Raw genomic sequence first — 472441 nt, 5'->3', positions numbered from 1 at the left:
ATGCAAGTGATTTCCCCTTCCGCTTCTCTCCACCTTTTCCAGCCCTCATCCTCTCGTGCCTGCCCCGTGCTTTCCCCTTTCGCGGTGCGGGGCACATCGGCAGAGCCACGCTCACACCCCCTTCGCACTCTGTGCTTCTCCCACTTCGCTTGGGCTCTTGGCCTGGTCCCTCTTTACCAGATGCAGTAGCCACCACCGCTGTCTCCTCCTGAAGTCGGCTTAGGGAGCAGAGAGAGAGGTGCTAAGGGCACTTGACTGCCCGAATCCAGGCACCCCTGCAAGAGGAATTGCAGTTTCTATGTACAGTCCTGGTGCATACCTGGGACTTAGTAGCCGTACAGGGAGAGGGAGCGAGAGAGAGAGGACCAAGGAAATTTGAATGGAAAGAGAACGGTAGATAAATGAAAAGGGGTGCGGAGGGGGAGAAGACGATACCCGCCCAATTTCCCCAACACTCCCCACCCCCCAGTTTTTTTAACTAGTTACATGCAGTGTTGCCAGTTTAGTGATTGTTTGGAAATTTGAATTGAAATTGAAACATTAATACACACTTTAAAAGCATATACAGTGTATGATAAAATACATGTATCTGAAAAAGTATAATAGATTTGAAAAGTATAAACATAGACTAGCTTCCTTATACAGCTGTTGTTTTTTATGACAATGTCAATGCCTTCATTTCAGTGATGTTGTCCAACCTAATAATTTCAAATTATGATTTGTAAGCAAAGTCTAAATGAGCTCTCCCTGACAGCTAGTGATGAGCTAGGGGCTGGTGGGAAAGGCTTCAGGCCCAGATTGTATTGTAATCTACCTCGGTATCCAGCAACAGAGCTGTGTTGCTTAAGTGATAGATTTTGGCTGGGGTTGGGTTACAAATCACTTGAATGCAGGGTGGAGGGCTAATGAAATGTTGTTATTCTTATTGTATGAGTAAAGGGCAGTAGAACTGTACTTAGCCTGTGCTGATTGAGGGCATCAAGAGAGAGGGTAAGGACAGGTGTTTTGGTTGATGGTCTCCCTGAGTCACAAGTATGATTTGACCTGCCCCTCTCCCCTGTTTAAAGACAGAGCTGATTAGGCTCCATGGATAGTCTTTTGTTTTGTTAAGTGACCACTACATCTGAAATCAGGTTTAAGTGCTTAGACCTGCTGTGGGACAGTGTTTCTGTGGAAGAGACGGTCCAGTCTGAGGTTCCCCCACTGAAAGCTCAGTTGAACACACCGCGAGCTGGGTGGAACCTCAAGAGACCAACTAGCAGAGGTCACAGTGGCAGGTGGCAGCAGAAGGCGATGGCACAGGGCCATTGGCAACAGAGCGATGGAGTGAACGGTGGCACAATGAACAATAGTGGCCAGAGCGAACAGTGAGCAGCTGGAGGAATGAGCAAGGTGCCTTCTTGCCCCCAACCTGGGAGGTGAATTCATGTGCAAGCACCGCTGAACTGTGAGTTTCCATTGACCAAGGACAACACCGGTGAGTGTTAATGAAGCTGTTAAGAATGCTGGAGACACAACATAGTTCATGTGAACAAACATGGCTATGGCATCATACTTTCTATTTAAGCAAGAGATACCACATATACAAACTGGAGGCCAATGTTAACTGCATTATCACTTGTTCATCCTGAAGTTGAACACTGGTTCTGAACAAGACCAGCAAATGCTCACTATCTTTCTGCAAGAAACTCAACTGACTGGCTAGACGCATGTGGTGCAACAGTGAAAGACTCAACTGTTGAAAAAGTGAAGAACTCTCACCACAAAAAAAATTTGCATACATGGCTGATGAATGCACTGATGCAAATGGGCATCAAGTATTAAGTCATTGTGTACGTTAACTTCATGTCAGTGGTAGGCCAGTAGATGCATTTCTAGATGTTCAAGTTATAGAAGACACATTGGCTGCATCTGTGACAACCTACATCTTAGAAGAGTTAAATGCTTGTCAATTGGACCCCAAACAGATGGCTGCTTGTGAATTTCATGGAGCTGCAAACTTCTCTAGAAGACATGGTGGAGTACAAGCTTTGCTCAGAGAAAAGTGTAACCCTAATCTCTCCTATACACACTGCAGAGGCCATCTACTCCAACTAGTGCTAGTACAAGCTGCAGACTCTTCAAAAGACATTTAAAAAGCTATAAATTTAATGTCTTCATTATAGTCTTTTTTCAGCAAGAATCCAAAAAGACTGAATATCTTGGAAAATATAGAAGATACACTGGGATTGAAGTTCAAATTAGTCCAACCTGGGAAAACGCTCTGGCTTTCTCATGAGCGATCCTTGGCTGTTGTCTTAATCACTCCAGCCATTATTACTGGCTTTGGAAAGTATCTACCAAGATGGGATGGATCTAAGTAGTGAGGCTGGTGGATTACTTTTGCTACTATGTTCAGAGAAGACTATTGCCATTCTCTCTCTTGTAAGTCTACTGTTGAAACCACTTGGGTCATTAAACAATGCCATCCAGGCATCTGCTAAAACAGTATTCAGAGTAGCAGCTGTGTTAGTCTCTATTCGCAAAAAGAAAAGGAGTACTTGTGGCACCTTGGAGACTAAGAAATTTATTTGAGCATAAGCTTTCGTGAGCTACAGCTCACTTCATCGGATGCACCATTCATCCGATGAAGTGAGCTGTAGCTCACGAAAGCTTATGCTCAAATAAATTTCTTAGTCTCTAAGGTGCCACAAGTACTCCTTTTCTTTTTTGCTAAAACAATAGTAGATCTTTGTCCAGCAATAGAAGCTACATTTGGATCAATCAGAGAGCTATCCATTGAAAATATACTGGAAGAAGCAAAGACTTCGGACCTGAAGTTGACTAATGAAGGCATTTATATTGAATCCTTAAGTGAAGAGGACAAGAAGTGTTTGTTAAGACAACTGAAAAAGTACACAGACTTGATTCTTGAAAATCTACAACAGCGACTTCTAGATTCTACTCAACCTCTACGTAGCTTTTACAGATCCCTGTCCTATAAAACACCGACAGTTGAGTGGAGTGAGGCACTACCAGCAATGGGGCTGCCATGTGCTTAGGACAGACTAGAGAATTTGAACACAGAGTGGAATATCATACGACTAATGAATGAAGATTTGCCTTCAACTTTTTTATCATCACTAGTGGCTTGACCCAATCTTTGTGGTATATTTCCTGGGATGAAAGAAGTATGAATTCATCTCTTGGTACTCCCAGTCACAACAGCTACAGTTGAGCGTTCTTTTGCCTCATTGAGTAGAATTTTGCGTTCTGAAAGAAGTTGCCTTCTGCCTGATCATGATCTAATGACCATATCAATTGAAGGAATGGAAGTACCGGACATACAAGAAGCCACCAAAGATGAATGCACTGCATTCAAGAAGTTCATTAACAGAGTTGAGCAAAATTATTACAAGAAACCAAGAAGGATATAGATGTAGTGCTTCATAGAAGGCTTGGTAGCCAGCTTTAATTTGTGTGATGATTTTTAAAACATGAGTTAAAACTAATAAAATGGTCATGAAATATTTTTCAGTTTTTACTATGGTGCCACAGATCCCACCTTCACCCTCCCGGTCTCACCCCTCATTGGCGCTGACACTCCCCCCCCCCCCCGTAAATTTGAACATCCCCCTTAATTTCAATTCCTGGGGAAAACACTGCACTGAAGGTAAATAGGTCAAACTAAAAAAATGTGGAGGAAACAAAATGTTAAAATTACCCTCAAGGAAAAAGATACAGATAACAGGAGGAGACAAAAAAAGATGCATCAGCATCTACAAAGAAAAATGGAGAATAAAAAAGGAAAGACAAGGGAGAGACACATATGAAGTTATTTTATGGGAAGATTGCTTCATAAAACATTTTCAGTGTGTTTTATTCATGGTTTGTCTGTTACTAGCTATAAAATAAATCAATTTCTTTTGGTTTTGGACAGATAACAGGCAATAACCCAAACTCTGGATGCTACAGCTTGCTAATTTTCTTCTTCTTCTTAAGAAGTTGACAGGTAGGCTCAGTTATAGTAACTTACACACCCCTCAAGAACTTACTAACCCTTCACCATAATTAACTTCAGAAGAAAAGGAGTACTTGTGGCACCTTAGAGACTAACCAATTTATTTGAGCATGAGCTTTTGTGAGCTACAGCTCACTTCATCGGATGCATACCGTGGAAACTGCAGCAGACATTATATACACACAGAGATCATGAAACAATACCTCCTCCCACCCCACTGTCCTGCTGGTAATAGCTTATCTAAAGTGATCATCAAGTTGGTCCATTTCCAGCACAAATCTAGGTTTTCTCACCCTCCACCCCCCCACACACAAACTCACTCTCCTGCTGGTAATAGCCCATCCAAAGTGACAACTCTCTTCACAATGATCCATCGGTGATCTTCCTAATAACACCATCCTGGCCACTATGGATGTAGAAGCCCTCTACACCAACATTCCACACAAAGATGGACTACAAGCTGTCAAGAACACTATCCCTGATAATGTCATGGCTAACCTGGTGGCTGAACTTTGTGACTTTGTCCTTACCCATAACTATTTTACATTTGGGGACAATGTATACCTTCAGATCAGCGGCACTGCTATGGGTACCCGCATGGCCCCACAGTATGCCAACATTTTTATGGCTGATTTAGAACAACGCTTCCTCAGCTCTCGTCCCCTAAAGCTCCTACTCTATTTGCACTATATTGATGACATCTTCATCATCTGGACCCATGGAAAAGAAGCCCTTGAGGAATTCCACCATGATTTCAACAACTTCCATCCCACCATCAACCTCAGCCTGGTCCAGTCCACACAAGAGATCCACTTCCTGGACACTACAATGCTAATAAACAATGGTCACATAAACACCACCCTATACCGGAAACCTACTGACCGCTATTCCTACCTACATGCCTCCAGCTTTCACCCTGACCACACCACACGATCCATCGTCTACAGCCAAGCTCTGCAATACAACCACATTTGCTCCAACCCCTCAGACAGAGACAAACACCTACAAGATCTCTGTCAAGCTTTCTTACAACTACAATACCCACCTGCGGAAGTGAAGAAACAGATTGATAGAGCCAGAAGAGTTCCCAGAAGTCACCTACTACAGGACAGGTCTAACAAAGAAAATAACAGAACGCCACTAGCCGTCACCTTCAGCCCCCCAACTAAAACCCCTCCAACGCATTATTAAGGATCTACAACCTATCCTATAGGATGACCCAACACTCTCACAAATCTTGGGAGACAGGCCAGTCCTTGCCTACAGACAGCCCCGCAACCTGAAGCAAATACTCACCAACAACCACATACCACACAACAGAACCACTAACCCAGGAACTTATCCTTGCAACAAAGCCCGTTGCCAACTGTGCCCACATATCTATTCAGGGGACACCATCACAGGGCCTAATAACATCAGCCACACTATCAGAGGCTCGTTCACCTGCACATCCACCAATGTGATCTATGCCATCATGTGCCAGCAATGCCCCTCTGCCATGTACATTGGTCAAACTGGACAGTCTCTACGTAAAAGAATAAATGGACACAAATCAGATGTCAAGAATTATAACATTCATAAACCAGTCGGAGAACACTTCAATCTCTCTGGTCACGCAATCACAGACATGAAGGTCGCTATCTTAAAACAAAAAAACTTCAAATCCAGACTCCAGCGAGAAACTGCTGAATTGGAATTCATTTGCAAATTGGATACTATTAATTTAGGCTTAAATAGAGACTGGGAGTGGCTAAGTCATTATGCAAGGTAGCCTATTTCCCCTTGTTTTTTCCTACCCCCTCCCCCCCGACGTTCTAGTTAAACTTGGATTTAAACTTGGAGAATGGTCAGTTTGGATGAGCTATTGCCAGCAGGAGAGTGAGTTTGTGTGTGTGTGTGTGTGTGTGTCCCCAGGAAAAAAAAAAGGGGGGGGGTAAGAAAGCCTGGATTTGTGCTGGACATGACCCACCTTGATTACCATGCACATTGTAGGGAGAGTGGTCACTTTGGATGAGCTATTACCAGCAGGAGAGTGAGTTTGTGTGTGTATGGGGGTGGGAGGGTGAGAAAACCTGGATTTGTGCTGGAAATGGCCCACCTTGATTATCATGCACATTGTGAAGAGAGTTGTCATTTTGGATGGGCTATTACCAGCAGGAGAGTGAGTTTGTGTGTGGGGGGGTGGAGGGTGAGAAAACCCGGATTTGTGCTGGAAATGGCCCAACTTGATGATCACTTTAGATAAGCTATTACCAGCAGGACAGTGGGGTGGGAGGAGGTATTGAGATCATGATCTCTGTGTGTATATAATGTCTGCTGCAGTTTCCATGGTATGCATCCGATGAAGTGAGCTGTAGCTCACAAAAGCTCATGCTCAAATAAATTGGTTAGTCTCTAAGGTGTCAAAAGTCCTCCTTTTCTTTTTGTGAATACAGACTAACACGGCTGTTACTCTGAAACCCGTAACTTCAGAAGGCAGCTGGTGCCAAGCTAGTAATGGACTGTGTGCAGGTGAATCCCTGTACTCACATGGCAGACCCCTTACTTTCAGTGGCAGGACTTAATTAGGTTGGAGAGGTCACCCTTGCCAAGTCACCAGTAGGTCCTAAGAGACAGATTGGAAGGCCTGATCAAATTCCCATTAAAGAAAAAAAAGAGACTTAATTGATGTCAATGAGCATTATATTAGAGCATTACTCACTGGAGAATTGCAAAGTTTTTATTAAATAAAAGGCAGGTTAGGCAGCAATTCATACACCTTAGCACAGTGTGCAATAAAAACCAGGAAATCACTTATTTTACACACACACACACACACACACACACTGAATCACTCAATCTAGAAGTTACCTACTACAGGACAGGCCTAACAAAGAAAATAACAGAACGCCACTAGCCGTCACTTTCAGCCCCCAACTAAAACCCCTCCAACGCATTATTAAGGATCTACAACCTATCCTAAAGGATGACCCAACACTCTCACAAGTCTTGGGAGACAGGCCAGTCCTTGCCTACAGACAGCCCCGCAACCTGAAGCAAATACTCACCAACAACCACATACCACACAACAGAACCACTAACCCAGGAACTTATCCTTGCAACAAAGCCCGTTGCCAATTGTGCCCACATATCTATTCAGGGGACACCATCACAGGGCCTAATAACATCAGCCACACTATCAGAGGCTCGTTCACCTGCACATCCACCAATGTGATCTATGCCATCATGTGCCAGCAATGCCCCTCTGCCATGTACATTGGTCAAACTGGACAGTCTCTACGTAAAAGAATAAATGGACACAAATCAGATGTCAAGAATTATAACATTCATAAACCAGTCGGAGAACACTTCAATCTCTCTGGTCACGTAATCACAGACATGAAGGTCGCTATCTTAAAACAAAAAAACTTCAAATCCAGACTCCAGCGAGAAACTGCTGAATTGGAATTCATTTGCAAATTGGATACTATTAATTTAGGCTTAAATAGAGACTGGGAGTGGCTAAGTCATTATGCAAGGTAGCCTGTTTCCTCTTGTTTTTTCCTACCCCCCCCCCCCCCCAGATGTTCTGGTTTAACTTGGATTTAAACCTGGAGAATGGTCAGTTTAGATGAGCTATTACCAGCAGGAGAGTGAGTTTGTGTGTGTATGGGGGTGGGGGGGATGTGAGAAAACCTTGATCTATGCAGGAAATAGCCCGACTTGATTATGTAAAGAGTTGTCACTTTGGATGGGCTAGCACCAGCAGGAGAGTGAATTTGTGTGGGGGGGTGGAGGGTGAGAAAACCTGGATTTGTGCTGGAAATGTCCCACCTGTTGATCACTTTAGATAAGCTATTACCAGCAGGACAGTGGGGTGGGAGGAGGTATTGTTTCATGATTTCTGTGTGTATATAAAGTCTGCTGCAGTTTCCACGGTAAACATCTGATGAAGTGAGCTGTAGCTCACGAAAGCTCATGCTCAAATAAATTGGTTAGTCTCTAAGGTGCCACAAGTACTCCTTTTCTTTTTTCAATCTAGAAGGGAACCTGGGAGAGAAATGGAAGTTGTAGGACTTGAAAATTTTCCTGAAAGCAATTTGTATTGCAGAGAAATCAAAGGATGAAGTCTTCTACATTGCTAACCCTAGAGGCACTGGAGGTCTACAATACATTCTTCTAAGGAGAGCATGTAAAGTGCTAGACAGAGTCATTCTACAATTTTAAGAATACCATGTCCCATAGAAGAATAAGAATAGGAAAAGGTGTATTTTCTACGCAAGAAACTGGCCAGCAAATGGCATTATTGAGTATTAGGAGAGTGGTCCAATAAAAGATATTACCTCACCCACCTTGTCTACCTAGTAAGATCATTTTTAAATTAACAGATGGACTAATTGGAAACCAGATTACTTTTGGCATATAATTGAACTAGATTAAAAGAAAGATTAGTAGCAAGAAATAAACTTGACTTTGTAATGAACAATGGATATTTCCAGAGCTTGTTAAAACTATGTGTTATAAATGAAAATTTTAAGTAATAAAAACCTGAAGTGCATCTAATTAAAATTGGCATAAAGACAGAATACACAGGTAAACAAACACCAGAGACCAGATTTGTTTGCAGTGCATGTAGGGAGAACTACAGCACAAAGCTAAGGTGTCCAGCACAAGAAGTTAGGTGTTGCACGTGCAATAAAAAAGATAGACATTTTGCAAAAAATATGTTTCTTTCAATATAAATTGCAAAGAAATACAAGCTTATGGTTTAATTTGACTATCAGATTAAATATTTTAAGTCTTTTCTGCAAACAGTTGCTATGATTACTTCACACTCATTTCCAGTATCTAGTTTCAAATTCTCTTCTTGTATATTTATTTCCAATGTCACAAACCGATCTACTGCAGAGCCTTGTTTTGTAAATTTATTACGAGACCCAACAAAGAACTCTGGTCTACACTACACAGTTAGGTTGACATAAGGCAGCTTATGTCAACTTAACTATGTCAATGTGCACCCTACAGCCTTGCTCCTGCTCATGTAAGGCCTGGTCTACACTATGAGGTTAGGTTGAATTTTGCAGCGCTAAATTAGCAGGTCGATTTTATAAGGAATGAGTCTACACAACCAACCCTGTTCCTGACCTAAAGGACTCTTAAAACCGACTGCTGTACTCCTCCCCGACGAGGAGAGTAGCGCTAAAATCTACCTTCCTTGGTCGAATTTGGGATAGTGTAGATGCAGTGTTCTGCAATTCAATGGTATTAGCCTCTGGGAGCTATCCCAGAGTGCTCCAATGTGACCGGTCTGGACAGCACTTTCAACTCCAGTGCACTAACGAGGTACACAGGAAAAGCACTGGGAACTTTTGAATTGCATTTCCTGTTTGGTGAGCATGGCAAGCTCAGCAGAACAGGTGACCATGCAGTCCCAGAATTGCAGACAAGCTCCAGCATGGAGCGAACGGGAGACACGAGATCTGATTGCTGTGTGGGGAGAAGAATCTGTGCAGGCAGAACTCCGAGCCAGCAGCAGAAATGCTGATATATATGCCAAAATCGCACAGATCATGGCGAACAGGGGCTACACAAGGGACACACAGCAGTGCTGCTTGAAAATTAAGGAGCTCAGGCAAGCCTACCAAAAAACAAAGGAGGCAAACGGTCGCTCCAGGTCAGAGCCCCAGACATGCGGCTTCTATGATCAGCTGCATGCCATTCTAGGGGAGAACTCTCCCAGTACCCCACCACTCTCCATGGACACCGACAAGGTGGCAGCCTCACGCAACATGGATGAGGATTTTGAGGAGGAGGAGGAGAATGCACAGCAGGCAACCAGAGAATCCGTTCTCCCCGGCAGCCAGGACCTTTTCCTCACCCTTGAGCCAGGGCGTATTGTTCCCGGACCCTGAAGGCGGAGAAGGCACCTCTGGTGAGTGCGCATTTGTAATGACACTATGGGGGTTAAAATAAATTTGTGTTTTTAATGTTTGATTTGCCCTGAACAATTGGGATGCATTCATGGCCAGTACAGCTACTGGAAAAGTCTGTTAACGTGTCTGGGGCTGGAGCGGGAATCCTCCAGGGACATCTCCATGAAGCTCTCCTGGAGGTACTCTGAAAGCCTTTGCAGAAGGTTTCTGGGGAGGGCTGCCTTACTTTGTCCTCCATGGCAGGACACTTTACCACAGCAAGCCAGTAGCAAGTGGTATGGAATCTTGCAGCACCAAGCATGACAGCGATTGGTCCTGGATTTTGGTTGCATTCATGCAACATTCAGTCTTTATCTTTCTGTGTCAGCCTCAGGAGAGTGATATCATTCATGGTCACCTGGTTGAAATAGGGGAATTTTTGTTAGGGACCAGTAATCCCCTCTGTTTGGTGATCCCCGACACATTAGACCCTGGTCATGCTGGGCTGTTTGTGCTTGGCTAAAAGGGATCATCCCGGAGAATAGCCACATGCGGGTGTGGGGAGAGGGGAGTGGCTATTCTCCAGGATGATCCCTTTTAGCCAAGCTATTTAAAGGCAAACCCAACCAGCATTGGTTGCTATGGGAAAAGGGGGCGATGCAGTTTGAAACCATTCCCACATGTTATGAACGTGAAAGAAGCCAACCCCACGTACGCTTTGGCTTACCATGGCTGCCTGGAAACCAAATTCTGTTGCCCAGCAACGTGTGATGTGTCACCATACCAGCAGGTGCTCAATATAAAAGGCAAAATGTGACCTTGTACCTAACATGTGCTGACTACTATGAAAGAGTCTCCCTTTTGTTCTCAGAAATGTATCTTCTTAAAATCTACTCCCCCTTTTTTCCCTCCTGCAGTTGCAAATGTTTCTGTTTCCTGCATCAACTCCGTCCCTGAGGTTATCATAGAATATCAGGGTTGAAAGGAACCTCAGGAGGTCATCTAGTCCAACCCCCTGCTCAAAGCAGACCAAGCCCCAATTTTTGCCCCAGATCCCTAAATGGCCTCCTCAAGGATTGAACTCACAATCTGGGTGTAGCAGGTTTAGCAGGGTTTAGCAGGCCAATGCTCAAACCACTGAGCTATCCCTCCCTTATCACAGATTAGAAGGCGAAAAAACCCACACTTGCGATGCCATGTTTTCCGAGCTCATGCAGTCTTCCTGTACTGATAGGGCACAGTTGAATGCATGGAACCATTCGGTGGCAGAGGCCAGGAAGGCATACAGTGAGCATGATCAGAACACACAGGAGGAGATGCTGAGGCTAATGGGGGAGCAAACGGACACGATGGGCGTCTGGTGGAGCTTCAGGAAAGGCAACTAGAGCACAGACCCCTACTGCAGCCATTGTGTAAACGCCTGCCCTCCTCACCAAGTTCCATATACTCCTCACCCAGATGCCCAAGAACTCTGGGGGAGGAGGCTCCGGGCACCCTGCCATTCAACTCCAGGGGATGGCCCAAGCAATAGAAGGCTGTCATTCAAACAGCTTTGATTTGTGGCCTTGTCCTTCCCTCCTCCCCCACCTCACCCCATTATCAAACCCTTTGTACACCAGGGCTACCTTTTACTAGTCAGCGTTGTCAGTGATCTCAAGTTTTTTTTTTAATAAATAAAGAATGAATGGATTCAGAACAATAGGGACTTTATTTCCTGTGCCAGCTTTGGTCGAAGTGGGGGAGGAGGATTGGATTACAGGGAAGTACATTCACCAAAGGGGGTGGGTTTGCAACAAGGACAAACACACACAACTGTCACACCATAGCCTGGTCAGTCATGAAACTGTTTTTCAAAGCCTCTCTGATGTGCAGCGCACCTCCGTGTGCTCTTCTAATTGCCCTGGTGTCTGGCTGTTCAAAATTAGCTGCCAGGCAATTTGCCTCAACCTCCCACCCCACCATAAACATCTTCCACCTACTCTCACAGATATTATGGAGCACACAGCAAGCAGCAATAACAACAGGAATATTGCTTTCGCTGAGGTCTAATCTACTCAGCAAACTGCGCCAGCACCCCTTTAAATGTCGAAAGGCACATTCTACCACCATTCTGCACTTGCTCAGCCTACAGTTGAACTGCTCCTTAATGCTGTCCAGACTTCATAGAATCATAGAATATCAGGGTTGGAAGGGACCTCAGGAGGTCATCTAGTCCAACCACCTGCTCAAAGCAGGACCGATCCCCGACTAAATCATCCCAGCCAGGGCTTTGTCAAGCCTGACCTTAAAAACTTCTAGGGAAGGGGATTCCACCACCTCCCTAGGTAACGCATTCCAGTGTTTCACCACCCTCGTCGTGAAAAAGTTTTTCCTAATATCAACCTAAATCTCCCTCACTGCAACTTGAGACCATTACTGTCTCTGTCATCTGCTACCACTGAGAACAGTCTAGAGCCATCCACTTTGGAACCCCCTTTCAGGTAGTTGAAAGCAGCTATCAAATCCCCCCTCATTCTTCTCTTCCGTAGACTAAACATCCCCAGTTCCCTCAGCCTCTCCTCATAAGTCATGTGTTCCAGTCCCCTAATCATTTTTGTTGCCCTCCGCTGAACTCTTTCCAATTTTTCCACATCCTTGTTGTAGTGTGGGGCCCAAAACTGGACACAGCACTCCAGATGAGGCCTCACCAATGTCGAATAGAGGGGAACGATCACGTCCCTCGATCTGCTGGCAATGCCCCTACTTATACATCCCAAAATGCCATTGGCCTTCTTGGCAACAAGAGCACACTGTTGACTCATATCCAACTTCTCGTCCACTGTAACCCCTAGGTCCTTTTCTGCAGAACTGCTGCCGAGCCATTCGGTCCCTAGTCTGTAACTGTGCATTGGATTCTTCCGTCCTAAGTGCAGGACTCTGCACTTGTCCTTGTTGAACCTCATCAGATTTCTTTTGGCCCAATCCTCTAATTTGTCTAGGGCCCTCTGTATCCTATCCCTACCCTCCAATGTATCTACCACTCCTCCCAGTTTAGTGTCATCTGCAAACTTGCTGAGGGTGTAATCCACACCATCCTCCAGATCATTTACGAAGATATTGAACAAAACCGGCCCCAGGACCAACCCCTGGGGCACTCCACTTGATACCAGCTGCCAACTAGACATGGAGCCATTGATCACTACCCATTGAGCCCGACAATCTAGCCAGATTTCTATCCACCTTCTAGTCCATTCATCCAGCCCATACTTCTTTAACTTGCTGGCAAGAATACTGTGGGAGACTGTGTCAAAAGCTTTGCTAAAGTCAAGGAACAACACATCCACTGCTTTCCCTTCATCCACAGAGCCAGTTATCTCATCATAGAAGGCAATTAGATTAGTCAGGCATGACTTGCCCTTGGTGAATCCATGCTGACTGTTCCGGATCACTTTCCTCTCCTCTAAGTGCTTCAGAATTGATTCCTTGAGGACCTGCTCCATGATTTTTCCAGGGACTGAGGTGAGGCTGACTGGCCTGTAGTTCCCAGGATCCTCCTTCTTCCCTTTTTTAAAGATGGGCACTACATTAGCCTTTTTCCAGTCATCTGGGACCTCCCCCGATTGCCATGAGTTTTCAAAGATAAAGGCCAATGGCTCTGCAATCACATCCACCAACTCCTTTAGCACTCTCGGATGCAACGCATCCGGCCCCATGGACTTGTGCTCGTCCAGCTTTTCTAAATAGTCCTGAACCACTTCTTTCTCCACAGAGGGCTGGTCACCTTCTCCGCATGCTGTGCTGCCCAGTGCAGTAGTCTGGGAGCTGACTTTATTTGTTAAGACAGAGGCAAAAAAAGCATTGAGTACATTAGCTTTTTCCACATCCTCTGTCACTAGGTTGCCTCCCTCATTCAGTAAGGGGCCCACACTTTCCTTGACTTTCTTCTTGTTGCTAACATACCTGAAGAAACCCTTCTTGTTACTCTTAACATCTCTTGATAGCTGCAACTCCAGGTGTGATTTGGCCTTTCTGATTTCACTCCTGCAAGCCCGAGCAATATTTTTATACTCATCCCTGGTCATTTGTCCAATCTTCCATTTCTTGTAAGCTTCTTTTTTGTGTTTAAGATCAGCAAGGATTTCACTGTTAAGCCAAGCTGGTCGCCTGCCATATTTACTATTCTTTCTACACATCGGGATGGTTTGTCCCTGTAACCTCAATAAGGATTCTTTAAAATACAGCCAGCTGTCCTGGACTCCTTTCCCCATCATGTTATTCTCCCAGGGGATCTTGCCCATCAGTTCCCTGAGGGAGTCAAAGTCTGTGTACTTCCTGTGTACCGCTTCATGAGCCATGGCAGCAAGGGGTAGTCTGGGTCCCCAAGGATAACTATTGGCATTTCAACATCCCCAACGGTAATCTTCTGGTCTGGGAAGAAAGTCCCTTCTTGCAGCTTTCCGAACAGCCTGGAGTTCCGAAAGATGCAAGCATCATGCACCTGTCCTGACCATCCCACGTTGATGTCAGTGAAATGGCCCTTGTGATCCACCAGTGCTTGCAACATCATTGAGAAGTACTCCTTGCGGTTTATGTACTGTTTGGCAAAGTGGTCTGGTGCCAAGATAGGGATATGCATTCCATCTATCGCCTCAGCACAGTTAGAAAACCCTATTGCAGAAAAGCCATCCACTATGACCTGCACATCTCCCAGAGTTACTACCCTTCTTAGCAGAAGGGTATTGATTGCCCTGGCTATTTGGATCACAGCAGCCCCCACGCTAGATTTCCCACTCCGAATTGATTCCCGACTAACCATTAGCAGTTACGCATTGCACGCTTCCACAGGGCTATCACCACTCACTTCTCAACTGTCAGGGCAGGTCTCATCTTGGTATTCCTGCACTTCAGGGCTGGGGAAAGCAACTCAAAGTTCCATGAAAGTGGCCATACGCATGCAAAAGTTTTGCACCCACTGGGAATCATCCCATACCTGCAACACTATGCGGTCCCACCAGTCTGTGCTTGTTTGCTGGGCCCAGAATCCGCATTCCACTCTATCAACATGCCCCAGTGCCTCCATGGTATCCCAATTGCCACATCCCATGCTTTAAGGAACATCTGTGTTCATGTCCTCCTTACAATCTTCCTTGTGCTGGCAGCTCCTAGCCAGGCTCTGCACATACTGCAGGATAATACACGAGGTGTTTACAATGCTCACAAAAGCAGTGCACAGCTGAGCGGGCTCCATGCTTGCCGTGCTATGGCGTCTGCATGGATAACCCAGAAAAAAGGCATAAAATGATTGTTTGATGTTGCTTTCAAGGAGAGAGGGAGGGAGGTGAGACTGACGACATGTACCCAAAACCACCCGCGACAATGTTTTTGCCCCATCAAGCATTAGGAGCTTAACCCAGAATTCCAATGGGCAGCGAGGACTGTGGGATAGCTACCCACAGTGCACCACTCCATGAGTTGATGCTAGCCAGGGTATTGAGGATGCACTCCACTCACCTAATGCGCTTAGTGGGGACATGCATGTTCGACTGTATAAAATCACTTACTAAAGATCGACTTCTATAAAATTGACCTAATTTCATAGTGTAGACATGCCCTAAGTGCCCTACTACACCAACATAATAACTCCACCTCCAGGGTGTAGTTAGGGCAACACAGTGTACGTGTAGGCACTGTGTTACTTACATCAGCTGTTAGCTGCCTTTTTTGCCAATTTCATGGCTCCAGCATGAAAATTGATAAGAAATTCCACCCTGGTCTCAGCTGGGCTGCTTCCCACTGCCCAGACTCCCCAAGCATAGCTGGGCTGCCCCCCATGCTCCCATTGGCTAGCCATATGGCCCCACCCCTTCTGCCTAAGGCCCTGCCCCTAGTGCCCTTCCCTTGTCTGCTGGAGCCCTGAGCCCCCGGCTTTCCCTGCAACCAGAGGAGCCCCAGCCAAACTGCCCCGGGCCGCCAGCCAGCACCAGTGATGGGTCACTGGCTGGCACCTACCTCCCCTTGGCTTGGGGGTGAGGGCAGGGTGTGAGCAGGGCCAGGCCCTGGGTTAGGAGAAGCTTACCTCCCTTGGCCTATTATACCCGTCGCTCAGGCATGCTCCCATTTCTCCACTTCCATCCTGGCTGCTGCCCAGGCTCCCCACTTGGAGCTGGGCTACTCCTGGGGTCCCAACACCCCTCTGGGAGCCCAGCTGCCCCTCTCCCAGCAGGGAGTCAAGAGCTGGAGGCGAGAGCCGGGGGTTGGTGGGGGGAGAGCCCGTTCCCATCAGGGAGCTTTGAGTGGAGCTGAGAACCTGGGCTCTCAGCTCCCCACACTGCCCCCTTTAGGTTGGTGGAAGTGTTCCTGGTGAGGACGCTCACCACTGACCGAAGGAGGGATGTGTGTACATAAAGCACTGCAGTAATTACTGTGGTGGCTGTAAGTCGACCTAATATAGGGCAACTAAGTTTTTCATGTAGATATGCCATGTGTTTGTTTAGGCTTGGAAGGATTCGATTTTTAATCTGTAAACGTTGGTAAATGTCAATGTCCATGCACACACAAAAATATTTCCATTGATAATAATTGAAGTTTACAGATAAGCAAGGTAAGAAAAGTACTGCTTAAGTTTGACTTAAGGATACTTACTTTGTTTATTTTGGTAATTTGTATTTTAACAGTTACAAAGCTTTAACTTTTTGAATCTCAGTGTCATTAGATAATATTCTGACCCCCCCCCTTAGTTTCCTGCAACTGTGAAAATTTAAATAAAATTTTTAAAAAATGCTTAAAAATCAAACATCTATATTATCTGTTGAAATTATAAAATGTACATTTAATTCTGCCAAGTCTATGTTTGATGTACATATTGGTCAACAAGAAACCTGGGGGCATGTTTAAATCTGGATGGGATGAAGCACACTGCATGCATTGGCCTGCTAATCCCAGGGTTGTGAGTTCTAATCCTTGAGGGGGCCATTTAGGGATCTGGGGCAAAAATTGGGGATTGGTCCTGCTTTGAGCAGGGGGTTGGACTAGATGACCTCCTGAGGTCCCTTCCAACCCTGGTATTCTATGATTCTATGCATACTTAGGCCATGTCTACAATTACTGGTAGATTGGTACTGCTGTGATTGATGGAGCGGGTGTTGATTTAGTGGGTCTAGTGAAGACTCGCCAAGTCTATGGTGGAGCACTCTCTCATTGACTCCGGTACTCCAGCTCCCTGAGATGAATAAGGTAAATAAACACAGCACAGTGTGGACACTGCAATAAGTCAACTTAAGCTATGTTGACTTCAATTACGTTATTCACGTAACTGGAGAAGCGTAACTTAGGTTGACTTACCTCGGTAATATAGACAAGGCCTCAGGCTTCAATCTTGCCAGGAACTCCACAGGCACATGGTATTGCCTGCACAGAGCTTGTTGGAGCTTCGGGGTCTTATTACTTTCATTTTGGATTTCAGATAATGCCTTCCTAGCTGGAAGGTCCACAAGTCTTCAGCCTAGTGGCAGTTTACCTGGCAGTCGCTGGCAGAGGAGCAGTGACCCAACTGTTTAAGAGCCTACCAATTTGAGTTAACTTCCACAACTGCTACTAAAGAAGTTACCTTGGAAATCAAGCATTAATTAAATGTTGACAAGTAAGGAATATAACCTCATTCATCCAGATTCATCCACTGAAGAATATTTGTTCTCCTTGCTACCAGTTTTGTCCCATGCTATAGGAAATTGCCTTTGGTGGCACAGATCTTGGATTTTGTCATTGCCTGACTTCCAAATGTTTAACTGGTCAGCCTTAATATTCTCTTAACTTAGGGCTAAATTCTACACTCCCTACTCAAGCACAACTCCCATTGATTTTAATGAGAGTTTTGCCTGAGTCAGGATCTCAGAATTTGGCTCTTTGTTTTTTTTTTTTTTAGGGAGTAGACTATATGTAACAGGAGTTAAAAAGAAAATGTTCGGATATTTCTCGTGTAGGAATAGGCTAGCTTTTTATGTTTGTTAAGCTATAAAGGACCAGGTTGAGGTTAGTAGGGCAAAATTGTAACTTGCTGGGGGGTTTTCTTGTTTTAAGAGTCCATTGTAATTCTTGGTTTTGTTTTTTGAAAATAAATGCTTTAATGCTTTGTTTTTATATTAAAAATACCAATACCAGTATTTCAGAACTCATGAGCAGTCCTAAAATAACAAACCAGTGTAAACCTTCAATAAAGGAAAATAATTTTGTAAAGAAATGGATTTGAACTTCAAACTAGTAAGGGTTTATTATGAACAGTGATGGTCTGGATTTTTTCCCCACATTTGTGAAAAACTACTGTACCTTGATGTTGTTCTATTACAATTTAGCAGTACCTGGTCAACAGCTATATTGTTACCACTGTGGGTTCAAAACCACTAGTTTCTGAGGGTGCTCCTTTCCTGTCTCCTATGATACTGCCAGCTTTCAGTTTCCAACAGCTCATCTATTTAAGGGTAAAGAACAAACAGGACATTTGAGATAAGGACATGATTAAGAGGTACTTTTATGCTTTTAGTGGTTCCTGAGATCTAGCAGCCTTGCCAGATTTGGATCCAACCCTTAGAAAAGGGAAATCTATTGAAAAAACAGCCTGCTTCAGCATTTAGATTCATGATGAGCTGTTACAGTAGAACGTTATTGTAGGCTTACATATCATAGTTTGGCATACCAAAATAATATATATTTTTGGAGACACTGTACAATTAGTTTGTTCAAGTAACAGCTGCAAAGTATCCAATTATACTGATCATAAATATTTTGGAAAATTATTTAAACTTAAAGAAAATGTCTTAGCCATGCCAAAGTAATTGAGGTACTTTTAAGTAACGGTTTTAAAGCGGAGAAAGACGGCTTTATTAAATAAATTTTTTTATTCAATAAACCAAAACAGTACATCATTGATAACATGTATCAACAAATTACATTCAGCTCATTTGAATTCCAAAGACTCTCTGTGTGTGTCATATATATGTGTGTGTGTGTTTTGTTTGCAGCCCTGCCTTACCCAAAACTCTGAAAGATTTACACTTTGTAAAATACAGTTGGGTCACTACATACTGGAATGACAAATTCAAGGAATTTTTTAATCTAAGTGAGAACTATATTACATTAAAAAGTAGACAATTAAAAAGAAAATAAGTTTTAATAGCATTCACTAGTTTATTAGTTTATTTAGTAAATTAGATACTATTGTATACCCCATTTTGTGAAAATATTTTTTGTAATAATCTACTAAAATAGAAGGTGGAAACTAATGAGAGAAAGTTTGAGACTCCAGAAACTAAGAAAAGTTGCTAGCTTTACTACTTTCCAATCCCTCTATAAGATTGGCTTTTTAAAAATTTAGTAAAAAAGTAATAGTATTTTTAAGATACGTGTTTTTCTCCTTTTGTCAGACATTCAGATTTGTACAACGTCCCTACATAATTATTACATTTCTTTAAGTCCTCAAGCATATGACTAGGTGCTTTGCTGAATTAAGTCCAGCCTTATAGAGGTGAAGATTTAAGAACTTTCTTAACTTTAATGCACAATGAAGCCTAAAGATAAGCATGTGCTTAGGGCCTTTGCTGATCAGGGATAGTTTGCTCAATTGGAGCTATAAAGCCTTTCCCAAAGTCCAGACAAATGAAATCCTTGTTCCAAATTCAACTCACTTGTCAATACTGTCATAGTAGATCCCATGAGGTATTTTACTATGGCCCCTACATTTTCCAAGCAGCATATTGCTTGTAGCTGCCTTTCTCCCATTGACTTCAGTTGGAATTCTGCACTTTTTGTAAATATAGCAGGAAGAGTCCTGAAATATAACCTGTGATGTACTTACTTGCATTTCAAATAGTAACACACAAGGCACAATAATAATAATGACTATTTTCATTAAAATTCTTACATTCACTCAGGGGGTCACTGGCTGACTGCTAGTGTATTTAAAAATAACCTGAAGTACTCCCTAAACCTAAGTGGTATGCAGCAATAGGTTGCCACCACCATCCTCTGGCCTCATGTCCCACTGCTATAGTTACCTTAACTCCACAACCAATATTAACCACTCCTAGCCAAGTCTGTCTGCTATTCAGAAAAATAAATGTTTAGTACAAATTCTGTACATTCTACTCCCCCAACGGTTGTACTTGACAATTCCATTGTATAAGTTAAACACACAAAACTCTGAAAAGTGACAGTAAAACAAGCAAAATAAAAATCAAAGCCTTCCAATAAGACCAACTGAAAAAAAATCCAAGGGAATTTGGGTGAACAACAATACTAGGTCCTCTACCCTAGCTGTTCTTTACATAGCCATAGAACAAGTACAGCATAGGGAGCCTCAATATAAGCTTCCCCATACTCTGATACCAACATGCCTCATCGTGTTCCTTAAGAGACCACTTGTAAGGAAAAAAGCACTTCTGGCTCCAGGTCCATTCAGTCCTTGGCCTGTCTGATATTGCCAGCAAGGATGAAAATTAAAGCACTACTTTTCATTATGTAGATCGTGGTGGACTGGTTTTTGAACCAAAATCAACTCATTTGAACACCAAATAGCTGTCAAGTATTATGACTTCTGAGCTCCAAATTGAGCTATAGTGTATTAATAAATATGACAAAGTAAAACACCACAACATTTTGGAGTCTTCTTACTCTTGGGTAAGTCACTTTCCACCTCTGTGCCTCAATTTCTCCATTTGTAAAATGTGAATAATGATACTGACCTCCTTTGTAAAGCACTGTGAAATCTACTGGTAAAAAAGTCCTGTGTGAAAGTTAGGTATTATTATTAGCAAATCCCATCCTCTTAAGCAACCATGATCTCTCCAACTCTCCAACAATTAGGAAAACAGGCCTTAAAGAGAATATTGAAGGTCAGCTGTTTTAGTCTGTAAAGAGGGAAGCGGGGAAGTTCCAAAGCTGCGGGCCCCTTATTGAAAATACTCCGGAAGCACCTCTGGTATTCTTGATTACTGTGGTACCCCTGAGGAGAGGGGCAGTCTTTCAGGACCCACATAATTTAGGGCTTTATACACTAAGGTTTTGTATCTTGGATCCATATCCCAACCAATCTATTTTCTGGTTTCAGAGTAACAGCCGTGTTAGTCTGTATTCGCAAAAAGAAAAGGAGAACTTGTGGCACCTTAGAGACTAACCAATTTATTTGAGAATTGGTTAGTCTCTAAGGTGCCACAAGTTCTCCTTTTCTTTTTGTGAATCTATTTTCTAAAATTTTTCCAGAAAATAATAGAACATACCCTGGATAGGCATAAAAGTCTCCAGACTCTAGCATGCATTCCTCTGGTGAAAGTGCTTATTTTCTCATGAATTATATGCCGATTTTGAGAGGTCTCTACAATGACCAACAATTTACCTCATTAACTATGGCCCTAATCCAGCAAAGCACATAAGCATATGCTTAATTTTAAGAATATGAATAGTCCCATTGGCATCACTTGGATTACTCACATGCTTAAAGTTAAACACAAGCTTTAATGTTTTGCTTGGTTGAGGCCTACATCAGAGTGAATTCATTGGGAAGAAACAATGAAACTGAAATTCTCAGTGAGAGATTATAGTGCATAGTTTCATTGTTTCACATGTGCAGAAATGTCAAAACAGTTACAATTATTTATACATTTAAAAAAATTCAACTAAGATCTTAAGATAAATGTTAAGATGAATATTCATTAACAATCACTTCAGTTTTCTTTTAATTCAAGGATAGACACTTCTTGGTGTGAGGGTGCAAAGACCAAATCAAACCTCACACCAAGAAAGTAAAAAGTTTTCTAAATGCCCAATCTTCAGAAACCACTTCTTCCACTGTTTGGCTAGGCAGCAGTTCTGCAGAGAAGGACCTAGGGGTGACAGTGGACGAGAAGCTGGATATGAGTCAACAGTGTGCCCTTGTTGCCAAGAAGGCCAATGGCATTTTGGGGTGTATAAGTAGGGGCATTGCCAGCAGATCGAGGGACGTGATCATTCCCCTCTATTTGACACTGGTGAGGCCTCATCTGGAGTACTGTGTCCAGTTTTGGGCCCCACACTACAATAAGGATGTGGAGAAATTGGAGAGAATCCAGCGAAGGGCAACAAAAATGATTAGGGGTCTGGAACACATGACTTATGAAGAGAGGCTGAGGGAACTGGGATTGTTTAGTCTACGGAAGAGAAGAATGAGGGGGGATTTGATAGCTGCTTTTAACTACCTGAAAGGTGGATCCAAAGAGGATGGATCTAGACTATTCTCAGTGATAGCAGATGACAGAACAAAGAGTAATGGTCTCAAGTCGTAGTGGGGGAGATTTAGGTTGGATATTAGGAAAAACTTTTTCACTAGGAGGGTGGTGAAACACTGGAATGCATTACCTAGGGAGGTGGTGGAATCCCCTTCCTTAGAAGTTTTTAAGGTCAGGCTTGACAAGGCCCTGGCTGGGATGATTTAGTTGGGATTGGTCCTGCTCTGGGCAGGGGGTTGGACTAGATGGCCTCCAGAGGTCCCTTCCAACTCTGATATTCCTGATTCTTTGATTCTAACCCTGCTTAGAACAGATCTAGTGTTAAAAATACCAGCCATTGAAAGACTACCATGCATTAGGGGTCTCATTGTTCCTAATTCTGGATGCACTACTGAGAAACTTTTTTCCCATTCCACTCTTGTAGATAAGGTTTTACTCCGGTTATACAGCAGTATAACTCCATCGATTCCAGTGCAATTAGTCCAGATTTACATTGGTGTGGCTAAGAGAAGAATTAGGCCAAATTGCCCCCATTTTCATATGTGCAATCAGGATTCATGTCATGATCTATAATTTTAGCATTTACTTATAAAATATTCCTTAACTTCTGTAATTTGTGTTGAAAAAAGTGTTTCTAATCCTTGCAATATTGCCAGCCTCAACTGTTAAGAAATCTGTTGGTCTAATAAGAGATACAATCTCACCCACTTTGTTTCAAGAAATCATGAGTCAGGCCCCAAAATTTTGCAATTTTTAAGCCTAATAATAAGGATTTATTTGCCTTCAGGTTTTTTTGTTTGTTTTTGAACCATTATGGTTCATGTTTTCAAACTTTTCTCCTTAGCCATGAGGACCAGAAACTTTCATTAAAAAAAAAAAAAAAAATGAGGCCCAAGATTCTCATATAATTACCTGGCTCCAGGAGCGGGGACATTAAGAACAAACAAACATACAGATAGATTGCACTAAAATAGAGATTGTTGGCAACACTGCCCTTGTTCTCATAAAAGATAATCTCAGTGTGCTGTGTCTGCTTATCATGCTGTTCATAATCCCCTCAGTACCTTATGCTTTCCCTGTACTTTGTAGCCATCTGTCATTTCTCATTTCATACTTCGATTGTAAGCTCTTCAGGGCGGGGCAGTTTTGCTTTTGTCTAATGTGTAGTTCAGTGGGTCCCATTCAGGGCCCACACACACTACCACAATACAAATAATGAAAAAAAAATATTCACAGTATAAACCATGATGCTTATGTTGCTTTTGCAGACAGGATGAAGTAATAGGACCATAAATAATATGAACTGTACTCCAGTTGTTATTACTGAGTGTTAAGTTGGAAACCGAACTAGGATCACTTGAGTGTCAACACTATTAATTGCTTAATGTGAGGAAATCTGATACATTTAACAAATACATTTCTTCACTTTGTTCCTGGAAATTTTGTCTTTCCATTCACTTGAAGGGACATCTCAGAAGAAATTGCTGCTGCTATAAACAAGGAAGTTAAAACAAACTGGGAGAGCTTACTCTTGTCACACTAGAGAATTCTTCTGTGACCTGACAACAGTTCATCTGCATTTTTGTAACTTGCAGCTGTGACATATGTACACACACAGTGCTCCTTCTAACAGTAGCAGCCCCATTTGATCGTGTATCTCTACCTGGACAGTGGTTTCAGCACATAAGTTACAGTCATGGTAAACCTACCTGCAGCTTCTCTGAGCGTGGTAGCCAGGTATGACTTCTGGAATATTTTATGCTTGGTGGGAGAGTGTATCCAGTGGACAGGCTTATAGCCATCTCATCAAATAGGAAAGAGTGCTGTGGGATCTCCCACTATCCAGAATTACGTGAGGATTTGATTTACTGGTTACAGTGACAAAGTTGGGGATGCTCATCTACATAGCTAAATAATGAAGGCCCAGATCCTCAAAGGTACTTAGATTCCTAAACCCAGACGTAGGTACCTGAGTCCCAGTTTTAGGCACCAAAACTCTCGCTTAGCTGCCACCTAAACCTGTAGGCCTCTAAACTCTGACAGCACCTAAATTTTCCACTGTAAAAGTTCCCCAGGCTCTTAAGTTTCTGCCTCTGTGCATTCACACTTCTGCTTGCTGCTTGGTGTCCAGATGCCGATCTCCCACCGAAGCTCCATTGTGATCCACATATGGGGGGGAAATAGGTAGAGGAGTGCCTTTCCCATTGTGGGGGCCTGATCCCAAAGATGTGCTCAGAGATTACCTAACAGACCAGGCACAGTTCAAAAATCTGGCTGCCGGAGGAAGTAGTCATGGTCCCAAACTTAAAATTTTTAGCTCAGTGATGAGAGCACTCACCTGAGATTTGGGAGACCCAGGTTCAATTTCCCCCTCTGCTTGATGGGGAGCAAGGATTTGAGTAAGGGTCTCCCCTCTCTCAGGAGAATGTTCTAACCACTGAGTGATGGGATAGTCTGATGTGATGCTCCCTCAGTCTCCTGAGGAAACTGTTCCATTTTGGATAAATATTTAAAAAGACCCAGTGGAGAAGGGGACCTAGACTGGACCCTGGGTCTCCCACCTGCCAGGTGGTGCCATAGCTTTATAATCCAGGGGTTATCTCACTGTCTCTGGCCCCATAGCCATGTTGCCAAGTCAGCCCCCTTCAGAGCCTTTCAGGGCACAATTCCCTCTGCTGCAGGTCTCCACAAGTATGTCTCTGTCTCTATGAGGTTCAGTCTAACAGCACTTTGGCCTTCCAGCCAAAGCACGTTTCAGTCCCAGCCCTTTCAGGGTGCTGAGGTACAAATGTAATAAGGAACAAAACAAACAACTCAAAAACAGGGTCACTCCACAGACCTTCAGTAGGGCCCCACCCTTCTATTAAGGGCTGGACTCCAAAACAGTTGGTGCTTCTGCCGAGTCCCCCAAGGCCTTATATCCCTTCTAAAAGGGCTGATCCAGCTGGCAAGTAATCTGTGTTCCAGAGCTTTCATCGGGCTTCTCTCCCCTCCCCAGGAAGCAGAGCTCTACCATCCTTCCCAGTCAGCTCCAACTGTGCGAGCGCTCCTCTTTCTAGCTTTCCTCTCCACACCTGATATCGGTTGCAGGTGTAGCAGGACAGGGATCACCTGCGTTCCTTAACCCTTTCATTACCAGTGGAAAGCCTCTCAGTCTCCTTAACCTACTTGTTGCCAATGTGGAGACTATGCTCTACCAGAGGCCAATGGCTCTCTAATTCTTTATCCAAGTGGAACAGTTTCAGTATAAGCAATTGAAGGAACCTCAGTACAGATTATCCTATAGTTTAGTGGTTATCACAGGGGTGGGCAAACTTTTTCTCTGAAGGCCACATCTGGATATGGAAATTGTATGGCGGGCCATGAATGCTCATGAAATTAGGGATTGGGTGTGGGAGGGGGTGAGGGCTGGGGGTGCCGGCTCTGGGGTGGGGCCAGAAAAGAGTTCAGGAAGCAGGAGGGGGCTCTGGGCTGGGGCAGGGGATTGGGATCTGGGGGTGAGGGCTCTAGCTGGGGTGCAGGCTCTGGGGTGGGGCTGGGAATGAGGGGTTTAGGGTGCAGGAGGGTGCTCCAGGCTGGGATCAAGGGGTTTGGAGAGCAGAAGAGGGATCAGGGCTGGGGCAGGGGATTAGGGCACGGAGGGATGAGAGCTCCGGATGGGGGTGTGGGCTCTGGGGTGGGGATGGGGATAAGGGGTTGTGGGTGCAGGAGGGTGCTCTGGGCTGGGACCAAGGGTTTCAGAGGGTGGGAGGGGGATCAGGGCTGGGCAAGGGGTTGGGGCGCAGGAAGGGGTCGGGGTGCAGGCTTTGGGCGCTGCTTACCTCAAGCAGCTCTCTGAAGCAGCAGCATATCCCCCCTCCGGCTCCTTCAAAGAGGTGTGGCCAGGCAGCTCTGCACGCTGCCCCATCCACAGGCGCTGCCCCTGCAGCTCCTATTGGCTGCGGTTCCTGGTCAATGAGAGCTGTGGCAGCAGCAGCACTTGGGGTGGGGGCAGTGTGTGGAGCTCCTTAGCTGCCGCTACATATAAGAGCCGGAGGGGGGACATGCTGCTGCTTCCAGGAGCCAGGGAGCAGAGTTGGGCTATGCATGGCTGGCAAGCCCCTGGCCCCACTCCCTGGTGGGGGATTAAGAGGTCTGATGGGCTGGATTCAGCCCACGGGCCGTAGTTTGCTCACCTGTGGGTTAGCACATACTCCTAAGAGGTAGCAGACTCCTGTTCAAATCCTTTTCCTCCCTCAGTCAGAGGGGAGGCATTGAGCCTGGGTCTCCCACATCCCAGGTGAGTTATAAGGTGGGCATGGGTGTCTCTGGTGATGGCCATTTTTTGTGGAGTGCAGCAGGGACCAGACACATTCTCACAAAAAATGATTTAGGCCCCTAACTCCGGGAAAAGGGCTCCTGGCTGTGGATCACAAGCAGAAATAGCTGCCTATCTCTCACCCATTGAGAGATAGGCTCAGGTGACTTCCCACTTAACATGATGGCTTTTGTGGATTCCATTCTTAGTCATCTAACTCTCTCCATGCCTGGCTACCTAACTCAGGCTTTGTAGATTACAGTGTTGTTCCAGTGATTTTTCTAGGCACCTCTAAGTTAGGTGTTGCAACACTGAGCGTCACAAAACCTAAGTCCCTTTGTGGTTTTGGGCCAAGTGCCTAACTGCTTACAGCAATGATCTGCAAATTGTGTGGCATGCTCCCCCTAGAGGGCACAGAGTGGGGGTCACAGTAGGTCCTGGGCAGCCCCCACAGAGGGCAGGGAGGGAGCACCACCCAGCCCTGCTCTGTCCCCAGCTATGCTCCAGCCCCGGCTCCTGACTGTGGCTATGCTCCTGACCCCACCCTGGCCCCACCCTCCACCACAGTCCCAGCTCCCAATTACTGCCCTGGTCCCAGGTCCGCCCCTTGCTGTGGCCCTAGCTTCCAGCCATGGCTTTGCTCCTGGCCCCAGACCCACCCCCAGCTGCAGTCCTGGCTAGGCCCCTGGCTCTTGGCCCAGCATGGTTCCGGCCCCAGCTTCGCCCCCAAAGGTGGCTCTGGCCCTGACTGTGGCTCCAGATGGAGGGGTGGGACAGGTGTAAGGAGGGGGCATGACGGAGGTAAAAAGTTTGGGGACCTCTGGCTTACAGGATCCAAACTGTGTGTCAGCCTAGGCTGCTAGGGGTATGTCTTCATTGCAGAGTTAATGCAGGTTTACTATCCACATACAAAACCCAGATCTGAGGGTGCTTTAAGCCCAGGTTAGCTGGCATGACTGGGATAGGGTTGCCAACTTTCTAATCACACAAATCTGAACACCCTAGCCCCACTGCTTCCCCGAGGCCCTGCCCCTTCCTCGAGGCCCCACTCCCTGCTCACTACATTCCCCCTTCCTTGGTGGCTTGCTGTCCCCCACCCTCACTCACTTTCACTGGGCTGGGGAAGGGGGTTGGGATGTGGGAGAGGATGAGGGCTCTAACTGGGGGTGCGGGCTCTGGGGTAGGGCCAGAAATGAGGGGTTCATGGTGCAGGAGGAGGGTCCAGGCTGGGGCAGGGAGTTAGGGTGGGGGAGGGGGTAATGGCTCCAGCTGAGGATGTGGGCTCTGGGGTGGGGTTGGGGATGAGGGGTGGGGGCAGCATGCAGGAGCCAGACCTGCTGGCTGCTTTTGGGGCTGCAGCGTGGTGCCAGGACAGGTAGGGACTAGCCTGCCTTAGCGCCACAGCACCACCAATCGGTCTTTTAATGACCTGGTTGGCGGTGCTGACCAGAGCCACCAGGGTGCCTTTTCGACCGGGCGTTCCAATCAAATACCAGATGCCTGGCAACCAAAAATCAGATGCCTGGCAACCCTAGATTGTGGGATAGAGCCTGGGCTCTGCTGTCACTTCATTTTGACACAATTCACTGGGAAAGAATCCTGGAGTCAGCACAAAGAACCATTGGATATTCCCTAGACACCCACAGGTGAGTGCAGAAACAGTGAAGCTATAGTAATGCAGATACGGCTTTGCAGTGGGAATGCTTACACCCAGGAGCTGATCACCTGGGTTAACTCAGCAGTGAAGACAAGCCCAAGGGGTTTGGCACATGGTTAAGATTTCCCATCAATTAACTGTGTGCTGTGTTGCTGCAGGAAAGAGGCCTATAACTTGAGAATTTATTTTGAATACATTAAATACTGCCAATCCTACTCAGGCAAAACTCCCATCAATTCAGATGAAGTTAATGGGAATTTTGTTTGAGAAAGGATTGCAAGATATGGCACTGGATACATAAACGTAATGTCTGTGAATGTCATTCAGAACCCTGTGCTAGTATGTCTTTTCTGATTAACATGACTGCATAGGTGCTGGAATTAGGGATACTGGGGGTGCTACCACACCCCCTGGCTTGAAGTGGTTTCCATCATACATGGGATGTGCAGTTTGGTTCAATGGCTCTCAGCACCCCCACTATACAAATTGTTCCAGCACCCCTGCATGACTGTCATAGATTATCTATTTCTGGCAGACTGATGTTCTGGAAAAGAAAATAACCAATAGATATAAGCTTTAATTAATGTCAGTAATTATACCACACACCTTTATATAAAGTAGTTTCGCAGTTTGCTTGTTAATTTTTAATATAAAGATTTATTTTTATATTTCTGCACATCAAGCATAATGACAATGAAAATTTACCCTGTTGCTTAAAGAAACAAAACTAGTTCCTTATATATTTTAAGACAAGAAATATTGATTATAGTTATTCTGATCAATATAGAAATTAATCAATAGCCACAAATTATACAGAAATTTAGTGTCTCTTTAGGCTTCATTGCTTTGTGGCTGCTAAAGAAAACAATCTTACCCTAATAGCACTAAAATATGTATTGTTACTTTGAACGAGGGCTTTAAAAATATTAACTTTTGTTGTAAATTAACAAGCTGTACCAGTGAGGCACATCTCACAAATTACAAAAATAGTGCATATACACTAGGAATCCAAAAAGGCAACAAACACATTGGGTATAACTGAAGCATGATCAGTGTTCCTAGAAAATGCAACATACATAGATTTTTTAACTCAAAGTTTCCTTATCTTAATTAGTCTCTGTCCATCAATTCATGGTAGAGGAGAAAAGTAAAACAGGAGCACAAACACAGACCATAGAAGAGAAAGTTCGTTACTGGTCATTATTTCTGTTCCTCTGGCTATGAAATACTATCCTAACCATGAGACGCAAAGCAAGATGTCAACAAAAGTAAGAAAAAGGGCAGAGTGATCCTTAACAGTGCTGCCTACACGCTGGAAAACAATTAAGGCATAGGGTTAAATTACTTCAGTTGAAGCTTATACTATTTAACAAGAATGTAATTAGCTGCTGCACGAGATAAGAATTGAGATTATTTTTTAAGTGTCCTCAGTGTCCAAGTCAAAAGTAGACACCCCCAAAGTATTTTAATTTACAGTTTTTACCAGTAGCTTTCTCTTGTGACAAATAATTTTATCCCAGTTTTTAACTTCTAATTTTTGTGTGTGCATGACATTAATTTGGAAGTAGGCGTCTGTCTACTTTAATTCCCAAACTGTATTTGTCTAGAACATAATGGGGCCATTAGTGTGAATTTACAATGTACATGTTAGTCAAAACTGCTTCAAGAGTGGCATGATCTAGACCAAATAGCCATGCAACGGGCATTGTGACTGCTAGTATGCAAAGATTTTTTGTTTATTCCAGAGACAAGATACTTGAAGAATATGTGTGAAAGTTTTATATATCTAGAAGCTCTGAAACAACATAGGAATGAAAAAAACCAACAACCAATATGCATTTTAAAGTAAGATCAACTGAAGTGCAACAGGAAGAGAAGGAAATTATAATGTTACATATCATGAAATCACACTAGAGAAATCCATATCCCTTTTGGGTAAGCTTCAGGTTAAATAAAAGGACAGTCTGTTAATAAGGAATGATGCAATCCAACAATAGTGTACACTGTACTGGGTGACACTTAAAATTTTGAGGATTATAAAAGCAGTTGTTGGATTGGTACACCTACATTCTTTATAAGAGATGTCATACTGAAATTGACTAAAGCAAAGAACACATTTGCTGTGGATGCCATCTGGTAACCTTGGACTTGTCTTTACCTTCCTGTGTAACAGTTCTTAGAACTAGTTTTCAAGATCTTAACATAGATTAACATATCAAAGTGTGTAATTTTAAAACATTTATTAAAAAAATTCTGGAACTACTTTGGTGAATGTTGGATTTTCAGCAGAATCTTGGAGGTATCCTCTCTAAAAGAATTGAAACTGATCTAGAACTACTTATTCAGGTTCAGGACAGTCTAATAAGCACAGCTTGGTCCACCTCCTTTTGGGAAGTTCCAGGGTCCCTTCTTCAAACATACACATCAAGCAACTAGCACTTCTAGATATAACTAAGACATTTAACTGAGCTGTGATGTGCCCATTAACAATACCCAAGATAACATTTTAGTTCCTTGATTGGGCATTTAGTTCATGTCAGCATTTAGGTACATGTTGGAGGATAGGACTCTGTAACTGTTCAGGAGAAACTGATTAGAAAACCATCTATGTATTTTAAATTGCCCCATTGCTGTGATTTCTGAGTGAAACTCAATTAACTGTTTAAAATATATATGAACATTATACAGGTATCTGTGCTATGAATATTAGTTTCTATGTCCACTCCATCAGTGGTGGGTTTGTAATGCTTAAGTGACTAGGCCTACAGAGGTGAATGGTGCTGGGAGTAGTGAATCATGGATATGAGCTATGTTCATATCATAATGCTGAGTACTAACAAGCAAAATGGTTCAGAAACCACACCGCCATCAAAGATCTCAAGTTGGGCAGGGTGGGGCCACAACAGCATATCTATTGCCACTTACCCATATCTCATGCTGTGTCAGCCAGAGAAATGTGGTAGTCTCTACTGACAGTCGTCTTCATAGGAATTGACAGCTGTCAGGTTAGTTTTAAAAAAATCCTTTTGTTAAAAGAGCAGGCTTACGGTCACATCCTGCACCAATTGACTCTTCTAATTACTCAGAACTTCCAGACCTCTCCCATCTCACTATTTTTTAAAGGAGGATAACACTCTAACAGAGCTTATACAACTGATACTCAATACTATGCTAAGCTGCCTCCATCTGACATGGAAAACTTGCACCTGCTCAGTGACCAGAGTCCTGACTTGGAACTAGTGACTGTAGATCTGTAGCTCCCAAGTGTTATATTTGCTCCCAGCCGGCTGATAATGTAGTCTCTTGAGTTGTGCTTGATCCAATGTATGCTATAGTTTAAGACAGTAATTATTTTATTCTGGCAACTACTATGTATCAGCTGGATCAGTTTAGCTACGTTCTAGAGAAGTAAAGCCACCCCCCCCGCTCAAACAACAGTCAGAAACTCATGTGTCATAATTAATCAGGCATCAGAAAGCTACTATATCATTAACTATAATTTTGAGCTTTAACAATACTGTCAATGTGCCTTGGCATTTTGTCATCACTATACTATTTGTCACTCTGTTTTCTTTTCTTTGATCTCTGTGGCTGGAAGACTTATTTGTTTTTCTGTCTAATGGAAACACTAGACCTATTGGTTGAAAGTGAAGTGCTGCTCTGAAAAACACATGATCTCTTTTTTCTTTAAATATATCTTTCTTTCTCTGTTTAAAAATTAGTATTTTGCAATTCAAAATAATTTTTTCCATTATTCAAAAAGCAGCAAGAACTTGTTTTTAATACTTTCTCTCTAAACTCAGCAGCAAGACTCTTCTGAGTTACCCTTTGGAGTTTGCTCTTGCAAACTCTTTCCCACCTGCCCCCTTTTCTTTTACACGGAGGGATTTTCAGAAATTTCCTGCTATCAGGAAGTGCAGAAATTATAGCAATGGTGGAAGCTTTAAATGCTATCACAGCAGATCATATTTCCAGAGATAAAGGGCAAGAATAAAAAAATATTGTAGAGTGTTGTAAAGATTTATCCCTGTTCTTTGTTTAAAAATAAAGCAAAAAACGAATAAATCTCTGTGTGCTATAAGAGCAGATTATACCGGATATTTCTCTTTCTGTTTTAGAATATCAGTGCGTGACGCTCTGACTGTCAGTAAGGTTTCCAAATCCATGTTTCTGACAATTACAGTCACTACCTTTATGCTTGTTTGCAGGTCTCCAGTCTTTTATTGTTGTTGTTGTTGTCTACCACATACCTTGTTCTTGATGTTGAATCTAGAACAGGTTTCTTGTAATTTCTTTACCAGATCTGGTAAATCCGTATTATCTCTTCCAAACCATTTCACATTTAAAGAAAAGCTATAACAGAAAAAAAGCCCAGTTCAACCATGCAAAGACACAGGGCCAGATCCTTGGCACTACCGTATCCCCCTTTATAATGCTCCAGTAAGTTAGTTTAAACAGCCAGCTGGGGATTCCCTTTCCTCCATCTCTTTACTAAGTATGGATTTTATGGTCTCCTTTCTTTCCCATTTCCTGCCCAAATTAGGGTCTTGGAAGAAAGCTCAGATATCTTAGTCAACTCAGTCTAGACAGGACAGAGGCAATACTGGTGTACATAGAAAAGAATGTTTAGAGTAATGACTGTTCTTTCCAATGACGGGGTTTCCCCGCTCTTTCTCCCCTGCAGGCATTAATCTCAGCATTGTATTGGAGCTCTGACTGCTGATGAACTGTAAGGGTGCCAAAAAAGGTGTGTGAACTCAGGTTACCTAATGTGCACAATTAACGTGGGTTACATAACAATAAAGACACAGCAACTTGACTTTTAACTTGGGTTAGCAGCTTGAGGCTCCTCCATAGGCTTTAACTCAAGCTGCTAACCTGAGCTAAAAGCAGATTTGCTCTGTCTATCCTGCTGTTTTAACCTGAGTTAGCTAACCTGAGTTAAGAACACCATGGGGGGGGGGGGCAATGTAGACATAACCTAAGAGATTAGTATTTACTCCTAGTCTGGAGATTGCAGCAGAGAAGAAATGTGGCAGACCATGGGACAGACGAAGGCATTAATCATGATTTTGCCCTCTCAAAGCTAATCTACTATAAGGAAGTCTACTTAGCGCTAAGGTTGAAGACCACCGCACAGAAGCTTCAGCTAGTACAAAACGCAGCCACTTGCCTCGGGTAGGCAAGTCTTTCGTGAACACAACTCTTCTACTCTTTGCATTTCAGTCTCCCAATCCATTTTTGGGTGCAACTCAAAGTGCTGGTCATCATCCACAAGGCCAATATCATTGCCTCATTGTGGGAGTGACTAGTTAGATACATACCTGATTTATGCATGCTGAAGTGGGAGGTTCAGATACATGTACAAATTCAGAGGGCACAACTTGGGTGTCCATGTTTTAAACTTGAGCACATCTTGCATGAGGTTTCACAAACTCACGTAATGTCCCCAATGCTTAATTTCATATTTAAAGCTCTGATTTAGCTAAAAGATGTATAATATCTCACATAGTCACATGGTGCCCTGTTATGGGTGTACAGTTCAAATAATTATCCTAGTTTCCACTGAAATAGTAAATTAAAATGGGGAAAGCTTTTTTTACTCCTACTTCATAAGTAATTGGTGCATATGAGTGGGTGGATGAGATTCTGTGGCCTGCGTTGTGCAGGAGGTCAGACTAGACGATCATAATGGTCCCTTCTGACCTTAAAGTCCATGATTCTGTGATTCTAAATCACTAATGCTTGGGCAAATCCAGACTGAATTTCTTCACGTTGGACAGGGAACTTTATACAGAAAGGTTTATCTTGTTGGAACAAAAGTTTTGTGCTCAGTCTACTTCTAACCCTGAAACACATATGCACATATATAACTAACAGATTGAGTTTTTGGGGTGGCCAGGAAGATGCATTACTGTGGGGGAAAATGGGGATTGAGTTGTTGGATCAGGAACAAAGAGTTTTTATTTAATTTTCCAGATACACGGTATGCTACCAAGTACCTTGTATCAGGTATTATAAGACCAGTTAGAAATAAAGTATTAGGGGGGAAAACTGGCATTTTAAAAAAATCTTTCAGCAGCATGACAAATAAAATAAACAGCAAGAGAAGAATAAATCCAGGGGTGGATTTATGCTTAAATACGAAGTTTATATTTCAGTTTCTAGAACAAGGGATAGATTTAGGGTAAGTTTGGATCCTATCATTCTCCTATGATCAAGTTACATGGTATTTTTAGATTTTAATACTGTACATGTTTTGACCCAAATGCAGTTAAAATCTTCTTTTGACTTGGATCTACTGCAAATTATGCCACTAATACCAGACACTCTATAAACTAGAACTGGAATAGAATTTCATGGACACATGCCTAGAGTGGAGAAGGGTTTTTTTGGGTTTTTTTTGTTTTGTTTTTGTAAACACTGAGATTTGTAATCTGCTGAAAACTAGTGAATCCCTTCAACCAGAACTCAGGAGGAAGGCTTTCAAGACAGTCTGGATTTTTTGTTTGTGCTAACTCACAGTTTTGTGGGCATTCCTTCCCAGTGAATCGCACAAGAGCTAATGTGTGAACAAATAAATATATAGAGATTCTTGAATTTACACCATTTCCCATCAAATCACTTTCTGTACTTGACGCACACACTATATTCTAATAGGGTAAATATCTTACATCCCTTCAGGAGACAGTATTGCTCTAATGATTCAGAAGGACTTCTTTTCTTGTACTTTGAAACAAAGGACAACTGGTATCAATTTTGGGCTTACTGCTGCTCAGAAACCTCCAAAAGTAACATGAGAGTTTGTTGAAATATTTGTTGAGACTTCACCGTGATCTTTCCAAACTTCACTGGGTGTCTTTTTTGTATCCTTCTGGTGCCCCCAAAATGGAACATCTGAGGTTTGAAAATGACTAACACAAAGTTCATTTTCATTCGGATTGAGGTTCTTAACATGTTTCCAATTCCCCAGATTCAGCCCCAATCTGAATGGATTCAGTGCCATAGCTTGATACAAGGGATAAACTTGACCGTCAAGCAATCCTGCCCCTCAACCTGCCCCCAATAACCAGCTTCTTAAACCCACCTCCTAACTCCTTTCTAACCACAATATTTCATAACCAGTGTATGCCTACACATTTTTCATAGTCAGTACAGCCTCCACTATTAGTCATATAGGGTCAGATTGTGGCTCATCCTGCATGTTCATGCAGAGGAATAATGAGGTGTAAGGCAACCACTTACTTCCCCATGCCTTCTGTCCAGGCCCTGGGCAGCAACAGGGAGAGGAGAGCTACTTCCATAAGGTCAAGTCCCCTGTTGGGAGAGAGTGCACAGGAAGGGAGGGAAACAAGTAGAGCCTTGACTCCATCCATACTTTCAGGTGATCTTAGCCTTCATTTCTTTATGAGATGAATTTTTGTTTAAATTATACCTAATATCCTGGCTTCCTTTTTTCTCAGTCACTTGCCTTACATTTCTTCCACCACAGTGTTTGAAACAGTGCTTCACAAGCAGAATTAATTTGCAGAATAGAGCCTTAGAAGTGTTAAAATAAAATATATACAGCTATTGAGAATGATCAAAGATTTCATATGTTATGTGTTGGAAATAGAAGCGAATCTCACATCTAGTGACACTTTTGTTTAATAAAATTCCCTGCTCCTTCTTTTACAATCTGCCAATGCCCACCTCATTTTTATTCTTCTCCAAGGACTATAGTTCGGATGGTACAGTGATGCTGATACAGTGATATGGTTGGCTGATGAAAGCCTATATTTTGTTGGTCACATTGTATATTAGTATTCACAGGTGTAACTCCCACTGATTTTACTGGGATTTATGTGGGCATATAAAAGAGCAGCATTTGGCAAACCTGTAGGGGTATTAGATTTGGTTCTCATAAACTGGAACTAAAGGAAACCCAGAGTAGCCTGATCCTTTTTTATTGAATTTTAACTAGTGCCCTGGTAATTGATTGCTTAAAAACTCTGGTAATAAGTCAAGCAATATAGGTGTATAAAAAAACTCTGTGTGTTTTTCCCTTTCCCCTAATCTCTCTGTCTGTCCTTACACTGCAAGCTCCTTGGAGCAGGAATCACCCATTCTTGAATATCTGGGAAATGCCTAGCACATTGTAACAAAAACAAACAACAAGGCACCATACATTGACACTGATATAAAGAGAGACTATAAAATCTACTCCATTTTTCTGCTTGTCAGTAAAAATGCATTGCCATTGCACCATAGGACGAGTATCTAATCTCCTTTGTGGTTCTGGGTCATGTTTAATTCTTCCTCTTAGTTCTCGCTTTACTCCCTTTTTGTTGTTTCTGTACACTTACAGGAGTTTTCACATTTTAAAAAATGCCTAGTCTTTCTATGTTTTTTATTTATTATTTCCTTTTCTTGCTATTGTTTAATTTCTACTTTCTTTTTCAGTATCTTTGCCTCACTCCTTTGTCTGTTTTGTTTTTTTCTCTTCTTATCCGCATCTTTACTTCTGTTTGTTTTCCCACCCTCTTTTAGATTTCACAAACCCTCTTCTTGACATAAGAACAGCCCTGTTTAGCTAGAAGTTGCCTGCAAAGGTCTCTTAGCAACAGTGTCATTTTCTATGAACACACACACAGTCCTGTTATTTAACTAATTGCCCTAAGCCATCCTGCGGGTCTTTCCCCTTCTCAATGGCTAATTTGACTGCAGAGTCACTTTGGGACTCTTAAACTTAAATACACAAAGAAGGCTGTTTTTTTAAAAGAGTCCTTAATAAAGGCTCTTTTAATTTTTGTAAACATCCCCAGAATACAGTTGTTGCCTGTCAGGGCTGTCTTTAATTTCGTGGGTACCCCAACTGACCTGTTTCCTGTGGTGCAATATCATACCTTACTGGGCAAACATAAGAAGCTTGTGCCCTAAAACTCTGCCTCCAAGTGGCAAGAAATGCAGATGATGCTAATGACAGTTCTAACTTTAAAGGAAAATGCCAGCAGTTAGTTATTGGACAGTTATTTTCTAAATAAGAATATCTACAGTTTTCAGAAATATGCAAGATAATTTCACTATATACCTGGTTCTCACCCTCACAGATTTGTTTCACCCACCTTTGCTGTCTCATATGTTCACACTATAAACTCTTTGGGAAAGGTGTGTGTAAAGCATCTAGCACAAAGGATCATCTAACTGCTACCATGACACAAATACCACCACCACTAGTAGTGTTACCAATAATAGAAATACTTGTCACTGTTTCATCATCACTTTTATCCCAGATTTGCAAAATTCCAAGATATCCAGGGCAGACAGTTAGGCCCTGATCTGACTCCCATTGAACTCAGTGGAAACACTCCCACCCACTTCAGCAGGAGTTGGATCTTGCCCTTAAACAAGCTCAAATCATAGTAGTATCGCTAACTATAGTAACCACCTACTTTACAGTATGATTACCCAATAATTATGCAAGATAATACAGTAACACAGTTAGCTACCCTGTGCTATCGAAAGCGCTCGCCAAAAATACATGAGCACATTTCATTCATTATCTCCTTTCTTAGTTCATGGCTCTTTATAAACATTCTGTTTTCTTCTGGGGTCAATTGGAGCTGTAGCACTGAGAACTGTCTAGGTATATTTAACTCTGGGGATCATTCCAACAAGCTTCTTTAAAAGAAGATCATGCTTTCCATTTTTGAAGTGGCTAGGCTTTGGCCACAGGACATGCTACATATCGGGCTGCAAATAGACTACGTGGAGCCAAGCAATGCGATGCTTTGACTAATTTCAGCATTCACTTATGCTAAATTATTTATGACACTCTTGGTGCAGGCTTTTTTGTTGTTGTTGTTTTAATGTTGTAATCTCAGCTAGAATAAAGGGATCATTTGCATTCAGTTTCAGCTACTGCAGTAGTTAAAATGTGTTTTTTTTTTAAAGCTTAAACCAAGTATGATATATGCAAAGTTTGAACTGAGTGGCCAGAAAGGGGAATATTGTCATTTTATGTCTCAGTAAATCGTGTTCCCTAATGGCGAGAAAGCTTAAGATAAGCAGCTGAAACAACATCAGAAACATTTTCTAATAATAGCCAGTCGCTTTTTATAAAAAGCTCAACCACCTTTGCTTCAGCTAACTTAAGTTACGGGGATTTTAGCTGAGAAAATTCTAATGGGCCATCCAAGTTGGTATTATGAATTGAAACTATTTGCCAAGGGAATGAGGCTTAGCTTTTGTAATAATGCAAAACAATCTGTGGCGAGAGATAGGAAAAACCATGGTATTTTCTAGGAAATGTTCTATTTTCAATAGGCATAAGCAGAGGTGAAAGTAAGCCGGTATGCCCCGTTACGGTGTACTGACAAGAGCCGGTGAGCCTTACCGGGGTCGATTGGCTTCCCCAGGCACAATTTAAAGGGCCTGCGGTTCTCAGCAGTGGCTGGAGCCCCCAGCCCTTTAAATTGCTGCCAGAGCCCCGCTGCCGGAGCCCTGGGGTACCGGCAGCAGGGCTGGGGCGGCGATTTAAAGGGCCCGGGCGGTAGTGGTGGCTGGAGCCCTGAGCCCTTTAAATCGTCCCCAGAGCCCCGCCACCGCTTCCCCAGGGCTCCGGCAGGCTCCGGGGGCGATTTAAAGGGCCCGGGGTGGTAGTGGCGGCTGGAGCCCTGGGGAAGCGGCGGCGGGGCTCTGGGGACGATTTAAAGGGCTCAGGGCTCTGGCCACTGCTACCGCCCAGGGCCCTTTAAACCGCTGCCAGAGCCCCCGGCTGCTGCTGTTACCCCAGGGAGGGGAAAGGAGGCACTTGCCGGTACAGGGTGGGCCGGGGCTTGCTCTGACCTCCTTCAGCCCCGCCCCTTCTGCCCGAGACCCCGCCCTTTCCAGGGGCCAGAGCTGGCCCCAGCCCAGCTCTGTACCGGTAAGTCCCTAGACTTACTTTCACCCCTGGGCATAAGATACGTGAGATACATAACAAAGTGAAGTAAAGCATAGGGAAATGAAAAGCAAAGGGGTACCGATGCCTCACCAGTGGGTGGACTGCCAAAAAACCCAACAACATCAACGGAAACTGTATCCTGTGATGTGCACGTTAAAGCAGAAGTACCTATTCCCTGCCTTTTCGCCTCTGAAAAGCTGTCGTTTGAGGAGAAACATTCCTTTTATTATTTATGGGGACAGCCGTTCTTGTTTATTATGCTCATGTTACTATGTTTTATGCCAAGTATGAGGCCTCTAATTCTTTTTAAAAGTCTTAAAGAAAGTTTTTTTCTTCTTAAAAAAATAAACAAACAAAATAAAAGGTTGGCAGCCTGAGGAACTAAAAGCCAGGGGGAAAAGGGATTTTCTTACAAGGTGAAGGGGCCCCTTCTCTAGAGCAATAAACCTGGTGCAGAGGTGACAGGCTAGAGCTGTGGTTCCCAAACTTTAACAACCTGTGAACCCCTTTTGCGAAAATGTCAAGTCTCACAAACTCCCTCCTAAAAATGAATATTTCCAGGGATTTTCTCCTTTACTGGAGTATAAATTATAAAATCAGTGATCTTGGAAATATAAAATTTGTTTTTATGACATGCTTATTACATACTATTTGTTATTAACTATTATTTATAATTACAGTATTTTTATTACATTATGAAAACGGCAACACTCGTCCAAGATCTCACTTTCGTAGTTGGTTCACTTTGAATAAGCCTGTTATAAGACAAGGTCTCTATGTTTCATCAAGGAGTATAAGATGTGAAACAACATGAAGATATTTAAAAAGCCAGCTCAAAGAGTTCCTCCTACACAAGCATTCAGGTCTTGAGCAGGCCAAGCAAACAATGCACGTTACAACAAAGCTTAAACTTGTTCCTCATAATAATTTTAAAAACAATACTAGCTGCCTATTTACTTATAAAAACAGCAAAAAATATCCACCTCCCTTTCCATTTCTTATAAGGAGTCTTTAAGTTTAAATCTCCTCAGTGTGATAGATATGCTTGCTTTGATCTGCTTAGCTCTTGGAAGTTCAGGGGCTCTGGGCTGCTGGCTGCAGTCCCTACGGACAGCTCTGTCTGCCATTAGGGAATTTTTTCCCAAGAATCCCTGTAACATTTTGTGAACCCCCAGGGGTTCACAAACCCCAGGTTGGGGACCACTGGGCTAGAGGCAAGCTATTCCTAAGGACTTTATGCCATGGAGCAGACACAAATCATTAGGGGAGGATCATGCCACAATAACATCCCTGAACAATAGTATGGCGCACAGGCTGGGCTCCCAGGAACCCACAGGGAAATGAGAGGGAAGGAAGACCAAATATGGATAATGATCTGAATGTTATGAGGGGCATCATTTGCAGAGGACTGCTAGCTCACCTGCAAAACTGAGGTTATGTTTGAAGGAGCAAGAGGAAACATCTTTTCCTGTTAAGTTGAATTTAGTTTCTGTTGTCTGTCTCCCTCTTTAATGCCCCACTGGCGTCCCCAGAGCACCTGAACGTCTCTGTTTTGTGTCTGTCCACTAAAAGCATTGTTAGTGCAAAGCAGCTTCGCTCCTGTCAGCATTACAGAGGATGGACCACTCAACTTTCTGGGTTATATCAGGTTATTGCAAGCAGACAAGGAAATTAAACAACTCAGTGAGCCCAAATGACACAACAGGACACTCAAATGCAAAGCTAGTGAGTATAGGGAGCAGTACTACCTCGAGGGGTGTGGTAAAAGATAAGTAAAACTTTGTATCCAGCAGGTGATAAGGCAGGACTTGTTAAAGAGGGAGGGATATGTAGCACTCTTTGATATTAAGGTAGGCTTATTTATTCCATGAGCTGGCTCACTCACAAGCTGGCTACAACTGGGGAAATTCTCCTTTTGGTTCTCTGTTTAACATACTTACTATAAGGAGATTTGAGCAGTGGCAGATTTAGAGTTAGTGGGGCCCTGTGCACAGCTTCATTTTCACCCCCCTCTCCCGCAGGACCTGGCCAAGTAAAAGAACATTCTCTCTTATCTCCCACCATGTTTTTCATTCTTTTTTTCTTTATCCTCCTCCTATATTATAAGTAATAAGAAGTAAATGAAAATAAAGTGAGGTACCTTGATTGGGACAGGGGGTTGGAGTGTAGGAGGAGATACAGGGGTCGGGCTCTGGGAGGGAGTTTGCGTGCTGGGCTGGGGCGGGGAGTTGGAGGTGGTGAGGCTCTGGGAGGAAGTTTGGGTGTGGGCCGCGAGCTCTGGGCTGGGACAGGGGGTTGGGGTGTGGGGGGAGTCAGCAGGAGTCGTTTACCTTGGGCGGCGGGGCTCCCGAAGTGACCAGCACACCCCTCTGGCAGCAGCTCCTAGGCAGGGTGGGGGCAGGGGGTCTTTGTGCGACGCTGCCGCAGGTGCCGCCACCACAGCTCCCATGGGCCTCAGTTCCTGGCCAATGGGAGCTGTGGAGTCGGCGCTCAGGGCAGGGGCAGGGACGTGCCGGCCGCTTCTGGGAGCCGCGTGACGTGGAGGGAGGGAGGCAGCGTGGTCAGCGATTAGCCCTGCTGTGTTGCTGCCGACACATTTCCGCGCGCACCTTACGGGGGAGGGAAGCAGCGGCTCTCCGTGGGCTGCCTGGGGGGGCGGGGGCAGTGTGTGAAGCCACCTCCGCCCTGCCAGGGGCACACAGAGACGTGCCAGCAGCCAGCCGCTTCCGGGAGCGGCATGAGGCCATTGGCCGCAGAATGCAGGCAGCCTGCCTGCCTGAGCCCTGCCGCGCCACCGGCTGGGACTCGGGGCCCGGTTGTCAGATGAGATTTGCCCTGCATTTTGGGGGCCGCCCGTCACTGATGGCCCTGTGCCACCACGCTGTTTGTTTCCTGGTAAATCCGCCTCTGGATTTGAGTGCTAAGGTTTATGCACAGAGACTTGTTTACACATCCTTGATGTCTAAAATAGTTACTTCCAAAGTGCAACCTGCTTTTCAAAATAGGCAGCCCCCGCTCCAGCAGTCTATCATCTTAGAAAGTGGGTATAATTATTTTCAGATGTCTGTGAGGCCATTGGAAAGAAAGAAGGCTCTTGCACCTCTCCCTTCTGGGCTATTTTTGAAATGCTACCTCTAAGCACACAGAGCTATGAATTAAATATTTGGGGCTGGCGGAACAAGAGATTTGTAGATGCTATTTCCCAAAGCTGATTTAGTGGCAGCATGTACTCTGCTAATTGGAACTTGGATTCATTGACTAAGTGGCTTCTGACTATGGGTGTACTTTAGCATTTTGTAGCCCATGAAGGGGGTAGGTGGTGGACTCACTTCTACTTCCGTAATGTTTTGCACATCACTAACATTTGACATTAGAGCAACAATAAGCAAGTGGGTGAGGGGGAAAAAGAGAAGCATTAAACAAAAGGGAGCTGGGCTGGATGATCTAATAGCTCTTTTCCATCTCAGACCTTTGTTAAAAGGAATTGGGGCTGGGGGAGAGAGAGAGAGAGAGTGAGCAAACATGTTAAAAAAGTTCCTGGCTTACCTCGAACAGCATTCACTTTTCAAAGCCTGTGTTTATATTACAGGCCACAACCTCTTTCCCTTGTAGAAAAGACTTATTGCTTCATGCCAGCCATACAAAGAAATATCAAGCAAACTTTTTCCTGTTTATCTGCAAGTCAAACGCTATGTCAGGCCAGCAGAGCTTTACTGAAGGTGATATGGAGCGATCTTAGTTACAGAACAATTCAAAACAGCCAAAAGAAATAAAACAGCCAGAATGTATGGCAGTAAACTGAAAAGGAGTACTTGTGGCACCTCAGAGACTAACAAATGTATTTGAGCATAAGCTTTCATGAGCTACAGCCTGGGGCTGGTATCATAAACAGTGCAAGGAAGCCATAAGTTTAATATGCCACCTTATTCTTGTTCTCTCTAAACTTATGGGAATTGAATCTACCTGGTTTCTGTCCTTTGGTTTAGCTCTATCTGGACATTCCTATATCACTTATCTTATATATAGCAAGGCCAGACGTCACCCTATTATTGGATGAGAATGAGTGACTCTGCCACATGCTTTCTTAGGGGTGGTTTGGTGAACTTTGGATGTAGGGCATGAAAGAATGTGTAAAGTGTTGACATTTAAGATGAATGGTTTCTTCAGATTTTATTCTTTCCAATGCAAAGAAGATATCATGGCCATTTTCTTGGTGTGCCCGTTAACATAAGGGACTCCAATATTGCTCCCCAGCAGTACTGCAGGGCATGTTACCACAGCCTCTACTGTTTCCTGAAATTCCACTGTTGACATTGCTCCTCTGCTGGCTAATCTACTACTCTGTAGCTATGCCATCTCCCTCACTGACTGCTGCTCTCATTACATAACCCACATTTAGCTCTCCAGCCACTAAACATTGACCATTCAGAGTTATCTGCTTACCTACTATTGTCTCAGGGTTAATTTATTTAATAGAACTTTATTTTGTTGTGAAATCAATTCTTTGGATTTTACTGATTGCTGATTTGATTTATCATCCCAGTTCCCCTCTTCAGTTAATTAATGGGTATTGATTTTACTAACTGATTCAGTTCACCACATGATTCCGCAGGATATGGGGAAAGCAGTGGATGTGATATATCTTGACTTTAGCAAAGCTTTTGATTCGGTCTCCCAGAGTATTCTTGCCAGCAAGTTAAAGAAGTATGGATTGGATGAATGGACTAGAAGGTGGATAGAAAGCTGGCTAGATTGTTGGGCTCAGTGGGTAGTGATCAATGGCTCAATGGCTAGTTGGCAGCTGGTATCAAGCGGAGTGCCCCAGGGGTCGGTCCTGGGGCCAGTTTTGTTCAACATCTTTATTAATGATCTGGATGATGGGATGAATTGCACCCTCAGCAAGTTCACAGATTACACTAAGATAGGGGGAGAGGTAGATATACTGGAGGGTAAGGATAGGGTTCAGAGTCTAGACAAATTGGAGGATTGGCCCAAAAGAAATCTGATGAGGTTCAACAAGGCCAAGTACAAAGTCCGGCACCTAGGAAGGAAGAATCCCATGCACTGCTGCAGGCTGGGGACTAACTGGTTAAGCAGCAGTTCTGCAGAAAAGGACCTGGGGATTACAGTGGACGAGAAGCTGTATGTGAGTCAGCAGTGAGCCCTTATTCCCAAGAAGGCCAACGGCATATTGGGCTGTATTAGTAGGAGCATTGCCAGCAGATCAAGGGAAGTGATTATTCCTCTCTATTCGGCACTGGTGAGGCCATACCTGGAGTATTGTGTCCAGTTTTGGTCCCCCCACTACAGAAGGGATGTGGACAAATTGGAGAGAGTCCAGCGGAGGACAATGAAAATCATTAGGGGGCTAGGGCACATGACCTACGAGGAGAGGCTGAGGGAACTGGGGTTATTTAGTCTATAGAAGAGAAGAGTGAGGGGGTGATTTGATAGCAGCCTTCAACTACCTGAAGTGGGGTTCCAAAGAGGATGGAACTTGGCTGTTCTCAGTGGTGGCAGATGACAGAACAAGGAGCAGTGGTCTCAAGTTGCAGTGGGGGAGGTCTAGATTGGATATTAGGCAGAGGTGAAAGTAAGTTGGTCCAGATCGGTAAGGTATACTGGCAAGAGCAAGTCCAGACCAGACCAGCTTCCCCAGGCTGGTGCTTTAAAGGCCCCTGGGCTCCCCGCAGCAGCCAGAGCCCTGGGCCCTTTAAAGCGCCGCCCGAGCCCCACTGCCGGAGCCCCTGGGGAGCAGTGTCAGGGCTCCGGAGGTGATTTAAAGGGCCCGGAGCTCCGCTGTGGTGGCTGGAGCCCGGAGCCCTTTAAATCACCTCTGAGCCCCGGGGCTCCCAGATGCCTCTGCAGTTGGGAGCTCTGGGGGTTATTTAAAGGCCCAGGGGCTCCTTGCCACAGCCGGAGCCCCGGGGTCTTTAAATCTTGATTTAAAGGGCCCAGGTATTTAAAGGTCCCAACTCTTCTGGTTGAGGCCACGGCCCACTCCTCAGAAATCCGGAGTACCGGTAAGTCCTTTAAGTTACTTTCACCCCTGATATTAGGAAACACTATTTCACTAGGAGGGTGGTAAAGCACTGGAATGGGTTACCTAGGGAGGTGGTGGAATCTCCATCCTTAGAGGTTTTTAAGGCCCAGCTTGAAAAAAGCCCTGGCTGGGATGATTTAATTGGTGTTGGTCCTGCTTTGAGAGGGGATTGGACTAGATGACCTCCTGAGGTCTCTTTCAACCTAAGCTTCTATGATTCTGTGATTCACTCACTGCTTTTTGTCACTGCTGACTTAGGCTATTGTTAATAAATTCACTTCTGTGCCTTTTCCCTTCACTGCTATACCAAACACAAATCACTCCCTTGCCTTGTCTTTACTGTTGACACCATTAACCTGCCTGAGTCATTAATTGATTTACTAATCACAATATGCCTCTACTTCCCCTTGACTCTTTCCACACCTTTCCTCTACATCATCTCCTTTTGCCTCCTCCCTATGGGCGTACCCTCAGCTGGTGTAAATTAGTGTGGCTCCATGGGCTTCAAAGGAGCTATTCTAATTGACACCGAGGACCAGGCTATGTGTACACTACAACTTTTATCGGCATAATTTGTGTCGCTCAGGGGTGTGAATAAATCACTTCTGTGAGCGACATAAATTACACTGAGATAAGCTCTGGTGCGGACAGCGCTATGTCAGTGGGAGAGTTATGCCGCGCATGGGAGCTGGAGTAGTTAAGCTGACGGGAGAGCTCTCTCTCCCATCGGCTCAGAGCAGCTACATTAGAAAACTTACAATGTTGCAGCTGCATTGGTGCAGTTGCACCACTGTAAACTCTCTCGTGTAGCCATACCCTTAATCTATGTCCATCTTCTTCCCCCTCCCCACTACTGCTGCCCTCAGCTGTGTCTTCTTTCACCCTCCCCTTCCTACTTCCTAGTCTACTCTTACTGCCACAAAACCACTTCCAGTCTCCTTTTCCTCCTCTTACCTGCCCTTGCTTCAGTGCCATCCACCTAACCCTGGTGTCCTTCCAGCCCACCCCTTGCACCCTCCTCCAATGATCACATCACTGGCCTTTGCCAGTCTCCCTTTCTTCCTCCTGGTCCCCCAGGAATGCCTACTCCAGCTATAAAAGGGTCACTGCCACGCGCAACCTCTTAATTTCTTCCTCCATCCCATCTCCATGCATTCACAAAAACCGGGATTTCCATTTTGGCCCTCTGTATAGTGTCATTTCCTCTCAGGGGACCACTCCTTTTCTCAGCCCCGCCCCCCCTCCAATCCCAAGCAGGACTGGATGTGTAGAGTTGGGGATTCCTCTCACCCAGTCTTACTACTTCTAATGCCTGCCTCCCCCTTCCCTCTTTGAACAAAGCTCTTTCAGACTCTAGTCTCCTCTCTCCCACCCCGGTGCTGTCATATACTCAAATCCTTTCTAGCTGCCTTCCTGATTTTGACACCTGGCTCTTCCTGTTCTCCATGAACTCTCCCACCCATGTTCTCAATAACTTCATCTTCCATGTTGTCCAACCCCTTAATGTCCTCTCCTTGTCTGAACGTCAACCTTGGATCAGGTCTCTCACTCACTAAAACGATCGCTTACTCAACCTTGTCTCTAAAATGCTCCGCCTGCCCTGATCTATCACCAGTTTCTCTCTATTCCAGCACCTCATCTCCTGCAACCCTACCTACTTGCCTTCTGGCCCCTTTACTTCCACCTGACCCTTCCTTGACCTCTAGTCCAGTCTCTGGCTACATTCCCTCCAAGCAATAAACTAAAAATTTCTAACCCTGACCCCATTCCAAAATGTGCAAACCACTCAAAGTAGTTCCCAGTTTGCCCTGCCCTGGCTTCTGATCAGCACAACTTGCTTGCTTCCCAATCTCTTGCCCCCTCTTCTCACTCCAGGAATATCACAGTCTTGTGTTAAAGTGCTGAGCCTCAATAGGCTGAGAGCTATTTAATAAACTCCTACTTAGTCATGCTGTGAAGCCATAGGTCGTTGGGTGACTTAACAGGCTTCTTCTTCGCATGTCATTAGGGCAGGCTGCTCAGAATCTTAGGGTGTCATGACGTGTACATACAATAACAAAGTAGACAAAAATGGTACACATTTTGATGGTCTCTCTTTCCCCCCCACTCTGGGAAGGTTGTCTGTGTTCTTAGACCATAAGATCTTTGGGGCAGGAACTGTGTCTATCATTATGTCTGTACAGCTCTTCAGAGAAGCCCCATGGCACTACTACAATACAGAAAAAAACCCAACCAATTATTATTATTAAGAAGAAGAAGAAATAGGAGCTAGCAAGAGCCAAGCTGCCTGCATGGGATTTCTTTGACTTTTTATGAGAAATTTCACTTGAAAAGTTTTTCCAAAGAAAAATGGCCCTTTTTTCTAAAATGGAACTTGTGAAAAATTGTTGACATCTTTGAAATTTTTTGTCTGTCACACTTAGTTTGAACAACTTTGTGTTAATTTTTTTTATCACTGAACATTTTCATTTGTTGAAATTGACCATTGTCATTTTTGGTAAATTCAAATGTTCACAAATGAGTTCAAACAAGATTTTCATAAAATATTTTGATTTAAAAAAATTGATAAAAATGTCAGAAACTTTTGCAAAAACTGAAAGAAGGGGTCCATTTTGAATCCTGTGACACAGAAACAGTTTCACGCTTGCAGGCAAAACTATTTTCCAGCCAACTTTACTGTTTATTAATTATTTATTAATCTGGACACAGATGATTAATTTGTTTTGTTTAACAATGTCATTGCTGCCTCCTACTTCAGCAAAATGTGGTTACCTTCCTTTGACGTGCTGACATTCCAGTGGAATATAGACAATTTAATGCCAAGTGTCTGGAAAGACAGTAGTATTTGAAGTGCATTTGCACTGTGTTTGGGCATGGTTGTTAGTGCTCAGATGGTTATTACTTATTCTTTCACCTATCTAGAAATGGAAACTGGAAGTGCTTTGATAAATAGAGTGAAAGGTTAACTACTGTCTCTCCAGTTTCTGAAAGTGCCTCAGCGTCCACTGCTGAAATACTTTTCTTACTTCTTGCAACAAAACTGTTTGTGTGATGTACAGCAGACAGTCTGCTATATTAGGTTGGTGATTTTTGGTCTTCAAGTACAGTAGGTCACAGCCTTTACAAGCTTCACATTCCCAGCTTGAGTGCAGTAGTAACTTCTCATCATGATAAATAATGTCCGTGTAGTCTGGGTGTAAATTAAGGAGACAGATGATTCGTTTCTAATATTTATTCTAAACCTTGGAAGGACAAAGAACCAGACAAATACAACAGGTATTGAATAAATTACTCATCTGTTGATCGAGTGAGTTTTTTATAGACTTTCAAAAGGTTTGTGCTGTGCTTCTGCCTTTTATGCAATGATTATTGATGTTTTAGCCTTGCTGAGCACCACAACGGGTATTTTTTAGGCCTGGTGTTCATATTAAAAACTTGTTTTTTATAAATAATATTTGCTTTTTATTCTTGACGTAAGATACATGTTTAGATCACATACCAGTACATGAATGGGAAAAGTACCTTCCGGATATTGTGTGCACGTGAGAGAGATTTAAAAATACTAGCAGGAAGGTGGTAGGTAGCGCTTTGTAATAAATATTGCCAATTAATTGCATTTATTCTAGACCTTAATCTAAAACTTAATCTATAATTATAATAGGGCCAGAGCTAACAATGACACTATGACCCTATTATAATTATTTCTATAGTGTCATAGGCCTGTATAGACCTTTTCAGACAACTAAAAGTGACAAGTCTCTGCCGCAAGACTTAGGAGAGCCTAAAGTACTAAGTAAGGGGAAAGAGAAAAGAACAAAAGTTACATAAGAGTGAGATGAGGAGGTAAATTGAGTATGCATGCATCTTATTAGGGCCTTTATCTATTTTTATTTTATATATATATTCACACTTAGTTTGAACAACGCACACTACCCCTTCCTGCTAACAAAGCTATATTGTTCTCCTTCTGAGGTCTCACAGCCAGGAGGATTTCGTTTTGCCATAGCACCATAAGCAAACATTACATTTTTGAGGTATAAAGTAAACCGCGGCCCCTACCCTGCAAGTCTTGCTGTTTAACCTTTCTGAAAAGCAACCCCCCTTTCATTTGAACATGTCTCTCCTAAAAGTTCCTCTCGCGTTAAAATGTCAATTGTAGTTTGGTTAAAGCTATTCCATACACATTCTCTAAGACCCTCTGTGAGAATTAGAAAATAGTATGAATGTTGCAGCACCGGTGGTGGCTTGGGTTAGACACCTGAGCTTGCACCTCGAGGGAGCAGGTGAACTTGGAGTCGTGTGGCTAGCCCAAGCTGCCACCAGAGCTGTAATGCCGATGCTGCTATTTTTAGCACACTAGCTCAAGATGAGCTAACCTGAGTCTGTCTATCCACAGTGGGAAACACAGCGCCCTGCTACAGTGCAGACAAACACACCTAAAGAATGCATGCTGAGACCCCAGCAGCTGTTAGGAGCCATGAAACGTAAGCTGCTGCAGCACTTACCACAGTTACCTAGGACTGATACACGGGGCATGCTAGAGGCAACTGGTGACCACAGCACTGCAGGGTTTCCACAGTGGCCGTGTAGATTTCATAGAGTTTCAGACCAGAAGGGATTATTAGAGCGTGTAGTCTGATCTATATACCACAGGCCATTAAATGTCACCTGGTTCCTCCTGTACTGAGCCTACTAACTCGTGTTTGCTCAAGCATATCTTCTAGAAAGGCATCCAGTTTTGATCTGAAGATATAATGCAGTAGAGAATCCCCCACTTCCCTTAGTAGCATGTTCCAGTGATTAATCACCCTCATCATGAAAAATGTGTGCCTTATTTCTAATTTGAATTTGTCTGGCTTCAGCTTCCAGCCAGTGGTTCTTGTTAAGCCTTTCTCTGCTAGACTAAAGAGCCCTTTAGTAACTGGAATTTTCTCCCTGTGAAGGTGCTTAGATACTGTAAGCAAACCGCCTCTCAGTATTCTTTTCTTATAAACTGAATAGCTTGAGCTCTCTGAGTTTCTCATTGTAAATCATCGATGAATCTAGCATCCTTGTTATTTTCAGAGCAGAGTGAGTGTATAAATATTCCCTGCTTGACAGAACAGGGAATAGCCAGCAGGCCCATTGCAGTCATCAGTGTGTTCAGACTTACACCGTGAAGTCATACGTTGTTGAGTCATGTTTTTATAACCCCAGTTATTTTATTCTACTTCACTGGGACTGCTCCTGGCTTTAGCACCATACTGAGCGGTATGTGCTTGCGGGATCATAACCTTAGACGATTAAAAATGAAATAATTTTAAAAATCAAATGTACCTGTCAGGCTTTATACTGCATATTTTACACTTCAGTCACTTTCCCTTTCTGGTTCTCTTGGCCACTGCTGCTTTGATCAGATACTTGGTTTGCAAATGCTTCGGGGGAAGTTTTAACTCCTCCCAAGTCCCCTCCCCGCAAATACAACCAAGAACCCCTCCAACTGCTTTAAACTGAAATGATAAAAACATGTATTTTGATAAAAACATTTCTGTTATTAGTTTTCCTAGAACAATTTAAGAAAATACATGATCCAAATTTGGGTCTATAGTCCTGTACCTGTGTGTGGCTGTGTCTATGTGTGCATGCATAGGCACATAGTTATTTTATTCTTTTTAAAATGAAAAAGCTTTTATAGCAGTTATAAGAATGCAAAGGAGCAAGAATAATGAGGTCTTGTGATTAGCGTATGGGGCTGGGAGTCTGCACAACAAAACTTTCTTTGTAACCTTGGGCAGATCACACAGGCTAGACATTGAAGGGCTGATTTTAAGGGGTGCTGAGACTCTGCATCTGACTTCTATAGGAGCTGTAGCGCTCAGTAATTCTGAAAATCTAGCCCAAGGTGTTTCAGGTTGGGAATCTGGGAATGAGGTACTCAAACTCTGTGGCCACTTCTGTAAAAACTTGACCTTAACCTTTCTGCATCTCTTACCCTGGGGATTATAGTACACAAAGTATTATGTGGATAATTCTACACACTCTGCAAGGGTTTTGTGACACTAAATTAATTAGTAAAAAGAAAAGGAGGACTTGTGGCACCTTAGAGACTAACCAATTTATTTGAGCATGAGCTTTCGTGAGCTACAGCTCACTTCATCAGATGCGTACTGTGGAAAGTGTAGAAGATCTTTTTATATACACACAAAGCATGAAAAAATACCTCCTCCCACCCCTGTTGGTAATAGCTTATCTCCCACCCCACTCTCCTGCTGGTAATAGCTTATCTTTAGATAAGCTTATCTTTAGATAAGCTATTACCAGCAGGAGAGTGGGGTGGGAGGAGGTATTTTTTCATGCTTTGTGTGTATATAAAAAGATCTTCTACACTTTCCACAGTATGCATCCGATGAAGTGAGCTGTAGCTCACGAAAGCTCATGCTCAAATAAATTGGTTAGTCTCTAAGGTGCCACAAGTCCTCCTTTTCTTTTTGCGAATACAGACTAACACGGCTGTTACTCTGAAACCTAAATTAATTAGTGTTTATAAAATGTTTTGAAAGTCTCAAATAGAAGGTGCTACAGAATTTTGAAGTATTATTACTACTAATTCCAGTATGAGGTGTTTTTTTAGCATACACTTCACTTCTTGGTGCTTAAAAGCATAAGGCTGAACAATAGACTGTAAGTGTCTTGGTATGCAATGTGATAATGCACATCTTGATGTGGTAATTATGTTTACATTTCATGGTTCATAACCATTTATTTGAAAAGGATCCTTTGAGAATGTATTCAGAAGACCTTCTCAATCAACAGTATGTCAAGGGATCAAATTGTTTGCTTTTAAACCTAGGTTAAATCACAGTTATTGTCTAGATGTAGGCACAGATCTTTTTGGAGAACCAGCAGACTCCTTCCCCATAGAAACCCTCCAGCCCTGCAGAAAGGAGTGGCATGAAGAGACATAAGTAACATACAGACATTCATTTTCTAGCGTACAAAGTCAATTTGTTCTTGCAGGGTCAGTCGTGGGCTTCTTACACAGCCCTTAGTTAGAGAATCTCAAAGCAATTTACAAACATTATTTAAGCCTCCAAGCATCCCTGTGACTTTCATGCTGGCAATAATATACACATTTTGGAGATCAATAAACCAAGCCCCAATGAGGTGAAGGTACTCACCCAAGATCATACAAGCGAATTAGTAGCAGAACAAAGGATGGCACCCAAAAGATTAGATGTCCTTGGCTTTTTACAAGGCCACACACTATTCAATGAAAGAAATAAAGGATGAACACTTTTGTTTCCTTCCAGACTCCATTCCTGGGTAGGATTAGGTGTTATGCCAACTGCTCACCTTATCAGGAGAAGTTCACACACAGCTCTGCCTGACAAACTGTTCAGCAGAACAAAACATGTGCGTCCATTCTGGTTAGTGAGAGTAAGCGCTGGATGAAGATGTGCCACTATTCAGTGTCACGGGGACAGATAATACTGTAATGACAACATAATCAAGTTTGAATGGTCTGGGAGCTTTAATGGATCGTAATGGGGCTCTCCACTTCAGACAAGGTGGTGACAGAATTCGCATGGTCTGCATAGTTTAGAGTATTCTTCAGTATCTCATCCTGTGCCAGACAAACAACACAAGTTTTAAACTCTCTAGAAAGTGCTCCCCATATCAACATCACCAGCCAAGATTTCCTGAGCAGTTGTTTGAGTACAGAGGGGTAACAATTCCCAGAGATAATTGGAATAAGTCTTGGCCCTTATCAGGAGTTGTTTTTCTCAGACCCATCAGGGAAATCCTAAAGGCATCAATCTGGCTCATTTGAATTACCTCAGTAAAAGGATGTATTGTTTGTGTGCTCAGAGAGACATCCCCACCTCCTAAAGTACAGGAGGTCCCAGCCTATTAGTAAAGGACATAAAGCCTTCCATCAGCTGAAATCTATCCCAGGTCAGTGGGAACCAAATACCTTTTCTGCTCTATCCAATGGCTGTTTTATGGCCTATGTGACTTTAGTTTGTGCTCACAGTCCATTGCCTAGTGGACAGGTGCCTACATCACACCAAATCTGGCATCCTTGTTGACAGTCTTATCATAGGGACCAAGGAAATGAATGAACCATGAGAGTGTCACTCAGAGGTAAGCCCTCAAGTTACATTTGTAGGGCAGCCTGGGGAAGCTTTTATTGTTGCTACCCCCGCTACATACGGTCTGTGGATACACATATGATTTCATGGTTTGTCTGGCCCTTTTTATAAGCAATATATTGAACTAAAATAATTTAAAAGAAAAGCCAACAGGCAGAATCAGCTTGTTGGTGTGGGACAATATGGTCAAACCATAAGACAGTCCCAGGAGATATGCCAACCAATAGTTACTGTTCTGAATGATTTGTTGAGCCTATTCCAGCCATGATTTGTAAGTGCTTCAAGTGGAAAGAACCCCTCCTGTTAATGTAACTTAAACTTCAGCTACTCTTCAGGTTTGCTTTCAAATCTGACACTGAAACAAAAATCTATCATGCCATATTTTAGAGCAAGCCTCTCTTTCCCTCTGTCCCTTCTTTAGCTGCAGCAGTTTCTGGATCAACCAGTACTTCCAAGTCAGATAGAAGTGAGAGTAATTTGGTTTAATCAGATACACAGCTTGCTTTCTATTCTTTTTGCTTGCTGTGAATTAAGGCCACATCTGCACTACGAGCCGGCAGTGCGGTTCCCCTGCTTGCGTACACATGCTCGCCTTCGTGCTCATCCGTGTCACAGTGTAGCTGCAATAGCACAGGTAGTGGCCGCAGAGGCATGACGGAGCCAAGTACAAACCCTCCTGAAAATGGTGGTACACTGGTCTCAGCACAGCTCAGCAGGGCCTCAGCTCCCGCGACCCGGGCTATCCTGGCTATACTGCTAGTTCTACTTGTGCTAGTTCAAATATGCATACACAAGCAGGGGAATCACCCCCCAGCTCATAGTAGAGATGTAGTCTTAGAATGTAAGTGGGCCTGGCGCCATCTTTTACTCTGTGTTTGTACTGTGCCTAGTGAAGTGGGTCTTCCAGGCACTAATGTAATACAAAGAAATCATTGTGTACCTTGGTAGCCACATATGGTATCAACTTTTCTTACCAGCTTGTGGAATGGTATCCTGGTTGCAGAATGCATCTTACTGAATGCCCAGAGGTAGGCTGGGCAACAACAATGGTTTCGTATCCCTTATGCCTTTACAAAAGTCCCAATTAACATTATCTATTGAAAAAAATACCAGCTGGGAAATCCACTTTAAATAACCAGGGGGATGGGCTGCCAAACTGCAGTTTTATGATCCGTCTATTATAAAGAAATTTGCTTGTGGTGCAATTTGTGTAGGTTCCATATTCCAGCAAAAATACATCGAGCAGTGCCAGGTTACCAGAATCAGCTCTAAAGCGGCTACCCCTCGGATACCCTAAAGCTAGTGTCTCCTAAAGGGAAAAAAGCCTACTTCACATTCAGTAAGTAGTTATTGAGGACATGTAGCTTTAAGTGACAAAGCAGCAGGGATATAAGAAACTGGAGTGTTTGTGTTTGTATTTCATTATAAAACCTAGCAGGCTAACCAAAGATGCAAATGGACTATGGAAATAACCAGTTTGCAAAACTAAACCATAATAACTTTCCTCACAATGACAGTTTCTCCAGGAAACAGTGCTGTTGAGGATAAAATAAAATAACTCCTTTGAGAAACTTCCTAAAAGAAAAGAGATTTCTTTAAATCAATGATCTGAAATATCTTGTGTGGAAGCAATCAGCCCTCCTGAAAGAACATCTAACAATTAAAGTCTCCAATGCACTACAGATAAGATTATGTCAGTTCTTCCAAGATAAACCACATTTTCAGAGACTTATACCTTCAGAGAAAAATACAAATATGATTAGCATCTTTGGCTGAAACTGCCTAGGTTCATAGACAACGAGACTGTAAGAAGGGGAAAGTATTCGTAGCAATCAGTGCTGCTGTGACAAAGCCCTCTTTCTGAAAAGGAGTGAAGGGGTTTGGACCTAAGTGAATGAAACAAAGCAGTGGACCAAGTCTTCAGCTGGTGGAAATCAGAGTAGCTCCATTAAAGTCAACAAAGTTATGTTGCTCTGGCCGAGTCTTTTTTTCTATAGGGATTTTTCTCCTCTCACCTTTTTCTATCTTCCAGGAGCAGATGGAGCAGGCACAGAATAATATCTTGGCCCCAGAAGGTAGCCATTGATCAAACACAGTGACTCCAAGCAGGAGATCTAGAACTACTACAGAGAATAATTTTCTGCTATTACAGAGAGTACCCAGAAAGCTGGGAAGAACACCAGGAAGCTCGAGTGCCAGAATGATATTTTGTCAAGTGCGTGGCTTGGGGAAGACTCCAGCCAAGAGCACATCCCCAGGAACCCAAGCAAAGAGTTTACCAGGGCAACCCAGGTCAGAAGTGAAAGTTCTTTCAAAAGCTGCCTCAGTCTAGGAACAGTCTAGTATAGGGGGTCTCAACCTTTTTCTTTTCGAGGGCCCCCCAGCATGCTATAAAAACTCCATGTCCCAGCTGTGCCACAACAACTGGTTTTTTTGCATATCAAAGCTAGGGATGGGGTTAGGGGGTAGCAAACAGGGCAGTTGCTCGGGGTCCCATGCTACAGGGGGCCCTGTGAAGCTAAGTTGCTCAGGCTTTGACTTCAACCCCGGGTGGTGGAGCTTGGAGCTTTGGCGGTGGGGCTTTGGCTTTCTGCCCTGGGCCCCAGCAAGTCGAATACCAGCCCGGCTTGGCGGACCCCCTGAAACCTGCTCACGGCCCCCTAGGTGGGCCCAGGACCCTGGCTGAGAACCACTGCTTTCTAGTACAGTGGGGCTCACAGAAGGATAAAGACAGAGACCTCTGCAGAAAGGAAAACGGGCCGCCTGCCCTTGAGTTTATACTTTTCTCTTTGTTTTTTTCTGTGCTGAAGACTCCCAAAAGAAGCATTGGTCTCAGCCTGCTGCGTCTCAGTCTGATTGGTGTGTGCTTTTCTTAAAGCAACAATGGATGGGTGCCAATGCAAGACCTGTGAACCAGGGACAAGGATGAAGTTGTGTGGCTTGTTTCTGAGATCCCTGGCTCATCTACAGATGACCACAGCTGAGCAGGAGCCTCGCTTTGGTGAGAGGCAAACCTACAGTTACAGAGCTGGGTACTGTACTGTCTTTTAAACGGTAAATCCAGGCAGGCGCATGCATGTTTAATATGTTTTTTTTATGAGGGGAACTGCAGCAGCTTCTAGCTCTCACATTTCTTGCATTCAATAAGTACCATTGCTGGGGTTCTCAGGCTGGAACAGTAGAGTATCTTAAAGAGGTGTCCTCATTACAGGTATGTGCAGGGTCCTGCCCGCACACTTGCTGTACTGATAAAACCCTGCGAGCCTGATGTTGCAGGGTTATTCTGAAACCCAGTAAAAGCTTCACATATGTCTATTTGGTTTTAAGGGATCCTTTTTTTGTGTGTGCGTGCAAATTGTAAGCAAGGCTGGACTTAGATATTTTTTATCAAAGTCTGCCTGTTTCCTTTACCCATGTTGCCAGGGAGACCTTAAACTTGCCATTCAGGGGCACTTCGTGGGTAATGTTCCCAGGCACAGTCACTGTGTATGCAGAGGAAGAGATTAAAAAACAAATGGCTGACTCATACCAATCTAAATGTTGACACACTGCAAGCTCATTAAGAAATAGTTCCCTGAGGCTGAATTTCTACAGACATACCTGTCAAGTGACTCTGTACATTCTATGGCTCTAACCTGCTGCAATCACAGAATGAAATCCTAGGCTAGTTACTGTACTCTCCCTTCATACACCTCCCCTATTCCTGACATTAACTGCCAGGTCTCCTCCATTTCTCCCAGCCTGATCAGGTCTTTGTCCTGTCATCACAAGTACAGTTGGTTTGGTATCTATTATACTTTTCCATGCAGCAGGGGTAGGGAGTGGGCAAATGAGGCAGGGGATATTTTGGCAAACTTTCTGCAGCATTTCTGGCAACGGATCAATCTGATGATTTTCAGTGGACAAGGTGGAGGGCTTGGGTGCTCTTTTGTACTGCTGTAAGTCAGTCAAGAAGAGCGGAGTGACCAAAATTTTTGCGATACATCCTATGCACATAGTCCTTTTAAAATCAGGATGAGGAGAAGAGAGAGAAAGGGTACTGATATGTTTTTCTCTCTCTGGTTATGGGTGATTCATTTTTTTTCTTACTCAAAAGTTAAATGCCATGTATAAAAAAATCTCAGCTGCTCTCCCTATAACAAGAAAGAACATGCACAGCAAAAAAATAGGATCTTGGATTCAGTTTTTCCTCCAAGGTGCTTGGCAGCCTGTAATACTTAAATCTTTAGCAGGAATAAATCCTAGACAGATATTTTAAAAGCACAGGCTCACAGGAATATTAACTCTGGAATAAATCTGTGTCACATTAGGATGATCTCAATGATAAATTCACCTTTCTCCAGGCTTAAATAATATTTTACACAGACCCTCTGGATCTCAACTGCTCTGTGTTATGAAGGTCACTTATTAAATGTTCACTACAAATTCCATCTGTACGGGGACCACCCAGTTATGTACACATTTTTACTATCAGTCTGGCTATAATCAAGCTTGATTAGTTCTTCTGAAAACATTTGTACACTTTTTTTGTGCTGTGCTATAAAACAAGTGGAGGCCCTTGGCCACTCAGAGTTGAGCTACAATCCTATATGATTAGTTCCACATTGGAATATAATAGGTAGAATTTAACCCTATCTTATGTGTGAGTAGCTATGTTTTAGGTTCTATCTACAATACGAACGAACAGTGCTGGGGACCTGGTTACAATATGGTTGCCCCTGGAAATGGATAAAAAAGTGTAGATGGGACCAAGTTGTATTTTGTATCCACTCCTCTCACCTTATCCTAATCCAACAGGGACTGATTGTGCACAGTTTGGGGGAGCTGCAATACCTGAGGCTGGAGGCCTGGTGCCTTCAACCACACGAAGTATAGCCAGGCTCTATTATTGCACACCCTGGAGTGGATAATTACCATCAGAGCAATAGAAGTAGTAGAGTTGGTTTTTTAGGGCTGTCAATAAATCGCAGTTAACTTGTGATTAACTCAAAAAATTAATCGTAATTTAAAAAATTAATCGCAATTAATTGCAGTTTTAATCGCACTGTTAAACAATGGAATGCCAGTTGAAATTAAATATTTTTGGATGTTTTTCTACATTTTCAAACATTGATTTCAATTACAACACAGAACACAAAGTGTACAGTGATCACTCTATATTACTATTTTTATTACAAATATTTTCACTGTAAAATGATAAACAAAAGAAACAGTATTTTTCATTTCATCTCGAACAATACCATAATGCAATCTCTTTATCATGAAAGTGCAACTTACAAATGTAGATTTTTTTTGTTATGTAACTTCACTCAAAAACAAAACAATGTAAAACTTTAGAGCCTACAAGTCCACTCAGTCCTACTTCAGCCAATTGCTCAGACAAACAAGTTTGTTTACATTTACAGGAGATAATGCTGCCAGCTTCTTATTTACAGTGTCATCTGAAAGTGAGAACAGGCGTTCGCATGGTACTTTTGTAGCCGGCATTGCAAGGTATTTACGTGCCAGATATGCTAAATATTTGTATTCCCCTTCATGCTTTGGCCATCATTCCAGAGGACATACTTCCATGTTGATGACGCTCATAAAAAAATACTGCATTAATTACATTTGTAACTGAACTCCTTTGGGGAGAATAGTATGTCTCCTGCCCTGTTTTACCCGCATTCTGCCATACATTTCATGTTATAGCAGCCAGTCTTGGATGATGACCCAGCATATGATGTTCATTTTAAGAACACTTTCATGGCAAATTTGACAAAATGCAAAGAAGGTACCAATGTGAGATTTCTAAAGGTAGCTACACCACTTGACGCAAGGTTTGAGAATCTGAAGTGCCTTCCAAAATCTGAGAGGGACGAGGTGTGGAGCATGCTTTCAGAAGTCTTAAAAGAGCAACACTCTGATGTGGAAACTACAGAACCTGAACCACCAAAAAAGAAAATCAATCTTCTGCTGGTGGCATCTGACTCAGATATGAAAATGAACATATGTCGGTCTGCACTGCTTTGGATTGTTATCGAGCAGAACCCCACATTAGCACGGACGCATGTCCTTTGGAATAGTGGTTAAAGCATGAAGGGACATATGAATCTTTAATGCATCTGGCATGTAAATATCTTGCAATGCCAACTACAACAGTGCTGTGTGAACACCTGTTCTCACTTTCAGGTGACACTGTAAACAAGAAGCGGGCAGCATTATCTCCTGTAAATGTACACAAAGTTTTTGACTGAACAAGCAGTAGAACTGAGTGGACTTGTAGGCTAAAAAGTTTTACATTGTTTTATTTTTGAATGCAGTTATTTTTTGCACATAATTCTACATTTGTAAATTCAACTTTCATGATAAAGAGATTGCACTAGAGTACTTGTTTGAGGTGAATTGAAAAAATACTATTTCTTTTGTTTTTACAGCACAAATATTTGTAATAAAAATAAATATAAAGTGAGAACTGTACACTTTGTGTTCTGTGTTGTAATTGAAATCAATATATTTGAAAATGTAGAAAACACCCACAAATATTTAAATAAATGGTATTCTATTATTGTTTAACATTGTGATTAATCACGATTAATATTTTTAATTGCTTAACAGCCCTCTGTTTTATTACCTCTGTATTTGGCATTGGTGCAATGGCTGCTGGCATGCTGTCCATTTTTGGTGTCCACAATTCAAGAAGGATGTTGCTAAATTGGAGAGGGGTCAGAGAAGAGCCATGAGACCGGTTAAAGGATTAGAAAACATGCCTTATAATGATAGACACAAGAAGCTCAGTCTAATCAGCTTAACAAAGAGAAAGTTAAGGGATGACTTGATTAGAGTCCAATAAGTACATATAAGGGGAACAAATATTTAATAATGGGTTCTTCAGTCGAACAGAGAAAGGTACAACGTGATTCAATGGAGGGAAGTTGAAGCTAGACAAATTCAGACTGGAAATAAAGCTTATATTTTTAACGGTGAGAGTCTTGTACGGCGGGTCTAATAGGCCAAGGGTATAATTAGCCACCCCTCGCGCACTCGCTGCTTACCCCGCTGCCAGATGCCTGGGTTGTGGTGGTCACACCCACACCTCTTCCCTTCCCTAAGGTCCCCACCAGCTGCCACTGCCTGGCTGCTCCTCTCCAGCTCTCCTCCATTCCACCACCCTCTCCGGAGGTTCCCACCACCCCTTGTTGCTTCTCTCCTCTCCTTCCCTCTCGCTTGTCGCCCCCCACCACAGCCACTTGCTGCATCCTTCCTCTCCTCCCGCCCTTCCCCACTCAGCCCCCATGCTGTCACTCGCCACGTCCCTTCCTCTTCTCCCCCACCACCGTTAACCCCCACCGCTACTGCTCACCACTTGCATCCCGCAATGGCAGCTCCTGGTGCCAGCTATGGGGCTGGAGATGGTGATGATGAACCTTGCCCAGAGCTGTTCAGGAAATGCATATTTGAGTGATAGGGCCCTCGGGCAGCAGGGTCCCTGGGCTGATCAGCCAGGGAGTTGCTCTGGTAGGGCAGAGGAGGGCATTGGCGGAGTCACAGCTCTGGTGGATCTGGAGTGAATCCTGCCAGCTTTCTCTCAACTCAGATTCACCGAAGGGTTCAGCAGTTCCAATTCCTCCACTACTGGGTCCAAATGTTAGGCCTAAGCCAGGCTGGCTCCTGCCCCCAGAGAGAGGCACCAGCCAACAGATCTGGCTTGCAGAGCTGGGCAACAAGCCCCCCTCCCAATGCCCAGCACCTCAGAAATCCATCTCCAGTGCCCAGCCCTAGGCTGCCCAGCCAGAAAGCAAGCCCCCCTGCTGTCACAGGAACAAGAGGAGAGGAGGAACACACACAGAGCGAGCAGTGGGGGGAGGGGGCCAAGTGAGAGAGGGGGATGGAAAAGAGGGACATACCTGGTGAGTGGCGGTGGGGGGGGAAGCAGAGAGGAGGTGGACAGGGGAGGGGGTAGGGCCTGGGGTGGACTGTGGGTGGGGTTGCGGGCAGATGAGGAGGGACGGGGAGCTAACCTCCCCCAGGGGAAGCTTCACCCACCACCCATGGTGAGAGTAAATAACCATTGGAACAATTTACCCAGAGTTGTGGTGGATTCTCCACCAATGACCATTTTAAAATCAAGATTGAATCTTTCTTCTCAAAAGATCTGCTCTAGGAATTATTTAGGGGAAGTTCGCTGGCCTGTGTTATACAGGAAGTCAGACTAGATGATCACAGTCATCCCTTCTGGCCTCAGACTCTATGAATTTGTGAAAATAAACTCCTTGACAAAAATCTCCATCTGTCACCTTCTCAGATAAACATTAACTCTCTGATCATCATCTCATTTATATTTCACGACTCTCTTTTTTTATATAGCAGATCCCAGGAGGTGAACTAAAATAATTTGTTACTGAGCAAAATTAAAAAACTGTCAAGAAAAATCCTGCTGAGGGACTATGAGGGAACTCCTCAGGAAATACTGACTCATTATAAGGAGAATTAAAGAAAACTGTTTCAGTTAGACACTGCCATATAACACCATGAGAAGTCAGAAACAGTGTAAAAGGGTCTTTTCAGAACCCTAGAAAGTAAAGATGATCTGTTATATGCAGTGTAAGACTTTTTCCGAAAGTACTGTGTTTAGTCATTCCTGTTTTAAATCCCTTCACAGACTACTACACAGTTTAAACTTTTCAGAGTAGCAGCCGTGTTAGTCTGTATTCGCAAAAAGAACAGGAGTACTTGTGGCACCTTAGAGACTAACACATTTATTTGAGCATAAGCTTTTGTGAGTTACAGTTCACTTCATCCGATGAATGCATCCAGTAAAGTGAGCTGTAGCTCACGAAAGCTTATGCTCAAATAAATTTGTTAGTCTCTAAGGTGCCACAAGTACTCCTGTTCTTTTTAGTTTAAATTTTGTTTCTGGTATGCAGTTTACATTTTTCTTTTCATGCCATTATTCCATTCTATTTTATTATTCCATGTGTTATCCTAAAAAATTCTTCATCCTCCTTGTTACTCAAGGGTGACAAAGCAAGGTGCTAATATAGGCCCGTATGTTGCCCTGTGTAGTCCAGGTAGATTATGGTGGGGAAGAGGGCACAAGAAATGTGTGTCTCTCTCTTTTGCCTTACCCTACTCTAGTGCATCCATGCAGCAACAAGGCAAGATTCAGTTTAGCACTGCAGATCAGAGGATGGGGGGCTTGGAACATATCTAGTTCTTTATGTCACCTCCCCTTCACACATATTGGTGAGATATGGAGATTTGTTTTACACTGAAAAGTCTAAAAATATCACCTGAAACAATAACTGCTTCAGACAAAATAATCCACGTCTAGAAAGACGTTATAACACAAGAGGTATTATACCCAGCACAAGGTAACTTTGGACCTCATTGTGATGGATAAAGATGAATTAATCACTGCACTAGACATTGATGGGTGCCCACGGACCAGTGATCATGACCTGAACTCTTTAAATATGGACAAAGAGAGGGCAATCCCAGCATTGTAATAATTAGCTCTAAAAAGTTAATTCCCTAAAACTAAGGAAAATTATGAGAAAAATGATTGGGAGTAAAAATGTGGACAGAAAAATGTGAATGAAAATTGGAAGTTCTTTAAGGGGAGTTTATTAGATCATCGAAAAGCCATGATTCCACAATCAAAAAAGAGGACTACTTTGGCTAAAAGCCATCCTGCTTCAGTGGTGAAGTGAAGGTAGCAATTAGAAATAAAAGTTCAATGGGAAATGAGGTGTTTCTAGTGCAGTTCCACAGGGATTGGTTAGGCTTGATGCTATTCAATATTTTCATCAGTGATCTGGAAGTAAATATAAAATTGCCAGTAAAATTTGTGTCTGTCACACAGATTGGTGGAGTGGTAAATAAGGATGAGGACAGGGCAGTCATACAGAGCAATATGGATCACTTGGTAAGCTGGGCTCATTCAAACAAAATGCATTTTAATACAGCCAAATGCCAAGTTAAATATCTAGAAAAAAGGAACACAAGCCATACTTACAGAGTCGGGGACTATACCCTCCATAGTAGTGACTCTGAAACGTTCCTAGGGTCCCAGTGGACAAGCAATTAAATATGTGATGCTGTGGCAAGAAGGCCAGTGTGATCCTTGGAAGTATAACCAGGGAAACAATAAGTAGGAGTAAGGGGGATTTTACCTCTGTCTATGGCAGTGATACTGCAATAGTGCGTACAGTTCTGATGGTCACATTTTAAAAAGGATTTTAAAAAATTGGAGTTGGTACAGAAAAGAGCCACAAGGATAAAAAACTCCTGGCTGGCCTGGGTCAGCTAATTTAGGCACCTGGGAAGGCTACAGGGCTAAAAATTGCTGTGTGGATGGTTGGGCTCAGGCTGGAGCCTGAGCTCTGAGACCCTCCCACCTCACAGAGTCCCAGAGCTCAGATTCCAGCCTGAGCCAGAACATCTACACAAAAAAATTTCAGCCTGGAGGGAGCCCAATCCCTGCAAGCCTGAGTCAGCTGACCTGGGTGAGCCGCAGGTTTTTTTTATCCCCGTGTAGATGTACTCAGAGTGAGAGATTTCAAGAGCTTAATCTGTTCAGTTAATATATAAAAAAAGATTCAGACGTGATATGATTAAAATGTATAAATATCTTCATAAGGAGAAAATACTAGGTACTTATGGACTCTCTAAATCTAGCGAAGAAAGGCACAACAAGAACCAAGGGCTGGAAGTTGAAGCCAGACAAATTTAAATGAGAAATAAGGCACACGTTTATACAGTGAGACTGATTAACCATTGGAACAAACTACCAAGGGAAGAGGGGGGTTCACCATCTCTTGATGGCTTTAGATCATGACTTTGTCCCTTTCTGGAAGATACACTTTGCCAAACACAAGTCACTGGGCTCAGCACAGGGGTAACTGTGTGAAATGTAATGTTGATATTCTGAAGGTCAGACTAGATGATATGGTGATCCTTTCTGACCTTAAACTCTATGACTCTATGAAGGTGATCTGCTTCAATGTTATTTGTTGATGGCATTTAAAAGAATTCCTACCTACTCCTCATCACTTGCCAGATTCGATCATTGGTACATTTCTCTAGTGAAGGATTAGTGTAGCAATGCATAGGCACCGTCTTTATGAGTTGCCCACTGTCTTTATGAGTTGCTCAACCCCAGCTCAGCCCCACTCTCCGTCCCCAGTCCACCCCTTTCCCACAAGGCCCCACCCCCACCCTGCCTCTTCCTGCCTCCACTCAACCTCTTCCTGCCTGGAAGCAACCAGGGAGTTGGTGTCTATGTAATAAAGACTTACTTTCTGGGACTCCATGGCCATATAAAAGCTGTTATATGCTTCTCTGGATATGAATTTAATTATGGCATGTCCTCTTCTGAATTAGTCTCCACTTAGAGCTCAGTAGCTTTATCAGCACCTCACAGTAGCCGGGTGCTTTCTTGTTGATAGATGCTAGTCACCCTTGGTTTTGGTAGGTGGACAGTTCTGTTTCTCTGTTTATAATTACAATTGCCATGTCTCCTGGAAAATAGTTTCTGGTGCTCAACTTCCTTGAATGGATGATTATCTCTGCAATGAGGTTCAAAGTATATCTTCTGTCATTCATTTCTCTGGGTGACTACTGACAGCCTCTTGGGGCTCACTACTTGCTGTGGGTCTACACCTCTGGGAGAGAGCCATAACATCACCTGTCCTGTGTTTATTTTAATATGTATATTGCACTGATTGAGTGCTACAAAAAAATTAAACCAAGCTAATGCCAGAAACTGGTACAGATCAAACACAGTACCATCCCCCGACTGAAATAAGCATAACAGATGGCTCAGACAGTCTCAAATTAAGAAAAAGCCAGGGTTAAAAAACTGTCTTGCAACATGTCCTACAACCCTCCAAACTCCGCTGGCATTAACCCACGTTAAAAAGGAATACATTTTAGAGCCAAGGAATCATGATGAGAATGTCCTGCCTGCCTACTCCTGGAAGCTCAATCCTGGGGATAGACAGCAAAGGCATTCTGGCTGATTGCAAGGACTGAAAAAAATGTAATAGCCTAGGGGCTCTCAACTCCCACCAGAGTCAGTGGGAGTCATGGCCACTCGACTGAAGGAATGATGGTGCCTTAAATATCTGTATACAATCTAGCCCTCCAAGGACTTGTTTTCCTTTTGATATTTTTACTTTTATTTTGACACTTCTGTTTCCTCATTTCTTTCCTGTTCTTTAAATTTGGCAGCCTTTAACTTGACTCTGTCAGTTTTCATTGATTTTATTTAAGGGCTTTGTTTAATTTTATTCTTTTCTGTGATCTTTTCCTCTCTCTCTAGATTATTAGCTTTTGATCAGCTTCTCTCTTGAAATGAGTGCAAAAGGATGATAGCCACTGGAAAAACTGGAAGAGGCTGTATTTCTTTCCATCCAGCATAATGGGTAAATTAGGGTTGAATATGGTGATCTTTTTTGCTTTCCATTACTGAGTCCCTGGGTGTCTCTGCTTTCCATGGTTTCCAGGTCTCAGTTCCATAGCTTAGTCAGTTCAAATCTATGGCTTCTGTGCTTGAAGTGTGTGAGTTTATGCCAGAGTTACAAGTAAACTATGAAAAAAATATTTCAGTGTAGTCTTATGCAACTTTTCCCATGGAAGTCCTTGAAAACTGTCAAAATCTATGGGGTTCGCCATTTACCTGTGGTGTGTGGGTGTGTTTCTTTTTAAAGTAGCCAACTCATTTTGGAAGATAAATGTGTGGTTGTGGACAGAATAGTTCTAAAGGGTGAAATCCTCATCACCTGTGTAACACTCAGCTAAAGAGCCTTTCTAAAAGGAAACTAAACAGAGGGATGTGGAATCATCTTCTGCAGAACCCTTAGGTCACCAGCATAGCTGCTGATACAGCCCTTAGGCTGTCAGTGGTTATGGCCTGCTACACTATCCCTAAATGGAACATTTGACCAAAGGATCTGTATTCTTTGCAGAGATGTGAGCTACAGAACTGCTTTTCATCTGGCCTACCTATAACACCCCTACCCCTTTCCTTTAGTACCAGGAAGTACCATTCCACATAAAGCCCTGCACAGTTAAGTGCCTCTAAACTTAGCAAGTATATCAGCATCACACTTTGAAAGGTGCACAGGGATTCAGACACACTTGCCAAATTCTTCAGGCAGTAATGTGGCTTAGCAGCATTTGTCCTTAGCAGATGCAAACAAATCATTACACACCAATAGTTTGCATTAATGCAATTTTTAACATGCTCAAGAGGTCAGGCACAATTTGTGAGCTCTGCAGAGACTGGCACACATTTCTGGCACACATGCCTCCTGAAGAAGGCAGGAGGAAATATAGACTTTGCAAAGTGCTCAGGAACGGCTATACAGATACTCAATAATTAAGTTGTTCATGGACTTCTACACACTTGCAAGGTGTACAGGGGCTGTGTAATGCCTGCCAAGTTCTTCAGGCAGTAATAGTTCATGACACTCTTGAGATATCTGCCAAATGCCACACAACATTCTGAAGCTTCTATTTCAGAACATAAGGATTTTTAAAATACTTTTAACACTGGATTTAGAATGCCAAAAAGCACTTGTGTACAAGGCGTAATGTAAACCATAAGCCCTACAGGAAACTTCAGATCCTCCTTCTTTTGCAGATACAATATGACTGAAGAGTGATAAGTTTTTCTATCAGGCAAAAAAACCTAATATCTTTTTACTATCCCATATGTAAAAATGAAACAACAAATTAACATAAATTAGGCAATGGAAAACAAAATTCCCTTCTAACTCTGCCCACACATTGAAAGGTGTAACTTGATTGCAGTATTTCTGAGCATTTGAGAAGGGGTGTTGACTGTTTCGTAAAACACTCCATTTGTTTGGAATGAAGGCCCTGCGGTTGTATTATTAACTGCCTGAGCAATCTGCTCAGCCCAAATTTACTCAGGCTTCTGAAACTATGTTGTTCACTGGGTACACACACAGGCATTAGAATAGTCACTATCATACTGACTTTATACCATCTTATTTGCAGACTTACTCATATAAAAGTAATATTCCAATATTCTGGGCACCAGAATTAGTGGGGATGGAAGGGCAGCCACAGCCTTAATTATAGAGACACTCCACCACATTTCCATGCTACAGTATGTACATTGAGAGCTAACAATTCAACAGAACGAGAGTATATATTATAAACTATTTCTTACATATTGGTCAGTTGAATGAACATTCTGGCCTGAGCTGAATTTCTTACATATTGGTGCTCCAGGAAGCAAGTTTTAGATCTGTGAGGTAAAATACAGCATCTCTCAAAGCCAAAAGAATTGCACTTTGTGTAGGGAAAGTACATTGGAATTGATGGGGAGAACGTCCAACCTAGGGAGCAGGCAGCCCCTTATGCCCTTATACTCTAGCACCTCCAGCTTCTGGGCTAGAATAGGGCTTTAGCTCTGTGCACTCCCTACTTATGCAGGGATCATAATCATCAAAATGTGACAGGGGTCTCACCTGGCATTTGATCCAGCCTGATTTAGAGATACTGAAATTCACACCCAGGTTCAGATGTTAAACCCCTTCCCAAAAGTCTGGGGGAATTTAAAAGCAGGCTTTGAGATCAGGCCCATTTCCACCTAAAACCCATTAAACAGTCATTGAAATCCTGAAACCACTGTGTAAGCAGTATCACTGTCCTATTTCCTTTCTATTGAAGCCTTTTGATGCACAGAGTTTGCCCCATTAAACTTGTGCCCAACTCCCTGTGTCAATGGATACATTACTATCAATGAAAACTCACCAGTAGCATTATTTGCCCATGAAAGAATTAACACATTGTGCACTAGTCATTGAAGTGAAAAAGTGCTTGGGGTATATTTCCCTCTCATCTTCACAAGTTGACCCAACAATGTATGTAAGGACATATCACAGCTTGTTTAAAAGAATTACAAAATGAATTGCGAATAAGACTATAGTTCTTTTAATATACTGCTCACTTATCAGGATTACTGTGTATCATGACCTTAGCATCTTCTTAGCACTACTTCTCTGTTTTTATTCTGCATGTATTAAGAGATGAAGATGCAGATAATCAGAACACACGCACACACAAAAGATAGATAAGTGGCTTCTGAACAGTTGTTACATTGTGTAGGTTTGTGGGGAGGTGTTCTTGGTAAGCTTACATCAGAAGTGGTTTTGCAATTCTGGACAGGAAAGTAAGACTAATACATACATTTAAAATGCCATTCTCTGCTCTTCTCCTTTTTATTTTTCTCGCAGTAAGATCCTTGCCAGATTCTGCACTACCCTGTGCAGTAAATACAAAGTTTTCTGAAATCTCTGTCAGTGGGTAGAGTTTTGTGCAGGGACACAGATCCTAATATTATGGGACCTAAGAGCTCATGTGAGTGCCCAACAAATTTTTTTAAGAGCAATGGCCATTGCCAAAAGAACTGTGTTACATAAATGGAAATCAACTTAAAGTTTAAATATGGAAGAATGCCACAAATGAGGGCTGAGCAAATTGGGAAATGATATAATGAGCTGCTTGGGCAGGGAGTGTTGTCTTCTGCTTGATGGTCTTGATTCTCCCATTCCAACTGTCTGGGTACACTACTGCAGCTATACAGTACCCCACTGATTTCAGACTCTTCATTCCATCTCTGATTATAGTTGGACTCTGCAAGTGTGCAGCAGGACAAACTGTCAATTGCAGGATCAGTGTGTGTGTGTGTACAGTCCCCCACACAATGGGGACCCCATACAAACTAGGGCATTGAGGAGCTACTATGATACAAATAATAATTACTAATAATGACAAAGGAAGGGAAAAATTCCCTGTGATAAACAGACTCTCAAGAGCTCAGAAAGTCCCTTATATTAGGCACTAGATTGAGAGAAGGAGCTAACATTCTAACCCTCTTCTCTATAGACAGAGGGCCTTGACACTGATTTTATTTTCTTGGAGGGGCACAGGCCTGCAATGGCAGAGCTACCATGATATAAAACTAAATAAAAATAAATTATATTGGGAATCTTTCATACCAGAATTAGTTTTGCTATCGCTTTTGATATTGTCTTATCTTGATTCTCTGTACCATACACTATCTCTGTTTTCATTTACATATGTAGGAAATAATTTGAAACTCAAGAGGTTTGTTTGCATGCCTGCCTAAATACAGCAACACTTTGGTTGGCAGGCTCAAGGAAAGAATAAAAATATTTTAGCTATAACTCCCAGCAGCACTGAAATCAAGACCATAATGTCCCCTAACACAGCTTTCTCAGGAGGACCACACTTCAGCAGCCATGGTTTGTGCAGCTGTAATGTAGTAGTTGTTGTTATATAGAGCAAATGGGTATTCTATCAGTCAGTCTCTGTTTGTAATGTTATGGACAGTGTGTAAAATGAAGGACTAACGATTGACACTGAAGTTTTATTTATCAATTGACGACAATTGATGATGAAGTTTTATTTATCAGACCATCTGGAGTAATTTCCAAATGTAAATACTACTGGCAATTTATTTTGAGATAGCAGCAGAGCACATGTAGCAAAGTTGAGCTAACAGAGGACCCAAGCACCCCTGGAATCTCTGTGCCAAATTTTAAAATATATTTTACACAAATGGGACAGATCCTTGCTCATTGTAAGACCTTTTTTCCTGCTGCTCCTGTGGATACAAAGGATACCTATAGGTGCCATAAATAGATACAGGGATGAATTGAATAGTAAAGGCTGGTATATTCCCAAATGGATCATACAGATAATGCACATGCACACTGTATGGGCAGAGATTATTTTGAGCTGCCTCACAGGCAGCACAGCAAGAGGTGACCCACTCATGGTGGCTTCCACATTGCTCCATATTCTGAGGTTTTATTTTTTAGAAACATTTCTCTAGCAGCCCTTAAATGGCTGTGAAGACAGCTTTCAAAATGTGAGCTTTCAAAAATGTGACCAACACATGGATGTCAGCTTGCGTCAGCAGATAGCACAAAACAGTATCTGTGAGAAGCACGAACTGCTCCCATTCATCTCAATGGTATGTTAACTCTGATGTCTACTGACAGCATCCTAAATGTTACTATTAACTATTTCACTGCTGATCAAAACATACTAGAAAGAACTGAGATTATATTATAATCAAGATATACACACTTTACTATCCGTGGCATCTTATTTTGGCCTTACAAAATGGGCACACTTTAGGAGCATACTACAGTTGTTCCCCCAGTCTGACCCTTCTGCATGTATGCGTGAGTATTGCCTCCAAATAGTAACCATGTAATCAGTCTGCTACTTATCTCACAGTTTACATGCCATGCCATGATATAATTAAACAAGGTACATTCCTTTCAATTAACAAATGGAATAGTCCTCCTCAGTGTTTCTAGCTTTGATGTTAATCGCTGATAACCAGACAGGAAAAGGCTGCAGGGTTAGGATCACTAGGAACTCAATTACTAAGGTGATGAGCACAGTACAAACAACTGGATACTTTTCAAATTGTGGAACATCTTGTATATTATGTAGCATCAAAGGTTCAGCAACCCAAGAAATTTGGAGATAAAATGCAGGCAGGAAGCCAGTGTATCTTTTCTTTCTTTTGAATTAGGATTTCCACCCCTTTTGTCTTCCTACAAATAGGTGGCTAAGCTTTCAGTAAATCGCACTTCACTTGCTTTGACCTATTAGTTTATTTCCTTTATTAATTATTCTCTATGTAAGACAGTCAGTCTAATTTCCACTGCCTAAAGAATTCAAAAATGTCTCCTTTTACCAATACAGAATGAAGTTCTGGTGGTGCGCATCAAAACTGGAACCTTCAGAGGTCTGTCAAATATTGAGGGTGCAGAATCCTCAGTAGCCTGTGGATGTTTCTAAAAACTTCACTGCACAAACATGCATCACTGCACTTTTTAGGCCTGGTCTACACTTCAAATGTAGGCCAACATAGGCTCTGTCACTAAAGGGTGTGAAAAATCCACACCCCTGAGCGACAATTGCGAATGCCAGCCTAACCCCTAGCATCCATGCAGGTAGGTCAATGGAAGAGGGCTTCTGTTAACCTAGCTACTGTTGCTCAGGGAAATGGTGTTGCTCAGAGAGAAACCCCCACTTCTGTCTCTATTCTATGGGGTTATCACAGCATAGCTAGCTATGCTGCTATAGTCTCTGTAGTGACTGCTCTGTGCTTTATGCCATGGGATTGTAGATTGGAAGGTCTTTAGGACAGAGACTGTGTCTTCCTCTGAATTTGGAAAGCACTTAAGACATTTTGGGAGCTACTGCGATCTAAATACATTTATAAAAATAATGATAAGATAGTGATCACTGATTGCTTTTTTGTGTGAATATTTTTGTCCCTAGCCCTGGTCCTTTCCTTTCTTTACAATGATTTGCATAAAACACTTCTCCAACCTCGTTTGTACTGTGCCCAGGCACTGACCGTTTCAATTCCTTCGGAGCCCCCTTTGGTGCAGGGATCTCTTCTAAATGGGGTCCACAGAACATGAGGAACAAGATCAAAATCCTAAAAGAGGTTAGGGTCAGGGGAGTCAAGCTGCTAGCTACTGCAGGGAGTCAAAGCTAAATGCTGCACTGATGACCCTGGCAGCTTGGTAATTCAGATAATCTATGGCCTATTTTTGTTTGATTCATTTTTTGATTTCTGGTATATGTATGTTTTTCCTATTTTACAAAATATAACTAACTGACATATACCTACTCTATATCCTGTATATTTTACATGCCATGTTATTAAGTTATTAAAAAGTTTCCATTTTATATGCTATAAAGTATGTTTTCAGTGTTGATGATGTGTCCTTTCTACGATTTAATTTTCCCACTTGGGTCATAGAATCATAGAATATCAGGGTTGGAAGGGACCCCAGAAGGTCATCTAGTCCAACCCCCTGCTCAAAGCAGGACCAATTCCCAGTTAAATCATCCCAGCCAGGGCTTTGTCAAGCCTGACCTTAAAAACCTCTAAGGAAGGAGATTCTACCACCTCCCTAGGTAACGCATTCCAGTGTTTCACCACCCTCTTAGTGAAAAAGTTTTTCCTAATATCCAATCTAAACCTCCCCCACTGCAACTTGAGACCATTACTCCTCGTTCTGTCATCTGCTACCATTGAGAACAGTCTAGAGCCATCCTCTTTGGAACCCCCTTTCAGGTAGTTGAAAGCAGCTATCAAATCCCCCCTCATTCTTCTCTTCTGCAGGCTAAACAATCCCAGCTCCCTCAGCCTCTCCTCATAACTCATGTGTTCCAGTCCCCTAATCATTTTTGTTGCCCTTCGCTGGACTCTCTCCAATTTGTCCACATCCTTCTTGAAGTGTGGGGCCCAAAACTGGACACAGTACTCCAGATGAGGCTTCACCAATGTCGAATAGAGGGGAACGATCACATCCCTCGATCTGCTCGCTATGCCCCTACTTATACATCCCAAAATGCCATTGGCCTTCTTGGCAACAAGGGCACACTGCTGACTCATATCCAGCTTCTCGTCCACTGTCACCCCTAGGTCCTTTTCCGCAGAACTGCTGCCTAGCCATTCGGTCCCTAGTCTGTAGCTGTGCATTGGGTTCTTCCATCCTAAGTGCAGGAACCTGCACTTATCCTTATTGAACCTCATCAGATTTCTTTTGGCCCAATCCTCCAATTTGTCTAGGTCTTTCTGTATCCTACCCCTCCCCTCTAGCGTATCTACCACTCCTCCCAGTTTAGTAGTGGGTCCAGTTGTTCTGCATAGGAAACAGCACCTTCACTGTGAATTTCCTGGTTTTCTTATGACAGGTTTCAGAGTAACAGCCGTGTTAGTCTGTATTCACAAAAAGAAAAGGAGTACTTGTGGCACCTTAGAGACTAACCAATTTATTTGAGCATGAGCTTTCGTGAGCTACAGCTCACTTCATCGGATGCATACCGTGGAAACTGCAGAAGACATTTTATACACACAGAGACCATGAAACAATACCTCCTCCCACCCCACTGTCCTGCTGGTAATAGCTTATCTAAAGTGATCATCAAGTTGGGCCATTTCCAGCACAAATCCAGGTTTTCTCACCCTCCGCCCCCCCACACAAACTCACTCTCCTGCTGGTAATAGCCCATCCAAAGTGACCACTCTCTTCACAATGTGTATGATAATCAAGGTGGGCCATTTCCTGCAGAAATCCAGGTTCTCTCACTCCCTCACCCCCGTCCAAAAACCTGTGAGAAAACCTGGATTTGTGCTGGAAATGGCCCACCCTGATCACCATGCACACCGCAGGGAGAGTGGTCACCCCGGATAAGCCACCACCAGCAGGAGAGTGAGCCTGCGTGTGTGGTCCCTGGAGGGGGGTGAGCGAGCGAGAGAACCCGGACCTGTGCAAGAAATGATGAGATTACTATGATGAGATTACTGGTTCTGTGGATGAAGGGAAAGCAGTGGATGTATTGTTTCTTGACTTTAGCAAAGCTTTTGACACGGTCTCCCATAGTATTCTTGTCAGCAAGTTAAGGAAGTATGGGCTGGATGAATGCACTATAAGGTGGGTAGAAAGCTGGCTAAATTGTCGGGCTCAACGGGTAGTGATCAATGGCTCCATGTCTAGTTGGCAGCCGGTATCAAGTGGAGTGCCCCAAGGGTCGGTCCTGGGGCCGGTTTTATTCAATATCTTCATAAATGATCTGGAGGATGGTGTGGATTGCACTCTCAGCAAATTTGCGGATGATACTAAACTGGGAGGAGTGGTAGATACGCTGGAGGGGAGGGATAGGATACAGAAGGACCTAGACCAATTGGAAGATTGGGCCAAAAGGAATCTGATGAGGTTCAATAAGGATAAGTGCAGGTTCCTGCACTTAGGATGGAAGAACCCAATGCACAGCTACAGACTAGGGACCGAATGGCTAGGCAGCAGTTCTGCAGAAAAGGACCTAGGGGTGACAGTGGACGAGAAGCTGGATATGAGTCAGCAGTGTGCCCTTGTTGCCAAGAAGGCCAATGGCATTTTGGGATGTATAAGTAGGGGCATAGCGAGCAGATCGAGGGACGTGATCGTTCCCCTCTATTCGACATTGGTGAGGCCTCATCTGGAGTATTGTGTCCAGTTTTGGGCCCCACACTTCAAGAAGGATGTGGATAAATTGGAGAGAGTCCAGCGAAGGGCAACAAAAATGATTAGGGGACTGGAACACATGAGTTATGAGGAGAGGCTGAGGGAGCTGGGATTGTTTAGCCTGCAGAAGAGAAGAATGAGGGGGGATTTGATAGCTGCTTTCAACTACCTGAAAGGGGGTTCCAAAGAGGATGGCTCTAGACTGTTCTCAATGGTAGCAGATGACAGAACGAGGAGTAATGGTCTCAAGTTGCAGTGGGGGAGGTTTAGATTGGATATTAGGAAAAACTTTTTCACTAAGAGGGTGGTGAAACACTGGAATGCGTTACCTAGGGAGGTGGTAGAATCTCCTTCCTTAGAGGTTTTTAAGGTCAGGCTTGACAAAGCCCTGGCTGGAATGATTTAACTGGGAATTGGTCCTGCTTCGAGCAGGGGGTTGGACTAGATGACCTTCTGGGGTCCCTTCCAACCCTGATATTCTATGATTCTATGATTCTATGAAATGGCCCACCCTGACCACCATACACATTGTGAAGAGAGCGGCCACCCCGGATGGGCCACTACCAGCAGGAGAGCGAGTCCGGGGGGGGGGGCGGGGGGGGGAGGGGAGGGTGAGAAAACCTGGACCCGCGCTGGAAATGGCCCAACCCGATGATCACCCCAGACAAGCCACCACCAGCAGGACAGTGGGGTGGGAGGAGGCACTGCCCCATGGTCTCTGTGTGCATACAATGTCACCCGCAGTCCCCACGGCACGCAACCGACGAAGCGAGCTGCAGCCCACGAAAGCTCATGTTTGTGCTTTGTTTTTCCTCATAAGAGTTATGTTCTTTTCAGGAATACATAGAGAGCTCAACTGAGCATCTCCTCATTTTCAAACATTTGAGTTTGGGTTTCAAAGTCCCTTGTTCTGGAGCAGTACAAGGAGCAGAGGGCTGTGTTAATGGCACTTTTTGGATAGAATAGAACCACAACTGTCCAGCTACCCCTTTAATTGATGAACGTTTTCAGTTTCTGGAGTTAAACTTAAAATCTTCTGCTGCATCTTGCATATTAATACTCTTCCTACTGTGGTGAGAATAGCCTGTGGTCACAGTGGAAAAATGCTGATATTTCAAATAAAACCGAAGAACAAAAATAACTACATAAATAAATCTTGGGGATCTTAACCAACACAGAATTGGAATCCAGCTATCCAGCCAATCAAAACCCCAAATGTTTACTTTAGAAGAGGACTCGTATTTCCTGTTCTGACAAGCATATCACTAGTCAATGTTCTAATACAAAACTGTCCATTCATAAAAATCATGTACATGACCATACTACACACATCTCATTGAGCTCTTACAAGAGAGTGCACTGAATGTTCTCAAATTCAACAACCACAAGCAAAACTAATGATCCAGCATTGGGTCATCTAGGGCCAAGAGAAGCATGATTTGCTCAGACTCTTATGTGGGGAAAAAAGCAAACAGTATATTTTGATGGTTAGATTCACCTTTGAGCAGAAAGAGGTCCACACAATGCCCTATGTACTGTTTAAATCCCACATAAATCCCATGTTAAGTCAGGTCTTGAAAAGGCCTTCTCCAAAGGAGTGGATTTCGTGCTACATGCCCAGAGATTAGCCACCCCCATTGAAACAGACTTTAGATGAGGTCTTGGCTCTATAAACACAACTAATTGCCTTGCTGACACACTCCCAGAAATCAGTCAAAAACAAGGGTCAAAAACAATGCTCAGTCGAAGGGTATGTCTACACTGGAGCTGGAAGATATAATTTCCAGCTTCAGAAGATACCTTGATCAAGCTAGCACAAATGGAAGTGAAGCAAATACAGAAGTGTAGCAATGGCGGTGCAAGAGGTGGGATGGGCAAGCTACCTTGACTATGATCCCATCTGAGAACCCAAGTACGTACTTGTGTGGCTAGCCCCCTCCCCCCCGACTGCTTGTGCTGCCATGGCTACACTTCTATTTTTAGCACACTAGCTCGATCAAAGCTAATGTGGGTATGTCTACCCAAGCTGGAAATTACACCTTCCAGGTCCAGTGTCGATATAACCTGAGATGCCAATTTTCAGATGCCAATCTGCATTTTTCCCCAAATCAAGAAGTGTTAGGATCCAGGTAGCCCATTCTAGAAGTAACAGCCTGCTGAAATATTTGGATTTAGACTTAAAATTTGGGAATTTTTGGATCCAAGGGTTTTTGTTTTGGACTTCTCTCTAATCAAAGAGAAAGCAAAGGAGGGAATTGAAATACTCTTCCTGTTCCTTGTGCCAGGCATGTTCTTCTGCCCTCCATCAAATTAATCTGACAGCTCATCCCTATTCTAACCTTGCAATAAATATTGTAAATAGTTATCCTTTTGTAAGGATTTTTCCTCATATCAAGTATATTTTTATGTCCTTGTAAGTTCATTTAAAAGAAAATAAAAACAGATCATTGAGACAAGACTTTTTTTTTTTAAAAAACTGAAGAATCAAAAAAATTTTGTTTCTTGGCAAATATGCTCTTCCCTAAGAACAGATATGAAACAACAAAGGTTACCTTTCACATTTTGTTCTTCCTGGTTTTTCTTTAAGAAGGATTTCTGCATAGCAATATGGTCACATTAAGCAGAGATAGCTATAAGAAGTGATAGTTATTAGAATAGTCAAAAAGCTAAGTAGATGAAAATCTCTATAAAAGGACTTTCAAATCAAACCAGTTACCAGAAGGGTGCGGTTTTTGGTGACTTTGCCTTATTTGTTTTTATAGGAGAAGAATAAATGCAAATGACATTGCAAAGATAAGAGTATGTAAAGAGAAGAGTGATCTTAACCTGCATTATTAACACCACCTTGCTATCTGGATGTAAAAAACACACCTTCTTCTGCAGGGAAGACAAAGCCAGAGCAAACCATCACCACCAATGCTGATGAAATGTGAAGTTCCCCTCCAAGCCCCTCCATGACTTGTTCCCATGCATCAATTTCATAGTGTTCAGGCCATTCTACATCTGCAGAGGGGTTGGCAGAATTTCAGCCTATGCAACAGAAAAAAAAAAAAGCCACTGCACATGCATGCACACACACAACTTTGCTTGCAGTTATGTTCTGGTCAGCCCCCTCAAACTGGGTGTAAATGATCACCTGGAGAGATAGACACTGAGAGAAAAACCATGCAGATGTTATGGAGAAGCATACGGATACCGGACCTGCACTCTCCAGTGCCCAGAGGCAGCCAACTCCCAGAGAACTTACCAGAACTATCTTAGCAAACAGGATGGGGCTAGTCGTTTCCCATGTTGACACATCTCCACCCTGCCAGTAACCAGCTAATATTAACCTCAACCTAACAATCAGAAAGAAAGAAAAACACTGTGCAATGTGAAGAAGACAGTGAACAGTATATATTTCTGCACCTTTATGAGAAAATCAAAACACAATTTTATAAGCAAAATAATCTGGTTAGGGACAATGCTGATAGTATATTTTCTGGGCATATTTATTCCTTGCATTTTTAAAATTATTAAAGACTTTTCTATATTAGAAACTGAGATTTGTATCTGTCACATTATTTGCTCCCACTCCTTTTTTTATCACTTGAAGTCATTATGATTTTTGTGCCTTCAAATCCCTCTGCAGGTCCAACTCTGTTGTAATACCTATAAAAAAAAGCAGCCAATTAATAAAGGGTGGGTTGAGGGAAGATAAGATTAAGTGACTTTTATCTGTAACAATAAAAAATATCAAAATGTATATGTGTAGAATAAAATTGCTTTTTTTTTATTAGGTCCCTCTCCCCCAACTCTTTGTACATTGCTTATTTTAAATTAGATTGTAAATTCTTTGGGTCAGGGACTGCATCTTCCTGTACATTGTCATAGATTTTTAAGGTCATTATTAGATCATCTAGTCTGACCTCCTGTATAATACAAGCCAAAAATTTTAACCAATTACCCCTGCACTGAGCCCAATAACTTGTGTTTTACTAAAGCATACCTTCTAGAAAGGCAACCTGTCTTGATTTGAAGACATTGGGAAATGGAGAATTCACTATTTCTCTAGGTAGTTTGTTCCAATAGTTAATCACCCTCTGTTAAAAATCATCATTTACACCTGTCATCATCATCATCATGTTCCCATTACGCCTCTGGCATTTAGGGCAATGACGAAGCTCCTCCACTCCTGTCTGTTTCTGGCAAGTCTTTCAATGGTTCCCCAGCTGTGCCCCAGGTTTTTCAGCTCGGCTTCCACAGCTCTTAGCCATGTTGTTTTCAGGCGGTTTTCGTTTTCGCTTGCCTTCAGACATCCATCTTATTGCTACTCTGGTGATGGAATCAGTTTCCATCCAAAGCACATGGCCAATCCACCTTCAACACCTCCTGGCAAGGATGGTGCTCAAATCCTCCTGGCTGCACTGTGTCAATAGATCTTGGTTTGAGATTGTTCTGGGCCAAAAGATACGGAGGATTTTTCTGAAGTAAGATGTATGGAATGAAGACAGTTTGGACAGGTCAAACTTTCTCATTTACACCTGTACCTAATGTCAAATGCTACCATTCTGATTTGGTAACTTGTTGAACTTGCTTAGCACAGGTATAAATGATGACAAGGGGTAGGAAAATCATGAATCAGGCCCATTGATTCCCACTGGAAAAGAGTAGAGGTCTAATCCTGTCCTGTAAAAAGAGAGAGAACTTTAACAACACCAGGAGGAAAATTTATTTAACCTTGAAGACATGTCCAAGGAAACCTACTGGACTTGTGATATCGTTTTCAGATTTGGAGATAATAGCTTTGGGCAGATGACAAGTATCTGCTGGCTGATAGTGTTATTCAGGGATGTATGGTTATAGTTGTCCAGGTTAATCCTGTCGAGAAAGCAGGACACATCTCAGCCATTAACGGCAAGGGGGAGGCGCAGTGCAAGGTCGGTTAGGAGAGAATGCATATTTCTGGGAGGAAGAAACCGCTCACATTCCTCAGCGCAGGGCCTGCGCACCATGCGGCCCCCGGGGGCTCTCTGTGCGGCCCGCGGGGGGGGGAGTTGGCAAGCGGCGGGGTGGGGCAAGCCAAGGGCCGGCTGGCGGGCGGGCGGGCGGGGTGGTGAAGAGGCCAGTGCCGGGGGAGGGGGGGGGGTGAGGAGGCGAGCCGGAGTGCGGTGGGGGGATGACGAGCCGAGCGAGCGAGCGAGCGGGCGGGCGGTGGCGGCAATACCGGATTTACCATGGGCCCGGCCCGGCCCGCTCTTCTCCGTCCCCCTGCTCCCTCCTGTGGGGGCAGACGCTTGATGCTGCCGGCAGCTGGGGACGCTGGCAGCCAAGCTCCCCCTCCCCCTCTCCCTCTCCCGGCCGCCGATCAGCCGCTCGCCGGCAGGAGGGCGGGGGAAGAGCGGAGCCTCAGCGCGGTCACTGCTCCGGGGAGGAGGGACCGTGGCCTTGGGGAGGGGGCTGGAATCGGGGCATACCCCCTCCAGCCCCTGCTCACTGTGAGCACCCCCCCAGCCCCCTGCCCACCCTGACCCCTCTCACACACCCCCAGCCCCCTGCCACCCTGACCCTCCCATACCTCCCCAACCCCCTGCCTTGACTCCTGAATCCCCCCCGCAGCCCCTGCCCTGACCCCTGCACCCCCTCACACCTCCCCAGCCCCCTGCACTCCCCTCACACCCCCCCAGCCCCTTGCCCTGATCTCTGCACCCCCTCAGCCCCCTGCAAGGACCCCCCCTCATACATCCTCAGCCCCCTGAGCCCTGACTGCTGCACCCCCCCCCACATCCTCACCCCATCCTGAGCACCAAACAGGAGCTTCCCCAGGTAAGCACTCCACATCCCAACCTCCTGCCCCAACCCTGAGCCCCCTCCCTCACCCTAGCTCCTGGTCAGACCCCACACCCCAATGTTTTTTTACAATATTTGGAAAGATCATTAAGTGGTCCGTCGAGACCCTCCGTGGTTTTCAAGTGGTCTGTGGAAAAATAAGTTAGACTACAAGAACAATCAAGGTACCTCACTTAGAATCATAGAATCCTAGAATATCAGGGTTGGAAGGGACCCCAGAAGGTCATCTAGTCCAACCCCCTGCTCAAAGCAGGACCAATTCCCAGTTAAATCATCCCAGCCAGGGCTTTGTCAAGCCTGACCTTAAAGACTTTATTTTCATTTACTTGCTATTACTTATAGGAGGAGGATGAAGAAAAAAAGAATGAAAAACGGGGGTGGGGGGAGATAAGAACGAGTGTTCTTTTTCTTGGCTGGGTCCCAAGGAGGGTCCCCAAAAATGAAGATGAGCACAGGGCTGGCAGACCCCACTAACTCTAAATCCACCACTAGCTGTCACGTCACCTGGGCTGGGGATACTGTGTCAGCTGATCCCCAGAGTCTCCAACCTACCTGGGCAGTGCAGCACACATGGTCCTGCCCACTAGCTCCTCTCCACTCCTTAAGGCTTAGCCCTCTCACTTTTAAAAATGATTGTTTGCCGCCGCCCCCCCCCCACTCCACTCCACTCCCAAGGCTTTTCTGGCAGCCCTGTTGCCAGGTATCCAGTTTTAGACTGGAAACTGCAGTAGAAAACGGGACCTGAGTGTCCGGTTAGCGGTGCTGACTGGAAACTAAAAGTCCGGTTATAGGAGTAAACACATTAGCCTCTGCTCCTCCCACTCCCAACACCCACCCCAGAGGGCTGGAAGAGAAGCTCTCCTGCTGCAGCGGGAGGAGGGGCAGCTCAGTGCAGAGAGACACAAAGAGACTGGGCTAGAACCAGGTAGGTACCCACTCTATGTGGGCAGGGGCGGGGAGCATCCTGTTTACCCCCCCCCCCCCCCCAGCCCTGCTGCGCTTGCAGTTTATCCCTGGCCCCTCCCTTGCTCCAGGGACCAACCCTAGCTCCTGCCCCGGGGGGGGGGGCACAAATATGTTTGGCGCCGGGCCCACAAAAAGTTAATCCGGCCCTGAGTGGCGGCAAGGCTTTATACTTGAGGGGGGGTAGGAGGTGAGTGGTGAGTCGGTGGCTGGAGCAGGGCATCCATTTTCAGTATTTTAATTTTTGGTACTGCATTGATTGACTGCTGTGTGCAGTAACATAGTGACCCTCTGTGTCTTTGAATGAGGCTTTATACTTGTGGGGGGAGGGGGTGAGCGGGTGGGCAAAGAGGTGAGCAGTGAGCCAGCAGGGGTTCTAGGGGCAGGCGAGTTTCTGGCAGAGGAGGGAGGAGGTGAAAGGAGATGAGTGGTGGGTGGGGGACTGACTAGGATGGACGCAGCAAACCAGCAGGTGGCTAGGGAGTGAAGAGGGGTGTGATGGTGGGGCCGAGCAGGGTGGGGGCAGGTTCTATTTTACTGCTGTGATCTGGTTACCCTATGCGTGCCGTTTCTTTCCCCCTCTACAGGCTTCCACACACCATCAGTGCCTTGCTCGTGTGCCATGCGCCATGAGATATCTCTTCTCTTTGTGTATGACTGTGAGTGGTTCCCTTGTGTGTGAATTTATTCAATAAAATCTTGAGCTTCATAATAGATACCATGAGTGAAACGAAAAATAGAAAAATAGAATCAGAGCTCAGAGTTTTCAACACTGAATGGACGAATAAATACTTATGTACTGTTTCCAAAGACAAAATACTTTGCCTCATGTGTCGCAAAATGTTAGCCATTCCGAAAGAATACAACCTTCAGCAGCACTTTGAAACTAAACATCCCAATCCGGCCAAATTGAACCCAAATGAAAAAGTAATTAAAGCAGCCAGTTTAGCGAAAAACCTTAGTGGAGAACAGCAAATTTTCAAGAAAGTGAGCACTGAGAACGATACGGTTACTAAAGTAAGCTTTCAAATTTCTAAGGAAATTGCTGCTGCTGGGAAATGCTTCACAGAAGGCGAGTTTTTAAAAAAGTATATGTTGATTGCTGTATCTGAGTTATGTCCAGAAAAGAGGGGAATATTTGAGAATGTCAGTCTATCACGCATGACTGTACAGAGAAGAATAGCTGACATTTCCACCAATCTAAGTGATCAGTTAAAGCAGAGAGTCAATGAATTCTGCTTTTACTCCCTAGCTATGGATGAAAGCACCGATTTAAAAGACACTGCCCAACTTCTTATTTTTTTTAGAGGTATTGATAAAAACTTTGAAATTACTGAAGAACTTGCTGGCATGTGCTCCATGACAGGTCGCACAGCTGGAAAAGAAATCTCCAGTAAAGTGATAAAGTGCATGAATGATAAGTCAGGATTAGATTTCACAAACTTGGTGGCCATTTGTACTGATGGTGCTCCAGCTATGTGCGGGAAAAAAAGTTGGAGCAGTTACTCTTCTTGAAGAATTTATCGGGAGACAAATAACCAAACATCACTGCATTATACATCAGCAGGTTTTGTATAGCAAAGTCTTAAAATTTGAGCATGTAATGTCAGTGGTAGTTTCCATTGTAAATTACATCCGTTCTAGAGGACTAAAACATGGGACATTTTGAGCCTTTCTTGAAGGGATAGACGCTGAGTGCAGTGACTTAATCTACCATACGGAAGTGAGGTGGTTGAGTCGAGGAAGAGTGCTCCAGCGTTTCGTTGCTTTGAAAGAGGAGGTAGCAAAATTCCTAGAAAATGGGCCAATAAAATTCCCAGAGCTTGAAAATGAGTCCTGGAATCAAGATTTCTTTTACTTTTGTGATATTACAGCACACCTGAATGATCTCAACATTCAACTTCAGGGAAAAAATCAACTTATATTTCAAATGTGTGTAACAGTGAAAGCTTTCAAAATGAAATTGAAACTTTTCAGAAGTCAGCTGTCAAAAGGTGAAATGTGTCACTTTCCCACTTGTGCACAGCGTATCCCCACAGCATAAACATGCCGAGTTAGGAGAAAAATACACAAAGCACATTAATCTTTTGATTGAAGAATTTGACAGAAGACTTACTTTGTCTAAAGAAGAAGATGTCTAGTTGAAGCTGATTGAAGATCCCTTTTCTGTGGATCCAGAGGAAGTGCCACTAGATTTGCACTTGGAGGTTATTGAACTTCAATGTTCGGCAGTTTACCGAAATAAGCACAGAGAAAGCAGCCTGCGGGACTTCTACAAAAGTCTGGACAATGAAAAATTACAAGAATCTTATTGAAGTTGCACTGAAATCGTTCAGCATTTTTGGAAGCGCTTACATATGTAAATAAAATTTCCATCATGAACATGAATAAAAACAAGCAACGTTCTTCCCTGACTGATGACCATTTGGCAGACATTATGAAAATATCCACTTCAAATATGACCCCTAAATATGACAAGCCTGTTGCCGAAAAGAGATGTACTATCTCTCATAAAATTTGCAAGGTAATTATGAAAAATACAAATGTTTTCTTTCAACGGAACAGGTGTTTTTCATTTTTCCATGATTCATAAAAAAATTAAAATTTAAAAAATTGTTTGCTTTAATTGAAAAATTCTTAATAAAGTATCACCCCTTCCCCCAACCTTCCTTTTCGGCCCGCAGCTGTTTTGGCGGGGCAGCGCTGGGTGGGGGGTTGTTTCCGCGGGGCCGGGCAGCCATTGCGGGGCGGGACGGGGGGGGGAGTGTTTCCGCAGGGCTGCAAGGTTTCAGCCCTCAGCTGTTTTCTTTGGAGTAATATGGCCCTTGCTGCTTTACGAGTTGTGCAGGCCCGAATGACCCAGAATTGATTTCAATGGGATTAAAAGACTGCTTGTCTTAGCTGAAGGGGAAATTGGAGGCTCTTTTGTGCTCTGATGAAGAAGTGGTTGATCTTCCCACAATGCCAGGAGAAAAGATCTTGTCGTAATGCTGAAAATTAAAGGTGGGCACAAGCTAAAAAATTTGGACCTAGACCTCCTTTAAATGGTGTTCCTAAGTGGTGTTACTTTCTTTTTTAATTAAAACCGCATATTAGTGGCAGCACCACATATAATTTTGCCTCCATCCAACCCTTTCCCATCACTGCGTTCCAAATTTATGCATGTATTCTATCCCCTGTGGAGCTACAATAATCCTAGCCCTATTTCACAATGTCATCTTTAAGGTAAATCAATTTCTAGACCTCATTGTATTGACAACATCCCTTGTAATGGACAAATATATAGAGACAAGCGATGAACTCAGGTTCGGACAGTGAAGGAAAGGGGGAACAAATTTCAAATGTTTTATTCTAAATGTACTTGCAATTCTAAAGGCTACATGTATCTCTTTCTCCAACTTCTGAACAGTAAGAATCTTTCTATAGAAACATCCACCTGGACTGAACCAGGTGAAAAATAATGGTTCTGCTAGCTTGCAAGGAGTGACAATTGTGGCATTGTCACCTTCTCATTGTTCTGAGTTATTGCTATGAAAAGGTGGGACTTCGTTAGGAGAAGAAAGCAGTCTTTCACCTTAGCAGATGTCACATTTCCAAACCAGATCCAAACCAGAACTCTGCATCTGAACACCTCGGAATTAGGGGACCTTCAGAGTCCAAAATCTTGGATGTAAAGCTATATACTGAAGGGTTCGAAATCCAGAGCCAAATTTTTGTGGCTTGTGCCCTCCTCTGACTTTCAGCATCAGGGAAAGGTCTTTTCACTTATGAAAATATTTCTAATGAAACAGAAGCAAGGGCAGCATTGCAGAACCGTCTGTCTTTGACAAGAAGAAGAATGATTACAACCCCCTGGTCCCAAAGAACCCCCTTCCCTTCCCCCTCCACCCCAATACAGAACTAAAGGAAAGTAATGTGAATTGCACCCAGCACAATGGGAATTAGTGTGAATTTGCCAACCCACTAGGGTGCTCAGAATTCCACAGAGTTTAGGACTTATTTCTTTATAAATTGAATTCACTTGATTGAGATGGGCAGGGAAAGGAGCATGAGAATGAGAATCTATCATTGTCCTGGCTGGAAAGGTGTGTTCTGAGAGAGAAGGGAGTTGACCATGGTTTTGGACAACATACTACTGCTGTCTTTTCAGAGTTTAACATTCTTACTTAATATCTGATCTAATAAGCAGTATAGGGAGGTCAGTACCGCAGCAGTGTGAAGCACTTTAAACAATTAAAGGAGAAGGGGAGTCTGAACACATTAGCATTCTGAATCTAGGCTATTCAGATACAGTTTTCCAGTAATTAAAGACGTACATACTGACCTTCCATCAGCTATTGTTATGGACCAAGCTCTGTTTCAATGGAAGTGAGCAAACACATTCCTGGCTTGATATCACCAGTGTGTTCTTTGAGGTCCCCATACCCTTGAAAGAGATGGACCCAAGCTGCAAAATGTGGAACCTGCACTGAAATTTTGCAAAGAGCAGATGGGGCTCAGATTTGAATCCGGATCTAAATGTCATGAGAAAGCAGCAGGCCATTAAGGGTTAGCCAAGACCAGTTATGAAATTCAGATTCCATGTCACATTTTTCCCAATCTGAGGATGCTTGGATCCAAGACCATTTCTAATTACAGAGGGAGCAGTTTCAGATATAAGGGATGCGTTGCGCTTGACTAAACACATGTAAGAGCTTAAGTCTGAACATAAAACACAAAGGCAAAAAGTTAGTTAAGCCTAAGATTTCAAATGGCTGTTTTTGCAACTGGATTTTGCACCTCCCTCCCAATTTCAGTAGTCAGCATGTCACATGCTGCTGACCACTGAAATGCTGGCGACAAAGCCTTCCTCATATATTATTTTACTTAATTATTAAGTTCCCCAGCATGATTTAAATTGATCTCCTCTCCTGCAAGGCCCTCTGTGGGAGGGCTGCCAGAATCTTGGGCAGGTCACTTAGGGCTAGATTCACATAAGGACTTAGGCACCTAGCAGCCACTTTAGACACCAAAATCTCAGACCCCACTGAGATTCACATAGCCCCCCCTTCAGCGGTCGCTGAACACTGTAGGGACCTAAACTTGCTTGGTGCCTAAATTTTGTAGCCAAAGTTCCCTAAGTATGTATATTTCTGCTTCTGAGCATGAGATGCCTGAGCCCCAGAACAATGCCTGAATCAGGGGAAGTGTTCCTTGGCCTAACTCACTGCAGGGCCCAATCTGGTAAATGTGCTCAGACATTGCCTACTGGATTGGGACCCTAGGGGTTAGTTTACACAATATGCTGGGTGGGGTGGGGGGCGATGGGGGAGGAGCTTCCTCACAACTTTGAGCCCAGTGGTTAGAGAACTCACTTGTGGTGTGGGAGACTCCCCAGTTCAAGTTCTCCCTCCACTCCAGGCAAAGAAGGGATTTGAAGTGGGTTTTGTCACCACCCATGAGTGCTCTAACCACTAGGCTACATAGTCTCTCTCACAGTTGCTCCTCTTTCTGGCCTAGTGACTCTGTAACCCAATGGTTAGAGCACCAGCTGGTGGAAGATGGACTTGAACTCTCACATCCCAGGTGAGTAGCCTAAACACTGGGCTAAAAGTTCAGAGGGAAGTCTTCCCCGCATCCTCTTGCTAGAACAGCAGAGGCACCTAATGCCAAGAGAGGGTGTGCAGCTGAAATGCTCAAGTAGGGGAAGGTGCCTACCCTGCAGCCTAGACTTGGGTGTCTATCCTTGGGAGAGGAGCAGGGCTTAGCACACACCCCTCTTCTTGGTATCTCCCACTGCCTACCTTCGAGCATGCTGGCTTTGGAGAGACTGATTCCGAGGCAGCTCTCTCCCTGCATTTGCTATATAGGGAACCTAGATGGCTAACTCAGGTTCTATGAATCCCAGTAATTTTCTAGGTGCCTAACTTTCTTGGTGATTCTAGCCCTAGTCTAGCAGTGCCTCAGTTCTCCCTCTGTCAAATGGGGATAACGGCACTGATCCATGTCACAGGGGTGCTGTGAGGCTAAATAAAAAAAGATTCTGAGCAATCTTCATATACCAGATAGACAAGAGCTGTCCACACTGTGACAGAAACAGGGCAAACATGCTATCGATTTTAATCCTGCACAGTGATCCTCCCGTGTAACATCCAATTGGAAGTCAAGGGGACACTGCAAGGGCAGAAAAGCCTGCACAGGCAGATCTCTGAAGGATCAGGGTCTTAAGCAGGGATGTTGCTAGCATGGGTCGACTGTAGTGTAGACAGCATCTGAGAGTTCAATTAAACACCCACCCCTGGCCCGTGCCAGCTGACTCAAGCTCACAGGGCTGGGGCTAAGAGGATGTTTAATTGCAGTGTAGACTTTTGGGCTTGGGCTGCAGCCCAAGTTCTATAACTCTCCCATCTTGCAGGGTCCTAGAGTCCAAAAGTTTACACCACAGTTAAACAGCCACTTAGCCTGAGTGAATTGGTACAGGCCAGCCATGGATGTTTAATTACAGTGTAGACATATCTTAAGAGGCTTTTAGGTCATGTTGTCTATGTTGGGAAAACATGTAGATGGAACTGAACTGGTGTCAGCAACTGTGGGAGTTTTTTAGAAAATCTCCCAAGTGCAGGCAGGACCCAATGGAGTCTGTTTGTTTAACACGCAAAATGCCTGGGGAGGGGTGGGGACAGGGACTGGAAGAAAATGTAAGTTACATGAATTTAGCCTCTCACTGAACTCCTCAGAACATGGCTACACTATGAGCTAGGTCTGTGATTCCCAGCTCACACAGACATATTCTCATTGAGCTAGCATGCTAAAAATAGTGGGTAGGATGGGCAGTGGCTGCATGGGCTAACGGTGCAGTGGGTATGTAAATGGCATGGCTAGCTTATAGTGTCACTCGCCGCTGTACTATTTTTAGCATGAAACCTTGATGAGCACTAGCGTGGATGCAAGCTGGGAGTCACATTCCTAGCTCATAGCATAGAGGTAGCCTTAGGCTTACCTGTGAATTTGGCCACATGTCTTTATTTGGGATTTGTACACCCTGAAGCACGCTGTCAGTGCTTACTCAATAATGGGTCCTTCTCCCATATCACCTGATCAACCCTTGTGCAGAATCAATGCTAATTTACAGACCAGGAGACTCAATGGAACTGGCATCTCTGCACTATAAGCCAAACTCTCTGCTGGTGTAACTCCATTGTGCCAGTCAAGAATTTGGCCCCATCTTTTCTGAATGGCTACACAGTGAAACTATGTTATCAATGACTTGGAATGGAAATGCTCAGAGGAGTAGCAGGACCCTGGCCCAATAACCCTGGACTGGTTCTAATTTATTGCTCTTTTAGAACTGCACATCAGCAGCCTGGGTCACAGAGTTCACATACTAAGAGCTGCCAAAGGGAACCCTTTTTCATACACATGCTTGAACTTTCTTATGGCATTTTTTTTTAAGTAGCCTGGCTTAGTGTGAAATCAGCAAATAGTAAACGTTATCCAGGGTGCCAATCAGATTAATGCATTCCCTTTCATGTTAAGGAATAGCAGATCTCCAAACCTTTCCAAAGAAGGCAGAGAGCTGCAGATAAGATCAGAAAGGTTTGGCACACAGTCAAAACGGGCTGACAGGCAAGAGGGAGCTAAGCTTAAGAACGTGTTCTGCCTACGGAGCCCACTATTCAAGTTAAATAACACAGGATACCCCTCTGGACGATGAGCGTGGTGTTTGGGTGGTAATGTTTGCCAGCACCACTGCTGAAATCAATGCCTTGGAACAACCTGCAGCCATCTGCCACTTGTAAAAGTTATTCATTTGGCCACCGGTTCAAGTACACCTCATTTGAAGTGATCTACTGTTTCTGTTAAACCGAGACAAAAGTTCAGCAACAGCTCTTGGGGGGAAAAGCACATTTAATGTTGTTATTTGAATCTGCTGTTGCCAATGGGAGACAGCTGGGTCTGTTTTCAGTTTGCTTTTCACTCCCTGGACCCATGCTACAGCTCAAATTCCCCAAGGAAGAACCATGGGCCTAGCTGATCCATATGGTGGACTTTGATTTAAATGATGTATTTTAGTTTATCTGCTGCCATTCACTTCTTGTCCAGGCTTAGAATTAGAAAATATGGCCCTGATTCTGCTTTCACTTACACCAGGGTAAATCAGGAATAATCCCATGGAGCTCTGTGGGTGTCAGACAGGTCAGGATGAGACTCAGCCCCTAAATTCTTTCAGCTGAAAGATAGAATGGTCCTAGGGAACTTCAAACAAGTAGCTGCTTAGTGGAAATGGCAGTCAAACATCTGCATGTGCGATGGCATCAGTTTTGCCCTCTTGTCTGGAGCATTTTTATTTTCTATATAAATATAGATATTTTGTATAAGTGCTGGAACTCCATATACATAGTTCTACAGTATCACTGCTGTGCCACATAATGTTCATAAGGCTAAATGCTTTATGGGTTCAGCTTAAAAAATGTCCTGGAGCAAGGAAAGGAGCAGGTCCAGGAAAATCCATGCCTTGATTGAGCTACTAACTAGCCAATCTCTTTCTTTGGATACTGTGTGATTGGTCGGAATATTCCCAGAAATCAACTTGTATCAAAGAAAAGATGCACATACTTAGGGATCCATTTCTGAACATCTTCAATTCTCATTAAAGTAAATAGAAACTCTCAGGAAATACCCAGCAGCTTGCAGAATCAAACCTTTCAACTAGATCTTTTCTTCCCCCTTCCAAATCTCCTTCTGCTACCAGAACCTCAAGTGTGATTTTGTTACAAACTTGCAGGGTCAGAAAATCTCCACTAGAGAATTTCTAAACAATATAGGACACACACACACACACACTCATTGAATATCGGTTTTCACTTTAAAATGCAAGTATGAGGTAAAATTTAATTATATTGAATCTCAGAAATATAAACCACCGCCCAAAACACTTGCCCTATGCTTATCCTTCTGCCCCCAAATAGCTAGCAACAACATATATTTTAAATGTTGGAGTCCATCAGGGCATATTCTGCCACGTATCCCCATATCTAGAATTTCCCTTTGAAATCGATGGTGTGTAATAAAGTTGTGGAGTATATATCAGAACATTTTACTGTTCACTCTTGAGCCATTAATGGTAATCTGCATCTACACCAAATATTCTGCCTGATAGCTGAAAGTTTCTGCTGCATTAATTAAAAACTCAGTACATTCTTTAAGATGTCCTGAGGCTGTGTTTGAACACACAGTACTGAGAGTTCATCTGCTTGGTCATGCTAAGACCTCCCAGTAATACCCCTAAGAAAACTATTTGTATTGTAACAGAAGGTAGATTGTTCAAGGTCTTGAGTTACCCTCTTCATCTATCTTCATCAGGACGGAATCCTGTTTTATGTCTCAAGTTTCTCTAATCATAGAGGTTGGTCTGCAAACTAGCAGCTATGCTACAAACTGTTTAACCTCATCCCAGAGTGATTGCTCAACAGGTATGTGAAATGCGTGAGTGGGCTGCACTTAAAAAAGGAGTGAAAGAAATGGTGATTTTATTCAAGAATACCATATGCTCCATGGCTTTACTTAGCTGATCATGGGAATTTGGCTTTTGCCTTCCAATTCTATGATGGCCTTAGAAGCACAAGTGGATGAATGTCAGTGTTTGATCATGCCACTTAAAGGCCTATTCTAGCTGTAGATTCTCAGATATCTTACCAATTAAAATGTAAGGAGGGAGGGTATTTTTTCAGAGAAGTTTGTATCACATGCTCCCTTCTGCCATTTTTACAGCACATCCCATTTTTGCGGGTGTTTATTTTATGATAAGTGCTGCCAGACTTTAGAACACTTACAGTAGTACATGGTCAAATTATGAATTATTTGACAAGATGTTTCAGACATACCAGACTTAGCATTCCTCTGTTGTGTATGGGGGAAGCCTTTCCCCCCCAACCCCACTGATCTCTTACTTCCACTGTGACAGCAAACGGAGGATGTGTCTGGACTGGGAATACTTTCTTTGAAATGTAATCCTAAAGCTTTCTTTTTGTTAGTGCAAATTCCTGTCAAAATCTTAAAACCTCTCCCATCTCATACCCCATGTGGGCCAGTCCCCTGGAATTTACTTTCACTGGGGCTTCATGAGGGCTAAGGCTGGCCTTAACTGAGGTGCAATTTAGAATTCAGAATTTCCCAGATAAGACAATCTGGAAACAGCCTGAACTTTCTCCTTGTTTCTCTTGCTTACAAGCTGCATGTGCTGAGAGAGAGAGAAGAGAGGCAAGAAATTGGAAAGCCCAGAGAGAAAAGATATATGAACAGAAATAAAAATTTTAAAATGCTTTGGGTTAAGTCCTACCCTTACTAGTAGGAGCTGCTCTGGGAGGGTATGTGGTGGAGTGGAGTAATGTCAGCCATTAGTTACCTAACAAAGCCCTCCTGCTGGTATAGGGAAAGATGGCTGGTAAGAACAGTTGCACCACATGACAGAGCACATGTTTCTTCTCCTTTGTAAAGGAGCAGCACCTATCTTTGGCTGTTCTGTGCTGCACACAGCAGCACACATAGCTGCTGACAGCTGGCCTTGTCCCCTTGGCAGACAGGCCATGCTCCTTTGGGGTGTCATTCTTCTCAAAGACAAAATGAGGGTTCCAAATTCCATTTTTTTGTTTGTAAGATGAAGCAGGACTCCATGGTAGTGTTCTCTGAAATGCTTCCAGTTCCACATGCAGGGCCAGTTAGGCAGGCAGAATTTCATGGTCTCAATGTGTGGATGAGATGAGGGTGTTGGGAGGAGGGGTTTAGATTTATTAGGAACTGGGAAACCTTTTGGGAAAGAGGGGATCCTACACAGGAAGGATGGGCTCCACCTAAACTGAAACGGAACCAGATTGCTGCCATGTAAAATGTAAAAGGTCATGGAGGAGTATTTAAGCTAAGGGCTGGGGAAAAGCCAACAGATGTGGAGGAGCACACAGCTTGGACAGAGACATACCTTAGGAAAAGATTTATTAAAAAGGATTCTCTATATCCTAGTAAAGGAGGAGAGGATAGATGTTGATAGAGTACAGACAGGAACTGAAGAGAAGCAGTCAAATGAAAAAGAGTCCCATTCAATGACATCACATGAAGGCAGACAACTAAATACTGATACATTTTGTAAGTGCTCGTATACAAATGCTATAAGACTAAATACTAAGGTGCGTGAACTGGAGTGCCTTGAATTAAATGAGGATATTGATATAATAGGCATCACAGAAACTTGGTGGAATGATGATAATCTGTGGGCCATGGTAATACCAGGATACAAAATACATAGGAATGACAGAATAGGTTGTGCTAGTGGGTGAGTGATACCAAATGTGAAAGAAAGAGTTAAATATAGTAAAAATCTTAAATGAATCAAACTGTACCACAGAATCTCTAGGGATAGAAATTCCATGTTTGAACAATAAGAGTATAGCAGTAGGAATATACTACCCACCACCTGACCAGCATGGTGATGGTGACTATGAAATGCTCAGGGAGATTAGAGAGGCTATAAAAAACAGAAAACCCAATAATAATGGGGGATTTCAACTATCCCCATATTGATTGGGTAAGTGTCACCTTAGGATGGGATGTAGAGATAACATTTCTAGACACCATTAATGACTGCTTCTTGGAGCAGGTAATCCTGGAACCCACAAGGGGAGAAGCAATTCTTGATTTTGTCCTAAGTGGCACACAGGATCTGGTCCAAGAGGTGCATATAAGTAATAGCAACCATAATATAATTAAATTTATCATCCTTGTAGGGAGAAATATCAAAGAAACCCCCCACAGTAGCATTTAACTTCTAAAAGGGGAACTACACAAAAATGAGGAAGTTAGTTGAACGGAAATTAACAGGAACAGTCACAACAGTGAAGCCTGCAAGCTTCATGGAAATTATTTTAAAACACAACAGAGACTCAAACTAAATGTATACTCCAAACAAAAACAATAAGACAACCAAAAAAAAAATGCCCCCATGGATAAACATAGTAAAAGAGGTGGCTAGATGCAAAAATAAATACTTTAAAAATTGGAAGTCAAATCCTACTGAGGAAAATAAAAAGGAGCACCAACTCTGGCATGCCAAGTGTAAAAGTATAAGGCAGGCCAACATTTTTTGAAGAGCAACAAGTAAAAGACACAAAAATTAACAGCAACATTTTTTTAAACTACATCAGAAGCAGAAAGCTTACTAAACAATCTGTGGGGCCGCTAGAGGATCAAGGTACTAAAGAAGCACTCAGACACAACAAGGTCATAGTGGAGAAGCCAAATGAATCCTTTGCATTGGTCTTCGCTGCAGAGGATGTGAGGGATTTCCGACTCCTGAGCCAATCTGAGGAACTGTCCCAGATTGAGGTGGCAGTAGAGGTGGTTTTGGAACAGACTGATAAATTAAACAGTAATTCATAGATTTATAGATACTAAGGTCAGAAGGGACTATTATGATCATCTAGTCCAACCTCCTGCACAACACAGGCCAAAGAATCTCACCTACCCACTCCTGCGAAAAACCTCTCACCTATGTCTGAGCTATTGAAGTCCTTAAATCGTGGTTTAAAGACTTCAAGGAGCAGAGAATCCTCCAGCAAGTGACCCGTGCCCCATGCTACAGAGGAAGGCGAAAAACCTCCAGGGCCTCTTCCAATCTGCCCTGGACGAAAATTCCTTCCCGACCCCAAATATGGCGATCAGCTAAACCCTGAGCATATGGGCAAGATTCACCAGCCAGATACCCAGGAAAGAATTTTCTAGAGTAACTCAGATCCCACCCCATCTAACGTCACATCACAGGCCATTGGGCCTATTTACCATGAATAGTTAAAGATCAATTAATTACCAAAATCATGTTATCCCATCATACCATCTCCTCCATAAACGTATGGAGTTTAATCTTAAAGCCAGATAGGTCTTTTGTCCCCACTGCTTCCCTTGGAAGGCTATTCCAAAAGTTCACTCCTTTGATGGTTAGAAACCTTCGTCTAATTTCAAATCTAAACTTCCCAATGACCAGTTTATATCCATTTGTTCTTGTGTCCACATTAAATAATTCCTCTCCCTCTCCGGTATTTATCCCTCTGATATATTTATAGAGAGCAATCATATCTTCCCTCAACCTTCTTTTAGTTAGGCTAAACAAGCCAAGCTCCTTGAGTCTCCTTTCATAAGAAAAGTTTTCCATTCCTCGGATCACCCTAGTAGCCCTTCTCTGTACCTGTTCCAGTTTGAATTCATCCTTCTTAAACATGGGAGATCAGAACTGCACACAGTATTCCAGATGAGGTCTCACCTGTGCCTTGTATAACGGTACGAAAACCTCCTTATCTCTACTGGAAATACCTTGCCTGATGCATCGCAAGACCGCAAGTCATCAGGACCAGATGGTATTCACCCAAGAGTTCTGAAGGAACTTAAATATGAAATTGCAGCGCTACTAAGTGTGGTATGTAACCTACCACTTAAATCAGCCTCTGTACCAGATGACTGGAGGATAGCTAATGTAAGGCCAATTTTTTTAAAAGGCACCACACGCAATCCTTGCGATTACAGGCCAGTAAGCCTAACTTCAGTACGAGACAAATAAATCGAAACTATAATAAAGAACCGACTTATCAGACACACAGACTGCAACCAAAGGGGTTATGGGGCAGTCAGGTTTAGAGTGGAAGAAATGAGAGTTCAGTCTGCCAGTTAGAGCTGGGTCCAGAGTGAGCAGAGTCCAGAAAATGAGCCAAGCATCAGTGCAGGAGGGACAGAACCCTAATGCCAAAGCCACAGGGTAAATGAGAGTTATAAGCCAGAATTGGAGCCGGGGATCAGTACTGGAGAGACAGAAGCCAAATGCCAGAACTGGAGGATCAATCAGAGTCACAAACCAGAGGCAAAGCCAAGGATTCAAGCCAGAGGGAAGCAGGATCTGGAGCAGGAACGGGAACAAGGGCCGGCACAGCTGCAGGTGTGGTACATGGTGAGCAGCCATTGATCTACTCTGAGGGCCAGGCTTCTAATTGGGCTGCTAAACGAGCAACCAGTCAGGGGCTATGGCCGCTCTGCCAGTTCCAAGGCATTGCAGCTGAACTCACTGGTTGCCTAGCAGCGCAGTTAGGGAGCAGGCCAACAACTAGTCCTAGCTGGTCTGGTTCCTGACACAGATGAATGTGATATACTGGGAAAGAATCAACATGGCTTTTGTAAAGGAAATCATGCCTCATCAATCTATTAGAATTTTTTGAAGGGGTCAAGAAGCATGTGGACAAGGGTGAAAGTGTATTTAGATTTTCAGAAAGCCTTTGAAAATGTCCCTCACCAAAGGCTCTTAAGCAAAATAAGCAGTCATGGGAGAAGAGGGAAGGTCCTCACATAGATCAGTAACTGGTTAAAAGATAGGAAAAAAAGGGTAGGAATAAACGGTCAGTTTTCTAGAGAGGTAGATAGGGGGTTCCCCAAGGATATGTACTGGGACAAGCACAGATCCATAAATGACAGGGAGAAAGGGGTAAACAGTGAGGTGGCAAAGTTTGCAGATGGTACAAAATTACTCAAGACAGTTAAGTCCAGAGCTGACTTAGAAAAGTTACAAAGGGAGCTCACAAAACTGGGTGACTAGACAACAAAATGGCAGATGAAATTCAATATTGATAAATGCAAAGTAGTGCACATTGGAAAACATAATTTCAGCTATACATACAAAATGATGAGGTCTAAATTAGCTGTTACCACTCAAGAAACAGATCCTGGAGCCATTGTGGATAGTTCTCTGAAAACATCTGATGAGAGGGGATGGATCACTTGAAATTGCCCTGTTCTGTTCATTCCCTCTGAAGCATTTGGCACTGACTGCTGTCAGAAGACAGGATACTGGGCTAGATGGACCAATGGTTCAACCCAGCTTTGCCATTCTTATGTTCTTAACCTGAAATCTGAGAGCCATGGTATATGGATTTGTCTGCATATTAAAATTAAGTATGACCTTTTGACTTTTTAGGGGGAGGGATAGCTCGGTGGTTTGAGCATTGGCCTGCTAAACCCAAGGTTGTGAGTTCAATCCTTGAGGGGGCCATTTAGAGATTTGGGGCAAAAATTGGGGATTGGTCCTGCTTTGAGCAGGGGGTTAGACTAGATGACCTCCTAGGGTCCCTTCCAACCCTGATATTCTATCACCTCTGTAGCTACCTCTCACATGCCTGCATAGTAATATAAGATGCTTATGGTAATATAAGCCCTCCTCCTTATTTGCCACATTCATGCTTGTGAATCTGCCAAACCTTTAGTCATTTGCTCTGTGAGAAAATGTGGTGAGTAGTGCTTAGGATAGGGCACATGGGGTCAGAACTCCTGAATTCTTATCTCCTGCTCTGCCCGTCACTTGCTGTGTGCTCTGTGTAATTAATGTCACCACATCTTCCCTCTCTCTGGGTGAAATCCTGGCCTCACTGAAATCAATGGGAGTTTCCCATTAATTTCAACGGGGTCATGATTTTACTTTCTGTTTATGGTAAAAGTAGTAGGGAAAGAGGCTACTGCTGGTTGTGAGGTGTGGGGATGAGGGAGAGAGATGGGAGTTGCATACACTCAGTCGCTATCTCTCAGCAAAAGAAGTGTCTTCTGTTAGGGTCTTGTGTATGTTGGAGGTCTTTCTGTTTCCTTGCAAATCCAGAGGAAATAATCTTTTCCTTAGAATTGGCTTCAAATGAGAAAAGGACCAGAAAGAAATCACATTTGATTTTAAGACTGGAGCCACCAACACTTGAAATCCCCATCAAATATATTTTGAATGTTTTTATAAATGTTGCTGACTCAATATGGGCAATAGTTATTCCAAGATATCATACCCAAGAGCCTTACTTTGCCAAGAAATTTCACACACCATGTGTAGAAACTGGCTTTCAGGCCACTGTAAATTTAGCTCTCTCTCTCACACACAGGATTTAAAGACTTTTGTAAAGATTTTAGCAACTTAAAAGCCTTTCCCCCACTTTACTCTTCACAGAAACACCACTGCCTATTTAAAAAAGTTAGAAAAAAATTCAAGACACCAAGCTCACCGGCAGACAGACAAGTACTCTGCTGCGTGGAACATATCCAAATCTTGGCCACGGCAGTTAAACTCAGTGATGACTACCTGGCTTGTGGTGTTGAAGTTAATGATATCATGGTTTGTTATTCTAAATGATCATCATAGTTATTACATAGCACTGTTAAATAACTGCTCTTAAACACTTAACACAAAACCCTATGTCAACAACAACAACAAAGATTTTGCCAAGGTTAACAACACCCCTTCTTCCCATAGAACAAAATCCTAAACCTCTACTACTGGCGTCCATCCAGGCTACACTCTGCTAAATGGATGGATGGATGGATGGATGCACCCAATTGTTGAAGATTACAACATTCTCCTGCTTCACAATCCCATGTCTGGTGGTAGCTTAAAAAAAGATATTCCTTCCTGTTGACCATTTGCAAAACTATATCAGGCATGAGCCACAATAACTGTATTGCTGTACCTCAAATTTCACACAACTCTTCATGTGCAAAATGTACTTTGGTTCTGGAAAGACCCAGATACTCTCTTCCCTATGGGAACAGGAGAGCAACTAGCTTCAGCAGTGATCACTCTGATCCCAAACACAAACGAGACTCAGACTCATAGGAGCGCCTACAAGATTTAGGAATACAATAACTCCACAACAGTTAGTGGGTTCACATCTAATCTAACCTCTATGCAGCAGACCCATCACCACTTTAAAAAAAAACCCCAGCAAAAACAAGGAATGAATTAAGCAATAATGTAAATGTAGTTGTGAGATGCAACCTCAGTTTCATTCGTTTCTTGTTTTTTGCTAGGCAACAAACAACAAGACTTATCTTGTAAATACTGTGCTGGAAAATGTACCATGACTTGTTCTCATTTAAACACTCTTAGAATAAAAAAACCTTTACTTGAACTGCAGAGATACTGGTTTCCTGTTAATGCTGCATCATCCAGATACACATACAAGAGTATTCAATATATACATGTAAGTAAAGCTGCTTCTCATGTTAAGTAAACTAAGTTGATTTATTAGAGATTTGTTGGAAAGGACACCAAAAAAATTGAGGTATTCAGATTATCCACCTCAGTACACCTGAGATATGTGATTCCCCCTTTCAGACTCCTACAACACTGTTTGTTTGTTATCCTCATCTTGTTTCCACAGATTATTCTTCATGGCTGCTAGACACCGGTTAGAGAAGCCATGCCCTGTTCTCTCAAGTGGCTTTTGTTGGTGGTTTTTCAAAGCTCTATGGTGAATTAAGAGAGTGAACTCAGTCTTGTTTCTTCATTTGAGAGAGTTAAAACACTGACATTAATAGGCCATCGCTCTTCAATATGTAGCTGTCTGATATATTGTGTGGGAAACTTTTAACAACTTCATCTGAGGTCAAAATCATTGGCTATTTAGCAAGATACTAGAAGCAAAAGTTTTAGAACCTACTGTTAATGTTCTATAGAAAGCCATTAAGATAAACTCCTTGAATAACCTTGTGCCACTTCTTCCTTATGTCATGCGAGAATGGAATAGATTCACTATACATTTACAATGACACAGGCAGTGATGTACAGTAGCAGCCTCTTCTGCCTACTAGCTGGTAACACCTCAGTGTGAGCATGACCAATACAGCTTTTTCTCCCATCTTTCCCATGCGTTCTATGTTCCTCCCTCCACTCCACTTTTCCCCTTCTCTTTTATCTGGTTGCCCATCCCACAATGAACACAATCCGTGCTGCTTTCCCTCCTGTACATCTTGCCACTCCCATTCTGGACCCCATCAGCTACCCTCTGCATGGACCATTAATGGCTGGTGGAAAATGGACAGCAGAGCTTACTTGGACAATCATCTTAGGATACACCTTACTGAAATGTGGCACATGAAAGAAAATTTGGGGGGTAAATTCTTCGCATTCTGTACACCATTAAGTATTTGCCTGTTTCATCAGTGGGCCTTTTAAGCTGGCTTAGTTCAATTCTCAATACATCAAGAGCTAATCCCTTTATTTCTAAAATTAACTAAATTGTATCAATCTCTGCTAAACAGTTCATCAGGGTACAGTTGTCTGGATAATAATATTGTTGTCTCAGAAACTAGAGAACTTGACTCTAACTTTACTCAGCATTAGCTGCTTTTCTATCCAGTAACTGTCAAACTTTATTTCCCATATCAATGCCAATAAACATTAAAAAAAACCTCCTTTCAGCACAAATTCCTTCCATTAACAGACCAAAGTAATGTTATTTTTAACTTCTGACAGAGGCACAATCACTACCACAGATTTTAACATGTGCCCTCTTGAATTTGGAAGTATGAAAACATCACACATCCCTGCAACTTGAGTGAAAGTAATATGGAAAGTGTTACATTGATGCTGCTACTACAATAAAATTGTTATAATAAAATTACACAGGGTCAATCAGCATAAATTAGTATCTGTAGAACAGTCTGATGACTAAGGCACAAGATTAGAAGACCTGGGTTCTACTCCCAGCGTTGTTCCTACCTCAGTGTGTGAATTTTGGCAAATCATGTAATCCGTCTGTGTCTCATTTCCCCCATCTGTAAAATGGAGGTAGTGACACTGACCTATTTTGGTAAGGGATCGTGAGATGTGCGGATGAAGTGTGTCAAGCGGTATTGTCTACTAAGTAAGACTCTGTCTCAATATGAACATATTGGTTGAACTGCGATATTACAGGTTATCCGGCCAGTCATGATATGGCAGTTTACTATTATTATTGGCACCACAATATCATGTTGATGGGCACGTTAGGATGCCTTTGCTAGCTGCTGCTATTATATTATTTATTATTACAAGCATTTATGACACCTATCATCAGAGTTTGGTAGAATGGCCCCAGGTGGACATGAGTCACTCTCCTGCTCTCCAAGGCTGCCCTATGAACAGCTCAAAACAGGGTGTGTGTCCTCAGACAGTACAGTAACTCAGTCATCAGCCTAGCTGCCACACTTTGTCAACATCTGTGGATTGTGGTCATAGATGTGGTCTTTATTCCTCTCCTCAGCTTCAGTACAGTTAACTTTAGTGTGACCAGATGTCCTGATTTTATAGGGACAGCCCCGATATTTGGGGCTTTTTCTTACATGGACACCTATTAGCCCCCACACTCTCTCCCGATTTTTCATACTTGCCGTCTGGTCACCCCAGTTAACCTTAGAATATTTGCCTACTGTAACTAACTGGTTTGTTAGAAATAATGCCGGAAGAGGGTTAAACCTTTTAAAATTTGAAAATAAGCTGTTTTTCCTAATTTTTCTTAAGTGGTATGGATTGCTACTACACAACTGTGTCCACCCCCCCCCCCAAACCCTCTCAAAATCTGAATGACATCCAACGTGTTTAAACTGAGGCACGCTAGTGCCCATCCTGTGCACATAGAATGCCAGTTGGGTGGTTATATAGGATACCAGAATAAACATATGTATGTTTATATAACTGCACATGCATTTTCTTTGGGGAATGTGAGTGTACCACAGGTAATCACTTCATGAGCTTGTCTCTCTCTCTCTCTGCCCCATCTCCCAAACATGAATTTCATAATGTTTTACCTGTTCATAATTGAAATATCTTTATTGTAGTAACAATTGCCAGTCAGAAGTTTGTCAGCAATTCTTCTTCTCTCTTTACAAGGGGTATTGACCGTTGCTAGGGTAACCCAGATACCTTCTGCGTGTGGTGAGAGAGAGAGAGAGAGATCTGCTCTACAGCCTTGGCTAAAAGACAGTGGGCTTTTAGCTCATACGGTAGAGGCTCATGCACTAAGTGCCAGAAGTTCCCAGTTCAATCCCACCTGCTGACGGCCGGGGCCGGGGTCTGTCAGCATTACACTGGAACCTGTCCAATTCCTCAAAACAAAGAGCAAGCAAACCCACAACTACTTTGTATTATACACAAAACCCTTGAGTATAGCGAAAATGGCCAGGGTTCTTGATGAGGAATTTGTGGGCATTATGTGATGCTTGCCACGTGATACCAATTTCTAGCTGTGAGGCTGGGAAATTGTTATAAATTATTTCTGTCAGTTCTTTTCTGAGACTGCTTATGAGTGTATATATATTAATAAATCAGCAGAATACTCTATAGCTTAAGATGCTACTATTCTACTTTAACCATGCAGTCCTTTTTTGTTTTTACACAGAGTTCCACTTCTTCATACAGTTAAGCCTGGACATATTTTTCTATTTTAAATTTTCCAATGATTTGTAAAAGGGAGGATTAAATTGCTGTAGGGCGTATTAAGTATTACAGTTCCGTTAAACTTGAATGAAGCAATGTAAATCTGGAACACATTTAATAAATCTGCAGCTTGATAAGCAACCTTTCCTTGCTGAATCTGACATTCCATTGCACTAATCAGCCATGTGAAAGAGCTGATGATAATTCTTTTATTCTTTTGAACTTTCTCACCCAAGGACTTGAAACAGCTGCAAGCTTCTCTTTCCCTTGGCGCCATATAATTTAAAACTACTTCCATAACCTTCTGACAAAGAGCATCCAAGCTGGGTGCTGTTGAATCTGACGAGAAGTCTGTCCCAGAGTAGCACATGGATCCACATTCCAGACATTTTTAAATCAGAGTGTGTGACTACTCCAAGTTCAGGTTGGAGATGGAAGCCACAGAGAAAGGCATCTGCTTACTTTTACTCAGCATGTGGACTTTGGAGATGGAAGTCATACCAAGAGGGCACCTGGCTGTTCTGACTCCCCAGGAGGTGGAAGGAATGAAGAGAGAAAAGCTAGGCCATCCAGAACAACCTAAGAGAGGTTTGAGTCTTTAGTTAAACTTCTTCCCACATAACTGGGAACTGAAGAACTGAAAATTCTCCCATATTTGAAGAGACCAGAGGACATCTCAAAGGTGATCCGTCTTTAAGTGACCAATGCAAGTCTCAGCAAAGTCAATGGGAGTTGGATCGGGCCCTATGAGAGGCTATTGTGAAATGGTGCTATTTAAATACTAGAAATCACTCTTAGAATCATAGGACTGGAAGGGACCTCGAGACGTCATCTAGTCCAGTCCCCTGTCTTTGATGAATAACAATTATTTTGGACGTGTTTTCCCTTTTGTTATGATGTGTATATGGTGCGACTCTTTTGCATTTTTGATCCCTTGTGGGTTTTGTAGCTATATAACTCATACAATTTTGTTAGATTTAACAAGAAATTTGTTCTGTAATTTTCCTCACATTGTGCCCGCTGCTTAGAGCAAATAAAGGTAATTAAGGAGGGAAGGAAGCTGGCTAATGCAACCACCCTGAAAGCTCACTCCTAGCACATCATCGATGTGTACGATCACAAGCCTAATACTTACATGTGTTTATACATATATATAAAAATAAGGGCTATTTGGTGGAAGCTTAATTTTCCCTGTAAATATTGAAACTTATATGCTTATTATAATCAGCATTTTGTCTGCTGCAGTCAGCTGGGACAAAATTAAATTTTCTCTTGGAAGTGACCTAGAAGGAACACATAACAAGTGAAGGCTCATCAATATCACAGATAGATGCATAATTTCAGTCAGCACTGGCCATGGTTACTAAAGCCTAGTTTATCTTTTTACCTTTGCCTGTGGTCATTCAGTGAAAGGATCTAAGAGATGAACAATTGAAAAAAACAAGCTCCAATTCCTCCATTTAACAATATCATCTTGCAGAAAACTGTTCATGTCACTAGACTGTCAATAAAACACGCAATAATTTTTTGTGGGCCAGCTGTAACACAATGTAAAGACATGCTTTGTATAGAATTATGTGGTAAGGTGCTTCAAGAGTTAATGTTATAGGTCTCCCCAGACCCAGAAGGGATGCTGTCTCACTTCCAGGGTTATTTGTAAAGCAATCACACATGCATCTCTGTGCACTTGGTTTCTGCCTGTACCACAGCCTGACACATACTTGATGTTTGCTTCTGATATGAAAGTCTAATCAACTGTTAAGAATAAAGGAAACACCCATTTCAAGTCACTTAATATTCAAAGCAGTTAAATGAATTAGCAGAATATTACAGTGCAGACTATCTTCTCTGCCCAAGAATGGAGAGGCTTTGCATTTGATTCGGGCACAGCATGCATCATCTCAGGCCCAGCTCAGTTTTGAACATACTGGAGAGTGTCAAGTGGGTAAGAGACAAAAAGTAGGATACAAAGAAAAAAATGACAGTCTAGAAGTGAGACAGGTGGAGGGATAAGAGAGGAATTTGTGTGAGGGAGGAAATGCTAGAGGAGGGGGAATCAGGGAGAGCAAACAAAGAAGAGGAGGAACAGAGGTAGGAGGTGAACAGAGTGGGAGGTGATTTGAGGATGTGGGAAAAAGAGAGAAAAGGCAGCCTGGAAGGTGAGTGAGAGAAGACTAATCAGATAATGGAAGCTCTCTCTCCTTCTGAATTTGTAGTGAAAGGTGCCCGACTGGTAGCAATGGAGAAGGAAACTCTCTCCTTGTGTACAGAACAGACACAGCGTTGGCAGTGGTAGCACAAGATTCCCCAGGCTTTCCTGATGACATGCTTCCACGCAGGCTAAGTGACCATCTACCCAGTGCACACTTCACAGCCTCTCTTGATGAAATTGCCAGCAAGAATGACAGCTATGAATCATAGAATATCAGGGTTGGAAGGGATCTCAGGAGGTCATCTAGTCCAACCCCCTGCTCAATGTAGGACGAATCCCCAGCTAAATCAATCAATGACTGTATATTTCTTTTCACTATCCTAAATGGACCACCCTTGACCATCCTATTCCATAACACATGAGACAGCTGTAAGTTAGCAATGGCTTTCCCTTGGAGAGAGGCCCAAGGTTTAAACCACCCACTCTTTCTGTCCCAGGGTTCAAATCTCTGCAGTTAGTCTTGGTGAAAATAGCTAAATTGGAACCTGTGACCTCAGTATGAAAGGCTTGAAAACCTATTAGTGGTCCCCAGTATAATCCCAAGGGGGAGTCAGAGAGGGTAGATCATTTAGCGTGGTGTTGGACGTGGTTCTCTGGCAAACACACAGGACTGGGAGGAGATCTAGGTTATATTTCTACCTGTGTCATGCCACGAACTTAACTTCTTCATGGGCAAGTGGGATAATGATATAGATCTATCTCACAGGAGAATGATGGGGCTTAATCCATTAGTGTTTTCTAAGGACTTTGAGATCTGCAGCTGGACGGTGATACCTATGCAAAAGGATCATTTATCATTATTGCCAAAATCAGTTTGAATGCAGTTTGGCAGTTTTTAAATTGGTTCAGCAAAGCCCCACTATGGAAAGGGCTTTGTCCAAGATTTTTAATTTAATTCCTTTCCCTTCATTGAGTCTTTAAAACAAATGGTGTATTTTCATTTTGCATCAAGACTCTTATTCCATTTCTGACCCATCCAGAAAGCTTGTCCTTACAGTGATCTCCATAGAAAAGCCCTCTCCCAGCTTTTTCTTTTGCTAGGTCCCCCATTTCACAGAAGCTCCCTGCTCTAATCTCCTTTCCCTGGCTTTCCGTTCCTGAACTCTTGCCTGTTGCCAGTCCTTCCTTCCCATTTTACATTCCATTCCCCCTTGCTCTGCCTTGTCCTTCCTGGTGACTCTTCTCATACACACACTCCCTTGGAAGGTAGATTAAATTAATAGGTTTAAGATCTTCTGCATCCCTCACAGTGAACTCATGGGTAGGACAGATATTCTGTCTTTTCAAAAGTAGGTCTCAAGACCAAAACCAAAGCCCTTTATTGTTTCTCATCATATTAATAACTTGATTTGCCATAGGCACTCTAGGTTAATCCTGTGTGTGTTAATTCATCAGTTTTGTGTCATGTTCATGATCACAATGCACCACAGGTAAAGATCTTCCATGTCACCTATGTTTTCATTGTCTTTTCTGGAAAAATACATATTTTGGTTTCGTAACTGTATATTCACATTCTTTACATAAAGCGCTGCAGGTGAATAATCAAACTGCAGCAGGGATGGTCTGTAGAAGAGCTTTAAAGCCTCTACAGCCTATTTTAAATTATTGTTGTGGTTAGGGCTCCCCCTAGTGCACACCAAAACATAAAAACCTTTTGGATTTATGACAACGTATTTAAAATGACAATTCCCACCACAAAACCAACAGCCTCTTAACTCAACACTACTGGCTGTGCCATACCTGTCCAGGGGCCAACAAAGAGCCTTTTTTCCTTCATGACTACTGTCCTAAGTATTTTAATAAGCAAAAATAGGTGCACACATTTTCCTAGAGGAGAAGCCATTTTAAAGTGTTCCGTATCTTCATAGACGGCTGGGAGGGCGAGAATTCTACAGAATGCTGGATCAGAAGAGAGAGATCACTGCATTTTTTTAACTGAAATGTACGTCTGCTCCTGATTTTGAAAGTGAAGGCTCTGAGAGGATTGATCACATCTCAAGTTTAAGTGCTTGTTTGTTTGTTGAAACTCTTGTAAATTCTCCTCCAACCAGTTATTTATTTTGGAAAATGAATCTATACAGGAAATGGAAGAAAGCTAAGGAGCACAGCAAGATGCTCACCTCTTAACCATTCCACTGAAGACAATTTTTTCCCCCCCCTAATAAGTAAAAGCATCTCTGCCTCACATTGTGGAAAAGATTTATCAAAAACAGGATATTGGACCATCAAGAGGTAATGAACAGATGTGTTCCTTGAAAGCTTGGATTGCCTTTTAGTGGAGTACAAGTTTTTCACTTAAATGCTGAAACCCCAGCAGTGTGCAAACAAGGGCAGGGGTAAAGGGAAGAAAAATCCTTCCACTGGGAAAAATGAATCAGCACAATGGCTGTCTTTGGCACCATTTAGGAGCTGGGGAAAGGATGGAGATGAGGAGGAGGAAAAAACTTTAAACAAAGCTGTCATTGGCAAGTCATTAGAAGAAAAGTGAGGGTCGAATCCTAGACAACCCTGCTTCTCTTTTGTAAACACGTATTATTATTTATTATATACCAGCAACGTTCCACGCTGTAGGAAACACAGAGGAAGACGTGCTCCCAGCTCCATTAAGCTCACCCACCCAGAATACTTCCAGCATCTCACAACTAGCTGCCTCCAGGATTACACTGTTGTAATTACACCTTGGGAGGCGACGTGTGGTGCTCCTTGCTTATTAAACAATAATTATCTCACAGTTGCCTTGAGCTCCCCCCATCTATTGTATCCACCTTGTCGTCTCTCATCACAGACCAAGCCTGTAAGCTCTTTGGCCTAGAGACCATCTTTCCATTTGCGGTGCCCACCACATTAGGGCCCTGATTGGGAGATATTAGGGCCCGGGGGATTATATATGATTGGTTAATTAATGTAGATAATGTGAATGTCTGCCCTCATCTCCTCCTGTACCCACTCCTGCTCCTTACACTCTGACCAAACTTCCCACATCATCATGCCATGTAACTATTTCATCCATTTCAGTCTTCTTCTAGGCCACAGTTTAGAGACAGGATTTTATAATTGTACTATAAGAACTAATGTAAACCTTGATTTCATTCTGCCAGCCACCCTTTTTGAATAACAGAAAGGAATGACTGTCTGAGACTGGGATCCTGTTTCCCATATGCATTACAATTAGGACCTGTTATAAAGTTGAGTTAGTAAAAGACAGGATTTTGAATTGTGTCTATGACAAATAGATTAGAGAAATGTTGAGGGCTTGAAGCCAATGTGAATCATTTTAGTTATAAGATTTAGCAAGGCTTAATTTACAATGTAGGCTGCTACCTTTGAAGGTTTCTGTGAAAGACTGTATAAATGAGGAATGCATGCATCAGGAAAAGATAAGATGTGAAGGCCATTGTTAACCAGATGATCAAGAAAGCAGGGGCGAAGAAGCCTATGGAGACTAATCTTGCCAGAGAACCATCAATGTGCATCCATGGTTGAGGAAGGGCAAATTGATGACCCTGAGGTGAAGGCTAGCACCCCTAAAGACAAGTGATTAAATCAATCCAGGACAGTAGCTCACGAAAGCTTATGCTCTAATAAATTGGTTAGTCTCTAAGGTGCCACAAGTACTCCTTTTCTTTTTGCGAATACAGACTAACACGGCTGTTACTCTGAAACCTCTCGGAAGTGTTTTGAAATGTTAACATCAGATGATAACACCAATCAAGGAGTAACCTGTCACAAATTGACACAGCAAAGTCCGTAGACTTCAACAGAGAAAAGGACCTATAAGAACAGGGTGCTTTGCCATGGGACTTTGGGTTCGTTTTGCCACTACTCCAGGACCATCGGATCGTGACCGACAGAACCCGGCTCCCCTCTGTGACCAATCTGGCTGGCCACTAGATTGATCCAGACTATGGACCGGTAACTATAAAAACATCAACTGGCAGGACTGTGTGCATGATGTGTATGTGTGTGTGTGACTGAAAAACATATGCTAACTGTTGCATTTTCAATAAATATGGCGTATTTTCCTTCTCTCTTATAAAAGATCCCGTGTGCTTTGTATAGCATAACAACAGTCCACACCTGGGATAACCTAATACTACTGGTCAACTTCCTTCAGGCTCTATCTTCAGGAAATTTCTAACCCCCCTTCTTCCCCTCCATTCCCACCTTATAAAAACTCTTCTAAATTCCATGCGGAGTAGTGGCCAGAATTGCAAAGCTTGACGCATGTACTTGTTTTGTTGACTTGTGTGTAACACTCTGGAAGTGCGCTATACTATTACGTAAGCCTGCAGTCCCAAGCTATTCCGATGGAGTTTACCTATTCTGCTCACAACCACCAATTCCCAATTCTGAATCACTTCCAATTCAGCCTTCATAACTTTTCCATACAGATCCCCTGCCAGCACTTGGAAGCTACCAATAGGAGCAGTCAGTACGAAAACAGGGACACACCTTTTAACTGGATTGAAATAAATTGAATGAGCAGTATTTTTTGGAGGGACAGAATGGAAAAACAATAGATCAGGGGTAGGCAACCTATGGCGGGCATGCGAGCTGATTTTCAGTGGCATTCACACTGCCCGGGTCCTGGTCACCAGTTCTGGGGGCTATGCTGCTGGCCTGGGGTACCGGCCGCTGGCCGCCTGCCAGCCCCGCGCCACCCGCTGCTGGCCCCGGGTCCCGGCCACCTGTCTGGAGGGCTCTGCTACCAGCCTGGGGTTCTGGCCGCCGGCCTGGGGCTCTGCTGCCACCCCCAGCTGTGGCCCACTGGCCCCAGCCTGGGGCAGTGAGGGGTGCAGACAGGGGCAAGAGGGGGCACAGCTCAGCACCCCCACCTTAAAAACTGTTCCAGCACCACTGTACAGGGATATTTTTAAGTCCTGATTTGCTGTTTACATCACTATCATGCCACATGGAACAGCACACTGTGTTTGACGTTGAGATCAGAATGTACATGCAAGAAGTGGAATCAGAATTTTCTGACAGATTTCAAGATTTCTAGAGATTTGGCCCAATGCTTTCTTTTCTAACTAAACCTGAAAAGTTCAACGAAAACTACTTGAATTAGTCTGTATTTCAGTGGATGGGTGTTGAAGATTTCAAAATGCAGCTCATTCAGTTAAAAAGCTCAGAATTGTGGGCATCAAAGTTTGGAGATCTGTGGAGTGCACTTGAAGCTACCGAGAGAGATCATGGGGCCTCTATTCTGACCTGCTGAACGTCCCTGCCAATGAAATTAAACTGTTTGAAGAAAAGTGTGTTTGCAATGCTTTCAGCATTTGGATCCACATACTTGTGGGAACCAGTATTTTCACACATGAAATCTGTCCTCTGTCCCTCTTGGAGCTGGTTAACAACTGATCACTCCGAAGCCTGCGTGCAGCTTAAAGTATCCAAATACATGCCAGACATTGGAAAACTCAGCAAGGGGCAAAGGATCACACTAAACTGATAAGATCTGCATTTTAATTTAATTTTAAATGAAGCTTCTTAAACATTTTTAAAACCTTATTTACTTTACATACAACAATAGTTTAGTTCTAGATTATAGACTTATAGAAAGAGACCTGAAAAACGTTAAATGGTTTACTGGCAGGCGAAACCTTAAATGAGAGGGAATAAATGAAGACTTGGCACACCGCTTCTGAAAGGCTGCCGACCCCTGCAAGACATGCTTGTTAAAAAAAAACAAAACGGGGGTGGGGGAACCTTTCCCAGCTAACCTGGAATGATTGACATGCCCTATGGAGGAACAAGGGAAACCTAGGGTGTTACAGCAGTCAGGCAACCATAAACAATTCTGATCTCTTGGTTTCTCAAGACTAGCTCCTCAGCAATTCCAGCACGAGGAATTTCAAACATTTTAAGGCGCTTGCCTGATTCTAACCAATGCCATCTTCTGTGGTGAGGCTTATTGTTTGAAGAGCGTTGTTGATTTTCTCGAGTCCAGACCCCTTTGCGAATTGGAATTTTTTGAGTATGTGAGATGAACCTCTTCCAGCTAAACTGATTCAGAGTGACCAATACTTCAGGGAATATTTTTTGGGGAAAACTCCATCCTATAAAGACGACACTATTCCATGTTGCTTACAGTTTCTGCATTGCTCTTCACCAAGAATATTTGTATGAAAAATGGAATTTGGCTTCCTAGGAATTCATCTGTATCTGCACTTCATTTCCTGATTAACATAATACAAAGGGTAACATTTTCAAAAGTGACCAAGTGATGTAGGAGCCTAACTCCCATTGACTCCTAAGTCACTTTTGAAAAGGGAACCATAGGAGCCTAAGGCACAGGTCCTTTTGAAAATTTTACCAAGTCTGTTTTTCTATGGGTCCTAAGCACTTGCATCTCCTGTGGAAGTCAATGGGACCTACAAATGGTTAGCATTTCTGAAAAATCCGATCACTTGGTACAATGCCCACAGAAGACAGTGGAAAACCTCCCATTGATTCAAATGGACCCTAGGTTAGGTAACTAGATATAGATTTAGGTGACTAATTTAAGGCATATTGATTTGAGAAGTTTGGCTGTCACATTTCTATTGTGATTTATATAATCAAAGAACCCTACTAATTAATCCTCATGAAACTTCTGCATAGAGGGTAACTATTATGCGCCAATTTCCACAGATGGGGAAATTAAGATAGAGAAAGATTAAGCGATTACCCAAGGCCAAGTAATTGAATAGCAATCCTGCAATCCAGCTGTGTTCAGTCCACTAGACTACACTGTCTCTGCGTGATCATACTCTGCTTAGGACATCTCACAGTAAGTGACAGCTGGTGACCAGCATCAACAATAGAGGGTGATTTCACACAGGGAAAGGCACAGCAAGAGCAGATGAAGTTTTAGAAAACAGGGATCCTGATTTTATTCAAATCTCCTTTGCAATAAAGAACAAGGGAAAGCAAAGATCAAATTTTGGAGCAAAGTAGAACTCTATTTAAATGGAATGTTTTTCAAAGTTTTCTAGCGGATGTGGGTGGAAGCTGAAGTCTTGTCTATTTTGTGTAGACATTAACAATCCTGTGAAATGTGGTAGAGCTGTTCTTGGCCAAAACGTTTTCCCTCTGCCTCCATTCCAATTGTTGTGTAGGGCAGTGGTTCTCAAAGCTGGTCCACCACTTGTTCAGGGAAAGCCCTTGGCAGGCTGGGCCGGTTTGTTTACTTGCCACGTCTGCAGGTTCGGCCGATCGCGGCTCCCGCTGGCCGCGGTTCGCCGCTCCAGGCCAATGGGGGCTGTGGGAAGGGCGGCCAGCACATCCCTCGGCCCGTGCCGCTTTCTGCGGCCCCTATTGGCCTGGAGCAGTGAACCGTAGCCAGTGGGAGCCACGATCGGCCGAACCTGCGGACGTTGCAGGTAAACAAACCAGCTCGGCCCGCCAGGGGGCTTTCCCTGAACAACTGGCAGACCAGCTTTGAGAACTACTGGTGTAGAGTACAGCCCTTGCTTCTCCTGTGGGAGTCAATAGGACCTTAACACTTCTGAAACAGCCTGCTCCCTAGAGCTGGATGCAGTGGTGTGTTGTATAAAATATGAGATGTGCTTTGCGCTCCTTCGGGATGAACAACTGTATACAAATGCCAATTAGTAATTAATAAAATAAAATAAAAATGTCAGAACAGCTACTTTTCTCCTCAGGCTAAAAAGGCCGCTTTCTGTTGATTCACAGAATATCATTTTGGAAAAACAGAGCTGACTACACAATAATTCCTTCTCCTCCTTCCACTCATCACTCAAGACGACATGTGCATTGGTGTTTGACACTTAATATTTAAAAGACAAAGTAGAGTTCAAGTTTGCTGAACTGTTTCCAAATTCCAATGAGGTTTAGCACGAAGAGCCCCATGCATTGACCAATGGACTGTGACCTACAAGGGTCAGATTGTAGAGTCACTAGAAAACTCAGCTTCTGGCCAATATTGATAGGCCAAATGATGGTCTCCAGGGCAAAGCCTGCCGGAGTTCCATAGTGATGTGGAAAAGTCAGGGAGTTTTCACACACAAGTTTCTGAGTTTCCATTGTGTGGAGTGGGGTTTTCACATCCCCAGAGCGAACATGGCCTTCTGACCTCACAGAGGGAAACGGCACACATCTCAGCCCTTCTGTGGGGTACTCACCGCACAGATGGTGCTCGTCCCTACTATCCATACACCCAAAGCAGCATAGTGTCCTTGGAAACCATGCTCCCATTGACCCAGCCCTGCCCCCACCCTAGAGAAGGCATTAGAGAGGGTTTTCAGGACCAGCACAAACCTGTCCACAAGATGTTCGGCAGGAATGTCCAGAGGTTGGTTGCAATTGAGAAGCTGGCTCTTCTTCCCTCCCCACCCTCCAGGTTTTGGGATAGATACTTCTGAGGCTCCCTTCCTCTCCTTATGAACTTACCTGCCAATGTCGGTTGACAATTGTGCACATTTCAGACTTCTTCCTTAAAAATAAAGGGGTTAAATTCAACTCTTTCTTCTGACAGGAATTATGTCAACAGAGATGGCCCCAAATCCAATATTTGGATCAGAAACCAGCTTTAAAACACATACAGAGTTGAGATCCTGGGGTATTAGGTTCATCCCACACAAGCTTTGCAATATGTAGAGCTGGGTTCAGCTTCTGTATTTCCCTCTACAAAGTGCTGGGTGGTCAGATGCAGAATTTTGGTCTGTGCCCATTTTCATTCATAAAATGTGTAAGATGCTTCCCAGAAGAGAGATCGCTCCTGCCCCAAAGAGCGTGCACTCTATGCTGTAGATGTTACATAGCAGGTGAGGTCAAACAAACAGCAAAGGTGGGATGGGGTAAGGGAAGGTGATTGTTACAGTCGTAAGATCACTGGATTGCTAGCTTCAGGCACACACACTTTTGGGGGGAGAGAGGTCAGAAACTGTTTTTTTAATATCACATTTAGATTGTAAACTCTTTGGAGGCAGAGATGGTCTTCTCGTTCTGTGTCTGTGCAGCACCTAGCACGATGGGGACCGGTCCGTGGTTAAGTTTCCCAGGCACTATTGCAACACAAATAATAATAAGCAAGATAATATAACAAGAACACTTTGGGGCAAAATAGCACATGGATGACCCTGCGGCATGCTGCAAGCACCATTGATTTGACTGGGATTTTGAGAGGAAGCTCTGGGTACATACTTGGGGGGTGGTTAAAGGGGCTGTTGTGCTGATCTAGTTCATTCACTATTTATATGATGTTTTTTTCTGCAGTCATTTGCAATTGCCTAGAGCTGTTTGTCTGGGTGTTTATTATTTAAACTCTAAACAGAGAATAAACAACAACAACTAATCATAAAGGACAAAAATGGTTGGATGTCCCATTGGGACCTCATTGCTCACATTTAAGATTTTACATTGCTTTTACTGAATAAAAGATCCACATATTAAAATTACTCACAACCAATGTCCTGCCTTCTAAAAGCTAGTGGCCATTGAAAGAGAGGAGGGTTGGTCCATTGGTTAAGATGCAAGTTTGGGACTTGGAAGACATGGGTGCAGGCCTGTGCTTCGCCACAGAGTTCCTATGTGACCTTGGGAAAGTCACTTAGTCATTCTGTGCCTCAGCTCCTTATGTGTTAAGTGGAGATTAATAATACACCCCGATCTTACAGACAAATAAATACTAAGGACTGTAAGGCACTCAGATACTATGGAAATGGGGGTGGGGATAAAAGTACATAAGTTAAATGGATTGATGGATCAATCTTGGGAAATGTATCAGGTACAGTTTACAAGTAGATCTGCTTGACTCTAAAATGGGTGAAAAAAGTTAAAATAAAAAATACCTGCTCATTGATTTCAATGGGAATCAGGTGCTTATCTGCTGTTTGTTCTTTGGAAAATCTCCCCCACAATCTAGTCCTAACTGTGAATTTAGAAGCCCAACTTTAGTTACCCCCTACCCTATTTTTGTGTGTCACAAAGTAACCTCGTTTAGAATCTCTTGTGATATTTAGGGCTGGATTCTCCCAGCTGATAAGGGCACTTGACATGGTTAATACACCCTCCCTCCTTCTGCTTACACAGACCAATGTCGCCCAGAGATTCCCAAATGAGAATTTCCTTTGTGTAGGAGGAACCTTCCTCATGCAGAGCTGGTATAGCAGCTTCCCTCTTGCACTAATTCAGACTGGATTTCAATCGTCTCCCTGAGCCTACTCCTTTCTGCTGTGGAGAATCATGACTAGAATGGGGAGATTACAGCAACTGGCCAGTTTGGGGCTTTACAATATTCCTTTCATTATTGAGACTCTCTATGTGTTTGTTTACATGGGGAGCTATTCTAGAATAGCTATTCCTGGTTAATTAGTCCTGATTAACTTGGTGTGGAATAAGGCACTCTTACTCCAGAATCAAGAGTACTCACACAGCGCATTAGGAATAGCTATTCTGCTTTAAATTTACACTTTATCTTAATCCAAATTAACTTCACAGGGTAGACATTCCCTAACTTTCCCATATCATCTTGGCATGGTATGAACCAAAGCTTATTATCCAGTAATACTTTGAATTTGCAGTATAGTGCACTTTACAGTTTGGAAGTGTTGGGAAAACATTAGCTAATGATTTCTAGTCTCTGATTGTCTATAGCACTGAATTTGGAGGTAATAGGTTGGCAGTACCAGAGATCAACCTGGGTAGACTTTGTTCCGGCAGGTCCATGAATCCAAGCAATTCCTGGTCTTCATTCACCAGTGAAGGCTGTCTCCTTGTGAAGATAGTTAGTAAAGTTTCTTGGGCAGGTTTGCAGTTTTGAAGCGTGCACAAAAGAATTAAAAAAAATTAACTCAGTGAAGCTCATACCCGAGGCAGCATTTGGTTTTAAGTCATGGTCCCACTTTGTCAACGCACTTGGTGAAACTGGATAGGCACAAGAATAGCAAACAGCTTGTGTAAGGTCTCTGCTGGAACTTGAACCCTTACGTTTTATTTCTCAGGCCCCTGCTCTTATCAGTGGACAGCCCATCCCCTCTGGTCCTATCCTAATCCCCACATTTCTTCACAGCACAAACTTCCACGCAGTTGGGTACAATTCATTGCCACTGGCATCTCTGTTCAAGAGACACCAAAACTGGAATAGAAAGACTGTTACAGATGAGGTATATTGAAAGGACTATGTGAAGAAGGTTTGCATAAAATCTGCTCCCATTAGCTCCTCTTTTAAGACTGTTAAATTCTTCCATAACCACTTAAATACAAAAACAGACTTGTATACTTCCTTTATATACTAAGAAAAGGAAATTCACGTTTATACTCAAAATCCACATTCAAATACACTATTGGTCAAATCTTACCACTTGACTAATGCTCAATTGTGATTCTGGCCATACTTGGGGAAGCACAGCATGTGGCCAAATACATTTGTGCGGCCTGCCAGCCAGGAGAGCTGTATGCGAAAGAAGGAATGCACATGTCCATCAAAAAAGCCAGTCAGGTACCACGCAGTGCCATGTTTGTGCTTCCAGTCAAGGTGTGTCAGCATTTCCATTACACAGCCCTATTTTCAACAAGTTATAACAGAGCTGTAAAAATTCCCTCCATGCCACAGTTACGCACAGAATGCATCAATTTTTGGACAATTGGAAGCAAATGCATCAGGCAGCTTTTGAGTTATATGTGAGGCAAAATATAGGCAGCCAGACCAATGGTACCATGCCAATTCATGCCAGGTGACGATCTGGGCCTTACCAAAAAAAATCTTTAAAATGAGCTTCTTCCCCTGCTACTCAAAGTTTTGCCCATTAAGGGTCATTTCCACTGAACTGTCTTCCAGTGTGATATGCACATCTGAACTGTTTTGTTTGTGTCTGAACAAGGGCTTAAACTTTCAAACACTGACTAGTGAGCAGTGCATACCAGAGAGAGTAGCTCCACTGATTTCATGGCAGTAAGCACGACGGCTGGTAGTGGTTTGCAAGATTAGGTCCTAAGACTGAAATTCCGTATGATAAGGTCTTAGTCGTCTTCATTTTGTACATGGGATCAAGTACATTGATGACAATTTATAAATAACAATGCTGAGTACTTGCTTTGCTTATGTGCTTGTGCAAACAGGATGCTGAATTATTTTCAGTGGACCTCTGTGCACTGATTCCTTTAAAAAAAGAGAAAGTGCTATGGTATTACAATGCAATGATCCTAAACATTCTGGCTTACAGTAATGATTCTGCCGTGCTGGAGCTATTAATATGGAATACTGCAGGATTGGTTTTTTTAAGTTAAGGAAAAAAAACAAAGCACCATTCAACCTTAGTTGTGAATGACAGGGCTTTATTTTGTGTGGGAATTAAACTTGTTTTTTTTTAAATTACATTTTGGTGGACAATAGACTATTTTTTTTGGTGTGAGTGTACAAAATGCCATTCAACCTGGTTTCCCTAACAGTACAAATAGTGTGCCCTCCCTTTAAAAACTAATTTTACTGTAATAAATACTGATAGGAGTCAGACTTCAATGGCTTTTAGCCACTAGAACCTGAAGATTTATTCACCAATGGTTGAATTTTATCATTCCGTTTAACGTTTTTATGGCACTGATAATCAAACTATACAACAAAATCAAAGCAACTTATCACAAAGACCAGGGACAAAGAACTTAAAACAAACTGAAATACTCCAAATGTACCATTCATTTTATACACATTCGGTTATCTTGAGCTACTCCTCCTCATGCATTTTAGATGTTCTGATGCAGCCATGCACATGGAAGAGAAACAGTAACACACACGCCCCATTCATCACTGTCACTTGAAATGTATAACTAACGTTTATTTTCCCCCCAGAATGTTGCACTATAACAATGGTTTATTTTCTGTTTAGTACGAGAGCACTGCCACTGGTGATTCTTTTATATTTTAAAATGGCTTTAGACTCTGGAAACAATTGGAGCTTTTTAGCCTGGGTATCCAATACAATCTTACCTATAATATCTAGTAAAATGCAGGGTATGGGTCTAAACTGTTTCCCTTTGTACATAAAAATAAGTTCCATTTCACAGCAATAAAGCAGACCAGGCAGTGCATCTCTGGATATTTACAGCACTTATCAGGTGGTTAAAGTAACTGAGTCTTTGGCCTTGTACCTCAAGGCAATTCAACATGTAGAATAACCACCCAGAAACAACCTGCCTGAATCTGACTATTGCAGTATGGCCTTTTAGATAATAAATTATTTTGTATAAAACAAAGCTCTACAGGGTGAGTGTCCAGATGAAGTGCCATCCATTGGCATTACATTCAGATAAGGAAAATTTGAGTAACCAAATAGGCTATGGTGAGAAGGAACCAAACAGGATATGGCGAAGCAGAGTAGAACAGCACAAGTTGTATTTTCAAACATCATTGGAGTTAAAAACAAAAAGTCCCAATAAACGAAACCTCCCCCCACCCTCCCACACGGGTTTTTTATATTTCAGAATCTTAGAGAGGGTAGTGAATAAGTTAAAGAATATTTCATGCCAAACAAAGATTCCTTTCATTTAAAGCTAAGCTAATGTACAGATATGTTTTCTTATTTTTATCGAGTACCCATACATATACGGCACTTACTGCAAAGCTGTTGTGGGCTAAAGGTTTATAACAGTGATTTTTTTGTTTTAGAAAAAAAGAAATCCATCAGACCAAAATAAAACCATTTAAATCAACTCCTTCCTGAGCAACTTAGAATTTGGAATGTTCTGGAAAGTTATAATAAATAAATCAAAGATTAACCAGCTTAAAATGTTCTTTTTATACATTAAAGTAAAATATAAAACATATTTCATGACAAACAAAGGGACTGTTGGGCCAGGAATTGTAGACATTTATGTGCCAACACATTCATGAAGTTACCATTCAGGGAGAAGCGGCCAGGTCAGTTGTTAGGAAAAATACAACATTAAAACCCAGAGAATAAATCACGTACCAGTTTTTATGTTTAGGCTATAAAATAATTAGGGCTGAAGATATCATTAAATAAAGATAAAAATAGACTGAAATGTCTATAGTAAGTGGAAGTGAATTTGCAGGAAGGGTGAATGAGTTAAGTGACTGATTATTCTGCTATGACACTTGTGAAAGGACTTGGACAGAATTTGTTTTTAAAAAGATGAGAATATTAATTGTCTTTCCAAAATATAACAATTCCACAGTGTGTAAACTAATCATTACTCTTTCAATGTAATTTCATAGAAACCACTTAAAATATACAATGCAGCAGATTCATATTTTAGTGACTATGTTAATTGTCATCTATGCCACTTGCAGCTTTCTTTAATGCCTTCTTTCACAGTAGTGCATTGGTACCACACAACTGGGATGTAAGGAGTGAGAATAAAATCCCCCCCCCCCCGTAATATTTTCTGAAAATTATCATGTCTTAACACGATTATGCTTCTTTACTTCTGTTCTCTGCAGACGACTATAATAAAGACCAGTTAGATAATGAAGATGGCCCACCATATATTTTGGATCCCTGCAGGCTCATGGAAGGGTAAGCCTCTGGAAAGCACTTCATAGCTTGGGCCTGTACGCATACCTCAATCACAAAATAACTTTTGCTTTTTACTTCCAAATGGAGATCCATTTTGCAGACTATACATAGACAGTGAAACTCCCCTGAAGCAATTACCAAAGAGACCAGCCAAAATTGCCTAGAACAGTGATTTTCAACCTGTGGTCTGCAGACCCTTGGAAGTTTGCTGACTAGGTCTAAGATTTCCAAAGGTTTCCATTCAAAATTTTTTAGGGGTCCACAAATGAAAAAAGGTTGAAGACCACTGGCCTAGAAGAAATCTAGCAACGATTAGATTGTGAATATAGGCACAGCCCCATGCAAGGTGTGGTGCACATGTTGTACCCCTCCAAGAAGTGATATAGGGAGGCATTGTGATGTAGAGACACCCCTCGGATTTACAATTCCTCCTGCGCTTCTTCCTTGGTCTATGCGCTAGTAGTTTACGCCTGCTCATGCCACACTGACACAGCTTGCTGATGAGCAAGTGTGCACGTGAAGCCAAGACTCCACCCATCCCTCACTCACTTGACTCCAGGGAGGGAGCAAACAGGTAAGCAGCTCTGCTTACTCCTATGTGCATGGACCCAAGATTGGAGTAGTCTGTTTAGGAGTGCAAAGTAGATACTTACTGGCGTGTATGGGCACATTGTCCACGTTAAAGTCTAGTCCTAAATGTCACAAAACTGTACCAGAAATCCTGGGGAAAACTTAAATGGAACTTCCCCATTTCATCACCCAGTCCCATTCACTCCACTTTTTAGTGTTTCCTGATAACAATACTTAAACTTTCAGCGTCGTTCATACCAATATACCATTCAATGTGTTTTGTTTTTCTGATGCCACATTGATATTCTTTTTCTTTGTTTTATTTTATCAATATGTAAGAGGTCAGTCATACCTGTCAATGTCTCTTATTACAAAAAAATCCCTCATTTTAAAATCACGTTTACTTCACTTCCACCCAAATTTGGTGTCCTCACCTGTATTTCACCTTAATTCTGTTAATTATTTGCATGAGATATGAAGACTCACAGAACTGAGGTTACAGAAATCTTCATACTAAAGGAAAGCATGAATAACTTCTATGTATAATTTTGGGTCTGTGACCATGGTAGGAACAACAATAGTATAATTTTTTTCTTTAAAATAAAAACTACGCCCCACACCTCTTCCTCCAGGGCCTCAGAGCAACATTCTCAACTGCAGAAATAAAATCCCAAGACCACACAATACCGTCCCCTTGGCTTTCCATCGACCCGTTCATCTCAATCATTCAACTTCGCTGATAATTTTTTCCATTTTGACTCTGTGAACCCTTCCAGTTAACTGGGTTCTTTAACCTGTTTTATTTCGCCAGATATAATCTGGTTGAAGTGTACATTGGACGCCTCTCACTGGAAGCCCCCCAGGGGAGACTGTCTATTCTGTTTTGAGTCCAATACAGTTTGAACCTTATGTGTTGTAACAATGGCTCTGGATCATATAACCATTTATATTTGCTTGCTATTCAGATGTTGTTGCTATGCTTCAGTGGTATCCCTACTAGCTTATAAACGGTGTCAGATGTTCAATGCCACAGTAATGGGCATGGTATTATGACTTACTGGTGACAGAGATTTTATGAAAGTTACTTGGTAAATGACGTCTAACATAATATATGTTGTTTTGCAAATGGGTACATGTGTACAGAAGCATTTTACTGTGCAAAAGTTATTTTGTGATGAGATGACAGATGGTTCCATCTTAAAATATGTCATATAAAGGATCCTATGGAGTCAAGAAAAATATAATAAAATTAAACAAATATAACCCGCAAAACCGGGTGTCTCTCAATTGCCCCAACATGTGGGAACTTTTTTTTGTTTTAAATGCTGCTGCGCATTAATTCAGTCCCTTAAGGAATATTTTTTTAATAATAAAAAAATATTGAGAAAGCTGGAGGGGTCACCAGAGAAGAGCTCGGTGCTTGCATCACCTTTTATAGATATCTTCTAACCACTTTTCATCATCTTGCTCCTCATCATCTATCGGTTCTTCAGTTTCCAGGGGAGAAGGAATAAAGAATTCTGGCTTGGGAGGTGGTTCACTGCTATGAGACTTCAGTCCGAATTTGCGCTTTAGCAGGTGAAACTGCTCTTTGACATAGTAGTAGAACTCATATTCATATCTCATGCGCTGGTAGAGGATCTGTATGGCTTCTGGAGAAGGGATGGTCTTTTTCACTGTCACAGTCAGATTTCCAAGTTTCCTATGTTCTGTAAAAGAAAAAAAAATTTGGATCTGATCAACAGTTAGAACCAAAAATCACATTCTTCTTTAGAACTAAGGCATTGTTCTACTGTATTATTGATTTAAAAAAATGTCTCCAGCCCTTTTTGTGTAGTAATTTTTAATATTAAACTTTTAAAGAAGGACAAAGTATAGTGGACCAGACTTTCAAAATTACACATGCACATTTGCACATGCACACTTGAACATGGCTATTCTATGCCTGGGGTTATCTAATGACGCTTGCACTAATCTTGTATTTAGCCAGGATATGGCAAGCTAGGCTCCTAATTGGCCACACTTCTCTGAGTAAACTAGGATCATGAATGAGCATAATTTAAGTGTACACAAATACATAATCACACCTAGCTTGGGAAAACTTTTCTCAAGTAGTTGGAAGGTTAAATATTTATTAGAGCTCAATGGAACCATTGTCTCCAATGTAATACTTAATGTACTTTCTTGGTCTGCTGTAAACATTAGCTATGGGGGAAAATGTTCCCCAAAATAGCTAGGTCTAGTAATTAAAAAACATACCAAATACTTTGTGTTTTCTTCTTGTTCTAATTTAGATAGATAGCTGGGGGAGGGGGAATTGGTAATGAGATATAGTGCCACAAACCCATATGTTACCTGTCTGAATCCAGCACGCTAGTACCGATCAACAGTTGTTCTCACCTGATGATTGTTTGCTTGCCTTTGTGAAATGAGTTTGATGAGTTACAGTCTAGTGCCCAATGGAAAGCCGTAGCAGACATGTCAAGGATTGGCTGTGCATGGGGAATTCTCACCCTAATGGTGGTCCCTCCATGGTTAATTAAGGTGCATTGACTGGACTGTCTGAAGAATCTTGCCCTGTCCTGAGTCTATAGGATTGCATCAGATAGCTTTCACAAGTGATAAGTTCACATAAAACAACTCAACACCTAATAAAATTATTCACTTAACAAAAGCATATAGCTGTCTTTTCTCTCCCAAGAATTGGTTTTATTTTAATGTCAGAGAAAAAAAACATGCAAGAGCTCGCCAGGTCAGAAGAAGGGCATGTTTACTTTTGTGGTTTCCCAGTTTTCCACTAGATGGAAACATAAGACCAAGAGACAACATTGAGCATCCCCAACATTTTCTTCCTCTTTTGGATAGAGAAGTCACAAGTCAATGTAAGGAGGAGGGAACTGCTCAGAGTGCCATTAATACTGTAGATCAAAAGCCACTTACTAAACTTCTAACTGTGAAACCTCCCTAATGTCCACATTTTTCTTTAGCAAAAGTGGAGATGGAAATGTAAAATGGTGAGGAATTCATCTCTATAACTAATCATGTTTCCTGACACTTAGTTTTCCCAATGCAGAGCGTACGATATTCATGATTTATAGTAACAGAAAGGGAAACAGCAGTAAATTATGTGGGACGTATATGTTTGGATCTAAAATGAAGGCTGTATGTTCTTAAAAAAAGATTGAGAGTTGCACTGAAAGGTTCAGGCTGGAGAACTAAGAAAAGGGGAATCAAGGATTTTGGTCCTACCACTGACATCTTGATCTCAAAATATTAGATAACACTGACATGAAATAAGAGATGAAACAGCAAGATGAGACAGTTGTTCCACCTGGCTTTGTCACCTTGGTCTGAAGATAGTGCTACAAGACAATGGTGACAGAGATTCTGAGTGATGGATACCCGTAGTTAGAGCAAGGATAAAGGCGGTAGTGTATATCCTATACCACTTTGCAAGTTTCCTTGAAATAAAGAGAAAGGCCTGTTTATACATTCCTTTATACCACATGCATCACCATGGTCTCTCAACATCTTCATGGTGATTTATTAGAGCCCAACATCTTCAGATTGACCTGAAAGCATTAAGTATTGTTTTATTTTAATATCAGAGAAACACAAATCAACAAACCCAGCAGGAAGAAAAATCTGAGAATCTTATTCTTCTCTGAGTTTGTCTTCTTTGTCATCAAACTTATCTCTGTGTTATAGCAGATCTCGATTGTACCAGACTGCCATTATCTAAAAGGTCTACTGGAATATTTTGTCTTTGGTGCTAAGACAAACTGTTGACGCGAAACCATGTGATCTCTCTCTCTCTCTCTCTCTCACCCCCACACCCTTTTACTCTGCTAGCCTACAAAGCAGCACTTATCCTTCACAAACTTCCTGATACATAAATTATTAGTAGAGGAACACCAGAATACAACCATTTTAAAAACAACTGAACTAATTTTTATCTGTTCAGTTCTTTATACTTCTTTGTTACGTCATCGTTTACTACTAAGATTTGTATGAAAACCGGATCTTTGATCTTGGATAATTTCTCTGTTTCTGCTGCTCATTTCTTCCCTGAAGTGATCATCATCTGTGCCTCCCAATTGCCAATAAGAAATCTAAATATTCCACACAACTTTAGTCATTAACTGTCACAACAGAGGGGGCCTTGGTATTGCTGTTGGAGTATCCACTTTATTGTGCCTGCAGTTACCACTACAGGCTTGGACAGATCCAAGACGACACAGCAGTGGGGTATTGAGAAGAGAGATCTTATGGCACTGGAGAGGCTAGTTAAATTAAATTGCCTGCTAGGGAAGATTTACTGGTAGCTGCCTCTTCTTGGGCAAAGAAGTAACAAAACACAACCAGCATGCTGAGGCAAGACTACCATGGACAGCTCAACATGGTTTAATATAACTAAAAAGCTACTTTTGGTCTATACAGTATTCCATCCAAAGGAAGCCATTGTAGTTTATAAAGAAAGGTTCCAATCCTGCATAGCACCAACATGTGCATAATTTTGCTCAGGTGAGCTGTTCCATTGAAGTCTGTGGAGCTGTGAATGTGAACAAAGCTATGCGTATGCTTAAGTGCTTCACAGGTCGGGGCCCATATATACACATTTGAAGAATTATTTACATATATGTTTACAAGATAGATCAATAGCTCCAAAGGCAGAGTTCCTAGGAGGAACAGTGAAGCAACTTTGTGAACTCCAACACCTACATATTCACCCAGCAGGAATGATCTACAATGATTTTTAGGGAACGCAGTAATATTTTTAACCAGCTATAAAAGCCACAAGACATCTATTTTAGGAAAAAATATTAAGTTTACCTAGAGGGCCCAATAACAGTGTTCATTACATAAAGGCATGCACAAAGCAAAACAGAATAAATAAAACAATGCCTGTGAAAATTCAGATGACTGGAAGCATAGAACAACAGCTATGTGAGTGCAAGACCTGGATAATACACTTTCCAGCTACAATCCATGTTTTCTTACTTAAAAACAGAAAGAGCCTTCAAAGCCAAAGCTATGTTTATTTTAGTAATATTCTAGTTAGATTGCACAGGGCAAGGACCTTGTCCTCATATTTGACTGCACAGTGTCTAGCATGTATTTGGTAGTAGATTAAAAAAAAGTTTAAGTGAAATATTTTCCCCTTACTCCTGCTTAGCAATTACTGAGCCTGCTGTTCCTCTCCAGTTCCATGAGAGCAGAGGAAAGCATAATCTGGTGTGTGTGGGAGGGGGAAGGGGGACGAAAGGAAGGAAAAAAAAGGGAGATCTGTGCCTTCACTGTATGTTCCCTTGCATGACCATTTCCCTTGGAGCGCCTCCAAAACAGGACACAGATTAGAGGCAGGAGGAGGGATGTGGGGGCACTGGGCAAGAACTGGAAACAGCTATTCTCTGTACATGGTCTCTCTGGGACCCCAGTAGGAAATCCCTACTTCTAGCAGCACTAATTCCCCTTTGTGGCTGCTAACTCCAGTAGAGAGAGAGGGGCTTGTGTTCAGTCACAAGGAATTGTGCCAATGGCAGCAATGCTAGAAAAGCTGGGCTGCTCCTGGGGAGGAGAGGCCTGCAGGCAGCATAGAGGATTTTTAGCTATGTGCAGTTGCCCTTTGCTTACCACACAGATCCTTGAGTTACAGCATGCCTCCCCCTCTTTCTGCTTTGAGAAGCTGCAAACGCATACCGCCCTCCCCCTTTGCCCTTGGAGATGACGAGGAGGAAACTTCATGAGGCTTTTCTTGCAGTCTCCAGATGTGATTTTCCTCTCCAGTGAGTTTTTCTATGGGAGGGGAACCTCAAGCCCATTGTGGTTATTTTTGATTGTTCAGGAGCATTTTAGATTTCTTGGCTTTTGTCAGTTTGCCTCACAGTAACTGCTCTTAATTAGTAATAAACTGCCTGTAAAAGTACAAAAGTATATATGCTGTTTGGGAAAAAGTGCAGGCCAGGGCTATGATCAAAATGGGCCTGCCTTCCTGGCTTCGATCTAAGCTAAGTTTTGATAACGCAACTGATCTTCACCTTGATTTGTACTTAAATTTTAGTTAGACTAGTTTATAATCTTCAACTCTCTTAAAAGGCCCTTTAATACAAATAAAAAGGAAATGACAGAACCACTCCTTGAAGTCATCGTTACCACCTCCCCTTAATCCATCAAACAAGCATAATATAAAAATTATGCAGATCTGGCAGCATGCCAAAGTAAACAATCTGGAAATGTTATGTAAATCCAGCTGCTCCACCAGAGGACAGGGTACCGCCCGCCCCCCTTTTATGACCTTTGTGACAATTCACCATATGGAGAGCAACAAACTACACCATTTACTTTCTAGGGTTATTTTTTCTGTGTTTGTTTTGGCATTCCTTTAATTTACTAAAAAGAATATACTGTACAGTGAGCAAAACCTCTTGCAGTAGTCACAGCCTGTCTTGTATTAACACAACCAAGATACAAAGAAACTGAAATGCAAATAGGGATGAAAAAAATTAAATACATTTTGGGTAACTTGGTGACAAGTATTTACCAAGAAAGAAAGAAAGAATAAATCTGTATTCCTCAATGCAATAAAGCAGTTTGATATCTGAAATGTAGGAAACTATTTCATATGTCCCTTGCATGAAAAATTTTGCATTGCCATATTAAATCAAAATAAGGATAAAAAAATCTCTACTAAATGGAGAATTTAGGAAATCACTCAGCCTTCTCGAACGATTGAATATTTTCAGATGAGAAGACTCTGGGGTCTTAATCCTGAGCACTCTCAATTCTAAATGAAATCACGAGGAATTGAGAGTTCTCAGCATCTTTCAGGATGGAGACATAGGTGAGCGGAGCTGGAACTCAAGGAGTTACATGGCCGAAGCTGGAGCTTTAGAATGACAGAGTGGTGCAACAGCATATAACTGCACATCAGCCCATTTATTGCTGATAACGGAAAACCCAACTCTGCTGCCCTGAAACTGTGTGAATATGATGGTTAGACAAATAAGGTGGGTGAGGTCATATCTTTTATCAGACCAACTTCTGCTGGTGAGAGAGACAGGATTTCGAGCTACATAGAGCTCTTAAGGTGTGGGAAGGGTATTCCGAGGACCATAGCTAAATGCAAGGTGGCACAAATTGTTTAGCATAAGTAGTCAGCACATATTCCAAGGGTCCATTCAAGGTAGAGTGGCCCGTGAACACCTCTGCAGTCATAATACAAGAAGAGAGGGTCCGTGGGTTACTGATTGTTGTAATAAGCCAGTGTCTCTGTTCAGTCCATGATTTTTAGTGTCTAACAGAGTTATGAATTTAAACTCCCAGGCTTGTCTTCTGAAAGTGTTCTGCAGGTTTCCTTTGAGGATGAGGACTGACAGGTCAGATACAGAGTGATCACTTTGTGAAAAGTGTTAGGGTGTATGACCAGGTACCTGCAAGAAGCATGGCAGATGATCCCCAAAAGCTGGTGGTTTATTCTATAATTAGATTCACCAAACCAGTAACAAAAGAACTTCTGTAGTATCCCACTGGTTAACCAGAAGCCAAACACAGTCCCCTTTAGGCATTTCAGCCGTTGGTTCCCATCTAGACAATCAAATCTAATGTAGTGAGAGGTTATTGAAAACCCATTTCACCGTATGTGATGTTTTTTCTAATGCCAAAGGATAAGACACATACCCCCCAGGTCAATATGAATCTCAGATCTTACCCAAATATCACACTGTCAGCCAATCCTTAGTAAACTAACTAAAGATTTTATTAATAAAAGAAGAGTTTTCAGACTTTTTTTCTGGTGACCCAGTTGAAGAAAACTGTTGATGCCCGTGACCCAATGGAGCTGGGGATGAAGTATTTGGGGTGTGGGAGGGGCTCAGGGCTGGGGTGAGGGCTGCGGGGTGGGGCTGGGAACGAGCAGTTCAGGGTATGGGAAGGGGCTCTGGACTGGGGCAGGGGGTCAGGGCTCAGGGCTGGGGGTGCACACTCTGGGGTGAGGCCAGGAATGAAGGGTTTGGGGTGCAGGAGGGGGCTCCAGGTTTGGGGCAGGGGATTGAGGCATGGGGTTGGGGCCTGGGCTTACCTCAGTCAGCTCCTAATCAGCGGCGAAGCAGGGGTGCTAAGGCAGGCTTCCTGCCTGTCCTGGCACCATGGACTGTGCTGTGCCCTGGAAGCAGCCAGCAACAGGTCTGGCTCCTAGGCGGAGGTATGCAAGCGGCTCCACGTGGCTCTCGCCCGCAGGCACCGCCCCCCCCCCAAGTGTGGAGCCAGTGCTCAGGGCAGGGGCAGTGCACGGAGCCCCATGGCTTCCCTGCCTAGGAGCCGGACCTGCTGCTGGCCGCTTCTGGGGTGCAGTGCGGTGTCAGAATAGGTAGGGACTAGCCTGCCTTAGCTGGGCAGCACCGCCGATAGGACCTTTAATGGCCCGGTTGTCAGTGCTGACCAGAGCTGCTGCAACCCAGTGTGTTAACTTCTGCAACCCAGTACTGGGTCATGACCCGAAGTTGGAAAACCACTGGTATAGACTGCTGGCTTGTAAAGTCTCTCTGGTAACTTCCAAAAGATTGACTGATCCTTAGTCCATGGTGGTGGTAAATCCACAGTCCAGAGAATTATATCAGGAAAGAGGCAACATGGAGATGTCTCAGAGGTCTTTTATATCCTTTGCCATGTGCATGGAAATTTACTGTCCCAAGCAAAGCAGACAACCCTTGTCTGTGGAGAGTTGTTGGCCAAGATCGAGTCCAGGGTCACAGCAGCATATCACATGTCCTTACACGTTTTGCTGAATCAGAGGGGGGTGGCCATTGGCTCCTCGCTGTCTGAGGCATCCTCAGGAAGAGCTATCTGGACAGGATGAGTTTCTTCAATAGCCCGTTGTGAGAGTGGAGTGTCCTGAATACGCCATCAACACATAGCTGTCTAGCCCTGATGTAAATCCTATCCTGGGGTGTGTTAACCAGGAATACAACACAGGGTTAAGATGCAAGTACGTAGCCAATATTCATAACTTCAGATACAAAGATGATACACGCATATAAACATGATAATCATACTTAGTAAATCATAACTTTTCCACTGACACCTACAGTAGCAGCAACCATGATACAAAGGGTCATCTTTAATCGTACAGCATCACAGGGTGTTTTTGACTTTTGCCATTTTCCTGAAAGAGTTCACTGGAGACAATAGTGATTTTTCTGGTTTCACCCACATAGTTGTTACTGGGGCATTTAGTGCACTGGATGAAGTAACCCACATGTTGTCACAGGCATGTGTAGAATCCATGCATCTTGAAAGGTGTGTTGTGTTGATCATTGTAGCAGTGGGGATAAGTCTGTGAGTTTTGCACCTGTTGTTCTGGCAGGGTCTTGGTGATGCTTTAAATTGGTGTGTCCTGGTCTGTGGGGAGTTTGCTTCTGATTATGAGCTTGGAGAGGCTGGAAGGTTGTTTGTAGGCCTGAAGTCAGGGTTTAGGGAAGATTTCTTTCAGAATAGGGTCCCCATCAAGTATGGGTTGTAGTTGCTTGAGGATACCCCATATGGGTTCCAGTGTGGAGCGGTAGGTGACAACTAGGGATGTGCTGTGTGGTGTGCAGGAGTTATTTCTGTATTGAAGCAGGTTCTCCTGGGATATTTGGGTGGTCCATTCCATGATGCAATCTACTTCTCCGGTGGAGTGTCTTTGTTTAGTGAAGGTGGTTTTGAGTGTGTTAAGGTGTATATCCTGGACTTTCTTCTGGGAACATGTTCTGTGGTATTTGAGTGCCTGGCTATAGATAACTCATTTCTGGGTGTGTCTGGATTTATGAAGGTAGGTGTGGTAATACATGGGTTTCTTGTATATGGATGCCTGTAGGGTTCCATTGTTGAAGTTGATTATGGTGTCCAGGAAAAAGTTATTAGTGTGGGAGTGTTCCAGAGAGAGTTTAATGGATGGATGGTGGTTGTTGAAGTTGAGGTATAAATCTATGAGGGAGTTTAAGCTGTCTGTCCAGAGGATGAAAATATCATCCATGTATCTCAGGTATATTATATGTTTCGTGTTGCATTTCTCCAGAAATTCTTCTTCAAGGTGTCCCATTTTGGGGAGCCATCCTCTTACCCATTGATGTTCATGATTTGGACAAAATGTTTCTTGTTGACTATACAACAGTTATGGGTGAGGATGAAATGGTGGAGTTTGGAGACATGTTTGGGGTGGATACCTGAGAGTTAAATATATGTAAATATTTGAGGTAGGCAGCTATGTTGTCATTGTGAGGGATACTAGTGTACAGGGAAATGACATCCATAGTGGTCAGGATGGTGTTCTGAGGGAAACTGACAATGTTACGGAGGAATGTTTGTGGAGGAAGTCACTAGTGTCCTGGAGGAAGCTGGCCCTTTGTGTGAGTGGTTTCAGGATGCTTTATATGAGTCCTGATATTCCTTCAGTAAGAGTGCTGTGGCCAGATATGATGGGTCTGCCTGAGTTCCTCTGCCTGTGTACCTTGGGAAGCATGCAGAAGGTCTCTGGGTGAGTTTGGGAGTGAGGGTGGGGCGTGAGTTTGTAGAGATTCTCTTGGAGTTGTTTGGGGAAGGATTTGATGATGTCCTTAAATTCCTAGGTAAATTGTGATGTGGTGTCTTCTTTGAGTTCCTTTTAGTAGGTGGTGTCAGAGTTGTTGGTTGAACTTGCTAATGTAGTCATCATAGTTGAGGACTACAATGGTGTCCCTTTGTTTGTTGGTTTGATCACTAACTGGTGGTTAGATTTAGGGACCGTTTGGCTGTCCTCTCAGCGGTGGAGCGATTATGGTGGATGTTGGTTAAGGATTTTGCAGTCATGTTTTTCCTGAAGCAATCAGTGTAACAATTAAGAGTGTAGTTTCACCCATTCTGTGGTTTCCAGTTAGATGATTCTTTTTTCTTATGATTGTCAGTGGAGAAGCGGTAATTGTGAGTGCTGTCATTATTGTGAAAGAATTCTCTGAGGTGGAGATGATGGAAGAATTCTCCTAGTTCTCCACATGTTAGTATGGTATCAGGTTCTGTGGTGAGACAGAGATTCAGTCCCTTAGAACAGATAATTCAGCTCCAGTGAAGGGTAGTCCTGATAAACTGATGATGTTCAGGTGTGTGTAGTGTGCATGTGGTGCGTAGTGGTGCCATGGTTTTTCCTGGAGGTGGTATTTTGTGGGTTGTGGAGTAGTTGGTTCCACTTTTTGTTTTTGTGTTGAATGCCTGTCATCAGGTTTTTTGGATAGTTGTTTTGGATTTCTTGCATGATTCCCAGGTAACTTTCCTGGATTATTTTCCTCCAGTGTGTGGGAGTATGTGATGATGGCTTGTTTGAGGTGCTCCCTTTTGGAGTATGTGAGGTGCAGTAAATGGTTCCTCAGCTTTTCTGAAGTCCATCTGCAGAGTTGTTCAGCATATTTGAGTTGTATGTAATAGTCAGAAAGTTATAGATGGTGAGACTTCTGGGGACGATGTTTTGTTTCTTGCATTTTCTCAGGAAGTAGATGTTCCTGTTAAGTTTTACTTCCTTCTTCTTTATGTTGTGGAGTTTCCATTTCAGGTGGCTAAATTCAATATCTTCCATTGTTTTATGCAGTGTAATTGTAGCTGTGTCAGTCCCAGGACATTAGAGGTGGTTGTCAAAGATACAGTAAATTAATTTCCCCAGCTACACAGGAATGGCCCAATGTTCAACCCACATGCAGCTGAACTACTGTGAATACTTCTCCACTGCTTCATTTAATGGAAATAAATGTATGTCATTATGGTTAGTAGTAATGTGCCAGTCTAGAAGGGCCCTTATTTGATATGCCACTGAAATGATCAATGTTCTCCTAAAACAAGATTTTTGGTGGTTAATATACTGAGAATGACAAAAAAAAAAAAGTTAACTGCATGGCAGCAAAGCTATTTTAAGGCTCTAGTGGGCCAGATTCTCAGCTCTTGGTGCCATTCTGGAACCCCCCCTGGGAAGAGTCTATAACACCCCTCTGATGTCTGGATTAGGAGTGTATTGGGATCAAGGCTGGAGTACTATTGTGTTCTGGCAGTGCCTGTCTGGAAGAACATCCCCACAAAGGATGTAGCAGCTTGTCGTCTTATCTTCAGGATGAGGAGAGAAAACAGGAGAGAAGATAGTGCCATAGTTATTCCAACTTAAATTCATTATTAATTTACAAGCTGGAGGACGCTCACAGAAGAGCAACAAAGCTGTTCAGGGAGATGGAGGGATTGACTAGAAAAAAGATTGAAGGAATTAAACATGTACAGCTTGCTAAGCAATTATGGAAACAACATGACAACCATCTACTAATATTTGAAGGGTGAAAACTCCAAGGAAGGAGAGAAATTATTTAGCAAGGTAGAAAAAGTTCATAACTAGGAACAATCAAATAAAATTAAGAAAAATAAAGTTAAGGATAAATGTAAGGAAAATATTGATATGCTGGACAATGGAACAGTTCACCACTGAAAATGGTGGAAACTCTATCGCTTACATGTAAACCTTTATTGGGAAAAGCACAATGGAACATACTGTACAGGAAAATCCTGCACCGGCCTAGCAGTGAACTAGAAAATGCAATCATTCTTCTCCATCTCATAAACTATTCAAAATGTTATATTACTATTATGAAACACTTGCTTATAAAAGAATATACAGAAAATGCCTACGGAGACAATAGAGATAGTTAGCTTACTCCATACTATACAACAACTGCCAGCGAACGGGCCCTTTTCTCCAACTAGGAAGTTTTATCATGAAGCCCCTTCTGAGGAAGCTGCTGGCAGTAGCAGTCTTATCAAGTTAAATGCATCTTACTTCCACTTATTCAAAGGTGTGGAATCCTAAATTCTCCCACACAGGGGCCTAGAATCCAAGCTCAGGAGTAGCCTGTTCATCCTGTTCTTCTTCTACACAGCAGCATGTCATCGCTGGCACTGCACTGGAAGACTTTTTTGCAACATATATATATTTATATATATTTTAATTTATGAAGTGTCACACTCAGACTTTTCAAAATTGGTCAGAGATGCTGACACTGAATTGAAAAGAAATCACATTGGAAACAGACGGCATGCAAGAGAAATCTCCTAATAGTGACCAAACAGAAGAGTTACACACAAAGTCAGATATTAAATCCGAACAGAAACTTAGAAGAGGTTCCTTACATTTGATCGCAATTTAATGTTGCATCCCCAACTCAAGCAAATTACTGCGTAAGAAAGAATTATGCTGAAACTTACTCACATTGGTAGCATGAAAAGATAGATACTTATGTGAATATGGTCAGGTACTTTTATTGCTTGAAACAAACTTCTAAGTTGAACTTGACAGAGACGGTGGTGCCAAAACCAAACTCATCTGCAGAGGAAATGCCAGGATACTCTAGCTTAAACTGCAGAGAGAAATGCTTTGTTTCCAGTTCATATGAAACTCCTTATGCACCTGAAATACACACAGACATATGTAGTATAGAATTTTCCACAATGAAAAAATCCAGTCAGCTCAATAATGTGACAGACCCACAATATAAAATTGAGTCATAGAAAATGAATTTGAACAAAGAGAGCAAAGAGAAAAGAGTTCCAAGCACTGGGAGCTTCAGTTCTGAGTCACAGGTCAAGAAAAGATTTTAGCTGGTGTGTATAGTCTCATAGTTAATAACAATACAAGTCACCCTGTGGGAGGGAATCCTAAAAGGAGCCGAGGCGCTGGGAATGGGAAACCTTAAGAAAAACAGGTTCTTGCAGATTTCTGGTTAGCAGTGTTACATAATAGGCTAATCAGATACCAGTACTATTCCTATTATTATTTTTCTCTGTGGTTTGATATCAAAAGGCCCTGACCAGGATCCATGGTGCTAGGTGCTGTATACAAATGCAGAGGAAGACAGTCTACGTCCTGTTGAGCTTACAACCTAAGAATTGAACATTTTTAAAGTTTTACTAGGAGTCAAGACTCCTGGGTTCCATTTCCAGCTTTGTTTCTAACTCGCTGCTTGATCTCCGACATCTCACTGATGGCCCAATTTCCAGAAATGTTCAGAAGCCTCAGCTCTTACAATATTCAATGGGAGCTAAGGGAGCTGAGCATCTTTGAAAATTAGGCTACTAAACTCTCTGGGTAGAATCCTGAGACTACCGAAGTCAAGGGGAGTTTTGCCATCATCAATGAAGCACTAAAGCAAAAAAGAGATTAAGAACTAGCTAACTGACAGCTCTCAAAAAGTAAACATTAATGGGAAATCCTCATCAAATGGAGATGTTACTAGTGGGGTTCCACAAGGATTGGTACTAGGCCATTATTAAACAAAATCATTGCTTATGACACAAAGATTGGTGGAGTGGTAATGATGAGGACAGAGAAGTCATACAGAGTGATCTCGATCGCTTGGTAAGCTGGGCCCAGGCAAGTAAATGCATTTTAACACAGCCAAATACAAAGATATATATATATATTGACATGAAGAATGCCAACCATGCTTACAGAATAAGGTACTGAGTCCTGCTAAGCAGTGACTCTGAAAAGGATTTAGGGGTTATAATAAAGAAGCAACTCAACATGAGCTCCAAGTGTGATGATGTGACCTAAAGGTCTAATTGCAATCCTTGGATGTATAAATAGGGGAGTAAAAAAAGTAGAAGTAGGAGGTGATTTAGGGCATTGGAGAGAGATAGATCCTGGAATGCTGTAGATAGTTCTGGCATCCACGTTTTTTTAAAGAAGGATGTTGCAAAATTAGAGAGTGCAGAAGACAGTCACAAAAATGATTTGAGGGCTGAAGAAAATGCTTTCTAGCGAGAGACTTCAGGAGTTCAATTTGTTCAGCTTATCAAAAAGAAGATTGAGAGGTGGCTTGCTTACAGCATATAAGTACCTTCACTGGAAGAACACAGTGGGTACTAATGGCCTTTTTTTAAGCTAGAGGAGCAAAGCACAAAAAGAAACCAATGGGCAGAAGCTGAGGCCAGACAAATTCAAATTAGAAATTGGCTTTTTTTTTTTTGAACAGTTAGGGTAATTAACCACTGGAAGAATTACCAAGGGGAGTGGTAGATTCTCCATCTCTTAATATTTTCAAATCAAGACTGGATGCTTTTCTGGAAGAAATGCTTTTAGTCAAACACAAATTATTGGACTCAGCGCAGAAGTAACTGGGTGAAATACTGTGTGTTATACAGGAGGTCAAACTGGATGATATAAAGATCTATGAATCCCTTTGTGTCCCAGTTTCCAGATCTGTAAAATGGGAATAAAACTTACTTGCTTCCCAGAGGTGTAGGAAAGCTAAATTAATGAATGATTGTGAAGTGCTTTGAGATACTTGAATGAAAGGCCCTGTGGTCCTGATCTTAGAAGGTGCTGAGCATCCTCATTTCCCAGTTTCCAATGGAAGTCGAGAGCACTCAGCATCTTGCAGCATCAGGCTCTATGTGAGTGCAAAGTATTATTAGAAAACAAAAAGGCTGAGTTTGAAAAAGTTCATAAATCTTAAAAATGCTTCATTCTAGATATTGTATATTGCTGAATTGCTGCAGCTTACATACGACTCCTTAGGATTTATATGGTTACAAGTAGCTACAATGTAAGCTAGTAGTATAAGTTTTTTATTCTAAGTAGGACTGAGCTAATTGCCAAGTAACAAAATATACCCACTATCATGACAAACGTGACACTGGTACTGGAACACTGAAAGGCACACTAGCTCTTGTTCAGCACCAGCTATTTTAAAAACAATGAAATGAAGAAGGTATTTATTCCTCTCTCATCTAACACTGGAGAGGAGAAAGTTACTGAGTTTGAGAAAAGTTTTCTATTAAATGTGTCTGCATATTGACAACTTGTAGAGGGGTGATTACATGGACAACATCAATTTAACTACACTGCTGCCTGAAATGATTTTACCACCTATGTTAACACCTACCATTACTGTAAGTGAAAGAGGCTAGAAAAAAAAAATCTATTTTTCAGGTTAGTTACTTTGAGTATAGTCAGCATCTGTGGCACTAGCAAAGAAGGGAAAATACAACAAAATGAGAAATAAAACACTGTCCCTTTAAAGCACTCTCTTTTTGGTATGGAGCCTGACTACTCTGGCTGACTGCCAGGGAGTCAGGACCAAGGCTTTCCTCACTTGGTCCAAACGGAAAAAGAGTCCATTGTCAAATGCTCGCAGGCTTGCTTCAGTAAGAGGAAACCAGTAATAAAGGGAAATCATTTAAGCTTAAAGTCTCTAGAGAGAAGTATAGTCCGCCAGTGTGGCTAAAGTAACTAGCTTCCCAGGTTCTTCATTCTTTGTCGGGCAATCTTGCGGCTTTATTACTTCCCTGAACTAGAAGGAGCGAAGGAAATGTACCATTTTTCAGTGCAACTAATGCAGCAAGGTTTCCAGGGTCTTCGTGTCTCCTGGCCTTATTATCTCCCTGGACTAAAAGGGGTGAGTATTTCCTTCCCTTAGGAAATCCCCAAGCTACTACTACTTTATATACCTGTCTCAATGAGTCCAGATGGAAATTCCCCTTTCCAAGCCACAGCATGAGGTATGTACATATATCCTGTCTGTAAAGTACCTAGAACATTGTGGGGCAATCATAAACAAATAAGATTTCATTGTTTTCTCTGTAGGGAGCACTAGTCAATTTTACCTCTTTATACAGAGCTTCAATGTAGCAAGAGGCGAGTGGAAAAAAAAAAAAACTAAAATAGGAAGATATGGCTAAAGCCACTAAATTGGCAGGGGGAGTCAAGGCAGATGTAGTACTTCTAATTCATTTTTGAAATTGACAAAATATCAAGCAGATTTTATCCACATAGCATTATGTGCTTAGATGAGAGCCAAGTTCTCTTATAAACTGGATCCCAGTTGTGGGTGCCAAATACTTGAAAATGTGGCCCTGAGCTCTAAGGCCTGGATCCACCACTGCAGTGTCTAACTTTTAGGCACTTGGAAAATCACTGGACCAACACTGCAATCCACAAAGATTGAGTTAGTTGCCTAGGTTCCCTATCCAATGGGATGGGAAGAGACAGCTGTCTAAAAACGTTATTCAGAAAAGCCAGCATGCTATGCCCAGAGCCATCTAAGCTAGCCAATGGGAGATATCAAGGAGAGGTGTATGTCCTAAGCTCTGCCAGGGATAGGTGCCTAAGTCTGGGCTGCAGGGAGGCGACTGTGATCCAAACCAGAATCCCTCTCCTGGAGTGTGAAGAAGTGTGTACCCTACACCAGCTTGATAGGGTTAACAAGGGCCTGAGAGACCAGTGAGGTTACCTGGCATCACCTGCGAGAGGGAGGACCAGGGTTAATTAAAAGTGAAGCCCAGCTGGGGAAGGTCTGGGACAGCACTATAAAGCTTGGAGGCTGAAAGCAGAAGGGAGCTGCAGGGGAAGAAGGCTGCCATCAGGAACAAAGAGGAAATTCAGGGGGAGAGTAATCCCTGCAATACTGACCTGTAGTAAGAAGTCTGGCAAGAGGCTCAGACAGGTGATTTAGCCACAGGGAGAAGAGTAGGCTCCAATAGTAAACGCAAAGCAGTCAAGAAGATAGAGAGGCCATGTAGGAATGAGCCCAGGGAAACCGCAACAGGGACTAAGCAGACTTGAATTGCTGATTGTCGGGTCCCTTGGCTGGAACCTGGTGTATTGGTTGGGTCCAGGTTCTCCTGCCAACCTCAGGCAGAGTGGCATAGACTCCCGAGCTGGGGCTAAACACTGTCTGGTTATGGCATTTGGACAGTTTTCCTTTTGGACTTTGTAACTTTGGAAAGGATTAAATGGTGACCTGGCCAGAGGGCCCAGTTACCAGAATAAAGACCATCTCAGAGTGAGCAGCAACCTATGCTGTGACAGCTACGTTCCCAGACCTAGATGCAAGGAGGTGCACTAGCGGTGCGTGGGAACCTTGGTATATGGAGTCAGGAAGCTTAGATGCTTAAGTTGTTTCTCATGAGAATGAAATAGGCATCTGCCTCACTCCATAAAAATGGCTGCAGGAGGTGATGGTGCCCACCGTATAACTTTAACTCCAGTGGGTAGAGCACACTCCCCGGATGTGGGAGACCCAGGCTCAATGCCCCCCCTTTGGCTGAGGGGGAGAAAGGATTTGAATAGGCGTCTCCCACCTCCCAGAACAGTGCCCTAATAACTGAACTATAGGATATTCTGATGTGGGTCTCTCCCAGTCTCTCCTGTAAAGCTGTTCCACTGCAGTACCTCAGCTCCCCGCCTTCCCAGCTCCAGGGCCAGAGAGGCTGAGCTCCCAGGCTCTCTGCCTTGCTGGCAGCTGGACTAGAAGGCTTCTTCAAAAAAGTGAAATAGACAAGAACTTTCCTGGTGGGCAGCCAGGAAGCCAAAAAAATTTCTGTTTTGGTTCTCTCAAAACCTAAGATTTCTGTGAAAATTTTCATGGTTTTGACATTTTATCCTGATTTGGGATGGACTTTTTTGAAAAATGTGGAATTTTCCATGGGCAGGGATTTCCATTCCCAGAGCCAAGTCCAGTTATAATGCTACAACTCCAGCTAATAAAGTTAGCTTATCCCTCAAACAGGTCATCCTTGTACGTACATGCATTTCAAACACTGAAAAATAGGGAGCTATACTGAATTGGCGTACAAACCTCCAGAAGGCTTTTTGCCCCACGTGTGTTTCATTTGAGCTGAACCAGGTTCGGATAACTGTGGGACACAGGAATGCAAGGGTTTGCAGGACGTGAGGGGGCTGGTTATGTAACCTGAGATTTAGCACTTCTGAAGTCCAACATCTGTTCATCAAAACATCCCTGTATTTCGCTTGCCCTGGATTACCCACCATGTGTCTTAAAATACATTCACAGGGGTCATGGTGTTAGTGATTCATCCTGTGATTTTAATGGCAAGCTACATCTTTTCCTCTACTAGTTTATAGTCAAAAATGTTGGCCTGGCTTTATCAAGTGCTAATGAAGTAACACATGCCATTTTTTCATAAAATTACCCGTGTGTCTACACAACATAATGATGTGGGGTTTAGGTTTTCCCCTCCTTTTCTCACAGGAGAGAGTATGTACACGTGTTCTAATGTTTGATTTATCTTAAAAATATATTTATTGAACAAGAGGGATGTGCAGCAGGAGATGGTCTGGAAGACTAATATATCTCCTAGGAATTAAATATTTGAATTTATATTAAACAAGAACCCTACTTCTGGATTTCCATAAGCATTTTGCAAAATATACACCATGGAAAATAACTTTACAGCAACTCAAAGCAGAATCTTTTGCTAAGAGGATATGTCTGCCCTTAGAAGTAGGATAAATAGGTTAGTCCACGACTGGAGTCAGCTAGGGACCCCTTTCCATATTCACCAGCAGATGAGGAAATGCTAAGTAAATATGGAAATTCAAAGTATAGACAAACGTGCTTTGTAACTTTACTGTTATTCTGTTCCTAAAAGGACAAAATGAGCTTGGGCTGAGGGTTTGGCAGATCTCATGCTTCAATGTGCTATCACATAAAAAAAACTGAGGGCTTGTCTGGACAGAAGATTTCAGCCAACAGTCACAAATGTAGCTGCACCATGCAAAGCCCTAGCAGAGACAGGCTAAAAACTGCTATACAATGTGTAGGGCCCTACCAAATTCACAGCCATGAAAAATGTGCCTGGACCATAAAATCTGATCTCCCCCATGAAATCTGACTATTGTAGGGGAGACCAGATTTCACGGAGTTGGGTGGCCAGAGAGCAGCGGCTGCTGGCCAGGAGTCCAGCTCTGAAGGAAGTGGCACTGCCAGCAGCAGCGCAGAAGTCAGGTGGCATGGTGTGTGTGGGGGGGAAACAAGGCTGGCCTGACAGGTAGGTAAGTGGGTGACTGTCCAGGGCTCAGTGCCCCACCTCCCCCACAGACAGCCCAAGACCCCTTAATTCCCAAGCACTGAACTCCAACTGCTGGTCCTGGAGGGGCTGGAGAGGGACAGGACTTCCTCTTCCTCTGCATGGGCTGCTCCCAAGGCAAAGTCACACCCACCTCTGGGAACCTCCCCTGACTGCAGGAAGTGCTGTAGCTTCTGGCTGGGAGTCCAGCTCTGCAGGCAGCGCTGCTGCCAGCAGCAGTGCAGATGTGAGTCTGGCATGGCATGGCATGGCATGGTATTCACAGAATCACAGAATATCAGTATTGATACCATTACTTCTGTGCTGCTACTAATGGTGGTGGTGTTGCCTTCAGAGCTGGGTATCCGGCCAGCAGCTGCCCAGCTCTGAAGGCAGAAGTAATGATGGCAATACTGAAACCCCCTACATTAGCTTTGCGCTCCCCCCCCACCCCATGGTTTCAATACTGTGAAATTTCAGATTTAAATATCTGAAACCGTTTAATTTACTATTTTTAAAATCCTATGACCACGAAATTGACCAAAATGGACCGTGAATTTGGTAGGGCCCTAATGCTGTGATTTGCACCTCTATAGCTTAACCCCAGCTTGAACCCACAGCTTTGTCTATCCATGCTCGGGGTTTGCATGGCGCAACTTGGGAAATAGCAGCGTGCAATCTCAGAGGATTTGTACCCAGTGCCCAGAAGATATAATGTCTTACACAGGGATCAGACCTCCCTCCACAGCTCCTGGGCACTCAGAGCACTTGCCCCAGCCCTGGATCTCAAGAGCCATTATGTAGCTTTTAACATTTGCAACTGGTGGGTAAAATGAGAGAATCTAACAAGAAAATTGTCTCTTTGAATACACACAAAAGATGACGAAACTTAGGACAGAAGAATCCCATGCACTGCTACAGACTAGGGACCGAATGGCTAGGCAGCAGTTCTGCAAAAAAGGACCTAGGGGTGACAGTGGACGAGAAGCTGGATATGAGTCAGCAGTGTGCCCTTGTTACCAAGAAGGCTAACTGCATTTTGGGCTGTATAAGTAGGGGCATTGCCAGCAGATCAAGGGACGTGATCATTCTCCCTCTATTCGACATTGGTGAGGCCTCATCTGGAGTACTGCATCCAGTTTTGAGCCCCACACTACAAGAAGGATGTGGAAAAATTGGGAAGAGACCAGCGGAAGGCAACAAAAATGATTAGGGGGCTGGAGCACATGACTTATGAGGAAATGGCTGAGGGAACTGGGATTGTTTAGTCTGCAGAAAAGAAGAATGAGGGGGGGGATTTGATAGCTGCTTTCAACTACCTGAAGGGGGTTCCAAAGAGGATGGATCTACACTGTTCTCAGTGGTACCAGATGACAGAACAAGGAGTAATGGTCTCAAGTTGAAGTAGGGGAGGTTTAGGTTGGATGTTAGGAAAAACTTTTTCACTAGGAGGGTGGTGAAGCACTGGAATGGGTTACCTAGGAAGGTGGTGGAATCTCCTTTCTTAGAGGTTTTCAAGGTCAGGCTTGACAAAGCCTTGGCTGGGATGATTTAGTTGGGGATTGGTCCTACTTTGAGCAGGGGTTTGGACTAAATGACCTCCTGAGGTCCCTTCCAACCCTGATATTCTATGATGTTCCCCCCTTGCAGGGCAGAGGGCCCATGCTGGGCTTTTCAGCTGTGTAATGGAGAATAAAGAAAAAAACCTTTTTAAAAATAAATCTCTACTACTAAAAACAAAATAACTGCCCAAACATGAAATGGAAAGGGCAGTGACCTCTTCAAAGTATTCTCCATTTTACAATCGGGTCCAAGATTCCTCAAATTATATCCTGTCTCTACTAGTATTAAGCTGGAGCCACAGACATTTAAAATTTGCCATGAAATCTTCCTGGGATGAATTAAGAAAGGGAACATTTAGGCTGAGTATCAGGAAAAAGTTTCTGACTGTAAGAACTATTAAGCTTGTGGAATAATAACCCGAGGAAAGTTGTGGAAATACCTCTACCCAGAACTTTAAGAATTAGACTGGACAAAACCATGAGTAAAATGTATAATAGAGTTCCATGCACTTTCAGGGAAACGAGATTAGACCAGCACTTCTCAATCTGAAAGAACTGACCCTGGGGTAGGTCCTGAGGGAGTGCTGAGGAACAGAAAGATCAGCAAGATCTCACAGTTGCGAGGATCTAGGAGTAGTCCTGGATGAATAGGGAAGAAGCAACTTGCCAAATGAGAGCCTGACCAAATATCCAATCCATCTAGACTTCCTTGCCCCAAAAGTCTCTTCCTCCAATTGCTCCTGAGGTTCTTCAATCTCTCCAAGACCTCCTCAAAAAGAGTCTCAATATAAAACTTCCCTTCCCAGGTTTTTCTTCTCCAGTAGTCCAACTCTCTATGCAGTTCCTCCAATAGCTGCTCCCTTTGTCACCACACAGGTGGCTTCCCCAGCCCTTAATGGAGAAATCTGGAGCGCTTATCCTTTCCTTATCTCTCTTGGTCTCTGAAGAGAGACCCATACCAGTGGGTTATTGCTGCTTCCCCAGAGAGATCCTTTATATTTTTGTCCCCATTCCCAAAATCATTACTGCAAGGTCTACAACTCCCACCTGCCTGGGAACTATGCCCAGACTCAGTCTGGGCTGGAGCCAGAGAGTGCTGAGCCTGAAGTGTATGTTATTATGCCTCCATGCCCTGTTACACACATTGTTGGAGACTCAGAAGTAAATCCATTTTGGAATTTGGGGTCAGAATCCTTTCCTCCTAGGAAAACTCAGAGACAATCCTCCTATAACCCGCTCCTAGATCATCTTCTCAGAGCCCTCTCCTACCAATTTTCCTATGGACTCAGTTTAGACCATTATATTTTAAAAGTTTTCCTTCCACTTACCTTTCTGTCAAAAGAAAGTACAAAAGAAAAACTTTGTCCATAGACAAAATTCCTGTTATTCAGATGAAGCATGTGCATGCCACAAGTAAGCTACATCAACAGAAATCTGATTCTAACACTAGTATTTTTTTAAAAAGAAAAGGTTTGACGTTTTAAGTAGGGTTGCCAACTTTCTAACTGCACAAAACTGAACACCCTTGCCTCACCCCTGCCCTGCCCCTTTCCCTGAGGCTCCGCCCCACCCCCACTCTCTCCATCCATCCACCCTCCCTCCATCGCTCGCTCTCCCCCACCCTCACGCACTTTCACTGGGCTGCGGCAGGGATTGGGATGCGGGAGGGAGTGAGGATTCAACCTGGGGGTGCAGGCTCTGGGGTAGGGCAAGAAATGAGGGGTTCAGGGTGTGGGAGGGGCTCTGGGCTGGGGTGGGGGGTTGCGGGAGTTCTGATCTGGGGCAAGAGGTTTGGGATGCAGGCTCTGGCTGGGCGGCGCTTACCTCAGGTGGCTCCTAGTTGGCGGCGCAGCAGGGCTAAGGCAGGCTCCTCTCCTGCCCTGGCTCTGCGCTACTCCCAGAAGAAGCCAACATATCCGGCCCCTAAGCGGAGGCGCAGCCAGGAGGCTCTGCGCAGTGCACGCTGCCCACGCCCACAGCCGCCACCCCCGCAGATCCCATTGGCCATGGTCCCCGGTGCTGAGTGATGGGGGGGCAGTACGTGGAGCTTTCCTGATCGATCCTGCACCTAGGGGCTGGACATGCCAGCCACTTCCAGGGAGCTGTGCAGAGCCCGGGCAGACAGGAAGCCTGCCTTAGCCCCTCCGACCAGACTTTTAATGGCTCGGTGAGCAGTGCTGACTGGAGCCACCAGGGTCCCTTTTCAACCAGGCATTATGTTTGAAAACGGGACGCTTTGCAACCCTAGTTTAAGAAGTACAAAAACATTTCTGAAAGACATCAAACTAGTTGAAATTTCAAGGAGGACAGAGCAAATAGTTCAGAGAACTCCTGAATGTGATTTAGTTTTATAAGGAATTCAGTTATAATTTATGCTGATGGAAATGCTCTAGCCAAAGAAAGGGCTGTATTCAAGATCTAATGTAAAACAAAGATAACCAAGATATCTCAAAGAATGACTAGTGGCAAACACTGATTAATATAAGAAACTATTTTAATACGGATAGGTTGGCCCAGCTTCTGGAAAAGAAAAGAGAATATTAAAGTGTGAAATCAAGTCTACTTTGATATTCGCACTTAGGCTTTGTTCCTGCAAACACTTTTTAATAGCTATTTTAGACATGCGAGCACTCCAATTAAGCTTTTTTTTTTTTGGCCTTTCAGTTCACCTTTTAAATTGTTCTTAAGCAGATTAAAGCAAATTGCCATAAAAATGACATACAAACTCTGCAGTACCCACAACTTGATACTTTAATGACCTGATCTTATAAACACTACTCTTACACATTAAGTTACCCAGGTCTGTAAGTGTTTCCAAGACCCTGGGCTTTGAAATAACCTGTGGGTACTGTGGAGCTTGTGGGTAGTTATTGTGACTGATGACTCCAATCTTAAAAGGGGAACTGAAAAGCAAAAAAGAAAATGGAGTTGAGTCCCAATTTAAATACTCTCACTGAATAAGCTGTGGAAGCATTCAGGAGAGAAAACCATTTCCTGTAAACACTTTCCTTGGAATATTATTTCAAATTTTTAATAGAATTTGCTTTGGTTGTGCTCACATTCCTTTGTTCAATTTCTGCTGTCAAGAGACGAATGTGCACACACAAGCAGTGTTCAAGCGTTCTTCACGTCCTGTAAAAGAAGTATGCTCTCTTGCTCAAGCAGTTAAGGTTGGAAAGTTAGCTAAAACCATGAAAACATCACTCACTTAGGATTCGAGCCTGCAATGTACTGAACACTCTGGACTTGATCCAACAAAGCACACTGTTCTAATATAAGTACACTGAAGTCAATAGGATTACTCCTATGCTAAAGTTCAACATATGCTTAAATGCTTGACTGGATCAGGGGCCAGGGTGCTCAGCATCTTGCAGGATCAAGCCCTTGTAAGTTTTTTCACATGGACAGATTCCCTCTGCCTACATAGAGTCCCAGTGAAATCAGTAGAGCTTCATGAAGGTGTAGGAGTCTGTCACCACGGAACAATTTGAAGGATCCGGGCCAACTGGTGCCCTAATACACCAATGAAGTTGCCATTTACTTCAGCAGGAGCAGAAACAGGCCCTTAAAAGGACAGGGAAGACAGAACTTTGCCATATATAAATTTAAAAAATTTATTGAATAGTATGTTAAAAAAATGATATAATACACAGGTTAAGATGAGAGTGTCTGTACAAATGGATTCCCAACAAGAAATGCATGGCAGTAAATACCAATTGACACTTGGAATCTCTGAATAGATTTGGGTATAGTGCTTAGAATAGAAAGTTTGTTTTAAAAGTCATCAGATACATACAGTGCATAATCAGCAATGACCCAAATTTAGGTGGATAAATTTAACAATACAGTTTAGGTGTTAGCATGCATGTATTTGGGTGCATCACTCATGAAAAGTTATACAGGGAATTGGTTGTGGAAAGAAAATATATCAGTCAGTGACGATTGTCCCTCAGTAAATGAGAATTTAGGGTAGGTTGTCCATTAGAAAATACAATCCATCAGGGAAGTATTTCAGTTAATTTCCCGACCACGCTTCTCATCGACATTCCAGCTCATCCCTCCTGGTATTGCCGATGTCCAGTGATGTGTTCTAGATAGATGTCTCTGGACCACCTGATGGTGTCTGACACTATGAGTTGCCGCATCAGCAGAGCGTAGCATTGACTGATTCTGCATTCCCGCAACACTCGCTCGTTACTGGGGTCCCATGCACCCAGGGCTCCAATGATCAGCACGTCTGTCTGAACCTGGTAGCCCTTAGCTCTCAAGGTTTCCACCAGAGGGGCATATTTCTCCACCTTTTGAGCTCAGGTGTTGCAGAAGGCCGAGATCCTGTTCTTGAAGGGCACTGTGATGTCCACCATGATGATCTTCTTCTGGTCCTCGTTGGTGATGACTATGACCAGTTGCAGTTGGCTGTCGGTTCCGGGGATGGTGAAGTTCATGGCCACCTCTCTATGGGTGGCAGGATGGCTCTGACTAGGCAATCTTGGATGGTGTTCTGTTGCAGCTGCCAAGCTCTTGAATGGACATGGGATAGCGTCTAGTTGGCATAGCCGCACTTCCTGCATTGCTTGTCCCGATTTCTATGGCGGACGGCTCCAGTCAGCAGAACGCAGTTGAGCTGGACCCTGTGGATGAACCTCCAGTTGGCAAATCAGGTGAAGCTGCCCCCGGGGAGGAAGTGGTTGCTGGCTTTCCCCTGGTCCGGCTTCCATTTCAGGTTTTTCACATATTGGAAGCTGGTGGCATCCTTTAGGGTCCTCTCCAGCATGGTTTGAGCTCTTGGAGTGATGATTGTGTGCTCTGCATTCTTCACCTGTGGCACCAGGACTCCCAGCTCCTGGCGTTCCTTGCACCAAGTCCAGCGGCAGACGATACACTTCTCCAGTCGTCGTGTAGCGTTGCGGGCATGAGTCCAGAGTGAAAAAAAATCTCACGCATTTCTTCCAAATTCGCTTTCCAGTGAGCCACTCAGGTAGGTGGCAACATCTTGGTTGGAGGGGGTCCTGGCGATTCACGTCTTGATGACATCCTGCATAGCATTTTCTGCAGTGTTCCTCACCATGGCATCTGGGCACGTCAGAAGGCATGAGTGATCACTGCAATGTTGTATAGATCACCCATATGAGGGACATTGGCGCCGCTCTGCCTGTGCGAGATGTACACCAGTTCATTGCTTGCTCTCTGGGGAAGAAAAATCCATTTCTTCACTAGCTGTCTGTCTTGTTAATAGGTACCTTCACCACAGCAGATCCGCTCAGGATGAATGAGATATGGGGGATCAGGAAGGTATTCAAGGTGTTGATCTTCTGCCATGGTGCCAGTAGAGAGGAGTCGATCCTGGCCACATCTTGTAGGATCTCTGAGATGGTATGCTCAGCTGTCTGCTGGATGCGGAAACCCGTGGGCATGCTGAGATGTTGGTATGCTTGCCTGTTCTCGTGGAAGATCATGAGCTCACCCTTGATCTGAAATGGCGTTGCCTGGACCGTGTTCCTTTTATTGCCATTGATATGCAGGGATGTGAACTACCTAGCATGGTGACATTAAGCATTTGTTGGAGACTCTCAAGGTTGTCTGTGATCAGGACCAGATTGTTTGCGTAGGCCAGGATATTCACACTGTTACCATGCAGGTTGAAACCGCCTAGACCGCTGGAGATAGCCATGGAACTGCTCATTTGAGCTAAGTTGAAAACAATGGGGCTAAGGGGACAACCTTGCTTCACGCTGCTACGGATAGGAATTTCAGGTCTCTCTCCTTCCATGGAGCAGATGGTGGTGGTGCAGCCTTCATAAAGTTCCCGGATCAGTTGGAGAAAGTTTTCAGGCATCCTGAACTCTCGCAGTGTGCCAAAAATATGCTGGTGGTTCATCGATCCAAACGCAATAGCTAGGTCAAGCCACACTATGGCAAATTGCCTCTGTGCCCTCCTGGCCATGTGGATGGTGGTCTGAAGGACAAAGCTGTGTTCATAGCAGCCTTCACATGACATGAAGCCTTTCTGGATGGAACTGATGGCTCCTCTGTTCACAGACCAGTCTGTTATCCTAGCCACGAGGCAGGTGGCATACAGTTTGTACATGGTGGAACAGAGGGAGATGGGTCTCCTGTTGCTGGTGTTGTCTCACTCTCCTTTCTTGTAGACAAGCACCGACATAGACTTCTTCCAGGAGCTGGGCATACGGCGGAACTGTTTGAATTTGTTGAAAATGGCAGTTAATCCTAGGCAACCGAGGTCTCGTTTTTTCAGGAGGTTGTAGTGAATGCCATCTTTTCCTGGGGCTGTGTTTTTGGTCTTTGTAAATCTAGTTGCTACTTCACATGATGTAAAGTCTTCTTCCAGGTCCTCTGCATAGTCAACCTGGAGTAGAGGATGAAGGCACTCTGGACACTGCACGTTGTTCTGACCTACACGTCAAACACCCCCTTGAAGTACTAAAAATAGTCTCTCTGACAGGATGGCACAGTAAGATGAGGGCCAATCGAGGATCTCTCTCATAGCCTGAGAGCAGTTTGACCGGTAGAGCTTCTGGATCCTGGATGCTGCTGCTGGATCATAGCAACGACTGATGTTCCTTCTCCTGGCTTCTCTCACGTTGTTGTTGGTATAGCCCAATGCAGGAGTTCCGTGAGCAGTTGATGTGTTCTCATGAGTTCCCTTTCTCCCAGATACAATTTCTGTAGACAGGTCTTTAGTGAGTCTGTCTACAAGGAGGTCAAAGTCATTGAAGGAGGCCGTCTTCGCCAACTCCTCCATCCAAGCGGCTTGCCATGGTGTGGTGGCCTTCAATGAAGGCTGCTGCTTATCTGGCTGCTCAATCTCCGCCAGCTCAGGTTGGAAAATTGCTGTGGGAAAATTGCTGTTGCTATTTTCCTCCCATTGTTGAGAACAATAACCCAACCCCAAGGTTACAGAAACATGCAATAAAAGAGCTACCAAGTCAGACTAGTCTCGGTGGCAAAAAATAGTCCCGATGATACCTGACTCTCAAACTTCCATTAATACCCTGTGGTGAATGATCATAACTGAGTGTGGACCACTGATCCTTCCACACATGTTGTATCCTGGGTCAACTTTTATTGAACAAGCCACTTAAATGGCATGTTGGGCATGGTCTACAAACTATTCAGAGATTCCAGGTGTCAACTGGTATTTAGTGCCATGCATTTCTTATTGGGAATCCATTTGTTAGGTTTGTTTTCCTGCTCTAGATTCTGGCTACTAAACCATTTGATTTTACCTTATTTCAGTGTATTTTTAAAAAGTTAGAATACTTTGCACTGCATTTACAGTGGAATGAATCAACTGGGACATTTCTACCAGATATATTTGTCAAAAGAAGGGCAGGAATCTCCATCAGTCTGTATGCAGAGCTCCTGACGCAATCTGTGGAATTTCGGAGCACAGATCAATTGTAGTTTTGGGCACTTAAGACGATTATACTCTATTATACAACCAATTAAAAAAAAAGATTTTGCATTTCCTGACTTTGTTAAATTTCTGGGAATATATCAAGCTAAAATTTGTTTTCTAGAATTTTTTTTTTAACTACAGAAAAAATATACCTGTGAATCTATTAAAAAATAAAACTTATTTGTGTGAGTGAATACTGTAAATACTGTCATACTGAAAGTGACCAAAGATATATATCACACTGCAAAGAATTGGCAGGAACCTTATTTATAAGACTCATCCATGGTCTTTGACATGGTCAGTTATTACCCTATTATTTCAGAGACTAACTAAACTCTGACTGAGGGGACGGTAGTCGAGTTTGTGACAGAGACAGAGAAAAAGGAAGGGAGAAAACAGGGGAAGGCAGAGTGCAAAAGGAAATTCAAAGAAAGAAATAAGGAGAGTGAAAGGCAAGAGATTTAACTGAAGCAAAAAAGAGAAGAGAAAAGTGAAAGGAAAAATATCAGGCTGAATGAATAAAATGAATATAATGAAAATGTAAGAAATTAAAATCTTGTGAAAAATACAAAATGAAAATTAGGGTTGGGAAATAAAGGAAACCTGCACCATTAGAAAAAACCACACCTGAGAGGATGAAGGCATTTCAGTGAAACAGAAAACGTAGACAAAGTAAAAACAGAAAAATAAATCAATATAAAAAGGATTAAAGGAAAGGAAATAGGAAAGAAAAGTAAAGACGATGATAGTACATTTTTATTATAATGAAGTTTGCTGCCAACATTTGTTGTATGATAACATCTGCTATGAATTCTCTGAAACCTAATGTTATTTTGAGACTGCAGGGTAAATTTTTCAACTGTTTTTAGGGCTTTAAGTTTGCAGCTATAATTAACATCATGGGGTTAGTGACTCAGACTTAAAACCTCGCAAACCACGTTGAAAACGAATCCCATTTTATATCCATACATGGATTTTTGTGAATAAGCACACATATACATATGCACGTGCACATGCATGTTTTCCAGCACCACCTCAACACTCCAATTTAAAGGCAAGTGTGAGATAGTTATTGTGTACTGCATTTAACTGTAACATACGTTCAATCAACTTTCTATTAATACATTACTTACTACAGACCTCAGTTGTTTTCATTTTATCTTCTGGCTTCATTCCACTTTTTCCTTTATTTTCTAATATAGACTAATGTAGCTTTTCCAGTGTTATCTTCAGCGTTACTTCATTTCTTTTGATTTTCCCCTCCACATCTCTCTTTGCTTACATTGTGCTGTCTACCTTCTTCCTTACAGTCTTGCGCTCTCTCCTTTTCATCTTCCATTTCTCCCCACTGCCCCAAACTCTCTGTCTCTGGGTACCAGAGTTCTCTTTTTCTAACTTACCCCATTAATGTCTCATCTCAGCCCTCAAAGTAGGGCTTGGAAGCTTTACCACTGCCCAACTGAAAAGCCAATCTCTGGGAAAGAAGAGGAGGATGCTGGGAGTCCTACTAGGGTGCTACTTCTAGAACTTGTTTGACAGCTCCATCTTTTGTCTTGTCTCCAACTAGTAAGGATCTGATAAATGTGAAGACCAGCCTCAGGGCCACTTCCTGCTGAAAAGGATAAGCTGCATTCTCGGTTTCCCTCCTTCCTTGCTAAAGCTGCAGTGCGTGCATGTGCCTCCAATACCTGTCCCTTCTGGCTGCCAAAAGTAAATCTGTTTTTTGCTAGATATAAATTGCACACACACAAAAAGCAAGATGTCACAGAAAGCAAAGTTTGTAACTGAATGTAAGCAGCCAAAGACTGAGGTTAGAATGACAAAATGTGAGAAACTACCACATCTCTTTAATTTTCCATGAGTTAACGCAAAACCAACCAACCAACCAAACCAAAAACCAGTGCAAGACCCTTTCCTTTACTAGAGAAAGCTATAGATATAGCCAGAGCTAATGAATCAACAAAGCCCTGCTAAAAAAAGATAACCACTTTAATACAAGGTAATGAAATTAAGTACATTCAACAGTAATGGGATTTGCCAGCACTCACTGCTAAAACAAAGGGATATAAACCTCTTATCTAATCTAGCAAAAATCAAATCTGCAATTCACCACCAGTGCAGATCTATCAGTAGTAGCAGAGGTAGAGAAAAGCACCTGAGCCTTGTCTGCACTACTGCTTCAACTTTTCTAACACGAGAGATGCTACACTGATGGTGAATTATGGCTCCAACATTTGCTATTGTAGATGCAGCCACAGAGGCAGGCCAATACCCTACATAGTAAAAAGAGCAGCAACTTCGTATGATGAAAGACACATAACTTGTACTGATCCTGTGGCGCAAGACATGACAGTTAAAAATTACCCCACTGAAGCTCTTCAGTGTGCAAAATGTAAAAAAGGGAATCACTCTAAAAAGGTTTGCAATTATGATACATGCAAAGTCAACGGCTGACAGGGGAAAAGTTTTCTGATCACGGTATACTTTTTATTGATACACAGAGTTGATTAGGAGGGAGGCAGAGTAGATTAATTGGGGGAGCGTGGGGAGAAATGAATTGATTGTGGAGAGACAGAGAGCGTGAGTGAGTGCATGCATGCACACGCAGAACTGTAATGAGTCAAACAGAAAAAAAAATTGGGGGGTTTTGGAGAACAGATAATGGATACTGTCCAAGGCAACTGCAGCCTGCTTTTGCCTGTGCTCAACTCATTTTACCCACTGATCTCTGGATGCCCAGCCTCCTGCCTTTCTCCTGCTTTGCTGCTGGACTCCTTTCTCTCCCCTCTCCCAGTGAAAAGTCAAGATGCTCAAGTATAGACAAGAGCTGTTCTCCCTCCTGAACCTGGTGCTATAGTTTGAGTAAGGAAGCTGGGGTAAAAGAATCTGAAGGCGAGTGGTGACCCTGGTGAGAAAGACCTGGGGCAGAGACTCCTGCAGAGAGCAAGAGTACCAGTGAGAGGCGTGCCAGCTCCAGAGAGAGCAGCAAGTCAGGGAGAGAAGAGAAAATGTGCAGGTCACCTGCATTCTTTTTGGCCTTTTAACTTGTGCATTTGGAAAAGTATGGCAATTTGAGAAACTGCCCCACAGCAAAGATTTTTTATTATTCCTCCTTCCCCATCTCCACTTCATTTTTCCTTTCTCCAATACTAACCTATCATTCCCCCTGAGCACACACCACTTCAATGGAAATCTCCCAGCTGTACGGGAAGACCCACCCCATGTCAGAGGGCAGATGTGAGGATGCTTTTAAAATCATACATTCCCTGCTGAAATCAGATTGCATGGAGGTACATGAAGAAATTCTCTACACCCTCCCATCAAAGAAAGTGAACTGATTTGCAAACTTAGGTATATCTTAATTCCAATCTGCATGCTTGGTATCTTAAAGAACCACCCCCAAAAACACACACCTTCTTGCACATGGATTCTATTTTAATATTTTTTCTGGTCTGTTTTCGTGCTTACTCTTTCCCCCCCCCTCCCCAGGCTGTATGTTAAAAATGTTTTCTGGGCGAGCCCATCAGACCAAACATGGATGCTCATGTGGAATTTATTTAGGGGAGGAGGGGAAACCAGAGTGGTTGTGTTATTCTGAATTCGTTTTATATTTTGTGTGTACATAGTGGAGCTGGAATTTCAGAGTTGGCTTTTGTTTGCATTCATCATGAAACATTTGTTATGTGAGCTGCTGCTACTGCTACCAAAACAGCTGCTGCTACTCCTGCTAGAATATCAGAAACCATCTCAATGTTTTTTTTTCCTCTGTAAGACTAGCTGACAAAGCAGGCTCAGACTTTTATGACAAAATTAACATTGTTTGGCCTCGCTGCCATTCCAGCTCCTTGGTTTAGCTGGAACATAACTTAAGAAAAGTATCTGCAAATTAGACCAGCAGTAACAGAAATATACGAAGACTCTCAAAGCACATAGAGTGAAAAGGAAATGGGATCTTCAGGTGGCATGTACACTGTGCTTGGCAGCTGGATCAGTACCTGGAACACAAACTTTATTCCCCCCTTAAACTGTTCACTTTTTCAGCATTCTAGCAGATTTTTGTTTTGAATAGTAGATCCAACTACCTGAGATCCAGTAATCTACTTTAGGCCTCCCCTCCACTCATTTCTTGCAGTTTGTAAAATTGAAGGCCACATCCTGCTCTGGCCTGCAGTGAATTCTCTGCCACAGGAACCCTATTTTCTTTAACACCCCCTCTCCTATTTTTGCAAATACTGTTGAACTGTAATAATCCTTATTTGTATTCCCCTAGGGCCCAGAGGATCCGTTGAGCAAGTTGGTGTGCAAAGACACAGGCCTTGATCCTGCACTGGTCTCTGTGTTTGTGGACTCTTGCCCACATAGAACCCCCTTGAAGTCACTGGGGTTCTTTAGTAGTACAGCCTATATGCAATGCAGTGCGGGCTCTAGGCCAAGAAAGAGACAGTCCTACTAATATAAGGAACAGTATATCCCAAACTGTGTATAAGGCTGCTTGTTATTCCAACAAATAAGTGGATTTGGAAGCAGCATAAACCATGAACGGGAAGTTTAAAGTATCACTGATTATAGCAAGGATTATGGTTTCACACCAAAGCCCTCATAGGTGGTGGATCCATCACAAAATTCACGCTCACCTTTTACTGATTCCCTCCCAGGAGCCTCCAAAAATTTAAGAAATTGAAGTTTTCCGAATGTTTCCCACTTCTGAAAGTGGCTAGGAGACTATCTTAAGATTTCTCTGATGCTGCTAAAATCTTGGGAGTCCCTGGGGAACTAAGAATACTGAAAAACAGTAATACTGTAAAAACTCACACCAGCGCTGGTCCCATGTACTAGACACATACAAATAAAATAGTTTATTTTTGCTACTGTATTCCATGTGTCGTACTGCTTTAGTAAGGACTACGCAGGAGAGAGATGTGTAGATGGCATCCATTGTAATTCCAATTGATTTTAATTTCTTCAAAAATCTGTTTCTTTATAATTGATAATATATGCTGTTTAACTTTGGGAATATTGTAGCAGGCACTTAATTTAAATTTGTAGACACTGGGAAGTAGGGAGCGGCCAATACAGGATTTGATTAATAAAGTATTAAGAAGGATAATATCACTAATGCAAATCAATATGGGTTTATGGAAAACAGATCCTGTCTAACTTAATATTTTTTTGGATAAGATTACAGGTTTGATTGATAAAGGCAATAGTGTTGTTGTAACATATTTAGACTTCTGTAAAGTGTTTGACTTGGTACAAAACGACATTTTGATTAAATGAATATAAAATTACATGACACTCGTTAAACGGATTAAACTGGCTAGCTGACAAGTTTCAAACTGTACTTGTAAACAGGGAATCATCACTGAAGCAAGTGTGTTTCCAGTGGGGTCCCACAGGGATTGGTTCTTGGCCCGACGCTATTTAACATTTTTATTATAGACTTGGAAGAAAACATAAGGTCATTACTGACAAAGTTGGCAGATGACACAAAAAATTGGGGAGTGGTAAATAATGAAGAGGACAGGTCACTGATTCAGAAAGATCTGGACCGCTTGGTTAACTGGGCGCAAGCAAACAATGTGTGTTTTAATACGGTTAAATGTAAATGTATACATCTAGGATCAAAAAATATATGCCATAATTACAGAATGGGGACTCCTTCTTCCTGGGAATCAGTGACTCTGAAAAAGATATGGGGGTGGTAGTGGCTAATCAGATGAACATGAGCTCCCAGTGTGACACTGTGGCCAAGGAGCTAATGCGATTCTGGTATGCATAAACAGGGGGAATCTCAAGTAGGAGTAGAGAGGTTATTTTACCTCTGTATTCGGAACTGGGTGAAACTGCTGCTGGAATACTGTGTCCAGTTCTGGTGTCCACAATTCAAGAAGATGTTGATAAATTGGAGAGGGTTCAAAGAAGAGCCATGAAGATTAGAAAATATGACTTATCGTGGTAGACTCAGAGACCTTAATCTTTTCAGTTCAACAAAGAGAAGGTTAAGGGGTGACTGGATTACAGTCTATAAGTATCTACATGGGGAATAAATATTTAATAATGGGGTCTTAAATCTAGCAGAGAGAGGTGTAACAACCCAGTGGCTGAAAATTGAAGCTAGACAAATTCAGACTGGAAATAAGGCATAAAATTTTAACAGAGAGGGTACTTAACCACTGAACAATTTACCAAGGATCATAGTACATTTTCCATCCCTGACAATTATGAAATCATAATTTGATTTTTTTTCTAAAAGATATGCGTTAGGAATTATTTTGGGGAAGTTCTGTGGTGTGTATTATACAGGAAGTCAGACTAGATTATCCCAATGGTCCCGTTTGGCCTTGGAATTTGTGAATCTATGAAACACTAATGGCACAGAGCAAGAACACCCAGGGTGGGCTCGTTCAACGTGGTTGGAAGCTACTTCTCTACGTAGAAGCAATTTAAAACACCTGCTAACTTACATATGTACCTACTAACTTGAAGAGTTGGTAGTACTCAGGCGCGCTAGCGGATTGTACCTCCTAGCATACTCCTTTGTGTTGAGGATGGATCCTCCTGGGCTGCATGTAGCCCGTGAGGTGAATCTGGGGGGAAAACAAGAGCCGCACTTTTAGTGCAGTGCTTCATTTGTTACACACAATGGGTAACAAGCTCAAAAGCACCTAAGTAATTTAGGAGCCTAAGTTCCAGTTTCAAAAGTGACTCAGGCTCTTAGCAGCCCAAGTCTCACCCACATCTATTTTTAAATGGGAATTGCACACCAATTTCTCCATTCGCTGAAATGAAATTATACCCTGAAGTGTTCAAAGGACAGATAGATCAAGTTATATCTACATGGGTAAAGAAAACTATAAACTATTGTGACAAAGTTCCTGCTTTACCTTGGTGGGTCTTGCGCTTATTGGCGGATTTGCTCACCTTGGAGCTTTACGGCAGCCCTCAGCTTGGCCGTTTTTCTGAATTCATAGTCCAGGTCGACTCCTCCTGTGTCTGACCAGGAGTTGGGAGGATCTGGGGGGAACCCAGGCCCACCCTCTACTCCGGGTTCCAGCCCAGGGCCCTGTGGAATGCAGCTATCGAGAGTGCCTCCTGGAACAGCTGTGCGACAGCTACAACTCCCTGGGCTACTTCCCCATGGCCTCCTCCCAACACCTTCTTTATCCTCACCATAGTACCTTCCTCCTCGTGTCTGATAATGCTTGTACACCTCAGTCCTCCAACAGTCCACGTTCTCACTCTCAGCTCCTAGTGCCTCTTGCTCCCAGCTCCTCACATGCACATCACAAACTGAAGTGAGCTCCTTTTAAAAACCCAGGTGCCCTGATTAGCCTGCCTTAATTGATTCTAGCAGCTTCTTGATTGGCTGCAGGTGTTCTGATTGTTCTGATTGTTCTGGAACCTTCCCTGTTACCTTACCCAGGAAAAGGGACCTACTTAGCCTGGGGCTAATATATCTGCCTTCTATTATTCTCCTACAGCTATCTGGCCTGACCCTGTCACACTATGTTAAACCTCATTTAAACTTCACTCAAATATCCATCCTGAAAAGTACAGTATTTCCCTCAAACACTAGGGTGCACGGTAAAACCCTGTCCTTTTACAGATAATTTGGTCTAATTATCCCATGGGATCTGCCAGTTAAAGGAAAAATGAGCTACAGAAATACAAGGTGAAGACAATATATTTTAATAATTCATATATATGAACACTCCTGTCAAGGTTCCTCCCCCACTCTGAACTCTAGGGTACAGATGTGGGGACCTGCATGAAAACCTCCTAAGCTTACTTTTACCAGCTTAGGTTAAAACTTCCCCAAGGTACAAATTAATTTTAGCCTTTGTCCTTGGAACAACCACTGCCACCACCAAACTCTAACTGGGTTTACTGGGAAACGTAGTTTGGACACGTCTTTCCCCCCCCAAATCATCCCAACCCTTACACCCCACTTCCTGGGAAAGGTTTGGTAAAAATCCTCACCAATTTGCATAGGTGACCACAGACCCAAACCCTTGGATCTGAGAACGAAGAAAAAGCATTCAGTTTTCTTACAAGAAGACTTTTAATAGAAATAGAAGTAAATAGAAGTAAAGGAATCACCTCTGTAAAATCAGGATGGTAGATACCTTACAGGGTAATTAGATTCAAAACATAGAGAATCCCTCTAGGCAAAACCTTAAGTTACAAAAAAGACACACGGACAGAAATAGTCATTCTATTCAGCACAATTCTTTTCTCAGCCATTTAAAGAAATCATAATCTAACATGTACCTAGCTAGATTACTTACTAAAGTTCTAAGACTCCATTCCTGGTCTATCCCCGGCAAAAGCAACATATAGACAGACACAGACCCTTTGTTTCTCTCCCTCCTCCCAGCTTTTGAAAGTATCTTGTCTCCTCACTGGTCATTTTGGTCAGGTGCCAGCGAGGTTACCTTTAGCTTCTTAACTCTTTACAGGTGAGAGGGTTTTTCCTCTGGCCAGGAGGGATTTTAAAGGGGTTTACCCTTCCCTTTATATTTATGACAACTCCATATTATCATAATTCATATATTTACATCACTCCAAAGTCCCTGTTAAACAAGAAGGGATGAACTGCAAGATGAACTGCAATGCTAACCTGAAAACTGAATCAAGCCGCCTAATAAGGCTGAAAAGACATACTGTTCAGAAATTAAATGTCAAGTTACCTTTAGTAATTAATACCTTCAGGACTTCCTGGTTATCTAAAGACGCACTTGGAGAAACCATTTCAAAGCATCAGAGATATCCTCAGTCCCAAGCAACTCCTGGGGCTTTTCCAATGAGTCTCAGAAGTCAGAGCAATCAGACAAACATGTAGTCGGCCTACACTGCTATCTTTGTGGGTGAGGAGCTAGGATCTATGTGCAAAAATAAATATGTTGCAGTCTTTAGGGAAAAGTGAGAAAGCTCAAGCCTTATTCTGCTCTGAAAATGACTGTAAATATGGCATTGTGAGGTCCCATGTATATTGTGTCTTTCATATTAAATGAATTCATCTGATGTAAATCAGGGGTGGGCAAACTTTATAGAGATTGTATAGCGGGCCATGAATGCTCACAAAATTGGGGATGGGGTGAGGGAGGGGGTGCGGGCTCCGGCTGGGGGTGCAGGCTCCAGGATGGGGCCAGACATGAGGAGTTCAGGCTGTGGGAGGGGGCTCCGAGCTGGGGCAGGTGGGGTCCGGGGGTGAGGGCTCTGGCTGGGAATGAGGGGTTTGTGGTGAAGGAAGGTGCTCTGGGCTGGGATGGAGGGATTCGGAGGGCAGGAGGGGGATCAGGGCTGGGGCAGGGGGTTGGGGCACAGGGGGTGAGCTCAGGGGTGCAAGCTCCGGGCAGCGCTTACCTCCAGCTGCTCCCGGAAGTGGCAGCATGTTTCCCCTTTGGCTCCTACATGGAGGCGTGGCCAGGCAGCTCTGCTGCACACTGCCCTGTCCGCAGGCGCCACCCCTGCAGCTCCCATTGGCCGCAGCTCCTGGCCAATAGGAACTGTGGGGATGGCGCTTGGGGCGGGGACAGCATGTGGAGTGGAGCCCCCCAGCTGCCCCTATGCATAGGAGCCAAACATGCTGATGTTTCTGGGAGTGCCGGAGTGGGGCAAGCCCCAGACCCCACTTCCCAGTGGGAGCTCAAGGGCCAGATTAGAACCGCTGGTTGGCCATATGCAGCCCGTGGGCCATAGTTTGCCCATCCCTGATGTAAATGATGGTTTTCCCAACTGTCTGCTCTGCAAACTCATCCTAGGATCAAGCTTGGTGCTTAATGACTTGGGGATCACCCCTAGTAATAAAGATTCTGCAGGCCAAACTCTGCCCTCAGGTACATCTGTTCAAGGTTGTTGTTTTTACACAGGTGAAAATGACACCTGTTCAGTTCTCCTGGAGACAGTCAGATTATTTATGTGTAGCTGAGGGCAGGATTTGGCCCTACACATTGGAACTTAGTTAACAGAATCCAGCTCCCCTTATATATTATCTTGCCCGAATGGAAGTCAATTATCATAAGAAGTTATGCTGACGTAATTCCTATTCAAATGATCTTTTTTTTAAAAAATAATACATTTTGTGACAGATCATACACAGTAGCAAGGTTTGATCTGACGGTCATGTTATTAATTAATATAACATTGCAATCGTGGTCTGTTATCAAAGAAGGAATGAACTGTCATCTCAAACTTTAATTACCCAGCATAAGAAAGGTTGTGGGGTTTTTGCCATCACTAGCCTGACATTATGTAAGGGACATATTCAACTAGCTAATATTGCACTGGATCTGAATGCAGCTTTCCCAGCATCCGGAGAGCTTTTGCTTCACTTCTTGCTTATGAACTTTCTAAATTGCGAGAGTGCAGACAAAAAATGTTCAAGACGTGTGTCAAGGAACCTTGGAGTATTCTCAGATTAAAAGCAGCACTAATGTATTGAGGCTCTGATATCGTAAAAGGATGTTTTGCTCATTACATAAATATATAGTTGCCTGAAAGATACCAACACTGAACTCCTGAAATTAACTCCTGGCAAAGAATATGCATGAATTCTTGACTGACATGCAGCCTACATCGGGCCACAAAAATATTTGATCTTCAATAGACCGAAGCATGAAATTACATCCATGTGGGTTTAGTCTAAAACCAGAAAGCCTATCAATAGTTCTGATAAAAGAAAACTGAAAATAATGCAAGGAGCATGAACATGTGGAATGAAACATAAGCTCTGGAACCTGCAGTATTTCACAACAGAGTTAAAATATGGAGGAGATGCTGTATGTTGGCTTAATTTTCATGATGCAATATGGTTCAAGTACATGCAGCAGTAAGTTTTTAGGGAACTTTACTCGTTCATTCCCCTTGTTAATATTCACAAGGGGAAAGGAACACAAGTCAAAATAGGGAAAGAAAAGGTTAAAGAATATGTAGGTAAGTTAAGTTGGCAGGTCCTGATGAAATCCACCCAAGGGTACTTAAGGCACTAGCTGAAGCTACCTCAGAACTGTAAGCAATTATCTTCGAGAACTCATGGAGGAAGGGAGAGGTCCCAAAGGACTGGAGAATGGCAAACATGGTATTTATCGTCTAAAAGGGTAAAAAAGGGGACCAGGGGAATTATAGACCAATCATCCTAACTATGATACCTGGAAAGTTACTGGAAGCAATTATTAAGCAATCAATTTGTAAGCATCTGGAGGATAATGGGGTTTTAAGGAATAGCCACCACGGCTTTGTCAAGAACAAATCATGCCAAGCCAACCTAATTTTCTTCTTTGACAGGGTTACTGCCTAGTCAATGAGGGAAGCTGCATGTGATATATCTTGATTTTAGTAAGGCTTTTGACAAAGTCCCACATGACGTTCTCAAAAGCAAACTAGGGAAATGTGGTCAAAATGAAATTACTACTAGATTGGTACACAGATGGTTGAAAGACCATACTCAAAGAATAGTTATTAATGATTCACTGGTAAACTAGGTGGGCAAATCTAGTAGGGTCCTGCAGGGATCTCTCCTGGGTCTGGTACTATTGAATATTTTTGTTGATGACTTAGATAATGGAGTGGAGGGTATGCTCATAAAATCTGAGGTCACCAAGCAGAAAGGGGTGGCAAGCACATTGGAAGACAAGATGAAATTCAACAGAGACAAGTGCAAACTAGTACACTTAGGAAGAAGAAATCAAATGGACAACAACAAAATGTGAGTTAACTGGTTAGGTGGCAATACTGCTGAAAAGGATGTGGGAGTTATAGTGAATCACAAATTGAATACGAGTCAACAATATGATGCAGATGCAAAAAAAGGCTAATATCATTCTGCAGTGTATGTACAGGAGTGTTGTATAAGAAACAGGAGACAACTGTCCTGCTCTACTCAGCACTGGGAAGGCCTCAGCCAGAGTATTGTGTACAATTCTGCGTGCCACACTTTAGGAGATATGGACAAAATGGAGAGGGTCTAGAGGAGAGCAACAAAAATGATAAAAGGTGTGGAAAACCTGGCCTATGATGAAAGGTTAAAAAAACTAACTATGGCTAGTCTTTGGAAAAAAAGACTGAAGGGAGACCTGATAACAGTCTTCAAGTATGTTACGGGCTATAATAGAGAGGACTGCAATCAACTGTTCTTCATGTCCACTGAAGGTAGGAAAAGTAGTGGGCTTAATCTGTAGCAAGAGAGATTTAAGTTAGATAGGCTTCAAAGGGAGGTTGGGGAATCGCTGCAGGTTTTTAAGAACAGGTTGGACAAACACCTGTCAGGGATGGTCTAGGTTTACTAGGCCATGTCTCAACGCAGAGGGCTGGACTAGATGATCTCTTGAGATCCCTTCACCCGTGGAAAGGCAGATGATTTTCCCACTACTGCCACCCTCAAAGTTTTTATCTTCCCTCTTCGAGCAGCACCCACTTTTTGAACTAAGCTGATTCCAGCCACCCCAGCTGAAGAAAGATTACAGCTGTTTTGAGCTGCCCTAATCTTCATCCACTAGAGAACATGTTGACGCAGGTTTGTCTGTGAAGAAGCATGAATCTAACCCAGACTGGAGGATCTTTTGAGTCCATATTGCAAAACAGAGATTCAAGACCAAGGTCCTTACGTGTTTGTTTGTTAAAATCCTCCCTAAAGATCATGTTTAAGATCTTCCCAGTTTTACCACAATGGGATTCAGATTTCCTAAAGACAAAAACCAGAGCTCCCTCCCTTCTAGAGAATTTGACAGATGCAGTCAATGTAGATTTTAAATTACAGATCTGTCCATGATGCCAGAGCTGGGATCTGAACTTCCCCCAAAGCTTGAGGGGTTTCAGATCCAATGTTCGAATTCAGACTCAACTCTAAGAATCTCATGTCCAAAACTAAGGACCTAAAATAATAATCCAGCAGTTTTTGATGTTGTGTTTGCTAGTATTTAGCCAATTAGAGGTAAAACCTTTTTGGTGGGTGGATTGCGGAACCCCATTGATGTCACTGCATGAATGGGGATGTGCGTGGGCACCCTGCTTTCCCAATCTCTTTCTCTCTCTCTCTCTCTCTCTCACACACACACACACACACACAGATGTGAATTTGGTTTAGGGTAAAAGATTGAACACTATACGCAGAGCTTAAAAACTGTTTGTTTTAGAAGGCACCATTATTTAAGCAATGACTTATAAAATGAGCCAGCTGCTCTAGCTAGTGTGGCTATTAGCATTCTTCTGCGTAATTTTGAAAGCTCACAGATTCAAGAGAAGGAGGAAAAGGGGAATTCCTTCAGCTTTCATATTCTCCTTTTCTCGTCACTGAACAGCATATACATACAAATCTACATTCACTATTGCAAGTTGGTAGAGTGCCCAACTTCCCTAAAAACACTGGAAAAGTAGGGAGATTACACCACCTTCTGGACAAATCATATTAGTTCTTGAACACAATCACTCAGTTCCACTTGCCAGACGGAAAACACACTATGGACTCATTATAGCAGTGTTTCTATAGTTAAGTTGCCCTAGTTAAAACATTCCCATAATAAACACAACTTTGGGCAACTCCCCCCAAAATTTGGGAAAATGTTCCTTCCATAGAGAATTTGTGATGTATCATTCTTGCCTTTTGAGAAGTTTGTTTATTTAGGGAAGGGTTGAAGTTAATTGAATTAGCTGGTTTTGGGACAAGAGACCGTAAAAAAGCATATGGAGGGGAGCACATTTTGAAAACTTTTCCAACTTTTTGTTTGTCTGTGTATTACTTAAAATCAACTTGATGTAAAAAATACCTGCACATTTATCTTATGTACTAATCCCTGGTGAGAAATGGTGCATGAAGGTGTTTTCTCCAAGCGAGAATGCAAATACATTTAATTATAACAGGTCATTTCAATGCATATATAATTTCCATGAAAAGCCTGGTGAATGTTATAAGCTGCACATCTAACCTACATTTGCAGTTTTCTTTTTTGTCAAAGATAGATTTTAAAACGTAAACTGATCATTGGGCAAACTATTTGAGAAAAGAAAAAAGGATAACTTTAAACAAAAAACAATGGCTCTTTTCCAACTTCTTCTTCTTGCTCTTGGCAGCATTATCTGCACACACATCCACTCCATCCTCTTTGAGGGAGGAAAGAAGCCAAGGTGGACTCTCCCCCCACACCACTTTGCTCTCTTTGGATTTCACTCTTGGCTTCATCAACTCCCCCAAAAGAAACTGGCAGTACTGCCACCAAGTCACTGGAAGTTCACTCCATTACTGCCCGGAACGGTGGTGTCCCTCATGAACAAGGCAGGGGAACGATTCATGTAAGTATTTAAGGCTGAGGACATCAAAAGGGCTCTAGGGAAATACACATCTCCTGTATTACCAAGGAAAGGAGCAAGAAAGGGAAATGGATCTCTCCCCACTCCATTCCCTAGGTACATGAAAACAAATGTCTGAGCATCCTCCATACATTAGGAAATCTGTTTTGACCTGGTCACCTCAGAGGCAATGAGGAGCTCTTCTTCCACTGGTAGAATCATCACTATGCACATCACCCTTCCAACTGCCCCACTCTGGGGAGGTGGGCAACACAACCTGCAGTATAGTACTTGGGCAGATGCAGGTAGCTGCAGAAAGAAGCATTAGCACCTTCATCACTCATCCACAGCCCTATAGTAAAGAGAGATGGCAGCATCTCCCTCTTTCACATTTCCTACTGGGTAAAAGAAAAAAAGGTAAGTCCTGGAAAAAGTTAGAATCCAAGATGTCTGAAGTGCAAAAAGCTAAGGAACATGAGCATAATTGATTAAAATGATCTTTAAAATGTTTTTTTTTATAGACTAACAGATGCATTGGAGCATAAGCTTTCGTGGGTGAATATCCACTTCTTCAGATGCACCCACAAAAGCTTATGCTCCAATACATCTGTTAGTCTATAAGGTGCCACAGGACTCTTTGCTGCTTTTACAGATCCAGACTAACACGGCTACCCCTCTGATACTAAAATGTTTTTGTTACTTGAATGGTTATTAGTAAACTAGATAAAAACATATTCTTCTTGAATGTGACTTTTATACATTGATAGTGTACCTGTAAGAACTTTTAGGAAGTGTGATCTCATTTGCATGTATCTTGCACTGTAATTTCCAAGAATACACAGACTTCTTACACTTTCCTCTGATAGTAAATTTTGCTCCACTTGACAGCATGAGTCATTTCACTACATGCAATAAAAATAACTGTTTAAAAAACCTAATAACATTTTCTTGCTCCATATTAAAATTTCTGCATTGCTACAGCTATAACTAACTTTCAATGGACAGAAAAATAAATTTCTAGTACTGAGGAATTTTTTTTTTATGGCTTTTGATGCTAAAGCTGACAACATTTATGAGCTTCTATAGAAAGGTGAAGGGATTAGTGTTGTTTCTGAGGCGATAACAGCGGTTTTTATTGCCTATTCTTTTACATTAGATGTTATTAATTTTCACCTTTTCTGGCATACTGCATGCAATAAAAAGGCAGAGTAAAACCCTGTGCTTTTCTCTGCTTTGTGAATATCTTCCCTGTTTTTCATTTGCTTTTTAAACCCAAGACTGTATGTGTAAAAAGAACCTGCAATCACCATCTCCTTTCAAAGGCAGCGGGCAATTAGTCAAAGTAACGGATGTAAGGGTCACAAGCCATTTCCATAACCAGCAGAGCTAGTGTAACTCTGGCCACGGTTCTCCTTCAGTTGGGCTCCTAAAACTGTGAGAAAATAAGGAGCAGCAAGAAGGCTTACATGTACAATGATTCTCAATCCGGGTTTAGGTTTAGATCAGAACTTTCACGAAGGGGTTTGGTTTAAACTCACTAGATAGGAAGGGACCAGCTGGGAAGTATGGATACAAAGTCACATTTTCCCAAAATTCTGAAGTGTTCCAATCCAAGGCTTTGGGATTGAGCATATCTCTGCTTAAAAGATGGGGGGAAAAAAAGGCAAAGGAGTAGAAAATTCTAGTGCTATAGAATTAGAGTTTAGTAAACTGACATTATCACTTGTTTCCCACACGTTCAAAGCACTTCCATATTGCATCTCCCCCCACTCCACCTCCTAAGGAACAGGAGGTGGGGTGGGGGAAGACAGAATATGTTTGTTACATGATCGCAGTTAGCCAAGAAGAGCGATGTAATAGCTCACTTATGAGACACGCTGCGTTTGCACACGAGCTTTTTTATTCTCTCATGAAAAAATCTGCTATGTGAATCCCCCTGTATTCTCTCTGTGTATTGCACCCCTCAAATAGGTATGGACCCTTATCACAAAGCAGATATCTGGAAAATATTATGCCGATGGTTGACCCCATGTTCTATCAATTTGTGTTCCAATTCACTCCCTAGCTCCTCCAACCTTGAAAGGCTGTGCTATCTGGTGCCTAAAGGAAGGATGAACTACACACTAGTCTTTTTAAACCCCTCCTATCAAACCAAGAGTTGCAATGACAGACTCCAGAGAGGCCACATCCAATGCTGCTCAACTGGAAGACTCAGTCAACCCAGTACATCCTTGTGCAGGTGAAGATGAAATAAGTGTAAACAGCAGGGAGAGTAGGATCCTCTTCCCTGCTTCAAAATATCTATCTGGTTCAGGAAGGAAACACTGACATATTTGCGAGCACTAAGGAGGATTCAGTTCCTTACAAATGACCAGGTAGGTGTTTAAGGGTTGGAGCTTGTGTGTGGAGGACAGGTGTTGTAAGCAGGGGACAAAGCTGTGTGTGACTTCACCAATGCCATGAACATTTTAACAAAAATGTAGGTATCCAGGGCCGGTATAATGTTTACAGCTGTGTCAAGTGATTCTCATTTCAAGTATTCACAGAGAGAACAGCAGAGATCCTGAGCCGCACTTTTCTCAGATAAAGCAACAAATCTAAGAGACCCAGGTTCAGGAGTCATTTCAGGGATAAAAAGTGGAAGTCTGAAATCAGGAGAAAGAGTTATTTCTTCCAGCAGTCAGCCTCATAGCCTTTCACTGTCCTCCAGCTGGCAAGAGACACCTTATTAATTTGGGGCAAGGACACTTTTGGGCAAGTTGGGCAAAAAATTGCCATTCTACTGCATTTTATCTGATGCTACCATTAAGAAAAAAATTAAACCAAAAGAAAGAATTGAAAAAACCCAGAAAGCAAACATACAGCTTTAAAGCATTCTGGAGGATGAAAACAATGTTACTAATGAAACTTAACCACTATATAAAACACTAGCATTTCATTGTACAGTATCATAAAGATGTATAATGCTTAAAATATTAGGCATATGGATTAACAAAGATTGACATGTTTATTCACGTGCTAAAAAACTAATTTTCCTGATGTTCTCTACTGCTAACATTTTCTGTGGTGCAGATTTATTATTGTTTTTAGACCCCAAAAATTTGAAAAATATGCTGGCATGCATTTCAGAACTGCGAGTTTAATGCAGTTAAAAAGAAGAAGTCTACATAGACTATATGCACAGTAGCTAGTAAACCAAGCTAATTGAATTTAAAATCTCAAACACTGCATAGTTTGTGAATAACAGTGATTGAAGAGTTTAATAATGTTTTGTTCTAAAAAAAAATCTTTGCATTACCCTCCTCCCAGCTTACATAAATTAATTTCAGAACAAAATATCACTAGTGTTACTGAGAAAAATACCCACAATCATATCCCATTAAGTTGGCACCTCTGTCATTATACATGGATGAATAATGGAACTCTTCTATCACGGCAAATTAGAGAATGGGTGTAGAAACTTAGCATGATAGTGCTCTAGCCATTATATTTTGCTATTTTAACACATGTACTGGATGATTTCTGAAGGCAAGGTGTTTGGTCTTTGGTGTTTAGTCAGAACAACTACAACCAATTGTAACCCTTCTGCCCGTCAGAGTTGGCAGCAACAAGGGCCGGGTTCAATATCTAGGGGATCCATTCCAATAACACAATGCAAACCGGCTCGAGCCCCCACCCAGTGACCTGGGACAAATATATACCACCCCCGCTGGGCGTCTCCAAGAGGCAATACTTCCCCTCTCGCAAGCACATAGTCTGAGTGTAGCAAAAAGCCTTTTAATAACAGAGAGAAACAATGTGGCATTATGTTGGGGAACCACCACCAACAGGATTCATAACACAACCCGTGAGCAAAAAAACCCACCCCAAGCAAATTGGGGCATGTCCTTTCCCTTTGGTTCTTGAGTCCAGCAACCCCAAATCACCCGAAGTCCCAAAAGTCCAATGACCCAAAAGTCTCTGTCCCTGGTCAGGGCAGCCCCAGAGTTCGAAAGTTTATCTGCGGAGCTTTACCTCCCAACCTGGGTGGAGATGGGACGGGGGTAAGAGGCACCTTACATGATCTGAAGCTGACCGCCCCACAGCTCCATAGGCCTTCGCTCCACTCCGCCAGCCGCCCCACGAACTCCTTCGCTCAGCTCCACTCCGCGGCCCACAAGCAGCTGCCACCATCCCATGAACTGCTCCACCAGCCAGTCCACAAACTGCTCCGCGTCCCACCAGCAGCTCCCACCGTCCTACGAACTGCTCCACCAGCCTGTCCACAAGGCACTCCAGCCAGCCTGCAAACTGCTCCACAATATATCTTCAGGCTCCCCCACTACTTAACACAACGCTCCGTGATTTCAGCTCTTAGTCAGTTCAGCTCTTTGGTGATTTCAGCTTGTAGTAGGGGAGCCTCAGTGCTGGTGCACCATTAGCCCAAAGTGAGCTCAGCAGCCTGTAACTAGACTCCTAATGGAATCAAAATCAGCTCTGATATTCCACAGTGGAGAGAGGAGGAAGTGCAATTAGCATGTAAGGCCCTCACCAAGGGGCCCATGCCACCAAGTATTAATACTTGTCCCCAGCCTCTCTCAATTCACAGAGTTTAATTTTTAAAACCCATGCCCCTTGCCTAGTGAGTGCTACTTAGTTGATGGTGAGTCCCTCCATCATAACAAAAGGCCAAGTACAGTTCCAAGCACAGTTCCCATAATCAGGGTAATAATTTATTCTTCCTGCCCCAATAACAGAGACACTGGGGATCCCACAGCAGCCAAAGTGACCATTTGGGCAGCTATGGCCTCATTCTAGGCGGGGTGGGTGTGCCTATGCAAATGAGATCGGCCCCTGAAGTTCTTTTCCACAACTTGCCACACCTCACCACCAGATGTCAGGGTGGAGCTCATCCTGACATTGCTTATACAATAAAAAACAAAGTAACAGTTTGATCAACTTGAGTAAATTTAATGATTGCAAATGTTATATCAGGAAATAGGTTATACTGTTGGGAAAGGCAGAAGGGAGAAGTTGATTAAAATTTGCATAGTCCAGATAGAAGAATAAATAGGAAAGAAAAACGTATAGGACTCAATTCACTCCAGGTTCCCATAAGCATCGTCTTGATGGCAGGAAGTTCACCTGGATGGGGGGATGCAGTACTATAAGGCACTTATAACCTCCACTCTGCCTGGAGATCAGGAGCTAGCCAGTGTAGTCCCAAAAGTTGGCAGTTCTGGACAGGGAAAACACTTGGTAAGGGCTCCCAGAAAATGCATTGATTCATAGAATCATAGAAATGTAGGACTGAAAGGGGCCTCAATAGGTCTAGTCCAGTCCTCTGCACTGAGGCAGGACTAAGTCCATGTCGACACTACATAATTAAATCAACCTATGTTAGGTCGACTTACAGCCACCACAGTAATTACTGTGGTTTTTCATGTCCACATTACCCTCCTTCTGTTAGTGGTATGTGTCCTCAGCAGGAGCGCTTGCACCGATTTAAGAGGGGCAGGGTAGGGGGCTCAGAAACCGGGCTCTCAGCTCGGCACTGAGCTCCCACATGCGAGCTTAGCTACTGCCCAGGTTCTCAGCTCCCTGCAGAGCTCCAACCTGGAGCCATTCCTCTAAGCTCCCCACTCCCCATGGGAGGGAGCTCCCTGTGGAGTGGGGAGCTGAGAGCTCCATGTGGAGCAGGGAGCCCACAGCCTGGACTCTCAGTGTTGGGCAGTGATGCTCTCTCTCTCAGGACTGCTGGAACCCCCCCCCCATCAACTTCAGCCAGGTACACAGGCATGCACCCTCCCCTCCCCCATTTAAAGCCCTAAGAATTTTTGAAATTCCTCTTCTTGTTTGCTTGGCATGGAGAGTTCACATAGCATCTTCCTAGCTGACCAGGTTGGCTTTCCAAACGTGCTTCTGCCTGGTGTACATAGGAGTTGTTGGGTCTGTGGGGAGAGAAGGCCGTGCAGTCGCAGCTCTGATCCAACCTATGAAACTTTTTCATACCTACAAGCATGTTCCTGGCCCGTTGCAGTACCCCTACACTCCACTCCTAGTGACATGTTCCATAATGACAGCTGGACTTGCACAAAGCTGTGAGAGCCTCATTTGAGAGAGTGCTCCTCAGTGTCATGTCCCTTGTAATATATGGAAATCTGGGTATTGCTGATTAATAAAAAATTAGTCTTAGAACTACGACAAATCTTTGTGTCCTACACATGGTGGTTGCTGCAGAAATTCATACACAGTGGCAATCGGCACATTTGCGTACTACAGTTAACTCTCATGTAGCAACCATTACAAGGGTCATTCAAAGGGGCAAGTAAACAATATCTGGCTGAATGCATTACAGAAAGACACATTACTGGGGCTCATTGTCCAAATGCTGCTTCAAAGCCTTCCTGTTTCAAATAGCCCCCCCACTGAGCCCCTCTAATAGCCCTGGTATCTGGCTGCTCAAAATCAGCCACCAGGCAATCTACCTCAGTGCTTCACTCCTGGGGAAACTTTTCCCCCTTGGCTTCACCAATGTTATGCAGAGCACAGCAGGCTGCTATGACTGTGGGAATATTTTCCTCATTGAGGTCTAACCTTCCATAAAGGCTTCCATTGACCCTTTAATCTGCCAAAAGCATATTCAATGATCATTTTGCACCTGCTCAGCCTATTGTTGAAGCACTCCTTGCTGCTGTCAAGGTTTCCGGTGTAAGGCTTCATGAGCCATGCGAGTAAGGGATACACTGGGTCTCCCAGGATCACCAGGTGCATTTCAACATCCCCCATTGGAATCTTCTGGTCTGGAAAGAAAGTCCCTGCTTGCAGCTTTCTGTACAGGCTAGTGTTCCTGAAGATGCATGCATCATGCACCTTCCATGACCGCTTCATGCTGATGTCAGGGAAACTACCCTGGTGCTCCACCAGCACATGCAATACCATAGAGAGGTAGCCCTTTCTGTTGATATACTGAACTTTGTCACAAGATGGCCTCGGGCCAAAATGGGGATATGCGTGCCATCTATCTTCCCACCACAGTTAGGGAATCCCATTACTGAAAAGCCAGCCGCTATTTCCCACACATTACCCAGAGTCACAGTCCTTCACAGCAGGAGGCAATTAATGGCCCTGCACATTTGCACAACCCCAACCCCTGTGGTGGACGTCTGAACTCCAAACTGATTCATGACTGACCGGTAGCATCCTGGAGTTGCCAGCTTCCACACAACGATCACCACTTGCTTTTCCATCGTGAGGGAAACTCTCATTTTGGTGTCCTTGTTCTGGAGGGAAGGGCAGAGCTCTGCACGCAGCTCCAGGAAGGTGGCTTAGCGCATCCGAAAATTCTGCAGCCACTGCCTGTTATCCCACACCTGCATCACATTCCAATCCCTCCACTCAGTGCTTGTTTCCTGAACCCAATAGTGAAAATCCACTTTGTGCGGCTGCACCGTGAATTCCAACATCAATCTTGAATTGTTTCTTTCCATGGCACACAGCAGGGTGGGCACCACAGATTCATTTTCAGATTCACAGTTCATGAAATACTGCAGGATCAGCCACATGGTGTTCATAATGCTCATTACAAGACTGGTGACTGGTAAGCAGTACAGGATCCATGCTTTCAGGCAGAGATGGCGGGCGCACAGTTTGCAGAAGAAGTTGAACAATGACACAAAATATGGACAGAAGCTCATGGAATGATGGGACAGAGAAAACTGTATCATGGGATGGTGAGCCCACCTCATGATGCATTGTAATCCATTCCCAGAACTCCTAGCAGCAGGAGGTGGTGATTTGCGCAGTGGGATAGCTACCCCTACCCTACCCTCTCTCTGTCGGTGCTAGAGCATCAGCTGTGGATGCACTCTGCCAACACAAGGAGCATTTGTTACCCAGGGTTTTCAGGACCCAAAGCAGTGTTAACTTTACTGTTCTCTCCAGGTGGTCTCAGGAATAAATTAATGGGGGCACAGCTCATCCGTCTGACAAATAATTGGCACAAGCAGGAGTGCTTTCATCTAAAACTGTTCTTTTTATTAGATCTCAAGAATACACACACACACGCTGTCACAGTAGGGTTAAAGCATTTCAAAACATTTATTGTTACCCAGAAAGTCTGAAACGGTTCTGAGGGATCAGCAGACAGGCTTCAGGGGGGCCCCACCTTTGGTCTTGCCACTGGGATATCATATCCTTGCCCAAAGAAAGCTTCCTCGACTGCTCCAAAGCAAATTCTTTCGCCTAATCTTTTATAGCTAATTTCAAACAAAGCACATAACCTATTGTGACTCCTAGTGGGTCACCATGGTGACTCTTAATGGGTCACCAATTCTCCTACTTTCAGCAAAACTACTCATAATCTCTTATAATCATAACATTTCTAGTCATAATAATAAAACTTACATGTCAAAGGTGTCAGGGCTCATACGACCAAGGTCGGCTGCCCAAACATTCCTTCTATTCTCACAATAAATTCACTTCTTATCCCATTCTCCCATTTTGATAGCAAAGTACAAATGTGCCTCTCAGGGCCTAAGATTTTCCTAGCTGTGTGATCTTTAGTTTTCAGCTGGCAGTGGCTGAAAATTCAAAATTGCTGACTGCAGTACTGTCAAATTCTAGGGTACATGTAGGAATGTCAAATTCTGGGGTAACGTTGTGTGAACATGCACAAGTGATGCAAATACAGCGGTTTAGGGTTGTCAACATAACTTAAGTTGACAACCATGTAGTGGAGACATGGCCTTAGTCTCAGATCCTATCCCATTTACACTGAAGTTCACTATGTTAGTCATCCAATCACTGCTAACCTTTTGGTGAAAGGTGAAACAAAGAAGGCATTTAACATTTGGGCTGTTGCTGCGTTTTCTGTTATTGTCTTTCCCTTCTCACTGAGTAACGGACCTACCCTATCCTTGGTCTTCCTCTTGCTTCTAATGAATTTGTAAAATATTTTCTTGTTACCCTTTATGCCCCTAGCTAATTTAATCTTGATTGTGCCTTGGCCTTTCTAATTTTATCTCTACATGCTTGTGTTCTTTTATGTTCATCTTTTGTAATCTGACCTAGTTTCCACTTTTTGTATAACTCTTTTTTGTTTCAGGTGATTGAAGATCTCTTGGTTAAGCCAGAGTGGTCTCTTACCACACTTTTGTACATGTTGGGATAGTTTGCTCTTGTGCCCTTAATAATGTCTCTTTAAAAAGCTGCCAGCTCTCCTGGACTCTCTTTTCCCTTCGACTTGCTCCCCATGGGATCTTGCCTACAATTCTTTGAGTTTGCTAACATCTGCCTTCTTGAGTGCACTGTCTTTATTCTGCCATTTTTCCTCCTACCACTCCTTAGAATCAAAAATCCTACCATTTCATGATCACTTTCACCCAAGTTGCCTTCCACCTTCACATTCTCAGCCAGTTCCTGCTTATCTGTCAGAATCAAATCTAGAACAACCTCTCCCCTAGTCACTCTGTCCAACTCCTGTTATAAAAAACTGTCTCCAGTGCATTCCGAGAACTTGCTGGATAATCTGTGTCTGCTGTATTATTTTCCCAATAGATGTCTAGGTAGTTGAAGTTCTGCATCACCACCAAACCTGTTCTTCGTAGTTTAAAAAAAAAACCCTCAACCTTTTCTTCCTGGTTAGGTGGTCTATAGTAGACCCCCTATCAAATCATCACCTTTGGTTTTTTACCCCTTTTATCCTTACCCAGAGACTTCCAACGGGTCTGCCTTCCATTTCTATCTCAACCTCAGTGCAAGCATAAACATCTTTGATATACAAGGCAACACCTTCTCCCTTTTCTTCCCTGCCTGTCCTTCCTGATAAGCTGTTCCAATCTATACCAATTTTCCAGTAATGTAAATTATCATACAGTGTCTCTGTATGCCAATTATGTCATAACTATGATTATTCACTAGTATTTCTAGTTGTACCTGTTGTTCCCTACACTTGCATTAGTATACAGACATCTCTATATTCCCTCATCTCTCTTTTGCCCCCTGTTGTGATTGCCCATGTTTCCCCCAGATTCTGACCCTTCACCCAGGTCCATGTTTTAGACTTACCTGTGGGCTTTTGTCCCCTTTGACCCCCATTGAACTCAGTTTTATGCCTGCCTCACTAGGTCAGCCCATCCATATCTGAAGGAGCTCTTCCCCTTTCTTAATAGGTGGACCCCATCTCTGCTCAGCAGTCCCTCTTGGAACAGCATCCGATGGTCAAGGAAGCTGTAGCCCTCCTGCATGCATTCACTTTCAGGATATGTCTGTCTCTGCCTGACTGAAAGGACTGATGCGAACACCACCTGCACCTTCACTCTTTCACCCTCCTCCCAGAGCCCTGAAGTCACTTCTCATCTGCTCATGGTCATATCTGGTAGTAGCACTAGTGTCCACATGGATGAGCAGTATGGGGCAGAGAGCAGGATGATCCTCAGCAATCCTTCTGTAATATCTCGTACATTGGCCCAGCAAGCAGCACACTTCCCGGGATGACTTGTCAGGCCGGCAGATGGGTGCTTCCGTCTCCCTTAGAAGGAAGTCGCTGACCACCATCACCTTTCGTTTCCTCTTGGGAGTGGTGGCCGTGATCTTCCAAGCCTTGTGGAGGAGGAGCAGCCATGTTACTCCCCTTTGGGGAGATTCCTCATCCCTCATTGCCAGGCCAGCAGCCTGTTTTTTAAATCTCTATGGGCAACGGGTTGGTAGTCTATGTGGAGCACTGCCTGCTGCCAGACATAGCCATCATCCAGTTTCCTCCCTGTGAAGCAGCCATTTCCTCCTCCCTGGTGGTGCTACTGCAGTCTTTACCAGCTGGATTTCTTCTCAACCTTGGACATCTCCATATGCATATTTCAATTAATTCCTTGTGTGTACAGGTGCTCCTCAGCCTAGCCACCTCCTCCTGTAGCTCTCCCACCTGCTTCCTGAGAGATTCTACCAGTAGGCACTCTAACACGGGATGGTTTACCCAGCCTGGATTTTATGATGGGAAACGCAGGCTACAGTCTGTTCAAATCCACACCAGGACCTGAGTAGAGGGATCCGTGGTCAAGGTTCTCTGCTCGGACACAGGAGCAGGTGGAGGAGCCAGCAGCAGTGTTGGCATTGGCTATGCTGCCTTTCTGAATCATGGTGATTTTATTCTTTCTCCTTCCTACAAACTCCCCTCTTTGCTAGCTCCCCTTGATTGCTTGGCATCTGGCTTTAAAGCCCTTCTCTTCTAGGTCAGTCCTGACCCTCCTTAACATACCTGGGAAGGGTGATCAAGGATCAAAGGACAGGAGGGGAGAGCCTTGCAAGTGCACACTTGGCTAGCAGGCCTCTGGTCCCTATTCCCACACAGTCCCCAGATACACAATCCCCAAAGAGACCACACTAAACTTCAAGCAAGCCAAAAGGAAAAACAGACAGACAAGCAGGCACGTTCACTCCAAGAATTAGTACTTGCTCCTCCTTCACCAGAGGAGCTCTATCCCAAACTTCCCTGTTTGCTGTCCCCTGTTCACTAGCTCCTTCTGGCCCCTTAGCGTACATCTATAAAGGGATAAAAAACCCTGTGACTGGCCCAGGTCAGCAGACTCGTGCTCTGGTCTGAAAACCTGAAGTCTGAGCTCTGGGACCCTGTGAGGTGGGAAGGTCCCAGAGCTTGGGCTGCAGCCCAAGCCCGAACATCTACACAGCAATTTTTCAGCCTGGAGCTCCAGCCCAAGTCAGCTGACCGTGGCCAGCTGTGGGTATTTTATCCCTGTGCAGATGTACCCTTAGTGTCTGACTTTTAAGCCTTCTCTCTGAGGTCAGCCCTGCCCGCTCCTTAACTCACAAGGATCAAATGACAGGAGGGTAGAGCCCTTGCTAGTGCACACTCAGCTAGCAGGCCTCCCCCAGACCACTATGAATACGTAATTTTCTAAAATCAGGAAGATTTTCCAGATTCTCTCTCTGATTTTAGAAAATTACCCAGTGGTCTTTTCATCAAATTATGTGACTTCCCAGCCTCCCCTGGCTTGGGTCCCTGCCCCGTACACCAATCTGAATATTAACTTGAATGGAATGTGAGCTTATACTAATTTGAATAAAATCAAGTTAATAAATGACTTAACCCCGTGCCCTTAATTCATTGTATCAAGTGAAACTAACATTTCCCTAACTGACTTCCTAATCTATCTTCACCTGTGACTAACAAAGACTGCTCTCATTTGACTATCCTTGGCTTCAGAACTTAACACAAGTGTTGATAGCTAGCTAACCAATCTCACAAATTGCGAAATGCAGTGAGTTGGGAGTTTATGGTTACAGAAAGTTCCGTGACTAGGTGATTACTGGTTGTTCTTATCTCAGTATATTCAGCTGATGACATTTTCCCACCATTCATCCTTTATCTTCAAAAAGCTGCAAGATAGCCAAGGTAAAACCCCTTAAAACATTAGGTGACGTAGCAGATTAGTGCACTAATCCATCAACTGTGAAGATCTAATTTTAAGTCCTTGCTCAAGTCACAAATAGAAAATCATTTTGTAGTCCTTTCATAGGCAGTTCTGGACATCTGTTGCTTTCACAACCAGGTAATTTGTCATGATAGTAATATCAGTGCTGTTCATGAAGCCTCTTAAGGAATGGAACAGCAAAGGGTGTTTTAAATCAGCACTAAGGTGCACTGAGGAGAGCTGCCTAAGAACTCTTACATGGAATTTACCTACAATATTCTTAGCTCTGTCTGGTTCTATTAGCCCTTATATTCATGAGCATCAAACTTACTCACAATTTAAAAATAAATACAGTGAAAACAAAACATCTGTGTACGCAAGGAGTAGAGAAGAGAAGCAGGGTATTAACAAGGACGTTCCTGCCAGGACCAGCTCTAGGTTTTTTGCCGCCCCAAGCTCTGAGAGAACACCTCCTCAAGCAAAAAAAAAGGGTGGCTGGAACTCCGCCCACTGGAATTGTGCCGCCCCAAGCACGTGCTTGCTTTGCTGGTGCCTGGAGCTGGTCCTGGTTCCTGCTCACTCATTCTTCAGTGTTAACACATATAGTTAAAAAATAAAAAGGAAATGAAATTTAATTCAGCATGAAGAACACTGTCAAAAGAGACGGATGCTCAGAGATTTCTGTAGTAAATGGCATTATCCTACAGTATCTGTGCAGGAAAGAAAGGGGCAAATTCTGCTCTCACATAGCAAGACACGGGAGAGGAAACCACGTACCAAGATCTCCCCAGATATGAACCTTCAGAGCTGGACCATGTTCCCTCATGAGGCAGAGGGTCGCTGCCACACAAAGAAGGGAGGTGGTAAGGAGCTCAAGGATATCTGGGTGAATCTGACCTCACCTCTGTAGATCTCAGTGGCATCACTATGAAAAGCAAGACCCTCTGTGTTGCTTGCCAGCTTTCCCCGCCCCCTTCCTTCAGAAGGCATTGTATCTCAACAATGCTACACACTACTCCCTTTGACTGGGGAAAACTACAGAAGGGAAAATTTAAGGAGGAAGTAGCAGTGGGGAAAACCTCATACAGATCCCCACTGGGAAATGTACACAGAGTTAAGAAAGCATCTTGCTCCCTGTCTCCTTTCCTGCTGCTCTAACACCCTTGTCCTACCCCACTCCTTTCCACTCTCCATAAACCAGAAAGAGCATCTGGCCCAAAGACAGGAGCTGCTCTCACAAACATACAATTCTCTTCCTTCTTGTTATTTTTTTATTATTATTACGAATAGCTCCATGACTGCATAGGATATGACAGCAAATTAACAACTACACTATTTTTTTAAATAGCTGCATTATCTGTCTTATTACAAGCAGCTAATTTAAATGACGTGCTTTTGCTTTGCCTCACTATGACCACATTTAGTGGAGGATAAGCAAAACTGTCAACTTCATATTCTTCTGCATCTAAGAGATAAAAGCATAAAGGCTCACCCCTTCCATTCAAATCCTCTCCCCTAAAAGGGGAATCCTCTTTTTATTGAGAGGCTAGGAGACAACACCTAACCTTTGAACAGCTCTGGGCATCTTGCAACAGTTTCTATAAGGAGTGATCTTGAAACAGGAAAGTTACCTGGGTTTTTGTAGATGCTGAGCACATCCTTGAAATAATGAGGTAAGAATCTTTCCAGTAAAAGCAGCACGTCCTCTAGCTCTTCCAGAATCCCCACAAGCAGGAAATTTTCATTCACGTTCAGTTTTGCTCTTTCAAGGGCCCATTCCCCAGGCTCCCTTTATGGATTAAAAAAAAAAAAAGTCTTCAAATGGTGTGTTTGCTTTGGAAATTCAAATGAGCACGATTGCTAGAAAAAAAATTATGGTGGAAAGAGCAGCGGGGAAAACCTCACACAGATCCCCATGGAGAAACCGATATGAAGTTAAGAAAGCATCTTGGTTCCCTGATTCAAATATGCTCATACAGTGGAGCCTTGCTAGATCGTGTGTCGCCATAGCGCGGATTCGCATATAGCGCGGTAGCGGCAATGGATCCTAAATTTAAATATTTAAATTGGAATCCATGGTCATGTGGCCCCCGTTATAACACGGTACCGCGTATGGATCCCATGTTCTAGCACGGGTCCGGTGTATAAGTTTTTTCATAGATTTGCAAGCAGGCTTTGTGATATCATGCTTATTGGAGTTATGATCAGATGGAAAAAGATCTGGAAAGAAAATGGAAGGATGGAAAGGTCTATGTGGCTTCCAAAGCTCATTATGAATCATATAGAAGCAGGTTAGCTTGTAAAAATGTGACTATTTTATGTTTAAGTTAGATACAGTATAGTAGTACTAAATTCTCTACACAGCTTTCACTGAGAGGTTCCAAACCTCTCACCCATAAAACAGTATCAGCTCAGAAAATTTACAGCATGTGACAAAAAAGTTATTTTGATAATGTAAAGCAGAGCTTATTGCTTCCTACAGAAAGGTAGCTTATGTGGTCTTCCTTTTCTTTACAGAGACTTTGCCTATTTTTATTCTTTCCATTCATTGTTAAGACTATGTTTTTATATTTTTCTACACTTTTCTCATGGTCTAGACAGTGGGCGCTATTAAAATTATCAGCCGCACGTCGTGGTATTGCAGTGACTGCAGCGTGATAGTATCATGCTTTTAATAGCGCCCACCCATAATACTTTTTGGCTCCTTTCAGAGTGGAAAGTTTTCACCACCACTTACACTTTCTGAAATGATCGATATTACTGTTGGCCTGCAGATTTACCTACAGGTCCATACTAGCTGGTATAAAGGGATGTAGGCCCATTGACTCCAATGATTTACATCAGTTGAGGGTATGTCCCATAATTCTTTGTAACATTAACTTGCATTTCCTGCAGTCAGAGCGCTCCTTCCTTTCATAAGCACATATTCTGCAGCAGTGGTGTCCAACCTTCTCAGTTATGAAAGGCATTCTAGGGCAGGGGAAAAGGAAGATAAGAAGAGATCCAACAACTGGTTCTGACTCTTTCTTTTTCTATCCTAGCTCAGGTGCAGGGTAAATCAGCCCAGGAGCTGCTCTAACTTACACAAGCTGGCAACAATTCCATAGGGACCATATGCTATCTAAGGGACAGTGGGAGTGTACCCCACCTGAACCATTCCCCCTTCCCAATCTGACACATGTCCTGTCCAAGGGGCTACAAGAAGTGGGGGCATAGGCTTTTCTTATGAGGCTGTATGTCTGCTGGGGACTGAGCAGTGCAAAGGGAGTGGCATGGGACAAAGAATCTGCCCCAAATTATTGATAGTGGCCCTTAGATCATTTTGAAATAGTATATTTGACCCTCTGGCTGAAAAAGTTGGTCACTGCTGCAGAATATGACCTTATGAAAGAAAGGCGGGGTTGAAGGTCTTGCTCTGAGGGAAGCCTTGGGGTGGGTGGACTGCATTCTACCCCTGTGGGATGGAGGTGGGAGGCCCTGGGTGGGGTTGATCACCCTGCACTCACCCCACAGTGGAGGCTCCTGTCCTGCAGGGCTGGGCCCAGCTCTCTGCAGTGCAATCTGGTACATAGGGTCATAGCACCGCTTAGATTTGGGCCAGCCACCCCTCCATCATATCCCCATTGGACAGAAGCTGCAGGAGCTGCCACTGAAGATTAAATCATCATTTTATGTAGTTTATGTTCTTTTTCATTTTATTTTGTGTTATTTCACATTTCTGATATGCACACAAAGCTATAATTATAGTCTCTAAGGTGCCACAAGTACTCCTTTTCTTTTTGCGAAGACAGACTAACACGGCTGTTACTCTGAAACCTGTAATTATAGAGAGTGTGTACTCAAACAAAAATAATAATGCAAAATTTACACCCTCCACTGAACAATTCCCTTATATATATTATTTCATAATAAAGACATGCTTTTACCACACACTGACACATGAGCCATGTTTTCCCTTATATTTACAATACGGAACAACTGTTGTGTCTCTGATACCACTCTGTGTGGTAAGTATTGGCAAGTGTTCAATGTCTATTGCTGTACAGAATCAGGTATGTGTGATATACATTTACCTGCATCTTGGATGCTGTCCACAGAAATACGGTATGATGTAAAATAACCTGGGATTGGAACATTCAGGGTAGTTTTCAAGAATACATACATTAATATCCTAGGGAGAACGAAAGGAAAACAAGGTTAAATATTGCATCTCACCACCTCCATAAAAATGTGCTCTTTTCTTTCCCACCTAAATAAAGTTTTCCCATACTTCATGGTGTAGTCCTGACCGCACTGCATCTACACCTAAGTCCCTCAAGAATAACTTGCAGGATATGTTAACAATTCATTAGCATAGGAAAAATTTTCTGGGAGCATCACAACGTCTTGCTGCAACACCATGCTATTATTCTGTTGTAGTGATCACATCTTCAAAGCCAGGTTTTAACTTCACACCCTTTGATTAAAATGTACTGAAGACTGGTATAAGACTGTTTCTAAACATAGCCAGCTTAAGCATCAATTTATTAACACCATTATTACACATGCTTTGCAATTTCCCCCGTAAATATCCTCTGGGAAAAGACAAAAGAAGACACAATAATTTGAATTTTGACCACAATGATACAAAACTATTTTATTCTACTTTTGTTCAATGGCCTTATACTGAATATAAATTAAAGTTCTCTTCTGATAGCCAAAACGTGCATCGCTCGTCACTGTAAGTCAGTATATCACCCAGCTATTCAGGACTGGACCCTATGGCGAAAATTTTCCCTCACAAAAGAGCAGTATGCTCAGCCACTAGGAAAGCAAAGGACTTTGATCTCATCTAGGGGCCTTTACCGAAAGACCTGATGTAGATATTGAACTTTACTAATATAAACAGAGTGGAATTAGTCAAACTAAGCTCTCCCGCTGACAGAGCTTCTGCCATTTGCGGAGGTGGTTTTATTATGCTAGAGGGAGAGCTCTCTCCTGTTGGCACAGAGCGTCTTCACTAGACGCGCTGCAGCTGCATTGGTACAGCTGCGCCGCTGCAGCACTGTACGTGTAGACATGTCCTCAGACTTCAGATGCTTAAGTGCTTTCTTTTCCGAATAAGGATGCTTTACTGAATCAAGGCCTTAATTCTACCATCATGCTGTTAACATTGTATTTGGGTCTATGATGAGTCTCCTCAAGCTACAGTCCCATTTCTCTCCCTCTCTTTTGTTTATGTAAATCAATTACTACTCTTTTTCTTCCTAGTGACACATCATAATTTAACACGTGAGAGATAAGGTATTAGACAGTGAAGTAAATTCCATTCACGCACACACACCCACACACACCCCTCTGGATATTGAGAAAAGTTTGCTTTAAATACTTAGTAAAGTATGAAGAGATTACCGATCAATCACTCCTGTCAAAACAAAACAAAAACCAAGGACAACTTTTAAAACTCAAGTTTGTATATTTTAAACTATTTTCCAGCAAATCATATAATCAATGGTACTAAAGTCTGCTGAAATATCTAGAAATACTAGAGTAAAAAGGGCATCCCTGCCCTGTAGGCCCCTTTTGGCCAAACATGGCTCTGCAGCACTCTGCCTCAGTATCCCCTTCACTAAGGCTCCTCAATAACACTAGGACAATACCACACCTTCTTCAGGTCTGATTCATTAACACTAAATAAAAGTCTCTTCCACGCCAATCTCTTTCACTCATCTCCCCTCCCCTGGAGGTCTGTCTTGAAGTTTCCAAGCTGGGCACAACGGTCAGTCTCTCCCACCATTGCACCTTGGGCTCCTTTAATCACTCCTTGCTATCTTCTGAACATCCGCTCTTAGGCATTCCTACCTGGAGTCTTTATTTCTTTTTCTAAGAATTACCATTGCACCAAGTCCATATTTTAAAATATTTTGGATTATCAGCAAGTATTTGTCATGTTCAGCAATGTATTACAATGTATTTAGGTAATTCAGTATGCTTATTACGGCTACTGCCATTTTGTAATTGCTCATATGATCTTGGGTAAGAAAGGCATTTGTGCTCTCACTTTAATACCTAGAAAATAGAGGCTCAGAATATTAAACAACCACAAGACTCATCATCCTGGAAACAGGAATAAACTAGGTTTCAGAGTAGCAGCCATATTAGTCTATATTCACAAAAAGAACAGGAGTACTTGTGGCACCTTAGAGACTAACAAATTTATTTGAGCATAAGCTTTTGTGGACTAAAGCCCACTTCATCGGATGCATTTCCACTGCATGCATCCGATGAAGTGAGCTGTAGCTCACGAAAGCTTATGCTCAAATAAATTTGTTAGTCTCTAAGGTGCCACAAGTACTCCTGTTCTTTTTGCAGATACAGAGTAACATGGCTGCTACTCTGAATCCCTAGAGTGTAATCTTTCCCAAGGCAGGTTTCAGGGCTTTAGCAAGCCAATGGGTGAAAGCTGTAACTACAACTGCCTCTTCCTGTAATTGGCCTAAAAGAGAGAGGATTTCCCTTTGCAGCTCTATCACTTCTTCATAAACATGAATACAAGATTGCATTCATTCAAAAAACCCCAAAGAATTATTTGATGTAAAAAGGAATGGAGACCTCCTCTCTTCTGAAAGCATAATTTGATTAACAAAAGCAGAGACAGAACCCATACAATAAAAACACTTCTTCAGAGACAAAATCCTGCACATTTGACAACTGAATATTTTGGGTCTCTTTACTGAAAAAAATTCGTTGTGTAAAGAGAACCCTATTGATAGATCCTCTGCTAGAGTAAACAGGTGTCGCTCCACTGAAGTCAACGGAATGACATCAGTTTGAAGGAAGCAGAGGAACAGTCCCTTAGCATTTGATTTGATAAGGGAAAAATTAAACGGATTAGGAAGAAAACAACAACTTCTGTTGAAACAAAGCATTTACACCTGGGAGAAGTAGGTTTTACTATAGACCAACAATTTTTCATGTGGGGAGTGGATGTACACTTTCTAATGCTCCGTAACTCATCAACACCATGTTTGCTGTGTGGCCAAGGGATTGCTATCATTTATTTTAAATTCTGTACTTTATATGTTGAAAACCAGTATTACTTATGCCATATGGTGTACATTACAGCATCCAGAGGGTTCTAATAAGTTTAGCACCTGCTATCCTTTGTGAAAGCAAACACCAGCAACCATTCCCTCTATAAAGTTTTTTTTTTTTTTTTTTTTTTAATTTGCAGCCTTATGATCTATGAAATTACAGCATGAATCGTGAGAAAAAAAGTGCATTTGGTCTGATGTGTACTCATGTGAAATGTGTTTACTAGTGTTCTAATTATTATAAATAAATTACAAAGTATAGGTCATTTATACTTATTCTAAATTTGAACATACCTAGCTAGACTGAGTCTTCTTTGGTATTTTGATTGCTTTGCCAGTTGACCGATAACTGGACCAAAACATCCCCCCCCCCCAAGACTAGTAAGGTTAAAAAAGATTATCTTGATCAATTTTAACATTTCATTTTCTGTTACAATGGCATAGATGAACATATGCCACTGTAACAGGAAATGGATCCTTTAAAGCACCTATGGAGAATTTCACTTGTAGAAGGCACAATTCCAAATTGACAACTTCAAGCTGTCATTGTTTAGAGGTGCTTGGGAGGGATTTGTGTTTTGTTTTGTTTGGTAGACCTATATGAACATAGTTGAAAATTAGATAGAAAGAAAGCAACTTGGATCACATCCATTCATAATAATGTTCTGAAAGAGACATTTTTCTTTGTTCACTGAGTATCAGATACACCACTCATTAATCTGCCAGTGCAGATGAACCTATTTGGCTGAGGTTTCAAATTTCCTTGAGCTGGTGGACCTCTTCTGGTGGCTTCACAGAACACTATGATCATCTTTTATCCTTGACCATTGAAATGGGGATAGGTAAGTGTACCATCCTCACGCCAGGGTCATTTAGGTATACAGAGGTCTTGCAATAGATGAAGTTTCAGGAGCAGAGTTGTGCTGGTGGCAATGATCATGCCCTGAGATGAATCGATTGCTGTAAGAAGTTTGTTTTGTTTTTTTTAGATTCTGGGTTGTGACTGGTGGAGATGAAATATAGCATCTGCAAAGCCCTGACCAGTTCTGGATGATGGATGTGCTGGTGAACCCCAAATATTTTTGCTCAGAAACTTAATTGTTTCTTGCTGCAAGTTTTTCAACCCATTGTGTGTATAAAATTAAAACTAAACTGGAACAGACCACCTGTCTGTATAGTGGCATGGGGAAGAGAAGTGTCAATGTGATTTTTGGTTGAATTTCAATCAATCAGTTTCACTTACTGAGGTTCTGGATGCACTAGAGGAAGTTGATTTAATCTCAGAGACACTGTTCACTACCCAAATCTAGCTGTGTTAAAAGATCAAAAAGACCACCAAAAAAAAAAAAATCTGGACACTGAAAATTCTGTAATGAGAATTGTGGAATGAGAGGGGATGGTAAAGTATCATACTTTCGTTGCTTTCTTAACAAGCTGGGGTGCTGTGGTAAGCCACTGAAACCTGTGTCATCGTAGCTAAAGTCAGACACATGCCATTCCCAAAGACAATCGCTGCAAGTATTTGCCATGAGAGCTCTTCAGCCCAATGACAATATAATTGCATTTGGGATAACAGACTTTGATTGGAGCTTTTCATTAAACCCTCCCTCCCCCATCTCCATAGGCCTTGCATTGTTCCTGTTCTGATATTATGAAACTGGAAATTTTTCATAACATATTCATCACCTATCATTGCTACAATTTTATTTCAAATAATATTTCATTAACACCACATTATTATATCAAAGTGAACTAGTGCGCTAGTCTAGTATTCTGGCGATAGGTCAGGCTGCTGACCACCCATAAATTTAGTGATGGGGCGTTACAGAAAGAAAAACTGCCTTTTCAAAACAACAAGCCCCAAACAACTTCTCCCAGCCCTCTCTCCCAAACCCTACACATCTGGAGTACTGATTAGCTTAGATCATCTCTCTTAGATCCTAACAGGCTTTCTTCCAACCAGATTACTTCGCTTATTCTCTCTCATGTCAACTTTTAGAAACATCTTTTCTTAATAAAATGCCTGATAACCCTTTATCTTATTATACACTGTCAGAAAAAGACACATTACTGAAAAAAACAGTGCTCTCCTTGAGAAGAAAGGTCTAAGAACACATTCAACATATTTTATTTTCAGAATGAAACTCAGTCAATATGTAGGAAAACAGGAAATGGGTTTCCTACAACTAAAATAGGGCTGCTATAGGTAAATCCATTTTCCTGTTACTACAAGTATGCTCCCGCAAAACAAGCTGCTTTCTCATAAAGTTACCCCATCAAAGACTCTGAGTTACAAGCTACTGTTACCCAATGAAATTCAGGCCTTATTCTCAGATGTTTTGAGTAAGATTCTTCCTTTCCCCACTTCTGCATTATAGGAGATTTGGAGACAAGGAGATGCCCAAGTATAGGACACGAATTAAGTCAAATTATAATAAACACGCCTTTTCCAACAGGTGTTTTGCTGGACAGTCTTTCCAGTGACAACATCAACAGCAATAGCCGCATCACTCTGTAACTGTAGATGTATGTCCAACTCATTACGATTTAAATGTTTTTACAGAACATAAAAGTATAGACAACTATATCTTCCATGATTTCTCATTGATACAGCCTTGTTCCAGGCTTTGGCAGTGCTCTGGGGAGATGAGACTTTGGTGAAACATACAGCATATACAAAATGTAAAGAATCACAATCTGACATGGTCTCTGTTGGTAACTGAATTTATTTTATAGTGAAATAAACACCTGATAAGAAAATGTAGAAAGTAGTTCATTACATAATCACACTTACGGGACTTTACACATCTTTAAATTGTAATACAATTCTTAGCTAATTATAAATGCAGATTACTGAAAAGTGGGGAGTATTCCTGAAGGTCCCTTAATTAGGAAAATGCAGAGGACAATACACTGTAATGCTGATTTTCCTGTCAGGATTTCAGAAATTTTTGCAAATCCCTCACTACAAACTCTGGACCACAAATACCTGAGTATTGGACCGGGGTGTCCCTATAGTGGTTACTTCTTAGTGTTGTGAAGTAATCATAAATCTTGTTAATTAGGGCTGACCCAAGCATGATATTTTAGCTCTAAATATTTCACAAATTATGCTGCAGCACCTGGAGTCAGACAGTACTAGAAATCTTCCTTTCCTGTTAGAGTGAGAATGTCTGACTTTTTTGTGTTGCAGAAACATTCTTTTAAAAAGAAGCTGTCGGTGAATTTAGAGATCACGAAAGGTATCGGGGTGCTAGCTCTCGAGATTGAAAGTCCACAGGTAAACCCAAGGAGTTCCTGCAGCAGCTCAATCTTTTCTACACTGTCTTCCCAGGTTAGCCTCAACCCTGCTCAACAGGAACTACCTGTGGGAGCGGGAAGATCGGACCTGCAGATGTGAATTTTCACTTTGTCCCAGCTTTCTGCGATTGCCAGATAAGGCAACAATTGTGAAGGGGACACATGTCCACTGGAAACAAGGACAACCAGCAACTTAAATTTAAAAAAAGGAGAAAAATTTAAAAAAAATCAATTCCTTTTTTAATAAAGCCACTTTGTACTTTATGATGTGCACACAACAGCGGTCAAGTGTAATAAATCCTTTGTGAGCAAACACCCAATCTGCCTTTACTCAATAAGGTAAAAGATAAAACCGTGACAACCAGATTGCGTAATGTTAGCTACCTAGAAGAAATGTCTAAAAACGTCCATAAATCATATTATGCTAGATCTTTAAATTAATCATTTCCTGGTTCATTGCCTATAGGTACTGAAATGAATCAGCATGTGCAATCAAGCTGTACTGTCTTAGAGCAATTAATTATACAAAAATTAGGGTAAAATAGTAAAATTGAACTTTATATGCTGCATAAAAAAAATCAGATGAGCTCTCATCCCTGATGTCGCAGTTGGGGACAGCAATGAAACAATGCAGTACTCCCAACAAAGGCAGTTTCTGCTACTGTATCTTTTAGCAAGTTTATAGCGATATATAGCTTTCATATTTTTGTTAATACAATCCTCTCTCTCCATGGAACCAAGGAGTTTATTTGTAATATTGAGTTTAAATGTAATATTAAACATTGCAAAGGATTTCAATGGAACAAAATCTATGTCGGTTGAGGAAGTGTTAAAAGAACATGATATAATAAAGACTATGTTTTAAAGCTTAACATCACCACAGGCCAGATGCTCCTTTCTGCTACAGAGTGAGAAAGCAGCAAAGGGATAGAAAGGCAGCTTTGTAACATGCTTGTTTCCCCTTCCCTACAAGAAAACATAGTGGAGATCCACAAGCCTGAGATGCTTGTGTGGGTGGGTGAGTGGGGAGGCAGAGTTGAGGGAGATGCACTATTCTGGGGAACAGCCACAGCGTATGGCACATTCCCCCTTAACCCAGTGGAAAGGCGTGTGGAAGTTAGCACTTCCACAAGCCGTTTTCAATCAATTACAGTCTAACTACAGTATCACTATATAGGCTATGACATTTCTGCATGCTATAGTGATAGGAAGTGCAGACCTTTAGTTACTCTCCTATTAACACTAGTTAACTCACGCGATTAAGTAAAAAAACAATTAATTGCGATTAATCACAGCTAATTCACGATTTGCTAAAAAAATTAATCACAATTAATCACAGTTTTAATTGTACTGTTAAACAACAGAAAACCCACTAAAATGTATTAAATACTTTTGGCTGTTTTTCTACATTTTCAAATATACTGATTTCAATTACAACACATAATACCAAGTGTACAGTGCTCGCATCATCATTTTTAGAGTGCAAATATTTGTAATAAAAATAATATAAACAAAAGACATAGTAATTTTCAATTTACCTGATACAAGTGCTGTAGTGCAATCTCTTTATCATAAAGGTGCAACTTAGAACAGGAGATTTTTTTTTGTTACATAACTGCACTCAAGAACAAAACAATGTAAACTTTAGAGCCTACAAGTCTACTCAGTCCTACTTCTTGTTCAGACAATCACTGAGACAAACAAGTTTGCTCACATTTACGGGAGATAATGCTGCTCGCTTCTTATTTGCAATGTCACCTGAAAGTGAGAACAGGTATTCACATGGCCCTTTTGTAGCTGGCAGTGCAAGATATTTACATGCCAGATATACTAAACATTCTTGTACCCCTTCTTGCTTCAGTCACCATTCCAGAGGTCATGCTTCCATGCTGATGATGCTTGTTAAAAAAATAATGCATTAATTAAATTTGTGACTGAACTCCTTGGGGGACAACTGTATGTCTCCTGCTCTGTTTTACCCACATTCTGCCATATATTTTCTGGTATAGAAGTCTTGGATGATGACCCAGCACATGTTGTTCGTTTTAAGAACACTTTCACTTCAGATTTGACAAAATGCAAAAGGTACAACTGTGAGATTTCTAAAGAGAGCTACATCACTTGACGCAAGGTTTAATAATCTGAAGTGCCTTCCAAAATCTGAGAGGGATGAGGTGTGGAGCATGCTTTCAGAAGTCTTAAAAGAGCAAGACTCCGATGCGGAAACTATAGAAGCCAAACAACCAGAAAATAAAATCAACCTTCTGCTGGTGGCATCTATGAACATAGAATCATAGAACAAGAAGGGATCTCAAGAGGTCATCTAGTCCAGTCCCCTGCACTCAAGGAAGGACTAAGTATTACCTAGACCAGGGGTGGGCAAACTTTTTGGCCGGAGGGCCACATCAGGGTTTCCGAAACTGTATGGTGCGCCGAGTAGGGAAGGCTGTGCCTCCCTAAACAGCCCCTGCCCCCATCCGCCGCCTCCCATTTTCTGCCCCCTGACTGAATCATAGAATATCAGGGTTGGAAGGGACCTTAGGAGGTCATCTAGTCCAACCCCCTGCTCAAAGCAGGACCAATCCCCAATTTTTGCCCCAGATCCCTAAATGGCCCCCTCAAGGATTGAACTCACAACCCTGGGTTTAGCAGGCAATGCTCAAACCACTGAGCTATCCCTCCCCCCCTCAGAACTCCCAACCCATCCAACCCCCCCTGCCCCTTGTCCCCTGACCGCCCCCCTAGAACCCCCTGCCCCTAACCACCTCCCCGAGACCCTACCCCCTATCCAACCCCCAATGTTCCCCAGCCCCTGACTACCCCTTCCAGAACTTCTGCCCCATCCAACCACCCCCTGCTACCTGTCCCCTGACTGCCCTCCGGGACCCCCTGCCCCTTATCCAAGCCCCTCCGCTCCCCGCCCCCTTATGTCACTCAGAGCAGCAGGACTGGCAGCCGCACTGCCTGGCCGGAGGCAGCCACACAGCTGCGCTTCCCGGCAGCAGCTCGCAGCCCCACCGCCCAGAGCACTGGCGGCGCAGTGAGCTGAGGCTGCAGGGGAGGGGGGACAGCAGGGGAGTGGCCAGGGGCGAGCCTCCCCAGCCGGGGGTCAAGGGCAGGGCAGGGCAGGAATGTCCCACAGGCCGGATGTGGCCCGCGGGCCATAGTTTGCCCACCTCTGATCTAGGCTATCCCTGACAGGTGTTTGTCCAACCTGCTCTTAAAAATCCCCAATGACGGAGATTCCACAACCTCCCTAGGCGATTTATTCCAGAGCTTAATGACTCTGACAGTTAGGAAGTTTTTCCTAACGTCCAGCCTAAACTGCCGTTGGGGCAATTTAAGCCCATTGCTTCTTGTCCTATCCTTAGAGGTTAAGAACAACAATTTTTTTTTCTCCTTGTAACAACCTTTTATGTACCTGAAAATGGTTATCATGTCCCCTCTCAGTCTTCTCTTCTCCAGACTAAACAAATCCAATTTTTTCAATCTTCCTTCATAAGTCATGTTTTCGAGACCTTTTATAATTTTTGTTGCTCTTCTCTGGACTTTCTCCAGTTTGTCCACATCTTTCCTGACATGTGGCGCCCAGAACTGGTCACAATAGGCCTCCAGTTGAGGCCTAATCAGCACGGAGTACAGTGGAAGAATTACTTCTCATGTCTTGCTTAGAATACTCCTGCTGATACATCCCAGAATGATGTTTTCTTTTTTTTGCAACAGCATTACACTGTTGACTCAGATTTACCTTGTGATCCACTATGACCTCCAGATCCCTTTCCGCAGTATTCCTTCTTAGGCAGTTATTTCCTATTCTGCACCTGATTGTTCCCTCCTACGTGGACTACTTTGCATTTGTCCTTATTGAATTTCATCCTATTTACTTCAGACCATTTCTCCAGTTTCTCCAGATCATTTTGAATTTTAGTCCTATCCTCCAAAGCACTTACAACCCCTCCCAGCTTGGTATCATCCACAAACTTTATAAGTGTACTCTCTATGTCATTATCTAAATCACTGATGAAAATATTGAAGAGAAACGGACCCAGAACTGATCCCTGCGGGACCCCACTCGTTATGCCCTTCCAGCATGACTGTGAACCACTGGTAACTACTCTCTGGTAATGATTTTCCAACCCGTTATGCACCCACCTTATAGTAGGTCCATCTAGGTTGCATTTCCCTAGTTTGAGAAGGTCATGTGAGACAGTATCAAAACTCTTTTTGGACATGTGTATAGAAAGAAAGGTGAAAGTGGACACCAATGGGCAGGAGCTTATGGACTGATAACGATCATGATTAATATGTGCTTGATATATGCTCGTGATTGTCTATAAAAAAAGATCATAAAGCGTAATGCTTAAAACTAACTTCTGCTTCATGAAGAATGGTTAAATTTCCTTTTTCTAAATATTTAAAAATAACATTTATAAATTACATGGTGTTAAACTATTATCACAAATTACAAATTAAAAGTTTTTAAATGTATAAGCATTTTACTCGCTTGGGCGCATTTGCCTCATGGCACACAAATTTGAACTCTGCTTCAAAAATTTGCACAGAAGAAATTTTTTGCGCACACAGCCTGTCAAAAATTAGAGGGAACATTGACCAAAAGCCTTACTAAAGACAAGATATACCACATCCACTGCTTCCCTCCTATCCACAAGGCTTGTTACCCTGTCAAAAAAAGCTATCAGGTTGGTTTGACATGATTTGTTCTTGACAAATCCATGCTGTTATTTATCACATTATCTTCTACATGTTTACAAATTGATTGCTTCACTATTTGCTCCATTATCCTTCCAGGTTCAGAAGTTAAGCTGACTGGTCTGTAATTCCCCGCGTCGTCCTTATTTCCCTTTTTATAGATGGGCACTATATTTGCCCTTTTCCAGTCTTCTGGAACGTCTCCCGTCTTCCACGACTTTTCAAAGATAATTGTTAATGGCTCAGATATCTCCTCAGTCATCTCCTTGAGTATTCTAGGATGCATTTCATCATGCCCTGGTGATCTGAAGACATCTAACTTGTCTAAGTAATTTTTGACTTGTTCTGTCCCTATTTTAGACTCTGATCCTCCCTCATTTTCACTGACATTCACTATGTTAGACGTCAAATCACCACCAACCTTCTCAGTGAAAACCGAAACAAAGTCATTAACCACCTCTGCCATATCCACATTTTCTGTTATTGTCTTTCCCTCCTCATTGAGTAACGGGCCTACTCTGATATGCATTGGTCTGCACTGCTTTGGATTGTTATTGAGCAGAACCTGTCATCATCATGGACACAGTCCTCTGGAATGGTGGTTGAAGCATGAAGGGACATATGAATTTTTACGGCATCTGGCATGTAAATATCTTGAGACACTGGCTACAACAGTGCCATGCGAACACCTGTTCTCACTTTCAGGTGACATTGTAAACAAGAAGGCGGCAGCACTATCTCCTGCAAAATTAAACAAACTTGTTTGTCTTACAGCCTGGCTGAACAAGAAGTAGGATTAAGTGGATTAGTAGGCTCTAAAGTTTTACATTGTTTTGTTTTTGAATGCAGTTTTTTTTGTATATAATACAACTTTTGTAAGTTCAACGATCATGATAAAGAGATTGCACTACTGTACTTGTAATGGGGGAATTGAAACATACTATTTCTTTTGTTTTTTACAATGCAAATATTTGTAATAAAAATAAATATAAAGTGAGCACTGCATACTTTGTATTCAGCATTGTAACTGAAATCAATCTATTTGAAAATGTAGAAAACATCAAAAATATTTAAATAAATGGTATTCTATTATTGTTTAGCAGTGCGATTAATTTTTTTAGTCACTTGACAGCCCTAATTAACACCCTTTTAATTTCACTTGCTATTAAACTGTCAAGCCAACTTTTGGTGGGGGGGGGGGGGGAGCTCAATTTTTTTATGCTTATTCTCAACCCAGAAAGGAATTTTTGAAATAACGAAGATAGTTGGTTTTGCCAGGTCAAAGTTATGTATATTAAAACAAAAACAAAAAATCAACACTTTCCTCATATATCCCAACATACATTTTGCACACAGAAAACTCAAAGAGACCTTAGGGATAGCTATCTATGTCTGAATGAAATCAGTTCTGCAATTTTAAAACTATGAGCATTTAAGGTTTCTCCATACCAGCAGAATTCACTTTTATATACCCAGTAATACAGAACACTACATCTAAGGGAAGCAGTTGGAGTTAGGTTTCCATTGCATAATTTGGAATTTCTTGATTTGTGTAAAATCTCAACGTTAATGGTAGATAAAGTACTCTATTTTTTTCAATGTAGGTAACACTTAGGATAAAAAAAAAATCCAGACTTCAAAATTCTGATTTGTTAATCCTAAATGAACTTAAACTGATTATAAAAATTTCAGATTCTATTTAACAGACTTATATTAATGCTTATTAAATGATCCTAGAGACTTTAAATAATGAAGAATTATATTTTATCAGATACTTGTATCTTACAAATATTTTCTACCCATTTCCCCATTAATCTACTGCAAGTTATGAAAACTGCCTTTTCTTCTCTCATAACCAAAGTGAGAAAAATGACATCTTTCCATACCCTGCTAATAAACTGTAACTTGTATAATATAATTGGGAGGGATTCTATTTATAATATAGCCAGGATGTACTTCCAAACGAAGACTGAAGGTAACAAATGTGAAGTGAAGGTGTGTCACAAGGTCCACAGAGGAAGTGGTGAACTAAATAAATGGCTTTCAACTAGACACAACCGTAAAAGGAAACTAAATAAAATAATGTGGAAAACCAGTCGGCAAGCCCAGTCGATGATGATCTCTCCTGCTTACAAGGCTGTTCTTAATACAGTTTTTTAGTCAACAGTACAGTATTGTACTTATTCTGAACAGCCAAGGAAAGTTTTTCTGCTCTGCTAAGAAACTCACAATCCTCTAACTGCTTTTTAAATTTTTGTTGCTCAGTATTTATATGTGGATCAAATTGACCATCACATCCTGACAATCTCACGAGATATGTATTAAGTACAACTACACTTTAAAAAAAAAAAAAGGCATATCTTTCTCCAAGCCTGGATGTTTCTGAACACCCAGATGGGGAAGAGAGAAAAAGTGTAAACACGAATGCTCAGAAGATTGCTCAACAGTGTAAACAGAAAATGAAAGAAGGAAAGGTACGATTTTCTACTTTTTAAGGCTGTAGAAACACCTACCTTGCTCTAGTGATACCATAAAATCAGGGTAGTGGTTGGAATGAAGGTTCCCAAATACAAATGTAATGAAGATTTACTAAGACTGTTATTGTATGTTAACATCACAAGTTACTAAGACATTTTTGTGGAGATTAAATGACTATGTAATACATAGCTTTAACCCTGCATAAGTATGATTTTAATCAGTCAGTGTTTAATGTTCTCATTCAATGTATATCAAGTAAGTATTTGGGCATCTCAATGCAAAGCCACAAAAGTCAAGATGATGAATTTCCATTTAATCAGTTTTTTAAGTTTCCATTTTCAAATTCTGGCAGAATTTGGTCCTTGCTAATGAATGCAGGGGACTAGTAACACTGGCTAGAGCGTGCCATATGGTAAGCAGATGCTATTCAAGCTTCCTCACATAGCACTGCCAATGCAACTCCAGCCAAACATTTAGCAGCCAATGCTATTCTGGTGTGAGGCCCCTCCAATGGGTGCCAGTTGTACTAAATTGTGCCAGACTGTGGGTGTTTTCTGAGAAGGAGAAATGTCCACTAGAGACTGACCCTCAAAGCCATTTCAATATCCAAACCGGATTTAAGAGGTAAGAAGCTAGTGCCTCAGCCTATAACTCTATCAGGTCACAATTTAGCAATGTTATGCCCCATTCACCGTAATGCAGCCAATGTGAAAATGACCTGACTACCACTGTCCAGATCTTGTAGTTATTCTGTCAAAAAGGTTATTAAATGACTGAAAAGCATTCAGTCATGATGATTTGACCATTTCACTTTGGCACTGAAGTAAGTCTCTCTAGGTATTTCTTAATACACCCACCAGTGCAGTATCTGAGCAAATACAAATCTCCATAATGTTAGGAGTCAGTCAGAAAAAACCCCTAAAACAACCACCAATTATTTTCTTTTCCCGTGTGATTCTGTGAAAGTGACTAATATGAGATTATTTTTTTCTTTTTCCTTTTTGTTTCATTCTACCTCTATGGTAGTTATTGATAGAAAGGGAAAGAGATGAGTCCCACATTTCATCCTGAAAAGAGAGAGATCTTTGATCATCCCAATAACTAGTAGGGGAGAGTTCCACAGACTGAGGACAGCTGTCCTGAAAGGCCAATCCTCTATATGTTTGAGTTGTATGCTACACAGTCAGCTCTATTGGATAGAAGTAGCTATTCAGGAAGATCCTGGCCGCAGACAGAAAGAAAAGTGGTCTTTGATATAGTTGAGAGGTTCAGGTCACTGAGGCCCTTGAAGATAAAGATCAGCTATTGGATGCCCTGTATCATCTGGTTTCTTCATGGCAATCATGTTTATCCATAATTACAATAAACTGCAGCAATGGCGTCTAGGGCAATGAATGTGCAGACTGCTGCGGCCAGCTAGCATCAATCAGAAAGGGGCATGGCTTATTAGCCACCCAAGTTTAATAAGAGTACTTTGGTTATTAAGAGCAGTGGTGCAAGTACGGTGGTATGGTACAGTACGGTACGCTGTACCAGTCAGATATTTCTCAATTTCTCCTCCTTTTCCCCACTCCGGTTCCCAGGGAAAAGGAGCAGGATGTGGGGCTGCCAGGCGGCCCCATGCAGGCCGCTCCTCTGGTGCGGCTGTTGTACTGTCCCCAGACCTGCCCTCTGGCAGGGCTGCTGTACAGACCTCGGGCAGGAGGACTCAGGAGACGCGGCTGCGTGGAAGGGCTGGGGGCGGTACAGCAGCTGCGCCGGAGGAGCTGCACGTTCTCCTTTTGCTGCTGCAATTCCCGGGATAGCCCTGCAGTTCAGGGCTCTCCTGGGAACTGCAGCGGCAAAAGGAGCAGAACGTGGGGCCACACGGTGGCCCTGCACTGGCAGCTCCTCCAGCACAGCTGTACCACCCGCTAGCCCTTCCACGCAGCTGTGCCTCCTGAGTCTTCCTGCCTGGGGTCTGTACAGCAGAAGTCTCCAGCACAGAGGGAGGAGGGCAGAAACCACCCCCCAAGGTAATGTGGGATGGATGTGGATCCTGGGGAGGGGACAGGGAGAGAGTTGGGGCCTCAGGCTGGGGGGGAGGGGGGGGTCACGTGCCTCCCCTTATGTCCCTCCCATGAGTGCAGTGTACCAGCAAGAAATGATTGCTACTTGCACCACTGATTAAGATTTATTCAGAAACAGTATGGAGCCTAGATGGACTCCAAGACTGTTCACCACTTCAATGATTGAAAGCTGGAAGACGGATGCCTTCACTGAGGGCAATGTTATATTTTTGGCTTTTTTCCTCAAAAATTTTCTCGTTCCCCATCACCACCACTTTAGTCTTGCCTTAGTTTGGCTTTAGCCAGTTAGTCTTCATCTAGATTTTTATTTTATTCTGGAACCAGGAAGCTGGATTGAGGGTGTTGTGTTTGAAGTGAAGGGGATGCAGACCTGGGTATCATCTGAAGACCATGGGATCTCACCATCTCCTGTATAGGTTTCATGAACAGGATGGGGGATAAAACTGAGCTCTCCGTGAGTGTGCTTAAAAGATGCAGTTGCAGTCTTTTGTCATCTGTGCAAAACAAACGATCTTTCAGGCCGCTGAACAAATGACTGAAAATGTGATCATGATTCTAGGTAGACTGCCAGTTTTATAACAATAGGTCCAGGAAATCATTCAAAGTACAGAGCAATTTAATGTTGTGATGATAACTGAAGTTTCACTGTAACTGGAGCCTACCTTTAGGTGACTGTGGTCCCTAGACTATCTGAAGGGTCCCTCTCTTATTCATGCAGCTGTAGGGGAACACCTGTGAAAAGTCTTCCTCACTCCATGACTGGAGGTGCAACAGGTGGTTCTTCCTCACACACAATCTGCCCCATACAAGAAGATTACAAGGGGTTCCTTCAGCATGACTCCTTGCAACCCCTTAGAGGACAGACAGGGATGGGGAGTGGCATTTGTACAGGTCTCTGCCTCCCTTCCATTGAGAAGCTGATCAGAGAAGAGGTGTTAGGCCCCTCTTCCCTACAAAACTTCACCTCTTCCAGGGGCTTACACCAAAGGTAATATTTTCAAGTTATTAACAAGTTGAAATGTACAAACAACAAAGAATTGATTAACAAGGAAGGAACCACACCTTATCAGAGGCACCATATACTGTAAAGGCAAGTGTATTTAAATGTTAGCAAACCCTAAACAAAGTTGAGATGGGATTTCTCTTATAATCCTTATTTTCACTCATATTTCTTTTCATCTGTTCTTCCCTATCCCCCAACTTGTAAAATATATTTTTTCTTTACAGAAAGTATGTAGTAATGTATAGCTCTTAAAACAGCTGCCCACAATATCATAGTATTTTAGATTTCAAATCCCCCTCCATCACATTTCTGATAGCACTTGAAAAATGTTTTTCTTAATCCTGGGTCTCTTAAATGTCCACAAGAAACTCATTATCAGTCTTTCAACTTAGCCTTCCCCGAAACTGACCTAAATCACATATTCAAAAAACAACAACAGTATCTAGAGAACGAAGGAGAGAGAGGGGAACTGAAATATTAATCTTCTGTTCACTAATAAATTTGTAAGGCACTCAGTTACCATAGTGATGAGTGCAGTAAAACAACCCACATAGAAGGATTAGAAAAATGTTCTTGGAAAGTTTTTAGGGATCCTTAGCAGCAGCATGTAGGAAAAAACAAAACACCCCACACAGCCAATTCATTTGAATCACACCCTTGTCCCTAGCCATATTGTTCGAAGATTAGTTCAAAACAGAAGACCTTCTATGGGACACGTAGAACTGGGCATTCTGTTCTCAGGAAATAGTTTATTCAATGAGTTTCATCCTCTGTTTATTGTTTGCAAAAAGACAGATTTTCATTATTCCCAGTTGTTCACATGCTCTCTCTGAACACATTCAGTCAATAAGTTATTTTCTAATAATTTATTTTGACTGTTATTTGGTGTGAGTGATTGTCATCAAAGTCACACAGTATTAATTCTATTCTGTCCAGATAACTAGCTTTCACACAGGAGAATGGAAATCACTGAGATTTCAAGATGGCTGCACAAATCCTTTGGGTTCTATGTTCCCAATCCTGCAAATTGCCCCATACAGGTGGCCCCCTGCATTTGTGCATGGCCCCTCAGAAATCAGTGGGGCTCAGTGTGGAGCAACTTGAAGGATCGGGGCCTAACACGTTTGTATAAGTCTTCATGAGGCTTTTACTTTCTGCAGATGTTCTCGCGAAAAGTATCACATACAAAAGCTTGAAAAAAATGAATAAAAAGATAAAGTGAATTTATATGATTTATTCAAACAAATGTTCACAAGTTGTTTTTTTTTTTTGCAATATTCTCTCAGTTCTAGCCTTCTGATTTCCAGAGACTCAAGCTCATTCAGCTCCACTCAGTGACAACATGGCCCATTTGCTCTTCCCCAGGATTCCTAAGCTGAGTGGCAGCGCTGCAAAAAGTCTAGCAAAGACCAAATCTGGAGCCTTCAAACAAGTCAGCCGAGGCAGATGAGAGGAAGCAAGTAGAAAGTAGTAAGGAAAAGGTAAAGGTTTCTTTTTGAGAAATTATTTTCTTTACATGAAAAAATTTAAAACGTTACACAAATGCGGAAAAAAACAATTTCCTAAAAAGAAAGACCTTCACATTAGCTTTTTATTTTTTCCCCTCTAGCAGGAAACTCTCCTTCACAAACAGGATGGTTGTCACTTTTCATTAACACACAAAATGGAGGTTTGGTGCCACATGACATTCGTTTGGAATGGACATTTTAGATTTTTATATGATGGGACATTTATCACCAATTTTTGTATTCAGACTGATTTTTCATTTTAAAAAGGGCATTTATTTGCTGCCAGCATGACTTTTCCAACTGAAAACATGGATAGTTGTAGCTGGGAAGAACATGAATGTAACAACAACAACAAAAACAGGGAACTAATTTCAATAATCTTTCCTAGCTGCATCAAAAATCCTAGTTTCACTTCAGCTTCCACACTTTCCAGTACTCTCATTTCCCTAAACTCTTCCCACTTCCTCCTTTCCCATCTCCTCACAGATGCAAAGGTTTCAGTCAGAAAGCAAAACAGATAGCACCAAAACAGAGTTTCAATCCATGGAGAACGCAGGGCAGCAATCTCAAAAGAGGCCAACATGGCTTCTAACTCAGTAAAAACAATAGAAGATGTCAGACATCTTTAAAAAGGGCAAAAACCCCCAACAAACACTGGTTGCAGATGCTCCTGTGATCTTGAGCAGGAGGCAAAAAAATATCAGACATATGGGAGTCATGAGAGGAAAGTGATCAGGAACAGCCAGCATGGATTCACCAAGGGAAGGTCATGCCCGACTAATCTAATCGCCTTTTATGATGAGATTACTGGTTCTGTGGATGAAGGGAAAGCAGTATTGTTTGTTGAAAGCAGTGTTGTTGTTGAAAGCAGTGTTGTTTCTTGACTTTAGCAAAGCTTTTGACACGGTCTCCCACAGTATTCTTGTCAGCAAGTTAAGGAAGTATGGGCTGGATGAATGCACTACAAGGTGGGTAGAAAGCTGGCTAGATTGTCGGGCTCAACGGGTAGTGATCAATGGCTCCATATCTAGTTGGCAGCCGGTATCAAGTGGAGTACCCCAAGGGTCGGTCCTGGGGCCAGTTTTGTTCAATATCTTCATAAATGATCTGGAGGATGGTGTGGATTGCACTCTCAGCAAATTTGCGGATGATACTAAACTGGGAGGAGTGGTAGATACGCTGGAGGGGAGGGATAGGATACAGAAGGACCTAGACAAATTGGAGGATTGGGCCAAAAGAAATCTGATGAGGTTCAATAAGGATAAGTGCAGGGTCCTGCACTTAGGACGGAAGAACCCAATGCACAGCTACAGACTAGGGACCGAATGGCTAGGCAGCAGTTCTGCGGAAAAGGACCTAGGGGTGACAGTGGACAAGAAGCTGGATATGAGTCAGCAGTGTGCCCTTGTTGCCAAGAAGGCCAATGGCATTTTGGGATGTATAAGTAGGGGCATAGCGAGCAGATCGAGGGACGTGATCGTTCCCCTCTATTCGACATTGGTGAGGCCTCATCTGGAGTACTGTGTCCAGTTTTGGGCCCCACACTTCAAGAAGGATGTGGATAAATTGGAGAGAGTCCAGCGAAGGGCAACAAAAATGATTAGGGGACTGGAACACATGAGTTATGAGGAGAGGCTGAGGGAGCTGGGATTGTTTAGCCTGCAGAAGAGAAGAATGAGGGGGGATTTGATAGCTGCTTTCAACTACCTGAAAGGGGGTTCCAAAGAGGATGGCTCTAGACTGTTCTCAATGGTAGCAGATGACAGAACGAGGCGTAATGGTCTCAAGTTGCAGTGGGGGAGGTTTAGATTGGATATTAGGAAAAACTTTTTCACTAAGAGGGTGGTGAAACACTGGAATGCGTTACCTAGGGAGGTGGTAGAATCTCCTTCCTTAGAGGTTTTTAAGGTCAGGCTTGACAAAGCCCTGGCTGGGATGATTTAACTGGGAATTGGTCCTGCTTTGAGCAGGGGGTTGGACTAGATGACCTTCTGGGGTCCCTTCCAACCCTGATACTCTATGATTCTATGATAAAAGCCTTCAGACTTGCCAAGTCTCGGATGCCCTTAACTAGTGATCTCCAAAGAGGAAGGGTTTTACTGATTAACTTTTGGGGGGGCCATCTTATCTTTGCATCCAAAAGAGTAGTTTGCACTTAGACACTGGACCAAGTCAAAAAGACACTCTGCAATTAAGGGGACAGTTATGATTCCTACTGTTTCAGCTTGGTTGGGTTGATAGGTTTAGAGCATTGTCCTAAAATGTCAACCCAATGCATTCCAGGCACTGTATGTTATTTACTTATTCCTTTATCACTCCCTCAAATCTTGCAGTCAAAATAGAGGACTAGAGTTATGTTTTTGTGACCAACAGGGATATCAGCTGGTGGGAGAAACATTTGGACTCGTGGACACATGAAACTTTAGCTTACTTCACAGCAGAGGATAACTTGTCTAATTAGAATTACCCTGAAGAGCAGAACAACCTCCACTCCAAAAATTGTGTGAAAATCAGAGGAAAAAACTATTAGGGCCTAGGTATTTCCCAAGTTTTAGGTTGGGAAGCTTGGTTCATCTAATATTCCTCTTTCAGTGTTATTTAAATGTGGAAACTTGACTTTTTAAACTAGTCTAGGCTAGACAATGGTTTGCTCAGATTCAACCTGGGGTGCCTTAAACCTATGATAGAATTTCTGGAAGGTTATTATGTCTGGATATTTTTGCGTTTTCTTTTAATTGGCTTTTCCACTTTTATTTTGCAAATTATATGTTTTAAATTTTTTTCTAGACCACTTAAGCAAACATCCTGTCAGTTTTATTTCCCACTCTTTTTTTTTGGTGAAGGATTCTTTCAGCTAAGTAGAAGTGGCATACAAATTAAACAATGTATTCAGTTCCTCTCCTAGGCATTTTGTTACATTAAGCATGGGTTACAAAACTGATGTTTGTGCTGAATTTCTAAGGTTTCATTTTGCATTGATATACAAATTATTCATGCATTCGTTTTTAAGTTTTCACTGGCACGAACGTCGCTTAAGCTGATCAACTTTGCCCACAACAGTGAAAGATTATTTATATATGACAAAATATGAAATACTTCTACGGGCTTTGGTTTTCTTACTTGTAGTATGTTTACTTGGTAGCTAATAATATCACATATAGTATTGTATTCTTCGCCATTAAATAGTCTGCTAATTTATCATTAGCAGGAGGACTGCTCTTCCAGGAAATAAAAAATTATTTGGACTAAACACATCTCTGTTATCAAATAGTCTTATTTTTCCAGCTAGAAAATAAAAATGATTAATTTGTCATTACCACTGTAACAAATAAACCAATCAATTTAACTTTTAAAACCATTACTTAATCTATTCTGTTAAGAATCACAATTTTAAATTCCTACTCAGGTAGAGCCAAATCCCTCTCTTCTGAAAGCAGAAAGGGCATATTAAAAAATAAATCTGCAACTAGGGTTTTTGATTTCAAAAGGGCTGACTTTCAAAAATTAAGGAAATTAGTTAGGGAAGTGGATTGGACTGAAGAACTTATGGATCTAAAGGCAGAGGAGGCCTGGGATTACTTCAAGTCAAAGCCTGCATCCCAAGAAAGGGGAAAAAATTCATAGGCAGGAGTTGTAGACCAAGCTGGATGAGCAAGCATCTCAGAGAGGTGATTAAGAAAAAGCAGAAAGCATACAGGGAGTGGAAGATGGGAGGGATCAGCAAGGAAAGCTACCTTATTGAGGTCAGAACACGTAGGGATAAAGTGAGACAGGCTAAAAGTCAAGTAGAGTTGGACCTTGCAAAGGGAATTAAAACCAATAGTAAAAGGTTCTATAGCCACATAAACAAGAAGAAAACAAAGAAAGAAGAAGTGGGACCGCTAAACACTGAGGATGGAGTGGAGGTTAAGGATAATTTAGGCCTGGCCCAATATCTAAACAAATACTTTGCCTCAGTCTTCAATAAGGCTAATGAGGATCTTAGGGATAATGGTAGCATGATAAATGGGAATGAGGATATGGAGGAAGATATTACCATATCTGAGGTAGAAGCGAAACTCGAACGGCTTAATGGGACTAAAACGGGGGCCCCAGATAATCTTCATCCAAGAATATTAAAGGAATTGGCACATGAAATTGCAAGCCCATTAGCAAGAATTTTGAATGAATCTGTAAACTCAGGGGTTGTACCGTATGATTGGAGAATTGCTAACATAGTTCCTATTTTTAAGAAAGGAAAAAAAAGTGATCTGGGTAACTACAGGCCTTTTAGTTTGACATCTGTAGTATGCAAGATCTTGGAAAAAATTTTGAAGGAGAAAGTAGTTAAAGACATTGAGGTCAATGGGACAAAATACAACATGGTTTTACAAAAGGTAGATCGTGCCAAACCAACCTGATCTCCTTCTTTGAGAAAGTAGCAGATTTTTTAGACAAAGAAAACACAGTGGATCTAATTTCAGTAAGGTGTCTGATACGGTGCCACGTGGGGAATTGTTCGTTAAACTGGAAAAGATGGGGATCAATATGAAAATTGAAAGGTGGATAAGGAATTGGTTAAAAGGGAGACTACAGCAGGTCATACTGAAAGGTGAACTGTCAGACTGGAGGGAGGTTACCAGTGGAGTTTCTCAGGGATCCAATCTTATTTAATCTTTTTATTACTGACCTTGGCACAAAAAGTGGGAGTGTGCTAATAAAGTTTACGGTGATACAAAGCTGGGAGGTATTGCAAATTTAGAGAAGGACCAGGATATCATACAGGAGGATCTGGATGACCTTGTAAACTGGAGTAACAGTAATAGGATGAAATTTAATAGTGAGAAGTGTAAGGTCATGCATTTAGGGATTAATAACAAGAATTTTAGTTATAAGCTGGGGACGCATCAATTAGAAGTAATGGAGGAGGAGAAGGACCTTGGAGTATTGGTTGACCACAGGATGACTATGAGCTGCCAATGTGATATGGCCGTGAAAAAAGCTAATGCGGTCTTGGGATGCATCAGGCTAGGTATTTCCAGTAGAGATAAGGTGGTGTTTAGTATCGTTATACAAGGCACTGGTGAAACCTCACCTGGAATACTGTGTGCAGTTCTGGTCTCCCATGTTTAAGAAGGATGAATTCAAACTGGAACAGGTACAGAGAAGAGCTACTAGGATGACCCGAGGAATGGAAAAACCTGTCTTATGAAAGGAGACTCAAGGAGCTTGGCTTGTTTAGCCTAACTAAAAGAAGGTTGAGGGGAGATATGATTGCTCTCTATACATATATCAGAGGGATAAATACTGGAGAGGGAGAGGAATTATTTAAGCTCAGTACCAATGTGGATACAAGAACAAATGGATATAAACTGGCCATCAGGAAGTTTAGACTTGAAATTAGATGAAGGTTTCTAACCGTCAGAGGAGCGAAGTTCTGGAATAGCCTTCCAAGGGAAGCAGTGGGGGAAAAAGACCTATCTGGCTTCAAGATTAAACTCGGCAAGTTTATGGAGGAGATGGTATCATGGGATAACATGATTTTGGCAATTAATTGATCTTTAACTATTCATGGTAAATAGACCCAATGGCCTGTGATGGGATGTTAGAAGGGGTGGGATCTGAGTTACTACAGAGAATTCTTTCTTGGGTATCTGGCTGGTGAATCTTGCCCACATGCTCAGGGTTCAGCTGATCCCCATATTTGTGGTCGGGAAGGAATTTTCCTCCAGGGCAGATTGGAAGAGGCCCTGGGGGTTTTTCGCCTTCCTCTGTAGCATGGGGCACGGGTCACTTGCTGGAGGATTCTCTACACCTTGACGTCTTTAAACCATGATTTGAGGACTTCAATAGCTCAGACATAGGTGAGAGGTTTATTGCAGGAGTGGATGGGTGAGATTCGGTGGCCTGCATTGTGCAGGAGGTCAGACTAGATGATCATAATGGTCCCTTCTGACCTTAATATCTATAAATCTATGAATTAGCTCATTATTCTGTGAATGGTGGCTCTGCATTGTGCTGACCTACCTAGAGAAAAGGGTGCAGAGTGACTCTGTAGCATCTCCAGTAACAACTCATAGAGTTGCTGAAGACAACAGGGAACTTCTACAAATAAGAACCAGCCTCTCTGATCAATCATCCATACAGCCTGTCCCCTCCGTCCCCTTTTCTTCAGAGGCTCCCAGAAATTGCAGTAAATTCCTCCTACACCAAAGAAGCTGCACAAGAGGGATAAAACTATCCCTCATGGGTAGAGTGGCCTGGACCAAGTTCTGGGAGACAGTGCCATCAAACCTACCCATGTTATTCAGGTTGGGTGGAAGAGAGAAGGTGTTTAGCCCTGAAGAACACTTTCCTCTGTAACTGATGGTCCTGTTCTGGAACCGTCAGCCTGTTCTTCAGCACTAGGTTACCCTGCCCCTATGCTCTTCCTCATCGCCACTTGCCTAAGGAGAATGCCTCATGGTTCCCCCCACTACAGAAAGGGGAGGCACTGCCAACCTTGACATTTGTCTGCGGTATCCCTATTGCCTGATAATCATTGTTCAAAACTTGGGTCATGTCATTCCTTATGCTTTTTCCTATGGAAGGGGTGAAAGAAATGGAACAGTTTTACTAAAGTTCTGCTGGAGGGAGAAGAGTTTGTGCCAATGTGGCAGAATCACTCCCTCTGACCCTGCATGTGGGCGCTGTCTGTTGAGACCTCTGCAGTTTTAAGGCACACAGATAGTAAATGGGTGGAGCTGGGAAAGTATCACTGCTCCAGTATGAATCCCCAACAAATATATTGAAGATTTCTCCTTTTAAATAAAAACATGAACCTATCACCGTTACCTTATGCAGACTTTTGCTTCAAGTGCCAACCTCCCAAGCTAATTTTATCCACTTATGTGGCTGAGGCATCTATAGCAACATTGCTATTCACAGAGCTGTGCTGCTAGGAGTGAAGGGAGATCCTGGAGATAGTTTGGAGAACAGAAGCCTCTATCTGAAGCAAATGCCCTTCACAGCACCCCCAAGATCCCTGGATTACCCTGCAGACTTCAGGACACCTATACTGTTGGAGGCCCATCTACCCTGCCCATTTCACAGGAAGGTAAATCCTGCTGCTACCCTTCCCCATTCCTTAAACACAATTTGCTGGAAACTATTCATTCTCAAAGTTGTTGAATTTTTCACCTGAATTTGGCCCTCCTAGTATAACCCTTAATCCTTAGGCTTTTTCGACTGCCATGAACTGCATTCTTTTCTGCTGGGTTTCAATGCTTAAATCCACTTATCTCCTATATATATATATATATGTGTGTGTGTGTGTGTATATGTAAATGTATATACACACACACACACACACACACACACACACACATATACATATCACCGCAAATCTCCCTAGCTGGCTCTGAGCACTTTTTAGGAATTCTAGTCACAGGTCTTGATTTCATTAACAGTGGTGAATGCTTCCCATGAATGTTCAGAAACTTGCCTGAGGGAACACTGCATGTGGTCAAGGATTTGCTTTGCTCACCCTCCCATCTCCCCAAAGGACTCAAACAGCTTTCTTCCACCTTAGGTATGTTAGCTAACTAGTCACCACAGTGCTCAAGTCCCCCACAACAGTTAAAGATCATGCCCTATCACAGAGGTGGGGATTGCATTTAGATCTGAGCATGGTCAGGCTCAATCTGACCACCTTTTGGTAAAGTGTCATAGCTGGAGTTCTGCCAGTGACCATGCCATGTTTTCTGTCCCACAGTGTGCTCTCAGGCCAGCCTCATTAAAACATATTTGATGTGCACAGCTGTCTTAGAAGACTGGAAATAGTCAGATGGTCTTTGAGGTACCTCAGATCTGACCCATGACCGCTCTGTTGTTCAGGTCTGGGACCTTTCCAGTTTTAACTGAAGGAAAAGGCAGACAGTAAAGTTTCCAGAATTCTGATGGTGTGTTCACAGCTGCCTTTGTTGGCATACTGCATGAGCTTCAGCTTCCTGGTGACAGCTGCATTCTTCCTGACACAGAGAGAGTTAGAATAATCTTCTCTGGAGGTGATCCCACTGTGCTGTAAGGTGCCACATTTGAGAGGAAAAGGCATAGCTTCCTAGCCAGCTGAACATAATAGAAAATGTTACTTGCCTCTAAAATAATGAACGTCCATAGTCCAGGAGCAGCAGGAAATCCAAGATGCTGAAGCTTTATGCTACCTTAGTAATCTGTGATCAGCAGATGCATTCATTTGATGTAGAGATCAGTTTTTCAGTGAATTCTTTGAATTTCTTCCCTCTTCCTAGCACTGTAACTCCATCTTCATTGGGATCAGTTAGAGGCAGCTGTTCTTCATCCAGTTATTTCGGATTCCACTACTCCATATCTACTATATAGAAACTGGGCTTCTGCAAGCAAAACTGTGCCATTTGGGTGGGGGAGAAGAGTCTCTCCGAGGCATGGGTTACTTGCCTGGGTAAAATCCAGCCATTTCTCTGAGGTGAGAGAAGATGTAAGGAGAAACAGGGAGTAAGCAGAGCTTTGTCTTTTATTCTGCTGCTGTGATTAGTCACATGAGCTTTCCTTGTGCAGGTCTTTATTATATCAGCAGTGCTAGAGTCATGGCTATCCCCTGCTTAGTTATAACAATCTGATCTCATTTAAAAAAAAATTATTCATGAATTAAAAACAAAAAACAAAACTACTTTTGCTAAAAGGACTTAGCTTGCCTCAGGATTTACAGAATCTGCTGCAGCTATAACAACGGTGGTGAGGGTGCCAGAAGCTGTATTTGGAAGCTATCACTACAGCAGCTGGGAGCTTGTCACCGAGGCTGCAATTCCCTGCTGCAGCACCCTTTTGACCTGAGCTCAGGAGATATATTGTTTCAGTTGTTCCTTTGGATCATCTTTTAATCAATCCTGCTGATAGCACGAAAAGATAGCCTCACTTTTGATGTGGTAAAAGCCATGGGTTTTTATTAACTGTAAATTAATCTTATTACTTCATTCCTTTTCCTTGTCCGTATTTTGTTACGTTCAATCATCCAGAGAACATAATGGCCTAATTTTCAGAAGTGACTAGTGATGTCGGGTGCCTCAATTTTCAGCTACTCCGATTGCAACATCTTAAAAGGATCCTGATTTCTTGCTGATGGGTGTTCAGTATTTTCTGGAAATCAGGCCCTGTTTAGGTGTCTTTCAGTTGGGCATCCAAAAACAGAAGCATTCCAAATGACTAGTCACTTTTTGAAACTTTAGAACAATATAGTATTAATTTCTGTCTCAGGTCCTTCAAAACTGATAGAGGATCTGAGGAGCATCAGGGTAAATTTCAGATTTTGTGGATTTTGTGTAGTGGAATTTAAAAAGAAATGCAATTGTCTTTCACCTTTTAAAAATGTATTAAATACACCTCTACCCCGATATAACGTGGTCCTTGGGAGCCAAAAAATCTTACCACGTTATAGGTGAAACCGCACTATGTTGAACTTGCTTTGGCCTTGAGCATTTCCGCTATTAATAGTTAGTTCCCGCCCTCTGACTGACCCCTCAGAACCCCCGACCCTTCCAACCCCCCCTGCTCCTTGTCCCCTGACTATCCCCTCCAGAAACTCCCCGCCCCTAATCACTCCCAGGACCCCACCCCCTACCCAACCCCCCTGTCCCCTGACTGCCCCACCCCCTATCCACACCCCTGCCCCCTGACAGGTCCCCCAGGACTCCCACGCCCTATCCATCCCCGCCCCGCCTCCAGAACATCCAAACCATCCAACCTCCCCCCCCCGCTCCCTGTCCCCTGACCTCCCCCCGAGACCTTCTGCCCCTTATCCAATCCCTCAGCCCCAGCCCAGCACCCTTAACAAGCCGCTCAGAGCAGCGTGTCTGAGCCAGACACGCTGATCCACCTGAGCATGCAGCCCCGCCCCCCAGAGTGCTGCTTTACCGCGTTATAGCCAAATTCGTGTTATATCGTGGTAGAGGTGTATAAAAGGAACAAATTTGTATCTGGGATATTGTACATAGGACAAAATGTAACCAAAACTGATTCAGTACACTGCGGGGATGAACATACAAAGACAACAAATAAATGAATAACTGAAATGGGGCTGAATACACATATAATGTCAAAGTCAAATTCAGTATTCTTGTCATCCTGTCAATTTTCCATCCATATGCTAAAGAACACTGAAGATATTAGTTAAAGCAGCCAGACAAAGTAGTATACATGTTACATCAAAAATAAAAAATGGCTACAAGATCTCTCTCTGACACTGAAATATGCAGTTACATCTAAAAGTTTTGTTCTGATTGAAGGTTTTTTTATTTTTACACCTGCTGGAATAATAAATCCAATAAAGCATTAAAATGTTATGATTATTTTCAGAATGATTTAATTTGTTTGTTTTTTTTAAAGGAATCTTCATTATAAGATTATCATTTTTAAAACGAAAACTCATGATGTATTGCCTTATTCCTCTATTACTATTCTTCCAAAGACTGTTAGTAATTTTTGTTACTGTTTTCTTCCACCCTTGATTGTTAATATGTAGTTTATGTCATAGGCGCATCGATCCTGTTCTGAAAGGCAAACAACTTTGGGAGAGAGGAGGTAAGGGTGCCTGAGAGCTGGGGGAAGAGCTGCTGTGTATGAACACTATACAGCAGCCAAGAAAGGCCAAGTACAGGGTAGGGGAAAACATGGAATCATCAGGTTGAAACCAAGTATAAATGCAGGATACTTGGATGGTTCCTGAAAATGGAAAAATCCGGGTGAAACATCTGGACATTCTATTTCTTAATACCTTTCCAAAAGCAAACTTTGAAACCATAGAAGTTCTCTCAAATTATGACAGATTTGTCTGCTAAATCTATTAGGGATGAAACGTATTGAATTCCTAAAAGTTTAAACGTGAAATATTCTCCACTGGCCTCCTGCCAACACCAAGTTGCATTATGCTGCTCAACAGATACTAATACTTATAGGAAAAGAAGCAAGCTGAGGGTCCAATCCTGCAAATATTTTTGCTCACAGTGGTGCTACCAGTATGGTTATGTCCACACAACAGCTTGGAGGGTGCTGCCCAGCATGGATAGCCAGACACATATTAGCTAGTGCACTAAAAATAGCAGTGTGGCCGTGGCAGCATGGGCTGTGGCTTGGGCTAGCCACCTGAGTGTGTTCCCAAGGGTTGAGTGCGATTGCACTTGGGTGCTTAGCCTGAGATGCTGCCCATATCACAATGACCAGACTGCTATTTTTAGCATACTAGCTTGAGCAGAGCTAGCCTGTGTCTGTTCACCTGCTCTGGGAAGCACGGTCCTGACTTCAGTGTAGACATGCCCAGGAGTAAAGTTACTCACCTGAATAAATGTTTTCAGGATCAGAGCCTAAGTATGTGATGAAACATGAGTATGGAATGAACACTTTATGTTACTAAAAACGGGGACAGCCATGGCATACACCCAAATGGAATGTGTCTGGGTTTGGAGAGGCAGGGAGAAGTTCTGCATGAATGCATGTGTGTGTGAAGCTACACACAATGAAAGAGTGCTGTTACCTTAGCTGAGCTGATATAAAACAGAGCTGTCTTATGAGAAATAGCATGTCCTGCACTCTTAATATCAATATTTATATGGTAATTCAGGGTGGAATAAACTGAAAAAATGCAAGTTCAAAATACAACTGGTGCTTTATCACACCACCTCTTTAATGGTAAGAAAGGTGACTGGGGCAGCGCTCTGCCCATCATCACTTCCCTAGAAGTTTGGAGGGACTGATTTATGAAGAAAGAGATAAATACTTAGAGCTTGATTAAGTGATGTCTATTGACAGAGGAAAAGAATATAAGTCTGATGTATAGGGTGTACAGCTGGGAGGAATAGGAAGACACTGAGAAAAGGAAAATGCAGAATGACTATTAGGAACAATTTCCCAAGAGCTGACACTTCAAACTTTTAAAATAGAGTAGAGAAAATAATAGGAAACGTACTGCAGGAAACAATCCTGTATCAGCAAGGAAGGAGGACTAGGAAGACCTAGTGGGTATTTCACATCACTATCTTATTTTATGCTTGTCATCTGCTGTATCATACTAAATGTTGGATCCTAGAAACATTTCAACAATTTGATTATTTCAACAAGTATAAACCACAGCATCGCAAACATCTCCAGTTCTCAGTTCCCTAATGCACATATCCAATCACTCTTATTGAAAATCCTACTGTTCACCCAGTTCTCAGAAAAGATTGAACAGAAAAACTTGGTTAATATTAAAAAAAATACTACTGAACATTTACAACGATATCATGGATAATTTTAAATCAAGTACAGTTGTCATTTCCTTGCAGTGTTTTCTCTCCCAGGCCAAATATTTCAATCCTATTAAAACTCTTAAGTGAACATATAAAAATGACACAGAGCAGAACTTAATAAACTCAATACAATTAAGTTTATTCTAATAGCTACTGTCTTAGATTTTACTGAAACCAGAAGTCTTATAACTAGCAGCATAGTGAGTTTTAAAATAAAGCTTCTCAAAGTGCTCTATCTGGTAACATGAAAACAAGTTAAAATTGAAAGCTGAGAGTAAAGAACAACAAATGCCATAATTCTTGAGGAAAATTTTAAAGATAGTACCAGAGAGAGACAATCAATCAGCCACAAAAATTCATTTAACAGGTAACATGTATCATATGATAACATGGCTACCTCCGGCATGTTGGCTTAGTGTTGCCAACTTTCACAACTTTATAGCAAGTCTAAATATTTGGTGCTCTACGTAAAGCACCAACTCCTGAAGTCGAGCACTTATAAGAGAATCTCAGCTTTTTTTCCTCTCAAGTAAGTTTCCAGTCCTCGCGGTTGCAAAGAAAAGCTTGCAAACATGGCTCACTTGCACTCTAAAGGATCAGAAACGAAAAAAAAACATTTTTTTAAAAAAAGTTAAAGTCTCATGCCTTAAAGCCAATCTCATGATTTTTGAAGCCTGACTCATGCTTTTATTTTTAACACTTTGCATTGGCCAACACTGTTATAGCCTTGTCAAACTGCAGATGGTATTGACGTGATTCTTGTCAGTTTTATTTCTGCTATTCAGAACCCTTTGGGCAGCAGTAAAACTGACAGTCATACCAAAGTGGTGCCGCCTCTTCTGCTTCTGAAAGCTCTTAGTAGCAGCCTAGGAAAGCATTAAACTATCCACTGGAGAGAAAGATGAGACAATTACCTACCCCACTGCTTTCAGAAGCCAAGAGGCTGGGGAAATGCCAGCATCCAGGAAGTTGGGGATGGAAAGACCACACCCTAAAATCCTAGCAGTTTGAGAGAGTGAAAAGAAAAGGATTAACAAATAAATTTGTTAGTCTCTAAGGTGCCACAAGTCCTCCTTTTCTTTTTGCGGATACAGACTAACACGGCTGCTACTCTGAAACTTGAGAGAGTGAGTGATTTTCCTATACAGCAACCTAAGGGTGAGGAGGGAGAAAAAGTAGGGTGCTGGATTGTGACTGATAATGTGTGGAAGCAGATTCTCTTCATTGATGGACAATGTAACTGATGCCACTGAATCTTTTCAGTCATGTTTTATAGGATATGCAGTCCAGCTCCCATTTATATCAGTAGGAGTTTTGCCATTGCCTCCAGGAGAGCACTATTGCTAAGCTATAATCAGGCAGCATACGGATACAAAACTTTGCAGAGGCTGCAGGGTTGTTAATTTTGTTTAATGAGGATTTTACTATATCTACTCCTGGGAGAGGCTTAATAATAATGTTTTTTTCCCTTACAGATAACAGGTGCCTCTTTGGGCTACACTGTGAAGTTGCTGTCCCCCTTTATATGGTTAATGTTCACTTTTCCTCTGAACTATTTTTCCCTGAAAGAGTGGTGAGAAATTTGCTCCCTAAGTCTTCTCATAAAAACATGTATAGTGAAATAAGCTAGTGGCATCTCTATTGGTTGCCCTGACAAAGCAGCGGCAAAGCATTGGATCTGCTTTATCTGAAGACACAAAGATACCAACTCATTGGAGTACAGTCTGAAGTTTTTTTTGTTTTGTAACCTTTCATGTCCAGATCCTTTTTATTCCCCCTCAAAAAAGCTAAATTCTGAAGAAATTGATGGACTTAGCAATGATATTAATCACAGAAAGATTCTTATTTGCCATTGGTGGGTGGATTTTTCTCTGGGGAAAAGGAAATGATTTGTGACACATGTAGTTATGATTAGTGGTTGGCTTTCCTTGAATTACAAGTCACTGGACAAAGTTGTGTTCAAGGTAACCTAACTATACTCTGTTTCAATCGTTCATTGAGCAGTATGCAGCTTTTCCTGAAGCACTGGGAGTCCATTATCTAAAGCCTTCAAAAGTGTTCAGCTATGGATCCTTGGCATTTATTTCACAGACAGAATCTGCTGTTATCCAAAGTACAGGAGGTTTAGGAGTCCTAACAGGAAAATACCCAACAAGTAAAACAACTTGTCATTTACCTTAGTGGAGATTTCCCTCTACTTGCCAGCAATTCACGTAGGACCCAGCTTTCCAACTGCTGTCCAAAATCTACAGCTTCTCCTGACAGACAAAGCTAGGCTTCCATTTAAGACCGGTGAATGACATAAGCTGATTTAAAAACATCCGGGAATACCTTCTCTGTTGATAATCCATTGGCATCCAGGGCCTGCCTTAAGGGAAAGGGCATCCTGGGCAAACTTGTATTTTGGCACCCTCAATGCACCATCGTCCCCCCAGGCCTGGGCAGCCAGCTTGATTCCCTCCACAGCTTGACCATAGGTGAGAGAGATGCTGAATGGAGATGGAGATCACCGACAGAACCATGCCCCCTAGTGACCCCATAGATACACTGAATGGGAGAGAGGCTTCTGCAATGCAGCATATACCCCCCCCCCAGAGCATTATGGGGCCACAGTCTCCTCCCACTGGGGCACTCACCATGGAGACTGGGAGAGCCAAAATCCTGATGGTGCTGGCGGGAGCAGAGCGCCAACCCTGAGGAAAAGCACAGAGTCCATCTTGGGGGAACTGAGCACTGCAGCTGCATGTACCTGTCTGCTGGGCATTGCTCTGCACTGCAGAGTGCTGCTGCACGGGACTCTCACACCCCCTTGTCTTGCTGCTGCTGCCGCCTTGGGCCTCTTCTGGGCTCATGTTTCAGCTCGATGGGTGGCACTGACATGTGTAAAGAGGCAGCGTGTTTGCCCCCAGCCCAGGCTCCCCTTCTTTTCTTCACACGCCACTCCTTCCCTCACTCTCACAGCCCAGGGTGGCCCCTCTCCATTCGCTTCACGCAGTGCTCTCTTTCCTCCCCCGCGCCCTACTGTGGTTTCTTTGCTTCTCCCTCCTGCTTGAGGAATGGCTAGCTCCCAAACAAAATTCTCTTCGCTGACTTGCCTGTCCAAGAAGTCTGTATCCCAGGGTCCTGCTGGGGTCCCTCTTTCCCTTGCACAGCGCTTCCCCCAGACTCACTGGGCCACGGCCCTGCCCTGCAGCCTGACTCATCAGGCCTTGGCCTTGTTGCACCACAGTGCTCATAGAATATCAGGGTTGGAAGGGACCTCAGGAGGTCATCTAGTCCGACCCCCTGCTCAAAGCAGGACCAATCCCCAATTAAATCATCCCAGCCAGGGCTTTGCTCACTGCCCCCAAGCATGGTGCTCTGGTCAGTAGTCCACGTCATCCGGCCCTAAGGCTAGACTTGTTGGCATCAGAGGTATTTAGTCAGGGAATAACTGATTTTCTATCTGAGCTTGAGTTCAAAAGCTCTTATTTTAGAATTGACTGTAAGTACCTTGCAAAACGTCAAGGATTTGCAACAATTAGACTCTCTCCCACCTTTCATCTTTCTTGCCTGGGAGTGAGACAAACATGCACTGCATTGGCCATGAAGACAGGCAAATGGCAGACATGAAGACCATTTCTCACTCTATTCATGTAGGGACCAAATGATGATGAAGAAAACTAAGGCACCTCTAGCAACCCCCCCACCCCACACACACACACACTTTGCATCCCTGAGTCCTAAGAGTTACAATCTGTTCCTCCATTCAGCTTGTTTTTTGCAACACTGTCATACTGATTTATTAAAATCATTTTATTTTTAATTCAAATAAAATATATTATGCAGGATACTGCTAGAGAACTCAGAACAAGTAAACTTTTCTGAATAGCTGTGGGTGACCTCCTAACACCATCAAATGTTCCCTAAATGCAGAGTTTTATGTCCATGATCATTTCCCTTTCCATAATGGTGCTACAATGCTTTAGCCTATGCATTTCAAGTCAAGTACTGATCTTCTCAGCTGCTTGAATTTATTCCTCTCAAAGCAACCGCGGGGAGCAACTTTTCCCACCATAACCCCATTAACAGTAACTAGTAGCTCGTCTTTTGATGTTCCCAATGATGGTAAATTTCCCCGTATTAGCATATACAGGGTCTGATTTTGAGAGTTTATGGGTACATTCACCTCATGAAACGAATGGGAGTTAAGCACACTGGACACCTCACTGGAACGCTTATATTGAGGGGACCATTTAGTCAATACTAGAGTTGACTTTTTTGATATCTTCTTTTATGTAAAAAACTGCGCTACAGGAACAATGCCTTTTTACAACATGAAAAAATCTGACTTTTAGAATACCGGGCATTATGACAATGAAAGCAGACCAATTACTTGCAAAAAGGAGCCGAACTGGTCAGAAAGAACACGGTTATCCAAGTCAAACTGCCAATTAAAACCCTTGGCCTTCGGAGTCCATGCAAGTGTCTGTTTGCAAAAATAATAATGCAGGTTCCTGTTCAGAGGATCCCATTAAAGCAAACAGTGCTTCACAGCAGACAGGCGAGAAAATGTCTGCTTAAGTTTGTGGGGAAAATGTTCCCCTATTCGGATATACTGGCTCTGTTGTGTGATAGGAAAGGCAGGGCTCTAATTTCTTAGCCATGGCTCATTTTTATGATCACACTAAGCATTCCTTTCTGTGGTGGTGTTCTTCCAGCCATTCCAAATAGTTGTTTTTTTTTTTCAAAAGGTAAATAAAAAGGCCTGGTATTTTATCACCCTCTAAGGCATAAATACTCAAAATTTAAATACCTTTTCACAAACAGATTTCCAGTCTTAAATGTATACAATCTTAATTCAGAGAGGAGAAAGCTCCTGTCATAAATATAAAGGGAAGGGTAACCACCTTTCTGTATACAGTGCTATAAAATCCCTCCAGGCCAGAGGCAGAACCCTTTCACCTGTAAAGGGTTAAGAAGCTAAGATAACCTTGCTGGCACCTGACCAAATTGACCAATGAGGAGACAAGATACTTTCAAAACTGGAGGGGGGGCACAAAGTGTCTGTCTATCTGTGTGATGCTTTTGCTGGGAACAGATCAGGAATGCAGTCTCAGAATTTCTGTTAGTAAGTAATCTAGCTAGAAATGCGTTAGATTTCCTTTTGTTTAATGGCTGGTCAAATAAGCTGTGCTGAATGGAATGTATATTCCTGTTTTTGTGTCTTTTTGTAACTTAAGGTTTTGCCTAGAGGGATTCTCTATGTTTTGAATCTGATTACCCTATAAGGTATTTACCATCCTGATTTTACAGAGGTGATTCTTTTATCTTTTTTTTAATTAAAATTCTTCTTTTAAGAACCTGATTGATTTTTCATTGTTCTTAAGATCCAAGGGTTTGGGTCTGCGTTCACCTGTACAGATTGGTGAGAATATACAAAAGGAACGGAGGCAAACTGAAATATTTACAGATTGAAGAAATCAAAGGAAAGCTCCAGACACTGGAAGTTCCAACCCAGGCCATGCAGCTGTAAGAAGGAACTAGAGAGGTGAACAGTTTGTTCCTTCCTTTATGCCTTCAGTTGAAAGCACAAGGAAGACTAGGGTGAACACACAGACGCATGGCCATCGCTTGCAAGAATTCTCCAAATCCAGGAGTATGCGCACACCTCACAGTGGTATACATATAGGAATCAGCACTCAAAGACTAGGTGGTTATAATGGAAACCATTTCGCAGGAAATCTGCAGGAAGAATCCACACACAAAGTAAAAGGACACCGCAGAGAAATAATTTGTAATGACAACACTAGTCAAAGATAAAGATAATGGACTAAATACGCATGCTTAAACATGCATATAGTGTGCCGGTATCATGGTACTTTAAAAACTTATGCAGTATTTAAGTTGAATGCCTCTGTGAAAATGTCAAAAATATAGGATACCTGCTAAAATCTAATCCACACAAGCCACCCTAGTTTTTTTTTAAGAATACTTTGGAAGAAACAGCAAAGTTATCAGTATTTCACAGATTAGAGTGATTCTATTAACTAAAGGGTTTTGGGATTTTGATTAAAATCCTCTGAAAGGTTCAGTAAAACACAATGTTTTCAGAGAATAGGATTTTAGTTTACTTCACTTCGCTGGCAGTGCACAGTGGCACCAAACAGAAAAGCAATCCATAAATTGGAAAAAAGGGTAGCAGGAGGGGAGGAGAAGACAAATAAGAAAATGAACTAAAAAAACAAGGTTTGGTTATTTTTAGAGTTTATCAAGCCCTTCAGGGTTTGATGGAAATGCAGTTTATTTTATAAATTACTGATAAAAATGTCATTTTTATCCCCGCAATCTGAATTCATGCAATATGTTGGCAGTAAGGAGTTCCAAAAATTTCAGCAAGGAGAGGGATGACACTCTGCAATCCTTCCCCATCCCCAGCCCCCAAAAGAGTCGTATTAGCAACAAAACAATTCTGATTTCAACTGGTTTAATACACAGTTAGGGTATGTCTATAAAGATGAGGGATACCATTTTGGGCCCTTCCTAACAAGGACCATGCCTAAGCATGGTTTGGTAGGAAGATGCTAATGTGGCTTCATTGAACAGTCAAACTAAATAGCTGTACTCTTTTATGCAGCTTACTAGACATTTCCAGTTGTAGGTTTTTTTTTTTTTTAAAGACATACTAATAGCCTCCTGGTCTCTAAACCTTTTTTCCCCCCCTTCCCAAAAGCAGTCAAGTACAATATATTATCTTATGAGGTTATATATACTTTAAAGCAAGTAAATGTACTTTCGTCAGTGGAAAAATGTAGAAAGTTAATTAGCCTACAGCAAATTTTAAGAAAAATATACAATATTTTGATATGGTTAGGTTTTTTCCTTAAGATTTACTGTAAGCTAATTAACACACTACATTTGTAACTGGACCGATACATTTACTTGCTTCAAAGTATATATAACCTCATACACACACACAGGATTTTAAAAACATGCAGTTAGGTCATTTAAAATGCTTGTTAACTCCCCCCTCCCCCCCCAAAAGTCTGATGTGCTCTTTTTAAGAATAATAAACATTTTGAGTGCCAAAAAAATCATTCTATTCTAACTTGTATTTAATTATCCATTTTGTTTAAGAGCTTTGTCTCCTTCAAACAAACAATCAAACTTCATTATTTACAGTCTGTTAAACTAAGTGCTTAACATCACATACACAGCTGAAAAACATCAGTTTTTACAGATTTGTTTCCAATACTCTGAATGCTGGTTTTCTTCTAGTATTAATAGTTTATCAGCTAAATATCAGAAGCTACCACAATTTTGGGAACTATTTTATGTCATTTCCTTTAGCATATCATGCTAACTTCAAATTACTAACAGAAATCCTTTTATTAACAGTCCTCATCCTCAAAGGAAACTGCACACTTTCAAAAGACGAGCCTGGGAGCTTAAATTCATAACTTTGCTAGACGCTAAAAATCATGGTCTTAATAAAGACACTGGATTTATGGTTTATTACAACAATCTGTAACCCACTAGCCCACCTTTTCGTCCTGTGACTACAGGGATGTTAAAAGGTCACTTCACCTTGAATAGTCCCTTAGAATGTGTGTAAACTACTTACACTAAACTTCTATCTAGTCAACCTTGTATTTAGCTCTGATATCTTTCCCAGACCTGAAGAGCAGCTCTGTACAGTTCAAAAGCTTGTCTCTCTCACCAACAGAAGTTGGTCCAATAAAAGAGATTACCTCATTCACCTTGTCTCTAGAAATCCTTTTGTCAAGAGTGTAGAAAACACTGCAAGGGGAATTGAAGAGAAGAATGTTCAATTACATTTTAAGAAGAAAACAAAAGTACCCCTAAGGTATTACTTATTAAAACAAATACCTTTGAATTTCAAAATAAGTCATTTACATTTCCTGTAAAACACTGAACAACAACAAAACCAAAAAATAGTACAGTAGAGCTTAATGCATTACATGGCTAAGAGAACTTCAAAACCCCACAGTTCAGGAAGGTCTACAAATGTGCTCTTGTATTATATCTCCACTAACGATAAATAATGCTGGACAGCTGTCACGGAAGTTGAGGATGCCATGATTTTCACGCTTTAAAAAGAAAATATATCTGTGATTTAACATTTTTGGATATTTGTTTGTAAGTGGATGGATGTGATATTAACACAAGACATAGTCAGTCTTGAAAGATCAATGTTAAATCCTAATTTGAATGATATAAATTCAGCCACCACACAGAAGTGATACAAAGGACCAGGCCACAAACCCTCAAGTAGTTGGACAAATGAGCTGGGGAAGGGATATGAAAACATTTTTTTCAAAGTTTCCCCATAGTACTTCAAAGAGAAACACTTTATTTGTTTTCTAACCCAGCTGTTATGCTCAAGTGCAATTCAAAGTAAACTGGAATATTTTAATTTAAAAAATAAAGATGCATTAATATACCACTGTGAAAATAATCTGATTAATAACAGTAACATTCTTTAGACATTACCCTACTTAATAGAATACTTCATCTATAAGGGCACTATTTAAAAAAAAATCAAAAAACCTGAGTTGCTAAAACCAGCTACTAGAATGTCCTTCATGGTTACCTGGAAAAAGGACAAGTTGTAAATAACAGAGACAAAACAAGATAAATAATGTATTTCTTGATGGCTTTCTTCATCTCCTTTTCAGCAATATCCAAATACTGTCAGTCTTGCCAAGATAAGGAGGGTATGTGGAAAGCTGAATTGAATGTTTTTTCCCCTCCCAATTTATTTCCCTATGTAAGATATCCAAAAAAGTCATTTTAAAGAGAACTCCTGGTACCTAAGAAGGATTAGTTACAAACGGGTGAGTTTTAGACAAAGAACAGACATGGAACGGAATGGGGCCACATCTTAATAGGTTAACAGCCACTCTCAAGACACAGTTTAAAGAAATGCAACCGCCTGCAAAATTCATTTCTAGAACTTGAGAAAGAGGAACAAAGGAACCAATAGGGAAGGCCTCAGGTAGTGTTAAGCGGCCTTCCATGAGCCCAGCTGCTATTTCAGCAGCACATTGGCTCAACAATCACTGCATAATTTTTCCTTTCTATTATAAAACCTAAAAGGAGAGCAGCTTAACTCTCCTACTTTAGTTTGTGAAATAGTATAAGATCATGCAGCCATGTCTTGAGTAGCCCCTCATGGCCAGAAGTCACTCTGCAGCACCCTATGTTTCCCCCATTCAAGGGCCGTTAAGTACTCTCAGTTCAAAAGTGGCTCAAACAATCCCCACAAAAGCTTCATTTAGTCCTCTGACACACACTTCATTTAGGCCCCCTATGCCCAGCGCAGTTCAGTGTCTCTCTCCTGATTAACCCAAAACACCACAAATGCACACAGACTTCACCCCAACAGGCCTTGACAGTTTCTCCACGGCTTGCACAGTCTCGCTCCTAAGCTTCCCTACCTGGAGAACTCTCTCCCACCCTCTCTTGCTGCTTCAAGGCCCTATGGGAGACTTCTTTCTCCCTGCAGTGTCTACAGACCAAACAGCAAGTTGCTTGGGCTTCTGCTTTCACTGCAGCTTCCCACTCTTTTTATCCTGGGATCCCCTGATTCAACCCAGGTGTGGCACATCCTGTAATCAGGGCTGGCTTAGCCCCAGGCTCTCCAGCCTCTGGGACAATCCACCCTGTAACAAATAGAAATAGATAAACGTATCTGATTACAAACGGTCCTTCTTGGGTGCTAGGAAGTGGGTGGGCTGAAAGCCCCTCCCTCAGCCCAGGGAGGAGCTACTGAGCCCAGAACTCAACTAAATTCAGGGGACAACAAAGAAAAAAAAAACAGGAACAGGTGTGAGGGTCAAAGGGCCAAAACTAGGGAACCTGAAGGGGACAACGAGCAGAGAACCCCAGACAGTGTCCACTGCTCCTCAAAGGTATCCAAGGAGCCAGTGGATGTAGCCCAGAGGAACTCCGCCCGGATGCGTGAGCAGACAAAGGAACGAAAACAGGCCCCACAGTCTCAGAGCCCCTCTTCAGCCAACCTCCTCTCCCTGCTGTTATAAATGGCCACCTTGGCCATAGCTAGGAGGTTGTTGACGAGGAGGCCCCTCGACTTCATGGGGCCAGCAGTGGGGTGTGCATATATAAAAAGGTGCGGGGCAAAGTGCAGCCAGAACCACAAGAACAGGCTCTGGAGGAGCAGGAAGAGGGGTTGCAACCTGGCGCACTGCAGATAGACATTCGCCCAGGTCTCCCTCACACTGCAAAAAGGACAAGCTTTGGGAATAGAGGTGAACTGCGCCAGGTACATGCCCGTGCTCATGGCTCCAGGAAGGAGCTGCCAGCTAATATTCCTGGCGGGCCGTGGAACCAAGATGGAGTAGAGGTTGGCCCACTGGGGTCCCTCACCCTCTACAGCTGGTAGAAGGTGCTGCCACTTGGTGTTGGGACGGGACACGTGGGTGGTGAAGAGTGTGGAGCACGAGCGTGTAAAGATGGTCCCGCAGCGCAGTTCGGAAGCGAACCAGCTGCAAATCGTGCAGCCAGCTCAGGGTACAAAGGGGTGGGGGTCAAGAGGACTCACGGGGCAGGTGCCAGGTGAAGAGATATGGAGGGCCTGGGGTGAGGGGCGGGTGGAGGATAATCTCTTGCAGGACCCGCTTGAGGAAAGACCGAGAAGTGGGTAATAAGGCTGTCTCCACCTCCCGAAGTATGCGCCAAGGGATGCCAAGGGTGGAGAGCCCCATGCACCAGCCAAATGCATAGGGATCCACCCAGTCCCCCCAGTCGTAGTCCAGGAGGTCTCTGATCCTGCCAGGACCAGCCTCTGGTGCTCTGAGGGCGACTCCGCCACCTGCAGAAGAAGATGAAGATTGTGTAGCAGGGGCTCTGTGAGGAGATCTGCCCCCTCACTGGTTGCCATGGACCTGGTCGCCGAGCTCAGCTTCCCGGTCCGGAGGAGGTCCTGGCAGAAGACCGGCAGCTCAGAGAGTGCTGGGAAGGCAACTGCACTCATTTGGCATCAGAGAGGGAGAAGCAGTTTGCAGAGTTATGGAGCCCACAAAAATATTTAAAAATTAATTTGTTCAAGGCATTGGCATATGAGTTCATAACCTTCCCTATACTCAGGGCCATAGTACCCAACAAGTGAGGTCGGGGAAGTCTGGGCATAGGTCTGGAGAGGCAGCTAGCAGGAAAAGCAGCAGCAGCAGGAAGGGGAACAAAACAGGCATAGTGGCCCTGAAGTGAGATGCCAACCTGGCTCTTAAAAGTTTAGCAGCTGCACTGGCCAGCCTAAAGGAGAAGCTGCAACTGTGTGCAGGCCCATGAAGAGCAAAGGACTGATGTGGTAACTGGCAGGGGGAGGTAGGGTTGCCAACTTTCTAATTGCACAAAAACGAACATCCTTTCCCGAGGCCACACCCCTTTTTCAAGACTCCGCCCCTGCTCACTCCACCCCCCCCATTGCTTGCTCTTCCCCCCACCCACTTTCACCAGGCTGGGGCAAAGGGTTGGGGTGTGGGAGTGGGTTGAGGGCTCCGGTTGGGCCCAGGGATGAGGGATTTGGGGTGCAGGAGGGGGCTCTGGGCTGGGGCAGGGAGTTGGAGTGCAGGGAGGGTGAGGACTCTGGTAGGGGGTACAGGCTCTGGGGGTGGCCAAGGATGAGGGGTTTAGGAGGGGGTTCAAGGCTAGGGTAGGGTGTTGAGGGGGTGCAGGCTATGGGAGAGAGTTTAGGTGCGGGTGAAGACTCCAGGCTGGCGCAGGTTGGGGTGTGGGAGGGGGTTCAGAATGTGGGGTCCCGGCAGTGCTTACCGTGGCGCCCAGGAAGCAGCCGGCAGGTGGCTGCAGCCCCATGGCACATGGGTAGGCAGGGAGGCTCTGCATGCTGCCCTCACACCCACAGGTGCTGCTCCTGCAGCTCCCACTGGTCACAGTTCCTGGCCAATGGGATATGCAGAGATGACACTAGGGGTGGGGGTAGCGCGCGGAGCCTCCCTGGCTGCCCATGTGCCTAGGGGATGCAAGGACCTGGCCACCGCTGGGAGCTAGAGCAGGCAGTAAGCCTGCCTTAGCCCCGGGCCCATGCTGCGCCACCAACCAGAATTTTAATGGCCTGGCCGGCAGTGCCAACCAGAGCCACCAGTGTCCCTTTTCCATCGGGCGTTCGGCACCTTAGAGGGAAGGGAAGAGGAGGAGAGAGAAGTGAAGACAGGTTCTGCTTTGACATCATCCCAGCAACTGATAAATGGTGAGGAAGTGTAACATCACAGCGGCTTGTGCATTTGCATCAGAACATGATCCGAGAGGTGCAGACACCATGGATCCGCTCCACACATGTCCACCCACCAACAGCTTGCCTGCATTCTTGGAGTTCAGTACATTCATTCATCAAGAAGTACTGGACATCCCAAAGGGGTGTCTTTAAGACTTGCAAATCAACTCATGACCTTCCTGGCTTGTGAAAGCAAGTCCGGAGCAAGTGGTGCCCCTCATGAGGAAAACAGCTAACACCTCATTCAGGGAAGGAATGTTCCCTTCCTCTTTCAAACAATGCAACACTGAAGAAACTCACATTGAACACATCAGTTTTAGCAGTCACCCAATGTCAAACACAATCTGTTCCTGAGCAAACTCCTCACCTTTCTGCCAAGCAGGTGAGCAGCACCTGATGGGAGAAATAGTGTGAAAGATGCTCCATCTGCCTCCCTCCTCTTACAAGAAGGGCGGTCCCCCTATTGGTTTCCCCACCTTTCCTCGTGGGGAGCAGAGTGGGAAAGAGAGAGCGAGCCTGTAGCCTTCAGCTCTCCCTCCTGCTAGCTTACCCACCTCTACAGTCAGAATCTAAGGTGAAGAGAATGGTCCTGTCAGTTCCATCTGCCCTGTTGGCATTGATCAACAGGGTGTATGGGTACAGGAGGATGACTGGAAGCACAAGGGATGTTCCCCTGCAATCTGTGGAGATGTGTGCACATGCACACACTATCCCTCAAATTTGGCTGGTGATGGGTCTGCTTGATGACAGGAACTCCTGATAAAAACATGTATTTCCTTGTCCCCATTGTTTTGCTTGTGCAATGTCACTGTGGCAAATGCCATCCACACCCCTGAGGACTTACAAACACCAGACTTGGTGATCTTTCCATTTTGGTCTTCCGCTATAAGATTTCCTTTCCTGCAAAGATACCCAGCACACAGCCTGGTCTTTGGGCTGTGAGCTGAAAGGGAAAGTATGGCCACACATGCATAAACTAGACAATAGTATCTTGAAAAATAATTTAAAAAAAGCTGCATTATATTCTTTTCACCCATAAGGATAGCACAGAACTTGCCTGAACTTGCTAACTGCAAAAATGAACGTCAACATTTTCAGACTTGGGTGCCTAATGTTGGTTCCTAAATATAAGTGGCCTGATTGTCAGTGGTGTTGAGCACCTGTGGTACCACTGACTAATACCCAGGACTTCAGTGCTTCCTGGGTCCTAAATTCTCATGGAGTTTCTTAACGTTTGCAATATAGTTTGAGATGCTCAGTCACAAAGTGCTGAACATCCACAAATCTTAAGAAAAAACTGACTTAATTTTTATATTCTGAAGCAAAGCTTTGTGGTTACCCTACATAGTCCTTTACTGAAAAGGGGTGCAACACAGAATGATGTAACTATTGTCAGGTTAAAAATCATTGATCAAATCCAAATCTCTTCACTTGTGTTACTAATACCATCTTATGTTGCTGAAACTCACACTATTTTCAAGACCCAATTTTCACTGTTATGTTATTTATTATTTACCATCTGCACTTTGCTCAGCTTGGTCATTGAAAATAAATTAGCGAGGTTAATTTCTGATTCTCATGCAGCAGGATCATGCTACAGTGTTTGGGGTGCAAACCCAGCAATGGAAAACCATTAAAAAAACATCACTGACAAGAAAATGTTACTGTTAATATCATGTTTTCTATAGTTATTTTTAAAATTAAGAACACAATCTAATTTGAGGGCCTAAGTTATCTGACAGTGACTCTTTATGATTTTGCAAATGATTAATATAGAATGGGAGAATCTAAGTGAACAATAAATTGTGTTAAGAGCATATACACTCGCTGAATAGTTAAACAAATATGAGACAAATACACAGCTTTATTTTGAGAATTAACGTAGAAAAAGGGAACAGCTGGAGACTATTAAAAGAACTCATTAGAAAAGAAAAAAACTGTTCTAATCGGGTCAGCTGACAGGTGGCTATGCCTGAGAAGCGCCCTGCCTTCATCCTGAATGGTAGCATTAGTTATTGAAGCTACTGTGTGATCTTCAAATGAGAATTTACAGCTGGCAAATTTAAGCATCAGCACTGCAGGATAGACTGAAAGACATCAAAAGAATACCACCAGTCATCTCAGCACAGGGGTATAACACTGGGAACATGCTGGCCTGTGTGTGTGCGTAAGTTTGGAGAGGAGGGAAAGAAGGTACATAAAATATAGTCTTATGGTTAAAGCTCATGACTGGGAACCAGATGATCCAAGAACAACTTTTCCTGGCTCCATAACACACTTACTATGTGAACTTGGGCAACTCACTTCTAACCGCTCTGTGTCTCCGTTTCCCGATGTAAAGGAAACATCATTTTTGGCCCTTCGAGGAATTTAGTGAGGTTTAATCAATTCATGTTTGTAATCTGCTTTGAGATCCTCACTTGGAAGGCGTTATACATATGTAAGGAGATAGGGAAAACAATATAGCTAGAGGGCACCCAGGACTTAAGTGTTTCCTGGGCCCTGATATCTCCAGGAGGCCATGTCTGCAGCAAACTAAATAACACAAGGAATGTTATCACAGTATTTGAAATTATACAACAAATACTGGGTTTAACAATCTTAATTTTGCAAGCAGTGCTTCTTAGAGAACTTTTGACAATTGATGGTAAATAAAGTCTAACCCTTTAATAAGAAACAAGGGTCCTGAATCTGACAAGATATCTATGCACGCAGCTCTCAGTGAAGTTAACAGAAACACAGGAATGAATTTCATCCATAGAGGGCGTGGCATGATTGGGCCCAATTTGTTCCTTAATGCTGAAAAAATAATGACTCTTTACTGGATATTTTCAATTTCCAAACAAAAAGGAAAAAATACTACAGGCAGGATCCGATATTGGTAGATGCTTGTGATGGCCAATTCTCTTCTACACATGAACACTACACATTTTATTACTGATTTAATTAATAAAATACAGTACATTAACAGAGCTAGACAAATATTGAGGATTTATTAATTACTTAAATGTACTTATTAATATGCATATATCAAATGCAAAACGCTGCAGTAGTACAACATTGTTAGTCAAATTCACAAATTTGGGGAATGCAGATGGATGTTCTAACAGCATTTTGAGCTTTTTATCACATAAAGTAATGACCTCAATAAATATACTGATCTACATATTTAACAAGAAAAACAAATCTGTACCACATGGCGTATCTAAACTTGCGGCAGAAACCGTACTTAATGTAGCATTCATGCATTTTTTTGCATTTGTTTTCCCAGGTTTAATTTAAAGGTGACAAAAAAGGGGGGGAGGGAGAGACTTTCCAGTGGGGCCACTTGTATAAGTAAGATTTTGTAGAACTGAGGCCTAAAATGTGATTAGAATTTCTTTAAAAGAAGGAAAGGGATTATGTATTTTAACTACTAAACTTAAAGAAGAAAAAGATGAAGGATTTTGTTTAAAATATTCCCCTTTGGGTAGAGACCAAGTATGGAAGATTTCATCCCAAAGTTTTCAGAAATTTGTGTGTGTGTAAAAACAGGTACTTATAATGAAACTTTATAAGTACAAAAGAACATAAAAATGGCCATACTGAGTCATACCAAAGGTCCATCTATCCCTGTATCTGTCTGCCGACAGTGGCCAACACCAGGCGCCCCGGGGGGGAATGCACAGAACCGGTCATCATCCAGTGATCCATCGAGAAGGATATTATCTTAAATTATCCTTTCTTGGCTCTTTTTTTCTGGCTAACCCCCCTCTTTTAGCCTTTTAGTATGCAAATTATGCCTTTGGACTCAGGGTTTTCCTGATTTTACACGGGAATAAATCAGGAGTAACTCTGTTGAAGTCAATGAAGTTACACTGACATTTATTTACAACTATGAGTTCAGAATCAGACCCAGTTAGACTCCCTGAAGCCCAATTAATAACATAAAACTTACACCACTTCACACATTATTTCTGTATTTGGCCCTTAGATCAAAGGTTGTTAAGTCAGTGTTAAAAGAGATCCTTACATCTCTTTTATATTTTCTCTCTCACACTCCTCGTATTACAAATGATCCCAGTGGTTTCTGAAAGGTGCCCATGACCAGCAGGAAGTTTAGAAAGAACAACTGTAATCAAAAGTTTTCAAATACAAATAGTTTATATTCTTTGTGAGGTGTCCTTAGCTTCTGATCTCTCAGGCCCGGGGCCTAAACTGAATTCATGGATGGAGTTTTCTTTTAAAAGCTGCCTTACCTGTGCTGTGAATGACATAGTTGCTTTAGTTAGGCTGGACTGAATGCCTCCAGAGTCCATACATTTGGGCAAATGATTTTGGCCCAAAGGAACCAAAAGAACTTCTAATTTTATGGGAACATAAGGTGGGACAGTTCCCAGTGAATGTGCTTGAAATCCTAATTGAAGAGGGATTGGTGGTTTCAGACATTTCCCAATATACTGTCACACACACTAAAACATCAACACGATTTACCTTTGGAGAAGTCCAGGACTGAGCTGTTTAGATGATTGACTGTATACATCACTTCAGCAGAGACAGTGGTCTTTGCAGATTAGGTCAAGGAACGGGCTGAGCTGTGTGGAGAAGCTCACCTTGCAGCAGCTGCCTGTACCATATTTAGTACGTAAATACAACATTTCACATGGTCCAAAAAAGGGGGTAGGGAAGGATGAGCGTGGGACCACAGCCCCGTACTCCCTTCTGCCCAACCCCCTCCCTTTTTGGCAGGCTAGAATAGTGATCTGTGCTAGACTCCCCTTGTTCTTATATATGTGGAATCCAAGAACTGGTATTCTTCCTGGCCCCTGTTCAGGCGCATAAGGGAAGGGGAACAGGGCCATCTTTTCCTGTCCTCCTCACTCGTGTCCTCTCTCTTTGCACATCAGCACATGGCTAGGCACAATCCACCCCAAGCTGTTTATGTGTAGTACAATGACCAACACCACCACTACACTAGCAGCAGCTCACTTATAATGCAATGTTTTGCATTTAAAGAGCTTTATGAGGGATTACCCAAAACTAAGATGACCCTCTGAAACCCCCCACTTCCCCCCCAGAAAAGAACACACACTATATGGCTAGTTTTCATCCAAAGAAAATCTTTAGGAAGTAAATGTGGAGGGTTGAAGGCAGAAACCTGCCCAAGGATCAGTAGTATACTAAAAGGCTGCCATGCTGTATGTCTGGGGTAAAAATTTTATCCTTATTTTCTTCCCAACTAGATCAAGCAATTGATTTAGCAGATTTTAAAGTGGCCATAAAACCCATAATCTCAGTTAAAATGTAAGTATACACCTCTTTGCACTACAAAGGAAAGGGTTAAGATGCAGTTACATACTATGAAATTTGGTTAGATAACACATCTTCAAAAATCTTTAACATTCTGAACGAGTGACTTTTGTTAAAATGAATTTTGTTGGCAGCTGGCCTATACTTTACTCAGACATGAACAACAAGCCTCTTTGAATAAGACATCTGACAATCAAAGTTTGCCAAAAGGAGGAGGACAGAGTCCAAAAGGGGAACATTTTGTTTCCAGTCTTCCAGTAGAGCATTATGAACAGTGAAAATTAAAACAAAAAACACAAATTAATCTTTACAAAGTTGCTGACAATGTCTCTAAAAGAACAAAATGCTCTTTGAGCAAGACAATGGGCTACTGACACCAACATTTTACTGGCCTTCTGCTACTATAATTTTTTTTCTTGTGCCTATAACTTCTGTGTCCATGCAAATACGTTTGGACCAAACTGTCCATGTGCACATACACATGTGTATACGTGTGTGTGTGTCTGTGAGAGAGAGAAAACTTGCTAGAGTACAAAGATGGGCATCTTTTTCCATTCTGCCATTAACATTTAAAGCAAGAGGGATACCAACGAATTATACACGTTTATGAAGTTCCAATCCTGTAACAGTGCCTGTTGGAAGTAAATATACTGAAACTTTATGTATTTGGTGAATCATAAGCCTTAAAGAATGGGTTAAATTGCATGAAGCCTTATGAAATACTCACCTATTTTTAAGCAGAGAGGTGCCAATCACCATACCGCCCATTTAAATGACAAGAGAAGGCAGTCAGCACCTTGCAGGATAAAGTACAAAGTGTACCAATAATCTCCTATTTTTTTCCTAAAGGGAAGGCAAGATGACTCTAGTATAAATATACTTTCCCAACTGTTCTGTCCTATACACACACCACAGAACACAAACACACGTACGTTGCACACATAATGGAAAGCTGTTAGTCTGCCTTCCAAGCACACGCATGAGAATGTCAGCAATGACCCAAGCTGACTCTTAATATCCCCAGACATACAGTAAATGCAGAAATACTTTCAACACTTACAAATGAGTTTTTAATTATATAGTAGATGTGATAAAATTTTAAAATGCTTAGTGTAACCCATGCAAGTACCCCAAGCAGCCATATGATAAAAGTAACAGAGCCAAAAAACAAACAAATGAGGGAAAAAAAAAACCCCACAGCTCAGCTACATGCAAAAACATAGCCTTGTTTAGGTAAAACTGACCTCATCTAGGATGGTTATTGTGAATTGTGCTGTGCAGAAGTAATTCAGAGTTGTGGTGTGAAAAAGGGTACAGAACACATCTTGTGCCTCATCTACTTCCTTGTCCCTCCAAAAAATTTACTTATTTTTCTTTAAGACACTGGCCTCATAGATAGGAGGGAAGCAGATGATGTGCAGCTATAACTTGATTTTAGTAAGGCTTTTGACACAGTCCTTCATTACATTCTCATAAGCAAATGGGGGATATGTAGTCTAGATTAAATTACTGTAAATTGGGTGCACAACTGTTTGAAAGACTGTACTCAAAGAGTAATTATCAGTGGTTTGTCATCAAACTAGGCATGGATAATATAGTGAGGTCCCACAGGGGTCAGTCCTGGGTCTAGCACTATTCAATATTTTCATTATTGACTTGGATAATGGAGTGAAGAATATGCTTATAAAATTTGCAGATGACACCAAGCTGAGAAGGGCTGCAGGCACTTTGGAGGGACAGGATTAGAATTTAAAACAACCTCGACAAATTGAAGAATTGGTCTGACTTCAACGAAGTCAAATACAAAACAGTTCACTTAGGAAGGAAAAAAATCATATCCCCAATTACAAAACGGGAAATAACTGGCTACGCGGTAGAACTGCTGAAAAGGATGTGCGGGTTACAGTGGATCACAAACTGAATGAGTCAAGATGATTCAGCTGTGAAAAATATCATTCATACAAACATAAGAATGTCCACATTGGATCAGACCAATTGTCCTGTCTTCCGATGGTGGCCAGTGCCAGATGTTTCAAAGGGAATTAAAAGAACAAGGTAATTTATCAAGTGATCCATCACCTGTCATCAAGTCCCAGATTCTGGCAGCTGGAAGTTTAGGGACACCCATAACATGAGGTTGTATCCCTGACCATCTTGACTAATAGCCACTGATGGAGCTATCCTCCATGAACGTATCTAATTTTTTTTTAACCCAGTTATAATTTTTGCCTTCACAACATCCATTCTATCGTGTATTAACAGGAGTGCCATATGTAAGAAATGGGAGGTAATTGTCCTGCTCTACACAGCACTGGGGAGGCCTCAGCTGGAGTACTGTGTCCAACTGTGAGCACCACACTTTAGGAAAGATGTGGACAAATTGGAAAGAGCCCAGAGGAGAGCAAAAACATGATAAAACATGTTAGAAAACCTGACCTATGAGGAAAGGTTAAAAAACCTGGGCATGTTTAGTCTTGAGAAAAGAAGACTGAGGGGGAACCTGATAAGTCGTCAAATATGTTGCGGGTTGCTATAAAGAGAACCGTGATCACTTGTTCTCCATGTCCACTGAAGGTATGACAAGAAGTAATCAGCTTAATTTGCAGCTAGGGAGATTTACGTTGGATATTTGGGAAGACTAACTATTAGGGTAGTTAAGCTCTGGAATAGGCTTCCAAGTGGAACCCTTATCATTGGAGGTTTTTATGAACAGGTTAGACAAACACCTGTCAGGGATGATCTAGGTTTATTTGGTCCCGCCATAGTGCAGGGGGATAGACTTGATGATTTCTCGTCTAACCCCCTGCAACAGTTCTATGATTCTATGCCATTTTTCTCTCTTGTTGTTCTCTAGACCCTCATCTATTTTGATCCTGTACCATTTTCTATAAGATCATAAAATAAAGAAACAAGCTGCCCTATCACAAATGTGCCCTAGGGATCCTTTTCCTTGGTTGTCTCTGAACTTTGAAGTAAGCACTGTGGTACTTCAGCTGGTGAGGACAATCACAGCTCTGGAAAAAGAATTAAATATCCACAAACTGGAACCGATCCATGTGGCAATAAGCAGCAACCTTACATGGTGCTGGAGCAGGCTAAAGCTTATTTCTGAAACTTGTAAGCAGAGTAATTTCAAATGAACGTTTAATTACAAAATATCTTTTCTAGCTTTCATAACTCTTTCTTGAACATACTGCTTTATATTTATACCTAATGACACCCAATGTGTTAGGTAATCATGGGTGAAAGCTGGCACAATTGCAGCCAATGGGAGGTTTCAACACTAACTGTGATGGGGTCAGGATGTAACCCCATATTTTTGTCTTTGCTGAGACATTATGGTGTATACTACACATTGGGTGTGCAACAGGTCACCTCAGGCAGTCTACTACTCTCAAGTTGCTGAGCACACACAGTATCAATGTAAAAAACACAAAATCAGCAAACATATATTCCACAGAACAGAAGATCAACCACAAATAGCATTTATGTCACAAAAGAAAGCTGAGCAAATAAAATCAAGAACTGGAATCGGATCAGTCTGTGAAAGACACCACTTGCAGCTGGCTGAGTCTACTTTAGCTTTACAGGAAGAACATGAAATTTTTAGGCTCACCCAAATTTCTTAAGCACTCTGGTGCAACGTTTCTCAAATGTGGCCACCTGGCGCCACCAGGAGGTTTTCATGGGGCCACAACAGCCTCCTGGGCAGTGATTGGGGGAGGGGGCAAAGCATCAGCCTCTCACACTCCCTCCTTGTTGCTCCTAGATGCGCAGTGCCCCGCACCACCTCTGGAGAGAGGTGGGGCACAACGCTGCAGGAGCAAGGTGAGTTCTTGACCACCTTGGGGGGAGGGGGTTTTGGCAGCAGGCTCCAGTGGTGGGACTTCAGGAGCCTGGCCGTGCGGCCCCGGACTCCAACCGCGGGGCAGTGGTACTGACCCCCCCCAGCTCTGGCCCCATGGCCCTGGGCTCCAGCTGCAGGGCTCCAGCCTCCGGCCTCTGGTTCCAGCTGTGTGGCAGCAGGCTTCAGTCCCAAGGTCTGGCCGTGCAGTGGCAGACGCCGACCCCAGCCCCTGGCACTGATCCCCTGCCCCACCTGCACAGCAGCAGGCGCCAACCCACAGATCTTCTGTTCCTGAGCTCTGGCCACGCAGCCCTGGGCTCTGGCACCCAGATCCAGCTCTGGCCATGAGGCGGCAAACACTCGTCCCCGGGCACTGACCCGCAGCTCTGGCTGCGTGGCAGGAGACTCCAATCCCTGGCTCCGGCAATGCAATTCCTGTCCCCAGCTCCTGGCTCTGGCCGTGGGCACTGAGTCCCGGCCCAGCTGTATGGCAACAGACACTAGGCCATGGCTCCGGCCACGCAGTTCCTGTCCCCAGCTCTGGCCGTGGGTGCTGAGCCTTGGCCCTGGCTGCATGGCAAAAGACACCGGGTCCTGGCTCTGTCCACATGACACCTGGACTCATCACCCATCCCCATTACCCCTGCTGCCTCCCATAGCCTCGCATCCACCCCCTCATTGCCCCAGGCCCCAACTGGCTCCCCATCCCCACATCCATCCCACCATCACCTCTGGCCCCTGCCGCCTCCCGCCGTGTCCCCTCCATCCAGGGCTTATTGAGAAAAGTGATAAACAAACATGCAAGTATCATTTTTCATAGCAAACTTACTATCTGTGAAAAGTGATACCTGTATGTTTGTTAAAAATCACATCACTTTTCACAGCCTCCCAGGTAGGTACTAAGTGTGCTGTGATATTAACAAATATACAAATATCACTCGCAAAGGGGGAGGCAGCGTTATTTGTATTACTGAGTCTGCCAAAAAACCCTACAAATACACATTACAAGGATTTGGATGTGTGTCTGTGCATATTTAATTGTTTTTCCTCAAGTTAATTACATATTTTAGGAAAAAGTGTCAGTGTGGCCACCAGTGAGAATTGGTGGCCACATTCGGAGGCCACCCAAAAAATGTGTTGAGAGAACCCCCCTACTCTAGTGAAACTGCATGACTGACATTCTTGGTCTCAGTCCCAAATATCCAGCATGACAAACAGAGTGCCTAATCCAATGCCAATTAAGTAAATGAAAGCCTCCATTAACTTCAGTGGCAGTTGGACCCGGTTCACAGTTATCTTGACAAATTAGATGTCTTCCATTGTTGTATGCAGAAGAGCTCTATTTAAACGCAAAAACTTGTCTCTCACCAACAGAAGCTGGTCCAATAAAATGTATTAACTCACTCACCACATCTCTCTAACATGACAAATAGATAATTATATTCCTGATCAAGGCAGCATATGCTCTATACAGCCTGATGAAAATCAAGACTATACAACTTAACATGAAGCCCTACACCAGGAATGGCTGAAGGGAGACGAAAGATAATTCATTCTCTAACTTTCCAAACATCCTGTTTCAATTTTTGTAATTATTTATCTGGATGGTGAACAAATAAGTATTTTGTTAACAGCCTTTAATTTAAAAGAACTTACTAGATATCTTTCTTCTTGCCTCATACTTGGGGTGCGGATCATATGATTTTGCTCCCCTCTCCAGTCTCCAAATCGACGGAAAAAATAGTTCGATAAAAATCGGTTGACAGGATCCCTAATAATATTGATGTACACAGGCTGTTCTCCTCCAAACCTGGTGGGGGAAATGTGTAGATCTCATTAGATGTTTGCAGACATACATTCACATCTCATAATCAAATGCTTTAAAAAGTTGTTCTCTGTGCAAGTTTAAAGCTGCTGGAAGATTAGAAGTTGTATGAAGGCTAGAAGTTGTATGAAGATTAGAAGTTGTATGTAGAAGTTCTTAACGGTAAAAGTGCCTCAACTCCTTCTAAGAGTGCATAAAGCCCCTTTAAGCTGGAAGATAATAACAGTATTGTATTAAGATACACACATTTCAGCCAGAGAAACGCTCCCTACTATGAAGAGCAACTATGACAACTTTTATTCTACTTGGGCTCTCTCCTTGAATTTTTCAGTTTCTGCAGTTAAATCTGGTTCTTTGGATTCATATTTCCATGTACTAATTTCCCATCTGGGAAATCATGACAAGGCAGGGGTGGCTGAAATGGAAACAAAATGCAACCCTTGGAGTTCTACAAGGTGGCCCTGCAATCACCTTCATCTTTAAAATAAAGGCCATGATCTGAGAGATGACAGCTGCCAGCTTGCAATGCTCAATCTTGTTGCAGAAGCATTCACTTGGAAAAAGTGAAAGAACTAAAATCATGCTTCACAGAGCTGGGTGGAATTCATTGTTTTTATATGCTGTGGCTTATACAAATATTTTTCCTTATTTTTGTTAATGGCTATTATTATTTATTTAGCACCTTAACTTTGCATGTTGAGATATCTATCTATCAAGAGACAACCCCTGCCTCAAAGAACTTAAAATATGAATCACCAGTATATAGAGATTTAAGGAAAAGGAAGGGGTAGCGAAAGTTGGGACCATCATTAAAACAAAAGCAAAATGCAACCTAAGCCCTCAGATCTCGCAGATGAAGCCATAAACCAGGGCTTCCTCTCTAGATCGAGAACACCCTTACAATAGATGCTGGGATCTCTCTTTTCTTATCTCCCGGGGTGAGGCAATGGTTTACAATCTCCCCTCGCCCCTAATTTCATGTGGGGGGAAGATAGGACAGCTGGCTCTCTACCGTATCTTTTGTTTTTAGTATGCTGGAAAAGTAATCATATTTCTCAATTTAAGAAATCCTCTTCGGGAGAACAGGCTTACCTCACCAACCCAATAGTGAGAAAAAGAAAGTTGCTTGTGTTACTCCTTCAGCTAAAATATCTGAAGTGAAAAGGGGATATTGCAGGCTACAAAAGCCTCAAGACAGCAAAAATGGGAGTAGAGCCTGTTGGGAGAGAGGTATTCCTAGGGTGGCCCCAACTGGGAACTTGTCTGAACTAAGGATGGGGGGAATGTTTTAGTATTTAAAATTTACAAAATGACATGTTGATTCATGAAAGCACTTAAGCAGGTGCTTCAGTGCCATTGAGTTTGATAGAACATAAGCACATGCTTAATATGATTTTGTGAATAAGGATACTTTTCTGAATTGGGACTCAAAGCTTCAGGGGAAAAAAAATTGATCAGAGGAGAGAAAATTGCAATTGTCATTTAGCAAGAGGGAAATAAAACTAATCTTTAAGCATCTCTTAATTTTCTAAACTAAGACATGAGAATGAAATGTTAGAACATTTTATAAATAATACAGAACCAGGAAAAAGGTTTTAAAATGTAAATTTTAGTTAAAAAAAAGAAAGAAAAATGTGTATAGCTATGTGTACTTGATATTTATTCTATAGGACTTCCCAGTCTGCTCCATCTTCTTCTCTATGTGCCCACAGACCAGTGAGTAAAGTCTGCAAGTGCTTATACACATGGCTAACTTTATGCATGTGAACAGTTGGATTGATATCTGAGATCAGCTTTTGCAGCTTCAGTGCTATAATTTGTAATTGCAGAGACAACATAAAAAACTGAACTTCCAGATTTAGAAACCAGGATGTTACTTACTTCCCGATTAGAGCACTTTATGAGTGTAGACCTCTTTCAGAATTAAGTCTGTTTTGGCATTTGTACAGATATGCATTTTTTCTAACAGAAGGTTGGAGTCTGAAATATTATAAGCTGTGTTTACACGATTATCTGAACTGTTCAGCTCCAGAATGCAAACATCCATGGTAAGCAACAGCTGCCTGACATGATGTATCTTCAGGGTATTAACAGCAACAACAAAGATTAGCAAAGTAAACTCAATATAATTATACATGTATGTTATATAGTATAAACATCAATAAAAGCAAAGTAAATATTATTCAAGAAAGATTAATTCAAACTAGGACAAGTGCAGAGGACTAATAGACTCACCAGGAAAATGGATAGCCTATTGCAGGAGAGGAGTCTAAAAGTGACTCATTTGTTAGGCCAAAACAAAGGCTGAGAGGGGCTATGATTGCCCTGGATAAATACACGGGTGGGGGTGGGGGGCTGCGACGAGGGATGACACACCACGGAGGGAAAAGAGATATTTAACTTAAGGACAATGTTGTCACAAGAACAAATGGGCATAAACTGGCCCTGGAGAAATTTAAACTGGAAATTAGAAGGTTTCTAACCATCAGAGGACTGAGGTTCTGCAACGGCCTCCAAATAGGAGTACTGGAAGCAAGCAACTGGACTAGTTTTAAAAAGGGGCTTGATAAATTATTGAACATGATTATATGACAAGGTTGTCTGATACCAGAGGCCGGACTCAATGACCCAGAAAGTCTCTTTCAGTCCTATATTCCTATTTAAGTTTTCAGTGTGAGGACCTTTTGCTAATAATATAAACAATCATATGAACAATACTCCTCGGCTGTACTCATACACCCTGAATTGTTTTGTTCTATGATTATATATCATATATTATTCATGCATAAAGTACATGTATTGAGAAGCACACAACAAACAGTAATACTGAGCCATATCCTCCTCAGACTGAGTGAGTGGAGTTTTGCCATTTCCCTCCATAGCATTAGGATTGGACTATAAATATGCAGGGCACCTGATCATTCTAACTATGTTGTAGGGCTCAGCTGCAATAACTTTACAACAATCTGGGGCAGAGCCTCAGCGGGTGTCAATTGTCCTCTGAAGTTAGTGGAGCTGGGGTTCTGCCCCTTTATTTCTATACTTAACTTCTAATCCTAACTGATTACTGTGGTATATAATAACCCAGTTATTTTAGGTTTAATTACATATTATATCATAGTTTTAACTGTTGCGTTTATAGCTATAATTTATGAATAGTTATCAAAATAACCATTGGATTTTGGGGCATCCATGATACTTATACTCATCAATAGTACATCTACTTGTTCTCAGAAAAAAAGTAGTTAACATTTTACAATTAATTTAGAAGGTTGAATGATGTGCCAAGTGCTGCAAATTTTCTTTGGAAAGGGAGTCTCCAGTGTGTTCCAAATTTTCCTATTTATTTGAATGAAAGCTCTGCTGAAATCTGCTTGCAGATCACATTTAAATTATAACAGCAATGAAAGAATTACAAAAACAACTGGTGGTTGATTTGTTTGGTTTTTAAATGAAGGACAGATCCTTGACCAATAACTTAGAGAGTTTCTCTCAGCTGTTACATACTTTAATTACATTCATTTCTAGGTGAGACTAGAACTCGGGGGAACTAGCCATTGAATTTCAGGAAGTTTCTGTATTCCAGCTCAGTAGCTAAAATATACACAGAAAGAATCAGGTTTACTCATCTCTTCAGGCAAACTGCCTTCCTTGAGGGAAACAAGTTTGCCAGCCTCACAGCAATAGAAGAACTTTTGCTACATCTTAATCTTCTCATTTAAAAAGTTCCTGTACATAAATTAATATGTTTAAAGCTAAAGTTAGTTATATTGCAATGGAGTTCTGACAGTCATGCACTACCAGTCTACATCAGCACACATAACTCTCCTTAAAAAGAGATGACAACCTCTTTTTTTTTACAGCTGTGCGTGACCAAGAATCAATAACGCTTATAGCACAATTATCCAGGAAACATTGCACGTTTAATTAAATTGTAGCGTTATCATAGGACCACTGTGCCATTTCACGTTACCAGACATGAAGCAGGGCTTCACAAGAGGACTGCACAAAGACATTGTTAACTTAAATGACTATGACAACTGGGAAGTGCTTCAATTTTTCTAAAAACTAAATTATAACAAAACGAATCTTCTGAAGAGGAAGTCTGATTTACAGAAATAGAAATAGGAGGGCATGGCAATGTCAAGTATCAATATCTATTTCGGGCAAAGTAAACCTGTTTTCTATCCAAAATACCAGAGGTGAGCAGGCTCATGAGGACCTTCCCGAAGATGATGTGCTGCAATCAGTAATTTATTTAACACAATCCTCAGACTAGTGTTTCTCCACCCACAGTACTGCCAACCCAAGTATTCAAAATCACAAGTCAGGCCCACCAACATCATGAGTATATTTTTTTAATCGGGTACTTTTTATTTGCCTTGTAGCTTTTGAGCATTTAGGCTACACTTGAATCACTTTTTCAGGCTTTTCTTCAATGAAAGCTGAGGTTCTCACCCCAAACACAAGGCTTCCATAAGTTGGGGCTTTCAGAAAAATCACATCAAACGGTGCAAGGCTTACAAGAGTTGGTGCAAGTGCAAGAGTTGGCAACACTACACTCATTAACTAAAATTTCTGGAGCTCTGTTATCAGTGCCAGAAATACCATTTTCTGGAGTTAAAATTTTGGGAAATATCATCATAAAATAGTGATTCCTCTGTAAATTGCACAGTCTACCAAACAGTCAGCAGATTACATTAAAAAGCACTGGAAGTCATCCTCCCTCTTAGCACCTGTCTTCATGGTGCATCAGTGTGTACCAGCTGGGACGTAAGTTCTAGTGCACACTAGCAGGTGCACACTCATTGGACCATGTGGACCCAGTTGGTGTGTACTAAAAAGTTCAGAGCACACAGTGACGTAGTACAGTTTGAAATGGGACTACATTGTAACATGCACCACAGACCTTTCATAAGAACGGCCAGACTGGGTCAGACCAATGGTCCCTCTTGCCCAATATCCTGTCTTCTGACAGTGGCAAATGCCAGTTGCTCCAGAAGGAATTAACAGAACAGGTAATCATTAAGTGATCCATCCTCTGTTGCCCATTCCCAGCATCTGACAAAGAGAGGCTAGAGACATCATCGCATCCTGGCTATCCTCCATGAACTTACCTAGTTCTTTTTTGAACTTTGTTACAGTCTTGGGCTTCACAACATCCTCTGGCAAGGAGTTCCACAGGCTGACTGTGTGTTGTGTGAAAAAATACTTTGTTTTAAACCTGCTGCCCATTAATTTCATTTGGTGACCCCTTGTTCTTGTGTTAAGAGAAGGAGTAAACAACACTTCATTATTTACTTTCTCTGCACTAGTCATGATTTTATAGACCTCTATCATATTCCCCTCTCATAAATATAAAGGGAAGGGTAAACCCCTTTGAAATCCCTCCTGGCCAGGGGAAAGCTCCTCTCACCTGTAAAGGGTTAAGAAGCTAAAGGTAACCTCGCTGGCACCTGACCAAAATGACCAATGAGGAGACAAGATACTTTCAAAAGCTGGGAGGAGGGAGAGAAACAAAGGGTCTGTGTCTGTCTATATGCTGTCTTTGCCAGGGATAGACCAGGAATGGAGTCTTAGAACTTTTAGTAAGTAATCTAGCTAGGTATGCGTTAGATTATGATTTCTTTAAATGGCTGAGAAAAGAATTGTGCTGAATAGAATAACTATTTCTGTCGTGTATCTTTTTTGTAACTTAAGTTTTTGCCTAGAGAGATTCTCTATGTTTTGAATCTAATTACCCTGTAAGGTATCTACCATCCTGATTTTACAGGGGGGATTTCTTTACTTCTATTTACTTCTATTTCTATTAAAAGTCTTCTTGTAAGAAAACTGAATGCTTTTTCATTGTTCTCAGATCCAAGGGTTTGGGTCTGTGGTCACCTATGCAAATTGGTGAGGCTTTTTATCCAACATTTCCCAGGAAAGGGGGGGTGCAAGTGTTGGGAGGATTGTTCATTGTTCTTAAGATCCAAGGGTCTGGGTCTGTAGTCACCTAGGCAAATTGGTGAGGCATTTTACCAAACCTTGTCCAGGAAGTGGGGTGCAAGGTTTTGGGAAGTATTTTGGGGGGGAAAGACGTTTCCAAACAGCTCTTCCCCAGTAACCAGTATTTTTTTGGCGGTGGTAGCGGCCAATCTAAGGACAAAGGGTGGAATATTTTGAACCTTGGGGAAGTTTTGACCTAAGCTGGTAAAAAGATAAGCTTAGGAGGTTTTTCATGCAAGTCCCCACATCTGTACCCTAGCGTTCAGAGTGGGGAAGGAACCTTGACATCCCCCTTAGTCGTCTCTTTTCCAAGCTGAAAAGTCCCAATCTTATTAAATCTCTCCTCATATGGAAGCTGTTCCATACCGGTAATGATTTTTGTTGCTCTTTTCTATACCTTTTCCAATATATCTTTTCTTGAGATGAATACTGCATGCAGATCTGGTCGCCCCAAGATGTGGGTGTACCATGGATTTATAATAGAGGCAAGGGTATTTTCTGTCTTATTATCTATCCCTTTCCTAATGATTCCCAACATTCTGTTTGCTTTTTTGACTGCCGCTACAGGGCGTGCCAGCAGGGTCCACATGGATCAGTTAGTGTGCAACATGCTAGTGAGCACTAGAATTTACACCCCACTTAGTGCATTAGTACACACTAATGCACTATATAGGCAAGCCCTTAGACTGTATGTGCCTTAGGCACAGAACAGGATTTCATCTGTGCCTTGTATAGTGCTGAGGACACCATAATAGTTTAGCAAATATGAAATCAAATGAATTACTATTACTATTCTCTTCTAGACACTACTATCCCCTCCCATTTGTAACTGCATAACATCTCTGTGGCAAGGAGCCACTTGTTCAGAGAGAGCCCCTGGCGGTCTGGGCTGGTTTGTTTACCTGCTGTGTCCACAGATTTGGCCGATCGCGGCTCCCACTGGCCGCGGTTCGCCACTCCAAGCCAATGGGGTCTGTGGGAAGCGGTGCGGGCCGAGGGATGTGCTGGCTGCTCTTCCCACAGCCCCCATTGGCCTGGAGCAGTGAACCGCGGCCAGTGGGAGCCGCGATCGGCCAAACCTGCAGACGTGGCAGGTAAACAAACCAGCCTGTCCCACCAGGCTTTCCCTGAACAAGCGGCAGACCAGCTTTGAGAACCACTGCCATAGAACACATGCAAGTGCTGCATGGACCACACCTTGCAAACCTGTGAACTGACTGTTTATCGGAGACTCATTTCAAGGGGACAAGATCAATTTACCAACAAATCACACTTCCATCAAAATATATATGTAACCCCCTTTCCTGTTCACTGGCCCAGTATGAGATTGTTCAAGATAGGGAAGCCTGCCTTGTGACTTTTTACACAACTTTGGGAAACTGGGCCTGAGGCTCCTTTATGTACTCTGTGGTGTGTGTTCACCTCAGACCAGACCTGCTCAGACAAACACCCAGGAACAAGACTTTATTCTGTAAAGAACATAGAACAGGATTACAGTCCAGCAGCCTTCTCTCTGCTTGTCTGTACGTGCTCCCAGCTCAGTCAGTGCTGAGATCTCCTGCCATGGGGGGCAGAGGGTACATCCAGGCAGGAGCCAGGGAGTTCTCCCCAGATCCCACAGTTTGTAGCCCATAACTTGTAGTTGTTCCCAGGGCTGCTGTTATAGCCCAAGGCCCAGTGTGCTTCATATATATATTTTCCCTTCTACTGTTATGTCTAAGGCAATTATAAATGAAAGATTAGAGAAGAATATATTTTTCTAGTCTGCTTGCTTTGTGCATCTCACATCACTCTGTGTACAACCAGTTTCATTGCTTCCCTGCCATAGTCAGTTCTTTTTTCCTGTTTGCGTGGGTCACACAGCAGAAGAGGAGAGGAAGAAATTAAAAATAAAAACCAATGTGGATGTAAAACTACACAAAAAAGGTCGGTAGTTCAGAAGTGACACCTGACAACTTTTAATCCATTTTATGCAACTGACTAGATTTCAGGTTAACAATGTCCCTTTAATCAACAAACTGTCCTTAAAAGGCTAATATAACTTTAGCCTTTATAACTTTAAACTATAAAAACTATAAACAGTTATAACTTTATAACTTTTTGATATATCTGAAGCACATTTATGATAGCACTGGGAAACCAAGGTTACAATAATCTGATCGAATGCTCTATGCTGCCTCTGATGTGGTGTTCAGCCCACAGAAGGGTTAATATGGGCCACAAGGAGCCAATTAACTTTATATGCTGCAGCTGGAGCAGAACCAGGGATTGATAAAGCCTAATGGCAGATAAGCCCAACTGGAAGAGGAGTATAAAGTCAGGAAGCAAGGGCAGAAAGGGGTTGCAGGGAAGATATCTCCAGTCATTTTCTAAAAGAAGGGGGAATTGGCCATTGACGAAAAAGAGCTACTGGGGTAGGATAAGTCTCGGGGTTCTGCTCTGGACTAGGGAATCTTACAAGAGGCCTAGAGGAATGAAGTAGCCCTGGGGAGCAGTTGAATCACTGGAGGTAAACCCAGAGATAGGCAAGGAGATAGAGATGGAGTAAGAATCAAGGGAAACAACAACCGGCACTGAGACTGAGCAGACCTAGGTTGCTAGTCATAGGGTCCCCGGCCTCGAACCAGACTAATAGGTGGACCTGGGATCCCCTTCCAACCACTGGCAAAGTGGTACAGGACCTGGAATTGGAATAGAAGACTACTTGCGACAGCATACGGACAGCATGTCCAGGAGGACTTAATTACCTTAGAAGAGGGGGGAGACTGTATATTGACCTGGCTGGAGGACTGAGTCACAAAGAGGGAGTACTCTTGGTCACAGCCAGAGGGGTCACAGCTTGAACAACCAAAAGAAAGGGTTGCTAGATGGCGCAAAAGCTAATTCCCAGACCCAGCCACAAAGAGGTGCACCTGTGGTGAGTGGAACCCCCTTCAGACTGCCTTATTCCACACAGTGTTTTTCTAAAATGCCCCAGAATACCGAAAGGCCAAAGAGCACACAGTAGTTGTGCTGAGTCTTCCATTAAGTGATGGTTACTGTCATTAAGAGGTTGAGTTCAAAAGGGGAAAAGAAGAAAAAAAAAAAAAGAGGTAAGAGGGACCGTAGCACCTGGTGGCCATTCAGTCAGTATGCACTCTACGAGATGGACCTTGCAAGGTGATAGAAAATGTCTTACAATGTGTATAATGACTATATATAAAAGCTACAGTTTTAAGCTCGTGCATTCAACTTTGACATTTCCTGACTTAAGGGTTTTACCATGCAGTCTTAACTTTTCTCTTAACATAGTTTTTAATGGCATTTCCTAAGGAGAAAGTTGTCTTAAGAAAAAAATCCATAAACCTGGATCTATTAGCTAGATAATATTAGAATACTCTACACCGCTCCAGGTGTGCATCCAAGTGCTCCTGCAACTGAACTGTGCTAGCCAACGAGCAGTGAATGAACTAGGGCTGTTATACTCTCACTCTTTACTATGCACTAAAGCCTGGTTCATTCAACATACACTTTAGTCTGTATCTTGGCAGATGTGTGCATTCAGTACTCAGTCACATCAGCAGCACACACATGCACAGCACAGACTACTTCCCTTCCCAACATTATTATTATCACGTGATTAAGTGATATATTTACATTGTGTGTGCAAAGTGCAACTTTCAAAGCTTCTTAAATCAGCTAAATCTCAATCAGTTTTGAACAGATCAAAGACACTTCTCTTCAATTAAGGGAATCTCTCCATTGAATTTTAACTTTCTATATTCTCAGCCATTTCAGACGCATAACTGTTCATTAAAAGGTTGCACTAATTACTTATAATGCAGAAACTATAATTTTCTGAAACGTTACTCATACTAAAACACAGGCTTCAGTGTTTAATACTTCCTCCCGAAAGCAGAAAATAAATGTTGTCTACTGTAGAGACCAGGGCTAGAAAATTTCATCCTAAATGGCCACATTTTTAAACAGTTATGAGTAACTGAAAACAGAGTTTAGAATAGAAACCCTGCCTCAGCAACGTTAACTATTGTTCCAGGCATTACTATATTATCATCGTTCAGGGATACTCTGGGAATGTCAAACCATTTTTTAAAATTGAACTCTTGAACTGCTTCTGAGTTGGAGAAAGAAAGCTGTTCAATCAAAAAGGTGGGGGTGGGGGGGAGGTATTCTGACACCACTGTGAAACTGCTCTATGTTTTCAGCTTCAAAGGTTAGCCCCAGGTGTAACAGAACTACAGCTATTTGAGGAAAGGGTCAATATTTGACTTTTTTTGAAGGATATAAGTATGGAAACAAAATTACTTCACTAATGAAAGTGGACACTATTTGGAAATCAGAGTTATGGACTAATCTGAACTGAATTTTGCTTTTATATTTTTATATAAAGCACCAGAGAGCATGCTTTATTTCTACCAGTAATTCAGAATTTACTTTTGAGTGGAGGTAAACTGTTCAAACTTACTAGCAATACTGTATCCTACAGTGCCTGCCTCTCTAGATAATTTAAGACATAAATAAATCTGTGTTAGCTGCAGTGCCTGTTTTTAAGAAAACAGCATAACAGTTAAAGAATGCTTGTTATTGAGAAATACGTTTTCAAAAACAACACACACACACAATAGTATATTTGAGGAATGATGGAAACGGAGACAAAAATTTACGTATGTTGGAACTATATTAAAACAAACAAACAAAAAATGGGGAAATCACAAGGAGGGGGACTTGTGGGATGTAAATGGAAACCAAAGTAATTTTATGTTTTCCAAAGTCACTGCTGCTTCCTGTTACATAGAAAGAAATGAAACAGAACAGCACTCAAGCCACAGCATTCTAATGCAGAGAGAATTAATTCTTAAATCTTAATGATGTACATTTGTTCACACTGGATTAAGACAAGTAGCTGGAATGAACTGAAACAGAAATATTAAGAACCAAGCTTATAATTAAATTTACTCTTTTTCTTATTTGAAAAAGAATGCTACATAATTTTGTGGGCTTTTTTTTTTTTAAACAACAAAAACGGTTGCTCGCAAGTGGATTGTGACTACTTCAGAAAGCGAAGAGTTCACAGCTGTAATAAACATGAAAAAGCATCTTTCTATACAAGTGGCCTTTTTAATGGTTCTAGGTCTTATGAACTCAGTCAGCCAATCTTTACACTAATAATTGCGACTTGCCAGTCATTGGCAGAGACAGGCCTTTGAACCAAAGCATACCACATTCCTCTGTAATGTTCCGTTACACAATATCAGGGTGAGGCAAGCTCCGCCTCCAACTCCACCTGAGCCGGGATCTGCTGTCTGTGGTCCAAAGATGCAGCAAGACCCATTGTGTGTGCTGGTGACAGGACCAGATGCTCTACTAGCTCTGGACCAGGTGATGAGTAGCATGATAGTCATATTAAAAGCTTGACCTACATCATACCAAGAAGGCCTCGACTCTGCTACCTTTCACATGACTCCCTGCACATGTTTTTTCTGCTACTCTGAAATTTGTGATATTTGGGACATACACCACGTGTCTTAAGTAGCTGCCCAGGCTGATTTAGTTATTGTTTTTAAGAGTCCAAAAAGGGCTCTACATGCACAGTTGAAGCTTCCTCCTGCTTACGTTTGGTTAGCAATCCCTCTCATGAAGTGACTGATACTAAGCGACATTTATGATCAAGTACAAAGAACTCCTCCTCCTCATTCAGCTCCTCCGGAATAAGCATTTTATGTTATGTGTTATTCCAGCCGCACAAAACATTCAGCACTTCTTCCAGTAACCACAAGACTCAATCGATCCGTAATGTTTTCGGTTGTAACAAAATTACAGGCTTTTATATCTTTGTTACCTTGAAGTATATGCATTTTTGGAAATATTAAATTGGACCCTATTTCATATTGCAGCTGCTATTGTAGAAAAATGTTACTTTATATACATAGAGAAGAGTCCTTAAATAGAAAAAAAAATCTTAAAAAGGAAAAGCAATGTATTCCTTAAAAAGGAAAAGCAAAGGAAAAGTTAAGGAATATACTCAACACTGGTATTGAACGGGGATTTTAATTTGAGGAGGAAAAAAAGCTAGATATGGGTCCAATCCTGCAATGAGCCCCAGAAGGGCAGATTTCTATCTTCCATGGAGCCCTGCTGAATTCATCGGAGTTCTGCAGAGGTGGATGGGTCTGCTTATGTGGAGTTCACTGCAGGAACAGAGCCTAGATTATTAACAACAGCTTCTGGCATATCTTTACATGTGTCAGAAAAACATGTTCTTATTAGTATGTGAGCATGAGAATTTTTCTTTGGAAATACAGGGGAAAAATGTTTTAATCCAATGCAATTGCAGTAAAAACCAATTAAGGGACCTTTATTCAATAAGAATAAATAAATAAGCACCAAAGTGCTCTGCTCATTTCAGCAGGATTCACTATCACAATGCTCAGTCCGTAGTGCAGCCTGCCTGCTCCCCGCTCCACTCAGCAGCAGAGCCGAGCGCACTGGTACATCGGCAGTCACACTCTGTCGGTGATCAATGCGCTTTGGCAGAGCAGGAGATCGCAGGCTGTGGGCATCAACGCTCACTCGGGCTACTTTGGAGCTAACCCCAGCCCAGATAATGCTGCCTTTGCATTTGTGGGAGGCTCTATCCAGGCTTGTTGCAATGCTCGGGAGCTCACCTGAAGTGTGATGATTGGGTTCCGTCGGGAGGGCAGCCTGCTTCCAAAGGCTGGCAGGGGCAATGTGGATGGTCCCAGAAGCAGTGCAGACTGAGGTGCCAGGGTATGCCTTAGCCAGCCCCTGTGCTGGCATCCTCGGCCCAGCACACAGCTCCTAGAAAGGACAGGGCTAGGTTTTGCCCGCTTCATCCCTTGGGTCCCCAGTAGTGACAGCTCTCATTCTTTGCCCTCTTTTCTCCTGACTCCCCCGCCTCACTCCCCAGTCCCTCTGACCCCAGTTTGCCAGATCCCAGACCCCCAGCTCCTCTGACATCCCTCTGGCCTCTGATCCCCCTTCCTCTCTCTCCTCCTCCACTCATTGCTGGAGGTGAAGTAGTGGTGACAGAACACAAGTAGGCTTCAACTGATCTCTGCCACACAGCTGACCAGGGCGCTGAGCAGCCCCCCTCTTACTTCCCACTGGGATAAAGGCGCTTCTCCAGAGTGGAATGTCAGAGCCTGGGGTCTGCCAGTGAAGTGCTGAGCCTGGGCAATGGGACCTCCTGTAGTTGGAAGACACCCTCCCCTCCCCACGGAATGGCAGCACCAGGGCCCCCGATTGCTCCAGGCAGCATCCCCTCTCACTACAAACCATCTCATCACTGCACCCCAGCTCCTTCCACCATGGGATGGCAGCAGATGTTGCTGCTCTCCCTGTAGCTCCTGGCCCTGCTGCTGATTTAAACAGTAGTTACATAATATGTAGGGGTCTTATAAGGCACATTTATAGTTTGTGATGGTGGTTTTGCTTATTTTGGGTTTGTATTTTCTTAGTAAGAATTGATAGTGTAAATTAAAATAGGCATCAATGGTTTAGATTTCTAGCCTTAGTTACAATGACTATGTGCAGGATTATACTGAGTAGTGAAGCAGTGTCAGAGAGTTTTCTCCACTTTCCCTAGCTGTAATCTTTATCAATCTGCAGATTTTCTACATTTACATTTTCAGGATGTGAAGTACTAAGTATCATACTCGGATTCTAATACAGGTTTTTCCCCATTGTATGTATATTTGGTATGTTACCGAAAAGGTATTAAATGTGCACTATAAATGGTACATTACTGTAAAAGTGTTCCAGGTTGAACGGTTCATTCAGAATGGTACTCATTAGCTATATCTGTCTCTACAGAACAGCCCAGCCAGCACTTTCTAAGCCATACAGTTCCCCTAGTTTGATCTGACATTATAAAAACTCTGCAATCTCCAAGAAAGCAAAAGCGAGAGAGTCAAAATATGCTGGGAAAACTAAATGTGTTCTGCCTCAGAGTTTGAAAACACATGACCAATACCTAATAGGCCAATACAGAGGATCAGGGGGATGCAAGAGCTGTTCCCTGGTAGAAGCCAATGCCTTTTCCTGGAAAGAGTCAAGGATTCTCAGCACAGTGGTGGTCTTAGCCCTTCTTCAGTCATCTGTGTTTCATATCAGTCTCAGATGGTAGGTATTTTATACCTTTGAAACCTTCCCTCTATCAAAGACTTCTTTTTCTGTCTGCCTTACTCTGTGGCCTCCTGATTTCTAGATGGGTAACAGTGAGGAGCAAGTTGTCTCCACTACTCTATTATCGAGCTTCCAGGCTGCTGCTGGAGGAAGAGGGATCTCCACTTCTCAACCTAGATGCAGGGTTTGTGGTCTGTTGCCTTTTTTTTTTTTTTTTTAAAGGGGGTGGGGTTTCATCCTCTGTAAATAGTTGCACTAAGAGGTGCTTTCAGTGACTCCTATTTATCATATAATGCACTTGGAAGGAAGGCTAACACACAGGCCTGCTAGCCAGTAGATCTAGATTCTTTGCCCTGTTTTACCACCATCTTTCTGTGTGCATTCCTTTGCTGCCTCTCAGAATCTTCCCAAACAGTAATGGGTGAAATTGACTTAATTTTGGTCAGTTTCATGGTTCTGAAATGAAAAAAATGACCTGAGTTTTTGGTCCTTTTCATTCTGCCGCTGCTTGCGTAATCTATCAGTATTCGAGTTGTCTGAATACTCAGGAAGACAGCATTGCGCACCTTTTTACGTTGGGTGGTTACCTTCACAACCAGAAGGGATATTTTTTTTTTAATTAAAAGATATTTTGTAGAAATTACAGTCTCAAATTTGAAAGGGACTTAAGAGCATACTTGACTTTAAGCACATGAACAGCCCATTGACTTTAATGGGAATACTCACATGCTTAAAGTTAGGCATGTGTTTAAGGACCTCACTGAAGCAGGTCCAGCAATTTAAGACACCCTCCCTTTCCTCCCACTCGCCAGTGACAGCTTCCCAGAACACTGTCAAATAAATATATAAAGCATGATTTTAAAAGTATCTGTTTTTAAATTGCTTTTTTGACTTTGTTTTAATGGTTACAGTTAATTTTCTCCCCTGCCTTGATACTGCTTCCCTGATTTGAGCCACTGGAGAAATAATCCAGACATTGAGATTAGAGTTAGAAAGCGGCATAAAGCAAATTTTATATGTATTATATTTGAGAAATTAACTGAGGTTTAAACAAGAAAATATTTGTATCCTTGCTATATTTTGGTCCTTTGATCTGATAAGATATTGGGAAAGTATTTTGCATGGCAGTTACAAACATGTTCCTTCCAAGTTCCTGCACTATCCTCTAACAATCCTGACCTGAAACATTCTTGTACCCTGAGGCAAGTTTTTAGACATTTTTTAATTGAACACTAGCTATTTCTGCCAAGACTGGCCATGCTGTGATGTGCTAAGGAAAAAAAAAAGGGGGGCCCTTTCCAGGTTTCTGCCCCAGGCTGGAAGAAATTAAGGTCAGTGGTTTTTAAACTGAAAGATGAATGTTTTTTGTTGGAAGGTTTTCGTTCTTTTAGAAGATAATAACTAACAAAATGAAAATAGGAATGAGAGTAGGCAGTAATGTGCATGGTACAGATGATAGAAGAACACATCAATATAAACAGACTTCAGAGGATTCACATTTACCCCCCCCCCCCCCGGCTTGGATTTAGTCACCTTTTAAAACTATAAACTTGTTTAATGCCTGGACTTTAAAGATGTGTAAAGGAAGTGTGATCACATAATCTTGATAGGACCAAGAATTATGAATTAGAGCAAGACACTTTGCTTAGTAAAGTGAAAGCCATTCCCATGGTTGTGTGTGCTCTCTCCCCACTTGTATTGAAAGAAAAAGACCCTGTTTGTCCTCCTTTGTTTACAATCTCCTTCACACTCCAACCTTTATACAGATATCAAGAATATCCAGAGTTGTTATGACCAAAAACGACAACTTTGAAAGTGCTATTAACTCTATGCTTCAGCCGATCTCTACCTACCAGAGACCAGGATGAGATGTACGTAGGAGACACGTTAGCCCACATCTGTTTACCATGGGGTTCTCATATGGGCCTCAAACATCTGGCACTGACTACTGTGAGAGACATGATACTGGACTAGATGGACCTTGGGTTTGGCCCAATATGGCCATTCTTACGTTTCTATTAACATATTTCCAATGATTTTCAGTTCCACCGCAGCAGAACTGGCCCCCCAGAGAATTTCTACAGCATACGGAGCTGCCCTGGGTGGCCCAAGGCCGGTGGAACCACCTTATGCCCTCACACCTCGCAGTACTGGGAGATGATACAAAGCTCACGGGCGGGATGAGGAGTGGTCAGAGCGCACTGTGATCAAGCTATTCTGGAGCGCTCCAATGGCCCACGAGGGGTGACATAGGATGCCATAAGCTAGAGCAGCTCCTAGGGTACTCTCAGTACTCCCATTTGCATATAAATACATTTAAAACGATGGCTAAAACACAGGCTTGGATATCAGAAAATCTGGGTTCTCGTCCCAGTTCTTCCACAGGCTTCCTGCGTGACTTTGGGCAAGTTTCTTAACCTCTGTTTGCCTCTCTAAAATGGGAATGTGCTTACCTACTTCACTGGGAATTGTAAAGTCTAATTCACAGATTTCAGTTTAAAGCCTGAAGGGACCATTAGATCATGAAGTCTGGCCTCCTATACAACACTGCAGGGCATAGCCATGGGTGGGGCTGGATGAGCCACAACCCACCCAGTTAGCACCCAGGCCCAAACATATCTGAGCCTGTGTGACTGTAGAACAGGGATCTCAAACTCAAGTCACCACAAGGGCCATATGAGGACTAGTACATTGGCCCAAGGGCCGCATCACTGACACACAAACCCCCCGCTGCCCCAGCCCCCATTCCAACCCCTTCCCCAAAGTCCCCACCCCAACTCCGCCCCTCCTTGCCCCTATTCCAACCCCTTCCCCAAATCCCCACCCCTGCCCCACCTCTTCTCCGCCTCCTCCCCTGACAGCGCAGCTCCCCACTCCTTTCCCCTTCCTCCTGAAAAGTGCTAAGCGCCGCCAAACAGCTGTTTGGCAGTGGAAGCGCCTGGAGGTAGGCAGAGGAGCGGGAACATGGCGCGCTGGGGGGGGGAGGGGAGGCAGCGCGGGAGGGAAGCTTGGCGGCCGCAGGAAATAACTGGGGGGGGGGGTGCGTGGGGAGAGCTTGGCAGGCCGCAGCAAACAACTCCATGGGCCTGAGACCCCTGCTGTAGAAGCTGGCCAGCACACAGCTGAGCTCACTGGCTGGCTTGAGGATCTGCCAGGACACAGCTGCACCCTGGGTCCAGTCGCCTTTGTCACTTTGGATAAAAGGAAACCTACATGTTTCAGTTTTACAACAGTAGCAGCAACATAAAATTATCCAGAAAGAACTGAAAAGAAAAACATGGAGAATAGATTTAATCTTATGTGAATACAACAGAAGAAGCACTCATATCTGTGTGGAGAGGATGTACCACACTGTTAGAGCAGATGAGCTGTGGGAGGTATGGGGGAAAACAGTCACTTGGATCATCCCCCATTCCTGCCCCCCTCATATAGTGCTTTGTACTGTCTTTGAAATATCCTTCTCTAGAAGTCTGCATAATCACAACCAGGTTCCCTTCACTGTTCCTCAGGCATCCTACTTGCCTGCTCTTGTATTCTGGTAGCAAGAGCAGAGTGAAGAAGCAAGTGTGCATTGTGGGGAATGTCTTATTTAAAAAGAAAATATTTTTTTAAAGGAATCCAATGTGGAATAAAACACTTAGAATAAAAGAATCATTTTTAAGTCTTAGGATATTGAGACCTCAAAAATGCAATAGTGGCGGCACATGGGAACTTTCAAACATTGCAAACTCATTTTTATTTCCTAAAAGTTCATATAAAAATCTGGCTCAATATTTCATACTGTGTCCTATACCCATATCTACAGCCATAAGTTCCAAGTACATGCAGGAATGCTATTTCACAAACTCCACATCAGGAATCTGGTACCCCAGGGTGCACTGCAGCCAAGCTGGATGTAGGTTGCTTGAACTGTGAGGTGGCCCATGGGGAATCCCCAACATTTTTCCCTCAGTCCCACCTTCCAACCCGCCAAAGTATTGTGCCTGACAACTGAAACCCCCAAGTTGCCCTCTTCCCTCTAGCTCTGTATCTTCCTTCAGCAACCCAAAAGCATCAAAAAGAGAGAGGAGATCTGCCTTTTACAAACAAAATGGTTCCTGAGCCTGACAGACCGCAGCTGATGGCTGTACAACAAAAGGTGGCTGCAGAGACTGCTGAAATTAAATCTATAGTTTCCAACCTACAGACCACCGTGACTGAGATTCAGAGTGCACTACGAGCTCTATCCAGACAGATGGGTGAAGCAGAACACAGAATTTCTGAAGTGGAAGAGGATTTCAAAGAGAACAAATTACAGGTTATAAAGAACTATAATGATATCAAGACTATTAACACCAAGCTAATTGATCTAGAAAACCACTCACAATGAAACAACATCAGGATTGTGGGTGTTCCTGAGAGAAGAGAGAAAGGTAAACCCTCTAACTACCAAGTAACTAAGCTATTGGATCTGCCAGTAGACTTTTGTTTTGATACAGAATAGGCACACTGGGCTCTTGCCCCCAAACCAGCTACAGGAGGTCAGCGTAGAACATTTTTTCTCAAATTAAACAACATATGCACAAACCTCTTAATGACACAAAAATCCAATCCTGTTCTTTAAAAAGGTAAATTTTATTAAAAACAAGAAAAGAAAGAAAATACATCTGGAACTTAGGCTTTTTGCTAGGTTTAAAAAAAACAATTACAAGGATTAAGCATCAAGATAGCTTCCTGAGGTCCATCTTAAAGATTACAAGCAAAACAAAAGCACTTGGGGTTAGCACAGAGGAGTCCACAAGCCATAAAGAAATAAAAGAGATAAACCTAATCACGTCTTCCTAGACATTTCCTGATCTACTTACATATCTGGGGTTTCAAATGAGTAGTTTCTAGGTATGATCTGATGATTTTCATACCTGGTCCAAGCTTTTACAGCCTTGTCCCTGCTCTCTGGAAGAACAGCACAGACAGACAAAGGGGAAGGTTTTTCCCCAATTTTAAGAAGTTCTAGCCTTCCCATTGGCTCTTTTGGTCAGGTGCCCACTCCCTTCCTTTGACCTATGGACTTTTTAACCCTTTATAGGTAAAGCAAGTAGAAAACAGCTACTAACAGCTAACTGGCTGGCTAGGTAACCATAAAAGGGAGCTACCCCGCCCCCCTTCATTTATCACAACAGCTTTGAAACTTTACTATGCAGAAGAAAAATGCTGCTTTTAACCATCTTCATTTCTGTGCTTAAGAACATAAGAATGGCACACTGGGTCAGATCAAAGGTCCATCCAGCCCAGTATCCTGTCTACCTACAGTGGCTAATGCCAGGTGCCCCAGAGGGAGTGAACCTAACAGTTAATGATCTAGTGATCTCTCTCCTGACAAACAGAGGCTAGAGACACCATTCCTTACCCATCCTGGCTAATGGCCACTAAGGAAGGGAGTGGGCACCTGACCAAAAAAGCCACGGGGAAGGCTAGAACTTTTTAACTTCCATGAATTTATCCAGTTCACTTTTAAACCCTGTTATAGTCCTAGACTTCACAACCTCCTCAGGCAAGGAGTTCCACAGGTTGACTGTGCCCTGAATGAAGAACTTCCTTTTATTTGTTTTAAACCTGCTACCCATTAATTTCATTTGGTGGCCCCTACTTCTTATATTATGGGAACAAGTAAATAACTTTTCCTTGTTCACTTTCTCCACATCACTCATGATTTTATATCCCTCTATCATATTCCCCCTTAGTCTCCTCTTTTCCCAGCTGAAAAGTCCTAGCCTCTTTAATCTCTCCTCATATGGGACCCGTTCCAAACTCCTAATCATTTTAGTTGCCCTTCTCTGAACTTTTTCTAATGCCAGTATATCTTTTTTGAGATGAGGGGACCGCATCTGTACGCAGTATTCAAGATGTGGGCGTACTATGGATTTATATAAGGGCAATAAGATATTCTTCGTCTTATTCTCTATCCCTTTTTTAATGATTCCTAACATCCTGTTTGCTTTTTTGACTGCCGCTACATACCGCGTGGACGTCTTCAGAGAACTATCCACGATGACTCCAAGATCTTTCTCCTGATTAGTTGTTGCTAAATTAGCCCCCATCATATTGTATATATAATTGGGGTTATTTTTTCCAATATGCATTACATTACTTTTATGCACATTAAATTTCCTTTGCCATTTTGTTGCCCAATCACTTAGTTTTGTGAGATCTTTTTGAAGTTCTTCACAGCCTGTTCGGTCTTAACTATCTTGAGCAGTTTAGTATCATCTGCAAACTTTGCCACCTCACTGTTTACCCCTTTCTCCAGATCATTTATGAATAGGTTGAATAGGATTGGTCCTAGGACTGACCCTTCGGGAACACCACTAGTTACCCCTCTCCATTCTGAAAATTTACCATTTATTCCTACCCTTTGTTCCCTATCTTTTAACCAGTTCTCAATCCATGCAAGAATCTTCCCTCTTATCCCATCACAACTTAATTTACATAAGAGCCTTTGGTCAGGGACCCTGTCAAAGGCTTTCTGGAAATCTAAGTAGACTATGTCCACTGGATCACCCTTGTCCATGTGTTTGCTGACCCCCTCAAAGAACTCTAATAGATTAGTAAGACATGATCTCCCTTTACAGAAACCATGTTGACTTTTGCCCAACAATTTATGTTCTTCTATGTGTCTGACAATTTTATTCTTTACTATTGTTTCAACTAATTTGCCCGGTACTGACGTTAGGCTTACCGGTCTGTAATTGCCAGGATCACCCTTCTTAAACATTGGCGTTACATTAGCTATCTTCCAGTCACTGGGTACAGTAGCTGATTTAAAGGACAGGTTACAAATCATAGTTAAGAGTTCCGCAATTTCACATTTGAATTCTTTCAGAACTCCTGGGTGAATGCCATCTGGTCCCAGTGACTTGTTACTGTTAAGTATATCAATTAATTCCAAAACCTCCTCTAGTGTCACTTCAATCTGTGACAATTCCTCAGATTTGTTACCTACAAAAGACGGCTCAGGTTTGGGAATCTCCCTAACATCCTCAGCCGTGAAGACTGAAGCAAAGAATTAATTTAGTTTCTCCACGATGACTTTGTCATCTTTAAGTGCTCCTTTTGTATCTCGATTGTCCAGGGGCCCCACTGGTTGTTTAGCAGGCTTCCTGCTTCTGATGTACTTAAAAAACATTTTGTTATTACCTTTTGCGTTTTTGGCTAGCTGTTCTCCAAACTCCTTTTTCGCTTTTCTTATTACATTGTTTCATTTAAATTGTTTCCTTACCTTGTCAAATGTTTTTTTAAAAAACTTTCCTTTTATTTTTGTAGTAATTTATGTTTAACACAGTACTGTACTTACATTTTTGTGTGGGGGGGTGGGGGGCGGTTTGGTCTCTGCTGCTGCCTGATTGTGTACTTCCAGTTCCAAGCAAGGTGTGCGGTTGACCAGTCAGTTTCTAACGCTGGAGTTTGTAACTTTGAGGTTCTACTGTACACATAAATCAGGTAGGCTTCCTTCGTAATAGATGTGGCTCAGATAATTTGCATCAACTGATTGATATTATTGCTGCGTTGAGAGATTCTAAAGAACCCTTAGCTGTCATTTCTTTATATGCCAAAAAAGTCTTTGACTGCATAGCCTGGTATTATTTTTTTTAAATATTAGAAAAATTTGGATTGGTATACAATTTACTGCTCAGATTAAGCTTTTATACTCTAACCCAGGGGTGGGCAAACTACGGCCTGGGGGCCTCATCCGGCCCTCCAGATGTTTTAATCCAGCCCTCAACCTCTTGCCGGGGAGTGGGGTCCGGTGCTTGCCCCGCTCCACATGGCTCCCAGAAGGAGTGGCATGTCACCCCCTCTGGCTCCTATGCGTAGCAGCAGCCAAGGGGCACTGCACGCTGCCCCCACAGCACCCATTGGCTGGGAGCCGTGGCCCACGAGAGCTGCAGGGATGGCACCTGCGGACAGAGTGGCGCGCAGAGCCGCCTGGCTGCGCCCCCGTGTAGAGGCCGGAGCGGGGACATGCCGCTGCTTCTTGGAGCTCCTTGAGGTAAGCACCGCCCAGAGCCTGAAGCCCTCCTGCACCCCAACCCGCTGCCCCAGCCCCGATCCCCTCCCTCCCTCTGAACACCTCAGTCCCAGCCTGGAGCACCCTCCTGCACCCCCAACCCCTCATTCCCAGCCAGAGCCCTCACCCACCCCGCACTCCACCCCCAATTTCATGAGCAGTCATGGCCTGCCATACAATTTCCATACTCAGTTGTGGTCCTCAGGCCAAAAAATTTGCCACCCCTGCTCTAACCCTACTTCCAGGGTAGTTATGAATAGTATTATTTCCACCCTGTTTCTATTACAGAGAGGTATAAGACAGGTCTGTCCCATTTCTCCTCTTCTATTTGATTTAGCTCTAGAACCTTTAGCCATTGCTATCCAAACAAATCAACATATTTATGGTTTCGGGGGGGTCAAACAGAGCACAAAATGACGCTCTTGTATTTGTATCTAAGCCCAAAGTTACCATTCCTACCCTCTAACCCAGTGGTGGGCAACCTGTGGCCCATCAGTGTAATCTGCTTGGGGGGCTGAGAGATAGTTTGTTTACATTTGCACAACTGCCTGCAGCTCCCAGTGGCTGCAGTTCGCCGTTCCTGGCCAATGGGAGCTGTGGAAAGCGGTGGGGGCTGCAGGGACATGCTGGCTGCTGCTTCCCGCAGCTCCCATTGGCTAGAAACAGAGAACCACGGCCGCTGGGAGTTGCGGGCGGCCGTGCAAATGTAAACCAACTGTCTGGTGGCCCGCCAGCGGATTACCTCGACAGACCACATGCGGCCCATGGGCCGCAGGTTGCCCACCACTGTTCTAACCACTGAATAAATTCAGACTCTTCTCAGCATATAAAATTAATAAGGGTAAATCAGAATTCTCAGGCAACAACAACAAGTATGCCCACAAAGGCCTTTTCTCAAATTGGGAATTGAATAGCCATCTTCTTATATGAAATAATCAGAAATACTGATTCCCAAAAATATTTAGGACACCCCTAAGCTAAGTATAGAACCAATTATTGCCCAAGTGGGTAATGATTTGGGGAACTGGAGTTCGTTAACCCTGTTTTTGGAGTAAAATTAATATACTGAAAACTAATGTCCTTTCCAGAATTTTGTATGTCCTAAGAGGTCTCCCTATTTCTATTCCTCAAACTTATTTTAAGAACGTTCCTTTGAAGTGCAGGTAAGAAATCTAGACTGGCTCTAACAAATTACAGCTTCCCCTTTCTCTGTGAGGATTTTATTTTTTCGATGTGGAAAATTTTCGTATCTCCTTTTTGTTCAGCCAAGCATCTTTGTGGCTATTAGATATGACCACACAGACTCCACCTTGGGTTCAGATTAAACAAGAATTGGTATGACCTCTCCTCCTTTCAGGCATCGTAGGATCAAAATTATTATAGATGAAATGGCTCCAGAGCTCCCACAATAATGGCTGTAAGGCAAGCTTGGCTAGAAAGTTCTGCTTTCATCCATTCTTCCATGTAGAGGCAATCCTATTGATCAATCCTAGCCTTAAAATTGATAGCAAACCTTGATGTGGAGGGATTGGATGAACAGAGGAATGATGACGGGTGTGGCAGCTAATTGGCAATGATAAATGTAAACCATTTGTATATCTTCAGCAACAATTTGGCTTGCCCTGCTCCAGAGCACAGAAATATTTCCAGTTAGAGCATTTATTTACTGATGTATATGGACCAGATTAGGAACTGCAGAATTTATTATTTTGGAGGAAACTTGCTGCATTTACTCAGCTGTACCTTTTCATTATTTTCTGGCCAAAAAACTGTGCCAAAGATTGATAATTTGAGAATTGCTTGGAATAGAAATTTGGATACACAACTATCTCTGACCCAATGCAATACACCAAAAGACATTTTTTTGAAAATACCAGTCCCTACATAGGCTAATGGTAATGGGCCTCATAAATGCTGACTGCTCTTGGAAATGTAACTTCTTTAGGTTACATTAGCTCATATGTTTTGAGAGTGCCCCTGTATCAAGAATTTCTGGTCTCAGGTAGCTCAAAGAACCAATTTGATACTGGATGCTAATTTGGAGCCCTAGTTTCGTTCTTGGCTATATTCCTGAAGATTACATGGTAAGAAGGCAGGGTTGCTCCTACATGCAGCTTTGGTTGTTAAAATATTAATCCTGCAAAAAAGAAAAAAATTGATCCCCACCAAATATGGATGCCTGGCTTGGTGATATGGCTGACCTCGCAGCTAATAAATGACTGGCATTCTGCAGAAAGGGAATGCCAAAAAAAATCAAAGCAATTTCAGCTGACTTTTTAGAGGTCGATGATTTATGCAGATCCTGAAGATAGCTATGTCACTTCTCTTTCCCTCCCTTTATCCTAATCCTCTTTATTCACTTTGTGTATTATGATGAATCTGGTATTTTGGTATATTTGTTGTACTGGAAAAATTAATAAAAAAATTACAAATAAATAAAACAACTGGGAATCTGGGGAAGCAATTGCAAAAAGATCTCTAAAAATCCAGGGTGCTGCAGGAAGTGGTACTGGTACTAAATTGGTACTAAATCAACAGCCCCAAGTGGTGTTGGGGACATTGTGCTAGTTGAGGCACCACTTTCCCAATGAAATGTTTAACATGTGACCATTAAAGAGAAGCAGTGTTAGCCTCTGTGCCCTGGTCAAATTCTGTCTTCCTAAAATTCCCCACTAGTTTCATCCAAGTTGGGTATTCTTCACTTTCTCTCCTATAAACTGCACTTTTAATAGCTACTGCATTTTATGCTAGAAGGGGCCGCACTCCATTCGATGATTTAATTCCTTCAGTAGGATTTGTAACACATTTTGGTATCCTTTGGGATGAAAGACAATTTTACCAATATATAAATGTACAACCATTAGGTCAAATTCACCCTGGTATAAAACCTGCCTTCTACATAGAGTGCTTCTGCCGACGTACACAGGCTGAAATTGTGGAAAAGCAGCATCACTTGCCCCATAACCTCAGTCGTGCAGAACACAATCCCATCCACAGCCTCAGAAACAACTCTGACATCATAATCAAAAAGGCTGACAAAGGAGGTGCTGTCGTCATCATGAACAGGTCAAAATATAAATGAGAGGCTACTAGGCAGCTCTTTAATACCACATTCTACAAGCCTTATCCCGCTGAGGGTTACCAAAAGAAACTACACAATCTGCTCAAGAAACTCCCTGAAAAAGCACAAGAACAAATCTGCACAGACACACCCCTAGAACCCTGACCAGGGGTATTCTATCTGCTACCCAAGATCCATAAACCTGGAAATCCTGGACGCCCCATCAACTCAGGCATTGGCACCCTGACAGCAGGATTGTCTGGCTATGTAGACTCCCTCCACAGGCCCTATGCTACCAGCACTCCAAGCTATCTTCGAGACACCACTGACTTCCTGAGGAAACTACAATCCATTGGTGATCTTCCAGAAAACACCATCCTGGCCACTATGGACATAGATGCCCTCTACACCAACATTCCACGCAAAGATGGACTACAAGCCGTCAGGAACCGTATCCCCGATAATGTCACGGCAAACCTGGTGGCTGAACTTTGTGACTTTGTCCCCAAATGTGAAATAGTTATGAGTGAGGACAATGTATACCTTCAAGTCAGCGGCACTGCTATGGGTACCCGAATGGCCCCACAGTATGCCAATATTTTTATGGCTGACTTAGAACAACGCTTCCTCAACTCTCATCTCCTAACGTCCCTACTCTACTTGTGCTACACTGATGACATCTTCATCATCTGGACCCAGGGAAAAGAAGCCCTTGAGGAATTCCACCATGCTTTCAACAATTTCCATCCCATCATCAACCTCAGCCTGGACCAGTCCACACAAGAGATCCACTTCCTGGACACTACAGTGCTAATAAGCAATGGTCACAAACACCACCCTATACCGGAAGCCTACTGACCACTTTACTTACCTACATGCCTCCAGCTTTCATCCAGACCACACCACACGATCCACTGTCTACAGCCAAGCTCTAAGATACAACCGCATTTGCTCCAACCCCTCAGACAGAGACAAACACCTACAAGATCTCTATCAAATGTTCTTACAACTACAATACCCACCTGCTGAAGTGAAGAAATTGACAGAACCAGATTGACAGAGCCAGAAGAGCACCCAGAAGTCACCTACTACAGGACAGGTCCAACAAAGAAAGTAACAGAACGCCACTTGCCGTCACCTTCAGCCCCCAACTAAAACCTCTCCAGCTCACCATCAAGGATCTACAACCTATCCTGAAGGATGATCCCTCACTCTTACAGATCTTGGGAGACAGGCCAGTCCTTGCTTACAGACAGCCCCCCAACCTGAAGCAAATACTCACCGGCAACCACACACCACACAACAAAAACACTAACCCAGGAACCTACTCTTGCAACAAAGCCCATTACCAACTGTGTCCACATATCTATTCAGGGGACACCATCATAGGACCTAATCACATCAGCCACGCTATCAGAGGCTCGTTCACCTGCACATCTACCAATGTGATATATGTCATCATGTGCCAGCAATGCCCCTCTGCCATGTACATTGGCCAAACTGGACAGCCTCTACATAAAAGAATAAATGGACACAAATCAGACAAGAATTATAACATTCAAAAAGCAGTCGGAGAACACTTCAACCTCCCTGGACACTCAATTACAGACCTAAAAGTCGCAATTATTCCACAAAAAAACTTCAAAAACAAACTCTAGTGAGAAACTTGCTGAATTGGAATTAATTTGCAAACTAGACACCATTAAATTAGACTTGAATAAAGACTGGGAGTGGATGGCTCATTACACAAAGTAAAACTATTTCCCCATGCTTATTTTTCCCCCTACTGTTACTCACACCTTGTCAACTGTTGGAAATGAGCCATCCTAATTATCACTACAAAAGGTTTTTTTTTTTTCCTCCTGCTGATAACAGTTCACCTTAACTGATTGCTTTTGTTATAGTGGGTATGTCAACACCCATTTTTTCATGTTCTCTGTGTGTGTGTGTATATGTATTGATACACACACACACACACATATATATATATATATATATCTTCCAACTGTATTTTCCACTGCATGCATTTGATGAAGTGGGTTTTAGTCCACGAAAGCTTATGCTCAAATAAATGTGTTAGTCTCTAAGGTGCCACAGGTACTCCTCGTCCTTTTTACTAAATTCAGTGGAAGTCTGAATTTAGCCTATTAGCAGACACACAACAGGTGTACATAACCATGCCAATTCATAGAACCTCCTGTCCCATCACATTTTAAAGGCAGAAGTTTATTAATATTTTACAATAGAGCTACCTTCAAGGAGGCAAAATCAACTGAATATGTGGCGGGAATTTCATTAATACATGATGCAGTACATAATTTTTTTTTAAGCTAGAAATGTCATTAACGAAAATTACCTCTTGTAGTTAAAAGCATGCAGTGGCATGCAGGCGGATTAAAACAAACTGTATGAATATTATGTAGCGAAAGTCTTACCCTTTGACCGTATTTGTGTAGCTTCCAGCATCAAAAGAGATTTTTCTCACAGCAATGACATACATTTGTTTGAAATCGAAGAGAAAAGTTATTTCTATTAACTGCAATAAAAAGAAACAAGAAAACCCTGTAATTGGGAAAGTGCCTTACCTTGAAAAGTTGAGGAAATGAACGTGTCTGGTGAATAAATAGGGCTGCTCAGCAGTGCTTATGTTTTTAATCAATTCCGTCTAAAAAAAATTAAACAAGAATTACAACTAAATCAAAATGACCAAATTAAGCCAAGTTGCGTTTTTGGACAGAAATGGCAACACTCAGACACTATCTAATCATTTAGTAGTTGAGACCTATTCACAAAAAAGTCAGGCTAGGACTGCAACGCTCGTGCTTATCCCCCACGTAAAAAGGGACAGATGGCAGAGCATCATGACAGTAGCACCAATGTCACCATTGTATATTAGGCATCAGCGTGCTAGGCCATGAGTTTAAACATTTCCAAAAGTTAATTTCTACTTTCGACAAAGGCACAAACTAAAATCCTAATTCTAAACCTACCCAAATCTGGATCTGACTTTTGAAAGTGGCCTTTATTTTCAAAATGGATCTAAACTACTAACTACAATTCCAAAATGTGAACTGCTTGAAATCTGAAATCAGAAAAAGTGGATTGAGATTATTACTGTTTTTACATAATGTTTTTACATACTGTTTTTACAGTTCCTATCATCACCAGATTACTGAATGGGTGGATGTCTGCTCAAATATTGAAGCAGACATTTCCCATTACTTCTTTTGTATAACATATTTAAAATGTGAATATAATTCTACATTTGACATAAATCTCTTTTCAAATAATGGTCTTTTGGCCTACTGCTTTCAAGACATTTTAGCAAAAGCTTTTAGATTTAATTTTGCATTATTAAGGATAATTAAAACTTTTTTCATGTAAAACAGCGGACGTGAAAAACTGAGTGTGTGTGTGTGTGTGTATATATATATATATTATAATACTCAGCTTATATTAATAAATTCTCATGTGTGCAGACATCTAGTTTTTGCAGTGTTCTGGAAAATGTCAAGGACCTGAACATGTTAAATGAATATATGCAAAAAATTCCAAGCAATCTTGTTACTCTGATTTCTTGACTTCTGCTCTCCTTTGATTTTCTAATTGACAACATCAAAAGCTACAAGGCTGTATTAGAGAATAAAAGATACTGAACATGACTGCATTTGAAGAGCACAATAATTATACTGGTAATTTTACAAACTGGGTAGTGGAAACTAATACACAACGTAGGAACAATCCATAATGAAAAATAGCAATACAAAGAATTACTCTAAAGTTCTGCTCTAACTTGTATAAATTCTAAGCACAAGTAAAATCAAAATTGAGGTCACGAATTTAGAAGATGGTTTCCCTCAATGTTATGAAGATTTTTTTTCCTTAAAACTGTATGGCATCTTACTCGCCACTTGCAAAAACAGACAAATTTGGCATCAAGCCTATCATTTAACAGATTTGAAACCAATAGAGTTCTAATGAGTAATCATGATAAAAACCAACAGAGTTTAATTGAAAATGGTCTCTTGACCATAGATACATTAAACTCTATAAAAGGGACATCATTCTTTGTTAAGTTATATAGGACAGTTTGAAAATCCTATAGAAAGAATTTACAGGAAAATGCAAATCTATTGTATTTTTCCATAAAGCAACTTGACCACCCACCTTCTGAAAACAGCAAGGGAGAAAGGGGCATGCATCTTTCCTTCTCTTGCTCTGGGATGAGAATTTTGGAATGACACACCTACACAGAAGTATGCTAGGCTGGAGGAGAATACCTTACTGTGGAAAATCTAAAACCCACTTTTACTAACTGATCCCCATTTTGATCTGGTGGTCCTTTGTCTCTGGATTTAATTTATAGATCACAGTCTATTGCTTCTTATCCATTATATTTTTCATTTTCTATTTTAGGTTTTTCTAAGATGTCTATCGCAACTGCATCCCAAGTGTCATGCCAATCCTTATACATTACACCTAGGAGTTAGAATAAAAGAGCAATTGGATGTTTACAATTTCAGATATACATACATGCTCTTTCTCCCTGCCCTCAACAACTGATGTTCCCCCATATAAGTATGAGAAGCAATGATGCAGCCCTAGGGTTGTCTCATCTATCTTGTTAAGCATGGCCCTCTACTGATGGACTGTCATTCTTGCTCCACCATGTGAGCGACCAAGTCTACCTTTATTGGCTGCAGTCTACGGAGATTATAAACCCTATGGAAGGGAGAGAAAAAAGAGAGGGCTGAAAGGGAGAAAGATAAGAAAGGAGGAGAGATGCTAAGGAAAAGAAGGAGAGGGGGAAGTGCTCGCTAATATCCTAATCTCCTACCAATGAATTCTTAAAGGGTATCAAATAGCTCTAATAATAAGCAGGTAATTAATCCTGGAGGCAATCCTGATGAGTCATGTGAAAATACAATGACTCACTTGACTAAACATTTTATTCATTTTTTCCCTAATAAACCACAAGCTAGAGGTACATTGCAGCTGTTTAGTGTAATCATTGTTAGTAGCCTCTGGATTCCCTGACCCAAATATAAACAGATTTCTGTGCAGCTCCCCCAGTACAGTGTTCAGAGTCTAGTAAAGTGTGGTGAAGAAGCCAGGCAAAATAATGCAGAGAGCTTGACTGGGTCATTTTTGAAAGAGCAGAACACCGACATTTTCCAACAAGAGTTACCATCTCCATCAACCAAATGTCAGCATGATACATCTGCTAGAAGGGTGGTGGTTGTATCTGTGGAAGATCATCATAATATCATGACATAAGCATCATCACATTCAGAGACTTACCTAGCTTTGAGAAAGAAACGGAAAAGAGGTTGCAATGGTTAGATCTCAGGTACCACATTAAAAAAAATAATAATTAAATTACAGGAGAAATGAAACAGCCAGAACTATATTAAGTTTTTAATGATAATATTGGAATTTTAACTGTATTATTTCACCTGCATGAAAGAGTGGCACACTGGAAGTCATTCACTATTGATAAATATTCACTTCATCATATCATCCTGGTGCTTACAGAGTATTTGATGAAATACATTAATTATGCATGCAACTCTCTCTTTAAAATATATTATACAACTGTGGTGAGGATGGTTGCATGCCCGATACCATATATTAATACAGGTGTATCTCTTTCTTACAAGCACAAATTTGGTAACAACAACTTGACCAACATTTTTCCACCTCAACAAAACTAGACATCACTTGACCTAAATGCCAGCCAGGCTCATGTAAGTCTCAGGAATGGAATAAAAGAGCGCTGTAGGTCAGCAATAAAGTGGATTTGGAGAGTCACATGCTGCTATTTGCACAGCACCTGACTGCAATGTGTCTTTTAGCAGGAGCTAATTCAGGTCAATCTCAATTTCTTGAGCTACAATAATATCCACTCACACCTGAAAACAGGAATAGGATTCTGTTTTGACTTAAAGCATATTCATATTTAGAGGCTTAAGCGCCAATGGACTCATCAGCAGATGAAGATAAGCCTATAGTTGTATATGAACAAGCAAGTGTGGTAAAAGACAGCAAGAAAGGGAAAGTAGGGCCCAACAGAAACAGATTTCAATAAATGAGAAGGACATAGCAGGGAAAATTACAAAGGAGTCTAAGAGAAAAACTGTTAGAGGAAAGAAGCATAAGTGTGTGTGATGTTTTGGAACTCATACGGCCCCATGATGCCTGTGGCTACGTTTTCCATGGGCCTCACTCCAATCCTCACTCTGAGTAAGATCTGTAGGCCTGTCTTAGCATGGGAGGAGAGACAAGAGAGAAGGTGATGTTGAATGGGGAAGAGGAAGGAGACACTGAGGAGGAAATGAAAGTGGGAGAGGGAAAGAAGGACAGACTTTGTGAAGAAAATGGAAAGAGATGGAGTAGATACAAGTGCAAGCCATCACTGAGATCCTTCCCAGGCCAGCAACAGGTAGGAGGGAAACAGAAAGGAGTGAGAAACTGAGAAATGAGAGGAAAAAGTCTAGAAGGACACAGATGGAGGACACAGAAGGAAGGAGAGGACCAGTAGAACATATAGATTCTTAAATGGGACAAATACATCAAAGGGCAGACTGGAGAAAGTGGAAGAATTAAGGGAGTGTGTTCATTATGATAAGGGACCTGAGGGAGGGTTCTACTGTCTCTAGAAGGATTCATGTCCTCTCTCTGGATACTGCCATGATATCTCCTCTCAGGGATTACTTTTAGCCTAGATAATGGAGATAGTTCTGAAGAGCAAATAATTTCCCTTTGAAATGCACTAGATTACACTAAATGGGTATACTATCAAACTAGGTTCCAGCTCACTCTTAACTTACTCCATTCAAACACAGGAGTGGAGGGAGAGAGTAAGTGTAGAGGCAGAGGGAAGGAATGGGGAGTGGCAGGAAGTGACATCAGACCCCAGGATGTCTCCAACTAATTCGGGCCTTGGCAGCACACCAATGCTCAAGCTTGGTTGCTGGCCAAAAGTGAGTACCTACTGGTATGTACAATAAATTGTACCTAAGAAAAAAATACATAAGGCAAAAACTACTCATAGATATCTGGGGAATTAGCAAACAAAAGCAAGCCAGCCACAATTACCTATCTACTCTAAAAGAACAACTGTGCTAGCACAAGTTCTCTGCCACTGTTAGTGATGTATCTGTTATAACACAATTTATGATCTGTGTGTACAGAAAAACCTGAATCTACAAATCTACGAGGGAGCAGCGATTGAGTCCAGAGAACAGAGTTTTAGTCTAGGACCTGACTAGCTCCTCAACCCAATGAGCAAATCAGGACCTAAATAAAAACAATGTTTATTAACATGATTTATTGGATAGGTTCTCAACTTTAATGTTGCTGTAACAGTTTTTTGCACTGAATTTTAAACAGAACTGTCAACTATTCAGGCCCAGATCCAGATGCATATGCAAACAGCAGCCCTGGAAGTCTCAAACTATTTTTAAAGGAAGGTTTATCTTAAACCAGCCAAAGCAAGAACATCAGAATGAAGGGTAAAAGTCAAAGGAGACACTTCCTCCTCCTTACAGGGAAGTCTCAAGTTACCATCCTCATCACAAGAAGATCTTCAGTCATGCTGTGAGAAAACCCATCAAGTCAGGATGGATCAGCATAATCAGTGCTTGAATGCAGCCTGCTGTTGCGTTTACAGCAAAAATCCACCAGGTGGCATAGTGAAATGCTCACAAGAAAACTGGATGGGGCCCCTTTATACCCTTTAAAGGGTATATATAAATGTGGTGGATGGCATCCAGCCATATCATTGATCAAAAACTAAAATAATTTGGACTTGAAGACAGAGGAAAATCAAGATGTACTATCAGCACTTATTAGCTTCCTTGCTCAGAGCAATTGCCTTTTGTTTTTTATTTCTAAAAAGCATGTTTTGTTCCATGATAAACAAAATCAGTAGATAACCCTGCCTGAAGAATTTGTTTGCTGTCCAAGTGGTTTTTAAAACTGCTGTATTTCATCAGAAGTGAATTCAAGTTCAAAATGTAAAAACACTGAGGCTGGCATGACTTTCCAACGGCACAGTGGTGTCAGTTTACAATCTTCACTAATACTAATGGAAACACAGAAAGACACGCTTTCTTTTTCTCTTGCTGTCTCTCTCTCTCTCTCTCTCAGAACATTTTACCTTCTTACTGTCTTAATTTCAGTCTTTACAAAAAGCATGCAAGGTCAAGTAGATACAGGTATCTCGAGACATCATTTATCACTTTCATCTGCACTGTACTTCATACTTCCTTTTGGTAGAAAATTCACGTCTGCTTCATCATCACAGGAATGTGAATCAGTCTTCATTTTCATCTCTAAGGTATTGAGAATTCCTTCAAAAACTTCCTAAGTGTCCATACTGTTCTGAACATTTTTCCATGGCAGGTTGTCTTTTATAAGCTGTTATTTTTTTAAATAAACTGACCTTTTATTAGTATTTTATAGTTCAAGTACATAAAAAGCTGACTATCCAAAAATAGGGGAGGGAGAATTATGTAAATTTAATAGTCAGGGAAAACTGCTCTCATTGGACACCTGCAATAGTAAATCTATACACAAGTAGAGTCTTGAATCAGAGTCCAAAAGGGCTAAAAAAGCGATTAGTCTAGGCATAGGGCCACCTACTGATGTAAAGAAAGGTTAATTAGGATATCATTAGTATTACAAGAACCACACATGATATTAATGATTACTAATATCATATGTAGCTCTTGTAATACAATTTAAATTAGAAGGTCCGAACAGTCAGTATGACCCTTCTTGGGGTACCCAGGCACCTCACCAACACTTGCCCCTAGGATGAGAAAGTCTTGTCTGTGCCCGCTGGGGTTCAGGTCCCTGACTCCACAGGCCACAGGGAACACCAGCACTAATTTCCAGGCTTCTGCAGGCCTCATGCTCGCTATACAGGTCAGCAATAGATACACCAACCCCTGAGTCCTCTGAGCCTCCCTCTGGAGTGCCCAGCCAGTTCCACTGAGCACCCTCAGAACTCTCATATTTGTTACTCCCACAAGAATGGTACACACCAGCTTGCAAAAGTCAACTCCACATCACCACTCTACTTAACACACAGCACTTACATATACAGGGAAAACAAGAATAAGTTTATTATCAAAGAACAGACAGTCAAGTGATAGAGAGTGAGAATATTGGAAACAAATGGTTACCAACATAACAAAATCATGACATGCTTTCTAGAGACTAAGCTTAACTAACATGGCATTCCCCTATACCCTTGCTTACCCTAGGTCCTTTCTTCAGCATTTACAGTTTGGCTGAGACATCTTCTTATAAGATTAAGTCCACTGGCAGCTCATCCTCACAGAATGAAGGAATACGTGGAGGTTCATCTGCATCCCAGATATAGTTTCAGAAGTTCATTGTCTTATCCCTAAATAGGATAACTCCTGCTGTTTTGTTTCTTCCTCCGGCCTATGGATTCACATTTTGCTTAGACTGTAAATAGGTATTCACTGTGAGCCACACACCTACTTAGTTTTCATGTGACCTGCCAGAGTAAGGTAAGCATCTCTTCTCCCCTGCCTGCCAGGAGTATATGGATCATCTTTTGGTGACCTGTCTTAACTTACAGACCTAGAGAATCGGAATGACTTATTTTTAGTTTTTAATGACTTATTTTTAATTACTTATTTTTAGTTTACGGGAAATAAAACAAAAATTCTGGATGTAAGGACAAGGTACAAGCAACAAAGAGCTCAGAGAAAGCACAGAAGTAATGAAGAAGCTTCCTGTTTAAAAGGATGAGGTAAAATGTCCACTTACGGAAGACTTCCATGGAAAATCTGAAGCATATGTTAAGGGGCCTGAACAGTACTCTTTTACAATTATTGAACCCTGTGTGAAGAGAAAATGATATTTTCCTCGAATACTGGTGGGAAACATGACATTTACAATGTTTAAAAACTTGTGCTGTCTCCTGCAAGCGGATGCGATGATGTATAAGGACTTAAGAAGTGGTTAAAAAGTATGTCACAAAACCAAAACTTCCTAAGTGAAAGTTATAAATTTAATTTAAGAAACTGAATGGAAGGGAAAAAACCCTCTGGATTTCCACCTTGTTTATAATAAATTTCCACTACTCATTTTCTTGACACAAGGAACTATGAATTAAGGAACAAACTGTGAGCACTGTTCTTACAATGGAACTGACTTTGGGAGCAGCTCTGTGCAGTTTTAGTGTTAGAGGCCCAAACCTCAAAACGGTATAGGTGCCTCTCATTGAAATCAATGGGATTTAGGCACCTCTGAGGATCTGATCAGAGTCATCAAAGAAAAACGCTCACCAGACTGTGAAGACACCTTTGCCAATGTGCCATGTTGCAGGAAAAAAGGCCCAGTCTCCATGTAAAGACAGGTGATGGGGTTCACTTCATCTCAGAGGACATCAGTAAATAGGTGGATCATTGTTTCCATTATGGAAGGACATTGCACCAACTGTAACCATGGACGTGGTCAGCTACCCATTTGTCCCCCCTTCACCACAGGAACGAGGAGAGCCACACATAAAGGATGCCTTCTATGCACAGATCGGGGAAGGCGGTGATGGTGGGAACTACACTAGTCCAGAAATTGCTAGTTCTAATCTCTCCATTTTCTCCTCAGTTGAAGGCTGCATATGTACATTAAACTGGAGGAAAGATCTGACCTCATAGGTTTTGGTATAATATTTATTAATACTTAGTGACAAAGAATCTGCAGTAATACATTGTGACACTACACCCCATCTTAGTCATAGTAATATGATGATGATATGATTATGGCGTAATTATGAGGCATTTTGTACAAGGTGTCGTTGGAAAAGTTATTATTATCTTATTATGTACCTGTATTTACTATGTACCTGTATTTCAAATGTAGTTACACCTGTGTGACACCCACTAGGCAAGAGGCTTCCAGTCTAGATAGCTGGCTGTGAAGGGCCTATCCAAGGTAATGGACCATTAGGAAAAACAACAGACCTTAGGAGAAGCTTATTCCCCACCTGTGAGCCTTCCTCAGAATGCTCCAGACAGCCTGTAAGTAATGGCTGCTATGACTCTGCAAGGGCATGTGACCAGGGCACATGACTCTGGACTCCATTTTGGGTGTCTATATTTTTCCACAAACTGGTCTGGGAACTGGTTTTGGAACAAAGGGTTCCCACCATATGCTAAAGCTATATAAGGCAGGGAGTGACATCATCTGTTGTTCTTCACTCTCCCACAACTCAACACCTGAGAGAAGCTCCTAAGGAAAAGGACTTGGAACTGGGGTGGAGATCCAAAGCTGCAAAGCAAGTACAAACCTGCTTGTATCATCAATCAGGGTGAGATTGTTAATTCAAATCCTATCCTTCTAGTATGTTAAACTTAATTTGCATTTTTGTTTCTTTACTAGGTAATCTGTTTTCATCTGTTCGCTATCATTTAAAATCTACCTTTTTTGTAGTTAATAAACTTATTTTATGTTTTAAATCTAAACCAATAAGTTTGGAGTGAAGTGCTTGGGAATCTTAGCTCAAGGAGCAGGAGTGTTGTATTTCCTCCCCACATTGAGGGAGGGGAGGAACTCTATGAGCTTACGCTGTGCAATTCCCTGTGCAGCGCAAGACAGTATAATTTTGCATTTATACTCCAGAAGGGGGTGGGGGATGCCTGGAGAGCTGAGAAATTGGCTGGTGTCAGTCTGCTCTCAGGTAACCCAGTTTGGGTGTGTGGTGCAACCTGCTGTGGCGCTGGGTGATAACAGGGCCTGGGTGAGGTTGGCTATGTCCCCAACCCAGCTGTGTGTCTTAGAGGGGCGCAGTGGTTCCCACAGCTCCTATACTGCACCCCGGGGTAACAACCCATCACATACATATTTATAGATACATTTCCACATGGTGATTGGGATTTAGCCACACTACCTTATCTACCACATATTAAGAGAAGTCAGTTGAACAATATATCCCTGTCTTTCATAACTTAAAAATGGAACACACACAGAACATCTAAATGAGCGTAAACAACTTACTTGTTCATTTTTGGTCAGTCTGGTTTTGTTATGAATGTCTGATGTAACCAGGTTGAACCCATGTCTCTCCGACAAGATTCTCAAAAGCAAAACCACAGTTCGACTCCCACACTTTCCAACTCTGTTGTACACCACTTGGCTAGGGAAAGGAAGTACCTAGATAAAGATTGAAAAGAAATGCAGTGAGCACACTGGTCTTTCCATGTCTACAATACATTTGCTGTGACTCAAGAGATAAAGATTTCCTGAGTATTACACATGTCCATGTCTAGATCAGAAGTGTTCCATTCCACTGGCAAGCTATAAACACAGTTAGATTCTTTAGAATATTAATGGGAGGCTTGATAACTCAGAAAACGGTGATGGGATATAGAGACTCCCCCAATGAGGTTCCAGTTTAATATTCTAGTACAGGCCAGTCGTGACACAGACATATCACTGCTTGATGGCTTCTATTTAAATGAGTTCATGGGCTTAAGCTGGTTGCTTGTACCCACATCACAAAACACATCATCACAATTAGCACCCTTGCTGACTGTCTCAGTAGAGACAATGCAGACTGAATGGTTATGGAAAGTATGCTACTTCTGGACCTGGTCCTTTTGAGTCAGCGTTGACATATTCTGAAAGGGCAACGTGAAGGAAGATGTGATGGATAGAGGCCTTCAGGTGCCAGAGCTATCAATCTGGAACCTTTCACCAGCACTAAAATTCATTAACCGTTTTTTTAAATTAAGAGAATAAATCTTCTAAAGAGACATTATGTATGAATCATGCCTTGACAGCTAAGTTAAAAACAGAGTTCAGTTGGCTCCAATTCAAAAGTGGATTACTTGACCCACCACACAACACTGTTTATAAAATGACATCTCTCTAAATCAGTAGATAACTCAAATGAATTTAAGTGTCAGCTAATTAGATGGGTCAACAAACTGGCCTCATCGACCCTCCCAATAAACAACCACCAGACTCCTTCTGCTGTTGTACAATTTGAGTACATTTTACACTCTATTTCTGACCAACTTGATCCCACAGGAATTACTCAGACAGAATGTCCAACCATATTTTAACACTAGTTTAAAAATGCAGCCTTTGATGGAAAGATCGTGTGGTAGTAAGTGTTTGCTGACTGGTGGCTTTTGGAAGTCATTTTTCATTTTTGTCAGTTTAATTTTTAATGTTTTGAATGATTTTTGGCCATATTTTTATATAATACAAAAGGTTTTAAGTATGGATTCAAAACAACCAAGGGAATCATGAAATCCAGATAGGTAAGGAAGAACATTTCAGATCCAAGTCACGTGGGGAAAGACAATAATTTGGAAATCAAAAATGGCAAGAATGAAGGAATGATTATTCCCTCATTTGTGTCCACACTGACACTGAAGTCCCTATGCTGATCTGAATTGCACCCATAGCCACAGGAAATGTTGTATTGATCTATTGATGTCTAATATCGAATATATTTTAAAGTAACATAAGAAATAAATATTAAGCACTCTGTTTTATATTCTCAAAGCTATTTATAGTCATTAACTAATGTCTTTGAACAAGTTAGGTATTTTAGAACAGCAAATATGCTTCAGAAAAAACAACTACTATGTACCAAACCCTGAATTCGTTGTGAAAACCTCACCGAGGAAGCTTAGCAGTAACTAAATTAAGTACTGCAGATTTGGCCATATTGCCCCCCCAGAGCTATATAATATAAAATGGATTTAAGTATGAATTCAACGCAGCCAAGGAAATCATGAGATCCAAATAGCTAAGGAAGAACATTTCAAATCCAAGTCACATGAGGAAAGACAATAAATTTGGAATTCATAAATGGCAAGGACGAAGGAAGTATGGTAATAAAAAGCTGATTTTTTCAAAAAAAAAAAGAGAAGATCAGCAAAATCAGGAAATCCCCACCATTACAATGAACAAAGTGAGAAATCATGGCGAGAACCATAATTTCGACTAGAGGTAAGGTCAAATGGTATTGAAATTCTGAAATATTGAATAGCTGGAATCGTAGCTACATGAGGGGAGGGTAGCTCCCCTGAGTTGGCGGGGATAGAATTCACCTCCCCAACAAATCTGTGTTCCACCAGCACAGAGCCTGAATACTTAGCCTTTGTGTGGGCAGAGGGGAGTCCACCCTTAGCTACTCATTTGGAGAGAGGTATTAATCATGGACAGTGCATGAACCGCCAGCTGTGGGACGCTAGTCCCCAGACCCACCCCTTCTCACCGAGGCCCCACCCTTTCCGTGCCCCCTGCCGGAGCCCAGAGGGCCCCCTCCATTGCAGCTGCCGGACTCTGCCCCAGACTAGTGCCCCCAGCCTTGGAGCGCCCCCAACTCCCTCCTCCAGCCCCAGAGCGACAGGTGGGAGGGTGGCAAGACCCAAACCGGGGCCATCCCACAGGGGGACTGGAGCCACGCCAAGCAGGAGGGGGACTGGGGACTGAGCACAGGCGGGGTCACACCTGGCTGTTTGGGGAGGCACAGCCTCCCCCAGCCTATGATATCCACAGCACATGGTATTAAGGGAAGGAAACAGTTGATGAATTTCTCAATTAACAGTAAGGCAAGCGAGAGAGTTCACTGTTAGGATACACTTTAGCTCCTTAAACAAAATCATTTTGTATATTACATAAATATCTGCAACAAGCTCTTTCCCGGTATTCATATCTATACTAGTGCAGCTGTTCAAGGAAAGAAAAGAAAACATACTGGATATCATTTAGCTAGCCAATTTTAGGGTTTTTTGTCAACAACAAAATGAAGACAGACAACACTGGCTGAAAGCTAGTTCTGAACTGAAAATCTTTTAAGTAGCATATATCCTGCCATAATTTAGAATGTCTTTTTCGTTCAAATGCCACCAGAGTCTTAATCGTTTGTTTCAATTATACTTTACTGTGAGCCAAAAATACAGCACAGCTTTCTTTCTGCTGTCCACACTTCCCTCATGCTAATCAGGGTAGGAATCTACATTTTTACAACACAAAGAAACAGTTTTCACTGCTAGGAGGATCTGTCAATACTAGCTTTGCATGTATTCAGCAGTTCTGGTTTTTCCAACCTGGTGAAAACAGGTTCATTTCTTTTCCTTTAACACCCTTTCATAAAGTGTACGCTCATTTTGCCTTTTCTCTTTTAACAAACCTTCCAGTTTCCAACCCTGTTCAGCTGCCCTTTGGCAGTTCCTTAATGGCAGTGAAGGCAAAAATCAATAAAGCCTGGTTAGTTGCCTCTACTATTTCTACTGCGCCTTTCTTATCTGGGATCTAAAGCATTACCTCCAACCTGCATCTCACCTCCATCTGAGTTCCAAATGTCTGTTTGAACATGGTGCATCGAAGAACACTGCAACATACCTTTATTCTTTGAGCTATTACAGGTGACCTAGGCTCCCTGAATTCTGATATTTCTCTTGACTCAGTCAGCTGTCAAGGAACACTCATGAGAAAAAAACGTGATACTACTGGTGTGCTCTCTGCAGCACAACTAAACCTGACTGCCCCACTCATCTTCTGAGAAAAGGAGGCCTAGCAGAACCGTTGAGAAACTCTGTTCTCTCTCTCCTGTGGACAGAGAATTTTGGTATTACAACCACATGCATTCTAACTTGTCAACAGCCAAATATTTATTAAGGAAAATTGGAAGAAAAAAAAAAGCAGTAGGATAAAACACACAAGTGTCAAAGATTTTAATGGAGTGTCACCAATGATGACTTGGATATTGTCAAGTCCACTTTATAGAGTTAGACGAAAGGAGAGCTATTCTGTAACAGAGACAGATCCTAGTATAATTGCACTTAAACTGTACCTATGAGACCTGGAAAGTGCAAAACATGAGTGGTACTCATCAATGTTACAGGTAGATAGTAAACTCTGAGGGCAGGGACTGTCTTTATACTCTGTGTTTATACAGCACCTCACACAATGGGATCCTGGCCCGTAACTAGGCCTTTTAAGATCTACAGCAGGGGTCCCCAAACTCTGGGACCCAGAGGAACGTTTAGGGGAGAGGAAGGATGTGGGGAGGAAAAGAGGGAGGGAGGGCCACCCAGCCCTGCTCCGCCCCATCCCCTGCTCTATTCCGGCCCCACCCCCATCCCCTGGCCCCGTGCCTGACTTGGCCTCACCCTTGGTGCGGTTCCGCCCCTGGCCAGGGGCCCGGCTGCTGGCTGCCGCTCCAGTCCTAGCCCTGCCCCCCCTCCAGCCTCGGCCCCTGGCTGAGGCTCCAGGCCTGGCACCAGACCCACCCCCAGCTGTGGCCCCAGCGTTGGCTGCCTTATCTCTGTCCACACCCTCCCAACCCCCTGAGCCGCAGCCCTGCTCCTGGCTCCGGGGGAGGGATAGGAGGTGCAGACACAGGGAAGGGGGAGGCCCCAACCCTCAAATGTTTGGGGATCACTGCTCTACAGTAATACAAATAATCAACAACAACAGTGTAAAATAAATTAGGTGCATAGTTTGTACATGCCTGTGTGGCTTGCACAAACTGTCCTTTCAGCTAAAACCAACTCTGGCTGAAATCAAGGTATAGCTCAAACAACTGCTACATAACTATGCAAGAACAGTATCGTTTAGCGACCTGATGATTGAGGCAATAAATGAAAAGGCAGATTGCACTGTTGTTCTCCACAGTGCCAGCTCACACCCCCAGGGGAGTCATAGTTTCATCTGATGTGGGGGATATTGGGTGTGCTGCTAAATCTGTTTTATAGAATTATTTTTATAGTATATCACGGTTCTGTAATGGCTTCTGTTAAGAAACCAGGGTTGAGAGACTGGTGTTCCAATGTAACTTGCTGCAAATTTACATGTGTGCACTAGAGCAGTTACTACTTGGAAGTCTGAACTATGCCAGAGTCAAATCAGGTGAGAAGAGTGGTACTATACTCCATTTCAAGTACACATCTAATTTATTAGATTAGCAATTTCAGGCCAATGAGTTCAGCCCTTTGTCTCCTTTAGAAAAAGTACCTTAGGCACTCACTCAAGAAAAAAACTTGTTCTAACAAAAAATAAAAAGGTTACAGTAAAATATTTCAAGATACAGGGCTACATCTTTGACTTTAGCCAAGATGTGCCCAACATAGGAACGAGGCAGAGGGTTGGGGGAAGGCATCCACTTTCCCAATCCTGTGGCCAGTTTAGCCTGTGGTGTATCAGAGTTCTGCCAGCTGCGGATTGCCAGAAAAAGCAGTGGGGGACAAAGGTCTGGCCCAGATTAATTATTTTTAGGCATTTGTATGACATTTATCAACGTAGTATCCAAGCACCTAGTTGATCCCAGTCAGAGAAGCAGAACTATTCTTCTAATTGAAAGCAACTCTCCAGATTAAATCCTGGACGCCCCATCATCTCAGGCATTGGCACCTTGACAGCAGGATTGTCTGGCTATGTAGACTCCCTCCACAGGCCCTATGTTACCAGCACTCCAAGCTATCTTCGAGACACCACTGACTTCCTGAGGAAACTACAATCCATTGGTGATCTTCCAGAAAACACCATCCTGGCCACTATGGATGTAGAACCCTTCTGCACCAACATTCCACACAAAGATGGACTACAAGCCGTCAGGAACAGTAACCCCGATAATGTCACGGCAAACCTGGTGGCTGAACTTTGTGACTTTGTCCTCACTCATAACTATTTCACATTTGGGGACAATGTATACCTTCAAGTCAGCGGCACTGCTATGGGTACCCGAATGGCCCCATAGTATGCCAACATTTTTATGGTGGACTTAGAACAATGCTCCCTCAACTCTTGTCTCCAATGCCTCTACTCTACTTGTGCTACACATCTTCATCATCTGGACCCATGGAAAAGAAGCCCTTGAGGAATTCACCATGCTTTCAACAATTTCCATCCCACCATCAACCTCAGCCTGGACCAGTCCACACAAGAGATCCACTTCCTGGACACTACAGTGCTAATAAGCGATGGTCACATAAACATCACCTATACCGGAAACCTACTGACCGCTATTCCTACCTACATGCCTCCAGCTTTCATCCAGACCACACCACATGACCCATCGTCTACAGCCACGCTCTAAGATACAACCGCATTTGCTCCAACCCCTCAGACAGAGACAAACACCTACAAGATCTCTATCAAGCATTCTTACAACTACAATACCCACCTGCTGAAGTGAAGAAACAGACTGACAGAGCCAGAAGAGCATCCAGAAGTCACCTACTACAGGACAGGCCCAACAAAGAAAGTAACAGAACACAACTAGCCGTCACCTTCAGCCCCCAACTAAAACCTCTCCAGCGCATCAAAGATCTACAACCTATCCTGAAGGATGATCCCTCACTCTCACAGATCTTGGGAGACAGGCCAGTCCTCACTTGCAGACAGCCCCACAACCTGAAGCAAATACTCATCAGCAACCACACACCACACAACAAAAACACTAACCCAGGAACCTATCCTTGCAACAAAGCCTGTTGCCAACTGTGTCCACATATCTATTCAAGGGTCACCATCATAGGAATTAATCACGACAGCCACACTATCAGAGGCTCGTTCACCTGCACATCTACCAATGTGATATATGCCATCATGTGCCAGCAATGCCCCTCTGCCATGTATATTGGCCAAACCGGACAGTCTCTACAAAAAAGAATAAATGTACACAAATCAGACGTCAAGAATTATACATTCAAAAAGCAGTCGGAGAACACTTCAACCTCCCTGGACACTCAATTACAGACCTAAAAGTCGCAATTATTCAACAAAAAAAACTTCAAAAACAGACTCCAATGAGAAACAGCAGAACTGGAATTAATCTGCAAACTGGACACCATTAAATTAGACTTGAATAAAGACTGGGAGTGGATGGCTCATTACACAAAGTAAAACTATTTCCCTATGCTTATTTTTTCCCCTACTGTTACTCACAACTTGTCAACTGTTGGAAATGGACAATCCTGATTATCACTACAAAAGTTTTTCCTTCTCCTGCTTTAATCGATTGGTCTCATTAAGAGTTGGTATGGCAACCCCCATTTTTTCATGTTCTCTATCTTTATCTATCTTCCTACTGTATTTTCCACTGCATGCATCTGATGAAGCGGACATTAGCCCACGAAAGCTTATGCTCAAATACATTTGCTAGTCTCTAAGGTGCCACAAGTACTCCTCGTTCTTTCTGATGATACAAACTAACATGGCTACCACTCTGAAAAGAGGAAATTCTGTCTCTCTTTCTTAACCACTTTGCAAATTTGACCAAAAAGTGAAAGGAGAAACCAAATGCCATGATACATGCTAGTAAACCTACTATTTATGGTAATTCACTGTGAAGAGTGATAAGCACAGGATACAGCAGTACACCCTTTAAATTCTACCCTCCCAAAATTACACTCATTCTTGGCAGTAAAGCTTAATGTTGTTTAATATTTGGGGGCCTTCATTTTTACTTCTGAACCGTGAAATCCTAGCACCATCCAAAATACCTTCGGTAGCTGGGAAGTGTTTGGTTATTACCTGGTAAGATCTATTATTCCAGAGGCATTACAAGCTTTCTTTAGCAAGTGAACATGGGACTTTCTATACTCTTACAGAGGCTAGCCACAGACAAGATCTACACAATATCATAACACATTTCCATTTGGAGCCTAGAGTCCTAGAGTTCATTATCAACATTTCCTACAAAAAGTATTACTTTGTTTAAGCAGAGAATTCTAGCATCTGCAGAACTCCACAGGTGATAGATGTAATGTCTGGTAGTAATAGCTGCTGCTAAGCCTTTCCAAAACAATTGTCCATGATGCTTGACTGGGTAATGTCAAACACTTTTTATTATGTTGAATAATGTTACACAACAGGATCTATGACAGGGAAATAAAAATGTTGTTAGTATATCACAGGACCATAAAACATCCTCTGATTTAAAGACTCAAGTGAGTGATGTTCTGGATTTTCTCATTCATTCCATTCAAAGTACAACAAAGCTTACGGTATACCCTGATTACGTACTTTTAGGGTATGTAAAGACTTCGAGCAGGGGGTGCAATTCCCAGCTTGAGGAGCCATACACTAGCTCTGACTGAGCTAGCACACTAAAAATAGAGGGTAGCCACAGCAGTGTGAGCAGCAAAAGGGGTTAGCCACCCTGGGTATGTAGCCATCCAAAACTATGGGCAACTCGGGTGGCTATGCCTTCTTGCTGCTACTGCTACACTCTATTTTTAGTGTGCTAGCTCAATCAGAGCTAGCCCAGGAATTACATCCTCAGCTTGAAGTGTAGACATACCCTTACTTCATCATGCTATGTGGAAGAGAAGCTTGTCATACCATACAGGGACACATACAGCCCTCTCCTTCACAGAAGGACTGGTGCAGTTATTCTACACAAGGCGTTCTGGATGCTTGAGGGCCACACAAGGGATGGACACCCCCTACCCCTGTGTCATGAAGCCCAGCTCTGGCAAAGCCCCCTACATGACAGGGAATGTGAGATGAGCTATGATCAGGCCATGGCTAAAGGTCCATTCTTGCACCCAGAGGGAGACAGATGAAGAATTTAGGGGGTCATGACCCAGGTACTCTGATGAAGTAATACCCATGGAGGAACTCTGTGGCCTTCAGGTAGAGAGGATTCCTTCTGCATTCATGAATCTGCTCAGGGTGCTTAAACCAGGCACTAAATGTGGGCCACAGTGAAGTCTATTTTCACAGGCTAAGCAGAATTGCACTTTGCAATGCGATGAAAAAATAAGGGTTTTATATTCTACGTGTGGTTCACCATATGCAGAGCTTCACTGTATGTCAGTTCCTCTACAGTTCCAACTAAATCCCCCAATTTGATTATCTATACCCTTGACATTCTTTCAAAACCAAACCAAACCACCCCACACCTTTGTATATTCTTCACCAAAACTCCATGTTTGAATAGTTTTACCACCTAAAGGAAAGTAGAAGTGCAGCCAAGTTGCCTGGTTAATTCTCAGTGTTCTCTCTCTCACGAACACACACACACACGCACACACAAGAAAAACAAGTATATATGTAACCAGGAAGATTCATTGCTGATCAGGTGATGATAGAGAAATCCAACATTTACAGTTGTTATTTTCAGAAACTTGTTTAGGTCACAGGCAGCCAAAATTAAAATGCTTTAAGTAACAATCATTCCATGTACGTGTAATTACGCAACTGAAGATAAACTCTAGAGTTTTTAAAATCTCAGTTTATAATAGACTATGTAAATTTAACAAAAATAATTACAACATTTACAGCAAATGGGCAACTTTATCATATGTATTTAATGCCCGAGGGGTACATTATTATTGTTAATTTGTTTATTTGTATTACTATAGTATCTAGGAGCACCGTTCATGGACCAGGACCCCATTTTGCTGTGTACTATATAACACAGATGCTGTAAGGGATCTTGATATTCCAATGCAGTTTACGTGCAGACATCCGCATAGTGAGACTTGTCCTTTTAAAGATGCTCCATATCTCTGTTTTCTGGATTGTCACAGAAAGTCCAAAATCTCTCTTCCTTATAAATAGGACTAAGAGTCTTGACAGGAGCATTTCATTATCACACAGCTCCATACGCGGCAGGGATTGAAACTTCTCAGGACAATCGCCTCAGCTTAGCTTTCCCACCATCACAACAACAAACAACTCAAAAGGCAGACAGCAGGAGATGGAGGTGGCACCAGTGGAGGAACAAACCTAAGAAGAATTCTCTGGGTACCTCAGTGGAAACAAGGAAACTAGACCATATTTGGACATTTATATTGTGGTGGTGGTGATTTGGTTACACTTTACAAGACAGTGACTGTAGTTACAGTATAGACTACTCTTGTTGTTAGCCCTCTGGTTCCAAAGTCTAGGTACACATAACAGAACACATTAATACTTGAATAATTTTAACACAGTAAGTGCTGGGTCTTGCAGAACTGCCAAAACTTATCAGCAGAGGCACAAATTTACTAGCCCACATAACATAAATGGTAACAAATGTCAACAACCACACGCCACACACCAAAAGAGCCTAATTCCATACAGATTTCAGAGTAGCAGCCGTGTTAGTCTGTATCCGCAGAAAGAAAAGGAGTACTTGTGGCACCTGAGAAACTAACAAACTTATTTGAGCATAAGCTTTCGTGAGCTACAGCTCACTTCATCGGATCAAATAAATGTATTAGTCTCTAAGATGCCACAAGTACTCCTTTTCTAATTCCATACAGTATATGGGTAAACAACCCACTTTGGTGGCTCCATTTCTTTACTGATGAGAGGTTCTAGAAGCTGATGATGGGAATTTCCTCCTTTTAGCTCAGAGCTCTGATATGGGCTCACATAGGTCTCTATATTCACGAGGCCATAGAGGGAGAAAGTGAGACGCTTGTAACGGCTATGCCAACAATATGTTGATGACTTTCTGCGTCATATCAGATCTTGCCAGTACAATCTCTCTACTTTCTTGGTGTGCGATTGAAACAGGATTGTGAATTAAGGTGATTTAGCTAAAGAATTAAGGAGATGTCAAGGACTGCATCAGCTCCCTCTTTTTCAAGTTGGTTTGCAACTTAGGGGTTTGTTTTGGACCCTCATCTGCATCTGGAATTCCAGAGAGAAGCTGTAGCTCAAAGTGGTGTTCTTTTCTAATTTGCACTTAGCAAGGCATTCATAGAATCATAGAATCATAGAATATCAGGGTTGGAAGGGACCCCAGAAGGTCATCTAGTCCAACCCCCTGCTCAAAGCAGGACCAATTCCCAGTTAAATCATCCCAGCCAGGGCTTTGTCAAGCCTGACCTTAAAAACCTCTAAGGAAGGAGATTCTACCACCTCCCTAGGTAACGCATTCCAGTGTTTCACCACCCTCTTAGTGAAAAAGTTTTTCCTAATATCCAATCTAAACCTCCCCCACTGCAACTTGAGACCATTACTCCTTGTCCTGTCCTCTTCCACCACTGAGAATAGCCTAGAACCATCCTCTCTGGAACTACCTCTCAGGTAGTTGAAAGCAGCTATCAAATCCCCCCTCATTCTTCTCTTCTGCAGGCTAAACAATCCCAGCTCCCTCAGCCTCTCCTCATAACTCATGTGTTCCAGTCCCCTAATCATTTTTGTTGCCCTTCGCTGGACTCTCTCCAATTTATCCACATCCTTCTTGAAGTGTGGGGCCCAAAACTGGACACAGTACTCCAGATGAGGCCTCACCAATGTCGAATAGAGGGGAACGATCACGTCCCTCGATCTGCTCGCTATGCCCCTACTTATACATCCCAAAATGCCATTGGCCTTCTTGGCAACAAGGGCACACTGCTGACTCATATCCAGCTTCTCGTCCACTGTCACCCCTAGGTCCTTTTCCGCAGAACTGCTGCCTAGCCATTCGGTCCCTAGTCTGTAGCTGTGCATTGGGTTCTTCCGTCCTAAGTGCAGGACCCTGCACTTATCCTTATTGAACCTCATCAGATTCCTTTTGGCCCAATCTTCCAATTGGTCTAGGTCCTTCTGTATCCTATCCCTCCCCTCCAGCGTATCTACCACTCCTCCCAGTTTAGTATCATCTGCAAATTTGCTGAGAGTGCAATCCACACCATCCTCCAGATCATTTATGAAGATATTGAATAAAACCGGCCCCAGGACCGACCCTTGGGGCACTCCACTTGATACCGGCTGCCAACTAGACATGGAGCCATTGATCACTACCCGTTGAGCCCGACAATCTAGCCAGCTTTCTACCCATCTTATAGTGCATTCATCCAGCCCATACTTCCTTAACTTGGTGACAAGAATACTATGGGAGACCGTGTCAAAAGCTTTGCTAAAGTCAAGAAACAATACATCCACTGCTTTCCCTTCATCCACAGAACCAGTAATCTCATCATAAAAGGTGATTAGATTAGTCAGGCATGACCTTCCCTTGGTGAATCCATGCTGGCTGTTCCTGATCACTTTCCTCTCATGCAAGTGCTTCAGGATTGATTCTTTGAGGACCTGCTCCATGATTTTTCCAGGAACTGAGGTGAGGCTGACTGGCCTGTAGTTCCCAGGATCTTCCTTCTTCCCTTTTTTAAAGATTGGCACTACATTAGCCTTTTTCCAGTCATCCGGGACTTCCCCGGTTCGCCACGAGTTTTCAAAGATAATGGCCAGTGGCTCTGCAATCACAGCCGCCAATTCCTTCAGCACTCTCGGATGCAACTCGTCCGGCCCCATGGACTTGTGCATGTCCAGCTTTTCTAAATAGTCCCTAACCGCCTCTATCTCCACAGAGGGCTGGCCATCTCTTCCGCATTTTGTGATGCCCAGCGCAGCAGTCTGAGAGCTGACCTTGTTAGTGAAAACAGAGGCAAAAAAAGCATTGAGTACATTAGCTTTTTCCACATCCTCTGTCACTAGGTTGCCTCCCTCATTCAGTAAGGGGCCCACACATTCCTTGGCTTTCTTCTTGTTGCCAACATACCTGAAGAAACCCTTCTTGTTACTCTTGACATCTCTGGCTAGCTGCAGCTCCAGGTGCGATTTGGCCCTCCTGATAACATTCCTACATGCCCGAGCAATATTTTTATACTCTTCCCTGGTCATATGTCCAACCTTCCACTTCTTGTAAGCTTCTTTTTTATGTTTAAGATCCGCTAGGATTTCACCATTAAGCCAAGTTGGTCGCCTGCCATATTTACTATTCTTTCGACTCATCGGGATGGTTTGTCCCTGTAACCTCAACAGGGATTCATATACCTCTGTTATGCTGGAAGGCATTAAAGGCTTCCATCAGGCATTTTCTTTGATCTATACGCAATCCGAGACCTTGTTAAAGCTGGTGGGTCTGGTAGAAACCCTTCATTCAAGCTAAATGGAAGGAGCAATTAAGTTCTTTATGATGTAGGATAGCTGGATAGAATGGAAGCCACTGGCCAAGGCACTAGGCTGCACGCAAGGCCAAGCAGAAGCTAAGCTACATGGACTGAGTAGTTTTCCTGGGGACTGAACACAAATGCAGGGGCTGGGGAATTGATTCGTTGCAGTTGTATGTGTGTGAGAGCACAAAAAGTCAAGAGAATGCCAGCAGACAGTGCAAGAAGCAGTGGTGAGCATGGCCCTTGGAGGGAGCAGAGACAGAGTTCCTTGGGGCACAGGACTGGCTGGAAAGGCAGGTGTGGAAATTGTGAGCAAGGAACTGCCTCCTGTTGTTTGTTCAGAGTTGGTAAAGAAATAAGATTACACTAGAGAAATATGAGACTCACTTAATCCATTTCTTTTCCCACTGGAAACAAACCAGCCATTCCCCGAATATTGGGAAATGGCTCAGGCCAAAAATGGGCAACACTTCTCTCTCAAAGATGAACTCTTCAAAAACGGAATATCTCAAAAGCCCTTTTGATCACGAAGCTCCCTTAAACTAATCTTAAGCAATTTGAAAGCATCAAAACCAAAGAAATGCTTAAGTTTCAGATGCAGTTTAGTAGTGAATGTAATTGAAACATAAGAAACTCCGAAAGGCCAAAATTAAAGCATGGAAGACTGCTTAAGCACTGTCTCCTTTTCCCTGTCTTGAACCACATAGATCCAGTGCATCAGATGCCGTCTTGCTCAGTTTCAGGGATAGAACACCTAGCCGCAGGTTGTAGTGACACTAGAACAAAACACAGACTTCTGAAACTAATCAACTTTAAACTAGACTAGACAAGATCTTCTACAGGGGTGAATGAAAATACACCTGAAACCAGAACAACAGAGCTAGCTAGCTAACCTGCAGAGCTGCACAGACTGCACGGAACATTGAAAATAAAGCACAAAAACAACCAGACCTGATTCTTCTGTTTCCTTTTCATTAAGCAGCAGACTAAGTTGAAAAACAAACTACTTTTTCAAATCAGCATTTCAGATTTTTGTTATTACTGGCAGCTAATGCACTTGGCAGGATAAGTAAAAAAAAAAAAAAAAAAAAACTTGTAGAGGTCCACTACCCCTAAGTACTGAGATAAATGAAAAACCAAAATACAAAGGACAAATAATACTAGGATACTAGATGCAGCTAAGCTCAAGGTTTCAGGTTCTTTAACTTACTAAAATTTGTTTTAAAAGCAACCTACACATTTTTATAGATTCTGTAAGGTGTCTTCAACAGCTCAAGAAACAAATCCATGCACACATCATCAGAGTTCTGGGAATTCTGCCTGGAAACAAGTGGTCTGACCATACAGCTTAATCCAAAGCCTGTTGAAGTAAATGGAAAGATTCCTATTGACCTCAGATCAGGCCCTCATAAAGATACTACATGAAGTGTTAGTCTGTACCATGGCCCTCTAAGTGTTACAGTAATACTAATAATAAATCATACAAACAATATTAATGAATTAGACAAGGATTTTTACAGTAGTCCCAACAGGCAGTTCTCAATGTCTTGGCTGTACTCTAATCTATATTACCTTGTTCCTTTGACATCTTATGCATGACTGATAATGAAATATGTGATTACATATTGTAATTACTAAGGCCCTAAAATTAAGGCTTATTACTGTCCCCATTCAGGCCAACCTGGTGGTCCAACAAGGGCACCCACTCTAGACTCCTTTCTTCTCAGCTGTCACCTCTCTTGAGCAGACACTCATTTTTCCTTCCCTCCTGATTAGGGCTTTTCCAGGCTGCAAAGTTCACTGCCTACATTGTGATATCCTTAGTGAGCCAGGCTGCCTAAACAGGCCAGCGTCTGTGCTCTGCTTTCTCTGTGAAGGCTATGAACAGCTGCTTGTTGAAGAAGAATACTGCCAACATATTGTCTGACTGTACTTGAACACGCCTTGCTTTTATGTATGGAAGAAATCATTTGTAAGCTCTGCGGAGGGCTCTGAGTTCCAAAAGGTTTATATGCATTCTGGACTTCTGTAAAGTCCATGTGTCTTGCACCATATGCTCGTCCAGATGGGTTCCCCACCCCGACAGGATGGTGCCCATGATCAGTATTCTCTCGGGTGGCGGGTGAGTGAATGGGACTCCCACACCATTTCTGCCATCCTTTTCCTGAAATGTAATTCCTGAAATCATCAGGCAGAGAAGCGGAGCCTGGTGTAATAGCCTCATCTGCGTATGATGATGAGGACCCTGTCTAGAGTTCAGTGTTGCTCCAATAAATTCTGTCATCTGTGTGAGTACAAATATGAATCTCTCTTTGTTTACACGAAAAAAGAAAAGGAGTACTTGTGGCACCTTAGAGACTAACCAATTTATTTGAGCATGAGCTTTCGTGAGCTACAGCTCACTTCATCAGATGTTTACCGTGGAAACTGCAGCAGACTTTATATACACACAGAAATCATGAAACAATACCTCCTCCCACCCCACTGTCCTGCTGGTAATAGCTTATCTAAAGTGATCAACAGGTGGGCCATTTCCAGCACAAATCCAGGTTTTCTCACCCTCCACCCCCCCCACACAAATTTACTCTCCTGCTGGTGCTAGCCCATCCAAAGTGACAACTCTTTACATAATCAAGTCGGGCTATTTCCTGCATAGATCAAGGTTTTCTCACATCCCCCCCACCCCCATACACACACAAACTCACTCTCCTGCTGGTAATAGCTCATCTAAACTGACCATTCTCCAGGTTTAAATCCAAGTTAAACCAGAACATCTGGGGGGGGGGGTAGGAAAAAACAAGAGGAAACAGGCTACCTTGCATAATGACTTAGCCACTCCCAGTCTCTATTTAAGCCTAAATTAATAGTATCCAATTTGCAAATGAATTCCAATTCAGCAGTTTCTCGCTGGAGTCTGGATTTGAAGTTTTTTTGTTTTAAGATAGCGACCTTCATGTCTGTGATTGCGTGACCAGAGAGATTGAAGTGTTCTCCGACTGGTTTATGAATGTTATAATTCTTGACATCTGATTTGTGTCCATTTATTCTTTTACGTAGAGACTGTCCAGTTTGACCAATGTACATGGCAGAGGGGCATTGCTGGCACATGATGGCATAGATCACATTGGTGGATGTGCAGGTGAACGAGCCTCTGATAGTGTGGCTGATGTTATTAGGCCCTGTGATGGTGTCCCCTGAATAGATATGTGGGCACAATTGGCAACGGGCTTTGTTGCAAGGATAAGTTCCTGGGTTAGTGGTTCTGTTGTGTGGTATGTGGTTGTTGGTGAGTATTTGCTTCAGGTTGCGGGGCTGTCTGTAGGCAAGGACTGGCCTGTCTCCCAAGACTTGTGAGAGTGTTGGGTCATCCTTTAGGATAGGTTGTAGATCCTTAATAATGCGTTGGAGGGGTTTTAGTTGGGGGCTGAAGGTGACGGCTAGTGGCGTTCTGTTATTTTCTTTGTTAGGCCTGTCCTGTAGTAGGTAACTTCTGGGAACTCTTCTGGCTCTATCAATCTGTTTCTTTACTTCTGCAGGTGGGTATTGTAGTTGTAAGAAAGCTTGACAGAGATCTTGTAGGTGTTTGTCTCTGTCTGAGGGGTTGGAGCAAATGCGGTTGTATCGCAGAGCTTGGCTGTAGACGATGGATCGTGTGGTGTGGTCAGGGTGAAAGCTGGAGGCATGCAGGTAGGAATAGCGGTCAGTAGGTTTACGGTATAGGGTGGTGTTTATGTGGCCATTGTTTATTAGCACTGTAGTGTCCAGGAAGTGGATCTCTTGTGTGGACTGGACCAGGCTGAGGTTGGTGGTGGGATGGAAATTGTTGAAATCATGGTGGAATTCCTCAAGGGCTTCTTTTCCATGGGTCCAGATGATGAAGATGTCATCAATATAGCGCAAGTAGAGTAGGGGCTTTAGGGGACGAGAGCTGAGGAAGCGTTGTTCTAAATCAGCCATAAAAATGTTGGCATACTGTGGGGCCATGCGGGTACCCATAGCAGTGCCGCTGATCTGAAGGTATACATTGTCCCCAAATGTGAAATAATTATGGGTAAGGACAAAGTCCTTACCCACCTGCAGAAGTAAAGAAACAGATTGATAGAGCCAGAAGAGTTCCCAGAAGTTACCTACTACAGGACAGGCCTAACAAAGAAAATAACAGAACGCCACTAGCCGTCACCTTCAGCCCCCAACTAAAACCCCTCCAACGCATTATTAAGGATCTACAACCTATCCTAAAGGATGACCCAACACTCTCACAAGTCTTGGGAGACAGGCCAGTCCTTGCCTACAGACAGCCCCGCAACCTGAAGCAAATACTCACCAACAACCACATACCACACAACAGAACCACTAACCCAGGAACTTATCCTTGCAACAAAGCCCGTTGCCAATTGTGCCCACATATCTATTCAGGGGACACCATCACAGGGCCTAATAACATCAGCCACACTATCAGAGGCTCGTTCACCTGCACATCCACCAATGTGATCTATGCCATCATGTGCCAGCAATGCCCCTCTGCCATGTACATTGGTCAAACTGGACAGTCTCTACGTAAAAGAATAAATGGACACAAATCAGATGTCAAGAATTATAACATTCATAAACCAGTCGGAGAACACTTCAATCTCTCTGGTCACGCAATCACAGACATGAAGGTCGCTATCTTAAAACAAAAAAACTTCAAATCCAGACTCCAGCGAGAAACTGCTGAATTGGAATTCATTTGCAAATTGGATACTATTAATTTAGGCTTAAATAGAGACTGGGAGTGGCTAAGTCATTATGCAAGGTAGCCTGTTTCCTCTTGTTTTTTCCTACCCCCCCCCCAGATGTTCTGGTTTAACTTGGATTTAAACCTGGAGAATGGTCAGTTTAGATGAGCTATTACCAGCAGGAGAGTGAGTTTGTGTGTGTATGGGGGTGGGGGGGATGTGAGAAAACCTTGATCTATGCAGGAAATAGCCCGACTTGATTATGTAAAGAGTTGTCACTTTGGATGGGCTAGCACCAGCAGGAGAGTAAATTTGTGTGGGGGGGTGGAGGGTGAGAAAACCTGGATTTGTGCTGGAAATGGCCCACCTGTTGATCACTTTAGATAAGCTATTACCAGCAGGACAGTGGGGTGGGAGGAGGTATTGTTTCATGATTTCTGTGTGTATATAAAGTCTGCTGCAGTTTCCACGGTAAACATCTGATGAAGTGAGCTGTAGCTCACGAAAGCTCATGCTCAAATAAATTGGTTAGTCTCTAAGGTGCCACAAGTACTCCTTTTCTTTTTGCGAATACAGACTAACACGGCTGTTCCTCTGAAACCTTTGTTTACACCGATTCCCAGCTACAGTAGTAGCTTGGGTATGGCTGTTGTCACTGATTGGTCCTCCTGATAAGATCTCTCAGTCAATAGCCAGACATCAAAATTCCCTTGCAGCAGAGGTGAGCTGCCACGGACATCTCTGGGGCTGTAGAAAGGCTGAAAGGAAGTACCTCGTACTGATAGTGATTCAAATGTACAGTTAATCTAAGAAATTTCCTGTGCGCTGGGTGGATCCCTTACGAAGATAGGCATCTCTCATGTGAATCTCTCATCTCCTTTGTTCACTGAGGGAATTATTGCTGACACTTCACCATTCTGCAACATATTGCTTGATGTAGACCAGGGTGGGCAAACTACAGCCCGCAGGCCACATCCGGCCTGCCAGCCAATTTTCTCTGGCCCCCTCTGGCTCCAACACATAGGGGCAACCAGGGGGCTCTGCACGCTACCCCCACCCCAAATGCTGCCCCCGCAGCTCCCGTTGGCTGGGAACTGCAACCAATAGGAGCTACAGGGGCGGCGCCTGCGGATGTGGCAGCACGCAGACCCACCTGGTCACGCCTCCATGTAGGAGCTGGAGGAAGCTCATGCCACTGCTTCCGGGAGCTGCTTGAGGTAAGTGCTGCCCGGAGCCTGCACCCCGACCCTCTTCCGGGCCCCAACCCCCTGCCCCAGCCCTGATCCGCCTCCCACCCTCCAAACCCCTCTATCCCAGCCTGGTGAAGCCTCCTGCACCCCAAACACCTACCCTCACCCCAGAGCCTGCACTTCCAGCTAGAGCCCTCACCCCCTCCCACACCCCAACCCCTGTCCCACCCAGGATCCCCCTCCTGCCCTCCGAACCCCTCAGTCCCAACCTGGAGCACCCTCCTGCACCCCAAACCCCTCATCCCAGCCCCATCCCAGAGCCCGCACCTCCAGCCAGAGCCGACACCCCCACACACCCTAACCCCCTGCCTCAGCCCCCTCCCACACCCTAAACCCCTCATTTCTGGCCCCACCCCAGAGCTCTCACCCCCTCCTGAACCCCAACCACAATTTTGTGAGCATTCATGGCCTGCCACACCATTTCCATACCAGATGTGGCCCTCGGGCCAAAATGTTTGCCCACCCCTGATGTAGACACTGAGTTGTCAGATCTAGGATAGGTCTCCATACTCTCTTAGATTGGATAGAATCATTTTTCTTGGTATTGAGGAAATATGGGTTCTATGGCTCCCAGATAGAGAAGTGAAGTTATTTCCCTGAAATAGCATTTCCTAGTGAGAGTGGTCCCTGATGAGGGACAGGAACTCTATCAGGTATTCTATGTGACCAATGTTGAGGACTCATCTGTCAGATAGGATGTCCCGCCACTTGTTGCGGAAATGGATTAGATGGCCCCCAAATTGAGTACTGGCAGATAAACTTGGCAGTAGAGTTGGTTGGCAGTTCTCAGCAATACTGTCCGTATTGTTTCCTTGCAGATGCTTGGGTTTGGAATGTCGAAGCAGAGGAGCAGTCTGTCTAGTTCTCTGAAGCCTTTCATGCTTCCTGGGAGGCTCGTAGATTCTGTGGTAGAAGAAAGGGAAGGAAGCAGGTCTTTGCCTGTATGGTCGTGGTCTATGGAACTCTCTCTTGGGTGCTGGTATATAAATCATGATTGAATGGAAGGTGACCCAAGAATCCTTTAGCCAGTGCAGGGACTTACCCATTTTCTCACTAAAGAGACTGCTCCCTTCAAAAGGCAAGTCCTCTACCCAGGCCCACCAATTGGGGAGGGGGGGGCGCGGCAAAGAGGACAATTGCACAGGGGCCCAGTCAATTTAAAAGGGCCCAGGTGGGCAGCAGGGCTCCTACGCATAGGTGGCAAGTGGGTGCTGAGCACCCACCAGTGGGTCCCTCCTCCCGCCCCCAGCGGTAGGCCTCACCAATCAGCTCATCCCAATCCCCCACAGTGCCTCCCGCCTGCTGCCATCAGCTGTTTGGTGGCGTGCTGGAGGCACTGGGGGGAGGGGGAGGAGCGGGGGGTAGAAAGAGGCGGGATGGGCCTGGGTGATGCATGGCCCAGATGACGGGAGTGGAAGAGGCAGGACCAGCCCCTTACAGCCGCTGAGATGCTGCTCTGCAGCGCTGAACGGCTGCCGCCTGAGAGACAGCCTGGCTGAGGAGGGGACTTCTGCTCCCTGCTTGGGCGCCAGGTCCCCAGAAGTTGAACCGGGCAGGGAGCGAAAGCTGCCTCCTCCCCAGCCAGGCACTCTCAGGCAGCTACTGGGCAGTGCTGCAGAGCAGCGACTGGGAGGGGCCGGCGTAAAAAGCGGCTCCCTCCTGCTCCCCGCCTGGGCTCCTGTCCATCAGGGAGAGCGACAGAACGTGCCAGGAGGGAGGAGGCGCAGCAGGAGGACAAAGTCCCCCCCAACCCGCAGGTAACTTGGGGCACGGAGAGCGCGGTGGCCCTGGGCTGGGCCCCGAGGGGAGACACATGACCTGACCTTTAGATCGTGGCTCCCTCAGGGGAGGGGGTGGAACAGGGGTGGGAAGAGGTGGGGTGCAGGTGGGGCACTGGGGGAACGGGCCTAGGATGGAGGAGGGGGTCGAGCACCCTCCAGGAAATCTGGAAGTCGGTGCCTATGCTCCTAGTCATGTGCGCGTTGGTTCTGGCAGCAAAGGCAGCAATGTGGAAGCCCTGGCCATGCCGGAAGAGCCAGCACCTCACTGGGCACCAGTGGGGGCCCATTGACTGTTCTGCCCTGGGCCCCAGAGTTGCTGTCAGCAGGCCTGACTGGACTTCTCTCGGGAACCCAGAGGACTGCAGTGGCCATTGAATAGGAGGCTATATCAGCTCCACCAAGTGCGGTCTGCAGCTATGATCTTGCAATCAGCTTTCCTTCTTTGATGGGCACTTCAAACTGTCCTCTAAATTCTTGTGGGATTTTAATTGAGAATTCTGTGAATTTACTGTAGTTCACAAAATTGTACTTGGCCGTTAGTGCCTTACAATTTGCTATTCTGAACTGCAGGCCAGTGGAAAAGACTTTTCAACTGAAAAAGTCGAAACACTTAGCCTCTTTGTCAGAAGGGGTAGATCTTGTCTAGTCTCTGCTTCTTTCCGATGCTGCCTGGACCACCAGTGCATTTGGAGTTGGGTGAGTACATAAAAATTCTAGCTGCTTGGCAAAATATTATTTCTCCATTCTCTTGTGGGTAGAAGCACATGTGGCTGGCATGTGCAAGACCACCCCTGGTGGTTCCATGATGGCTTCATTAATAGGCAAGGCTACTTTGCTGGGTCCCACATTCTGTAACATGTCTAAGAGTTCGATGGAGAAGAAGGGGACTTCTTGCACTTCCTCTAATGTGATTTGGAGCTTTTCTGCTACCCTTTTTAGTAATTCCTGAAATCATCAGGCAGAGAAGGTGAGGCACATGTAATTGCCTCATCTGGGTATGACAATGAGGACCCTGACAGATCAGTGGTTCAAGAGCTTCCTCCGGCTCCTCCTCCTCCTCCGTTGTCTCATGAGGAGGTTCTACTTCCTCCATGTAAAGAGAGGCATGTTGCAAGTCCCTTCTGGAACATGTCAATTTGATGCAACAGATGTATGCCAGTAGGGCCAGTGGAAGGGGTCAAATGGGGGTTAGGGTCGTCCCCAAGCCTTAGGATACCAATGTTCCTGTAGAGCTTAAACTACTTGCTGAGATCTCAATGGAGCCCATGAGACTCTGGACACCCTTTCCGGACTGAGAGCTTGCACGTCAGTGGGGAAGGTGACATTCCTTCACCAGTGTCTGAGTCCTCAGATGAAAAGGTGGGATTGTGTTCCCGGGGTGGTGCCAATGGTACCAGATGCTTAGTATCTCTGCGAAGAGTAGATATTGGAGGGTGAATTTCTGCAGACAGACACAGTACCTTCAGTTTAGTGAGACCCTGACATGCAGAAGGTCTAGGGGAAGGACTCTCCTGAATAGATGAAGTCAGAATTTCTCTAGAGACAATAGGGCCCAAAAGGATCCTGCATGACAAGGATGTCTTGTTAAGTGATGTATTTGTCCTCTAATGAGGGGGGGAAAGGGTTCCTCTCTGGCTACACTGTCAGAGACAGCTTAGAAATAGGTCTTGGTGCTGAGGACTCCTTAGTAAAACATCCTGATACTGTAGGTTTCAGATGCAGACAATGCTTTTTCCTTCAACGGTGTCTTGGATGGTATTGGTGCAACCGATGGTGCCAGTTTCGCAGCAGACTTTCCTTTTGAAGCTGAGATTTTGGTACCAGGCTCTGAAAATAGCTGTTGTGATATTGCAAAGCAAAGTCCCAGTGGATTTGTAAGAGGAGGTTCCCTTCTTAGGAGAGGGTTCAGACAGATGGAATTTTATCCCTCCTCTGGCAAGTGAATTTTCCCCATGTTTTTATTTGGAGGGAGGAGGAGGAGTTACTCCTACCCCTCCCAGAAGCAGTAATGGAGGCCACAGAGCCTGGTGCAGCACTCTGTGACCCCACAGCCCAATGTCCAGTGTGTGTGTGTGTGGGGGGGGTGTCTTTTGGGCCCAGATCAGACTGAGGTCTCACTGCTTGGTCGACGAGGAACCTCCACAATCAGTACTTATGTGCCTCATGGGCTCTTGAGGGAAAAGACTGGTAAATTGAGCACTTGGAGGGAAGGCTGCAGAGGCAGCAGACGTGGTCATTGCTGACCAGAAAGGATTGGTGGAAAGAGGCACAATTTTTAAAGCCTGGGTTCTAGGGCATAATCATCTTGAAGAGTATGGATTGGGGGGGGATACCCCTAAATCTAACTATACTAAATGACTATTAAAAGTATTATCCTAACTAAGCAAACTGACTTAATTATTTACATATAAATCCATGAAGGAATCAAGTGCTGAACACTAGAGTGTCCTTCTCACACCTGGTGCGGTAGACGGGAACAAGGGAGGTGGTCAGTCTGTGCTGCCACATGCTTTAGTCTGAAGCATGAGGGGTGGGGGGGAACTGTGCAAGCACGGACCAATGGACACTCCTGGCAAAAATCTTCCTAGGTCAGACTTGTGGAGCAAATGTGCACCCCCAAAGGAATACAGATAGGGACCCTCACTCAAAGAACTCGGCATCATCGCCATCAAGGCTCTGCACAACTCTGACCATCCACATGACATCTCTAGTTTTTATTCTTCATCACACCTTAGAGTATGGCCAAGCAAAAAGTTCAAAAAAAGAGTCAGGCCAGCAAGAATCAGGAATTTAAGAATAAGATTTTTTTTTAATAATTTCTGATTTTTATTTATCTTCTGGTTTCTGAGCCTTCAGTCTACATTCATTTTTTGTTTTCAAGCTTTTCTCTGCAACCATGAGGGCTAGAAACTTTACATGAATATCTTATGATATTTAATAATCACTTAATTCCAGCAGCTGAAGCTGTAAGAACAGTATCAAACAATATGAAACTGGTGCTAAAAACCATAAGAGTTGGCAACATTCACCTTATACTCTGCTAATGTAGCTCATGTTCCTACTCCCACAAGTTGCCCTGAAGCTTTTTTTATGCGACCCCTATGCCACAAACATCCTCCAGGATAAATGATTCTCTACAAAGTTAAGTTTATACAGAATGGGCCTCAATTAGCTTTAGTGTCCTCTGACATTTGTATAATCAAGGTGGTTCTGCTTTATTGTATTTTGTTTTTACACAGCATTTTGTGAAGTTATGTATTACTAATGCTGATGAATCTGATACTGTAATTTAATCCCTTCCTGGATACAGCCATACATTGTTATATTTTATTACTTTTGATGGACAATTTAAGAAGAAACAGCAGAGGAAAAGGGACATATTGGGGAGGGCTGCAACAGCAAAAAATAATCTGAAAAACACATTTCCACAACATTTGAATATGTGTAAGACATCTTAGCGGGTGAATAGGAATAGAGTAATTATATCACGTATGAGTTACACCTTAAGGTTCATTGATATATAGAGCTGACAAGCTTTAACAAGGAGGATGTGATATTTTGGATAATTATTTAGATACAGTATGCAATGTAACAAAGAAAGCCTAAAATGTTTCATAACAGCCTTTGATAATGTAATGATACTTCTGTATGAAACACAATATGCTATTGGAGAGTTTAATGTATTACTTGTTATACATAAACTCTAACCTTATATTTGCACAGTGGGGACACAATGCAGATTGGGTCTGTTCATACTATCAGAACACAAATAATAAATATGAAGTCTTTTGAGCAAAAACAGAAACAAACATTTAATAAGCATCTGTGACAGATTTCACATCAGAAATCAAATGGTCTACATTAGGGGCTACTGATGTTCTCATGCCCAGAAACTGAGTGCCCTATTGCAAAATTCTCCTTCTCTCTGTTCCAAAGGCAGTAATTTCTCAGAGTTAGTAAAGAAGTGACACAGTCCCTCACTAGAGGCTCTTATGTAAATTAAGTTGTCATGGAATAAGAGGGAAGATTCTTGCATGGATTGAGAACTGGTTAAAAGATAGGGAACAAAGAGTAGGAATAAATTATAAATTTTCAGAATGGAGAGGGGTAACTAGTGGTGTTCCCCAAGGGTCAGTCCTAGGACCAATCCTATTCAATTTATTCATAAATGACCTGGAGAAAGGGATAAACAGTGAGGTGGCAAAGTTTGCAGGTGATAATAAGCTGCTCAAGATAGTTAAGACCAAACAGACTGTGAAGAACTTCAAAAAGATCTCAGAAAACTAAGTGATTGGGCAACAAAATGGCAAATGAAATTTAATGTGCATAAATGTAAAGTAATGCACATTGGAAAAAATAACCCCAACTATACATACAATATGATGGGGGCTAATTTAGCAACAACTAATCAGGAAAGAGATCTTGGAGTCATCGTGGATAGTTCTCTGAAGACGTCCACACAGTATGCAGCAGCAGTCAAAAAAACAAACAGGATGTTAGGAATCATTAAAAAAGGGATAGAGAATAAGACGAAGAATATCTTATTGCCCTTATATAAATCCATGGTATGCCCACATTTTGAATACTGCGTACAGATGTGGTCCCCTCATCTTAAAAAAGATATACTGGCATTAGAAAAGGTTTGAAAAAGGGCTACTAAAATGATTGGGGGTTTGGAACGGGTCCCATATGAGGAGAGATTAAAGAGGCTAAGACTTTGCAGCTTGGAAAAGAAGAGACTAAGGGGGGATATGATAGAGGGATATAAAATCATGAGTGGTGTGGAGAAAGTGAATAAGGAAAAGTTATTTACTTGTTCCCATAATATAAGAACTAGGAGCCACCAAATGAAATTAATGGGCAGCAGGTTTAAAACAAATAAAAATAAGTTCTTCTTCACTCAGCGCACAGTCAACCTGTGGAACTCCTTGCCTGAGGAGGTTGTGAAGTCTAGGACTATAACAGGTTTAAAAGAGAACTGGATAAATTCATGGAGGTTAAGTCCATTAACGGCTATTAGCCAGGAAGGTTAAGGAATGGTGTCCCTAACCTTTGTTTGTCAGAGGGTGGAGATGGATGGCAGGAGCGAGATCACTTGATCATTACCTGTTAGGTTCACACTCTCTCTGGGGCACCTGGCAGTGGCCACTGTCGGAAGACAGGATACTGGGCTGGATGGACCTTTGGTCTGACCCAGTATGGCCATTCTTACGTTCTTAAGAGTTAACTATTGTTCGAGTCTCCTGAGGTAGGTCAGTATATGCATTATTGCCCAAAGATTTATTTACTGATGGCAGTTGTCTGGTTTTAATTTGGAAGTCTTTTTGTACTTTTCCCCACCCGTATCATTCAATTACCCATACAGTGATATTCTATATTGTGTGTTAATCAGGATGCATGCAGAAAAGGGACAATCCATCTTCACTATTTTGGGGAAGAACGGAATAAAATAATTTCCTGTCTACAAGATTCTACCTACAAAAAACAAAAACAAAATAAAAAGTGCAACTAACAGAACATAATTCTCCAGGACTCAATTCAGACTTTCAGACTACCAACACTTCAATTAGTCCAGGTTCACATATTTATCTTTGGAGACACATGGCTACACCTGAGTGACTACAAAAATGAGCTTGTGAGGTTTCTCACCAGCAGTGTGCTCACAAGTATTACAGTAATCTATCTTTCAGCAGATAACATTACCATAGGGCTCTGTCTCATTTATATATGGTGGTAGAATATCATCCAGAATTATGAGTTTTTTTCTTGAAATACTGTAATTGATGGATAACAAAAAGATAATTTAAAAGACTCTTGTACAAGTGTACGTAAACAGCACAAAATATCCAGAATCATAGTTTCTGGGATTTCAGCAGTTAATTTAGATATTCAGTCAAAACCTTTTGGGAGGATTCAGATTACAAATAAACTTTTGTACCATTTTTCTAACACAAAGCACTTTCAGATATTCCATTTGTTCAATCTACTGCTTATCAAACTTAACAACCCAATTTGTATAGTCTCCTAGGTGTACACCATTACTTCAAAATGTGAAGGATGGGTTTGCGTTAAGGAACTGGACTGGAATTCAGGAGTTTTGGTTTCAGTTTCAGGCTGTTAACAGACTTTCTGTACAACCTTGGGCAAGCCACTATGTCTTAGTTCTCCATAGATAACAATCGGATTATAATACTTTCCCACATTACAGGGTGTTGCGAGGATCACTTCATTAATGTTTGTAAGACACTGAGACACTATCAGGATGGGCGTCATGTAAGGACATAGATAGATAGTAATATAAATAATCAGTTTCTTGACCACATGATGCCCAGAATCTGTAGCTACCATATTAAATATTCAAGTAAGTGTCAATGAGGGGCAGGCAAATATGAGTATGTCACACCAATATTTCACACTCCATTAGAGCTACCCATTCAATTCAATTAAAGATAATTTAATCCATTAATACAGTATTTGTTTTAATTCTTCTGGTTTAAAATGTTAAAGTGTTATTCACTGTATTTGCTTTTTTAGTAGCCACTGAGTCAAGTAAACTTCACTGCGAGTTATTTACATATTACAATGTTTCTAAACGTTGACAAGCTCTGTTTTTGAAAGCTTCCACAATGTATTTTGCTTTCATAAGCACCTCTCTGTACAAATGGGCACCACATTGTTAACTCTGAAGTAAAAAAGGCACCTCTCTACTGTACAAACATGCACTGCATTATCTCTGAAATAAAAAAAGCCAACAAAAATAGCAAAAGGAAGAGAATTTCTTGCTGCTGCTTTCTTTTTTTTATTGGCTGTTTCTCCATAGTTAACCTAGACTTCCACACACAGTAGGACCATTTGCTTTTAATAATATGCACCACTTGTTTTGGAGCTGGAATGCTCTGTTTAGCTATTCTATCAAACACACATCTGCTACTATTCCTGCTTTTAAAATGCTTGATAAACAATTACGTGGAAGAGATTTATCTTTATACCTGGCACTTCGCCAGTAACAAATTAATCACTTAGACTGAACAGCAGTATAATGGGAAAAATGTTTCTTAAAACAATAGCAAAAACCCTCCAGTAAAGATATTGCTCATACAAAAACCCCAGAAATAAAACTCTCCAAAACACCACAATTGTAGCTAACTGGATGTTCAGGGGGTCCGGGGAAAAACCCAAAGGCAGCTCTCTTTTGGCAAAAAGGATAGTCTGTACACAACATTTTAGCAGTCAAAAACTAGAGTTTAAACATAAAATAAGTCCAAGATACTAAAATAAATGGGGAGCCAGACCAAAAACTAACAGGTAAAGAGAAGATAAAATATATGGGACTTTAAAAAAAATCCTGGTTGCTACTATACACATAGGAGTTGAACTGAAAAGGAAATATATACCTAGAATGATGACATGATCTTTTAGACAGGCTGCCTTAAAGAAAATTCTGCTTGACAACTAGAAGAGACAATGGACTCATACAGTCTACAACCAATTTTAATTAAGACTTAACTGTAGACCTGTCTGTGGCCAAAAGCAGTAAAAATAATACAGCGTGTATGTGCTATCACAATTGTACCATGTTGCTAGCAGTGGGTGAAACCTAGGATGATGGTACCAAGACAGGGGATGGATCACTTCAGGATTAACTGTTCTGTTAATTCCTTCTGGGGCACCTGGCATTGGCCATTGTCAGAAGACAGAATACTGGGCTAGACAGACCTTTGGTCTGACCCAGTCTGGCCGTTCTTATGCAAGACATTTGCATTTCTTCAGTAACTGGCTCCACAGCCCCAATATCTTTGTAATGGCTTCAACTCAGTTATTAGTAAAATTTGGTTCAGATTCAGCTTGTGTATTGGTATGTGCTTTGTTTGTTCTCTTCTTGACCTAATCTTCACCCACACTCATTTTTGTATTCACTTTATGGTTTGAAGTACTGTCACAAAAGTGCTAAGCACAGGGCTTTGCTGATACCCGAGCAGCTGCCAATAGCATCAGATGCATGACGGGGATCCCATGGGAAGTTTGTCCGAAAAGAGCCCCACTTCAACAGATTTTATCTGTCATCAAGTGCCTACAGCACAGCTTCTTTATTCACATATATATCAGCTGCACAAGCTAAGGACTCTATCCTGCAGCTCTTACCCAATGCTTATACAGGCAAAGCTCTCATCAACCTCAATGGTAGATTTGCTAGAGAAAGGACTGCAATATTTGTCCCCAAGTGTCAGTTTCACCTCCTAAATTGTACTGGAGAAAAAGATACAGTAGAGCTGAGAAAACAGTCATTCAAGGACTGAAATAAAATACATTTACTTTTGTTTTTATTTGCTGAACATTCACACACAGAATCATAGAATATCATGGTTGAAAGGGACTTCAGGAGGTCATCTAGTCCAACCCCCTGCTCAAAGCAGGACCAAGCCCCAACTAAATCATCCCAGCCAGGGCTTTGTCAAGCCTGATCTTAAAAATTTCAAAGGAATCCTTCCACCATCTCCCTAGGTAACGCATACCTCCCTAGGTAACGCATTCCAGTGCTTCACCACCCTCCTAGTGAAAAAGTTTTTCCTAATATCCAAACTAAACCTCCCCCACTGCAACTTGAGACCATTACTCCTTGTTCTGTCATCTGCTACCACCGAGAACAATCTAGGTCCATCCTCTTTGGAACCCCCTTTCAGGTAGTTGAAAGCAGTTATCAAATCCCCCCCTCATTCTTCTCTTCCGCAGGCTAAACAATCCCAGTTCCCTCAGCCTCTCCTCATCAGTCATGTTTCCAGTCCCCTAATCATTTTTGTTGCCCTCCGGTGGACGTTTTCCAATTTTTCCACATCCTTCTTGTAGTGTGGGGCCCAAAACTGGACACAGTACTCCAGATGAGGCCTCATCAATGTCGAATAGAGGGGAACGATCACGTCCCTCGATCTGCTGGCAGTGCCCGTATTTATACAGCCCAAAATACCATTGGCCTTCCTGGCAACAAGGGCACACTGCTGACTCATATCCAGCTTCTCATCCACTGTCACCCCTAGGTCCTTTTCTGCAGAACTGCTGCCTAGCCATTCGGTCCCTAGTCTGTAGCAGTGCATGGGATTCTTCCATCCTAAGTGCAGAACTCTGCACTTGTCCTTGTTGAACCTCATCAGATTTCTTTTGGCCCAATCCTCTAATTTGTCTAGGGCCCTCTGTATCCTATCCCTACCCTCCAGTGTATCTACCTCTCCTCCCAGTTTAATGTAATGGAACACATCAATTTATTTTTGTCTATTACTGTCATTAATTTGCACCAACTGCACAGAAATTTTTTTAAAACAGGTTTATTTCATCCATAGGTACTATTTTGGCTCCATTTTACATGGGAAAGATAAATAAAAGTTCACTCCAGAACATAAATTTTTCTTTAATTACACCTGCCTGAAAACGTGAAGCAATCTAGGAATTCTAGGTACTTTATTTGAAGAGTTATTTTTTTTTTTTTTTTACTGTTAAAGTTATAGGATCTAGTTCTTGGTTTTGGCTGACCTGTGCTCAGAGGACCCAAAAATGGTGAAGATGAGTTGGCTGGTGGTATGTCATCTTTACACCTTGTGATCCTTGGACCAGCTAGGGGGTGGTTCAGTCCCCAAGAGCAATTTAGAGCAGCATTAAGGCTGCTTTAAGTTATGATTAGCTGCAACAGCACCCAAGGATCTGTTCTGACACCTGGGGATGGCTGGAATGCTGCATGGCTCTGTCCAAGTCCTTTACACCGAGGATTGAGAAGGAGGATAGCATAGGCCAGCTACACCAGCTTTCTGTCACTGGAGGATTCCTCTATGTCCAGTAAATCCTTAGCTGGCCACTTAAGCCAACTTTAAATCTGATTTTTTGCTCTTTCTGCCATCAGTATACTCCAAAGGGAGAATCAGACCACCAGAGCAATAGCGTCTGAGTAGGTGCAGCAGTGAGCCCAGCTCACTCTCTTTGCTTATGTTTGGGAAAGCTGCTGCTGCCCCATTTTGAAGTATGGCTGAGAGCTGCCCTGATCTTCTGAAATCTATGAGCCACACACTGGGTTTTTCTCATTCCAAAAACGTGTCCTTTTCTGAAAGTGCTATTTTCAATTCTTCACATGAGGAAAAAAAGTCAGTCCTATTTCAAAATATTCTTATCTGGTACCTAGCCATGTTGAATGCCAAAATATAAGAAGGTTCTCTGCACAACCTCTAAATTGATTGCAAATTGGGCCATGGTTACTTTTCACTATCATAAATTAAAGACGGTTATTAGCCATTATTTACATCAGTCCTGGGCAATTGATCATTGTTCATTAGCTAAAATGCACAAACACTTCTAACTTAAGCGGCTTTTTAAGCAGATATATAAAATTAGAATCAACCTGATTCTAAAAACTTACTTTTTAAATCTCTAAAATCCCCTTTTCATGTTTTTGTTTCATTTAGAGCACACTGTAATTCTCACCGATTAATATCACAGATGTTATAAAAACATTTGGAGAGTTTCCCATACTAGTACCCAGTACTACTATGAATTCACAGATGAATTAAACAAGTCAGAAGTACAACTCCAGGATAAGTGAATTGCAGGATTGCATGCGACAGCCAAGAGCTTCTACAGTTATGCATTATGCACATTAAAAAAAACTGAATGCTGACAGGTGTAGTAAAGTAAGAAGCCCTGTTAAAAAATTCTTTACACGGATATTATTTTAAACAATGGATTTAAGAGCCAAATCATACCTACCAATTTCTGTACGTCATTCCCCTTGGAATCATCCATCTATCACTTCATAATTTACAACTCCAACAGCCTAATATTTAGCTTGAGATAAAAAACGCAGAAGCTGCCTGAATGAGAATCAGGGCGCATGTAGTTTCTTGCCTCAAGCAGATGGCAGTAGCTGATGCTTCAAAGGAGGGTAAGTAACGTATACACACCTACCTAATCATGCAATAGAACTTTTGGATCTGAGGGAAGAATATGGCCCTAAACAAACACTATGAAGTATCTGCACAATATCTAAATGTCAGCGTTGCAAATGTTTAGACAAACCGGAGTGAACAGAAAAATAAGTGAGAACTGCAAATGTGTTGCTGTTGGGACAGTCAAGATGTTTATATCCCAACCTATGCCCTCCCAATGTTTTTAAAGAGGCAATTAGGCACATGCTTCAAAATGTAAGATAATTAGCACTTACATAAGACTATATTCTATTGCCCTGCTGTACTGTTTTTTAAACACCCAGAACTGAGGCTGGTTGGACAAAATGCCCAGAACTTTTATTCATTGCACAAGCACTCAATTCAAATCTGAGCACGTTCAGGCTGCTCAAAACATCCTAGTTCACATTGGGAAGCCCAAAGACTAAGCATGATGACATCAGCAGGACACAGATTTAATCTTATGAGTATCACAGATAATACTGAAGCACGGGACACACTTCAGACTACAGTATTTGTCATCAGAAGTTTGAAACTTTATCTGCCAGCTGGAAGAGGAGTGAAATAAAGAAGAAAAAAGGGATAGACACCACACTGTACTAAGTGAATATACTAAAGATAGTAAGGCACTGGGAAGATCTTAAAGCAATTGCAGATTAGCCAGGAATCTTTAAGACAAGGGAACTAAGGTAAATTTTTCAGACTGTACTATGAAATTGTCTAGGATGGATAAATCTGAACTGTTGCTACTGTGCATTATGGCACACATCCCCCAGCCCTTTTCTTGTGTAACGCAAAACTCCTGAAATAAGAGGAACAAAATGCTAAATTTGGCATGCAAATCAGAAAAAAGTTGACAAGGTTAAAAAAAATCTTATATTAATCTAGATTACAGTCCTTTCCTTACTGGCCTGGGAAGGCATTTCTGAGTGCTAAATCAAACACAAAAAATATGGATCTGGAATAAACATTGCTTTTACTCTGTCAAGCACCGAATACTTTACCCTGGAGGCCAGTTCTAAGCAATTCTTTAAACCAGAGGTTCTCCAACTGTGGTCCGCGGACCACAAGTGCTCCAGGAGCTCCATTCAGGTGGTCCGCGGATAGTTCCCTCTAAGGTGAGTGCCTGGGCAGCCACACATGAGAGAATGAAGGGCCACCCACCTAATTAGTGAAGCTGCACAGGTGTGGCTCACTAATTAGGTGCCTGGATCCTGAAGAAGATGCACATGTAAAATGAGGTGGTGGCCTTGAGGGGAATAGGGGGAAGTGGGGTGAGAAGAGGGGGTGGGGGGAATTTGGGATTTGCAGGGCTGTGGCGGCTAGAGAAGGAGGCGACTTTCCCCAGCTCCAGGGCTGCAGCTGCTGGCGAGAGACGGCCCTCCTTCCCAGCCTCAGCTCTGTGGCTGCTGTGGCGGGGGAGAGACCCCCCCTCCTTCCCAGCCCCAGCTTGGGAGCTGCCGCAGCGGGGGAGAGACCCCCCCCCCCTCCTTCCCAGCCCCAGCTCGGGAGTTGTCGTGGCGGGGGAGGGAGGGCACATCCATCGCATTAAAAAGGTAAGACTACTGATATTAAAATTTGAGTTGTGTTGTTTTATTTGTAGAACAAAAAAAGTTTATTATTAATTTTCTTTATATAGCGCTTTTATCCAAAGCGCTTTACAATAGTTAGCTAACAGTACTAACAACATTTGGAAAGATCATTAAGTGGTCTGCTGAGACCCTCAGCAATTTTCAACTGGTCCGTGGAAAAAAAAGTTAGAGAACCACTACTGTAGACCAAGCATGCTACAATGTTTCTGGGTAAGAGAGAAGCAGGAGACTGTACCCAAACAACAGAAGAAATGTCTTTCAGGGACACACAGGAAACAATTTTTCAAGACAAAAAACCATCATTTAGCTTTATCTTTTTACCCTAGCAGTTATCAGTGGAGAGTTTACTTAAGTTTATTTTATTATCTCTGCTAGGACTATAATGATCTACCTTCATAACTACTCATGCAGGAAACCCATAAGGATACTTGTGCTCTCCAGGTGCAATTAGAAAAAAATATAGCTTAGGGGTTGGGAGAGGGAGTGTGATGTTTAAAAGGGAGGTTTTGTTGTATTTTGAGAGATTAAGGACAAAATTTTCACAAGCACCTAAGTCATTTAGGACCAGATTTTTACAGGTTTTTGGGTGCTCAAAGATGCAGATAGGTGCCTCTTTTCAAAAGCCCCTAGGTACCTAATTCCCACTGAAATGAGTTCACCTGGCAATGCTTCATATTAAAACATACCCACAGCCAAAGCCAATCTGCTATTTATAAAATGCCAGTATATCATGTGATTTCTCCCCCATCCCCTTCCCTTTTTTTTTTTTTAAACACCTCTGTTACAAGTAACAGAGAAAAATGAGAGAATCTGGGAAAGGAAACCTTTTAAAAATATTTATCTTGTCATTGTATATCATTTGCACAGTACATAACCTTGCAAATGAAACATTTACATTACCAGGATATAAACATGTCACCATATTACACTATGCATAGGAAAATAAAATTAACATGATAAAATTAATAGCATGGCAGGATTACGCCTTCCTTTCTAAGAAAACTCACTATATTTATTTATAGAGCAGCAAAAACAATGTCATTATAATGTTCTTATTATGTGTCTTTTCTGGAAAGTCTCAGAGCTAAGGTAACACCAAATTAGGTTTCAGAGAATCATATATATTAATGGCTAGATTGTACCTGGATGCACAAAAGCCTGTCACCACTTTTCCTCTTGCAGAGGCCAGACATAATCTTCATCCTTGCATTCCTGAAATGCTCGGAAAGCAGTGCCCATAACTCAGTCAGTGAAAAAGAGCACAGCAAGACTACAGCGCCCCACAGTTCACTGGCCAGAAAAGTTGGACCAGCATACTACACTTACCTAACCCTGTACGTAAGTGTACTTGACACCTCCACCACAAACACTCCTGGAAACATTATGCTTGCACAATGGTTCTAGCAACTGCTGCCAGCACGCAGGCCATTTTCACATCCCTCACCAATGAAGGCAGCGATTTGGGGTCTGGCCTACAGAATTTTTGTACAGCTATAACTACATTGGCTTAAAAAATGATACAGTTAAAGAGCTAAAATTGCCTTCTGTGGACACAGCTATTCCAGCATTAAGGGTGCATCTATCAGGTATTCACCCACGAAAGCTTATGCTCCAATCCGTCTGTTAGTCTATAAGGTGCCACAGGACTCTGCCGCTTTTACAGATCCAGACTAACACGGCTACCCCTCTGATACAATCTAATGCTAAACTACAATAGTATTATTTGTGTCTATTGTTTTCCATATTATATTCACTAGTTGATAAAACACACCTAATTTTAAATTTTAATGTTATAATCTACCAGTTTGCCACCTACCACTCTTCTACTATCTGACACTAGCAGCACAACTATTGAGGCCTGCTCTACACTAAAGTGTTAGGTCAACCTAAGGCAGTTTACTTTGACCTAATTATGTCAGTGTACACGCTACAGCCTTGCTCCTCCCGATGTAAGTGTCCTACTACACTGACACGATACTTCTACCTCCACGAGAGGCATAGGGCTTATATCGCTATAGTTAGGGTGACACAGTGCCCCTGCAGACACTGCGTTACCTACATCTATTGGTTGTCACTGTCAATTTCACAGCTCTGCTGGGGCCATGAAATTGACAAGAAAGCTGTCTCCTGGTTCCTCAGCCCTGCTGCCACCCAGGCTCCTGGCTCAGGCTGCCACCCAGGTTCCCTACGGAGAGCCATGCTCCACCCCGGGGTCCCGGATCCCCACACTGCCCAGGCTGCTGCCCAGGCTCTCAGCTCCCTGCCAGGAATGGGACATCCGCACTGGGCTTCTCAGCACCCCATCCCTACACGAGGAAGGGAACAGCTGCACTGGGCTTCTCCGCTCCCCACTGGGAACGGGGCAGCCACCCGGGCTCTCGGCTCCCCACTCCCAACTGAGGGCATGGCTGCACTTAGGGGGAAGCTCTGTGCCCAGAGTGCAGTCGGCTGCCGTGCTCAGAGCTGAGCCCAGCTCCTGGTGAGAAGCGGGGAGCTAAGAAGCCTGGTGCAGCTGCCCTGTTCCCAGTGGGGGGCTGCATGTGCCTGCCACTCTTAAGTCAGTGGAAGCACCCCTGATGAAGATGCACACCACTGACCGAAGAAGGGCAATGTGGATATCACCCCCCGCAGTAATTACTGCATGGCTGTAAGTCAACCTAATGTAGGTCAACTTAAGTTTACAGTTGTAAAATGCCAGTATATCATGTGATTTCTCCCCCATCCCCTTCCCTTTTTTTTAAAACACCTCTGTTACAAGTCTCATTTAAAAATCAAGAAACAGTAATGTTTATCTTGATAACCATTTCCTTTTAAGAGTACACTGTCCTCAGCATAAACCAGTGCAGCCACTCTCAGATTTTTTTTTTTTAACATAGACCCCAATTTCACTGAGTTCATGTATTCTGCATTTGTTTAAGGTTTTAGAAGTACTATACCTGTTGAAATACTTTCCTTTTAAAAGGGAAACACTGAGAGGAAGAGATTTAGTGTGAGGGTTTAGAAACAATAGTTTAGCCCTGTTAGGCTGTTGTGAGCAAATACTTCACAAGAACAACGATAACTGTAACAATTTGATGACGCTTCCTAAAGTGACCAAGTGATAATACTGTTCCAGAATAGAGGACCACTGAGCATTCTATTGTACGTGTTGATAAACTGCATCATGTTGGCACCAGGAAAGAACGGTTTGAAATCCCGTTCCCACTGACTTCAATGAACCAGTTTTACCCATGTTAAACGTATTTTTGTGCAAGCTATCTACAAAAGCCTGAGAAGAAAATACGTTCTAAAAAAGGGGGGGGCAAAAGGGCCAAATTGAGCTTTCAGCTACACCAATGTAAAACTCAGTGGAGCTCCTCCATATTTACTACGGAGGAACAGAGCATAATTTGGCCCAAAATATACAATAGGAAAGCAGCTGGTAAGGATGGAAGGAGCTCACCTTGCGCGGGGGTGGTCCATGGTCATCCAAGTAAGTGGAATTTCCTGGTGGGGGGAAAAGAGACAAACACAAAAATTATGCAATGTAATTTCAAACCCATAAAAATTACTTAGTGACATCTTATGGGAATTAGTGTCCCTCCCAGTGTTTCTGTTTTGTCACAGGAACCAAGTCAAACAAACGCTTTCTCTTGCTACATTTTTCTTTTTTTAAAAACTAGGGGTGATTTGGCTCATCCACATGTTTGACAGCCAGTTGCACAAATGTTAGAGTTTTAGTACAAAACTAAATGGTCCAGGTGTATGAAATGGGACAATGGCACCTTTAGTTATTCACAGTATTAAAAAATATAGTGTACATGTATAAGGACAGAGTTGTAAACAATTATAATTCATGAATCTCAGTAGACACAATTTAATTTTAAATAACATCATTCTGGGGCTGGCTCCTAGATTTTGGTCAGATTAAGTTGACAAACACTGTGTGATACCTACACTAGACTTTCTGCATTTTCCTATACCGGATTCCCGCCCACTGACCTGTGATTTAATTTCTGTCTCAGAATATTCAAAAAGTCTGAACAAACAATACTATTATGCCTGCCATTCCAACTTGCTCTCCTTCCTGAGGCCGAAGAAAAAGCCCGTGATTCTCAAGTGCTTTCCTGTAGGTTAGTCCAATATAAAACACCCACCCAAGACCCACAACTTCAGGGTTTTTTCTATTTTATACACACACACGAATAAACGCATGCAGCATTTCTTCCTTAACTCTCACTCTGTTCCCCATATCAAACAGAACCTTTCCTAATATACCCATCAGAAGGCAAAAGGCTCTCCGCAGTTCTGGCAGTCTCCATCAGGCTGACAGCTACATTCAAACATCTTGTCATCTGAATCATCTCCAAGCCCAAGATAGTAAGAAAATCCCTTTGTCCCTATACCAAGAGGCTAGGTAGTATGAGGATAAAATTCATTAATGTTTATGAGGCACTAAGATACCAGAATGATGGGGCCCACATAAGTACCCCCGAGAGAAAAAGTTCCTTACAAATGAGATCCACTGATAAGTCAGTCTCTGGATCCCAGGATTGTTCAGTGCTGCAGCGGCAACACACTCTGTCTTTGGGAGGAAGAAGTGTCTCATGTAGCTCGCAATGAAATGCTCTGGTTAGTTAAGAATGTGTACTGCAGACTCAAAGGGTTTCCATTCCATCCTCCTTGGCCAGAAGGACAGCGGCTCAACGTAAGGATCTTGCAGAATTATTCATGGTACCATCATAAAAGAAAGCATTTTGGACAGAGGAGGCATGAAATCCAATAGGTTTGCTAATGACAGCTCCACACCACTAATTTAGTTAAATACAACTAATCAATCCATTTTATTAAAAAAAAGCTTGAATTACTATGTAAATTAAGTTTTAAAACTTTGTGTTTTCAATACTTTTTCTAATTCCTTTAAGTTTAAAAATCACTTGTCTGACACTATAAAGGGTGGGAGTCAAGAAAAACTAATCTAGGGTTCAACATCATGTAAAACCTACTCCAAATCCAAAGAAGATGGTTCTTCACAGTTTTCTTGGTCTGGCATGAGAGTCCACGAATGCAGAAGCCTCAACATCTTTTATTTCATTGAACTGGCTCTAAAGAACATTCACATTTTTCACTTCAAGTCTCCCTCATATGTCCTTAATGCAAAATCAAAAGCTCATCTTCTTATTATTCTAATATAATAGTACCTTCTCCTTGTGGGACTAATTAATTAATTGCTAATGTCTATTTTCTGGTTCAGAATGCTCCACTCTCACCCCACACCTAATATTGCATTCCACTGATTCTGATTGCCTGGAAAATAATTCTATTCACAAATAATTGAAAGGAGTCCTATATGGTCCTTTGATAAAATGGTTCTTCTATAGGCAAAGCCTCTGAAAAAACATGTTTGATGGGGAAGAATCAGCAGTTCAGAAAAAAATATTGTTACATATAGTTTGTCAAAGCTAAGACATTATGCTAAGACCATTCTTTCCAGCACTAGCCATAGACTACGTTTCCCTACCATCTGGCCATGTGTACATATCAGTTTTCCTTAAAAATGAAGAGTTTGTATGGAGTAGCTAAATGCGTCCAGCAACCCACCCCATAATGAATGCAGTCAAGAGAATGATGTTATTGATGTAAAAATGACTTTTAATACTTTTCTTGAAAATAAGAGTACGTTGTCTTTCTTGCTCTGCGTTAAGCACAGACCTTTATTAGGCAAGGCAGACAATTTTTAAACAAACGAACACATTAAAAATGGTAGATAATATCTGAAAAGTAGCAACTCACTAAAAAGTATGAAATTGGTAATAGGTCTTTTTAAAATATTACATCTTATTGAAAAAAGGTATGTTTAAGCCTGTCGAGTCACATTCACACTCATACACACCACTGTAGTTATTCCAGGCATTTGAGTTTACCAAAATTAAAAGAACATTAATTACAATTTTAGCAAACAGCTGTCATGGTTATTTTGCTGAAAAAAAAAGATCTGAATTACTGCTGTTTTCTTTTCCTCTCAAGTTTTAAACAGATAAGTATATTCATACTATATACTGTAGCTTATAGTACGTTCCCTACAAAAGACGGAACTAGAAAGTATGAGCTAATACCTTAAAAGGAGAAAATCTTTTTTGAAATACACATAAACATTGAATATGGTCTAATTATTAACATCTCACCTTTCTATACCACTGTTTCTGTATGTTGCATTTTCCTCACTTTGTTTTCTTGAAACTAATCTTTCAGTGTTTGAGCAACTACAATGATCTTCATATCTGGCTTGGCACAGGTATTTCATGTGCTTGATTTCTGTTTTTAAACCAATTTTTAATTTTAGCAGCTTGATTTTGGGTTGCTACTACACACATTTAAAAATAATGAGTCAAATTCTGAGTGGATGTAAACAGATTCATTTACCATGGAAGTCTCAACAGTGAAAAGTGGTGATATAAACTTGTCACGAGACAGATATAAGTGGTGAAAGTTTAAATAGGATTGATTTGGAATCCAATAAGAGTAACTTGCACAAACCAAAAAGGGGGCAAAAAGGGTAGGTCACCAGTAGGGAAAATTTACTTCAACCCTCAAATTAGATATCTTTTCCTGCTACATTTCATTCTTCTGCCCCTTTGGCATGTAAGTTAAAGTTATTTTGAACATGTATGGAATGACAAATCAGTGCACTAATTTGAATCCTCTTTTTTCAGTGTAGCAAGTTTAAAACAAACGTTCCCTTTTGATAAACAGATGAAAGCTTTTGCCAAATGGTTAACAAAAAACCCAACAGATCCAGGAATGGAGGACATTGACAGGAGAGAGCTTTCTCTATGGCTGGGGTTCTCAAACTTCATTGTACCCTGACTGCTTTCTGACAAGAAAAATTACTACACGATGCCAGGAGAGGGACTTGAAGCCTGAGCCCTGCCAGCTGGGGGTGGGGGTGGAGGGGGGTGGGGAGTCAAAGCCCATGGGCTTCAGTCCCACGCAGGGGGCCTGTAACCCGAGCCACACCATCCAGAGCTGAAGATGGGCCTGAGCAGCAGGGCTCAGGCTTTGGCCTCAGGCCCCAGCAAGTCTGGCAACCCCATTAAAAAGAGGTTGGGACCCAGTTTGGGGTCCCGATCTACAGTTTGAGAACCGCTGCTCTATGGTATGCTCCCCACTGCCTTCAATCCTGTTGAAGTCCTTTTGCAAATATTCTCACTGATCACCACATCACAGTATCAAGCTCTAAATTCATATCGATGTAAAGCCAATCTGAGAAACAGCTTTACTGGGAAATAAATCTGCAGGAAGTTTCATATAGCAAGTTGAAAACCTGGTAAGAATGAAGAAGGTCTTCTAGTACAGCAGAAGGGGTTATGGAAGGCAAACTGGGAATTGAACCTGAAAGACATCTACAAAATACATGGAGGACTTGCAGGTAGGAAAGAAGGCTCCACTTTCACCCCAACATGGCCTCTAACAATATATATATATATTATTGTTAAACAGTGAAAGTTTCGATAGAGACATATCCAGAAAAGGCGAATTATTCTATGAACTGTTTCCTACTATAAGAAGTTAAAAGAGCTGAAAGAGAAAGACACAGACTCAGACTTTCAGGCCAGAAGGGATGATTGTGATCATCTAATCTGAAAGAAAGACATGTCGTAGAGGTGAGCGGCTCATTACTACGGTACTATATCATAAACACTACAGTCACTATGTTGATAAGACAAAATAGGTATCTCTGTATAGCATGCTTACATGAAGTAGAGAAAAAGAAATTTATTATTCTGTGTTTATACAGTACAGCACCAGGAACACTTAAAACATTGTACTGGCATATGAGAATGTGCGTGCCATGACTGTAAATATCAATAAGAAAATAAAGTACTTTCTGAGGTGGCTATGGTATGATAATGGAAGGTACACTAATCTGTTTGCATTGAAATCTGGGTCCACAGCCCTGGAGTAACCCATTTCATGTAATAACAGATTATTTCCTCCCAACCCCCTTTTTTAAAAAAAATAGAAGTTATTAATGACACAATTGATCCTAATTGTCCTGAAAATGTCATCAGATAGTTCTTTAGCATATTTATTCTTAAAAAACATGGTTTCCTAGATAAGCCAATACTAGTCTTCTCCCTCCTTTAATATTATGAAAATTTTGATCATTTAAAAAAGGAATCGGTTTTCAGACTAATATCCACTAGAACTACATCGATACCAATACCATATTTGCATGGATTGAACATATATTCTGAATTCTCACTTTTTTTGCAGAAAAGAAAGATTCAGGTATAGAATGAAAGAGGATTATGGTATTACAGTGGTCTGGTTTCCTAGATAATTAGTAATCTTTAACATGTAGTGAGTCATATATATACAAGGTCTTTGTGAGAACCTGGTGGTTAAATCTTTTTTTTCTTGGAATCAAAGACATAGGAAGTTTCTCAGTCAAGGACCAGCAGACCAAATTTAAACAAAGAAGAATGTTCAGTAACCAAATCAAGGCAGTTATTTCTATAACCAATTCAAAACTAAATAAGGGAAGGAAAATTACAAAATCAGAAAGAAAGGCATTTTTGGTATTGGGGAATATGGGGAAGCTGAGGTGAAATTACATATGTACATTATGAGGATCAGCTGCTTGCACCCAGGGAGTAATTACAATGGGACAGTTCTACATGAACAAATTGGAGATCAGGCAGAAAGAATAGAATGAAGAGCTGCAGGGAGAAAACATTAGGTTTAGGAAGGAGGAGAAAGGAGAGGACCATGCAGAGCTCTTAAAACTTCCCTTGAGCAAGATTTTGCTTGGTGGGGATCAGAAGTTCTACAACGCAGCTGCCATGTTTTCTGCAAGCCTTCTTTCCAAGAAGCCTAACTTCCACTGGATTTTAATTGTATTTGGGTGTCTGGGATACATAAACAGGGGAAAACTGAGTAGGATTTGGAAGGGTATTTTACTTCTGAATTTGACACTGGTGTGACCAATGTTGGAACAATGTGTTCAGTTCTGGGGTCCACACTTCTAGAAGGATACTGATAAATTGCAGACTGTTCAGATAAGTGCCACAAGAATGATTAAAGGATTGGAAAACATAACTTATATTGCAGGGGTTGGCAAACTTTTTAGCCTAAGAGCCACATCTGGGTATGGAAATAGTATGGTGGGCGATGAATGCTCACGAAATTGGGGGTTGGGGTGCGAGAGGGGATGACGGCTCCGGATGGGGGTGTGGGTTCCAGGATGGGACCAGAAATGAGGGTCAGGTGCAGGGCTGGGGCTCCGGGCTGAGATAGGGGGTGAAGGCTCCGGCTGGGGGTGCGGGCTCTGGGGTAGGACCAAAGGATTCAGCAGGTGGGAGGGGGATCAAGGCTGGGGCAGGGAGTTGGGGCCTGGGAGGGGGATCAAGGCTGGGGCAGGGAGTTGGGGCCTGGGAGGGGGATCAGGGATGCAGCGTCTGGGCGGTGCTTATCTCAAGCAGCTCCTCGAAGCAGTGGCATGTCCCCCCTATGGTTCCTACGTGGAAGTGCGGCCAGGCAGCTCTGTGCGCTGCCCTGTCCGCAGGCGTTGCCATGGCACCTCCCATTGGCTGGGAACCATGGCCAATGGGAGCTGCAGAGCTGGCACTTAGGGCAGGGGCAGCATGTAGAGTCCCCTGGCTGCTCCTATAGTAGGAGCCAAAGGGGGCGGGGGGACATGCCACTGCTTCCAGGAGCTGCGTGGACCCCACTCCCTGGCTGGAGTGCCGGAGCAGGGCAAGCCCCCAAACCCACTCCCTGGCTGAAGCTCAAGGGCCAGAATAAAAGTTCTGACGGGCTGGATGTGGCCCACCCCTGTTATAGCCCACCCCTGTTATAGTGATAGATTTAAGGAGATCAAGCTATTTAACATAACAAAGAGAAGGTTAAGGTGTTATTTGAAGACATTTTATAAACAACAATTGAACAAAAATGTGATAATGGGCTTTTTAATAGACAAAGGCATAACAAGATCCGGTGTGTGAAAGCTGAACCTAGACAAATTCAGACTGAAAATAAGAAACAAATTTTTAACGGTGAGGGTAATTAATGACATATAATTTGCAAAGGGTTGCAGCAGATTCTCCTTCCTGGCAATTTTTAAATCCAGAGTGGATGTTTTTCTAAAAGATATGCTCTAGCCCAAATAGAAATTAATTCAGGAAAGTTCTATGTCTTGCATTATACAGGAGATCGGTTTAGTTCAGGGGTGGCCAATCAGTGGCTCCAGAGCCACACGTGGCTCTTCAGAAGTTAATATGCGGCTCCTTGCATAGGCACCAACTCTGGGGCTGGAGCTACCAGTGCCAACTTTCCAATGTGCCGGGGTGGGAGTGCTCACTGCTCAACCCCTGGCTCTGCCACAGTCCCTGCCCCTACTTCACCCCTTCCCCCAAGGCCTCCCTCTCCTTCCTGCCCCCTTCCCTAAGCCCACCATGCCCGCGCTCCTTCCGCTCCCCCCAGAGCCTCCTGCATGCCGCAGGAGGCATGGGGAAGAGGGGCGCTGATCAGCAGGGCTGCTGGCAGGCATGGGGAGCTGATGGTGGGCTGCTGACTTACTACTGTGGCTCTTTGGCAATGTACATAGGTAAATTCTGGCTCTTTCTCAGGTGCAAGTTGGCCACTCCTGGTTTAGTTGATCACAGTGGTGTCTTCTCGCCCCGTGAGCTAGCTTATACTCCTTTGAAAATATCAGCCTTCATTGTACCCCTAGTGGCTACCCAAATCTGAAGCCAGCCATGCATTCTTCCCCCTGTAGACCTCCTAAGGCCCAAAGGAAAATAGTTAAGTGGCCACCACATGCCTTTCCTGGCCTGGAGAGTAAAGGTCTCCCAACACCAAATCATCTAAGAGAAGGTATGGGTGCGTTTGTGACCACTTCTGTCCTCCTACTATGTCTTTTTAAGAGCACATTGAGGAAAAGAGCATGAAACCCTCTCAGCTCCCCACTTGAGGGGAAAAAGGAAGTAGACAGGAAGGCAAAACGGCAGGTGGAGACACTCTAGAGCGTAGCACACCAGGACTTTTATCGATCTATGACACGTGAGGAGGAATTTATGTTGTATTCTGACAGAAGGATAAATTATATACTTCTGAGCAATACTTGACTACCTATTCCTTTAGGAGGCTTGTCTCAAAGTCTGCTACAGTCAGGGGTGAGAGTAAGTCAGAACACTTACCAGTACGGGCCAGGGCGGCTCCGAGCCCCAGAAGAGGCGGGGCCTCAGGAGGAAGGGGCGGGCTGGGGGTCAGCATCCCCCAGCCAGCCCAATGCTGCCCTGGGCTCCCGTGTTGATTTAAGGGGCGCGGGGTTCCGGACGCCACTGCTGCTGGGGGGTGGGGAGCAGCAACGTTAAAGCTCTGCCGCAGCAAAGGACCATCCTTAAAGCACTGCCCCTTTAACGTTGCTGCCCCTTCCCCCACTGTCGGCGGCCCTGCCAGTATGGACCCTACCAGCAGGGCCGCCGACAAGGGAGGCAAAAGGGGCAGGGGCATTAAAGAGGGCTTTAAATGTGGGCTGGGTATGGGCCAGTGCGGGTGTTTATCAGTACACTGTACTGGCCCACTTTCACCCTTGGCTACTGTGTAATACAGTCTCATACCCCATGGATCAAGTAGGTATGTAAAAGACTCTTTGTTATCAAGAACCTGGATCCTGCACCATTGAAATGAATGGGATATTTGCCATTAACTTCAGTGAGACAGTGACTGGTCACTAAGTTGAAGTCATGTTGCTACTTTTTGCCTGGCACCATTTTTCATCATGTTCTATGGTTTCAAGAGGTATTTTGAACACCACCAACAACTATATGGTAGAGGCTCTCTCAGTCCTTGCTTACACAAATACACTGGCATGGCCCTAACAGCAAGAGCACAAATGTGAACAAGATGCGAACAACTCCCAGTATTTTCACCAGTGTCACACAGAGCGGTTGTGAGCAGGTTTAAATGGTTAAATGGTTAAACTCTAGCAGTCAGCTGAAGTCTTATCTAAAAGGGCAATTCCTGCCATTGCTACAACCAGCAGAGCTGCACCAGTGGGAATAGAGGGAACTTTCTCAGAAAAAAGGCAAGTGTAGACGAAGCCCCAGTAACCAGTCAGTGCTGTAACAAGACTCCCATTATACCCCAAACTTGCATCCATTCTGTATGAAAAGCTACATAACTATTATTGCCCTCTTCAGTATAAATCCAGCACCTCACTGAGATCTTTATGGAGTAATACACACCAGCACAGTAGTGTTATTCTGTATTTGACATCCTGAAGTGGAATTCCTTATTTTCCTTTTTTTAAAAACTATGTGCTATATTTTATTTGTACGACTTCTTTTAAGCTTCTTGATCTCAAGAAGAAAACACATTATAGGTCATCATTCACTCCATACCAGTGAATACAGGATTGTGCACTGAAAGCAAAGAAAGACGGGACATGGAAGAGATCACTTGGGTAATTTCATTTTCTTGTAAAATGAAGTCTGGGAACTTTCAATTTAACCAGTTATAAATAATTTAGTGCTGGTTTACTATAAATAGAATAAAGCACTAAGCTCCCAGAAATACACAGTACTGTCAACTTGGCAAGCTCTCTCACTGTTCATTCTGCAGCAACAGCATATATGAAACACAGTACTAACTGGACTAGTATCTTATGAGACACTACAAAGGATTTACATATCTGCAGCTTACATATCAATGCTGAAGTCCAAATTTAAGAGGAAATTTTTTAGATTAAAAAACTTGTTATGTATAAAAATAAAACCAAAAAGTTATTTTTGTATTAAATATAATTACCTTAATAGACTCCAATTTAAGAGTTTAACTGTTCAGTGGATCAATCTATAGTTTTTTGTGGAAGATGTCAGCCTTTATAAATAAGGCCATTATAGACCAGGCCTTCATGGATTTTTTTTTTATAAAGAATCAATTCAAAAAGTGAATGGGATAATAATAATTACTAATGGATGAACCTCAAAACTTTCAATGGTTCAGTTCAGATAAGAAGCCAAAAGTTCTGAGATCTAGCCAAAGTTCATCCAAATTATACAAACCATAACAAAATCTAGGTGGAAAATATCACAGGAATAGGCTTGTCTGCGAGATTGGTACTGGTTACTTCTATTAGTTTGACCATACACAGCTGTTTTAGCAGTATTTCAGCATTTCTTCAAATCTCATTTGGGATCTAGAAATGCCATGGTATACAAAAAAGGAAAAGTAAGGGATGAGATAGTTCAAGTTCTGGACCAAGGCTTTGGTTGTGTTGTTTTCGCTAATGTTGTAAATGAACTAAATAATGCATACATGTACCATTGCCCTCTGAAGGGTAGAGTCATAGTTACTGTACTGTGTGTCATAAGCCCTATACTGCTGAACGTGAAAACAGATTCTACTTTACATCCAGTGGTAAATGCCTGTGCGTTTGTAACACAAACAGCAAAGTTATAATCTTCTAATTTCACATTATGTATAAAAACATTTTCACCAGCCAAATTCAAGAGAAACTAAGTGAGAGAGAGAAAGAAAAGAGAGAACAGAAAACTATGCTATATACAATCCTCATCTGACTCAATAAAATATTGATGGTTCATCTATTAAAACCTTAGAGATGCAAAGGCTGCCTGAAGCATGACATTGGGATGAGACAGAAAATCATATATAGATGCATATTGACTCAAAAATAAAGAAATCTAGATTATATTTTAGGACAAATTGTTTAATGAAGAAAAATATATTGGACTACAGAAATTGTGTGCAAAGCTGGCTTGGCTAAGTATAAATAAAAGTGTTGGCAGTGCAATAACTAATGGTTCTGCTCAGATTCAAAGTGTGAGATTGCTGGATGGTCTGTTCTTATTTTACTCAAACCAGTCTGCCTATCCCTAATTATAACAATCTGCAATAAACGGTCTTCTGAATGTGTGCTTCTTACACATATCATTTTCTTAATTTGAGTTAGACTGCCAGCAGAGGAGCTACCATCCTTTGCATGTTAATGAAAAACTACTAAAGGTATGTGAGCCTTGAAAGTGAGAAGCAAAATGCGTATTGCCATAGAAAAACAGAAATGAAAACTGCAGGGACAACTACCTAATATTTGTGCACATTTAGACATTTTGGCTGTCCGCATTGACTTCTAGGAATTGTTTGTCTTATGGTTTAATGAACAGATGTGACCCTGGGGAAAAGAACATTTGATGTAAGGACGAAAGTCACCACAGGTTACAGACTTCCAGTCACGTGGACTTCAAAAGCTAACTAAGCGTAAGTGAGAAAGGACTGTAATTATACAGAGACCCCTTTCTGGGACAGATAATCTGGACTGAGAGTTGGCAGAGGGATAATGCTTCTGCTGTGAGAGAAACAACTTTTCTGTCAAGCTGTTGGCAATTTCAGTATTCTGTTGCTAAACTTTAGTGTTATTTTAATGATTCTGTCTTAGATATGTAAATGTTTGCTTTTGTACTTATCCTTTACTTAATTATTTACTTTTTACTTCTGTACAATTGCCAACAAACTATTTTCTCATTTAAATCAAACTAATATAAAAAAATCTGGACAGTTCTGAAGACTTATTTGTTTGATGTCAGCATTAAAACAATTTAATCTTCTGCAAAACTCAGTTTACATTGCAGCAAGGGAGATTTAGGATAGACATTAAGAAAAACTTCCCAACTGTAAGAATAGTTAAGCACTGGAACAAATTACATAGGGAGGCTATGGAATCTCCATCACAGGAGATTTTACAAAACAAGTTAGACAAACACCTGTCAGGGATGGCCTAGATAATACTTAGTCGTGCCTCAGTGCAGGGGACTGGACTAGATGACCTATCGAGGTCACTTCCAGTCCGACATTTCTATAATTCTATGATCTGCGGACTATGTGGCTCTAGGAAGAAGAATAAAGGAGTTGGAGGCGCAAGTGGTGTTCTCGTCCATCCTCCCCGTGGAAGGAAAAGGCCTAGGTAGGGAGCGTCGAATCGTGGAAGTCAACGAATGGCTACGCAGATGGTGTCGGAGAGAAGGCTTTGGTTTCTTTGACCATGGGATGGTGTTCCATGAAGGAGGAGTGCTGGGCAGAGATGGGCTCCATCTTACGAAGAGAGGGAAGAGCATCTTTGCCAGCAGGCTGGCTAACCTAGTGAGGAGGGCTTTAAACTAGGTTCACCGGGGGAAGGAGACCAAAGCCCTGAGGTAAGTGGGAAAGCGGGATACCGGGAGGAAGCACAGGCGGGAATGTCTGTGAGGGGAGGGCTCCTGCCTCATACTGGCAATGAGGGGCGATCAACAGGTTATCTCAAGTGCTTATATACAAATGCACAAAGCCTTGGAAACAAGCAGGGAGAACTGGAGGTCCTGGTGATGTCAAGGAACTATGACGTGATCGGAATAACAGAGACTTGGTGGGATAACTCATATGACTGGAGTACTGTCATGGATGGTTATAAACTGTTCAGGAAGGACAGGCAGGGCAGAAAAGGTGGGGGAGTAGCACTGTATGTAAGGGAGCAGTATGACTGCTCAGAGCTCCGGTACGAAACTGCAGAAAAACCTGAGTGTCTCTGGATTAAGTTTAGAAGTGTGTGCAACAAGAGTGATGTAGTGGTGGGAGTCTGCTATAGACCACCGGACCAGGGGGATGAGGTGGATGAGGCTTTCTTCCGGCAGCTCACGGAAGCTACTAGATCGCATGCCCTGATTCTCATGGGTGACTTTAATTTTCCTGATATCTGCTGGGAGAGCAATACAGCGGTGCATAGACAATCCAGGAAGTTTTTGGAAAGCGTAGGGGACAATTTCCTGGCGCAAGTGCTAGAGGAGCCAACTAGGGGGGGTGCTTTTCTTGACCTGCTGCTCACAAACCGGGTAGAATTAGTGGGGGAAGCAAAAGTGTATGGGAATCTGGGAGGCAGTGACCATGAGTTGGTTGAGTTCAGGATCCTGACGCAGGGAAGAAAGGTAAGCAGCAGGATACGGACCCTGGACTTCAGGAAAGCAGACTTCGACTCCCTCAGGGAACGGATGGCCAGGATCCCCTGGGGGACTAACATGAAGGGGAAAGGAGTCCAGGAGAGCTGGCTGTATTTCAAGGAATCCCTGCTGAGGTTACAGGGACAAACCATCCCGATGAGTCGAAAGAATAGTAAATATGGCAGGCGACCAGCTTGGCTTAATGGTGAAATCCTAGCGGATCTTAAACATAAAAAAGAAGCTTACAAGAAGTGGAAGGTTCGACATATGACCAGGGAAGAGTATAAAAATATTGCTCGGGCATGTAGGAATGTTATCAGGAGGGCCAAATTGCACCTGGAGCTGCAGCTAGCCAGAGATGTCAAGAGTAACAAGAAGGGTTTCTTCAGGTATGTTGGCAACAAGAAGAAAGCCAAGGAATGTGTGGGCCCCTTACTGAATGAGGGAGGCAACCTAGTGACAGAGGATGTGGAAAAAGCTAATGTACTCAATGCTTTTTTTGCCTCTGTTTTCACTAACAAGGTCAGCTCCCAGACTGCTGCGCTGGGCATCACAAAATGCGGAAGAGATGGCCAGCCCTCTGTGGAGATAGAGGCGGTTAGGGACTATTTAGAAAAGCTGGACGTGCACAAGTCCATGGGGCCGGACGAGTTGCATCCGAGAGTGCTGAAGGAATTGGCGGCTGTGATTGCAGAGCCACTGGCCATTATCTTTGAAAACTCGTGGCGAACCGGGGAAGTCCCGGATGACTGGAAAAAGGCTAATGTAGTGCCAATCTTTAAAAAAGGGAAGAAGGAAGATCCTGGGAACTACAGGCCAGTCAGCCTCACCTCAGTCCCTGGAAAAATCATGGAGCAGGTCCTCAAAGAATCAATCCTGAAGCACTTGCATGAGAGGAAAGTGATCAGGAACAGCCAGCATGGATTCACCAAGGGAAGGTCATGCCTGACTAATCTAATTGCCTTTTATGATGAGATTACTGGTTCTGTGGATGAAGGGAAAGCAGTGGATGTATTGTTTCTTGACTTTAGCAAAGCTTTTGACAGGGTCTCCCATAGTATTCTTGTCAGCAAGTTAAGGAAGTATGGGCTGGATGAATGCACTATAAGGTGGGTAGAAAGCTGGCTAAATTGTCGGGCTCAACGGGTAGTGATCAATGGCTCCATGTCTAGTTGGCAGCCGGTATCAAGTGGAGTGCCCCAAGGGTCGGTCCTGGGGCCGGTTTTATTCAATATCTTCATAAATGATCTGGAGGATGGTGTGGATTGCACTCTCAGCAAATTTGCGGATGATACTAAACTGGGAGGAGTGGTAGGTACGCTGGAGGGGAGGGATAGGATACAGAAGGACCTAGACCAATTGGAAGATTGGGCCAAAAGGAATCTGATGAGGTTCAATAAGGATAAGTGCAGGGTCCTGCACTTAGGACGGAAGAACCCAATGCACAGCTACAGACTAGGGACCGAATGGCTAGGCAGCAGTTCTGCGGAAAAGGACCTAGGGGTGACAGTGGACGAGAAGCTGGATATGAGTCAGCAGTGTGCCCTTGTTGCCAAGAAGGCCAATGGCATTTTGGGATGTATAAGTAGGGGCATAGCGAGCAGATCGAGGGACGTGATCGTTCCCCTCTATTCGACATTGGTGAGGCCTCATCTGGAGTACTGTGTCCAGTTTTGGGCCCCACACTTCAAGAAGGATGTGGATAAATTGGAGAGAGTCCAGCGAAGGGCAACAAAAATGATTAGGGGACTGGAACACATGAGTTATGAGGAGAGGCTGAGGGAGCTGGGATTGTTTAGCCTGCAGAAGAGAAGAATGAGGGGGGATTTGATAGCTGCTTTCAACTACCTGAAAGGGGGTTCCAAAGAGGATGGCTCTAGACTGTTCTCAATGGTAGCAGATGACAGAACGAGGAGTAATGGTCTCAAGTTGCAGTGGGGGAGGTTTAGATTGGATATTAGGAAAAACTTTTTCACTAAGAGGGTGGTGAAACACTGGAATGCGTTACCTAGGGAGGTGGTAGAATCTCCTTCCTTAGAGGTTTTTAAGGTCAGGCTTGACAAAGCCCTGGCTGGGATGATTTAACTGGGAATTGGTCCTGCTTTGAGCAGGGGGTTGGACTAGATGACCTTCTGGGGTCCCTTCCAACCCTGATATTCTAGGATTCTATGATTCTGTGATCTTTCCTAAAATGTGGTGCTCAGAATTGGACACAGCCTTCCTGCTGAAGCCCCACCAATGCAAAGACAATTACATATGACACTCCTGTAAATAAACCCCGGAATATTAGCCTTTTTCTCAACTGCACCACTATGCTGATTCATATTCAATTTGTGATCCTCTGTAAATTCCAAATCCTTTTCAGCAGTAGTAACACATAGCCAGTTACTTTCCAGTTTGTAGTTGTGCATTTGATTTTTCCATCTGAAGTGTAGTACTTTCCACTTGTCTTTACTGAATTTCATCTTATTGATTTCAGAGCAATTCTCCCAATTTGTTAAGATTATTTTGAATTCTAATCCTGCCCTCCAAAGTGCTTGAAATCCCTCCCAGATGGTGTCATCCACACATTTTATGAGTATACTCTCCGCTCCATTATCCAAGTCCTTAATGAAAATATTGAATAGTATCAGATCTAGAACTGACCTCTGTGGGACCCCAGTAGATACACCCTTCCAGTCTGACAGGGAACCACTGATAACTACTCTCTGAGTACAGTCTTCCAACCAGTTTTGCACCCACCTTATAACAATATACTCAAGACCACTTTTCCTTAGTTCATTTATGAGAATATCATGTGTGACAGCATTAAAAGGCTTACGAAAATCAAGAGATATCACATCTACCGCTTCCTCCCCATCCACTACGTGAGTAACTATCAAATAAGGAAAGTAGATTGATTTGGCAAAATTTGATCTTGACAAATCCATGGGGGCTATTCCTTAAAATTCTATTCTCTTCCAGGTGCTTGCAAAGTGATTGTTCAATAATTTGTTAGTAAATTAAGAGGAGTGTTCTGTAATTCCCTGGGTCCTTGTTTGTTGCCCATCTTATATACTATGTTTGCTTTTCTCCAGTCGTCTGTGATCTCACCTGTCCTCCATGAGTTCTTGAAGATAAATGCAAACAGTTCCAAGATTACTTCAACTAATTCCTTAGAGTACCCTAGGATGAATTTCATCAGCCCTTGCCAAATTGAATATACCTAATTTATCTAAGTATTCTCTAATCTATTCTTTCCCTATTTTTGCTTGCATTCCTTCCTTCTTATTGTTAATATTAGTTAGTTAATATGCAGTGACCTCCTGCTGAACGTGTGACATAACAACCATTATTATGGCAACTGACCAATACCACAAGCACAGGATTATGACTTCACTGAAGGATCAAGGAGAAGCTGAATAAAGGAAACAGACTAATTTTACTCAAGTAAAACATTTTTGCACATACTATGTTTCTCCTTATTTGTTTAATTCTGTGGAAGTCTCTCTTTCAAGGTCATAAGACCTCCCCAGCTTAATACTGCCCTGGAAAAACAAGGCTATATGGAAGACAAACATCTCTTTGTACTGCTTTCCTCTTTGAACATAAAAAGAATTGAAGTTCATCTGCTAGACCAAAGTAGCTACAAATTATTCCAGATTATTTCAATCACCATCAATTTATCCTTTCCCTAAAACTTAAACAAACCATGGTCATATTATTTCTTGTCACCTTCCATAAAAAGGTAGCCAATAGCGCAAAATGCCACATAAAAGAGCACAGGAGGAACATATATCTAGCCAGCTTATTTTTCAGTCCTGAAGCATTAGGAAACTACTATAATGTAATTATTCTCTTGTACAAAAAAAAAAACAAACTTCAGATTGTTTTCTACACTTTAATATGATTTAATGTAAACATTTTCATTACTATAAATGATTTGACCAATACCACTCAATTTTCACACTATGCATTTATTGGATTCAGTTCAAAAGACATTTTCACTCTTTTATGCACAGTGTTCTCAGATAAACTGATGGATTTTAATGAGGAAACAAGTCCTCTGATTAAGTCCTTTATATTTAAGGATACCAATTTACAATTTTCTTCAACTGATATACCAAGTTTAAATAAGTAAGTATACATGACTGGCCCTTATTTAACCTTTTATTTCCTGTGACTATTCAAATCATACATGCTGTAAAAAGGCAAGAAAACCTTTTCCTGTCATTCCCCTTTTCCCCCTTGCAATGCCTCCACTGAAGAACTCCAGCCCATGGTGTAGCCTGTTACAGTTAGTAGAAGAGTCATGAGTTTTAAAAGAGCAGCAGTTATACAGTGCTCTGAACGATTCTGAAAGGGGTCTCCTACTTCTCACTTAGATAGACCTGTAACAGCATAACACAAATTAAAAATGTTAAAAAGGTTAAAAAATAAATCCATTCTCCTTCCCCCAAAAACATGTACATAAGTTTATATAATAAAGTATGCTTACTTTTTCCCCAAGTCAGTTTAGTAAAGGAGGGGGAGGAGGAGGAAGAGAAGGAGGGAGACTGAGATTTCTTACAACTAGTTTTATTTATGGCCTACTAGACTAATACAACTTTTGCTTTCTTCAAGTGGGATCTAGAAATAGTAAAATAAAATCTAACAGGAAAAAGCTGTGCAGTGTGAATTTATGGCATCCCACTAGCCACTATTTATGCAGCAATAAGCTACATTACTTTGGGCCACCAGGATGCATGCGCGCACGCACACACACTGAGTCAAAGCCAGATTTTATCATCCAACTAAGTACGTATCCCAAGATTGAGGCTAGTGGTGTCTTGGAAAAGAGAACCAATGAAAAGTAATTCCATGCAGCATACACAGAAAAAACTGTAATGCTTCAGAATCCATCCCACCTTGTAGCACTGAGGTCTACACCCACCACACATATTGCTAGTTACAAAGCTGAGTTAGATCTCAAGGAAAAAGAGAATCATCTGTGTTAATTGAATGAAACAGGTAATCAATCCTCAAACTGAATTTTACTCACATCCATGGGGAGTGAGGAAGGAGGTGTGGAAACAGTAACGTAGGTGCATAGTGATATTTTTTCCATTCCTTAGGACCAAACCCTTTCACCTCCTCCACTGCCCGGCAGAACCCTGAGGAAGCTGGGGATGCAGTTCTGCTCCACAAGATGAAGGATCTTCGCCCTAGTCTATAGGATTTGGTGAGGAGTTCAGTGGATTCACAAGTAGGTAGGAGTCACCATTCTCACTCCAGGAGGAAAGTACAACCGTCAGGGAACTGCCATAGTCATCAAGCTACAGATGCAGGCATAGAGTAGCTTTGCTGCCACTCCAGGACCTCAGGAAGCAGGAATTTCTTAACCTCACCAGCCCTGGTAGAGGGCCCCAGTTCACAGCCCAGCCACTCAAGCCTAAGGATTTGATCCTCAGTAATTAAACTACTTCAAATGCATTCAACTTTCGAAGTCACAGTTGAGGAAAGCTCAAAATGTAGAGGTCAAAAGGTACACATTTGGTTTCAAATATAATGATGATTAATCCTTGCAGTTTTAAGTCTTCATTAACATATCACTCCTTTAAAAATATACTGTTTGTTTCAGTCTCTTAAAGGGATTAAATTAAAAATACCATAAAACATTCTGACAGCAAAGGTCAACAGCTACTTGGGTGGGAGTAGTAATTAGGGCCTGTTTTAAGTATTTAAAAATAATTGATGAGATGATTACATTGCTATATTTGCTGTCTGCTTATAATGATAATTAGAACCATAAGGATGTTATTTCTCTATTGCCCTGCACCTTTTCTGTAAATATCTGCTCTCTTCCTGTTGCTGTAAACTAGCTCCTATTGGTGAGAAATGCAATTTGATCAAAATATTAAAAAGGCACTATATGCATTTTGCAAAAAGAAAAGGAGTACTTGTGGCACCTTAGAGACTAACCAATTTATTTGAGCATGAGCTTTCGTGAGCTACAGCTCACTTCATCGGATGTGAGATGAAGTGAGCTGTAGCTCACGAAAGCTCATGCTCAAATAAATTGGTTAGTCTCTAAGGTGCCACAAGTACTCCTTTTCTTTTTGCGAATACAGACTAACACGGCTGTTACTCTGAAACCTGTCTATATGCATTTTGACTCACTGATACTTTGCTATTTGTTTATTTAGTAAGGTCTTTGGGTACTTTGACCACACTTAAGCTCTGTGATGCAAACATTCACTGCTGGCAATAATTACTTAGGCGTGCCCTTTATTTCTTTTTATGTCTCTTTCCTATATTTTATTTAGCTTGCAGAACCACATCAGTATGTCATCACCATAACACAGTAGTTTAGTAGACCTCTAACTACTACTCACCAGCTCTGCCACAGACCATGCCTCTTATACGGAAACCTCTTAAAATACACAAAACATGTCTGTCTACGTAGACTGCCACCACACTGTTACAGGGCCATGGGTTCAACTTCTCACTACCACAGTATGCATAAATAGAAGAACTGAAGTCTTTTGAATGTATAAATTACAGTCACACTCTTGTTACTTTGAACTAACAGATGGGGGAACTGTTACAAGTGACTAAGTTTAGTGATTTAGCAAATAAAAATTAAAGCAAGGATATTGCTTCCCAAATGCATGGTATTCATTACTTCAGCTAGTGCAGTTCAGTGGTCAATTACACTTAAATGCTCTGCAGCACATTTTATAAAATGTAAAATCCCCTTGTTCTGGGATAGATTCCCTACATCCCAGATGCCACCACGTTCCCTTACTCCTGTGCCCAATCTCAAGGCTGCACGTCATCCAGTGTTATCCTCATCGGTAAGGAGGAATAGATAACACACCCTTCAGAAGTAGTCCTGGCTAGTCTTTAACTTTAAGAAAGCGCATGTCTGCTGCTTACTAACAAAGCAACAAACAGTTCACTATAAAGCAATGCACAGCACTCTGTTCCTGGACTTTTTATGCCCCAAAAGTGAGAAACTGGAATCAAACAGACTTTAAAGAATTAATAAGTTTACAAAAATATTCCTATCAATCCCTGGAAAATGGTTCTCTTTTATATATTTGCTTCACTCTTCTGAAGCTGACTGAGACATGTTTTTCTACATGTTAACAATTTAAATATTAACTTACATACAATTTACAGCCCAAAAGGTATGTCCTATGTACTGTACATATTTTCATAAGTCAAAATGTTATAAAAAGCTACTAAAAATGTAATGAGTGAGAACTGAATGAATCTTATCGCATTTCCCCTCTTCAGTTGGGACCTTTGTTCCATCTTGCCAGAAGTTCTATTAGTACAATAATTCTGTAGTTAAATAATTAGGTCCCTGGAGGGTAAAAGATCATAAAACCCTTAATTCACAACTGAGCGCCATTTAGCATGATTGGCATCCTTTACTCAGGAGATATACATAGCTGAGCTGCAGTAGCATAGGAACTATATCAAGTCTCATCCCTTTCAAATAAAATCTTTTCACCACCTGGTTAAAAGGAAACAGATTTGGGCCTAAGTTTTTATGAATGACTAGTGGTAATTATGGGTACCCGTTAAAGAGGCCTGATTTTCAGCAGGCAGACGCTCAGGACTTTCTGGAAATCAGGCCCTTTAAGATGTCTCAAGTGGGTACCCATAAACTGAGGCACCCAACATCACTAATCACTTTTGAAAATACAGGCCACTGTTATAAATCGAAGGTTGTATAGATGGAAGTATGTATTACAAATTACATTGACGTTTTAACACTTCTATGGCTGTACATTGCTCTGAGCTCTGATCTGCTGGCATGGAAGATTTGTTGTGTTTTTGTTTTGCTCTTGTGTTTGCTCAACTTTGTGTGGTTGAAACAGACTCCCATTGATTGCAATGGGAAAAAGGACTACTCTAAAGGCTCGTTTTATCCACATTTCAAAATGTATTTAAAAACTTCAAGCAAACAAAAAGTTTAATTTAAAAATGACCCTTGTGTTTACTCTTTAGCCAAACTAGACCCGAGATTTGTGGAAAATAGAAAAGAGTTGTGGTAACTCTTCTCTTTCTTTCCCTTTCAAAGGCAATGTTCACCTCATCTTATTGCTGGATTTGCTCCATTGTCTCCAAAATTCATCCCTTCCTTTTTAATACAAGCCTACCTCCATTACTGGTATTTCTTAGTCTCTAGAGTCCTGAACTCTCAGCTCCCTGCAGTCCACACAAAACTCAGCCATGTAAATATTCTCCCTTGCGTCTCACTGTAATTGCATTCAAACCATTTTTAAATGCCTTTCCTGGCTTCCCCACACTTTCTATATCAAGCTGTATTGTATTTTTAGGTACAGTGTATACAGTACATTGATAAATTCACAAGGGTGACATTTTCTATTCAGAGCAAACTGAGAAACAGTAAAATCCTGTGACTGATTGAAATGGGTATTCTTCAATGCTCATCCATGCACTTAGAACTGACTCCTCCTCAAATGTCTCTTTTCTTCTTTCAGATCCTTCCTTAAAATTAAAAAAACAGTGCTATCAAAGCCTTTCAATGATATTCTCTCCATGTGATATCCTCAGTTCAGAATTTGAACCATAGTCTGAGACACTATGAACTGATTTATCGCTGAATTGGAACCCCACAAACACTTCCCACCTGGGCTCCAATTCAGTAAGTAATTGATGTAGTAAAACAGGAGTGGGTAAACTTTTTGGCCTGAGGGCCGCAAGAGGTTTCAGAAATTGTATGGAGGGCCAGTTAGGGAAGGCTGTGCCTCCCCAAACAGCCAGGCATGGCCTGGTCCCCGCCTTCTATCCAACCCCCCCTGCTTCTCGCCCCCCCCCCCGGGACCCCTGCCCCATCCACCCCCCCTGCTCTCTGTCCCCTGACCACCTCTGGACTCTCCACCCCTAACTGCCCCCTGCCACCCCATCCAACACCCCCGCTCCTTCCTGACTGCCCTCCACAGACCCCTTCCCCATCCAAACACCCCTCCTCCCTGTCCCCTGACCACCCCCGGAACCCCCGCCCCTGGCTGCCACCCGCTGCCCCATCCAACCCCCTCTCCCCCCCCGGATCCCTGCCCCATCCAAACCACACCTTCTCCCTGACCTTCCCCGGAACCTCTGTCCCCATTTAACTCCCCTGTTCCTCGTCCTCTGACCGCCCCCAGCCCCTAACCACACCCCAGCCCTCTATCCAAACCCCCTCCCCAGCTCCCTGCCCCCTTACCGCACTGCCTGGAGCACTGGTGGCTGGTGGCGTGGCTGCACCAGGACAGGCAGCCGCGCCGTCCGGCTGGAACCAGCCACGCCACCGCGCAGCACAGAGCACCGAGTCAGGCCGGGTTCTGCAGCTGTGCTGCCCCGGGAGCTCGCAGCCCCGCCACCCAGAGCCTTGCGCCAGCGGCGCAGTGAGCTGAGGCTGCAGGGGAGGAGGAACAGCAGGGGAGGGGCCGGGGGCGAGCCTCCCGGGCCAGGATCTCAGGGGCTGGGCAGAACGGGCTCACAGGCTGTAGTTTGCCCACCTCTGTAGTAAAAGCTACTCTAGTAATGAGTTTTTGCAGGATCATACCCTTATATTGTCACTTCTTTGGGGCAAAGACTAGGCTTTCTGATATCTTTGCACAACACTCAGCACCCTGTAAAATTTATACAACCTCATACATAATACAAATCACTAATTTTATTCATTTTTCGTCAACGTTTTGTATAGTCTTACATAATTTACCACATTCCTGGGGTGCGCACAGATGACATATTCAGTTCTAGAAAAACCTTGAAATATACTGCCATTTTAAGTTATTGAAACTTAAAAGGAAAAAGCATAAATATGGTTTTGTCACTCGGATAGTGTGGTGAATGAACAAAATCAGGATTTTGCACCAAAGGCTGAGCAAGGGTCTTATGTAACTGTAGCATTCCATAGAAATCCTGAAAGGCCTAGACTTCAACAAATCACCCTATGTGAATACCACAGGTTTTTTGTTTGTTGATGGCGGACGACCTGTGGTTAAGACACAGATTAGGACTCAAACTCTTGGTTTTCTTCCTATCACTGCTATCGATTGCCTGCATGGGCAAGTCATTTAGCATCTCTGTGCCTCAATTTTCCACTTAATAAACAAGGACTGAACTATACTACCTCAATGCTGTATAAATCCACTATTTGTGAGGTGCTCAAACAATACAGTGATGAGCACCAAAGTATATAAAATACTGTTCTTATTCCATTTCTTTTTGGTTTAGGTTCTTATTTGGTATCCATCATGGCCGTATGTGGGTCACATCTATTAACCACAGTCAAACTTTTAAAAAAATGAAATGTATATAAGAGTTTGACAGACAGTGACCACGTCTGCATCCGACAGTCTTCAGAGCTTACTGCTCCTCCAAGAGTTATAATAAACTTTTGGGTTTCTATTTTAAACACACCTTGGCGTTAACATAAGTTAACATAAGCATTAATAAAGGTTAATGCTGATGATTCTGTGGAAGTCTGGAATAAAATGCCAACAGCATCACGTGCATCCCCTTCCTCTGGTTTTACCAAAAATGAATTGGCAAGCTGTTAAAGTACTGACAAACAGAACAGCTGCTAAGGAATTCATGGGCTCATATAGGCTTTTCTCCACTTTGAACAGATTCAACAGAGCCAGCATAATACATCTACTGAAACTAGTAACATCAATCAGATAAAAACCACACTAAATATACCAAACCAATGGTTTATACACTGCATCCTCTCATTGTGACATAAAACCACCACATAAGATCAATGTTCGTCTGGGGATTTTTTTTTTATGATCATTTTTCAACAGTTTTGAGGAGAAAACAGGAAACAATAGAAAGTCTAGTGTCAAAATACATATGGGATGTTAGAGCCCAGACAGAATACATTAAATCGTTATTTGTACTGTTTGTTGGAAATCACTGGAAATTCTTCAAATGGCTGCCTAAATTTTGTTTGAATCCTTAGTCGTAACTGTTTCTCTTTTCTTTTAAGAGACACAAAGATTTGTTGCAGTTATTTGAGATGCTAACTATATGTATGTGAGAACATCACACATATTGCTGGTACTTTACTCTATTCCTATTAATATTGTGACATTGTAACTACAAGATTCCATATCTGCAATCTTTCAAAATGTATTGTGACAAAGTTCCTCCTCTACCTTGGTGAGTCTTGCGCTTATTGGCGGATTTGCTCACCTTGGAGCTTCACAGCAGCCCTGAGTTTGGCCATTTTCATGAACCCACAGCCCAGGTCAACTCCTCCTGTGTCTGACCACGAGTTGGGAAGTTTGGGGGAAACCCGGCCTGCTCTCTACTCCGGGTTCCAGCCCAGGGCCCTGTGGAATGCAGCTGTCTAGAGTGCCTCCTGGAACAGCTGTGCAACAGTAACAACTCCCTGGGCTACTTCCCCATGGTCTCCTCCCAATACTTCTTTATCCTCACCATAGGACCTTCCTCCTGGTCTGATAATGTTTGTACTCCTCAGTCCTCCAACTGTATGCGTTCTCACTCTCAGCTCCTAGTGCCTCTTGCTCCCAGCTCCTTACACACACACCACAAACTGAAATGAGCTCCTTTTTAAACCCAGGTGCCCTGATTAGCCTGCCTTAATTGATTCTAGCAGCTTCTTGACTGACTGCAGGTGTTCTAATCAGCCTGTCTGTCTTAATTGTTTCCAGAAGTTTCCTGACTGTTCTGGAACCTTCCCTGTTACCTTACCCAGGGAAAAGGGACCTACTTAACTTGGGGCTACTGTATCTGCCTTCTATTACTCTCCTGTGGCCATCTGGCCTGCCCCCCATCACAGTATATACACCTACAACTGCAAAATCAGCTGCTACATAAAGATAATATTATTTTTAAATGATCCTTGTAAACTTTAACCCATACATCTCTATATTTCTTCATTTTACTGCCCTAAAATCAGCAGTGCTTTTATGTAGGCCTCACGATTAAATAATATCAGGAGTAAACAATTTAAGTTGGGAAATGTAACTCCATAGTATAGTTAAGATCTAGGGGTAATTCCAGTGATGAGCTGCCAAAAGCTGAAGAACTGGTTCCTTCAGTCGCTCCGGGTATTCAGCGGCACGTCCTTCAGTCGCTCCAGGTCTTCGGCAGCACTGACGGACCCGCTGAAGACCCGGAGCGAGTGAAGGACCCGCCGCCAAAGTGCCACCAAAGACCCAGAGCGCCACCGAGTGAGTAAAAATTGCCTAAAGTTAACCATGTGCTTAAATGTTTTCTTGTTATAGCATTCAAAAGCTTTCTAGTTGCCTCACAGCACACTGTCTGGTTCCTTGTATTCTTTAACAACCAGTTCTAAACCGGCTTCAAAATTTAACAAATCGGTTCGCGCGAACCAGCTCCAGCTCACCACTGGGTAATTCCCAATCACTCAAGGTATATCTACATTGCAGCTGGAAGTGAGCCTGCCAGCTTGGGCTGAAAGACTAGTGGGGCTCATACAAGTGTTTTAAAAGTGGCTGTGTCTATATTGCAGCACTGGCAGAGGATCAGGCTAGCAACCCACGCTTAGGCCCAGGGGGTAGGGTGGGTCCAAGCGTGGGTAGCTAGCCTGAGCCTCCACTGGTGCTGCAACATCCGCACAGCCACTTTAAACACACTTGTCTGAGCCTTTCAACCCAAGTTTGCAGCTGGGGGTGAGCCTGCTATGTAGATATACTGCTGGTGCAATGTCCACACAACTATTTTCCTGTCCACCTGGCCTGGGAGGCTCACTCCCAGCTGCAGTGTAGACATAAACTCTAAGATCAAATGGTGGAGGCGAAGGGTTGGGGAGTAGCGGTACTCTATCCAAGCTCTGACGACAGTCCTGGAGTAGGTGAATGAATCCGCTAAGATGATCAGTAATGAAACAGCCATTTAGGCCATATCTGCATTCTGAGGCTACAGAGGCACAGCTATAACGCTGTAGCTATGGGCAAGTCTATACTACAGAGCTACATCAGCGCAGCTGCACAGATGCAGCTGCGCCACTGTAGTGCGTCTGGTGAAGCAGCACTCTGCCGAAGGAAGAGCACTCTCCCATCAGTATAATTACTCCAGCTCAGCAAGAAGCGGAATAGCGCTGAAACAGCGCGGGTGTGGACAGCACAAAACTCACGTCACCGTGGAGTGGGGGAAGAGGGGGCAGGAGGGCTTTTTTACATCCCTGAGCAATGTAAGTTATATCAACTTAGGCTGTTGTATAGACCTGCCCAGTGTCAGCATAACGCCAGATGCAGCCTACAGCAATGGAAGGAGTTTTTCTGCCGCTGTAGGAACACCACCTCCCCAAGTGACATTAGCTAGGTCAACAGAAGTTTTCTTCTGTTGACCTAGCTGAGTCTACACTAAAGGTTAGGTTATGGTGGCCAAGGTGGTGAATTTTTCACACCAGAGCGCCGTAGCTACATCAACCCACATTTTAAGTGTAGACCAGGCCTTACAGAGTTTCACATTACCCTTCAGAATCAATGCTCCACTGAGACAAACAGAGGCTGTTCACACTTCTCATAGTTATATTTTTCAGGCTGTCTGCAACTCATAAGACAGCACAGAACTGTTAAATATACAGAAATGCTGTCTTCTACAATTGGAAAATTCAATAAAACATCAAAATTAAGCAATTTTCAACATGTTAGACCCACTAAACATTGTTTTCATATTGCTGATATTATGGGTCTTTTTTTTAATTCCTACATAATCTAGCATGGAACCCTGCTTTTACATTTTATGAGAGGTTAGTCATCTAATGGCATGCAATTCCTTAATCATGCTAGCAAATATTTAGTATTTTAAGCAATAGCTGTGTTTTGGACTTTTTTTCCCCAAGTGGTACTAGTTTGTTCTGTATTTTTCCAAACTAGATTGCATTTTATTATTTACTGCACATATTTTTAACCTCTCTAGATTACTCTGCATTATGACTGTCCTCACTAGGATTTGCAGTACACCTCCTACTTTAGTATCATCTGCAAATGTAATCAAAATGCTGTTACCATTCCACTTTCTGATCATTAATGAAGATATTAATGAAGACCAGACTGTCATTCTCAAACATCAAACAGACATCTCTCTCAACTAGATACTCTGCTGTTATATTCAGTGCTTAAAAAAAGAACTATGCTAAAATAAAATATTTGGGGATTTTTAATGCTCAAAAGGGACACATGCAACCAGAGTGCAGAAACAAAGGTGGAAAGAAAATGATGTGCTCCTGTATCAAATTATCAGTCTCTGGAATACCTATTAGCAAATGTTAGGCACAATCTGCATTATAGAGAACACCAAGTTAAGTGTAACTAGGCTCTATAGATAACATGGGTCAGTATCTAAACAGCAGCATTTTCCCCCAACACGAAAGCATGCCAAAGGCATTTGCCTGTCTCACAAATCTTGCTACAGAGCAGCTAGTTTGCATTCAAGGAAAATCTGGGCAACTGTCTCATACTGCCCCAGTGGGTGCTGCCATCAGGGTTAGAACAAAGAGGTTTCCTCCTGCCCCAAGCCCCAGGAAATAGACTAGCTCAGGGGTTCTCAAACTTTATTGCACCATGACCCCCTTGTCAAGGTTCCTCCCCCACTCTGAACTCTAGGGTACAGATGTGGGGACCTGCATGAAAACCTCCTAAGCTTACTTTCACCAGCTTAGGTTAAAATTTCCCCAAGGTACAAATTAATTTTATCCGTTGCCCCTGGATTCAAAACATAAAGAATCCTTCTAGGCAAAACCTTAAGTTACAAAAAAGACACACAGACAAGGATAGTCATTCTATTCAGCACAGTTCTTTTCTAAGACATTTAAAGAAATCATAATCTAACACATACCTAGCTAGATTACTTACTAAAAGTTTTAAGACTCCATTCCTGTTCTGTCCCTGGCAAAAGCAGCACACAGACCCTTTGTTTCTCTCCCTCCTCCCAGCTTTTGAAAGTATCTTGTCTCCTCATTGGCCATTTTGGTCAGGTGCCAGCAAGGTTACCTTTAGCTTCTTAACCCTTTGGCCAGGAGGGATTTTAACGGGGTTTACCCTTCACTTGTTATTTATGATACCCCTTCTGACAACAAAACTTACAACACAACCCCAGAAGGGGGGAACCGAAGCATGATCCCCTCCACCCTGAAGTGGGGGGGAAGAGCGCAAAGCCCAAGGGCTTCAGCCCCAGGCAGGGGGCCTGTAACCTGAGCCCCACCACCCAAGGTGGAAGCTCTAGGACTTCCGCTTCAGCCCCAGTCGGTGAGGTTTGGGCTTCGGCCCTGGTCCCCAGCAAGTCTAAGTCAGCCCTGGTGACCCCATTAAAATGGGGTTGCGACCCACTTTGCGGTCCCAACCCACAGTTTGAGAACCGCTGGACTACTAATACAGGCACAGGTAGGTAGTCTCATTTGCACAGTTAAAGGTTTGAACCAAAGCTTAGCCCTGTTAGTGCCCTTTTCATACACCCATATGGTTAGGAATCTTGTCAACTGTGCTGTATGTGGAAACTAGCCATGTGTGGCATCAATGTTACAAACTTGATAAAAAGCCCCGTTGTGTAGCTGGACCTCAGACTTCTACTTCACTGAGTTCAATGCTGGGCAAAACTGCATATGGGACTGACCTAGAGCAAGTAATCACCTCATGCTTCCTCCCAACCCTATCTTTAGCAGACAACACGAGGTCAAACCATAGAGTATGTTACCGTAAGCAAAATATTAGCTATCAATCTTGAATTACTCCAATTTTGATAAATATAAGTTGACTACTCAACCTGGATTGTTTCAGTTATTTTGAAAATGCTTCCAAGGTCACTGCTGACAATTTATTTATTTCAAAAAAGCCATCCATAACATAGGGAAGTAACTTCTTACACAATAAAGGAACAGCTTTTGGCTAGAACGTATGTGAGAGCTGCCAAGATTTATTGCTGTCAAGGAGATGCTCAAACAACACACTGAATGATTTGAAATTTTCTAAAGCCTTTTGAATTAGAATACAATACAGGATACAAAAAACTACATATAATATAAAAAAATGCAAAGCTCAATTAGTAAATTACATGTTACTATGTATAATATAGGTCAGTGGATCTCAACCTTTCCAGACTACTGTATGCCTTTCAGGAGTCTGATTTGTCTTGAGTATCCCAAGTTTCACCACACTTAAAAACTACTTGCTTACAAAATCAGATATAAAATGCAAAAGTGTCAGCACACTATTACTGAAAAATGGCTTATGTTCACCCTACCCTCCAGCATATCTACCTCTCCTCCCAGTTTAGTGTCATCTGCAAACTTGCTGAGGGTGCAATCCACGCCATCCTCCAGATCATTTATGAAGATATTGAATAAAACCGGCCCGAGGACTGATCTTTGGGGCACTCCACTTGACACCGGCTGCCAACTAGACATGGAATCATTGACCACTACCCATTGAGCCTGACAATCTAGCTAACTTTCTATCCACCTTCTAGTCCATTCATACAGCCCATACTTCTTTAACTTGCTGGCAAGAATACTGTGGGAGACAGCGTCAAAAGCTTTGCTAAAGTCAAGAAACAACACGTCCACCGCTTTCCCCTCATCCACAGAACCAGTTATCTCATCATAGAAGGCAATTAGATTAGTCGGGCATGACTTGCCCTTGGTGAATCCATGCTGACTGTTCCGGATCACTTTCCTCTCCTCTAAGTGCTTCAGAATTGATTCCTTGAGGACCTGCTCCATGATTTTTCCAGGCACTGAGGTGAGGCTGACTAGCCAGTAGTTCCCAGGATCCTCCTTCTTCCCTTTTTTAAAGATGGGCACTACATTAGCCTTTTTCCAGTCGTCCGGGACTTCCCCCGATCGCCATGAGTTTTCAAAGATAATGGCCAATGGCTCTGCAATCACAGCCGCCAACTCCTTTAACACTCTCGAATGCAGCACATCCGGCCCCATGGACTTGTGCTCGTCCAGCTTTTCTAAATAATCCCGAACCACTTCTTTCTCCACAGAGGGCTGGTCACCTCCTCCCCATGCTGTGCTGCCCAGTGCAGTAGTCTGGGAGCTGACCTTGTTCGTGAAGACAGAGGCAAAAAAAGCACTGAGTACATTAGCTTTTTCCACATCCTCTGTCACTAGGTTGCCTCCCTCATTCAGTAAGGGGCCCACACTTTCCTTGACTTTCTTCTTGTTGCTAACATACCTGAAGAAACCCTTCTTGTTACTCTTAACATCTCTTGCTAGCTGCAACTCCAGGTGTGATCTGACCTTCCTGATTTCACTCCTGCATGCCCGAGCAATATTTTTATACTCTTCCCTAGTCATTTGTGCAATCTTCCCCTTCTTGTAAGCTTCTTGTTTGTGTTTAAGATCAGCAAGGATTTCACTGTTAAGCCAAGCTGGTCGCCTGCCATATTTACTATTCTTTCTATGCATCGGGATGGTTTGTCCCTGTAACTTCAATAAGGACTCTTTAAAATACAGCCAGCTCTCCTGGACTCCTTTCCCTCTCATGTTATTCTCCCAGGGGATCCTGCCCATCAGTTCCCTGAGGGAGTCAAAGTCTGCTTTTGTGAAGTCCAGGGTCCGTATTCTGCTGCTCTCCTTTTTCCCCCGTGTCAGGATCCTGAACTCGACCATCTCATGGTCACTGCCTTTTAGGTTCCCATCTGCTTTTGCTTCCCCTACTAATTCTTCCTGGTTTGTGAGCAGCAGGTCAAGAAGAGCTCTGCCCCTAGTTGGTTCCTCCAGCACTTGCACCAGGAAATTGTCCCCTACACTTTCCAAAAACTTCCTGGATTGTCTGTGCACCGCTGTATTGCTCTCCCAGCAGATATCAGGGTGATTGAAGTCTCCCATGAGAATCAGGGCCTGCGATCTAGTAACTTCCGTGAGTTGCCAGAAGAAAGCCTTGTCCACCTCATCCCCCTGGTCTGGTGGTCTATAGCAGACTCCCACCACGACATCACCCTTGTTGCTCACGCTTCTAAACTTAATCCAGAGACTCTCAGGTTTTTCTGCAGTCATACTGCTCCCTTACATACAGTGCAACTCCCCCACCTTTTCTGCCCTACTTGTCTGTCCTGAACAGTTTATATCCATCCATGACAGTACTCCAGTCATGTGAGTTATCCCACCAAGTCTCTGTTATTCCAATCACATCATAAGTCTTTGACTGTGCCAGGACTTCCAGTTCTCTCTGCTTGTTTCCCAGGCTTCTTGAATTTGTGTATAGGCACTTGAGATAACTTGCTTATCGTCCCTCTTTCTCAGTATGAGGCAGGAGCCCTGCCTTCTTGCGCGCTGCTGCTCGTGCTTCCTCCCGGTATCCCACTTCCCTACTTACCTCAGGGCTTTGGTCTCCTTCCCCCGGTGAACCTAGTTTAAAGCCCTCCTCACTAGGTTAGCCAGCCTGCTTCCGAAGATGCTCTTCCCTCTCTTCATTAGGTGGAGCCTGTCTCTGCCTAGCACTCCTCCTTCTTGGAACACCATCCCATGGTCAAAGAATCCAAAACCTTCTCTCCGACACCACCTGCGTAGCCATTCGTTGACTTCCACGATTCGATAGTCTCTACCCAGCCTTTTCCTTCCACGGGGAGGATGGACAAGAAGACCACTTGCACCTCAAACTCCTTTATCCTTCTTCCCAGAGCCACGTAGTCCGCAGTGATCTGCTCAAGGTCATTCTTGGCAGTATCATTGGTGCCCACGTGGAGAAGCAGGAAGGGGTAGCGATCTGAGGGCTTGATGAGTCTCGGCAGTCTCTCCGTCACATCGTGAATCCTAGCTCCTGGCAAGCAGCAGACTTCTCGGTTTTCCCAGTCGGGGCAGCAGATAGATGACTCAGTCCCCCTGAGGAGGGAGTCCCCGACCACCACCACCCGCCTCCTTCTCTTGGGAGTGGTGGTCATGGAACCCCCAACCCTAGGACAGTGCATCTCATGCCTTCCAATCGGCAGAGTCTCCTTCTGTTCCCTTCCCTCAGATGTATCATCTAGTCCACTCTCCGCCTTAGTACCTGTGGAGAGAACATGAAAACGGTTACTTACCTGTATCTGCATTGCTGGTACATGGACGCTCCCCTTTCTTCTTCTGGAGGTCACATGCTGCCAAATTTCTTCACCGTCCTCCTGTCCCTGCAATGCAGCCTGCTCTGAATCTTCAGAACGTTGTGTCTGTAGAAGCATATCCTGACGTCTTTCCAGGAAATCTTCAATTTCTCTTATGCAATGCAGGGTCGATACCTGTTGCTCCAGACCTTGAACCTTTTCTTCCAAGAGAAACACTCATCTAGATGAATTGAGCATGCCTTGGAAGACTTTTGAGTAAGCCCCAGGGATAGACAGACCCCCAGTTGAGAATCACTGATCTAGGTCATCTTTAAATAAAATTATAAAAATAACCTGTGATTGTATTATTGAGTACACCTCTGGAATGCTCTAATATATGAGGTGGGTAAGGTTACTCAGCAAGATACAATTCTCACATATTTTGGGTTAGTTTATAGAAGAACTCAGTGCTGCTGTTCCGTTCACTTTTTTCCTCTCTTTAATTTGGAGCAGGTTCTGATTTCTAAAGTATTCTAGGACTTTTAGAAAAACTCTGGCTCTAAACCAAATAGAAAGAAGAAACATTTTCCCTGGGAGTTACCCTACTAACACGCATACAAAACCTTCCAGATTCAGACAATCAGTAGAACAGATCTGACATACTGCAGTTTATGAGTTTGCTCCCTTGGCCAGGGCACATGTCCTGGCAGAGGACACACTTCCCAGATTTCTTGACAGTAAGCAGGAGAGGTTCCCTCCCCATCACCCATGGCTGGGGACATCCAGCCATACTCTTTCCTTCACCTTTCCTCTTTGGTGACAATGACCCAGTTCTTGCCTTTTTTAAACTGTTTTCAAACTCTGTCCTACTCCTCCTTTCTGCATTTTCCAAAAGACACCAAACATTGTGTGTAAGCTATTTTACTCCTAGGTTTCCCATTATTTTGCCCACTTTACAATTATTACTTCTTTTCAAATGTAAAATGTTTGCTTATGTTACCCCCTATTGGCAATGCCATTCTCCCAATAGTAATAATGCTGGTCAATTACATTCTGAATATACAGTGAATATTTACTGTACACTTTGTGAAGCTATAAGAAGATGAAAGGGAAAAAAACCATGGTGACACAGCTAACCAATCTTAAACTGAATCCTTCCAAAAAAAAAAAAAAAAAGATTCCTTGCTGTGGTTAAATTTCCAACTTATTAAGCATGACTAGATTTGAAATTTAGTTGATGGCATTTAGAAAGGCAAGAACTGGGGCACTGTCACCGAAGAGGAGAGGTGAAGGAAGGAGTATGGCCAAATGTCCCCAGACATGGGGGGAAAACCTCTCCTGCTTCCTGCCAAGAAATCTGGGAAGCGTGTCCTTTGCCAGGACATGCAACCTGGCCGAAGCAGCCAACACACTAAACTGCAATGTCAGATCTGTTCTCCTGATTGTCTTAATCTGGGGGGTTACGTATGCATGTTGGGAGGGTAACTCCCAGTGAAAATGTTTTTCTATTTGGCATTTTCATTAATTACATACATTTAAAATGGCTATTCATAGTACTGTTTTTCTATCCACCACAACTCTGATTTACGATTTTATTTGTATTGTCTTCTTTTCTTCCAAATTCAATTGACACACTGCTAGATACTGCCATGTCCATTCTCAGAATAGTGTGTGTGTTTATAGGGGCTTATATGTTCAGAGCACAATCAACTTCAGTTGCAGTTGAGCGTACTCAGTACATCTGCAAGTCTGGCCCCAAGTGTCTTATGTTGGGTACCCAGAAAATGAGCAGCACACAATTACTGCCCAACTGTGAACATTTTGGTTTAAGTGACTTGCCCAGCATCACACAGGAACTCTGTGACAAAGGCAGGGGCAGAATTCAGTTCTCCAGGGTTGCATTCAATTGCATTAACCGTGAGACCAGTCTCTCTCTTCCTGCAGTCCCCTTGCCTCATTCACTACATACCTTCCAACTTCTGCAACAAGTGAGGTAGGGGTCCTACAGAAAACATCCTCCTTTATTACACAAGCCTGATTCATTCCAGAACACAATCCATCTCCCACCCCCTCTGACTCCTATAACTCCCTCTTCCCCCCCATTGCTCCTGTTCTCCTTTGTCCCCGCCCTCCTTCCTTACCCTCAGCCTTAGAGTCACACAGTTTCCTCCTCTGCCACATTTGCCTGGGTAAAGCAGGCACAACATTGAAAACATGAGAGTGTCTCCCTGCTCTCTGTTCAAGTGCCCTCAGTGCTCCCTCCCTCCAGTTGCCAGAGGAGCGATTGCAGCCAGTAAAGTCCTGCTCAGCTCCCAGTCCCAGGCTGGAGCACACACTGAGTCAGGTCAGCAGTAACAAGTGTGAAGGGCTGGAGGCTGTAGTGTGTCCAGAAGTCCTGATTTTATAGTGACATTCCCATTTTGGGGTCTTTTTCTTATATAGGCTTCTATTACCCCCCACCCTCTGTCCTGATTTTTCACATATGCTGTCTGGTCACCCTAGGAGGCTGGAGTATGCTCAATACAGATGGAATCTGCAGAGATTTTAGCTTGCAAACTAACAAAGTCTCTAAGTGTGTACACACTGCAATTTTCAGAGGGTTACAACTTAGCCAACTTTGGGTGAATTTTCACAGCGATAGCAAGGCATAATCCTGATATTTTAACTATTAGCAGCTGTGCCAGTTCCACCTGTAATCAGACCATTTCCTAAGCAAAGAAAAGGGGGGGGGAGGAAGCATATATTCACCAACTCCCTTTTCACAAAGTGACCTCAGTTCTGGCACCGAATTCTGATACAGAAGAACTCATGAAATGAGTGTTTTCCAGCTGAATTATTCTGTTCAATCTAAACACTGTAAAATGTGTCAACTATCTTGTTTTATTTTTCTTCTAAAACTTTACAAGCTACTAATATTTTAAACACAGGTGAACATTAAATTTGAAAAAAAAAAAGATTCTGAAGCTAGATGTGAAAATCACAGCTGGAAACAGCATGTCTAATTTGTTTTGAAAACAAACACATACAAGCTTGCCATTTAACTTAAAAGGGCTATCCAAGTGGTTTTAAGTAGATATATGGTATAATTACACAACATGGAACATAAATTAGAAAAAAATAAAAAAACCTTTAGCTGAACCAAAAAGTATCATTTTTGTGTTTAATTCATTGCTCTCCAGTCAAAACATCTGAACTGAATTAACAAATTTCTCAATATTCAGAAATGAACTATTTGAACTGAACATTTCTTGTACGTCTAAGGGTCATGGGACAGTAAAAGCATAACCCATGTTTATTAACAGCTGTAAAGAAAAACTTGTATATGTAAAATACTCACAGCATCTGACCCAAACCGGGAATGCAATTATGGCATCAGCATATGATCAGTCTATTACAACTCTCAGGTTCTGATCTTCAAAAGTAGTTATTTATAGACAAAAAATATGAGTCGCCAGTGGATGCCTCACTTTTCTCCTAGATCTGTCACTTTTTAAAATGTTTGTTCTTCAAAATGAGAGATGCTTCATGCCTAGTTTTTCTCTTTTGTACGTACAACCTCCAAGAAGTCAATAGGTTTGACTAGATATAATTCCAAGCAACATTTGACCCATTACTTCCAGATAAAGCTCTACGGTTGCTGTACAAAAGGAGTAAGTCGCTCTCTGATCACATAACTTTCTACACATTGATCCATCAATACAGAATTAGCCACAGCAGCTTCTTCTCTCTTCTAGCTAGGTCAAATATATTTCACTTCCTTCTTCCTGTATAGCTTTGCCACCAATGTTCCAATTTTCATTCTACAGTATTTCACAAGGTCCAGACCAACGACTTTACCAACAGACTATGGCAGAAGCTTCAAGGGGAAAGAGATGGGCAGAGGGGTTGCTCAATGTGAGGACTGCTGTAGATTCTACGGAAAATGAGATCCTTCTCCCTTCCCGTAGCCTGGCTTCATCTCCAAGTTGTGAGTGGAGAGATCAACCAAGCACTACTCTCTTTTGTGAAAGGATGCTAGTCTGGTAATTTGGCTAACATGGCTAGTTGACAGCTCTCTTCTTTCCCTACGTAATTGTTCACAGTGCTGCTTTTGCATACACCCAAAGTTTACTCCAGGATTTCATATGCATCAGGACCTCCCCTCTTCCTGCAGTACAAGTACAAATAAAAGCTGAGACAGACTCTGAATTCAGCAAGCAAAGATGGTGAGAGCAATGAGCCTTCCCAGCACTGTCCATGTAAATACTTGCTGCTGCACAGCTTGAACCTATTATTCCTGGCTTTTCCTTTGGCCTCTCTACCTTTTCCAACAAAAATAATTGTTTCCAGTTCCATTTATAACATCTCTTCATTTAAATGTAGGCATTAATGTCTCTTTTCAGTCTTCTTGTGACCCATTTCCTTTAACTGCTAACCTGATTATCCTCTTAAATCTTTAACTGCATAGATATAAGAGATTGTCAGATTAAAACTGTGGGGATTTCCATCGTGTGATCTGTAAAGTATCTAGGAAGGTCTTAAAGATATCCAAAAATCCATGACAGCATTATACAAGCTGCATCATGGTGAACCTTTTAGCAGCGGGCCCTGTAAACTGCACTTTAACACTTATTTTAATCAAAGGTAAAATTTGATAAAATATTTAGCTATTTACCATAGTCAAAGCTTGCAGCCTTTCTCGGTAGTCTTCAATAAGATGCTCCAGCACTGAATTATTATAGCAGGGAAGAGTATTTTTCTGAACATGTGGGAAGACTCCTTTCAACATATTTGTTTTGGGGTGTTTGGTGTGAGAAATGATTGATATCAGTAACATCATAGGTTTCAGAGGAACAGCCGTGTTAGTCTGTATTCGCAAAAAGAAAAGGAGTACTTGTGGCACCTTAGAGACTAACCAATTTATTTGAGCATGAGCTTTCGTGAGCTACAGCTCACTTCATCAGATGTTTACCGTGGAAACTGCAGCAGACTTTATATACACACAGAAATCATGAAACAATACCTCCTCCCACCCCACTGTCCTGCTGGTAATAGCTTATCTAAAGTGATCAACAGGTGGGCTGGAAATGGCCCACCTGTTGATCACTTTAGATAAGCTATTACCAGCAGGACAGTGGGGTGGGAGGAGGTATTGTTTCATGATTTCTGTGTGTATATAAAGTCTGCTGCAGTTTCCACGGTAAACATCTGATGAAGTGAGCTGTAGCTCACGAAAGCTCATGCTCAAATAAATTGGTTAGTCTCTAAGGTGCCACAAGTACTCCTTTTCTTTTTAGTAACATCATAAGATCCTTTGAGTGGCTCAGGGTCACACAGTCTCAAATGACAAAAATGTTTCTTTCCAAATGGTTACCCTCCACATCAGACCAACCACTAGGAGTGCAAGAACCAACAATATAGGTTTTTATTTTTTTTAAAATCACTGCGGATCCTCTGTATTTAAAATTAGCTAGTTTATAGAGCAGAAGCAGGGAATTCTGGTCTTTAAGAAGAAGGAAAGGAGTCTTTCAACATCAGAACTTCACTACTCCAACCTGCAAATCCACATTGAAAGCAGATTTTCAGTTTAGCATAAAACTGGTGACAAGATTCTGCTGTTGGTTCAGGACCAACCTAGGAGATGTTATGCTTCTTGCATACATGTGGAGAAGTGCCACTCCTGGTATTTAATAGAGCACAGGGCTAAGGTACTTATAATAGGTGCTGAGGAAGGCACTGCTTTGCTTAGTGCTGTGAAGGGCGAGTCTTTCATTGCTCCTGTAACTGCAGAAGGCAACACAGGAGGGAACCACCACCAGTCAACCTGTCTACTCCATCACTGAAAATATTAAAGGCAGCCTGTAAGAGCCAACTCCCATTAAAGTCAAAAGATTACCAATGACTTGAACGGATCCCTAAAATAATAACACAAATACAAGAGCAAGTCACCAATAATTGTTCTGTTTAGTGTCTTGTAAAGATAAAGAGAGGGTTAAGATTAGGAATCGAATTGTTTACAGACATCTTAGTTTAGCATTACCCTAGTTTTTAAATGCTTGAGGTGTTTTTAAATGGTACATCTGCTCTTGAATTGCACCTAGCAACCTTCATGAAAGCTTACGCTCAAATAAATTGGTTAGTCTCTAAGGTGCCACAAGTACTCCTTTTCTTTTCGCGAATACAGACTAACACGGCTGTTACTCTGAAACCTGTGACATAATTGAATTTGTTTTGCAATTTCACTTTTTTAGGAGTAAACCTCTGATTTTAATATGATGTCAATCTCCTGCTGCTTTCTGTGGGAAAAAACCACCTTTGCACTATGTCCAAAAATACTATGGGTATTAAAGTTCTATCCTTTCAGCATATATGAATTTCTCAGGAGCTGCTTTTTTTGTTTTTACTGGTCCCTTGGCTTTGTTCCCCAGACAGTCCAAATCCACAGCCCCTTAGTCATTTTCAAGCCCTGATTCCTTCTCAGGTTCTTGCTCCCTGGCTCCAGCCCTCAGGCAGTCATTTTTGGCTGTACCTCTGCTCTCCAGCTGTGATATGTCTGCCAGCCTCCCTGGATCTCCCTCTGCCCCCTCTAAATCCACTTTCCTTCCTCTGCTAAGGTCTACAGGTCTATATCTAGACAAAGCATGCATTACCACAGTATCTGAGCATCTGAGAATTGGTGTGGGGGCAGTGGTCGAGGAAAGGGAATGGTGGCAGTGGTGATAGGAGTCATTGTGAAAAAGCTAGATTAAAGAAATAGGTTTTACACTGTACTCTGAAGTGCATGATCTCATCTGGGAGGGAGTTTGGTAACACCTGCTGAAGCGGAGTTGACCTTGGCAGGTCTGAAAGCCGCTGAAGGTACCCACTTGCTGGAGCTCAGCAACAGCCCCTCCCCTCTCCTTCTGCCTCTTTTCAGGCTCCGGGTTCAATACCACCTCCTCCTCCCCGCCCCCCATCATGAGTCACCTGCCATACCAAGATGTTTTAGAACTTTAATTTCAGCCTTCCCGACACACTTGTGAGGGAGGTAAATAGCGTTACCCATATTTATAGAGGGGAAGTTATCCAAGTGAAACACAGAGAGGTTGACACCTTGCCCAAGGTCTCACAGGGAACATATGTGGGAGATGGGAAGTGTAGTGAATGTAGCATTATGTTTAGGGCCCTACTAAATTCACAGTCCATTATGGTCAATTTCACAGCCATAGGATTCATATTTTCAGATGTTTAAATCTGAAATTTTACAGTGTTGTAACTGTGGGGGTACTGAACCAAAAGGGGGTGGGGGGATTCCAAACCCTTTATGGGGTGGGGGGGGGGGTCATGGGATTGCCACTCTCACTTCTGTGCTGCCTTCACAGCTGGACTCTGAAGGCAGCAACCGTGGAGCTTCCTGCAAGAGCAGGAGGTTCCCGGAGGCGGGTCTGACTCCAGCACTGCCCCAGAGCCAGGAGCCTTGTGACTGGACCTTCCTAGCAGCAGGGGGCAATCGGACCCACCTCTACAAGCCTCCTCCAGCTGCAGGAACCTCTGGGGCTGCTGCCCAGCCCCAGAGCGTCCAGCTGCAAGGGGAGGCACCAGAGGTGGCTCTGAGCTCCATCCTGAAAGCAGCTGTGCAGGAGATGGACAAGTCCTGTGCCTCCCCAGCACAGCCAGAGCGAGGAGTACCCTGGGAGGGGTGCTTCTAGCAGCAGGGGGAGATCGGATTTCACAGGAAAAGGCTTATTTCGCAGTCCGTGATGCATTTTTCACAGCCATGAAATTGGTAAAGCCCTAATCATGTTAGGTTCCTTTCTTCAGTACTATACCCTTAACTTTCACAAATTCAGATTTTAAGGCCAGAAGGAACCATTCGGGACACCTAGCATAACATTCTTTTAAAGTCTATAGGCAGTGTTAGCTCCATTAATTCCTGCATCAAGCCCATAGCTTCTGGTTGAGCTACACCACCTAAAGAGTCTGCCTCCCTACAGCACCTGCTGCCATTTTGGGAGGCAAGAGTTGATGCAGCATACTATAGAGGAGGCATGCACATATTTTCCCCCCTTTTAAAATAAAAAGCTTTTCAGTATGAAAATATATATATTTGCCTTTTGTGTCTGGAAAATACCAGCCTCTTGAAAACTCAGTTAAGAGCTTAGCACTTCAAACAAAGTGGTAATTGTTTAGTAATCAAATCTTTCATAGACAGCCAATGAAAAACAGATCTAGTCCATTCTGACAAAGATTAAATCACAGTTTTTGTTCAAAGCCAAAATTCCAACCAATATTGTACATAAGCATGTTCAAAAATCTATCTATTTTTGGAGTGGAGAGTATTGCACTTTAAAGTTAAAGTTGGCCAAAGAAACCATGAGAACATTTTTTAACTTCCCCAAAAAGGACAAATCTTTGCATGCTTGCCATTTGCAATTTTTTTTGTTCTTTGTTTTTTTATAATCTTCCAGGATATTTCTCTCCTCCTTTAATTAAAGTATTTTTTTCATAATGATCGCTCCTCCTATACAAAGAAAGGCCAGGTGATGCCAAAACGTGTTTCATAATGGAGCTTCCAAACCCAGGCTTTGCTACTGATATGGAGCTATAAACTAACATCTCCACAACAGATATTTCTTTTCTTTTTGTCAGTTTTATGGTTCTCTGAAAAATTCTTCTCACAAATGTAGTTATCCGTGGTATTTTGGGGCTAGAAATGGGGAAGGCTAGGAAACAAGGATATTGTAGTGGGTCTATGGGGGCAATGGACCTGAAGTCATCAGCAGCTGGAGCCAGGAGTTGTTGCTCCTGAAGATGGTTTACCAGCCTCTGAACACTGTAGTGGAATAAAATGTACTAGAGTGTTGCAGGGGATCCACAAGAGAGAGACAGGGAGCAGCTGGGTCTAGAGGTAGACTAGGGGGTTTCTGAAGGACATGGAGGGAGGTAAGTGCCTTATTTAAAATTAGAGGACTAAAAGTGGAGTGTATAAGTGAGCTGCAGCTCACGAAAGCTTATGCTCAAATAAATTGGTTAGTCTCTAAGGTGCCACAAATACTCCTTTTCTTTTTGCAAATACAGACTAACACAGCTGCTACTCTGAAACCTGTATAAATATACACATCAGTCATTTCAAGCATGTATATTTAAATGTTTGTTCTCATGGAGGGGATAAATTTCTTAATGATGACTATTTGTGTTCTCTCTCTCCCGTTTGGTTTTTCAGAATACTTCCAGCTTGACTGTGTGAATCTGGAAGTTAAAAAATGCATATGAAAAAAAGAGAGGCCAAAATGCCCAAGATTAAAGCATTTAAAGTGTTAATGTTTGTATCATTATTGTGTGAAAAGTATGTATGCTAGAGTTATGCAATATAAAAGAAATCTTCTCCTAAACTATATATTATATGCCAACATTTTCCAACACACCTGTTTACTGAGGTCAAATGTAATTTATAATTTTAAAACTGAGATGCAACTGAATGAAGAACTATGTAAATTGGTTAGTCTCTAAGGTGCCACAAGTCCTCCTTTTCTTTTTGCGAATACAGACTAACACGGCTGTTACTCTGAAATATGTCCAATTAGGTCACCTTGGGAAACACAATATATGTTGCATGGGGCAGATAAAAATATAAGAAAAAAAACTGGCAGGAAACTAAATTAAGCTCCAAGCCTGACCTACATGCTTTTGAGTAACTGTACACACAAAAAGAACAGGAGTACTTGTGGCACCTTAGAGACTAACAAATTTATTTGAGCATAAGCTTCATGAGCTACAGCTCACTTCATCAGATGCATCCGATGAAGTGAGCTGTAGCTCATGAAAGCTTATGCTCAAATAAATTTGTTAGTCTCTAAGGTCCCACAAGTACTCCTTTTCTTTTTGCGGATACAGACTAACACGGCTGCTACTCTGAAACCTGTACACACAAACTATTTGCAAGACTGTAGCCTAAATCTGGCACAATCTTAATGATGGATGCTGCTTCACAGGCCAGAAAGAGCATGGGTTGAGTTTCATATATCAGGGGAGAGCTGGAGGCTGTTTCAGTTGGGAAAAAAAATGGCTTTACTTGTCAAATGACCATATTTGATATCTGTGTCAGAGAAAAAAGTTAAACCTAACAATGCTGTTTCTAACACACGCTCTTTTCACAGAATATCACTGGGACTGTTCAATGTGTGCGTTTGCAGGATCAGGGCCTTAACTATTCTGTCAATAATGCATGAGCTACTCGGACTAAATATCACTTGCTCTCTCACAGCCATATTGCATCTTCAGCACTACCAGAAGTGAACAGGAGTTTAAAAAAAAACCAAAAAAAAAACCACACATACACAAAAAGCCTTTTAGTCAGAAACACAGCTACTATGTAATTCCAAATAGGTACAGGAAGCAGATCTGTTGAGTAAGTTCGTATCAATTACATTTTTAATTAAAAAAAAACTCACTAACTTTTCTTCTCATAACAACTAACCTAAACTTGTGCCACAGCAGCAGAAGTACAGATTTCAAAAGAGGCAGAGCATATTCTTTTAAAATTATTTTGATTTAAAAGAAGATTAGAGTCGTAAGGCAGCACAAGCCATAGCATAACTGTTTTCTTCTAAAGAAAAAACTGTTCACCAGCCCCTCCGACACCTCTATAGGATCTATGTTTTGGACGGAAAAATTACTTACTTTCCTATTGTAGGAGGGATAGAGATTTTATGCTCAAAAATTTCTAATTCTAAGTGGGCAACTGCTTTTGCTCATAGTTTTTCCAGGATTTTTATAAACTTCCTCTTTCATTATTAATGTGGTGGCGATTGTTTGGAAGGCCAAAGAGATTATTACAACATTTCCATTACAGAAAATATAAACAACAAAAAATCCCATTTTAGATTTGTTGTCTTAATTTCTGTTCAGCATACAGTAGATTTCTCCCAACTTTTTTCTATATACAAAGAAAATTTTCCAAACCACCAGGTTGATTTAGGCAGATACAAACAGTTAGTTTTAAAAATGAGGTGAAGAATATAAATAATTTAGCATCTGGACTTTTAACACTTTTTTTTAAAATCACTGATTCATTTAATGTATTTTGTAGGCAAAAATCAATCAAAAAAACTGTCACCCACTACCCATTTTTTCCCTTAATGTCTTTAACATTCCATTTTCCCTTTCAAGCTCTTCCAAGCAGCCTGAGTGCCAAAGTGATTTTTGTTTTTATGTGCAATGCCAATTTTAATTATTCACTCCACCCAGTGAATTTTGTGCATCATTTAAGGCAAGCTGTTTGAACATTTGGTTCAAGAAGCCCTGCTGCAGGAGTACTGTTGCCCTGTAGCAGCACCCCCTCATATCAAGAAGGAGTTTTTGTTGTCACCATGAAATTTTAGAAGTTTTTGCTTCTTTTAATCGTATACATAGGTAAGAGACACGTAACCACTTCCAAATACCACTGGCATGCCAGTCTTACCTTCTGGCTACCAAAATCTTAGCAATCATTTTAATTTTGCTGAAAGGAAAAAGCAAAGGAACCAATATTAAATTCCATAGATATTCTCTTCTCCCCCGTGACCCCCCCATATTTTAAATGAAATATTAGAGCCCTCTTTATACAACTACAGAAAAATTCTAATCCCAAATTCCTCCAAAGACAACATATGCCTTTGCAAGCAGTGCTATCTGTCTGCTGAGTTTTATATCTTGAAATTCTGCTTGTTGAAGAAACAGAGGTTTCCCAATGTTTAAAGCAGTTCTCTCTCGCATTCCAATTTCACTAGAAGTATTTTTTCAGAGCAACAGTTGTTTGTTGCATCTACAGAGCCAGCCTAATTCTGACCAGTTCTCACCATAGCAAAATAGCACAAAATGATAATCAGAGCTGTCAAAAAAAAATGGGTTGTTTTTGTTTGGTTTTTGGGGGTGGGGAGGGGAAAAAAATCAAGAAATGTTTTTGGAAGTACAGTATTTATTTCTGGATTTTTATCAAAATTTTCACTGATGTTGGCATCAGCAAAGGGACAGAAATATTACTATGTGTTATAGTGGATTCTAAACAGAAAAGCACATGACTACCACGTGGTCCTTAATTTGTCTTTTTGAACCTAGGTAACAGAGCGCTATAGACAGGGCTAGCAGCACTGCCTGTGTTGGCACGACACTTCCCATTATATGACCCTGTTTTCAGTTTAAGTTCAAATTTTCCATGCCATTTATCAGCTTCAGGCTGAAAATTTTTAGCTGTGACATATGCCTTTTGACATATGCTTTGCAAACATCAGTTCTTTCTGGGGAAGGAGACTGGGACTGGAAGTCAGTGAGGATGAGGAAAGTCAGAATCAGCTCCTGGAGGCCAGGGTGGAGGAAGAGAAACTGTATGACGAGATGGGAGGGGGAGATAGGCTGGGCAAGGAGAATAGGGAAAATGAACTATGGGGTAAGGAGGGTAAGATGGGGAAGGTGCCAGAGACTGGGGGCGGGGGGGAGGGAGAGAGACTGGGACAAGGATGAGAAGTCCAGAGGGGTGAGACTAGGATTTGCTGGGCAAGGAAACTGCAAATGAGATGAGTAGCCTGAGGAGTCAACACTGAGACTGGCTAGATCAGGAGAATGGGATTAGGACTAGGACAAGAAGCCAGAGCTGAGACAAGGACAGGTTGGAGCAGACTGCTCAGAAGGGGTCATTTGCTTGAGGAGAAAGGGCAGAAAACCACGTGCCAACTAGAGCACACTCCCCTCCAGAGCCTAGAATAGAACCCCAGATTCCTAAATCTCACCTTTTCTCTGTTGTCAGCAATATTGTGAACCCCCGCCCCCGTCAAAGCCTCATCTCCCCCTCTAATGCTGGTCCACAGATGACAACCTAGTGCAGGTATCTGTCAGTCTGTTAGCTCAAGCTGCAGAAGTCTGCATGATCCATCAAAAGTTTCCAACATTGCTGATGAACCATATGGATTTCAGTATGATGCCACATGATGTAATTTCTGGTTTGATTTTTAAAACCTAAGAAATCACACCAGAAACACCTACATTAAAGAAATGTATTAAGGTTGTAAAGTCAAACATTCAGTAGTTAGGAAGCGTCAGAATTAAGGTTGCTCTACCTTAATTTGGCCCCATTGTGTCTATGCTTTACAATACAATCTTTAATTACATGATCACATTTTTTCTACAGGATCCTCTGCCTGATCACTGCACAGGATAGATCTGCTCTGGGGATGAATCAGAGCTGTATAATGAAGGAGGCTGCTATCTATATTGTCTCTGCCTCATTTGTTGCAGAAGTTTGAAGACGTAGTGATTGAGGCAGGAGATTGCAGGAAGAGAAAGGATAGTCTCAATGTTAGGCAGCTGAATGCTGCCCTAGAGAATTGGATTCTATCCCACACAGAGTTCCTATGTGATGCTGGGGAAGTCACTTAAACAAAACTTTTCACAGGTGAACATTAAATAATACGTTCCTTATTTCTGGATACATGACTTGAGGAGTAGGGTCTGACTGGCAGTAGTGCTGAGCACTCACAGCTGCAGTCAAGACCAATGGGTGCTGTGCTTTGAACATGTAAAGTGGTCTCTATATAATGCTAAGTACTCTGAAAAAATCAGGTCTCAGTCCTCTCAAATTGGACACCCAAAATCATTGGAAACTTTTGATCTTAAGCTCTGTGTGCCTCAGCTACCCACCTGTAAAATCAGAATACCACCCCTCATCCCACTGCAGGGTTATCAATGTCATCGATGGCAGATCTTTGGTGATGGGGTCAAAAGACCACACAGTTTTCTGCACGTTGTGCACCGATGGGAAGACAAGTGGTCTCCAAGCAGCTGCTGTGGTGAGGTGCTGGGAAACTTATGGTAAAATTCCTGGGAACTCAACAGTGCCTGGATGGAAGGTATATCGTGCTGGGAACCTCATAGGAAGACTGTACTGTGCCTAAAAGTAAGAATGAGGGAAGATTAGAGAGAAGAATCTTCTGCAAAATTATTCTGGGATTTTATTTAAATTGGAGGGGAAAAGGAGATAATTTTTAAATCATGGAAGAAAAGTTAAGTGACAACCAATAATAGAAACTAAGCCCAACACATAAGGCCATAATGCTGTTGCGTTAAGACTAGAACTACTGTACTGTTCTGTTTTATATAGAAGAGTGCTCACAGAGTACACATCACAAATGCTAACTTTGCCACAAGCAGTTTCTTAGCAGGAAGGCAAGACAGTTGCAATAAAGCTATCAGATGGCCAAAAGTGAGATTTCTTTTACTACTCCAGTGTTTAACTCAATATCTCTGCCTAGAAAACAGATATGTGATATCACTGTAGTAAAGCACTGTGGGAGAATTCTCTTTCTTGAAGTGAAAATGCAGTGTTCTCTACTTATCAACGATCTGCTTACACTGTCCAGTTCTACAGTGCACCAGAACCACACTAGCAACTTGTGACAGTGCCTCCCCTCCCCTCCACCAAGCGGCCTTGGGGAAAAACGGCAGAGAGGAACCAGCTAGAGACTCCCTTTGGTTTCACAAATTGCAGAAGTCGGCTAAACTTTGGACGTTCAGAGGAATTTTCCACTGTTTTGATTGGACCCGCTCCCCTGTGCTGACCGGCCGTTCGTTCCAACCCTCTTCCTCCCTCAGCTTCACTCCACACCTGCTGCTCTTACCCTCTTCTCTCCTGTCCTGCCTCCTTTCTCTTCAACGTCCCCTCTGCCCTCACTTTTCTTTCCATTTAGCTCATCCCCTCCTAACTAAACCTACCCCCAAAAATCATGGAACTAACAAGTGTACTGCCATACTGTTGCTCACTCTGTGCATATTACACCCCCCACCCCCACACATCTGTATCTGTCTTGTCTATTTAGACTGAAAGCTTTTCAGGACAGGCACCATCTATTTCTCTGTTTGTTCTTGGTTGGTCGTTAGGCACTACCATAAGAAATATAAATACTACTACTATTTCAAGTAGAAGACTTTTCCCATCAAATTCCAGATAATAGCTAATTCTTATGATTAGATTACTGCATCTATAAAGACCTAACTCAAGCCTTCCGCTTCTATATCTAAACAACCCCCACCATAACACCATAAGCCTGAAAGCAATTCACTGGTTATGACAAAGTTTTTGAGATCTAAAATTTAACTGCTCGTCTATGGGGAATTAAAGTATTCCAAAGAACTCATGAGATTGGACCCGCTCCCCTGTGCTGACTAGTCGTTTGCTCATCTATGGGGAATTAAAGTATTCCAAGGAACTCCTGAGATTGCAGAACACCTATTATACAGGTCCTGGTTGCTACCCAACTGCTATCAAAGGGTTCCATAATAAGCAAGTAACTTCTATTACTGAATGACTGCAGTATACTGGCACTAGTCTACATTAAAAACAAAAAAGCCATAGCACATTGCATAATGTTTGGAGTCTAACAACTAATAATTGCAAGGAAAGTTAAGGTCAATGTTTTGGCATTAAATGTTCCACTATTCTTGGTAGCAGTACTGAAAGTATTCAGAAAATATCATGTTTATAGTACTTTAGTGCGAGAGATGGTTTAATGACAGGATGCCAGCTGAAATACTGAATAGTTTTGCTTTTGTCAATGTTAAAACTTAATCCTACCCAAATTCTGATTAAATTTTGGGGGTTTTATAGTCACATATTCCTAGCTTTTTAATGTTTCTCTCTCCTGTCCTCCCTACCCCTCTATTTTTGTGTGAATGAGAAACTAAAGCCCCAATCATGCTGTATGGTCACAGAGCTGCACTCATAAGGAACAATTTAAAGGATTTGGAGTTAACTGACTATAGACAAAGTAAACAAAGTGAAAAAAAATCAGAAAAATATTTTTTCCTCATCTTTCAGTTTTACTAATTTCAGGAGGTATAACTAACAATAATAAATTCAAATTTTCAGATAGAAGTTTGATTTTTTAAGTTCAAGGGGACCATTAATAGCCATCTAACATAAATAATACTACAAACTCCCTTCCTTTTTCACTGATATTCAGTTGGATCCATTAGTTATCTTTGGATAAAATAAAACACGTTTTTCAACTACTGAGGCCATAACAGCTCCATAACTTTTGCCAAAATTTGGCAGAATACTATTTACACACCGTTATGTTACTTGCAACAGATGTTAGAACTTGGCAGTACACTTTAAAACCCACAAAGGAAATTGTGAATATCCCCTACCCCAAAAGGCCAAAACCAATATTATCTCAGTATCCACATCAAACAGATACTACAAGACATGAAATACAATGGTGTGCAGGGAGTTTTACATTTGCAAACAGCAAAAGCATTTTAATAACTAAAGACTTGCATTTCATTTCTAAATTTAAATTTTTCATGGTCTGAAATCTAAGAGAGCAATGCAAGGAAATGTACCCAGGTGAAACAACAGATGTCAGATCAACTTTTTAAATCAACATTTTGTAAAAATATTAAAGTGTAACTGCATGTGTGCCCAGTTTCAGACAGCTGCAAATTTATATGCTTGTTTAAAGATGTTGATGTGACCATTAGCCACGAGTCAAAGCAGGCTTGAAACATTTACTCAGTAGCTACTAGGCAGAATACTTACAGCCTGACTGGAATGCTGTACATCCTCATCTCCCATTGTCTCCAGAGGAAATTGACAGCACTCAGCATCCCACAGAAGGTGTTTAGCACTTTGCAGGTTAGGGCCCCAAGCTTATGAGCCACGGTGCAACATACATAAGAAGTTAATATGCAACGCCTTGTCTAGGCACCGACTCTGGGGCTGGAGCTACAGGTGCCAACTTTCCAATGTGCCGGGGAATGCTCACTGCTCAAACCCTGGCTTTGCCACAGGCCCCACCCCAACTCCACCCCTTTCCACACCCTCTCCTGAGCTTGCTGTGCCCTCACTCCTCCCCCTCCAGAGCCTCCTGCACACCACGAAACAGCTGATTGGGAAGTGCGGGGAGGGACGGAGAGGCGCTGATCGATGGGGCTGCCGGTGGGCGGGGGAGCTAATGGGGGGCTGCTGACATATTACTGAGGCTCTTTGGCAATGTACATTGGTAAATTCTGGCTCCTTTTCAGGCTCAGGTTGGCCACCCCTGTTCTAGACTGAGCACTGAGTCCCATTGGGTAGATAGAAAGATTAACCTAAATAATTTGTTCAGAAGCCCCTGGAACCCCATAAGATTGGGTCCCTTATCCATGAACTATTGGAACTCATTTACAAAATTTTTCTTAAACATTACATGAATATATTGTCTCATACCATAGAATTAGAATTTATAATCCCTATTCCATGATGAGATATCTTTCAGGTATAATGCATCTTAATTAAAACTATCTTTACACAGGGTTTTTTCCTCAAAAAGCATTTTATCAAAAATAATCTGATTTTTTTTTAAATCATTGATTTTTATCCACCATGGCAAAGGATATTTTAAAGTCACAAAAGCAAGGGCTAAATTTCCCCTTTCCCTTCCCCATGCCCCATACCTCCTCATCTACTGAAGTACCAATTTCCACAAATTTGACCAGCTAACACCCAGTAACTCCATATACAGGTCAAGAACTCCTAAAACAAAATTTTTTTTGGATGAAATTAAAATAGAAAATTCATATGAATGTATAATTTCACATAAGGGGACATCATCTGAGCTGGTCATGTGGATAGTGCTCTGCATTATAATGGAGAACTGGATTTGATCACTTTCTTTCCAGAAGGGGCTAGGAATGTTGCAAAGGCTCTTTCCCAGGGGCAAAGTTGAGACACTTTCCAGCAACCTTCCAATCAATCAATCAAGGAGCACAGCAATAAACTCCAGAGAGATACCTTCAGTGGTCATTGCCATTCCCAGTCTTGAGGGTTGCGGGGTGCAGACTTTTCCCTGGTTAAAGGGATACCTCTCCCTGTCCCCAACCAACAACAAACTAACTTGCATAAAATCATTACAAAAACATTTATCTGGGACAAAGCAAGCATAACACTACTTTTTGGATCTACTAATCAGTCATTTTTAATTACTCAATTCACCAAGTATTGAAAGGCATCCTGGCCCCTGCTCATAACATTAGAATATAAATTACTAAATTAAGTGTAAGAAACCAAAAAGAAACTGCAGACAAATATAATTTACTCTATCCCACTCTTTAGGTATTAAATGTGGTGGATCACTCTAAACATTGAATAAAACTTTTGGATAAAAGCATATTTGTCATGCACTCACAGTAAACCAACAGTATTTTATCTGCCTTAAATAGCAGTGGAGCGCTCTGGAGATCCTTTAAACTTACTCTGGTGTTTGGCATTGCTTTTTCTCAGTTTGGCTCCCTGCCTGAAGCTTCCTTGCCACATAGTCTGAGCTACCCACCTTTGAAATAGTTATGTCTGAAATTCTGATATGTCTGCCACCCACAATGACTCACCAGCCTTTCCTTGCCAGTTTCATCAATCAAAAGAGGATAATCTATTTGCCATGACCTGAAACAGCATGGAGTCATCTTATAACTGGAAATGAAGGTCTGTCTTATCTTATTCCCCATTTGTACACCTCACAAACCCTGAATCGTTGCATCTAATCCATTGTCTATTTCCTAATAAAATGGTGTGCCCATATAAACACTGTACAACCTAAGAACAGCTCTTTTCCAGGTATTCCTATTACTACCCCATGTCCCGTTTGTTAAAACATAGCAATTAGTTTAATTGTTCTTGACATAGTATTTATGTGCTTTTATTTTGTTCCCAAATCTCCTTCTTTTGCTTTCAAGCTCCAACATGCAACAAGAAACATTTCACTATATGCTCCATTCACCTATTGTTTCCCCCTATATTGCCGCTCCCAGCTCAGCAGCGATGCACAGAAAGCCCTTTGCCATAAGAACCAGTGGAAGTCTAAGGGCATGCAGCCACGGCATCTAAGCTCTTTCTGTATTACTGTGGTACAATGCAATGCCCAGAATGGTTCCCCACATACTTCCAACCTGTCTGACGCAAGACTTAAAAGAAATAAATAAAAGCTGAACCACATATTTTTTTTCCAAGTTAACCACATCTACTAAATTGGTCAAGGGCAAAGCCTCCAGAGCAGATTTACTGCTGATTACAATTTTCATTGGCCCTATCCCACACTTTCCATATTTCTTCCTCAGCACTCTTCCTACAGCAAAACATGCCTCCTGTTTTAAGTCACTGATGCCCCTTCACCTTAATAAGCCATTGAATACAGACCTTTAAAAATTTTTTCCTTCATGAACAAATTTTCATCCTGACTCTTCACTTTCTACTTAATTAGGAAGTAATACAAATGCTTCGTTACTCATTTGACCACCCTGTATTCAGCTATACTGGTGTAACTGCAGCATTACAGGATTTACTTCTAAAGAATTCAGATTTATACCGCTGTAGCAGAGAAGAATCTGATCTATCTTCAGGTTACATACTGAATTGTAAAACCAGGATTCAATAACTTATGGAGGGGACTGCAGAGTTTGTGTGGCCATCTACTCTGAGCATCGTACAGAATTTGGTGAAATATTTTAAAACTCCATTTAAATGCAGTTCCAGCTAAAATACTCTGAGCACAAGTTGACTGTCCTATGCAAGTGACTCAAACCCTGTGTCAGTTTCAGACTAGAATAAAGTTTCTAAAATTCTTAATATCATGATTGCACTCCAAACCACATATAAAACCATTTTAGATGGAACCATGTTTATACAGAATTTTCTACAAGATCCACAAACTGCATATAAATGGACTGTGAATTGGATCTCCCTTCCTATTCTACACCAACTTGCTTCTTGCCCCATCCCTCATTTTTAGGGCCCTACCAAAATCATGGTCCATCATGGTCAATTTCATGGCCATAAGATTTGCAAATTGGTAGATTTCACGTTTTCAGATGTTTAAATCTGAAATTTCAGTGTGTGGTAACCATGGGGGTCCTGACCCACAAGGGGATTGTGGGAGGTGTCACAAACCTGTTGTAGGGGGTCATGGGATTGCCACCCTCACTTCTGTGATGCCTTCAGAGCTGGATAGAATGGGGATGATAGGGTGCATCGCTATCGGTAGCTGAGAGAGATACCTAAGATCAGTCCTGCAGGAAAAGAGCAAGTCCTGTCCTGCCCCAGTCCTGTCCAGACTAGCAACTTGGAGCCCCTTTGCTCTGCTCCCAGCAGTACAGGGAAGATGAGATCCAACTCCACCAGCCTCTTCCAGCTGCAGGAACCTCTGGGGGCTGCTGCCCAGTCCCAGAGCATCCTGCAGCAGAGGGAGGCACTTGGCGGTGGGTCTGGTCTCCCCACACTCAGAGCAGCTGTGCAGGGGATAGACAAGTCCTGTCCCTCCCAACCTAGGAGCCCCCTTTGCTGGGGCTCTCCTAGGAACAAGTGGGGCATCGGATTTCACAGGGAAGGGATTATTTCTCAGTCCCTAACGTGTTTTTCTCAGCTGTGAAATTGGTAGGGCCCTACTCATTTTGCTAGCAGCAGGTCCAAATAATACAAAAGAAGAGTGGAGTGGAAAGGGAGGAGAACAAAAAGGGCACTGATACACATATGCCATCCCTTCTCAAGTCTTTGGAGCCTTCTGTCTAGGCTCACACCTCTCAGATCTCCTAGACTGGTGCTTTTTCTGCAATGTAACACAATTTACTCAGAAAGTCTAAGTTTTTTAATCACCAAAAGGTGAGCACCAATATGAAGGATGACCAGCCCAAATTAACGGGAACAGCACATGATAAAGATCTGAGAACGTGGATCAGCAAGCAGAAGCTTTGGGAAAATAAACACAGAAGTTTTCCTCTTCAGAATTTCCAAAGACCAAAGTTTAGAACAAGACCACACCAAATTTCACATATCACTCCAAATATTACACTTAAGAGTCTTATCTGGATTACCTTCTAAAAACAGGTTTCAGAGTAACAGCCATGTTAGTCTGTATTCGCAAAAAGAAAAGGAGTACTTGTGGCACCTTAGAGACTAACCAATTTATTTGAGCATAAGCTTTCGTGAGCTACAGCTCACTTCATCAGATGCATATCGTGGAAACTGCAGCAGACTTTATATATACACAGAGAATATGAAACAATACCTCCTCCCACCCCACTGTCCTGCTGGTAATAGCTTATCTAAAGTGATCATCAGGTGGGCCATTTCCAGCACAAATCCAGGTTTTCTCACCCTCCACCCCCCCCACACAAATTCACTCTCCTGCTGGTGATAGCCCATCCAAAGTGACAACTCTTTACACAATGTGCATGACAATCAAGTTGGGCTATTTCCTGCACAAATCCAGGTTTTCTCACATCCCCCCCACCCCCATACACACACAAACTCACTCTCCTGCTGGTAATAGCTCATCCAAACTGACCACTCTTCAAGTTTAAATCCAAGTTCAACCAGAACATCTGGGGGGGGGGTAGGAAAAAACAAGAGGAAACAGGCTACCTTGCATAATGACTTAGCCACTCCAAGTCTCTATTTAAGCCTAAATTAATAGTATCCAATTTGCAAATGAATTCCAATTCAGCAGTTTCTCGCTGGAGTCTGGATTTGAAGTTTTTTTGTTTTAAGATAGCGACCTTCATGTCTGTGATTGCGTGACCAGAGAGATTGAAGTGTTCTCCGACTGGTTTATGAATGTTATAATTCTTGACATCTGATTTGTGTCCATTTATTCTTTTACGTAGAGACTGTCCAGTTTGACCAATGTACATGGCAGAGGGGCATTGCTGGCACATGATGGCATATATCACATTGGTGGATGTACAGGTGAACGAGCCTCTCTGGTTGAACTTGGATTTAAACTTGAAGAGTGGTCAGTTTGGATGAGCTATTACCAGCAGGAGAGTGAGTTTGTGTGTGTATGGGGGTGGGGGGAATGTGAGAAAACCTGGATTTGTGCAGGAAATAGCCCAACTTGATTGTCAGGCACTTTGTGTAAAGAGTTGTCACTTTGGATGGGCTATCACCAGCAGGAGAGTGAATTTGTGTGGGGGGGGTGGAGGGTGAGAAAACCTGGATTTGTGCTGGAAATGGCCCACCTGATGATCACTTTAGATAAGCTATTACCAGCAGGACAGTGGGGTGGGAGGAGGTATTGTTTCATATTCTCTGTGTATATATAAAGTCTGCTGCAGTTTCCACGATATGCATCTGATGAAGTGAGCTGTAGCTCACGAACGCTTATGCTCAAATAAATTGGTTAGTCTCTAAGGTGCCACAAGTACTCCTTTTCTTCTAAAAACAAATACATTTGCAGTCTCTTGTATTCCCTTCCATCCACTTTTGTCTAAGCCACTCACCTGAGTACAAACCCACCTGGACCCCGCGGATATGCACTCAGGTGGCTAACCCAAGCTGTTGTCCATGTTACCCTGCTATTTTTAGCAGGATAGCTCAAGCAGAGCTAGCACATGTCTGGGTACCTGTGCTGGGAAGTACTCTCCCAGATGCAGTGCAGACTTACCTTTAGTGATGGAGAAGATTTCACAGCATCTACTACATGTCTTGAAATTTACTGTAATTTGCTGTAAGAAAACAAAAATGATATACTAAAGGAGGTTTCTGAAAGGCTTTTCAAACAACAGCAGATGACTACCACACATCGGTCCTGCTGCCAGCTGTCCAACTCAGCAGATGAACAAGAGCTGATGTAATAAATAATGAAATAATTTATGCACAGGGTGTCATAAGCCTACAGTAAAAAATTATTTGCAGACCTTCTTGGTATGGTTTTCTCAACCCAGTGTGAAATATTGTAGTTTTCTTTTGCCTCTATGTACAGCTGCAAACTGCCCACATGCCACTAAAAGAGGTGTGATCTAGAAATCTTTCCTTTTCAATCTGATAATCCCCTTGTGTACTTTGGCAGAACAAAGAAATCTTCAAAAGCAAAACTTAGACCACCTATAAGTAATTTTTATTGAGTAGAGCCCCAAGTTGCACACGCATGTTTGTAATACATCTCTATTTTAACAGATACCATCTAATAGGTGCTAAGAGGGCAAAATTTGCCTCCCTTTTGACACACCCTACCACTTAAGATAAAGGAGAGTCTCATTTAGTTTTCAATAGTAGGGTTTTTAATCTTCTGTTACAACAGCCTCTAGAGGACTGTGATGGACATACCAGTAAATTACAACCTGCAGTCGCACATTGGTAGGATGGCATGGGGAAGCAGATACTGCTTTTGTCCATGCTGTACACCTCTTCTGTGGATATATAGAAAACTTCTGTATGTGGCTGAAAAATCACAAAATCTTTTGAAGTATCTTAAGCTAAAAATATATTATTTTGCCTAAAGGTTACAGTGCAGACCAATAGTCAGTTCTCTGTCTTTAATATGTCCTAACTGTGTAAGTATGGCCTGCATTCTTTGTTCATAAACATTTACATTTAGCCAGTATTAAAACACATATTGTTTGCTTGTGCCCAGTTTACCAAGTGATCCAGACCACACTGTATCAGAGACCTGTCTTCATTATTTACCATTCCCCCAAATTTTGCGTCATTTGCAAACTTTATCAATGATGATTTTATGTTTTCTTCCAGGTCATTAATAAAGATGTTAAATAGCATAGGGTCTAGAACTGATCCCAGCAGGACTCCACTAAAAACACACTTGTTTGATGGTTCTCTGTTTAAAGTTCTATTTTGAGACTTATCAGTTAGCCAGCTTTTAATCCATTTAATGTATCCCATGTTAAATTAATATGATTCATAGTTTTTTAATCAAAATGTCATGTGGTACCAAGTCAAATGCCTTACAGAAGTCTAAATGTATTATATCATCACTATTATCTTTATCAGCCAAACTTGTAATCTCATCAGAAAAGTTATCAAGTTAGTTTGATGAGGTCTATATTCCATGGACCTATGTTTAATATATTCACTAAACCAAAGTCAGCTGTTGTATATGTAGGAACGGGGCGTGTTTGTGTTAGAAGTCATTGTCCAATGGTAGTAGTAGATAAGAAATTGCATTTTATGATTTATTTAGTTAATAGATGTTTTTGCAATATTACAAAGAACAAAAGCTGTGATTTTGAATACAATGTATCTGTATGGACTATAATTCATTGCTTAAAGTTTAAACCACAATTGTATCACAATGTAACGCCTGTAATTTTAGGTATTAATATGACCATGATATGAAAATTGTTAATCCATCCTATGTTACATGTAACATATGTTACATTCGCATTTACAAGATATTGCAAAGACAGGAGAACAAATACGTATTGAAGTACAACACAATAATACAGAAATCACTCATGTATTGAAAACTATTGTAAATGCAGGACACCACTCCTAATCACATCAGCCACACCATCAAGGGGCTCATTCACCGGCACATCTACCAATGTGATATATGCCATCATGTGCTAGCAATGCCTCTCTGCCATGTACATTGGCCAAACTGGACAGTCTCTATGAAAAAGAATAAATGGACACACATCGGACGTCAAGAATTATAACATTCAAAAACCAGCTGGAGAACACTTCAACCTCTCTGGACACTCAATTACAGACCTAAAAGTCGCAATTATTCAACAAAAAAACTTCAAAAAACAGACTCCAGAGAGAAACTGCAGAACTGTAATTAATTTGCAAACTGGACACCATTAAATTAGGCTTGAATAGAGACTGGGAGTGGATGGGTCATTTCACAAACTAAAAACTATTTCCCCATGCTATTTTTCCCCATACTGTTACTCACATCTTCTTGTCAACTGTTTGAAATGGGCCATCCGGATTAGCACTACAAAAGTTTTTTTTTTTCTCCTGCTGATAACAGCCCACCTTAATTGATTAGTCTCATTACAGTTGGTATGGCAACCCCCATTTTTTCATGTTCTCTGTATATACATATCTTCCTACTGTATTTTCCACTGCATGCATTTCATGAAGTGGGTTTTAGCCCATGAAAGCTTATGCCCAAATAAATTTGTTAGTCTCTAAGGTACCACAAGTACTCCTCGTTCTTTTTGCTGATACAGACTAACACAGCTACCATTCTGAAACTTATCAATAGTTGTGGTTGTGAAATCCTCATTTCTTTACTGAAATCCTCATTGTCATTATGGTCCCCACTTCCCTATAGTTTGTCTGTCTGATCTCTGTCTGGTTTGATTGTTTGGTTTGATTGTCTGGTTTGTCTTTGATTGTTTCTGTCTGTCTGTTACATCATAAATTTTGCTAGGTGTAAATTAATTAAGGTGGTGGAGTAGGATTGGTTAGAGAATTTTGTGACACTATGTTAGGATTGGTTAGTAAATTTTTAGTAGAATGATTGATTGAGGTATAGGTTCACCCCAGGACTCAAGTTTCACTATATAAACTGGAGTCCAAAAGGAAGTTTTTTGGGGAACCGACCCCAGGACACAGCCCCATCAGAGCTGCCAGATCTCAACACTGCCAATGACACTGTGCAGAAACTGGAGTCCCCAAGGTGGACCTGATCCTGACTGGCCATCAAGAAAAGTTCATCTGTTTTATTGGGTGAGCATTGTATGTGTAGCCTGGGCATTCTGTTTTTGGTAATTGTTAATAAGTAGAGGTTAAGTAGGATATTACTGAGTAAGGCTCTTTCACTGGTAAAACACCCCGCAAACCTGCGGAGTGTAAGGTTACGCTTGAGCCCACAGAAGGGTGAGGGTGGGTGCCTACATTGATAGGGTTATGCCTAAGCCCTAGGAACAGGGTGAGGGTGGGTGCCCTGGAGTGTAAGGCTGCTCCTGAGCCCTAGGAATGGCTCTAGAGTGTGAAAGTAACAGAAAATGTTGTGCAAGTAACAACCTGGGTAATGCTCTGCCAGCCAGGCCCTCAATCCGCAGCAACTCCTCTTAGTGCTGGGGACTGTCAGGAAGCCTCAAGACAGCAAGGATAGGAAAGAAATTAGGTAGGGCAGGAGTAAGGGGGCATGTAGGACTGTCTCCTTGTCAGCAGGTAGACTGTTCATGGTCCCGTCCCGGGCACACAGAGCCAGTTGCGGACAGTCTTGTCCCTGCAACTGGCAGTAGCATCCAAGAGCTGGTGGTGCTGAACTGAGCCCTCAACAGCACAGCCTGGTAGGAAGTTGTAGCGTGGCTAGATGGGGAGCCTTTGCCAACAGCACTGGGGTGGGGTGCCCAGTCCATGAGTTCCTGCCTGCTCTGGTCTGTGATGACAACTCCCCGCCTCACCACAGTCTCTGAGAAGGAGGAGGAGCAGGGCTAGATGTGGGGCAGAGATGGGAAGACCCTAAAATCCCTTCCCCAAGGAAGCCTTGAGCCAGCAGCAAAGGAGAAGGATGGCAGAAGCTGCTGGGAGGGGATAGTGAGGCAGCTCCCAAGTGCTGAGACTCCGGGGAGGTGGAGGGTGTAGGAATTCATGGGGGGGGGGAATATAGGGGCTCCTGCTTTCCTAGGTTTCTGTGTGTAGTTTTTAACTCAAAACAGAGGTACTCCAACCACTGAGAATGTACATGTGTGCGCATGCATATTACTTAAATGTTATTTATTTAGTAGTTTAATTGAAGTGCTACAACATTCTCACTTTAACTGGCCACCTTTGCAGTTTTAATATGCTAGACTACAGATATTTTCTTCTCAGTGCATGTACACAGAGGGGAGTTCGTACTGTGTCAGAAGACTTAAAAAGTATAAGCTTGCCCAAAGACAAAAATGTAGTGCTCAGTGGAATTTGTAGCCAGCTCAGTCCAAAGCAAATTTAGAGGGAACGCTGGTAGGGGCCTATCACTCTGGAACCAAAGCCCTGTGACTTTTGTGTGCATGGCTTAGCTGTCAAATTACATCTGTAAGTGTGCAGCCCAGGGATCCAGTAAAAGTTCAGTCTCCCTGCTAATTCATTCCTTGACCTCTGTCCTCAATCTACTGACAAGGGTGTCAATTAGTGGTAATTGATGTGGTTTTAGTCAGGTGGCCATGAGTCCATTGGAAATTAGAGAGATTCCCAACCCATTTCAAATAGGCTGTGGACCATTTACTATAAGTTTGCTTCCATTTATTCCGTGGAGTTTCCATCTATAGTAAATTAACTCATAGTGAGCTGTATTAGAAAAACTAATAGAGTGAGAACATTTCTATGCTGTAATATTTGCTGTTAGCTTGGCCTTGATCGGCAAAGATTCAGTGGGAAAATATAAAAAATTCTGGCAAGTACTAGACATCAACTTCTTTTACTCACAGCTGACAGCAACACAGGATAGGATATAGGAAATGCTTTTCAAAACTATAGTGCTCCACTGATTCCGCTGAAAATACAAAATCATTAACAAAAAGTTAATTGCCTTAATTTGGTCGTATTTCAACACCACAGATTTTTGGCCCCTTTGCAACTTTCTTCTCATGAAAACATAATGAGCTAACTGGCAGGAAAAAAAAAAGGGAACCAGCACAGCCAAGAAGTTATGCCACGTCATCTTTCAAATAGTTTGCACCTCATTTGAAGCTACATCATCTGTACCAATGAAGTTTATTAAAAGGAATATATTTTTGCTGCTCTGTGCTGTTAATTACTTGGAATCTTTGGTCTCATTCAGACAAAAAAAAAAAAAAGAAGAAGGGCTTGATTACATTCAGAGTCTCTCTAGTAATTATGTGCATAGGCGCATAGTCACAGGAGGTTGGTGGTTATTTAAAAAAAACAAAAACATAAAAATCTCATCCCACATGCTTATCAAATGGGAAAAACAAAATGTAAGCTATTTTAGTCTACATAACCAATAAACCCAGTAGTAAGAGGCAAAGCATGTTTTGTTCCAGCTCACACACCCCTATGGATTCTTCAGCCACTGCATGGTGGGTTTTGGCATTTCATACATTTTTACAATATAGGAAGACCATCAAAAATGTTAATCATGCTATAACAAAAATTCTCTGCACAAAGAAAAGACATGATACTACGGTGTATTTCATTCTGATCTTTCCATTACAGATATCTTCAGAAAGCCAATGCATTTGTATTCTTAACAGCCCTAAACAGTTAGCAAACATCAATTCCAAATCCAATGTAGCCATAGTATTTATAGAATCATAGAACTAGAAGGGACCTCAAGAGGTCTTCTAGACCAGTCCCCTGCGCTCAGGGCAGGGCTAAGTATTATCCAGACCATCCCTGACAGGTGTTTGTTGAATCTCCATCACTGGAGATTTTTAAGAGCAGGTCAGACAACTTCCCTGGGCAATTTATTCCAGTGCTTAATCACCTTGACAGTTAGGAAATTTTTGCTAATGTCCAACCTAACCTGCCCTTGCTGGAATATAAACCCAAAGCTTCTTGTCCTATCCTCAGAAGTTAAAGAGAACAATTTTTCCCCTCCTCCTTGTAACAATCTTTTATGTACTTGAAAACTGTTATCATATCGCCCCTCAGTCTTCTCTTCTCCAGATTAAACAAACCCAGCTTTTTCAACCTTCCCTCACAGGTCATGTTTTCTAGGCCTTTAATCATTTATGTTGCTCTTCCCTGGACTTTCTCCAATTTGTCCACATCTCTTCTGAAATTGGACACAATTTGGACACAAATTCCCCCAGAATTGGACACAATACTCCAATTGAGGCCTAACCAGTGCAGAACAGAGTGGAAGAATTACTTCTCGCGTCTTGCTGACAACACTCCTGCTAATACATTCCAGAATGATGTTTGCTTTTTTCTCTGCGCACAGTACTACGCTGTTAACTCATATTTAGCTTGTGATACACTATGACCCCCAGATCCCTTTCTGCAGTGCTCCTTCCTAGGCAGTCATTTCCTATTTTGTATATGTGCAACTGATTGTTCCCTCCTAAGTGGAGTACCTTGCATTTATCCTTATTGAATTTCAGACTATTTACTTCAGGTCATTTCTCCAGTTTGTCCAGATCATTTTGAATTTTAATCCTGTCCTCCAAAGGATTTATAACCCCTCCCAGCCTGGTATAATCCGCAAACTTTATAAGCGTACTCTCTATGCCAATATAAATCAGTGATGAAGATACTGAACAGAACCGGACCCAGAACCGATCTCTGTAGGTCCCCACTCCTTGCGTCCTTCTAGCTTGACTGTGAACCACTGATAACTACTCTCTGGGAATGATTTTCCAACCAGTTATGCAACCACCTTATAGTAGCTCCTTCTAGGTTGTATTTCCCTAGTTTGTTTGTGAGGCGGTCATGTGAGACAGTATCAAAAGCCTTATACCACATCTACCGCTTCCCCCATATCCACAAGGCTCTTTACCCTGTCAAAGAAAGCCATTAGGTTGGTTTGACACAATTTGTTCTTGACTGTTGATGACTGTTACTTATCATCATCTAGGTGTTTGAAAATTGATTGCTTAATTATTTGCTCTATTATTTTTCTGGGTACTGAAATTAAGCTGACTGGTCTGTAATTCCCAGGGTTGTCCTTAGTCCCCTTTTTATAGATTGGTATTATATTTGCCCTTTTCCAGCCCTCTGGAATGTCTCCCGTCTTCCATGACTTTTCGAAGATAATCGCTAACGGCTCAGATACCTCCTCAGTCAATCCTTGAGTATTCTAGGACGTATTTCATCAGTCCCTAGTGACTTAAAAACATCTAACTTGTCTAAATAATTTTTAAACTTGTTCTTTCCCTATCGTAGCTTGTGATCCTACCTCATTTTCACTGGCATTCATTAAGTCAGATGTCCAATTGCTATTAAACTTTCTAGGGAAAACAAACAAAAAAGTCCTCTAGCACTTCTGCTATTTCCATATTTTGTATTATTGTTTCCTCCCTCTCCCCCCATTAAGTAATGGGCCTACCCTTTACCTGGTGTTCCTATTCCTTGTAATGTATTTGTAGAATGTTTTCTTATTACCCATTTTGTCTCTCGCTAGTTTAATCTTGTTTTGTGCCTTGGCCTTTCTAATTTTGTCCCTACATACTTGTGTTGTTTGTTTATTTACATTCATCCTTTGTAATTTGACCTAGTTTCCACTTTTTGTAGCATACTTTTTTGAGTTTCAGATCACTGACGATCTACTGATTAAGCTAAGGTGGTCTCTTGCCATACTTCCTATCTTTCTATGCAGTCGGATAGTTTGCTCTTATGCCCTTAATAGTATTTAGGAGCATTTGGATCCAGAGGTTTGATCTGACTCATTATAAGAGGGCCAATCCCCTAAAAAGCTTCCCCATAATTTGCAGTACAAATGATAAATTGGGCTATTTTTTGGAGAAATCTTTCTCCAAGATCATGTGAAGGTATGTAGGAGAACAATACTGGTATACAGCTATAGGTGAATATAAAAGTGAAAGGTTATATTTTGGATGCATAATGCTCTGGTTTTTGCTTCAAACAAACCTATCCATGGCTGTAAGATTCCCATTTGTTTTTAAAATTACACAAAGCATAAAGATCAACAGCCCTGAAAAATTATTATTAAAATGGCTGAGATAGGTAGGAATAGGAATTACTGAGATTAGATTACCTTGTGCCCAAGGAGAGGGAATAAATTACTCAGGAAATTTCATGGTTTGAAATTTGGCCTTTGGCAGGTAACATCCTTAATGGGGAAGGGAACAGAAAACAGTCCTCCAAATGTGTGCATGGGCCTTCTGGCATCTCCACAGAGGCAGCAGCAACTTCGTTCTATTCTCTTGCCTTGTCTAAAGTTTGTGGTCAATGTTGCACTACACAGCAATTGATTGACAATTAATAACAAATTAACTAACAGGACTGTGAGTGTTTCTGTAGATACTTTACAAATATATATTCCTGGTCATGTGTGTGACCAGGTGTCTGGATGGGCCACACTGAGAATGCCACATTCATGGCAGACTGCGAGAAATAGGACAGACAATCCCCCAAACTGGTGGGTTATTCTATAATCAGATTCATCAAGCCAGTAACAAAAGAGCTTCTTTAATACCACACTGATTAACAAAAAGCCAAACACAGTCCTTTTTACACATTTCAGCCCTTGCCTCCCATCTAGACAACCAAGTCTAATACAGTGACCTTGAAAACCCTATTCACCATATTCAAAGTTCTACCAATCCCAAATAATTGGACACTTACCCTCAGGTCAATATGAATCTCAAATCTTACCCAAAATATCACACTGTAAGCCAATCCTTAGTAAGCCAACTAAACATTTATTAATAAAACAAAAGGAGAGAGTTATAAATGGTTAAGGAATCATATACATACAAGTGATTTTCAGCGTTCATAGAACAGAATTGTAGCAGTCATGTTGTATCTACTGGTTGGAAAAGTTTCTTTGGAATTATCCCAACAGATCAAAATCCAAAGGCAGATTAGATGTAAAGTCTGTTCAAGTCTTTACATATATTTTCCATGGTATTCCAAATGACTATTTGGAAGATTTAGACCCATGGCTTAAACTTCCCCTGTTCGAAGTTCACTCACCTAGAGATGCAGCATCAGGCCCGAGATTCTTTTTTTTATATCTGAAGCAGGCTGGCAAGCTGAGAGGCAACTTCACCAAGCTGGCAAGTTTAGATGCAAAACATATGCCCATAGTCCAATCTTTATTCAAAGATAATGCCCTTTAAACTACCAAGATAGTTTACAGATATTTCACAACATGGAATCGTGAGTTTCAAAGATAGATGAGGAGAACAACATTATTATTTCCCAAGCGTCATTTAAACGTTAATAGCCCTCTTTATCGAGAGACAATTGAGTATAGTAATATAGCATTGAAAGACATGAAAAAGAATTAGCATCCACAGGCTAATTTGGTTTTCTCTAACAGGACAGTGGTAAACCACAAATACACTTAGCAACTATTGTTTGATCTTAATCAATACAAAATGAATGAGTTGGGGATTGCTAGCCTATTTAACATTTCTTTCAGAGTAACAGCCGTGTTAGTCTGTATTCGCAAAAAGAAAAGAAGTACTTGTGGCACTTTAGAGACTAACCAATTTATTTGAGCATAAGCTTTCGTGAGCTACAGCTCACTTCATCGGATGCATACTGTGGAAAGTGTAGAAGATCTTTTATACACACAAAGCATGAAAAAATACCTCGCCCCACCCCACTCTCCTGCTGGCAATAGCTTATCTAAAGTGATCACTCTCCTTACAACGTGTATGATAATCCTGTTGGGCCATTTGCAGCACAAATCCAGGTTTTCTCACCCCCCCCCAACGAATGCCCCAACGAAAGCTTATGCTCAAATAAATTGGTTAGTCTCTAAGGTGCCACAAGTACTTCTTAACATTTCTTTGATACCCATACATAAGTGGATTGTCTTGATTACAATTGCAATGCCTTTTGTTAAGTTGTTATAGGTCATCCACAGGTTGTCTGGTCTACCAGCATCACATCATGACTTACCATAGACCATTTATAAAAGAGACAAGGGCTGGTCATTCAACCATTCAGGCTGAGCCTAAGATGAACCATGCACAGAAGGGATCCACACCAAACAGAGAAGGGGGTGATATCTCTTGGGATTTTCTTGGATTTAACCAAAGAATTTTGGTGTGCAATACTATCCTCCCTATAGTAGTTTGGATGTACATCTTCTAGCAGTGAAACAAAGTGCCCCTACTGGTCCATCAGCTGTTTACTGCTACGGCGCACCAAGCCTCACTGAACATTACCTCTAAGGTCTCAACTCAAGACAAAAGATAGATAGAACTGTAGCCCAGTGCCTACTTAGCCAACAATTGCCAGAAGATGTGCAGAATTGTTTCTGGAACAGTCAGAAGCAAGTTTTGGACTTTTACTTAAAAACTTTAAATTTGTTTGTAATGAAACAATAATAATAATGATGCAGATGCCAGAAATTTTTCTGGTTTCAGAGTAACAGCCGTGTTAGTCTGTATTCGCAAAAAGAAAAGGAGTACTTGTGGCACCTTAGAGACTAACCAATTTATTTGAGCATGAGCTTTCGTGAGCTACAGCTCACTTCATGAAAGCTCACGAAAGCTCATGCTCAAATAAATTGGTTAGTCTCTAAGGTGCCACAAGTACTCCTTTTCTTTTTAGAATTTTTTCTGGGTCTATTACCATCAATATTATTACTACAGTGCCTGAAGAACCAGAGTTAATATGGCCACTATGTGCCATGTTTTAGAGATGAACTAAACAGCAAGTTTTATACTTTAACTTGTTAATCGTTTGTTGTTTTACTTTTACTCAGCTTGAAAAGTGTTTCAATAAAATATTATGTTAAAAAAACAGACATAACTTCTGCGTCAAGACACCAGATTGTGCCATTGCGATCTAAATAGTACTGGCCTCCAGATTTAACTATTTCACTCATGTCTCAGAAAGTAGGAAACACACTGGAAAAGGTCCGACTGTCATAAAATGTAGCAGCCCGTCTGCTCAGACACACTTATGCATATGAGCACATCACTCTAGTGGGCCACTCTCTGTATTTGCTCCCCACAGAATACAGAATTCAATCCAAGCAATCTTCTGGTATTCAAAGCCATTCATAGACCTAGGCCTACATACCTCTCCCTAACCCATCTGGAACCACAACCTTCAATTAGAACAATAAACTTGTCAACAAGTAGCAGGAGGCTCATGAGAATAGGAGACAGAACTTTCAGAGTAGCTGTTTCTAGAGAAATTAAATTTACTCCTGGAAGTGAACAAACCACATTGAGAATGAAACAAATATTTACTTTTTTAAATGTAGCTTTGCCATAAGAAGTTTGTCACACCAATGCAAACAAGCTATTTACTCATAAAAGCCAGTAAGGAAGAGAAAGAGATGCTAATTGTTTTTATTTCTATTTTTAAAATACTTGGGAGGTGCCCAGTTACTTCAAATATGCGTGCCACATAAGAACCTAAATAAAGAGAGACACATTAGCTCAAGATTATAAGAACTCTTGATATAAATCTTAAGAATAAGATCCCTACATAATTTAACAACATAGGAGATCAAATCCTATATTGACACCTGTCTGCATTTTCAATACATTTATTTTCAAACCCACTTCCATTCTGCCATGCTTGGCATAGATGAGTCACCTATCATCTACTCAAGTTCTCAGTTAGCTATGTTATTTGACCATTCAACAGGAGTTGCAAGATACTGATCAATAAAATACTCTTCTCCTTTAGTAGTAAATAGGTCTGAAATGCATATACATTTTCATTCCTAATGGAAATTTGATTACTATAAAGTGCTAAATGTGTTTTATACACATGCAATATATTGTAGCTTTGCATTCAGGTTTATCAAGTTTACCCTTTAGCATGACAAGACTACATATGAGAAATCTTAAAGCTGTTCCTAAAATAAAATAAAAAACACATGAAAACAAAACACAAAACACAAAGAAAAGCTGCAAAATTTTATGAAAAACATGTAACTAAGAAAAATATGAATTCATCACATTTAAACTGACACAATCTACCTTGATAAGGTTGGCAGCACTACTGTGCTTTGAGACTGTCTGTGCACCTATAAATTTTAGAGAGTACTACTTTCCCTAACGTTTATAACAATATCTTATAAAATATTCTAATAAGTTTAGAACAAAATCTGTAAGATCACACCGTGGCCCAGATTTAGGGGTGAAGTGTCAACTCTTATAATGGAGTCTAAACTGGTGCAATTTATATGCCAAGGAAATTGGAGGAAAATATATTAAGGATATAAGTATCAGGTGGCCTACTTAAATCAAGCATTCTTCCACCTTCCTGTTAGTTTCACTTACAGACTCTTTATATTTCCCACATACCCATTCAGAACATAACAGTAGCCATACTGTATCAGACCAATGGTCCATCTAGCCCAGTATCCTGTCTCTGACAGTGGCCAGTGTCAGATGCTTCAGAGGGAATGGCAGAACAGGGTAATTTATCAAGTGATTCATCCCGTCACCCAGTCCCAGCTTCTGGCAGTTGGAGGATTAGGCCCACAGAGCATGGGGTTGCATCTCTGACCATCTTGGCTAACAGTCTTTGATGGACCTACCCTCCATGAACCTATCTAATTCTTTCTGAACCCAGTTATAGTTTTGACCTTCACAACATCCCCTGGCAATGCATTCCACAGGTTGACTGTGCACTGTGTGAAGAAGCACTTTCTTTTGTTTGTTTTAAACCTGCTGCCAATTAATTTCATTGAGTGAGCCCTCGTTGTGTTATGTAAAGGGGTGAATAACACTTTCCTATTCACTTTCTCCATACCATTCATGATCATATAGACCTCTATCATATCCCCACCTTAGCTCTCTTTTCTATGCTTAAACAGTCCCAGTCTTTCATGTCTGTCCTCATAGGAAAGTTGTTCCATACCACTAATCATTTCTGTTGCCCTTCTCTGTACCTTTTCCAATTCGAATATATGGGGGAAACCAGAACTGCAAGCAGTAACTGACGTGTGAGTGTACCGTGGATTTACACATTGGCATTATGATATTCGCAGTCTTATCTACCCCTTTCCTAACAGTTCCTAGCATTCTGTTAGCTTTTTTGACTGCCACTGTACACTGAGCAGATGTTTTCAGAGAACTCTCCCCAAAGACTTCAAGGTCTCTTTCTTGAGTGGTAACAGCTAATTTAGTCCCCATCATTTTGTGTGTGTATAGTTGGGATTATTTTTTCTAGCGTGCATTATTTTGCACTTATCAACATTGAATGTTACCTGACATTTGGTTACCCCGTCTTGTGAGATTCCTTTGTAACTCTTTGCAGTCTGCTTTGTTTTTAACTATCTGAGTAATTTTGTATCATCTGCAAATTTTGCCACACTTATCAATGCTGTACCATCTCATACATCTCCTCTGAACATGACCCTTTAATCTCTAGGTAACTTTATTATGAAATATGCATATTTCAAAGCATATTGCAATCAAATGCATTTAATTCAATGTTTACATTCAGAGTACTAATCTTTTCATATATATTTTATTCTGAGAGTGAATTTTTATGTTACAAACACAGGAACTTCTGTTCTGGAAATTCATCTAGTCCAGGACCCATTCAGTGACAATGGCTAATAAGAGAAGTTTCAGAGCAACACAAACAACTCTGCATGAGATAGAAGTGGGATAATCTGCGCCTCATATTAGGTTCATTATGGCGATGTGCCAGTAGCATTAGCTTGTCATGGGTATAGCAATATCAGGTGTTGTACAATTTTCCCCTAACAGCACTGCCAGAGCATCTCTAGCCTGCCCTCTAACCCCTTTGATATTCTTACCTTGTCCACTTTTGCACAGTGACTACCTATTGCATCAAATTGCTAAGTGATTTTGTGATGAGGGGGAAATTAAGACAAAATTTTAAAACTTGTTTTCACCAGGATTGAAACATACTTGGTACAGTTTGAAAAGTAGTTTTGAGAAATAAAAAATAAAATAAAATAGAGGAAACAATTGGCCCATTCTTTGTATGAATGCTCTTAAAACAAAACAAAATAAATCAGTGAATTTTTAATACAGGGGCACACATTTTCTGGGACTGCACACAGGTCCAAACAACTTTGTCTATACATATAAACATTTACCAAGATAAATATTTTGATAAAAAACAAAGTATTGCATTCTGAGAGACACAGCCATTTTTCAAAACAAGGTATTTATTCAGATGCACACTTACCTAACAATCTCTCTAAATGATTTTTTAAAATTAATTAGTACAAATTTTGAGAATAAAAAAGGGGAGTCTAAACAACTAAAACCATACAACCAGTTTGTTGGTTTTTAAAAAGGACAGGCCAAATATGATCTGTACAAATATTTTTTGGCTTTATAGCTAGATAATTTTTCTCCACACCCTTTGAAATGTGAACAAAGGACATTCTTATATACAGATATAGAAACTATGCACATAGAGGAAAAAGCACTATACAACACATTACTGTTCACACAGACAACAGTACAAACCATATGATCATCAGCCACATCCATTGCCAAATATTTCAATTGCAAATGGAGAGTTGAGAATACACCCTGCATGGAGTTAATTATTGGAATCTGTGTAACAGTGAAAGATAAGTGCTTGTAAATATTCCTCACCTATACAAACTGCAGTGGGGGGGTATAACTGTTGTATGTCCCTCCGGTTATCTGTTTGATATTAACTTGTCTGAATGCCAGGGGTTAATCAATAGAGGCTCAGGGGAAAACCCACAGGAAACAAAATAATGGCAAAGATAAAGCTTTTGGATGAAACAATGGAGGGAGCTATGGGTTGGGAACACCCCCTGTCTGGCTCCATCCAGATTAGAATGGTTTACTCTTCCAAAGGCTGAAGGGGATCTTAAACGTCAACGATAATAGAAAAGGAGGTAAGGGTGAAGTGAGTGGCCATAGGCTGCCCAGGGTGCCTCAGTGAAAGCTGACTGACTGACGCATAAAGAAACTGCTACATCCCAACCAGCTGCTTCTCTCTACCAGAGATGGAGTTAGCTGGGCTGAGGGGAATTTACAAAGACTGGTAAGGAAAGTTTAAGGTGTAAGATCCACCCAAGCATATAGGCCATTTGCGGTAGATGCTTTGTACCTTTGAGGAAATGAATAAATTATGTTTTATTTTGAAGGCACTGTCACTACAGACTTATGCTGTCACACACTTCTGATGGAAAACTATTACAGGTGCCAAAATTAAGTTGGGCCTATGTTGTTAACACAGCTGGGAAAAGGGGGCTGCAGTCCAGAGAACCAGTCTGAGTGCAGTTGAACCCTATGGTTCCACCCAGAGTGAGGTGCAGGAATCCAGGTCCACCACTTCAGAAGGTGTATTTGAGAGGGACTAAAGGGGTCTAAGGCACAGTTCACCCTGTAACACAAACTCTAACAAGGTCATGTTTAAGTTAGTAAGCATTATACATAATGTTAAATTTTCAGCATCCACTTTTCAGTTCTCAGACGGACACTGATCAAATGAAACAATCCTATAATCAGCCACTAGAGATGAAGGACTACTGTCATGATACAGCAAAGCACTTAAGCACACACATAACCTTATAGCATGGGGTCTATCTCAGTCACTTCAGTAGGACTGATCACATACTTAAAGTTGCACATGTGCTTAAATGTTTTGCTGGATTGGACCATAAATGACTAACTGATAAACACAAAACGAACTAATAACTAGAATCACACAAGTACTCTCTTAAGCAATGCCTTCTCCAAAGTTAACCATACCAGGAAACACCTGCAACATGTTACAGGCCACTGGTTGGTCCTTTAGGCACATACATTCTTCAGATTCTTAGTTTGCTATTGCTCTAAGCAATTTTTCCTGTTGTACTGCCACAGATTTCCCCCATCTAATCAGTACTACCGATGGACTCTTTCCTATTGAGAGTTGAACTATATTCTTAGTACTTCAGTCACAGACAAATTTCCCAAGGTGTACATAGCAGAAAGCTTTCAGTTGTTTTTTCCCAATTTTTTTCAGATTCTCAGTTCATTTCAGAAGAGAATACTCTAGAAATATAGTGAACTCCAAACAGGGCAAATATGTTACTAAAAACCAAAGCTCACCAATTAACAGATTCCTCATGATCCTTTAAGAAGTTAAAATTCTGATAACAAAGCTCAAAAAGCTAGTTTAAATAGACTTCTGAAATTTTTTCTCCTACCATTTCCTATATTCCCTCTTTAACATACAGCATCAAATTTTCAAAATTTGCTTTTTTTCCCCTTCTAATTGTGGACAATACCTAATTTACTTCTATTATATTTTTAAATGCTTTTCATTTACAAAAATATAATAGTTGCCAGTAAATACTATTTTACACATGGTAATTTTTAAAGTCTATTTTAATATCCATAAATACCTACTGTGTAACCAGCAATTAAAGACCACATGGAGAAAAAACACTGAGGTACTCAGGTTCATCATCCCATGACACATTACTTAATGGTATTACCTCATAACCTTCAGATCTGTAAAAACAAAACAATGTAGGTCCTTCCACCACAGTTGTTTTTAACTGGCCAAAAAAAATAAAAATCCCTCCAAAACTAGGTATATTACTTTAATTGGTAAACAAAGTATTCATTATGTATTTGAAAACTATTTTTTGTATGCATACTTTGCCTCAACTGACAACTCCACAAATATCCACTTAGGGCTTTATTCAGAGAAATATCCATTTCTGTAACGATGGCTTTGTGCATGATTAAGTCAGATGCCCATATCTGTTATGGGCTACAGTATCCAAAACTCATTTCCATGCACATATTTTTAATTATTTATTATTTGTATTAACTAAGGCCCCAGATGCTATATTAAGGACCAGAGACCCATTGACACAGGCACTGCATAAACACAAAATAAAAATACGGTCCCCACCCCAAAGTGCTTACAAACTAAGTGTAAGTCAAGAGACAGCAGATGGATGCAGACAGACATGGGATTACAAGCAAACAATGAGATAACATTGGTCAGCATTTTTTCATGCTGTTTTTTAAATAGTTATATACAGCCAAAGTTTACAAAGTCCTTGTGCATCCTTGTGTTTCTCCTGTTCAGTGTGCTACTGAGTTCAAAGGTTCTGCTCGAATATTCCGCAAGTCAAGTGCTGAATCTGTCTCTTCATCGATTTGGTCTCTGCACACTAACAGCCTTTGTAGGCACGCAGCAAAGGAATGTTCTGAAGAGGGACCTGAAGGTGGATAATAAGGTAGCTTCATGGATGTTTATGGGGATCCTCTTCCAAGTGTGTGGGGCAGCATGTGAGAAAGCATGAAGGTGCTGTCTGAAAATTTAACAATTGGGCAGGGGAAGCTGGCATCATGGTCCAATTGGAGGCTAGCACAGCTCGATAGCGAATGAGAGATGACAGGCTTGGTTTTTATTTATTATGAGAACTAGCAGCTTATGTCTGATGCAATAGAGAAGGAGGAAGCAGTGAAGGGATTCAGAGAGGGGTGACATGATCAAAGCAATGGGTAGGAAAATGATCTTAGCAGCAGCAGTCTGATTGGATATGAATGGAGCAAGATTGCATTTGTCAAGACCAGAGATAAGGATGTTGCAATAATGGAGACACAAGATAAGAAACTAGACAAGAGTTTTAGCTGTGTGGATGGATAGGAAAGGCCATATCTTAGAGATGCTACACAGAAAGAATCTGCTAAATTTAGATATACCATGGATGTGACGACCTACTGAGAGGTCCAAGTTCAAGGTGACCCCCAAGTAAAAGGCCTAGTGACAAGCAAGATAATGCTTCCCACAGTGATTGAGAAAGGAGGTAGCACTGCAGGGACGGTTTGGGAGGGGAGGAGCTCAGAGCTCTGTTTAAGCCATGTTTAGCTTCAATCTGGTGGTTAAGAAATATATGAGGAGATGTCAGAGAGACAGGCACTAGATTGAGAGTTGTCACTAAGAGCCATAACAAACACTAATTCTCTGTTTATCATGGATAAAAGAATCTTGTATAATGCTAACCTCTTACATAGTTAAATATAATCTCCTCTGTTATGATGTCAAAAAACATACCTAGAATTGGAAGAAGGGTCAGTCTACTTTATTATGCTCAAATAAATTAGTTAGTTAGTCTCTAAGGTGCCACAAATACTCCTTTTCTTTTTGCGAATACAGACTAACACGGCTGCTACTCTGAAACCTCTACTTTATTCATGGACCTTGCAGCACTGGAACACAGCTGGTAAACCATTTCTTTCTGGGATTGAACAGCTGTCTAGGTAGGGATAAAAATGGAGTTCTTTCTATCTTAAAAGCTGCAGACATATCAATATGATCCCATGAATGTGACTGAAATTGTATTCTTTGAGCAGAGTCAGAAATAGAATTCTTCAAACTTTTCCACATGTAAATATAGTATCAGGTTCTGTGGTGGGGCATATGTCCATTGAAGAATACAGATAATTCAGCTCCAGTATTGATGGGACCTGCATCCTGAAAGAAATCTTTTCCAAACTCCCCAACCTCATCATCAGAAGCAAGCTCCCCAGAGATCAGGACACACCAACTCAAAGCTGCAGAACAACAAATACTAAAATTGAACACAACTCCACTGTTACGATGATCAATACCCCACCCCAACACATCTTTCATGATCCATGGGTCCTACACATACCTATCACAACACACGGTGTACCTCATCCAGTGCATCAAATGCTCCAACAACAACTACATGAGAGAAATCAGGCTCTCAAATGAACTCTCACAGAACAAAAAGATACAAGACATGGGTTTCTTGTCACCCATGGGCAAACACTTTTCACAAAGCAGTCTCTCCGTATCTGACCCAGCAGTCCTCGTCCTCAAAGGAAACCTGCATAACACCTTCAAAAGGCAAGCCTGGGAGCTTAAATCCAGAACTTTGCTAGACACTAAAAATTCTGTTCTCAGAGACACTGGTTTTATAGCTCATTACAACAATTTGTAACCGTCTAACAATCCTTTGTCCTATAACTACAGTGGATTAATTGCCCAGTTCATTTTAAGTGGTTTCTTGCAACGTGTTAATCCCTTATACTTAAATCTGTCCCACATTGCATTTAGCCGTGATGCTCCAATTACCTTTCCCAGACCTGAAGAAGAGCTCTCTGAAGTTCAAAACCTTGTCTCTTCCACCAACAGAAGTTGGTCTAGAAAACGGTATTACAGTACCTCACCACCTTGTCTCTCTCGTATCCTTGGACTGACATGGCTACAGCAATATTGCAAACAACAACAGAATTAATTTTAAGAACAGTTTAGCAGATTAAGTCCTCTTTGAACAGTCCTTAACATATTTGAAGACTTATCAGCCCCCCCCCCCCCCCCGCAGTCTTCTTTTCCCCCCCAAGACTAACCATACTCCAGTTGGTTGGGGGTTTTTTCTGTTTGTTTTTTTAAACTTTTCCTCATAGGCCATGTTTTGTCTACACTGCACTTTCGTCGTGTTAACTTCTGTTGCTCAAGGATATGAAAAAAACACCCCCAAATGACAAAAGTTTTAACAACGCCAAGCACGGATGTGGACAGCTCTTCGGCGGTGGGAGCCGCTCACCCATTGGTGAAGCTTCCACCCCCCGCTGGGGGTAGTTTTATTTTGTTGCCAGGAGAGCTTTAGGTTATATATAACACCCAAAATGGGTCTAGTAGGATGTTACTCCTTGTTAAAGTATGACAGTCTGTGACCAAAGCTGCTTCCTGTGCTGAGAACTCATTCATACTCATTGACTAAGTTACCCAAGTTAAACCCTTTCTAAATTAAGAGCTTATCTGCTAAAAACATACAATTATTACATAACCACTATGATTGTCTCACAGTGGATAAAGTGAAGGGTTATTTTTAAACATACATGCATAATAAGATTTAATCTGTGGTCTCTTGAGCATACTGGGTAATTGGAATGGATAATAAGAAGCAAAATAATGATACTAATAATGGATGGGTGAAACACAACATGGTCCACAGGTCAGTTAGAGTTTGAGTTTGTCTTATATTTGAAGTATAGGGGATAACAATGGTAAAAGGGTTTCTAGTCTATAGGTTGTGGCTGGGTAAGAAATGGGGCCAAAGTTAAAGTTGTTATCAAGACAGGGAATGGAACAATTTACACGTGGATTTAAGAAGCTATACATACTGGGAGCATTTTTGAAGATTTATTTACCTTTCTTAAACTTTGATTTTCCCACTTTTAAATTCACACTTCAAAATCCATTAGCATGCACACAGTCACAACCTTCACTGAAATGTGTCTGTTAATCAAAAGATCAAGCTTCCTGAAACAAAGTCCACTATAAAAACAAGTTAAGACACTTTTCATCTGCCCTCCTGAGTTACCAAACACACTCTCCTCTGGCTTCCACTTTATATTCCCTACCTCTAAAAGAAAATAGGTGCTTGTTTCAGCTAAGACAGCAGGATTTTCCTGGATGTAAATGCTCACAAGTCTAATTGCTAGGTCTAGGGATGCTGGCTGGCTGAGACAGGATTTATACCCTCAAGTTGACAGAATCCAGAGGGGAGATTATTTACGCCAACACAGACATTTATGAAAGAAATAGCTAGATCAAGAATAAAAGTGGGTAAATAGCAACATTATTAAGATGAATATATTGTTCTAGTTCATATATTCTTGATTCCTCAAGTAACTAAATCAACAAATCGTTAGCTCCAAATATAAAACTTTCCCCTTTATTTATTTGTATTCTTTTTACAATGCTATTTCAGTTTGAGACAAAAAATAATAGTCAAGCATAGTAACTGAAGCCACTAATACTACAACTGATCCATTTTACTTTTCAGTGTATGGCTGTTTCTCTTTTGGTTAGTGTTTTTGATTTCATGTTCACTAGACAGCAACTATGACTGGTACTAAATTTTTCTAGGCCACGGGCAGGAAAACTATGGCCCGCCAGCCGTTTTAATCTGGCTTTCGAGCTTCTGCTCCGGCGCTCCAGCCGGGGAGCGGAGTCTGGGGCTTGCCCCACACAGCTCCTGGAAGCAGCGGCATGTCCCCTTTCCGGCTCCTAGGCATAGGGGGGGCCAGGGGCCTCTGCATGGCATGCTGCCCCTGGCCCCCGCGCAGCTCTCATTGGCTGGGAACCATGACCAATGGGAGCTGCAGGGGCGGTGCCTGTGGATGGGGCAGTGCACAGCAGAGCCGCCTGGCCACGCCTCCTCATAGGATCCAGAGAGGGGACATGCTATTGCTTCCGGGAGCTGCCTGAGGTAAGCGTTGCCTGAGCCTGCACCTGAGCTGCCGCCACCCCCCCCCGCACCCCAACCCCCTGCCCCAGCCCTGATCCTGCTCCCACCCTCCAGAGCACTCAGTGCCAGCCCAGAGCACCCTCCTACACCCCAAACCCCTCATCCCCAGCCCCACCCCAGAGCCCGCACCCCCAGCCGAAGCCCTCACAGCCCCCCCATGCCCCAACCCCCAGCCCTGATTCCCCTCCTGCCCTCCTAACCCCTCGGTCCCAGCCTGGAGCACCCTCCTACGCCCCAAACCCCTCATTCCTGGCCCCACCCCAGAGCCAACACCTCCAGCCAGAGTCCTCACCCCCTCCCACACCCCAACCCCAATTTTATGAGCATTCATGGCCCGCCAAACAATTTCCATACCCAGCTGTGGCCCTCAGGCCAAAAAGTTTGCCCACCCCTGTTCCAGGCAATGATTTCTACATAAGTCCATTATTACAGTGATTGCCATTAAAAATGTAACATTTGAACAGGACAATTGTTAGTAAATACTGACTATTTGACAAGGATCCATCTATATTATAAATTAGAGACTACTGTAGCCGCCTCTGTTAAGGCCAGATGCAATTAGAAACAAATACATGTCCCAATTCTTCATCACAGATACTCTCAGAAGAGATATTCAGAAATTTCTGCAACCTTGAGCACTACACTGTATTGCATAAGAGATAAATATTTTTAATTGAATTCGGGCATTTCTTACTCTTGCTCATTCTCTTGTGCCACTTCCGTGCTGTATGGTGCTTTGACAGCAATAACAAATGTTGTGCTCTGATCTATGCAGGAATTGGTCAATGTGAGAAAGCACCAAACACCAAGAAATAATGTACTAAAGTACTTTAAAAATATAAAGATTTAATGGCTTTGGTTCTTCATATTATCTATTGGGTTTGTTCTCCATAATTTATTGGCTTTTTAAACTAATACTTTTTCTACCAAAGTTTATTACAACTGGGCCTTTCAACACTAGCACAATACATAGAATAAATATTCCTCGTCATCAGGGCTAGATTCCTTTTGCTTTCATCTTTTTGGCCTCCACAAACTCTTATTTTGCTGCTTAATTGTGTTATTTCTTTAGTTATGAAGCATGCATTTTCCCCTATACAGCCTCTGCACTGATTATAGGGATTTTCATTTCCAACTTTTCCCTTCCAGCTATGGTTTCAAAAAAGTAAACTCCCCCTTTTTTTGAAGCTTTGTCTCAGTTGGGGATTTATAATGAATTTGTTACTTGTATGAAAACAGAAGAAAGTGACATATAACTTTTGCAAATGAGAAAAATATAGTTCACAGAATGGAGGCATTATATGTATTCGTCAAGACTTGATTTCCATTTACACTTCAAATATTACTTTACAAGAATGAAAAATCTTTGCAACACTTGTTAACAAGAGTCATGTCATCTTTCACTAACAAAAGAAATCCACACCATTCAGTTGTTCAAGGACATACACATTCATCTTCAAGTCAGAGTGGATAAAGCATAGGCTGTGTATTATTACATCAGGAATCTCAACAAGTACTCCGATGTTCAGTTTGAAAGATAGAAATTTTGCATAGCAGGGGATCTGTGATGTATGCTGCCATGTCAATAAGCAAAGGTCACATGCTGATAGAGGGAAAAGTTAGCTTTTCAAAAGTGTTTGTCTGGCAATGTGGGAAACACATCAGAAAACAAGTCTCAGCTTGAAATCGAGAGAAGGACAGCCAAGATGTAGCTTGCTGCTACTGTTCCCCATAATGTCGTCCCTCTGGCATTTGCAGACATGATCTCCCTCTTGTTTAAGGACATCTTTCCAGATTCTGAAATCAGCAATTCCCATTCTACAGCCAGGAAAACAATGTACTATTTCAACTGATGTTGTCAAGCAGCATTCCCAAGGGGGGGGGAGGGGGGGGGAGGTTGAGATTATGAAAATGCCTGTCCTTTCATTTGCAATTGATGGCCCTGTTTATTCATGGTGGACCACCTAAGATGTAATATTTTAGAATACTAAAAATCTACTGAGACAAGAAACACGACTGCACCTCCCCAGCCTGATCCCCATTCACCTCACTGAGAAACAGAGCACAAACTCAAAACCCAGGCCACATCATCAATAGCAACTCCTCAGATTCTCTTACACTGAGGACAGGGTATAATGATGGAGATCTTTGCAGGAATTGATCAGTGTGAGAAAGCACCAAACACCAAGAAATAATGAGCAGTATAAAGAAATAAACCCCTGATCATATGGTTACTCACTAAGCATTGAGCAAGTCAGATAAAGAGTATTTAGGTTGTAGATAACTTTGAAAAGCCACTTATTCAATAGCCAAGGTCAATCCATATTTAAAAACAGTGATTAATCATACAATGAATAATGTACCTGTTCTTCTATCAGGCCATCCTCTCAATCCTTAGAGAAGTATTGTCAACCTAAGTGTTCAAAAATCCTGAGTCAGGCCTCAAAATCATGAGATTTTTATTATAAAGACAACATTTTGGATTTTATTGATACACCTGAATAACATTTTCAACTTTTTTTCCAAAAACCACAAAAGACATGAAATGTACTTTATAAAAAAGGATTAAAAGAAACCTGAGATTTCCAAGTAATAACATGGCTCCAGGAGCTGGGGCTTTAAGAAAAAGGCAACAAATATGAGAGTTGGCAACACTGTTTGTCTCTGCAAAGAAAGTATCCTTCTGTCTATTTGTTAGTGCCACAGATGAAAGAGTTCCTGAAAAAGTTTCCTGACTTTAAACAACTGCCCATTCAACCACTGATTTGACCGCAACAGATTCCAAAAAATCATGCAGAAACACCTGCCTCATGATTACCTACAAAGGGGTCGGCAACCTCTCAGAAGTGGTGTGCTGAGTTTTCATTTATTCACTCTAATTTAAGGTTTTGTGTGCCTGTAATACATTTTAACGTTTTTAGAAGGTCTCTTTCTATAAGTCTATAATATATAACTAAACTATTGTAGGTTGCCTACTCCTGACCTACAAAGTATATTGTGGAAAGGCAGTAACCCTTCAATACTTAAGGTCAAAACTTAAGGTAATCAAAACTGGGGCTAAGCAAGGACGCGTTATTGCCCCTACCCTGTTTTCCATCTATGTAGCAGTCATTTTGGTCCTCGTTAAAGACCACCTCTCCAATGGAGTCGACATTCAATACAGAATGAATAGGCAGCTCTTTAATCTTTGACGTCTCTGTTCAAAGTCTGAAGTCCTCAGGGCATCCATTACTGATCTTCAGTATGCTGATGACTGTGCTATCCTCTCATACACTGAGGATGACCTTCAGTCCTTCCTGGATTTTTTTGCACAAGTTTACCAAAGCCTAGGACTCTCACTCAATATTGAGAAGACTAAAGTGCTCTATCAACCTGCTTCAGGCCTTGCACATGACCCACCACAAATCACCATAAAGGGACAGATTTTGGAGACTGTCAAGCACTTTTGCTACCTTGGTAGGCAACTTTCTCAAAATTCAAAAATCAACAGTGAGATCCAGCACAGGATCTAGTGCACAAGTGCTTCCTTTGGGAAATTGCTCCAACACGTTTTCACAGACCGTGACCTATGGCAGGACACAGAGATCCAGGTCTATAAGACAATTGTTGTTCCTACACTCCTCTGTGGATGCGAAACCTGGGTGACCTATCGACAGCACCTCAAGAGTTTGGAGAGGTACCACCAATGATGATTCCAGAAGATCCTTCGTGTCAAGTGGCAAGATCACTGCACTAACACCAGCATCCTCACTGAAGCCAATGATCCTTGTGCACCAACTTCTCTGGGTTGGACATTGTGTGCAGATGCTAGACTGTCGCCTCCCAGAACAAGTCCTCTACTCTCAGCTCACCCATGGTCAGAGATCCTGAGGTGATTAGAGGAAATGCTACAAAGACACACTGAAAGCATATCTTAAGAAACCTGATGTGGACATCACAAGCTGGGAGGAGCAAGTCACCAACCAATCCCAATGGCACCACATCCTCTATCAGACAGTAGCCTGCTTTGCGGAGACGAGCCTTGCCCTCGAAGCTGAAAAGAGAGAGAGAGAGAAAGAAGGAAAAAGAAATAACTTTCTCCCAGCCGGCAGCTGACCTGCAACGTAACGTCTGTACCTACTGCGGGCAGATTTTCAGTTCCAGGATCGGACTCCTGAGTCATCTCAGGACCCATATGTAAATCTGTGGTAGAGATCATCCTCAAATCAAGAGATAGCCAATCGATCACTTAAGGTTGCAATGAGAGTCCCATTACCAGCTGATTTTGAGTCTCCTTGTAAACCAGAAAAAATCCTCATGTTTTCAGGTTTTTGTAGGCTTAAGTCTCATCAGCCACTAGTATCAGCTCTGAAAATCTTCAAGAAGTTCATTTTGAGAAGGCCCTTCTCATATGAGTCACTATAAGATGACGAAGGCACGCACATTCATTGCTGGAGTACCACAAAACTGACATCTTATGGAGACTGCTACAAGAATTTCATATTGTGGAGCCATTCTTAATATAGAGTTTCTCTCATGAATTACCTCCCCTCCCAAACTACCACAATTCCCCACCTTCTATATAGCAACTATAGGGCATGACTCCATGAAAATGGTCTATCATTAATTAGACAAGCTGAAATACTTGCGTTAAGCATTTGTGTGGCTACTTGGTTTGGCTCCCACGTTTTGTACTACTACTATTTATTTCCTTTCTCTGGATATAGGATGTTGTTTTGATAGTACTGAATATCCCACCACTGATTACAGCCCACATTGTTCTAATCTCTCCAGGTGGATTTACAGCTTCTTTCCAACTAGTTTTTTATTCCCACCCCACACACACACTAATTTTGGGATCCCCTATTGGTTTGTTCACAGCTGAATTCACATTAAAGAAACGTCCAAAGCACCAATATCACAATCAAAGTGCAGGAACTTTTTAGTTTACCAGTTAAACAAAAAGCCCCACCACAATGCTGGAAAGCGAAGACACTTCTGCACTTAAAATTTGCAGGAAGTGCCACTATGGAGTATGACAGAGTATGACAGAGCTGCGGCTTTGTGTATTGCCACCATAAGCAAACTCTGTAGAGCTTTCCTTTCATTATACCTGAACAAATCAACTGCCATCAAATTCTGTTCCTGGCCATGCCTGCACAAGCACATTGCCTTCACTATGGTTGCACAGCTGTAAGTAAAGGCATGGTCTCGCCAGGCAGCTGGAACTTCATTAATAATTCTCTTGGTAACCAGGAATAGACTTCACCTCATCCTCCCATTGTTGTGTTGGCTCTGCTCACTCTGAAAAATCACCTTCTCTGCTGCTGGACATGAATATATCCTTGTGTGCTGCCAGTACAGACAAGGGTCCATTGAAAACAACAATCATACATGGTATAAACTGAAAAGCACAAACTGTGAATTTGACAAGAATATCTGGTAAATAGAAATAAAGTAGTGGCAGAAAAGTTTGTGTAGAATAGAAAATATTTTGGAAGGTGAGAAATCAGGGAGGCGTTAGGCTCTTCTACTCCACTCCAAGATGTACTGATGTCAGTGATATGATTGCTTAAATTTAAATATAGTAAGTGTAAATTTAGAAAGTTTGATAGGTGCAAAGGTGGTGGGGGAAGAATCAATGTTTTCCAAAACAAAAAAAGAGATCAATACCAATATATATAACAATACTATTTTTCACCTTCTAAGAGGTTATGGGAACAAAGAAATTGCAATAGTGGATCAGACCTTTGGTTCATTTAGTTCAGTATCATGTCTCTGGCAGTGTTCAGTACCAGATGCTTCAGAAGAAGACGTAAGAACCCGACTACTAGGGAGATATGGGATAATCCGCTCTCCACAAAGTTATATATTCTTTCCAAAAAAATTGTCATCATTATGATAACGTTGGCTATTCTCTCTCTCTCTCTCTACACAACATATATTCCAATCCCTTTCTGAATCTTGTTCAGTTCTTGGCCTCAACAACTTTCTGTGGAAACAAGTTACACAGTCTAATTATCAGAGAGGTAGCCGTGTTAGTCTGGATCTGTAAAAGCGGCAAAGAGTCCTGTGGCACCTTATAGACTAACAGACATATTGGAGCATAAGCTTTTATGGGTGAATACCCACTTTGTCAGGTTTAGTCTAATTAAACACTTTGTGAAAAAGTTTTTCCTTCCTGAATTTCCTACCTTTAAATTTCATTGGATGTCCCTTTGGTCTTAAATAAGTTCTTGTTTTTTGAGGAGCTCCTGCTCTACCTTCTCTATGCAATTCATTGTTTTATATGCTTCTATCATATCCTCTATTATTCATCTCCTTTTTAAGGTAAACAATCCCAATATTGTCCATCTTTCTTCATATGAAACTTTTTCCAGGACCTTGATCAATCTTGTTGCTCTTCACAGAGCTCCCTTTAATTCTGCCCTTTTGTTTTTGAGATAAGGTGAGCACTGTGGCACACAGTACTCCAAAAGAGGCTGCATTTATATAAGAGGTATTATAATGTTTCCCATTTTACTCTCCATCCCATCATCTTCCTAGCTTTTTGAAGACAGGTGCACATTCAGCAGAGATTTTCACTGAGTTGTGTACAACACACAGATGTCTCCTTCTTGAGCTGATTCTGTATGTTTAATTAAAAACCTTGTAAGGTGTATGATTGGAGGGAAAAATGTAAACTAATGTGCATTATTATATAAAATCATGACTGGTGTGGAAAAAGTAAGGAAGGAAGTGCTATTTACTCCTTCTCATAACACAAGAACTAGAGGTCACCAAATGAAATTAATAGGCAGCAGGTTTAAAAACAAACAAAAGGAAGTATTTCGTCACACAATGCACAGTCAACCTGTGGAACTCTTTGCCAGAGGATGTGTGAAGGCCGAGACTAAGAATAGGTCAATCAATAGTTATTAGCCAGGATGAGCAGGGATGGTGCCCCTAGCCTGTTTGCCAGAAGCTGGGACTGAGCAACAGGGAATGGATCACTAGATGATTACCTGTTCTATTCATTCCCTCTGGGGCACCTGGCACTGGTCACTGTCAGAAGACAGGATATTGGGCTAGATGGACTCTTGGTCTGTCCCCGTACGGATGTTCTTATGTTCATGTATCAACACTGAATTATATATGCCATCTTGCTGACCATATACTTAACTTATTTAGGTCTCTCTAAAGTTCCTCACAGTTCTCTCTGGTCTGGACTAACCTAAATAACTCTGCTTATTTTTCCCCCTACTGTTACTCACACCTTCTTGTCAAGTGTTGGAAACGGGCCACCGATTATCACTACAAAAGGTTTTTTTTCCTCCTGCTGATAACAGTTCACCTTAATTTATCATTCTCATTATAGTGGGTATGGCAACCCCCATTTTTTCATGTTCTCTGTGTGTGTGTATATCTATCTACTACATGCATCTGATGAAGTGGGTTTTAGCCCATGAAAACTTATGCTCAAATAAATTTGTTAGTCTCTAAGGTGCCACAAGTACTCCTCGTTCTTTCCGTAAAATCTGCAAATGTTGTTACCTCACTACTCATCCTCCTCTTCCAGATATTAATGAATACACAAAAGAACATGGGATTTAGTATAGAACCTTGTTAACTTTTTGCCATGAAGAAAAACAACTATTTAAACCTCATCTATCTCCTAGCAAGTTTTTGATCCATGAAAATACTTTGCCTCCCATCCCATGTTGACCTAGCTTCTTTAGCAGACTCTCATACTGGACCTGATCAAAGGCTTGGAAGTCTAAATTATGTCAACTGATACTCCTTTATCCATTACTCTATGTTGAAAAAATTTTAAGTGATCAGTGAGACACTGCATTGGAAACTACCACAGACAATGGAGAGTTTAAACAAATATTTGAACAGGGAACTATTTCATGGCTTTTTAAAGCAAAGGACATCATCCAGTGGTTCTCAAACTTTTGTACTGGTGACCCCTTTCAGATTGCAAGCCTCTGAGTGTGACCCCCACTTATAAATTAAAAACACTTTTAAATATATTTAACACCATTACAAATGCTGGAGACAAAGCAGGATTTGGGGTGAAGGCAGAGAGCTCACGACCCCCCATGTAATAGCCCCCAGTTTGAGAACCCCGGTCATAGGTGATTTTTCTGTAGACTTAGAGATATTCTATCCAGCAGACTACAGACTTTCAGGGGGAAAAAATTAATGAAGTGCAAACATAGACCCCAATCCTATAATCTGAGCCATGCAGGCAGGCCCTTGTATCCATGCAGTCCCACTGAAGTCAACAAAGCTCCACCTGGGTGCAGAGGTCCATTAACATGGATCAGATTGCATGGCCTTATTTTGACATTTTAAAGTTCTTCTGAACTTAACTTTTTGTGTCTAAAAGCTGATCTTGTTAGCACACAGAAAAATGAATAAGTTCTGAGGAAGCTGCATAAGGAAAGATGCACCAAATGTTCAAATGTCAATCCTCCCTACCTCCAGCAAATCAGAAAACTCTCCCAAAAATCCTTTGAATGGTGGAGCTTTGCAGACCCAAATGCGAATGTCATGGGCATACTGATGTAAAATGCTTGACTCATTGTCTCCTATCTCATTAATTCAATAAACAGAGTAGTAATCCCTCTATGAAACTCACATCCAACTCAAAATTAATCTTATTATATTATGGTTTTATTAAGTTAACTGATAAAGATATCCTTATTTTCTCCTGCCTCCTGTAGCTTTAATCCAAAGCCTTCAGACTTCCTGTTCTTGGCATTACATCCAGCTTGCCAGAAGTATCCGTTTCATATTGAAACGGATTAATTTCAACGTTTCAGTGAAATAAATTACACCATGTTTGGAAGTATATGGCAAGTTTATTACTATATTCACCGATCAGTTTGACTACTTAGTCACAGAACAGCTATATATCTGTAGCATGTAAGAAAGACTTTAAACATGGTACAGGGAGGATAATGAATACATTGCACAAGCCTACTAAAATAATTGTTGTAATAACTGGGACTACTAATTTACCCTAATTGTGACTCAATTATAAAAAGTATATGAAAGTTCATAAAATGTTATAGATTATTACAACAAATGTTAATAGAATATAGGTCAAGTTGCTTTCAATAATCAATGTTACTAAACAAACGCAAAAAACAAACAGAGAAATGAAATTAGATCAACCAAAAAAAAGGTCATGTTAATATAATTCAAGGACTATGTTAAAATCATGCTTGGTAGAAACAGAAGAAGAGGTAGAACCAGAAAATTAGTGTGATGAATATTAGGCCTAACTGGTGGACAAAATAATGAGGGGATGGTCTATTCTATCCATCGCTCCCGTTTTGGATCCTTAAGGAAAGGCTTTACGGGGAAAAGATGGAACAACAGATGGAAGCTTCTCGAGAGCACGTTGCCATCATGGATGCCACCTCAATCATTTTGTGGGACCCCAGGCTTTCATCATCCTGAGCTTAAGAAATGTCCTGACCAAACCAGGACAGAATCCAGATGACACTGCCACCCCATACCAGCTGCATCCCAAACATCGCCTCAGATGAAATGAGACTGGACTTTAACAAGAACAATAGCAACAATAGCTTCAGCTCATCTCAACTACCTTCTCTTTTATGCAAAAGGACAGTTATTACTGTGAAAAATGGGTATTTTTCCTTTTAAAACTTTGTCCAGCTAAAGGTCAAGGGAACAAAAAATCTTGTTAAAATGAAAGCCTTATTTAATACTTGACATTTCCAATGCTTTATAACTGTTTTTCCTCCTTTTCTGTATCTTTCTTTAATAAAAGGTTAAAAGGATTTTTAATGGTGTATTTGCCATGGTACTAAGCAGGCTGAAGTTTCTGCATACCAAACCCTGAACCTTGCTTAACACTGTTTAATGTTGGACAGTGATTGGGGTATGTTAATACCTTTGGCCCATTTACTCTTTCTAAATTAACAGAACGTAACTCTGTGCAAAGAACACTTTATGACCAAGAAAACAGTCTGCAGCAAAGTAGCCTCCATCTACATTGAAGAATACAGTAGTTAATAGACAAACTGTTCAAAGGTAAATGATCCTGGGTCATAGCTAGCACTTCCTCTCTAGCAACAAGATAATTAAATCAGGCTGCATGCCTGCCATTAAGTGCAGTGGATAAATCAGATTACAAAAAATTATTAAAAAAAGTTCTGAAAACAAACTGAAGTCATAATGGTGATTTATGAATGTAGTAAAATGAAATTTTCACACAGGGTCAGCTGCAGTCTAAGGACTGAGTAGGAGTTACAAAACCCAGATTCTCTTTCCAGCTCTACCAGTGACACATTCTGTGTACCTTTCAAGAAGTAAAAACCTCTCTGTGCCACATTTCACTCCTCTTACAAATGGGGTTAATAATGCACTCTCAAGTTTGTAAAATGCAATGAGATATACAATGAAAAATGTGCTACTTGGATCTGACCCTGTTCCCACTGAAGACAAGGAAAGTTTTGACTTTAATGAAATTGGAATCAAGGCCTGTAAACACAAAGTAAAGAAGTAGTATGAAAACGGTTCTCTTTTGGCACCTTTTTGTTTCCCAGGATCTGACACGATGCATTTCCTCTCTATTTCATCCTGAGGCTGACAATTCACCTCTGCTCCTTCATTGATGTGGACAGCTTTTCTGGACTTGACTGCATGTTCTGCTCTTCCAGAAAGTCATCTAACTCCAAAAAGAGATGTCACTATTATATATTGGTCTTAAGGGAGTCACTTTCTGACACTAAGCCAATGTGTGACGATACATAGGAGGATACAAAAATACAACATGGGGGGTGGGGGGGAAGAGAACTTGAAGCCCTTTAAATTGTAGTACAGGACAGCTGTGAAAACGGGGAGTATATTTCAAATTTTAGGACAAGTGACCTCACTAAAGCCAAAGTTACTGTTAAGTCCACTTTAACTTATTGCTCAGTGTCAGATGTGCCAACGAGTGCCAACAAATTCCTCCATGGATATCAAGCACATCTGCTTCAAAACAAGCCTATTTCCATTCTTAGAAAAAAAAATTTCTAGGATGCTGTTCTTATATGATCCCATATTTACCTAACAATCATGTCAGTAAAAGTGTGGGGATAGTCTATCTACTTCTTTGCTTAGTACTAGCCCTCCACAACTAAAAGGAAATCAGCCACAACTCATATGACCTTGGTGGTCAAAGAGGTCTAATAGCAGGTACTTTTATTCTATCACTCATGCCTTTCCTCATTCCATTTTTTAAAATTAGGAGCAATGTCACTGGTACACTGTCCTCCAAAGAGCAAGGCAAGGAAAATAACATAGGTTTAAACAGCAAGATATTGGATTCATTTATGCTTACAAGATGCATGAATGACTACATGTCTTCACCACCTTGGCTAAATCATACATTACATCTTACAGAAACCAAGTTACAAGGAGCTATAATGCCTCTCTATCCCTGTGGTGCTAACCTGGCACAGTTATTTCAACAAGCGGAGGACCTCACAACTACGGCAGGAGAGAAGTTTGAGCAAAAGGGACCTGTGCTGAATGCAGAGTCTAGAGTGAAGCAAGCTTCATAGATTCTTCATATTCTTCTGTAGTTAAATTAAAAAAAAAAAAAAAAAGGGGGGGGGGGGATTTAGGTCCAGAAGAAACAAATCCAGCAGACTTTCCCCCTAAACAAAGGTAACAAGGAGAATGTGACACTCTCGCCTGAGTTCCAAATAAAACAAACCAGAGATAGAGTTGCATAAATAAATAAAGAAATGAAGAAATGTACATTCAAGGACACTTTAATATATTACAGTAGAATAAAGCCACTTAAACAGCATGTTTCAAGTTATTTCTAGTGAAAGAAATTAAAGAAAATAAACTAGTCTCTACCTAACTGCCATCTCAGCAGAAAAACAACCTTTTAGGAACAAAATCAAGAAACTGAATAGTGCCTAGTAAGAAAAGTTAAGGCGGTTGCCTTATGACCTTTGCCAAGATTAAATTCTTGGAACTCAAGAAGGATTAGAATTGCGAAGAGTATATTTCCCTTTTCAAAAGAAACCAAAACAGTCAGGAGCTTACACGATATTTTATGGGTCTATTCATGGTCATACTGTTCTTTTAGTTCATGAACAAGTACAGCCTTTCAGGAGTCAGAACACATTGCAATCCTACATTAGAGCTTACCCTCACCTCATTAATGGTTTATGAGTAATGCAACAAAAGTAGGAGGAGAGAAAGAATGCTTGGGCATCCCCACCCCTGTGCTCTACATTAAAGCAGGAACATATTCCAGTGAAGCAGGTTCCAAACTGTGGTTGTGAATTTTACAAAAGGTTAAGAATCTTAGGTGGAATATAATAAAAAAACCACTACACACATCCATACACTAATGTTTCTAGCTGATGAAACATCACAGAGGGGGAAGTTTCAAATGGGGGAAAAGGTCCATGATTTTGGAGTCCAGTAATCCTTCCCTGTCCCCCAAAGACACAGGTGACCAGGAACTTGGCCAAAGGGAAGGTACCAGAATAAGGGTTTAACACTGTTTTTAAAATAAGTACATAAATTGAAGTTAGCGGTGAGGACGATGAGGAGAGCAAAAACCCTGCTTTTAATGTATTTATTTACATTAGTATACTAATGAGGAAATACCGTTGAGCCAGAGCCAAATTTCAACTGAATTGCTAAACTTGTCGGTTTTAAATTGGAACTTAATTAGCAAACCTGAACCATGCTGTGTTTTGCGTGTGATGTAAACCACCATCTACAGAGGAACGGTCAGACCACCACATCTCTTTCTTACAGGACCAAAACTTCAGGCTTGAATTAGGATCCAGAATAATTTAATATGAAAACAGAAAACTCTGTACATCCAGCTGCGCCAAAAACACAAACGTATTTAAGAAAAAAAAACATTAACCATACTATCAAGTCACTTTAAAGTTTGTTAATTTTTGTTTGTGACCTGATAACGATCTGAAACCAAATACCTCTGTTTATTCACACTTCAGAAAGAGTGTAGGTACCTACCTTAGAGTTGAGGAATCTTCTCCAGATATAAAGAGCCAACTGGCCCAAGAAAAGGGCAAAATTTACATGAATGGTACAACTTGCCAGCTATCTTCTCCTCCATGAGAAAAGGCTCCTTTCCAAGACAGACCACCCTAACTTGCCAGGTGTTCCCCTCAATACCATGCAAGTTAAAGGAGCATATGAACCTAAATTACTGCTTCTCTGTTCCCTCCTTTACACATTTCTAAGTGAAGAACCCTAAAAGATATGTTTTTACAGTTTAAACTCTGGAAAATTTAACAGGTCTGTCCACACTTCTCCCACCCCACTTTTTTTAAAAAAAATACTCCCAACAATTACCTTCTGTCCCCCACTCCCTGTTCAGTATCTTGTCCTGAACCTGATGCATGGCATATGAGCAACCTGGATGAAGATTCTTAGAGATTACTATTCGTGGATAAGCAAGACCTTTTCATTCTCAACAACAGATTTCCAGCATGCATACTGTACATGTTTTCCGGTCAAGCCCCTCTCCACACATCTTCAGAGTAGAATGATCAGATAAAGACAGTAAAGATAGGTGAGGAGAGGCAAGGTTGTATCAGTAATGCCAGATTTAAGAAAAAACAAAAATCCTTGTAAATTTTGAAGCTAGATTTGACCACTTTCTGTTCATTCAAGCTACTCAGCTATGCTGAGAAACTTGTACAGCAACTGCCTGCACTGGGCACAAGACAGTGCCATGTGTTCCTCCCTTTCACGAACACTACGAAGTCTGTCATTATTTATTACTAGCTCTTCTGAGCAATAATGACAGGAGAGCTATTGCCCAGTGGATAAGGTAATGAACATGGACTTAGCAAACCTGGGTGCTACTCTTGGTCCTGCCCAGACTTCCTTGATTGGCTATATGGCAAGTCATGTTGCCTCTTTTCCTGTCTATAAAAGGGGGATAATATTAATCTTCCTTTGTAAAGCATTTAAAGAATTTTGAATGAACACTGCTCTTTGAGAACTAAATACGATTGAGATGAAGGACCAGAAGCCGGGCAGTCTGGCAGGCATCCCACTCAGCAGTTACTTTGCAAAAGTAGCTGTCTTGCTAAAAGTCTGCACCTCCTCTACAACACCTAGTAGGATTTTCAAGTACTGCATAGCCACCATTTTTAAGCAATTTGTTCCTGATAAAAGATGCTGGATTGACAGCTCTACAACAAAATCCTCTACATTCATAACAAGGACAGCACAAACAAATCCAATACGTGCTTCCCCTACTCTTCCCCAGCTGTGTCTCAACCATGACCTAGCTGAATATCTAGAGAAAAAACAGTTCATTCCCCATGTCCCTGGCTCTGTTAATGAGACCAACAACAGGTTAGTGCTTGTGGTGGTGATAGTGGGAGTTGTGACATGAACACTGAACTGACATCAACTCATTCCACAGAAGCTCCGGAACAGCCTTGAGACAGTAACAACTTTCTGTCTCTGTCAGCATCAGCTGTACTTGAGCTGGTGGCCAGGAGGTAAAAGACACCACATACCATTCATAATCCCACAAATCATCTAATCCCATAGCTTCTAATAGTCACATTAAAAAAAAAATCTATGGAAAAACACTGAAACCATCAGCTGGTTCCACATTCCACTTTAGAAAAAAGGAGAATGCCTAGCTATAAAGAATCCTAGAACTGTGCCAAAGTTTGACTCACTGCTTGTTTAGAAAAATATCAGATTAAAAAAATTAGAGGAGAAAACTCCATAAAATTAAGAAAACAAGTTTTTCATTCAAAGATAAAGTAGCTGAATGTTTGGATTCACTTGACTCATCAGACAAGCATTCTGGAAAGATTTACATCAAATGATTAGTTTTAGTCAGTAAAGAAAATCAAATAATGAGTATTAGCAATGTCGTGTGCAGTCTAGTGCTTAGAGAAAGGGATAGAGGCACAACCTACACCTTCTGTTCCCACCTCTACCTCAGTCTCACTGAAAAACTTCTCTTCATATGTGAGACGTGAATAGTAATTCCTATTTGTCTAACAGAATGCTACGAGGTTTAGTTGTTTCAAATGACTTTGAGAATTTTGGATAAAAGACACTGAATGTGCATATCATTTATTTTGATTTTTTCAGCTGGGGGCTGAAAAGAACAGACCTTCTAACACTCCCAGCCCCAAAATAATCTCCCTCCCACATATTACAATCAGCTCACTTCACCCAGAAAGTGGCTCTGAAAATACCTGGGTTCTGTCACACTGTTAAAGTGGTGCATTAGGACCACTTTGAAATCAAAGGGTTTGCATAAAGTGCAACTTCCCCTTGATTTTAGTCCGTGGTGGGCAACCTGCAGCCCGCTGGGGTAATCCACTGGCGGGCCACGACAGTTTTGTTTACATTGACGGTCTTCAGGCATAGCCACCCGCAGGTCCCAGTGGCCGTGGTTTGCCATTCCCGGCCCATGGGAGCTGTGGGAAGTGGCGTGGGCTGCAGGGACATGCTGGCTGCCGCTTCTTGCGGCTCCCATTGGCCAGGCACGGCGAACCGCAGCCACTGAGGGCTCGGGTGGTGCCTGAAGATGGTCAGTGTAAAAAAAACTGTCTCACAGCCCACCAGTGGATTACCCGGACAGGCTGCGTGCGGCCCATGGGCCACAGGTTGCCCACCACTGATTTAGATTGACATTTTTTCTGTTTTGTAGTTAAATGCTGGAAGTTTCCATTATATCTGGAAGAAATGATGCATCTGTTCTCATGTTCACTTGTTTCACTATTGCACAAATGGTCCAAAGCTAGGTAGTTTATATACCATACATTTTTCAGAGCTACATAAAGCTAAGAGCCTAGTATTGGCTTTCTGAGTCCAGCATAAATGTAAATGAAGTGTATTTAGGTGGGTTGTTAGGTGTTCCATATCATGGCAGGAACCACTACGTTGGCAGGCAATGTGTCTTGGAATACTGTTGTTGCCGTCTTGATGTTCTGTTGAATATATTTTATAGTAAAATAACTTGTCATGCCAAATTTATGGGTGGGTTTCTCTGTTATTGCTGGCCAAATAATCAGAACAATTGGTTACTTTGGAATACACTGTGCACACTCTCTCTCTCTCTGGGTTTCTTACAAGAGTTTAATACATGGGTTGTTGCTTCAGTTCAAAATTTAAGTCTCAGGCTTAAAATCTATCTTGAACGTGCTTGTTTTATTGCTTCCTTTAACATTCACTAATGCTACCCTGGATTTTACATACAAAGTAGAACCAGCAGTGTTTTCCAATCTCCTTCTTTTTTCTTTTTACCTTTTTTTCCCCCAATTAAAAGATCATTGACTTTTCATTTGTATGCTTATACCATAAGTGTTGGTTTCTTGTCAATTTCAACACCTTTTTTCTAAAAACTAATAGCCCTAAAATGAAGGTTTTTAAATATGGTAGAGAGATTCTCTCTCTGGCCACTTCTCTCATCTGCATAAAATCTATGACAATTACAGTAATTGCTTTGTATTATTTTTATCACTTTGTTTATGTAGTAGCAAGAGGCTGGGAAGGTGCTCAGAACTTGTGTATATGAACATTTTTAAAAAAATCTATAGCAAAAGAAATAAAAAACAACAACCTACGGTATTGCCTGAAAATCAACATTAGGCAAATGTTAATTGTATTTTATGTGTTTTTTTAATGCAGTAGGTGTTTTTGTTCTTTTTAGAAAAAAGTATCATGCTGTCATCATTTGCTCTTATTTCATTCTTCTTCTTCCATCTGTTCTCTCTCTGCTCCCCTGCATACGAGTCTCCCTTCGCACATGCTTCATTGGTTTCCTGTTGCCCAGCCACCTTGTTCACCCATCCACATATACCTCTTGATGTTACTCTACTATTGGTGACTTGTACTTCTGGTCCTACTGGAGGCTCCAGTTTCTGAGAGCAGCTCCTATTTCCTCACTAGCTCTTCCCATGTCTCTGAGTCTCTTACCCCACTGGTCTGAAATATCTACAGGAAAAATAACCTGAATTCCAGGTATTTTGATGAAAGGAAGAAACTTGGAAATCATTGACTAATACGTGAGGAGAGAGTATGAAGCAAATTAAACATGTCTTTGAAATTTTGTATGGCAAGAAAAAAGTCCAGTATGATTTTTGAGCTGTATACACAGGCATCCTATCATTGAGCTAGGAAGGTGATGATTCTTGTCTGTATTATTTTTTTATGAGATTACACATGGAATATCACCTTCCGTTTTGGACATCACTGTACTAGAAAGATGTGGACAAATGGGACTGAGTTAATGTGGGTCTGAAATAATCAAGTTTAGTAATTTCAGAGTTAGACTACATATGATTTGTTTACTAAACTGGAGATATAATCATCTTTATGTCCCTAAAACTTTTGGAGACAAAAGGATGGTGTGATGGTATGAAAAGGTTATACGGTAACTAGAAGTAATGAGAATAAATAAAGACCCAAAACAGGCTTAGTAAAAACTAGATTTACCAGATTGTGGGACATACCCCCAAGAGTAGTTGGCTGAAGCCCCAAAGCTTGGCTCACTTAAAACATGACTGGACAAAGCAGTAGAAAAATATCCTGCAGAGAAAAATCTTGTACTGCCTGAGGGATGGATTTGATGACCTAATATATCTCTTCTATCTCTAATTTTTATAGGAAAAGGAGATGCATAGCAACAGTTTTAGTATTATCTAAAATGTATAAGGTAGATACTCTATGCTGTGGTTTCACTAACTTGTCCATTCACATTCTTTCATGCTCACAACTGATATTTCGGCAAGAAAAGAATACCCTATGCAATACCGATTTCTGTTGTCTTGTCTGGTGGTGGATGTCATAATGCCTGGGGCAGCGTGTTACCAATCAGCAGAGGCACAGGAGAGGAGGATAGTTAGCATCAGTTTCCCTGTCCTGCCACAAACTTCCTGTGAGACTTTGAGCAAGTCACTTAGGCTCTCTGTGCCTCAGTTCCCCATCTGTAAGATGGGAATAACAGCACTTCCCTACCTGGTATTGTGAGCATAAACCCATGAAAGTTTGTGAGGCCATCAGATACTACAATAATGGGAGCCATAGAAGGATCTAAAAAAGATTTAAAAAGCTGTCAATACATTCTAAACAGCCACAGAATGAAATTGATAGAAGAATGACTAGTTTGATACACACAACCATTCTAGGCAGCAATGAAATTGGCATACGTCATATGTCAGTATCATTCTGCAACCACTTAGGAAAGCTAGAATTATGAGGAACAGCTGAGGAACTGCAGTTGTTGCACATGGACCTCACAGGTGGCCCTCCTACCTGCACCATCTTTTGTATAGACCTCTCATGGGTAAGCCCAAGCCTCTAGTTAGTCGGTGTCTGCTAATTTTTTCATAGGTGCCCAGATACTATGGAAAGTGTTCCACAGAACTGTCTAAAACAAAAACAAATCATCCTGTTACTTTTGGCCACAGACAGAAAAATGGAACAGAGAACTCACTTCTTCACTCCCAATTTTTTTTGGGGGGGAGGGGGGGGCTGGGAGGAGAAGAATGTAGGTTGAGCCAAGACAGTTTCACACACACACACCCTGACTCTGCAGAAGCCTTTCTTTGTGGCTCAGCATGTTCCATCCACACCTAGGCAAGGATAATAGGCAGAGTTCTGAGGATGCAACATTCACAGTCTCATCTCCCTTCAAACCAACAAGGAGTTCTCAATGCTGTCACAGAATTATATTATTACAGATTCAATGCAACCTCCAGCTCACGGTGGAGGAGGGGAAGGCTCACCCCAGGTGCAACTGGGCGCCATGGCTGCACAGCTCATGAGACACAAGGGAACAGAGAGTAGAGTAGAATATGCCTTCTGATTATATAGTCCAAACACACTGTAGCACCACTTGGTGAAGATTACTGCACTTACAAAACTTCACCATCAACAAAACCAACCTTTATTAATTATTATTATTATTAAATCAGACAGCAGCAATAACTTAATTGCAGAATGGCGATCAAAAATAAGAGTTCAGTTGCAGAAAAGAAAATAGCTGTGGCTTTCTTTTACTCTTCTCAAAGAGTGAAATAATATGAAGTGGGGAAAAAATAGACAAGTATATTTTTATAATGCTTGAGCAATGGGAATCAGGCTAGCACTGGTTGTAAACATCTAAAATGGTTTCAGTCCAGAATAAAAGTTTTAGAGTTCATTTTCTTATGTATGCCTGCATACACTGATTTGTGTGTATGTAGTGTAGTTTTTAACTCTGTTGGCTCTACTTAAGAGACTTTGTGTAACTCAGCTTTCTTTATCCCCCCCCACCCCCGACCCCCACCCCAAGGAATGATGGAGCAATAAAAGTGGGCAGTGGGTTATCAGGAGATTTGAACCTAGGACTTGTCACTAAAAGCACAAGCTTCTTCCACCTGAGCCAAAGACAGGTTTCAGAGTAACAGCCATGTTAGTCTGTATTCGCAAAAAGAAAAGGAGTACTTGTGGCACCTTAGAGACTAACCAATTTATTAAATTAAATAAAGTCCCACAAGGAGTAATCTCCCCCAGCTGTCAACAGTAGTAGACTTATCTTTGTATGTAGAACAGCCACTCATGGGTCACAATAACACAGTTGACGGTGTATAAACACTAGCAGTGGATGAAAGTTTAGATAAAAACCCAAGGTTATAGATCAGATGCACTGACTTTTAGTTTTCTCTGTGGGTGCTCCACCCCAAGACACCAACCCCACACCACACCTTCCCCCAAGGCGCTGCCCTGCCTATTCCCCCCTGTTCTGCCCCCTCCCCTGAGACCCCAGCCTCATTCCGCCTCCCATCTTCCAAGGTCTTGCTCTTGCTCGACCTCTTCCCACCCCAACTTTGCCCCCTCACTCAGCCACTTCCTACCCCCACTCTGCCATCTTGATGTGCTCCGCCCTCCCAGAGCAGAAAAACAGCTGGGGCTGGTGGGTGCTCACTATTTTTTTTTTCCTGTGGGTACTCCAGCCCTGGAGCACCCATGGACTCAGCACCTATGTTCTAAATATTTTATAGTAAGTATCCAACCCCGTTGGGCCTGAAAAATGGAGGTGAAGATCTTGTAACAAGCACTCATGTGATTTCCAGTACTTCCTGTGCTTCGTCAAACTAGAAACATTGGTCAGGAGAGTCTCTTTTTTTTATTAATATTTATTATTTTATAATACCCTCTCATCTGAAGCATTTCAACCTCTGGTCCCAACTGGAGTCAGGAAACACAGAAGTATACAAAAAAGAAAAATATAAAATGAGTGGAAAAATTAATATTGGGGTGGGAGGTTCAAATGTCAGTCATGGTGTACTTCAAGTTTTTCTAAAAATTAGCTCTTATTTTGTTGACCTAGTTCACCCATCCCCCAAAATTCCAAGAACACCAAATCCTCCTGGAATGAATCGTCCTTGTGTTATATATATAGATTTTATATAAAAAAGTGTAATTTCTTATACAATGAAACAAATTATGACCACTAATTTCTCCCACCATACACTCATATGCAGATTCTGAAATTAATTAAGTGCCCAGTTTCATTCAAAAACTTCAAAGTAAACTGACTTTGACCAATCTCAGGAGTCAGTGAAGTAGGAAAACCAAAAGGGATATCACTTATCACATGCTATGATTCAGCATATCAAGCAGACTTTATTTCCCCACAGAGCATCATGCATAGAAGCCTTTGTACTTATATCGTTTCCCTCTCTGGCAGTTTTAAATGTACATCGTTCTTTCTGACACCATAAGTAAAGGCAAAAAAAACCCAAACCAACATGAATTCAGAAGGGAATATGAAAGTCAGTCCATTAATCCAGAAGCACTTTTCCCCTGACACTTTCTTGCTTTATTTTGGCTTGCGTATTCTTCAGCTACTATTAGAGTGCCTGCCATTTATTCATGGAGGAAGAGAAGCTTAGAGCAACAAAATGAACTGAGGTGTTTTTTTATTGTATTACTCAATTTGCAAGGGAAGTCTAAAAAGCACCAACAGGAACAGAAGGTAAGTGACATAGTTATGCCCTCAGATACATAAAATACCACTCCGCTTGATAGGTCCACATCAGAGAACAGATTAAAGCCCCATGATTGGATTTCAGAGGTTATTTATATCAAATACTTGATTTAGTAAACTTACTAAAAGTGATTATGTTGAAAGTTTACTATGACAGCTTTAAAAAGAAGGGTAAATACTTAGATAACTGATTTTGTGTTAATTTATCTCCAAGTCCCATCTTAAAACACAACCTGTGCCTTATCTGAAGTACCACCACCATCTGTTTTGGGTAGGACCAGAATCCTGAGGTGACTATGGCCCATACTACAAATATTGATGTATCTTAAATACTTATATGGCCCCCAGGGCTGTAGAACCTGAGCACCTCAGAATCTTTAATGTATTTATCTTCAAAATACTTCTGCGAAGCAGCAAACTGCTTCTATGCTCATTTTATAGATGGGGAATTGAGACAGACAGAACAAACAACTTGCCCGAGGTCACACAAGAAGTCTGTGGCCAAACAGGAAATCTGCCAAGTCCCAGGCTAGTGTCCTAACCATTCGGCCATCCATCCTTTCCTATCATATATATCACTCCCTGTTATATAATCTGATACTAATGACAGAAGTCACACTGAGAAGAATCCTGGAAAGGATGAAAGTTACACTGTATTTCACGCGGAGAAGAATAAATCCTTTCAAGATCACAGTTAAGGTCATTGATAGGAAATGTGGAGAAGTATACACAGCTGCATACTTACCTCAACACCTGTTCATGGGTAGTGCTTTCCCAGTATATCTCCAAACAAACACCATTCAATACTCCAAATGGAAAATGCTATTTTAGAATGCCATCAAAATACACTTATGACCCCAAGTTATTATTGTTATAACTGTATAGCCATGGTAACAGTTAACTTACTATTTAAAAGCTAGTACTCTCCACAAAAATTGAAGTCACTCATGAAACAAATAAGGACACTGTACTTATTCCTATTTTCTATTTGCAAATGCCAAATCTAAAAGTTGTAAATGTATCATATTCTAAATCTTCATTTTAAGCTTTATTTTTACAAGTGGACAATTTGTGAACAATGAGCAAGTAATGTATGGAAAACAACATTCCTACACAGCCTTAAAAAAGAAGCTATTTGAGATGAGGTACATTTGTTTGTTTTTTTCCTTAAAACTCATCTTAATTTTGAGAGATTGGTAAAATGAATTAAACTTCAGACACATTCTAGTTAAACAAAATACCTTCATGTTCTCAGTACAAAACAATGCCCAAGGAAGCAGAGAGTAGAAAAATATCAGGTAGAGATTTTTGACTATCTATCACATTTTTTTCAAGGCTTTATGACAAAAATTTTAGATTTTCAGATTCTACAAAGACAGCAATTAATACATCTATGGATTGTAATAAATCCTTAAAATCAATTTAAAAATCAAAGCATTTCAAAGCCACCAAAGAAACATCATCCATTTTGAGCGTAAAGAAAGTTCCTGAAATTGAAAAGAACACAGCAAAGTTTTAATTCAATCTGTTCAGATTGTCTTGTTAACTACTTAGTAAAAAATCAACATTTCTACAAAGTTGGTTCAATTAAACACACAAACCAAACACACACACCCCTATTTCACAATCAGTAGTGTGAGAGTTACACAAAAGCATATTTCATATGTAACTAAGATATTCTCACTGCTGTATTCAATTTTTGTTTAAAAAAAGCATTTTGAAAAATGAGATTCTATTATGTATCATTGTTCTGCTTCAATGTAAGAACAGAGCAGATAAATAAGCACATACATTTATTATACAGATAGCTCCTTAAAGGTAACTGTCAGACCAGTTAGTTTGTCCCCCTCATTTGAGGTCTCTTTCCCACATTTGGGCCTTGGAAGGTTGAAAGTTCTGGACAATAATGAGGCATACACTTATGACATGATCCAAAACACAACTGGTGGGTTACATTTTTGCCATACCAGTTCTCACACTGTCCCTTAAAAAAAATAAAATAATACTTTTTTCCCTCCTCTAACAAATAGATGACCATAACAGAAAAATACATTTCATCAGATTTTTATACAGGGATGAGAAATATGTCTCTTCCCCCCACGCCCACCATTAACATCTATTATGAAGAATTGATGGGACTTTTATTGGTAGGGTCTTAAAGGAACACGCCAACTCAAAATCAATTTTCAGACTGAAAATTGTATACTTTCCATTGTAATAAACATGTAATATTGCCACAGAAACTGAAAAGATTGAAAAAGTTGGAGAAAATATTTTTCCTCTACTTTGTGTATTTTGTGCATTTCATAGCACTTTGTGTATAGTCACTTTTACTGTTTTACTAGATAGACATACAAAAGGGAAAACTTTCACATGCTGTAAGGGGAAAGAAAAACATTTTTTAAAACTAGGAAGGCTGACGGGCAGGTATAGCACAGACTGTCTTTATTACTGAGATATTATTAAAACTAGGACTGTCAAGCGCTTACAAAAATCAAACGTGATTAATCTCACGCTTAAAAAACTTATGATTAATCGCGTGCTTAATCACGCTGTTAAATAATAGAATACCATTTAAATTTTTTTGATGTTTTCTACATTTTCAAATATATTGATTTCAATTACAACACAGAACACAAAGTATAAAGTGAGCACTGTACATTTATTTTTGATTACAAATATTTGTGCTATAAAAAACAAAAGCAATAGTATTTTTCAATTCACCCAATATAAGTACTGTAGTGCAATCTCTTTATCATGAAAGTTTAACTTACAAATGTGGAATTATGTATAAAAATAACTGCATTCAAAAATAAAACAATGTAAAACTTTTGAGCCTACAAGTCCACTCAGTCCTACTTTTTGTTTAGTCAGTCACTCAGACAAAAAAATTGTGTACATTTGCTGGAGATCAGGCTGCCCTCTTCTTGTTTACAATGTCACCTGAAAGCAAGAACAGGTGTTCATATGGCACTTTTGTAATTGGCATTGCAAGGTATTTATGTGCCAGATATGCTAAACATTCGTATTCCCTTTCATGCTTCAACCACCATTCCAGTGGACATGCATCCACGTTCTGCTCGATAACAATCCAAAGCAGTGAAGACTCGACGCATGTTCATTTTCATTATCTGAGTCAGATGCCACAAACAGAAGGTTGATTTTCTTTTTTGGTGGTTTGGGTTCTGAGGTCTCCACATAGGAGTGTAGCTTTTTTAAGACTTTTGAAAGCATGCTCCACATCGGATCCTCTCTGATTTTGGAAGGCACTTCTGATTCTTAAACCTTGCATCAAGTGATGTAGCAACCTTTAGAAAACTCACATTGGTACCTTCTTTGCATTTTGTCAAATCTGAAGTGAAAGCGTTCTTAAAACGAACAACATGTGGGTCATCATCCGAGACTGGTTTCTAGAACATGAAATATATGGCAGAATGCAGGTAAAATAGAGCAGGAGACATACTATTCTCCCCCAAGGAGTTTAGTCACAAATTTAATTAACACATTATTTTTTTAACGAGCGCCATCAGCATGGAAGCTTGTCCTCTGGAATGGTGGCCGAAGCATGAAGGGGAATATGAATGTTTAGCATATCTGGCATGTAAATATGTTGCAATGCCAGCTACAAATGTGCCATGCAAACACCTGTTCTCGCTTTCAGGTGACATTGTAAACAAGAAGCCAGCAGCATTATCTCCCATAAATGTAAACAAACTTGTCCGTCTTAGTAATTGGCCGAACAAGAAGTAGGACTGAGTGGACTTGCAGACTCTAAAGTTTTACATTGTTTTGTTTTTGAGTGCAGTTATGTAGATTTATTTTGTTACATTTGTGAGTTGCACTTTCACAATAAAGAGGTTGCATTATGGTTTGTAAAAGATGAACTGAAAAAATATTTCTTTCATTTATCATTTTTACAGTGCAAATATTTGTAATAAAAATAATATAAAGTGAGCTCTGTATACTTCATAGTCTTTTTTGTAATGAAATCAATATATTTGAAAATGTAAAAAAAAAAAATCCAAAAATATTTAATACATTTCAATTGGTATTCCATTGTTTAACAGTGCGATTAAAACTGCGATTGATTGTGATTCATTTCTTAATCGCGATTCATTTTTTTAAGTGAATCACATGAATTAACTGCGATTAATCAACAGCCCAATTAAAACATATTAAATACTTTCAGTAAAGTACAAAAAGTAAAATTAAAAGACATTGTCAAGAATTTTTAATTAGAATTTTTCTTCTCCACCATCTGTTTGCTTTTAGAGAAGACAGACATAGTTGATGATAAAAGAAGAGCTATGTTCTTTTCCATTTGGCAAAAGACAGGTTTTTTTCCCGCCAAGTGTTCTTATTTTAACAATTTTAAATTTACCGAGTACACCTCATGCTAAAATAGCATCAAAGACTATCAGCTCTACAAATATTAGACTGCTGCTTTAGAAATGGGAAGGCTGGGGACAGCAATAAAACCAAGTTTTAGCAGGCCCAACAATAATAGTGGCTATTTTAAATTTATGGTGGAACAAAAAGTGTGAGCAAGAGAGAATTTAGTGTTCGTATAAAAAGGAGCTAGACTGGCCATCCTGGACACTGAAGTGCTCTATTAAACCAGCCACAAGAGGTTCACAGAATAGGTAGCCTCCATATGCAATCAGATCCTTGGTCTCTCCCTTGAGACTTCCAACAAGAATGCCAATTAGTGCCAACAGAGGTAGCGGTTTCAGTAACGTGATAAAAATCCGACAATAGTACTCATTTCATATTGACCACTGAACAGTTAATCTTATGGCAATAACAACCACTCAAAACAGCTAAGGTAGATATGATATTTCACATACTATATGAACATTCCGTAGGCAATGTGAACATTCTAGACGCAAATGCATGCAAAGGGGAATAACGTAACACAAAAATACTGCAGCTACAAGGAAAAAAAGCCTCCGCATTTTCCGCAAACTTCACAGGACTAACCAGGATTTAGGAGATCTAATCTCCCCACTGCCAGGGGATCCTAGTCATTCACATTAAGGAATTCCAGTTGATGCTCTCAAAATTTAAGTCCCCTCCTTGTCTATGGCAACATGGCAGAAACAGCAACTACACTGTCCCACAGCTGCTCTGAAGCCGTAAAGTCAAGTCACAAGTTGTGATTCACTATTTTTTTACTTGAGTTTTATCCCAATGGAGTCACACTGACATAAAACTGAAATCATACCATGGAGAATCAGGCCTAGAATGTAAAACAGGAGTTAATGTTACCTTTCCACGGTTTTCCCTTTTGAGTTGATCCAAGTATACGGTTGACATGGGAGGAACCACAGTGTTTAGCACAGCTCCACATCCACCATACTCTGCCCATTTTTTCCACATAGCCTTGCAAATAAGAGGAAAGACAGCTATGCAAAGAGGAACTACCACAGATAGACACTTTCTCACTCAGGAAGGCATCACAGCTTTTTTTCAAACATATTTTCTTCCCTCTTCATACTGTTCAATAAGGGAATGGAAAGTGTATGGCCAAAAATGGCAGGAAATTTTGTCCATAAAAAAGTTTAATAGCCACTGGCAAACTTAATATTTATAAATAGGCAAATAAATAGCACATCTTGACATGTAAAAAAAAAAATCATTTGGTCAGACCTAAGACCAAACAAATCAGACCCATCCCCAGCCTCTACCTTCCCATTTCTTGGAATACACACCTGCCAGCTGCCTCTTCAGTCTCACTTTCAGTTTCAATTCTGGTAGGCTGTATTGTTTACAAACATATTTGCAGAGCCTGAGGAAAAGGCTGCCCATGAGCTCGCCCCAGAGTAGTGCCACTGATCAACAAAGCAACAACACTTACTACGCAAAACATTGTCAAAAGCACCAAGTAAACAAATACAAAACCTAGAGAAACCCATGTTTGTCCTCTATTCCTTTTCTGTTCTCGTAGCTCTAGTTGTTTCCTGTAATAATGATTGGTACAACATTTTCAGATCTGAAAATTGATTGTGTGCCTTTATCTTGATCTTGCATGTGAGTAGTCCCATTGACATCACCAAGACCACATGAAATTGTTTGCATGCCTACCCGCACAATCAAAGCCTTAGTGATGTTAAAATGTGGGCCTGAAAACTTTTCAGTTTTAGTCAGATCATTTCTGTTTTAATTTCTTCTCAAAATACGTGTTAGCTTTCTCATCAACTCTTGTATTTTAGTTTTAAAGTGAATATGGTTCTCCTGGGGGAAAACCAATGGCTCCTTCTACAATGCTCAGCTTATTTGAATTATTCCTGACGTCTTTAATAAGGGACAAAGATCAAATCAGCAACACATTAACAAGAGAAACACCTATGGTAAAAATTATTAATGTATTTTTTATACTTCATTCTTCACAAAATGTTTTAGACAAAGATCTGCAAATTTCTAAAATGCTTAAATAAGCTGGGCAAATTTAATGGCCAAACTACTAAGGAATGTTACAATCAAGGATAAAAGAAGCTTTGAACCTAAAATCTCACTCAAACTTCAGAAACAGAAATCTATTCCATCATGAATAAACAGAATATTAAATTTATTCAGATACCTGTTCATTCCTGTCTCCTCTATAGTGTAAAAAACTTAACTCCTAGTATTTCTGAACTAGAGATATGAAAATATATGACTTGTTATGCTTGAACTTCCACATTTATATCCTGAGGGCAATAACTATAGTTTTCACTTGCAATTCCAAGTTCTAATCTAAATTAGTAGTGGAGATGTAGATTTATAAACCCTTTCTCAGTACAGTTTTAAAAGGCAAGATAAAAGACCAAAGGCCTTAATTTAGTTTCAGAGTTTAGAAATAGTCTCCAGTGCACTGTCCTCTACCTTTTGCCAAAGCTCTATTTTCTCAGCAAGTTCATTCTGATCATCCTTTTCCCTACTTCCTGCTTTTTAAACACATACTCATAGGTATTTACGAAAAGCACTGCACGTTTTTCCCTCCTCACCAGTAGCATAGCTGTGTGTAAACTGAGCTTCTCATTTGGGGACTATACCAATACATCACGGCTTCTTACACAAACTCAGAATATAAGATCCTGCAGATTTACTTCCCAAATTCTTCACAAAACTTCTTTTGCTTCCACTCATCGACCCAAAAGTCTGAAATACACTATTTTTCTAGGGAATCACCTCTTTCCAACTCAGGAAGCCAGAGACTTAGCCTCACCCCCTGTGCTTCCCCTAGCCACATAGTTGAGAGAGGTTCACATTCTTTGCGAGAAACATTCAGCCTGAATGAACACTATTAGGAATATGGATTAGGAAGGTACAGAGGACCGTGCAGTCCTTGAACCTAAGGAAAACCAGGGTCAAGACACTCTCGAGAAAGGAGCCTCTCTTGTTAAAAAGTTGAACAAAACTGAAAAATACCTTTGCAGGCCTGGTTATTCAAGGACTAGAGAATTAAACTAGCCAGGCCCGGTAAAGCATCGCAGCTCTGCACCACACTGAACGCCGCTAGATTTTCCAGCTGGGGCCAATTTCGGATCCCGCGGGGCTCTGGCGAGCGACGAAGCACTTGGGGGGGGGGGGGAACTGGCACAGCATGTGCGCTGGGCCACTTGCTCCTTGCTCAGCCTGGCTCTCCGCACACACACATGCACAGGGCTCCGCAGTGCCCCGCGATGCTTAGCAGGCCGGCTGATCGCCAGGGCATCCATCCTCCCCTGCCGCCGCCACGCAGAGGATGCACGTCAAGGCAGCAGGAGCTGCAACAAGTCCCCCCCGGTGACTGGAGTGGGGCTGAGCCGGCCAGGCATGCGAGCGTCCCAGCCCTGGGGAGGGGGCTCCCCACGCGGCATTCACCCCCCCCCCCGCCCACCGCAGCCCGCCGCCCTTACCTAGATAGTGCCTCAGGTCCAGCAGAAAGTGCGGGGGTCCCCCGTTGAGCTGGAAGAAGAGGGAGCCCAGGCAGAAGAGCAGCAGGGCGGCCATGCAGAAGCCGTAGTCTCGGAGCGAGAGGAAAGGCAGCAGCGAGAGGGGCCGCCTCCTCCTCCAGGCACCCCCCTGCCCGGGGCCCCCTCCAGCTGAAGGGGCCACATGGGGCCGGGGCTCCTGGCAGCCCCTGCTGTTGTGCTGCTGCGGCTGCTTCTTCATCGTCCCCGCCGCCGCCGCCCCCGGGTCACACAGCCCGCCGGGGACAGCGCATCCTCCATCCGCCTGCTCCGCTCCGCCCGGGGGGAAAGTTAGCGGGAGCTCAGGCGAGCTGCCCCCTCCCCATGGCCGGCTGCCCCGAGCCCGGCTGGGAGCGCGAGTCCCGGGCGCCGCCGCCGAGTCCGGCTAGGCTGAGGCGGAGGCGGCGGCGGGGGGGGTCACCATCCCACTCCCTCGCTCCCGGGGGCTTCTCTCCTCCTCCGCTCCGCCGCCGCGCTCTCTCCCCGGTGTCAGGTTACAGCCCAGGCACCGCGGGCTGCCGGCTCTAACTCGCCGCGAAGTTGTCTGCGCCCCCGAGCCCGCTGCTCGCCTTCTGCTGCGCGGCGCTCGCTCCTCCCCGAGCCGCGCCGGGGGCCTGCTGTTTCCACACCAGCGACCCCTGGGGGCTCTGCCGCTCACTCCCGCTCGCTGGATGGCGCTCAGGGGTGGAGTAAGGCCAGGGCCATACAGCAGCAATGAAGCTCCCTGCACTAGGGGCCCTGCCACCTCCGCCTCTAAGCCCCTGTTTCCCAACCAACCAGCTGCCTTCTGCAACCTCCTGCTCCCTCCAGAACTGATTCCCCTGCCCTTCACATCCTCAGCTTGTCCCAAGCCCCCTTACCGTCCCACTTTGCAACCTGACTTCCTTGCTCTCTCTGCCTTGCCTCCAAGGTAGCACTAGATCAGAGGTTCGGGACCCCTCAGGGGGTCCTGAGGTTATTACATGGGGGATCAGGAGCTGTCAGCCTCTACCCCAAACCCCGCTTTGCCTCCAGCAGTTATAATGGAGTCAAATATATAAAAAGGTATTCTAATTTATAACAGGGGTCACGCTCAGAGGCTTCCTATGTGAAAGGGGTCACCAGTACAAAAGTTTGAGAACAACTGCACTGGATGGCCCCACCTTTTCCAATGTCCTGTGCTTCCCCACTCCGACTCTCCCCGGGACATCTTCAGCAGGGCCAGAGTTAGTACTTTAATTCCAAATTTCTAACATCTGAAATCTTTTGTGCTTTGGATTTCATTAAAGGTAAAATGAGAAGCAGAATCAACAACAATTGTGTTTTTCTTTTTCTGCTCCTTTATGATCACCATCATCTCCTTGTTTGACATGGGTGGCATACCTAGACCTCACTTCACTCTCTGCGGGAGGCCTTTGGCAAGGTCATCAGAGGGCCTGATTAAGACTAGCACACAATGCTGCAGCAGTCCCACTTCCCACTTGAGGGGAATAAGCTGATTTTTAGGCCTGGTGAACACTGAAAAGTCTTACAGTCAAACTATTTTGGTTAGGGATGTGATTTTTTTTTAACTGATGTAGTTATATTAGTGCAAAGGCAATTTATAGTTTGTCTCTTTGCTGTACAGGAATAGCTATACCAGTATAAAGTACCTTTTTACCAATGACGTCGTTAACGCGGTACTACTGTCTAGTGTAGACAAACTTTGGCCTTGTCTACATTAGAATGATTAGTGTCCCATTTATAGCAGCTGTCATCCATGTTAAAGCTGCACTAGTGGTAGCAAAGATGTAAGTACTAATACAAAGTTGCAAGGTCATGATTAATTGAAGCCTCAGCATCTGGAACTATGGAATTACATGAGAATCTCAGTTTTCAGGTTTTTTTTAAAAAGCAAGTTTCTAGCCATCATTTTGGAAAAAGAAAAAAGGGGAAAAATGTAACCCAACAATTGGAAAACAAAACAAATAATCCCAATATTATTATTATTATTTGAGCCTCTCATGATTTTTGGAGGAGGCTGAGTCATGATTTTTGAATGCTTGGAACTGCCAGTACTGCTGTGTAGACAAGGTTCATATGTTTTTGCCACCTATGGTGAAAACCTTGTAAAAACACTTGAGCCTCATCTGTACTATTGGCTCAGTACTGTTCCTGGTAGCTGCTTAAATATAGGAACTAATTTTGCTAGTGCAGACAAGACCATAGAGCCTGATCCTGCAAACACATAACAGGTGATGGGATTACTTACTTGCATAAAATTAATCACATGCTTAATTATTTGCAGGATATAAAGTAGATAGTGTGAAAAGGAAAATCTCAGTTTAACTTACGGACTCATGTAAATGTTCAGGTTTTCCAAAGATTTTACACAGAACATGCAGCAAAGAGAAAGAAACAAGCATCTATATTTCTTATGAAAGAAAAAAATACAAAAATAATAGTTTTTTTTAAAACGGCAAGGCAAAGCTACCACACTGAGCTAGTGCTTATACATCAAGATAGTGAAGGGCAATCCCCTTTTTGGCTTAGCAATTTATCTTAAACAGAAATGTTGCTGGATTTAAATATGATATCATTACAACCTTCATTTTATGTTAAAGACATTGTTTACTTTTTTAAATAATCTAATGAATTATCAGTCAAACCTGATTTTAGTATTGTTATGTTTTTACAACTTCCTACTTTTTACCACCTTTAGCTCATAAAAGTGTGTTTTATCTTTTTTACTACTGAAATATGTACAATGTGGGTTTAAGATGAAAAGAAAGTAAATTTAGAGTGATATTTTGTATTACAAATGAGAAACTGATATGCACTTACATTTAAAAAGTGAGAGAAAGTGTGCTTTGAGAAGATAATGACAAGACAACATCTGTAAGGTGAACCAATAAATCTTTATTTTTCTAGATGCAAAGAATGTCTTTGATCTCTAGAAAAAGCTCTTGAAAAATGTGAAAACACAGACTTATCTCAGGGAAGAGATTTAAGTGGGACTACTCTATGGATGAGGAAGTTCTTTCCTAAATCCTAAAAAGCAACAGGTAAATATTCTCTGGACAGACAAAAGAGATATAAATCTATTAATGAAACATAAAAACAAATATTTGTAGATGTATACATTAACTAAAATGAATTCTTTCATATGCAAACTTTTAAAAACCAGCATGTGATCACATAATTAAAAAGACTCTGTCATAATGCATATTCACAAGAAGTCAAACTAAGGTTGCACAGGCAACCTTAATTCTGGCATTTCCTAACTTTTGAGTGTTTGGCTTTGCAACCTTGACATTCTTCTAACATAGTGTTTATTTTTTAATGTAATGTACTAGATTTTTAAAAAATCATATAGAACCATATTGACAGCCATGTGTCATCAGTAAGGTTGTAGCCTTTAGATCCATTGCATAGATCTCTGCCATCTGAGCTAACGTAGTAGATAGGAGTCGTAGGTTGTCATTCTCCCTGTGGACCAGTGCTAGAGGAGGACGGGACACTTTGCCAGTGGGTTTCACAAATATTTGCTAACAGAAGAAGAAAAGTGAGATTCCAAAATCTTAGGTTCCATCTCATCTGGAGGGAGTGTACTCTAGAGGTCACAGACCCAGGACCCCTTCTGTCCTCTCCAGCCTTCCCCATCACAGTACTGTCTTTTTTCCCTCTACTCCCAAACCCCAGCTCCTAGACCTAAGCTATGTCTACACTACAGATCTTACAGTGGCACAGCTGTACCACTGCAGCTGCACCACTGTAAGGACTCTCTTGTAGCTGCTCTATGCTGATCAGAAAGAGCGTTCCCATCAGCGTAATTAAACCACCCCAACGAGAGGCGGTAGCTATGTTGGCAGAGGAGCATTTCCAACATAGTGCTGTCCACACCAGCACTTCTGTCAGTGAAACTTATGTCTGTCAGGGGGATGTTTTTTTCACCCCGACCAACAAAAGTTTTACCGACAAAAGTGCTAGTGTAAACATAGCCCTAGTCTGTAACTAGGGTTGCCAGGTATTTGGTTTTCAACTGGAACGCCCAGTCGAAAAGGGACCCTGGTGGCTCCAGTCAGCACCACTGAACAGGCCGTTAAAAGTCTGGTTGGTGGCGCAGCGGAGCTAAAGTGGGCTTCCTACCTGCTGTGGCTCCGTGTGATTCCCGGAAGCAGCGGTATGTCTCCCCTCCGGCTCCTACACGTACGGGCAGCCAGGGTCTCCACATGCTGCCCCTGCCCCAATGAACCGCTGCCAATGGGAGCTGCAGGATGGAGCCTGCAGATGGAGCGGCGCACAGAGCCGCCTGGCCGTACCTCTGTGTATGAGGGGGACATGCCGCTGCTTCTGGGAACTGCTTGAGATAAGCGCCACCTGGAGCCTGCACCCTTCACCTCCTCCCATGCCCCAACCCCCTGCCCAAGCCCTGATCCCCCTCTCGTCCTCTAAACCCCTTGATCCCAGCCCTGAGCACCCTCCTGCACCCCAAACCCTTCATCCCCAGCCTCACCGCAGAGCCTGCACCCCAAGCCAGAGCCTTCACTCCCTCTTGCATCCAAACCCCTGCCCCAATCCCCCTCCCGCTCTCCAAACCCCTCAGTCCCAGCCTGGAGTCCCCTCCTGCACCTCAAATCCCTCATCTCTGGCCCCACACCAGAGCCTGCACCCCCAGCTGGAGCCCTCACATCCCCCACCCCTCCTGCCCCAGCCTGAACCCCTCATTTCTGGCCCAACCCCAGAACCCGCACCCCCAGAGCCAGTACCCACTCCCACATCCCAACCCCCTGCCTCAGCCCAGAGCCCCCTTCCATATTCCAAACCCCTCAGCTCCACCCCCACCAGCCCAGAGCCCCACCTGCACCCCAAACCTCTCATCCCTTGCCTCACCCCAGAGCCCACACCCCCCCAGCCAAAGCCCTCACGGCCTCATCCTGCAACCCACTCCCGCACCCTGAACTCCTCATTTCTGGCCCCACCCCACACACCCAGCCAGAGCCCTCATCCCTTCCCACACCTCCCTGAGCCAGCCCAGTGAAAATGAGCTAGTGAGTGAGGGTGGGGAGAGTGAGCAACAGAGGGAGGAAGAATGGAATAAGTGGGGACAGGGCCTCGGAGGAGGGGTGGGGCAAGGATGTTCAGTTTTGTGCGAGTAGAAAGTTGGCAACACTATCTGTAACCCAGGCTCTTTCTTCTGCTCTACTTCCTACTCTCCTGCTCCCGGATTCAGCTCTTGTCCCCTAGGCATTTCACTTAGGCTGCATCCTCCTCTATGTCGCCCGTGCTCCAGCAGGTAGTGCACCAACAGCACTAGAAGAGACAGTCTCCCTGGTCTGGAGCTTGCTCGGTGCAGAAAGAATCTTTGAAGAATTTAGCTGCCAGACTCTCAGAAGTCTCTGCTGTCCATGTGCAATCAGGGCTTTTGGAAAGATTTATGACTTGGCCCAATTAGGCAGTTTTTCCACAGAAAAGGCAAGAGGCACATTCCTAACACCAGATGACACCCCGGCCAAAATATTATTCCCTGCACCAACACTAGAGCTTCTTAATGAAACAGCTCTGAGATTTTTTTTAACCTGGGCAAAACAATGTATTTTTACCTAATCTCTTTCTCAGAAATAGCTGGACCATTTTTGCTGAAGTTTTCTAAATACATTTAGCCTTAGGCAGACACCCAGCCCCAGCATGGAAAACTTCAGCCAAACTGTTAAATTTTGGCTAAGTTATAATCAAGTGAAAACAGGGCCTTATCATGGGAAGTGTTGGGTAACCTTAACTACAGGTGACACCAGAAGCTCCTATAATACTCTGAATGTTTGAGCCCTACTTTTCAAAGGATGTTAGGTGCCTCAAGTTTTTGGTGTCCAATTTTAGACAACTGGATCCCATTTTTCCGGAGTGTTGAGCACCCACATCTCCAACTGAAGTAACTGGGGCCACAGGTGCCCAGCACCACTGAAATTCAGGCCAACGGTGCTTCAAGATGAACAGCCAGACATGGTGACACTAAACATCAGTGGTCACTTTTAAAAATTGGAGCCATTTACTGGTGTAGCCTGAGCATCATAATAAAAATGTTTTCTGATCTTATGTTCCAGTTGATAGCTATAAATCTGCATTGTGTGACTATAAACACTGTGAATCTATAGATGAATCTGAGACATTTAGAATGCTTGCAAAGTGTTTTATAAACTGTGTGATGCCCATCAAGCTGACCTGCAGTGTTTATAGTATATCTGTGATGGTGTGTGCTTTATGAAGTGAGCGTGCATGGATGCAGTAGATCAGAGACTATGCAGTATGGCTGGGTATGATGAAAAGATCATGACATTCATGGATTTGCAATATAGGTAGGGGGAAGTGTGAGAGTAGTGTGAATTCCTAGTTCCCATTTCTAATGTTAAGGAGCTCTCCTCTTTATGTCTCTTTTTCGAGGTTATGTTCCGCATGTATAGATAACAAAACCATACAGGCAGCAGAAAGATTATAAAGAGGCAGTTTCAACTGTTTGCATGATTGTGCTCTGTATTATTGATTGCATTTTCTTTGGCTGATTTTTGTACCCCATACTGTAAATTTTTTCTTTATCGATAACATAGGGTTTCCCCTCATAATTGTAACTAACTCCATGACTTTACTGAGGAAATTCTCATTGACAAGATCAAGTTTTGTGAAGCAAAGATTCCCCGTTTGGGGTCTGTGAGCTGACATCTGAGAGAAAAAACAAACACATGAGAATTCCTTTGTGTATCATTATTCTTTGTTGCAACTACTTTTAGAATGGAGTCAAGGTCCAGACAGTCATAGTAATAATCCACTATGTCAGGTTTCAGAGTAACAGCCGTGGTAGTCTGTATTCGCAAAAAGGAGGACTTGTGGCACCTTAGAGACTAACCAATTTATTTGAGCATAAGCTTTCGTGAGCTACAGCTCACTTTACTGGATATATACTGTGGAAAGTGTAGAAGATCTTTTTATACACACAAACCATGAAAAAATGGGTGTTTATCACTACAAAAGGTTTTCTCTCCCCCAACCCTACTCTCCTGCTGGTAATAGCTTATCTAAAGTGATCACTCTCCTTACAATGTGTATGATAATCAAGGTGGGCCATTTCCAGCACAAACCCAGGTTTTCTCCCCCCACCCTCCCACACACAAACCCACTCTCCTGTTGGTAATGGCTTACCTAAAGTGATCACTCTCCTTACAATGTGTATGATAATCAAAGTGGGCCATTTCCAGCACAAATCCAGGGTTTAACAAGAATGTCTGAGGAACAGTGGGGGGGGGGGATAATAAACAAGGGGAAATAGGTTACTTTTTATAATGACTCAACCATTCCCAGTCTCTATTCAAGCCTAAGTTAATTGTATCCAATTTGCAAATTAATTCCAATTCAGCAGTCTCTCGCTGGAGTCTGTTTTCGAAGTTTTTTGTTGAAGGATAGTCACTTTTAGATCAGAAATCCACTATGTGTATTTTAAATGCTACTTGGACCTTTCAAAGAGACTATTAAGACATGTCATAGGTAGTGGATCTTCTTTAGCATCAACTTTTAGATACATTTTTCCTGCTAAATGGAGTTGGATCCCCATATCCAGCAGTGATTGGACATTCCAAGCATTCTATGGTTCTTTTGGGTGTCAAGTTGCATTTTAGTTTGGCAAAAAAAACGAACAAAAAAAAACAGTGATATCTTTAGTCTAATTCATCAGTTTGTTTGTGTTTCTTATGCCCTCCCATCTAGACTGTTTATCATTGCACGCAAAGGGATGGAGTTTGCTCTGTTTCATTCATGCAACTTTATTGATGTCAGGGGGTTTACTGGTGTAACAACAGCATTTAGCCCAAATACTTTAGCTTCCACGTAGAAGCATCAATGAGGGTTTATAGCATTGGGCCTCTCATTGTACTTCCTTTGGAATAACGCATGTGCTCAGGATAGCCCAATATTAGTCAGAACAGTGCAGACTACACTTTGCAAAAACTGCTTTGCACAATTCAGTAAGTCAATAATTTGCTGGACATCAAATAAAGTTGCTCCATAGCTTCTGAGCTTAATTTAAATTAAAAAGTGCATGTTGCATCCTCTGCTTTAATCTGAATCCCACCTCTACCATGCTCCCTTGTTTTAATTTTTAGTGGATAGTTCAGGAATTTGTCACTGAGAAGAATGTAGCAGTGAAGAGTTCAGAAAAGGAAGTGAGTGACAGAATCTACAGCATTTGTGTCAGACAGAAGACTATTTTTAATGTCAAACCCATTATATCAACATCACCAGAGAGTAGTAGGATTTATCAAAAAGGATTTATTTATATTAGTCCTTGGCATTATGACTATTGCCAGCAGTGAGCTACTCACTGGAAATCCCAACTTTGGTATGATGCAGGTAACACCACTGCTCTGTAGGGAATGCAAGACAGTGGGGAGTACAATACACTTTTTTGTTTTTAATTTTCTTGAGTTAGAGTTGAGCATACAATTCACAAGTGCTGAAGAGGTGAAAGTACAAGAAGACTGTAGGAACAGTCTTGATGAGTGGACTTCTAGTAAATGGTCATCTTAAACAAATGAATGTTTTCTTATTAGCATAGTTATGAAAAATACAGATTGATTTTACATGAGTAGTAAGGGTAAAAATACCTTCCTAAATTGTAGCTTTTGTGGCAGTGAGAGCAATAGCTAAGTTTACCTGGTTCAGAATGTTTCACTTCAATAAAAAAAGAGAGAGAGAAACATCCATATAAACATGTGGTATCTGGAGGGGAGACAAATTACTTTTCCCCCTCCCATGAATATTCACCCCAAAAATCCCACTCCATTTGATTTGACTGTTTATGCCTCCTTTGTGTTGACTTTCCCATACGATTCTTGTCAGTGAGTTTATCTGCAGGAACAGCTCATTTTAAGTGAGTATTAGAGACTACTACAAGAAAAAATAACGTGTAAGTGTGATAATTTATACAGCAGATGTACTATGAGCTGCAATCATCTGGACAGGGAATGAAATAATACCATGTAACTTATGAGCCAGATTTTCAGAGATCTTTAGGTACCTAATGCTGGAGATAGGTACTTTGGAAAATTCCACTGGGAGCCTAAGTGAGTTAGGCTCCTAACTCCAATTAAAATCAATAGCAGTTAGGTGCCTAAGTTGCTCAAGTTCTTTTGGAAATCCTATTAGGCACTGTGATACAGCATGGCCAGAGGGCAGCAGCAGCAGGAGAGTGGGGTTTTTTTTTTTGAAGCAGAAAAGAATTTTATTTGTGTAACACTTACAAGGTATCACCAAAAAGGATAAAGCAAAACTATGCAACAAAACAAAAGCAAACACAAAGTATAACACAGCAGCCTTCAGGAGGGAGAAGTGTTCAGGCTAGCCTGGGCCCAGAGCGGGGGGGCTTCCTCGACACTCGTGGTCTTCCACCCCCTCGAGTTACCTAGTTCCATGCCCAGTGTCACCGATTATTCCTCTCCTGAGAGTGCCCAACAAGATGGACACGGCTGCGGGGTGGGCAGTTTGGGGGAGGTCCCGCCACTTTGTATCGGGGCGGGACACCGGGGTGTGGGCGTGAAGGGTGTGAAGTGTGAGTGTGTATAGATATTTCTGTGGCGCGATTTGAAAGCTGACCGGCTGCAGTTCATGCAGCCGGCTCGCAGTGAAAGGGTGAGGGGTTTGTTGGGATCTACAGGGTAGGGGCCCAACTGAAAGGTCCGGTGGGCCTGGGGTAGAGGGTGGGCGGGGTGCGCTCTCGCGCAGGGCTCAGTTGAGATAAGCCCGAGCAGCGGGCATCAAGGCGGCCTTCACCTCCTGAAGTATGCACCGGGGGGTACGAGGTCTGGAGAGCCCCATGCGCCGAGCAAGCGTCAGGGGATCCAGCCAGTCTCCCCGGTCGTAGTCCAGGAGGTCTCCGACTCTTGTGACTTCCTCCCAGGACCAAACTCTGGCGCACTGAGCAGGACTCCGCCGTCTGCACACAGAGCTGGGGGTTGTGTAGCAGGGGCTCCGTGAGGAGATCTGCTCCCATGGTGGCCGCCACGGACCTGGTCGTTGAAAACAGTTTCCAGGTCCGGAAGAGGTCCTGGTAGAAGACCGGCAGCCCGGAGAGGTCTCGCGGAAAACCTCTCGGACAAAGATAAAAGAGCTGCCGATTGTATCGGAGCCCTTGGAAGCGGCGCAGGAAGGCGTGTGCCAATATGCTCCACGTCGAACTACCTGCACTATAAAGGAGCCTCTGCAGAGCCTGGAGGCGGAAGACACGGACCTGAGTATGCAGACACTTCAGGCCCTGCCCTCCTTCCTTCAGGGGTAGATGAAGAACTCCAACAGGGCCCAGTGCATTCCTGACTAAAAGAACTCTAGAATCGATGTCCAGAGGTTGGTCAGGAAACCCGGGGCCGGGACCAGGGTGTTGAGCCGGTACCAGAGCGTGAACAGGACTAGTTGGTTAAGCACCAGTGCTCTCCCTTGGAGGGAGAGACATCGGAGTGGCCTCGTCCATTTCCAGAGCCGCTCTATCACCCCGCCTTCTAAATTTTGCCAGTTCTCCGGCGGAGAAGGGTGCATGGCAGAAAGGTAAACGCCTAGGTAGAGCAGTGGACCCGTGCTCCACCGGAGGGTCTGAAGCGCGGGTGGGAGGGAGCTCACCTGCTGCCAGTCCCCCACCGCCAAGCCAGAACTCTTGACCCAGTTGACTCGAGCGGAGGAGGCTGCCGAATAGATGGTCTGGCAAGCCTCCACCTGCGCCAAGTCTCCCGGGTCCTGGACCACGAGGAGCACATCATCGGCGTACGCCGACAGGACCAGCCGCAGCTCCGGCTCCCGCAGCACCAACCCCGTCAACCTCCTGCGGCGGAGACAGAAGAAGGGCTCGATCACCAGAGTGTACAGCTGGCCCGAGAGGGGGCACCCCTGCCATACTCCTCGCCCGAAGCTGACCGGTTCGGTCAGGGTCCAGTTGAGCCTAACCAGACACTCCGCAGAAGCGTACAGCACCTGGAGAAAACTCACAAACTGAGGTCCAAATCCAAATGCCTGCAGAGTGCCCAGGAGGTACCCATGAATGCCTTCTCCTGATCAAGAGACAGGAGGGCAAACGACAGACCGTCTCTACGCCCGAGTTCCAAAAGGTCTCAGACTAGAAATAGGTTTGTCAAAAATGCTGCGACCCGGGACAGTATAGGTCTGGTCTGGGTGGATCACGTCCGCCATCACGGACCCTAGCCGCAGCGAGATTGCTTTCGCTACGATTTTATAGTCCGTGCTAAGGAGCGAGACGGGATGCCAGTTTCGTAAATCGCAGAGGTCCCCCTTCTTTGGCAACAAGGCGAGCACTGCTCGCCTGCACGAAAGAGGGAGGACTCCGCCCTGCAAAGACTCAGCCCAAACAGTGGCTAGGTCTGGGACAAGGATGTCCCAGAACGCGCAGTAGAACTCCACAGTCAGCCCGTCCATGCCCGGAGATTTATTGGTGGGCATGCAACGGAGGGCTCCCGAGAACTCGGCCAGGGTGAGAGGCAGCTCTAGCCGGTCTCGGTCGCCCACGCTGACCGTGGGGAGTTCCTCCCAGAGCACCCTGCAAGTGCCAGGATCGGTCGGATCCGGGGAGAAAAGGCTTGTGTAAAAGTCACGGGCCCTCCCACACATCTCCACCGGATCCGTGAGGGGGCGCCGTCCTCTGCTAGAAGGCAGGTGACGTGTTTCTTGGCCCCCCTCGTTTTCTCCAGGGCGTAGAAGAAACGGGAGCCGCGATCCATCTCCCGAAGGAGGCGGATGCAGGATCGAACAAAGGCATCTCGGGCCCGATGGTCCTCGAGGGCCCGGAGCTCCTCCCGCTTCTCCCGGCACGCTCCGCAGAGGGACGGGTCCTCGGGGCTGGCGGCCAGACGCCTCTCCATCTCTAAGACCTCCCGTTCCAACTGCTCTATCGCCGCATTTCTCCGTCGGCTGGTGCCCCAGGTGTAGTCACAGCAGAAGAGTTTGGCGCGCACCTTCCCTAGATCCCACCATCGCCGCGCCGAGGGAAAGGCACGCCGCTGCTCTCGCCAGGCCAACCAAAACTCCCGAAAGGATGTCACAAAGCTCTCATCCTCCAACAGGCTGTTGTTAAAGTGCCAATAGGCCGGCCCCGGCCTCTCTGCACGGAGGGAGGCCCTTATGGTGGCTAGATGATGGTCGGAAAATGGGGCTGGCTGAATGTTGGAGGAGTGGGCCTGTGAAAGATGGAAACGGGATAAATAAATACGATGCAAACGAGAGTGGTGTGACCAGTGGGCCTCCACCCGGACAAAGGTGAACGTGGAAGTGTCATCTGGGTGGTTGTCACGCCAGACGTCTACTAGGGAGTGATGTTTGACTATTTCTCGGAGAATGTTCGCAGCGGCCGGGCTCAGCTCGGCCCTTGAGCGGTCCTGTTCCTCGAGGGTGGTGTTAAAGTCCCCTCCCAGGACTAAGCACTCATGAGAATCTAGGGTGCTGAGGAAGTCGGACACCCGCTGATAGAATTGCGGCCGCTTCGGGCTCGTTGTCGGGGCATAGATGTTAACGAGGTTGACTACGAGCCCCTCCATACGGACTCGGAGATGCAGCAGGTGGTCCAGCACGACCTCAGTGACCCCTAGCACCTCGGGCCGTAGGTTGGGGGAGAACAGGGTCGCCACTTCAGCTTGTCGGATCATGAAGTGGCAGAAGTAGACCCCGTCCCCCCATTCCAGCCGCCAGCTGTCCTCGGCGGTCGGATCCGTATGGGTCTCCTGCAGGAAAACCACAGAGTACCCCCCTTCCCGAAGGTAAGAGAGCACCTGGGACCTGAGGAGAGCCATCCTACAGCCCCTGGTGTTCAAAGTTGCAATAATGAGGGGCGTCATGCGGAGGGCTGGGGGGGGGGTTCCTTGTTGGCGGGGGTGTTTGCAGTCCCCGGTGGGTCGCGCAACAATCCGTGACCCATCCCATAAGTGAGTAAATCGTCACGGAAGCTGCGGGCCCGCCCGTAGGCCACAGCACCGTGACTTCCTTTCCCTTTACCCTCTTTTATAAGGGCCCTTGTGGCCTGGAGGATTTGATCAAAGTCCCCCCATAGCTGGAGAGCTAGCTGTACCCTGTTGTGGGAGCCACAGATGTCTTCTAAAAACTCTCGCAACGCTTTTCGTAGCTCATGGGAGGGTGGGGTTGCGATTTCCGGGTTATTCCCTGGTGGGGCTCTTGGGGCAGCCTCGTGGTCCGCTGAGGCGGGCAGGCAGGGTGCAGACCACCGACTGGGCATCTGACAGGCCAAAGTTATTAGGTCCATCTCAAGCCTTGGGGTAGAAGGGGATGGCGGAGGGAAAATTGCAGCTCCTAATGGGTCACAGCAGGAAAATGCAAAGGCTGCTCCTTGGGGGAGATCCGCAAAAAACGGGAAAGAAATAACCCCAGGGGCGGCAATAGCATTGCAGGAGGAGGTGGATTGGGCAGGGATGGGGTGGGGGCAGGGGCAAAGGCAAGGCTCTGGGCTTCGGGAGGCAAGCAGCTAAGAGGTGGCACCTCCTGAACAGATTCGAGGGTTAAGGGGGTGGGGGTGGGGAGGGGGCTCCCAGTGATGCAAGGCGCAGGCTCTGTGGTGGATTTGGCAGCTACGGCACCAGGTGGTAGACTACCTTCTGCAGGGTGCTTGCCCGGCAAGGCAGTTATGGGGAGGGAGCATGGGGAAAGGGGGACTGGGGTAAGGTTGCCCAGATCGAGGCCAGCCGGCAGTAGGTCATTCTCTCCCAGGGTGACTGGGGTCAAACCTAGGGCCTCGATCTCCTCATACATGGAGGAGAGGTCGTCTTCTGCCACCCCGGGGGTCTTTCCTCTGGCGCCTGCTACGATGGTCGCTTCGGGGTTCGCGAGAGGTTCGGGTGATATTTGGGCAGACGGGGCTTCCTCAGGGGTCTCAGAGGGGAGGGTCTCCCGTGGAGGGGAGCTTCTACCTTCCCGTGCTATTTTGTCTTCCCCTCCTGACACCGGCGGATGGATCTCTCTCGTGGGCATAGCGGAAGGCTCAGTGTCAGTGCCTCCCTTCCTGGTCTTCCGGGGGGGCTCCGCATCGGATGGGTGCAGCGGAGCTCGAGCCTTCCGCTTGCCTCGCTTTCCCTGGACTAGGGTCCAGCCCTCCATAGCATCGTCTGGGGGCTGGTTAGCAGGGGTCGTGTCGGGGGGCAGAGGCGATGGTTCAGGGGATCGGGGGGGTAATGGTGAGGCAGCATGGGGAGGGGCGGTTCTCCTTGTGGCGGGCCCTCTCCTATGCTCGGTAATATCTTTGCTGCACCCTCCTCCATAGGCTCTGCTGGATTGTTAACAGCAAGGGCAGGGCTCCCTCGCTCGTCTGGACGTTGTAGGGGAGGTGTCTCTTGGGCCCCGGCGGGAGCAGCGGTGGATCAAGCAGGAGGAGAGGTGGTTTCAGATGTCGGGTGGCCAGGGGCGTCGGCAACGACGGAGCTGATGTCCTGCCGGGTCTCAGGGGTCTCGGGTGCCCCTCCCCGCCGGGCCAAGGGGCAGTCTCTGCGGACATGCCCCGCTGATTGGCAGAGGTAGCACCAGGCCTCTTCCGTGGAGTAAAAGACCCGATAGCGGGCTCCCTGGTAGGGGACTAGGAAGGACACCTCGAGCGCCTCTCCGTCATGCGCCGCCAGCGGCGGTAGAAGCTGCACTTGCCGGCGGAATGAAAGAACGTGACGGAGGGTGGGGTCCTTGCAGCCCAATGGGAGAGGGCTGATGACAGACATGGGTTTCCCCAGGGTGGAGAGAGCGGGTAATAGGGTGGCATTGGGTAGAAAAGGAGGGACAGAGGTCAGGACTAGGCGGACGCCGAGGTCTTCTAGCAGCTCCAGGGGGACAAACACCCCCCCCCCACTGCCAGGCCCTTTTCCACCGCCTCCTGGGTGGCAGCCTCCGATGCTAAGAAAAAGACAACCTTCCCGTACATTTTGGAGGCCACCACACTAGCCATGGGTCCTACCACCCTCGCCAACGCCTGCACGTATGTCTCCACGCGGGGCGAGGTGGGCACCAGGAGGCAATGGACGCCATGCTTCCTGGTCATGGTGGGAAAGGGGCCCCGGCCGCTATTGATGGCAGCGGAGGCGGTGGGTGGGCAAGATGACGAGGCGGCAGGCGGGGGGGGGGGCTGCCACTGCCCGGGCATATGCCCTGGGGGCCAGGGGAGGGACGCTCACAGAACTGGTGGAGGGAACAGCAGGGATGGATGCCATGGTAGATGACGAGGCCACAGCGGTGGGGGCAGCCCCTGCCATGGAGGGCCTGGTGGTTGTAGTGGGGCCCTTTCCCTTCTTCACACCCTGGCCTTTCCAGCTAACCAGGGGGGCTCTCCTAGAATCTGGGAGGGCGGTGGGCGTAGCAGCGGCAATAATCGCTCCGGTGCCTCCGGCTGCCGATGCCCGAGCGGGGGCAATGGCAGGTGTTTTGGCAGCAGTGGTGAGGGGGAGGCTTGGGGGTTGGGCAGGGGGGTAGGTGGGGGAGGGGCAACTGAGGTTGTTAGAGGGGCCTCACCCCTCTCATTCCCTGCCATTGTGAGCAGGGAGAGACGGGGAGACACCAGAAGGAGGAGGGGGAAGGGGGAAAGAGATTAACCACTTCTCCCTGTTGGGCTGCAGGCGGGGGGGGGGGGGGCAAATGGGTCGGACTGGACAGGGGAAGGAAACAGGAGTTGGGGTCAGGTAATAGGGGCAAACTGTGGGGTGGGCAGTCCAGGGGGGGAGGGAGGGATGTGGACCCACGCACGTTTGTCCAAAAAGTCTTGTTTGGTCGGCTGTTGTGTCTGGTCCCGACGATGGAATTCAGGGCAAGCAGTTGAGTCTAGAGGCAGATGGCAAGTTGCCAGCAGGGACGGACAGCGGGGGGGCTGTGACGGTTGTAGTAGTGTTGGGGGGGCACTGATGGATCGGGGGTCAGCTCCGTGCCACACCCCCTGTGTCCGTACAAATGCAGTTAAGACACAGTCAAACTCCCCCCACACGAGAGTACAGTTTAAAAGTTACTCAGTCTTACGGCCCACTCCACAATGATTTGTAGCTTTCCTGGGCGATGTCTTTCTCGGCTGTCTTCTCTCCCAGTCTTTGTGGAGCATTCCAAAAATGCCAAGCAGATAAGAAGACGACTAATTGCGGGTCCACAAAAATAGCAAATGGTTGGGTCTGGGGGCTTCCACTCCCCTCCTCTGGGGAGCGGGTCGGCAGTCCTCCCCCCCTCCTCCGGGGGTTGCAGCTGAAGCAGTAGCAGCGTCCGAGGGCAGGCGTAGGGGGGCTGGCAAGCAAGCTGGCAGCCGACCAGCACTCGAACGGCAGCAAAAAAAAAACAGCAAAAAAAAAAAAAAAACGAAAAAAAAGCGTCTGGCCCGGTCACAGGGGGGAACTAAAGCAGGGGCAAAAAGCAAGGAAAGCCCAGGCCAGAGGGCAGCAGGAGAGTGTTAGAAGGGCACCTTATTCCCTGTAGAGGGAAGAAAGTTTGCTATAGATTAATTAAGGCACCTGAAGCCAATTAGAGCACCTGAAGCCAGTCACATGCTTCAATCAGACAAGGGAAGGAGTTGAAGCAGAGTGGATTGGTGTTGGAGTAGAGAGCAGTTTGGAGGGAAGCAGAGGAGAGTTTGGAGAAGTGCTGCAGTGGGCTAAGAAGACCAAGACCCTAGGGACACCTGATTTGTGCAGAAGGAGGGCAGGAAGCCCCACAAGTTGAAGGGCAGGAGAGGGAAGTAGCCCAGGGGAAGGAACCACTAGTTCAAGCGGTTTACCGCTATCCCTAGGGCCCCTGGGCTGGGACCCTCCCTCTCCACTCCCCTCCTCTAGGACACTAGTGGGGCAGTTAATACCCCAGTTCAGGGGTGAGAAACGGTGGCCCTGAACCCTCCCCAAGAAGAGAAAGCGTGAGACCCATCAAAGTAGTGCTGGCAATTTGCCACAGGCACCTATCTGCATCTTTATGGGCCTCAATACTTCTGTAAATCTGGTCTTATGTGTCAACCTGTCTCAAATACAATGAACCATATACAAACAATCTACAGATCAAAAATTTCCTAATGTAATTCAGAAGCAGAGTTCCAGTCATGAATAAATTTGAAAAAATGTTTGTTCATAGACCAAGCCATGGCAACAAATGCCAAATAAAAATTATTCACTTCACATGACAAGAGGCCTAGCTAGTTAAAAAGAGGTTACAGGAAGCAAAATTAGGGCTAACTTGGTTCTATAAAGTCTACCCAACTATGCATTTATAAGGCACCAACCACATATTTATGACCAAATCTTGGAAAAGCAGCAGACAGACAAGTAGCTGGGCTTTGGGTGGACCCTTTTCCCAGACAGTGGAGTCATTTCATGGTTGCTTCTGCACCATCTGACGCCTCGCTGTGCAGGGAGCAGTGGCCTGTGATCCATCAACCCAGCTGTTGCTTTCTTCTTCATGCACCTTGGCCCAGTACTCAGATCAGCAAGCTGTTTGTTTTACTATGCATGAGTACACCCTAAATGCAGGGCCTCCTCAGATCTTGTGCAGTAGAATTGCATTAGTTTTGCAGTAGTTGGGGAACTGCACCCATTCATTGTTTGCCCCTGCAATGTAGGTTACTTGTACATCCTAAGGGTACATCTACACTGCAATAAAAAAAGCACAGCACCAAGTCTCAGAGCCTGGGTCAAGTCACTTGGGCTTATGGGGCTCAGGCTGTGAGGCTAAAAATTGTCATGTAGTTCTTTGGGCTCAGGCTGGTGCCTTGGCTCTGAGACCCACCCTCATTGTGGGGTTTCAAAGCCCAGGCTCCAGCCCAAGCCCAAATGTCTACACTGCAATTTTTAGTTCCGCAGTCTGAGCCCCATGAGTTTGAGTCAGCTGACCTGGGCCAGCCACAGCTGTACCATGGGTCTCTTATTGGAGCCATAGGATATACAAGTAACCTACGCTGTAGGTGTAAACAACTATGAGTGCACTCCCCCAACTACTGGATGTTTTTATATTGCAACTTTAAATCCATTTTTTGGTTTTAAAAGATAAGATTAGGGAGTTCTGTCAGTGTAAAACTCAGGATCTGGTCTCTGACACAGTGATATCAGTTTTTTATTTTTAACTCAGTAGGAATTTATTTTCCTTTGAACTATTTCAGTGTTGTGATCCATGCAATTTCACATCACTGTTCTAATGTATAATGTGTAAAGTAGCTAATATAAATTAGCTCTTAGAAACTACATTTTTGCCACGCTAAATTGCAACCTTTGCCAGCCATATTTCTGGAAGACATTAAGTATTTTTTAAAAGATCCATACAAACTGACACACATCTGGAAGAAGATGTTAACAAAAATGCCTGCTGATTTAGGACACAGTTTAATAATTACTCAGAAACTCTAAAGCAAAAAAGAATGAGTTATGCAAAATGAACCAAATAAGCAATATAATTAGCATAAACATTCATGAATGTTTACATGCAAACAATGGATAAACATTTGTAAGTGGAGAAATGATAGCATTTGTTTAGATGTAATAGAATAAATAAATCCAAAGACTCTTGCTCAATTAATTATACTCTTTACTCAACATGCAAGGCCTCCTTTTACGACTTTTATTTTTCTTCAGCTTCTGTCTAGAGTCACACACTTGGAGCAAAACTATGAATCATTTTAAGCATTACCAGCTGCTGGGATGGTGAGTTTCAGCCTACAGAATTTTTAATTCCTGTAGAAAAGTAAATATTTATTTACTGTATTGGGTCTTGGTCACAACAGTCAGGTAAAACAGATTTTAAGGCAAGAAGGGACCATTATGATCTAACCTAGTTTTTATTGCTTTACAAAATACAGCTGGTTCTGAAACCTTTGTTGTTATTGCTAGCTTTGTCTCTCTTTTTTAATCTTCCCAGCTTTGTGCTTCACTCTGCTTTGACACTTGCTGTTTTGGTGGGAATACATCTGTGCTACAGATTTAGCTAAGCCAAACTTTAATCCAGCATCAAGGTAAAGGCAGGGACTATGGCAGGGGTGGGCAAAGTTTTTGGCCTGAGGGCCACATCTGGGTATGGAAATTGTATGGTGGGCCATGAATGCTCACAAAATTGGGGGTTGGGGTGCAGGAGAAGGTGAGGGCTTGGGGGTGGGGCCAGAAATGTGATGTGTGGGAGGGGGCTCCAGGCTGGGACAGGGGTTGAGGTGTGGGGTGGGGTGGGTGAGGGCTCCGGTTGGGGATGTGGGCTCTGGGATGGGGCTGGGGATGAGAGTTGGGGGTGCAGAAAAGTGCTCTGGGCTCAGACTTAGGGGTTTGGAGGCCGGGGGGGATCAGGGCTGGGTCAGGGGGTTGAGGCACAGGAGGGGTTCAGGGGTGCAGGATCAGGGTGGCGCTTACCTCAAGCAGCTCCAGAAGCAGTGGCATGTCCTCTGGCTCCTATGTGGAGGCGCAGCCAGGCAGTTCTGTGCACAGCCCTGTCAGCAGGTGCCACCTCTGCAGCTCCCATTGGCTGTGGTTCCCGTCCAATGGGAACTGCAGGGGTGGTGCTTGGAGTGTGGGCAGTGTGCAGAACCCACTGGCTTCCCCTACACATAGGAGCCAGAGGGGGGACATGCCACTGCTTCCAGGAGCCACGGGACACGCGGCGCAGGGCAAGCCCACGACCCCACTCCCTGGCAGGAGCTTGAGGGCCAGATTAAAACATCTGAAGGGCCAGATGCGGCCCCCAGGCCATAGTTTGCCTGCCCCTGCACTATGGCTATTTCATTTACAGTGGTTTGTCTCAAAATGTAAGTTCCCGCCCTCCCGCCCTTTTTTTTAAGGCAATGCAAGCAGAACCAAAACTATTTTAGCTCCCACTGAAAACTATAGTACAAGATTTAATGTTTCTTTCAAGTACCTGTGTTCTGTTTGTTTTTAGTTTTGCTCTTCATATGTCATATCAAAACAAAAAACCAAATTCCTGAATATGTTTGCATTGATACAGGCTGCATGCCTTAACTTATTGTAAGTTTAAGTATATTCTGAGTTTTCTTTTTTCCTCTTCTTTCACAGCAAAATTCACCCTGGACAGAGGACTAGCACCAGGGCTATGCATCTACTTAAGCCCTCAAAATAGGGCTTGAGCAGCACATAAGCCTTGTGCTGGATCTCTGCAGGGGAATGAATTTCACTCAAAGAAATTGGTATTTTTATTGTCCCTTGATTATAAAACCATCATGCTAATTATGACAAAGTTATGTCTGATTATAAATTTTGTTAGGTTAGAGAGAAAGATGCACCTTTGACTCCTGGTAAGTCTCTCTAGTGCACTCTTTCACCTGATAGGAACTTCCCCTGCACTTTTCTCTAGGTGGCATCCATCAATGTTCCCACTCTCCTCGACCAGGTCCCCCAGGCTGCAGCATTCCTGTTTACCAACTGGGTTTCCCCGGGACTGCCACACCATGTTTCTTTAGCAGGTAGGTTTGGCCAAGAGATTTCCCTTTGGAAACTAATTACTCAGAAGTTGAACAGTTTCTTCAGAACAAAGTATTATTTATTTGCTATGCTCCTATGGATAGATAATCAGAGAACAGGGTTAAAAGAACAAAAGGGCCTAGATACACATCTTACTTAAACTTAGCATTATCCTCAAAATTTAGACCGGCCCAATTTATACCAGGTACCCTGCGTCTGGGCATTGGGTTTTCAGTCTGCTTCCTTCCCTGCAGATGTTGTCTCTGTGTTCCCTGTCTCACCTGAGATTCAGGGAGTGTGTCTTTTTAAAATCAAGCAGCTCCCTTTGTTCCCTGTGTTCACATGTGGGGATCCTTTCTCCTTGCCAAACTTGTCTAGTGAGCACACAAGAGGGTGGTAGACCACCACGCAGAACAGTAAAATCATTCTTTCATCAGTGTAGGTAAATAGCTGACTGGCAGGCTATCTGAAGCCATTGGTTTGCCTTTGTGGGATGTCTGGGGTGAGCTCCTGCAGAAGTCAGCCTTTTAGCAAATAGCATAACAAAAAGGTAAACAAAAGTACACATAATCACAAAAATATACAATTCTCTCCCATGGTCTTCACTTCCCTATTTTTTAGTCAAATTTTATAGTTTAATTTTTAGAAAATTAAGGACCAAGTCTCACGTGCTTCTGTGTGTGCCTAACTGAGTGTGCAGTTACTGCAGCTGTACATACAGAGCACCTATCATATGTATAAAGAGTCAAAATGCTCCTTGCATTTGCATGTGAGTTCTGCAACCGAACACGCAAATCATGCAAGCAAAATGGGTGCAAAAATGGACACCGACATTCTGACTGAAAAAAATCATAACTTGAATTTTCAGAAATGTATGAATTAGATGGACGTTAGTCAGACATATTCTAAGCATTTTATCATCTCATGTTCTGAGCCTCTGTGCACAGTGCAATACTTCTGATTTACAGCAGGTCTGGGAAATCCCCCCAAAAAGTGTTTCACAGACCCCACCCCCCCACCAAAATGTAAACTATTTACATAATTGTAAACTCAGAAGTATGAACTCCCTTCTACCAGCACATTTTCAAAGAGACAGACACTAGCTGACACTGAGGCATGTCTACGCTACCACTTATGTCGGCAGAAGTTTCCCTGGCATAAGTGGTAGTGTGCACAGGCTATGTCAGTGGGAGAGCTACTACCACTGCTCCTTGTGGGTGGTTTAATTACACTGATGGGAGAGCCCTCTCCTATCAGCATAGAGCAGTTATACAAGGGATCTTACAGTAGGGCAGCTGCATTGGTACAGCTGAGCTGCTGAAAGCTCGCTAGTGTAGACATGGCCTAAAGGGAAGAATGGCAGAAAGATGGAGAGAAGCTCCTAATTTAAACTCTAACTAGTCCATATGGATACACTGTCCTCACTGAATATTAAAACATACCGATACACTATGATTTCTAATACCACTCCCTTAGCACTATTGTGATTCTAAAGAACACAGAAGAGTTGAATTGGGTGTTACTTAAAAACAACAGGTGCAGCAGCAACACTTAAATTACCTGTTGAACAGACTTTGGGGATCTTCACAATGAGAAGCAGAAAAGAAATCTTGAACAGGTTGCATAGTTAGGGTTGCCAACCTCCAGTATTGTCCTGGAGTCTCCAGGAATATAAAGATTAATCTTTAATAAAGATTATGTCATGTGAGAAAACCTCCAGGAACACATCCATCCAAAAGTGGCAACCCTATGAATAGTACTGTTTAGGCAGACACCCAGGAAAGACTGCCTGATGTTTGCACTTTCATGCAGGCTACATAACAGTGTACAAAAAGAAGAATTACATACATGCAGAGAAGAACAGTCTCAAGCCAGAAGAAACCAACAAAGAAGCTGCTACAGTAGGAACAATAATTTTGACATGCTCTCCTGGAGCACCCAAAACCATTAGCCATTGCATTACCTCTCTGCCTCAGCAAGAGAGAGCTTTGGTGTCAGCTCCCTGCCTCACCAGCCTGTCCACCTTGCCAGAAAACACAGAGACTCTGCTTGTCTTAACCTTGCCTTGCAGGTAACATTCAGTGAATCCCTGTTCCTGAGTTCCCCAGAAATGTCTCTCACGAGACACTCCGAAATTATTAAGTCCACTGTTTCCAAAGAGCCAGAAGACACACCACCCTGTTAGCTCACTGAGGACACACTCTTCACCTTCATACACGGCACTGAGGTGGTTTATTGTAAAACTAAGAATAAGTTTATTAAAGAACAGAGATTTAAGGGATACTAACCAGAGATAACAGAAACAAAACAAAACAGGCTTTTAGTGTCCAAGACTTCAACGTTGGCAAGCTACAATCTTTGCCCAAGCAGCTTTCTCACCGACATCAAGCTACCAGCATCTCCAGCCCTTCTGGCAGGAGGCGCCACTGTTCACAGAATCAGAGGGTGATGTTCTCCTTCCCCCTAAGTTATGGATGCTAAAATGTCTTTTTGCTTCCCTTTATATTTTGTCCTCAGAGTCAGGATGACCCACCTGAGGTTTTTCCCTGCCTGTGGACTTCCCATCTCCCTGGTGTTTTGTATGCATGGGCTCTTGATCCCCCTTTTTCCTAAGCCTAGGGGTGCAACTTTATGGGGCCCCTATTCTTCCCTGGCCAGTTCTGGTGTTGCAAGATTGGCGGGAGTGAGGGGAAAGAGGAGAGAGGAGCCAACCCATTGTTCACAGATGGGAGGGAGCAGAGCTATCCTGAGCTATTGGGCTCTTTCTGCTCCCTCCTCCCCTTAAGTGAGAATGGGATCAGCCTCACACTCCCTCCCCCCCCCCCCGGAAAAAAGAAGCCAATCAGAACTTCTGGACAGAGCTGGAAGTCACCTGAAGGCAAGGCCAAGGGTGCTGAGCACCACTGAACCAAACTATAAACCCTGAACATGATGGAAACCACTTCAAGCCAGGGGGTGCAGCAGCACCCCTAATTCCAGCTCCTATGGGTAAGACTTCTCTGTGCTTTTGAAAGTTTTACCTTATGTCTCCTTCCCTTAAACCAGAACTGCAAGGATCTCCACAGACTGCTTGGTAAATCTATTCTATCCATCTAACTTTTTAGACCAGGCTCATCCCCACAGTATCTGAACATCTTACATATTTTAAAAGAAACCCATCAGATCTCAGTTTCTCTCTATGCCAAGAGGAGGAGATTCTTTAAGTACGTGGCTATTGTGGGATAGCTAGGTTTAGGGAGATGTCTTTTACATTTCATTCAGAAGGTGGTGAGGTTTATGATCATTTTGATGTTCTGCATCAAAGGCCCAGGCCCCACATTGTCAGCCACATGCTAACTTGCTTACATTAGCAGCAGGAGGGTCAAAGGCTGAGCCCTCCAGGTCTTTAGTCTTTAAAAGATGGATGGGGAACAGCTTTCCCCGCAATGACACTCTTCAGCCCCTTTCTCCTGCCCTCCTGCTAAGCTCCTCCCACCCATAGGGCTTGTGGGGGGGGCTGTATTTTCATTTTTTGAGATTTTTAGAAGCAATTATTGAGTTTTATGTATAATGAGGGATCTTTGTAATGTTCCCTAGTGTGCTATAGTGTAGTGCTGTTTGCAACAAGACTGTGTTAAAGTGCACGAGGAAGCCTTTAGTGTGCCCAGCAGGATCTACCTGGATCAATTAATGCACAACACATGAATGCTGTTTAAGAGTCACAGCCCTGTAGTGCACATTACTCCATGGTGTAGACAAGTCCTTTTAGATACAAGTAACTATTTCTCATATTTTCCGTGTCTTTATTGGGTAAACACACATTATTATTATTATTTTATTTTGTGTCAGGGTAGTCTATAAGTGTTTATCGGTTAAAACCACAAAAATCAGAAGTCCTACATGTGAGCTGCAGGAAGGAAGAAAAGTTTCTGCTGCACTTGCTCCTCCTGTCATGGAATCATGGGACAGGAAGGGACCTCAAGAGGCCATCTAGTCCAGTCCCCTGCACTCCAGGCAGGACTAAGTATTATCTAGACCATCCCTGGAAGGTGTTTGTCTAACCTGCTCTTAATCTCCAATGACAGAGATTCCACAACCTTCCTAGGCAATTTATTCCAGTAGTTAGCCACCCTGACAGGAAGTTTTTCCTAATGTCCAACCTAAACTGCCCTTGCTGCAATTTAAGCCCATTGCTTCTTGTCCTGTCCTCAGAGGTTAAAGAACAATTTTTCTCCTTCCTCCTTGTAACAACCTTGTATGTACCTGAAAACTGTTATCGTGTCTCCCCTCAGTCGTCTCTTTTCCAGACTATCCTAGAAGAGTGCTATGGGGACTGGGAGGCAGATTAGAGGTGCCTCCCAAGCCAGGTTCCTGTTCTATTTTTCCCTGCAGTTACTGGAAGAAGAGTGTGTGTGAATGCAGGGGAAAGCAATGAGAAACCTGTAAAGGCACACATGCACACACACAGAGTGGGGAAGGGGTGCACAGAAAACCCAGAAGGGGGAGAGGCAGTAGAGTCAAAAGGGAACTATAAGCTGGCCTGAGAGATCCAGAAGGGGAGGGGGCTAGGAGTCCAGCAGGGGGTATGTTGGGGATGGGGATGAGAGAGCAAGAAAGAATGAGCTCTGAGAGCCCCACAATGGGAAGAGGTTGTTGTGAGACCCAGAAGACAGTTCTAGTGAATAGTGGATGCAAAGGGGGAAAGAAGGAGGAATAGTGTGTTTATAGGGAGATAGTGCATGGAAAGGTCATTAAGACAGATGACTGCATGGCTAACAGTGGGTGTTTTGGTTGCAGAGTGAGCAAGGGGTGTGGGCAGGAAGTGGAGAAAGAAGGGAGAGATTGAGGGGGATCTTATAGGAAAGCGAATGAGAGAAGTAGTATCAATGGGGGAAGAGAAAAAGGGAAACTGAGAGAGAAGTTAGAATTGAGGGGACAGAGGTAGTCTTCTGAAAGAACAGAGAAGCTAGAGGGTGAGAAACCATCACAAGGGAAAAAGAGAGAAAGATTAGTTGGAAGAGCACTGAATACAGAAAGACACAGGGGATAAAGCTATCAGGATTCTCAGGGGGGATAAAAGAATGAATGGAGAGAAAAAAAGACAAAAGGAAGATAAAGCAGTACATTAAATGTATGTATTACTGTAACATTTAGTATATACATTTAATAAATGAACACATGGATTTTTTTAAAATAAAATTTCTGGCGCAATCTACAAAATTTCACCATAATTCTCTCAATTTACCAGTCTGTGTTTTTATAACATATACACAACTGATTCTGCAAAATTCAAGGGAGTCACGATTAAATTCTATGAACTGGTCAAAAGATCTTGCCCAAGTTACTTGTACTCACCAGTCCAGTCCTAGACTTGTGGTGAGACCTGGAAGCAAAGGTGTTGGAACACTTTCCGTAATAGGGGTGCTGAGAGCCGTTGAACCAAATTGTAAACCCTGTATCTGATGGAAACAACTTCAAGCCAGTGGGTGCAGCAGCACCCCCAGCAACCCTAGTTCCTGCACCTATGCCTGGAAGTGCGGGTGAATTATTTACAAGTGAATAAAGGAGTTCTTTGGATCCCTGATCACAATCCAGCCTAGACCACAGCTCCATCCTCGTGCCTGCCCAGGGCCCATTCTGGTTCTCTTTCCCATGCCCAGCTCCACTCGCAGCCCTAGAGTTGGGCTTTTCAAATTAATTTGTCCGCAAAGCCCTTATCCTTTAATCTGATCTGATTATATCTTGATTTGTGTACTACACAAAGTCATTATATATTTGTAGTAAGACTTGATTTATCAATGAAAGTCAAGTTCACAGCTGGAGTTAAATCTTGACCTCACAAAGGCTAAAGGTAATTATTTCTCCATTGCCTGGGGTCTGATGCAACATTCCTTGTGCACTCAGAATTATTGTAGCCAGCAGTAGCAGTTCTTGATTTGTGAAGTATGAAGTGTAACCCCTTTGGGGTTTAGAAAGCATGGCCCCTTTAAATCTTTTTCCTGAGTGGGGAGGGGGAGCAGAGAGAGAAAGGAGGGAAACTCCAGGGGTGGCTCTGGACCTCCAGAGAGAAGGGCTGCAGCCCGCAGCAAAATGAAGCAGCAGAGAACCTGCCTGAGGGCTGGGAAGTACAGGGCGGCCGATCGGGGACACCCCAGGACAGGAGCCAGGAGGAGCACTGTGCCAGGGAGGAATTGCCGGAGAAAGACAGGCTGGAGCTAGACCTAGTATCACTGCTGCCCATAGCTGCATGGGGCTGTAAGTACTGGGGCTTGTGATTCTGCATTAGGAATAAGGAGGGAGGCAGCTAGCTAATTAAGTGGGGAGGTGGTCGCTCTGTGTGGCTTTGCAGAGAGCGGCAAAAGAGGACACCGGAAAGTTTGTTGGGGAAAGTTTACTGATGCCGAAGATGACCAGGAACACCCAAGACTCACTGCCAGATTGGAACTTTGCTCAGGACTCCTGAACTCTGTGTGCAGACACATTGTTCAGGGTCAGCCCTTTCAGACTGTGCTACCAATGGGCCTGTGGGGCCTTGGTTTGGATGCAACCCTGTTTTACCGCTCCCCCTATATTTCCCCTTGTTATTTTTCTCCTCTCATCCCTCTGTAAATAAATACTTCCCTTTCTTGTATCCATTGTACTTTTCTGGTGGGTGTCTGTTTTCACTCTGGGGGGTTTCTAACAGATGCCCCTGGGGTGGAAGGGATTTTTCTTGCTGCATGCCTGCGCGCGCCTTCTCTTGGCCAGAGCTGCCTCCAGAGCAGACTCCATCTTGGCCACGAGGGCACTAAAGTTACAGAAGGATTAAACCTCATACTGGGAATAAGTAGTAAATTATGTGCTAAGGAAAAGTCCACTTAGATACTACTGTGTAGTTCTGTAAATTGTATCATCACAGTAAGAACTGTCATTACAGTAAGAATTGTACTGTCATTGCAGCTTCTTAGGTACACAAATGGCTGAATGGAAAGTGAAGAATATGTACAAGTGAGAGCAAACAATTGAGGAAATCCTGACTGTCACTTGCAGACTGTATACAACTTCCACAAACTGAGGACATGGAGTACATGAGATCATCCCCAAAATGTGGGTCTTTTAGCTGGAAGTGGAACATACTAACACTGTGCTACTAGTCCAGCTATATGATGCCTATACTTTTCACTTTTGCTGTCTATTTGTTTCCTATGCAAATACTGGTCTTTTGGAATGCTTTCAGAACATATGGAGACCACCTCAGCAGTGCCATACCAGCATTTTAAATTTTCAGTTGAAACTACTAATTAAAATAACTTGAACGTTTTCTTTGCTATCATTTGGGCTTTTCCAAGCATTTAATTATTACATTCCATCATGACAGGGCTTGGTTCTACGGTGGTGGTTTCAGTGAAGATCAGTGTTTTATACTGACACTTTAATCACTAGGACTTACTGTCATAAAATCTTTTAGGTAGTACTAATTTGTAAAACCCAATATTATAGCATTTGTGGAGCCCGACATCTGTATATAATTGACTAATTTATGACACACTTGTGGGTCATTAATTTTCTGTGGAAAAAGAAATGAGTGCTTATACTTGTTTTCTTACAGCTGATCATTCTGGATGTCATAAAATGTTCCCTTTGTACCCATTTTCTTTTCCACAAGGGAAAAAGTGTCATAGGCCTTGGAATCTGGCTCAAGATTATTTTACTTTTCAATCAGAAGGGCAGTTTGGTTTCACCCACAGGAATTTGCTTGACAAAAGGATGTTGTGATGCTCCTGGGCATACCCAGGGTTGTGAGGCACCTTTACTGTGAGGAAAGCCTTTTCTGTGCCTGCCAGAGGTTAGCTCTGACTCCATCGCACTGGCTATGGGCAGGCTTTCCCCAAACAGGAGGGAAGGCAGCTATCTATCTGTCTTCAAAGAAATTAAGCAAGGTGTGACCAAAAGCAAGGGAAGCCCCCTTTATGTAGAAGTCAGCAGGAAAGGAAGAACAGAATGCGGTCATCCTGCTCTTGAAACAAGGTCATTGAACTCTGACAGATATAAGCAAGCACAGAAGCCATCTTTGGGATCCATAACTAGACAGATACAAGGGGCCAGTGCTATTTGAAAAAGATGAGTCCTTCGACCAACAAGGTTTGAAGCCTCTGGGAATTGAATAAAGGTGAGTAACCTGCTTAGGCAAAGATCTTTTCATCTAGAAAGATAAAGGAAGCCATCACCTTGTACTTCTGTGGTGGGTCCTGACCGAGGGACAGTCAGCCAGGGCTGGAAAGAAGAATGATTGGTGAGAAAAACCATCTTGAACAAAGCCTGTACCTTGCTCGATTAAGTTTTAATCTTTTACATGTGTGTTTTCACTTTTATTTCCTTGTAACCATCGCTACTTTTATCTGACATTATATTGTAACCTATGTCCTACTGTCAATACATTTGTTTTATTTTTATTGTAAACCAACTCAGTGTTGTGTTTGAAGGGAAGGGTGTATTTACCACAGTTAAATTAATAAGTTGTAATGTGCTTTTGCCCCTTAAAAGGAGCAACCAAATATTATTATTTCTCTGAGTGATCCAGGAAAGGGCTGGATAGTTCAGGGCAAAATGTTTTGTGAAGACTTGGTGCTGTCATGACCAGGATATGGGGAGTCTGACCTAGTGGTCAGAGCAAGAGTCGGGGTCAGATATTAGGAGGTAGAGTCTAAGCCAGACCAGCGGGCAAACCTGGAATCAGGTGTTCGGTTGGGATCCAGGAAGTGGGCGGGCAGAAACCCGCCCACTGCTAAAGGACCTCCCGCCACCCTAAGGGGAGGATCCACAGGTCCAGGATTCCAAATAATTGTGGGGGACAACTAAGGAGATAACAGGAACGGGAATGAGGTCACAGGGCTAAACGAAGGGAACCTGATGGGAACATTGAGCAGAGAACCCCAGACAGTGCCCACTGCTTCTCGAAGATGTCAAGGGAGCCAGCAGATGCTGCCCAGAGGAACTCTGCCTGGATGCTTGAACAGACTGAGGAGCGGAAATAGGCCCCACAGTCGCAGGAAACCCTGTTGGCCAATTTTCTTTCCCTGGTTTTGTAGATGGCCATTTTAGCCAGGACTAGGAGGAGGTTGACAAGGAGGTCCCACGACTTTGTGGGGCCTTGGCTAGGGGGCATGTAGATGAACAGGTGAGGGGGGAAAGTGCAACCAAAAATGTGATAATATATTCAAGAGGAACTGGAATAGGGGTTGCAACGAGGCGCACTCCAGGTATATGTGCACCAGGGTTTCCCTCATGCCGCAAAAGGGGCAGGTGTCTGGGAGGGGAGTGAACCATGCCAAGTACATGCCAGTGCTCATGGCTCCATGAAGGAGCCACCAGCTGATGTCCCTGGTGGGCCTCGGGACCAGGGTGGAATATAGACTGCCCACCGGTGCTCCTCACCCTCCAGAGGTGGCAGAAGGCAGGCAGGGTCCAGTTACCAGGTGATCAGAGTCAGGCAGTAGGAGCAGGTAGTGCAAGGGGAGCTGTCCAAAGTTATATAGACAACTTTCTGCTCCTGTGCTTGGGTTAAAATGAAGCTGGGAACCAGTCACAACCCCTAGTATTATTCCACCAATCAGATCCCAGGAAAGGAGTCTTCTGTCAGAGTTCAACTGCTATTCTGGGAGCTGTTAGCAGGTCACTAGGTGGCAGGTTGGGACTGCCTAGGTCCTATGTGCCCTTTGGATCTGTGTTCAAGACCTGCTGCCCCTGACTGGGGGTGGGCATATGTGTGGGTCACCCTGTAAGTAGTAACAAGTGCTGGCAGAAGCTAGGGTGATGCAGTTGTGCCGGAGGCAGGCTGCTGGACTCTGAGTTGCTGATCCAAGCACTCACCATGTGAGCTGTATCCTTGTTGCTGATTGTGAACATCCCAGGCCGGGGGTTAAAGCAGCAAAAACTTTAATGCACCGGGGATTACAGGGCCGGTGGTGACAAAATCCTTCACTGGGTTGGGCAGAACATGACAGTCATCAGCTCAAGATGAACCTGGCGAAAACAGAGCTCTTAATCTTCCCCACAAAGTCATCCCTGCTATCTCCTTTTTCAAGCACTGTGGACCATCCTAACTGTCACTAAGGTCTGTATTCTGGGCTTTATCTTCAATTTCGATCTCTCTCTAGGTCCTCAGATCCAGGTTATGTCTAAATCTTGCTGATTCTTTCTGCATGCCTTCTCTAAAATATAGCCTTTCCAATCCATCCACACAGCTAAGGCTTGCACCATCTCTTGTCTCGACTGTGTGACATCCTTCGCTATGTTACCCCTCTCTTTGAATCCCTCCTCTAGCTCCCCCACCTCCATTGCATCAAATATATGTAACTCTTGCCCTGAGGCATGCTTAAGTCTTCTCCCTTTTGCCTGCTGCTTGGAGCGGCTTCTCTTCTCTCACTTCAGGCGTATGGGTGCCTCCCACAAGGGGGTCCCTCCGAGTGCCTGAAACACAGAGGGTGCTGTCCCTTGGGGAAATGTTTACTACCAAATAATATACTAGGCGTGTACACCAATACACAAGGAATAAAGTAATTATCACAGTCCCCAATGTAACAATACAATGACAGGGGGAACTTTAGTAGGTACAGGGAACAAAGGATAAAGAAAGAACAGGAGTATGTAGAATAATAAAACAGTAATACCTTAAACCCTCCACCTCCCAATATTTACAACAGGCCTAAACCACCCAACTGCCAGCACCTGCCTAGGCAGATAGTAATTGAGAATCAGCTCTTTACTGGATAATGCAGTGCTGTAATCCTTGGACAGCTTAGAACTCAATACAAAATAAACAGACATGGGATTTGTTATACAGTCTTCACCCGTAATCATCCAGAGGCTCCCCAGTCTGGAGTCCAGTGGAAATTTGGCTGGCTCTTGGCTGACTTGGAATCACTCCTCCGCCTTGTGGGTTGCTGGTCTCTTTTGGGCTGACATTTTTCAGTGACCCATTAACCACAGTTTCACTTTGGGTAGGAATGGTAGTTTAACTGGGATTTCCCAGGCTCTGATACTTGTCTCTCTGGTTCACAGCAATGACAGCCAAAAGTGAAAATAAAACCAAACCTTTAATCTCTGAATTCGGGTTTATGATTGGTTCTGGTAGTAACTTACAGCTTGTTCTATCTCCACTCTGGTCTTTAGGCAATCTTGGAAACAGGGAAGAAGGAGGATCCTGGGAACTACAGGCCAGTCAGCCTCACCTCAGTCCCTGGAAAAATCATGGAGCAGGTCCTCAAAGAATCAATCCTCATGCACTTGCATGAGAGGAAAGTGATCAGGAACAGCCAGCATGGATTCACCAAGGGAAGGTCATGCCTGACTAATCTAATCGCCTTTTATGATGAGATTACTGGTTCTGTGGATGAAGGGAAAGCAGTGGATGTATTGTTTCTTGACTTTAGCAAAGCTTTTGACACGGTCTCCCACAGTATTCTTGTCAGCAAGTTAAGGAAGTATGGGCTGGATGAATGCACTATAAGGTGGGTAGAAAGCTGGCTAGATTGTCGGGCTCAACGGGTAGTGATCAATGGCTCCATGTCTAGTTGGCAGCCGGTATCAAGTGGAGTGCCCCAAGGGTCGGTCCTGGGGCCGGTTTTGTTCAATATCTTCATAAATGATCTGGAGGATGGTGTGGATTGCACTCTCAGCAAATTTGCGGATGATACTAAACTGGGAGGAGTGGTAGATATGCTGGAGGGGAGGGATAGGATACAGAAGGACCTAGACAAATTGGAGGATTGGGCCAAAAGAAATCTGATGAGGTTCAATAAGGATAAGTGCAGGGTCCTGCACTTAGGATGGAAGAATCCCATGCACCGCTACAGACTAGGGACCGAATGGCTCGGCAGCAGTTCTGCGGAAAAGGACCTAGGGGTGACAGTGGACGAGAAGCTGGATATGAGTCAGCAGTGTGCCCTTGTTGCCAAGAAGGCCAATGGCATTTTTGGGATGTATAAGTAGGGGCATAGCGAGCAGATCGAGGGACGTGATCGTTCCCCTCTATTCAACATTGGTGAGGCCTCATCTGGAGTACTGTGTCCAGTTTTGGGCCCCACACTACAAGAAGGATGTGGACAAATTGGAGAGAGTCCAGCGAAGGGCAACAAAAATGATTAGGGGTCTAGAACACATGAGTTATGAGGAGAGGCTGAGGGAGCTGGGATTGTTTAGCCTGCAGAAGAGAAGAATGAGGGGGGATTTGATAGCTGCTTTCAACTACCTGAAAGGGGGTTCCAAAGAGGATGGCTCTAGACTGTTCTCAATGGTAGCAGATGACAGAACGAGGAGTAATGGTCTCAAGTTGCAGTGGGGGAGGTTTAGATTGGATATTAGGAAAAACTTTTTCACTAAGAGGGTGGTGAAACACTGGAATGCGTTACCTAGGGAGGTGGTAGAATCTCCTTCCTTAGAGGTTTTTAAGGTCAGGCTTGACAAAGCCCTGGCTGGGATGATTTAACTGGGAATTGGTCCTGCTTCGAGCAGGGGGTTGGACTAGATGACCTTCAGGGGTCCCTTCCAACCCTGATATTCTATGATTCTATGATTCCTGAGCCTCTGTAGCCATTGCTGCTGTAGTCCAGGGGAAAGTCCCCTAGAGGCTTAGAGTAATTGGTCAGGAACAATCAGCTCCAGATAGGGTTATACATATACATACTTGTCTTCACTTTCATGGCCTATCCCCACCATACCTATTGTCTCTCATTCACTATTGACTTATTAACTCCACTTTTGATCAGCTCACGATGCCAGCCTCCATTGCCCACTTTTTAAATTTTCAAACAGCAACTTTGTACTTTTCCCCATGCTGTAACTAATGCTTGGGAGGAGCAACCTGTGAACAACTGCAAAACTAACTCATTATCCGACTTCAAATCTCCCCTCAAAAGCTCTAATTTTCAACGATGCCTACAAAAATTTTGACAATGGTCAGGCCGCTAGTGTTCTGAGACCACTGTCTGTCACATTGACCAGGATTGTCTTATTGTTTCAGTGTATTCCCTGCCCAATAGCCTGTTGCCTCTTGTCTTTTATCTAGATTATAAAGTCTTTGGAATAGGGACTCTCTTTTTGTTCTGTTTGCGCAGCACCCAACACAATGGGGTGCTAGTCTTTGACCAGGGCAACTATGTGGTAATACAAATAATAATAATTACTTCATCAAGGTTACAAAATGAGTTAGTCACAGAGCTGGGAATAGGAGCCAGAAATTCTGGGTCTCAATCTTATGCTTTTACCACGAGGCAACATTTACTCTGAAACATACAGGAAGGCAGAGAGAAAAGAGTGCTTAAGAATAAAATAACTAACAGCAGGAGGACTAATGAGAAGAGAAAAAAAAAGCCAAACCCAAGTAACAAATATACTTGGGGGGAACTTCTAATTCTAATGTGCCTATGTACCAATGCATGAAGCAGCAGAAACACATGCATGGCAACTATTGTGGACCTAACCAAAACCTGTCAGGGAAGCCAATCTCAGTGCAGCTAGAGTCAAACATTTAGTTTGTCTTTCTATAAGGATACATTAGGAAGGGTGGAGAAGAGGAATAATTTTTACAAGGGAGAGTCCAGAAGTGGGAGATGACAAAAATAAATAAATGTGGAGTATCATGGCCTCAAACTAGAGAAATTAAGAGAGTAAAGGAGTATAAAGTGGTAGCTAGATTTGCTATCTGTTGTGGCAAATTGCCAGTACGATTATGATGGGTCCCATGCTTCCTCTTCGGGGAGGGGTGGAGGGGGGAGGTTCAGGACACAGTTTCCTGCCCCTGAACTAGGGTATCTACTGTCCCACTAGTAACCCAGAGAAGGGCAGTGGAGAGGGAGAGACCCGGGCCCGCCATCTACTCCGGGTCCCAGCCCAGGGGCCCTAGGGATAGTGGTAAACCACTTGAACTAGTGCTTCCTTCCCTGGGTCACTTCCCTCTCCTGCTCTTCAGCTTGTGGGACTTCCTGCCCTCTCTCTCTACACAAGCCGGGTGTCTCTTTACCTAGGTTCTTGGTCTTCTAGCCAGCCACGGCACTTCTCAAACTCTTCTCTACTTTAACTCCTCCAAACTGCACTCTGCCCCAACTCCTTCAAACTGCTCTCTGCCCCAACTCATTCCCCTGGATATCTCTCCTATATCACTCTCCTGCTACCTTCTGGCCATGCTGTATCACACTGGTAACAAACAACTCGATCAGGGAACAGCAGGTGGAAGAGACTACTGCAAGGAGAGAAAAAGGTCAGACTTACATTAAAGAATTTAAATTATCCAATCACTAATTGGTACACATTTCAATGGAAAGAAACAATTTGTGTATCAGATACAGGACTAAGCTGAAAATGTAAACACTGGGGAAATGTAAACAATTGTGATGTTAATCTAAGATGGTCTGAAATGGGAATTAATTGGGGAATAAAAAAAGTAAAACCACGGACATTAAATTGAAGAGAGGAATTGTGTGGAAGAAGAGAGGACGTGTTTAATAATGAGTTGGAAAGACACAGATGAGTAATAGGATATATTCAAAGAGAAATTACTGTATCTACTGGGTTAGTGAGCCATCTAGCAATAAATAACAGAAACAGAATGAAGAAAATGTAGATCAGAAGTGAACAAATGGTTTGGAACAGAAAATCCCATCCCAACAAGCACGTTACATTTGCAAATTGAAGCCAAACATAGATCTGAATTTGGCAGTCATATGAGGTTAAAACACATCACAATATGATATTTGTGTTACAGCATCATCTAGTTGTGCCACCACTACAAAGAGTATCACTGGAAAGCAGGGAGAAAAGAAAAAGCCATCTGCTTCCCCATGTGGCCACCTGTCTCCTGCCATCTATTCTCCATTGCTGGAGTGTGGTTTCTGCAAGGCGGGTGTTTCAGTTATGTCGCAGTGTAAACTGGGATTTTCAAATGAGCCAATCCATGGGTGTTGGGCCACAAATTCCCTCAGACCTCTTTGAATATACCAGCTGAAAAATATGACATTACATTGTGACATCATCATTGCCAGGTCCTTGCCCTCTTTTAATCATTCAACTGCAGTGCTTAATTTTTAAAGAAAGAGGTGCCAGGCCTCAAGCAGAGAGCGCCGCATGGAGGATGCCATTTTGCAGAGCATGCGGCTCTGCCCCCTGCTGGTGTGAACTTGCATGTATGATTCACGAGGATGCCATAACAGAAAAGGAGCTGGGTCCGTGCCCTGGCATGAAAAGAGGTGATGGCACTGAGCTCCGGCACAAATTAAGCTCTGTTCCACTGTGTGCTGTGTCAAGTTTCAACTTCCTGTCCTCACTTTCTAAGTCATACAAACCTTTCACTATAGGCTAGATCTCAGACTTGTCTTTTATCTCATTCTTCCTAATCTTTCCACTCTGATGACAATTGAAGCTCAACACCCATTCAAGTCTCAATGCTCCTGCTCTTACCTCAGTGACCTATTCCATGTTCCCCTCTATGTGTGAAATGGCTCAAAAGCCAAAAGATACAAAGAATCTCTAAAGCATTGAATTCTCATGAATTTTTTGGGCTTGACTCATGGTTTTTGAATATGTGAAACGGGCAATTCAGAGTCAGAATAAATAAATAAAATATAATTTCTCCCTACCCCATTCCTGGTTGCAATCCAGACCAGTGAGAGGTTGTGTCACCAGCTGCCCTGTAACCTTGGGTGTCTCGCAATGCCTTGCTGGTATAACTCCTAATCTGGGCCTCTCACAATCTGTCAGCAACTTACCGGTCATACTGGCTTCTAGCAGCCATAGTTTCTACTTGCAGGATGACCCCCAAAACACTTCCAGTCCAGAACTTTCCCCAAAAACATCTGTTTTGCACTGCCCAAACCTTTCCTGGATAGTTCAGATATTAGAGATCTGTTGCCTCTGTAAAGGGTCAGTGTACAACAATTTGCTACTTTAACTGGAGTTACCAAACACAAACCCAACACTGGATTAGTTTGATTAAAGAATAAAACAAGTTTATTTAACCACAAAGGGAGAGATTTTAAGTGAGTACAAGTATAAGGCACTAAAGTCAGAAATGATTATGAGAAAAATAAAGATAAAACACTTTCTAGTAACTAAGACTTAAACTAGACTTCTTTCAAGGTAAAATCCTTCCCATATGTTCCCAGCAACAGGGCTGACCAAATTCTCAGGTCAGAACCCCTCCCAAAGTCCAAAGGCTGGGTCCTTTGTTTTCTCAGATGAAAGAGACAGATAGAGAGAAAGAATACCTGGGTGTTTTTGCCACTCTCTTTTTAATTCCAGTCACCCTTTGATATGAATTTTCCTGAGGGTTACCCCTCGATAAAGTTCCTTCCAGTTGTGAGGATATTCCATATTGCTGTTTGTGTGGCCACTTGATCAGTGATTGCCACTTTGATAACATCTGGCTAGAGGTGTCAGTTTGTCCTTTGTCTTTGAGAAACCCGTTTACACACTCCCTAGACTTCTCTGGTAAACACATTTCAGTCATAACTTCATCTTATATTTGTAACTTTATGTAAAATATTGCTACACACATTTTACCATGATAGTATTGATCAGCAAGCTAATAGTTTTCAAATGATGCCTCACAGGGCATACTTTGTACAAAGATTATTACAGTGGTGTTTAGGATGTGAATACAGGGATGCATTTGGTCACATACCCCCCTCCACAAAAATGCATTGTTACTTTCATTTGGGGACACTCAGAATCTGTCAGAAAGCACTGCACTTTTCAGATGTCAACTGGAATTATGAATCAACATAAAGCACCTTCTGCAGTATAGCTGTGATTCAACAAAGCACTTAAACACATGTTTAACTTTAGACACCTGCTTAAGACGCATTTTCTTAAATGGGACCTAGGTACATGCTTATGTAATTTGCTGAATAGGGACTTGTGCTGTTATTTTTAACTAGTTCTGTATATATATCTTAACATGAAAAATTGGCAGTCTTTAAACACAGAATTGGGAAAAAATTGTCATCCCTTTGAGTAGGGTTAAAGGTGGTGTGGACTGACTCCAGGAACAATCCTAGCCAATTACATCCAAAAGACATAACAGAAAGAGATTGTACTGTAACTGTAGTTTCTGCCATTACCTTCAGTGCAAGAGGCATGGCCAAATATTAGTCATTTTTTCTTGTGCAGCCAAGATTAGAAACAAAACAAAAAACATATCCAAAAGGCAGGCATATTATTGCTTATATGAAACACTTCTCCTTTTGAGTCAATGGGGCTAGTGTTGATTGTTCAAATATGTTTTTTCTCCTTCTTTACAGATTTTTTCCTCAGTTATGGTGGAATTTTCTTGATCTATATATAGTGTGGGAAGGATTCAGAATTAGGAATTCCACATTTGACTAAATCATTATGCAGAATCCCCACAGCACCAGCATTATTATGCCATTTGTGATCTTTGGGGAGAATGACATTATGAAGAACAATTGTATTTATGTAGCACCATACAGTAGACATAAGTCCCTAAATTATGTAAGCGGGGGAATAGTCCCGCTATTGTGGGGAATTTTCCTGGCTTCTGTACTACCCCGGTGAAGTGGGTTAGAGAAAGGATCTGAGTCCTCGCTCCCACTTCCTTTTCCCAGTGGCCTCCCTGCCCTTGAGGACTCTCCTTCCACTCTCCTGTCTGGCAGAGTCCTCGTAACCCCTACAAGGCTGGGCCCAGGATTCTTGTGGGGGCTCGACCCCCAACCCTGCTGTGGTCACCTAGGACAGTGGCTAGAGTGTCCCCACCCCGGGGTACTCTCTCTGTACTGAGCACTTCTCTGAGTCACTGACCATTACATACAATTTGAAGCAAATGCAAGTTATTTAATCAACAATTAATTTTAAAAAGAATACAGGAAAATGGGAAAGGTTAAAGGAAACACATCACCCCGCTCTGTGGCAGGGAACATCACAAACAGTGTCTCTGCAATGTCAGGGCAGTTCACAGTCTGTTCCTTGTAAGTTCCAGGCCGCGTCCTCAGGCCCTGGCTGTGCTGCAGGGATGCTGTGGGTTGGACACTCGCTCTGGTGCTGGCCACATGCTCTCAGGCTTTAAGTGGTAGGACCCTTCTTCCCAGTGTTGCCCCCGCCCTGTCGGGGTTACGATCCAAGCCTGGCCTGCAGAGCCTCTTGGCTGAGGTGTCTCCCTGTGCTGGGCCCGCTGCCCAGGGTCCCCCTCGCTTTCCCCAGCTGCTCACTGCACCCATCTCCGGACTGCTGCAGCCCCAGCTTCAGCGCCACTCTGCCTCAGCATGGCTGCTGCTGCTCTGCCTCCAGCTCCCTGGGCTGCTTCTCTGGCCCCTCTGGCTCTGGTTGCTACAGCTCTGCTCCCAGGACAGGTCTGCTCCGCAGGCTGCTTCTGTGACTCTGCTCCCAGCACTGACCTGCTTCCTGGGCTGCTTTTCTGGCCCCTCTGGCTCTGGTTGCTGCAGCTCTGCTCCCAGGGCAAGTCTGCTCTCTCTGGGCTGTGCCTCTGGCTCTGGGGCTGCAGCTCTGCTCCCAGGACAGAGTCTGCTCTCTCTGGACTACTTTTCTGGTCCCTCTGGATCTGGCCCAGCTCTGCTCCCCAGCTCAGCTCGGGCCCCTGCTTTCTCCTTAGCTCGGCCCCACTCTCACTGACCCAGGCAAGTCCAGCTCACACGGAGGACGGGACCTCCCTGGCCTCCTGACTCCCTGATTAGCCTGCCACCCTGTCATTCAGGCTGACCTGGAGCATTGGCCTCTCCCCATTGTTCTTGGGGGCTGTCAGTCTCAGGGTCCTGATTCCCCATCGACCCTTCCCCCTTTTCAGTACTGGGAGCTAGCAACTAAAACACCCCCACTGAATGTTAGTAAGGGGGCAACAGTCCTCTTACAATTAGGGCAAGCAATTCTGCATTTGAGCATTTAAATCAGCTGTTGGGTACCCAAACTCCTGAGTGCCTGAATGATGAAATGAGAGGCCTAATTTAGGAACCTGACTTTTAAAATAGGATTCCACAAATAATTCTCCCGGAAGCATTTGCCTTAAGGATGACCTGCAAAGATAAAAATGGAAGTTTGCCCTTTTCTGAAACATAATAGTGAAGGCCTGAAAGATTTTCCCCCTCCTGCCTGATTTTGATCTTAGAAATATCAAGAATGACAAGTCTGGCCCTCCTTGGTTTTGCTAGAGGTCTCAGATATATTTTGGAATCTTTCACATAGCTTAATTAAAATGACAGGATGTCAATTTATAACATAGTTCTCCTTTTTCTAAAATGTTAGTTAGTCAGCAAAGTTTCCTGACTCTTGTAATGTCGCAGTTTTACTAGATCTCCAAATGTCTAGAGAGCACCAGTGACTTGAAGAAGAGCTCTGTGTGGCTCGAACGTTTGTCTCTCATCTACTGAAGTTGGTCCAATAATTGACATTACCTCACTCACCTTGTCTCTCTAGAGTGTGCCAGGACAGACAAAAGGTAACATTTTCAACAGCATCTTTGTGACTTAGGAGCCTGATTTCAATGGGAGTTAGATACCTAAACACCTTTGAGAATCTTGGCCTTAAGGCTCATTGAAAGGCTCTTGGACTTCGGTGCTGAAGTTCCTTTTGAAAATGGGATTCAGGCTCCTAAGTCACTCAGCCGCTTCTGAATATGTTACATTATAAATTCGACTGTAGCATAAGAAACAAGGAGAAAATAATTTTTATTTCTGTTTTTAAAAAAACAACTTTCCAGCCCTTTATTAATTATGACTATTAATTATTATTATTATCTGTATTACCATAGCACCTAGTAGCTATGGTACCCAGACCCCATTGCACTGGGAGCTGTACAAACACAGAACCATAAGGAGGAGCAGGAAGCCATTCTCTATGCCCCCTTTTTTATGCAGGCCTCCTTTATAGTCAGATACTGATGAGGCAAGTGTATTTTATTCAACATGACTGAACAAATTAGTTTCTTAAATTAAGCTATTAAATGTACATATATTAAGGTCATATATTAAGGTCATCACTATTTCTAGTTTTTCAAGCAGGTAATGGACCATGGCTCCATTAGGAATTCTTTAAGTACCTTGGAAAGCATAATTCCTCTTGCAATCCATTTTTTGCCAGCAGCAGCTATCCTTGCAACAACAGGAGTTATCACTCAATTGGCCTCCAGTAGCACTCATCAAGGGGCCTTGCTTGTTGGACGTTATGATGAGTTATTTACATTTAAATACAATTTCACACTCACAACAATAATCCCAAAAGGAATGTGTGTTATATTGTGTACAACTAGCTACCCATGACTGTTCCCGGATTGTATATACCCATTTGTTTGTCACCAAAAGTTTATTATAGGGCAGGAAGGAGGTAATTTAGAACCTGGGGATTAACTAGAAGGTTGTAGTCAAGGGGGGAACCACAAAAAGTTTGGATAAGATATAGATAAGCATCCAAACTGTTGGACACTTCTCTGTGAGAGTCTCTTGCCACTGCCTGAATCTTTGCAGGATTATCCTAGGTTAAGAACTACAATGTTGTGTAGTGAGCAGAGCAAGGGTCAGGCATTGGGACGCTCAGGTCCCATTGCCAACTGTACTGCCAGTGATCCCCCATGACCTCTTGGGCAAATTGCAGCCACACTGTGTCTCAGTGTATCCAGCTGTAAAATAATTATGAGAACAATAATATGCACATACTTAACAGGAGTACTGAGATGCCATTAATGTTTGTAAAGTACTTGAGAGTCTCTGCTGAGAGGTGCTGTATGTTTGTGACTAAACTGGCATGGCTGTCCCTCTGTATCCACCTCTGTGGGAGGCCAGCCCTGCTCGCAGTTTGGTCTGCTAGAGTATTCTCCAAACATAATAAAGGGGGAATTAGCAGTAGTCAATTGTCCCTGGCCTTCTAGCAGGGCTGGGCCACAAAGAGTCTGGTCTCTGGCCAGCAGTCAGGCAGAGCTTTAGCACCAAACAGTCTATGGGACTCCAGCACAGGTGAGCACCAAGCACAGTCTGTCATCCTGGCTCTGGTGGACAACAGACAAATGCAGGCCTCTTGGCCTAAGGAGGGGGAGTACTGCCACCCCAGGGATGGGGTGGCAGGAGGGACATGAGCCTACCCAACTCCACCGTGTCCCAGCTCAGGGCCCTAATGATGGCAGAGTGATCTGCCACTGGGTCAGCGGGGAATCTAGCCATAGCACACTGACGGTGTTTCCGGTGGCACCACAGCCAGACAGTAGTCTGATTCCCTTTGGCTCCTTCCTACTCTCCCACCTCAGGGGAGGGATAGCTCAGTGATTTGAGCATTGGCTTGCTAAACCCAGGGTTGTGAGTTCAATCCTTGAGGGGGCCATTTAGGGATCTGGGGCAAAAATTGGGGATTGGTCCTGCTTTGAGCAGGGGGTTGGACTAGATGACCTCCTGAGGTCCCTTCCAACCCTGATATTCTATGAAAGATACACCACTGTACTGTACAGGAATTGGGTAGCATCCCATTAAATAGTTTGGGAACCCTGTAGAGTGGGCCTCCCTGTCTTCCTTTGCAGAAGCCACCATAATTTAACAGAGCAGGCATGCATAAATGTGTATTGAAAACTGTAGTGAAATTGTAACCTGTCACTTCAAATCCTATGGTGGGTTTCCTGGTCCTGATTGCAGGCTAGGGGCTCTGTATATTGTGTCAGTGTTTTAGGAAGCAGCCTGTTTTTCTCCTCTCTGTTTTTGGTCAATGTATGTTATCAGTCTACATTTTAATAATAAAAGTAGTATTACACTGTAGCCTTCCAGCAAGAGTATTTTAAGTCTTTTATCTTCCTTCTCTGTGTATATGCTGCGACTTTAAGATAGGCCTTGTATGTTGGTGTATAACTGGTAAACATGGGTTTTTTGGAACCCAGGTGTGTCTAAGCAGTTTCCTCAAATTCTTAGTCTTGTGTGTAGATCAAAGACATAACTACAAAGACCATATTAACAACTGGCCTTTTTCTTGGCAGTCTCAGAAAACAGTCAGCATTTTGAATGGGCCTGGAGCCTTTCATTCTCACAAGGTGATCCTTATGTAAAAAAACAGTTGGGGGTATAATGCTGAGGCAGTGTGGGGAAGCTTGCACTGATGCTGCTCATGCTTTACCTGTGCTGTGGAGAAACAGAGGACTCTGGTTGGGAGACTTGCCAGTCTGGGGCCTTTTTAGAAAGCATTCCATTGAGTATTAACATTACACTCACTGAGACAGAGACCCCTTTATTCTTAATATAAGATTTGGGCCCACTGAAGGTTAATGAATGTTCAAATAAGTAAGTCAACTTACCAATAAGAATTGGTATTCCGATGAGCCACTGCTTAACTTCAGAGTGTAAAGCTCAACTGTGAATTGTCTAAATGACAAAATGTTACTGTGTTTGAACATAGCTGTGAACGATCAAACTGGATGACATGATACTTATCAAACTTAGCGGTCATCATACACCATGGCAAATCATGTTCATAGCTCAGCTGCATGGGTGATCATACAGCCTAGTGAATTGAACAAGGGACTGACTCCATCTGTGATCTTTGTCAAGTGACAAACTTAGGCACTTGTGTCCAGAGGACAGCTTTAGGTGCTACCCTATATATCTCCCAGTTTAGAAAATGTTGGCACTAATCTTTATGGGCCTCAGTTTCTACTTCTGTAGAATGATACTTATCTACCACGAGAGAATGTTGTGAGGCTAATTTCGTTAGTGATTGTAAAGTATTTTGAGATCCTCGGGTGGAAAATGTTTTAAAAGAGCAGAGTATTATGATTTTTATTTTTCCCTTTGACTCTGTTGAGTCTATATCCATTGACCTAGACCATGTGATGCTTTGATAGAGGATTATCCATAGCTATGAAGGATTTGGAATATCTCTTCAAATAACAAAGCAAAATGTTAGAGGAATGGCTCTCGCCATACAATCTTCTGCAGCACTCACTCCTGTGATGCCACATAGTGCTGGATAATCCATTCTCTATTATTGGTGTGAACACTAAAGATGACATCATGGTTAAAATGGAGAAATGCATATGACAACAAATTGGGAGGGGAGATAGGAAAGAAGAATCCTCAGAGGGCCTTCAGGGAGAGTAGTGGTATTTCCCTGTGGGGAGATTCACTATATTTAGAATCTCTGTAAACCACCTGAGCAGCAACAAGGAGGAATGCAAATCTGTAGTTTGACAGTTAGCATCCAAATCACTATGTGCGATATCTGAATTTGTACTAGGCGGGTGTTTTGGTGATTAATTATATCTTAGTAAAAAGACAACATAGATATACAAAAAGTTTGATTCTGATCACATTTACACTGGTTATAAATAAGGAATAACTCACACTGAAATCTATTGAGTTATACAGCAGTAAAGCCAGTTTCAGAATCAGGCTCAGGAAACCTTTAGTAAAGTGGATTGAAAAAATAAGACTGGCAGCTAATTTTCACTGACTCTCCTGCCAACATAGCTACCACCACTCATTGGGGGGTGATGTAATTTCTGCCAATGGGAGAGAACTCTGGCTATACAGGAGAGCTTACAGCTGTGCTGCTGTAAGGTCCGTAGTGCAGACATAGCCTTGGAAAAAGAAAACTTAATGCTCAGGAAGAAAACAAGTGATGTTGTCAGCTCAAATCAAGGAAAAGAGTTAACTTTGATTTCTTGGGAGTTCTTGAAAAGAGATATTTGAAGGAAAGCAATGAAGAAACGAAATGATCTCCTGATGAGTAGAGTCACAGAGAAATGTTGATCAGCTCAAAGAGCCTGGCAACCATACATTTAAGCAGTGATATCAAATCTCATACGTTAAAGAGCTTCATACTTGGTCAGAAGTTGAATGGGAGATCTCCAAGGAACATATAAGGGCTGTAGGGAGTTATGTTAATTAATTAGCTGTCATTTCTCTCTCAGTACTTAAGAAATGCCCCACCACGGTGCTGAAGTCTTTAAACTACAGTTTTAAAGGGGGCTCACCTTTAGTTTTCAGGATTAACAACCCATAGAGATGAATGAAGCAGTTCACAGCCTTGCACATTATTGTTTTAGCCTGTCTATTGTCTCAGGATGACAGCACTGCATCATTTGTACTTGGTTCACATTTTCAAGTTTCCTTCACAACCATGACTGCTAGAAATATTTTTTTGAATGAAATCTTAGATTCTAGAGCAGTAATTTGATGACAAATATATTGAATAATAGTATTAATCAATGAAAATATGTGAATAAGACCCAGGAAATTTTAGCAACAAGAAAAGACAATCCAGTCCAACATGCCCCTTCTTTCTTATTCCTGGTTTTTCACTGAATGTTTCAAACTCCACCTAATCTAAAAACAAATTCAGGTACATGTTGTTTAACCTCACTGACACAGTACACATTACTTCAATCATCTTCCCATATGCCACATTTGTTTATCACCATTTCCACTAAATATATTTGCTGATGTTTTTCAAATCCTTAGGGCTATAGCTTTTGTTGGTATCTGAAGATCAGCATTAAGTAGCAAAATGTGTGCACACAAATTGAACGGGCATGTTTCTGCTTGGTACAGCTGAGCCATAATTGATGCTCCTTGTAAAGTACGTGGAAACTGAAATTTTGCAAGCAAACATGTCTCTGTTTCTGATGGAAAAGATTGCTTGACATCTCACGGATGGATGAATTCTGTACTTTTTGGCTAGCTAGCCTGGCCTGGCTTGGCCTGGCAATTTATTTGATTGTAGAAGTGTAATTGCTTTGTAAATTTCTGCTGTTGATATGTATTTTCACAGTTCTGCATGTTTATTGAGAGCTGTGTATTTCTGCAAAGAAATTATCTAATTGTTCAGCCGAAAATTTGATTTACAGTTTCAGGATTCGTTCACTCTTCACCAAACCAGCTGCCAAACTAAATTTCATATGTTGTCTTTGCTTTCTCAATTGCCAACCCACGAAATGTTTGGCTTTTTTTCTGTGCACATACAGGTTGGCCTCAAAATAACGTTGTGATCAGTGGCAGAGCCAGGCTTTGCAAATGTGGGGAGGGAGGATGCTGATGGGTCATTGATGGGGTCTGCACGCCTCCTCTTTTGCTGCCACGGCTGCCGCCTCCTCCTCCTCCTTGCTGTGCCCTGGGCAGAGAGGCAGGGTGGTAGCACAAACCTGCCCTGCACTCACCTTGCTGTGGCAGCTTCTGTCCTGCGGGGCTAGACCTGACTCCCCACTCTGGGTCTTGCACCATGGCACACAGCATCGCAGCCCCATTCAGGGTTGGCCCTGCCACCCTTCAGTCATTGTGGAGCAGAGGTTGGGCCAAATTTGAATGAGTGGTGTTGTTACATGGGACCCCCATGTACATGTTACATGGGACCCCATGCACCATCTTACAACATCCTGGGTGGGGAGCCAGGCCCAGTCCTGTGGGACAGGAGCCGCTTCTGCTGTGAAACAGTGCCATCCATAAACTTAAAGGTTGCCAGGCTGGAAGGGAGCAGTCTCCCCACCCCCATTAGCTCAAGCCCTGGTAGTAATATTGTTTGACCAGCTTAGGGCTTTCTAGTGAAAATAATTTATTAGTCTTATATGGGTCTTAATATAAGAAATGTATTTTATTTTTCCACAAGGTTTTTAATTCCTTTCTTGCCATGTATGCATATCTGGTGAGAAGCTACTCATTTTAGTGGTGCATTCTCAAAACATAAGTATAGCTATTAGTATTGTTAAGCCATAAGTACAATTATGCAGTACACAAATACTTAATGTTGCTGTAGCGAGGAGCCGCGGTCTCCCTCAGAGGCGGACATGGAGGGAACGCTGCAAGCCTCCTGGTGGGTGGAACCAAGAGGGGTGGGACAGGATGAGGAAGTATAAAAGGCTGGCTCAGCAGCAGGGGAGCTGCTGAGGGAGACGGATGTTTCTTTCCTACTGCTGGAGTGGGATGCTGAGGAAAACTGCGGTTGCCCTGAGGACCTGCCTGAGCTTCCAGAGAGCCCTGCCTCTCCGAACACTGAGAAGCTGCTACCACTACCTTTGGTGGTATATCCTAGGGAGACTGAGGATGACCCCTGGATTCATAGAATATCAGGGTTGGAAGGGACCTCAGGAGGTCATCTAGTCCAACCCCCTGCTCAAAGCAGGACCAATCCCCAATTTTTGCCCCAGATCCCTAAATGGCCCCCTCAAGGATTGAACTCACAACCCTGGGTTTAGCAGGCCAGTGCTCAAACCACTGAGCTATCCATCCCATCTCCCCCTGTCATCAATCATAGTAGAATCTGTGCTTTGACAAAACATTATTTAAAAGTAAAAGACATGAATCCTGTGTTAATTGGTAAACTCTAATCTTAAACTATGCACGCTTTACTATCACTGGAGGCTCTTTTCCATTATTTATAGAAGATTATTTTTGTTCCAGATTCTTGTGGGAATCCTCCTCCATAAAGAGAGGAAATTAATAAGCTATTTTTTCAGAGGCTAATTTGATTTTCATGGCACAACTGAATGAAATATCATTTATATTTAGCAATCTGTAATTTGTGTTTTCTTGCATTTCATTTACAGCAAGGGAAAGATTTTATTTCTTGATTCACTAGGTATCATCCTCATTTCCCAAATTTCTTAAAAAGATGTACTTGAAAGGTCACCATTAGGTGCGTATAACATGAACGAAAGTAGAAAATGACTGCTCTTGATGATTGCAAAGGGAGTGGAGTTCGTCAGTGGAGACTCTCCCTCCCACTGTGTGAATGAGATCTGTGATAATGCCAGTTTTCTTACCAGTGTGTATGCTGAAGCACCAGCTTAAATAAAAACAACCAACAGCTCTTCAACCACACATTTCCACAGGGCAAGGCAGCATTTTTCCAGGTGATGAGTTTTTTTTAAAAAACCCACTAACAAAGAATAGATTTAGAAATATATTTTCAATGTGTAATTGAGTGTTGATACAGTGGTAGGTTCTTAATTGCTAGCATAGACCAAAGGGAGTTAGTGGTGGAGGGAGGGATGAGAATGGCTTGGGACAAATCCTGCTGGGAGGAGCGGTTAGGTTGGTGTTTGGGAGGGTGCTGGGTAGGCTTCGTGGAAGGTGTGGCTGTGCTCTTGCTGTGGTGGTGGTGGGGATGATGACAAATTACATGGGATAAAACTAGTGTGAAACCCTAGCCTAGGAGTATTGCAACAGAGAACATGATGGGTCTGGCTGCCTCACTCTTTGACAACACTTATACGGCCTGTCAAGCCAGCAGAGTATTCTGGAATTGAGCGGGGTCTGGGTATCCCTCTTGTGAATGGGGTTTGTGTGGCTGAGTTAGCAAAGTGTTGGTTATGGAACCTGTGAAAGCTATGGTAGCTGCCAGATGGCATGGTAATGGCTTGCGGGTTGAGGGCTAGATAGATGCTGGTGGGTGGTAATACAATTCCTTGCTTCTCTCTCCTCCCACTTCTCTGCACTCTGCTTCAGGGAAGATGAGGCTTAAAGGTGTGGCATTGGCTGAGCAACATACAACAGCACGGGCTGTGATCATCCAGGGTCCATGCAGCACAGCAGGAAGAGTATGAGCAATTGCTTTCCTTTCAGTCCCTTTGCTCCCTATGTGTCCTTGCAGCCAATTGCTGATAGAGAGAGACACCCAGCCATCCCTCTTGATGAGCTGCTTCCTAGATGTAGGAGGTTCATTTCCACAAATCATTCTCTTACCCTTACACTTATCCTCAGCAAAAGAATATCCATTTACTTTACTTTCCTGCTGTGCCTTATAGAAACAGTACTCAATTAGGTAACTCTTTCTAATAATAAAGAACAGTAGAAAATATAGCCATCATCACTGCAGAGACGGCTGACTTAAATGGTTTCATACTCCCTTGTTCCAGGAGACAATTTTGGTAAGTTTCACAATGCAACAATGTGTAATCAATTATTTATTGTGATGTTCAATTTCCCCCCCCTTTGAATGTAGGGGTAGGTTTTCAAAAGCACAATTGGATTTGAGCACCACATTCTGATTGACTTTCAATGGGAATTGGACACCTTAACTACCTTTGAAAATTTCCCCTTTAGTGTTCACAAAAGGGGATGTATTATCAGCTTTGGTGACTGGATTTTCTGTATAAACACAGGACAAATACTATTTGGGGCAAATGGCAGGGCAAGCTTCCTCCCACTGCTCTGCCAACATACTTTATCCCTAACATGAAGAAACCTTCTTTGTGGGTGAGAGCTTCTCCTATTCTCCAGGGTCCATTCGGTCCTTGGCCACTCTGCCAAGACTACATAAAGGGTACCAACCATGGTGATTTTTACTGCGGTTGTAATATGTAACCCTGTTCACTGAGTGCTGGATTGAAACCCAAAAATATTCTAAAGATTTTTATTAGTCAGATTGCTTCTTGGGATCACAATAAAGCTTAATGCTAAAAACCACTTTAAATGCTTTGTAAGATGCATGCTTAGTATCATCACAAAATGGTCTCCCACACAGGACACAATCATTCCCAAAAGCTGCAACCGTTGCTAAATGATACCTTCCCCTCTTGAGGGCAACAAGGAAATAGCTTAGGTTTTAAAAAAAGCACACCGATAATGCATGCACTTGTCATGCACAGTTTCTCTATATTGGTGGCACTTAGAAACAATTTGTAACAGCCCTCTAATGGCCAGTGTCGGGTAGAATTTAAAAACATAACCATGCTGACAATAATCTTAAAAATTTGACAGCTGTCAGAAAGAATAAACTGGCTTTTTTAACTTTTGCTTGTTACAAATTTATCTGAATCTGATTTTTTTTTAAAAAAAAGCAAACTGTTTGAAAATAGAAATGCAATTACTCAGCAAAACAGTTTCTTATCATTCAGCTAAATGGGAACATTGATCTAATCACTTCAACTTCAGCATATTTATGCTGGCATGGATTGCAAAGAAAATAACTTTATATTGCAAAGCAGTGAGCCCTGCCAGTAGCATCTGTGCAGACACGCCAGACACAGAGGAGACAGAAAGGCAGCCACTGAAGTGGAAGAGTAGATGTGGTAGGTAAAAACTAATTAAAAGAGTGCATTTTATAAATAGACAGCAGAGAAATTCACCTAGCAAATTACATGAGAAGAATATTAAAGTGCTAATAGGAAATAGCAGCAAATAAATGTTGATGTTAAGGGTCCTCCACCACCACTCAGATAATCAGGGAGATGAAGAATATTATTTATATTACGTCCTTTGAAGATAGAGCTTTTTTTGTCTACACACAGTTTTGCTTCCAATATATCAGTTAGGCCTGATCCTGCAAGGTGCTGAGCACTCTGGCCCAACAAAGCACTTAAGTAAGTGATTAACTTTAAGCCTGTGAGGAATCGCATTGAAGTCAATGTTTGGAGCCAAAATGCAGTAAAAAGGAACAAATTATTGTACTAGAGACCTAAGTTACAAGATGGTCAGAACACTAATACTGTATTTTATATAAAGCTGCAGGAAAGCTTTGGCTTTCCTATAAGACAGAGTTGATGCTGGCAAGAAGAGGGAACTGCTTTGAGGGGCTAGCCAGAACCTGACTCCCCTTTGACATGCACCTATCAGTCAACACGTAGGTGCAAGAAAAGCCTTTTCCAGGTAGGAGATATAGCACTAGGGTTACCAACTTTCTAATTGCACAAAACTGAACACCTGTGCCCAGCTCCCTTCCCTGCAGCCCTGCCCCTGCCCCACCCCTTCTCTAAGGCCACGCCTCACTCACTCCAGCCCCACCCCCCCCATCACGCGCTCTCACTCACTTTTACTGGGCTATGGCAGGGGGTTGGGGTACGGTGGGGGTGAGAGCTCCATCTGGGTGTGTGGGGCCCAGCGTGGGGCCAGAAATATGGGGCTCAGGGCGCGGGAGGGGGCTCCGGGCTGGGGTAGGTGGTTGGGATGTGGGGGGTGAGGGCTTCAGTTGTGGGTGTGGGGTCCGAGCTGGGACCAAGGAATTTGGAGTGCTGGAGCAGCCTCAGGGCTGGGGCAGAGGTATAGGAGGGAGGTGCAGGCTCTGGCTGGAGGTGTGGGCTCTGGGGTCAGGCCAGGGATGAAGAATTTGGGGAGCGGGGGGGCCAATGGGTTCAGAGTGCGGGAGGGGGCTCAGGGATGGGGCAAGGGTGTGAGAGCAGGTGCAGCCTCCATCTGGGGGTCTGGGCTCTGGGGTGGGGCCAGGGATGAGGGATTTGGGGTGCAGGAGGGGGGCTCCAGGCTGGGGCCAAGGGGTTTGGAGAGTGGGAGGGGGTGCAGGCTCTGGGATGGAGTTAGGGTGCAGGAGGGAGTTCTGACCTGGGGCAGAGGCAGGGCCGGCTCCAGGCACCAGCCAAGAAAGCAGGTGCCTGGGGCGGCAAATAGAAAGGGGCGGCGCATCCGCGTCTTTGGCGGCGGGTCCCAAATTCCCTCCCTTCTGCTTCAGTGGCAGCTCAATCGGTGGTTCTTCTTTTTTTTTCCCGCCTCTTGGGGCGGCAAAAAAGCTGGAGTTGGCCCTGGGCAGAGGGTTGGGGTGTGGGGTTTGGGAGGGAGTTGGGGTGCAGAGGGGGTTCTGATCTGGGGAAGGAGGTTCGGGGTGCAGGCTCCGGCCAAGCAGCACTTACTACGATTGGTGGCGCAGTGGGGCTAAGGCATGCTCCCTGCCTGCCCTGGCTCCGCGCTGCTTCTGGAAGCGGCCAGCATGTCTGGCCCCTAGCTGGAGGGATCAGGGGGCTCTGTGTTCTGCCCATGCCCATAGGTGCTGTCCCCACAGCTCCCATTGGCTGTGGTTCCCAGCTCATTGGGAGCTGTGGAGGCGGCACTGGGGGCAGGGCCGGCCTTAGGGAAAATGGCACCCTGGGTGAACTTGTATTTTGGTACTCCCCCATCACTCCTGGCCCCCACAGGCTCCGTGGGATTCCACCCCCTCATCACCTCTGGGACCCGCTGTCTCCCCCAGTGTTTAGTTTGTATTGAAAGAGATGCCAGAGCTCAGCCCTGGCACAAATTAGGCACTGGCAGGGCAGCCTGATACTGGTGGGTGCTGGCCGGGCACCCAGCTCTGAAGGCAACACCACTGCCAGCAGCAGGCTGCTGGTGGTAACTCTTTCAGACACAGCAGCAGCCGCCGCCAGCAGCTTGGTGAGCCCTGTCCCCACCCTCTCGCTCTGAGGTGATGGGGTATGGGGGGGGCAGGGGACACCCTGACATCAGTGCCCCCACTCCCCCCCGCCTCCTTACAGCAGACAGGAAGCTCCCAAGAGCAGCTGGCCAGAGACGGCTCCAAGGCAGCAGGCAGGAGTCGTGGGGCTGCACATGAGGGGCACATGAGGGGCTGCACAGAGGGGCACCCCTGCTCTGGAGGCACCCTGTTTATAATGGCGCCATGGGCTTTCGCCCCGTTTGCCCATGCCTTGGGGCAGCATGCAGAGCTTCCCTGATCGACCCTGTGCCTAGGGGCCGGGCATGCTGCTGCTTCTGGGAGCAGCGCGGAGTCAGGGAGCCTGCCTTAGCCCAACTGTGACACCGACTGGATTTTTAAGGGCCCAGTCAGCGGTGCTGATCAGAACCGCCAGGATCCCTTTTTGACCAGGTGTTCCGTTTGAAAACCTGATGACTGGCAGCCCTATATAGCACCTGTTCTTCCTGGGTGAGGACCTAGCCACTGTGACCCATATCTCTGTTACCATCAGGTTAGATTACTGTCACTCCTCCTGGGAATGAACAGAAACTCCTACTTGGCACCAGCCTGCCTCGTAAGCAAGAAAGACCATCCAGTTCATGTCAGAACATCAAAGCTCTGTGTCTAACTTTCAAGGTCCTTAAAAGGCTAAGGCCTGGCTGCCTAAGAGACTCATTCTCTATCCAGGACAGCTGTGCCTATGAGGAAAGTTGTTGCTGACAAAGCACTGGGTGAAAATCTTCGGAGCAGGGGCACTATGTTCTCAGAGGAGAGCACATTAGCACTAGAGATCAAAATAGATCCAACCCTCACTATTCTCAGAACACAGTGCATAACTTGCCTCTTCTGAAAAGCCTTTCTTTGGTTCTCATGGACAGACTACGATTAGGGCCCTACCAAATTCACAGCCATGAAAAATGCATCATGAACCGTGAAATCTGGTCTCCCCACATAAAATTTGGTCTTTTGTGTGCTTTTACCTTATATTATACAGATTTCACAGGAGAGAACAGCAGTTCTCAAATGGGGGTCCTGGCCTAAAAGGGAGTTGCAGGGCGGTAACAAGGTTATTTTAGGAGGGTACTGGTATTGCTACCCTTACTTCTGCGCTGCCTTCAGAGCTGGGCACCCAGAGAGTGGCAGCTGTTGGCCAGGCACTCGGTTCTGAAGACAGTACCCCACCAGCAGCAGCACAGAAGTAAGGGTGGTAATACCATACCATGCCATCCTTACTTTTTCACTGCTGCTGGCGACAGCTCTGTCTTCAGAGCTGGGCTCCCACCAGCAGCCACTGCTCTCCAGCTGCCCAGCTCTGAAGGCAGCGCTGCTGCTTGCAGCAGTGGGGAAGTAAGGGTAGCATTACTGCACCCCCCACACAATAATCTTGCAAACCCCCCACAACTCCTTTTTGGGTCAGGATCCCTTCAATTATACCACCGTGAAATTTCAGATTTAAATAGCTGAAATCATTAAATTTATGAATTTTAAAATCCTATGACCATGAAATTGAACAAAATGGGCTGTGAATTTGGTATGGCCCTAACTATGATGCAGAAAAGGAGAAGGAAAAGACCTCTAAGTAGTAGCAGCTGAATCTTGGAGCAGTAAATATTGCAGTGTGTTACAGACAATTTAACAGTGACTCTTAGTTTTGTAGTTGGTACCTAGACATTGTATTAATAGATGACATTAGACAAGCCAGAGAGAAAGAGTACTTTCATATTTATTTGTATTAAAGCATGAAATAAATAATATTTTATGCTTTCAGGATTAAATTCCTTTCAAAGATCTCAAATCATTTTGCAAATATTAATGAATTAAGCCTTACAAAACCTTTGTGAGGCAGGTACCGTTGAGTATTATCCCCATTTTATAGATGGACAAACAGAAGCACAGATTTTAAGTGAGTTGACCAAACTTGTAGAGGAAATCTGTTGCAGAGCTGGGACTAGAAGCTGGATCTATTGATTCCCATGCCTGCATGGTAGGAGCTAAACAAAGCTTCCTTTCCTCAAATGTTTCTGTATTAAATTATAATCAAATTTAGAATCTTAAAAATGACTATTGAGGCTCAAAACGAACATAAAAGTCAGATGTCTTGTAGAAATCATTTAATGTAAGATCTATAATTTGTATGCATTTTACTAACAAATCTAAACTGGCTGTGAACTTTAAATCTTGGAGTCCTATGACTTCACTCCTTCCACTTTTGTCCTATTCCTGAAAATGAAAGAATTTTAAAAAAACCTGTTGCTAGTGTGGCATCCCCATAGCTTCTGATTTTCATGCAGTGATCCCTGGTCTTTTAAGCCTTTCTTGCAAACCATAAAAGTGTCTCAAAATAAATTTCAGAATCTACAAAATATCATCTCCTCACAATGCACAACCTTGCTTTGTTGGACAAATTCTCAAAAGCATTAATTAACCTGAAGCCCAATACAAGGAAACAGGCAACTCACTTTTTGAGATAGGTGAACTTCAAAAGATTTGGATGTTCAGTTCACTTCTGCTCTTGAAAGTCTGAATGATTATCCAACCCTCACACGCACCCTGAGATCTGAAAGGCAAGCTGTGTTCTTACTGGCACATATATCATCACCATGGGTGGTGAGTAAAACTTCCCCAGGGGAGGCGAGCTCCTTGTCCTGCCTCTTCCGCCCACAGCCCTGCCCACACTCCACCCCTGCTTAGGGTGACCAGACAGCAAGTGTGAAAAATTGGGACAGGTGGGAGCAGAGGTCGCCACGGCCCATGTGTCGGGCGGCAGTGACGGCCGTGCTAGGGGAGGCAACACCTCCTCTTGCCTATTATACCTGCCACCCATGATCAGCACCAATAACTTGAATCCAATGAGATACATTACAAGCATTGTTAATGTGCATTTGAGGTGTACTGGAGATGATTTATGAGCAGGAACAAGGTCAGCTTGACTTTCAGTGCCAGGCTGAGTTTTGACACTGGAAACTAGTATCTTTTTTACTTTAAAGTGAGCAAATTTGATGTTGCATGGTTGAGAGTCAATAAAGATGCAACTCTGTGATGTGTTCTTACAGAGTTTCTTTCCAGAGTAGAACTGCACTTTAAGTTCTTAACCTCAGAAGCTGGGACAGAGCCATACTGTATATGTTTCTATGGCAGTACAAGAAGAAGAGTTATCAATCATATTTTTGTCAGCTAAACCAGTCTAGTCTCTAGTAAATACTCTATCAAAACCAAGAGTCAAACTCAGTTGATGTTTTGAAGCAGTTTGATGACAACACAATAATTAATTCTGAAAACACAGCGGCTTGAAGTGCCTCCCTGATCAGAATGAAATCTACCAAGAATGAATATTAGTAGAAACAAATTGAACATATGGTCAAGGAATTTGATTTTTTTCCTTTTCCTTCCTTCTGTCAATTTCAATGGGTAATCCATTAGAATCTTAACTGATTACTAGGACCAAGGTCTGGATAATAACCAACTAATTATTGTCACTCTGTGACGGGCTGTATAGATCTAAAGCTGATGAGAAAGGCGCCAGGGAGGCTCTGTGTGTGGAACTAGCCCTGTCAATCATGTATGATAGGGAGGAGGCCTTTAAAAAAGAGGAAACTGCAGTCAGTGGAGGAGAGAGATCACTCTGAGCAGAAAATGGCTGGAGTGACTCCTGAAGGTGCACGGGGAATTCTCATCCTGGAGATCTCCCCCAAACCCTACAGGGAATGCAGTGAATTTCCAGGGTAAGCCTGACAGAGTGAGCCCAGTTCAGCTACTCAGATAGAAGAACCCCTGGAAAACCACTATGCAGATAGCCCTGAAGTAAGACGGTACTGTTGGCCTTTTCCTCTTTGAGGTAACCAGGTTCTTCTACTGTTGCTGAGCTCAGAGTCTAAGTTTATTGATCCAATGGTAGGGGCTTTTTCAGTTGCTGAGACAGGCAGGCCCCTTGGATTCTGAGGTGTGACATCTGGGGAAAAGAAAGGACACCCGACTCTATCACATAAACTCACTGAAGACCTAGTGTGACAGAGAAGCCTTCTTTATCACTCCTCTTGCCACTGATGCCAAACTAGATCCCAAGATTCCAATGACAGAAATGGCAAGCATCGTCAAGTTGCGAAAGACACTAAAGGATGAACAAAAGACCAGATGGATCAGTTGATACAGGCATTCCCTTGGGTGTTCTCCACCCTTCCCGGCTGTACTCAGCTAACATACCATCTCTCTGGGTTTGGACTCCGTGTGGTGGTGAGAGAGAGTCCACAGCTTTTACTCAAAAGGATATGGGACACTGTCAAGATGAAACGCCAAACTATGCTAGACATGGGAGTAGTGGAGGAGTCCCACAGTGAGTGGCAAAATCTCATAGTCCTTGTTCAAAGCCTGACAACATGATGAGGTTTTGCATTGACTTTCACAAGGTCAGTGCGATTTTCAAGTTTGATGCATGTCATCTGCTCAGGGTGGATGAGCTCCTGGAGCATCTTGGGGCAGTCAGGTACCTATCTACCATTGACCATACAAAAGGATATTGGCAGATCCCCTTAACTCTGGATCCAGGGAAAAGACTATGTTTGCTATGCCCTGTGGACTGTATCATGTTCTAAGGATGCTATTTGGGCTGTATGGGGCAGTGTCCACCTTTTAGAAATGAATGGGTCAGGTACTCCTTCCACATGGGCGATATGCCACAGCTTATTTCAACAATAGTCATATATAGCCCAAATTGGAACAGCTGTTTCCACCATGTTACTTCAGTATTACAGTTGATATGGACTGCCAACCTAGGAAACTGCAAATATGGAAGTAACAAAACCACTTACCTGGGATATACAGTGGGAAGTGGGTGCATATTCCAACCTGTGGACAAGGGGCAGGTTTTGATCAACTACTTGATACACACGACTAAAATGAAAGTTAGGCAATGTTTAGGATTGACTGAATACTACAGAGGCTTTGTGCCTAACTTTGCCACCATCACAGTCCCCCTTATAGCATTGAAAAGAGATGAGAAACCACAGAAAGTGCAGTGGTCAGACAATTGTGATGCAGTCTTTAAAATGTTGAAAGAGACTTTGTCATGAATGATCCAGTGCACTTCAACCCAGACTTCTCCAAGAAAAAATTTATATTTCAAGCAGATGGCCTTCCTCAGGGTTGAAAGTGGTTGTTGCTCTCAGAAAGAATAGATTGTTGTATCTTATATGGAATCAGAGATGGGAAAGTTTTTAGAATAGGGATTTTGATTTGCTTGTTAGTCTGCTTATATTCCCTTTCACTGATTCTGGGCCATCAGGGTTGGGTTTCAGCAGAAGATCTTTGAAATTCCTTTGTATATGACTCATCATTTCATAAGTCTCCCTGTTTTAAAAAAAGTTTCCTTTTCTAAGAATCCTTCTGAGTCTCCTATTGTTTTAGGTTTCTGAACTTGTTGCACTAGGAACAGAAAATCATTTTGCTATTGAGCATCCAAGGAAATTTGAGGTTATGTTTCTTCATGAATGAATTCCTGGATCGACCCAACTCTACGTCAAGAGCCTTACTGAACCCTCAAGGCCTGAGTATGAATCCAAAACACAAGTGTCTATCTGACTCGGTCAATAATTGTCAGGGACCAGGGCATGGGTACCCTGGTCTAGCCATCACAGCTGGGCTGAGGTCTGCCCACCAGGGATGGCAGTTGCTGGGATGGAGTTGGAGGGATCGTACGGCCAGGTCCCATAAACAAAGGTCAGGGTCAGAGAGTTAGAGTCAGGCAGGGGTCAGAGGCTGGAAAGCAGAGGCAGTTTACTGGGCTAGAATCAAGAGGCAGGAATTGGGGTCAAAGTCAGGCTGGAATCAGAGACCAGAGATGAGGAGACGAGGTGAAGTCTGGCATTGCAGCAGGCCACAGTCTGTGTGTTTGCCCAGAAAAATTCCTGGGGCAACCCCTTGGCCAATCAGAGGGCCACAGCATACTGTCACTCGGGTCTCTTGGGTGCTACTTCCTCTGGTGCCTACTCTCCACAATGATCCCTGGCTATGCATCTACAAGGTCTTCTCATGTCACTGTTAGTATATCAGCTGCCCCAAGCTCTCCCCAGCCAAGTTCTAGTCCCCAGGTCCTTACAATAATGGCCAAGATATCATTTCCAAAGAATTAAGTCCATCCAAGTTTTTGTAATATCTGTGGTGATTTGATGGATAGTTTTCTCCCCAGACGCTGCAGAAGTCAAGAAATTTTGGCCCAACAGATTACAAAAAAAATTCTAGCAATAAACAGTTTTTTTAAAATATAGTTTGGAGATTTTTAAAACCTTGCAATGCCTTATCTACAATAATTATGAGTATATACAGTGACAAACAGTAACTCACCAAAATATAAATATAAATGGATTTGAATGAAAACCTGATCCAAACACCCCTGAATTATGGAAAAGTTTGTATCAGGATATGAAATTATCAGCTGCCCCTTAAGCTATTTATGGCCCCAATAAAAACACCAGATCTGAACACCCATGAATTATGGGAACATTTTGATCCAGATCTAAATTTATAGCTTATGTCACTCTCTAGAAAAAAAAATCTGATTTATTATGTTGGATTTACTGATTTACTATGTTTTACAAAGAGAAACTTTTAAGGAACAGATATTTAAAACGAAAAAATCTTTTCTATGTAGTGATCCAACCGAGTTGTTCGATCACTTTTAAGTTCAGTTTCCTGTAAATGAAGTGGTAAGGGTCAGAGTCTTCAGACAGGAAAATGAATCATTACTGATCCTGTGCTTTCTCAATACCTCAGGCTAACATTTAGCCAACGTCTAATTTTACAATTCAAAAAGTGATTGGGGGATGAGGGGGAATGCGGGGAAAATATCGTCCTCCAGATCTTTAAACATGTCAGGAACACTGAAATGTTCGAACAAATAAGTCCCAGTAATCTTGAACATGTGGATCAGACACCACTCTAGAGCGACGATTAGTGGCACTGCTGTTTGATGACTAATGCAGTAAAATAACCCTTGGCTCTTAGTTCTGTCCCACAATAACAAATCTTATTGTGCTAAATACTTCTGCCAGATGGATTTCTCAAACCTTGGAAAGCAACATATTTAATTACGACAGGACCTATTTATGGAAAAACTACAGGGCACTTATAGGGGGACTTTTAGTCTCTTGCTGTTAGAAAAACAATGGCAAGGAACACACACATATGCAGATGCTCTAAAGGGTAAACTTTTATTCTGCTGGTCAGTAAAAAGCCTGTTATTTTCTCATAACATCATTAAAAATATTCTATACTTGAGCATGTGCTTGATGGGGTATTTGATATAGGATATGAATGAGGGCCAGTATTAACTTGCATTGGATGAAAACTGTGTTCTGCTGACCCAGGCAGATCAGTCTTTCCTTAGCCTGTGGTAACCTCCAAAATCAGCTACTGTATGTTTTTCTTCTGCTTCTATTTTACTTCCCTATTCTACATGGCGAATTGAATAATTAGGTGGTGGGTGCCAGTGATTTATTGATTCCTCACATTCTCTATGTATAGTTTTAGACTAGCGTGGGGCAGATGCTGTGCTTCACCTTCTGAGAGGGATAGCACAGAAGGCATAGCAGTGGGTGAAAGCACAAAGATGGCTTCAAGACACTTCTGTGCCACCCAGTGGTGAACTGATTTACCCTCCCAAAGGTACCTTGACCTCTCACTGAAAATGCTTTGTCACCTCATTGAGCGCCTCAGAAAATTTCAAGAACGGCAGTATTACATGGGGGGTAGAGACACAGTTTCTGTGGTACTTAGGGCATTTAAGACTTCTTAAATTAAAAACTCTCTCTTTAATTGCACCTGGAAATGAATTGGAAGACAGTGCTGATCATGGCAGGCATATCCCCCAAATTACCATTGCAATCTGTACCAGATGAAGTTTAAGAGATCTCATTGAGTAGCCTATATACAGCTAGTTAATCAGATTTGTAATCCAGAGATCCTTTTGGATCCATGGCTGATTCTGGATATGTAGGTAGTGTTGTAGCAGTGGTGTGAGGTACTATCATTTGTACTTGGTCAGAAGATAAACAGTCTTGGATTTTGCCACAATGATCTATAAAAGCATGTCTTGTCACTTCAACTCTAGACTGCAAAGCAAAGTACAAGTGTCCATTGGGGCAAAGGCAGAAACTATGACTCCTCTTCAGTCCTACAAAAATTGCCCCAGACACACAAGTCACAAGTAAGAGCCAGCGGAGGAATGCAAAGAGAGGGGTAGCAAGGTCAAAGCAACAGGCTAGGACTATGAGCTTTGCACAGCATTCTGAATGGACATGAGCAGGGCAAGACTGCGTTTGACAAGGTCAGAGAAAAGGATGTTTCAGAAACTGAGACATGAGGTGATGCAAGCCTGGATGACAATTTGGATAGGAAAGGCTGCATTTTAGACATGTTATTCTGAAAGAATCTGCAAAATTTAGACATAACCTGAATATAAAGGCCTAGATGGAGGTTTGAGTCAGAGATGACATCCAAGTTATGGGCTAAGTCACAGGGAGGGTGGTGATGTTATCCACAGTTACCAAGAAACAATGCAGCAGGGATGAACGGCGTGGGAGGGGAGAGATTAAGAACTCTGTTTTAGCTATGTTGATCTTGTGCTGCTGGCTAGATAGATAAAAGATGTCAGAGAGACAGGCTGAGATTTTAATTTGGACAGATGGAGAAAAGTTTGCAGATGAGATTACTCAGAAATAGAGAGAAGAGAAGGGGAGCAGGGACTGAGCCATGTAGAACCACACAGAAAGCTGGGGCAGAGTGTAACACAAGCCACAGAACTTCTCCAAAATAATTCTTGGAGCATGCCTTTTTAGAAAAACATCCAATCTTACTTTAAAAATGGTCAGTGATGGGAAATCCACCGCAACCCTTTGTAAATTGTTCTAATGGTTAATTACTCTCACTGTTAAAAAATTTCCAATATAAATTTGTCTAGCTTCAACTTCCAGCCACTGGATCATACTATATGTTTCTCAGCTAGATTGAAGAGCCCATTATTAAATATTTGTTCCCCAGATACAAATTTACATATAGTAATCAAGTAACACCTTAACCTTTTCTTAGTTAAACTAAACAGATTGAGTCCTTAGAGCAGTGGTGCGCAACCTGCAGCCCATCAGGGTAATCTGGTTGCGGGCCGCGAGACATTTTGCTGATGTTGACTGTCTGTGGGCAAGGCCCCCCGCAGCTCCTAGTGGCCGTGGTTCAGAGCTGTGGGAAGTGGCTTGCATTAACTCTTTTGACCACAGCATTACACTGGGAGCTCATTTTCAGCTGATTATTCACCACAACCCCAAATCTTTTTCAGAGTTACTGGTTCCTAGAATAGAGTCCCCAGTCCTGTAAGTATGGCTTATGTTCTTTGTTCCTAGATATGTACATTTACATTTAGTTTAATTAAAACACATACTGTTTGCTTGTGCCCAGCTTACTGTATTAGTGACTTGTCCTCTTCATTATTTACCTCTCCCCCAATTCTTGCACTAACTGCAAACTTTATCACTTACAAACTGCCAGCCCTCCTCTCTGACTTCCTCTCTCTCTGACTCCTTGGTGGTCAGTTCCTTTCTTCCTTGAATCCGGGGTACTGATATTACTCAAGCCTGGCTGTCTAGGAACTCCTCAGCTTCTCTGACTCTCAGTAGCACCTCTACTTGTCCCTCCAATCCAAGAAAATTTTCCTTCACCACAGCCACCAGCCTGCAGTTCATGACTAGGAAGTCCCTTCTAACTTCCAGCAGAAAAGAAAACATGGCACATCAGTTGTAGGCCACCACCATTGTTCCATTGCTGGCCATCTTCAAATCACACATAGAGCTGAACCTCGAAGGAAAGGCTCTCACATTCCCTCTCTCAACTCAACTCTGAAACTCTCCTGTTAGCTGCCTCTGTTTTCAGCGCTCAAGTTTAACTAGCAAATGACTTTTTAGGTCCTTAGCTCCACCCCTCACCACCAAGGAGAAATTAACCACTCAGAGACTTCAAGCAGCTGGGTCCATTAAAGCTGCAAGTGTTAGAGCTTTGCAAGCTTTACCAAGGCTCCAACAAACCTCAGCTGCTAACTCAGGGACCTACGGCCCCACTATGCATACCTTACACAGAGAACAAACGAACAAACAAACATACAGTCAGGCCAAATGTACCACTCACCAAGACCCGCTATTTCCAAGCACGAAGTCTGCAGCTATGCCCTCCAAAACTCCCCTGTTAGTGGCAGAGATGGAGGGGATCCTCTGAAGACCATGCTGAAGTTGAAGTTAGAGAGCTAGGAGGAGAATCAGAAGTGGACAGAATCACAGAAGCTAAGGGATCAAATGCTTTCAAGAAGAGGAGTATGGTTGATGGTGGATGATATACTACCTGACCTAAGGATGGAATACTCGTTCAGGGATTTGGTGAGGGGAAAGGTTGTTAGAGACTTTATTGAGAGTGGTTTCAGTGTAGTGCAAAGGGCAGAGGTCACATTGGGGAGGAACTCCTGACAATGATTGTAGACAGTATGTTCTATGAACATGGAGATGAGTGGGGTTTTTTTAAGGTGGGAGACATTAACACGTGTTTGGATTGTGAGGGAAAAAATCAGAGGAGAGGAAATGGTTAAAGGAGAGGTCACAATGGAGAGCAGGAGGTGGGATGAGGCCACTGGGACAAATGGAGGGGGTAAAGAAGGAGAGCAGATGAGAAATTTGTGTCTGTGAGAGGGGAGAAGTATGCATGTATTTGTCTTTCAAAATACAGAGCACTATGGAAGGAGTAGGATGTACAGAATGATTAAATAAATACTACTAGAACCCAGAATGGATAATTACTGCAAGATATCTGCCAGGTTTTCTAGCAGTACCGGACAAATAATGGTTTAATATTAGCTGTGTTTCTTAATTCAGAGCAGAGCAGCTCCCTAATACACACAAAACACTGTAACATACTAGTACCTTTTTGCCTAGTGAAAAATAGCAGCATTTTTAAAAAAATCTTGTAATTTGGTGAAGGAATCCTGTATCATATTATGGAAGACAAATAAAAGGGACAAGTAGAAAACAAACAAACATAACTTCCTCTCATAGCCTGTTGGTTTCTAAACCACATCCTTCTCAGAGCGGAGAAAATTGACAGCGGCTTTAGCGTGACAGGAAATAGCAAAGTAATTTTTCTGGCATCCAGGCTATTTGCATGACTGACAGTGTTATTATCTGACTTATAGTGAAGCAATAACAATATGAAAGAGCTTTTCGGGAATCAATATTTTGTGAAATAGACACTACCAGCCAAGAGCAGAATCAAGGAAGTGATCATTTATAATTACATTAATCAAATGTGCATACCTGAAGAGGGGAAAGTATCCAGGAGTACCTGGGTATCTGCCACAATATTACACCTAGCTATTTAGCAAAGT

General features: G+C 42.7%; 1 protein-coding gene and 1 long non-coding RNA gene across 5 annotated transcripts; both read right to left on the bottom strand.

The window, feature by feature from the left end:
• Nucleotides 1-77749: 77749 nt before the first annotated feature.
• LOC140908268 (uncharacterized) lies at nt 77750-79622 on the bottom strand. Of its 2 annotated transcripts, none has more exons than XR_012157820.1 (3): nt 79467-79622; nt 78249-78928; nt 77750-77911 (listed from the first exon to the last, which is right to left on the bottom strand). It is a non-coding gene; the product is annotated as an uncharacterized LOC140908268 (long non-coding RNA). The 2 variants fall into 2 exon arrangements; XR_012157819.1 differs by having other exon boundaries at nt 79476-79622.
• A 37590-nt stretch (nt 79623-117212) lies between these two features.
• On the bottom strand, nt 117213-410164 carry UST (uronyl 2-sulfotransferase). 3 transcript variants are annotated; one of them, XM_073337584.2, is made up of 8 exons: nt 409514-410164; nt 305534-305577; nt 268966-269121; nt 259515-259594; nt 231523-231676; nt 178135-178232; nt 175693-175850; nt 117213-120250 (listed from the first exon to the last, which is right to left on the bottom strand). In XM_073337584.2, exons 1-8 carry the CDS (start codon nt 409767-409769, stop codon nt 119967-119969), a joined length of 1230 nt encoding a protein of 409 aa, XP_073193685.1. In that variant the 5' UTR covers nt 409770-410164; the 3' UTR covers nt 117213-119966. The 3 variants fall into 3 exon arrangements, with proteins under 3 accessions (XP_073193685.1, XP_073193687.1, XP_073193686.2); XM_073337586.2 differs by lacking the exon at nt 409514-410164 and adding an exon at nt 350694-351093; XM_073337585.2 differs by lacking the exon at nt 117213-120250 and adding an exon at nt 171639-172235.
• Between the last annotated feature and the right edge of the window lie 62277 nt (nt 410165-472441).

Source organism: Lepidochelys kempii, chromosome 3 (genome assembly GCF_965140285.1).
Source record: "Lepidochelys kempii isolate rLepKem1 chromosome 3, rLepKem1.hap1, whole genome shotgun sequence".
In the NCBI taxonomy this organism is placed as follows: Eukaryota; Metazoa; Chordata; order Testudines; family Cheloniidae; genus Lepidochelys; species Lepidochelys kempii.
This window is presented reverse-complemented; position numbering and strand designations above follow the sequence as displayed.

Excerpts from the sequence above, each read along its gene's own strand:
- UST (XM_073337584.2), bottom strand. The coding sequence starts at position 409,769 with ATGAAGAAGCAGCCGCAGCAGCACAACAGCAGGGGCTGCCAGGAGCCC. Across the intron at positions 269,122-305,533 it reads ATGGACCACCCCCGCGCAAG|GTACTTCCTTTCCCTAGCCA; the intron begins GTGAGCTCCTTC and ends ATCTTTATCTAG. Across the intron at positions 231,677-259,514 it reads CATTTCCTCAACTTTTCAAG|GTTTGGAGGAGAACAGCCTG; the intron begins GTAAGGCACTTT and ends TTCCCCCACCAG.